This window comes from Saccopteryx leptura, chromosome 3 (genome assembly GCF_036850995.1).
Source record: "Saccopteryx leptura isolate mSacLep1 chromosome 3, mSacLep1_pri_phased_curated, whole genome shotgun sequence".
In the NCBI taxonomy this organism is placed as follows: domain Eukaryota; kingdom Metazoa; phylum Chordata; class Mammalia; order Chiroptera; family Emballonuridae; genus Saccopteryx; species Saccopteryx leptura.
In genome coordinates, this window is record NC_089505.1 from 118,504,518 (window position 1) to 119,034,470 (window position 529,953).

A 529,953-nucleotide genomic window follows, 5' to 3' on the forward strand; every position below is an offset into this window, starting at 1 on the left:
AGAGTGGGGGGGGGGGCTCACTTCCGACTGTGAAAGAAATTTATTTTAAAGAAACGAAAACTTTCCAGGCCTAGAGCAACCCAGGTCCACTTCCGTTTTCCCACTTTACAATATACTCATAAGGTGAGTATAGGTTCATAAGGTGACATTGTATTTAGATGACACCTCATGATTTGTTCATTCAACAAGTCCTTATCATCCACTCTCTCTGGTGGGCCGTGGGGGAAATCTGAGAGGAGGAGTGTTTCAGGCTAAGAAGAAAATGCTGAGATATTTTTCTAAGATTACTCAAAAGCCTCCCTAAGGAAAAGGGAAATGGCTTGTTCAGGTCGGTTCCAGAGGGAACGTAAGGGTTAAAAGAGTGCTAGCCCCAAATAGCACAGATAGCCTCTTCTAGTCTCTTCCAAAGCTGGAGAATGCTCTGGCTAAAGCCAGAGGTGGGTTTCTTCATCCAGGTTATGGCTCTCTGGGAAGTCGTGGGTACCAGGTTCTGCGCTGGGAAACCCCAGTCTCCCTCAAGCCAGTGAAGGCTTTGACAGCCTCCCAAACAGTTCGGAGACATCACTTGGGCCTAGCTTCAGTCAGCAGGCCCTCTCTATCTACTGTGTACATATTTTCACTTAAGAGAAATGATATCATTTCTGGACCCTGCCACCTCTGTGAGATTTGACTGTAACATATGGCTCCCACTTGAGGTGGGAGTACCTTCCTTAATCCCACATTATGGGTTAGGGAATTCTACACTGTACCTATAGAATTTATCACATTGTTTTATAATTGTTTTTTTGTCTCTCTTCCAGGGCTATAAACTCCTTTAAGTTATTATTTCCATATTTTTTCATGCTGTATCAGTAATACCCAGCATAGTGCCAGGCAAAAGCAGGCACTCAATAAATGTTTGTGGACAAATGAAGTGAGTCAGCATCAGTGAGGATAAATGTTACCTGAACCAAGGTTAGTAAAGCAGAGGCACATCTACCTGTATCCCCTGATTCTTGGAGCTGAATCCATTCATGTCATCTAAATATTAGTACCAGTTGGTCAGTCAGTCAACATATATTTATAGTTCCTCTGCTAAGTGTTAGGCACTGTTTCTGTTGCTGAGGATTCATTGGTGAATAAGACACACAAAACCTGTATCTTCAAGGAGCTTTTATATTGGGGAGGGGAAGAGTAAGGAAGAACAGACAATAAACAAGCAAATAGATAAATAAAATCAAGTAAATGAAAGGCCCTGAGATGGCCCCTCCTGTCTCTGGCTTTTTATAACCCGAGTCTGGCCTAAGAATAGGGCACAGCCAACCTTCTTGGCTGTCGGAATGAAGTAAAACTAACTCTCTGGGTTGGAGGCTTTCTTTAAAGCCCAGCCCCAGTATTCTCCATGGAAATTTCCATTGTCTCCTTGATTTCCCTCAAATGTGCTTTTTTCTCCTTGGTGCTCAGAGCAGTGGTCCCCAACCCCCGGGCCGCGGACCGGTACCGGTCCATGGGCCATTTGGTACCAGTCTGCAGAGAAAGAATAAATAACTTACATTATTTATGTTTTATTTATATTTAAGTCTGAACGATGTTTTATTTTTAAAAAATGACCAGATTCCCTCTGTTACATCCATCTAAGACTCACTCTTGATGCTTGTCTTGGTCATGTGATACATTTATCCATCCCACCCTAAAGGCTGGTCCGTGAAAATATTTTCTGACATTAAACCGGTCTGCGGGGCCCTGGCCGGTTGGCTCAGCGGTAGAGTGTCGGCCTGGCGTGCAGGGGACCCGGGTTCGATTCCCGGCCAGGGCACATAGGAGAAGCGCCCATTTGCTTCTCCACCCCCCCCCCCTCCTTCCTCTCTGTCTCTCTCTTCCCCTCCCGCAGCCAAGGCTCCATTGGAGCAAAGATGGCCCGGGCGCTGGGGATGGCTCCTTGGCCTCTGCCCCAGGCGCTAGAGTGGCTCTGGTCTTGGCAGAGCGACGCCCGGAGGGGCAGAGCATCGCCCCCTGGTGGGCAGAGCGTCCGTCCCTGGTGGGCGTTCCGGGTGGATCCCGGTCGGGCGCATGTGGGAGTCTGTCTGACTGTCTCTCCCCATTTCCAGCTTCAGAAAAATACAAAAAAAAAATAAAAAAAAATTAATTAAATAAACCGGTCTGCGGCCCAAAAAAGGTTGGGGACCACTGCTCTAGAGCTCAACTGTATAGCTTTTAGGACTAAACCAGACTGTAAGCTGTTTTTAGATAAAGACCAGGCAAAATACTATACATTCAAATAATAGAGTGGGTTAGAAGCTTACTGTACATTTGGTGCCTTACATTGCTGCTAACCCAGCTTTTGGTTCTCTCAAGCCTTTGACCCAGTTGTGATTCCCTCTGTCTTCTGCTTTTCTAGAAAAAAGAACCTGGGGCAAAGCTGATGTGATAAGACTTCATTGGGAAGTATAATCCCAGGGCAGCAAGAGTGAGAGGGGAAAGGGAAGTGAGGCAAGAAAGGAGGGAAAGAAAAGATAAGGTAGTGGAAAGATGACCAGAACTTCAAAGATAACACAGCTAGTTGCTCTGTCGTACAGGCCATGTAGAACCATCACTTTTCAGATAGGGAGAGGGTTGTGTTACCCCACCACTGGGTAGCCACAAGGGGCACCAGATCTCACACTTAAAGCAGAGCGGTTGGTCTGAGATTAGAAATGGTGAGAGGAGTCACAGCCTCTTAGTCAAATTAGCTTCATTGCAGTCCCACTACAGTGGGTACATTGAAGGCTCTGTCAAAACCTAATCCTCCTCCCAGAGGAAGCTAAGACAACCAGATGTGTTGGGAAATGAGTGATAGTAGTGGCAGCTGGGCTGTCCAAAAAAACAAATGGCCAAAGACCAAGGTTGGGGTTGGGGGTGGAGCAAGTGAATTTTTGGAAATATGAACTGAATCCAATATCCAGACATAGATATACACCTGGGAAGCCTCTTGGCTGATGGTTTAAGTGACTGAGCTAAAATGAACACTGAGAACAGGGGCCAAAAGGAAAACCAAATTGGTTCTTCTCTGTCAAGAAAAATAGCAAGATGGCCATCAAAGCTGGGACCTTAACCAGCAATCAAAGGGCAGAGAACTTAGAACCCAAGGACAATACATGGCAGCTCCCAAGCTTGGCACAGCTGAAAGAACCCAAACTGGGTCTGAAACGTTTTTATCTGAGCACTGGAAAAACTGCTTTGACCATTCACAGTCCTTGTAAGCTACATAAGACAGCATACTGACCTGTGGTGGCACAGTGGATAAAGCATCGACCTGGAAATGCTGAGGTCACCGGTTCGAAACCCTGGGCTTGTCTGGTCAAGGCACATATGGGAGTTGATGCTTCCAGCTCCTCCCCCTTCTTTCTCTCTGTCTCTTTCTCCTCTCTCTCTCTCTCTCTCTCTCTGTCTCTCTCTCTCTCCCTCTCTCTCTTCTCTCTAAAAATGAATAAATAAATTAATTAATTTAAAAAAAAATAAAAGGCCTGACCTGTGATGGCGCAGTGGATAAAGCGTCGACCTGGAAATGCTGAGGTTGCTGGTTCGAAACCCCGGGCTTGCCTGGTCAAGGCACATATGGGAGTTGATGCTTCCAGCTCCTCCCCCTTCTCTCTCTCTGTTTCTCTCTCTCTTCTCTCTCTCTCTCCTTTCTAAAATGAATAAATAAAATTTAAAAAAAAAAGACAGCATAGTGCCATTAAGAGAAATGCAAGCTCAGAGAGAGAACCTTTTCAGGCTTGGGGCCTGGTGCTGTCTGTGACTTTAGGCAAATTATATACCTCTGTGAGGCTCAGTTTCTTTACCTATAGAGTGGAGATAATCCTAGAACTTACTTGTTATTAGAACACAAATGTTATTAAATATAAACATGCTGAGCACATTATCAGGAGCTCAGTAAATATTGGCTACTTCTATTACTTTTACCCTTCTCCCATCCCTCTCTTCCACTCCTCTTCCCACCGTGACCACCACCACCACCTCACCTTCTCATCCCCCATCCTACTTCCACAGACTGCTCTGCTCCAGGAGCAGTCGGGGCTGGATCTGGCCATGTCTTCTTTGCCCTGCTTTCCCCAGAGCTGTTCCCCATGAGCCTGAGCCATTCATCTCCCTGGTGACCTGAATCTGAACTAAGAGACGGATGTGGGGTGGCTGAGGCCAGGGTGGTAATGTGCTCCCTTATCTCTGTGCCCCTCACTGGGGCCTAGTTAATTTTCCCTTTGATTTTAATATAGATTTATTGAAAGTTTCAGTTATCAAAACAAACTGCAGCAGCAAATTGGTGTTCTTTGCAGGCCTACAAGTGCCTATAAAGCTGCCATGCTCGGGAACGAATGGCGCTCTCCAGGAGGTCAGTCATGGCAACAGGAAGTCCCTGGGGAAACACACACTGCAGTTTAATATTTTTCTTATTAGCCTTTTTCTTCTTGGCTATCTAAGCCTCCCCCTTTAAATCAGAAATCAAATGGAGCCACCTGCTCAGGGAGGCTTTCTTCCCCAAGCTGCTCTACTCTGTGAGTTCTCTGTCCCTTCTTTAGTCCTAGCCTGTCTGACTCTGATCCTCTGACTTCACCCTGCCTTGCCCACTGTTCCAGAGAGAGTTGTCATTCACATGCCCCAGAGATGTGGCTCACAGCCCTTTCCCAAATGTGGAAGGTTGGTTTGGGCTGTCCAACTACTAGTCAGAAGAAAGCATCCCTAGAGAAGATTGGGGCCCCAGGCCCTGGCTGGTTGCCTCAGTGGTAGAGCGTCAGCCTGTGTGTGGAAGTCCCCGGTTTGATTCCCGGCTGGGGCACACAGGAGAAGTGCCCATCTGCTTCTCCACCCTTCCCCCTCCCCTTTCTCTCTATCTCTCTCTTCTCCTCCTGCAGCCAAGGCTCCATTGGAGCAAAGTTGGCCCTGGGCTCCGGGCTCCAAGAGTGGCTCCATGGCCTCCGCCTCAAGCACTAGAATGGCTCCAGTTGCAACGGAGCAACGCCCCAGATGGGCAGAGCATCGCCCCCTAGTGGGCTTGCCGGGTGGATCCCAGTCGGGTGCATATGGGAGTCTCTCTGTCTCCCCGCTTCTCCTTCAGAAAAATACAAAAAATTAAAAAATGATTGGAGCCCCAGGCCTCTTCCAGATCTGGTGCTAAAAAGGGGAGTGTTTTTTAATCATAAGAATTATTTTTTAAAAGGCAGACAATACTATCAGGGTCTATTGAATGCAACAGAAACAAAGAGGAGGTGATAATCCTGGAGACTGGGCAAATTCTCCTTCCAACCCAAGAATTGTCTGATTTCATTTTCATATCCCCACTGCCACTCCCAATATGGCCTCTGCTCTCAACACCAACTTAATTTTTTGAGACGCTCCATTCTCTGGTCCCAGTCTACCTCTTTAAGGATCAGCCTGGTTTCCTGTCTCCAGTAGCTCCCATAACTAGAACCACTCACTGCTACCTCGAGGCACTGGAATCAGTCCTGTCCCAGGGAGGATCTCTATGGCCTGGTAACCATGAGGGCACCATCATCTCTTCTGGGCCTGAGGTTCTACTAGGTCACCTGTACATGCCACATCCCAATTCCCAGTGTCCTCTCCTTGCCCTTAAAAATTCCCTGCCAGTAGCAAGCACAACTGCCCTTCCTCAGAACTCGGACTATAACAAAGGGTCCTGACAACTATAGCTGTGTAGCTAGAGTGATTGAAGGTGCTGTGGTGTAGATTCAAACAGTCCAGGATTTGAATCCTGGCTCTGACACAGGTACTGTGACTTGAGGCACATCTTTGTAGTTTCATTTCACCTTGTGCTTACATCTGCTCTTGTGTAAGGACTACTCTGTAATAAAATGATTTGCCTCTGTATCCCGTACCTAAAATAATCTGTGATCCTTAAAAAGAAGACTGTCTTAATTATCTTTATATTTCAAGTACACATATTTGATGAATAAGTAAATTCACCTTCTCTGGGCTTGTTTCCTCCACTGTGCATTGGAGATAATACCTGCCTAACCAATAAAGGGAAGAAAGCATTTACCACAGTGCCCACCCAGGTAAGGTAGGTGCTCAGTGAATGAAGTTTCCTTTTTCCTTTTTCTCTCGGGTTTGGTCATCAGCCACCAGCACTCCCACCTTTCTCCTGTTCCCATCCCAGCTTCAAGTTCAGCTCTCTCCTGTTGTCTACTGGAGCTTTCTCATCACTGATCAAATGCCATCATTCACCTTGGCCCCTTTGGAGCAGTGCCAACTCCTTTCCTAGTGTTTTCAAATCCACTCACAAACGTCTCCCTCCTGGTGGCTCTGTTTCAACTCCCTGGACTGCCTTCTAGTTTGTCTGTAGCAATGCAGATGTTCCCTACCATCTATACCAGCTGGTGTACCAATAAGTTTATATTAACATTACTATACAGTCTTACTAATTCTAGACCCTAACCTGCTCCTATAGAAATACCAGTCTCTAGCAATGTTCCTTTAAAAAGCCTCAATAGTGCCCATGGATCAGTCTAAGCTACTGTGTTCCACTGGTTTCTGTTGCTAAGTGTACTGTGTGTATACTGGTTTTGAATGCCTCTGCTTGATGTGTTCAATTCTCATGGCACCATGACTGTGCAAGAGCATGGTACCCTCTCAAAAAGTAAAAAGAAGTTTCCCTCCATATCACATTCAGCTAGGGAGCATAGAGCGCCTCAGCAGGGTTGTTTGTACTCTTAGGTGTTTCAGAGACAGTTCTTTCCACTTATTCAACCAGTCTTGTTTTCTTCTCATTGTGCACCCTTAATACCACCAGAGTAGCCAAAATAGGATAAGGTTATATAAGGACCATTGTACTGAACTAGAGCCATGATCCCTTTTCAATTTTTAGTCCTACTGTGGAAACTGGCAGACATCTGCCAGACTCCTCTCTCCTCTATCATTAGGTCTCTCAATCTCTGCCGGTCCTTCCAGCAATATGGTGTCCGTTGGGTTGTTCATTTACCCCCACTCTAGTCATCCTGGTATATACCTGATCTAGTTATGGGATTTGTTAAAATTTATTTCTTTTACTCTAAAAGGTTTTTCAGCCCCATGTAAAACAGTGGATTGAATAGATATTTGGGTCAGGGATGTTTCCTAACACACCAAATTGGATATAGCCAAGTATCAGCTCCAAACCCACTCGGATTTTCTTTCTTTCTTTTTTATTTTTGACAGCGACAGAGAGAGAGAGAGAGAGTCAGAGAGAGGGACAGATAGGGACAGACAGACAGGAAGGGAGAGAGATAAGAAGCATCAATTCTTCATTGCAGCACCTTAGTTGTTTAGTGATTGCCTTCTCATATGTGCCTTGACCAGGGGGCTACAGAAGAATGAGTGACCCTTTGCTCAAGCCAGCAACCTTGGGCTTCAAGCCAGCAACCTTTGGGCTCACGCCAGCGACCATGGGTCATGTCTATGATCCCACTCTCAAGCCAGAGATCCCTCGCTCAAGCTGGTAAGCCCGCGCTCAAGCCAGTGACCTCAGGGTTTCGAACCTGGGTCCTTCACGTCCCAGTCCAACACTGTATCTACTGCGCCACAGCTTGGTCAGGCACCCACTTGGATTTTCACTACACCACCTCCCCCCCCCCCCAGGATTTATTAAATAAACTTCTTTTACTGCCTTCCCAGATTAATATGCTTCTAGCCTTATTTCCTAATAGTTCTTTAACTCCTTCTCTCTTCCAGGCCAAAGGGACTAATTATTACTCATCACAGTGTTTTGTACTTTTCTGCCTTCAAGCTTCTGCTGGTAGAGGTCTCTCAACTGGGATGCCTTCCCCCTTCCCTTCTCCACCTGCACAACTCCTGGAGCAATGTGCCCTGCTCCAGGAAGCATTTCCTGATCTATCAAGTGGCAGTTCCTTTCCCTCCTCTGAGCACTCAAGCCCTGCACTGCACTCACTAGTGTGAGTGGGCTTGCTCAACATTCTTTTTTTTTTTTCAGTGAGGGTAGGGGAAATACAGAGACATACTTCCACATGCACCCCGCCTGGGATCCACCTGGCAACCCCCATCTGGGGTCGATGCTCTGCCCATCTGAGGCCATACTCGCAACCAACCTATTTTAGCCCCTGAGGCAGAGGCTCATTGGAGCCATCCTCAGCATGGGGCCGATGTGCTTAAATCAATCGAGCCATGGCTGCAGGAGGAGAAGAGAGAGTGAGAGAGAAAGGGGATGGGGAGGTGTGGAGAAGCAGATGGTTGCTTCTGTGTGCCCTGACCAGGAATTGAATCGGGACTGCCACACACCAGATTGACATTCTACCACTGAGCCAAAGGGCCAGGGCTGCTCAACATTCTTTTTTTTTTTTTTTTTTTTTTGTATTTTTCTGAAGCTGGAAACGGGGAGAGACCAGTCAGACAGACTCCCGCATGCGCCCGACCGGGATCCACCTGGCACGCCCACCAGGGGCGACGCTCTGCCCACCAGGGGGCGATGCTCTGCCCCTCCGGGGCGTCGCTCTGCCACGACCAGAGCCACTCTAGCGCCTGGGGCAGAGGCCAAGGAGCCATCCCCAGCACCCGGGCCATCCTTGCTCCAATGGAGCCTCGGCTGCAGGAGGGGAAGAGAGAGACAGAGAGGAAGGAGGGGGGGGTGGAGAAGCAAATGGGCGCGTTTCCAATGTGCCCTGGCCAGGAATCAAACCCGGGTCCCCCGCACACCAGGCCGACGCTCCACCGCTGAGCCAACCGGCCAGGGCCTCAACATTCTTAAACTCTAGGCAACACCTGACCACAGCCCCCAGGACTTAAGAATGCTGTAGGGCTTTTAGGAAGGCATCCACAGCCTTCTGGGGATCTCCTCCAGTAACTCCAGCACTCACTTTTTCTCTGTTGTAACTAAGAGCTTGACCCCATCCTTCTCCTAGTGTATACTTTTCAAAGATTTAAAAACATTCTTTGAATACCTACTTTGTGCTGGGCTCCTTTAAAAGCACCAGACAGGAACATGAACAACAGACACAGTCCTTGCCCTCACAGAACTTACACTCTAATGAGGGACAGCCACTGGTAAAGAACTGAGTGTCATGGAGAGTGATAACTGATCTTAGAGACCACTTGCAATGACAGTTTGAAGGTGAGGCATTGATCACAGCTGGAAAGATTTTCCAGAACAAGTGACATTTAAGTCGTCTGGTTGAGTAGGGGCCCTGGCTGGTTGGCTCAGTGGTAGAGCGTCGGCCTGGCATGCAGGAGTCCCGGGTTCGATTCCCGGCCAGGGCACACAGGAGAAGCGCCCATCTGCTTCTCCACCCCTCCCCCTCTCCTTCCTCTCTGTCTCTCTCTTCCCCTCCCGCAGCCATGGCTCCATTGGAGCAAAGTTGGCCTGGGCGCTGAGGATGGCTCTATGGCTTCTGCCTCAGGCACTAGAATGGCTCTGGTTGCAGCAGAGCAACGCCCCAGATGGGCAGAGCATCGCCCCCTGGTGAGCATGCTGGGTGGATCCCGGTCAGGTGCATGCGGGAGTCTGTCTGACTGCCTCCCCGTTTCCAACTTCAGAAAAATACAAAAAAAAAAAGGTTGAGTAGGAATTTCCCAGGTCTAAGGAGGGGAAGAAAAGAGTTAAAAGGAGAGGGCATTCCAGGCAAAGGGAGTAGTATGAGCAAAGGCACGAGGCAAAGAAATGACCCACAGGTGGACGGGAAGCAACCAAGTACTGTTGGAGCCAAAAGAATGGTAAAGTGGTGAAAAAGGAGTTTGAAAAAGTGGGCAAGAGTTAAATCATGCATAGTCTTATAGTAAGATTTTGTAATGTGTTTGGACTTGATTTAAGGGCAATAAAGAACTATGGAAGAGTTTAAACAGGGCTGTGACTAGGTCAGTTCTGTTACAGCCCTGCTACTCAAACTTTCATGTGCATTCCAATCACATGGGGACCTCGTTAAAACACAAATTATGACTATGTGGGTCTGGGAAAGGCCTCAGATTCTGCATTTCTACCAAGTTCCCTGATACTGATGCTGCTAGTCCTCAGACTACACCTGGAGTAGCAAGGTTTAGATAGTGCAGTCCCTCTGCCCACCTTCCCCAGCTGTGTCCACTCACACCTGCAGGCACAGAGCGTTCTTTCCACTGAAAATGTGGCTGTTGACTTGTATTTAGCATCTGTAGTTTAGAAGCTGTTTATTGAACATTTGCCCCATGCCTAGCAAAGTACCAGGTGCAGGGAGGGGGTAGGGTGGTTTGGGAAAAGACAAAAAGCAAGACATTTTCCTGCCCAAAGCGTTCAGCGTCATCTATGAAGGGGCAGCTTTCCTTGAGCTGCCCTCTGCCAGACCTGTCATAAACATGGTAAATGAGGCCTGTGTCAACGGTGCTCCCTGGGGCCTCACCACTTCTGTAGCCCCATCCAGAGATGAGCCTGTTTATCCCTAACTGTTGTCTCTGACCTCTAAATCAATTCCCGTTCGGATACAAAAACCTAAGTCCTCCCCAGCTCTCCTCCCAATCCCAGGCTACGTCACTTTGTAAAACTGGAGTCAGAGTATGATGACAGGGGTAACAAACCAGGCTCTGAAGTCAGACTGCCTGGGTTCATAGCCCAACTCTACTACTTATTAGCTGGGTGACCTTGGGCAAGTGACTTAGCATCTCTAAGTTTCAGTTTTCTCATCTGTAACCTGGGAATAATAATTCTTCCTATACCCTGAAGCTGTTGTGAGAAATTGATGTGACAGTGCATATAAAGAACAGCTCCTGAAACATGCAGAGAGCACCTAATAACTGTTAGTTGTTTTTATAAATAGGAAAACCTGTGTGCATAGAAGCTTACCAAAGCCCTTTGAAAGCCTGTATAAGTAGAAGTCCCTGTCGTCCGTTATCCACCTATGATGGCTTTTCCTGCTTGCATTAAATTCCCCCTGCCTCCCCTATGCTGGGGAGGCAGAACGCAGCCTTGGATGGTCAGCATAGACCAGCTCGGCGGGATGAGGCAGGTGATGGGCAGGAGGCTCCAGCCAGCCCAAGCTGAGGCTCCCTGCTGGAGGGGGCTGTTTTGTGGATCCCTTTCTATCTCAGCCCATCCCCACAGTGTCCCCTCTACCCAGGGTCACCCAGGCTGCCTCTCCTTTCCGCTGCAGGGAAAGAGGCAGCTTCAATCATTCATCTTAATGTCTCTATTAGGCAGGGTTATGACCAGGACGAGACAAGAAACAAGGTCTTTTAGTGTAAAAACACAGCTCCCAGGGCTTGGCCCCAGGGGACTCCTCCTGGCACTGCTGCTGCTCCCAGCTACTGCTGCTGGAGGGCAGCTGAGGCTCCAGATTGGGCAGGAGGGTGCTGCCCTGAGTTCTTTCTCCTCCCTTTCCTTGATCCTTCTAAAGGCCTGCCCAGAGCTTTCATTTCCAAAGAGAAGAGCAATGATTTGGCCTTTGGTGGCAGCCACACAGTCCTCAAGGCTATTCGTGTTAGGCCTACGCCCTAATTTGGAATTTCTATCCTCATCACCATCTCATCATTTATAAGCAGTGTGGAGGCAGTTACAGCCTTAGCCACTGGCCCCAGGCCACAATAGGGCCTTACCTGGAATCTGGGCTCAGAGCCTAGAGCCTAGGGGTAACAGTATTCCCGATTATGGAAAGCTCAAGGAGGATCCTAACAAGACCATACTGCTCCCACATGTTAGTAAGATCACCATGAGATCACGAGTCCTTTAACTCACTGACACGTGAGGATAAGAACGTGTAACACAAAGAGGTCAAGGTTGAGAGGGAGAGGTAGGTCACCCAACTGATCACAGCCCTGCTAATCCTCAGGCCACTGACTTTTGTTTCCCATTGTGCTGCTGTCTTCTCTCTGTTCCTTTCTCCCTCTGCATATCCCAGAGGTGACCTTTCCACACAGGCCTCCCTGAGGCAGGCTGGCATAAAGGAAAAGCTCAGGTTGTGGAGCCCGTAGAACTGGAGTCACATCCTGGCTCTGCCCCTTCTAAGCAAAACGGCCGTGGGCAAGTCACTGCTGCTCTCTAAACTTCAGTTTCCTCTTTTGTTCCTAAAGGTCTTGAGGAATCTGTGTGACAGCATGTGTTCAGTGTGGTGTAGGAACTGGAGCGCAGAGAAAGGAGAGATGGGATGGAGAAGAGAACAGGGTATCTCAGTCCTTCCCATGCATAGGAAGGAAGCCGCTGTGCCTATAACACAGGGGGTGTACCCTACTTTCCCACCTGCAGGCCAGGGGTGGAGGGGCCTTGGCCACAAGGGCTGTGAGAGCAGGGGGCTGTGGAAGGAATGCCAGAGCAGCTGAGGGCAGCACAAAGTCAGAGTGAGTTAGCGCTGGTCCCAGGGGCTGCATGAGTGAGGCAGGCTTTTACAGAGATATCCAGGGAACAAGAAATACCAGCAAGGAAGTTGCCCCATTAATAAATAAGAAGGCGGGAAATTAATGATGGCCTGAAAATGGCTGAGCTACTGAACTCGTTCTTTAAATCTGTCTTTAACAAGAAAAATAAAGAAAAGAGATTTGGCCAATTAGGAGGTAATGAAGACATTGTAGAAATAGCACCTGACAAAAACACATTGGTGGTAGGGGGAGAAAGGCGCTGAGTGAATTGCCAGTGGCCTCGGCCCCACCCCAGAAGGAGGGTGCCAATGGAGAAGAGAACAGGGAATCATTAGAGGGCCTAAGAAGGGGTAGGGAGAGAACTAGGGTAGGGAGACTCCAATTTGGGTTTAATTGATGTTTTCTGAGAGCCTATATGAGCCAGGCAGGATGCTCTACCATTCTCCAACATTGTCTCCTATGAAGGCTGGAATGATGGAATGAAAGTGAGAATGGTGGGGGATAGAGAGACACAATGAGGGCAGACGGAGGTGATAGAAGAGAGCCTGAAAAAAAGAAAAAAAAGAAGAGAGCCTGAGAAGAGAGATTGCTAGGGCAGAGAGAAAGCAGAAGGACCCTGATTAGCACTACAAAAAGGGTAGGCCACTGACATATTTGGAGTGGTCCCTGTTAAGGAGTTTATGCCTATAAATAGAAGGCAACAGAAGAGGAGGCAAGGGAGGGAAGGAGAAAGAAGTCAAGAGCAGAGACCTGGGGTCAGAAGGAGAGAGGGCAAGGAACCTAAATGAAGGAAGGAAAATTAGCTATGGTATTTGGGCACGGCCCAGGGAAGGAGCCAGCAAGGGGAGTGAGTGGGAAAGGGCCATTCTGCTAACAGGGAAAGCCACACCGCTGGCCAGCTCTAACACTACCTTGAGGCCTAGGTGACCCAACCTGTGAGCAGAATGCCTGCCTCAGTGACAGGTGGCAGTAGAGTAGAGGGGTCACAGGTTGACTGTAGCAGGGAAGCTTCAAAAAATAAAAGAAGGGTGAGCTAGAAAGATGAGGGTGAGGAAGTCCCAGAGAAGAAGCAGCCTTGCCACCACCGGGGGAGCAAAGTGACAGAAGGGGGCTCAGGATGCTGCTCTGCATCCCCCCACCCAGGGTCACTGGGACTGCAGCACTCACCCACTCACTCTCTCTGAGGAGCTGGGGACATGGTGGGTGCTTGTGAGACTATCAGTCGCAGAATTTAAAAGAGGGCTCTTGGGAAGATCTAGGCAGGGAGGGAGGCAAAGGTCTTGAGGACAAAAGTAAGGGAGTAAGAATACAGGTCCACTAGCGATCCCCTCCTCCCTCTTACGCACAAATGAACATGGTCTTATGGGGAGGAAGGGAGTCCTGTGCTCCCTCACTACTCTCCATCCTTTCTAAGGCCAGGATCCACCTTCCCCTGCTGCCGTGAGCCTAACCCCACTGCCCAGGGATGCCAAGGCCCACAGTCCCCTGGGAGCAGAGGTGGTCTGGCTTAGGAAGGAAGCCCACCAGCTCAAGGATCTGTCCTGAAATCTGGTCCCAGGATTCAATCCAAAGTGTCAGGGCTATGACAACACTGACAGTGTGTGTGGACATGGGGGGTACAGGTAATGAAACTGCAGGAGAAAGAGGGCAGCCAGTGATGAATAGGGGCAGCCAGAGCCTCGTTAGAAGGGGGTGTGGAGAGGATGGCCGCTGCAGGGATGAGCCCCAGGCCTGATTTATCATCTTCAGAGCTGATCTGAGTGAGAGGGGTTAAGTAGCAAGTTAATGAAATCCGCAGATGCTGCTAAATAGGGAGAGCTGGTAGCACCGTGCGTGCTAGAGGGGATACCAGGAAGGAGGCAGGCAGGCAGGTTGGCCGCTGAAGGAGATTCTTCTAGAGGGGAGTGAAGATGGTCATATTCCCGTTGAGGGGAATCATGTCATAGTCCCTGAAATCCGGTTTTGGCCAGCTAGGGAGAAAGAGGTTAGACAGCAGGGACGCAGGGAGAACCCAGGTCCTGTCCCAGGCATGCCTCCAGTCAAGCTTCACAGCTTCCTGTCCCAAACTCAAGAGGCTTCAGCAAATGCTTACTGGGCGGCCCCTGAGCCCCCAGACAAGGAGGTGAATCAGACAGGGCCTCTGCTGGCTCTTCCCCCAGGCTGAGTGGAGAAACAAGTAACTACAGTTCACAGTGATAAGTGCTGTTGAGCAACACAAAAGAGGGAGCAATTAATTCTGACAGGGGAGGGCAAAGAGGTCAGGATGACATTAAAGCAAGGCTTGAAAAATAGGATTTTACCAGGCAGAAAAGGGAAAAGAGGGATTCTGAGCAGAAGGAACAGCATGAGCAAAGGCCAGGAAAAACACATGGGAAGCCCAGGGGTAGGGAGCTGACCGGGCAGAGATGCCAGTTCAGGGAAGGGAATGGGCAAGAGGAACCTGGCAGAGCCCCATCTGCTACACCACTGGGCTCAGCAGGGGGTAGCCTATGCCTGTAATGTCAGAGCAGCAGTTCTAGGTCCTATAATGGTGTGAATGTGCAGGGCAGGCACAGGGGCAGCAGAACCCTGGCCAGGAGAGCTGCTTGTGCATATGCCAATTGTATGCTCTACCTGTAACAGTGGACCTGAACCTCCATTATAGGACTGCCACAGGATTAAATCAAATTGTCCATAGGGCTTTTGGCACAAGGCCTGGCACACAGTAAGTGTTTACTAAACATAAGTTATTATTTTGATTGTTAACATTTCCAGGCTGAACTAAATACAAAAAAACAGGGCCAAACTTAGGCCTGCAGCTCCAAAATGCAGCCAGGGAGCCAGCAGAGAAATGGCGACTTAATAAGTAGCAACTTGGGCCCATGAGGCAGAAAGTAATCAGTTGCTCTAATGATGACATGGGACAGGGTGGTGCTGCTGAGACATCAGGGACTGAAGATTCCTGAGAAGGGTAAGACTGACACATAGGTTGTATCAAAAGGAACTTGAAAGACCAGACTGTCAACACCTCTTCCCAGACCCCTCAGGGGCAGATCTTGGAAGCAGAGGAGAACATTTTGCATCTTAGGGCCAAGTAGTCAAGCCGTCTCCTCCTCCTCCAGCTCTCAGAACGGTCCTGGGCAGACAAGTACAGCCTTTCCCATAGAGGCCCTACTTTCTCTACTCCTGGGCTGAGCAGCAACCCCCACCCCCTTATAGGAGAGCCTTTCCTCAGGGAAGTACCAAGGGTATAGTGGCAAGACATCTGTTTCACTACTTTTTATACTAACTAGGTATTCAGTAAATGTTTGATGAACAAAGGAATGAATAAATTAGCAAAAATCTTAAAGCTCTTTAGCATAGCATAGCACAGCCATAGCTAGTAAAGTCTCCCCACCACCACCACAACATGCACACACACACAAATGCCTTTTTCCTCATTCTGTCTCATGGCCGCTAGCATGAAGAAAATACCTAATAGTGTGACTATGTAAAGAATAGGCCTTGGAGTAAGACAGTCCTGAGATTCAGACTTTGCTTTAATACTCACCAACGCTATGCTCCTTAGAAATTTACTTAACTTCCCTAAGTCTCGGTTTCCTCCTCTGTAAAATGGGAGTAATAATAATGATACCCCCCTACTTCATAGGTTATGAGGATTAAATTAGTAAATTTTAATAGTTTGTATAAAGGACTTAGTACAGTACCTGGTACACAGAAAGTAACTGTTATATAGATGGAGTAAGATTCAGTATGAGTAAAACAGTAGAGAAAAAACAGTAATAGAGAAAATATCTTAATTCTCCCTCAGCTCCACTTTGTATCCCATCAAACCTTGTCTGTGGAGGCCTCTACTCCCCCTACTGCTATTGTATGGTTTTAAGGCAGGTCCTATAACTTTATCCTTTAATAAAAACTGGGTTCTGGGCCCTGGCAGGGCAGCTTAGTAGCTAGAGTATCATAACAGCAGATTCCATCCCCAGTCAGGGCACATGTGAGAAGCACCTGAGTGCACAACTAAATGGAACAGCTAAGTGGAAAGAGTTGATGCTTTGCAAATTTAGAGGAGCTGACTCCAAAGGGGAAACACTTATGTTAGGAGACAGCAAGGGTTCCATTTGACTATATGATATGGCTAAACCCTGGGTTCTTTGGGTTCTTCATGTCAAGGGACCAAACAAAAAGAAGAAAGTCACCATATCTTGGCAGAAATAGTTGACTCTGATTATCAGGAGGCAGTAGGGGTGCTGTTACACAGTGGCAGCAGCCAGGTGGTCCACTTGATGTTTGGGCATCTACTGGCACTCCTTTCCCCTAATTTGATGGTATAAGCAACAACCCCAGCCTGAGAAGGGCATGGTTACCAGTCTGAGATCCCTTTGGGTCATGACACCTGATCAGCTACCAAGCCCAACAGATGTAGAGCTGAGGGGAAAAGGAGTCTAGAATTGTAAGTAGAAGAGGAATATAATGAATATAAGTTGTGACCCCAAGATCGCCTAAAACAGTGGGGTCTGTAATTTATTTTGCAGACCTTCCTCTTCTAAGTTTCCCTTAGGAAGAGAGGCCCACTGAAATCCTGGAGAAGATGCTCTCAGAATCTATATGAAAAGTGAATCCGAGTGGTACCAGGGTAGACTTCAGTGGATGCTGTGATCTGCTAGCTAGATCCCTCATCAGGAATGAAAGACTTGTTTCTCTAGCTGCTGGTGGGGGGAGTGCTGCTAGCAGATAACCTTCCACTATTAGCCTTGTTAGGGGATTGCTACAGCTGAAGAAAACTTCTTTGTTCAGAGTCCCATCTCTTTCCAGGGACATTAGCATCAATGACTGATCAACACTGGGACAAAACGATCCAGCCCATTTGTTCCAGCTCCAGATAATTTTGAAAGACCATCCCAGCTCCAGAGCTTCCTACAGGACTAGCTGAAGCCTTTGTTGGGACTGCATCATAATTCAACTTCTCCTTCTGCCTAATCTGCTTCCCTTCATTGATATTGATCCCAAGAGCACTCTCTAATAAACATCCTGTATGCTAATTTTTTTCTCAGATCTGCTTTCTGGGGAATACAACCTATGACACTCAGTAAACAAAATAAGGTGTCTATTCACATTGAGATTACATTCTAGTGAGGGAAGCAGGCAAAGACCTGTAAACATAATAAGTAAATCATTAAGTATGTTGGAATATGGTAAGTATGATAAATTCTAAGGAATAAAGAAAAAATAGAGCACACTAAGGAGATCAGTGGGTCTTGAGTGTAGGAGTTGGCAGGTAGGATGCAGTATTAAATCAGGTATTAAAGTAGGCCTTATTGAGAAGATGAGATATGAGGAAAATTTAAAGGCGGTGAGAGAGTTGAACAAGTGGATATCTGGGAACAAGTGGATATCAGGTAAAGAGAATAGAAAGAGCAAAGACCTTAAGGTAGGAGCCCTTGTGTTTCAGGAGCACCTAGGAGGCCAGTGAGGGTAGAATAGGTGAGCAAAAGGGAAATAAAGTGACAGGAATAGAAATGGGAAAAGTGATGTGGGGATAGAGAGTCAGGTTATGTAGGGCTATTTTAAGGATGATGGCCTTTGCATTGAGTAAAATGGGGACTACGTTATTCATCTTCCTTCGGGAAGCCCTCCCTGTGCTTTCTAGCTAGATGCACTCTCACTGGTGCCTCCTTTGTGCTCTCACAGCCTCCTGGACTTCCACCATGGTTGCATTTATTACATTTTATTGTAATCACCTCATTGTCTGTTACTCACTTAATCATGAACTAAATGAAGGCACACTGAGACTGCATCGGTAATAGAAGATCATTGTGAGGATATAGATGGAAATAAAGAAGTCAAGACATAGGCAGCCACACAGTGAGACTTCATAGAGACCATAAAAACTTTGAGAACTGAACACGGTTATTCAGGATACTGCAGAGTTCTAGAAATCAGGTGTTTTCATTGCTGCCCCTGAATGTGTATTCATTGCTCTCCACTCTTATATTTACCATTATAGTCACTCAGTACTCTGTCCTTGCTTCTATAACACCTAATATTCCAACCAACTTGATTTTATATTTTTCAAGAAAAAAATATCTAAATGGTTTGGCCATACCCCACTCAATAACTGTTGATCAGTTTTCTTGCTGGTTCACTTCATGGACTCCTGGCCAACCAATAGGTCGTTTGCCTTTGGATCAGGTTTCCATCCCTGATTCAGTTAGCTGTGGGCAGAGTAGTAAAGTCACTTTATACAAAGTCATCTGTGCATAAGAAAGTACCCAGAGCCCTTTCTCCTGGCAAGGAGCTATGGATGTGGTCAGTATTACCTCTCCAGTACATATTCCTTCCCCGCTTAGCATAGTGACTGGCCAATGGAAAATATCAATAAATCAATCAATTTTCTATAGAGCCCACTCCTTCCAAGGTCCTGACACAGTGCTTGGCACAAAATAGACAAGAATAATTATTTTGAGATGGAAGGCTAGTATATACTGCACAGAAGAAAGGAGTGTGGAGTAGTGGTTTTACACATGAATTCTTGCTATGAACTGAGTTCAAACCCAGCTCTGTCACCCAGCAAACATCTGTCCTTAAGCAAGCTACTTAGTTCTTGCATCTGTAAAACGAGGCCACAGATGGCCCCGATTGTCATAGGGGTATTGGGTGCATTAAAATAGACAATTTACATAAAGTACTTTTTTACAGTTCCTGGCATCTGGTAATGCCTCAATAGATAATAGTGTTGTTATTTTGTGAAACTCATGCCACTGAGCATGGAGCTCTAGGCTAAATACTGGTCTGGAAGGCAGTAGTCATGTCCCACCCTCCACTGAGTAAGGCAGGGGTCCTGCCATGCAGAGAGTTTCATAAGCATACATTGATTTTGAGACTGGCAGGGCCATGGTCAACTGGATGGCTCACGATCTTCCCTGTGCTCCAACCCACCAAGTTACAAGTAACCTGAAGTTTATGGGTCTTCCAGGCAGCTGTTGCTGACTGTAGCAAAGAAAGGCACTATGAAGGGTGTACACCCCAAAACCATTCTGTGTCAGTAATAAATATATTAGTTACTGGACAAGCAGGCTGCTATACCCTCAATTTCCTGGCATGAGCATGTCCAGCAGAAAATGGGAGGAGGAGAGAAAAAAAAGAGTGAGAGCACAATGACCACAGTCTGACTCAGTAGCCAAGCTAATCTTATTTTTCGTTTTTAATAGTTTTTTTTTTATTTTTCAATTACAGTTGAAATACAATATTATATTAGTTTCAGATGTACAATATAATGATTAGACACTTATATAACTTAAGAAGTGGCCTGACCTGTGGTCGACGCAGTGGATAAAGCGTCGACCTGGAAATGCTGAGGTCGCCGGTTCGAAACCCTGGGCTTGCCTGGTCAAGGCACATATGGGAGTTGATGCTTCCAGCTCCTCCCCCCTTCTCTCTTTCTGTCTCTCTCTCCTCTCTCTCTCTCCTCTCTAAAATGAATAAATAAAATTAAAAAAAAAAGTGATCACCCCAAACTAGTTAATCTAGTACCCAGCTGACACCATACATAGTATTACAGTATTATTGGCTATATTTCCTATACTGTACTTCAGATTCCCATGACTATTCTCTAACTACCAACCTGTACTTCTTAATCCCTTCACCTTTTCCACCCATCCCCTCAACTCCCCTCCCATCTGGCAACCATCAGAACTCTTCTCTGTATCTATGAATCTTTCTGTTTTGCTTGCTCATTTATTTTGTTTTTTAGATTCCACATATAAGTGAATTAATATGGTATTTGTTTTTCTCTGTCCGACATTTCATTCAGCACAGTACCCTCTAGGTCCATCCATATCGTTGCAGATTATCCCATTGTATATATGCACCACTTCTTTATCCATTCATCTATGATGGACACTTAGGTTGCTTCCATACCTTGGCTATTGTAAATAATGTTGCAATGGACATATGGATGCATATGTCTTTTCCATTTAGTGTTTTAGATTTCTTCAGATAAATATCTGGAAGTGGAATTGCTGGGTCCTTGTTTGTCTGTTCTTAATAGCCTTTGTTTTAAAGTATATTTTGTCTGGTATAAATAAGTATTGCTATCCTAGCTATTTTTTAAAATTTCCATTTTAATGATATATCTTTTTCCATCCCTTCACTTTCAGTCTCTGTGTGTCATTGTATCTAAAGTATCTTGTAGAGTATAGACAGATATGTAAGGGTCTTGTTTTCTTATCCATTTAACTACACTATGTCTTTTAACTGGAGCACTTAATACATTTGCATTTAAGGTAATTATTTATAGATATATATATATTTATTGCTATTTTATTATTCATTTTTTAAAATCTTTTTCATCCTCTCCTTCTTAAAAAAGACCTTTTAACATTTATTGTAATATTTGTTTGGTGGTGATGATCTCCTTTAACTTTTTCTTGACTGGGAAGCTCTTTTTCTATCCTTGATTCTAAATGAGGCCCTTGCTAGATAGAGTAATCTGGGTTGTAGTTACTTGCTTTTCATCACTTTGAATATTTTGTGCCAATCCCTTCTGGCCTTCAAAGGTTCTGTTGAGAAATCAGCTGACAGTCTTATGGGAGCTCCCTTTGTAGGTAACTGCTTTCCTCTTGTTGCTTTTAAGATTCTCTCTTTGTCTTTTAACTTGTAGCCAAACTGATCTTAATATATGTAGCATAGAGGAGCCTTTTGGTCATCACCTTTAGTCACACAGGGATCAATAAGAATGTCAATATGGAGATAGCTGTCTGTGCATTTATGTGACTATAGATGTGTTTGAAACTGCAGGCTCATTCAGGGCAGAGCAAGGCCTGCCTAGCCTTATATACTAGTTAGCTCTAGTTCTTAAGGACTGAGAGTTCATAGAAAATGGGGTTCTTCACTGGGAACTTCTTAACCAGGAAGGGCTCCCATTGAAGGGAAAGGAATGAGAGTAGTTGCCTTGGCTCCCGGTATTTTTAGGAGACAAAGGAATGATGGGCAGGGCGAAGGAAGAGAGAGATCAGAGGGAAGATGGAGTCACTGCTGCAAGCTGGGCCCTCAGTAGACAGGGCAAGGAACAAGGAGACTTCCTCTCTGCACAAGAGCACCATAGTGGCCAGTGGTATGGACAGGAGTCTGAACAGCCTCCTCTCCGGGCTTTCTGAGACAGTATAGGTGGTCCTCTCCCAAGGGCTCCAGCTGCTACAAAGCCTTTGCTTTGCTGATCCCCCAAGGAGCAATGCCAACTTCCCCTTTATTATGCAAACACCTGGTGCCTTTGAGGAACACTTGTCAAGGGAGAAGTTTCGATTAGGAGACCAATTTTCTCTTTTCCCCATTAATTCAGCTATGAATTTCCTTTGAGGAAATAGTGGTGCCTCTGACACCACCAGGGGGCACTAGGGCTTCCAGGCACCAGGGGCCAAGGAAAATGAAATCCCTGAAGCATGGAGGGCCCAGGCCTAAGTGCTGAGCTCCTTGTAGCAGTCCCCTCCAGCAGGAGCTTGGCACAGCAGATCAGGGAGACTGTGGTGCTGGCTTATCTAAAGAGAAATGAGAGGACTGGGCCAAAGAGCCCTATTTCTATCCAGCCCTACACTACCTGCCATAAAATTAAATGATCACAATGAGTACATTAATTACCTGACACAAATGCTTTAACATAACAAAATTATTAGCCATTCTAAATTTAGTGTTTGTACAGCACTTTATATTTGCAAGGGCGTTGCAATAACTTACCCTGCTGAGGGTGCATTTCGGTCCCTGAACGACATCCTAAAGGGTTTCTTCTGGCCAGCCAGCTGTCTGGCCTCTGCCACAGCTGGTCACCTGCCCTTCTTGTCTTCACTGACTGCTTTTCTTCTTCTCCCTGCTACCACCTGGCATCTCCTCCTGGCAGCCTCCTCATTTGTTCACCAAGTCCCTTCTACTTCAGGGCCATAAGATAGTCCCTTTATCTGTGCTCAGGTTACCGACCTGCTCCTGTATAAGAATTAAAGGGGTTAAGGGCAGCAGCCCTGGGCAAGGGTGGCCATGGTGTCTAGGAAGCCTCTCTCCTGTTCTGCTGGCTGTGGCTGCCACTATGGACACACAATAGGCTCTGTACACAGTAGAAACTCTGAGTTTGGGGCCTGATGTTGCTCAAACTCCACAGGAATTGACTGCATGTCCTGTTATATCATTTGTCGAGTGATCATTGAACCCATACCAGAGCAAAACCTGTCTCTCGGTGGGACAAGACATTGAGGGGCCTCGCCACTGTGCAGATTCCATTCCAGACTGGATGGGATATCACAGGAAACTTTACTAGTAAAACTTGTTGCAGTTGGCTTGGGTGTGAAATCTGCTTCCCAGGCAGAGAGATCAAAAGCCCAGTTGATGGATGTCTGTGTACGCAGCTCTCCTTGCTTGCTTTCATCTTCCTTCCAGAGAGAGGAGTAAACAGTCAGCTAGTGAGCACTGCAGGTGTTCCGCTGAGGAGTGGAAAGGAGTATCACTGAGAGCAGACAAGACCACCAAGGAAGGTGTCCACGGGGATCGCAAGGATCTCAAGGAGGAGCACAATGAAGGGCATTAGTAGCAGCAGTTTGAGAATTTCTATGTCTGAAGGTCCCCGGGGGACAGCAGTTTGGCTGGGAGGCACCCAGATGACTTACCTTCAAGTTGCACTTGTATAGCTTGTATGTTACAGATCAATAACATTTCTGAACATGTTTTTGGCCATACTTTACAGAAGTTGAGAAAACGTTGAGTTTCTGTGTAAAGTTTATCTTAAAACTCTTTTTTTAATTTAATTTAATTTAATTTAATTTTTTTACAGAGACAGAGAGAGAGTCAGAGTGAGGGATAGACAAGGACAGACAGACAGGAACAGAGAGATGAGAAGCATCAATCATTAGTTGCGCATTGGCGACACCTTAGTTGTTCATTGATTGCTTTCTCATATGTGCCTTGACCATGGGCCTTCAGCAGACCGAGTAACCCCTTGCTTGAGCCAGCGACCTTGGGTCCAAGCTGGTGAATTTTTGCTCAAACCAGATGAGCCCACGCTCAAGCTGGCGACCTCGGGGTCTCAAACCTGGGTCTTCCGCATCCCAGTCTGACACTCTATCCATTGCGCCACTGCCTGGTCAGGCTAACGTTTATCTTAATGCATAGAATAGTGGTTAAGAGCAGAACTCTGGAGCTGGGTTGCTTGGGTTTACATTCCAGCTTCACCATTAATCAGACAGTTGACCTCCGGCAGGGTCTTGAGCTTCTCCGTGATTCCATTTCCTCACCTATAAAATAGGGCTAACTACAGTATGTACATCACAGACTTGCTGTGAAGATTGAGTTCATCCATATAAAGTGTATAGTAAGTGCTCATGAAGGGTTAGTTACTATTACTTACTGGGAAGAGACTTGGGGGACATGGGTGCCTGTAGTACCCAAACCAGGCATTTGGAAGTAAATTTACGAGTCATTCAAAGTGAAGGGGAGGTGAGGAGAAGGATTCACGATTCAGGCTAAGAGTGGTAGATATGATCGGGTGCTGAGGAAACTCCTGGTCAAGTCCAGAAAATTCCAAAGGGGTTATGGAGGGAGAAGGCTGGGCTCCATATAATCAAAGACCCTCAGTCTTTTGGTGTGCATTAGGTGGTGGGGGCTGCCTGACAACCACTTTGACTGGATCGGATGTTACGTCTGAGAGCAGTGGGGAGAATGGTGTGTTCTCTTGCCTTTTGGAGCACAGTCAGGGATGCCTGTGAAAGAGTGTGGAGTGGTGGCATGGGAAGGAGGAAGATTCAGGGGAGCTGGAGTGGGGAAGACATCTATGGGGTGGGCAGGCTGCCCTGTCCCACAGCCCTACGCTGTCCTATGTGCTAAGCCGCTAGTCTCTGTTTCTCAGGCTCTGGCCTCCCGGATGTAGGAAACAATGACTACTCCAGGGAAAGGGGACACCCAGGTTTCTGGCCTTGACTCAGAATGGTAATGAGGTGGGAATGAGTCTGGCAGGCAAAGAAACCTGGCCCCCGGCTGGGTCCCAGAAAGCCCTAGGCCACAGTCTTGGGGGGCCTTGGGCACCTCACCCCACATCTCCTTTTTCAGTAAGACAAGGTACTCTGACAAAGTTCCCCTAAAGCCTTTTTCATCAACAAGTCCATTTGAGCTTCTGTCTCTTCTTGTTGCTGCCACCAGGAGTATGAAGGAGCAGAGCTGAGCTCTAGAGTTTTGCTAGGACTCTTCTAGGCCCTTAAAATTGAAATGACCAGGCCAAGCCCTGGCTCCTCCCATGCTTCAGGGGCCAAGTAAGCTCACCCACTATGCAAATGAAGTATTTCTTCCTTGGAACAGCATTTACAGGGAGACTCTGGATTAAAAATTAGAAAGCTAACCAGAAAAGTTCTGACCTTGTCACTTGAAGTAATCTAGTCTAAGGGTCTTCAGAGATGATGATATCCTAGGTTAGGAAGATAATAATTGAACTACAATTTATATTGATATGTATTTTTTCATGTAAAAAAGAAAGAAATTGGGTTTATTTGACATACATATTGAGACAGGCATCCTCACTTGGTAAGTCACTTGGTCACTTGTCATGTAGGGCAGTGGTCCCCAACCTTTTTTGGGCCACAGACCGGTTTCATATCAGAAAATATTTTCACGGACCGGCCTTTAGGGTGGGACAGATAAATGCACAAAATAAAATTATGCGACCGGCGTAAAAACTGTGGTATTTTTAAATATAATTGTTGAACTTACGAGACAAGCATCAAGAGTGAGTCTTAGACGGATGTAACAGAGGGAATCTGGTCATTTAAAAAAAAATAAAACATTGTTCAGACTTAAATAGAAATAAAACGAAAATAATGTAAGTTATTTATTCTTTCTCTGCGGACCGGTACCCAATGGCCCACGGACTGGTAACGGTCCACGGCCTGGGGATTGGGGACCACTGTTGTAGGAGACATGATGCATGCTGAGGTGAACCAAGGAATTCAATAGCATGGGGGATGGGTGAAGTGGTGTTTATGACATATTACAGTTAACATGTGCCAGTTAAGGGATTTACTGATTATACTAACCAGTTTTAGCTAAACCTCTTCATAGAATAGACAGATAGTTTAAGAAGATGCCTGCAAAGAAAACATAACTTTTAAATAGTACACAAAAAATGCAAGCACAGCAATCACTTCTACTTCCAGTAGGAGCTCTTAGTCACATGTCTCACACTCTCTGAACTTTGCTTTGCCTATCTGTAAATTGTTATAGGATTGTTGTAAGGATTATATAAAAAATTTTAAATGTCTGCTATATTTGGGCCCTTGATAAATGGTTGATATTATTACAAAGAAAGGAATTGCTCAGCCAAATTAAGAATATTAATAAATTAATAAGATAAACAATATTTTGGCACAATACTTTTTAAAGTACCTCAAAGTTCCAATTCACTTTGGGGTAAGGGCCAAGGATACAGAGATGAATTTGGTATAGACCCTGTAAGCTAGAATTTGGAGCCTCCTAACTAGTCTTTCTGCCTTCATGGTCCACCACTGTTCCCTAGCTCCAACTTTCACCTTTATATGACCAATAAACCAGTCTTCTTCATTACTTTCATCACTCATTTCCATGCCTAAAAACCTTCAATAACTCTCTCATTCTATATAGCTCTATATCTGTTAATACTGTCTTGTATTGTTCAGTAATTTTTCTTCAATTTAGACTTCTCTTCCCAGATAAACTGTTGTAGTTTAGTACTTAGAACTTACAAATAAGAAAAATAAAGTTGCCCTTTAGAGAATTTAACTTGATCAGCAGGTGATAAAAGGAACCCAGTGTCTCCCAGGCCCTTGGAAACTGTTACTTGACTAGTAATCAGTGGTATTAACACATCTAAGAAAAGAAAGCTGCAGTGTATTCTGTAATACAACTTGAATTAGAGGAAAGCTAGAGAGATAAACTTTAGCTGAATGCATCCAGCACTGTCCATGAGAGAAAGACACTGGAAACAGGAGAACCTGAGCATTTCAGTAATTAGTCTTCGGGTCTATTTATTTCCTCTTCCAGGAGAGGTCCTGCTCCATTGTACATTATACTTCTGTAGTTAAGGTATCCAACATTCTTCTCATTTTGATCTCCTGAATGAAATGTTCCCCTCTTTTCATAACTTAATCTGAGAATACCATCAGGGTACTGGTTTACTAATTCTGCTTACCAAGTACCTACAGACTGGTAGGGTCCCAATATTACTAGTCAATGGAAAATTATACCTCCTTTGTTTATGTGACTCTGCTAATCAAAGCCAGATAATAATATTAGTTTATGTGAATCTAATAATTAAGTAAAGATCTAAGTGGAAAATATGAAAATTATAAATATTCATATTTTTAAAAATATTTTTAAATCTTGTGTTTGAAATGCTTTCTTTAAGGAAGACATAAAATCTAGAAGCTGTAAAGAAAAAAAGTTAAAGTAAAAATTTAAACTTCTATAAACAAATTTGAAAGGCATGTTAGACTGGGATCACATATTTGCAACATATATAATAAGTAAAAGATTAATATCCACAATGTATTAAGACAACCTAATAACAAATAAGGAAAAGACAACCTAGTAGAAAAATGGGCAAAAGATATGAATTAGGAAAGTCACAGAAAGTGTGTCCAATATTATATGTCTAATAAACATATGAAACATGGTTCAAGTTCACTTTTAAGTAAGGAAATGAAATTAAAATAACATGGTACACTCCTTCCATGAGATTGATATAATTTTAAAAAGATACATGAGAGGAACCTCTCAATTGAAAAATTGATAGTCTTTAATACAATTGATGATGGTCTGGGGAAACAGATATTCTCAAATACTGTTAAGGGGACACATGTGATATAATTTCTTTTGTAGGATCAGTTGGAAATATCTATCAAAATGTGACTCTTGCTATTATACTTGAGAAACAATTGGGATAAGAATAAAATTCAAGGTTTCATATTTTTCCCTTGAGAATTTTAAGGTCATTGCTTCATTGCTCTGATGTTGAATGTTCTTCTACCCCAGCATTTTCATTCATCTCTTGGTTAGTTTGAGTTCATCTTAACTTTTTTTATTTTTTGCCCTGACTGGATAGCTCAGTTGGTTAGTGCATCTTTCTGAAGCATAGAGGGTTCTGGTTCAATCCCCAGCCAGGGCACATATGGGAACAGATCTATGTTCCTGTTTCTCTATAAAAAATTTTTTTAAATCAATAAAAGTTTTTTATTTTTGTTTTTCAGGAAGGGATCAATAAAGGGATCATTTCTTTATTTCCTAAATTCTTGCTTGTTTGAGAATGTCTGCCTTTGACTTGTTTATTTAAATGACAACTTGGCAGATGTAATATTCTTTATTTCCCATGAAACCTTGCAGCTATTGACTGGTGCTGTGGAGAATTCTGAGACCAGCCTGATTCTTCCTTCTTTTAAGTGACCTGCTTTTCTGCCTGGGTTACTGAGGAATTCCTTCTACATGCTTAAAGCTGCAGAACTTAATCAGAACATATTTTGGTTTCAATTGTTCATTATCAGTATGTCCTTTTTTCTTTTTTTTTTTTTTTTTTTTTTTTTTTTGAGAGATAGGGAGAGAAAGACAAGAACATTGAACTGCTCCTTTATGTAACCTCACTGGGGAATTGAACCACCAACCTTCACGCTCTGGGACAACATTCCAACCAACAGGACAGGGCTTAATTTTACTTTTTAGACACAGAGAGAAAGGGAGAGAGGCGAGGAGGAAGGGAAGCATTCATTTGCCATTCCACTCAGTTGTGTATTCATTGGTTGCCTCCTGTGTGTGCCCTGATTGAACCTACAACCTTGTTGTTTCTGGATGATGCTCTTAACCCAGTAAGCTAACAGGCCAGAGCCCACAGTATGCCTTTTTTTTTTTTTACAGAGACAGAGAGAGAGTCAGAGAGAGGGACAGACAGGGACAGACAGACAGGAATGGAGAGAGATGAGAAGCATCAATCATCAGTTTTTCGTTGCGACACCTTAGTTGTTCATTGATTGCTTTCTCATATGTGCCTTGACCGAGGGCCTTCAGCAGACCGAGTAACCCCTTGCTCAAGCCAGCGACCTTGGGTCCAAGCTGGTGAGCTTTTGCTCAAACCAGATGAGCCCGCGCTTAAGCTGGCGACCTCGGGATCTCGAACCCGGGTCCTTCCACATCCCAGTCCGATGCTGCATCCACTCTGCCACCGCTTGGTCAGGCCACAGTATGTCTTTTTAATGTGTAGATTCAATTGGTCAAAGTTCACGTCAATAAAATTTTCTTCTGTTATATATTTGAACAACTTTTATTTCTAATTTGTTGCATTCTTTGAGGACACTGGATTTCCTTTGGTGTGTCATCTTTATGTGTCTTCCTTTTTAAAAAAATAAAAAAATCTCTCAAATTTTTTAGAAAATTGACTTTCTTCTCTAATTTACTACAGTTAAACCAAGAATCATCTCATTCCTTGCTGTTTTACTTTATTTATGTTATGCAATAGTGCTGATTGAGTCCCTAATTCATTCTCTTTGCTCTACAATATCTCTTTTCAACTCATTCTTTTGTTTTTATCATGTTGTCTTTGAGTCCTTTTATTTAATTAATGTTTTAAATTTTTTCTTTTATAACACAAATCATTCATGGGCAATTTTCTGGTTATATTTTCCTCAACGGTGCATTCTTTGTTTATTTTCATGCCATATTCTTTTCTTTGTTGTTTTTTGTTTGTTTGCTTTGTTTTGTTATGTTTACACATCTATTATGCTGATATTATGAATGAAATCCTTCATGATACCTATCCTCCAACCTTATTAATCTAAGGAGCGGGCACATATGCAAAGAAAAAGACTGATCAGTGTTCTAAGACAATTGATAAATAAGCACCTCATGTTTTTTTGTTTTTTTAGAGAGAGGGACAGATAGGGACAGACAAACAGGAAGGGAGAGAGATGAGAAGCATCAGTTCTTTGCAGCAGCACCTCAGTTATTTATTGACTGCTCTCTCACATGTGCCTTGACTGGGGGGCTCCAGTAGACCGAGTGACCCTCTGCTCAAGCCAGCAACTCTGGGCTCAAGCCAGCAACCATGGGGCCACATCCATGATTCCACGCTCAAGCCAGCGAACCCGTGCTTGAGCTGGCGAGCCCACACTCAAGCCAGATGAGCCCGGCTGGCACTCAAGCCTGCGACCTCTGGGCTCCAAACCTGGGTCCTCCACGTCCCAGCCTGGCATTCCATCCACTGTGCCACCATCTGGTCAGGCATCCTCATGTTTCTTTTTTACACTTTATTGCTTTGGTTTAGAATTACCAGGAAAGTATTTTATAAAATACTGGAGTTAGCAGTCATAGCTGCTAAGCATTCCTTACCCTTACCATTATGTCCTCAGGATACTAGACGACCTTAGTCCGCCCTCAAACTATAGCTCTTAAGAGAAAAGAAATACCAGTTCTAATGTCACCTCCTCAGAGAGACTTCCTGTGCCTACCCTTCCTAAGGGTATCCACTTTATAGTTACTTATTAAAGCACCCGCTTTTATGTCTTTGGAACATTTGTCATTATTTGAGAGTATTTTGTTTGTCTATTGGCTTAATGTCTTTCTGACTCTTGGAATATGAACTCCATGAGAAAATGAACTTTATCTCTGTTGTAATTTCTGTATTGCCAGCATCAAGAACAGGGACAAAGAAGACCATTGTTGTTTCAATAATATATATTTCCAGTTTTATAAATTAAACAGTGAACATTCTTAGCATCTATCTTTTTTAACCATTTAAACGATCCCTTTAAAGTAAATTTCTGGAATTAGGATCACTATATGAGGAGGTATACACATGTTATATTATGTTATCCATTGCTAACTTGTTTCCAAAACGGTTGTTCAAATTTATACTCCCACAAAAAGTGCAAGTGAGTGCCCATTTTTCTTCCCTTTAGTGAGTTTAGTCAATCTTCCTAATCTTTGCAAACCTATAGGTAAATATAATAGCTCATTATTTTATTTGCATTTTCTTTTAGCTCTTTGTGTTTCTTATTTTGTGAACTAATTATGAAATTTGACCATTTTCTATTGGTTGTTAATATTTTTTTGTGGATTTATAAAAGCTAGTTAGATATTTGTTGTTAGCTCTTTTTATTAAGTATATAAGTTTTTTTCCTATTGTTATTTATCTATCAGTCTTGTTGATGGCCTTTGCTGTTATATAAAATATTTACATTTGTATGTGGTTAATATTTTTTCTTTATGGCTCCTGGCTTTTGGGAAATGTTTTGAAAGGCTTTCTTCACCTCCAAGACTATACAAATATTTTTTCATATTTTATTCAAATATTTTTATAGTTTAATTTTTCCCCCTTTTGGGTCTAAGGAGTGAGGTAGGGATAAAGCTTTATTTTTTCTAAATGACTGGCCAGTTATTCCGAAATCATTTACTGAATTCAACATATCAGCACTGATGAGCATTTACTGTTATCATGTGCCAGACATTTACTAAATTCCTTACATATATAATTGAGTTTAATCACACATCAAGAGATAGCATAATTAGATTTGCATTTATAAATACACACACACAGTCTGTCTTCAATGTGGAAGATAGATTGGAGGGAGGAAAGAATGACTGCAAGAAGATCAGTTATATAAATGACCCAGACAAGAAGCTCCTTTGACGCTTCTTTTAGCATTTACAGGTAATGGCACATGGCAGATAGTGACTAAGACTTGTTAATTAAAAATAATAGTGACTTGGAGCAGAGAGGTGCCAGTAGAGGTGGAAAAATGTAGAAAAATAATTTTTAAAAAATTTTTCCCATTGATTTGAGAGAAAGAAAAAGAAGGAAAAGGGGGTAGGGAAGAATCAACTCATTGTTCATTTAGTTGTTCCACAGTTGTGCACGCGTTGATTGCTTCTCGTATGTGCCCTGCCAAGAGGTTGAACCCACAACCTCTGGTGTGCCAGGTCAACACTTTGTCCACTGAGCCATCTGGCCAGAGCAAAAGCAGACAAATTTGGAAAAATAGTTTGAAAATAGAATTAACAGGTCTTAGTGATTATTTAAATATGATATGAGAGAGGGAAGGTATGAGAGGGAGATGTCAAAGATGACTCAGATTTCTGGAAGGAATAGATTTAATGGGAAAGTGGTGAGTTTACTTTTGAACATGTTAAATTGGAGGTACCTTGGAGATATTCACTTGAAAATGTCAGGTAAGCAGTTAGATATATCCTTCTGGAGCTCAAACAACAATTCTAACTTAAGATATGAATTTGAGGGACAAATGCGTTCTGATAGTAATTGAAGCCAAGGGGGGGAGTTGAGATTACTTAAGGAAAGTATTGAATGAAAACAGAAGAGTTTGTAGGGCAGATCCTTGAAACACTTTGATATTCAAATGTTTAGTAAAAATATCTACAAAAGGGATGCTGGAAAAGTAAGAGAAACCGGGAGGATGTGGTGTCTTAGAAGACAAGGAAAAGGAGAAAGTTCAGGGTAATTCTAAGAGTGAATGAAATTATGGCCCGTAAATGCTAAGATAGAGAAATAAAGTGCAGACAGGAAGGGAGTAGTAGAAAGAAGGTGACGGGATCAATAATCTGATATTCAAATTAAAGGGAATAACAATTGCAGTTGGGCTCATTTAGTTAGTGAGCTGAAAGGATAGGTGATTGTGGTCAGAAAGTGGACTATTAGAACTAGTGATTTTAGAAGTAGAGAAAGTGGAGGGGCTTCAGGTGATAATGACAAGGTTTAGGGAGTGACTGTTGGGGAAGGCAGTCAGGTAGCACTGTATGAAGTCATTGGAGAATAGGTGGGTTTTTCTCTGAAGTCGCTTAGGATGAGGGCAGGACTTGTGGTACTGAAGAAGACAGGAAGCTGCATTCCAGTTTCTTCTATGAGCCATGAGCACACAAGAGGTAGTTAAACTACAATGACCAATCAGAGAGAGGGTGGCAGGGATTTTTATAAGGGCAGAGAAGCAGTGGACTCTGGGTAGCACTGGGGAGCATCCTCACTCCTGGACTGCATAGGTGTGAGAACATGAGCAGATTTCACTGGAGGGTGCTGCAGGGGAATAGCATCGAGAGAGCCAAGTTTGGATAAGGCAAGAATTGGAAGGAACATTCAGAGAAGTGATCGAGGGCATAGAGGAGGTGGTACCCCAGAGAACAAATGGAAGGTTTTGGCAGGGAAAGAAGAAGGAGGTTAGATTAGGTCTAAGGAATTTTGGAGATTTTAGAAATGACAATTCCAGAGAGGGAAAATATGAGAAGGGAGCAGGAATTTATATTTGAAGTTTGACCTATGAAAATAGGAGTGAAACTTGACAGATTTAGTCCCAACTTGCCCTTGGAAAACAGTGGACAAGGGCTTAATAGAAGTCAACTGTGGTATGGAAGGTCCTGAAAGTATTGCTTTTCATGCAGAAATATGATTAGTCACAGGATATGCAACAGAGGATAGTAGGAGGAACAAAGAAGCTTGAAGTTCAAGGTTCTTTGAGGGGAAAGAGGAATCGTGGTCCTATAAAGATTAGATTCTTAGGCTCAGCATCTACTAGTGTCCCATTTAACCAGGGATTGGAGGTCTTGGAGCTTGGAGCTTGAGATCAGGTGTGTGGGAGGATAGATTAGTAGTGGTCTAGGAATCGAGATTAGGGCTAGAGGTGCAAATACGCAGTAGTTCAGAACTTCCATCAGGGCACAGTTTTAATTTTTCCTCCCCAAGTATAGAAATGATGCCTAAACTATTATGTCAAAATATTTTCACTTGTTTTTGCAAGCTCAGATTTTAAATAGTTTCAGCCATTTCTCACAAATTTCATTCTTATTTTAGCGTATTGTATATTTGCTTAATTTTTAAATTTACATAATTGTTTTTGTTAAGTTAAATTACAACACAAGAGAAATCCTGGCTTTGTATTGGTAGAATGATAGAATTCAGAAGTCTTAACAAAACTTAAAGTTGTCACATTTAAGGAAGAAAAATGTAAAGCTTAGTTTTTAATTTGTTCTTTTCTTGCCAGTGCCTTACAGAATCAATAGAAAAGACATTAGCAGGACGAGGCCAGTATTACACACAGGGTACTTCCCTCACCTCCTCCAGCTCCTTGTGACTTCTTGCTCCACTGAACTCCTGTGATCTTTTTTGTCTTTAACACTCACTTGGTACTTTTTACAGATATAATCCATTATTTTCTCACTGTAGAAGCTCTTTGTTTTTTACCCACATATAATCACTTCTTAGGTTCATATTTTTTCATATTTTAACAGCTCAGAAATTGGGTTGCTTTTTATAATCCAAACTGTCTTTGATTTGATGAAATATAGTACTTTGTATCACTCCCCCATATAGCCTAACATAATTCTAGACACACAGTAAGCTCTGAACAAATGTTTATTTATTGATTGACTACTATGTAAATTAAGAAGAGGCTACATCATTTGAATAATTTCTGAAGTACAAACTTTAACTTGACCTCCAGCATTTCTTCAAACTTTTAAGGTTCATAAGTCTTTTTTTTTATTTTTAATTTTATTATTTTATTTATTCATTTTAGAAAGGAGAGAGAGAGGAGAGAGACAGAGAGAGAGAAGGGGGGAGGAGCAGGAAGCATCAACTCCCATATGTGCCTTGACCAGGCAAGCCCAGGGTTTCGAACCAGCGACCTCAGCATTTCCAGGTCAATGCTTTATCCACTGCACCACCACAGGTCAGACGGTTCATAAGTCTTTATTCAATAAAATGTTAGAATGTTACAAAAAGGAGCAAAGGAATAAGGAAAGTATAATTATTCACCTGCTTTTATATTTATTTAAATATAGATCTAACATTTAAAAGGAATTTCTTTTTTTTTTTTTTTTTTTTGTATTTTTCTGAAGCTGGAAACGGGGAGAGACAGTCAGACAGACTCCCACACGCGCCCGACCAGGATGCACCCGGCACACCCACCAGGGGGCGTCGCTCTGCCGCGACCAGAGCCACTCTAGCGCCTGGGGCAGAGGCCAAGGAGCCATCCCCAGCGCCCGGGCCATCTTTGCTCCAATGGAGCCTTGGCTGTGGGAGGGGAAGAGAGAGACAGAGAGGAGGGGGGGGGGTGGAGAAGCAAATGGGTGCTTCTCCTATGTGCCCTGGCCGGGAATCGAACCCGGGTCCCCTGCATGCCAGGCCGACGCTCTACCGCTGAGCCAACCGGCCAGGTTTAAAAGGAATTTCTTAATAATACCTACCTTGTGTAGAATTTGTCCAAAAATTTTAAAAACCTGCAATGTACATAGGAAAAAAATGACTATAAGAATAATAGAGAGCTCTGGCCAGTTGGCTCAGTGGTAGAGCATAAGCCTAGCATGTGGATGTCCCAGGTTCAATTTCTGATCTGTTTCTTCACCTTTCCCCCCTCTTGCTTCTCTCTCTCTTCTCCCCTCCTACAGGCATGGCTGGATTAGTGCGAGTTGGCCCGGACGCTGAGGATAGCTCCATGGCCTCCACCTCAGGCACTAAAAGGTGGCTCTGTTGCAACAGAGCAAGGGCCCCAATGGGCAGAGCATGGCCCCCTAGTGGGCTTGCCTAGTGGATCCCCGTCAGGGCGCATGTGGGAGTCTGTCTCTGCCTCCCCTCCTCACACTAAATTAAAAATAAATAAGTAAATAAATAAATACATAGATAGATAGATAGATAGATAGATAGATAAAATAATAGAGAAAGTGCATGTATGATTTGCCAAAGTTCCACAACTAGTCAATGTCTTGGTTTCTTGGCTTACAGTACTTGTTCTTGCCACTGGGCTGTGTTGTTTTGTGGAAAGGCAGATGTACCAAAAGCATTCTAAAATGCAGCCCATTTTTGCTCAGGGCTTCTGAAAACTGATTGCCTTGAAATGAAATTCTAACTGCGTATGTGTTATTACACCCATCTCTTACTGGTCTTCAAAAGGAAGGGAGGGAGAAGATGCAGCAGAGCTGAAGTATAATTGCTTATTAGGCATTGTTCAATGAAGAAGGCAGTAAAAAGTGAAACTACTATTATTGCATAGTAAAGAGCACCTTATTTCGCTCTTGGGAAAGATTGAAGGATATTTACTGCTAAAATGCAATTTTCACTCACTTTGAAGGAAACATCACACTAGTCAACTCGTTTTCCAACTTTGAACCTTTAAGTCATTCTCATGAAACGTTTATATGCCTTTGTCTTGTGTGGCTCCTTCTCTGCACAGTCCTTCATTGTGTCACTCCACTGCTTAGCTTCTGTTTGACTTTTTACTTCTACACATAAATTTCAGGGCTCTCTTTAGGTTATCCCTTTTCTACTTTTGTTTTTATTGCAATGATACCTTATCTGACATGCATTTAGCCAAGATTATCATCCTTTTGCCTCCAAATATTTTATTTTTCTTTACCTACAAGCTTATTTTGAAGCCAGGTGTGTCCCAGTTGGAAGTGTCTAATTTCCATTTTGCTGAACTTACTTCCTGGAATTACATCTCTCTTGGGAAAAAAAGAGTGGCTTACAATGAAGCTCATTACTCCAGGAAATAGTGGGCAGTGATTTTACAAGTTACAATCATGGATCTTGATAGTAGTGGTTGTCCTTATTTATATTCAGTTAGTTATTTTTACTTTCTAGCTATGTTTTGCTGTTTAACTATGTTTCAGCTCACTTCTAGAGCAGATTGCTTAATCTGAGTTTTAATTATTATATCTGTTAAATATGGATGAAAATGCCTAACAGGGTTTTGTGAGAATTAAGTGACACTTATTTAAAAGTGGCTAGCTGTTTCATTTCGGAGTTAGCTTGTCATAAAATGTCATTCAGTTCAGTATATCCTTTAACTATTTGCAACTTGAAATCATTCTAATTTTTTTCCATGCTTTTGTCTTAAATGTTCTTGACCTTAACTCACTCAACTTATCCAAATTTTGTGGTCTTCTAGTATGCCAGCCGTATGATTTATTTGGACACTTTTGACAGGGTAAGGGGGAAGACACCATTGATTATCATGCTATGACAACAGGTGTAAACTAGGACTGTCCTGGGCAAATTGGAATGTATTCTCTTCATTAGCCCTATCCTAGCTACAGCAGACTACTTCCTACCCTGGGAATCATCTTTGTGTTTCCCTTTCCAGGACTTCATAGCTTTATTGACCTTTTCACTCAGTATAAATTCTCCCCTCTATAAGCACCAATATCAATACCAATGCTCAGAACTGCATATATTTATTTTCTAAACCACCCTGCTTTACCAATCTCTCCATTTCTGTCAAAAGCTAGACCACACTTCAGAGTTTATCTTTGACTTTCTATAAATATATTCCTTCAGGTTTCACATTGCAGTTGATTGGCAGAGTTTGCCAATTCAATTCTATAAACATTTATTGAGCATTTACTTTGTTCCAGACACCAGTGAAGTGCTAGGGATGGAAAGATAAATAAAATACAATCCTAATATACAAGAAGCTCACATTTTAAAGGAGAGTTAAATGTGTAAATAAATAAATAAATAAACATTAAATAAATAATTGCAAAACGGTGGTAAGTGCAAAAATAAAGGTTGGGGCTTTGATATAGTGATGATATTCACACAGATGTTGTCAAATCTGCTTGGGTGGTTCAAGGAAGGCTTTGCAGAAATGAAGATAAAGTTGATCTGTACCTTATTATGTGAATTAATTAATAAAAATTTTATTACCTATTACCTCTTATTTTATTTGCCAGACACTATACTATGCACTAAGGATACATTGATAAGCAAGACAGGTATGGCCCCTGTCCTCTTGGAGCTTATAGACTATTAGGAAAGGCAGACAGTGTAAAAGTTGGGAGTGTTAGAAAGTAAGAGATGGACATCATGTGAATATATAAAGGGAGAACTAACCAACTCAGCTTCCAAGTCCAGGACTGTTAAGCTAAAACCTGAAAGATGAATAGGAGTAGTTTGGTGAAGGGCAGAGATTGATGATGGGCAAGGGAAAGACAGCAAGGTGATAAAATAGAGAAAGTAAGATGTATTAAAACACTGAAAGGAGACCACCATAACTGAGATGACAGAGGAGGGAAGGGACATGGAATGTAGGCAGGGATAGAACATGTAAGACCTTGTAGATCATATTAAGGGTTTTGGACTTTATCCCAAAGTCAATGGGCAGTCATAATATAAGCACTGAAAGTGACATAAACAGATTTGCCCTTTTTAAAAGGAGGCTGTTGCAGTAGCTTGGACAAGAGATGGTGGTGGTAGATATGGAGAAAAGTATAGTTTTTAGATATATCTAGGCAGTATAATGACAAAATCAATAATTGATTTGTTATAAATGGTGAAGAAGGAATGGTTGAGGATGACACTTAAAGCAGCTGGTACTGTTATTTATTGAGTTAAGGAACACCAGAGGAGGACCAGGTTTGAGAATGAAGAAGATGAATCCACATTTGGATCTGCTGAATCTGAGGTGCCAGTAAAATAGTCAGGTGGAGAGTTTATGTAGTCAGCTGGATATGTGGGTCTGGAGCTATAGATTTGAAGTTTTAGGTATATCAATGGTAATAAAGCCATAGGAATGAATGCATTTCCCTTAGGAAAAAGCCAAAGGAGGAAGAGATGTTTGCATTAGAACAGAATGTGAAACACATTTAGTGGTCACATAAAGGAATATCTATCAAAGACCGCCAAGAAGGAGCAGATAGGGAAGAAGGAATGAATTCAGAAACTTGAAAGCATTTCAAAGAGGAATTCTCACGTAGAATGAGAAATAAAAACTGATGATCTTACTGAGAACAGCTTTTGAGGATGGCAGGCACAAAACCCATAATGATGGGGTTCAGAGTGAGAAAATAGAGGCAGAGAGTGTAGGCAACACTTCCCACAAATTTAAGGAGAGGGGAAGAGAGAAAGCGAGAGCTGGAGAAGGATGTGGATGAACTAAGGAGGCTTTTTCTTTTTCTTTTTGCAATGAGAGCTATTTAAATGCTGAATAGAAAGGAACCATTAAAGAGAAAGAGGTTGAAAGTAGGAAAGAGATAATCCTCATGCAGAGGCCCCCAAGGAAGTCCAGAGCTCCACAGCACAAGGGCCTCTTCTTCCCTCTCTGCAAAAGGAGAGAACAAGGAAAGAGAAGTACAGGTGCAAATAGAAGGTGAGGAGTTAAAGGAGTTCCGCTTGATGGCTTCTCATCTTTCAAAGATAGGTGTTCAATAAGTATTTATTAAATCAATAAAGGAATAAATAACACCAATCTAAAATCTGCATAGTTCCTTATTTTCCTCCACAGATATCCTATTGTCAAGTAAAGCATGGGGATGATAATGGAGGCAAGTGAAACTCAGAGTACTTCTAGGGAAGAAAGTACCTTCAGAAAGAGTACTTTTAGGAAGGATGTCTCACAAATCAAACGATAAGGATGCTGCAAATGGAAACCAGCAGGGAAAATGTTGCTATATTGGATGGAGTCAATGCAAGAGGGCAGGCTATCTGTTCTATACGGATATGTTTTGTTCTTTACTTTTTGTAATTTAAAAATAAATTTAATTCCTAGAAGTTTCAGGCCACAAATTTAGACTTTAAGAAGAAAGAATAGAACTATTACCTTTTAAGCACTTATTATTTGCCAAGAGCTGTGGTGAGTGTCTTTCATTTAACCTTTGTATCAACTTTATAGGTAGGTATAATTAACACTGTCTTCATTTTAAGGTTGTGGACAACTGAACTTCAGAGAGGATAAATGTGACAACATCTACCAGTGAGTGATAGAAACAGGATTCAAACTCAAATCTGCCTCCAGTCATTTGTAACTGTGGTGCTATATTCCATCTCAAATTTAATAACTTGTACTATTGCAAATACTCTTCATGGTGCAATCTTGAGTAAATTGTACCCTGACATGTCATGGGCATTATTCTTGTGATATGTTCTATTCTTCAAAATTCAAATTTTTTTTTTTTTTTTTTTTCATTTTTCTGAAGCTGGAAACAGGGAGAGACAGTCAGACAGACTCCCGCATGCGCCCGACCAGGATCCACCTGGCACGCCCACCATGGGGCGACGCTCTGCCCACCAGGGGGCGATGCTCTGCCCATCCTGGGCGTCGCCATGTTGCGACCAGAGCCACTCTAGCGCCTGAGGCAGAGGCCACAGAGCCATCCCCAGCGCCCAGGCCATCTTTGCTCCAATGGAGCCTTGGCTGCGGGAGGGGAAGAGAGAGACAGAGAGGAAAGCGCGGCGGAGGGGTGGAGAAGCAAATGGGCGCTTCTCCTGTGTGTCCTGGCCGGGAATGAAACCCGGGTCCTCCGCACGCTAGGCCGACGCTCTACCGCTGAGCCAACCGGCCAGGGCCCAAAATTCAAATCTTATCTTCTTCAGTGCCCTACTTGAATCCTACCTTCTCCCAAAATACTTCAGGACACCTCCAACTCTGATGGTCTCTCTGGCCTTTAAAATCCTACAACAGTTTGCCTGTGTTATTCAGTTGGTAAATTTTATCTACATTATAATTTAGTTGGATATTATTTACTTTTCTTTTGGTTATGACTTAATACTACAATTCTGCAAGTTTCGTAGAAGATGGAAAATGTATCTTAGGTCTTTTTTTTTAAAACATCTTTTAAAACTTCTTCCTAAAGCCTTGTTCATAGTATGCAGGGAATAAATATTTGCTGATAAATTACTGGGTCATTCCCATCATCCATATTGGTTGAATGTCTCTGAGAGCTGGCTGCAGTTCCTTCAGAAAGTTTCTTATTGATGTCAATTTGAGAAATGTAGGCTTTATTATTTCTGCTGCAGATTTACTTTTTTCTTTTTTTGGTTATAAAACTGGTAATTCAAAAAAGACTATTGGTTTATATGTGTGTGCAGGGGGGTTATTCCTTTTGAAAGGGAGTGTGGAAAAGCAGACTTTGTATTTTGTGAAGGTTTTTGAAGCATATGAGTTCTCATTTTTTAAAAAAGTTTGAATTGGTCAAACTTGAAGTTCCCTCCTCCTTTCTCTTCCTTCAGAGTCTTTTTCTAAACCTACTTCCCTTAAAATGACTTTTATTGATTTTCACTCATTGAGAGTTATTCTTCAGAATGAGGATGGAGGGGTCAGAGAGAGAAATTTACCCTGTGTTACCTGTGGAATAGGTGTACCTCTGTATCCTGTCTTCCTTTATTTGTTCTGTTTCCTGTTTCCAGAAACCTGCACACTGGGGATCATTAGGTCCTCTGTGTCTTGGTCGGAGCCTGAGTACAGTATACTAATAGATCAATTTATGTGTTCATTCATTCAGCAAACATTTATTGAGCAGGCATGTCCTAGGCATTGGAGATACTAAGATGAATAAGACGTAGTCGCTGCCCTCAGTGACCTCCAGATGTACATGAAGGCACCAGCTTGATGGGGGTTGGGGTCAGAGAAGGTTTCCTGACTGAGGTAACTGAATCTCCTCCGTTAAGGGATTCTAGGAGAATAAAGAGAGCAGCCTTGTAAAGTAAATATAAACATCTAATAAAACAAGCCAATTAGAAAGACATTTATTAGAAAAAGACAGCCTTTTACCAGTTTGTCCTGTGTTTCTTTTGCATTTTTTCCCTAATTTCTTTGTCTCTAGTCTTATCCCATTCCAGTCTACATTTAAAATCGCCTCCAAAGTAATTTCTAAACCCTGATCTGATCATACAGTTGTTTCTGTCTTAAGAATTTTTAATGGCTACTCATTCATTCATTCTACATATTCATCAATTACCTACTGTGCTATTTCAGTGTTGAGTGTTTGAGATGCAGTGGTGAACCAACAGTCACTCCCTTCAAGATGCCTAGAGTCTAGCTTTGCACACTGATGGTATTGTAGCCAATGATGTTTATCCGAGGCGCAATTATTGCTAGTAGAAAAATAAAAAGGAAAACTAGAATCTAGACCGGGTGACAACACGTAAGCAGACTATTTCAGTATAGATTAATACTAGCATTGCAGGTAAGCATACAATTCTGTGGGAGTATACACAGGAGTACCTTGTCCTGTCTTGGGAAATCGAATAATCCTACCTGAGTCTTGTCCTCAAATTTATATCAATTGAATCCAACAGATACCAGTATCTATTGTGCTAGGTATTATTCAAAACAACTGCTTTTAAACAGATCAAAATCTAGTGGAGGAACCAGATAACTTAATCAGTAAATCCAGCAGTGTGGTAAGTGGATAGATAAATGCATAGGGTGCTATGATAATGGGTTGAGAAGAGAAGACTGGTGGGCAGCACAGCTTTCCGGAAGAGACAATAAACGATCTTTTAAAATTATTTTATTATTTTTAATTGGATTTATTGGCCTGAAATTGATTAATAAAATTATATAGGTTCAGGTGTACAATTCTATAATACATTATCTATACTGTATGTTCACCACCCCAAGTCAAGTTTTCTTCCATCACCATTTATTAACCCTTTACTCTCTTCTAAGCAGTCTTGAAGTACAAATAGGAGTTAGCCAGACTGGAATTTCCACTTCCTTACTGTAACAAACCAGACCCTTCACAACCCCTTGGTCTACTTTTCCAATGCATTCTTATATCTTCTGTATCTTTGTTTATCAAATTAGAAACAAGAACCCCTGGATTATTTAGCTTTACACATGGGATATGAGAAACTACTGGTTAAATGTGGCACATCTTTCTGGAGCATCAGTTTTACCAGATGAAAAGTAATTTAAAACATTAGCATAATATATTGGTGGAGTTGAAGGCAAAATTTCCATTGACTTTTTTCAAGATAAAACAGGATACATACATTCTAAGCTAGTGGCAAGTCATTTCAGGTTTGCCCTTATATAGCATCATCCACTGCCACCTCTTTCTTGTAGAAAAGTTTGAAATACACTATCTGAATGTGCCAAGACCTTTCATATCTCTGTTTTGTAACATATGCTATTTTCTTGTCCTGGAGTACTCTTCTCACTTTTCTCTCTATGTAAACTCTATTTACTCTTCAAAGTCCAACTTAAGTGTCATCCTATAATAGTCATTTTTAAACACAATTTAAATGTCTTCCCATAATAGTGAACTTTTAAACATGTCTCCTTTCCTAATAGCTTCAGGCATAGTTAACCCCTCCCTGTTTTGTGTTTCCACCACCGTTTACTCAGAATTTCCATTATTGCCCTGGCCGGTTGGCTCAGCGGTAGAGCGTCGGCCTAGCGTGCGGAGGACCCGGGTTCGATTCCCGGCCAGGGCACACAGGAGAAGCGCCCATTTGCTTCTCCACCCCTCCGCCGCACTTTCCTCTCTGTCTCTCTCTTCCCCTCCCGCAGCCAAGGCTCCATTGGAGCAAAAGATGGCCCGGGCGCTGGGGATGGCTCTGTGGCCTCTGCCCCAGGCGCTAGAGTGGCTCTGGTCGCAATATGGCGACGCCCAGGATGGGCAGAGCATCGCCCCCTGGTGGGAAGAGCGTCGCCCCATGGTGGGCGTGCCGGGTGGATCCCGGTCGGGCGCATGCGGGAGTCTGTCTGACTGTCTCTCCCCGTTTCCAGCTTCAGAAAAATGAAAAAAAAAAAAAAAAAAAAAAAAAAAAAAGAATTTCCATTATTGCACTGTTCACACTGTTCAGCATTGCTCACTGTTTATTTCCTTATCTGTCTCAGCTTCTGGACTGTAAGCTTCTTTAGGGCAGGGACTTTTTTTTTTTTTTTTACAGAGACAGAGAGTCAGAGAGAGGGCTAGATAGGGACAGACAGACAGGAACGATGTGCCTTGACCGTGGGCCTTCAGCAGACCGAGTAACCTCTTGCTGGAGCCAGAGGCCTTGGGTCCAAGCTGGTGAGCTTTGCCCAAACCAGATGAGCCTGCGCTCAAGCTGGCGACCTCAGGGCCTTGAACCTGGGTCCTCCGCATCCCAGTCCGACACTCGATCCACTGCGCCACTGCCTGATCAGGCAGGTAGGGACTATTTTTAAGTTTATCTTTGTGTTCTTAGTGACTAGCACTTAATAGACCCCAATAGATGCTTGTTGAATGTTGAATTTATGGGCCATTCTTAACTCTGCATGACCTCTGCTCTTACACAAAATAGTATCTCCCTTACTTCACATCTTCAGGGAATGATGTGTTCCACAAAAGTATATTTTCCAGAGGACTGAAATTTATTTCCTAAAGTATCAAAATCTTATTTTGTTGTGGATTTATTTTTCTAAGTTTTTACACACTTGTCTGCTCTCATAAATACCATATTTCCCCATATATATAACACGCTGAAATTTGAAAAAAAAATGTATTATTTTATTCATCATAAAATTCATTCATTCATTCATTCATTCTTCTTCTTCTTCTTCTTCTTCTTCTTATTCTTCTTCTTATTCTTATTCTTCCTCCTCTTTGTGAGAGGAGGGGAGATAGACTCCTGCTTGCACCTCAACCAGGATCAACCCCCACCCAACCTTGAATGAACTCAGCTATTTTTAGCACTTGCGGCTGAAGTGCTTGGACCAACCCAGCTATCCTCCATGCCCCTGCAGAAGCTTAAACCAATAGAGCCACTGGCTATAGGAGGGGAAGAGAGAGAGAAAGGGGAGGAGGTGGGAGAGAAGCAAATGGTTGCTTTTCCTGTGTGCCCTGACTGGGGATGGAACCTGGGATATCCATACACTGGGCCCATGTTCTACCCACTGAGCCAACCAATCAGGGCAGAATCAGGCTTTTTTTTTTTTTTTTACAGAGACAGAGAGAGTCAGAGAGAGGGATAGACAGACAGAAACAGAGAGATGAGAAGCAAAAATCATTAGTTTTTCATTGCGCGTTGCAACACCTTAGTTGTTCATTGATTGCTTTCTCAGAATCAGGTTTTATAACTCCATACCAAATAACTCTATTATTTGGTTTTGAGTTCTTGTGCTCACTTCTAATATTTTGGTCACTACTTCTTGCTGTCAGTATGCCTGCTCTAAAACACTGCCTTGACCACTGGCCTTCAGCAGACCGAGTAACCCCTTGCTCGAGCCAGTGATCTTGGGTCCAAGCTGGTAGCTTTTGCTCGAACCAGATGAGCCCGTGCTCAAGTTGGCAACCTCGGGGTCTTGAACCTGGGTCCTCCGCATCCCAGTCCGACGCTCTATCCACTGCGCCACCGCCTGGTCAGGCAGAATCAGGTTTTATAACTCCATACCAAATAACTCTATTATTTGGTTTTGAGTTCTTGTGCTCACTTCTAATATTTTGGTCACTACTTCTTGCTGTCAGTATGCCTGCTCTAAAACACTGCCCCTTGCTCCTTTTTTATATGCTCTTAAATGAGTATTAAAATGACAAAATTAATGTATGCTCATTGAAACAAACAGAAGCATTTGAAGTAAAAAAATCAAAGTCCGTCCTTCATTCCTAGCACCCCATGCCAACACTTACCCACATCCACCTTCTAACTTCCTAGGGATAGCCATTGTTAGCAGTTTAATGTATATTCCTAGAGGTCATTTTCTGTCAATGTGTATCTATTTGTGTATATACAAATATCAAATCATGCTATGCATACCATTATATGACTTGCTTTCTTCCCACTCAACAATATACAATAGGTATCCTTGCATGTTAGTACATCCAAGTCTATCTCATTCTTTTTAATAGCTGCCCCCTTTTAATTTGACAATCTTAATCAGCTGTGAATGGGAAAGCCAAATAATCAAGCTTATTAGAATTGTACCTAAGAAAGAGTAAATCGGCTCTAAGTGAGGACTTGAAGAATTCTCCTAGGAGTAAAATGTGTTAACTTTCGTTCATGGGCTTTGTAATGTTTATTTTGGCTATTCTGGGACTCTTTTTACTTATTTCCTGGTTCATTGTGTTTTGAATAGCTGAGGTTGCTGGACACATGACCTGTGAATTAGTGAGGTATCACATATTCAGTTTTGCATTATATAATCTTGCTATGGTTGTGGGGTCTTTGCACTTAATTTTTCACTTAGATTATCTTTATTATACACAGTGATTATTTTGTCTAATTCCTGAGTGCTTGCATTATAATAAAAACCATTGCATATGGATGGTAGTGGTTAAAAATGTTTGGCTTGATGATTGACATAGGGCTTCTTATCTTTATCATCTATCTGTGAGACTGTCCACTGGATTTATGAGAACTCTACAAGCTCATCTGAGGAAGCCTTTCACTACTAGTGAACATTAAAGTACTGAGAGCATCTTGTCCCTATAAATAGTAAAATCCTATTTAGGATTTATATAGGGTCTTCTGCCTTCATCTGCCATAATAAGTGACTAAATCCTGTTGATTCTATATCTTATATCTCACTGTAATGCAGCCCCACTTTTCCATTTCCACTGCCCCAGTACCTTGGATTAGGCCCTACTATATCCCAACTGAATTACCTGTAATAGACTTCTTAATTGCTTTCCCTGCCTCCTGTCTAAACTCCACCCTGCTCACCCAGTAACTAGTGTTCTCTTTAAAACAGAAACCCTACCATGTCACAATCCTGAAGAACCCTCAGAGAATTTCTCATTATCTACATAAATGCCACTTTCCTTAGTTTAGTATACATAGGCTTTTGTGATTTGCCCCACTTCTCTTAACTATGTCTTGTCACTCAGTGCCTCATATAATTTCTAGGGAAATCAGATGCCTTATAGTTAGTTCCTTCAACAAACCACACAAGAGAGTTCTCAATAAATGCTTATTAAATGAAGTTATGTAGCTAGAGTAACCATTCAACCTTCTTTGCTCAAGATTTTCCCTGCTCATGTCTGCCGTTCCAGTGTAATTATTAATAGTGCTCCTTTTCACCATCAAACTTGTCTCAAACCAATTGAGCCACATGGTCACGCTGAATTATAGCAGTCATCAAATTGTTTTCTAACTCTAGTCTTCTCTCCTAGTGAGCTCTTTGAGGACAGAAATTTTCTTTGTTCATTTTACCTTTTTATTTATTCAACTAAGATTGACAGCTGTTAGATATTGAGGTATAATGTTGAATAAAGCAAACATGGTTCTTGCCTGCATGAAGTCTCCAATCCAGCAGGAAAGAACAATCTAGTGGGAAGAATAATGCTTCAAAAAAATAAATGCTACTGAATAAATGAATGACTAAACATGGATAAGGATTTCAAGGTTCCTGAACAAACAGCCCTAATCCTGTGCATTACAGAGAAAGAAATAGTCATAAACAAAAAATTCTAGAATGGTCAAATTAACCATTTACCTCCAAAAGTTGGTAACTAAAAAATTTAAATACAAACAACACATGTACATCTAAACATACATAATAATCAGATGCTACCTAATGTTAAACATAAAAAAAGGACCATGAAATAATAGCAAGAATGAGACTTTAAAGACTGTATTTTTAGACAGACAATTTGTAATCCCATGTGGTTCTTTTCAGGGTAGATTAGCAGTATGTACTAACCATACTCCCACCCTCCCATTTTTTTTCCAGATGAAAAATCTGTAGTTACAGAAACTAAATCACAGACTAAAGGAATGATTTTTAAAACCAGGATTAGGTTTTGGTTGGGCTTTGCTTTCAGAGCTAGGACTACCTGCAATTCTAGACTTTTAAACCACATTCCCATGTGCAAATTACAAAACCCTTTCAACCTCAGTTTTCTCTTTTATATATAGAATTGTGATAATATTATCTCCAGAATTAATGTAATAATTAAATGAGATTATGTAAGCGCATTTACTCCTGAAACCCAGCTCCTAGAAGGCATTCTGGGAATGTTAGTTCTCCATCCATTTCTCCTATTTATCTTCTGTATGTAGAGAACTCAATGATAATACAAAATGTTTTGAAAAGAAAGAACTATAAATATAAATACCAATAAAAAATTTAATGCTCAAACCTGGGAGCTAAACTAGGCCCTCTCCACCCCTTCTAAGAGTTACAGTTTTATTTATATTCATTTATTATCTTCTTATTATGGGCAAAGACTCAGAGAAGCATTCCAGGAGCCAATCTGTAGGTAAGATTTTTCTGAAAAAAGACATTTTATGACGGAGCCAGGATTTAGGGGTGATTTAGCTGCAGCGGGTGTCAGCCTTAAAGATTTACCCATTTGTGGATCAAGAAAGCAAGAACACCAAAACATTCGTTTAGATCTTTGGTGGGGGTTGAACAAAAGCAAGAGCTCTCTTCAGTTTCCAGTGTCTCACCACTCCAAGACTTTGGGACTGTTTGGTGAGGGCCAGCAGGTTTGTTCTTCAGAAGTGCCCAGGGTCTGGACTCCATTTCCCAGAGTCCCTTAGTGCCCTAATGTATTCAGTTCTCAGAGTGCCTGTATGTGTGTGAGTGTGAGAGAATGTGTGCGTGTGTGTGCGTGCGCCCCGTGAGTGTGTGTGTCTCCGAGTCCCTGGGAGAGTGGAGGCTCATTCACTGATTAGAGCCAGCGCTGAGAGGCAGCACTGCTCCTTCTCTCACACCAATCGAGTCTCTTAATCTGTACATGCAATCCCAGGCAGCTCGCGAACACAAACCCGGGGCCAGCCGCCTACTGCTGCTGCTGCCGCTGCCGCCGCCGCCGCCACCGCTGCCTCCGCCGGCCCTGCGCACCCGGGACTTTTCATGCACCACACTCACCGCCTTCTTCCCTCCGTGTCCTGAAAAGTGCGACCGTTCTCCCAAGGAATTTCCACGGCAAGTATGGAGAACAGAAAGGGGGGGGGTGTGTGTGTATGTGCGCGCACCAGAGGGGTGGGCGCGAGGGCCGCCAGGCTGCTTAGGAACCTGGCTAACTTTCCGGGTCCGTTTCCTAGGGATTCTGGCGGCTCCCCGCGACAGGGGCAGGGGCTGGGACCTGGACTCGCGCGTCTTAGATCTTCGCCACCGAGCCTCCCGGCATCTGTGCCCTTCGCGCTCCGAGCGCTGCCGCACTCAAACTTTCCGCCCTGAGTTTTCCTTAATGTGTTTTATTTGGGGGGTGCGAGGGGGAGGGACCAGACGCGGGAATTGGACAAGTAGGGAGGGTGAGGGGACAGCAGGGGAAAGGAGCTGGACTTCTTTTCTCCGTCCTTTAATAAACCCCAATTCCACTTTGTTTGGGTCGGTCGCGAGAATGCCCTCTCGCCGGGCTCCCCGGTGTATCCCGCGGTGATTTCCGGCGGGGCCGGGACCGGGTGGTACTCAGTGGGGAGCCCGAGGCAGCGGGCGGAATGGGGAAGGGGCGACCCGAATGCGAAAATGCCCCGACTGCCCCCACACAACGCAGCATCCGCCCTGTGGGGTACCGGAGGAGATGCTGGGAGCCTTTGGCCCCCGGGTGCTCGGCTTACTTTCCTGGCGGGGGCGGGTGTGAAGGGCGTGGAGGGAGGAGGGTGGGATGGAAGAGCCGCTGCGGGCTGGAAGGAGGCAGGTGCTGGCATAGAGGTGGACCCTTGTAATGCCATCGGTGAACTCCCGGCTCCGCTCGGCCGGACCCGCCTGGCCTGAGAGCAGCCCAGTCCGTGGGGGGGGTCTCCCGGGATGTTAGGCGCTGGGACTCCTATCTCCCCGTGGTTCTATGGAGCGGGGTGGGAGGACCACCATACAGACAGCGGTGCGTTGCTGTTTTGGTAGTTTTATTTTTATCTTAGATTTACCTGTCTTAAACTGAGTAACAATTTCTTTTCCTCCGACTTGAGAACAAAACTTTTCAGCAAACACGCGGGTCGCTGCGGTCCTGCGGCCGGCCGCTCCGCGCTTGTCAGCCGGACCCATCGACCTTCTCCGCCCGGAGCCCGGCCCCGCCACCGCGCTCCCAAGCCTCCGGCCACCCCCCTTCCTAACCCTGGGCTTTTCAGGGCTCGGCCTGGGCGTTTCGCCTTTGTGCTTTGTAAGGGAAAGCCTTTTCTTCTAGGGCACACAAACTTGGGCGGAGAGCTTCCGTGTGGCCCCCCGGGCGAGGCCGCCCACGGTGGTGAGGCTGGCTAGCCGAGGGGATGCCCGCGCCTTCCTCTGCTCCCAGAGCTCGAGGCCCGAGTGGACCCCGGCCGGCGAGGGCGCGCAGAAGCCCGAAGTATTGGGGACTCGGACTGCTGGGCGGCAGAGGAAGAGCTCTCGCTTCCCGTTAAGAACGCGGGGCTTTCTCAGGCCCCAGCCGCGGCTCCAGTGGAGCTCCAGGGCCCGGGCCCGGAGCCGGACGCACGTCTCACCGGGCGGAGGCTTGGGGCGGGGGCACAAACGTGGGGCTCACCCTGCCTGGCCCTGCCGGACCGGGGTCTTTGCCTTGTGCCCCCTCCCTCGCCCGGCAGTTGCTGAGAGGGGAGACTTGGGCGCTGTCTGCCCACGGTGCCCACCGGCCACGTCTCGCCTCTCGCCTCGGTTCCGGACTCGATTTGAGAGGGGGAAAGGGGAAAGGAGGGAAAATAAAGAGGAAAGAAAGGATGAGCAGTGAGGAAGTGGCAGGTCAGACAGGAGGGAGCGAGCGGGCAGGGGTGTCCGGCCTCCTCCTGCGCCTGTCTCGGGGTTTCTTCTGAGAATGGAAAAGGAGCCGAGGCGGGGAGAGGCGGAAAGAGCGTCGAGGAAAAGCGGGGCGGCCGTCCTCCGTTCCCCTCCCTCCCAGCCCCCGGGAGCCCCGCAGAAAGTGGTGTTGGTTCGCTCGCTGCGCTCCGGGCGAGGTAGGGGAAGGCCTGTGGCAGGGCGGCGCCGCGCCTCCCGTGACCGACGGGGCCGCGGCTGGGCGCCGCGCGAGCGGGACTCACACCTGTTTGGCGAACCGCAGCCGGGTCGCCGCGGCGCACGAGGCGGAGCCCTCCCCCCCGCAGCCAGGCTCGCAGTGCGGGGACGGGGAGGGCCCGGTTACCCCGCGCGGGCCCGCGTTTGCAGAGGAGTCAGAACCCGGGAGCGCCGCGGCTGCCAGGCGAGGCGACGGTGCGCGGCGACCGGCCCCGGGCGACCCACGGGGCGGGGCTGGGCTGGGGCACGAGGTGCTCGGACTTGGACGGGAGGCAGCTTCCAGGAGACCCTGCCTCGCAGGCCCTGCCCAGTTGCGGACCGGGGCCCCTCGCACTTGAGGATTCTTCGCCGGCCGGCGCCCTCGTTCCCCAAAGTTACAAGCAGATTGTTTCGGGAGATTGTTGGGACCTAAACTATTCTTTGTGCGAGGGAAGCCGAGAGTTGGAAGGAGAGAGAGGTCAGGCCGAGGAGTGTCAGCCTCGGCTCTGCGTTGGCCCAAAGTTGATGTAGGTTTCGCCTTCACCTCCTCTTTCTCCGTTTTTCCTAAAAAGAGTTGCTTGTTCCCTGCTAAGACTTATCGGCGGAATTCTACACGGCTCGTTGAGTTGTCAGGCCCGCAGCCCCGAACTCTGGACAGACCGACTGTCTCAGATTCATACCCATTAGCCAAGTCAGCACTGAGTTGGGGTCCAGATCGGGGACTGACACCTGGCCACTTCTGTTTCGCAGGCGTTGGCCCCAGCCCTGGAACCGTGTTAGTCTTCTGCTTCCTGAGCTCTTGCATATGGTGGTAAAATTTCTGTTAGAGCGGTGTTTTCAGATACCCCCTGGGCATTTGGTGTGCGGGAATTCTCTTCTAGGGAAGAAGTCTGTGAACTTAAAAAATAAAAATTCTTTCCTGAGTTCTTCACAACCCCCCCGCTACCCTGGCCCCATTTCCCATTGTTCTTTGCTTTTTAAGTTGCCTGTTAATTTTTTAAAAGTTTATTTATGCAAAGGAAAAATATCGTTTAATTTGTTCTATTATTTTCATTCCTGGCTTTTGGAAACGGTTCAGAGACCACAAAAATGTCACCTGTTGTAATAAGCAGAGGCGTGTTGTGTGTGGATTGTAATTGCCAGCAGAATCATAGTTTGGTGGGCGTTCAGAGCTGGGCTCGGGGAGAGAGGCTTTGCAGCTTTCTTTGTGGCAGTCATTTGCAAGTGGGTTTGGCTCCCAGCTGCAGCAGCGTGGCTTCCTTCTACACCGATCCCGGCGCGGGTCAGGAAGCCCAGACCCTGGACAGGGGTGGTCAGAGGCTGGGATGGGAAATTGCCCACTCTCTGAGACTTGGTCTCTGGCTTTTGGTTTTTGTATGCGAAAGTGGCTAGTTCGCGCCGGAGAGCGGGGAGCCCTGCGCATCATCCCAGACTCAGGCATTTTCACGTTCCAAACGCCAGCTTCTTCGTTTCATTTGTCTTGGTTCTGGCATGTTTAACCACGGAATTAGCGTCTCACTAATTATTCAGTTAGTTGGCGTATTCTAATGACTTTAAACCAGGGTCGGGTGTGTGACTTAACAAACAAACAAACTCCCACACACATACAGACGTGAACCAAGCCCATCACGTCAAGGATTTGAAATTTTTAAAACTCAATATTTGTTGGTCCCTCCATCCAACCTCGCTGCCTGCCAGACAATTTATTTAGCTTCGTGGATTGATCCCTCCTCCTTGTTTAGTTAATTCAACAAAGACTTTTTGCAATCTGTTTGGAGTTTGTCTGATGCTGTGGAAAAGTAGCTGATGATTTATTTGGTTGCTTTTCGATTTCTGTCTTCAGCCCTTCTTTCTCCTCCTTTCAGCGGGGATGTCAGCTGTTATTACTTCCTATTGATCCCTTTGCAAAGTGAGAAGTGAACTAAAATTAATGTCAATTCCACTGCTCGGATCAATAGCTGGAGTTATTTTAATCTGGATTTGCACGAAGTGCTAAATTAAAAAAAATCAGCATAGAGGCAGAAAAGTAACAGTTACTTACTTTCCCTTTGCCCGGTTCTTTACAGTCACCCAAATGCTCCATCAAGCTGATTATCTTACAATCCATATTTTTTTAATTAAGAGGGTCAGTTAGTTTTCTTATTTTGGGTTCTGTGTTTAAACCCATGACATTTTGACATTGGGAGTGTATTAACTATAGATTTTCATAATGACTGTGGTCTGCTGAAGCCTCATCTATACAAGTTGTTAATGTGAGGAGTGGTTAAGAAAGAAAAAGGAAAAGAAAAATAGCACTCCCCTCCCCCCACACAGACCAACGCCCACACAGTAGAGTAAAAGAGATGTGGCCTGGAAAAATATTGTTGATTTATTTTCAGTATAATGAAGTTTCAAATGAATAACCAGGTTTGAGTGATTCACCGTGTTCTGTTGGAGTGTCCGGTGCTGTCGCCGGATTACTAATTTATGAAACTCATTTAACATAATGAGGTGATCCAGGAAGTAAAAATAGAAAGCGAATCCTCTGGGTGATTGGTTATTTGGGGGTAGAAACATTCCTCCCTTTACCCCCAGTGCATTATGTTTGCCCTCTCCTCCAGCTTGCCTCCTACAGTATTGCTTGTCGATGGACAAGTAGTTCTTTCTGTTGTGGAAACTGGTTAGAACCCTTGGAACCGCCCTAGACCCACTTTCAGAGCATCCATGTTGTGTGGCCATTAATCTGACTTGAAAACAGCCAAGAACAGGATTCCCAGCCTTGTCAGGTTAACTGGCTGTCCTTGGCAGATCATTCCCTGCACTGCTATAACTTGACAGGAAAGTTATTTAAAATTTGGAAGAGAGAAAAATCCGTTAATGTGAGATACATACTCTGGTAATTTAACAATGATGTCTATAAGGAAAGATGCCAAGTGAGGAAGCAGTCTGATGGTGTGCACTCATCTTCCCAATTAATAACAGTCATTGACATGTCTACTACAGGATGGGAGAAGGAAATACTCTCTTTGCAACTGCATTAAGCCAGGAGGATTCATCTGCAGTTTAACTGAGGTTTCTCTATTTGAGGGAATACCAAAGATAGATACTCCATTATCTAGGCAGGTTCTTTTAAGGGAGGGGGTAAATTTTTTTTGAGACATGATTCTCAATTTCAAGGTTATAATTTGTAGCAGATGATGATTTTTGCTTAGGCTTTGAGTTTCATTTAAATTTCTGTTTAGTGTATATTTGAAGCTAGTAAGCCCTAGTATTCATCTTCTGTTATCTGGACTTTTGATATATAACCCTTCTCCCACTTCCCACTCAGAATAAAGTTTGAAATGGAATCAGTGGCTGTGAAAACGTACAACCTAAATTTAAAAGAGAAATTGAAAGAAGTTTCTCCGAACTCCAATTTGTTTGCCTTCATTGGACATCAACTCTGACTGGGACAACAAGCGGAGCAAAATAAGTCAGAAATTTTGTTAACATTTTGCTCTAAATGTTAATGGCAAATTCAAGGCAGTTTACAAATCTACTTAAGAGTGAGTACATTAGTAACTACAATTACCGACCCGTTCTTTGCTGCCCCTGGAAGACAGACGCTGCTAGAGAACATATGCCAGAGGCACCCATTATGTTTTTAAATATTGTCAGAAGCACCAGGCATTTTATTGATGAAGGTTTTGTTCCTTCTCAGAAAAGAGAAAGCGTGTGTGATTAGAGAGGGGTATGCAGCAACAAAAATGTTGCTGTTATTTGTTCACACAGCATTTCTTTCTGGAAACAGTCTTAGGTGACACATGTGTGTTTATGCGTGTGCCAATGTGTGTAATTTATCCACAAGTACAATTTGTACCACCTAACATGTACAGATGTTCATGGTCTAGATGTGCTTGATTTAGGAATTTTTCAGTGTCAGGGCGTTGTTAGGGAGATGAAGAGAGGACTCATACATAGGGAATCATTGAAGTAGATCCTGGTCTCTGAACATCAGGCCTGCCATGAGTGGTATATGCAGGTAGGAAACCTGTAAAATATAGACCCCACCTAATCTACTGGGTGACTTGGCCTCCAAAGCTCATTTGCTCAGGGAATATTGTATGTGGAGGTTTTATGATTTTTTTTCCTTTGCTGGGCTCAGGCGCATTTCACCCGGAACGTGTAGGGACCAAAGTCAGCTACGCGTACATCACAGTAAGTTGTCTATTGATTTTCCTGAATGAAAATGGTTTGATGCTGCTGCCCACTGGCTCCTAAAGCCGTGGTGTCTCTTGCCCAAGCATCTGTAAGCTAGAAGGATGGTATTTTGATCACTTGGGGCTTCCTGTGTTTTTCTCCCCTTAACCTCCTCCCCCTTCTTTTTTCTCTCTTTGCTGTTTCTGCAGGTCTTAGAAGGGAATGATTCCCCAGTAACATTCCCTGCCCTGATCCAAGGTGTTGCTCAGCCTCCCTCCCAGGGAAGACTGCTTCTTGTGTGACGTGGGCCATAGAAAAAAAATTCCAATGGACTTACACCGGGCAGCCTTCAAGATGGAGAACTCATCCTACCTCCCCAACCCGCTGGCATCCCCAGCACTGATGGTCCTGGCATCCACGGCCGAGGCCAGTCGTGATGCTTCCATCCCCTGTCAGCAGCCACGACCCTTTGGTGTACCTGTCTCAGTAGACAAGGACGTGCATATTCCATTCACCAATGGTTCCTACACCTTTGCCTCTATGTACCATCGGCAGGGTGGGGTGCCGGGCACTTTTGCCAATCGTGATTTTCCCCCTTCTTTACTACACCTCCACCCCCAGTTTGCTCCCCCAAATCTAGATTGCACTCCGATCAGTATGCTGAACCACAGTGGTGTGGGGGCTTTCCGTCCCTTTGCTTCCACTGAGGACAGGGAGAGTTATCAGTCAGCCTTTACGCCGGCCAAGAGATTGAAGAATTGTCATGACACAGAGTCTCCCCACTTGCGCTTCTCAGATGCAGATGGCAAGGAATATGACTTTGGGACACAGCTGCCATCTAGCTCCCCCAGTTCACTTAAGGTTGATGAAACTGGGAAGAAGATTTTTGCTGTCTCTGGCCTCATTTCGGATCGAGAAGCCTCATCTAGCCCAGAGGATCGGAATGACAGATGTAAGTACTTCGGTGTGAGCCTTCCCTACCCGCAGTAAGCCCTGCCTTACAGTAGTATTCAACAGGTCCATGGCCTTTTCCTGCTCCTAGTAATGGGAAGGACCAATTCCTTCCCATTCCATCGCTGTGGAGTACTACCATTTACTTGTCTCTGTCAGTAAGCATTGAGAGTTCTGCAGGAAATGTTTCTCTGAAGGCAGCCAGAGGCAAGTTGACCTCCACACTGCCTTTCTCTCCAGGGCATGATTGACTTATTCCCTGGGTACTCTGGAGTGAAGGGGGGTGTCATCTAGGTCCCAGAGTGAATGTCATTTCATTGGAAAGTGTAGGTTCCTAGGGAATTTTGGGGGGCCTGAAGAAACCCATCCATCCCTTCTCTCTTTGCTATCTTCATTATGTTTCTCTGATCTCAGTATTATATTTTAGCTTTTCCATTGTATCACATCCAGTGGACTCCACGTGATTTTATTGTCACAACTCTTAGCCCTTGTCCACATCGGGCTATTTTTCAGAGCAGGACAAAGGTGTCGTCAATCACCATAAAGCATTTCGAACAGCTGTATTTTCCTTGCAATCGCAAGGCTAGAAAGCTGACTTCTCTTGGGATTTAACAGGTTTGCTGGATGCTTATCCTGGGGCTCACTTTTAGGACTAGACACAGTTGACCTGTGTGACTGCTCCATATTTGATGTTCACAACTATTATTAATTTCTGCTTATAGAACAGCTTTTTCATGTTCACCAAGTGCCGTGTTGAGCTCTGGCTACTCTCACTAATAGTTGGAACTAAACCTTGATTTGAAACTTGTAGACTAGGACTGCTGAACCCTGCAATCTTCTCATCTAATATAATCAGAAAATAATTGTTTCAAAGCTTTTGGGCTGTGGGAGACAGAGCAGTTTTCTTCAAGCCTGGTGAAAATTTATGACTTGAGGGTATTTTTCCACTCAACCCTTTGTTCTAAGATTTGCTTCATTTTGTTTTAAGAAAACTACATCTGAGAGGTTTGCTTTCCCCTCCTCTCTATTTTTTGTACTCCCGTCTTCTCTGTAACTACCAACATGAATACCATTTTTTTCTCTTCTCTTTATGATGCCGAGGAGAGTAATAGAGACATTGCAGCTCTCTCCCCTGTCGGCACTGCTTCCTCAGGCTGTCTCCTTGAATTAGGCACTGTGTTAACTTTCCTGCGCTAAAAGGCATCTGCCTAAACCCAGCGTACCTTTTCAATAAAAGTCATCATAAAATCAACTTGCCTTGTAAATCCATCGCTCTTTGGTTTTGAAATATGTTGTGAGTGTGTCTTTTATGTCAGCGTCTGTAAGCCCAAGACCTCCCCACTTAAGGGAGAAGGCTTCTGTGTGATAGCACAACTGCCCGTGTGCTCTTGCACTTTTGCTTTAACTTCTCTTCCACCTCTTCCCTTTCTGTACAGCAGAAGTGTGTGTGGTGCTCTTGCTCTTTTGGCTATATCTGCTGAACATGGATTGGCTTTGTGTTGGTTTGTTTTATTTTAGTTTAGTTTAGTTTTCATTTGTCAATGTGCAAATCATCAAGGCTTACTGTACTCTGACCTCTGGCTAAAACTACCCAGGTTTGGGGTGTGACAAATTTTGTCCCATTTTTCTCCAAATACAAGTTTAAAATGAAATCCTTGCAAAACTCATATGCCACAAAGTAACATCTGCAGATCAAGATTCCTTTCTTCTCTCCTAACAAATCTAGTTTGTCTCCATTTTTCTATCTTTTTAGCCTGAACCTGTACCAGACCCCCAGAGCAGAAGGAAGCTTGTTAGTCAAGTCAGAACTCATAGATGTGGATATCCATTCCTCTCTGAGTGTCAAAGCCATAACTCTTCTGTTTGCCTGGTTTGCATTGTGTGGTGGTGCCATCCCCCATGGAGATGGATCCCTCACACAGGAATACGCCTGGGTGGAGAAAAATTAAATGAGTCTGTCTTCCAAAGTGAAATGGAATTCTGACCTTGAAATTAATGAGATTCTGATCAGAAGGGTGGGGAAACTTCTTTATTTCAAATTGTACTGTTATATAAATTGGAACCCATTCCCCCTCTATTTGTTTAAAATATTCTTCCTTTAGAGAGTAGTTTGTGGTCTCTCTCTTTTTTCTCTTACACAAATATCCACCCTATGGGCATGTGTGTATGAGAGTGTGGGATGTTTGTACACCCACATTATTATTTAGAGTTGCATTTGGGACTAATCTTTAGCAAAAAACAAAGGTGTGCAGAGTGAAGAGGAGACCGTTGTCTGGTGATATCCCTGGATCTGTGCTCCTTTCTTCTTTCCTTTCCTTGGGCAGTATAGCAGCTGTCACAGGGTTGCACTGTGTAACATCTGTGCTTTTGATTTTGAGTGTTTGGAAGGCAGGAGAAACATTTTTCTGTTGGGAAGGGTTGAAGAGGCACTGTGACAAAGTCTGCCGCAGCTTTCTTGGCTCCTGTCATATGCCGATGTGTGTCAGAATATTTATGGTCTGTTTTATGTAAATACATATTTAAGGGCTGTTAGAAGGCCTGATTATTCCCACTAGATGCCTTTCAGGTCCTCTCTATAGAACCGTTTTGAAATAAGTAATATTTCAGATAATCGAGTGACAGTATACAAGTCTGCTTCCAAAGGGAGAGCTTGAGGGGCAGATGGGGCAGGGAGGGGGTTGGGTCAAGAAGAGAGAGGGGCGAGCAAGTATTCAAAAGAGCAAAGTAATAGGTTAAGTGGCTTTTGCCCAGACTGCAATATTATATAATACACACCATATATATTTAGTTTTTTATTCTTAAAATTTAGAGTTAATTTCTGATATGGTTGACTCATTTTTCCATTCTCTTCATATAAGTAAATTTTTTTCATAAAATGTAAAAAAATGTTTTAATTAAATACAACAGTAAAATTCCAAATAAGCATTTAGCTTTAGGGTTCTTTTTTTTTTTCCGTGTGTGTGGGGGGGTCATAATGGGTGTGTATGTGTCCCTTACATAGAGTGGAAGTTTTATGACTTTTAGGTCAATGAAAAATCAGTTTTACAATGGAAACACTGACAGTTTTTACTGTCGCAGCCACCCCCTGCTCACACACTGCATCCATATGCAGATATGTCCACATGTGAGAGAATTTGAGAGGGGCCTGCAGACATGGTGTAATGCACATGTGTTCTTTTTTTCAATCTGGGTTCAGATAGGCAGGATTTCTTTTGTGATTAAATATGCATTTTTGTAGAAAGAAATGTAGCTATTGAGTTAAATATTGTCTCTCCTAGTAGAAGTAGATGATTCTTGCTTGCTTGCCTATTCATTTACCTGGCATCACAGGTGATTCCCAAGGTAGGTGTTGGGCTCTATGGGAAAAAGATGTCTATACTCTTCAGAACTGACTTATTTGCCCTGGAAAAAGGGAGAAGTATTTTGTGAGAAGCCATTCGTGGAGGATGCATAATTCCCCAGGAAGGGGACTGAGGTAACTCCTGTTTATTGTCACTCCCTGAACCAGTCTCCCAGGGCTCCTTGTCCAGGGAAATGATGTTAAAATTTATGGACCAATTACAAATAGTCCACGTGTGTCTTACATATGAAGTGTCTACAGATATGTTTCCCAGGGCTTTTAAAATAAACATTTCCTCATTAATGAAACTTTACAACAAAGAGAAGATAAGTATTGTCTGCTGCCTTGTGCTAGAATCTATACATTTATTACCCCTTTAGCATTCTGGCTCTTATAATGTGCATTTCCTTATTATTCTCTTTGGACCATCTCATGCGTGGATTTCTGCCTGGGTGACACAGTCTTTGGCCAGCCTGCCAATCTATCCACTCAGCCCAGATTGGAGTTGGCTAGTGTGCATGCTTACTCAAGGGTTGAGAGGCACCAGAACTGCCCATGTAGAGGGATGACTGGCCTTGCCTTCTGGCTCACCTCTGGGATGGGTACTGGGCACAAACCACAAGTGGCCCTCTTTCCTTGGCTCTTCCCTATGGTCAGGCAGATTCACAGGTGGGCAGGAAACCAGTAGTTCACAGCAGCTCCAGGATGTTCTACTTTTGTTTTCAGGTCCCAAAAACCGTGAGCAGAAGGTAATAATTTGTACTTTGAAATGTCTTATAAAGGCATTTATCATTTAACCCTGTCTTCTAAGAATCAAATAATTGAGGACACATAGGCCTAGGGCAACCCAGAATAAGGACGGTCAGCTACATCATGGGGGTGTATTTTAGGGAGGATACTTCCAAGAGCTCTGGGACTGAAGTGGGCAGGGACCCTAGTCTGGACTTTTAGAAGAATTGCTCTTGCTGGAAAGAGTGTGGGGCAATTCTCAGGTCACCAGGCTGAACTCCTGGGCTGGAGCTGATGACCACTGTGAAAGGGTGAGCAAATTACCAGACCGAGATGGGTCAGATGGTTTCCTCTCTACTGACTGGCCAGACAGACCTAGTCTGATTGTTGCTCAGCTGCTCCACGGGTTCTCCCGGAGTCCCTTTAAGAACTGTGATATGTGTGGTTGTTTCTGGTTGTTCACTCCCGATACAGTCATGGAGACTCCTTTTCATGCTGCTGGGTTTAATTGTCTTGTTGGGATAAAGAAATGTTTGCACAGCTAAAGTGGGGCCGGGCTGGACGGGAGCAGTCCCTGATGGCTGCAGAGCCAGCTGGCCTGATTTGGCTCGGCGCGCTGCTCGCCCGCCCGCCGGCGGCTGGGCTCGCTCCCGCTCCAGCTCTCGCTCTCTATCCCGTCCTCGCTCCACGCCGCGCCGCTCTAGTCGGCGGCTGCCTCCTTGCACGGCCGGAATGCCTAATCACCATGGTGAGAAAACGGACACCGCAGCCGTCCTCCTTCCTCGCCTCGCGCCCTCCCTCCCATCAATTGTCATGCAGAAGTGATCCGGGCTGCCGTTTCCTCGCGGCGGCCAGCCAGCCCCTCGCCGCTCCCTGTAGAAGGGTGGCTGGTAATTGATCGTTTGGGGGAGGGGGCACGGAGAGGCGCGAGGCCTGCCCGGGGAAGGAAGGACCATAGAGTGGGCCCCCGTTGGCTCACTTGAAAAGGACCCCCCAGCCTCCGCCACTGAAATGGCTTTCAAGTGGTTCCAGGAATGTTGGTGACTTCGCCGTCGCGCAGCCGGACTTGGAGGCTGCGGGAGCACTCGCGGCGCTGCCCCGGGCGGACCCCGCGCCGCCGCCGCCTGCGGTCCGGACCTGAGGGCGGGCCTTGTCCCCCACCCCGCCCCGCCCTCCACGTCCCTCGCCCCCAGGTCGCGAGCCGAACTGAGCCCTTGGTCGGCTTCCTGTACGTCCTCGGAGCCGTAGAGACTGTGCGGGGATGGGAGGAGGGTGACCCGGGAGGGGGCACACCCACGCGGATGTCGGGGTGATGCGGCGCCCGGCGGGAGGCGCAGGTGGGCGGGTGGTGGAGTAGGGAGGCAGGGGGGACAAGGCTTGGGGGTAGCCACCGCGCAGGGAGGGGACGTGGGGGTGCAGGAATGGGAGGAGGCAGTGGGGACGGCTCTGGGAGCGTTGATGAGTGAGGATGGACGTGTACTCGCGCATGTGGAGCAAGCTGTTCCCTTGACACCCGAGGACTCGGCGGTTTCTCCTGTGGATTCGAAATGTTTTCCCCGTCTTGCAATTCAAACCTGTAAAACGTTCAGGGGAACGTTACCAAGTCCAGGGCTTCATGAATCGGGAGGATGGCTGATATTCGGGCGAGGCGAGTCTTGGTCGCCTCTGACCGTCTGAGGCTCGCAGCCAGCACAGCGGGGCTCGTTAAAGTCTGGGCAATTTCTGGAACTCTTCCCACGGGAAGTTTTCCGGGGCTGTCTTCCGGTCAGCGGCCCCAGGTTGATTATTTGGTGGCCCTTTTTTTGTTTGAAAACAAAAAAACACACATTGTATCCAAACAACAAAAGTTGCCCTCCTCCCCACCCCTTTCCTCATTAGGCAGGGAAAAGGAAACTGAAAAATAGAATTATATTTTTATGTTGGTTTTTCTTATTTTTAACCCTTATTAACTACACCCATCTGGTCACTAAATATTAGCACACATTGAAATGTATTCTTTGTAAATACTTAGGATTTGGAGTGACAATACATTTAATAGTTATATTTTTATAATGTTTGTTTTTGAATTTTTTATATTTTAACTGTTATTAACAACATCTGTCTGTTTATTAAATACCAGAGCACATGTTGGAATGTACTCTTTATAAATATCTGAGATTTAGAGTGATACTTTTTTTGTAAAATCCACATGATTTTAACACCAAAATTACAATAGTTTTTAGTTTTGAATATGCTCTTCGAACAGATTAACAGCATTTCTCAGTGCCATTTTACCCTCTTAAAAAGAGATGAACTACAGATTTAAGGATAATTTATTGCTATATGCCTTAAAAGCTAAAATGCCTTACACATTTTCTTAAATACCATTTAAATTGTGATATTTGTGGTTGAATGGAGTGTGTTTTTATCCTTTATCACCTCAAAATGTAATGCTAGAGGCTGGAAATTTGTAAATATCTGTATCTTTGGGACAAGGAGGAAATTATTCTGCAAAAGAACTTTCACCTACTTTCTTATGCCTTTTCCAGGAAAAGATCCTGAATTAAGACTATGGGGGTTAGGCTTGGAGAAATGACAGTCTGTGGTACCAATCAGTAAACCTGGTAGGCTAAGTAAACAGAAATAACTTATTCCCTTCCAGCCTTGCCCAATAGATCAGACTTTTCTATTATCTTAATCACATTTTAGTTTTAGTGTTAAAAATTTTTTTTTGCATTAAAGCTAATCACATCGAAAGGTTCAGTAAGTGTTAGTTAAGTATTGAATAAATTGATGGTGGTGATTACAATCTGATTTTTACCTTTAATTTTCTATCAATTTGCCACTCTTCAGCATTGCACTGGATAGTATCTATAAGATTGCTATCTCAAAGGTATAGAGGTTTATGGAAAGAAAGGAAGAATTTATTTATGCCTTGAGGTTTGATAATGACAAAGGTGGGTGGGTAGGGAGTTTTTCAAGAGATAAGTAAAATTACCTTTCTCAAATATAGGCTTATTTTGTTGATTAGTTTGGGTACATTTTAGTATGATTTTTTAGAATCATAACTTAAAAAATAATCTCAAACTTGCTTTTCTTTCCTAACTCTCTAGAAACCTAAGATTGAAGTCTACTCCCTTCCCAAATGTTTTCCCACAGCATCGCATCTCCTATCGTGGGGTCCACAAATACGGATCTGCTTTTGGTGTGTATTTTAGGGGGGAAAAAGTTCCTACCTACATCCTGGTTGAAGCTGGAAACCGACAAGTGATGGGGGATTGGGTTGTTAGGTACATATAACCATCTGGCAGTTCAGACATTTAACCGTCCATTTTCTCTGTAGAATGTGTTCAGATTAAAGATGACCTAGAGGAAATGAGAGCTATGTTTTTGAGGGGAGACATGGTGCTGCATCCAGTATATTCTGTTTAGCAGACACAAGCTTTAAGAAAGTCTAGCGCTGCGCGTGTGAAGAAGGAACCTTTTGGTACAGTCTCATGAGAAATCAAGCCCAGTAAGCCTGAGTGTGACTCACCAGACGAGGGTTGTCTTTTTCCATTGAAATTCATTTGCAGGCTGAGACTTATGGCTTTGCATCCATCTTAGAGCAGCAGACAGTCAGAAAGATGTGGGGAGGGGGAAAGGGCCAGCCCTGGAGAGACCTTTGCTTTATCTTCAGGTATATGATTCCCACTTAGGTACTAGCTAATCCTATATTGCTCTTATTTGACCTTGCTTTTGGTGGCTTGATTTAAAAGAAGCCAGAGTGGTCTAGCATAATAAATACCTGTTAAAAGAATAAACACTGTATTTGCACCTTTGAGCCACAACTTGAAGGTGTTTCAGATCAAAGGGGGTAGGCAATATAATATAGTAGTTATGGTTTCAGCCTCTGGAATAAAATCCTGACCCTTTAGCTTACTTATTCTGTGACCTTGAGCAAGTTACTTAACCTTTCTGGGCCTCAGTATTCTCACCTGTAAAGAGGGAATTATGCAGCCTTAAAGCTTGTTGTGAGAGACTAAATGAGATTAAATATACAGATAATGCTTAGAACAGTTCCTCACGCATACTAATACAAAATGACTATTGTTATTTCAAGGACAGTCTGGTGGCATGATCTTCATTGTTAGAACAACTGAGGTAGCCCAACACGGAGTCATTAACAAATAGCATGTATGTAGGATCCTTTCACTATCTTATGCCTTATGGCAAAGAGAGTGGAAGAAAGGCCCAGAGCCTTTTTCTTTGATAACCAGCTGCTTCACCTCCCTTCATTATGATCCATCCACCAGAATTAGCCCTGATGTCCCTCTGATCTCCTCCTCTCTTCATTTTATTTAGAAGCAAGGTAATATTAAAGAAACTGAATCTCTATGAGTCAGGACGGGACTTTACTAAGGTTAGATATTTAGGCAGTGGCTCAAGTTAGAAAATCTGAATCTCATCATATTTTCTTAGTCTGGAATTTTGTTTTATCAAAATTTGTTTTATTGTTTGAAATAAATGGGCCATTAGAATTTGTGTGTCATAGAGACTTGGGATATATATAATAAGATTTGCTATAATGGCATTTGACTAGTATTAGAATTCAAAATCCCAGTTTTAAGTATGTCCTTAGATTTTAAGTTATACAGACACTTTTACCCTCTTGTCTATGTGAGAGAAATCTGTGAACCTTCCCCCATCTGTGAGTGTCACAGTCCCACAGCATGATGGATTGTCTCTGCTTGGGGGAGGCTTAGGATGGGGTTTGAAGGGGCCTTGTAGGTCAGGAGAGAAATACAGCAGCAGGACTGAGCTGGGGGGGGGGGGCTGCTGGGGAGGGATTAGCAAGGGAAGGGGAGGGCAGGGTTGGGTGGGGATGGGCTTCTTCCATAGTGTCTGTGTGCATTCTTTTAGGAGTAAAAGAGGGCTGTCCATTACCCTGAATGCACAAATAAACTCAGTGTTTTTCTCTCTGTAGAGAGAAAGCCCCATGGGGCTTGGGAATCCTGGAGAACGACTCTGCATGTCAGTGGGAGAAGTGGGAAGTAGGCGGATGGAAGTGGGGAAGACTGATCCTCTGCCTGAGGACCTTGGATTTGAGTCTGTTATTTAAATATAGTTGTTCATATTTGAAAAGTCCTCTGTTCATGTGTGACATTGGAGACAAGTTGTCCGATACCTCAATCCCTGTCAGTTCCTCCATGGCTTTGTTTAAGACAAGGGGTTCAAGTCACTGTCGAGGGTCTCTAGATCGTAGAGCACCCATTCTCTTCTGGCCCTAGCCCTAGCCCTTGCCACATACAGACACAGGATGTATGGCAGTCAGGAAAGGAAATGCTGTGTTAATTTTTAGTTTTTAAAGAAGAGGGCAAAGCCTGGGATTTAGGCTCTAATGCTAAAATCATAGTTCTGAAGGAGTTCTAGAAAAGGATAGAGTTGGGTCTAAGAAGTAGGATTGAGAGGTAAGGCAGCAGCACATGCTAGGGTAAGTAATCAGCAGGACTGCAGTTAGGGCCTAGGCTTCGGCTTCCTTCCTGAGCAGTAAAATTAAAAAAAAAAATCCTTAGAACAACAAAAGTCTGGACGCATGGGCTTCCTTCCTGACAGGCCAACCTGGTGGGGCTTCATTCAGACTGAGCAGCAGTCAAGGCTGATTTACGGGGTAAGGATCCCAGACAGACACGGGTGGGCTTAACCGTTTCCTAACCACAGAGATGTCTCACTGCAAAGGCTGTCTTCTTCTTCCAACCTCCCATCCTAGTGTGGATGGCTTTTTATTGTCATTTGTTCTTTATTGAAAGAGAGTACCTGCTGCTGAAGGACCTAATACCCTCTTCAGGAAAAAGCTGAGTCTATGAGAAGTTGAGTGACCTGTAAAAGATCTCACCATTAAGTCTGTGACAGAGCTGGCATAGTGGCTTATGGCTTATGGTCTCAGGGTCTTGGTGACACATTGGCATTGGAGCGTTGTATTCATCTTTGATCATAGGAAGTGCCTGCCTCCTGGGGTCTGTATTAAGGTGATCCTGTGAGCCTCAGTTTTACCTCTGTACAATACTGGTACTACAGAAGGAATAGGGCCGCTTCACCTTAGGTGTTTATTGGTGGTGTTGTGGTTAAAACTATGGCAGAGTACGTGAGGCATGATTCAGTTTCCATCTCAGTAAGAGAGTATGGTGCACTCATCATTTAAATTTTTTATTTATTGATTTTAGAGAGAGAAGATAGAAAGAAACGGGGTGGTGGGGTGGGAAGCATTAACTCATAGTAGTTGCTTCTCATATGTGCCTTGACTCGGCAAGCCTGGGATTTCGAACCTGAGACCTCAGCATTCCAGGTTGATGCCCATCCACTGTGTCACCACAGGTCAGGCTCATTACTACATAAGCATTTATCCAGTATTTACTGAATACCTGCATTGCTCCAGGGATCATGCTAGATGCTGGGGATATGATGATAAACGAGACATATTATAGTCTCCTGCCTTCTGCCTTACTGGAGTATAATATTTAGTAAGCAACTGCAGGATGTTGGGAGAAGTACAATAGGGTAAGTATAAATGACATAGGGTTAGAAGCAGGAGTACCCAATCTTGTTTAGAAGTCAGGGATAGCTTTCTGGAGCAAGTGACTTTTAAGCTGATACCTAAATATCAAGAGGGAATTATTCGAAGGGGCTAGGTAGGACCATTTGCTTTTCTGGATAAAGTGTGGCATCTGAGAGTGGAAGAAAGAACTGCAGAGCTTCCAAGGATTGCTTATTATAAAGTAAGGATAGAATTTCTCTCTGCCAGGACCTGAGGCCTGACCTCACATCTCTATAGTACGTCATCCTTTAGCCAGGCACTCTTGAGAATGTCCACTTGATGCTCATGTGGTTATGAGGCCCAGCATCATATAGGGTTCAAAGTAACTTTCTAAAGATAAGTTAATGTGAAATACTTTCTGATGACATAGAATATCTTATGAGCACCCAGAACCATGCTTGGTATGAAGTAAACACACAGGAAACGTTTGTTGAAATGAAGGAAGGCCACTACTCTGCCGATGTTTAGCAAGGTAGACCGAGGGCCCTGGTCTCCTTACTAAAGTTCCCACTCAGCTCTATACTTTGCCCTGCACAAAGACCTGATAGAGCTCAGGACCTAGAGTCCTCCCTTAGCTGTTAAACTAAGCCACATTGCACCAGGATTCTTGGCAGGATTTCTTAGCAAGTTTCCAGTGGGAGGTGCATTGCTCAGGCTTGACTTGCATGGGGGAGGGTAGGCGTGTAGTGCCAAGACTACTGAAGAAGGAAAAAAAGAGAAGCAAACTGTTGTTCCAAGCTTGCACACGTAGGCAGACTAAAAACAGTTCCTTCCAGCCAGTGCCTCCGTACTCTGCCATTCCTCTTGTGGTTTTCCTTCCCCTGGCCTCTTTATCGTCATCATCTCTCTACATCCACAGCATTTCCTGAGCTCCTGTGTGTAGAGCGCTGTGCTCAGTGCTGCTTGCAGGGGCATCAAAGAAGTAGGAGATGAGACTTCCTCTTCTTGAGGACCTTATGGTTAAGGTGAGTAGTTAGGATATATATATAAAGAAACGATAATATATATAAAAAAAATAATAGTAAGGGCTCTAGGATTTCAGGAGAAGGAGAAATCCCCCAAGGCTGGGGTTCTTAAAATGTGATCTAAGGACCGTCTGCTTCTGGATCACTTGTGGTAGTGCTAGAGGAGGGTCGGGTGGAGAAGGCTGTTTATAAAGCAGATTCCCAGGGCCCACACCAGACCTCCTAATCAGAATCACAGGGACTGTGGCCTGGAAATCTGAAGATTTACTAAGCCGGTGATTCTTATGCTCCTTAAAGTTTATGAATTATTGATCTCTGATGAAAGTCTCAGAGGCAGGCTTTCACAGAGGAGTATGGTCTTGGAGGAAGGGGAGTTAGGACTAGGCAAGTGGGGAGGAAAAGTTTGGGATTCCACTGAGGAGCCCGGGAATGGTCTGAATAAAGACACAGGACCTGCTCATGACAATGCCTTTCTTCTCCAGTCTCCCTTTGGGGTTGGATCTGTCCAGCTGCCTCTAGTTCCCCCTTTTGCATTTGCTCCTCCTCAGATTCTTTCTGTTTTCCTCCCTGATTGCTGATCAGCTGATTGTATATGCTCAGACAGCCCCTTCCTTGGTGCAGCATTGTAATTATGAGGCAGCCCAGCGGAGGGGTTCGTGGTGCTTAGCCAGATGTGAGGGAGGCCAGTTGCGCTTTGGTGCTCCTTGGGCTCCAGCCAGCTTGTCTTCTCACTAATGTTATACAGCCCAGAAGGGGCTGGAGAGAGTTTTTTTACCAGCCTCCTCTCTCCTCTACCCCAGCCTTTAAGCTTTCTTCTTATGCTAAAATGCTCATTTGTAAAGAAATAAGTGTTGGAATGTTAGAGGAATCTCACAGTGGTAGAATTACTCACCAATACCTGCAGACTGTCAATCTAATTTAAACTTTAACCCTTCTGGGGGCAGCTGCCAGGGGGTAGACGTGAACCTGGTCCTACGTGCATAACCACACACACAGCCTAGGTTCAGGTGGCTTCAGACACCAGTACACTAGTAGATGCTCTTATCAACCGTGGTAGTGGATTTGAGGGTGGTATCCTTTCCTTCACATACTTCCCCCCTTTTAAATACTCATCACATTATATTGCATTATTTGCTGAACCATCCCTCTTCCTTGGGCCCATGTCTGTCTCCTTGTGCAATTACTATATATAGTGTTTCTCCTCATGTAGCACCTAATTCAAAAATCCTTGAGAATAAGCGAACCCGGGGCCACTGTTATCTCTGCTGCGCTATGCTATCTCTAACCACATTGACATAATCTGAAGCACCACCCAGGGCTGGGCACCTCCTGGCACATTTCCAAGTGGGAAGTGATGATTAGAAATAGAGGCTTTGCCATTTACAACAACATGGACAGACTTTGAGAACCTTATACTAAGTGAAATAAGTAAGTCAGAAAAAGCTAACAACTATGTGATTTCACACATAGGTGGGCTATAAAACAGACTCATGGACATAGACAAAAGTGATGAAGTGGTTATGGAGAGGGAAGGTAAAAAGGGACAAATATACAGTGATGGAAAATGATTTGACTGGGTGATGGGCACACAATGTAATCAGCAGTTCAAATGCTATAGAAATATATACTGGAAACCTATGTACTCTTATTAATCAATGTCACCCCACTAAATTTCATTTCTAAATTTATAAAGAGAAAACCCAGAAGCTTTGAGAATAGTTCAGTGATAGGACAGGAGCACAGAGCCAGAAGTTTGTCATTTACTAGCTGTGTTACTTTGTGTAAGCTGCTTTATTTCTCTGAGTCCCAGCAACTCAGATTTAAAATGGGAGCTGGCTGCCTGGCCTGTGGTGCTGCAGTGGATGAAGCATCAACCTGTAATGCCGAGGTCGCTGGTCCAGCATGTGAGAATCAACTAGGAGCTGATGCTCCCTGCTCCTCCCCTCCTCCCCACTTTCTCTCTCTCTTTCTCCTCTCTCTAAAATCAATAAATCTTTTTAAAAATAAATTTAAAATTTTTTTTTATATTTTATTTTATTGATTTTAGAGAAAGAAGAGATAGAGAAAGAGGGGGGAGAGGAGCAGGAAGCATCAATTTGTAGTAGTTGCTTCTCGTATATGCCTTGATCAGGCAAGCCCGGGGTCTGGAACCAGCGACCTCAGCATGACAGGTCGATGCTTTATCCACTGTGCCACCACAGGTCAGGCTAAATAAAATCTTTAAAATAAATAAATAAATAAAGTGGGAGCTGGTGAATAAGCCTACTCTTCCTTACAGGGTTGTTGAATCAGAAAAAGGATAACACAGATGTGTTTTGTAATGTAAAAGTAACCGTATAAGTCCTCCCCCCACACACACACACACTACACAAAGAACACACACACAGGGTATAAATATCCTCTTCCAAGAACTTCTGTCTAAAGAGCAGAATAGTTTTAGGAGACTAAAGTAGTTTATGAAATACCTGAGTGTTCAACCTAGAGGGAGCCCTCTTACATGCTGTTTCATCCTTGAAGTTGGGCTCAGAGCAGTCTGCATTCCCTGACACCGGCTGCAGCATTCTTTTCCTCAGTGGTCTGGGATGAAAGTTTTTTTGCAGACTTTTTGTGAATGTAGGTTGGCAGGCCACTTGCTATACAACTCTGTGGTATCTCAGCTGAAATGTTATTTTACCAGACTCCTACTGAAAGGAATTTACCCTCTGCCTTTCTTCTTAGCAAAGTTCAGAGTGCCTTTATTTTTTAGTTTCTAGGGCCAAAGGCTGTATTCCTACTTAGCAGACGAAAATGTTTTGGCTCAGAGGTGTAATGCCTCAGCCTAAAGAGTGATAGGCAGATTCAAGATGAAGAGGGCCTTCAGCCCCAGAGACCTTTCCTAGGCTGCAAGAATAGCCATGCTCTGCAGGCCAGTGTGACAAGATGAAGAGGGCTATGTCAGATTTGGAAGGATTTGGAAGGGCTTGCTCTTAGAGATCTTTAGAAGTCAGCGCTGGGCCAGGAGGATTGGAAAGAGCAAGCATTTGAAGAAAGCTTTACTTGTGCGGTAAACTTCACTGTGTGATTATTTAATAGACCATTAACAAGCAGATTCATTAACAAGATCTTAATTAACAAGTTCCAGGGTTATTCCTCCAACTTCCCAGGGGAACTGTTCTCCTCTTCTTTAGTCCCAGAGACTTCCTATCCTTAAACTAACCATACCAGACGCATTTTAATTCAGTCTTTTTATTGCAAGTGGAATGACTGCAGGCAAAGGCAGGAACATAGCACTACTCCTAATAAGAATAGCTAACACCTTCTGAGTGCATTCTATGTATCAGGCACTAGTCTGAGTGCTTCACAGGTAATATGTAATTAATCCTCATAAAATCCCTATGAGATAGGTATTGTTATCTCTATTTTACAGATGAGGAAACTGAGGCACTGAATGTTTAAGCAATGTGCCCATTGCTACGAAAGCAAGAAATAGCGGAGATATGTGATCCAAAGCAGCCAGGCATCTGGCTGCAGAGTTATGGGAAGGAGGAAACCCCCAGGAAAGGGAGGCCTACAGGACAGATTCTCAAAGTACTAAGAATAAGACTAATATTTGTGCTCACTGTGTGCCAGACACTGTTCTCAGCACTTCACGTATGTATGTCAGGTTGTGTCCATGTTTGAAGAAATTGTAAGAGCCTTTTGTAGTGTGGTAGCTTTTAGGCATGGTCTGTTTTGGCCCACTCACAGCCTTTGTCACCTACACTGTGAGTACCTTGAGGTGGGGCTGCATCTTATTCATATCTGTTCCTAGGTCCTAATGTGTTGCCTAGAATTTACTAGTTGTGATCTGAAAAGAAATAACTTTGTCCAACACACCTAATGCTCCAGGTGGTACAGTGCCTGTCTTTGAGATAGTCAGCATTTTACAGATATAGTAGTTCAAGAAGAGCTAACTTCGTGATGCATCTGGTCTTTCTGTGCCTCAGTTTCCTCAGGATCAAGTGAGACTAGCACTAGTTCCAATTTCTTAGGGTTATAAGGATTAAACGAGTTAACATAAAATATAAGTGAAGTCCTAAGAACAGTGCCTTGCACAAAGTGAGCCTTTAATAAATGTTAGCAGTAATCACTATTACTAGAGTATGGACACAGATTGGAAGTCTCCTGAACCAAGATCTGACCCCTGCCTCTACCCTCGATTACATTACAGGGACAGTGGCTCTGGCAAGCCATGATCTCTGATGGGGTTTGTGCTGTACGGCAGTGGTCCCCAACCTTTTTTGGGCCACGGACCAGTTTAATGTCAGAAAATATTTTCACGGAGCCTTTAGGGTGGGACAGATAAATGTATCACATGACCGAGACAGGTGTCAAGAGTGAGTCTTAGACAGATGTAACAGAGGGAATCTGGTCATTTTTAAAAAATAAAACATCGTTCAGACTTAAATATAAATAAAATGGAAATAATGTAAGTTATTTATTCTTTCTCTGCGGACCGGTACCAAATGGCCCACGGACCGGTACCAATCCGCGGCCCGGGGGTTGGGGACCACTGCTATGGGACAGGTCTTCCTATAACTCCCCTCTCCCAAAAAATTACCAGTTGATGTTAAGGAGCTGGTGCCTACAATGTCCTTTCTTCTTGACTTCAGTTAAATGGGGCTGGAGCAAAAATGACTAGAGCTCACATGATGATCCCCCTTTTTAACTTCCCTAAAAGAAATACGGTTGCAATAACCAGAATTCTACACTGATCTCTTATGTGGGGAAGGACACTGAGCCATCAGGACTTCACTGTATTTTGAAATAAAGGGCTCGGTTTGTCCTGTTCTTTGCCACAGCCTTGCCAGCCACTCGGAGAGCAAGCCTGTGGACTATTCACTTTGCCAGCTTTATTAGGGGCAAGGATAAGGAAATGGCAGAATGCTTAGACTCATTGGGACATTTGAGCTGGGAAGAAACTTTTGCAGGTTGCTTTATTTTGCTTATTTTCTAATTACTTACATGAAGCTTAAGACTCTATTTTCCCTTTATCCTAAGAAAAAAATTACTTTTTTCATATCCAGATTCTCTTATTCTTTACAAATCCCCTTCTTTTTCATCTCAACTTGAAGACTTACTCGAGCACCAGTTCTCACAGCTGGCTAGTTTTGCTCCCACCCCAGCAACCACACCCCGCCTCATCATCTTTAGTTAAAGATAGATGCTCAGAAATCCCCAAACTGGCCTCTCTCTTCCCAACTTAGCATCCTGTGTTCTTTTTAAGTAGCCTGGCTGTATCACCTTCTTTAGCAGCATTCTAACTTCTAAGAAGCTTAATAGGCAAGGAGATTGTGGGGTCTTTGACTTTCTCTGAGCCTCAGCCCTAAGTGGTTTATTCTATTAAGCTGATTCTTGATGGTGGATAGAGCTTTGCTGGATAAGAAGTTGGGGGCAGGTGGGGTTGCATTTAGAGGAATAGGATACTTTTACTCCTGCTTCCATGCCACCCCACCCTCTATCCCATTCCTGCCCTATGATTCTGTTTTTAGAGCTCAAGAATGAAGGGAGTGGTGATGGTGCTAAAGTAAAGACGTTTGTTAGAGGACTTGAGAAGTTGGCTTTTTTTCCCTAAGCTGCAATTTCCTCCTTACCTCTGCCTTTCTGCCCATTTCTCCTGCTTTTCAATCAGCCACTTACGGATTTTTCCTTTTTCTTTCCTCTCCTACTTTTGCATCCACTCCAATTCAAGCTACAAAAAAAAAAAAAGGAGTAATGAATAAAAAACTATGAGCTATTGATTCAAAGGTAGGAAATCCACATGTGGAATGTAAAAATATAAAATAGCTGATTTAGTTCTAACAAAGGAAACAATACAGATTTTTTTTCTCAAAAAATTTTTTTTCCTCAGCGTTACATCAAGCTGAACTTATTCCTTCTGATATTTTGACCCAGATTAAATTTTTTTTCAGGTTTACCTATTAAAATTCTTTCTTGGTTCGGGAGGTTGGGAGAGAAAAAGTATTGAATCGTATTGAGCAGCAGAGAAACTGTAAGGGACACTTGTGAGCAGGAAAAATGAGGTGGTTGGAGAAGAGAGGGAAGGAAATCAAGAGTATAGCATAGAAAAGAAAAAGTGGTGCAGTCCAGTCTTCATAGAGGAGCAGGGAGAAAGCCAAGAGGGACTAGAAAGCTGAAAGCGGGAAAGAAAGCAAAGGTGGAGGCAGAAATTTTGAAGCATTTCAAGGAATTACAAATAATTTGTTAATGTGGCCACTGTTGATATGGGGAAATGGGGTCCTGTACTCATAGCTGATGGGAGTGTAATGTGGACAGTCTCTTTGGAGAACATTTTGGCAATATCTATTCATGAAAATTTTTAATTCAAATACCTTTTGATAGGACTCAACTGTAGGAACTTATCCTTACATATAGTTGGTCAAGAACATAAACATGTGTTTGCTTGATAGCATTGTTTGAAAAAACAGAAGCAACGTAATGTACATTGATAGGAAATTGGTGAAGTAAATTACGATACATCTATATAATAGAATACTGTGCAATGGTTTTTAAAAATGAGTTAGGGCTATACTACTAATTGGTTCCATTTCTTCCAAACAGTCAAATGAAATAGAGTATATAGTCACAGTTTTGGGGGGAAATGTATGATTTTTGTGGTTGCTGTTGTTTACAAAATCAATGTTCTTTTCTGAGTTAATTTGTAAAATAACTGATGGTTATTTCAGTGTAGCATCCAAAAAGTTTAGACTGGTCCTGACCTGGAACCTCTGTAGTGAAGGGAGCTTAATAATGAAAAGAGACTTAAAGGTGGTCAGATGCTTGCTACTCTTTTCAAATGAGCAAGATGGGGTGGAGAGAGCAGATGTGCAGGATAAGTGGCCATTTCTATGAGATTCTCTTCTTTGAGTTAGCACTATGCCGAGTAGGAGCAGGCCAGAAGACTCCATCCTGGGCCATCTTCTAAGTGGGGTCTCTTCTCTCCTCATGCACTGTCAGGGCTGGTGATGGCCATTTGCTGAGGTCTTTGCAGGATTGGGGTCTAGCGAATACCATCGGCTCTATATATGTTCTCATTTGTCTTTCTACCTCTATTAGTAATAAATGGTTAAAATCATGTATAAGTTATTGTCCCCTTGCATGAATTTGCATGCCAGCCAGGGAAAAGCAGACTTGGTTTTACCTTTCCGTGTAGTAGAGGGAGATCTCTGGGCCCTGCTCCCAGTTGGCCCTGTACCCAGTTCAGAGGAGGGATCCTCTCTAGTATGGAATTTCCCTCCCGTGGCTTCTGGGACATTATACTCCCATTGCTCTCTTTCTGCTTCTTCGACCCTATTTTTGTTGCCGTGATACCCTGTATTTCCCCGTATCGCAACACTTACAATTCTTTTTATTGTGATAGAGAATGAAATGTGCATTGGTGAGGGGAGCAGGGAGCTATGTTAGTCGGTAGAGGAACTTTAAAACAATCAACTAAAAGTTGGTCTGCTTTTTAATACCATCATATGCTGGCAATTTTTTTTAAAATGTTAGTTATAAAATATTTCTCCTCAAATTTATCTTTTGTTGGTCTAAGTTCTAAAAAATCGCTGTGGTTACTTTCAAGTTTTAATAATACATATGTTAAGTTTCAAATTAGCACATTTTTTATTATTTATATTCTTTACCAAACATTGTATTCTATAAAGAAGAACTGGGAGAACTTCCAGTTATACTGTGGGCTCTGACAGCTGCAGACTCAGTTTGCTTGGAGAGTATGTGCCAAACAGTTCAGAAGCAGTTGAGCTCACTTAGGGCGCAGTCTGTCTCCATCTCCTGTATTACTGCATAGTCCTGCCTGTGAGCAGTAGATTTCAAATAAGTATGGAAAGCACAATGATTGTGAAGAGGAAGAAACATAAAATTAGTTATTTCAATTCAGTCATACTTTGTGACCACTTAGAGTTCTTATTTGTGTTTAAGTTTTGAAATTTGTGTTTAAGTTTTGAAACACTGAAACAAAGTGTGAACTTCTGGGTATGACATGTTGTTTAGTCTGTACAAATTTTAGTTTATCTGAGTAGTTCACTAAATTAGAATATCTTTAAAAATAAAACATTCTTTTAAAATTGTTAATTGCTTGTGTTAAAACGGAAGAATCAAGGAAAGAATTATTATAACGGATTGTGACATGAGTATTTATTTGTCATAAAAATCGATCCATTGTGTCAGATATGGCCAGTACGCCCTTGAAGGTGATGTTTGAATTGAATTATGAATGATGAGCTGCCGATAACCACGGTAAGGGCTTGGGAGAAGGGCGTCTTGGCACATTTGAGTTGTCGAGAGAAGGTCCGATGGCTGAGATGGAGTGAACTTGGGGAACATGGCAGTGAGTACATTGAAAGGGGCCTGGCCTCTGTGAATCTCTTAAGACACAGAGAGTTTGGATATTATTCTAGGTGCAAGAGGAAGCCACGGAGTGTTTTAAACAGGAATCAGTACCATGTGGTGATTTATCATTTAAAAAGATTACTCAGGCTGCAGTGTAAATAACGGATTGAGGTACGATAAACGTTAGTAAAAGAAGACCATGGGAATAAGGCCACTGAAGGAGTTCCAGTGAGAGAGGGGGAAGCAATAGTATCTTAGACTTTTTGAAATATCCACAATGCCTTTCCCCTAGTAGGTACTTTAAAAATAGGAAATTAGTAAGTGTATAAAACATTAAGTTTTATAAAAAACCCACCCAAAACTGCAACAGAGCAGGTGCTGAACAACCGTCTTCGCCCTGCAAGGGACTAGCAGGGGGAACACAAGTCCCCTTTGGCTTAACACGGCGTTAAGCCAAGAACACTGACTTTGAAGTTCCACAGATTGGGTTTTCGTTGAAGTTCTGGCAGTTAGTAGCTGTGCTGCTTTGAGGCAGATAATTTAAACTCTTTGAGCCCCAGTTTCCTTGTTTGCAAAATGGGAATGAGCTAATTTTTGTTTTATTAAAAAATCAAATGAGATAATGTATACTGCTCACAAAAATTAGGGGCTATTTTGAAATGAATATGAAGCACTAAGAAAAGAAGTATTTGATTTTTTTTTATTAAACAAGAACATCAGAAAAACAAATGACAAGTCAAAGAAAGTTGTTCAATTATGCAAATGAGATGCAAAACCAACTTTTATTTCATTGGTGAAAATGCACTATACAAAAGGCTACAAGTTCCCTGATCCCCTAATATTTGTGAGCAGTGTCTTTATAGCATGGCAACTGATCCACAGTAGCCGCTCAATAAATGGTGACTGTTACGGTGAGCAGGACATGACTAGTGGTCAGTGAAGCTCTGCTGTGGTCATAGCCATGGGGAACAGGGTATCCAGTGTTCCTTAGCTTAGGATATTGGGAATACTTTGGACCTTTTCACAATTGAGATTCTGTCTCCTGATCTAAACTTTAAAAAAAGGGTTTTTTTTTAGTTTATTGATTGATTTTAGAGAGAGAAGAAGGGAAAGAGAGAGACAGAAATATCAATCTGTTCCTATATGTTCCCTGACCTGGGATTGAACCCACAACCCTTACATATAGACAGTTCTCTAACCAAGCAAACTATCTGGCCAGGGCCTGAATCTAAACTTTTCTGACCTTTTAGTAAGTGGATTTTTGAGTCTAAAGAGGAAAAAATGTGGAAAGAGAGCTTCAGAAAGAGAAAGTTAAGGTTAGAGTATTCTTTTTCAGCTCAATTCTTCAGCCTGATTTGAAGAGGAGTCAGATCTCCTGTCCCTTCAGTTCCAATTAGAACAGTGAAGACCTAAGATGTGTCCTTCCTTCGTATGCATAGTAGCTACTCCTTGAAGCAAGTTTCTAGTTTTCTCTGCGAAAACTCCCTGGAGCATAGGGAGCTCTAGTCTTGTACCTAGTTAAATGCCTTGATTAAGGATGCAATCATTGCTGTTTGGTTCTGTAAATCATTTGACCCTAATCTAGAGCAGCCTAGCCTTCTGGGACCCCAGCAATGACCATTCTGAATTTGTGAGGGTGGAGCTGGAGACAGCTTTTATGTTTGGTGTGGAGAGAGCAACTTCTTTAGGAGTGATACATTTTTCTTAAGATTTTCTTGCCAAGATATGTGTATGTGTGAGTGAAAGAACAAATAAAAAGACAGAGGGAAAAAGGCCCGACAGTGTACAGAAACTGTTAGCACAAAGGCCCAAGGAGGGACTTGGCAGGGGGAAGACAAGGAAGTGATTTTGCCTAGTTTAAATCCCACTTGAACCATGTGGTTTCTGAGTCCTGAACCTTTTGAGGTTCAAGTTGAGTGCACTCTTGACAAAACGTGATTTTCTGGTTCACATCAAAAAGGCTTTTAAAAACTTCGAAGTCTTTTCCTTGGGACATCAAACAATCCTCAACAAAGCAGGGTGCTGATGAGATGCGTGCAAATGAACAGATTAAATTCTCCTGTGAGGATTAGATTCTCCTTAAGAAGCATGTGAAGTTGGAAACACGGGGGACACGGCCATGCCAAAACATATGCCAAAACATACTCACACGCGGGGACTCCAGGGTGCCCTTGCCCTGTTTACCCGCGCACCACCTGGGCCGGGAGGCTGACCTTATTTGATATAAGGTTCACACAGGAGTATCCAGGGAATTAGAAACTGAAAACAAACTCTTCTGTATTCTCTCTCTTGCCTGAGGCAACACTTATGTTCCCCAATAAAAGGTGTAAATTAACTTAGAAAAGATAGGTCATTCCCTTGAAAAATTGTCAGTTGTCCTGGTGGCTTAGAGCAGAATTTTGCTTATTGAACCAGCCTCAATCTTTAGAGAAATAAGGACTTAAATGCCTGCTGCCTTATGGTAGATGGACTGGCAGTCCGATTTTGGTGTAGCAAACTAACCAGTGCAGTAGAATTCCTGTTTCTGAGAGAGCAGCTGAAGCTAAAGTCAACTGCATAGACACAGCTGTCTATGAAACAGTTTCTGACCTGAGCCGCTAAAATATTAATGATTAGCTTTAAGGTGGGGCAACTCGGAGGCCACTCTTCTGAAGAAATCATAATTAGCAATTAAAATATATTTAAAAAAACTGTTCCAACCAGTAGCTTCTATATAAATAATTGTCACTGCTGATTGAACTTGTTTTATTTCCCTGTGTTTTTCTTATCTTTTCCCCCTGCATAACTTACAACCCTGTAAATGCTCAGTAGCTGTTAATATGATTCTGTCAATACGTTTACCATGGTGACTTGGGCTGTATTTGGCGAGCATTTGAAGAAATCAGTCACTGCTTGGAGGGAGGAAAGACAAGCTGTCGATATCCAGGGAGAAATGCTAATAACCCTGGTGACAAATCATCCTCTGGATTCTCCAAGGGTTAAGAAAAAGCACCTCTTATACACGGGATCTCAGGGCTAAGTGGTGATGACTTGTTAGGAAGCACAGACATTAGCTGTCACAGACCTGCAGTGTCCTTTCCATTGTCTTACTTTGCACCTCTCAAAGCCACAGATGAGTTTGGGAAAAAACAGGACTGTATTTGGATTTTGACTCCCCTGCTTTTTAACTGTGTGACCTTGAGCGATTGCCGAGCCTTCATCTTCTCTTCTGTGAGTGAGAGACTGTCACACTTACCCTCATAAAGGGATGGGAAAGGCTTTTCACAAAAACATTACGCACTACTTCTTGAACTCTTCTGGAAAAGTATGCACATGATAGGAGAAAATAAACTTCTGTCCCCAGAATTGTAATGGTGCATAGAAAGTATAACATATTTGAGAATCTTATATTATCTTAAATTTTTGTGAATTTTGCTTTCTGGGTTTAATTTATCAAAAATAATGTTTAAATATGCTTATTATTAAGTAAAATTGGTGTTCTCATATGATTCATTAATTCAACAATAAATAATATAGGTAGGGTTCAGACTCCCAGTGAGTTTACAGCTACATCAACCAGGAGAAACTAGTATTGGATAATTCTCAGGTTTCCTCTCACCCATTTGAGGGGACATCAAATTCCAACCAGATAATCCTGGGGAGGACCTTTCACTGGCTATCTGCTGTGATTTTAAGTAGGGAGAGTGAAACATCTATACAGAGAGAACCATTAATATTTTGGCATATATCCTTCCAGATTCCTTTTTATGAGTAGATAGGTAAGTTGACAAATATTTTTATGTAAGTAGGATCATACTAACATGCTAACTTATGACTTTTTCCACTCATTTATTATATGTAGATAATGCTCCATGTCAATAAATTTTCATCTATATCACTTTTAACAGATACTTATAATTCCACTGCAGGCCTTTGCGGGGTTGCTTTTTCTCCACAGCCTCTCCAACACTGTTATTACCTGTATTACATTTTATTTAACCAATCTCTGGTTGTCTAATTGTTTCCAGCTTTTCGGTATTATAAACAACACAACAGAGAACATCTTTGTAAGTTCACCGTTGTCAAGTGTCTGTCTGATCATTTTCTTAGGATATATTTCTAAAAGAAGAATTGTTTAATAAAGAGTATGCATATTTAAAATTTAAGCATATTACCTAATTCTTTATTCTAACACATTAGGATGTGACTTTTTAATCTTTGTAAATTTAATAGACAAAAAATGGTGTTTTGTTTATTTAATCTGCATTCTTTAGTTACTGGTGCAGTTAAACATTTTAAAAATATTTATTGAGATTAGTTTATCTTCTTTTTTGAATATCCTGTTCATGTCCTTTATCCATGGGGTATCCATCTTTCTTTTGTTGATTTTAAGAGCTCTTTATTCTTTGTTATCGGTAATATATGTTGTACATTTTTCTCCAGTTTATTGTTCGTCTTGATATATTATGATGGTGGGGTTTTGTTGTTGTTGTTGTTTATTTTACATATGTACAGTTTTCATTTTTAATTAGTCAATTTATTGTTCCTTCTTTTTTAGTTTCCAACTTTTAACTTATCCTTAGAAAGGTATAAGGCCACTCCTAATCAATCCCTAAACCTATTAAATACAGGAAATAGGTTTACAGTTATGAATACACAAAATACAGTTTATTCTTATATTATTATTTATTAATGGTTGTATTTTCCATATGAGCAACTGTAGATCTACTTTTGCCCCACCCTGTATGCAAAGTTATCTCAAAGGTAGCAAGCAGTCCCCAAATTGGAAAATGTCTAAATCCTAAGCTCCTGTGGATATCCATTCAAAAGGAAGCTAAAAGGCATCCAGACCTGAGAGAGGAAGTCCACAGGGCCCCAAGATAACTGATGAAGTTTATGAAATAATGGAAAGTACAGACAGTAATTAAAATTAAATGTGATGAGATATATAATGGGAGAAATATAGAGGATGCTATGGAAGGTAACAAAGGGGAAACCTGAGTCCAGGGTCTTAGGATATGAATTCTAGAAGAACAGATTTTCAAATTGAGATTTGAAGACTGAGTAGAAGCTAGCTAGATGAAGAGTGAGGAAATACATTTCATGCAGGGCAATGGCAAATGCAAAGACTATATAAGTTATTGTAGCTACTAACCAAATGGGGGCTATTTAAATTTAAGTTAAAATTAAATAAGGTTAAAGTTTTATATCCTCAGTTCCACTGGCTACAATTCAGATGCAAACTACCCACGTGTGACTTAGTGGCTATTATAGTGAAGCTCGGGCACAGAACTTTCTCATCCCTGCAGAAAGTTCTGTTGGACAGCACTGTGGAGAAAGAGCTTGATGTATTCAGGAAACTGAAAAGGGTTCACTCTAGCAGGTACACAATGTGCAAGGGAGGGGAATGGGAAGAGATGAAGAGGATATAGCAAAGAATGGAGGGACTTAATCAAAGCTGACTCTTGTATTGGGGGTGATAGAGGAAGTGGAAGGGAAGCAGGGAAATAAATTCAAATTTTATTGTACAACAACCATCTACAGTGTATAGATATTATCTCCATTTCAGAGACAATGCAGCTGAGACTCCAAGAACTTGAATATATTTGACCAACACACAGCTAGTGAATGATAGAGCTGAGATTCAAAGCCAGACCTGTCTGATGCCAAAAACCTATGCTCTTTCCCTGTATCGCTTCAGTAGACTATAGAAAGCTCCACTGAGTGATCTCTTAGATCAAGATGGGAGGGATTCTGACTTGGACTCCTTCTCAACTTGGTACTTCTTCTGTTGAGGGAGTATTAGACATGGGTGAGCTTGGGGCCCACCCTGGAAGTGCAAGAGAGAGCTTAGAGGCAGAACTTTCTCTGGAACCTTAGGCCTCCTGTTTTCTGAGTCTCAAAGAGAACTCTTTCAGCTGCCTTAGAGACCTTATTGGCTACAGTGAAGGGGGAGCTCTGCCCAGGAGCTAACTGTCAGAGCCAGGACTACATTGTCAAGAAGAGCAGCAGGCTTGAAGAACCCCATCTGAAACCTTTCAGGAGCACTCATGTTTATCAGAATATATGACTTAATTCATCCCCTGACCTAGAACCTATTATGGTGGCCACTTTCAAGATATTATCTTTGGAAAGAAAAAGTGCTGATACCCAATTAAAGGTAAAAGTCCTGGCTTTAGTGCCATCTCATCTTGTCTAACAGTTGAGAGAAGAGTGTGTTAGGCCATGCCTGTCTCAGCCCTAAGCAGTCACAGAAAATGAGGCTTTTAATTTGCTGTCACAGCTCCAGGCATTTTCTGAACCAGGAAAAATCATGCTTGGCAGGATGTTAAAGAGAATATTATAATCAGAACATGAACTTTGAATTGGTCTGTTTCCTAAGTTTAATATCTAATATTTTCTAGGGTGAATATGGTTCCTTTATATTCTCTTGAACTGGTATGAATGAATGAAGGGGAAGATAAATGTATGGTCATACAGATCCAGAATAATGGAGGATATACAAGAGATACTATCAAGGTGATAAATAAAAGTATTAGCCTTGGAGATGAGCAGTAAATATAAGAACAGTGGAAGAAAATATTTTAATGAATGGGGAGAAAGATGCTAGTGTTCTCTTTTCTTTTCTTTTTTTTACAGTTTTAACAGGGTGACATTGATTAATTAGAGTACATAGATTCAGAAAAAGCATCTCCAGGTCATTTTGACGTTTGATTATGTTATATACCCATCACCCAAAGTCAAATTATCTTCCGTCACCTTCTATTTGGTTTTCTTTGAGCTACTCCCCTCCCCCCACCTCCTCCTTCTCCTTCCTTCCCCTCCCCCCGGTAACCACCATACTCTTGTCCATGTCCCCGAGCCTCATTTTTGTGTCCCACCTATGTATGGAATCATGCAGTTCTTAGTTTTTTCTGATTTACTTATTTCACTCAGTATAATGTTATCAAGGTCCATCCACGTTGTTGTAAATGATCCGATGTCATCATTTCTTATGACTGAGTAGTATTCCATAGTATATATGTACCACATCTTCTTTTTTTTTTTTTTTTGTATTTTTCTGAAGCTGGAAATGGGGAGAGACAGTCAGACAGACTCCCACATGTGCCCGACCGGGATCCACCCAGCACGCCCACCAGGGGGCGACGCTCTGCCCACCAGGGGGCGATGCTCTGCCTCTCCGGGGCGTCGCTCGTTGCGACCAGAGCCACTCTAGTGCCTGGGGCAGAGGCCAAGGAGCCATCCCCAGCGCCCGGGCCATCTTTGCTCCAGTGGAGCCTCGGCTGTGGGAGAGGAAGAGAGAGACAGAGAGGAAGGAGAGGGGGAGGGGTGGAGAAGCAGATGGGTGCTTCTCCTGTGTGCCCTGGCCGGGAATCGAACCTGGGACTTCCACACGCCAGGCCGACGCTCTACCACTGAGCCAGCCAGCCAGGGCCTGTACCACATCTTCTTTATCCAATCTTCTGTTGAAGGGCTTGTTGGTTGTTTCCATGTCTTGGCCACTAGTGAACAATGCTGTAATGAACATGGAGCTACATGTGTCTTTACGTACCAGTGTTTTTGAGTCTTGGGGGTATATACCCAGTAGAGGGGTTGCTGGGTCATATGGTAGTTCTATTTTTAATTTTTGAGGAACCACCATACTTTTTTTCATAATGGTTGTATTACTTTACATTCCCACCAACAGTGAATCAGGGTTCCTTTTTCTCCACAGCCTCTCCAACACTGTTATTACCTGTCTTGTTGATAATAGCTAATCTAACAGGTGTAAGGTGGTATCTCATTGTAGTTTTGATTTGCATTTCTCTAATAGCTAATGAAGATGAGCATCTTTTCATATATCTGTTGGCCATTTGTATTGATATTTCTTCCTGGGAGAAGTGTCTGTTCATGTCCTCTCTCCATTTTTTTATTGGATTGTTTGCTTGTTTGTTGTTGAGGGTTTTTTTTTTGTTTTAATATTTTTCTGAAGCTGGAAACGGGGAGAGATAGTCAGACAGACTCCCGCATGCGCCCGACTGGGATCCACCCGGCACACCCACCAGGAGGCGATGCTCTGCCCCTCTGGGGCATCGCTCATTGTGACCAGAGCCACTCTAGCGCCTGGGGCAGAGGCCAAGGAGCCATCCCCAGCGCCCGGGCCATCTTTGCTCCAATGGAGCCTCAGCTGCGGGAGGAGAAGAGAGAGACAGAGAGGAAGGAGAGGGGGAGGGGTGGAGAAGCAGATGGGCGCTTCTCCTGTGTGCCCTGGCTGGGAATCGAACCCGGGACTTCTACACGCCAGGCCGACGCTCTACCACTGAGCCAACTGGCCAGGGCCTGTTGTTGAGTTTTATGAGTTCTTTGTATATTTTGGATATTAGGCCCTTATCTGTGCTGTTGTTTGAATAGTGGCCTCTATCTTAAAAGTAGGAAGCAAGATACTTTGTCAAGAACTATGGAGGAAAGGATGCAGTAGCAGTTGGAAACTTAGTATGTGAAAGTTTGTGATCTGTTAAATGTAGTGTAGAAAATAAGACATGGAAATAGTAGTTAGCAATATTTTATCATTCATTCACTCATTCATTCCACAAGTTTATTGAGTACCTGCTTTATGCCATGAACCATTAGGCAATCAATTCAGTGTAAACAAGACCCAGCTTCTACCTGCAGGCAGCATACAGTATGATGGAGAAGACATAGATATGTAAACAGCCAAATACATTACATTGAGGTAAGTATTTTCAGAGGGATAAGTACATGGTGTAATTCACAGGAATAGCATTAGGTCAGGGAATACATTTTTCCCCCAGTTTTATAGCTATATTTGACAATCAGTAGTCAGTTCTCATTCACATTGACTGTCTGCAGATTTTTGAAAGTGGTGAGAGATATATAGGTAATCAATGTTTAGACATTGTTTGGTGACTCTTCATCCTCATTATGTTTTCTGGACAACTACACACAGATATGGTGTGGGTCATTTCTTATTTCTTTGGCCCACGCAGCTTTGTTGAGTCTGGTGACAATGCTCACATCTAGAGTTCCTATCTCCTGCATGGCAAATTTTTAGATCTCTTTGAGTGCCCAAGGAGCATGCTTTTTGAAGCTCACTCCATGGATGTACTTGTGAATGTTGTTGGTGTATTCTCTGGTCACTACCTCATTGATGACCACCCTTTTTTGTAGGAACCATCCTGCCAGGCTCAGGTTGGGAAGCAGGGAATCCTTAAATTCTGGAACCCAAAATTATAACTCCAACCATGACCTTATCCTTTATGAAGTCCACACTGGTATGCACAATTGCCTACATTATGTCTTCAGTTGAATGTCTAAAAGACATTTCAAGCATAATGTCTAAAGAAAGGAGTCTAAAGGAGAGCTTTTATTTCTTCTTTCCTCTTTAAAAACAAACACAATTAGCCCTGGCCAGATAGCTCAGTTGGTTAGAGCATCATCCCAAAGCACAGAGGTTACTGGTTCAATCCTTGGTCAGGGCACATACAGGAACAGGTCGATGTTCCTGTCTCTCTCTATATAAAATCAATAAAAAAAATAGCCATAATTAAAAATAATCTTGCTTCTTCGCTAGTTTTCCCCCGATTAATGGCATCACCATTTATCCAGTAGCTCTGGCCAAAAAGTTAGGAATTTTCCCTGTTTCCTCTTACCCTTGTACCCAAGTACACTCTTTTTTCTTTCTTTCTTTCCTTTTTCTTTTCTTTTCTTTTCTTTTCTTTTCTTTTCTTTTCTTTTCTTTTCTTTTCTTTTCTTTTCTTTCCTTTTCTTTTCTTTTCTTTCTTTCTTTCTTTCTTTCTTTCTTTCTTTCTTTCTTTCTTTCTTTTTTTTTTTTGACAGAGACAGAGAGAGAAACAGATAGGAACAGACAGACAGGAAGGGAGAAAAATGAGAAGCATTAAGTCTTTGTTGCGGCACTTTAGTTGTTCAGTGATTGCTTTCTCTTGACTGGGGGGCTCCAGCAGAGCAAGTGACCCCTTGCTCAAGCCAGCGACCTCAAGCTCAAGCCAGCGACCTAGGATTTCAAGCTAGTGACCTTTGGGCTCAAGCCAGCAACCATGGGGTCATGTCTATGATCCCACTTTCAAGCCAGCAACCTACGCTCAAGCTGGTGAGCCCGTGCTCAAGCCAGATGAGCCCAGCTCAAGCTGGTGACCTCGGGGTTTAAAATCTGAGTTCTCTACATCCCAATCTGACACTCTATCCATTGTACCACTTTCTGGTCAAGTAGTACACTTTTACTCTACTCTCATACCCAGAGGAAGCAAGGCATATCAAATTGGTAGTGGTTTGAATCACATTGAACTACTCAACAATTTTGATACCTAGATTTGAAATGATTAGGATTCAGACCAAATATCTCTGCTGCTGAGCTTCACATATGTCTACCTAGCTGCCTTCTAGACAGCAGTAGAGAAGAAAACATTTTAATGGATGGGGAGAAAGATGCTAGTGGCTTTTATCTTAAAAGTAAGAAAAAGATACTTTGTGGAGAACTATGGAGGAAAGGATGCAGTAGCAGTTGGAAGCTTAGAATGTGAAGGCACTTCCAATGCAGTAAGACCAAAGCTGAACTTGTCCTCTCCCACCAAACCTACTTCTCCCCCGTATCACCTGGTTTGATTTATCGCACTAACAGTTATTCACACTAGAAATTTAAGCTCCCTCCATTACCTCACTTTTTAAAATCTAATCAATTTCCATGGCCTAACAATTCAACCTGTTAAATACCTCTATCTGTACCTTTTTCATTCTCCCTTGTTCTTGCTCTCAGGATATCTTACCAAAGGATACCAATATGTTCTCAACATTCTCTGGGTTTTGTGTTATCTCTCTTTGTACTTTGCTGATAATGATCTAACAAGCAAACTTGTTCATGCCCTTCTCCTACTTAAGAATACCTCAGTCTTATCACAAAATATCTAAGACCCTCAACCTCCCTTTCCAGCCTCTCTTTTTCACCATCCTTCTTCTCTTAACTCCTCTCTTAACCATACTAAATAAACTGCCATTTCCCTGATTATTCTCTGTTCTCTCATACTTCTGTGAATTTTTGGACATACTATTTTTTATGACGTTTTCCTGTATTGGCTGGGCAAATTCCAACCAATCTTATGTTTCAATTCACATGTATCTCCTATGTGGAACCTTCTCTGATCTCTTTTCATTTTCAACAAAAATAGCTTTTCATTTATAAACACACTTAGCAGAACGCAACTAATGATGTGCTTTTTTTTTACTCTTCCCCCGATTACATTTTTCTTTTATATTGTGAAATATAACACATAAAGGTGCATAGAACATATACAGTTAAACAAATAATTATGTGATGAAAACTCATGAAATCACAACCAGCTCAGGAAACTGAACATTTCCACCATCCTAGAGGCCTCCTCTATGCTTCTCCTTGATCACAACCCATCCCTTACTGAATGATCACTATCTAGACTTTTATGTTGATTATTTTTCTGCCTTTCTTTATACTTTTATTACTTATGTAGCATCCCTAAGCAATACAGTTTAGTATAGCATTTTTTGATACTTACGTGTATAAAATTGTGTCTTTTTGTACTGTTTATGTCATTTCTTCGGTTCATCACTAAGTTTGTGGGATTCATCCATATTATTGCTTGTAGCTAGAGTTCATTTATTTTTATTGCTGTGCAATAGTCCATTGTATGAATATACCCTGATTCATATATTCATTCTAGAGGTGATACATATTTGGGTTATTTCTAATTTTTGGTTCTTATGAAAAATGCGACCATAAACATTTTTATATGTATCCTGCTGTACAGGGCATACGATTTTTTAGGACAGAGATCCAGGAGTGGAATTGCCGGGTACTAGGGTAAGTGCCTCTTAAACTTTACTGGCCAACATCTGTTTTCCGAAGAGCTTCTACCAATTTGTTCTACTGCTTCACATTCTCACCAGTACTTGGGATTATGAGACATTTTGATTTTTTTCAGCTTTGTGGATATATAATGATTTCTCAGTGTGGTTCTTATTGACATTTCCCTGGTTACTGATAAGGTAGAGCACCTTTTCCATATGTTTATTTGTCATTTAAATTTAAATTTTCCCTTTTGTGAAGTTCCTGTTCAGGGTTTTGCTCATTTTTCTATTGATTTGTCTATTCCCTGGTTTCTTTAGCTAGATAGGTTTAGTATTTCCCCTTCTAGTCAACCATTGTTTCTTATGAATAAATAGCTCCCGTAAATATATCCTATGTATTCTAACTGATCTCATTTCTAAATTCAAACTCTTCTCTTTCATTCTCTTTATAGCTACCAGAGTTCTGTTCCTAAGACAAACTCTGTTCTTGTCATTCTTAAACCTGGAACCCCATGGTCTCCTGGCCAGCACAGCGTGTAAGGCCCTCCATGTCTGCCCTCTGCCTAACAAGCCTCTGCTCTTGCTAGGTCCTCCCACCCTGCTTCTCCCTCTTAATTTACTGTAAATTCCATCTCTACCAAACTGCTTGCAGTATCTTAAACACATAAAACCCTTTTACACCTCCCTTTGCCAGAGTTCCCACTTTTTTCCCTTTTGCCTCTAATTTGGAGACTATCTACTGATCTTAAAAAAAATTTTTTTAATTGATTGATTTTAGAGAGACAGAGGAAAGGAGAGAGAGAGAGAGAGAGAGAGGCATTTATTTGTTGTTCTACTTAGTTGTGTGTTTATTGGTTGCTTCCCATATGTGCCCTGACCGGAGATTGAACCCACGACCTTGGTGTTTTGGGGATGACGCTCTAACTGACTGAGCAACTGGCCAGGGCTCCTACTGATCTTTTTTAAAACTCAATCCAAAGGTCACTTGCTGTATAAAATCTTTCCAACTCTCCCTCTCATTCCTCATTAATCTCTCCATCTTTTGATCTTTTACTAAATATATTGTGTATTGTTATTTCTAGTAAGGCACCTGTTTACTCTATTGCATGTATAGGTTAATATGTCTGTCTCTCCCATCAGACTATACATAAGCCCTCTGAAGGCCTGGGAAGCCTGTTGAAGGCAGGGACATTTCTTATTTGTTTGTTTGTTTTTATTATCAGGGCCTAACACAGTGTCTGGCACAGAGCAGACAATGGTAAATAGTACAAATTGTTGTTAATATTATTACTATTATTGTGACAGGTGTCTGTCTGTTTTCCTTATTAGATTATGAATTCCTTGAGGGCTTGTCATTTGGGTGGCATGCAATGACATTTGCCTAATGAATGAATAACTTTTGAAAACTATGGCTTTAAAGTGATATTTGGGGTAGGACTGTAGAAGTCATGAGTATTAAATTTTCAGAGAAACAATGCTGATTTATATCTATCTCACATGGATGAAATTCTAGGTTCAAACTAATTCAAAGTAAATTTTATAAGAAGAAATGAAAAATTTTATGCTTGGGTAAAAAAATTAAGCTGTAAAAGTAATAGTGGGAAAAGCCTAACTTGCTGGTTCATATGGAAAAGGGGCTCAAGTGTGTTATATGATATTGTCCTTCATTTAAAACATTAAATTTTTGCAGTGGATTATAATTTGTATGTGAGTGTGACTGGAAAGATGAAAATCTAAGGAATACAGTGCTAGGAGATCACCCTTAGGTTAGCACCATTGTCTACTATCTGAAGAGCTTGTTCCTGTTACTATGAAATCTTGTAGATGGCCCAGCTAAGACCTCCTTTGCTCAAAAGGAATACCTGTTCCTTGGTGTAACCATTTTTAAATTGTGTTCAACCTGACATAATGAATGAAGTTCACATGCACGGCACTCTGTCATAGACAAACCTGCAGTGATGTAATTTCTGGTCCACCAGCTTTGCCTCCACCTCTTTCTCCCCCTCCTCCCCCAAGAAAACATATCATCATGAAAATGAGCAATGGTGACATTATTATAGTGATGGCTTGGATCTGCTCCTAGTTATATTTTCTAAAAAGTCAATCAGTTCTCCAAACTTCAAAACTTTAATTATTAGTGGTAAGAAATTATTATATTCCTCACAATTGACATCTTGGTTGAGAACCAAGATGTGTACAGTGGTATATTTTATTTGTAGAAAGAAGAGAGATTTTGGAGTCGCACCAATTGTGATTCATATGCAGTTTAGTCATTGCCGTGTGATCCTGAGCTAGTTGCTTAAATTAATATCTGACTTTTATCTGCAAAGTGGGCTACTATATAAGCTGCTGTCAGAACTATCATAATTATGTAAAACACCCAGCAAAGTGCTTATCTCCTAAATATCTTACAAATCTGTACACATATCTCTCCCCACCGCTCCATCTCACCCCAGCTGCATCCCTGTTTTAAGCCGTTAGTATCTATGTTCTAGGTTATAGTATTGTCTTTTGCTCCAAGTCTTGCTTGTTCTGTTTTGTTCAGAGCAAAGTATATTCTGAAAGGCTGACTTGAACCTTTAACAGGTATGTCCCATGAGTGCCTATCATATGATAGGTTGGTCTAGCATTTGATGCATTATCTCATTTAATCCTCTCAATAAGCCTGTGGAGTATGTATCATCATTTACCTTTTAAAAACTGGAGGTTGGAGAGATTGAGTGACACTCTTCTAGGATCAAGGAGTTTGCATGTGTGTCCAGGTTGATGAGGTTCCAAAGAAGTTGCTCTGTGCCTGTATCAGATAGACTGCCTCTGCATGGGCTTATCAGACCCTGGTGCTGTTCAACACTCTCATCCTATTATTAACTCTCTGTGTACTAATTCTGGGCTTATCATACAGTCTCCTAGGAATTTGACTTTGCATGTCACTTGGCTACAGGGAGATGATGGTAGATGCAAATATCTGGTCATATATTAATAAACTGACACTCTAGTTTTATGCTTCAGTTTTTATGACATAGTGGACATGCATGAGTCTCTCTGGGTTGGGTTGAGTTTCAGGATCAGCAAGGCTGAGGGCCAGATTCTGGACTTTGATAAATTTGCCAAGGGAAATACCACCTAGTGTGAGTCTTCTGGCAGCCAGCCTGCTGCTCCAAGCTACAACTTTCTGATGCCTACAATTAACCTTGATGACATTGATAAAAAACCTTTTATATGGTTTGAAACTTGACTGCTTTTATAGACTTTGATAACAACAGAGATGAAGACTCTGTCTACACTGGGTTTCCTGAGACTGAGTCTAGCCTTTATGGATGGCTGCTCATTTCTTAATGTTTTCCCAAGTATTCAATCAACAAACATGTTTTGAGCTCTATAACAAGAGGGAATACAAAGACATTTAGTATTTTAAGGTAGTTACAGTGTAGTTGGGCATATTAGACATGAAAAAAGAAATGACCAACAATTAAAAGTACCAGATCACAGTACTTTCACATAATAAGCATTCTATGAATCAGATGGGTTTGAAGTGCCTGATATAATGTGACTAGGGTTTAAGCAAGTCAATAAATTCTTGTTGAATGATTATTGAATGTTGACCTCCTAGATATCACTCTTTCATAGACAGTTTCCACTCCTTATCTCTAGCACTGGCCTCCCTGAGAAGCTGCAGACTTATGATATCCAGCTGCTCACTGGACAGCTCCATCTCAATGAATATCCCATCAGCATCTCAATCACAACATATCAAAATTGATTTTATTAACTTTCCATTTTTGGAGAGGCAATATAACCTCGAGGTTAAGAGCACGGAGTCTAGGATATTAGTTTGAATTGCAGCTCCCATACTTAATGGCTGAATGACCTTGGGAAAGTCTCTAACTCTTCTTTCCTTATGTGAGGGAATATGAGGTTCTTAGGATTTGATGAGATAATGGACACAGAGCATTTAACACAGTACCTGCACATAGTCAGTAATCATGAAATGTTAGCTATTGTTATAATTTTCCTCAAACTTCCTATTTCCCTTATTTGGTAATGATACCATTGTCCTTTCCAGTCCTTTCCAATCCTTTCCTTCACCCCATCTCATCTAATTAGTTACCAAAAACTGCATGTTCTACCTTTTATTATCTTTTAGATTATGAGTCATTCGACATACATTTATTCAATATCTGCTGAATGTCAAACACATTGCTAGGCACAGAAGACACAGATGTATACTCCCCAGTCTCTGTGTTTGTGGAGGCAGATACATACATAGTTGCACCCTTCAGAGGATCCATGTAATGGAAATGCACAGAATGTGTTCAAAAGAGTCTGGAAGAGATAGCCCTTTCTCCTTTCTAAACCAAAACTCCCACTTAAGCCTGCATCATCTCTTACTGTAGCTGTTGAAGTTTTTCTTTTTCTTTCTTTTATTGATTTTGAAAATCTACAGGTAAAACAGAAATACATGCTCCTGTAAATAAAAATTAAAGAATAATTACAAAGCAAAACACTTTTTTACTCCATTTCTTTCTTTCTTTTTTTTTAAAGTGAGAGGCGGGAGGCAGGGAGGCAGAGAGACAGACTCCAGCATGCATCCTGACCAGGATCCACCTGGCAAGACCCTTACCAGGCAATGCTCTGCCCATCTGGAGCCACTGCTCTGTTGCTTGGCAATCAAGTTATTTCAGCACCTGAGGCAAGGCCATGGAGCCATCCTCAGCATCTGGGGCCAACTTGATCAGACCATTTGAACCATGGCTGTGGGAAGAGAAGAGAGAGTGTGAAGGGGGAGGAGGAGTGGTGGAGAAGCAGATGGTCACTTCTCCTGTGTGCCCTGACTGGAAATTGAACCCGGGACTTCTACATGCCAGGCCGACACTCTACCACTGAGCCAAATGGCCAGGGCCTTTTACTCCATTTCTTTAGTCCTACTCCCTTCCACAAAGGTTAATACTGTTTATAGTTAGTGTAAACCCTTCCAGACCTTTTTGTATTTATACATGTGTACATTTATGTAATAGATAAAAATAGTTTTTTTACACATACTATAAGCATGCTTCTTGACTTTTCCACTTAACAATCTATCTTTATAATTTTTAAATAGTGTATCTTTAAAATGTTTCCATGTCAATACATAATAGAATTACCTTATTATTTTAACCCCTAAAAGCTATTCTAAATTTTGTAAATACCATAATTTACTTAATTATTTCCCTACTGGAAGCCTTTCAGTTCCAGGTTATTATTTTACAGGAATTGCTGCAGTGAACTTTTTTGCACATATGTTTTTCTGGCCATAGGCAGTTATTTCTGCAAGCAAGTTTTTAGGTGTGGATGTGCTGGTTTAAAAGATGTGAGGATTGCCTGACCTGTGGTGGCGCAGTGGATAAAGCGTTGACCTGGAAATGCTGAGGTCGCCGGTTTGAAACCTGGGCTTGCCTGGTCAAGGCACATATGGGAGTTGATGCTTCCAGCTTCTCCCCCCTTCTCTCTCTCCTCTCTCTCCCTTTCTGTCTCTCTCTCTCCTCTCTAAAAATGAATAAATAAAATAAAAATAAAATTTAAAAGATGTGAGGATTTAAATTTTTTGTTAGAGTGTGCTCAATTACCCTCCAAAAAGACTGTATCCATTTACATTCCCATTCAATGGTGAATAAGAATACTTATTTCCCCACATCTTACCAATGCCAGATATTATCAGTTTTCAATTTTTGCAAATCTGATGAGTAAAAAAAAGCTATATTAATCTTTTATAGATTTGTATTTCTGTGGTTACTAGTGAATTGGAGCATGCTTTCATACATTTATTGATCATTTGTGTTTCTTCTGTGAATTGCCTGTCTATATTATTTGCCTATTTCTCTACTAGATTGTTGTCCTCTTATTGATTTGAAGGCTTGCATCATTGCATTATGATATTAATTCTTTCTCTGTTATATATATTACAAATATTTTTTTCCAAGTCTATTGCTTGTCTTTATTTACATTGTCCTACATCATACAGCAGGGTTTCTTATGTATTAAATATGTCAATCTTTTCTATTATGGCCTCAAGAATTGTTTTTCTACTCCAAGAAGACTTTCTGTGTGTAATCATTTTCCTTTTAATACTTCCGTAGATGTATTGTCCAAGTTATATCTTCAATACAATTAAAATTAATTTTTATCAATAATTTGAATTAGGATTATAACTGGAATTTTTTTCTGAGACAGTTCCCAGTTGTCTCAACACAATAAATAAGAAAGTCTGCCCTTCCTAATTATTTAAAATGTAAAGTAGTACATGGGTCTGCTTCTGAATTCTGCCCTGATCCCTTGATTTTTGGGTCCATTTTTGCACCAACATCATGGTGTTTTAATTATTGTAGCATTATAGGGTGCTACATACCATATGAGACCTCAAATGATGTATTTTATCCTTTTATTATCTTTCTTTTTCTTTGTCACATTGTTTTTCTTTCTCATAATTTTTTGACTACTTTTGTATATTTCTTCTTCCAGGTGAACTTAAGAATAAATTGGCCAGTCCCATGAAGTATCCTATAAGTATTTTGATTGGAATTTCATTAAATTTATAGATGAGTCTTATCTAAGAACATGATCTAGTCTTCATTTATTTTCATCTTCATATCTTTCTTTTCTAAAAAGAATTTATTGAATTTATTGGGGTGACATTGGTTAATAAAGTTATACAGGTTTCAGGCGTACAGTTCTATGCTACACCATCTGTATATTGCATTGTGTGTTCACCGCCCCAAGTCAAGTCTCCCTCCATCACCATCTATATCCCCCCCTTACCCTTTCCTGCTTCTGCCCATCCCTCTTTCCTCCTGCAGTCTGTCTATAAGTTTTTTCCCTTTGCTTAATTCTTTTAACTTTTTCACCCAGTCCCCCAACCCTCATACCCTCTGACAACTGTCAGTTTGTTCTCCATATCTATGAGTCTGTTTCTATTTTGTTTGTTAGTTTATTTTGTTCATTAGACTCCACATATAAGTGAAATCATATGGTACTTGTCTTTCTCTAACTGGCTTATTTCACTTCGCATAATAATGTCCAGTCCATCCATGCTGTCTGTCACAAAAGGTAAGACTTTCTTCTTTTTTTACAGCTGAGTAGTATTCCATTGTGTAAATGCACCACAGCTTTTTTGTCCCCATCTACTGATGGGCACTTGGGCTACTTCAAAATCTTAGCTATTGTAAACAACACTGCAGAGAACACAGGGGTGCATATATTCTTTCAAGTTAGTGTTTTAGGTTTCTTTGGATATATTCCCAAAGTAGGATTACTGGGTCATAAGGCAGTTCCATTTGTAAGTTTTTGAGGAATCTCCATACTGTTTTCCATAGTGCACCAGTCTGCATTCCCACCAACAGTGCGTGAGGGTTCCCTTTTCTCCACATCCTCACCAACACTTGTTGTTTGTTGAGTCTTCATTCAAAAAAGTTTGCAATTTCTTCATATAAATCTTAGATACATTGGTGAGTTTAGGCACATGTATTTTACAATTTGCTTGTTACTATAAATATTTTTCATTACATATTTCTATTTGGTTATAGTTGGTGTATAACAAAAGGAGTGATTGTTGTTGGTGATCTTTTATCCAACTTATACTGAGATCTAATTGTTTTGAATTTTCACAATTAATTCTTAGATTTACTAAGTTGAAAATCAAGTCACCTATACATAGTGACTGTTTTATGCTTGCCTTTCTAATATTCCTATTTCTTTTTCTTTTCTTATTGCACTGCTAGGAGCTCCAGTGCTGTGTTTCATAGTTGTAATAATAGCAGTGAAAGCAGTTTTCTTGTCTTGTTCATGACTTTAATGGGAATAATGAATGCCCTTTATCAAATTAAAGAATTTTTCTTCTATTACGGGCTTGCTAAGAGTTTTTATGGGTTTTTTTTTGTTTACTTACTTGGTTCTTAAAGTCAGGAATGAGCATTAAACTATAATATATATTACCTTTTAAAGTATCTTTTTGTGTGGTGATTATGAAGTTTTTCTTCTTTATTAATGTAATAGATTATATTATTAGATTTCCTAATATACAATCACCTCTTACATTCCTGGATAAATCTTAGCTAGTCAACAAAATTGTTCTTTTAAGAATAATTAAGTTTAATATACTGTACTCACATTGTTGTTCTTAAGTAAGCTGATAATTTTCTTCTTATCAATTTTTCATGTTGGAATAATATTAGTTTAGTACAATGGAACCCAACTTTTGGCCTCAGGACTGATTTACACTCTTAAAAATTATTGAAGATTTTCAAAGAATTTTTGTTTATGTAAGTTTTTTGTCAATACTAAAAATTAAAATGGAAAAAATTTTAAAACACAAAAGTGTACATGCATACATTTCATTAATTGCCAGAGCAATGACATTATCACCTGCCATTTCAATAGTCTCTGAACCCCACTGTACATTGTGTAGAAGGATGAGAATTAAAGAGGCAAAACAGACCTGGCCAGACAGCTCAGTTGGTTAGAGTTTCGTCCTGAAACACAGAGATTGCTGGTTCAACCCCTGGTCAGGGTACATATAGGAGGAGATCAATGTTCCTGTCCCTCTTTCTCCCCCTCCTTTTCTGTCTCCCCAAAATCAATAAATTAAAAAAATCCTTTAAAAAAAAGTCAAAACATCTTAGTATTGTTATCAAATTGTTTTGTTTTTATGGACTTCCAGAAAGAGCCTCAGGGATCTTCAGAGATCCTTAGGCCACACTTTGATAACTTTTAGTCTAGCAAAGTAAGTTGTAAATTTTCTTTTTTTTTTTTCTGTACTAATATAAAAAAGATAGAAATTATGAATGGCCTGAAGGCAGAACTCATCTGTAAATTATTTGGAACTGATGGTTTTTGGAATGGTATGTCTTTGTCCACCATTTCAGTCTCCCCTCTGCGTATTGACCTGCTCAGGTTCGACATCTCTTCTTGAGTCAGTCTGTACATTTCTATTTGCCTAGCAAATCATACAACTTTGTGTTGTTTTAGTTTTTAAATGTAAAGCTGTGCTTACATTACAGTTTTTAGATTTTCTTTATGTCAAAAATTAACTTTTTCTTTTATTTCCAGTATTGTTTGCCTGTTTTTTATTTTCATTTGGGTTTGCTAAAGGTTTATCAATTTTATTACTGTTTGTTGTTTTTTAAAGAACCAGTTTTTTGTATGAATAATCAGTTTATTATATTTTGTTTGCATTTATATCTGTTTTTATTAATTCTTTTATTTTGGTGGGTATATATTTTTAAAGTTGTAGTTATTGAGGTATAATTTACATGTAGTAAGACTTGCCCTTTAAGTGTACAGTTCTATGAGTTTTAACAAATACATACAATCACATACCACTAGCACAAGGGTCGGGAACCTTTTTGGCTGAGAGAGCCATGAATGCCACATATTTTAAAATGTAATTCTGTGAGAGCCATACAACGACCCATGTACATTACGCATTATCCAATAAAAATTTGGTGTCCTGGAGGACAGCTGTGATTGGCTCCAGCCACCCACAATCATAAACATGAGAGGTAGGAAATGAATGGATTGTAATACATGAGAATGTTTTATATTTTTAACGTTATTATTTTCTTATTAAAGATTTGTCTTCGAGTCAGATGCAGCCACCACAAGAGCCACATCTGGCTCGCCAGCCATAGGTTCCCAACCCCTGCACTAGCACAATCAGGATATTAAAGAGGACTACCACCCTCAGAAAGTCCTTCATTCTCTGTGTAACTTCTCCTTTGATCTTCAGTTCCTAGTGTCTTGTTTCCTGTCTTAATAGTTTATTCCTTTTTACAATATTTCTGACTAGTATTCCATTATATGGGTGTTTCACAGTTTATCCATTCATCAGTTGAAGGATATTTAAGTTGTTTCGAGTTTGGGGCAATTATGATATAAATAAAACTGCTATAAACATTTGAAAATAGCTTTTTGTGCAAACATAGTTTTTGTTTTTCTTGTGTAAATACCTAGAGGTGGAATTTCTCGATCATATGGTAAATATGTTTGACTTTAAAAGAAATTGCCAAATTGTTTCCCTATTATTTTTTACTTACTGAATCCTTTGCTTCTGTTAAATATCTTCTTTCAGAATGTGAGTTTGGTCTCCTCATGCCGATTCACCTTAGCGAGGGCATGGGGCACACCACGATGCCTCAAGCATAAAATGCCATAGAGGACGGACACTTCAGTAACACAACTCGGAAAGTGGTTGAACAAGATAATATTATGTTTTTCCAAGTGAGACACCCATGGGGACCATAGAAGGGAGAGGAGCAAAATAGGAAAGACAAAAAAGGAGAGCAAAAGAAGGGGAAGAGAAGAAATGAAAACAAAGCGATACATAAGAGGGGAGTGGTGAGCACTATGGTTATGACATCCTGGTGGCAGGCAGGGAGCAAGCCTTTGAGGGCCATGGGCCAGCAGGAGGTCATCCAGGGACCAGTAAGCCAGATCCTGAAACCTATGGTTCCAAGGTTCAATTTGAGTAGAGAAGTAAGCCAGTGTGGCCTTTAAAAAAGGGAATGATCTGCCTCATCTGTGGTGGCGCAGTGGATAAAGCATCAACCTGGAATGCTGAGGTTGCCGGTTCAAAACCCTGGGCTTGCCTGGTCAAGGTACATATGGGAGTTGATGCTTCCTGCTCCTCCCCCCTTCTCTCTCTCTCTCTCTCTCTCTCTCTCTCACACTTTCTCTGTCTTTCTAAAATCAATGAATAATAAAAAAAAAATTAAAAAGAAAAGGAATGATCTGATCCCAGTGGTTGTTGTGATGGGTCTGGGGTTTGGAAAAGGAGAGAGGCTGGAGATGGGATCAGCAAAGAGGCTGCTGTAAGAGTTTTGGGAGCTCATGGTGCTATCTAAGGAAAGAGAAATTTGTGGGATGGAAAATATCGTAGGCATTGAATACATGCTTGTTTAATTATTTAAGAAGCTTCATATTTTAAGCTGGTTGCAAGATATAGAAGTCTGTTAGAATTGCAAATGAATGAACTGGAGAGTGAAAACCATATGGAAAGATGAATAAGTTGAGAGGGGGAATGAAATCCTGAAAACTAAATGGTCTGAAGTAAGGAAAGGAGTTGGCAACAAAGACAGAATTAACTGGTCAGAAACCTGTGAAAATAACACCAACTTTTTGGAATAAACACGGAAACCTTGTGAAGATCAAGTATAACTTTCTGAGTTCTCTAGCTCCAGCACCTACAGTCTGTCCCTGGTTGACACACCTGAGCTTGTCTAGGGACACTCTGAGGCCTGACAGCCAGTGGTAAAAAAGGAGTGTTACTGAGGGGGTTTAAGCTTTGTGGTGGGAGTAAGGGATTAAATGACTCTGAAGACCCTTTTAGCCCTTGAGATCTTGGGCACGTAGTGAAAATATTGCTCAAGTGTCATATTCCCAGAATAAGGGCTCTCTTGACTTGAAGAAGGGCCTTAAAACCTTCAGTGGGAAACAAGTTAAGGCTGTTGGGCAGTCCAAGCCAAGGCAATTCCCATTCATCTCTGGAAATGCTGCATTTGGGAGAGAATGAAGCTCCTTTCCACTGCAGAATTTGTGGAATTTTTTGTCAGGCACTCCTATAATGTGCATGGTTGCTACATGTCACAGGAAAAGGAAAAAAATCAGGTGGTAGGACTAATGACTTCTCCCTTCACATTGTATGATTTTTATTCAGAGCTTTAACATTGTGTTAAGTAGGACTTTAGTTCCCCTTTACAAGAAAGGTCATTTACCTCTTAGAGTACTGGAAATCCTGCAGAGTTGAGATCCCATATAAGAAAATACTTACAACCTGACTAGGTGGTGGTACAGTGGATATAGCATTGGTCTGGGACTCAGAGGACCCAGGTTTGAAACCCCGAGTTCACCAGCTTGAGCATAGGCTCATCCAGCTTGAGGGTGGGCTCACCAGCTTGAGTGCAGGGTCACTGGCTTGAGTGTGGGATCATAGATATGACCCCATGGTCGCTGGCTTGAGCCCAAAGGTTGCTGGCTTGAAGCCCAAGGTCTCTGGCTTGAGCCCAAGGTTGCTGACTTGAGCAAGGGGTCACTCTCTCTGCTATAGACCCCCCCCCCCCATCAAGGCACATATAAGAAAGCTATCATTGAACAACTAAGGTGCCACAACGAAGAATTGATCCTTCTCATCTCTCTCCTTTCCTGTCTGTCTGTCCCTATTTGTCCCTCTCTCTGTCTCTCTGTCTCTCTCTCAAAAAAAAAATAAAAAAAAAATATATATATATATACACACACACACACAGTGTAGTGTGAGAAATGACATCATAAAATTGCATTATTTAGATAACATTTCTTAGGAGCCTACTAAGTGCTAGGTGCTGCTTTAGGTACTAGGGATACATCAGTGAATAAAACAGAACAAAGTCCTGCCTGCAAGAAGTTTCTAGATTTTACTGGGAGTGCATGGCAGAAAGTATTAACTCTGCCTGAGATCAAAGAAGGTTCATGAGAGGAGTTATACTCTTTCACTACACGGCAGCAGCAGCCAAAAAAGAGGTTTTAAGGTTTTAAAGTCATAAACCTGAAAATATTCTCTTGCTTTGTCTCACCAGTGACTTCTCTTTGCTTTTCTGATAAAGATCCAATTTGCATCGGCGTGGCCTATAGGGCCCAAGGATCTGGCTTCTCTCCCTTTCCAACCTCATCCTCTGCAGTCTCCCTTAGGCTCTGCCGTCCTGCCACCCTGGCCTTCTTTCAGTCCCTCAAAACTGACACCCTCCTTCTGCCTCAGGGTCTTGGCAGCTGCTGTTCCCTTGACCTGGAACACACATCCTCCCACCCCACTCTTAGGCCCTGCCCACTCCTGCCTCTAACTCACTTCACCCAGTTAATCCCACTTATCCTTCATATCTGAGCTCCAAAATTTAATTCCTCCATTTTCCGACCATTTCCCTTTTCCTGCAATTCACATGTACTCTTTTTTTTTTTTTTTTTGTATTTTTCTGAAGCTGGAAACGGGGAGAGACAGTCAGACAGACTCCCGCATGCGCCCGACCGGGATCCACCCGACATGCCCACCAGGGGCGACGCTCTGCCCACCAGGGGGCGATGCTCTGCCCCTCCGGGGCGTCGCTCTGCCGCGACCAGAGCCATTGTAGCGCCTGGGGCAGAGGCCAAGGAGCCATCCCCAGGGCCCGGGCCATCTTTTGCTCCAATGGAGCCTTGGCTGCGGGAGGGGAAGAGAGAGACAGAGAGGAAGGAGGGGGTGGGGGTGGAGAAGCAAATGGGCGCTTCTCCTATGTGCCCTGGCCGGGAATCGAACCCCGGTCCCCCGCACGCCAGGCCGACGCTCTACCGCTGAGCCAACCGGCCAGGGCCCACATGTACTCTTATAATAACTTGTGCCTACCTGCCTTTCCCCTCTTCCTCTTCTCTCTTCTTCCCTCAAACATTAAACAAATGAATACAAAAACAAATAGAACATGTTAAATTGTAAAATGTGCTTTAAAGGAAAATAGCTTACAGTATTTCAGTAAGGACATATATTTATATATTATGTAAATAAGTTCATTATCACACAAACAGATGTTCAGAAGTATTTGTTGAATAAATGAATGAAGAATAATTATGAATAATGTTTCTCCAATCAGAGGAGGTTGTAAAGAGAATTCCAGGCAAAGAAAATAACATGCACAAAGATCCAGAAGCATGAATGGCATGAAGTAATTGGTAAATGACTAGAAATATGAGTAAATGGACTGGCTGAAGATAAGATTGTAAAGATTACCTGTTTGTAACTTTAGATTTTTTTTTTCTAGTTGGGAGTGTGGGTAGGTGGTGGAAATCAAAGCTTTTTAAGCAAGAAAGTGTTACATTCAGGTCTGTGTTTTAGATACTATAGATAATGTATTCTTCATCTATTGCTATTCTATCTCTGAAAATTTAAATTCTAAACCAGAGGACCTGGCCGGTTTGCTCAGTGGATGGAGTGTCAGCCCAGATGTTCCAGGTTTGATTCCCATCTACGTTCTCCCCCTCCCTCTCCTCCTTCTCTTTCTCTTCCCCTCCCACAGCTCAATTGGTTTGATCATTGGCCCCAGGCGCTGAAGATGGCTCAGTTGGTCCCAGCTTATGTCAGCCTCAGGTGTTAAAAATAGCTTGGTTGATTAGAGCATCAGCCCCAGACAGGGATTGCTGGGTGGATCCTGGTTGGGGTGCACATAGGTACCTGTCTCATTATCTCTCCTCTCACTTAAAAAAATACTCTAAAGCAGAGAAAGTCCTTATTCCACATTGCTGCTGGGTTGATTAATCATGGTCAGTTAAAGTGGGAAATCATAAAAAGTATTGCATACATATTTTCAACATTTTATTCTAACTTAGAACAAATAACTATGTAACCACTTGCTAATCTTTAGGTAGGGAGAGAGCCAAGGTCTTTCCTGAAGTGCGGAGCCCTTGATTCTTGAGTGACCACATCCATAGTGAATTGTCCATGGATTTCAGCTTCAGCTTCTTTAAAGTAAAACAAGAAACTTAAATATTTCTTGTTAAATAAAGTCAACACAGACTCCATTATTATGATTGTTTTTCAGTTTTGTTTTTTTTTACATGATAGCATAGTGGTTACAGCACAATCTCTCAACAGACTTCCTGGGTTTAAATCCTGGATGTACCACTTCCTAACCTGGGGCAGTTGCTTAGTTTCTTTGTGCCTCAGTTTCCTCAGTAATCACTTCAGAGAATTATTGTGAGGATCAAATAGGTATTTTATATAAAGGCTTTATATAATGCCTGGCACATAATAGATTTTAACTATTTTCTGGTTGTCTCACCACACCCAATTCAACAGCATTTCATAAAGAAATTTACCTTCATTGAGACTTCTCAAAGCATTTGGTCTAGTGTTCTGAAAAATACTTTTCTTTCTTTTTACATCATGGGTTTACATAATATTTAATTAAATTATATAAATACTACCATTGGCGTATACAAATTTTGGAACAATCACAGTGACTCACACTCAACTGGTGGAAGTAAGTAGAGATGTGCCAGAGAGTAGACTTACTAGCCAGGGACATTCAGGGTGCTGTGGCCATTAACTAGTGTGTGTGATGGCGGAATGGAAACTTTCAGTGTAAAGGTCAGTAAAGACAAGGTCAGTTAAAAGAGCATCTGCTCTTGGCTGACAACGTTTATCCTTCCAGTGTCTTCTCTTATCCCACCAACTTCCTAGACCCAGGGCAAGCCTTTAATCTTCCTAAGAACCAAAAAAGAGAATGCTCCCCTATGGAATTTAAAATGCAAACAATTCTAACTTGTAAAATAAGTATAAGGAAGTCCAATAAAGTTCTGACTTTTCCCATGGTGATTATTTCAGTGCTTTTGAAAAAATTTTAAATCCTTTTCCCCCCAAAATGTTGTAGGGGTTCTCTTTGCTTTTCTGGTGCCCTGAGAATGTGTTTATCCATTGGATATCTAGTACTGCCTTCGACTCTTCCATTTTTTTCTCAATTTCTCAGCTTCCTCCTAGAATCACTTCCCTCCCTATAGAGCCTAGATCCCAGTTCACCACTTCTAAATGCTGTCTTGCCAATACCTTCTACCCTATTTCCTTATATACTTGTTCTTACACAGAACCCATTCAATAGCACCCCTCCCCCCAAATATTGGATATATTGAATTTTTCCCTTCAGGTCGAACTGTCCATTAGGTTGTTGAACATAAAAGTCTGGAAGTCAGGAGAGAGAGTAAAAGTAGATAAAGAGATTGGAAAATGCCAACAAATAAATGAGATTTGAACCCATGGGAGGAGGTCACATCACCAAAAAAGGGCATGTTGAGTGGAAAGAGCAACGACTGAGTGGAGAACCCTGGGGAACATCACTGCATGAGGGGTAGGTAGAGCAGGAGCTGCCGAGGAAAGAGGGACTCTCCACATGCAGGGAAGCCTGATTCCAAGGAAAAAGGGCTTCAAGGAAGGGTAGTTACCAGTACCGCATGGAAATAAGAGGTGAGATTAAGATTAGACAGTGCCTGGCATCTTGTAGGCACTCAGTGCACACTTAACTGACTAATGCGGTCTGAAATAATCAGTGTGCCATTGGGGATCTTGGTGCTAACTAGGTTTTTCCTAGAAGCAGACCCTGAGACAAGAGTTAGTTTATTTGAAAGATAAAGGAGCCCTGACCGAGTGGCTCCGTTAGTTAGAGCACTCTGCAGATACACCAAGGCTGCAGGTTCAATCCCCAGCCATGACACATACAAGAGTCAACCAATGAACGCATATATAAGTGGAACAACAATTTGATGTTTCTCTTTCTCTAATAAAATCAATATTTTAAAAAAAATTTTTAAAAAACAGAAAGATAAAGGAACACTGGGAGGTGGGAGAAAGTGAAACAATGCAGGGGAACAGCCAATAAATGATAAGTTATCAGGCCAGCAGACCTTCTGGGCAATTACAGCTTCATGTCTTTGGGAAAGCTCTGGGAGTGGGTACAGAACACTCAGCTCATAATTATCTCTCTCAAGGGGTGAGGGAGCTGGGGTATTTATATACCAACTCCTGCAGCTCACTGATTGCTCTTAGGGGGCATTAATTCACTGACATTTCCAGCCTGTTGCTTGGACGAGAAAGCAGACTCTGGTTGCACAAGAAAGCAAATGAATGCAGGTACTGGTAGTTGGAAGTCTGGTGTGCACTCAAGTTAAGGGCAAGAATGTGAACAGGGCAATAACAGTACTTGTAACTCTTGATATCCGCAGTTTCAGTGTCAGAAGCTAGACTTCTGTGGACTGATAGTAAAATGGAAGTCAGAAGTGGAGAGAATGAGTGTATTTCAAGATGCTAATATTACTAAAAAAAGAAGATAAAAAATAAATCAAGAGACTGGTTCAGTGGAGGATAGGAAAGAAAGGCAGTATATAATGGGAGATCAGAACCTCCTGGTGATGTTCATTGAGGAAATTCACAACATTTTCACATTTTTAATGAGGGTGAGGAGTCACACTTCAGATTCCTTCTTCAGCTCCCTTGGACCAGCATCTGCTGGGCTTTGGGACCTGGGTTACCCTTCTGAAAAGCCCTGTTAAGCTAGCCTTTTCTTGCCTCAAGGTCCCAGCCATTCTAAGCCTCTAGAGCCAGAGGACTAGACTTACAGTAGGTGCTGTATAGTTGGGGCAGGTGTAGAGCCTCGTGGCCAGGCTCTGAGCCCACGGAGAGCCACAAAGTCAGAGAAGAGCTGCTCCTAAAGACCCTCCCACTAAAGGGCTCCTTGCTTCTGGGACTTCCCCCCTCGTGTCAGCAATCATAATATGTTTGGTTGGGGCATAACACAGGCATAACCTCAAAAGAAACCTTCCTGTGACATTCATCTGAAGTATGGCTCTTGATTGATACCTATCTCTTAGCTAAAGCATAAGTGTATGAGGGCAGGATCTGTATTCATATTAACACTCATGTTTCTATGGCCTGGCACATAGTCAATAAATATTTGTTTAATGGGGGAAAAACTAGTAAGGCTGTCTATTGATGGTGCCTAGACCAAGAAATTAGCTGAGATTTTTTATCCCCCTAGAAGTGAATTTTCTTTGAAGCTAATGAAATTTAAATTTAAGGGCTGCTTGCATGGGTTTCTTTCAAGACTTTGGGAGAGGCCTTAGCAATACTTTTACATGGTCACATTTTTTAAATTTTCAAAATTAAAATTCCTTAATCAGAGTGAATAAGACCACTTTTTCCACTCTGACTTTGCACTTCCTGTCCTGTAGAGTGGCTCTGGAGTAGCTATGGGTGTTTTGAGGAGCTGATTAAGGGAAGTTGAGTTGGGAATAGATTTAGTTTATTTGGGTTTAATGGGATCTATTAATGTGGTTCACAGTCTATTCTGTGCAGAATTAATCTACTACTGGCTGTCATGGTATACAAATGGCTGTTAGAAATACTGCTGCTGCCTACTGTACTAACTCACTGGGTCTCAGGATAAGAAGGTGAATGGCCAGAGCTTGTAGGAACACAAACGTACCTTACGACATCCTGCAGTAAAGAGAAACAAGGCTTAAAATGTATGAATCCAGAAACTAGTTGTCATACATGTAAAAATTATAAGTGGAAATTTGGTTCTTATCATACCTGTTCAAAACAGAAACTCTCATTGATCAGTAATATACTTCTTTATTTATTTTTAAGTGAGAAGTGGAGAGGCAGGGAGGCAGAGAGACAGACTCCGGCATGTGCCCCTAAAGGGATCCATCCAGCCAGCCCCCTACCAGGCAATGCTCTGCCTGTCTAGGCTGCTGCTCTGTTGCTCAGCAACCAAGCTATTTTAGTGCCTGAGGCAGGCCATAGAGCCATCCTCAGCACTCGGGGCCAACTTTGCTCAAACCATGGCTGTAAGAGGGGAAGTGAAGGGGGGGCAGGAGGGGTGGAGAAGCAGATGGTCACTTCTCCTGTGAGCCCTGACTGGGAATCAAACCCAGAACTTCCATACACCGGTCAGATGCTCTACTGCTGAACCAACCAGCCAGGGCCAATGAGTGCATGTATTTTATGTGAAGTTATGTATTTTATACAGCCCTAAAATATCGATATTGCTAAAGATAACACATATATGCCACTATAACTAGGACATCAATAATAAAATGGTAAAAGACTATCAATAAAGTCTAGGACTATTCAGAAAATTTGAAATGCCCTGAAATCTTACAACTCCTATAGGAAAGGAACTTGATGTTTCCCAAAATTTCACAATACTCAAAAATTTATATACCAATAATAATAGAGTTTTGAAAGAAACTTCTCTAAATTATCAATTATAAACAAAGTTTGATAACCAAGGACAGAAAAAGACAATTATATTTCTATTTTCTTTATAGAAAATGACACTTAGAAATTATTGTTTATATAAAAAAATCAATCAAAGAGCCTACAGCACAAAAATGATAGGAAATAAGCACTTACGGGTATATCACACAATTTTTTAATTGTGTGATTAAAATTTTTTGTGATTTTTGTGATTTTCCTCAACTTTAAAAATTTTGTAATGTGTTGTGCTATCATTCATAATTCTAAATAAATACTCACTTTTGAAACTAATTTTATATTTGTAATTTGTTTTTGTGTAGTTTTTTTTTAAGAAGGGCCCTCAAAGTTGTTTATACTAGGCTTCAATGCCATAAAACATGGATCTGGCCCTGTATCCTTTTTTCTTCCTAGTTTTAGGTGGGTTTGGATATAAAGCACTATCTTTATGGTTTCTATGTAGACATTTTAGATGGCTCCTGGCCTCCATTTTTGGTTTCTAAATAAGTTGTGTAATTTCTAGAATTAACCAGGAACTGAGGACCACTTCCTTCTGATTCACTCATGGAGCTTCAGTTTTAATCTTACTGAGCCTCAGCTTTCTTCTTCCTTTGCTATTTGGCTAGCTCCAGAATGGAGGCAGAGTTAAAGGGAAGTTGGGGACGGGACAAGGGCCACATATATACAGAATACTAATTTGATGACTCTTTCAGGGAGTGCCTCCTAATTGACCCCAGTTGGCATATCTTGCTAAGAAATCTGGCAGAAATGAAAAAGGAGAAGGCATATGATGACCAGTTAAAGGAAGTGGGGATATTTTGCCTAAAGAAGAGATATGTCTGTTGGAGACGAGTATTAGAAGCCCTTACCACAATATTGCATAACAAACCTACTCAAAACTCAGTGCTAAGAAAATAAAAAATAAATAAAAACAAAGAAAAAAAAGGCCTGACTGGTGGTGATAAAGTGGACAAAGCGTCAATCTGGAATGCTGAGGTCACTGGTTCGAAACCTTGAGGTGGCCAGCTCCGAGTGCAGGTTCGTCAGCTCAGGGTCACTGGCTTGAGAGGAGGAATCGTCCACACAATCCCAAGGCTCACCAACTTGAGCCCAAAGATCACTGGTGTGAAAAGCCCAAGGTCACTGGCTTGAGCAAGGGGACACTAGTTCCTGGTCAAGGCACATACAAGAAGCAATCAATATACAAATAAAGTGAAAGCAACTAGGAGTTGATGCTTCTTACCCTCTCTCTACCTTCCCGTCACTGTCTCTCAAAAAAAAAATAAATATAAAAATTAAGGCCTTGGCTGGTTGGCTCAGTGATAGAGCACTGGCCCAGTGTGTGAATGTCTCATGTTCAATTCTCAGTCAGGGCACACAGGAGAAGCAACCATCTGCTTCTCCACCCTACCTCCATCCCTCTCTCTCTTTCTCTCTCCCCCCACCCCCCAATCCCCATAGCCATGGCTTGATTGGTTCAAGCACATCAGCCCCAGGCACTGAGGATGGCTCTGTGGAGCCTCTGCTGCAGGCAATAAAAACAGCTCAGTTGTGAGCATGACCCCAGATGGGCAAGAACATTGGCCCCAGATGGGTTGCCGGCTGGATTCCCATCAGAGCGCATGCAGGAGTCTGTTTCTTTATCTCCCCTCCTCTCACTTGGAAAAGAAGAAAAAAAAAATTTTTTTAATAAAAAATAAAAACTCAGTGCCATAAGATGGTGGGTCTTTATTTCTTGAATGCAGAGATGTGGATCAACTGAGGTTCAGCTGATCTAGGCTGAGTTCAGCCAGGCGTGGCTCCAAGCTGCGGCTTAGGTCCAGGTCTGCTCCCTGTGTCCTTGGTCCTCCTTGAGCCAGCAGCTACCAGAGTCATGTTCTTCTGATGGTGAAAGGCAGAGCCCAAGAAGCCAAAAACAAGTTTGCAGACATGTTTGAAGCTTCTGCTGGCATTATCTCTGCTAACATTCTATTGGACGAAGTACATCAATGGCCAGAGCAAGGTAGAAAAATCACTCTCCCCTGCTTTGAAGACAAATTAAGCCATATGGGCAAGCACCATCGGTGGGGCGAGGAAGGTGGAGGTGTAGGCATGGAAGGAGTGAACCTTTGATGAACAATCACCCAATGTGCCACAAGAGCTGCAAGTCAAGGAAGGAACAGATTTCCCCGCCCCTTAGTCCTCAACCCACTACAGTCTACCCTCATTCCTTACTTTTACCAAAGCTCACTGTCTTACTAATTTTGCCTCATTGTATCTAGAATCTGATTCCTTTTAACTCTCACTGACTTCCTTACCTAGACTGCTGCCTGCTGCCTGCTCTCCTTGTCTCTAGTTTTGTCCTTCCCCAATTCATCATCCACACAGCCGCCAGCTATTATTAGTATCTCATCAACATCAGCATGATTGTTATCTGTTTTGCATTACACTTACTGGTTTATGTGCCTCACTCCTTCATTATACTGAGAGCTTCTGGATGGCAAGGACTATGTTTTATTTATCTTTGAATCTCCAGCATCCTACACTGGGCCTGACACTTAGTAAAACTTCAATAAGTGAATATGGAAAGGAGGAAGAAAAGAAGGAAGATGGGATTCCAATTTAAGTCTGTATGACCCTAAAGCCTAAACTCTTTTCTACTCTACCATAATTTAACTTTGGTCATGACATGTTGCTGATGAAAATAAGGATAAAGCTCACACCCTCTCACTGCTATACCAGAGGAAAAGCAGGCTACTAGATCTGATTAACTGAAGATCTTTCTCTCATAATTGCAGTAATCCTTCCTAATCCTAATTCTTTAATAATGGAGAGGTCTAGAAGCCATAAAAAAATTTTAATGACCATAAACACTTTAAGTTTGTTGACAGATTGACAGATCAAAAAAGGTTTTAAAATTATATTGTGAAGGATGTGAGAAAAGACATTCATATCTATTGCTGATGGGATGTAATTTGGTTCACCCTCATTGGAAGTCAGTTTGGCAATATCTATCAGTTTTTATACAGTGGTACCTTGAGATACGAGTTTCATTTAGTCAATAATTGAGCTCGTAAGTCAGTCAACTCGTATATCAAACAAGTTTCTCCCATAGAAAATAACTGAAATTGATTTAATCTGTTCCAGCCCTGTGAAACATCCTCAAACCATCCTAAATTATGAAAAAAAGACATGTTTTTAATTAAGAAACACACATGTATACTTTACCAATGCATAACAAAATATATGAAATTAAAAAAAGGTGTTATTTAGTACTGTATTCTTACCTTGGAGACAGACGAGTGCGGCTAACGGAAGTAAATGGCGGAGGAGGAGGGAGGGAGGAAGGGATGCAGGCACTGTAGACATGTAAACTAAAACTGCACTTTCTTAACACTAAATGTAAACTTAAACTGCATTTTCTTTACTTTAAATAAAACTACACTTTCTTTACTTAAAATGGAACCACAAAAACTTAATTGTAAAAAAATGCACTTTCTTAACTTTAAACTTAACCTAAGCTTAACATTACATATTTTTCATTTAATCATCACATGTTTTTGCCTTTTTTGTCTGCACTTTCTGCACTTTCACTTCCAGGACTTTTGAATAAAAATCTATCCAAACAGGTTTGCTTTTGCCTGCCTTTTAAAATGTTACAGAAATGTGACAAACAAGTGTCATTAAGAAGTGCTGAAGCACAACCAGTTGAAACTTTTCTGGGTGTTTCTTTTCAGTGAAACTTGAAAGCTTCTCACACATTTGTCAGCATGTCTTTAATTTCACTTGTAGAAATCACTTCCTCTGACTCTACCTCCTCACTACTAATCTCTTACAGAAGCTCCGTATGTTGGTTGCATCATCTGTAGCTCCTTCAACTCCTCAGTTGAGAGTTCCTCCTCATGTTCCTTGACAAGCTCGTTCACGTCACCCTCATCTACCTCCAGACCCATCGACTTTCTGAGGGACACAATCTCCTCCAATGCTTCTACCTCTGTCTCAGTGTCTGGTTCGAATCCTTCGAAGTCCCTGTCTGCAACAACATCAGGCCATAACTTTTTCTATGCCGAGTTCAAGGTTCTTCTTGTAACCTCTTGCCATGCCAAGTCAATAATGTGTAAACATATCACAATGTTGTAGTGATCTTTCCAAAACTCTCAAAGGGTTAGAATTGTATTCTCAGTCACCTCAAAGCAGTGGTGGAACAAGTGCTTTGTGTAAAGCCTTTTAAAGTTGGAAATGACCTGCTGATCCATAGCTTGCAAGATTGAAGTCATGTTGAGTGGGAGGTAGAGGATTTTCACGAATTTGAACTCATCGAGAATGTCTTCTTCAAGACCAGGTGGGTGGGCTGGAGCATTTTCAAGGATTAGTAATGCTTTCATCGGGAGTTTATTTTCTTGAAGATATTTCTTCACTGCAGGACCAAAGACGAGCTTTTCTCATTCAATAAAAAACTGCCACGTAACCCATGCCCTAGCATTGGCGCGCCATATAACCTGCAGTTTTTCTTTAAGAATCTTGTGAATCTTAAAGGCTCGAGGATTTTTGGAATGATACACTAGCAGTGGTTTTATTTTACAGTCACTGCTAACATTTGCACACAATGCAAGGGTCAGACTGTCCTTCATGGGTTTATGGCCTGGCAGCTTCTTCTCTGTGGTGATGAAAGTCCTCCGGGGCATTTTTTCCAAAACAATCCTGTTTTGTCACAGTTGAACACCTGTTGGGGGATGTAGCCTTCCTTTGCTATAAGCGCAGCAAAACGTGTGATGTACTCCTCAGCTGCCTTAACGTCAGCACTCACAGCTTCACCATGCCTCACCACCGAGTGGATGCCAGATCTCTTCTTGAAATTTTCAAACCACCCATGACTTGCCTTAAACGCATCTTCTGCTGCCTCTTTTGAGGTTGATGGTTCTTTCTTCTTCAAGTCACCATAAATAATATGTGCTTTTTCACATATTACAGTCTCTGTCACTGTATCTCCTGCCAGCTCTTTCTCTTTCACCCACACCAGCAGAAGCTTCTCCATTTCTTTCTTTTTTTTTTTTTTTTTTTTGTATTTTTCTGAAGCTGGAAACAGGGAGAGACAGTCAGACAGACTCCTGCATGCGCCCGACCGGGATCCACCCGGCACGCCCACCAGGGGCAACACTCTGCCCACCAGGGGGCGATGCTCTGCCCCTCCGGGGCGTCGCTCTGCTGTGACCAGAGCCACTCTAGCGCCTGGGGCAGAGGCCAAGGAGCCATCCCCAGCATCCGGGCCATCTTTGCTCCAATGGAGCCTTGGCTGCGGGAGGGGAAGAGAGAGACAGAGAAGAAGGAGGGGGTGGGGCTGGAGAAGCAAATGGGCCCTTCTCCTATGTGCCCTGGCCGGGAATCGAACCCCGGGCCCCCCGCTCTCCAGGCCGACGCTCTACCGCTGAGCCAACCGGCCAGGGCAGCTTCTCCATTTCTTCATGGATATTTGTCTTAATTGGGACAGAATTGTAGTTCCTTTCGCTGGATTTGCACTTTTGATGGCATCCTTTTGTTTAAGGATGGTACAAATTGTAGATGTATTACGGTTGTACAGCCTTGCCAATTCAATTGCTTGTACACCACGCTCATGTTTTTCTATTATTTCTTGCTTTGCTTCTATCGACATCATTCTCTTCTTCTCACTACTATTCTTTTTTTTTTTCTTTTTTTTTCATTTTTTTTTCTGAAGCTGGAAACAGGGAGAGACAGTCAGACAGACTCCCGCATGCGCCCTACCGGGATCCACCCGGCACGCCCACCAGGGGGCGATGCTCTGCCCACCAGGGGGCGATGCTCTGCCCATCCTGGGCGTCGCCATATTGCGACCAGAGCCACTCTAGCGCCTGAGGAAGAGGCCACAGAGCCATCCCCAGCGCCCGGGCCATCTTTGCTCCAATGGAGCCTTTGGCTGCGGGAGGGGAAGAGAGAGACAGAGAGGAAAGCGCGGCGGAGGGGTGGAGAAGCAAATGGGTGCTTCTCCTGTGTGCCCTGGCCGGGAATCGAACCCGGGTCCTCCGCACGCTAGGCCGACGCTCTACCGCTGAGCCAACCGGCCAGGGCTCACTACTATTCTTTACACTCACTTTCTTCAGCCCCATGATAGCACACAAAAAAAGTTAGTAAAAAATGCAAAAATGATGCAAGAATGAGTACAGTGCACAAGATTCTATTTGATTCTGCGGGTAACACCTGAGAAAGAACGAGATGCTGGTGTTGTGCTGCCGATACTGCACCTTTGTGCCAATGCACCAACTAGCAGCAGCTTCCCAAATCATGACTTGTATCTTGGAATTTCGCTCAGATCTCAAACAAAAATACGGACCGAGTCGCAGCTCATATCTTAAAAAAAAGTATGTTGGTCTGCTCGTACCTCAAGGTACCACTGTATACTGATATGGGGAGGTCTCCAGAATATCTTCTATTGTCAGTGAAAAGGCAAGATGCAGAACATGGAATACACTGTTACCTTTTGTGTGTCCTGGGGGGAGAAAAACAGATATACATATATGTTACTGCTCAGGCAAGCTCTGAAAATATATATAAAAAACTTACTAGTACTTGCCTTTGGGAGGGGAATTGAGCTGGAGCACAAGAGGAGAGGAAGAATTCTTTTTCATTTCATATTTTTTTGTATCTTTTAATTTTGTCCCATATAGAATAAAGTAGCTCAGGTGACAGAAACATTATCAGAAGATCAACAAACTGGAAGACATATTTGCAACATAATATGGCAAAGGGCTAATTTCCTTAATCTACAGCGGTTATAACTCCGTTAAATTATACAGAGGGAGAAGTAGGTTGGGGATACAAAGAAATACAAATGGTAAATAAATATATGAAAAAGATGCTTACCTCATACATTATTAAAGAGAAAAAAGAAAAATCAAAGAATTGAGCTCTATGATTAGATGTGTTTAAGAAGAGACAAAGTGACTGATTATTAAGGGGTGGTTGTTAAGGGATTTCTTTCAAACATCTAACAAAGGAAAGATTTCTAGCATCTGAAGGGACTAATTTTTTTCCAGTCCTTAAGGTCTTTAATTCCTATGGTGCTGAATGGAGGAGTGTTGACAAGACCTAGGGAAATAAAGGAAAGGAAAACAGTGAAAGTTCACCTAAGAAACACAAAATTTCAGAACTGGTAGGGATCTTGGAGCTCATCTTTCAAACTTCCCACCTATTACAACATCTCTTGGGACACAGTCTCAGGTTTTTGTTTTTTTTAACAGAGACAGAGAGAGAGTCAGAGAGAGGGATAGATAGGGACAGACAGACAGGAATGGAGAGAGATGAGAAGCATCAATCATCAGTTTTTCGTGGCGACACCTTAGTTGTTCATTGATTGCTTTCTCATATGTGCCTTGACTGCGGGCCTTCAGCAGACCGAGGAACCCCTTGCCAGAGCCAGCGACCTTGGGTCCAAGCTGGTGAGCTTTTGCTCAAACCAGAAGAGCCCGCGCTCAAGCTGGTGACCTTGGGGTCTCGAACCTGGGTCCTTCCGCATCCCAGTCCGACGCTCTATCCACTGCACCACCGCCTGGTCAGGCCACAGTCTCAGGTTTGCCACTTAATAACATTGAGCAACTTTATTACTATATCTTCCATAATAGTTGCACTACTTTACAGTCTCACCAACAGTGGATGAAGGTTCCTTTTTCTCCACAGCCTCTCTAACACTTGTTATTACCTGTCTTGTTGATAATAATCAATCTAACAGGTGTGAGGTAGTATCTCATTGTAGTTTTGATTTGCATTTCTTGAATAGCTAGTGAAGATGAGCATCTTTTCATATATCTGTTGGCCATTTGTATTTCTTCCTGGGAGAAGTGTCTGTTCATGTCCTCTTCCCATTTTTTTATTGGATTGTTTGCTTGTTTGTTGCTGAGCTTTGTGATTTCTTTGTATATTTTGGATATAAATCCCTTATCGAAGCTGGTTGTTTGCAAATGTCATCTCCCATTTAGTTGGCTACCTATTTGTTTTGTTGTTCAGTTTTTTTTTTTGCTGTACTTTTAGTTTGATAGTCCCATTCATTTACTCTTGCCTTACTTCCCTTGCCTTTGGGGTCAGATTCATAAATTGTTCTCTATGGCCAAGGTCCAAGAGTTTAGTACCTGTTTTCTTCTATGTAATTTATAGTTTCAGATCTTACATTTAAGTCTTTGATCCATTTTGAATTAATTTTTGTGCAGGAGGACAAACTATAGTCAAGTTTTATTCTTTTGCACATGGCTTTCTAGTTTTCCCAGCATCATTTATTGAATAGGCTTTCTTTTTTCTATTGTGTGTTTCTTTTCTCTATTGTGTGTTTTGTCAAAGATGATTTGTACATATATATGTGATTTTATTTCTGGGCTCTCGATTCTATTCCATTGGTCTGTATGTCTGTTTTTCTGCCAGTACCATGCTGTTTTGATTATCATGGCTCTATAGTATAATTTGAAGTCAGGTAGTGTGATACCTCTAGCTTCATTCTTTTTCATCAGGATTGCTTTGGCTTTTCGGGGCTTTTTATGTTTCCATACAAACCTGGTAATTTTTTGTTCTACATCTTTCAAAAATGACATTGAGATGTTGATGTTTAGAACTTGCTGTCAAACTCCAAAAATGTGTCTTCAGCTGCCCACTGGATAGTACCACCAAGCACCTAAATAGGTATTCATTAAATATCGCTTGAATGAAGTGCCTCTAAAAACCTCATAGTTGTCATGTCCAAAAACAAAATTCAAACTCCTCACATTAAACACCAAGATCCAATTATTTTTACCCGTAAATATGTTTAAATCTGTGCCCTCCTCTCTATCCCCACTATTAACATCCTAGTTCAGGCCCTGGTCAGATCCCTGCTGGCTTTCCCTCTCTTACTCCTGTCGTTACTCATGTAGATTATTCTAACAGGTTTCTTTTCTTTTCTTTTTTTTTAATGAAATGGGAGGCAGAGAGGCAGAGAGACAGACTCCCTCATATGCCCTGATCAGAACCCACCTGGCAAGCCTCCTATTGGGAGATGCTCTGCCCATCTGGGGCCACTGCTCTGTTGCTCAGCAGCCAAACTATTTCAGTGCCTGAAGCAAGGCCATGGAGCCATCCTCAGTGCCCGGGCCAACTTTTGCTCCAATAGAGCCTTGGCTGTGGGAGGGGAAGAGAGAGACAGAGAGGAAGGAGAGGGGGAAGGGTGGAGAAGCAGATAGATGCTTTTTCTGTGTGCCCTGGCTGGGAATCATATCCAGAACTTCCACACACCAGGCCAATGCTCTACCACTGCACCAACCAGCCAGGGCTTTTTAAATTTATTGATTTTAAAGAGAGAGGAAGGGAGAGAGAGTGAGAGAGAAAGGCAGAAACTCAATCTGTTCCTGTATGTGCCCTTACCAGGGATTGAACCAACAACCTCTATGCTTCAGAATGAAGTTCTAACCATCTGAGCTATCTAGCCAGGGCACTTAGCATAATGTTTTTGCGGGTCATTCACATTGTAGCATGTATCAGTACTTCATTCCTTTTTATGGCTGAATAATATTCCGTCATATGATTATGTTACATTTTGTTGATCCATTCATCAGTTGATGAACATTTGGGTTCTTTCTACTTTTTGGCTTCTGTGAATAATGCTATGAACATTAGTGTACAGATTTTGTGTGAATATATGTTTTTATTTCTCTGGGATATATACCCAGGAGTGGAATTGCTGGGTCATATGATAAAATGTTTAATATTTTGAGGAGCTACCACTCAGTTTTCCATAGGGGCTGCACAATGTCCAGCCATCGTTTCCATCAGCAGAGTACTGGGATTCCAGTTTCCCCACTTCCTGGCCAACACTTGCTCTATTCTAGTCTGTTGGTTTGTTTGTTTTTGATAGCCACCTGAGTGGGTGTGAAGTGGTATCTCACTGGTTTCGATTTGCGTTTCTCTAATGACTAATGATGTTGAGCATCCTTTCATTTGGGGGCCTTTTTTTGGATGCCCACTCTTTTTTGTTTTCAAAAGCAATCTTTTCATGGTACTTCAGTACTCAAAAGTTTTAATCACTCCCTACTGCCCAAAAAATAAAATTAAAATTTCTTAGTGTGGCATACAAAACCCTTCATCTTCTATTACTCTCCTACTCACACTTCCTGTTTTAACCATATTGAATTGAGGAGAGGTGGGGTGGGGGTTACATTTCTGTCTTTTTTTGTCAACCAGTCTCTGACAATAGAGGATGCTCAACCAAAGTTAAGGAAAAGAATGATGTGGCCAGTGGAGTAGGGTGGGATCAGGGTACCTGCAAATCCCTCCTGGGTTTTCCTTTCTCACTCTTATCCGCCTTGGCAGCACTCACTTTGCCTGATGAAGCCAGAACTATACTCCTGTTTCTAGACTAGACCTTACTGAATGGTTCTAGCTTTTAGGTCTTCCTGGGCTGTAAAGTGTGTGTTTCTTCATGTCCCTCCATTTTGCTGGGGTTCTACAACCCAGGAAGGAGCAGGTGGGCAGAGGAATAGCAGACAATTTGTTCTTTAGGCCCCTTCCCTCTCTTGTCTTGACTGCAAAGGGCTGGAAAGTCAGCTTCTATTGTGATTAAGTTATAATTTAAGGCAGTGAACATGTGCTCTGCTGGCGGCTATAAAGATTCAAATCATAAAGTTTTACAGTGGAACGGTTTCTGTAAAAGCATCGTTAGGAAGTGGGAACCATGCCTTTAATTCTTATGACATATGGGACTGCCTGGTTTGTTTTGGTTTCAGTGGAGTTTAGTAGGGTGATGGTCTGACTAATTAAAGTCAGACCTCCTTCCTCACCACAGTGCTGTGCCTGTCAGAGGGACGGTATAGAAAGGTAGGATTCTTCTCAGTTTTCTGTATCATTTTATCAGGAATGAGAAAATCTTAGAAATCAAGAGTAATCTTTTAATAACCGAATATTTTAAAATCTCCTCCTTGGGGAGTAAACAATGAACCAAGCTTAACTGAAAGATAATTTCCTTCAGGGACCAGCTAAGGAGACAGGTGGGCTCTGTAGCTAGGTCAATGGCAGAAACAAACAGAATAATAATGTAGTAGCTCTCTTAACTAATTTCCACTTAACTCACTTGCCAGGTTAACTGACACTTCTGTGCCCTATATAAAAACACACTGATCCTACCATGTACTCTCAGCTGATGGTTACTCTCGATTTTGCTGTTATCACAGTATGGTCACTCACCGCGATTCCCACCAGTTGACTTGCATGCTTATCAAGACTTGGCTATCTTTGTTTCTAAGCCTGTTTATGTCAGTGGTAGTTGTTACTGTAATTACTTAATTTCATTAAGTATTTTGTAAACTCAACAATATAAAATTGGAAAAAAGAGATGTTTGTTGTTGTTTTATGAAAGCCATGTTGAAAACTAAGGCAAGTTTTTGAAATAATTGCTGTTGAAAGAGGTATGGGTAAGACTGATTGAGGGAAAACATCACACAATCTAGGAATCTGCACTCTAATCTCTTCAAGTTCTTATTCCACTGTAAAAAGCAAACTAAAACCAAGAATTGTAGACAATGTGTTATGAGTATGATTTATGCAGGAAAGATCTGGAAAACCAGTCTGCAGACACATTCCTTGGCCTTACATAAAAAAATTGGAGAATGAATCTACATTTATATATTTTAAGTTAAAATAAAATGTTCGGGTAAATTAATATCTTTTTCAAATGATATTGTGCTTTACAAGACTTTTGGGATAATCAGTAAGTTGGATAAGAGGGTCTCTCTGTAATAGGATTTATCATTTATTGGTGCCGTTATTGAGTGTGTTAAATCTTTACAGAGGAAAGCATTGCTGTCCCCATTTTACAAGTGAGGAGATCGAGGCGTAGAGTAGTTAAACTTGTTCTAGTTCACACAGAGACAGCGACTATTCCAGGTGTATTAGCTATAGAACCAAGAGGAAAATGAAAGTCTAATGTGGAATACATGACCAAATGGAACAGGGGAAGAGGATGTTTCTGTTTGGTTAAAAAAGTAATAATAGGCCCTGGCCGGTTGGCTCAGCGGTAGAGCGTCAGTCTGGCGTGCAGGGGACCCGGGTTCGATTCCCGGCTAGGGCACATAGGAGAAGCGCCCATTTGCTTCTCCACCCCCCCCTTCCTCTCTGTCTCTCTCTTCCCCTCCCGCAGCCAAGGCTCCATTGGAGCAAAGATGGCCTGGGCGCTGGGGATGGCTCCTTGGCCTCTGCCCCAGGCACTAGAGTGGCTCTGGTCGCGGCAGAGCGACGCCCCGGAGGGGCAGAGCATCGCCCCCTGGTGGGCAGAGCGTCGCCCCTGGTGGGCATGCCAGGCGCATGCGGAAGTCTGTCTGACTGTCTCTCCCCGTTTCCAGCTTCAGAAAAATACCAAAAAAAAAAAAAGTAATAATAAGTAGGACTTGATAGGCTGCTGGGAATGTAAATTGGTATCATAGCTATGGAAGAACATAGCATGATCTTCATTTATTCAACTAATCACTATTGAGTCACCTACTCTGTGCCAAGCACTGTCTAGATTTTGGGGATATGGTAATGAACAAAATAGACAAAAATCTCTGATTTTATGCACTGCATTGTTGCTTACATTCTTGTAGAGCTGAACATGTATATATCCTATGCCTTAGCAGTTCCATACCTTGGTATATTCCCTAGAGAAACTTACTCATATACTCCAAGAGACGTTTATACAAGAATTTTCACGGCAGAATTTTTCATAATAACAACAAAACAAAGCCTGTGAATAACCCATATGTCCATTAACAGGAGAATGGATTAACAGATTGTGAGATAATATAATTGAATACTATATAGTAGTGAAAATGAAAACACTATAGCCATGTGAATCAACACAGGGAACTCTTAGAAATATAATGTTGAGTTGAGAAGAAAACAATTGCAGAAGAATATATATGGTGTGATACACTCATAAAGTTCCAAAATAAGCAATAGATTGCTAAGGATAGACACAGTTGGTAAACTATAGAGAAAAGTAAGGACCGAGGGGGAAAACGTCTGGGATGGGAGTTGTATGGGTGGGATGGGGGAGTAGGAAGATGGGATCCAGAGGGGAGCACATAACTCTTAGTGGTAATGTTCTGTTTCTTCAATTGGATGGTGATTCACAAATGTTCATTTTATTATGCTTCGTATCTTCATATAACTCCGTATCATAAAATTCATATAATATTTAATAAAATTTTAATGCCTGTAAGAAGGAAAGGGAAGTAGGAAAGTAGAGAGCTTAAAGTCAAAGATCTTGACTTGGAGAAACTTGGTGTTAGGCAAGCCAGAAAGCCAGACATCCAGAAACAATTTACTTAGCTTAGTAGCTTGTACCAGAATCCAGGCCCTGGTTTTTCTTCCCAGCCCTTCCTTATGGGAGGGGCTCCATGCTCAGGAACCCCTGTTTTTATCCACAATGTGTGCAATGTTGCAGAATCGGCAGTTGGAATCTCACAGCAGGAGCAACAAATGCTACAGGGAGGAAGCTAGAGATAGCCTGGGAAAGGTATATGTTAGAGTAGTCAGGCGGTGCGCTTGAAGCCATCAGGTGGAAGATATCCAGTGGTGGGGTTCAAATAATTTAACAACTGGTTCTCTGCCCTAATGACTGTTTTAAGTATAAAAAACAATATACCAAAAGGTAGTTTGTTTGTTTGCTTATTTTTGGACAGAAAGAGAGAGTTAGAGAGAGGGACAGACAGGAAAGAAGGGAGAGAGATGAGAAGCATTAGTTCTTCATTACGGCACCTTAGTTGTTCATTGATTGCTTTCTCATCTGTGCCTTGACCAGAGGTATACAGCAGAGTGAGTGACCCCTTGCTTAAGCCAACGACTTTGGGCTCAAGCCAGCAACCTTGAGCTTCAAGCCAGCGACTGTCGGGTCATGTCTATGATCCTACACTCAAGCTAGCAACCCTGCGCTTGGCGACCTTGTGTTTCAAACCTGAGTCCTCCACATCCCAGTCAGACACTCTATCCACTGTGCCACCACCTGATCAGGTGCTTTTTTTTTTTAGATTTCATTTATTGACAGGGGTGGGGGGGCGGTTGGACAGGAAGCATCCCCTTGCTTCTTGTATGTGCCTGTGAATGGGCAAGCCCGGGGTCTCAAACCGGCGACCTCAGCATTCCAGGTCGACACTTTATCCATCACGCCACCACAGGTTAAAAGGTAGTTTATTATTTCATACATTTTATACTTAAACAAGAACAATAAAAGAGGTACACAAAACTGGATTATGTTATAAGAAAGTTTTAAAATATTAATGAAAAAATATTGAATAATACCTGACAAAAAACAATAAAGCTGTTATTTAAGATATTTTCATATTGCTTCTTGATTAGCATCCTCACTTGCAATTTTTTTCACCTATGGATGGGATGAACATTACTACAGGTGCTTAAAATACGCTGTTGTGCAGATGAACGTTAAAAAAGAGTAAAGAATGTAAATTTGTGATTTCCCCATTGGGTGGATGCCCAGGTGCCCACCTTAGAAAGAACCCTGATTACAAGTGCCATTTTAACAACCGGTTCACTGAACTCAACAAAAAATTAGGTATTGGTTCTGCCGAACCGCTGCAAACTGGCTGAATCCCGCCACTGAAGATATCCTTGACTTCAGGTTTCTGCCATTGACTTGAACCACGCTCTGTGTGTCTGCATGTGTTTTTCTGGGTGTGCTTATGTTTTTGGAGTGGATAGAGTACACCAACCAAACTTTGTGGGGGGAAAAAAAATTGTTCTGGCCTTGCCAGAAACAGCAGAGGGCCTGACCTGCACCTTTGACCCTGAGTCATAATATTTGTGCAGAAGCAGTTAGACATAGTATGTGTAAGCAAGGAGCCCATCAGTTATGTATTTTGGCTAGATTGGTGGTTTGGTGAATAAGAAGTCAGTTTATTCCCTTGGAAGCACAGCTCATTAGGAATGGAATAAAACAGTTATTATTAAAAATAATAAAAAGAATGGAAATAAATTAAGTTACATTTACTAAAGCTGCTTTCTGAATTGCCCAGAAAGAGAATTACAAGTGTTTCTCAACATACCTATGTTAATTTACTCACTTTAAAAATCCCTTTATTTGGCCCTGGCCGGTTGGCTCAGTGGTAGAGCGTCGGCCTGGCATGCAGGAGTCCCGGTTTCGATTCCCGGCCAGGGCACACAGGAGAAGCGCCCATCTGCTTCTCCACCCCCCCCCTCCTTCCTCTCTGTCTCTTTCTTGCCCTCCTGCAGCCAAGGCTCCATTGGAGCAAAGTTGGCCTGGGCGCTCAGGATGGCTCTGTGGCCTCTGACTCAGGCGCTAGACTGGCTCTGGTTGCAACAGAGCGACGCCCCAGAAGGGCAGAGCATCACCCCCTGGTGGGCATGCCAGTGGATCCCGGTCAGGTACATGCAGGAGTCTGACTGCCTCCCCGTTTCTGGCTTCGGAAAAATACAAAAAAAAAAAAAATCCCTTTATTCAACAAATATTTACTGATAACTTACTATGCACTAGCCTTAATTCTAGACTTTGGGAATGCATTAGTGAGTAAATGGATATGATCCCTTTCCTTATAAAGCTTATAGTCCAGTGTGGAAAACAAACAAGTAAACATACGTATTGTTTGGTACAAGTGGAGATGAATGCTATGAAATAAATGGCACAACAATATAAAATAGTCAAGTGATCAACTAAGGGTGCTCTCTGAATAAATCCATTTAAATGAAGATCTGAAGTTAAGACCTGCAATGAGCAAAGCCATGTTCAAAAGAAGAAACAGGTTATTTTAACAGTCCTGTGGCAGGAAAGTGCTTGTTATGTTTGAATAATGAGAAAGAACCAGTTAGTTCTCACTACATAACAAAAAACCCCAAAAATCTCAGTTGCATACAATAGTAGCATTTATTTCTCATGCATTTACAGTTTGGCTGATCTTGCTCAGCTTGGCCAGGCATCTCTTCTTCCTGCAGTAGGTTGAACTCTAGTCTGATTGATGTTCATTCTGTCGCTTGGGCTGAAGAGATAAAAACTACTTGGGAGAACTCTCCTCAGGAGAACCAGCTACACAAGCACATTTCAAGCCCAAGCTTGGGTCATATCTGACCCAAATTACCATCGGCCAAAACAATCACATCAATGAGCCAAAAGTCAAGGAGCAAAGAGGTAAACTACCCCTTGAAGGTAGCAGGGAAGTAAATATTTTGGGACAATAATCTAATATATTACAATCCACTTCTTGTTCATGAATATTCACGTTCCTCTCACCTGCAAAATACACTCATTCACAATCCCAAGACTCCCTCAAATTTTATCCAAATTATGTCACATGGCCTGAAGTCAGGATTTTTAAATCGCTATATCAGACCTAAGTATGATTTCATTTGCTATGAAAGCCTAAGAACTTTTTTAAAAAAAATTTAATTAAAAATAATTTAAAAACCATAACCCCTCCCCACATTTAATATACAGTGGTGGGATAGGTAGGAGATAACAGCAATAAATTATTACATTCATAAAGTGAAAGAAGTAGATGCACATAGAAATCACTGGTCCATAGCAGTTCTGAAATTCTATTGGACAAATATTAACAGGTTCCATCAGCCTAGGAGTCGGGAATGTGCTCTGATTAGGCTCTGGTTTTGCTTCCTGGGAGTGGATCTCTAACCCATTGTTCTCCATGACTCTTTGTTCTGTCCTCTGGAAGTCCTTCCTAATCCATCATCCTTGGACACGTCTGAAGAAGGCATTAATAATATGCCTTTTTGGTGGCTGAACAACTTCTTCAACTGAGTGCCTGCTTGGGACTAGATCATTTTACATCTTGAACAGTCTCAGTGTTTTTTAGTTGGACTGGCAGTACTTTGGTAGTACAACTCTTTCACAGACTTTGTGAGTTTTCCATGTATTCATATTCAGTACTAGTCAGCTCTATGTGTCATAAGCCATACCCACAATTTTTACAGGACATGATCTATCCAGACTTAATTACTGGTACTCTGGTTGTGTCAGGCTTTTGTAGAACCATGTTCATGAGCTTTCTGGGAGTCTCTTTTCCAACTAAAAGAACCCACTAGATGCCACATTCTTTCCTTCAGATCTTAATGAAGATCCTTGATTTTGACATTACCGTGAAACCGTATCTTCTAACAGCACCCTGGATTTGATTTTTTAGCCCCAGGATGTATCTTACTTGGAAAATCTTTTAATAGAAAGGCTAGAGATAGAGATAAAAAGGTTTTATTTTTTAACCCGGTGAGTTCTGGGTTCTCTTTATTCCTATTGAATTTTACTTGAAAACTAGCCAGTTCTGTTCTAAATTTATATTTTTCTTGTCAGTGCCTCATCAAATGTAGCTATAGGCCACTTATGCTTTCTTTCTTCCTTTTTTTTTTTAATTAAGTGAGAGGAGGGGAGGCAGAGAGACAGACTCCCATGTGCACCTTGATCAGGATCTACCTGGCAAGCCTTCTATGGGTGATACTCTGCCCATCTGGGCTTTGGCTTTGTTGCTCCACAACCAAGCTATTTTTAGTGCCTGAGGTGGAGGCCAGGAGCCATCCTCAGCTCCTGTGGCCAACTCATTTGAACCATTGAGCCATAGCTGCAGGAGGGGAAGAAAGGTGTGGGGAGGGGTGGAGAAGCAGATGGTCACTTCTCCTGTGTGCCCTGACTGGGAATCCAATCCAGGACATCCACACTCCAGCTGACACTACCACTGAGCCAGCCGGCCAGGGCCCAGCTCATGCTTTCAATATTTTGCCATAAGATCTCTTCCTCCAACTCTACTAGTTCATTTGATACAGTTTACACCTTCTATATTATTATTGTTTAGGCAAATGTTTGCTACTACATAATACAAGTAGCTATTAGTCTAGTTTTTTATGTCAGCTTCCTTGCTGCCCACTGTCCAGTTGGAAAGCAAATGTCACATATTTTAGATGTTTTGTTATTTTTGTTATAAAAGCACCTCACTATTTAAAGTGATTGGAAAAGATTAAATCACCAAGGCAAATCATGTAAAAAGGAGAAAATAAAAGGGCACAGATCCAACCCCTGGAGAACTCCAACATTTAAAGCCCTAGTAGAAGAAAAGAAGAGAGGAGGCTGAGAAGGAGAGGACAGAGAGATGATATAACAAAGGAGCAGAAGGGAGGTGGATTAAGAAAGAGCAAATGTCAAATGCTACCAAGAGATCAAGAAAAGAAACCTGTCTACAGGATTTGGCAATCTGGAGGGCAATTGGTAACATTGAGAGCCATTTCAGTGGAATGACAGGGCAAATTCCAATTGACACGCATGGAAGGTTGGAAATGGTATACAGCAGACATAGTCAACACTTCGGAGATGGTTAGCTATAAAGAAGAGCATAAAAATATGATGGCAGATGGAAAAGATGTGGGGGTTACATAGGGGATTTTTTAAATAGAAGATACTGGTGCATTTGTGCATGCTGATGGAAATGATCCAGACAAAGAAGAAGACCGATAATGGAAGAAAGAGAGATGTTGATTAATGAAACAGTTTTTAAAAGGCAAGAAATGATAGGAACCGGAGCACGTGTGGAGGACTAGACTTTAATAGGGAGAGGGTCATTGTCTCAGTTGTAACAGGAGGGAACAAGAGGATGGGTGTTAATTCAGAGCTAGGAAACCAAAACAATGACAGCTAACATTTTCTGGGCATCTATTATTTGTCAGGCATTGTGCCAAATGTTTTGCAATGCAGTACTTCAGTCTTATAAACCTGGTTTTATTTCAGCCCCATTTTATAAACAAAAAAACAAAGGCTTAAAGAGGTTAACTATTTTTCCTAAAATTTCTCAACTTACAAGCATCAGAACCAGGATTTGAACCCAGTCAGTCTGACCCTGACCCCACACTCTTCTATTCCAAACTGACTTGATTCATTTTTACATAGAGGAATAATATTTTTAGAATGAGATGAAACAAGAATGCACAGCGAGCCAGATCAGAACTGGTCTAGTCTAGATCCCTGTAGTCTCCCTTCTCGGGTGGGCAGGAGTGGGGGTGAAGATGTTTGAAGGGAGGGGGGAAACCAGACTAATACTAATACCAGTCTTTTCTCCTTTTATATACTGCATATTTTTCAAGACATTTTTACATTCTTTCTCGTAGCGAGTAGTGAATAGTTTAAATGGAGTTAGAAGTCTTTTTGTAGAAAGAAAAGGAGCTATTTTCAGGTAGCCGTGAGGTACATAAGTATTAGGGGATAAGAACTGGGGTTCTTCACATTTCACATGGCTAGCCTTCAGCATAGCCTATTGCTAATTCAAGCATAGTGTTAACATATAACTTTCAAGGGGATGAATACCATCTCCTTGTGGTCCAGTTAGCACTGCTCGACCCTGCTCAATGCCAGAAGCCCAGCTTTCAAACAGCTTGAACAAAAAGAAAACTGAATGGAGATATGTAGAGGAACTATCTCCGGTTTCACAACACTACTTTAGAAAGCACCCCAATGTGTAGAGAAACAAGGGAGAGGAATGCCATGCCTGTGTCAGAAAACATTCTCATCATATTACCTTGTGCAATGCTTTGTGCCCTTCATCTCGCAGACATTGAGCTAGTCCTGGGTTCCAGGCCCTGAGCTGGCTGAAGGGAAATGGAGATGAATGAGGCTCTTCTCTTGACCTTGAAGAACTCCCAAGCTAGTGGGCAAGCAGATTACCCTGAAGATATGTCTAAGGAGCTGTGAGAATAAGCAGTGCCAGGTAGACAAGGACCCAGAACAGAGAGGCCCAAACTTTAAGCAGTGGTGCAACTTGATCTGATTAGAGAGATTATGATTTATAGTTTGCTCTCATAAACTTGTTTATTATTCTATTTTAATCAGACTTTTATAGACTTCCCCCTTATTACCTTTTCTTCCTTGAGCCTCCCAAAGGCTATCAGAATGAAGGTTGCTGAGTATGTGAGGGATCAAGGAACCCCCCAACCTGTGAGCTCCCTTTTCCAGGTCAAGAGTCTGGGCCCACAGCTGTCTAACCCCCTTATACAATCCAAGCATTGAAATGTTCCAAAATCTTCTTTCTTAGTGTTGGACTCCAAGTTTTTCTTTCTTCCCTACTCTTCACAAGCTGTAGCACCTCCTGAGGAAGGGGCTGGCTCATCTCATTTTCACAGTTTGTCAGGGTAGGTGATTGCTATATCAAATAAAACCCTGTTTTAGAAAGCATCTTCATAGTGGTGATTTTAGCATTCAGGTTCGTCAACCACTAGGGTTCAGAATTTGCTGGTGTTCTAGCTGGCATATGAGAAAAGAAAGACATCATGAAGGATCAAGTAGGAGGTTTATTTTTTTTGTTTTTGTTTTGTTTTTGCATTTTTTTCCAAAGCTGGAAACAGGGACGCAGTCAGACAGACTCCCGCATGTGCCCGACCGGGATCCACCTGGCATGCCCACCAGGGGGTGATGCTCTGCCCCTCTGGGGCGTCGCTCTGTTGCATCCAGAGCCATCCTAGCGCCTGAGGCAGAGGCCACAGAGCCATGCTCAGCACCCGGGCCATCTTTGCTCCAATGGAGCCTCGGCTGCGGGAGGGGAAGAGAGAGACAGAGAGGAAGGAGAGGGGGAGGGGTGGAGAAGCAGATGGGCACTTCTCCTGTGTGCCCTGGCCGGGAATCAAACCCGGAACTTCTGCATGCCAGGCCGATGCTCTACCACTGAGCCAACCGGCCAGGGCAAGTAGGAGGTTTTTACTGGCTCAGGGGAAATGATATACTTCACCTCCACCTACAATCCAGTGAACAGAACTCAGTCATATCTAACTGCACAGGAAGTTGGGAAAGGCCATTGAGCTATGTGCCGGGAAGGGGAAACAGGTTTCAGTGGGCACAGAGCTGACCCTGCTGCCCAGTGGGCAGAACTGACAGAAAGAGTAGACGATGATGATGATGATGATGATGACGACGACAATGATGACAATGATGATGACGATGACAACAACAGATTCCACCAACTTCCATATCTGGAGATATAGCATATTCTACTTCAGGACAGTGCTGGGAGAAGCACTGTCCACCCCACTAACAAAAGGAGCCCATGCATGGGCTCCCTTATGAATGAGAACTGCTTTCAGTAGGATGGGAACTGACTTGTGGTCTAGAAGAGGGTTCTCTGGTGAATAATGCTATAACTGGCCTGTCTCTCCTCAGCCTTTTCAACCAGTGTAAGCAGGAATGCCCTCTGGCGCCCCTTGAATGTACTGAATTACCTTCTCTTCTATGCATCTAGAAGGTACCATCTAGATGAACTAGTTAGTTATACCATCCTTAGGAGAACTAAAAAAAAAAAATGTAGTTACTTACATAATTTTTCTGTCTCTGTGGTTCAGTTGAGGATCCCTGGTTGAGAACCACTGCCCAAGGAGATGCAAACAGAATTTTTTTATGTTTGAGGTAAATGCTCTGGGTCCCTTTCCCTCCCTCCAATCTCCTGCCCCCTGAACGGAAACAAACTGATGTCATGAGAAATTCCTTTCTAATAACAAAAACAAATGGCAGGTCTCGGGGGGGGGGGGGGGGGGGGCGGGGGCGGGGGGGGGATTGTTTGCATGGAGGGACAGTGGTTGTTTAAGAATGAGAAAATGGTGACTCCTGCTCAGAGTTCTGGTTAAGTATTAGGTAGAATTTTTCCACAATCATTTTGAATCAAGAGAGGCAATGAAATCACTTTCAGTAAAATCTTTGAGTGGGAAAAATATAAAGAAAACAAAATCCAACTAAAGCTGCTTTTCCCCAGGAAAGGCATTAGTCAGACAGCTGCTGGAGCCAGCCGCCTCTCAAGGGCCTGTTTTTCAGTGTCACTACGGTGACTCTCCATGCTCTGGGTTTTAATTCTCGCCTCTAATCTCAGTTGCTTCTGTGATAAATTAATTGTAATGATAGAGGTCCCAGTCACGAGGTCTGTACCGTTTGCTTGTAATGTGAGCGACAGGTTTAGGACCTGCTTTATTTAAGATGCTGGGGTAATTACATGGGAGTTAGCATATGCAGGCAGAGATATGATTCATTCTTCCAGCCACAAGCATGACACAGCTGTTTGCAGGATAAAATAGGGGAACCGTGTTGTTACAAAATGTTCCCCTTATTATACCTCATTAAAAACAAGACTGTGATAAGTCAGGACTGGCAATGAAGAAAATCTATTGCCCCTCTGTAAAACCTGATAGGAGAGGGGCTGTGCTGTGTCATTTTATTTATTATTTACTTTATTTTTTTTTGTCCTTTCCCTGGCTCTTTTTTCCCCTGTTATTCAGCAACTCACTGAATACTTGGGGAAGGAACAGACTCCCAGACCCTCTTCTTTTCTTCTTACAAAATAGAGTCTACCCTTTCACCTTCTTAGATAAAGCAGAGAATTTTCAGAGAGAGCATTCACACAGAACAAAGGTAAGAAGGTCTTTTTGGCAACCTGTCCCAATTTTATCCTCTTCACCTTCCACGGGAGCACATGGGCTGTCAGAGGGCCCAGAGCAGACGGAGCTCAGAGGCTCCAGCAGGGAGCAGAGCTTCAAAGTCAGAGAATATCATGGACGAAAGATAGAGGCTCATTCCTTTCAAGAGACAGGCATATGCTGTCTTCCCCCCATCATCTTGTTTTTTAAAAATAACTTTAAAAATTGAAATGAATTTTGGCCTTATTTTACTCCTTCTTTTCTCTCTTTCCAAGGGAACTAGTGAGAGTTCAAACTAACCTGCAGCATAAGATTGAACTACAGACCCTGGGCCAAATAAATTAGACTGTTCTTTATCAGAATGGATAGTTAGGAAAGGAAGGACCCACAGTGTAGACAGTATTCTTCAGACAGTAGCTACCGGGCCATTCTAGAAGAGCTATTTCATGAAATAAACAGCTGTCTATTCAACAGTAATGCCCACTTGGGAAGCTGTAGACCGCAGTGCTTAAGAACATGGGCTTGGAAGCTAGATTGCATGAGTTCAAATCTTAGCTCCACCACTTCCTAGCTGTGTGACCTTGGGAAAACTAAGTCACTATCTCCATGCCTCAATATCCCCAATTTATAAAATGAAATTACCTACCTCTGGATAATATTACCTACCTCTAAAGTTGTTATAAGGAATAAATGAGATAATCTACATAAAGAGCTTAGAACAATGCCTAGCAAACAGGTGCTCAGTAAGTGCTATTAATATAAGAACAGTTAACAGCAGCAAACTGCTATGAGCCAGGCTGTGTGTTAGGTTTGAAAAGACAATTTTTAAAAAATTGTGGTTGTAATAAAATAACCTAATTTGTGACCCTACTTCAGAGTTTGGGCGTGGGAACAAAGTCTCAAATTTTAGGCTGGAGATACAGAAAGGAAACCCACGGCATTCTTAGTTGTTTGAGTTATAAACCAACGACCTACTCACCTAGGTAATGGGTATCTTAGAGTAGTGGCCTTTATACTTTTTCCCACTGTGATCTACAATAAAATATATGTTTTACAATGTGACTCAGTACACACCCACCAACTAAATAAAAAGTTTCATAAAAATGGTACTTTATTACACTCTGCCATTTTTTGTTTTATTCTATTCTGTTGTATTTCATTAAAAAGTTCCGATCATCACTTGTAAGTTGATATTACCCTGTACGAATGGATCTTACTTTGGAAGTGATGGGCACTTGGTGAGTTCTCAATAAGTGCTTGTTGAATTGAGTTGAAGTGTTCCAGAGGAGAGAGTAGAATATGGAAAGTACAGAAACAAGAGTGCATGACATGTTCTGGCTACAGCAAGTTTTCAACTACTGCTGAAGTAGTAAAGTTGATGCTGAAGAGGTAGGCTCGGGGCCAAATAACATAAAATCTTATCTGTGATACAAGTAAGTAGGATCAGAAAAGCATTAGATCTTAAGAGAAGAGATAATATAGATTTATACATAACTATACTATAAAATAGCAGGTGGTAAATACCATAAGGACAATTCCGAGAAGTTGTTATGGGTGTTCAGAAGAAGATGAGATGGTTTTCAAATGGCAATTCCTGATATTCCTCAGGAGTCTGTTCTACACATTATTCATTCATTCCTTAGTCAGTGAATATTTATTCAGTTCCCACTATGTGCCAGGCACTCTCCCTTGGCTCTTGTCCATCTCCCTGGCTTCAACTATATGAAGATGACTTGGATTTTCAGCTGCCTTTTAAGCATTTTTCTGGCATTAAAAAGCAAAAATCTTGTTTCTCAAAATCCCACTAAAAGTCCTAGTGCACCCTTTTGGCTTTGATCTGTGCCCATTCGTGAACCAATCACTGTGGCCAAGGCAACATAATGCTCAAATTGTTTTATGATGGGTCACATCTATTATGCTGGAATGAGAGGTAGAATCTGCTTCTCTGGAATCTCATAGATTGAGGATGGGGTAAAGGGTGATCTTTACTACTCCATTTTGTTTCACAACTCTTAATCTTTTTATATACTGTTTCTACTTCTTGGAAAATGGTCATTCATTATTTTTCCTGATTAATGAGTTACTATTTGTCCTTTGAAACCCTGCTCAGTAAATATGTCCATCATGAAATTAACTCTGTTAGACAGAACTAATAACTTTCTTTTCTATATTCTTTTGTAGTTTAAATATATCTGTCATTAAATCTATCAACCAATATTATAATTGTCTGTTTCGGGGTCATCTTTCCCACTATACTATGAATTACTTCAGTGCAGGAACTGTCTTAAACGTGTTTCTATTCCCAACACTCAGCTTGAGCATAGTAGATACTCAATAAATGTTTGTTAAACTAGACTGTTCTTTATTTAACTAGTTGCAGCAAAATGTATATCATCCAGAAAGGGAAGTACTGGATATGTTTCTTAGAAACAGTTAAAACATAAATAATGAAAGATCAAAGAAGAAATCAAAAGGGAAATGAGAAATTGAGATGAATGAAAATGATAATACAATATACCAGAACTTATGGGATGCAGCTAAAGCAGTGCTCAGAGGGAAATTTATAGCTATAAACACCTTCATTTTAAAAAAGAAGACATATTTTAAATCAATAATCTAACTTCTCAATTTATGAAACTGGAAAATAAATGAGCAAACTAAATATAAAGCAAGCAGAGGGAAGAAATAATAAACATTAGAGAATAAATATAGTGTAGAAAAAACAAAGGAAAAAATCAATAAAATCAGAAGTTGTTTTCTTAGAAAGATCAACAAATGAAAAAACCTTTAGCCAGACTGAACAAGAAAAAAGAGAAGACTCAAATTACCAAAATCAGGAATGAAAGAGGAGACATCACTCCAACCATAAAGAAATTTAAAAAGTATTGTGAGAGAATACTATAAACAACTGTATGCCCCCCAAAAAAGTTATCTTAGAAAAAATAGATGGATTTCTAGAAAAATTCAAATTATTAAACTGACTCAAGAAGAAAATCTAAATAGGCTTATGACAAGTCAATATATTGAATTAATAATTTTAAAACTTTCCACAAAGAAAAGCCTAAGCCTAGATGGCTTCACTGGTGAATTTTATCAACCATTTAAAGAATAATTAATACCAATCTTCAGAAATTCTTCCAAAACATTAAAGAAGGGGAACCCATCCCAATCATTCTGTGAAGCTAGTATTACTCTGATAACAAAACCAGGCAAATAGATCACAAGAAAATATAGCCTGACCTCTGGTGGTGCAGTAGGTAAAGTATTGACCTGGAATACTGAGGTTGCCAATTTGAAACTCCAGGTTTGCCTGGTCAAGGCACATATAAGAAGCAACTATTATGAGTTGATGTTTTGCACTCCTCCCCCACTTTCTTTCTCTCTTCTCTCTAAAATCAATAAATAAAATCGTTTTTAAAAATTTTAAAGCACAAAATATAGCTACAAATTCTTTATGAATATATGTGGAAAAACCTCAATAGAATTCTAGGAAACCTAATTGAGCAACATCTAAAAAGGATTGTGCACCATGACCAAATGTGATTTACCCCAGGAATGCAAAGTTGATTTACTATGTGAAATAGATCAATGTAATATACCATATAAATAGAACATAGGACAAAGCCACATGATCATCTCAATAGATGCAAAAAAATAAAAAGCATTTTATAAAATTCAGCAGTCCTTCATGATAAAATACAGTCAACAAACTAGGAATAGAGTGGAACTTCCTCAACATGAAAGACTAGATGCTTTCCCCCTAAGATCAAGAACAAGACCAGATGTCCACTCTTTCCATTTCAACATTGTATTAGAGGTTGCTCAAGCCAGTGACCTTGGGATCAAGCCAGTGACCTTGGGCTTCAAGCCAGCAACCTTTGGGCTTAAGCCAGTGACCATGGGGTCATGTCTGTGATCCCACGCTCAAGCCAGCAACCCTGTGCTCAAGCTGGTGAGCCCGTGCTCAAACCGAATGAGCCCACGCTTAAGCCAGCAACCTCTGGATTTCTAACCTGGGTCCTCTGCATCCCAGGCTGATGATCTGTTCACTGTGCCACTGCCTGGTCAGACGAAGTAGCAAATATTTAAAGAATGCCAGTTCTTCTCAAACTCTTCCCAAAAAATTGAAGAGGAGAGAACACTACCAAACTCATTTTATAAGGCCAGCATTAGCATGAAACCAAAGTTATATAAGGACACTACAAGAAAAGAAAACTTTAGGCCAATAACCCTAATCAAAACAGATGCAAAATTACCAGCAAAACAGCAAACTGAATTCAACAGCACATTAAAAGGTACTACACAACAGTCAAGTGGGATTTATCCCTGGGATGTGGGAGATAGTTCAATAAACACAAATCAGGCCCTGGCCGGTTGGCTCAGTGGTAGAGCGTCGGCCTAGCGTGCGGAGGACCCGGGTTCGATTCCCGGCCAGGGCACACAGGAGAAGCGCTCATTTGCTTCTCCACCCCTCCGCCACGCTTTCCTCTCTGTCTCTGCCTTCCCCTCCCGCAGCCAAGGCTCCATTTTAGCAAAGATGGCATGGGTGCTGGGGATGGCTCTGTGGCCTCTGCCTCAGGCGCTAGAGTGGCTCTGGTCGCAACAGGGCGACACCCAGGATGGGCAGAACATCGCCCCCTGGTGGGCAGAGCTTCACCCCTGGTGGGCGTGCCGGGTGGATCCCGGTCGGGCGCATGCGGGAGTCTGTCTGACTGTCTCTCCCTGTTTCCAGCTTCAGAAAAATGAAAAAAATAAATAAATAAAAATAAACACAAATCAATAAATGTGATACACTAGATTAATATAATGAAAAATAAAAATCATACAGTCATCTCAATAGGTATAGGAAAAGCATTTGACAAACTACATTATACTAACTGGTGAAAGGTTGAAAGCTTTTTCTCTAAGATCAGGAACAAGACAAGGATGCCCACTCATCATTTGTGTTCTACATAGTACCAGAAGTTCTAGCCATAGCAATCGGGCAAGAAAAAGAAATAAAGCCATCCAAATCAGAGAAAAAAGAAGTAAGATTGTCTGCTTGTAGATAGTATGGTCTTATTTATAGCAAATCCTAAAGATTCCACCAAAAAACTGTTAGAACTAATCAACTAATTGAGTAAAGTTGCAGGATACAAAATCAACATATAGAGATCATTTGCATTTCTACATACTAACATGAAATATCCGAAAAAGAAATAAAGAAAACACGTCGGCCTAGCGTGTGGAGGACCCGGGTTCGATTCCAGGCCAGGGCACACAGGAGAAGCGCCCATTTGCTTCTCCACCCCTCCGCCGCGATTTCCTCTCTGTCTCTCTCTTCCCCTCCCGCAGCCAAGGCTCCATTGGAGCAAAGATGGCCCGGGCGCTGGGGATGGCTCTGTGGCCTCTGCCTCAGGCGCTAGAGTGGCTCTGGTCGCAATATGGCGACGCCCAGGATGGGCAGAGCATCGCCCCCTGGTGGACAGAGCGTCGCCCCCTGGTGGGCGTGCCGGGTGGATCCCGGTCGGGCACATGTGGGAGTCTGTCTGACTGTCTCTCCCTGTTTCCAGCTTCAGAAAAATGCAAAAAAAGAAAAAAGAAAAAAAAAAGAAATAAAGAAAACAATCCCATTCATAATAGCATCAAAAACAATAAAATATTTAGAAATAAATTTAACTAAGGGGTTGAAAGATCTATGTACTGAAGACTATGAGTCTTTGATGAAAGAAATTGAAAAAGACACAAATAAATGGAAAGACATTCCATTTTCATGGATTAGAATTAATCTTGTTAAAATGTCTGTACTACTCAAAGCCATTTGTAGATTCAGTGCAATCTTTATTAAAATCCCAACAGTATTTTTCACAGAAATATAAAAAAATTTCTAAAATTTGTATAAAACCACAAAAGACCCCAAATAGCCAAAGCAATCCTGAGAAAGAAGAACAAATCCCAACACATCACACGTCCTGATTTTGAACTATATTACAAAGCTATAGTAGTAAAACAATAAATAAAAGGTATGGTTCTGGCATAAAAAATAGACACAGAGCAATGGAAGAGAATTGAGAGCCCGGAATTAAACCCTCACATATACAATCAACTATTGTTTGACAAGAAATCCAAGAATACTTAATGTTGAAAAGATAGTCTCTTTAATAAATGGTCCTGGGAAAACTGGAAAATCACAAGTAGAAGAATGAAATTAGACCCTTATCTTCACCACTCAAGAGTTAACTCTAAATGGATTAAAGACTTAAATGTAAGAGCTGAAACTGTAAAACTCAAAGAATAAAACATAAGGAAATAAAGCCCTTGACATTGGTCTTGCAACAACTTTTTTGGTTATGATACCAAAAGCACAAGCAACAAAAGCAAAAGTAAATAAGTAGAACTACATTAGACTAAAAAGTTTCTGCACAGCAAAAGAAACAACAAGATGAAAAGACAGACTACTGAATAGAAGAACATATTTCCAAATCATATATTAGATAAGAAGTTAGTACGCATTTAAAATATATAAGGAATTCCTATAACTTAATAGTGAAATAAACTCCAATCAATCTGATTTAAATAAGTAGAGGAACTAAATTAGCATTTTTCTGAAGAAGACATAACAAATGGCCATGAGTACATGAAAAGTTGTTCAACATCAGTAATCATCAGGGAAATGCAAATAAAAACTACAATAAGATATGGTTGTGCACCCATTAGAATGAATTTTATCAAAAAGACAAGTAATAACAAGGTGAGGATGTGAAGAAAAGGAATTCTTATACACTGTTGGTGGGAAAATTGATGCAGTCACTATGGAAAACAGGATGGAGGTTTCTCAAAAAATTAAAAATATATCTACCATATGATCCAGCAATCCCATTTTTGGGTATATAGCCAAAAGAAATGAAATCAGGATCTTGAAGAGATATCTGCACTTTCATTTTTATTGCAGCATTATTCATAATAGCCAAAACATGGAAACAACCTAAATGTTCATTAATGAAAGAATGGATAAAGAAAATGTGGCCCTGACCAGGTAGCTCATATGCTAAGGTTGTGGGTTGGACCCCTGGTCAGGGCACATACAAGAATCAACCAGTGAATACATAAATTAGTGGAACAACATATCTCTCTCTCTCCCCCCGCCTTCCTCACTTTCTCTCTAAAATCAATAAACAAAAATTAAAATAAATAATTTTTAAAGAAAATGTGGTATATAAGTATATACATGTGCATGCATACGTGTATATATAGTATAAAATGTAACGTTTTTCAGCCATAAAAGAAAGGTAGGAAATCCTGCCATTTGCAACAACATATATAGACCTTGAGAGCATTATACCAAGTGAAATAGGTCAGATAAAGAAAGACAAATACTCTATGATCTCACTTTTATGTGTAATCTTAAAAAAGCTGAATTCATAGAAACAGAAAATAGAATGGTGGCTGCCAGTGGCTGGCAGATTGGGGAAGTGAAGAGATGTTGGTCAAAGGCTACAAACTTTCAGTTATAAGATGATTAAGTTCTGAGGATCTGATGTATATAGCATGGTGATTATAGTTAACAACACTGTATTATATACTTAAAAGTTGCTAAGAAAATAGATCTTAAATGTTTTCAACACAAAAAAAAGGTAATTATGTGAGTTGATGGAGGTGTTAACTAACTCTTCTGTGGTCAACATTTTGCGATATTTCTATCAAATATGTGTTTCAAATCAACATGTTGTACATCTTAAACTTATACAATGTTATATGTCAATTATATCTCAATAAAGCTGGGAAAAAAGGGAGTGAAGTACTGATACATGCTATAACATGGATGAACCTTGAATACATTATGCTAGGTAAAAGAAACCAGACACAAAAGGCCATGTATTCTTTGATTCCATTTATATGAAATGTCCTGAATAGGTAAATCTATAGAAACAGAAAGTAGATTAGTAGTTGCCTGGGGCTGTGGAGGGATCGAAAGATTGGGGTGACAACTTAAAGATATAGATTTGGGGAATGATGAAAATGTTCTAGAGCTAACTTTTTAAGTGATTGGAACAGAGATAGAGAGATAGACCCCACATGTGCCTGGACCGGGATCCACCAGCAACCCCCATCTGGGGCTAATGCTCGAATCAACTGAGCTATCCTCAGTGCCTGAGGCCAACACTCAGACCAACTGAGCCAACTGAGCCACTGACTGTGAGAGAGGAAGAGTCAGAGAAAGGGGAGAGGGAGAGAAGAGATGCAGATGGTCGCTTCTCCTCTGTGCCCTGACCAGGGATTGAACCTGGGACATATGCATGCTGGGCCGATGCTCTATCCACTGAGCCAACCAGTCAGGGCCATCCTAAAGTTAATTCTGATGGTAGCTGCACAACTCTATGAATATACCAAAACCATTCAGTTTTACATTTTAAATGGTTCTGTTGTACAGTATATAAATTATATCTTAATAAATGTCTTTTAAAAAGAAAAGAAATCATGAGGACTTGAACTGGAACAGTAATAGTGAGGGTGGAAAAGAAGGATTAAAGTAGAGCTAAAGAATCTACTGGACTTAGTTAAATTTTTTATTTATGTCCAAGTGAGAAGAAAAACTAAATTCATGATAAAATTTCTGAGTTAGGTGCCTGGAAGTAATGGGTAACACCATTAACAGAGATAGAAAATAAAAAATTTTAAAAGTAGGTTCAGATGACAAGATAATTATTTTCATATTTCCACAGTGCTTGGCACAGAGTAGGTGATAATTAAATATCTACCTAATTCAACAGTGCTAGGCAGTTAAGGACACAACAAGATAATGTCAAAGATTGCTTTCAAAGAATGTATAGACTAATGGGAATACAGACAACTTTAAAAGTAGTTACATAAAATGTGGTGAGTGGTTTGTTGGGGCTGGTACAATTTGCTTCAGAAGCATGTAGTTCGGGAACCTACCTGTCCTAGTCTGGAGAGCAAGGGCGACCTAAATGATGAACAGACGTTAGCTAGGCAAGGGAGTACAGGGGGAAGGGAAAGATTTTGGTAGAAGGGCAGTGAGCTTTCTAAGCAGAATATACTGTGTACCTATTGGCCCAGAGGTGGAGGGGAACAGAAAATTGATCAGGATAGCTAGAGCTCTAGGAAGGGAGAGATCCATTTTGTTCAAATATAGCCCAACATTTAGAATAGTGTCTGGCACACAGTAAGTACTCAACTCATGTTCACTGAATGAAGAATAAATTAAACAATGGCAATAGGTGATACTGGAGAGGTAGGTAGGCAAGGGCTGGTCATGTGGGGCTCTTAGAAACCTGGTAAGGAGCTTGGACTGAATTCTAAAGACAATGAGGAGTTTTAAGTGGAGAAGAAATATGACAGATTTGCATTTTAGGAGGAGCAGTATAGCTGTAGAGTGGACAATAAAGAGTAACTCTGAGACAGACTGGGTGACAGAGTGAGCAGAGGACCATCCACTGAGATGGGAGGACAAGTCAATGTGAAAGGAAAAGAGAACGAGTTCAGCTTTTGATGTACTTAATTTTACACTCCTGTTGGGAAATTCTGGTGAAGTTGGGGATACAGGAAGTTTTACCAAGGTGGAACACAGAAGAGGAATCTGGGCTGGGGATAGGGTTAGAGTTTCTGACATGTACATGATAACTAAAACTGTGGGAGTAAATGAGATGGCTCTGAAAGAGGGATGTATTGGCATGAGAATGAATGAATGAATGAATGAATGAATGAATGAATGAATGAAAGAAATGTAAAAACCTGCTTTGAATAGATTGGGTAGAGACAAACTTGCAGGATGAGGTTGCTGTGGAAAGAAGGGAAGGTAGAAATTAATGAAACGGGGACTCCCAGCCTCACACCGAAAGCTGGGTGTCAGGCACGAAAGCTCTGTGCTCTGGAGTAGGCAAGAGTGACTTGCCACATCAGCATTTCTTGCTTTTCACCCTTGCCCTTTGCCACCTCCCTGGTAGCATGGCTTTCCAGTGCAACGTGGTGCCGCTGTATAATAGGTTTGTGTGATGTGGACCGATGGTCCAGAGCACAGCCCTTTTTCTGGCTCTTCTCTCTCCCGATAATGAAACAGTCACCCTTAGTCACCTACCAACTTGATAAAATTAAACTTAATCAAGCATGCTCTCTTGGGAATGCTAAATAATTTTGCAGCCTGCCCCAGAGAACAGGGAACTGCTGGGTCATACAATTAACAGCATGAGAGCTACAAGAGGTTGCCTCCATTTTCTTGTGATCCTCCTTCAAATCTGATGGACAGAGAAACAGAGGTGCCTGCCTCCTGCCCACCTGCCTATTGCTTCAAAGGTGAAGAGTCTTGGCCAGTAACATCTCTTCCATGACCCTGGCCTAAGGATGGGGGCAGGACCTCCTGGACAATTTCTCTTCTGCCCAGTTCTTCCCTTTCCCTGGATACAGAAGGAGTTACATTGGTATCATTAAATTCTAGGTTATGGAGCCCAGACTTCCTGAGACCATCTCTGGAGTTTCTTTTAAAACAAGGCTGTTATGACAGATATTTGATGTGTCTGTCTCATCCTTTCCTATTGTGCCCACCTTATCCACAGTCCAGATACATTAGGGTCTTTTCAGTTCTTGGCATAAATGAATATACTAATTTCAACACACACATACACACACACACCAGTATTCCACTCTATGCTTAGAGACCAAACCCCTCCTGTATAACATCATCTGCCTTTTATGCCCTTGGACCCTCATCTACCTGTGTGGGATAATCTCCTAGAATCTTGAGAACACCAGGTCTCATCAGAATGTGATCAGACTCTCATTGTATGTATCACACACCACCTGTATGTGGTAATTCTTTATTGCCTCAACACCATCATGTGATAATCCTTCTCTTTGGCCTTACTATTGTTTTAGTATATGATATTTTATTATATGATAACTTATTATATTTTAATCTTCCCCAATCAAATATTTTTGCTTAAAGGCCAAACCTCATGAATGATATCACCCCATTTCCCCAAGTTCATCAGTTCCCTTCTTCCTGGGCTTATTTACTATCTACATTTATTGAGCACATATTACACTGCTCCCAAGACCTCCTTTCTCATGTTCCCATTCTTCCAGCTGGAAATTGCCTCCTAAATTTTTAGGATGAATTTTTTCTCCAAAGCTAAAGATGTTCCTTCTCTTTTTGAAGGACTGGACCCGGAGGCCAAGATGCTTGATACACGAAAAGCTGCTTGTGCTTCTATGGAAACGGAAACCAGCTAAGGGAAAGGCTGGCTCGGCCAAGGAGCTCACTGGCTGGAAGCACTGAATCAGCAGTAGCCTTGCCCTAACTGGGTTCCAACAGGCTCCCCTAGACCTAGGCATGCCAGAAGGAAGCCAACATTTACTGTAGAGTGTATCTGATAAGCAGTGAACATCCCTATATGGATCTATTCACCCAAACTTCATTTCTTTTGGGTTCCCAGAAGAGAAAGTCTCACTGGCAGGTGTGAAGTAGCAACCCCAGAGGTCCACATACTCCTGATAATACTATCACACTTACAGCTCTAGCACACACAAGCCTCAACACCAAATTCTGCCCTAGAGTCTACCAGGACCAATGCCATCATTCTGCCTGTTTCACTCACCACAAAAGCATCCGACTCCCAGGAAGCCTCCATCACCTCGACTGTCATTCCTTAGGGCTCTGTGTATCCTATAATTCAGCGGTTCTCAAACTTTCCTGCATATTGGAATCACCAGGCAAACTTTGAGAACTACTGATAATCATAAGATCACTCTCCCTGCCAGATTGATTTCATTGATTCTTGAGTGCAACCTCACCATGGATTTTTAAAGCTCTCCTGGTTATGTTAGTGTTGTGCAGCCATGGTTGAGAACCACTACCCTAATCTGACCCACTTTCACCCCTCCTCAACCCCCACAATCCATCAAAGCCCCCATACCAATAATTCTCAACTTTAACACCATTAAATCACCCAGCATGGCTTGCTAAAGCAGATTGCTGGGCCCCCTACTCCCAGAGTTTCTGATTCTGTAGGTCTGATTTGGAGGGCAGTCCAAAGATTTGCATTTCTAATAAGTTCCCAATTATTGCCAATTTCCTACCCCTCTTCTATTAAAATTCCTGCCCTAGTTAAGTCCATCCCTTGCCTTCTCTTTCCTTGATTCTAGCTTTTCATTTAATTGAGAAACTGGAGCGATCAGAAGATAATTTCTAATTGCTCCCACCATCTATTGTACCAACCCAATTGTCTATATTATTATTCAGTTTTCTCTCCTGTTACTATGGGTGGCTTGTCATGCTTCTCCTCTAGGAGAACCCCTCCACTTATGCTATGGGTCCAGGTCCCTCACACTTCCTTTTATTTTTATTTATTTATTTTTTGCAAGAGAGACAAAGGGAGGGACATATAGGGCCCGACAGACAGGAAAGGAGAGAGATGAGAAGCATCAGTTCCTCGTTGCAGCACTTTAGTTGTTCATTGACTACTTTCTCATATGTGCCTTGATGGGGGACTACAGCAGAGCAAGTGACCCCTTGTTCAAGCCAGCCACCTTGGGCTCAAGCCAATGACCTTGGGCTTCAAGCCATTGACCTTTGGGCTCAAGCCAGTGACCATGGGTCATATCTATGATTCCATGCTCAAGCCAGTGACCCCACACTCAAGCTGACAAACCCGTGCTCAAGCCAGCTACCTCAGGCTTTGAACCTGGGTCCTCTGCATCCCAAGCCAATGCTCTATCCACTGTGCCACCACCTGGTCAGGCACCTCTCACTTCTTGAAGGACACTGTCTCAGCAATTATATTCCCCCATCTATCATCAGATTTTCTCTCTAATGGATCATTCCTGTCAGCATACAAACATAATCATATTTGCCATCTTTTCAAGAAAAACAAACAAACAAACAATCTTCCATCGGTTCCATTTCCCCTACAGCTACTTCTCCATTTCTTTATTACCCTTTATATTCATACTTACTGCCACCTTCCTCTCTTTTCATCCTCATTTGAACCCTCTCTAGTCAGATTTTTCCTCATCCTTTCTCTGAAATGGCATTTGTCAAGGCATCTAGTGATTCCCCTGTTGCCAAATCTGGTGGCCAAACCTTGGTCCACATTATACTTGATCTAGCATTTCCTCTTCCGAGACTTTCTTCACTCTGCTTCTGGGACACCACCCTCTCTTGGTTCTCTTGCTCCTCTTTTGCTGGTTCCTGTTCTTCTCTCTGACCTTTAAACTCTGGGGTATCCTTGGACTTGGTCCACCAATTTCTCTTTTCTATCCACACACCCCTCCTAGATAATTTCATCCGGTGTCATGACTTTAATGCCAGCTATATGCTGGTGACTCCCAGGTTTATATCTCCAGCCCAGATCTCTGCCCTAAACTTCAAACTCATGTACCCAAATGCACCTTTATCTTCAGCTAGATGTCGAATAATCAGCAGCTCCAATATATAAGCCAGAGCTGAACTCCTGATTCTTCTACCTGCACAGGCTCATATAATTCTCCCCCTGCCGTATCAGTAAATGGCTACTTCCGTCTTCCATACAGCTCAGGCCCTAAACTTGAAGCCATCCTTGATTCCTTTTCTCACACCTTCTATACAAGCTCTCAGCAAATTCTGTTGGCTCTAAACATCAAGATATACCCCAAATCTGACCATCTCTCTCCATCTCTACCATTTACCTTGGTCCAAGCCACTCTCATCTCTCACCCAGATAATTTCAACAGTTTCCTAAGCTCTCCCCACTTCTACCTTTGCTCTGGGACCTTTTATAATAAAAATCAAATTCTGTGACCCCTCTGGCTCCCCACTCATTCAGAATAAATTTAAACCTCTTATTAAGGCTTAAGAGACCCTGTATGATCTGGCCTTCCTGCTCTTCTCTGATCTCATGTCCTATGGTCTCCCCTGCAAACTCCCTGCTTCAGTCTTTCTGTTCCTTAATCAACAACTGAGGATTTTGGTCTTATGTTCCCTTAGTCTGGAATTATCTTTTCCCAGACACTTCCTCACTTTAGGTCTCTGTCTAAATGTGACTCTATCAGGACATGCCTACCATCACCCCCCTAATAACATAACCCCACCTGGCATTCTCTAGTCCCTTTCCTTTATTTTTCTATATCAGGGGTCGGGAAACTTTTTGGCTGAGGGAGCCATGAACGCCACATATTTTAAAATATATTTCTGTGAGAGCCATACAACGACCCGTGTACATTACACATTATCCAATAAAAATTTGATGTTGTCCTGGAGGACAGCTGTGATTGGCTCCAGCCACCCACAACCATGAACATGAGCGGTAGGAAATGAATGGATTGTAATACATGAGAATGTTTTATATTTTTAACGTTATTATTTTTTTTTATTAAAGATTTGTCTGCGAGCCAGATGCAGCCATCAAAAGAGCCACATCTGGCTTGCAAGCCATAGGTTCCCAACCCCTAGTCTATATAGACTTCTCCTTGAACTATTAGGTATTGATACATTAGTTTGTTGATTGTCTGTCTTGTACACTAGCATGTAAACTTTTGGAGGAAGGAGTTTATTTTGTTCACTGCCATTTCCCCGATGAGCATACACTAGATGCTCAATAAATACTTATTGAATTAATTAATTAATTAAAAATTGTCTAGGTCTTTCCTCCCCAGTGGCTGCAGCTTTGTTCAGGGAGGGGTCCCCAGGCTGCCTGTCTCCATCTTCTCATAGCCTCCTGGCTGCCACCTGGGCCCCCTCCCTCCCCAGAGCTGCCAGACCATTCTAATTGCTCTGCTACAGAGGGAGGAGGAGGGAGGGAGGAGAGAGGAGGAGCTCCATCTGGTGTCCAGGAAAATAAGGGAGCAGGTTTGGGACGGTTGTTCCAGATCCACTTTTCAGTCCTCTCTGTAGGGCTAGGGAGCCATGGTGCCAGGTGCTCTTAAGGCCTAGGTTTGCTCTGGGCTCTTTTCCTCTCCTGCCCAAGGGTGGGCCTTGAACCCTAAAGAAGGCCCCAACTGCTCTTGGTTTGACCAACTAAGCTGGGCCCAGCATTAGGCCTCCAAGCTGCAGAACGCAGGGGCCGGGTGGGGGTGGGGTGGGGGGGTTGAGAGACAATGGAGAGCCCAGAGCCAGCTCTCCTTTTCCACCAGCCTGAAGTGACACAATGATACAAAGAGAGAGTCTTGTGCTTGGGGGAAGGGTTGTGGGAGAGCCCTTTGTCTCTCTGTTTTATGCATTGCTGGGGGGTAAGGGGTTGGAAGGTTGGGGGACTGGTAAGCGGCTGTCAGTATGGGGAGGAGTAGAGAGTGGTGCAGAGGCCCTGGAAAGTTTTTGAATTTCAATCAGATTGGCTTTGAAAGAGTTTGGCTTTTGTTGAGAGAGAGAAAGGTTAATGCTAAAGTTGAGGGGGAGGGGGTAGATTCTGAGGATAGAGTCCTGGTCGCAGGCCAGTCAGCTCTGGGACACCGGGCAGCAAAACGGCTGGGATGGGGGATCAGAGACAGAGCAGGGGTCCTATCTCCTTTTGCTGGGACCAGAATGAAGTGTGCCTGTGAGAGAAGCAGCAGGTTTATTGGAAATGAGCAGAAGAACCTGGTCGGGAAGGGAAGATGCTGCAGGCAGCGCAGGGTGACATCTTTCTTCCTTTGGCCAGCCTTGCAGAGCTTTTGACTGTTTAAGCCAGTAAAGAATGAGTCAAGTGCTCTCCCTCTCTCCCCTCCTCCCCACTCTATTCAATTGAAGTTACCAGGACTGACTTTATGACAAGTGCAGGCTTAGGTTTGGGGAGGTAAGCTTAGACTTAGGGCAGAGGAGGTAAGGGTAGTTCAGGACCTCCTGTGGTCAGGCATCAGCTGTTTTCCCTGCTGTTGGCCTTTGTTGACCCTCCTCTGCACCCTAACTCCTCCAACAATAAGACATAAAAACATGGAGCTATTATTGTAGTCTTTGGAACAGGAGAAAAAGAGGAAAGATAAGGGAACTAGAGCCACAAAACCAGCAATTCCAAGTCAGGGTGTGGGGACCCAGCGTTCCCCAACTCAGTCCCACTGCCATTCCTGTGGCCATCACAGACATCCAAGATCCTCTGTTCTTTCTCTTCCCTGAATTTCTCTCTCTCTCTCTCTCTCTCTCTCTCTCTCTCTCTCTCTCACACACACACACACACACACACACACACACACACACACACACACACTTTATAAGGCTCAGGCTGAAGCATGATCCAGTGTTCTGGGAGGCCTTGTGGAGAAATCTGGGGTGGTCCGTTTTTCAGATGGAATCACTATGTGTTCTAAGCACTATGGGATACAGACCTGCCAAGGATACCCACTGACTAACTCCTAAACTCCAGCCTGGAAATATTTGGGAGGGAAAGGGTCTAGAGAAGAAAGAGAATTGTGAAATGGGGTTATTCTTGTTTTACACTTAATAAGCATCTGCATACAAGGTTAGGCATCATCTTCATGGAGCAGTATTTGTTCATTGAAACACTTGTTAAGCATAATGAAGGTGTTAGACATTGTGTGAGGCCCTCAGAGAAACAGAGGGAATTAGAACTGTCCCTGCTCTCAAGAAGCTCACAGTCTAGAACAGAAAAACAAACAGTGCACAGATAATTATAATCCAATGAGATAATCATATCACCACACCACACAATACACTGTAACATAAATCACATCTAACTTCATTTGACAAGAGAATATTATGGGGTAAAAAATGTGTGAATTATTTTTTTAAGATTACATTCACATTTTTGTCTTTAATTCTGGTACATCTGGAAAAGCATTGGTGAGGTGAAAACTTACCCCAGCAAAGCAAAAAGAGGCTTGGATTCCAAATCCAGGCTAACGGAAAAAAGAGGAGAGTGTCCATGTCTGTGTGCACACGAATTTGTGTGCTAGAAGATGTTTGTGACTGTGCTACGCTTCAGCCAATGCCATGCTGAAAGTATTTTTTTTTAATTTTGTTCTCCATCTGGTTTACAGCCAAAAACAATCCCAGACCCCACCCTACCCCTAGTCCGCACTGCCACACCGGGAGGTTTCAGTTCATGTTTCGGGACCCAATCTGAAGTAGAGGGCACTGGGAAAGGTAACCAGAGGAAGATTTCTAGGCCAGAGTTCTCAAAGCCTGGCCCTTGGATCAGTAGCCTCAGCAGCACCTAAGAATTTAAAAATGCAAATTCTCAGGCCTTACCCCCCAACCAACTAAACCAGAAACCCTGGGCATGGGCCCAGCAATTTGTGTTTTAACAAACTCTCCAGCTGATTCTGATGTTCCCTAAAGTTTGGGGCATGCCGACCACATTGCTAGTCTTGGTGAGATAATCCTGATGTGCCTCAAAAATAACTTGCTCTGGGTAGAAGCCAAGCCAGCAGGCAATCCAGCCCAGCACCTGTTAGTTTGTGGGCTCATCTGCCCAAGGGTGTCAATATGAGTGGCAGACATACAGAAGCTATAAAACCGCATTATTATGGATACCTGGGCCCAGACCCTCTGTTCCCCGCCGACTTCCTGTGCTCAGAGAACAGAACCTGACAGAAGAAGAAGAGGCTGGTGGAAGTCAAAGTGACGAGCCAGTGTGTCCTGGTCCCTTTGGGATTTCTTTCAGAAACCTAGCTTATAATAACATATAACGTAATGTGATTCTCTGGGGGTGCTGGATGGGCATGGATTATGAATTAAGAAGGGGAAAGAGGGAGAGAGCAAAGTCCCCCCTTTCATATTTGATACTATCTGATACCTCAAGAGAACCTGGTATCTGTGTCTTCTTGTATCAGTATCTTTCTTGGCATAGATTGACAGTTTCTCTTTGGGAAAGTCCCTTTGCCATAATGATGTGGCCATTTCTGTCTTTAGGAAGTTGGCATCCATCCTTTTCTTACTTTGTCTCTCCAGCCTCTCTACCCTCCCCCCCAAGATTTTCCTCTCACCTTGAGCTAGAAACTTTTGGTGTGCTCAGGACTGTTTCAGATTGCTATAATCAAATGACTAGTTTTGATCTATAATGGTCATGCTAAGAATTCCTTTCAAAGGGAAAGAAAAATTGTCATCAAGTAGATATAGGGCAAGCATTGTGTTCCCAGCTTTCCCTAATTCATTTCACTTACCCGCATAGACACCCCATAAACTGTGTTCTTTACCCGGTTTTATCAGTAAGGACCCTGGAGTTCGGCGTTTGTTCCTTGCGTGTGAGGTCACATGGCTTTTAAGTAACTGCAGGATTTGAACCTGGATCTAACTGATTTCAGAGTGCACTTTACCACTCCTTCTCCTGAGACTTACTCTAGGTCCTGGCTCACTCCCAGGCAACACCAAGGAAACAGGACTCTGGCCAAGTCCATGAGCTGTGTCCATTTTGGCTGGATTCCCGCAGGGTCGGGTCTCACCTAATTTCTGTCCTCCCCTTCGCCTGACCAGCTGAGCTCTGCGCCCTCTTGGCTCTGCATGGGCTCCCCAGGGGAGAGGGCAGAGTAAAGCCTGGACAGGTTGCTGTGAGGATGCCTTCCCTCCAATGTTAACCCCTGCGGCTGGCCCACAGCAGGGAAGCCTCTTGCCTAGACTGCACAGACTGCTTGCCTGCCTGAGTTTGCATTATTTATTTAATGTCTTGTACCGTAAATAATGGTAACTTTATGGTTATTAGGAACGGGTTAAGGTACATGCGGGTAGCACCAGGCTGCCTTCAAAAGGAACAGTCCTGGCATAAAATGTTGCGATAATTGCTTTACTGCTGAGTGTTGGTCTTTATTTTGTGTCTGATTTGTCCCTTAAGCCAGCGTAACATTCTCCCCACGGCAGGAGAATGCAGAGAGCAAATTGAAGGGCTGAGCATGAACAATGCGACATGGCACACTGCTGGGTTTTTCTTTTTTCCTCTTTCTTCGTTTCTCCCTTGACCTCCCTCCAATCCTCTCCGCTGCCCTCCCCCCATGCCCTGCCCAGTCTCCGCCCTACACTGGTTGGTAGAATCATTCTTCCCCACCCTTGACACCTCAGGAAGGTATCCTCTCTTACTCCCTTATTTTGAAAATTAGGTTAATAGAGCACTCCTATTCCTTACCTCTTCTCTGGACAGCAAACAAGACAGAACAATAAAACAAACACCAACAAGGAGCCTTCCTTTGCCTGGACCCAGTACCAAGCAATGCCCAGGCATCTCAGCCCAGAGATGTTGTCTTTTCATTTTGTACGATTCCTGGCATTAGCGAGGACAGAGCCCGTCTGTCCTCCTTAAGGGCCACCTCATCAACTTGACAGTCCCACCCAGTACTACAGTGTCCAGAGGGGTCTGGGTGGGCAGGGGGATGGGGCTCGCCAGCAACTTCCCGCTAGTGAGCTAGGGAAGTGCTCTCCAGTGGCCACTGAGACTCTGCCTCTCTCTTTGTGCCATCACACCAAGGCAGGAGACCCGCTGGCACGGCCTCCCGTGTGTCCTACCCATATTTCCCTGGTCTGTGGGGAAAGGCTGTCATCACAGGCCATGGGACGGAGCAGAGGACAGGGTGCTGCGGGGCCCTTAGGGTCAGGTTTTTGTTTTCCCAGAGGTGAGTACTTCACCTGTTTGCCCCACGCGTCACCTCTCAGCCTCTGGCCATGACCCGTAGGCTGGGATGGTCCAAGGAAAGTGAAACCTCTGCCCCCTCTGTCAAAGAGCAGGCCCAGAGTCACCCAGTAAGGGCACACCCGCTTACTTTGGGCCTCGCTGAGCTCAGGGAGTTTGGCAGAGGGTAGAACGCTGAAGTAGAGGGCACGGGGCCTGGGCTCTTGTCTTTGTTTCCCCTCAACTTTGCCAAGTGGTAGCAAACTTGTAGAAATGGAAGAGCTTTGGAATCTTTCTGTCTTGGTTTTATCTGTAAAGTGAAGGCAAAAATCCCTCCTTGTGGGATGCTTGTGAAGATCAGAAGGAGAACGCAGGCGGATACAAACTGCAGAACCAAGTGTAGGAGGTTTCTCAGGAAAACTCGGATGCCCCTCACGCTCTCCAGCCAAAGGCAAGTGGCTCATTCTGGATAAGGAGAGAAAGAGGTCGGGGAGGGAGAGTTGGGGTGGTTCGAAGAGGCAGAGCTCCTCCAGCCCCTACTAGTTCTCCCTGGAGAAGGAATCACCGTTGCTCCTCTCCTAGACAGTCATCGGGGCAACCACAGGCTGGGCTCCACCTGAGCGGGACCCTAGTTAGCTCGCAGCGGGGCTCTCTCATCCTCCAGCCCCGATCCCTTCTCCTTCTTGGGCTGCCTTGCCTCCTACTCTTTCTTCCTCCTCTAGGATTTCTCCCTCTTGGCTACAACTGAGGGGACAACAGAGTCCGAGCACCTTGGCAGCCAGTGGCTTTAAGCTACAGGAGACTGAGGGGATTTGTACTTCTCTCCACTTACCCCACCTTTCCAGAGCCTAGTAACTCATCAATAGCGGAAATTTGAACAAAGTGGAGAACCTGGGATGAAAGGAGAAATAGTGTGGTGATTGGGGTGGAGGGGAAGGGGGCAGGGGGATGGCTTTAATTAGGGCTCCTTGGCCTCTTTAGTCCCCGGGCTGGTTGGGGTAATCCAGTTAGAGTCCTAGCCTTTCATCTCAGCTGGCTGGCCTCTCTGGGGCCCTGTCAGAGCCTTTAAGGGGCAACAAGTAGCGGGCAGGCTCGGAGTGGGGTGGGGGTTGGTGCCGCACTCACTCCAGCTGGACGCGGAGGGGGGTGCGGGATGAAGCCCAGCCAGCGCAGCAGTTGGTGGTGGGCAGTGAAGTGGCCGGTGTGGGCGGCTTGGGCGCTGGGCGGCTGTCTCCTGACACCAGAAACTCTCTTTATGAAAGGATCAAGTCGGGAGCATTGTTCTCTGGGCCAGGGAACCAAAGGCTCAGAATGCTCTTTTGTGTGGAGGTGGCCCCCCCACACACACCCTCCCTCTTCTTTTTTCTCCCTTTGAGCCACTGCTGGCTGTGCCTCTGCCCCCATGCTTGGGGGGGGCGATGGACTGGTGGAGATGGGCTCAGGACAGACAGTCCTGGGGGAGCCATCTGTGCTGGGGTAGGATCCACTGGAGCTGAAAAATTAAACAGCATTTTCAATTAACTTTTCCTCTCTCGTTTGGGGGTGGGCGTGAGGGGGGTAGTGGAGCAGGCTGGTTGAATTTAACCTTTGAAAAGCTGCTGTGGAGACAAGGAGGAGGGAATGACCTTTCTTCCTGAGGCAGGGTGGGTGGGGGTGGGGTGGGGAGGTGGGATTGTTTCCTCGGCCAGGCAGGGGACCCTCTTCTCTGGTGAATGTTTTGAGAAGTTCTTGGTGTCCTTGACCCAGGTTCCACCTCTGTAAATTGGGTTTGTGCTGCAGCCCCAGAGTACACACCCTGAGAGATGGGGCAGCTACATGGAGTCAGCAGGTGGATGGACTCGCCGCTAAGCAGTAAGAACCCTTTTTATCCCCTAATTATTCCTTAGTGGCTTTCCCAATTTCTCTATACATCTTCCCTTCTTCGCCTCAAGAAGTCTTGCTTTTTAGTTTCATCTGCTAGGACGGGTGCCTTAGAACACAGAACACTTGTGGAAAGGACTCTGCTCAGGTAGTGTTTAACCTAGCTGTGCTCGAAGGCCTTTCCAGCCCTGTTCCATTGGCGATGTCGATTACAGCTAGACTACAACATGGGCAGAAATCAGAATCCAGGAGTCCAGGTTGGACGCTTCTCACATCTCAGCGCTGCCTCCTGTGGCCCTCTCCATCTCCCCCGGGATCTGGGAGCAGATCTTTCTGAGGCTTCGCCGCTCTCGTCCTCGCTTCAGGCCCCATAGCAATGACAGGGCCTTCACCTCTTTTCCTGAGTCCCCAGTGGTGAAGTCTTCTCTCACCATAATCACTATTAATACCTGAAGAACACTCTGTAGTTTTCAAAGGATTTGTTTGAGTTCATCTGCTAATCTGTGAGGATAGATGGATAGGATTAATCCCTTTTTTATGATGAGACTCATGAGACGTTAATTTTGAAAAATGCACATCCCTTGGCTGACACTTCAGCATCACAGCGGGCCTCTTCCACATGCCCATTCCTACCCACGATTCCAAAACCCTCACCGCTCCAACCTTGCCTTCACTCCAGGGTGGAATTGTTTAGTGAAATTGTGTCTTTTGCATTTTCCTTTCACTAAGGACAGAGTCCCAGATATAGGTGAGAAAATCAGGAAGACCCCTCGAGTTCGCTAAGGCCATAGAGGGAATACATCCAGTGGTTTCGTTTGATTTTTCACCAGCCCTGGTTTCATCAAAGCAGTAGGGAAGGATGAGGTGGAAAACAGACATGGAAATGAGTTGTCCTTCAACTCTTCTAGGACCAGTAGAGCATGATCTCCCTTCCCAGGTCTGATCCTGAGCTTGTATTTCCTGCTCAGTTAAGGACACTACTCTCCAGACTCACTCAGCTCAGTGCACTCTTCCCTTCCCTGTCAAGGTTCAGTCAAACTGCTTTTCTGTTAGTTCATCAAATGTGCAAGCTTTTATTTTTGGCGTCTTAGTGTGTACTTCACCCGCTCTTACCCATCTTTCCTGTATCATTGAATTTGGCTGCTCAAAGAAGCCGTTCCCGTCCTCACACTGGACATGTTGTTCTCCAGTAATGCTTTCTGTAGCACTCTGTACTTCCTTGATATAACATACTGTGGTTTGTAGTTATACACTGAGTTAGAGAGTATTTAATATCCCTTCTCCACTCGACCTTAAACACTGGTATCCTGACACTTTGTTCACTTTTCTATTCCCCTTCTTTAGAGTAAGCACTCAGGAACTAATTAATACAGGTGCATGAATGAATGAATGAATGAATAAATGAACGAATGAGTAAAGGTAGCAACTCAGAAAACAAGCAAAATGAAAACCAAGTTTTCCCAGAGGTAAAGGTGAGGAGTGACTATTGCATGAGATCTAGAAAGTTTCTTTAGAACCCCATAATGAAAGTCAGAGGGCCTGAATGTTGCAGAAAATGCTCTCAGCACGGGGGGTGAGAGAGAACAGGATGATGGTTGATATCTTTTAGGAGAGGCAAGGAAAACAGGCAGCCAGTGGCAGTCCCCCCTCCACCGGTGTTTCAAAGATGCCAGTCCATTTCTGGACCCCTCAGGAGGACATGGCTAGAAGAAGAACACTAAGAACTGCAGCCAGTTCTGATGAAGAATGAGTGAAAAGAAAAGGCTTTTCCTGCTAGCATAGCTTTGAGGGAGCTCACCCTAGTTTTCTGCCAAATAAAGGGAAGGTCCTCAGGAGGCAGCAGAGGATAGATCCTGGGGCCTGTGGGCAAAAGGCTGAACCAGAAGTAGTGGAGAGAGACTTGAACTAGTGAAGGGTTAAAGGGAATAAACATATTTAGCAATATATTGAGGGTGAGGTGGGGGAAAAACCAGTGAGCCTATAGACTGCTAATAAATGAAGGGAAGTGGGAGATTCATCTTGCCTCCTACGGGGCAGAGATACTCAGCTCATTTTTTAGATCCGTCTTTAAGAAGAAAAATGACAAAAAGGAATTTGGATAATTAGGAAGTAAATGCAGACTGTGCAAAAATCGTTACTGATAGAAAGCAGGTAGGAGAATACTCAGAAAATGTAAAGGTTTCACAAATCAGCAAGCCAGGATGACATCCATCACGAGGTATTAAGGCTAGTGTTCTGGGAACATGCTATGCGGGGAGCTGATTGAACCACTTATAATTATGTCTGGAAAATCATAGAAAGTAAAAGGAGCAATCAGGAGCCTGGGGAAGTGAAACAGAGGTGCCTCCTGTCTTCTAAAAACTGGTATAGTGGTCCTAAAAATGTTCATCCAGTCAGTTTGGAGCTAGATACAATGAAAGGAGAGAAAAAAAAATCTGTCATCTTCAGGAGGAAAATAGAATTGAGGTGTGTGTGTGTGTGTGTGTGTGTGTGTGTGTGTGTGTGTGCGCGCGTGCGCGCACGCCTGCCTAAGGGCCAAACCACACCAAACAGAATAGCACTAAGTGATCAAATTGGAAACAGAAAAACAGATGTGTTGTAATGGGTGTGCCACAAGTGACTGTTGTTAAACAGGTTCAGGTTTTCGCTGGTGGTGTAGGTATGTAAATGAAAATGGTACAGAAGGGGAAAATCAATGGTGGGGAATCCATTCAGGGAGAGGGATACCCTCCCAATGAACAGAGGGGCTGAATCTATTGAACAAGGACTCATTTTGGACTGGGAGGAAACTGCCTGTTACTGAAGAAGCTAATAGGTAGGTGTGGCTAGGAATAGGACAGGACCCTGAAGAAGTCATTGACGTGAGAGCACCTGATTATGTGTGTTTGGTGGGGGCGGGATGGAACAAATGAACATGTTTTGGGAGAAAACTGCCCCTGCTCTTCTGAAAGAGTCATAGGAAGGCTGCTCGTGGGCCTAGAAGGGAGGTGACACGAGTGGGGGCAGAGAGTGGGGAAGGCCCCTAAGGGGGCTAGCTGAGAGGGAGTGGCCTCTCATGGTAATGATCCTAACGGACTCCGCAACCCCAGCGCCCTGCACACTTTTACAAGGTTAAAGCAACAGCTTGAACCTGTATGGGGTGAGCGTTTGTTTCCTTTCCAGATTGCCAGCTAATGAGGAAAGATTAAAGGAGCTAAATCTGTTTAGCTTGGCTAAGTGACGACTGAGGCAGCGGGAGTGGAGAGGCATGCTGGGCCTGCCTGGCCAAGCTGAGGGGTGTGATAACTGTCTGCAGATTTCGTAAAAGGTGTAACTCCCGTGCAGGAAGAGCGCTGTCTCAGGTGGTGCGAGGGGCCTCAGCCTTCATCAGTGGGAGGAAACCAAGGGAGAGTGTCCCAGCTGTGGGCTCTGCAGCCAGCGGAGTAGTCAGCTGACCCACGGGAAAGAAGAGTATAGAGTTGGGAATGTCCTGGTTGAGCTAAGGGAGGAACCAAGCCAACCCACCTGCTTAGCAGGCGCTATGCTAATGGACCAGCTTTCATTTTGCCTTCTGTTAATAGCATCTTCAGCATTCCTGAGGGTTTTCTCTGGCCCAAGGCCCCCACCACAGCCTGTACCTTAAGGAGTTTGGAGTTCAAAAGATGACCCCACTTTTTGGCCTGTGACATTCTTAGTAGCCATGCACAACCAGGTTATTCTTTGATGTCTTCAGATAGTCTTCCTAAGCTGTGAGTGAGGTCAGGATCTCTGAGAAGGGTCTCTCTAGGAACAGAAATAACTTTCTCCAAAAAGGGGGAACAAGTGTCATGAACCAGGGTCTGGTATCCCGGGGGTCCCTGAGCCTGGACTTTGGGGAGAGCTGGGCTGCCTCTTGTCATGCTTTCTATTGGCAATCTCACAGTTAAACACTTAAACAATCTTTATTTCTCTTCTTTTCTCTCTCCCCCTCTCTCTTTCTCTCTTTTCTTTTCAGAGCTGACAGGGGCCAAATAAAGGCCCTTTTAAAAAAAACACACACACAAAACAATTTTGTTCCTTCTGAAAGTGATGGAGCGAAAGTGAGTACAGATTATAGGCCTGTGAGGCGAGGGCCTTTCTGTCGGGGGGGAGAAGCGGTGACATGATGGGAACCTAATGGCAGTAATTGGCCCGGGCTTTGACAGGGCCCATATCACAGCTCAGGAAAAGAGAGATGCTTAAAGTAAAAATTTACACAAAATTATATGTTTTCGGGGTGAAAAGGACTGTTTGGATTTCATTTTTCTCCTTCCTCCTCTTCCCCCCAGGGCATGCATCATGGGCCTTTCTCTGCTGTGTGTGTGTGTGTGTGTGTGTACATGTGTGTGCACACATGGCTACACATCTGTACCTCCAGGTACATGTGTATTTCATACCTGCATTGTCAGTGCCTCTGTTTTCTCCCCGACTTATATGGAAGCATCGGTTAGCTTTGGAAATTTCTCCTTCAGAAGTAGAAAGAGCCTAAAAGGAGGAAGAAAAAGAGAACCATTCGAGTAATACAGGGGTGGGCATGGTAGGTTTACAGTTGCAAAGCAAATATATAATACAATAATTAATAAATAATAATACAAGAATAAACCGTGTTTCACATACTCACAACTGTAAACCTACTTCTGTCCACCCCTGCAGGTTAGCCCACCCTTCATAACTTCTTCGTAACAGTGCCTGCTTGGACTCAATATGTGATCACTTAGCATCTGGTATTTATCCTTGTAGCACTCAGTCTAAATGTAACCAAGCAATAGCTAGGATAATTATATTCGCTTAGTGTCTAACCCCCACTCTAGACTGTGCACCCTTCAAGTGCAGGACTCTTTATCTTGTTCAGTGCCATAACCCCAGCAGTGAGCACAGCACCCAGCACATAGCAGGCTTCCAGTACTTGTTAAGTGGGTGACTCAGAAAAACAGAGTTATGTTGAGACAGCAGCTGTATTCAAAGACCATACCTTCCCGAGTATAAATGCTGATAAATGAGAGTTTTGTCTTGGGTACAAGCATATTCAGATAATTGCTTCTTTGCTGCTTATTGAAAATGTGGCCTGATAGGAAGACTTCAGCCATGGCAGTGAAACTAGAACAGTAGGCGTTCATCCTTTGGTCAGAGTGAATTGTACTAGAAGTTCTACAGTCAAACTCCAATCAACTCTTTAATGCTAATGACCATTTCCCGTGTAGGCTGGTCTACCTGGGGCTTGCAAGGTATACTGCAGCTCCCCGTTTTACCTGGGATTTAGGCGTAATGTGTGATATAAACTGAGAACTAGTCAACTAGTCAGCTATCCTCTACTTTTTAGATTTTTAAAGAAGATAATAACCTTTGACTAACATAGTAACAAGACACATAAATGAAACTAAATTGAATGTTTTATTCAAGTGAGCTCAAGGTTAAGTACCAGAATCACAGAACTTCAGTGGGGAATGGCTTTAGAGGTTCTGAAGTCCATCTTTTACTAATAGCATGCATAAGCTCTAGAATAAACTCTCAAGCTCCAGTTACAAGGATTGGCATATCTGGCAAAAGTCAAGAAATGGAAGGGCTGCCTAACCTGTGGTGGCGCAGTGGATAAAGCATCAACCTGGAATGCTGAGGTCGCTCGTTTGAAACCCTGGGCTTGCCCAGTTAAGGTACATATGAAAAGCAATCAGTCAATGAGCAACTAAAGTGAAGCAACTATGAATTGATACTTCTCGCTTCCTGTCCCTCTCTTTCCTCGCTCTATAAAATCAATAAATAAAATCTTTAAAAATAAAAAAAGAAACGGAAGGGCTAGGAACTGGGCTGGGCAAGATCCTGTCTCTGGGAATAGGCCAGTTATGGGCATCAAACAGAGTCAAAAGGTCTAGCAAGGGCTCTGCCAGGCAGTTGCCGTGAAGGTGGAAATCAGTTCTGAGAGTCCGGGAGGTTGGTGTAGAATGGGGATGTGTAGGTACCAGCAACAAGAACCAGGCAGCAGTCTATGTCCTTTCCAGTTTACCTCAGTGTTTGAAGAAAATTTCAGCCCAGGAAAACCAGGAAGTTTCAAGACAACCAGGGGAGTCCTGAACACTGGGTGGACATTTCTTGGGGGTATGAGCAGGGCAGCAGCATCTAGAATCAAATGGAAATGAGGCCCTAGAGCTGTTGCAAGTCCAACTGATAGCACATCGGTGTAGTTCTGTGGACAATTTTTAAATACTACAGGGTGTGGTCCATGTGCTCAGTAAGAAGATAAGGATAACAAGAGCAGGTGGTGCTGCAAATGATTCACAGGATGGATGTGCTCTAGGAGCAAAGAGAACAAAGTGATCCCTCATGGTCAGAGTACAGGTTTCTAGAGAAAAACTGAGGCATTTGGGGTTTCAGAACCATTTATTTGTACAACGTTTATGGAATCCCTACTCTATCCCCGGCATCACGTTTGGTCAAAGCCCTTCAGACCTAACTATTTAATTTGAGTCACTTCCCTTTCATTTTCTCTTTATATGCTGAATTGAGATTGTGAGCAAAGAAAAAATGTCTGACATTCCATCCAGTAAAGTCACAAAATATGAGAAGGCTCTGTTGGCAACCTCAGGGTTCTCTAAGCTCTATAGACGTCTCAAGAATCTAGGAAAACAGCTGCAGAATTTACAGAATTTTCTTTCTTCAGCACTTAGCACAGAGATGGTAATCTCATCCTCCTATATCTGTGTAGGAATATTAAAGTTGTAAATTATATGCATTTCCTAAAATACAGTCCTTTTGTGGAGATGTGGAATAATGACCTGGCTACAGGTGCCTCTGGGTACAACTTGGCTAACCAGTCCGTGCAGGGTGTTGATGTGAAGATGAGATGCTAAAAACCTTTTCCAGTCTGATTTCCCTGGATGTGATCTTAGCTGTTATACCACAGCCCCCTAAAAGGATAGCAAAGGAACTGTAGATGGTGTTTGCTTTTGCCCTCGTCTAAACTTTTTGCTTGAAATCATGGAATCTCAGAGCCTTGGAGGTCAGGCAACTTTTTTTTTAATAGACTGCCTAGTCTAAGTTAAATGCTGGAAATACAGAGATATAAAAAGAGCTCCTGCTTAAAGGAATTCATGATCCACTGAGGAGACAGCCTTGCCAAAGAGATCATTTCAGTATACTCCGATAGGTGCAAAGACAGATGTTATGAGCAAGTTGCAGCACCAACTGGAAGAAGCAAGCATCTGAATCAGCTAGTGACCTCGGGAGAAGCCTCACAGAGTTGGCAAAGCTTAAAATGATTCTTTAGGGAGGAATAGAAGTTTGCTAAGCTGTAAAAGGGCAAAGGGAAGGGTGTTCCAAGCAGAAGGCACAACATAATTGTTGAAAACATTAATTTTGAGTCAACTAATCCTGATCCTTAGTTCCTTAGCAGTTTCCGTTTAACAGTTTCTAAGAAGTTGACTTTCCCCATTTTTTGAAAATTATGTGCAATATATAGGGATAGTAATAAAGGGAAGGGCTTGAAGAACCAGCAAAAGAAAGGCAGATGGGAATGAAATAGAGGGAAGAAGGAAGAGGAAGGAGAGAAAACCAGTATTTATTGAGTGCCTAATTATGTGCCATGTAGTTTTACATTATCTCAGTTCACATTATTGTTCCCATTTTACAAATTAAGAAAATGTGGTCACCATTCTAGTAACTATGTATGGTGTCAGATGGGTATGAGATTATCAGAATGATCACTTAGTGAGTTATATAATAAAGTCTAATCACTGGGATGTGCACCTGAAACTAATATAATATTGGATGTCAACTATAATTGAAAAATTAAAAATGATTTCAAAAGATAAAATTACATAATTTTTAAAATGTGGGTCCTAGAAATGAATGAATCCCTTCACCCTCACTTTGCTCTGTAGTCCTCTCCTGTCCTCCATTCCTACTCTAACTCCACCTCAGGACCTCTCTTTGAAACTTCTGACCGCTCCTTACCCACCACTTGGATCTCTAACAGACATTCCAACTTAACTGTCCAAACTGCTGCTAATAATTTCCCCCACCAAACCTGCTCCTTCTCCACTCTTCCCACACCACCTGTCCATCCACTTGCTCCAGCTGGAAACTCAGAATCACTCTTTGACCTTCCCCTCTTCCTTGGTCCCACATTTGATGCCTCATTCAGTCCTGACCATCCTACCTCTAAAACCTATCTCAAATCCTTCACCTCTGCCCAGCTCCTCTGTAACCACCCTCCGTTGGGCCATCAACACCTGTCATCTGTCTGTCGCTGCCAGAGCAGTCTTCTTGATTTCTCTCTGCCATTCTTGCCACCTCCCAGTCCAGCCTCTCCACCTGGGATCCCAGGAATGTTTTTAAGATGTGTGACCCCTAGAGTCAAACCCATGATTGTTAACCCAGCAAGATTTGTCCCTTGTCTTTCCTGACTCTCCCCCTCTCCTTGGGGTCTTCTCATCCTGCCCAGCTAATTCTCACCCACCTCTTCACCTGGCTGGGTCCTCCTTATCATTCCGATCCTAGCTTAAACGCCATTTCCTCACAGGACTCTTCCCAGTCTAACAAAGATATCCCCTATTTTTCTATTTATTATTTTTATCTGTAAGTGTTTATAACAAGTTGTAGTGCTATGCTTAATTTTGTGTTTCTTTAATGTCTGTCTCCTCCACTAAGCATAAGCTCTGTGAGAGTAGGACCATATCTCTTTGTTCACCACTGAATCATCAACACCTTACACAGCACCAAGCATAGAGTAAGCATTCAATATGTTATGTTTTAAAATATTATATATTTTTTGTTTAAAAATATATTAAGTGAAACTGGGGATAAAGAAGAGCTTGGATTTAAACCCATCTCTTCCTGATGCCGAAGCCCATGCACTTTCCTGTCCATCGACCTACCTTCCTCTGGATGACATACAGCCTGGACATAGGTGGCATGGGGTCTTCCTGCAGTCTGTTTTAGAGGCAGAATGAAGACGTGTCAGAAACCTAATCTTGACTAGACAGTGAACTAGAGCCACCGTCTTCACTATTTAGTAAAGTGCTTGATACAAAGTAAGTGCTCAATAAATGATGAATGCAGGAACAAATGAACCATGAGAAACTCTCAGGGCTTTTTGTTTTGTTTGTTTGTTTGTTTGTTTGTTTGTTTTTTGGGTTTTTTTATATTTTGTATTTTTCTGAACTGAGAAGTGGGGAGACAGAGAGACAGACTCCCACATGTGCCCAACCAGGATCTACCTGGCGAGCCCACTAGGGGGCAATGCTCTGCCCATCTGGAGCACTGTTCCCATTGCAACCAGGGCCTTCTAGTGCCTGAGGCGGAGGCCACAGAGGCATCCTCAGTGCCTGGGCCAACTTTGCTTCAATGGAGCCTTGGCTGTGGGAGGGAAGAGAGAGAGAGGAAGGAGAGGGGGAGGGGTGGAGAAACAGATGGGCGCTTCTCCCATGTGCCCTGGCCAGCAATCGAACCCAGAACTTCCACACGCCAGGCCAATGCTCTACCACTGAGCAAACTGGCCAGGGCCAAGAAACTCTCAGGTTTTTAATATGAGCCAATGGGCAGAGGTACCACTTGCTAAGGTAGAGAGGGGAGAGGAGAGATTTATTAATAGATGGGAATAGATGGGGAGAAATGAAGAGTTTAGTTTTGGAATGACATGCAGAGAAAGGCACAGTCATCAATAAGCGTGTGTTTCAGGAACAATGAGAAGCTTATTCATTAGGTCATTTATTCACTTACTTAATCATTCATTTAATTAACAAATGTCTATTAAAAGCTAAGTATATGTCAAGCATCATGCTAGGTGCTAAACATATGACAAAAAATCAGATAAAGTCAGGTAAAGGTAATGGATAAGAAAACATTAAAACGCAGAGTGGTTAGTGACCCTATAAAAGTAAGCACATAGCGCTGCGGGGCTTTGGCAGTGGAGGCAGAAAGACTTCCTGGAGAAAGTAACTCCTCGATCGCATCCTGCAGAATAGAGGAAGTAGGTGCTAGCCTGTCTAAAAGCCAGAGAAAGGGTGTTCTAAGCAGAGGAAGTAGCATGTGCAAAAGCCCAGTGATAAAACAAAACAACAAAAAAACAAAGCATTCAGGAAACCATAAGTAATTCTGGAGGTGGGAATTGTGGTGTTGGGAGCAAGGTGTTCCATGGAGCATAGTAAGAGACCCAAGTTCTGGACCTTCTCAGCATCCCACCTTGCTATCTCTTTGTTTAGAGAGAATAGAAAGAGCTGAAAGTCAGATACAGACATTAGTAAGTCATAGGCTCACAGTAATGTGCATACGGGGAAAGTGAAGAGATTGAAAGTGGGCTGGAATCATAACCTTGGATCAAATTGGTAAGAGCTTTGTTTACCATAAGAAAGAGTAGGACTTCTAGAGCTTGGTAAGCACTGCAAATATTAATTGGGAAGGGTGGTGGGGGTGATAGGATCAGATACAGACATTAAAAAGATAACTCATGGCCTGACCAGGTGGTGGCGCAGTGGATAGAGCGTCAGACTGGGATGCGGAAGACCCAGGTTCGAGACCCCGAGGTCGTCAGCTTGAGCGTGGGCTCATCTGGTTTGAGCAAAAGCTCACCACCAGCTTGGACCCAAGGTCGCTGGCTCGAGCAAGGGGTTACTCGGTCTGTTGAAGGCCCGCGGTCATGGCACATATGAGAAAGCAATCATGAACAACTAAGTTGTCGCCACGAAAAACTGATGATTGATGCTTCTCATCTCTCTCCGTTCCTGTCTATCTGTCCCTATCTATCCCTCTCTCTGACTCTCTGTCCCTGTAAAAAAAAAAAAAAAAGATAACTCATGGCTAGTAGGGACATAACCAGAAGCTACCACAATTTTTTATCAAGAAGACATTGTTCAGATTGAAAAACAACAACAGACTGGTTAAAAATACTGAAGTCTGAGATTGTGTGTGTGTGTACGTTTGTAAGACGCTCTCTACAGGAGACCCAGTTCTGACCTTCATACGCCCACTGAACTACTTGACATTTACCCCAAGGGTCCTGTGTTTATCTCTGTGCTCAGGCACATTTTTGCCTCCTCTTCTCAAAAGGTCCTCCTTATCTCTTGTCCACCTTAAACTAAAACTTTAAGTCTCAGTTCAAGCCTTCCCTACCCTTCTTCCCCCAGCAGGATTAACAGTTCCATTCTCCTGGCTACCATATCACTCTGGACTTAACAACTGTTTTCCTTATCTGTCTCCCAAACTAGACTCTAAGCTCCTCTATGGCTGAGACTGTGCAAGTTTCTTTGTATCTCTCAGAATAATTGGGTGTTGTTCATGGCAAATAGTAGGTACTCAATAAATATTGAGTGGGTTGAAATTTATTGGGATACTTATAAACTTGAATGATCTAATAATGTGAAATTTGCTCAGTGTAAATTCCTACACTTAGATCCAAAACTTCAGCTGCACCAGGGATAGTCAACCTTTTTATACCTACCGCCCACTTTTGTATCTCTGTTAGTAGTAAAATTTTCTAACCACCCACCGGTTCCACAGTAATGGTGATTTATAAAGTAGGGAAGTAACTTTACTTTATAAAATTTATAAAGCAGAATTATAGCAAGTTAAAGCATATAATAATAATTACTTACCAAGTACTTCATGTCCGATTTTCGCTAAGTTTGGCAGAATAAATCTTTATAAAACAACTTACTATAGTTAAATCTATCTCTTTATTTATACTTTGGTTGCTCCACTACCGCCCACCATGAAAGCTGGAACCAAGCTGGTAGGGACCAGGTTGACTACCACTGAGCTGCACCAGAACAGGATGGGAAAGCAAGATTATCTATTCAGCTGACATCTTTTGACTATCAAATACATGCCAGGAGCTGTGTTTGACACTGGACATAAAGCAAGCAATCAGGAGACACACCCTTTGCCCTCTTGCAGTTTACAGTCTTCTGGGATGACAGGTATTAAGCAGGTAATAAATGTAAGTGAAATTCTATACAGAAGAATATAGAGAGCAATGGACATCTAACGTAATCTGAAGGGTCAAGGACAACTATGAGGAAGTGATATGTAAGTTGACCTGCAAGACTGCCAGAGTTTTCCAGTCAAGGTCAAAGGTTGGTGGGGCCTGGGGCTGGGGGTTGGGTGGGAGACGTGGTCTTCAGCAGATCTCAGCTCTATTATTACTTCCTTAGGTAAACCTTCCCTGACTTTCCTGACAGATCACACACACATCCTATGGCAACTTGGATCACATTTGCAGAACTATCTCTGTTGGAGATTCACATGTATTCCTGTCATTACTTGGTGAATGCCCATCACCCTACTAGACAGTATACACAGTGAAGAGACCTGTTTCTTTTTGATCACCAGTGTATTCCTAGTACCTGGCACAGTATCTGGTATGTAATAGGCTCTCATTTGATGTTTACTGAATGAATGAAAGAATAAATGAGTGGTTCAGTGAGTGAATGAATGAGGAGGTGGGCATTCCAGGTAGAGGGAACAAGCACAAAAGGTCAGTGTGTCTGGGAACATGGGGAAGGGGAGACCAAGGGTCTAAGAAAATCTGAGGGTTTGGTTGCATGCCTGTGACACAGGAAACAACAAAGATGGCTGCAAACTTAAGCTTCATTAAGAGAAATCTCTCTACTCTGCCCTGGCCAGACTAAATGTAGGTGTCGTTTTCCTTCCTGGGGACCATACTTTAGAAAAGACTGTGACAAATATTTGCAAAACATTTCCACGTGGGAAGCCCCATCACATAATGTAAAGATCATGGGATTTCTGACTCAGACCTGAGTCACTAGTTAGCTGAATTGGACGAATCATCTCACTTCTCAGAGTTTGTTCTCCTGTCTATAAAATAGAAATAATAATATCCAAAGTTCTGAAAGCTAAATAAAATAATATGCAAAATGCCTAACATGGTACCTGGCACACAATAGGCACCCAGTAAATGTAAACCCCCACATCTATTAGAAGTAAAAGACCTCCAGGCTATTTGAGTTAAAGAAGGCTATTTGAATGGGGCAAAACTTTATCTGGTCATTTAAGGGCCAGGGGATACTGTTATACTGAAGAAAAGAGAGAGACCCTAGTTGAGGGGGGTGGGTGATAACTGAGCATAGCACTGTGCTGGGCTCTAATGCATGCAGAGAAAACCAAGCAGAGCCCAGTCTAAGCTCTAAGCCAAGAATTTCCCTCCTGGGCAGCGACCTTCTATCCCTTATCTAACCTTCCCACAGGAATGTAATGCCCAAGAACCATCTCTGACTAGTGTACCCATTTTGGCTGAGGATTTGCAAACTTAAGCAACCTCTGAGCTCCTGTACTCTTTGAGCTTGTGCAGTGCATACACTCCACTGATGGAGGTTTGATAAATGTGTGTGTGTGTTTGTGTGTTTACTCATGTGCACGCACTAAACCATGCAACAAAGCCAAAACAAATCATGCTCCCCACAATGGCCTTGGAGCTTGGTGGTAACAACCAACAGACCCCACCCAGAGGACAGTTCTGGATGTAGAAGGGCTAGTAAGGGAGAAGGGAGGCGAGAGATGGGAAAGAACATATGTTCAAAAATAAACATTGCCTCCTGCTAAATGGTCTAGAAAGCATCTGTAAGAGGGGCTCTGGGCTGTGGGGTTTCCGAGGATGGTTAGTACAGGAATGTTTTGTCTGTAGAGTTGGAGTCGGGGGCTTCCACATCCTGCCCCACTGCCACATCTGGGGAAGTCATCTGTGCTGGGCTGATGGCTCCCTGAGCTCTCCTGTTTTAATGGTTCGTGGTGCCGCAAGAAGTGGCCCTGTAATAGCCATTCCAGGCCACTCTGGGGCAGGCTCTGGGGCAGGCCCCAGGCAGCTGTTTGCTTTTCTCTCACCCCAGGCCATCTACTACCTTTCAGCCCTTCTTTGCCTAGGGGAGCCGGCCTGAGTCCTGGTTGGGATCCTCAGACTGCCTGGAGGGTGACCATCCAAGGAGACTAGAGGACATTCAAAGTGGGCAAGGGTTTGGTCCCACTCTTCCCCACTGCTGTTGCTTTGATAAGGCACTGGCCCCTATCCCCTTCACGGTTTTCTTTCTTTTTGGATGCAGCTCTGTCTCATATATTTGCAAAAGAAGAAGGTTCAGGGTTATGGGGTCACTTCCAAGACAAGTGGTTCCAAAAAGACAGGCACAGCACAATTTGAAAGAATTGCTTGCCTCTGTGCTGCATGGCTTTAGGGAGAGCTATGAAACGGTCACAGCAGAGAGATATGCTGAGGGGACTCAGGGCTCCTGCCTCTGCTGTCCCGCAAGCTCAAAGAGGACCCACTGGTGACATCTGCCCTCACGCTCCCTCCAGTACAGCACAAGCCTAGAGACTGTCCGTCAGCCTGAGACATAGCAGTGCGGATGCAGACAGCCTGCTCACCAGTCAGTGCGCGGAAGGGGTACAGGTATTTTAATGGCGTGGTGTCTGTGCTTTGCTGACAGCTCTGGAGAATGACCTGGAGGAGCCAAGAGAAGGAGCATCAGATGTAGAGATACCTGCAGGTTGCAAGGCTTGAGTAATGGGCATGGCTTCAGCCAGAGTGAGACCCCTCACTCTGATGTCCCCGCAGCAGCCTGTCTCAAGTGGGGGCCCACAGTGCATGGGGAAAGTGTAGCGGACAGAGGAAGGGGAGGGCCTGCGCTCCTCTCGGCAAGGGCTCGTAAAGCTGCAGGTGTGAGATGTTGTTATTTAGTCTAGAGGCTGGTATGTGACAGCCCGGGCCCTCTCTCCTGCGACTGCCGCCACCGCCTCTGCTGGCCAGATAATTAGTCCATTACGACTCTCCCACCTCGGGTGGGTGGGGGCAGGGTGAGAGCCCACCCTCAGACTCCTTGTAATTCAACTTCCTGTGTTTTATGGAAGCAGGCTGTTGGGGGCAGAGAGTGAAAGGCCGTCCCTAGGCTTGGCCAACCCCTTCCTTGCTCAGCTCCCAGCCCCCACCTCCCTCCTTTTACCCAAAACCTGGTTGCTGTGGTGACCAAATGTTATTTCCCAGCTTCATATTCAAACTAATTTGTAAAACTTTTTTTTACATCTCTTACCTGCCTAAGAAATGAATACAAGACGCGTATATCTTGCTCTGCCTGTCTCTCTTCCTCTGCATCTCTCCTCTGTCTCTCTCTATTTTTATTACACGCTTATCGCCTTTTTCCCTCCTGCTTTTGAAATTGATTTCCTTTCCTTTCTCCCCCTATTCAGGACCTAAACGCTGAATGTTCGATATTTCATTTGAGACCGCTAATCGCATTACTGCCCTTGACGTTTTACAGATATCATATTATGGGCGCAAATTTGGCAAATTATTAGCGCTGTAATGTATAGCTTGTCAGAGGTATTTAAGACGCTAAGAGCCCAAGGCTTATCGGGGTTAGCAGAGAGCTCTCGTTGAGCTTTTGAAATGCAGAGAGCCAGTTATAAAACACACTGTGACTCTCTTCAGCTGGTGAAAAAAAGCAAAAGAGAAAAAGAGAAAGAAAAAGGAAAAAAATGTCACCCGTCTATCAGAGGCTTCCAGGGCTGATAACAAGCAAAATTCTGCTCTGTGGGTTCCACTGGAAATGTGAGAAGCTTTTAAAACATTTCTCAAGCTGTCTGGAAAAGAAAAAAAAAATCTTTATTGAAAGGATGTAGCAATCTTTTTTACTGTGGCCTATTTATCTCTGGGGGAAAAGCTATAACAAGAAGATCCCCTACCAGCCATCAGCCATGTCAGGGCCTGCCTGGCTTTGGTGGCAGGACTTTGGTGTGGGGGGCTTGCTGAGAGAGAGTGGGGCCGCCTTTGGCAAAAACAGGAAAGGGCTGCTGGCTCTGGTGCATTCCAGCCTCAGCACAACACCAAGCCAGGGCTCAGGGCTCATCAGACATGTATCAAATCCTTTTTGAATGAACGATGATAGAACCAACCAACAAACAAAATAAATGGAGCATTAAGCTCCTGCCTTGCTTTGACTGGCCTAGCTGTCCCCTATTCGTGTTGACCCCGTAGCTTTGGAAGCACGGACACCCCTGTGTTCACACATGGGTTCTTTCACCCTCCCACAGTCATTCCTGCTCTCTGAGGCTATGACATCCTCTCTACCTTCTTGTCTCTGTCATCTATTGATGGTTTCTCTCCCTCTATTCAGTGTGAGCTTTGTGACTTATCTCAATATCTCCCTGCTCACCCCTCTTCCTGCCTTCATCCTGGGAATTTCCACATCCACATGGACTATCCAAATCCTGGGGTTCTCTACCCCAACCTCCTTCACTCCTACAGCAGAAGTCCGCAGGAACATGGTCCCACCCTTCATCTGATCATCTCCTCGAATTTCTTTGCCTCAGAAATTATGAACTCAAAATCTCACTTTCTACCCAAAGCCTTCTATCCTTACATCTAAGGCTATTCTGCTAAAGGATGTTCTACTTCCTCACTCCCACTGAATCTATTTTGTGACCTTATTGAGACCTTCAGTCCTTGGACCATTCCTAATTTAACAAGCCCATCATTCCCTCCTAGCTTTACTTCTTCCTTACCCAACCTTGAGCCTTTGATCAGTCTCTCTAAAGAATTTCTTGGTTTAGTTTCCTTAGCCCTTTGCCTCTCTGTCCCACCTCTCTGCCTATTCCAGATCGAAACCCCTGTAACCATTTGCTTTCCCCTCCACTTCTGGCCTGCCACACTTGACTGAGATAATCACATAACCATACTACCCAGTATCAGCTTCAGCCGAGCACTGAATACTTCTGACCATTCCTTTCCCTTGTCCCATCATCAATATTTTCCATTTCCCACAGCAGTTGTTTTAAGCCTTTCCCTCAAAACAGTCTTCTTCCTTGCCTCTGTTTACCTCATTCTCCACCAATGACTTCATTTTCTGATCTACAGAGAGAATAGAGGCCAACAGATTGAACTTTCCCCCTCCTAACCTTCCACTTGACCCTGGCTGTCATCTTCACCGCCTTACACCCTCACACAGTACTAATCCTTCCCCTCCGCTGCGCATCACTCCTGCTCCTCCAGACCTTGCACCGCCACCGCCGTCTCTTCCCTTGTATTTTAAATGTCACTGTTCCTACCAATGCCTTTCCCTTCACCTTCAAACACCCTCAAATCTCCCCCCCCTTTAAACCTTCTTTTAATGTTATCTTCCAAGAACGGCACTGCCCCATCTTCCTCTTTTCCTTACTGATAAACTTGTTCAAAAGCAGTCTAACTCTTATCATCTCCACTTCCCATCTGCAGTTCACTCAGCCCACTGTAGACGATGTTCTATCTCTGCTGTACTGATATTTTAATCACCTCTTCCTTCATCAAATTCTTTTTCCTTACCTTCTCATGTCTTCGGATCTTATCTACTCCTCATTTCCATTCCCTAGCTTCTCCATCTTTGTATGCCTTCAACATGGTCGCTGCCAGAGTATGATACTTCATTTCCTCTCTTCTTACTTCATCCATCTGCCCTAGGTGAGCTCATCCATGCCTGCGGAGTCCCTTGCCATCTAAACACTGATGATTTCGGCCCTGGCCAGGGACTTAGTGGATATAGAGTGTTAGCCTAACATATGAATGTCCTGGGTTCAATTCCCGGTGAGGGCACCCAGGAGAAGCGACCACCTGCTTCTCTTCTTCTCCCTCTCTTCACCTCTCTCCGTCTCTCCCCTCTCTCCCTCTCCCTCCGCTCTCCCTCTTCCCCTCCCACAGCCAGTGGCTCATTTGGGTTGAGTGTGGTCCCTGTGGCCTGGGCATTGAGGATAGCTGGTTGGAATGCATCAGCCTCAGGCGCCAAAAATAGCATAGGCCCCAGACAGGGTTTGCCGGGTGGATCCTGGTCAGGGTGCATGCAGGAGTCTGTCTCACTATCTCCCTTCCTCTCCCCTAAAAATAAATAAATAAAACAAACACTGATGATTTCCATGTCTACAACTTCAGCCTCAACCTCTCCTGAGCTTCGTGCCCATACTCCAACTGCCAACTCGTATCTCCCCTTGAATCCTTGCAGAGCACCTCCGACCCAGTGTATTCAAAACTCACATCATTATATTTTCTTCAGGCCTGCAACTTAAATGATTCTTAAGTACCATCCAACCAAACACAGAAGCAGAAACCTGATTCAACATAGATTTTCCCCTCTTTCCCTCATTTTATCTGTCCTAAAAATAAAGGAAATCGGGGAGGGGAAGGAGGAGAGGAGAGTAAGTCTTTTGTCTTGTAGTTCATATCAAAGTTAATTCAAGATGAATTTAAAAATTAAATACAAAGGATAGAAACATAGCTAGGTCTGTATCAGATCTGAGTACTTTAGTCCGTCCTTATCCGAAGGGTATACATTCCAAGCACCCCTGTAAATACCTAAAGCCACAGTATATATAGATACTGTGGGTTTTTCCTATACATACATACCTATGATATATACTGTGGTTTTTTCCTATACATACATACCTATGATAAAGTTTAATTTATAAATTAGGCACAGTTAAAACATTAACAACACCAATAAGAAAATAGAACAATTATAACAGTATACTATAATAAAAGCTATGTGAATGTGGTCTCTCTCTCTCCAATAATTTTTATGTTTTTCAGCCCAAATCTATTCCTGAATCTGTGCAACCATCTCTAACTTGCAGGAAATGGCTGGGTGCCACGCATTTCAGGGGACCTCTTGCTGATGTCTTCGTGTAGGCTGCGTGCTTTCTGGCACAACGTGTTGTCATTAACTGAAACTTGTTTTCTGTTCATGTCTTCCACCCACAAATTTAATGCCATTTCCATCTTAACTAAGCACGTATCACACACTGTCATGACCATAACTTTTGCAGTTTGAGGTGTGACAACAAAACTAGCATGAATTTTTTTATTACTTTCCTTTTTCACAATTTTATGGACAGAAGATTCATTCTTACCATAGATCTTAGCATATGATTTTTCTCTTTACTTATTAAGTTGAGAACTTTCATCTTTTCACTTAAAGGATACAATGTACGGCTTCTTGTTGTCATATCTGAATTGCCAGCATCACTACTCTTGTGCTTGGGAGGCATCATTAAGTAAAAGAAGGGCTACTGGAACACAAGGACTGGGACAGTTGATCTGATATCTGAGACGACTACTAAGTGACTAACAGGAGGGTAGGATGGATACACAAGCCAAAGGAATGATATGTGTCTCAGGAGGAATAGAACAGGATGGCATGAGATTTTATCATACTACTCAGAATGGCACACAATGTACAATTTATAAATTGTTTATTTCTGGAATTTTCCACTTAATATTTTTAGACCATGGTTGACTATAGGTAACTGAAACTATGGAAAGTTAACCACTGATAAGAAGGAGCTACTATCTGTATCTGGCTAGGAATCTTCTTATCATAAACACAGTGGAAGAAGTCACCAAAAAGTTTAAATTTCTATATGTACACCTGACCAGGTGGTGGTGCAGTGAATGGAGCGTCGGACTGGGACGTGGAGGACCCGGGTTCGAGACCCCGAGGTTGCCAGCTTGAGTGCAAGCTTATCTGGGTTGAGCACAGCTCACCAGCTTGAGTCCAAGGTTGTTGGCTTGAGCAAGGGGTCACTCAGTCTGCTGTAGCCCCCCAACCAAGGCACATGTGAGAAAGCAATCAATGAACAACTAAGGTGCTACAACGAAGAATTGATGCTTCTTATCTCTCTCCCTTCCTGTCTGTCTGTCCCTGTCTGTCCCTCTCTCTGACTTTCTCTGTCTCTGTCACAAAAAAAAAAGAAAAAAAAATTTATATGTCAACAACAACAAAAGCCCCACCTTAACAAAAATAAAGGGCAAATGCCAAAATGCCACCTGAGAAACAAAGATTTGCAATAAATGTAACAGAACATTTGATATCCTAATATGTAAAGAGCTCTTGCAAATCAATAAAAAGCCCTAATATCTTAATATAAAATGAACTAAAGCATGAATGAGCTGTTCACAAAAGAAATAAGAAAATCTTCAAGTTATTATAGCCAACATAAACTAAATAAATGAGATAACATTTTGCCTATACAAACTAGTTACTTTTAAAATGATAAAGTTCAGTGCTAATAAGGGTGGCACTATTAGTAAAAGTATATGTTTGCATAATCTTTCTGGAAGCAATTTTGTAATGCATAGCAAAAGCCTTAAGATACTTACAATCTTTATTTTACTAATTTCCTTTTTGGAATCTATTCTAAGAAACTAATTTGACGTCGGCCTAGCGTGCGGAGGACCCGGGTTCGATTCCCAGCCAGGGCACACAGGAGAAGCGCCCATTTGCTTCTCCACCCCTCCGCCGCGCTTTCCTCTCTGTCTCTCTCTTCCCCTCCCGCAGCCAAGGCTCCATTGGAGCAAAGATGGCCCGGGCGCTGGGGATGGCTCCTCGGCCTCTGCCCCAGGCGCTAGAGTGGCTCTGGTCACAATATGGCGACGCCCAGGATGGGCAGAGCATCGCCCCCTGGTGGGCAGAGCGCCGCCCCATGGTGGGCAGAGCGCCGCCCCATGGTGGGCGTGCCGGGTGGATCCCGGTCGGGCGCATGCGGGAGTCTGTCTGACTGTCTCTCCCTGTTTCCAGCTTCAGAAAAATGAAAAAAAAAAAAAAAAAAGTAATTTGAAACGCGGTCAAAGATTTTGTGTATGTATAATCATTTCAGAATTATTTATAGCAGGGAAAAATCTGAAAACAACCTAAATTTTCAACAACAAGGAAATGGTTCATAAGTTATAGTACTCTCATATCATGGACTATTGTGCTGTCATTTAAAAATCATGTTTTTTGAAGAATATTTCAGCAGAGATCCTAAAATAATTCTAAGTAAAAATTATGCATAGAAAAAATATAATAGGAATTACACCAACATATTATAATGAGTAGTGGGGTTGTAGGTCATTTAGTTTCCTTCTTTAGAGGTCTCGATTATCTAAAATGAGTACATATCAAATATTAATTTTACAATAAAAAGTTACTTTTTAAAAATTCTGATCATAAAGTCACCAATTATCCTTCAGTGCTTGTACTTCTATTTTCTATACCTCCTTCCACTTCAATCCTTTCATACAGCCTCTGCCAATGATCTTTTAAAACAACAGGTATGACTGTATGTCACTCTTCTTAGATTCTTCCCAGGCTTCCTGGAATCCTCAAAGTCAATTTAATGTCCTCAATACATTGCACTAAATGCTTCGCAATCCAACCCCAACCTATTTCCTCAGTCCCATTTCCCATATACCTCATCTTTCCCTAACATACCCTGGCTTTGCACGATTTCATAGCTTTGCACATCTTGTCCTGTCTACCTGTTGTACTCTTACTTCCCTTTTCCTTCTAGTAAGAGTATTTCTTCAGAACTCGGCTCAAGGACTCTCCCTGTTCCAAGTACGCAGTTGCGCTCGCTGGTGTCTGCCCAAAGCACTTTGCCAGACCTTATAGTGGTTAATCCCATTAGATGGAAGAGCTCAGAGGCCAAAAGTCTTTTCCTTACTTTTGCTTATTTTCTCAGCACCTAACACAATGCCGGGAATGCAGTAGATGTTTAATGAATATCAGATGAGCGATTAAATCGAGGATTTCTGACTCTTCCCTGCCCTTTGATGACAGAGAACAGGAGAGAGAGAAAGTCCCTCTAGCCGTGACATTTCAGGGTCAGAAGTGCTCTGGTCCCGAACTCCATGTTTGAATTCCCTCTATTAGGACCAATTATCATCATCTAATCTCTGCTTGAATACCTCTTGTGACAGGGAGCTCATTGCTTTTCAAAGCAGCAGTTGTCTGGATAGCTCTGATTGTTAGAAAATACTTTTCTTAAAAGGAACCTAAATCTGATAATCAGCCTAAATTAGCTTTAACTTTCACCACAGTTCTTGGTTTTCCTCCTTGGGGACACACAGGACTCCGCTCCCTCTCCTGCATCAGCCCTTTCTAAGCCTCCTGTTTACAAGCGGGTGATACCCTTCTTCTCTGTGGTGTTCAGTCCACTCTCCCTGGCAGTTAGTGATTTATTCCCCTCTGAAGTCAGTTCAGATTATCTCTATCTGTTATTATTGTGCTGCTGATGGTTCATAACAGTGCTTTACATGTGTAAAAGCTGTCTGGTTTATAGTAGGCTTTTCTATATAGTGTTATTTTGGGCTCTCCAAGGATGGTGCCCAGTCCTGCCCTGCCCACGGTGACTGAGCCAGGGCTGAGCAGGATGAGCCTGTCACTGCTTTGTGAATGCAGCTTAATATCACATTAGCTGCTGACTCATACTGAGCTGGTTATGGACGAAGACCCCCCCAACTCTTTTCAAAGCCAAATCATGTTTCTTTAATCCTGTTCTTATGTTGCTGAATTTTTAGGTCCAAATTCAGACCTTTACACTTGTTGTTATTATTACCTGCTACTATTTATAGAGTTCCTACTATATACCAGGAGTTAGACACTTCAGACATGCATATATTGATATCTTTTATCAAATATTTTATTCCCTATTAAAATTATGGGTATTATTTCCATTTTACAGGTAGAAAATCCAAAGCTAAGAAAGATAAGCAATTTTCCCAAGGTTGCATAGCTTATAAGAGGGAGAATTTTGTTGATTTCAAAGCTTATGTTTTGTTTTGTTCTGTTTTTTCATTATAACAGTGTGCCTTTCAATGAGGAAGAAGGAATAGGACAGGGGTCCCCAAACTATGGCTCGCGGGCTGCATGTGGCCCCCTGAGGCCATTTATCCAGCCCCCACCGCACTTCCTGAAGGGGCACCTCTTTCATTGGTGGTCAGTGAGAGGTCAGTGCATCCTGTGCTCCTGGAGTACTGTATGGTGGCGCCGCAAAGCACAGCATCGCTCACGTACAGTACTACTTCCAATGACACAGGATGCACGCGTCACAGCTCCAGAAGCGCGTCATATCACTTGTTACGGCTAGCAGTGACAAATATGGAACCGGACATTGACCATCTCATTAGCCAAAAGCAGGCCCATAGTTCCCATTGAAATACTGGTCAGTTTGTTGATTTAAATTTACTTGTTCTTTATTTTAAATATTGTATTTGTTCCCGTTTTGTTTTTTTACTTTAAAATAAGATATGTGCAGCCTGACCAGGTGGTGGCGCAGTGGATAGAGCATCGGACTGGGATGCGGAGAACTCAGGTTCGAGACCGAGGTCGCCAGCTTGAGCGCGGGCTCATCTGGTTTGAGCAAAGCTCACCAGCTTGGACCCAAGGTCACTGGCTTGAGCAAGGGGTTACTCAGTCTGCTGAAGGCCCATGGTCAAGGCACATATGAGAAAGCAGTCAATGAACAACTGAGGTGTCTCAACAAAAAACTGATGATTGATGCTTCACATCTCTCTCCATTCCTGTCTGTCTGTCCCTATTCCTCTCTCTCTCTCTCTCTGTCTCTGTAAAAAAAATAAAAATAAAAAATAAATAAATAAAAATAAATAAAATAAATAAGATATATGCAGTGTACATACGGATTTGTTCATAGTTTTTTATTATAGTCTGGTCCTCCAACAGTCTGAGGGACAGTGAACTGGCCCCCTGTGTAAAAAGTTTGGGGACCCCTGGAATAGGACAATATGACTTAAATGTTTGTTATATGACTCATACAGTGTTAGGGGCACTGAAACAATTATCTCGGTTAGTTCCCACAACAGTCCTGCGAGAGACATCATCAGTAGTTTAGGTGCTGTCCACTTAATGGTGTCCTGCAAATTGAAACAGTCCAAAGCAGAGGGGGCTACTAGGGCTTTCTGTTGTAAAGCCCCTGAAGACCCAACCACCACAGTGTGGGAGGAAGAGGGGAGACCCAAAGTCCCAGGGGAATGGAAGTAAGTGGCAGCCTGCAAGGCTTGATAGAACTAAGGTATGGTGGAACTGTCCTTGGATCTGCACCTTTAAGTACCAGACTCAAAAGAAGGAGAAAGTAGAATATCAATATCAGTATCACAGAAATGGAGTTTGCCCTTGTCTCTGGTTTCGGAGAGGACTATGTGGCTTCAAGTGCCTAACGCGTGCGGGATAGTAAGTAAAAGTTTTCTGGGGGCTCTGGTTTGGCATATTGGTGTGAGTTTAAGGGTTCAGTCCAAGTTGATTCTTTTGTTTTTAGATTTTTTTTTTAATTTATTCGTTTTAGAAAGGAGAGAGAGAGAGAAAGGGGGAGGAGCAGGAAGCACCAACTCCCATATGTGTCTTGACCAGGGAAATCCAGGGTTTCGAACCGGCAACCTCAGCATTCCCGGTCAACAATTTATCCACTGTGCCACCACAGGCCAGGCCCAAGTTGATTCTGTCAAACTGTGCAATAAATAAAAAACATGTATTAAGAGCTTAGTCTGGCTCTGTACTACGTGCTGGGACTGCAAAGAATAAGACATCTGCTCTGAAGAGGTTCAAAAACTACTAACACTGAGATAGTACAGGCACAGTAAGGGTCCTCTAGAGCAGTGGTCCCCAACCTTTTTTGGGCCACGGACCGGTTTAATGTCAGAAAATATTTTCACGGACCGGCCTTTAGGGTGGGATGGATAATGCACAAAATAAAATTATGCGACCGGTGTAAAAAAGTGTGGTATTGGCCCTGGCCTGTTGGCTCAGTGGTAGAGCGTCGGCCTGGCGTGCAGGGGACCCGGGTTCGATTCCCGGCCAGGGCACATAGGAGAAGCGCCCATTTGCTTCTCCACCCCCCCTTCCTATCCCTTCCCCTCCAGCAGCCAAGGCTCCATTGGAGCAAAGATGGCCCGGGTGCTGGGGATGGCTCCTTGGCGCTAGAGTGGCTCTGGTCGCCGCAGGCGCTAGAGTGGCTCTGGTCGCCGCAGAGCGACGCCCCGGAGGGGCAGAGCATCACCCCCTGGTGGGCAGAGCATCACCCCTGGTGGGCGTGCCAGGTGAATCCCGGTCGGGCGCATGCGGGAGTCTGTCTGACTGTCTATCCCCGTTTCCAACTTCAGAAAAATACAAAAAAAAAAAAAGAAGTGTGATATTTTTAAATATAATTGTCGAACTTACGAGACAAGTGTCAAGAGTGAGTCTTAGACGGATGTAACAGAGGGAATCTGGTCATTTTTTAAAAATAAAACATTGTTCAGACTTAAATATAAATAAAATGGAAATAATGTAAGTTATTTATTCTTTCTCTGCGGACCGGTACCAAATGGCCCACGGACCGGTACCGGTCCGCGGCCCGGGATTGGGGACCACTGCTCTAGATAAGACTAGAGTGTCAGAAAAGGCTTCCACAGGAGATAATGCCCGACTCACATTATGAGAAATCATCATGGGGAAAAGTGTATGGACATTCCAGGCAGGGGGATCAGAATGAGCCAAAGCAGAGAGGAACAAGAAAGCACCCTCTGTTAAGGGGAGTTAGACCCAATTCAGTATTGCAGGGACATTGGGTGAGGGACAGAGTACAGAAGATAAGGCTCAAGAGGCCCAGTTCACGGAAGATTTTGTAGCCTGTGCTGAAGAGCTTGAACTTGATTCTTTGGTCAGTTCACGTAACAATTGCATCTAAATCTCAAATACCATTTATTCACTGTCGGACTCTGCCAGAGCACTGGTATTTAGTCTAATTTAGAGACATGAATCACCCTTTGGCCTACTGTTCTTCCTTAGATTTAGGGATTATCACATATCAGAAGAAGGTGGTCATTCCTGTTATACCATCATCATCATAATGGTTGTCATCATGATAACCAAATAATAACACTTGGAATTGTATGTGTGAGAGAACTGTGATCCTCTATGTCATCAACTAGCAGTCTGTGATACATCGAAGCATGCACCTGGCACTAGAAAATAGTTAAATGGTCACTTCTCTGGCTACCTGTAGCCTGATTCAGACAGACATTTAAAGGGTGTAGAGAATTAAGACAAAAAAGAACATATCTAGAATAGAAAGTTATGACATATTATTAAGTTTTCAAGTGGAGATGTTATTCAAAAGGGGAAAGGTGAGCTACTGACTTGTCCAGAGTTTACATGGCTTGGGGTAGCTGCAGCATCTCCTGTTAGGAGTAAGGCTGGCTTCAGAGGGCAGGGGTGGTATAGGGGGGACAGCTTCATTACATCTCCTTCTTTCAACGTGGGAAGGGGCTTCTGATATATTCCCCCTTCAGGAGCCCCGTGCTTCTGAGAAATGTGTGGAATTCCTACTGGCATTGCCTTGTCTTGTCTACCATTAGGGTTCTTTGGAAGGAGCCCAGAGTCCAGAACAGATGTGTTCAAAGTTTGAACTTAATTTGTGAATGAGCAGATCCACATTGCCTCACTAAAGGGAGTGTAGCTCTTTGGGGTACATCCCCAGCCTTTGCAGGTGACATCCATTTCCTAGTGCCCACATGCACCCTCTGGTACACCAAGACAGCACAGAGCAAGGTGGGATTGTCTCACTGTCCTGGAAAACTGTGGAAGTTGATGTTTCCTTACAAGTCTGGGACAACCCATGGAGCCTAGTCAAGGCTTCTGGTCGAGAGTTGCCTTTTAAGAATCAGCATCTTTGCTCTTGTGGCCCCTTCCTGACAGTGAGGCTGCAGCAAGTGGGCTGAATGCTTTGGGTGTAAGCAGTTCTAGAGACCTTGCTAGGAGACCTTAGTGAAAACTCTGCAGATGCCCCTTCAGCCTGGGAAGGAGTGAGAAAAGATGAGGAAGTCTGACAGGGCCCTGGAGCCTCTAACTACTTTGTTAGTAAGTAAGGAGACTCTTAAAATCTAACCTAGAAAAACTAAGCAGGGAGCCTTCTCTGTTTCGCAGTCCAGCACTATCCTGTGTTTGCTGGTGATGATGGAGTAGCATGACCTTAAATGGTGTGCCTTGGGTCCAATAGGCTGGAAAAATTGGGGCATCCTTCACTTACTCTTAGCTTCTCCCAGAGCACTGAGCGGTGGGGTTGAGTTGTGAGAATACCCTGAGGGCACAAAGGCAGAAAGGAACTCTTTGCAAGAACCACTGATCTCCAGAACAAGGTTGTCTTCACTAGGAACTCAATAAGCGCTTTGGCGATGAGGCAGTGGGGGTGTAGTATTGCTTTGAACTGGGTTACTTGAGTGGCTACTTTGGAAGGTTGGAGAGCAGGTGATGCAGATTTACAAGATCTCACTAAAAAGAGCCCTGGGATTGATACAGGCCTCTGTGTTTGAGGTTGTGGGCGGTCCAAAGGACTGTGGGCCTTGGCCTCCGGGTCCCAGATCTGTAGGCCTACAGCCTTCCCAGGCTGTCACCTTCCTTCCTTTCCTCCTGAGCTGCCGAGATGGGGAAGGATGGGATCTCGTTGCTTCACTCTCATGAAATGGCGCATCAGTAAGTGCTACTTAAGAAAACACATGGTCTGCCCCTCGAAAAGGCCCCCCTCTGCTGCTGCCGCCACCAACACCTTTCTTTATTCCGCCCAAACCTCACCAAGGGGAATTCGAAACAACTGTGGTGATAAATCCGCCTGCAGATAATTGGCAAGAAAACAACACTTGTGCAGTATATAACGTTTTATGGTTGTTTCATGTACTTTATTATAATACTAATGAGCAGTTATATATCAGGAGCTAACTGCACGCCGGATTAGCTTGTTAGCATGATATGAAATGGCAGAGCAAACAGTCCAGGCCCCTCGCTCCCTGCATGCCTCCTCCACCCTCCCTCCCTCCCCCTCGGTCCCATTTGCACTCAGTAATTAGTATGCAAATTAGGCCCCGGGACCACACAAGTTCTAGTATATTACAAGGGCTTTATTATGCTCTTGTGAGTACATGATGGAAACGGCCCATGACAGTGTTTATCTCACTACCTCTGTCTTGCTTTCTCCTTTATCTATCTATCTCCCTCTCTCTCCCCCTCTGCACACACACATACACACACACACACACACACCTTCCTCTGCGTGGTCTAACACCATCCCCTTCCTGAATCAGACCTCAAAACTTAATAGAGGCTTAACTAGGTCTTTCTGCCTCTATTTGAACATATTCAGTAATGGGAAATGTGCTTCTCCAGGAAGCCATAGCTTCATTCCAATTGCCATCATTTAAAAAAAAAAAAATTTTCTCTCTTTTTCTGGTTGTTAGTGTGTGCACGTGTGTGTATGTGTATGTATGTCACAGACCCTTTAACAATTTGCTGAAAGTCATGAACCCCACACATATTTACATATACACAACATTCATATTTAGTTTTAGGATTCCTAAAACCCATGCAGAGAGGGGGAATCCATTGAACCAAAAGTCGCCTTTATTTAATTTTCACCTTGGGATTAAAGCTCTGCCCTTTGAATCTCTTCAGAGGAAATCTATTCTCCTTACTATATGAAAAACTGGCAAATATTTAATCCTATCACATTTCTCAAATGATTCTACTTCAACTCCCCCAATCAGTGATCACAAATCATGATTTCAAGACATGTTTTTATTCTTTGCTTTTTAACTTATTTTTATTGATTTGAGAGAGAGAGAGAGAACGGGAGAGAGAAAGAGAGAAACATCAATTTGTTGCTCTACTTACTTATGCATTTATTGGTTGAATCTTGTATGTGCCCTGGCTGGGGATCGAACCCATAAGCTTGGCCTATAGGGACAATGCTCTAAGCAACTGAGCTACCCAGCCAGGGCAAGACATCTTTCTATTCTGATCAAATCTGCCCTAGGTGTTAATTAATGTCCCCCAAACAGTATGAAGCCCAAATTGGAACAGAATGTTCCCTCCATGCTTGTGGTGTGACCAGCCCTTCTTTGTTCTGAACACTGTGCTCCTGCTATTGTAGCTAAGTCATCCAGATGTCTTTTGGCAAATATACATTCACGCAGAACTCCCAGGTCTTCTTCCCATGAATTCTTCTCAAAGCATAACTCCTGCAACCCATAGTCCAGAACTTATATATTTTTAGCTTACATATAGAACACTGACTTTTTTCTGTTAAGTTTCACTTGCATTCCAACTTGTGGAAGTGATTTTTGAATCCTGATTCTGTATTCCATCTTGTTGGTTGTCCCTAGCCTTGTCTCACTGTAAAATTGTTAGCCATAATGTTTATGGCTTCAAGTTGTTGATAAAAATGCTGAACAGGGTAAAGGACAAAATCCTGTCATATGTCACTGGAGACCCCTTTTCCAAACACTGATCAGTGTTCATTGGGTATGATTATCCAGCCAGCTCTGAATCAACCCAACTTTCTCTCTCCTTGTCTTCTTCATCCTTTTCTGTCTAGTTTACCGTGTAAATTTTTCTTAAACCACCCTCTGTCCTGAAAATATCACACCTTGATCCTGTATTTTTCCCTGAAGCTGTCCCTATTTTTCTCTTTCCCTTCTTAGCTACATTTCTTGACAGACCAGTCTGAACTTTCTCACTTCTCATCCAGAAGTAAACTGGCTGGTCTGTCTTCTGCCCTCACCAACTCCAGTTAAGCTGCTTTCACAGATATCAGTAACAACCTCTGAATTGCCAAATCCTGTGGACATCTTTCTGTCTTTGTCTTATTTAATTTCACGTTTGCACTTAGCACCAAAAGTCATTTCCTTTTTCTGAAAGAGCTCTATTTCTGTGACTTGCTGTGAACCCATCACACGGCTCTCCTAGATCTTTCCTGAGCACTCCTTCTCAGTCTCCTTGGGCGGCTCCTGTTCTTTCAGCTGCCCCGAAATCCCTCAGCTTTCTACCAACAGTTCTGTCTTTCCTCCTCTTTTAATTCATTCATTTGCTTGTATGCTTAGTTAAAATAAGTACCTCTGAGCAATTCTATGTGCCAGGTACCATATTAGATGGTAAGATGCAGCCAGTTGTGGAGCACAGTCCCCACCCTCAAGGAGCTCAGGCTAATAGTCATCACACAGTGTGATGAGTGCTTGAGGAGAGGAGAAATATGAAAAAGATATTGTAAGCCAAGAGGAATGAATGAGCCAAACTGGAGAAGATGGAAATGATTTCACAGAAAAAGTAACACAAAGATCCGTTTTGAAGGATGAGTAGGCCTTTACTAAGCTCTCCTAAAAATACCTCAGTTCTGAATCCACTACCTTATGATTTTTCTTCTGTATCACTGCAGCTTACTTCTAAAATGCTCTGATTCCCATCTCACTCCTTGTTCTCTCTAACCTACACCCTTCCTCAGTCTATTCTCTGCACTGATCACACAGAAGAGTCTCAAATGCAAATCTGATTCTTTATAAAATACTTTATTGACTTCCTTGGCTATAGGATAAACTCCAAATTCTTCAGCATGGTCTGCACAGTCTTTTTGATGAACCTGGACTCAGGTTTAACCTGTCAGTTCTTTGGGGGGACATTTTGCTTGTCGGGTGGTCTTGCCCACTGTGATAGGGTCCATCACAGCTGGTCATGAGAAATCCAACCTGTGAAGACCTTCTCCCACGCTGACATCAGCTGAACTTTGAAGAAGGCTCTGTCTACATACCCAAGCTCAGAGCTGGCCTCCCAAGGATTCCTCTGAGCCACTTTCCTGGCCCACTGTCCCCATCACTCTCCCAGGCTGGGCTGCAGCAACGCCCAGCGGAGAGGCAGACAGAAGAAAGTGCAGGGCAGTTGCTGCCCAGAGGGGAAAGATCAGAACGGAAGAATCTGTAAAGCATGAGCACAGAATAATGGGCTTCATGAATACTTAGCATAAGGAAGAGAGGGAAAAAAATCTGTGTAGCAGGCAGTTTTTGTAAAGCGTTGAACTGTACCACACATCACCCCCTGACAGGCCCTGATGTTAGCTCCTGGAATGGATCACAAGAGACTCATTAGAAAAAACAAATATTATCGCATGCTGAAATGATTTATGGAGAAAAATGAAAAATTTTGTGTTGTTGCGTTCCCTCTCACTCACTCCCCCTCGCCTCTGCCTTCTTATGGGGAAGTTATTTATGGCTCCAGACCCTTAACAAGAGAACAGCAAAGCTCTGAGCTGATCACTCCTGCAAACTGCCTACATTTGATTTTTATTAGTGACTTAAAGCTTCCTTTTTTTTCTTTATTGTCCTGGGTGAACCAAAATGCATTTTAATACCTGCTTTTCAGGCCAGATAAGAAATGTGGATATGCCTCCCACACAAACCTGCCACCGCAGTGTCTCTGTCCAGAGCTGAAGGTGATGAGGAAGAGGGGAGGGGGAAAGACCAGACTCTTTGAGTGGACAAGCCCTGTGCCATGAACAGGGACTCATCTCCTCACTGTGTGGTGCTCACTAGGTTCAACAGATCAGCTTCCCCTGTTGAGGCAGAGACTGAACCAAGTAAGTTTTAGACAAGGAAGGGAGACAGTAATTAATATTTGTTGTATGCCAGGCATTATTCTAGGTGTTTCCACTTAGATTATTTCGCTTAATTTTCCTAACAGCTGCTCATTATGGAAGAAGAAACTGGACCTCAGAAAGTCAAGTAATTTATCCAAAGTCACACAGCTAGTAATTGACTGAGCTGGGATTCAAATCCAGGTCCATCTCATGTCATTGTCTGTATTTTTTTCCTCTATACACATTGTCTCCTAGATTGAATCATGAACTCTCTAGAATCATAACTTCTGAGCACTCAATGGAAGGTTCCTCAGAGATGTATTTCATAGTCTCATCTTCTGCCCACCACAGAAGCTTCCCCTTTTCTGTCTTGGACAAGTCACTCCAAGCTCCTACTAGAAGATGTTCTTTTGCAAGGCAGCCCAGGGCACAGTGGAACAGTTCTAGATGGTCCCAAGTGCTTCTGACAGGGAACAGAGACTTGAGCACTTCCAGTTTGGTTGGATGCTTTCCTATTCTGATCACCTCACTCTAGAACAGGGGTCTCAAACTCGCGGCCCGCAGGCCGCATGCGGCCCGCAGACTAATCCACGAAGTTCAAAATATTTTGGATAAAATTAAGTAAGCCTAGGGACCTACTTGTATTTTTCATTTCTCTAGCATCCTAGCTAGATACGAGCTTAGTTAACAGCAGTTGTGATGCGAACTACAGTTTCTGGTCGTTTTGTGACACTGAGTAAACTGCATGTACGATTGTGCTTGTTGTACTGACTTTTTTTTGTTTTCAACTGCAGTGAGAAAAGTGTTGCGTAACAGTTGCCTTTTGTAGACCTAGTGCGGCCTGCTGAACGGCTATGATCTTGCTCTGCGGCCCACATGCTGAGTTGAGTTTGAGACCCCTGCTCTAGAACATTGCAACTCTTATCATCCCTCTTACCATGTGTGTCCTGGATATAGATAATTTTACAAAATGAAATTTTGAGAAATTTCTCTTAAGAAAAGTTCTAGCTGGCCCTGGCTGGTTGGCTCAGTGGTAGAGCGTCGGCCTGGCGTGCAGGAGTCCTGGGTTCGATTCCCGGCCAGGGCACACAGGAGAAGCACCCATCTGCTTCTCCACCCCTCCCCCTCTCCTCTCTGTCTCTCTCTTCCCCTCCCGCAGCCAAGGCTCCATTGGAGCAAAAGTTTGCCCGGGTGCTGAGGATGGCTCTGTGGCCTCTGCCTCAGGTGCTAGAATGGCTCTGGTTGCAACAGAGCAACGGCCCAGATGGGCAGAGCATCGCCCCCTGGTGGGCATGCCGGGTGGATCCCGGTCAGGCGCATGTGGGAGTCTGTCTGACTGCCTCCCCGTTTCCAACTTCAGAAAAATACAAAAAAAAAAAAAAAAAAAAGAAAGAAAGAAAAAGAAAGAAAGAAAAGTTCTAGCTGATGAGGCCCCGGCTAGAAAGTGGTTCTTTGCTTCCCTTACCAAGGCAACCAAGACCTGTTGGGTTTGATCTAACTAACCTGATCATGAGTTCCACCTGGTCTCTGTCATCTTTGACCTCTGTCTCTGCACTGTTGTCCCTTAGGCCCTAGAGTCTCTCCAGCTCCTCATCATATAAACGATGGCAGCACTGAGCCAGGAACAGAGTGGGTACCCTGGTGAGCCCTCAAGGCAATGTTACAGTTACCATCATTTTTCCTAGATATTTCCACTCTGGTTCAGCAAACAGTGAGCAGACAGTTAACAAAGATGCATAAGAAACCTCAGTGGGCAGGCTGACTAGGTCTTTCACCTGTGTCTGGATGCCCCTGGTCCAGGGCTGTGGCCTCTGAGGATCTGGTCAGTGGTGGGTCAGCCTGGAGTGACTAGCCCTGGAAAATATCCTGCTAACGCCTCTACACTTCAGTTACCCCGTGGGGTAGGGAGAGGAGGGGACTAATGCAGAAAAGGCTTGAGGGCACAATCCCAGCTAACCACAGCCTGTGCTCTCCCTTCCAGTTTGTTCCAAGGGAAGCAAGGCTCCCAGGAAGAGGGGATGGTGTTGTTGACAACACGGGGCTGGGGGCCCCAGATGAAAGGCCAGGGGGCTGCACTTCAGTGTGTTCCTTAACTCACTCTGACATCTGAACAGAAAGAAGGGCCAATGACTAAAGAGCAGCCCATCCCCTTACCCCCCCCCCCACCACCTCTCATTTAATTCCCAGGAGAGCAGGGAGCCTGGGGTATTGCTAGAAGTTTCTCCTGAGCACCGACTGGTTCTCCTTTGGCCAGCTGGACTGAGCCAAACAAGCTTGGCAATGGGAGCAAGAGAGAGCTAAAGAAAACAGGGGCACCCTCAGGCGCCTGGAGGTGGGAGGGTCTGAGCCTCTCCCCCTCCTCCAGCCCCTCCCAGGCCCGCTAGGCCAGCTCGGCTAGGCCGGCCGAGCTGGGCCTCATTCCTGGAGGCCCCGTCTCTCGGCAGTGTTGCTAGGTGCGGTGAGCCAGGCGCCTGCCACCGGCTGGCCAAGGCTCTGCCTGGAGACCAGTGGGGAGGCTGGGAAGAAGGGGCTGCATTATTTGGTTGCTCCCACCCTCCCTCCCCCAGCCTCAGCACAGTGAGCTTTCCGGAGGGATGGTTATAAGCCAGCCCATCCCCAGGCCTTCCTCTTTGTGCGGAGACCTCCCCGCCAGACCCCCCACCTTCGCTCGCCACCCCCTCCCCCTTCCCTCTGGTTCAGCAGAGCCAGAGTTAAGTCCGGGGTTAATGCCCAGTGACACCTGCAGGTTGGCTAGTGTTGTTGACATGGGGGGGGAGGGGAGGGGTGATGGGGGAGATCGTTGGTGGCTTTATTATGGAGAACTCAGCAGGCCTGGGGCCTTCTATTGTCCAAGTGGCAAATAAATAAATAGGAGAAAGTAAGTCTTCCCCATGGCTTACCGACGGGAGGTTAACAGCTGGACATGACATGACAAATTGGGCATTTTTCTTTGGGGACTGATCCTTACAGCAGCTAGCAGGGAGAATAAGAGGGGGGGGGGGAGTTGAGGGAGAGAGAAAGCAAGCTGGAGCACAGACCAAGCTAGTCACTGAAGTGGACGCCGCGTGTGCATGGACATGGGTATGTGACTGGGGTGGACAGGGAACATGGCATCGTATTTTGGATATTTGAAAGAAAAAAAAAAAGGATTTTGCATGACTGCCTCAGGAGTAAATTCCAGAGCCCCAGGAGCTGGGTAGCTGGCTGGGAGGGGGACTTCTGGGATCTGTCTCCTTGGACCCCTCCTGGCTACTGCCAAATGGAAAACCAAAAGGTCAACATTGGCTCTGATCCTAAAGGATCACCCTCCAGATGGTGGGATTACTGGGCAGTAGGAAGTAGTGGAGCAAGCAGCATGTCTCAAGCCTGAGACTGTAGAACAGGCTCTCGCAAGTAGTCCCAGTGGGTTGGAACTGGTCCTAGCTGGGCAGCTCAGCGTCCCACTCATATCTGTAGCTAGGGTCAGGGAGCAGCAGCTCCTCTCTGGCTCACCTGACCTTCTTTGTCTTCCCCAGAGAGTGTCCCACAGGAGGTCTGAAGGCCCAGAGCAGATAGCTTCTCTCAAGCAATTTTAGTTGTCCCACTGTAAATTGGGGGGGGGGGGGGGGCAGAACAGAGTGGGAGCAGATAGAGAATGCTTGATGTTTGCCAGGGCCCCAGAACCTCCCAATCCAAGGACCACTCTCCATCACCCTTTTTTTCTGAGGCAGCAGGGTATAGTTAATAGCTCACACTCTTGACTCATATGGTCCTGGATCCTGTCCTGTTCCTCCTCTTCTTGACCCTGTGGTCTTGACATGTTATTAAACTTCTCTAAGTCTCAGCATTCTTATAGGTAAAATGGGGATAATACTAGTACCTTCCAAATAGGCCAGTGTGAGGTTTAAATGAGTTAATGCATGAAGTGCTGAGTGTAGAGTCTGGCCTGTGATAAACCCTTTATAAATGCTACTTAGTATTGCTTGGGGGTAGCCAACCTTTCCCTCCCTTTTGCCCTGTGTTTTAAGATTGGCCAGGCAGAGATCCTATGGAACTGTCCTCTGGAGAGGGAGGAAGTGCACATCCAGTTCACATTCACAGAATTGTAATGTCCACTGTCTCCAAAGGCTAAGCAGACAGCCAGAGCCTGCATAAAGCCATTCCTGCAAGAATCGCCCCTTCCCCTCATTCTCGCAGAACTCCTGTTTCTAGCAGTGGGTGCAAGGAGAGTCTTCACTGGCATAGTTCTGCTCCCCCCACCCATGGCGTGGGGGGAACCTGGCCAGCATTCCAAGGACACTTGGAGGGAAGAGGAGATTCCTGACTTTCTGGAGAATTTGTGGTTCGTTTTGTTAGAAGGCATATTCTGCATTTTCCTTCTGGGACCAGAGAAAAACCACAGGAAAATGGTGAGAGAAGTTGAAGTAATTAATTCACTCAAGAAATACTTACTGAACACGTACCAAGTGTCAAGCACTGCTCTAGACACTGAGAACAAACCCATGAACAAAGCAGGCAAAACTCCCTGCCCTCTGTGAAGCTTCTCCATCAGGTCTCTATGAAAGGCATCTCAGAGTTGGGACACCTCAGAGCTGGCCTCCGCCCCTTACGTGGGTTTTTCAGTGTGGTCTTGGCCTCTTGTGATCACTGATGCTCTTCCTGTTGGAATCAGATCAGGCCTGCATGGCCAGGTCATCACAAAGGGGCCTGGGAGGTATGCAGGACTCAGGAGAAGAGCTGAGGGAACATCTGGCGCTTTCAGTTGGAGGAGGGCAGTTTCTGATGAGTGACGGAAGCTTCATTAAAGGGAGGTTTGAGAGGAGGAGGAGAAACATGGAGAAGGAATCTAGCACGTATTGCATGTTTATCCTATGCCAGAACCCCGAGCACTTTACACGCATTGTTCAATTTCATCCCTACATGCACTCCGCACTGAGATTCCTAGCTTATAAATGACAAGAAATGCATTTGAATCTGGAGTCTCTGCCCCATCTTGCTCCTTATTGGTTTGCTGAAGGAATCAGGTGAAGGAGCTCAAAGGCAACAACTGTGGAGGAGGCAGGGGCTGGGATAATAGCCAGAGGGTTGAGGTGTTAAAAGTGCAAAGGAAAGAGAAATCTGGGGGAAGGAGGGGCGAAAGAGTGGGTGAGACTTGTGAGCCTCTGTAAAAGAGCATGTTGCAACTTTCTCATCAGAAAACCATTCACCATATCAGTCCTTCTCCTTGCCCCTACCTCACTGCAAATCTCTATCTGAACCCAAGAGAGAGGGGAACTAGTTCTTGAAAGCTCTGCCAGATCATAGAAGCAAAGGGGTGGAAGGTTGGTGGAAAGGTGTGAAAGCTGTAGCGCCTTCACATGTGCAAAGCAGTAAGCATGCCATGATGACTCACGTGCATGACCAGCTGGGCATCTCAGCAGGTAGTGGGAGGAACTGGGGAGCTCAGTCTCAGCCTTGAGCCCATCAGCCTTGGCACAACCTGTACCAAAGGCCCAGAGCTTTGGCTTAGCAGCCCCGTGGCCAGGACTTCTACCTGCAGAATCACTGGCACTGTAAGGATCCACACAGGGGCTTTCATCTTCCAGGAAGTCCCTTCCCCCCAACCCCCTGCTACTCACTCCCCTATATAATATTCCACGGTAGAGCTCATAAATGCTGCTGCGGGTCCCCAGCCTGATTGAATTTGGAAGCCATTGTTTACAGACGTCTGGCTGTACAGGGGGATTTATTGAATTTTCCATGAAATGTTGCTCCCCTAATGCTGTAAAAGGCAAGCAGCCCACATCAGAGGAGCCCTGCGTTACAGGATCATGTTACCCCGAGATGGAGTGCTTGCTTCAGAATCGTTGACACACCCAGCTCCAGCTAGGAGCAGGCAAGAGAGGCTTCAGTGGAGATCACTCCCAACCCTTCACTGGAACCCCAAAGCTGGGATTTCTAAGGCAGCTTCTGCTCCTTCACCATCTCCCCCTCAGCCCACTTCCAGTCAGTCTAGCTCAAATAGGTCTCTCAAACCCAGCCTCCTCTCCGTCCCACCTGCTACTGCCTAGTTCAAACTATGGCATTGCTACAGTAGTAGCCTTGCCAGTCGCCCCCTGTATTGTACCACCTAATGCAGATGATACATAATAGGTGCTCAATAAATATTTGTTTGGGAAAGGAAGAAAGAGAGTCAGGGATAAAATAAGGCAGGAAAGAATCGAGGTGTTCATGAGTGTCACAGATTGGATGGAGGGTGTCCATCCTCCAGGATCATTGGCACACTGGCTCTAGGGATTTCTGAACACAAGGGGCCCCAAGACAGGGAAGGGGCATTGCTAACACCCGTGAGACAGCCGCAGTGGAGATGTGTTTTTGTGTGTACCACAAAAATACAACTGGAGCAAGTTTTCTTCATTCTGAAAATCACATAAATATTCCCCTCGCCTTGAGCTTCTGTCCCCTTGACTGCCTCAGCGCTCAAAGGTTTATTTATATTTAACCATCTCTACTTTGCACTACTGGCTCATTTCTGCCACCATCTCACCTCTTTATTGAATCTGTTCTCTTAAAGGTCATTCATCCAAATACCCAAGTCTGTCTGAGTCCTCACCCTTCTCAGCATCTCTTCAGCTAACCTGCTGGCCACCTATTCGGAAACCCTCTTCTCCCCCGGGTACCATGCTCCTTGTTCTGCTTGCAGACAGCTCCTCCTCCGCCTCGTTGCCCTCCTCCCATCCTAAATAAAAGTAGGTGTTTTCCAGTGTTCTGCCTTTGACCCTCTTCTCTCAGTGCACACTTTAATCTGATGATCTCATCCATTCCTGCGGAGGCAGCTATCATCTTTATTTAGAGGACTCCTGAATATAAAGCCCCAAATCTGACCTCTCACTGCTCTGATCCCATTTTTCGAACTGCCTGGTGAATATCTTCAGTGCTGCGTCCCACAGACATCGCAAAAGTGAATCCATCATCTAGCCCCCGCCTCCATCATAATTCACCTTCAGTGGTCCTTATTTCTGTTGATGACATTATCATCCTTTCATTTACCCAGTCATGAAATCTTGAAGTGATCTTTGGTGTAAATGCTCTAGATCCATATACTTACTGCAAACTGTATATATCTCCACCTGGGCCAAACCTCAATCTTAACACAGCCATTATTACACCTCAACACATGTAGACAGACATACACACACCACTTGTTCCTTTATTTCTCTCTCAGCATGAACAGCACCGCACTCCTCCCAGGCACCTAAGCCAGACACCTAGGCATCCTCACTCTTGTTTATCTTGGCCTCAGATCCCCCAGAACCCATTAGTCACTAAATCCAATAGATTCTTTTCCGACCCTTATACCTGCCCCCTTTTCTTCAGCTCCACTACTGACTTAGTTCAGGTCCTCACTATGTCTCACTTACATTATCTAAAAATCCTTCCAACTGGCATTTGCTACCCACTCTTTCTCTTCACCACCTAATCTTCACCTGCTGCTAGCATGATCTCGCTAAAATGCTACCCTTGTACCTGCCCCAAATTTTCCAACAGCCTCTCTTGCTCCCAACATAATATCCAAGCTCTCCTAACACCTGCAAGCATTTGCATATGCTATTCCCTTTTCCTAGCAAGGTACTTCCCCCCAAACTCCCCCACCCCTCCCTTCAGCCTCTATTTGTTACACTCCGGATCATTCTTTAAGACTCAGATCAGAGGTCATCTCTTTGTGAAGTCTCCCACAACCTCTGGGCATAAATGAGCCCTTCTTTCCACCGAGCATTTTGTTCATGTCTCTATCAGAACAGATATGATGCCTGACCAGGCAGTGGTGCAGTGGATAGAGCGTCGGACTGGGATGTGGAGGACCCAGGTTCGAGACCCCGAGGTCACCAGCTTGAGCATGGGCTCATCTGGTTTGAGCAAAGCTCACCAGCTTGGACCCAAGGTCGCTGGCTCGAGCAAGGGGTTACTCAGAAGGCCCACGGTCAAGGCACATAAAAGAAAGCAATCAGTGAACAGCTAAGGTGTTGCAACGAAAAACTGATGATTGATGCTTCTCAGCTCTCTCCGTTCCTGTCTGTGTGTCCCTATCTAACCCGCTCTCTGACTCTCTCTCTCTCTCTGTAAAGAAAAAAACAAAAAAAAAGGAACAGATATGATGTAGCTGGGTAATGTTTAGTCCATGGCCATCTGCCCCAGTTAGGCAGTATCTTATTTGTTTCACTAGCCCCAGCACCTAGCACAATGCCGTACATCTATCTGGAAGGCTTTCTGTGATTGATTGCTAAACACAGGTCACAGTTGGGTAAAGGAGGCACAGCATACCCAAGGAAACTTCATCGACAAGTAGGATTTTTCTCTCTCCACCTTTCTGTGGTCTCAAAAGGTACAATTCCAAGAGTGATTATCTCTCTCTTGCATCACATTGTTCCTAGATTGATCCCCCTGTGACCAGTGGTATGAGGCATTCACCAGCCTCGGGTTCCTGAGTGGAACTCCCTCTCTCCTCCAGCCTTCACCAGCTTGATCTGTCACACACACACACACCCCAGTTCTGCCTCCCCAATCTAGCAACCCCTGCCCTTTTCCTCTCTCTGGCTCTTAACTGAGGGGCTCCTAGTCTCTCCTACTCCTCCCCTCCCGTGTGACTGAAGGACCTCCGAGGGAAAACAGTGATCCTCCAGAGAGAGCATGTGTTCACCACGTTAGGAAAACATGCCAAGCTGCAGGGGCCAGCCCAAAGGAGGGGTCTCCAGCCATGGTGAGTCCCCATACCAGCCTCTTAGCTTGCAGACAAACCCACCTCCCCCACCCCGAGTGAGGGGTGGGCAATGACTCCGGAGAGAAGTAGCAGGAGATTGTTTTCTCAGATTTAATTGGTTTATTTATCCTATGCCTGGGCTCCATCTGTCCAGCCTCCAAAGAGAGAAGCAGCAAGGACTGCAAGCCACCACAGGAGCCCTGTGTCCTCAGCCCGCAGCTCTACAGGGACCTGGAGCCACGCTGAGAAGTTCGGAGTTTCTCCCCTGTAGAATGAAAGCCTGGGGGAAGGGGGTCCCTGCTCTGTGGCCCAAATGGGGAGATAAAAAAGAGAGCATGCAGATCAAGAAGAGAGCATAAGTCAGGCCTGGGCCCTCCTGACTGCTGACTGGTGCCCCTCCACGGTCCCCTTAGCAAGGCCAGGAGGTCCAGGGGGCACTGGAAAAGTGGCCCAAGGCTGCTCCAGAGTAGGAGCCCAGATAGCCTGGGTATATAACCTCTCCAACTGCGGCTGAATGAAGCAGGTATGGAGTGGAGATATGTGTGGTTAGGAAGACATCCCCCAGGGGAGCCTACGATCTGCCAATCTTGGGGTGCATTAACTTGGCAGGCCATTGAGATCCAGGTAGCTGTCCTTGTTTTCACACCATTCTGGCAGCATTCAGTTGCCTGAACTCAGGGACAACAGGGCAAAGCTCCTCCCCTGGGTGCACAGGGAGAATCTGAGAGATTATCATCAACGATGAGCTGATGGGAGGAAGAAAAAATGGGGCAATCAGGAAAGCCCAAGATTCTGAAGGTATGTAGGAAGATTGCTTTTCCACCCTTGGGAGTAGGAACCTCTCCAGAGGTACAGTCGAGCCTACTCAGGACTTGCCCCAGATTTATTCACCTTGTCCCAGCCCCGAGGTTAAACTGCAGAAGCTATACTGACGTATAATACAGCTAGCCCATGAATGAACGTTTTGTCCAACGCTTCTAGTCCTGAGCCTGTGAGTGGCCAGCTTCAACTCAGTAAAGTTCAGGGAGTTCATGGGCCTGTACCATGCCCTACAATGCTTCCCCTCACCCCTGTTCATCTCATCCCAATTCCCCACCCAGGAACATGTGCATTCTCCTAGTCACATAGCATGGTTGAGCCATGGTTCCAAGAACCACAGGGACACTGAGGCAGGCCCAGACCCATTACCTAGGCTGTTCATGGAACATTGTATATCCCCTCATACCTTTGTCTCAGCAGAGCAGAAGCTAAAGTCACTGTCTTCCCCTAACCCCCACCAAAATTATCCCTCTCTATCCTCCATGCTTCTGTATGTAGCACCGAAGTTTACCATCATCTTCAATTCTTGACTTTATCACCCATACCTAATCAGACAGCAAGTCCTACTCATTTTTTCCCTTATCTTTTCCCTTCCCACAACCACCCCAAGGGAGTGAAGGGAAAAAAACATGATCCCACCTCCCAGAGATAACCACTACTAACTGTCTTTTTTCAATATAAAATTGAAAAAGCACATGCCTGACCAGGTGGTGGCACAGTGGATAGAGCATTGGACTGGGACGCAGAGGACCCAGGTTTGAAACCCTGAGGTCACCAGCTTGAGCATGGGCTCATCTGGCTTAAGTGTGGGCTCAACAGCTTGAGCACAGGGTCACTGGCTTGAGCGTGGGATCATAGACATGACCCCATGACCTCTGGCTTGAGCCCAAAGGTTGCTGGTTTGAAGCCCAAGGTCAATGGATTGAGCAAGGGGTCATTCATTCTGCTGTACACCCCCCTACCCCCAGTCAAGGCACATTTGAGAAAACATTCAATGAACAACTAAGGTGCTACAATGAAGAATTGATGCTTCTCATCTCTTTCTTTTCCTGTCTGTCTGTCCCTCTCTCTGACTCTCTGTCTCTATCAAAAAAAAAAAAAAAGAAAAAATTTGTAAAAGCACAGACTTAGAATCAAGACTATTTGAACTTGAATCCTGGCTCTACTACTTAAAAACTGTATGACTTGGAGCCTCCATTTCCTCATCTATAAAGTAGGCTATAACATTATCTACTTTGCAGGAGAGTAGAGAGGAGTAAATGAAATATTGTAAGGAAGGTGCTTAACCACAATGCCTGACATGTAGTAATGCTCAAGAAATGTTATCTACAGATTTACAGAAAAATTACCATAGTATGCAGTTCCTGTATACCTCTCACCCAGTGTCCCCTAATGCTAACATATCACTATAGTATATTTATCAAAACTGAGAATTTAACATTGGTACAGTGTTATTATTTAAACTACTAAACCTCCATTAACTAAATTACAAACTGCTTTTGGATTTCCCTAGACTTTTCTCCTGATGTCCTTCCTCTGTTTCAGGATTTAATCTCGGATACGACATTCCATTTGTATCATGATTTTTTCACTTATCATTATATCATAAGCATTTTCTAATTCCATTACATATGCTTCCAAAACACTTTTTCTGATGATATTAAAGTATTTCATTGCCTAGTGCATTTTATTATATTTAACCATTCTCCTTAACATGGTTTCCTTTTCTTTGGCTATTATTAATAACATACTGATGAACATTTTTGAACATATATATTTTTGAGAATTTCTGATAATGATCTTAGGTTAGAACTCTAGAAAATAAATTATTGGGTCAAAAGGTATGAACTTCTAAAAAGTTGCTGATATGTACTGATAGACAGCTTTCTAGAAAGATTATACCAATTCACAATCTCATCAGCAGTGAATGATTAACCCATTTCCTTAAAACCATCATCCACATTATCAATTTTTAAATCTTCACTAATTTGATTAGCAAAAGAAAAAAAACACACAAAGAGCCACTTTCTGCATTATTTTAACAATCTCCCCATTGATCCACTGTCTGCCTACCTCCAGTTCGCCTTGAACATCACCACCTCACATAATCACGGTGCCCAGCATAGTATCTAGAACAGGGTAAGTGCTCCACAGATACTTGCTGAATATAAGAATGTATAAATGCATGATCCGAGCCATTCAGCTACCCAGTTGTGACATTCTCTGAGTCTCAGTGTAACTTCTCTTTAGCCATAGCACTCTGCAAAGCTGTAGCAATGAACATCTAAGTAGAGCTGGGAGATGTTGCCCAGGCCTAGGGCACGGGATAAAATTTCTGTTTGGTTTCTCTACAGTCTGCCCAGCAATCCAGCAGGGAGAGGTACTTGTTAATACAAAACTGAAAGGCCCTTCCTTGGACAGACAAAGTGGGTTGGGACTGAAGAGACCTGCTAGAATAAGTTTGTGCCCAGCCAGTGTCATATCTGTGAGGATGCCTGATATACTGGCCTGAGTTCTGGCAGGAGGTGCACAGAGTAACTGAGGAAAGTTTAATGGAGGGATAATTTACAAAGAGAAGGTGAAGTACAGCAGGGGAGCTGTTACCACCTGTAGCCCCGAGGGAACATGTACCAGATCCCAGAAAGAGCCCTGGTTGTGACTGTGACTGTGTTTAGAAACTGTGACCTTCATCAGAGGAAATCAGAGCCAGGATATTATTTATCTCAACTGATTCTGTCCTCCTGACCTCCAGTATCCTCCATGTGTTGAACCCAGTAGGACCCTGAAGGCCAGGGAACTTGGCTGAAGCAGTCCATGGAAGTTGGCTCCCAGGGCATAGGACAGGGTGGAGAAGCATGGTGTGTGGAGCTGGAGGAGCAAGCAGACATCCAGCCAACCCCTGGCCCTGAGAATTGAGACAGGATGGAGATGAGGAAGGTTGAGTCTCCTTGTCCACTCACACTTTGCCCAGGACAAAGAACAAGAGCCTCTGAAGAGGCCAAGCCCAGAATGTGGGGTGCTGGCAGCCTGACAGTCATTGAGGAGAGATTTGGGCCAAAAAACAAGAAATGCATCACTGTGTAGAAAGTGCATTTCTCACCTGCCCTTATTCCTCTGCTATCCCACTCCGCAAGCATAGGACCCAGCCCCAAACCAAAAATAGGAAGCCTGACACAAATCTCAAGATTACACTTCCTGATTTATTCATACTCAACAGAGCACTCCGTCCTAAGGAGCCGAGAACCTGCCAATAGTTTCTTCAGTGTGTACACGTAGAGCAAGGAACTCCAGGATTAGACCCGAGGACTAGAAACAGTTGGACTGAGGTGGGGGTCATTGATCTGGGCCTTGGAATTGGCAAAGAAGAAATTGAGGAGACACGTCTAGATTTTCTCTAGAAATCATCTGAGGCAAACCTGTGAGTCCAGAGGACCCAATGTTCCATAGCAGAGCTGTTCCTGCTTGCAGCCCGGGGGGGAGCCGGTCTAGGCCCCAGCTGGAACTCCACAGCAAGCAGGTAGGAGGCAATGTCCTTCCCAGCTCACCTTCCCCTCTCATCCCTTCGCTCTGTTTTGGTCTCTTCCTCTGTATCCCCACTGCTTCCATAGTTCTAGTTCAGACCTGTCCTCATCCTTCCACCTAGATTTCTGCAATAGCTTCTTCGCTAGCCTCCTTGCCAACAATTCTGATTCCTTAATTCCTCCTCCACACTGTTTCAAGAGTAATATTTCTAAACCACAAATCCAACCATGTCTTAACCCTTTCTTAACTCCCTTCCCTGGCTCCTTTTTGCCTATAGCTGATCAAGTCCAGGCTCCTTGGTATGATGTACAAAGCCCTTTATGATCTGACCCACCTGCCTCCACAGGCTTATCTATGGCTCCTCTATGCATACCTTAAGTTCCAGCTGTATTAAAGTACTACTTCCTGTGAAAGTACCAATTTATTTTTACCTCCATGACCTTGCACATACCCTTCCCTCTGCCTAGACTGCCTTCTGACCATTCATCCTCCACTGAACTCATACTCATCTTCCAAGATCGGGCTCAAGTGACACATCGCCCTTAAACCTTCCTTGATGTTGCTGGTCATTCCCTCCTTGGCGCCTCTACCCAAAACTTCTTTCTGTCACCATACCATTGTCTAATTATCTCTACGTGTTTTCTTCCCTGCCAGACTGTGAGCTTCTTAAAGACGGTACTGTGTTTCCCTAGATGTAGCACAGCACCTGGCACCTAAAACATGTGCCATATACAGCCAATTAATGATGACCTGAGTAAACAGATGACTCCCTTTTCTGTCTAAAGATTTGGCTCTAGTCCTATGATAAGCCTGACTTCTTTCTAATGCCACTCCCCCAGATGGGTTGGGTAGCTCTTTTCCTCTCCTGTCTCTCCCCAGCTGCTCCTGATGTTCATGTTTAACCAAAGTTCTCTATACAAATGTTGCTGGGGAGAGAAAGTCTACCCAAAGAGCTGACAGCATGACTGAGCTGAATGTCTTTGCCCACTGAGAACCCCAGGAGGCCAGAAATGGCAAAGACAATCCGCTCGCTAATGGGAAAACTTGGGGCCTCATTCTGAATCTGTGGAGAGGCTGATCTGAAAGAGCTTTCTTTCTGCCTAACTCTGAAATCTACCAGTTATTTTGAGTCTTAAATTTGAGAGCTACTGGAATCCCGGTCTGCCCCTTTTCATCTCAGGGCCTTATTGTCACAGGAGCTTGAGGGTCTCGCCTTGGGAATTCTGACCCTGCTTTTACTCCATAGGGAGGCCCGGCTTTTCCTTTGCTGTTCTGTCTGACACTACGCTGTTCTCCTCTGAGTATCTTTCCTTGCTCCCCCTTTTCTTTTCTTTTCTTTTATTATTATTTTTTTTTTGTATTTTTCTGAAGTTGGAAATGTGGAGGCAGTCAGACAGACTCTCGCATGCGCCCCACCGGGATTCACCCGGCATGCCCACCAGGGGGCGATGCTCTGCCCATCTGAGGCATCGCTCTGTTGCAACCAGAGCCATTCTAGCACCTGAGGCAGAGGCCACAGAGCCATCCTCAGCACCCGGGCCATCTTTGCTCCAATGGAGCCTTGGCTGCGGGAGGGGAAGAGAGAGACAGAGAGGAAGGAGAGGGGGAGGGGTGGAGAAGCAGATGGGCGCTTCTCCTGTGTGCCCTGACCAGGGATCGAACCTGGGACTCCTGCACGCCAGGCCGACGCTCTACCAGTAAGCCAACCAGTCAGGGCCGTCCTTGCTCCCCCTCGCCCTCTTCCCTCCCCTCACCTTCTATTACCTGTACCTAAGCATGTTCTTTATTCTCCACCCCTAAAACCTGCAACTTATTATTCCCTGTTTCTGGAATACCTCTATTTCCTTTTCCGCTTACTAAAAACTGACTTGTTCTTCAAGGCCCATTTCAGATACCACCTTCTGCATAAAACCTGTTTTGATCTCTAATCCAAACCGCACAGAATCTCTCCCTCCTTTGAGTGCCTGTAGTCTCCTGCATTTTTCTTACAGCACTCACACTGTCCACCCTGTGTTGACAGTGTTCTTTCTAATCCTCTTATAAGAGTATAAGCTCTGATAGAAACTGTTCAGGTTTACATCCTGCACAATACTTTGTTATCGTAGGTACTCCATGAATATTTATAGCATTGAACTGAAATACCTTAAAAACCGGTATCATCCATATTTATTCATTCATTCGCCAAACAAACCCTGATTAAGGGACATGTATAACTCTGTCTTTCACAAATGTGTCCAAATACTTATTAATTCATTTATTTTTCTGCTAAACACACCATTTGGATAATGAATTTATTAAGTTCACTGGCCACTGTGTAAAATAGCAATCTTCTCTGTCCATCCCGAAGATGCCCCAGTTTCAGAGCAAACCCACTTTGCTCAGAGTTTCAGGATTTTATGAATAAGCCTCTCGTCACCGTCTCTCCACCATTTGTGATTTCCTGCACGTCCCCCAGCAGTCTTCACATTTGCAGACCTGAGAGTAAGTCCATTAGCCTTTCCTACTAAGGAGGTGCTGCACCCCTGGGTCTCCTCCAGGCCGGGACAGAACAACGCAGTGGAGCCTGCAGGTAGGACTGTGCCAGCTGGACATCTCGAGAAGTATGTTCTCCTTTTTAAATCTCTTATTCACAGCTCTCTTAGTCTTTTGGCCAACAGCCTCAGGGAACTGTCTAAATGAAGAAGGATTTCCAGGTTCTTTGCCAGAACTGTGGCTGACCATGCAGAGTTGAGCACTGAAGAGGGGGTTTTGATCTGTTCATCACAAAAGGCAGTGCCTTGCACTTGCCCACAATTAATTGAGTCTGTAGCCTTTTGCCCTGAAGTCTTCCTGCCAACTAGATTCAGAAGGATCCAGGAAAACATCCCATGGCCCGTCCCCCACCATAAATACAGACACACACCGAGGGTCATACCTTTCTTTGGCTGGATGCCTGGGGCTTTTTTTCTGAGAGAGTCCTTACACCATTGAAATAGAAATCTCTTCCATTTCTCCCTACCTGTCTCATCAGGCACAAAACAGGAGACTTGATCTAAGCCTTTGAGGACCTCATAGTAGGCTCGAGGATAAAAATAGGCACATATGATAGGACTACTGTTTATTGAGCATGTCCTACATGCCAAGTACTTTATACATATTCTTCATGTGGAGTATCCAGTTTAATCCCTGCAATAGCCGTGTGCAGTGCATATTTTAAGCCCATTTTACAAGATAAAGACACCAAGGCACAGAGAGGTTAAATAACTTCCCCAAGACCACACAGCTAGTAAGTTCACAAAGCTAAAATTGAGACTCAGGTGTGTCTTACTCCAGTATCTGTGACCTTGACCACCACATGTCATTGTCTCAACACCTGACAGTTACACAGTGTGTAGTAGTCCTGGTGAAAGTGATTTATTATTGGACCCTTCTGGTCTCTTTCAGGTTGCCTGTCAACATTCTCAAGCTAATCTTTTCAGACCTTAGCTTGAACCTCATTTCCTGAGGGAAGCTTTCCCCAGTCCCCATTATTTAGTCCCATAATACCTGTTCTTGCCCTGGCCGGATGGTACAATGGATAGAATATTATGTTGGAGCGCCAAGGTCGCAGGTTCAATTCCCAGTCAGGGCACATATGAGAAGCAATCAATGAATACACAACTAAAAATGAAACAACTAAGTGAGACAACAAGTTCATGCCTCTCCCCCCCCCCCCCCCCCCCCCCGCTCTCTCAAATAAATGGAAAAACTAAGAAACAAAACAAAAAAAAATAGCTGCCCTTGCCTGGCCTGTGGTGGCACAGTGAATATAGCATCGATCTGGAATGCTGAGGTTGCTATTTTGTTTCTTTTGTTTTGTTTTATTTTAGAGAGGAGGGGGGAGAGAGAGAGAGAGAGAGAGAGAGAGAGAGAAGGGGGAGGAGCAGGAAGCATCAACTCCCATATGTGCCTTGACCAGGCAAGCCAGGGTTTTGAACCGGCAACCTCAGTGTTTCCAGGTTGACGCTTTATCCACTGCACCACCACAGGTCAGGCGAGGTTGCTATTTTGAAACCCTGGGCTTGCCCAGTCAAGGCACACACAATGCAAACAAGCAAACAATGAACAACTAAACTGAAGCAACTCTGAGTTGATACTTCCCACACTGCCCCCCCATAAAATCAATAAATAAAATCTAAAAAAAAAAAAACCCACTTGTCCTTGTCCCTCTCAGCTGTATTTAGACAATTGTTTGTTTAATATTTTCCTTTCCTACAGGAAAGCAAGTCCACAGGCAGGGCCTGTGACAGTTTTGTTCACCACTTTGTCCCTAATAGCTAGCAGATAGTGCCTGGCACATAGTAGATGTTCATTAAACATAACCTTTCTCAGAATGCCTCCCTCATGGAACATCACTGGCTTTCCACCCCTTCCCTCCTCCCCAGCTTGGAGCAGGACACCCCAGGCCAGCCCTCCTCTGCCACTTTGCTTCTAGAACTCCTTCAGTGGTGACGGCTCCAACATCCCCCGGCCTCAGTCTTTGGCCTTCTCTCCTCTTGGCTGTCCAGGAGTTTCTCTGCACTTCCATGCTGTTCGGTGGAAGCAGGGCATCCCCTCAGCCCAGCAGGGCAGGGTGCTGACAGGAGCAGCCAATGGCCAGGATACAAGGTTTCCCTTTGCTAAGCTTTTTCCTGGGAATGATTTAAGGCCCCGAACAGATAAGTGAAGAGCAAACCCGCAATGAAGTCAGCACTCTGCTTATTAAGTGGAAAGAGCTGTGCTCGGCTTATTGAAATGTTCATTAGGCAGATATATAGAGACGAGACAGAGGAAGGGAGGGCAGGCAGCACCACAGGCTCAGATGAGGCAGGGGGCACTCAGGGGAGACCTCGGTCTGCCCAGAAGGAAAGGGAGAGGGGCTGGGGCAGGTGGGTGGTGCAGCACCTGTGAGGGCGAGGGGCCACAGCTCTGACTCACGAGCAGGGGGCTGGAAGGAGGAAGCATTGCAAGCTGAAGATGCTGTCTCTGGGGGGCAGCGGCGAGGGGGGCCAGGCCCACATTTCCTGTACAGGGAAGCATGGTAAAGCTCCCCATCACTGTCCCCTCTAAGGGAACCTTCTCTCGGCGAAGCCCCCTGCTCCCCTTCCTACAGCTTCATCCGCCCTAAACTTCCTTTGGGAAGGGCTGTTTCAGGACGGGAGCTGAGGCCTGCAGGACCCCCTCAGACCAGGCAGAATGATGGCTCCTTGAGCCCCCTCCAGGCTCCCTGACTTCCATTGTTTTTAGTGACCATCCAGGCAGCCCCAGCAGAACTCAGAGCTCTGGGATGGGAGTGGGGTAGCTTTAAGAAGATATAGCTAGAGCCCTGGCTGGTTGGCTCAGCGGTAGAGCGTCGGCCTAGCATGCGGAGGACCCGGGTTTGATTCCCGGCCAGGGCACACAGGAGAAGCGCCCATTTGCTTCTCCACCCCTCCACCGCGCTTTCCTCTCTGTCTCTCTCTTCCCCTCCCGCAGCCAAGGCTCCATTGGAGCAAAGATGGCCCGGGCGCTGGGGATGGCTCCTTGGCCTCTGCCTCAGGCGCTAGAGTGGCTCTGGTCGCAAAATGGCGACGCCCAGGATGGGCAGAGCATCGCCCCCTGGTGGGCAGAGCGTCGCCCCCTGGTGGGCGTGCCGGGTGGATCCCAGTCGGGCGCATGCGGGAGTCTGTCTGACTGTCTCTCCCTGTTTCCAGCTTCAGAAAAATGAAAAAAAAAAAAAAAAAAAAAGAAGAAGATATAGCTAGAGAGTGGCTCTGGTCACGGCAGAGCGACGCCCCAGAGGGGCAGAGCATTGTCCCCTGGTGGGCAGAGCGCTGGGTGGATCCCGGTCGAGCGCATGCGGGAGTCTGTCTGACTGTCTCTCCCCGTTTCCAGCTTCAGAAAAATACAAAAAAAAGAAGATATAGCTAGCTACTTGCTCACTGTTCTTGCCTCCTGAGACATGGCAAGAACTTGTGGTGAGCAGGAAGTTGTCTAATCCTTTTGTGTCCCCAACACTAGCCCAGAGCCTAGCTTCCCAAAAAATATTTCTTTATATAAGGTGGCATATTGAGTGAGTGAAAATTCTGCACTCATGCCTGACCAGGTAATGGCGTAGTGTATAGAGCATCAGACTGGGACGTGGAGGAACTAGGTTCAAAATCCTGAGGTCACCAGCTTGAGCATGGGCTCACCAGCTTGAGTGCAGGGTCGCTGGGTCGAGAGTGGGATCATAGACATGACCCCATGGTCACTGGCTTGAAGCCCAAGGTCGCTGGCTTGAGCAAGGGGTCACTTGCTCTGCTGTAGAACCCGGTCAAGGCACATATGAGAAAATAATCAATGAACAACTAAGGAGCCACAACGAAGAATTGATGCTTCTCATCTCTCTCCCTTCCTGCCTGTCTGTCCCTATCTGTCCCTCTCTCTGTCTCTGTCTCTGTCACACATACACACAAAAAAATTCTGCATTCATGTGCCCCCCCTTCAGATATTGGAAGGGGGAAAAGTCATGATGTTACTCTAGGAACAGGTAGTGTTTCCAAATGGGAAAAATAGCCTTGAGATTTTTCTTCAGATTTCTTCATCAGTTTGGCTCCTGGAAAATAGAGGTGATGGTGACCAAATTGGTAAGAGAAAGGACACTGGCAGGAAACATGTGGGAACAAAACAATAAAAATAGCATCTCTAGAGCATCACAGTGTTTTCACACAGATTATGTCATTTAATCTTTCTTCACTTGTTCAACAAATAGTTGTTGGATTTCTATTGTGTGCCAGGCACAGCCCAAGCACTAAGTCACTGCCCCGAATGAGACCCTCACTACCTCTACCCTTGTGTTAAGGATGGCCCTGTGGAATGCAGATGGCATCACAATTCTGCAATATTCTTTTGTTCAGCAAACAATGATGCCAAGCCGGACTCCTGGGGATGGAGAGTGAATCAGACATGAATCCCGCCCTGGACAAGTTCACAGTCTGTGAAGCACGTATACAAGGAAACAGACGATTACAAACAGTGGGATAAATGCCTTGAGAGGGAAGCCCTCCTGCAGATGTTTGAGCTGAGTCCTTAAAAAAAGAGCACATGTTTGCCAACCTTTCAGCAAGAGGAAATTTTTAGGCAGAGAGATATGGATTTGGTGAGAACTTAAACGGTTTTGCCATGGAGGGAAATAATGGGACATGGTGTTCCAGAGCAAGACAGAGCCTGAATCCCAAAGGAATTTTCATGTCCAAGATGCGTTAGGGAGTTAGATATGTTCTTAAGTCTACTGGAGGTCACTGAAGAGGAAGGATAACCTCAGCAACAGTGGAAGAGGTCTAGAGGGGCCAGGCAAATGCAGGGCCCATGTGGGGGCCGTCTCAATGGGCTCAGGGAGAGATGGCGCCAGCTGCCTAGCACAGTGGCACTGAGAAAGACAGGAAGGGAGCAGATGGCTCAGAGGCCTGCTAGCTATAGGGAACGAAGGAGGCAGTTTCCATTTCACAGAGAGGGGAGGACACATGCCAGTGCCCTATCCAGGTGGACCCAGAGCAGCGTGGGGAGTTGAGGGCTCTGCAGGGGCCATGGTGTTTCAGTCCACATGGCCGTCCCTGCCTCTGAGGCTGAGGCAGCCGACACCCGCTCCCAGGCCTTGATGACTCCATCTCTCAGCTCCTTCCCTCTGCCTCACTGACTTTGGAGGTGATTAGTAATAAAACTTTAACAAGCATCCATAGGTGCGTCTCCCTGTCACTTTTATGAGGCCATTTCCTGAGCAAAGATATAGGAGCGCCTTCAGCCTCCCCTAGCCATGTCGTTGCTGCCACGGTCTCAGGCTCTGCCTCAGCCCCAGCAGGTCCCAGACAACTGCAGAGGCTAAGTGGGGTTGCGTGGAGGAAGCTAGAACACTCTTAGCTCAAGGAAGCAGGCGCAAGCTCCCTTCCGTCCCCAAGGGTTCTTCCTAAGGTCTGGAAATCGTTGCTCGAAAGCCCGAGGTCATTTTCACTGCCCAAGTCATTATAAATAAAAGGGGCCTCCTTTCCCCTATCTGCCTCTCTTCCATCCCTTCCCCTTTCAGCCCTGTCCTAGAGTTTCACTTTCTTGATTCATTCCATCAATATGTATTTATTCAGTGCTACCATAGAAGGATGCCCGGATCCAGTCACGAATCATACTTGCTCCTTGAACTTGGGGACCTGACTGAGGCTGGAAATGACAGGTACCTACCAAGTAATCAGAATGCATTGTGATCAAGTTCTCATAGGCACGAATGAATGTGGTGGGAACCCAGAGAATGAAGCATTTCATGAGGCCAGGAGAGTGGAGAACAGCCAGGGAATATTTCACCAAGAGGGTCAACGGGCCTTGGTCCTGCTGAATAAGAAGGCTTTCATGAGCTGGGGCAGAGGGAGGCAGCTCCTTCTTTCCTGGCAAGGTCCTAGGTCCACAGGGGTAAAGCCAGGCTGGGCTTAAGCTGAGCTGAGCATGGTCTAACGACTGAGCTGAGGCTGAGCGGGGCCACCAGGGCTACTGGACCCCCTGCTGCCGGGTGAGGCTGAAGCGGCACAGTAACTGTGAAGAAAGGGGCTCTGTCCAAAACAGCCGAAGACCTGAGGGGGACAGTGCTTTCCTCCCAGGCCCTGAAGGTCCCTGTCCCAGGCCACCAGGGAAGGGGGGCCAGGTGAACAGGAAGAGGAGCAGCTGCTGCCTTTGGCACTCTTAACTCCTCCCTCATCCTTGAAGTTCTCTGTCATTGGGATCTGTGACTCGGGTGTTTCCTGTAGTAGGACTTAGTGCAAAGATGCCTTAGATTGGACAGATACGGTTCTGAATCTTAGCTCTGGAATGTGAATCCTCACCAGAGGCAAGTTACACTCTCTGAACCCGTATCTTCATAGGTAAAAGAGAGATAGAGCACTTCAAAAGGTGGTTACAAGTACAGATGAGATGATAACTTTAGGCAACCAGAGCGGTGCTGCTGGAGAGCCAGTGACTCCCTTATTTCTGTGCCCCTCTTCTTCCACAGGCCCTCACTGTTCCCCAGGGCTGACGCCCCCGGTCCGTACCTTCTCTTCATATCTCCCTCCTAAATTGGAGACCCATCTTTCTAGGTGCCCTGGATTCAGTTTAATTCAACACCAGTTGAATATCTATCCTTCGAGAACTCTACTGGTCCCTGTCACTTCAGAGCTGGTGCCTACACTCAAGGACTTATCATCCCACAGACTTTTACCCAATAGCCTCAGTGAATCTCAGTGAACTTATAACAGAAGTTATAAGTAAGGTCATCTACTGAGAGTCGCGGAGTAGAGGATGTAGGCGGGACCAGAGAGTGTTAATGGTTAAAAATAGCTGTAAGAGAAACAGTTTTCAAATTTTCTCTTCCTCCATCCTTGTTATTGCCACCCTGGTTCAGACCACTGTCATCTCTCACCTGAACCATTACAGTATAGCCTTCTAGCTCAATGGTTTTCAACTAGACTCCAGGACCTGGAATTTCCTGATGGGGTAGGAGTTGTTGTTTTTTTAATCGAATGCCTGGATCTCTCCACAGAGATTCGGGTTTAATTTATCTCAGTGTGGCCTGGGCATCAGAATTTTTAAAGCTCCCCCATTCTGTTGGGCAGCCAAGATTGAAAACCACTGTTCTGCCTTCCTGCCTCTGTTCTCATCCCCACTAACCTGCTCTCCGCCCCACGTGTGTTCAAGGTAATCCTGATAAAATGCAAGTCTGGTCCTGTTGTTCCCTTGCTCATCTGCCCTTAGACTTTGAGTTCCTCTTGAGCAGAAACTATACTTGACCCCAGTACCTAGCACAGGGCCCTCTGTAGAGGGTGCTCAGTCAGCATTCAATGAATGAATGAATCAGTACCCAACAAACTGGGGAAAAAAAGCTGTTGGTTCTGTTCCTACAGAATATGGTGGTGATTATAGCAACTTACCACTGAACCAAGAGACTAAAGCCAGTTGGGAACAGACCTGGAAGCCTGGGGAGAAAGCAGGGCAGGAGGGAAGGCAAGTGAGAGGGGAGAAGCAATGAGAGGTCAGAAAGGCAGAGTTTCCTGAGAGGTGAATTATCAGAGGGACCGCCATGGGTCGGGCAAGCACCTCAGCCAGGGAGTAATGGAGTTAGGGAGGAAGGCCCAGGCAGGGCCAGAGAGAGCGATAGGAACAGCTTAATCTGCCCCCAGGAAGTGCAGGCTGGGGACAAGCAGGCAGGAGGCAGGAGGCCATTCCTCAGCAGCTAATGCCCCCTGCCTAACACAATTACCCCTTCCTTCTCCCTCAGCCCAGGCAAGGGGGAGGTTGCATGGAGGGCAAGCATGCCCCGCAGCTGGGGAGGGGGGGGGGCATGGCTAGAAATCCAATCAGGAGTTCTACTTCAGGATTAGCCTGAGCTCCCCATTCTAGCTGGAGGGGCTATCGAAGTGTCTGGGCTAGTACTGGGACAGGGGTGCTGCTGGGAGATAGATCTGTGAAGCCCCAGTCCTTGCCCCTCCCCGGGCACCAATGGGACTTGATCTCGAGACTCCTATCCCCACAGTGTGACCCGGTCCTCCTGGCCAGCTCCCTTACCTCTTCTCTGAAGTCAATATGTGGCACCTCAGGGCTGGCCCCCGTTGCTGCTCCTCTCTCCCCACCTCACAGCCTCTCACCCTCCCTCTCTGTTCCACATTGATATAAATGGAGGCTTCAGCTGCCTTTAAATAGTCCGATCTATCAGAAGGGCACACGCTGCCCATAAATCTGCCGGAGCTGATGGCTCCCTAAGTGGACTGATAGGAGCTATTTCCGGCAAGGTGTTCAGTTACTGTGCCCCTCCCGTCCCTCCCCCCAGCTTGCCCTTCCCCAGGGGCAGGGACCCTTTTTGTCATCTGGTAATTGGCATTTTTTCACTTGCACTTGGTCCTACAGAGGGAGTGCAGCGCCAGCCTGGCCTCTAACTGGATTAGCATTGGTTTTCAGAGAAGGCCCCTCTGGAGTCGACCTTCCCGTTCAAGAGATCAAGATCGAGCTGTTGGCTCAACAAGGAAGGGGGCCCGAGGTGGGAGGAGGGTGCCAGGGGAGCCAAGACTGAGTGTAGAATGGGGGAATGAAGTGCCAGGCCCTCTTGGCTAAGCCTGCCTGTTTCCAAGGCCCTGACCTATGTATGGGTCATGGAAGGGACCAGAAGATAGGCCCTAGAGTTGGGGGTCTCCATCCTGACGGTGAAATCCATACCATCCCGTGCCCTCCCCCACCCCCACTGTCCCGCCCATCAAGGCTGCTTTAGGCCAGCCTTGAGCTTTCCTTGTCTGGAAATGACCTCATATTGAATATGGGATGGGATCTCTCCAGACAAATCCTATGGGTCTGAGACAGAAGCTGGGGAAGCCTCAGGGATGGCTGTTTATTCAGTAGGGTCTGTGCAGAAGCACACACATTACCCTAATTTGGAGGGCAACTGTTAATGGATAGATTTCCCTGAGGGAGGGAGAAAAGACCTCTAGAGCTCTGCTGGGCCTCCTGGCTCCAGGGCCCTGCTTGGGGTGACATAGAGATGCCCTTGGAGGTCGCCCCAGTGGCCTCTGGTCAAGAGGTCAGTCACTATGGCCACTCAGAGAACATCACTAACTTAGCTCTATTTTCCATCCCATCCTCTTATTATTTTTAGAGGGCAGAAAGCTGAACCAACTTGGCTATATAGGCCCAGGCCCATGCTTCATGCCCCCTGCCAAGGACACTTAAAATATTCCTACTAAGGTTATGGTGTCCAGTGAGGAGGAAAAGCCAGAGATGGTGACAGACAGGGAAGAACTGGTAGAGAATTATCCTAGAATGTGTCCATAGGCACATGTCAGGTTTCTCTCCCAAACCTGGGCTCTTGGGAATGGGATCAAATGGGTGAGTCAGTGTTCCTTATCAGGAGGCAGAATAGTCTTTTTATGGACTCTGGTTAGGGAACCAGGAAGGATTCAAACAGAAGAATTGGAGGAGTGCTATTTTGAACAAAACAAGATTTGCATATTACAATGACCCCACCTCTGACCAGTTATTAGGAATAAGGACATAATAAGAAGATGAAGGGAAGGGCATGTGGTTAAGATTCTCAGGTGTGTAGGATACAGGGGCAGGGACATAAGTCAGCTATATAGCTCCCAGCCAGAGCCTTGAACCTGAAAGGGACCTTTTATCCTGCTTCAGGGAAGGGCCAGTCACCCATAGAAGTGATGGGCTGAGCACTATGAATAACATCTAGAATGCCCAAGGTTGTGGCTGTTGTTAAGATCATCAATAGCACTTCTCAAGTGATCTTTAAGGAGACTTGGAGAGATTCTACTCTTTCTGGATTGGGAGTGGGGGGAATAGCCTTTGTTTAGGAGCAATCCATAGATATTCTGAGGTGGCCCCAGACACCTCAGGGGGGCCTCACAGAGTATAAGCATTGCCATACCTCCCTCTCTACCTCCCTTCATTCATTCATTCGTTCGTTCATTTGTTCATTCATTTGTTTATTTAGGGCACTCTCACTGTCATCAACTGTGTAACCCGCCTTATGCTAGTGATTGAAGATGGAAAAATTAACCAGACCCGGTTTTTGCATCCATGGAACTCAAGTATAGTAGGGAGAAACAGACTTGTAAACACAGATGATAAAATCCTGTGTGCTCTCACTGTGAAAGCCCAGGGGTCCCTGGTTAAAACCAGCCTGCAGAGCCCAGCCTTGCCCTTCAGTTCCAGACTCCACCTGGATTCCTGGACATTCCCACTTGTCTGACCCTCACGCTCCTCAGATTCAACTTGTCCAAACTTAACTGGTCATCCTGACGCCAAGTCTGTTCCCCCTTTAGTGTCCCTAACTCAGTGAATGGCACCACAGTGAAGTGGCACTGAGTCACCACAGCCAAACTTCTGGCTCATCATAGATTCTCTCTTCACACTCAACTACCACATCCAACTAGTGATCCATCAGCGTGTCCCTGTTAACGATGTAGGTAATGCCATGTCACTCCTCTGCTGAGACTCCTCTCATTCAGGATAACAGCCTTTCTGTGGCCACAAGGTCCTGCAGGATCTGCCTCCTGCCCTCACTTTCCTCCAGCCAAACGACTGCCTACCTGACAGTTCCTCAAACATTCAATAATAATGATAAACCCTTGTTAGGAAAAAAGTATGTATTATTTCACACAGGCATTTGTGCACCTGTTCTTGTCTTTCTCATCACGATCTTGAGAACACTGAATTTATCTTAATTCCTGTTGAATAAATTCATCTTTTTAGCCCTGGTGCCCAGCACAGTACCTGGCACATGGTAGATGTTTGTTTAATGTCTATTGAGTAAATGAATGGGAAAATGCCAAGGGGGATATCCCTGAATGGAGAAAGACCCTGGAGAAATGCACTAGTCTAACCACTCTGCAGAATTTAGAAGGTGTTTCTCTATATCCCTTGCCCTCCTGGAGCACTGCCCAGACCTATGCCTAGCCAGAGAGAAGTCCAAGCCATGCGACTAAGACTGATGAGCAATGTTCCCACAGCTCCTAGGTGCCCTAATATTATTTGTTGGGTCTTTTTTTTAATTTATTGGGGTGACATTGGTTAATAATATTATATAGATTTGAAGTGTACAATTCTATAAGACATCACCTGTATACTGTACTGCATTGTGTGTTCACGACCCCAAGTCAAGTCTCCTTCCATCACCATTTATCTCCCCTGTACCCTCTTCTACTTCCCCCTACCCCCCTCTCTGTGAGCTGGGTCTCGATGGATGAAGACAATGCCCAGGCTGGGGACCAGTGAGGATGGAGGATGGAACTGTAGAGGCAAGAGAGGAGACACTTGGAGGCTATCCACATGCAGAGGTGCAGACAGTCACTTGGGTTGAGTCTCGACCATGCCGCAGACACGCTGTGTGGCTTAGAATAACACCGTCCCCCTCCTCTCTGCCCTTTTCTTCTCTCATTTATGAAATGGGATGGGGGTGGGTTATATGGAAAAATTTCTGAGGGATATTCCTTCTTGAATATTCTAGCATGCTGCAAAAACAGTTTGGGTCCAGACTGACTGGGTCTGGAAGCCCAGCAGAGGAGCCTGGTATTGGTCTTATTGGCAGAGCTGTTTATAGGCAGAAGAGTTTGGTGTCAGGACTTGGTCCATTTCAGAACTAGAGGTAAAAACTTCCTTCCTGCCCTCCAAACAGACCTTGAGGTTTTTTTGAAAACTGATGAAGAACAAAGACTTCACTTGGCAGGTCATCTGGGGTGTGTGGAGCTAAAGAGAGGTGGCAAAGGCGTCATTTCCCCAAGGGAGACTTTGGGAAGGGGCTTTGTCTGTTTTTAGACTAGCCTCTCTCCCGCCCCACTCTCCCAAAAAATTATTATAAAGAATTATTGCCATTAGTACGTCTTTCCAACTGAAAGGAGAAAATCGCCTCATTCATAATTTATACCCTCAATTACTATTAATAAAGAAATATTTCAGCAGAAAATCGCCTGGGAAAATTACACGTAACATTGCATTAACATTCTATTTGAACATTTTCATCACATTTGTTATAGAGTTAATAAGAGGGATACGGTCCCCTGACTTCTTCATGAAATTATGGGCTGACGATGATAGTTTAATCTTTTAGACTTTATATAATATATTCACTTTACTAATTGAGCTATCCAAGGAGCAGTTAGAGATGTTCTTAAACGTGGAGATAGAGGAATCAGGGCCGTGACTTTGCTGCCAGAGGCACCGCCTGTCAGGGTGGGCCGTAGGCGAAGGCTGCTAACTTCGGCACTGGCTAGCCCGGACCCCACCCTGGCAGAGCCCAGGATCTTTGCGCTACCTCCAGAGGCAGCAGCTGTCCAAGATTGGTGGGAGGGTGCAAGGGGCTATGGATAGGAAATAAGAGAAAGGGAGAAGGGAGGCCATGGGGAGAGGAGAGGTCTGGAGAGGAAAGGGAGGAAACAGGAGGAGAAGAGAAAGAGAGACAGAAGGAGCATTCCTTTCCACACCATTCCTTCCATAGTCATTTATTTAGATGCCTTCTTTGTCCTGGGCCCCAAGGGGACTTCAGACCTATGATGGTTTGTGGGATGGCAGTTGGTAGTGGTTTTAGATACCAAGAGCTCCTGGAAGATCTGGCATCCTTGGGATTATCCTGTGAAGGCCTCTAGAAACAGGTGCTAGAGAAGGTGATACCTCCAAAGGCCATCCTAGCACAAAGGAAGGAAGGGTGTGTGTGTGTGTGTGTGTGTGTGTGTGTGTGTGTGTTGTGTTTCAGGTCTTTACTGAAATAAAGGGTGTATATTTTGGGTAATAGGGTGAACAGCTGAGTGGAGTTTAGACAATCATTTGTAACTGCTTTGGTCAATATGCTTTTCCCATCACTGTCTCAGTGAACACCCTGCAAAGCTGGGAGGCAGACCCTCAAGGGGTGCAGATCCTGCTCCTGACTCAGCTCAGTGTTGCCTCCACAGGAGCTTTTCTTACACATTTCCCCCTTTCCTTGTCACTTTCTATGACAGTGCCCTGATTGATTAGTTTTGTGACATTTATTTCTTCTTAAAATTGCTTCTTTTCTCCCCTACTAGGATTTAAGCTCTCTGTCAGTACCATTCAATGTTGAATTCAGTGCATTCAACTGTGTGCATATCTGTTGGGTTAATGGAAGTGAAGGCCAGAATGGTCAGATAACGTACCCGGGACCACACAGCTATATCAGAGCAGAGTCAAAAACTGAAGAGTCCTCCTTTCTAGTTCATCTACCCGTGTCCTTTCTTGGCACCTCTCTTTATCTTACTTATCTAATATACCAGCCAATGGGAAGGTGTTCCGACTACTTTTAACTTTGTTCGTTGCTTACATCATAATAGAAACCACCAGCATTTCTCACTTGTTCTACTGCAGTAGTCTTCCTGCTCCCTGTCTTGCCCTCCTACTCTCTGTTCACACAATACCCAGAGTAATCCTTTAAAACAAAACAGATTATATGAATCCCCTACTCCAAACTTTTGCAGGCCTTCCTATCACACACAGAATAAAATCCCATGTCCTTGTCCTGGCCTATAGGACCCTATGGTCGTCCCCTGGCTTTCTCTCCACCCTCACTGTCTGCCCTTCTCCCACATGCTTGCTCTCCCAACCCAGCCACATCAGCCTTGCTGCTCCTCAGCACACCAAGTACATTCCCCGTCAGGGCCTTTGAACTTGTTCCCTTTGCCTGAAACACTTTTCCCTCAGATTGCCATGATTTTCTTGCTCAGTTAATCCAGACATTTGCTCAAACGTCACCTCTTCAGAGAGCCCTTTCCTGAACACCTACTCTCGGCATCTTCTCACGCTGCTTTATTCTTCTTCATTGTGCTCGTCCCTTTCCGACCTCCTGTCGTATATATAAATATTTATTTGGTGGTTGTCTACTGCCAATAGAAGGTTAAGTTCCACGTTCAGTTATATTTCCAGCACACAAACAGGGTAAATGCTCAATAAATTTATAGACTGAATAAATGAATTTGTGTGCGGTTTTCTCTGCACATGCCCTAGCTGGGTGATCTCATTCATTCCCATGTAAATGCTATTGCAACACGCCATGGTTTCCAAATCTTCACTTTAGGTCAATCTCCTGAGCTTTCAGCTCACTTTCTAATCACCTACTGGACATCTCCCCATAAAGATATCTAAAGCACAACACATCCAAAATTGAATATACCATTTTTCTCCCTCCTTTAGTTCCCATGTCATTAAGTGGCACCACAATCTTGTATGTCCAACCCAGAAACCTGGGATCATTTTTTACTCCTCCTTTGTTCTCACCTATACATTCATTTGGCCTCTAAATTCCATTAATCCTACTCTTAAGTAGTGCTACCTCTCAGACCTACCCACCTCTCTCCATCTCCAAGGCTCCTGCCTAATCTAGGCCGTCGCCACCGTCTTGCCCCTGAATTCCTGCAAAAGCCTCCAGCTGGTCTCCCTGCCTCCTTTCCCTCTACTCCATCCTCTACAGCAGGCGGAGTCAACCTTTTTATACCTACCGCCCACTTTTGTATCTCTGTTAGTAGTAACATTTTCTAACCACCCACCGGTTCCACAGTAATGGTGATTTATAAAGTAGGGAAGTAACTTTACTTTATAAAATTTATAAAGCAGAGTTACAGCAAGTTAAAGCATATCATAATTACTTACCAAGTACTTTATGTCGGATTTTCGCTAAGTTTGGCAGAATAAATATAAAACAACTTACTATAGTTAAATCTATCTTTTTATTTATACTTTGGTTGCTCCGCTACCGCCCACCATGAAAGCTGGAATGCCCTCTAGTGGGTGGTAGGGACCAGGCTGACTACCACTGCTCTCAGGGTGTTTTATGTTTTATCTAAAACATAAATCTTGGAGTCAGAGATAATGTCCAGGCTTCTAGCTTGAGGAATTAGATGATAATGACTCCTATCACATTAAATGGAAGAGGAGGCAGTCTGGGGACATGTGACATTTGACTGCCTTTGTGGCATTTTATAACTTGGCTGTCTCCTCCCACTAGGTGGCAGAGACCATCTCATTCATCTTAGTACCCTCTGTGCCCTCCGCACCAGCACAGTGCCTGGCACAGAGCAGGTGCTCATGAAATTTTATTTCATGTGATGGTCCCCCTGAAATTCATTTGGCCCTTTTTGAAATCCACTCCCCAACGGCAGCCCACCACTGTGATTATAATATTATTTATCATACTGTACTGTAATACATGTGGACTTCTCTGGCTCCTCACTAAATGATAAGCCCCTCTTTCACAGCTAAATTATCAGCACAAAGCAGATGCTTAGTAATGTTTGTTAACTAACAACAGGCTGAATGTCTCCCTGGCACAGCCTGTTTACTGGTTCTTCCTGTCCTGACCAGCCAGCCTCCTCAGCGGCAAGGCCAGACTCTCTGCCAGGCTGAGCCGCTTCTCAGCTCTCTTGGTGTCAGGGACTCATTGCCTCAACCATAGCTTCTGATATCTACCATCAGCTACTGCCACTGAGGGTTTGGGTCATTCATACCCCTCTTCTCTTCAGTATCCAGTAACCAATGCTGCCTAAGAGGAATGTTTGTAGAATTTTGCTGTTAGTTCTGCTTGGAGAGAGATGCTTATGAGGAAGGACGGTGGGGAGTTCACCAAGTAAACAATGAAGAGAAGGGTCCTCCACGTGGAAATCACACAGAATGAAATGGACAAGGGCATGGAGGCTTGAAAGAGAAGTACTCTAGGGCCTCACAGAAGAAAGCATGTAGGAGAATTGCATAGAAAAGAGACTGAAGAGAATGAGAGGCATCGAGACTTGGGTTAGGGGGCAGTTTATAATATAATCATAATAGAATAAAATCTAAATTACATAATTATTAAATAACTATAATAGTAATAATAGCTATTATTCATTGAGTGCCTAAAATGTCCCAGGTGGTGTGCCAAGTGTTTTACGTGCATTATCTCATTTACCCTTTACCAGAACTCTGTGAGTTCTAAGGCGGCACTAAGGAGTTTGACCTTCATATTATTTATCTTGAGGGAATGGGGATCCATTGAAGACTTCTAAGGTGGTGAATTGCATGGTCGGATTTGTCTGAGGCCTGCACATGGAACACTACATATAAAAATTGAGAGCTGTCAGGATCAGGAACAGCATGGGGTCTTTGTTGAGCCATCAGTCCATAGAGACCTCAGGCCGGAGATAAAGAAGGGACCAGAGTCCATAGAAGGAAGTTAAGGGTGGGCATCGTGGAAAGTACTCCTGAACCAGAGCAGAGGCCTAAACTAGGATCAGGAGCAAGTTTAAAAGGAGATCAGGAGGAGTTCTTTAGCATAGTTGGAGTTTAAGGAGTTTGCATCCACTGACAGTTGAATAGAAAGGTCTCATATTCCCAAGAGAGCTCAAGAGTAGATACAATTTTAGAATCAAGAGTATATAGGATGGAAGTTGATTCTGTGGTAATGTATCCTCATTCTAGACCAGGGGTCTCAAACTCGCGGCCCACGGGCCGCATGCGGCCCGCCGAACTATTTTGTGCGGCCCGCAGACTAATCCACAAAGTTCAAAATATTTTGGATAAAATTAAGTAAGCCTAGGGGCCTACTTGTATTTTTCATTTCTCTAGCATCCTAGCTAGATATTAGCTTAGTTAACAGCAGTTGTGATGTGAACTACACAGTTTCTGGTCGTTTTGTGACACTGAGTAAACGATTGTGCTTGTTGTACTGATTTTTTTTTGTTTTCAACTACAGTGAGAAAAGTGTTGTGTAACAGTTGCCTTTTGTAGACCTAGTGCGGCCCGCCGAACGGCTGTGATCTTGCTCTGCGGCCCACATGCTGAGTTGAGTTTGAGACCCCTGTTCTAGACAAAGAACTGGGCTTACTGGGCCCTTCCTCACCTCACCCATGCCTACCTCTTGGGAATCATCCCATGTGGCCCCTCAGCTCTCTCCCTCAGGCCATACTGTCACTGGATTTCCCAGCCGGGGGCACTTTCACCTGCAGGCCATTTCCCACCCTTTTTCACCTAACTCCTACTTGTCCTTCAAGTCATATTTCAAAATCAACATTTAAATTGCTTGCCATTGAAAGGCTGATGTTCTAGAACATATGTTTATCCTCTGCTTCCTGTAGCCAGTAAGTACACCATCTATTTCTCTTCATGCTCCAGGGTAAGAAGATTGGGTAGCAGAGAGAAAAGCTTCCCAAGGCCTCACGTGATTCCTTAAAACAGTGGTCCCCAACCTTTTTTGGGCCACAAACCGGTTTAATGTCAGAAAATATTTTCACTGACCGGCCTTTAGGGTGGGACAGATAAATGTATCACATGACCGAGACAAGCATCAAGAGTGAGTCTTAGACAGATGTAACAGAGGGAATCTGGTCATTTTTTTAAAAATGAAACATCGTTCAGACTTAAATATAAATAAAGCAAAAATAATATAAGTTATTTATTCTTTCTCTCCGGACCGGTACCAAATGGCCCATGGAGGACCGGTACCAGTCTGCGGCCCAGGGGTTGGGGACCACTGCCTTAAAACATTTACTTAGGGAAGCCAGATCCAGATCGTACACTGGTCTCTGTGCCCAAGAGCCTACGTCCTGGACCTTCAGTACAGTTTTGGGAAGACAAGGGAATCACCCAGGTGAGCTTGTCCCTACACTTCTAATAGGGACTCTGCAAGTTTTTCTTCCCTGCTAAATAGGCACATTTGTTTATTGTCTGTGAAGTGTTATTGCCTCAGAGAAGCCTTCCTTGACCTCCAGGCCAGGGGAGGTTCCTCCCCATGCTCATCCTTGTCCTGTCATTGCTGCCATTGTGTTTTTATTACCTGTCCCTCCTACTAGTCTGAGAACTTCTTGAGAAATATTTGTTTAATAAACAAAATAATTATTCTCCCACTGTGTGTCATGCTCTATGATGGGACCTGGGGCCACCAAGTTGAGTAGGACAAGGGCCCTGCCAATCTGGGCTCAGTTCTTATCCCTGGAGATCAATTGTTTCCCTTCAATGAATTACCATAGATCACTTCATCACAGTAACAAATGCTTTCCAAGTCTTTGATACATATAATTTCCTTTGATCCTCACAGCAGCTTTGAAGGGGAAGGGGGTAGGTAAGGCAAAGATAAGTTCCCAGACCTTAGCTATCAGGAAGAACAAGGGAGGGGGACAGCCATCTTTGTTGTCATAAGTTCACCACTTAAAAGAACAGGGATGAAGGCCATGGGGTTCCAGCAATTCTTTCTCTGGAGCTCCCAAGGGCAGAAGTTTGGCCAAAGGGCCAGGTCTTATACCATTTTACTTCATGTGGAGTCCAGTCTCTCCCCTAGCCCTCGGGCATGTAGGATTGATCCCCCCACCCTATTGTTCCCCAGAATGAAAGGGAGGAGCTCTGGGCTAGGAGAGCCCACTGGCTGGGCTCTGACTCGAGTTCCCGACCAGGCAGGACAGGATGGGCCCCAGTGTAAACCGGATTCGCCCTGTAAACAGCTGAGCAGCTGGGCTCCATCTTGGCGGGGGCGCCCCAGTGACAACCCAGCAGGACAGCCCCAGCTCAGCAGGACATTGTCCAAAGAAAAAGGTGGGGAAAAAGCTGAGTAAACAAAGAGGGCTGGCCAGTTTTTTAGTCTCTGACTTGTTGTTTCAGCCGGACAGTTGCTGTGCTGACTGCAGGCTGGTTTGGCCTGGGCCTGGCTAACTGGGTTGAACTGGACCCAGCTGAAGTCTCAATAAACTTCCTTACCGTGTCTGTTGCCTCTACTCTAGGCTCACTTCTGGGAAAGAGGACAAAGATGGGGACTGCAAACAAGTAGGGACAGGCTCCAGGAGATAATGGGAGGGTAAGAAATCAGGCAATTGCCAAGTGTCGGTGCACACATAGAGGTGTGTTTAAGATGCTATGAGAACATTAAGCAGACATCCAACTAGCTAAGGCGGCTTGAACAACATTGCCTGAGCCTCCCCCACTCTGGCTCTGCAAAGCATGCAATGATTTTGATCCCAAAATTCCATTGGGGATCCTAGGACTATCATTCCTACAGTTTCATGTGCGAGTCATCCTTGGTCACTGCCCAGGCACAAGCCCCAGCAGCCTTCTCCCCAGGATTTTCATCTCCACACTACTGTGCCCTCCTTCCCCTTACCCACTGTCACCTGCCTCCCAGCTTTTCCCTTCTGCCACCTGAAGCCTCAAATTAATTCCCTTACAACCTCAGCTTGTCTACTTAATATCCCCTCGACTTCCAACTTCCTGAAATTCAACTCTGCGAAGGGCTCTGCTTCCTCCACAGCTCGCTTTGGCAGTGGCCCCTCGTTCTCTCAAGGTCCCAGCTCTGCTCTCCTCTCGGCCCCACTGTCACTAGTCTAACTTCATGTGAAAAGAAAATCCCTTTCCCCCTGCAAGCTCTCGACATTTGGCTAGACCATTTGTTACTCGCTGTCTTGGTCATCTCCTGGCTTCTTTGTTGTTCCCCAACATATGGAACTGTGTCAGTCTTCTCTGCTCCGTCTCATGCCCTCATCTTTGGGATTTCAGGGCCCACAGGATGATGAGCCATCCAGTATCCTCAGTTCTCAGCTCTTTACTTTATCTGTCTATCCCTGACCCAAGGCCATTTATTTATTTAACACGGGGTTATTAAGCACCTACTCTGTGTTCTCAGCCCTGGAGATGCAGTGGTGAACAAAACTCTGTTATCAAAGAGCTTTTGCTTTAGACAAAGGAAACAGACAATAAAAAAAATACAGTGAAGACCGGTGATCGGTACTATGAAGGGAATATTGTAAATAGATGATAACATAACGAATGCAGTGGGGGGGACTACCTTATATAGGATGATCAGGGAAAGGACTCCCCCACTTTATATATGAGCTGAGAACTAAGAGGTAAAGTGGAGTCCAGTGTGCAAAGAAGGGTCTAAAAAAAGGAAAGAATTGGGAGTGATCAAGGTCCTGATAAGGAGGCCAGGGTAGTTAGAATGTATGAAGGGGAAAGTGGTCTATAAAAAGAAGTCAGAGCCTGACCAGGAGGTGGCGCAGTAGATAGAGCATTGGACTGGGATGTGGAGGACCCAGGTTTGAGACCCTGAGGTTGCCAGCTTGAGCGCAGGCTCATCTGGTTTGAGCAAAGCTCACCAGCTTGGACCAAGGTCGCTGGCTTGAGCAAGGGGTTACTCAGTCTGCTGTAGCCCCACAGTCAAGGCACATATGAGAAAGCAATCAGTGAACAACTAAGGTGTCACACAAAAAACTGATGATTGAGGCTTCTCATCTCTCTCCGTTCCTGTCTGTCTGTCCCTGTTTATCCCTCTCTCTGACTCTCTCTCTGTCTCTGTAAAAACAAAAAAGAAGAAGAAGAAGAAATCAGAGAGGCAGGAAAGAGCCAGCCAGAATAGGTAGGGCCTTACAGCCTGCGGTAAGGAGTTTGGATATACTTTAAGTACAATAGGAAGCTATTTAATGGTAGGGCACTGGCTAGAACTGTATCACCTCTGAACATGCTCACGTCACCACCTTGGCTCTCCTCTCTCTCACACTCACATTCTCACTACATTTCTCCCCACCCCACCCCCACCAGAGGAGCAAAGATAGCACCCCTCAGATTTCACCCCTGTATCCCTGCCACATTGCTGGTTTCCAATAAATGTTGTTTGCATGAGGGAATGAATAATCCAATAAATTAATTTTACAGTTGAACACCTCCCCTTTGACCTCCTCAAGACCTTCAGTACCCAGTTGTAACATTTTTGCCCAGTGTATCAAAACATTCTGCTTTCCTACTTCTTTGCCCAGATTCAACCCCTGAACTGTTTTCTCACCAGTAATCCTCAAGTCCTCTGAACCTGTCCTGTAATATTATTTATCAAAGCCCTAATGCTTTATAATTGCCACGATCTGTCCACACGCCCATAGCTGAGAGCTGGTGAAGAAACTTACACAACTCTGCAGACTCCAAAGCATCTGTGTCCCAGTGTTGACCCTCTCCCATACCTATCACTTTCACTTCCTACTTTAGCAAACCAGGATATATGACAACCTTCAACCTTGAGCCTCTTCCTTCAACTCCCGTCAAGCCCTTTTTCTCTCCTTCTCTCTTTCACAGAGTTCTGTCTCCTCTTACTCAGGACCAGGCTTCTCTGCCTGCATACACATTCCTCCATGATCTGATTTCTATCTTTCCCTTCTCAGCACTCTTTATTCTCTGTTAACACCAAACCATGCTGTACCTAACAGCCAACACAGCTAATGTTTATTGAGACCTTTATGTACCTGTCTCTATTCTAAGCACTTTACATGTTAACTCACTTTATCATCACCACACCCATCCTATATACTATATTACACTACATTGTACATACTGTGCTATACTTACCCCCATTTTACAGATGAAGAAATTGAGGCACAGAAAGACTAAATAGCTTGTCAAAGTCACACAGCTAGTAAGTGGCAGAGTTAGGATTCCAGTCTTGGCAGTCTGACTACAGAGCTCATGCATTTTGCTGTACTGTTTCTCTGCTAAGAGCAACCCTTGCCTCTATTTCATTGCCTAATTTCTACTCATCCATAAAGACAGAGTTTAAGAATCATTCACTCCTGCCTGACCTGTGGTGGCGCACTGCATAAAGTGTTGACCTGGGAATGCTGAGGTCACCAGTTCAAAACCCTGGACTTGCCTGGTTAAGGCACATATGGGAGTTGATGCTTTCTGATCCTCCCCCTTTTCTCTCTCTCTCTCTTCTCTCTCTAAAAAAAACCCAACAACTAAATAACATTAAAAAAATAAAATATAAAAAAATAAAATAAAATATATCTTAAAAGAATCATTCACTCCAGGGAACATTCCCTTACCACCCTTCCCCAATCTCTCTTTCAGATTCCTAGCCCTACTACTACTAGTGTCTAGCATGTAGTAGATGCCTCATAACAACATTATTAAGATATAAGTCACAGGCCCTAACCGGGTGGTCAGTGGATAGAGCATCGTCCTGGTACAGTGAGATCATGGGCTTGATGCCCAGTCAGGGCACATGTGAGAAGCAACCAATGAGTGCACAACTAAGTGGAACAATAGTTGATGCTTTTCTCTCTCTCTCTCCATTCCTCTCTCTTTCTTTCCCCAAAATCAATGGAAAAACAACTTTTTAAAGATACAAGTCACATAATATACAATTTAAAGCAGGCGTCCCCAAACTGCGGCCCCCTGAGGCCATTTATCCGGCCCCCCGCTGCACTTCCAGAAGGGGCACCTCTTTCATTGGTGGTCAGTGAGAGGAGCACTGTATGTGGCGGCCCTCCAACGGTCTGAGGGACAGTGAACTGGCCCCCTGTGTAAAAAGTTTGGGGACCCTGAAAGTGTAAATTTAAAGTTTTTTATTAGTATATTCATAGGCAATCTTCACAATCTAATTTTAGAACATTTTTGTCCCTTCTGAAAGAAATCCCATTAACAGTCACTCTCCCTCCTCCTCTCCTCAGCCCTAAGTAACCACTAAACTACTAGATCAATTTGCCTATTCGTATCAATGAAATCCTACAATAGGGGTGTTTGTGTATATGACTGGCTTCTTTAATTCAGCATGTTTTCCATATTTATTCATGCTGTAGCATGTGTCAGTTCCTCATTCTTTTTCATAACCAAATAATATTCCGTTATATGGATATACCAAACTTATCCTTTCATCAGTTGAAAGATATTTGGGTTATTTCCACTTTTTGGCTATGATTAATAATGCCACTGTGAACATTCACGTACACGTTTTTGTGTGAAAGTAGGTTTTCTGTTTTCTTGGATATATTCCCATGAATGTAATTGCTATGTCATATGTTAATTCTACAGTTAATACTTTTAGGAACTGCAAAACTGTTTCCTAAAACAGCTGTACATTTTACATTCCCACCAGCAAATAATGAAGGTGCCAGTCTACATCCTCACCAACACTTGTTATTGTCTTTTTATTATAGCTTCCAAGTGTGTATGAAGTGCTCTGACAAATGTTTTTTAAACTAAATATTAACTCAGGGGTTCACAAAGAAGGTTGATATTGGAGTTATTTAAGTTATTCTCACTTACAGAGTAAGAATGGGTCCTGGCCAGTTGCCCAGTGGATAGAGCATCAGCCCAGCATGTGGATGTCCCAGGTTTGATTCCCAATCAGGGCACACAGGAGAAGTGACCATCTGTTTCTCCCTCTCCCTCTCCCCTTTTTGTCACTTTTCTCCTCCCACAGATAGTGGCTTGGTTGGTTCAAGCCTGGCCCCAGTTGCTGAGGATAGCTCATTAGTCTGAGTGTCATCAGAGCGTGACAGCCCTAGGTGCTAAAAATAGCTCAGTACTAGAGCATTGGCTCCAGATGGGGTTGCCAGGTGGATCCTAGTCAGGGCACATACTGGAGTCTGCCTCACTGTCTCCCCTCTCACCCCCCCCCCAAAAAAAAAGTGAGAATAAATTTACCAGGTAAACAAGGAGGATATGAGATAGCTGGCTGCCAGGCAGAGGAGATGTTTTTCTCTGCTGGCTCTGAACTAGGGCATTTCACAAAGGATATAGAAACATGTAGCCAGTTGTGTTGATTGGATCAAATAATAAGGGGACTCTTCCAGCCAGATGAAATACAACCGGAATAAGTATTTGAATTTGAGTACATGGAGAGGGAAGGGAGACAAAGCTAGAGAAGCTCTGGGCAAATTTTGGATAGTAATTCAGCCAGCAAGTGCTATGGCTCCCCCTAAGCAACTGGTATAATTTGGATCCCAGAACAGTTGAAGCAACAGATAGTTCTGCGCCACTCTGCACTGGTCAGACCAACCTGGAGGCCTATGGTGGGAGAATACGTACTGGTCAACAACTCTGACTGCCCCCACAGAACACAGAGCTTGATAGTTTTGTGTTTTGTTTTGTTTGTTTTAGCGAGAGAGCAACAGACAGACAGGGGCAGACAGACAGGAAGGGAGAGAGATGAGAAGCATCATCTCATAGTTGCAGCACCGTAGTTGTTCATTGATTGCTTTCTCATATATGCCTTGACTGTGGGGCTACCACCAAACCAAGCCAGTGCCTCTGGGCTCAAGCCAGTATCCTTGGGCTTCAAACAAGCAACTTTTGGGCTCAAGCCAGCGACCAGGGGGTCATGTCTATGATCTCACACTCTAGGCAGCAACCCCGTGTTCAAGGCAGATGAGCCTGTACTCAGGTTGGTGACCTCGGGGTCCCGAACCTGGGTCCTCTGCATCCTAGGCCGATGCTCTATCCACTGTGCCACTGCCTGGTCAAGCCAGAGCTTGATAGTTTGCCAAGAATGACATGCTTCTGTTATTTAGCACCCATGACCTTCACAACATTCTAGGAGTGGGATAATAATAATAATAGCTAATATTGCCTGACCAGGTGGTGGTGCAGTGGATAGAGTGTTGAAACGGAACACAGAGTACCCATGTTTGAAATCCTGAGGTCACCAGCTTGAGCGTGGGCTCATCCGGCTTCAGCGTGGGCTCACCAGTTTGAGCATGGGCGGGGTTGCTGGCTTGAGCGTGGGATCATAGACATGACCCCATGGTCGCTGGCTTGAGCCCAAATGTCGCTGGCTTGAAGCCAAAGGATGCTGGCTTGAGCCCAAGGTCATTGGCTTGAGCAAGGAGTCACTTGCTCTGCTGTAGCCCCCCGGTCAAGGCACATATGAGAAAGCAATCAATGAACAACTAAGGAGCTGCAACGAAGAATTGATGCTTCTCATCTCTCTCCCTTCCTGTCTGTCTGTCCCTATCTGTTTCTCTCTGTCTCAGTCACACACACACACACACACACACACACACACACACACACACACACACAAATAATAATAATAGCTAATATCTATTAGCTTACCATACATTCAGTATAAAATCACATAATCTTTAAAACAACCTTAAGTAGGTAAATTACCTTCATATTTTAAATGAAGAAACAAGTATAGAGGGTTAAGCCTAGAGGGCCAAGGTCACAGAGTTAGTGAGTGATTGGACCAAGATTTAAACCCAGACTACTGCAGATTCTGAGCACACCAAAGAGATGGAGGCTTTATGGGAATCATCAGCACTACTTGCTTCCGCTGGAACTGCAAACGGACCTTAATCTCTCCCTAGAGTGGGGAAGCCCCAGTCTGAACCTGGAGGTTCCAGTTTTGGTGCTGTGAGGCCTACAACGGGAGCGGCTCTGTCACTGAGACAAGCAGACTCTCACATGTGGGCTTGTTTGTTCAAGCATGAAGGGCAAGAATGGGGACAAAAATTCATGCTTGAAGGTATTTACTAGGACTTGGGGGCAGCTAGTTCTGTGCATTTGTCCAGGACAAGCAGTTATTTGTAGATATTGTTTACTCGTTCTGCCTCTCTCCTCATCCTATGAACTCTGCTGACCTCCTCTGATTGAGGTCTCCACTGAGGTCCTGGCCTGTCCTTGAACCACATCCTAAAGAAGTTGTTCCAGTGAGGAAGTTGTCCCTTTGTCTAATTTTATGATAAAGAAACTGAATCTCAAAAAAGGAGAAGTACGTTACTGAAATTCATATTGCCGTGAAATAACGAGGCTGGGATTTTTAACTGCGTCTGACTCTGGGCCCCTGCTTTTTCCCCTTTGTCATACAGACCTCCCTTCTCACATGACAAAAGAAAATGAGCTAACGTTCTCAGTAGAGCAGAACTGGCCTGCCTATGAGTCACGATACTTGAAGAGGGGTCATCAGATTGGAAATCATCAAAGGGTCTAGAAATGCTCAACCTAGACAAAGGAATATTCCAGGGGACATTTTTAGTGTCCTCAGATTCCCAAAAGGCTATTGTGTGAGAGAGAGAGATCAAACCTTTTCTGTCTAGGCCCAAGAGGTTAAACACACCCGTGGGCAGAACTTCTAGAGAAATAGATTTTAGCTCAAACTGTGTGTGCACTTTCTAAACAGCCAAAGCTCTCCGGAACAGAAATGCTGCCTGGGGGTGTCTGGAGTCTCCGGACCTTGAGATATTTAGGTAGGCCACCTGTCAGGAATATTGTAGAGATAGGCTGGGCCGGGAGAACTTTGGAGCTTTGTAAACAGAGTAGTCTGGGGTTCTTGGCTCCAAACCCAGGCCTCCTGGCTATCAAAGCTCTGGAAGTCTCAGAGCACCACACTTGCCCCAGCCTGCTCTCTCTGGCTGAGTGTCCTTCCTTCCCCAAGTGTCCTCCAGCTTCTTGAGGAGATTGAGGAGAGGAAACTGGCATGCCCAGGGCCCTGGCCTGCTGCTGACTGCCTCCTGTGCATGTTGTTTTTCCTCTGATGTTGGATAGACCTTCTTAGACCAGGAAGTGGAGCCAAGGCCAGGCCCAGAGCCAGGGTCCAGACACGGGGAACTTCATGAGAGAAATGTATATCTGTGCTCAAGAGCTAAGGTCGAGGGCCAATTCCCGACCGAGAAAGGGAGTGCCCTGAGGACTGCCTGTCTGGTGCTGAGAAAGGAAGTCATTTGATGACATCTTCATTAGGATTTTCCTCTCGTCATACAGACTCTGCACCACACTCACACACACATATATAACTATTGGAAAAACGATTTTAATACCCATGGCACATTGTCCTTGTGTGATATAAAATCCAATGACATGTGGCATTTGGAAAAGGTCACTTCTCCCATCAGGATTCATTAGCCTGTTTCAGCCTCTACGCCTGCAGGACGGGTCCCAGCTGCCTGTCCCCCACAGTGAGGCCAGCTGAACAGGTAGAGCCCACAGGGACCCTCCCTGGAGAGCGAAGGACTCCCCAGGGTGCTGGCCAGGGGACCCTTGCCTTGGCCAAGCTCTTTCCCACACATGCCTGAGAAAGGAGGGGTAGTATTATCCTGAGAAAATGAAGCCTCTTGCCAGGCAACCATGGCTTTGGGTCTGGAGTGCATGGGAAGGAAAAGATAGAAGCAAAACCTCAGTGTTTTCCTAAGAGTCTCACCTGGGAAGAGAGGGGAGGAGATTTGAGAAACCCTGGAGAGAGAGCAGAGTGGATGCCACGAGGAGGTAAAGGATGGAGTAGAAGATAACAGCCTGGGAGGCCACTGTGGGCCGGATACTGGGCCTTCCTTTGGGGGAGCAGGATAGACCCTGAGATGTCCTAGTATTTTATTCATTCCTCTTTGGCAAAGCTGGGGCCCAACCCTGGCCTTCTTATTTTACTCCTGTGTTCTTTATGTTCTTGGCTCTCATCTCTAGGTATAAAGCAGCTGTACCCACTAGCCAGGTTCGTGGGAATGGGCAGCATTTGTCAGTACTGGCGTTGGTGGGGCCAAGGGATGAGCCAGCCAGCACCAGCATCCGTTCTGCCTCTGTTTCCTGGAGGTGATCAGTGCTGGGTCTGCACGAAACACCCAGCACTCACCTTGGGAGGTGATCTCCTTACCAGCTGAGTGGGAGCTGCCTGATCCTGGCTCTTGGTTTATTAGGAGTTACCAATGGATTACAGAAGAACTCAAGTGTTAGATTAGAAGAATGGGGACAGAGTAAAAGAGACAACTCTGAGAAGACTAGAACTGAGGGCCAGTGAGCTAGGATGAGGGGAACAGGCATGAGATACTCCCTGAGCATGAGCAGAGGGGCCCTGGATCCTGACCTGCTGTGTCGGTCCACTCACACACTCAGGTACCCTTCTACAGATCTATTCCTACACTCCATTATTTAGAGGATGGGCTTCCAGCAGACTAAGGGGTTTCTGTAGGCAAGAAGAAAATAGGAGAGTGTGTTGTGCCGGAAGCCAAGTAAAATAAGTGTTCAAGAAGGAAGGAGTGCTGTACTAAAGTTGCTGCTGGTAGTAAATACATGAGAATTACTGAGCTTTGACCATCGCAAACTGGGCGTCATTAGTAATCCTGGCAAGAGCACTTTCAAGAGAAGATGGGAGAGAAGGAAGAGAAAATGATGAGTGACGATGTCTCTTTTGAAAAGTTTTGCTCACAGGAACAGATATATACATTTATATTATACAAAGATTCATTTATTCATTTGAGAAACATGTATCAGGGCCCTAACCTCTGGGGGGTTCTGTATCAGGCACTCCCTACTCAGAAGTAAGGAGCACAGCCCTTGACCTTGGCAGCCTCTCCAAGTAATTGGTGAATGAATGAGATGAAGCCTCAGTTCTCCCACTGACTGTTTCAGCTACGTTTCCCTAATTAGATACTAGAAAGCCCTGCCTCTCTGTTTGTGGAACGCAGCACATCCCAGACTTTCTAAACTGCTCAATTCTGAATGTTTTAACTTATTGTCATACCAAGTAGTCACACTAGGTTCTAATTTTTTATTTAGAAAATGTGGCCTTTACGAGATGGTTGTGAGAATCAAAAGGATTAATCACATGAAAATATTCGGTGACCTGCCAACTAGTATATCAGTACAAGGCACTATTCAAACTGGCTCAGACTAGAGAGGGCCCTGGCCGCTCCTTTCTTTGTGCTTCCGGAATAATTGTACATCCCTCCTTCCCAGCACTGGCCTCCCTTTATTTGTCATGGGTTTTAAGGTACGTGCTTCTCACACAAAATTATGTCTGACACTGCGCCTGGTGCATGGTGTAACTTCTCAATAAAGTTTTATCGGATTTCTGAATGAATGGATACATGGTGAGGGACATAGACAAGTAAACAGCAAGTTACCGTGTAAGACAGAAAGAAATGATACTACCATCACTAGCATGTATTGAGAACGAATGCTAATTTTTTTTACATGTGTTACCTCACATCATTTTCCCAGCTGCACTCTGAGGTAGATAGTACCTTCCCTCTTACAGATGAGGCTCAGATAGGTTAAATGACTTACCCGAGATGCACAGGTTCGAGGGCCGGAGGCTCCAGCTCACTCCAGCCTACTCTCAGGTTAGAGAAACGGTCCTTCAGCCCCCGACTGCCCCTCCTTCAGCCTACTCGAATCAGGGCCTGGACAAGTGGTCATGAACCTACCACTTAAATCTCTCCCCTCCTGCACCGGGCAGGCCAGTCTCTGCAGCTGCTCAGAAAGGAGCTTCCCAGAGCTTTCATTCCCTTTTACGGCCCTTGTCAAATTCCAAAGCAAGTCATAAATTCATTAATCTCGAACAGATTAAGCTGTACAGCTTACTTAGCACCATAAACAAGATCATTGGGATGTTGATTTTCCCCGTTTATTGCTTCACTGGAGGAAAGCCTAGCTGGCTCCAGCTCTGGAAGTAGGTGTTGGCTCCCCAGCAAGATCTAAGATGCTAAGGAAATCCTAGCTGGCCTTCCTTACTAGGTGCTGGCACCAGACTGGGGCTCGAGTTTATGGAGCCCAGGAGTTGCCACCCTTCCCCCCACCCTGCCCCTGGCTTGTCTTGGCACGGCCGGAAGTAGCCATTTCTAATCCGTCCACCTGAGCCCATCTCTCTGGAGCTGACACTGGGCACCCTGGTTAAAACCAGAGAAGGAAAGCTCAAATACCTGCCCTCCAGGTGACCTGGCTGTCGCAGCAAAGATGGTATTAAGGTGGCATATGCCTTCTCCTGGCTCCCCAGCCCCTGGTCATTCCCCCAGCTCAGCTTTTCCCTAGTAAGGCTGCTGTTACCTGTGTAACCCACCTCCCTCCAATAAATTACTGTCCCTCTTGAGCAGGAATTGTCCCCTCTCCTGGTGCTTGGGATCCCATTTCCTCGTGTCATCTCTGAGACATGGCTCAAGCAATGATTCTCTCTCCTGGAACTCCAACCCTCTTCCAGGCACTGAAAAGAAACCACAATGGTCATTAGTCAGACGCTTGCCCCTCTCATTTCTCCCTGCAAGTTTCTGAATGCATTGCACACACTTTACCCCTACTACCCCTTCCCTCCCACTCACTCCTCAAACCACGGTGCTTCGCGTCTGTCCCCCATGCTCCCTGACCCTGCTTTCACCAAGATCAGCAGGTACTCAAACTATCAAACTACCAGTAGGTGCATTTTATAGTAATTTATTTGTACTCTTTTACTCAACAGATATTGAATGTGTCCCTAAGTGCTGGTGACACAATAGTAAGTGAAACAGAACAAAACAAAGACCCTGAGAAGTTAAACTCAGCCAAGGGGTTCTAAGTCCAGACTGCCACCTGGCCTGGGTTCCAACCTTGGCTCTGCTACTTACAAAGCTGTGTGACCTTGGGCAAGTTCCTTAACCTCCCTGGGTCTGGTTTCCCAATCTCTAAAATGGAACAACCATAGTATTGTTGTGAAGATGGCTGTGAGGATGAAGTGAGTATAAAGGTAAGGCCTTGAGGTCCGTCTATGGCACATAGCAAGTGCTTTGTCCATTTCACCGTAACTGCCTTGACATCACACAGCTGGCAAGTGGAGGGGCCGGGCTTCGGACCCAAATATATCTCATTCCAGAGCCTTCCTCTTGGTGGCATCATGCTACGTCCCTCCCTGTCCTTTCTGTCTCCCACATCTACCCCTACCACCCTGGGTTATGTGGGCTTTGCACACATGACAATTACCTGGAAGATACTTGCTCAGTGTATTAATTTAATCAGTGGCTCCATGTTTGGGAAAGCTAGGCAACCAGAACAATAGTTACTTAATGGATAAAAATGACGTGGATGAAAGGGATGTTTTGAAAAGAAGATAATTATTTCCAATTTCAACGCCTTTCTTTTGAGGTGAGAATAGAGCACTTAAATGGATTTGTCCTTCGGGTTGTTGACAATTCAGGGTTGGAGTTCAGGAGAGACATCAAAGTGGAGCCAGGTTTGGGAGTCAAGAAAAGAGGGGAATGTTGAAGTCCACAAGGGTGAGAGGACAAATTCTCTGACAGCCAAGAGCGCAGGAGTGAGCGTTGGTCAGAGAAACTGGGAGGAGGTGACAGGGTGCGGTGTCAGGTCAGTAGGAGAGGAAGGAAGGCAGGCAGGGAAAGGACAGACCGTGCTGTGAGACGGCAGAGCAGAAGCCCTGAGGAGACCCACGGCTTCCATGGGGCTGCCGTTAGCAGCTGAGGATGAGGCCATGATAGTGACATCATCAGTGACAGGGGCCCCATCCCAGAGGATGAAAGCAGTGAGACCACAGGTACGGACCCCTTATTGCAGGAGGCAAATTAGAAGACAGAAAATTAGAAAGGGGGGCATAGGAATTAGCAAGGTCAGGGAAAGGGCTAGCCATTGTCAGAGTTCACAAGTTACACGAAAGTTTGAAAACAGAAGAGAAAGGACTAATCTAGGGGCCAAAACATATCAAAGTGAGGTCCCTGCTGAGGACTGAGGGCGTTGGTTCTAAAGGACAGTAGGCACTGGTTTTGGGGAAAAGGCAGAAGTTCTGAGAACTGGTAAAATGGGAGGAACCAAGTAGAGGCAAGTGGTAGTTGAGCTGAAGAGAGGCATGGCAAACTCCTTTTAAATGGTCTTCTCAGTTAACAGGATGACAGTGACAATAATGATAAAAAACAGTTCACTGAATAGCTCAACTTGGGAAGTAAAATGAAATTCCCCCCTCCAGATTCTACTAACAATACTTTGTCAAATACTCTTTCTTAGATGAGTAGTTGGTCCCTTAACAACATGGGCAAACTTCCCCCTAAATTCTAATTTACTTCAAGTTTTTAAAAGTTTGTACTGTTTGGCCCTGGCCAGATAGCTCTGTTCATTAGAGCATTGGCCTGAAGCTCAGAGATGCAGGTTCGAATCCTAGTCAGGGCACATATAGGAACAGATGGATGTTTCTCTCTCTCTTTTTCTCTTTCTCTCTCTCTCTCTCTCTCTCTCTCTCTGTCTCTCTTCCTCTCTGGCTAAAATCAATAAATTCTTAAAATTCTAAAAACAAAAAAAAGTTTGTGCAGTTTGAAACTCCAATCTCATATCTGGTTTAAGGCTCCCCTCTCCTGGTTTTTACTCCCCTCCCCCTCTGAACCAGCCTCCAGTTCCTCTGATGGGGAGGAGAGGGATGGGACGGTATGGCCTCTCTTACCCCCGGCTGCAGCCTGGCTCTTGGTAGAGTTACTCTTTTCCTGGCCAACAGCCGGGGCCTTGGGGTTCTTTGTAGAGCCGGTTCCCTTGTTGGGCACATGAGCTCTAATAGCTTAACCTGCCTGAGCCTTCGTTTGCTTCCTCTTCTATAAAATGAGTAACACTGACTTCCACCTTACAGGATCAGCGTTAAGGACTAGATAAATGCTTGTAAAGCACCGTATGCAAAGTACTTGCTCCACCTGAGTGAGTAGGATAGCTCCTGGGCACAAATGTTCATTTGTGTCTCTGTCAAGATGTGTGTGTGTACCTACCTGTGTGTGCATGAGAGACTTACGTGTGGGCTGGAAATGGGGCTCCCTCATGAGTCAGCTATTGTGTGTGTCACTGCCTACAGCTGACCCCAGGGCTGTAAATCCTGCCTCTATGCCTGCTAGAGTGAACACTTTATAGCCCAAGGTCAGGCCCATGAATCAAAAGTGGGGCTGACAGGAAGAAATCAGGCTGGGCTGGGTGGGGCCAGGCCAGGGTGGGGAGCTGGGCTGGAGGAGTTTCCAGCATTGGGACCACTTGGAGAGGAGCCCTGGGCATCACCTGCAATCCCAGATATCGGGGAGCCCAGCTGTTAGCAGGGTTGCGGTTTCCCCAGAAGCCTCCACGGGCAGGGGGCCCTTCTCTACTGACAGCACCCCTCACACCGGACAGGCTGCTCCTGCATTGGGGCGCCAACTCTGCCGGTGGGGAGCGGCACTGCCCTGAGCCCTCGGTTCTTAGCCCGGCGGATGTGGAGCACGGGGCCCTTTGAGCCAGATGCTTTTATTTCTTCTTTTCCTTTCCAATCTGTCTTGGGGAAAGTGGCCCCAATAAGGCAGCCCTTTCACTCTGAAACCTTTTTATGACTCCAGCCATAATTAACTCGAGTAATAAAATTTTTCAAATCCAAATAGATATAATTAACATTTAATGCCCCTGGTTGGTGCTGGTGGCTGGGCCCATTAATAGCGCAGTATTGATTGAGAAGGTGAGCCAGCTGGGCCTGCTGCTGGGCCAGGGGGCAGAGGTAGCTGGAGCCTAGGGCTGCCACGGGCCGGGCCCCAGCCCAGGTGTGTAGCGGATGGCAGGTGGCCCGTCCCCACCCCTGCCCAGGGAACCAGGGCACGAAGAGTTTTGGCCTGGGTGGACTTGCTTTTGCCATTCATCTACAGTGGCTCTCCCACCTTCAGACGCTGTGGTCCCAGGGCTCCCTAACCACTAGGCATCTCTACACCAGCCTGCGCACTGCCTTTCCCTTGCTTGGGGCCTGCCTCCTCTCCTGGAATTCATCTGGCCTCGGAAGACAATACCACGTCTTCTCCCTGAGGAGACCCCTGGCTTTATTCCCCTACTTCTCCTTTCTGACTCACCCTGCCCAACTATGTGCTTCAGGTTGAACTCTACACCCAGCTGTTCAGATAAGAAGCCTTACCTGACTCCCCAACATGACTTATATGTCCCTACTTCCAACCAAACTTCATATCCCCCAGGAAGCTGGGGAGTGGTAGACCGGGAGAAGCATTCATTTGAATCCTAGCCCCTCCATTTCCCTGCCATGTGACCTTAGGCAAGTCACCAAGCCTCTCTGAGCCTCAGTGTGCTTATCTGTGAAATGGAGAAAACAAGAATATCCACCTCCTAAAGGTGGAATAATGTCAATCTTAATTTCACTTATGCTTCCCAGGAGTCCCATGTGATGGGAATTACTGTCTCCATTTTACATGTTACAAAATAGGTTTAAAGAGGGTGACACCCTCATCCCGGTTTCTTATGCTTACTTGTCTCTCCCAATAATTTAACTCATATACATAAACAACATCTATGCTAGGAAGTACAAAGAGCAAGGTGATTCTAAGACCAGGGAGCTCCTAGTCTGGAGGCGCACGGTGCAGGGAAAAGGGGTGCACACAATCACCTGGTTTAATTTAAGGCTGCGTGGAGAGGTATGCAGGCTGTGAGCCCTGGCACCAGTGACGATGCAAAGTGCTATAGGAGAAATGGGTGACAATCATGGGCCCGAAGCAAAGCCAGATGTGAGGACAGAGGAACTGCCAGGGATAGACAGGGTATAGTGCGGCTAATGTGTGTGGCTCTGTGGTTGCTGACCCAGGTGTGGCCCTTAGAGAATGCATTTTCTGTGTAGAGCCCTGAGCTGAGGGACAGGCACCTGCTGGCAGGCTTCACAGGGGTGGTAAATGACATCCCAACTCATCTCTTCAACATGTTAGAAGGGCAGCTTCTGGGAAATCACCCATGTGATGCCCTTTGGTGGTGGAGGCAGCCCAGACCCTGCTGCACAAGGAGAGTCGAGGGAGGGGGCCGCATTCCCTCCTCTGTCCATCTTTGCTCCCTCTTGTCCCTCCAGGCTTGTAGTACTCTGTTCTCCATGAAGCTCAATATTCCTTATCCTTCAAAGGCCTTCCTCTCAATAGCACCTTCCTAGCCTTTAGGAGCCCCATTCTTCCTCAGAGCTCCCCCAACCCAGTGGGGCCTTCCACCACGGTCCTGAACACTTCCTGCTTTAAGCCAGGCCTTACACTGAACTTAAACTTAAGTGAGTCTCTGCCTCTCCACTGACCCCTTCTAAGTGTTTGCTCCTGGCCATACTCAGCACCATCTTTATTCTTTGAGCCCAGGCTCTCTCCCAGTGCTGCTTCCTTAGAAGCCCATGGGGAGTGCATGCTGCTGCTAACAGACAGAGCTAGCTAATAGGAAGGCTGAGGTGGGCATTAGCTCACCCTTCCACCCATTCGTTCATTTGACATCACTCACTGTGCCAGGCCTGGTGAGAAAATAGACAAGAAAAGTATAATTACAACGTGAGAGGTAAGGCTTGGAGACTATGGGGACACACAGTCAAGCCTAAAGTTTCAGGTAGTACTGCTTCCTAGAAGAATTCACCTTGAAGCTGAACTCCAAGAGGAAGTTTTCCAGGTAAAGGGAACAACATATGTAAAGGCCTAAAGGTAAGAGAAAATGGCCCACTTAAGAAACTAGAAGAACCCGGCGTGCCCAGAGCGATGGTGTGCACAGGGAGGAGTGGGCAGAGAGCAGGCTGGCCAGGTAAGCAGTGGTCTACACATAAACACCCTGGCGGGCCTTGCTGAGGAGCCCAGGCCCTCTCCAGGCCCAGCTCCATTACATGCTGCAGGGGGACTTCTGGTATCTTGTCTGGAAATCACCAGCTACATTTTCCCATGTCAGTTTGAATTGTGAGCGGGGTGAAGGTAAGAATGTGGGGAAAGCCTCATCAGTGAAACAGGGATAACAATCCCAGCTGCCTCTATCACACACAAGGACCAAATTGCTCTGCACTGGGCCAGTGCCTGGCTTATGAGGGTGTGGTTATACACATGACCAAGACCTGTCTATTCTAGTCACAAGCCTCGATTCCCTGTCTAAAGATTGGGTGGGGGGTGGGGTCGATAACATCGTGGGGGAGATTCCTATAAATGGCCCAGTTCTGAAATGCCAAGGTCATGTTATTCCCAGGCTCACAACACAGCCTTGGTTCCTAATGCCTACAGAATGAAGGCCCAGGGGAACCCCACCCACTTTTGTTGCCCAGACCCTGTGACTCCCTCCATCCTCCTCCTACTCCAGCCACACTCCCCAGCCCTGCGGGGCCATCTCTGCCCCACCTTGGTCATTGATCCCCACCTCCTTCTCTTGTCATCCTACACTCCAGACTCCTAGTGATCCCTCCTCCAGGAAGCCCTCCTGTCCTCTGGGCCCTGAGTTCATTCTCCTCCATCCCTCTTCAGCCTCACAGTTGTACCTTCTGTACCAGCCTGCAAGCCACTGAGCCTAGGCCATGCATCTCCCACACCCCCAGAGCGCTGGCCCCCAAACTTCGAGAGTGTTCCAGGATTTAGTTTGGAACACCTCATGATAAAAGTGAAAGGACAGAGAAAGAAAGGAAGGGACAGACAGACCGATGGACAATGGGGAGAGAGGGCACAGGGCAGGCTCTCCCTTCAGCAGACCCAGCCTGAGCCATGGTAGGCTTCCCCCACATTCTTACCGTCACCCCGCTCACAATTCAAACTGAGCACTAAGACACGGGAAAATGTAGTTGGTGATTTTTAGCAATGGGGTGCTGGCGGTGGCAGGGCTCAGAGGCCCATGGTGCAGGCAGTAACAGGCTGTGCCTGGCCAGGCCAGGCCTCCCAGCTGCCCTTTCTCAGGACCCCTCTGCACAAACCTCCAGCCCAACCCCCCTCGCAGCTGCCTTCCTCATGACACTGGCCTGTGTTGTTCTAATGACCACTGTCCACTACGCCTGGAGGCCAGGCCTACATGGAAGGAGGAACCATAGAGCCTGTGGGCAGAGTCCCGTAGGGCTCCCTGTTTTCAGCTGGTCCCCCTGCACTCCCAGACCCACCGCTGCCTGCCCGGCAGTTTCCCCAGCAGAGCAGGAACGCATGGTGAGACAAATTGCAGGTCTCTGCTTCGGACAGTACACACTCCTCTCTTTCATTTGTTGAACAAACTGGAGGCTGATTATTATCCTTGGTCTCTCAATTTGAAGAAACGAAGGTTCAGGTAGATTCAAGCACTTGCCCACAAGATACATGTCTAGTAATGCTAAACGGCATTACAAGACCAGGTCTGTGACTCCAACACTCATGTCCCACCCTCCCCAGCTCCCCTGAACTCCGCTCCCTCCCTTCAGCCCAGCCCTGGCCCTGGAGTTCTGCCTGTGACTGAGCCACCATGACAGAACAGAGGAAGTGCAGGTGGAAGGAATGCCAATGTGGAAGGAAACAAGAGGGTCACAGACTTGAGGAGAGAGGGCAGTGTTTCTGGTGGGGAGATTGGGTCCAGAGCTGCATGGTGTCTTCTCTAGCTGTCTCTTGGGCCATGGTAGCCCAGCAGGTGGCCACAGAACAGACCAGGAGCAGAGCCTGCAGTCTCCTCTCTCCATGCAGATCCCCAATCAGTTCTAAGGACTCAACAAGGGGAGGGGAGGCTGCTTGCCCTGGTCCCTCGCATGCCCCAGACCCAGCAGGGGGCAGGCAACCCATTGGACCTCCCATCATGCCCAGTCAGTCCATGCTCCTGATACGATTATTCTGGCCAGATGTTTTTAGTGTAGTAGGCAGAACGCAGCACTGGACTACAGGAGCTAAAAGTTTCGCTTTTAAGCTTACAAGAGACAACTTGAGACTAGACAAGTACTTTTACCTTTCCCTAAGGTACTAAATATCCTAAGATATTAATAACAATAGCAATAATAACAACCACTTGATATAATGGGCTTAGATGTGCGAGGCACTATTTAAATGACTTTATGCATAACCCTGTGAAGGAAGTACTTTTATTATTCCCATGTTACAGATGAGAAAATTGAGGCACAAAGAAGTTAAGTAACTTTTCCAAGATATTCAAAAGGATCCTTTTATTTAAATGGTTGATGAGAACGTGATTTCTAAAATTGTAGAGATCTTTTGTAAAGGTTGAAGTGCTTTAAATATGCAGAAGTATACTGCTCACAAAAACTAAAGGATACTTTATTGCTTCATATTCATTTTGAAATATCCCCTAATTTTTGTGGGCAGAATATTTTCCTAAATAGAGAAGAACTTTTTCTTTTTTTTACTTTATTGGTTTTAGAGAAAGAGGAAGGCAGAGAGAGAGAGAGAGAGAGACAGGAACATCAGTCTGTTCCTGTATGTACCCTGATCTGGGATCGAACCGACAACCTCTGTGCTTCAAGACAACCAAGCTATCTGGCCAGGGCTAAAAAGGGTATTATTAAGGGGAGGTGAGCGCTTTTTTAAAGGCGGACAGGAGTATTTTTTTATTACACGATGCTGCACAGAATGAGAGATGGTTCTCTGATTGGACCCATCTCCTCGACTGCAGACTTGGTGAGTGGATCACAGTAGGTAGCCCACCAGGGCAAGGCCAAATTGTTCCTATTTAGAATAGCATTCCTACTTAAAAATCACAAAACGTCAGCCTTGGAAGGGATAAATTCTTATACCCCAGCTCATGTAACCCATCAATCCTGCAAGAATCGACTTCTGTAGTGCCCAGGAGGGCCAGACAGTGGACAGGGCTGGGAAAGAGGAGGGCCCCTCTGAGAAACCTTGATTTAGAAAGTAAAGCCCTGGAGGGTGCTTTGCCTGTGCTCACCTTCACCCACACCCCGCCACACACACATGCATGCACACTCATCATGCACATTCTCCTTTTCCCTGCACTCAGAGCTGACCTCGTGCACATGCTTCCTTTCCACCTGCCCCACATCCCAGGAAATGGAGCCCTTAGGACGGAGGAGAACATGGAACAAAGTTAAAACACCCATTCCCCATCCCTGATAGAAAGGGACTTTCCAAGAAAAGTGGGGGAATACTCACAAATTGCCACATTGCTTTTCCCCCTGCCTGGGGCAAATGCCTGAGCTCCATTGCTGAGGCCAGGATGAGCTCAGTGAGGCATATGTCCCAGACCCTCCTGCCCACTGTTCCGGCTCAGGCTGGCATGGAGAAGAAAGTATGTCCAAGGATCAGGAAGATTATCAGAGAGGCAAAGGAGCTTTCAGTCTTGGGACAGAACTGAAGCAAGGGAGAGCCCCAGTGTTGGACTTAAGGGGACAGAAGAATTGGGCTGAGGTTGGCATCGGGATATAGCTCTGAAGGCGGGAACTGAGGTTATGCTGGGGAATTAGGATTCGATTCAGGTTTAGATTGAAGTTCAGGGTTTTAGCTAGGAGGTAGGGCAGGGTTGGCTCAGAGGACTGGGATTAGTTTTGCTTCAGAGCTTCCCTAGAAACTGCCTGCTTTGTGCTGGTCATGCTGAGCCCGTCTCCAAAAAAGCGGGTCCCTTATAGCTACTAGAGGCCTCTGCTCTGGGAGCTTTATTGAGGAAACGGGGGTGAGGGTGAAAATCAGCTTTGGAAGAGTAGAGTCAGTGTCCCCCTCTAGGAAGCCACCTAGGTTAGCACCCTGCTCCTCCAAGGGTGTCCCCACAGACCAGCAGCATCAGCTTCCCCTGGGAGCTCCATAAAAATGCAAAATCGGGGGACCTGCTCCAGAGCTACCCAATCAAACTCTACATTTTGACACGAAGCCGTAAGTGTTCCGTGCATACATTTAAAGTTTGAAAAGTACTGGGGAAGTTTTCTTGGCTGGAAGCCTGAGACAGATGGGACAGGGGAAGGGGGCGGGGCAGGGGAGGCCAAGGGTCACCCTGCACCTGAGCCTGCTCCAGGGCCTCCTGCCTGACACCCCCTCCCAGTGCTGGAGTTACAGCGACACCTATTGACCATGGGCACCAGGCCACTCCGTCCAGGACTTCTGGGCCCTATGGTCCCACCTGCCTGGCCTCCACCCTGAAGCTGGCTTTCCTGAGTTCTGGGGCATCTGCCTTCCCCCACTAGGCTGGAGCAGATGCAGGATGGGCGGACCTCAGGGTGGGGCAGGGCTGCGTGCAGACTGGGACTCTGAGGCCCCAGTGTGAGGAAGGCAGGAGAAGTAAGCAGGTGTCCTCTCAGGCACACAGCGTTCAGGTCACACTCCTAGCCCTGCTGTTCTCTCCATTCTCAGCAACACACAGCAGTTTTCCGCTCTCTTCACGTAAGCCCTCAGCCAGCATGGACAGGGTGCGCCTTCCCCTCCCAACCAGCATCCAGCCAATGGCCCACGAGCAGGTGGGATTTGAACCTATGGCTAAACAACTTTTTCTGGGAGCAAACTTTTAGGAACTACGATGATTGAAAAGCATTTCAGGGAAGGGGAGCAGTTGGGATATTTCTGGTCTAGGGTGGTGGCTACTGGAAACTCCCATGACAGAATTCTAAGTCAAAAGGGGAGACTGAGGCCAAAGGGCAGAAAAGTAAGAGAATAGATAAGAAAGCCAATCCCCTCCAAGGCAGGGCTCAGCTGATCAGCCCAGGGACCAGCCCAGGGCCACCAGGGAGGAGAAAGGAGCCTCCCTCTGGCAGCAGTAACCCCCTCTCCAATCATTCCCAGATCCCATTCCCAGACCCCCGCTCTAGTCTGCTCTCAGCTATGAGAAGGGTTTGCTTGAGAACTAAATGATTGTGATTGCTATTAGTGGTGATTAGTTAAAACATCAGAGTTTAAACAGTCAATTGGTTCTAATAATTAATACTATGGCTCAGCTGTGATTGAGAGAGGGTGAGAGAGAGAGAGAGGTCAGGGAGATGGAAGAAGAAAGACAAGGAGACAGGGTTGGCAAAGAGCCCTGGCTCTGCAGCTACCACTCCATGGCCCACGTGCCAGATGTGTCTCACTCCTACTTCTGTGTGCTCACAGACATTTTAATAAATTACAACACTGAGTTATCATAGCCACCGTCCTAGTCTCCGTTTTCTAGGTAAGGAAAATGAGGCACAGGGTGGTAAAAGCTAGCAGATGCTCAGGACAATTTGGTGAATGAATGGATACATAGATGAAGGAAGTTTCCAAAACTGAAGTTCAAACCTAGGTTACCCTGACTCCAAAACTGTGGGGTGTGAAAGGGATATGGAGGGGAGAATTTACAAAGACAAAGAAAAAAGAGAGAAAACACATCCCACTCTCCTCCTTCCTGCCATCTCTCTCCTTATGTACACTCCCTCTCTACATGCTCCATTCTCTGTCACATAGCACACCCCCTCATCACACATAGACACACCCTCCTCTCTCTCCCCCCTCCCTTGTCTCTCACACGGAGAAACCTCCGTCACGGACCCCTTGCTCCCCCACCTTCACACACTCTTCACTCACACTGTGTCTACCAGAACACCCACTCTCACGCACCCTCGTTCACACAGCAGCTCGAGCATCTCCCTTCTACCTGCCTTCCCCCTCTTCCGCTCACGGGCACTGACCTCTCTGTCTCTCATACAGGCCTCTCTCTCACACTCACACATTCACATACCTGTCTCAATCACGCTTTCTCATTTCTCTTTCGCACACGTCTTTCTCCTCCCATGCTTACTCGTACCTCTTCCCCTCATCTACACACCTCCTCTTCCAGGGCCCTCTTCTTTCTTCTTCCGCGTTGTATCTCCAGCCCTTAGGACCTCACTTGGCCCACAGTGAGCATTCCAAGGGTGTTTGCGAAATGAGATAAACATGCCCACACCTCTCTACCCGCTTCACACATGCACACATGCACACACACCCTGCACTTCCTCCCCTTCACATTCCACCCCGCACCACACACACATCTCTCTCATACACACAGGCGGCGTACACTTTGGGCCTTCTAGAGCTAACTTCCTCGTACTCCCCTGCTTTCTTGCCCCTGCAGGAGTCAGGCTCCAGCTGGACTCTCTCTGGCTAGGCTTGCTAATCTTTGAACTGTCCCCAGATCTGGAAGGGCCACAGGGATTTCCCTGCTTGGCCATAGCGCTTTGGCTCTAGCCTAGACTCCTAGAGGAGGCTCAGCCATTCCCCGCCCCCTCCCCAGGTCACACGCAGAGACAGTGCGGCCAGCAAGCAGAATGGCTGTGTGTGTATTGCTATTAATCACCCCTCCTGGTCCGCTAACGAGGCTAATGCGGTAAGTGACAATAGCCCATCTTGGTTCCTGATTTAGGGGCTCAGGACGGAAGCTGGGCTCCTGGGAGTGAAGACGTGAATTCTCCACGACACTAAACCTTCAAATAAATCTCCTCCAGTCAGAGAAGCCCAGGGCACTAAATCCCATGCGCCGGTAATTGAAACCCTTAGAGCTTTCTTGGGTAGGGAAATTGCTGAGAGAGAAAGAGAGAGAGAGGAAGAGAGAAAAAGAGCAGCCCAGGGGTCCCGGGTGGGGTGGTGGGACAGCATAGAGACTTGCAGAGGGCTCTGTGAGGCAGGCAGCTGCTCAGGACCCCCAGTGAACACGTAGGTGTCCTGGCTAATATCCGTCAGTGTGTCTAGGCATGGGGTTTTACTGTCAGGTTGTGCTCATGTGGTGGCCACTGCCCACCCTCTTCTCACCAAGTCTGTGAACATTTGAGATTTTTCTAGAACAGCAGTTGTAGAGCCTCTGTTTTTTCAGAGCCTCTACCTTTTGAAGTCCTTGGGGTCTCTGTCTCTCACTGACTATGAAGCCAGATTTCATTTAAGCAAAAAGAATTTTCGACATTACCTCAATTGAGTTCCTCCCCCTACTCCCACTTCTCTCACCACCACACCTGTGCCAATCATCTTTCACTCTCTTCTTGGACATTCTCCTGCAGTCCTTTCAGGACCTCCTCCCATTAACTTGGCCACCAAATTATTCAACAGTCACCACTACCCACTCGGTACCAGACCCCGTGTCAGGTCTTGAGTGTACCAGGATGAATCAGATAATCTTTCTGCCTTCAAGGAGCTCAGAGTCCACAAAGGCAGACAGCTGGAGAAACAATTAATTGCAGCCCTGGCCAGTTTGCTCAGTGGTAAGAGTGTCAGCTCGGTGTGTGAAGTCCCAGGTTCGATTTCCGGTCAGGGCACACAGGAGAAGCAACCATCTGCTTCTCCACCCCTCGCACTACCCTTTCTCTATCCCTCTCTCTCTTCCTTTCCCATAGCCATGGCTCAATTGGTTATAGCGCATAGGCCCCAGGCTCTGAGGATGGCTCCATGAGGCTCCGGCTGAGGGGCTAAAAATAGCTTGGTTACAAGCATGGCTCTAGACAGGCAGAGCATCAGCCCCAGACAGAGGTTGCATGCGGAGTCTGTCTCTCTATCTCCCCTCCTCTTACCTGGAAAAGAAAAAAATTAATTGCAATATTACATGATATGTGCAATAATGGAGATACAGACATATAAGAAACATAGCATGGAAAAGAGAGTAATTAATAATTAAGTGTCAGGGAAGGCTAAAAATGAAGTATTGTGTGGTATGGTCTTAGGAATTACAAACCAGCCATGGGAAGATGGATGTTGTGGCCATTACTGGCCATGAGAATACTTAGTGAAGAGATAGGTCTTGTCCACTCATAGACCACAATGTTGCTGGAGGAGATGTGAATTGCAGAGGGGCTTGTATGATCAGGAGTTCAGAATTTATGCTGTGAGCCTTTGGAGCTGAGAAAGGTCCTGCTGGGCCAAATGATAAGATCCAGTTCGTGTTTCAGGAAAATCTTTCTAGCCGTGGAGATTGAAATGGATCAGTGGGGAGAGAGATCAGTTAGGAGACGTAATAATAAGGACTAGAGATGATGATGCCTGAACTAGGGCACGGAGAAAAAAAAATGTTGGTTCTGAGGATACTTAGGAGGTGAAAACAGGTACGAAGTTGATTTACTGGATATAGGGGCCTGAGTAAAGACTGAGTCCAGACTGCCATTGGGGAGGTCTAGGGATGGTGGTGCCATTCACTGAAATAGAAAAGCAGGAAGAGGGCAAATCTGGAGATAGATAAGTCCTGTTTCAGGCAAGTTTAACTAGAAGATCCTGTGGGACATCCAAGTGGAGAGTCTGGTACACAGTGACGCAGATGGGTCAGGACTGGAGGTGTGAATTGAGGAAATTAAGGAAATACCAGTGTAGCAATCACACATAGAATGTGCAGGGAGAGCAGTGGATGACTACAAGGATAATAGCTAACTCAGGTTAGTTGAGTGGCTCAGAGCATGGGCTACAGTATTGCACTGTGTTAAAAGTCTAGCACCACCACTCACCGGGTTACCATGGGCAAGTTACAGAACTTTTGCATGCCTCTGTTTCCTCATTTATAAAATGTGGATTAAATAGTACAACCCTTGGCACAGAGCAACCTTTGGTCAACGTTACCACTTCCCCTCCTCCTCATCTATTCAATGCCTACTTATCCATTACATCTCAGCCTATGTCCCATCCTCAGGGAATCCTTTCTGGATTCTGCTGAGCAGGACAAATCTCCATCTTTTAGGCTCCCATAACACTGTTCACCTCCCTTTGGTACAACTGCAATTTTACAATTTTTATTTAATTATTTTATTGCCTCACTACTTTGTAAGCTCCATAAAGAAGTAGATTTCACCCTAGCCTTAGATCTTGGTGTAGAGCAGGGGTCCCCAAATTACGGCCTGCGGGCCGCATACCGCCCCCTGAGGCCATTTATCCGGCCCCGCCACACTTCCAGAAGGGGCACCTCTTTCATTGGTGGTCAGTGAGAAGAGCATAGTTCCCATTGAAATACTGGTCATTTGTTGATTTAAATTTACTTGTTCTTTATTTTAAATATTGTATTTGTTCCCATTTTGTTTTTTACTTTAAAATAAGATATGTGCAGTGTGCATAGGGATTTGTTCATAGTTTTTTTTATAGTCTGGCCCTCCAATGGTCTGAGGGACAGTGAACTGACCCCCAGTGTAAAACGTTTGGGGACCCCTGGCATAGTGCCTAGTACATGGAAGACAATAAATATTTATTGAATTAGAAAATAAATGAAAATAGCTGGAGTAGCCATTATATTTAGCAAACGATGACCATCAGGGATCTGACTGAGAGCAGTCTGAGACTATAGTGTAGTGGGGATGACAATCACATTGCAATGAGTTAAGAAATGTTTAGAAGATAAAGGAGTGTGGACTTTTTTGGAGCATCTTGGGTGAAAAGGGAAGGATAAGGAAAGGGCAGTAGCTACAGGTGACTGGCGTGTATATACAGATAGAGCGAAGCATGGGGAGGAAAAGGGGGGACGCAGGAGAGATGGGGGATCACAACAGCTTTCCCAAGGAACGTAGGCAGGAATGGGGTCCTAAGTCCAGCAGAAGGGATTAAGCTGAAACAGGAGAGCATGAGTACCTCTTCCACTGAAATCAGAAGAAAAAGGGAGGAGAAGAATGTGGATCTGGAAGTTAAGGAATCCGTGCCTAAGAACTTCAAATTTCTGTGCAGTGGGAAGCAAGGCTACCTAGTAAGAGAGAGAGAGACAGAAGATGGGGAGGGGACTCAAGATAGTAAAATATTATTGAATTGTCTCTGTGGGAAAGGGAGACAGCTGACCGAGGGCATGTAAAAGGATTGCTTAGTAGTGCTGAGATTGGGCGCTATGAATTTTTATTGGCACACATCTTCATGGTTTTGTGATTTTCTCCAGCTGCATTTAGCTGCCTATGTGTCTGAGACAAAAAGAATAGTTGGATTGTGAAAAAGGCAAAGGAAGTAATGAGGTTGAGTATGTTGGCAAGAGAGTCTTGAATGCACCCTAGGGTCCAGGCTAGAATCCATGAGTAAGTGATGTGTTGGGAGATGGGAGAATGGAGTGAGGAGCAAGACTGATGGGTACAGACCATAAGAGAGCTTGGGGGTGAGGGAGCTCTATCACAGAGTAATCTAGGTTGTTGACTGGGTCCCCCGGGCAGAAGTGGAGGACAGGGGGAAAATAACAGGAGCTGAGGAGGTCAGGGCAGTGATGGGGTTAGGGGTAGACAGGTGAGTGTCAAAGTCTTCAGTGAATGTAGTTAATGAGGGATAATAGTGATGGGGATACAGGGTGGTACTTGACCTCAGAGCCCACAGGGTGGAGAAGCAATGCCCTGGAGGCAGCAGTGAGCACTAAGGAAGACACTGACCCCACCTCCTGGCCTGAGGAACCTGGAGCTGGGAGAATAAGCAGCCTGCACTGGAGAGCTCTACAGGGCATGGTGTCTCCAGGGCATATGCAGGTTTGTGGGAAAGCTAAGAGAGTAAGTAGAGAGTATAGGGACCTAGGACGGAGAGGAGTTTATTGGCATTGAACTCCATCCCACAGGGCATGATGGGAAGATGGTAAAGAGACATCAGTGGAGCACCCCTCTGCCCCCATCCTTCCCCAGCATCTCTCCTAGGCTGTATACAACTGTACCCCACCACCCTCAACTTCACATCTCTGCTCTTGCCCCATCCACTCCCACGCGCCATGTTCCCCATCTCATCAACACATCCCTCCCTCCTCTTGGAACCCTCCTTCCAGGTTTTCCCCTCCCGGGACCCTCCTCCTGCCCTGCCCCACCCCAGCAGGCCTGAGTGAGCAGGAACCCCTGCACCTTCATTTCTCAGGTCACTGCTTGGCTAATGGGCTATTAATTTGCTCAATCGTCCCCTGTGAGGCAAACTCAATTTCTGCCAGCCAGTCGTCCCTCCCTGTCGACAGCGTGATTGATTGGAGGAACAGCTGTCACCGCCCGGCTGCCTGCTCCCTGCCTCCTTCCCTTCTAGTCCCTCCACCCCTCCTCCGGGGCCGCCGCCCTGCGCCCAGAGAGGCAGCGCACCCCTGCCACCTGCCCAAGGATCTGTCGCCAGCAATGAAAAATGACAGAAATATTTAAGGACAAATAAGGTTTCCCAACGCAATTGAAAATGATTACAGGCAGCTACAGATGGGGCCAATCTGATGCGCAGCAGCAAATCAAATCGAATTTCCTTATCGGCGTATTATTTTAGGCGTTATCTGGCACGTTGATGCAGTTATCAATTCAATTTCAGCCGCTGGTCCGCTGTTTACTGTCTCGCCTTTGCTGGAAAAGGTAAACATGCTCAGCCCAGCAAATTAATTTCTGGCTGAAGCCAGAGGCTGCAAGGAACTGCTCTGCAGGACCCACGACCCCCACGTTGGCCCTGGGCCCCAGTGGGCCAGGCTGGCCGGGCCTCGGGCAGGCTAGAGCATGCCCAGGGAGCAGAAGCCCCACGAGCAGCCTGGCCCTGCCTGGCCCCAGCCACACGCAGGATTCAGGGCTCCTAGGAGGCTGAGGTGACCGCTGTTGGCTCCGCGGCTGCTGCCAGGGAGAGGTGAAGGTCTCCCATTAATTCCCAGCTAAAAATGACAAATTCATCTTGGACGACAATTAAATGAAGTCAGTAATTGATGCTAATTGATCTCCAGATGCAAGGGCTCCCCTCAGCCTTAGCAGCACGTGGCTGTCTTGCTCACTCTGCCCACCCCAGCCACTCTCTTCCTCAACTTCTCTCGGTGGCTCCTCTCCTGGTCCTGGCTCACTCCCCAGGGCTCTGGGGCTGTTGACTCCCCAGGTCTATTGGAGACAGCTGGCCTGGGCTGGGCTAGCAGGCAGTGCCTGAGGCGGAGCAGCTGGCCCACTGCCATCCATCCCTGCAGGCACTTGTAATCAGTGCCCCAGGTTCCACCCAGGCTAGCCTAAAAAGCAGGTAACACTGCCCTCCTTAGCGGTTCACAATTTATTGCCCACAGCTGCGGAGGTTCCCACTTCATTTTTATAAGCCCATAGTCAGAGCCAGCAGGGGGTAAAGACAACTTGGATTTACTTTACTTTAAACAGTACAGTCCCAGCATTTTGGTTCCATGGCAAGGAAGGCATAGTGGACAGTGAAGTGTGTGGGCAAGCTGGCAAGAGGATGCAGGTATACTCAGTCTGTGTTTGCATATATGCAGAGGTGCTCAGGTGTATTTACCTAGATGTGAAAAAATACCCACAGTTGTCTGAGCACCTGTGTACGTCTGTGCCCCCCACATGCACATATGTCGGCTTTTGAGAGGACATGTGTGCCTGTCCATCTGTGGATATTTTCCTGAATTGGGCCATTTTCTGCAGTTTGTAAAGCCTACTCCAAGAGAACTCTGGGAGGCCCCAACTGCTCCACCCACCTCTGGCCTGGCCCAACGTAGGGTGCTGTCTGGAAGTTATTAGCTGAGGGAGGAGGGGAACTGAATTGTAGCTCCAGAGGAGAAGAGAGGCTACAGTTGTGTTTGGGACAGCCAAGGTCAACGATGTGAAATAACTTTGACACCTGAAGCCCCACTAGCCTCTAAACAGGTTGGTTGGTACACCTGGTCGGAGCAGAAGCTCATAGAGCCAAGGGTTCAGGTTCCATGCCCCAAACTCAGTGAGCTTGATGGTGCCTGGGCCCAGAGCACTCAGCTCAAGCTCAAGTCTGAACCTGAACCTCTCCACACAGGCTCACCTCCACCTGCCTGTCTTGCAGATGTCGCCACTGGCCAACCAGGAGCCCCGTCCAACTCAGTCTAGGCCCCCTCTGTTGCTAGAGATGGTAAATAGCATCCATCACAGTAGGGTCAGGGCACCAGCCAGGTTCTTGTTTCACAAGGACCTGGATCTAGCAAAGCCATGTGGAGTGGGCAGTGCCAATCTGGCCTTCTGCTGGCAGAGTAGAGGGAGAATGGAAGATGGCAAAGGCATGAACCTGTCACCCCTGTGTATTATATCTGAGTATATATGTCACATGTAAGAAACCTGGTGCTGTGCAAGGGGGTCTGCCCATATTTTAGGGAAGGAAGAGGAGCTAGTGAAGAAAAGTATATAGTATACAGTAAGATAGATGACTAGATCAGGGTCAGGGTGGGGGAAAGGAATCAGAACCCCACAACCTCTTCCAGCTAACATCTGCATCTTTTGGGTATTTAGCAAGGTCAGTAATCATTATTCATTAATTCAAGGAATATTTATTGATTTCTATTTTTACTACTACAGTACCATTCTCTTACTTTGGGCAGTGCCTTCTGCTAGATTCCGAGGCTGCAGCAGTCAACAACTTACTTCTGCTCTCGAGACATGTGTGGTCTAAAGAAGGTGACAGACACATTATGGGCAATTATAACACTGTGTGATTAGAGATAGCACAAGCAGCACAAAGAAGGCACCTAGTGCAGCCTGGGGAAGTCAGGGAAAGCTCCCTACAAGAAGGAATTCTGAGGACTAAAGGATGAATCAGTTAGCCAGCTTGTGCAAATGATCCCTGCCATATCACTTTTGGTTGCTTGGCAAGCCCAAAGCAGAGACAAATAGGCATATTTGGTTCCAAATGACTCTGGAACTGCTAAAAATGTAAACTCTACCCCTTGAGCACCAGCCACTGCCATGGGGTCTGGGCAGGAGGGTGCACAGCTGTTTTCAGGACATCTCTGGGCACTGGCAGATAAGTATGGGCCACAGCTAAATACACATCTCTCCTCTGCCCACCCCACCCCCACCTCCTCGACCAGGGATGCCTATTAATCCTGACAAATGATGACTTACGAACATGTAATGCAAACTGATTCATCATACATTCAAATCCGCCGCCCCGCCCCAGCGGGAGGCCCCAGCCAGACAAGTGTATTACACGGATAATGTATTTGACGTATTAATAAAACCAGCCGCATTGCTCTGGCGCAGGGACTGGGGAATGCCAATATACGATGACAGATCACATATTGATGAAATCCAGATGTTTGGAATCATAGTCTTGGGGCCTTGTTCATATTGACTGAAGGTAAAAAATGCCGTCTGTCAGCATGTTAACTCTTCCTGTCCTGCACTCAGCAGAGGTGCCAAACATGGTTTTCTGGAGAGAAGAGAAAGGGGAAGGGGATGAGAGGGGTGAGGGGATGAGTACTTAGGTGGTTTGGATGAATGAAGAACAGATGCAGTGGAGGGTAGCTGCACTGTGGATAAGATGGGTAGATGGGACACTTCTCACATCTTATGTTCTTGACCTCTCAGCAGCATGGGATCCTATCTATAACATTCCCCCCATTTCCTTGAAATTCTTCCCCTCTTGGATTCAATGACATCACGCTTGTTTTCATCCTCCTCTTGGCTGTTCCTTTTTAGTCTTTGATGACCTCAACTTCTTCTTCCTGTTGGAGTTGCTTAGGGTTTTGTTCCAGCCTCTTCTTACTATACTCTCTCTCCGCAAGTGATCTCATCTATTCTTTTTTTTTTTTTTTTTTTTTCATTTTTCCGAAGCTGGAAACAGGGAGGCAGTCAGACAGACTCCTGCATGCGCCCAACCGGGATCCACCCAGCATGCCCACCAGAGAGTGATGCTTTGCCCCTCTGGGGCATCACTCTGTTGCGTCCAGAGCCATTCTAGCGCCTGAGGCAGAGGCCACAGAGCCATCCCCAGCGCCCGGGCCATCTTTGCTCCAATGGAGCCTCGCTGCGGGAGGGGAAGAGAGAGGCAGAGAGGAAGGAGAGGGGGAGGGGTGGAGAAGCAAATGGGCGCCTCTCCTGTGTGCCCTGGCCGGGAATCGAACCCGGGACTCCTGCACGCCAGGCCGACGCTCTACCACTGAGCCAACTGGCCAGGGCCGATCTCATCTATTCTTAATATTATTCTTTTATTCATTCATTTAATAAATATTTACTATATGCCAGCCAATGTTCTAGTCACAGAGGATGCAGTAGTGAACTTCAGTTCTTACCTATATGTCAATGTCTCCAGTTCTATAATTCCAGCTCTGGCTTGCCTATAGTGCCTACTTAGCATTTTCACATGGATGTCTTAACATGTCTTAGTTCTTCAAACTAAGTGTATCCAAAAGTGAACTCATTTTCTTCCTTACCAACCCTGCTGCTTGTCCCCCTATTCCACAAGTCAGGAAATAGTCTACAATCTAGCAGTTACACAAGCCAGAAATCTTGCAGTCATCCTTGACTCCTTTTGGTCTTTTACTTCCATGTCCAATCCATCTACTTCTGTTATCTCCATCACCATTGTCACTGAGCTGGGACAAGTTACCATTATGCCTCACCTGAGTTAGTGAGATAACCCTACTAAATAGCCTTCCTGCATTTGCAGTTAGAATGATCTTTTCTAAAATGTAAGTCGGATATGTCATTGCCCTGCATAAAATTCTTCAATGGCTTCTCACTTGTACATTTAAAAAAAAAAAGAGTCATTAATGTAATTTTAAATTCCTCTGGGATCTGGCCTCTCTGTCATAGTATCTCAACACTCTGCCCCTCACTCCTTCTGCTCCAGCCACACTGAACTCTATTCAGTTCTTCATTTAGGCTGTCTCCCCTCTGGACCTTTAAGCATGTTCTTTTTTGTCTAGAACACCACTTCTTCACAATCATCACCTGACTGGTTCCCACATATCCCTCCAGCCTTTGCTTAAATATTACTTCCTTCACTTCCCACACCAGATGGCATACTCCTAAGTTCCATGTATTTCCCTTTTTCTAAGATGACTCTGGGGATGTTTGTTTAATATCTCTATCCATAATTAGGTCCTAAACTTCCTGAGAGCAGACAGTCTGTCTGTCTTGTTTGTTATCACATGGCATCCATACTAGCAGACCCATCGTCAGTATATCCAACTGACGTTTGTTGACTATTACTAAATCATCACCTAGGTGAGTGGATGTGTAGGTTGGTAGCCGGGTGTCATGCCATGGTTGAGAGCACTAGTGTTGGATTGAAAGCTCTTCTTTGAACCTTCTAGCTCTGTCACTTCATTGTTCTGAGCTCCATTTTCCTCATCAGTGTGAAAAAGATGATAATACTTAACTCCAAACTATTGTAAGGATTATATGAGATAAAATGTGGGTGGCACTAAATCTACAACCTAACATACAATAACATTCAATAAATAGTTGTTATTATTATTATGGACAAATGGATGGATGGACAGACATATTGACATACAAACCAATAAACAGATATGGAGGTTTGGATGGATAAGAGAAAGGAACTCCATGGAGGCCAAAAGGGCCAGGGTACTTTCTGAGTGATATACAACCTTGATCACAGCAGGGAAGAAGGCCAGATACAAGGCAGAGCCAGTTCAGTATCAGGATGGGGTAGATATAGGCACAAATAACAAACTGTGCTAGTATCCTACTAAGGATAATAATGACTCATCACTTGCACATAGCCTTGGTTTAATTGGATACTCACAAAAATCCTGGGAGTTAGTAATTATTGTCCCTATATCACACAAGAAAAAAACAAAAGCTCAGAAGTGTTAAGTGATTGCTCAAGATCTCAAGCTAGTAAGAGGTAACTCCACTGAATGTTGCTTCTGTGTCTTGGTCACTAGGATATGGAAGCCCTTCTGTTGGGGGTGTGGGGAAAGGAAGAGCACATGTATACACAAGCAAATACGTGCACAGTCACACGTATGTACTCTTATCACTTCCAGCCTCAGTTGCCACCTGTCATTAGAGTTAACCCTCACCCTCATTTTAACCTTCCTCCTTCTTAAGTCAGACACCAAGCAGTCAAGCCCTGCTTTTAGGGTCTGTGGAGAAAAAGATCATGGAGCTGGGATTTGCTGTTTGAACAGAGAGGCAAGAATGAATGGAACCACAGGCAACAGGACTGGGACAAAACCAAACAGGCCAAGCCAGAGAGACCATCACATGGTAGGGTGTTGCTGGGCCAGACAGGGTTTAGTGACCTATGAAGGGAGAGCTTTCCCTTTGAATGAGACCCACATCCTCCACTGTCCACTCCTGTACCAGGCCTCACAATGGAAGATGGCCCAGAATATGCCAGCCTTAGAGCTGCCTGCTCCCAATGGTCGGCAATTCCCAACAGAGGGGGGCAGCAGAGGGCTGATCTGGGACCCCAGGTACTAGAGGCCTTGTTCCAAGGCTTGAGGACTGGCCCAGGCAAGGAAAAGGCTACTTGGCTGGACCTCTCCTTTCTCCTCAGTGTGCCTGTATCCCCTCACATGAGCCCATAGTCAGTCACTTCCTGCTGAAGCCTCCTGTTTTCTGGTTGGAAAGGTTTTCTGGCAGCTCAGAAAAGGAAATAGACCTTCTGGAGGCCACACAGCTAGGAGCCTCCAAGCAGGGCCTGATCTCAGCCCTGACTCTGCAGTCACCTCTCGGCTCTTTGAGCTTGAGTTGCCCAACCCAAGGTGGAGGACAGGGTCATGGTCCCCTCTGCTCCTCGCTCTCTTCTTGCTCCAGGGGATACCTGCAGCAGGCAGAAAAGTGGAGGTGGCAGGTGGTGTGGAAACTGGGGTGGCGGGAGGGAGGTGCAGTAATGAATGTGGACGGGAGGCGGAATGAGCGATCCATCTTTGCATGGGAGGGGAGGGGGCTGCGGGCGTTCCCCCTACACACTCACACACTCAATCAGGCGCTGTCAGACCTCCGGCTGCCTGGCATTTTGGTGAAGAATCTCTCAGCTAAAAATTGTTGTCAGTCCCATTTCCTCGTTATCAGTGCAAGGGCCGAGGCAGCGCCCGGGGATTAGCAAGAGCGTCGAGCGCCCGCACCCGCCATCCGCTGCCAATAACACTGGGCCTCCCTCCTCACCTCCCCCATTCATCATCTTTAGCACTGACAGCCGGTCCCTGTCCCTGTCCTCATCCCCTCGTGCTTCCCATGTCTCCCTACCGTGCTGCTCAGACCAACTCCTGACCTCCCTGGGGAGCTAGGCTTCCCAAACAGGGACAAGATTCAACCTAGGCCCAATGGCTTAGACCCACCTGTGGCCAAGGTGTGGCCAGCTATGCAGTGGGAGGTCATAGGCAGGAGTGGAGGATGCTCAAGGAGAAGATGCTTTCTGACAGCCTGCCCCTTGTGGGCTCGGTCTGCCTACCTGTGACTGGCAGCAGTGTTGGAGAAAGGATTCCTGCATCCAGTGTGCAGCTAGGCTAAGGATTTCTGGAGGCCTCACCTGCCTAGGATGGACTCCCAGATCCTGGGACCTGTAGAAGGGAAGAGCCAGAGGATGCCGCCTCCCGGGCCTAGGAAGAGTAGGGGGTAGCGGACTTCATTCCTACCCCCACAACACCACAGCCCCCTCCTCTTGGCCATCCCCAGCGGTTTTATGGCCCATTTTATGGCCACTGTAATGGCCCAGGTCAAAAGCTTCAGGGAGCTGTATTCTGGGAATTATGCAAACGAGGAGCAGGCCCAGGGCCAGAGTATGGATTTTGTCATTAAACCTGGGCAGGCCATGTCGTTAGTGCAGTAAAACCCACGTCATGACCATAGGTCTCAATATAAAATTATAGGGAACACAGCGGGGGAGGGGAAGTAGGCGGCCATGGCCATGCTGACATCTGCCACTCTAACCCCGAAAGAAACAGGGTTGGGATGGAAAACACAGTCTGCGGTGTTCCCTGCCAAAGCTATTCCTGAAGCTGGGAGCCAGGACGAGGGCCCATTGTCCCAGCAGGGAAGCTGAGGCTAAGCTTCAGTCTCAAAAAGTAGATATCTGGGGCAGCAAAACATATGAACTAAGAACAGATGTACAAGAAAGCTGAAGCCCAGTGCCAGGCTTGGAGGGAGGAATCTGGGCTCTAGGAGCCCTAAAAGCCAGAGTTGGCATTCCAGGCTAAAAGGGACTTAAACTCTTATATTTCCTCCTCAGCTTGGACCCCATGTCTTAGGTCCTCCTCTTTCTCCAGCCTCCTTTCTTACCGTTTCCCCCCTTGAGCCCCAGGTCTTACCTCAGTGATGTTTCAACAGCCTTGTCAGCTCTCCCTTATTCATCCTTCCCCTGGCCCTGCCAGCCCTCCCCGGGCGCTTTGCTGCCCTGACCCAAGCACCTGTTTATACCTCCCTCAGCCCTGGCCAGGGCTGCACTCACTGGGGTCACTGACTTTCCCTTCCAGCTTTCCTACTAGTTTGTGATCTCCTGAACCAAAGATGTGTTTTATTTATCTCTGAATTCCAGTCTTTCCTAGAATAATAACCTGAAGTAGAATAATTGTTTAATAAATATTCACTAAATGTATCAATAAATGAGGCAATGAGCTCAAGAGCTAAGTACAGGGGTCCCTGTCCAGTTCCAGGCCTCAGTTTTTCCATCTGTGAAATAAATGGCCTACGGACCACATAGGGCCTCACTTATCTCTGAGATTCTCTGGCTAAGTGAAGATAGAGGCAGAGCTAAGACTGAAGCCCTCATCTCCCCACTCCCAGACCAAGGCTACATCTACTTCCTTCACTCAGAGCTGCCTGCCAGCTGTCCCCTGAGCATCTGAGGCACAGACACCAAGACACACGATCAGAACAGCCCCTTTCCCTCCTCAGAGACCTAGCCACACATGCTAGAGCCTTACCTACCCCACTCTGACACAAACAAAGCCTCCACAGGTGACATCCCAGCTCTGCGAAGGTCGTCTGGCCTCTAGGACAATCTGCTCTTTGGTCCTTCTCACCTCCCTTCCTTCCTCCTCTCCTCGCCCTTGCTTCATCATTGAGCAGCTAATCTATGTGGGGTCTGTTTTCAATTGTCTGTAGATATAAAGATGAATAAGAAGTGGCACCTGCCCACAAGAAACTCACAACACATTCATTCATTCATTCATTCATTCATTCCCATTCTCTGCCTAGAACTCTTCTAACTCACAATTTAAATTTCATTTCTTGCCCTGGCTGGATGGCCTAGTTGGTTGGAGCATCGTCCTGATATGCAGAGGTTGCCAGTTCAATCCCTGCCAGGGCACATACAGAAACAGATTGATATTTCTCTCTCCCTCTTCCTCTCTTTAAACTCAATAAACAAATTTTTTAAAATTAATGCTTCCTCATTTTTATTTTATTTATTTATTTATTTATTTTTACAGAGACAGAGTCAGACAGACAGACAGGAACGAACAGAGATGAAAAGCATCAATCATTAGTTTTTCGTTGCAACACCTTAGTTGTTCATTGACTGCTCTCTTATATGTGCCTTGACCGTGGGGCTACAGCAGACCGAGTAACCCCTTGCTCGAGCCAGAGACCTTGGGTCCAAGCTGGTGAGCTTCGCTCAAACCAGATGAGCCCGCGCTCAAGCTGGCAACCTCGGGGTCTCGAACCTGGGTCCTCCACATCTCAGTCTGATGCTCTATCCACTGTGCCACCGCCTGGTCAGGCTTAAAAATTTTTATTTCTCTGGTTAGGCCTTATTTTTCCCACTCCTCAAGATACATACTGAGAATGAATTACTCCTTCCTTTGAGCTATCAGATGACTCAGTCTGCACATCTAGGAGAGCCATGGTCATCCTTAGTCTGTGTTAAAGGGAGGTGGGCTCTTGTGCTTAGCTTGAACTGGGAGCTCCCTCAGGCATAGGGTTGCTAAATTTAACAAATAAAATATAGGTCATCCCAGTAAATTTGAATTTTAGAAAAACAATGGGCCGCCCTGGCCGGTTGGTTCAGTGGTAGAGCATCGGCCTGGCGTGCAGAAGTCCCGGGTTCGATTCCTGGCCAGGGCACACAGGAGAAGCGCCCATCTGCTTCTCCACCCCTCCCCCTCTCCTTCCTCTCTGTCTCTCTCTTCCCCTCCCGCAGCCAAGGCTCCATTGGAGCAAAGATGGCCCGGGCGCTGGGGATGGCTCCTTGGCCTCTGCCCCAGGGGCTAGAGTGGCTCTGGTCGCAACAGAGCGACACCCTGGAGGGGCAGAGCATCGCCCCCTGGTGGGCAGAGCGTCGCCCCCTAGTGGGCGTGCCGGGTGGATCCCGGTCAGGCACATGCGGGAGTCTGTCTGACCGTCTCTCCCCGTTTCCAGCTTCAGAAAAATACCAAAAAAAAAAAAGAAAAAGAAAAAAAGAAAAACAATGGGCCCTGGCCGGTTGGCTGAGTGGTAGAGTGTCAGCCTAGCATGTAGAAGTTCCAGGTTCAATTCCCAGTCAGAGCACACAGAAGTGACCATCTGCTTCTCCACCCCTCCCCTTTTCTCTCTCTCTCTCTCTCTCTCTCTCTCTCTCTTTCTCTCTCACTCTCTCACAGCCATGGCTCGATTGGTTCAAGCAAGTTAGCCCCAGGCGCTAAGGATGGCTCCATGGCCTCACTTCAGGCACTAAAACACCTCATTTGCTGAGCAATGGGGCAATGGCCCCATATGGGCAGAGCATCGCCCAGTAAGGGGCTTGCCAGGTAGCGCCCATTCGGGGCATATGTGGGAGTCTGTCTCTCCTGTCTCTCTGCCTCCCCTCCTTTCACTTAATAATACAACAAAAATAAAAAAAAATGAATAACTTAGTCTAAATATGTCTCATGCAACATTTGAGACATACTTACAATAAAAATTATTCATTATCTGAAATTCAAATTTAACTGGGCATCATATATATATGGTGTGAGAGAGAAAGAGAGAGACAGACAGACAGACAGACAAGGAGAGAGATGAGAAGTATCATAGTTGCAGAACCTTAGTTGTTCACTGATTGCTTTCTCATATGTGCCTTAACAAGGGGCTCCAGCCAAGCCAGTGACCCCTTGCTTAAGCCAGCGACCTTGGGTTCAAGGCAGCAACCTTGGGCTTTAAGCCAGCAACCTTTGGACTCAAACCAGCAACCATGAGGTCATGACTATGATCCCACACTCAAGCCAAGGACCCCACGCTCAAGCTGGTAAGCCCGCACTCAAGCCAGTGACCTCAGGGTTTCAAACCTAGGTCCTCAGCATCCCAGGCCAACACTCTATATACTATGTTACACCACCTGGTCAGGCCAGGCTGGGCATCTTATATTTTTAATCTGGCAACCCTGCTCAAACAACCATCTTGATCATCACTGGCAGGACCTTTATCTCTTTGAAAACTGATTTTGACCTTCTCCAGACACCAGTGGGCAGAAGAAGCAGGGAGAAAGTTCTGGCTTAAGCTAAAGAAGTCCTTTCTACAGTCCAAGTTCACATGGATAGGCAGGGATGTTTTTAGATGAATAGGGCTCCTCAACCCTGTGCCTATAAGCAGACGCCAGGGGAGCATTGGGTGGGGAAGGTGGCAAAGAAGGGGGTTTAGGGGCCCCAAGGGGGTGTACTAGGCAACCTTCAGTCTCCTTCCCAGCATGGTGTACTCTGGTTACCATCAGGGACAGAGAGGGGACAGAGTTTAGGCTCCCAGCCAGCACTCGAGCCAGGGTAGCCAGCACTGTCCTCACGTGCTCTTGTGCTTTGGGAGCACACAATTTGAAGGCCATTTTGGAGGGGTAGAGACCAGAATCTGTGAGACTAACAGAGGCCAATGAGGTTATCCAAGTGAAAGGTGGCACAGCCTGAATAGGGGGAATACAGATCCCAGGAATACTGAAGATGAGAAGGGGCAAGACTTTGTGATTAAATAAACATGGGGGCTGAGGCAGATGTGACTGATTTGGGTGACTAGATGAACACAAGTGTCATAAACTGGGATGGGCACTGCTGAGGGGTGGGGGAGCAGGTCTGAGAGGGGTGAAGATGCTGAAAAACTCATTTTTGGATTGTTGAGTTTCAGATTCTCCTGGGACATCCAGTCATTGGTGTCCAAAAGGCCTCTGGAGATAGGGGTCTGGAGAACACGGGAGGGATTGGGGTGGAGATACAGATTCTGGAGTGAACAGGGCGCAGGTGGGAATTAGCACCATAAGAAGGAACAAAATCGTCCAGCATGCAGAACAAGGGAAGAAGAGGCTGTGGAAAGAAAGGACCCTGGGGAAAACGAGGGACTGCGACAGAGAGCTACTCTGAAAGATGCCATTCACCTGGGTCCTTCTTCAGTTTTTCCACTCCACTGTGAGGGCCTCCAGAGCAGGGACTAGATGTGATAATAGTCTGTGTCCCCCCAGCTCAGGGTAGATAGTAGCAGGCAGTGTTTGTTGAATGACTGCAGGAGTGGATTCCTTTCTCCCTCTCTTCGTCTTTCTCCAGATTTGGGGAGTGTGGAAGCAGTGAGGGGAAGAGGGGAGTGGATACTCTGGGTGATGGTATGATTAAACCGAGACCTTCACTAACCTGTGTGAAATGAAGTGATCAAGGTTTGATTGCTTAGAGTATTGATTGCGTCCCGATAGATTTCTGAGAGGGGCAGCTGACTGAGGAGGTGCCGTTCATGGCCACAGCCTCTGGAGCTGCACAGAGGGTGATGCTCCTGGGCTCTGAGACCCTCAGGCTCACCTTTCTCTAAGCCAAGAAGCCCTGGGAGGCATCAGCAGGCTTGGGTCAGAGGATGAGGACACTGGGTTTCCCTCCACAGACCAGCCCAGCTTATATTTCTGTCTGTTCTTCTTCCCTCACCAGGTAAGAAAAAGGCAGCAACATTGTTTGACAGCCAGGCCCCTATTTGCCCCATCTGCCAGGTCCTGCTGAGGCCCAGCGAGCTGCAGGAGCATATGGAGCAAGAACTGGAACAGCTGGCCCAACTGCCCACCAGGTAAGCCACCGAAGAGGGAGCCTGCCTGCCAGAGGATTCCACTCAGGGCTCTAGCTTCCAGGTCCCAGGAACAGCCGCCCAGGCCACACCCCAGCCTCGGGGAGAAGACAGGGCCCTGCTACTCTTCCCTTCAGCTCTTCCAGTCCTCAGATCCTGTAGCTGACTAGTGCGGCGTTCCTCTCCTTGCTCTGTTTTTTGGAGATGGGAGGAGAGTGACCCCTCTTCAGGCCTCAGTCTCAAAAGGGCACAAGAGAAGCTAGAAAGGGATAAGCCATGACCACAGTCCCTGCACTGCCAAGCTGAGCCTCAGGGCACTGGGCCTGGTAGCCCCAGCAGAAGTGCAGCCTGGTACTGTCATCCAGGGGAGTAGACACTCCCTTCTATCTGAATCTCCAGGTCTGAAAGGTGACCATCTTGAGAATGTGTTCAGGAATGTTGCCCACTGCTTCACCCTACCTCCCCTGTCCCTGCCTGCAGAACTGGGAGGAGCCTCTGGGGCCGCCTTGTGGAAGAGCCAGGTTATCCAGTAAAGCAGAGGAGGAGTGCAAAAAATTACCCCAGATCTTAGTGGTTTAAAGCAGTGGTCCCCAACCTTTGTCGGACCACGGACCAGTTTAATGTCAGAAAATATTTTCACGGACCGGCCCTTAGGGTGGGCTGGACAAATATATCACGTGACCAAGACAAGCGTCAAGAGTGAGTCTTAGATGGATGTAACAGAGGGAATCTGGTCATTTTTTAAAAATAAAACATCTTTTAGACTTAAATATAAATAAAACAGAAATAATGTAAGTTATTTATTCTTTCTCTGCGGACCGGTACCAAATGGCCCACGGACTGGTACCGGTCCGCGGCCTGGGGGTTGGGGACCACTGGTTTAAAGCAACCATTTCTTTATGTTCATGTAATATATGGAATCAGGAATTCAGCCAGAGCACGGAAGGGATGACTTGTGTCTACACCAGATGTCTAAGGCCTGGGAAGACTCAATAACTGGGAACTGGGATCGTCCAGAGGCTCTGTCACTCACACATCTGGTGACTGATGTTGGCTGTCATCTGGGACTTCAGCTGGGGCTGTGGCCAAAGCACTTACACATGACTTCTCCATATGGACCGGGCTTTCTCAAAGCATGGCAGCTTTGTAGTAGCTGCACTTCTTATATGGCACAGAGTTCTAAAAATAAATGTTCTAACCCACAATATGGAAGCTAGTCACCTTTTATAATCTAGCCTCAGCATCATTTAATGTCACTTCTGCTGTACTCTATTGGTCAAGGCGGTATTCAGCCACCTAGATTCAAAGGGGAGGAACAGTCACCCCACCTTTTTATGAGAGAAAGGCAAGCTCATGTTATAGAAGAGCATGTGTGATGGGAGATATGGCTGCAGCCATCTTTGGAAAATGCAATCTGCCACTGAGGAACAGCCTAGTTCAGCTCAAGTCATCAAACTAAACTGATTCTCCATCCGACTACACTCTCACCTAACCCCATGTGCAGGGTGCAGGGAATCCCAAAGTGGATCAGAAATGGCCCCACCCTCTAGAGCTCATTTTATAGGAGTAAGAGAAGCAGGCAATAGAAACCCTGAGGGATAAAGACTGCTCTATAGGAAAGATCGAGCTTTGGGGGCATCGCCAAGGCACCAACCCCAGCACAGAGCAGAGACAGCCTCCTGAGGGAGGTGATGCCCAAACTGAATTTTGAAGGAAGATGTATTATTTATCTACTGCCATGTTACCCCCAAACCAAGCAGCTTGAAACAATATTTATTATCTCACAGTTTCTGTGGGTCAATTCAGGAATAGCTTAGCTGGGTAGTTGTGGGTAGTTGTGGCTTCTTGCTTAGAGTCTCTCATGAGGCTGCAGTCAAGATATCAGCCAAGGCTGCAGTCATCTGAAGGTTTGATGGGGACTTCAGGATCCATTCCCAAGATGGCTAACTCTAGTGGCTGTTGGCAGGAGGCCCCAGGTCCTCAACACTCAAGATTCTCCGCAGGGCCGCTAGAGTTTCCCTGTGACATGGCAGCTGACTTCCCACAGAGGAAGTTATCCAAGAGAGAGACTAAGAAGAAAGCCACAATGCCTTTTATGATCTAGTCTCAGAACTTATACACTATTTCTTCCAATATATTCGACTCTGTTCATTAGAAGAAGTCACAAAGTCCAGCCCACAATCAAGAGAGGAGAATAAAATTATAAGCTGTACTTCTTGAAGGAAAGAGTATCAAAGAATCTGTAGGAATACTTACGACTACCACAGAAAATTATACTAATGACTATATTAATAATAATAATATTGTTGAACACTCAGTATATGTCAGAGTATATAGTGGTATTACATTGCATTAATTTATTTAATCTTCACAAGAACCCTCTGGGGTAAGAATAATTATTAACTCCATTTTACAGATGAAGAAAGTGAGGTACAACTAATAAAGTGATAAACATAAGATTTACACTCAAGCAATCTGACTCTAGTGCCCATGCTCTTAACCACACACACACACACACACACACACACACACACACACACACCTGTGTCTAGTGTGGAAGGGGCAGAGAGTAAAAGAAACATCCTTCTGCAGCTGAGTCCCATACTTGGCTGTGCAGAAGGGTTCCTGGGTAATTTGCTCCCAATGGCAGACTCCCCTCAACAGGAACAGAAAGTAAAGGCAGAGATGGAGGGACCTGCAGAGCCTTGTAAAAGCAGTGCATCCTTAAGGGTCTGGAAAATGGGGTCCTAGCTCTTTCTGCCTCCTCAGGGGAGCCACACTACAGCCTACTCCCCATAACCCTACCTTCTCACTGTCCAGGACATGACTCTGCCCAAGATTTTCTCATTTCACCCCCACCCATGACCCTGTACACTCCCCTCCTCCCCACATCCCCTCAAAGCATCCCTTACTTCCACAACCTTACTCCCATGTCTATTTCCCCACCCAGAGCTCCCACATCTACACCGCCTCTCACGTCTTAGGTGCTGCCTCTCCCACTTCAGTACTCCTCACGTCCAGGCCCAGCCCAGCACCCCGTAACCCCTGGCACGCCCCCCCACCCGGTGTCTGACAGCCGGACAGCGGGATCTGCACAGCAAGTGAAATTCCCGTCGGATCGATAAAGCCGAAGCGCTGGCGGCGACGGGTCGATGGTTTTATCTGTCTCGGCCCCGCTGAGCCCGGCGCGCTGACAGTCCGACCGGCCGGCAAAGGCGTTCAAGGGCAGCCGCGCCCGCCGCCCCCTCCCCTCGCCATTCCTCGCTCCCCTCCCTGTGGCCGCTGCGCCCACCGGACTGCAGGCTGGACCAGCGCGCCGCCGCCCTCGTGATTTATCTGGATTTTTAATTGGAAAAAATTTGCGAATTAATTGATTTCAGGAACTTGCCAATTAACATTGTAATTGGGTGCGTGATAAATTCCCTAGGAGCGTGTCAGCTCCCTGCGGGCTAGTGCGGAGGGCTCCAGCCTTGGCTGCCCTTGCCCCGCCCCTGCCCGCTCTCAGGGAGGCTGGAAGAGAGCAGAAGCGGTTGGAAAAAGATGTGGCACGGGGCTCTCGTTTCTCCTCTTCCCGCCCTTAGCTCCCTGAGCTGAGAGTGGCCTTCTACCAACTTGTTCACAGATGGGGAAACTTAGTGCTGCAGGAGGGTAGAGCCCAAATGAGAGCATTTCCTCATGCATGGCACATGGCTGGAGGCTTTCTTTCCCCTCTGCTCCATGCTCCCTTCTACTCTCTGCTCCTCACCCTTCTTTCCTCTTCTCTTCAACTGTCCGCTTTCCTCTCTTGACTGCCTTTGCCTCCTTTGCCCTCCCTCCCCTCCCTCAGCCTGCTTCTGCATCACCCAGGAGGGACTGTACCTCCATCAACATGGTTACTCCTCAAGGAGCTCCTCAGGGTAGGCGGGCATTGTGCCTTCTGTTCCCTCTGTCCCCTCTGTCTCCCCACCTCAAGCAGGCTGCTATTTCAGACACGTCCCAGGGCTCACACAGAGAAGTGGAAACCTTCCAGCTCCCAAACTAGGGATGGCTGCTCTTCACAGACACAGGTGCAAACATAGGTATATGATGTACAGGCACACACACATACACCCATTCCAATACCCACAGATGTGCTCACACCCTGAGAGAACCACTTCCCACAGGCACATGGGCACATAGACACCTACAGGAAGAAGAGCCAGAACTCCAGTTGGCAAAGGCTTACACTTTTTAAGGCACTTTTACATTTGAGATCAGAGGTTATGGGCACATACCCTCCCTCAGCCCATCCTCTCTTTCCTTCCCCTCTCAGTCCCGCACAGGGTTCCATAAGACCCCAGGACTCGGCTAGTTAGAACAAGGAGGGCAAAGTTGGAGTGACAGAGAATAGAGGCCTTCCATGCTGGAGGGTTGTCCTAGAGGTAATGGAGAATTAAATTAGAACATCGGTGAGCTGGAAGAAGCTAATGAGGGAGCTGAGCTGTAGGAGAATCACTCCAGAGGCCAGGGCAGAGCGTGATTGGGAGGTAGAAGCAGTGTGGCAAGTCAGGAGGTTGGGCTGGTCCAGGGGACAGATGATGAGGCTGACCTAGCACAATGGCAGTGGCAGTGGGAAGAGAAAATGATGAAAGACTGGTGGAAGAAGAAGCAAGATAACTTAGCTGATGACTTGTTGGGTACTTACTGGGAAGAGCTTTTTGACTTGGGTGACAGGAAGGGTAATGATGGCAGAGAAACAAATAGCTGAGGGAAGCAGAGGCAGATTAAGGTTGGTTGAGGCCCCAGGCACAGAAGAAAGTATCGGGCACCTTACATTAGAAAAAAGTGTAAAGTTGGGGTTTTGCGGGGCCCTTCAGAAGTCTGGGCCCAGGGCGCACGCCTGGTGCGCCCAATGTTAAATCCGCCTCTGGAGGGAAGGAAGAGATAGTGGACAGAGCGCTGGGTGTGCTAAGGTAAGATGTCTCTTGGATCGTGATGGGGTGGAGGCTGGATGTGTATTGATATAGGCAGGCAGGAACGTAGACAGGAGCTGAAGATTGAGGGCAGGTAGGAGGAAGGGTTACCTGAAACATCTCTGTGGCCCTCAGACAGGAGTTTCCACCCATGGGAAAAGGCCCTGGACATGCAGAGATTGCACAAAGCTGAAAGTGAAGCTTGTCTTGGCTGAGCATGAGCTCAGACACCTTTTCTGGGAGGCTTTCCAGAACTCACTTTGAGGTCTGGCCTCTACACTGAGAAGCTAGCTCTCTCTGGTCAGTGCTTCCAGGGCTGGAAGGAGCCAGAGGGAGGCTGGGTGACTCTGGAGGAGAGGCAGAGTGTGGAGATGGCAGTGCCCCCACCCCCACTTAAGCCTTATTTAAGGCCGGCCTCGGGTGTTTGGTTGGGTAATGAACTAGATAAACAATTCCCCAAATAGATTAAAACGAAGTATAACTTACAAAGGCGGCTGGTGATGATGGTTTATTCCCGGGCTTCGCACCATTTCTTTATTTCCAAGGATAATTCAGTGTAAATCACCTTAATTAAAAGTGTCAGCCCAGCCCATGAATATTGTACTTAGGAACGCGTTTCCTGGGTCCCAGTTATAATTTAAAACCCATGGATCACTACACTGCGAGTGACTGAGCAAGGGAGGAAATCGTTGGGGGCGGGCTGTGGACACAGGGAATAGCGGAAGACAGAGCCTAGCCGCGGGGCTGGGCGAGGCCGGCTGCCTACAGCTCCAGAGCTCAGACCTCTCCTCTCCAAGGCAAGTCCTTCACCAGGCTCCTATCTCTGGGGCACCAAGCACAGTTGGAGGTGATCAGATAGAGGAAAGGTAGGGCAGGGGTTGCAGGGAAAAAGTCTGGGGCAGTACCAGTCCAAACAAGGGAAAGGGAAGAGAATTGCCAGAAAAAGATACAGAGGATTGGGAAAGGAAAACTGAACATTTGAACCCTCAATGTCCCCATTTCTATTCATCAAAAGAGTCAACTAAAGCCCAGAGTCGATAGGACCCTCCACAAAGCACAGGAAGAAAAAGATCTCAGAGCTCTGCCCTCCGTCCTAACCCCTGAGTATCGAGTATCATCGCTAGGTAGGTAGTCAGGGTGGGCGGTGGAAAAGCAGCACTTTGGACTTTGTCAGACATGAACTCAAAACTGTGTAAGCAGAGAGGTGCCACTTAAGCTGTTAGTCAACTTTGTAAAGTTTCTGTGAAAATTAGAGATAACACTTATAAAAGTACTTAGCCCATGTTTGCTGGGTGTGGTGGGTGAGCAATAATTGTTTATTCTTTCCTTTTCTGTTCCAACCCGATCCTGTTTGGATAATACTCAGACCTCCAGTCCAGGGGTCTGGTGAGAACAATGTTATATAGTGTTATATAGTGGATGCCACATTTCTGTATCTGTAGGTCCAGGCACAGAACCTGACACAATGGTGATGTCAGTACTTGTTGACTGAGCGAACAAAAGAGTGAAGGGATGATGGAAGTCATGAATTCGCAAGCTTCTTGCTCCTCAAGAGCAGCCCAGTTTCTTCTCCGGATCCCCAGTACCTAGATCAGGGCCAGGCATGGAGCAGGAATACAAGGACCGTTTATGAACAGTGTAATTGAATGGAAACTGGCCTGTCTGTCCTTTCTGGCCTATGATGCCCCACTGTGTGAAAAGACAGGCAGACATTTCTGTTTTTATGGTCAGACCTTAGCCTCACCCTGCTGCCAAGCCTGGGGGATCCCTGCACTGTGACATACGTTTCTGAGTGGGTGTATTTCCATGTGCCTGCCTTTGTGGGTGCATGAGTGTCCGGATGTGTGTTGGTTCATTTGGGTATCTATACCTAAACATGCATTTATGTGGATGTGGGTTGTAGAGCAGCTGTTCATCCACATAGGGTGACTGTTGTGAATGTGTCTTTGTGGACATGTCTCTAGGAATATAACTGTGCCTGTGTATCTGTCTGCTTGTCTGAGCCATTGGGTGTGGCCACATGTGTCTATGTGACTGTTGTCAGAATGATAGAGAAACGATGGATATGTGGATGGATTTTATACCAAGATTTCTCAGTCTCGGCAGTATTGACATTTTGGGCTGGATAATTCTTTGTTGTGCGGGGCTACCCAGTACACTGTCGGATGGTTAATAGCCTCTAATATCCTCTACCCACTAAATGCCAAGAGCAAACTCCATGCCCCAGGTTGTAACAATCAAAAATGTCTTCAGGCAAAATGGCCCCAGGTGAGAACTACTACTTTTTCTGCATCTGCCTATGTCTTTGCCTGTACATTGGGTGTCCATGTCTGACCCAGAGGGTGTTCCCTGTGTACACACCCAGTGAGTCCGTGTCTGCCCCCTGTGCTCTGCCTTGAGTGTGCATCTGTGTGTCTTTGTGCCTTGTAGCTCTCTGTGGGTGTGCTTTACCTGCACAGCTTGTACATGTCTCTGCAGGGACCCTGTGTGAATGGGCTATGTCTGCCTCCCTGCGTGTATCAGCCAGTGCCTCTGTGCGTGTATTTGTGTGTGGGGGGTTGACTGAGTGCACGTGCGTGAATGTGTGAGCACAGATGTGGTGAGCATAGTGGGGGCAGCAGGGAGGGAGGGACAGGAACAGGGATATTAATGTTTCTGAAGTGGATCTGATTTGATACGTCTTGTTCCATTGTCAGCATCTGTTTAGCGGGGATTTGTAATACTTTGTGGCTCTGGATCACTCATGCTTAGCACAGGATGTGGCCTTGCATACCAATTTTGTTATTAAACACAGTCCTTGCCTCCCCCACAGCCCATCCATCACCTCCCGCCCCCCCCCACCCCCGCCTGCTCCAAGCCACCCACCATATTTCAGGGCCCAGCTCCCGCCCGCCTGCCGCGCCCGATGCCGGAGGGCCTGGGGCTGACAAATTGAATCAGGGGGAGATCATTCCTGGCCTAACGCAGTTTGCAGCGTGTTGGAGGGAGAATTGACAAGAGCCATGTCAGCTCCATCACCCCAATCCCATAGGAGCTAAGAGCAAGGCTGGGGACAGGGGGTGGAGGGAAGAGGGCGTTCAGGACAGGCAGAATCCTCAGGGCTGATATCAGGAGTCAGGTAAAAACGTTTTGCTCAGATCCACGGGGGAGCATACCATGCCTAGTTTTTTATCCCTTTCCCAAGAGCTAGCTCTGGCCCTTAGCCCCTGATGGACCCTGAACTAGGGAGGGCTAGCTGGGGTTGAATGGGCTGGGTGGAGCTTGGCCAAGCTGGGCTGGGCTAGGCTGGCAATGCCTTCTCTCTTTGGGGTCTTCTTACTATTCTACTCTTGCATGCTCTGTGTAGCAAGTGGAGTGGTCACCCTGTTCTCTTTTTTCTTGGCAGCAAGAATTCCCTTCTGAAGGATGCCATGGCTCCAGGCACTCCCAAGGTAGGTGGCCAATTGTGTGTTTTCCTCCTGTCCATCCTAACCTAGGCCCACCCAGAACTGGCTCTTCTTGAGGATAACAGGAGCTCTTCCTGAATCCCCAGCTGTCTGTAGGGTTTGAATATTAGCCTGATGCCTAAGGCTGCCCTGTGTGCTTGAGGGTATGTGTATATAGTCTGAGTGTGAGCCAGCACATGCTCATCTGATTTCCTCCTCTTTCAGTCAGGACAGGGGTCAAAGCCAAGAATGGCCTGGGGTGTGGGGGACCCAGACTCTAAGGCTGGGATACTCAAGGGAGGAAGGTGAGATATAGCAAGTAAAGGCAAATATAGAGGTACAAGTCAAGACAGATAGCACAGGACCTTAGACACCAGACTATTGAGTGTGTGTGTGTGTGTGTGTGTGTGTGTGTGTGTGTGTGCACGTGCACGTATATGTGTGTACACTTCATCCTGAGGGCAACAAGGAGCCAGGGAGGATGCTGGACTCATTATGGAGACTATGGAAGAGAGGCTTGAGAGCATTAGATGGAGAAAGGAGAAGTGAAAGGCAAGTAGCTGGCTCAAAAGAGGGGTCAAAGAGGGCTCAGCACAATGGCATGATTTGCACCAAGAACTCCCATAGGTGGCTGCAGGGGCAGATGGTACTGCTTTCTCAAAGGGGATGATTTTGAAGGAGTAGGGATCCAGGGAGGAAGCTAAGCCCACTTCATTGGTTGTTCCCATGCCCACCCCCTTCATCCTTTCTCAACAGTTCTCATGATGACTCAGACAGACTGGTATCCCTAGCCCTTTTTATAGGGAGTGAGGAGAGAGTGTCAAAGCTTTGGGAATGGATGGAGTCAGTCAGGGAGAGTGTGTGGAGAAAGGAGAGCAAAATCCAAGAAGAGAATCTGGGACTCCTGCTCTGGAGGTCTCAATAAGCTACAGCAGACAGGAAAGAGGCAGAGGAAGAACAGTCACAAGTTAGAAGGGGCACAGAGAGCATGGTATCCCAGACTCCTAAAGGAAAAAAGTTCCAAAACATGTGGGGTAGTCAGCAGTCAAACAGAAAAAAGCTGGAGAAGGACCATTGTATTTAGATGTCTTAAAGGCACTGGTGACCTCTGTGAGGACAGTTCTGGGAAAAGGATCCAGAGTGACAATATTACATCCAGGGCTTGGCCCAACTCCCCTGCAGGCCTTTATAAAGGATGAGGCAGGGGGGACCTTGCACCTTCATTCAAGAAATCACCCAACACACAGCAAGCTGGATAGAGGAGAGACAGGGAACTTAGTCTAGCCTTGGATCCGATCAGTGCCAGCCATGGCCAAGGAAGCAAAGCCCTGCCAACCATAAGAGAAAAGGAGGAGCGACAGACAGCTGTGGATCGTAGAGGGGGGAGCCACACTCTCTGAGCTTGGTGCACCTCACAGCATTCAGTGCTTGTGGTTACAGAAGAAGGTGGGTTATGCTGCCCGTTCAGTTATTACAACCACTGACACCTGATACCTGAGTGTGGCTGGCAGGGGTGTACTAAGGGCAAACAGATGCAACCCATGTCCATACCTAGTCCCCATGTTCACAAGTGCACACACACCCAGATCAGAGCACACAGTCAGGAAGGTGAAGCATGCCGATTCCTGCACCACCCACACGTATTGATAACCAGACACGGAGGCAAGGGCCACTGCTCAGCCGCTTCCAGACACGTGCTCACACTCCCAAAGCTGACCATTTCAGGGTCTGTCCTCTGCCTTGACCGAGGCTTTAGGGAAGCAGGTCATGGATGGAAGAGGCATAAGCTAGAAGGTTCAAGCAAGAGACTGAGAAGGCAGGGACAAGGAGGGAGGGAGGAGGAGGAGAGGGCGAGGGGGCCTTCGACAAGATTGATGGCCTCGTTGCCATTAAGAAAAAAATTAGCTGGTGGCGGCTATCATATTAAAGGGTGAAGAAGCCATGAATTATTTTCTTAAAGATCTTATCGCTTACAATGATAATTTTACCTTCCAAAAGGCCACTTTTAATGAGGCGAAGAGCCAGGCAAAAAGTCATGATTTAATGCTGAGATTTTTTTTTTTCAAAACACATTTTACTGCTTTTTGGTCCATGTTTAAAAAGCACTAGTGACCTTTTTTTATTCTGCTTGCCCCAGGTGTAATGCTGAGGCCTCTCAGGGCTTCTAACCTAGAGAGAATGAGAGGAGGGGGAAATACAAGCATGAGCTTTCTTACGGTAGGAGGCAGGGGTACGTTGTTCCCCTCTCCTCAGTACCCTCCTTGGGACCAGAGAAGGGAGGGACACTGCCTGAAAGCCCGCCTCTTTTCCGAGCTGGGAGCCAAGTCATGTCACCCACTAGGTCTCCCTCTGGGCCTGGGTGGGTGAAGAAGGGGGTCCAAGTTGCAGGGAATCCCATCCCAGTGCCTTCCCAGCCTCCCTCCTCCGGCTCTGGGGGTGAGGCCCAGTCAGGGAGCCTGGCTAACAAGCGGCTGCCCCTCCCTTCCCAGGGCCCTTGCCTGAGGATGTGCAGTGCGGCCACCGCATGCGGGTCACATCCTACGGCTCAGTCGGAGATGAAGGATAAATGGCTGCTCCATCTTTCCCAAATTGCTTTCTTTGGGCTGTCACTGGCGATTTGGCATGGTTTTCTAGGCTGGGGAGGCCTCCTAGGGAATTGTATGCTTCTGGCTCAGAGCTGCGCAGGCTGGAGAAGGTGGGGGGGGGGAGTATGGATTGCTTTCAGGCCTCCAGGCCCCCAGTTTGCAGCTGAACAGGCCTTGGCAAGAGCCAGCAAGAGCAGGCTGAACGTGCCATGTGGTATTTAGAATTGTGATGCTCGCACACAATTTAAAGCAGACAGTTTATTAATCTAAACTGCAGGCGTATGTAGAAGAGGCCGTGTAGGATTGACATGGGAGGATTAGTTTTGCTGGGGTTTTTGCTAGGGTCATCGTCGCAGCACAGGGATAAATGGACCCAGCGTACATCCGTAACTACACGCAGGCAACTCATACATACTATTTAATTTACTGTCTCCGTAGCGGGGCTGCCATCAGCCTATGTTAGGGACAGGCAAGGTGACCAGTATGTGGCTTTACCCCCAATCTTTTGGGGAAGGGGGTGGCGGTTCTCAGAGTCTCTGATCACTAAGGGAGAACACAGCATGTATCATCTGTGCCTGCTGGGAATAGACTGGGAGTTTGCCCCACTGGAGTAGATATTAGTTGGGATCTAGGAGATTAGGGCCCTCTCAAGGGGGTCTCTATCCATCCTGAGAATCAAGCCATTCTCTCCCACAACCACACTCCTAGGACCTGACCACATACCTTCAGAACCTCAAGTGGTCCCTCCATCCCTCTACCCTCCTTCTCTCTGCCTCTCTCCCAAAAACTCCTCAGAGGTAGAAATTCTGGGGGACTGATTATAAGTCTCATTCCACCTGAGGCCATATGTCCTTTATCTTCTTCTAGTCCCTCCTGTTGTCTGCTTCCATCAAGAGAGAAGGAGAGTCTCCAACAGCATCTCCACACTCATCTGCCACTGATGACCTGCACCACTCAGACAGATACCAGGTGAGGAGTGGGTGGGAGGGGCGTGAGAAGTAGGTTCACCACATGAGAGCTCAGCGAGCATGCCTGGTGCTGACTCCTCCCTCCTCAGGAGGCAAGAGGAGAGGCCAGCACTGTTTTTGGTTCCCTCTGTGTCTAGTCCTCCAGAAGGCACAGGTGTCAGGGAATGTGCCTTCCACAGATGGAAGAGATACCCAAAATCACCAGGGCTTTGGTGGGCTCTAAGCACCTCTGAAGTGTCCCATCTATCAAGAGCTATCCTATAGGGTTTTGTTTCATGAAGTACCCAGAGACATAGCCCCGATTCATCTGAAGACTTCATACTTCATAACCATGATCCCCTGAGCAAATAACCATTCAATCCTGCCAAATCTTGGTATCGAGCCCAGATAGCAAGAGAGAGACAGACAGAAAGACAAAGAGACAAGAACAGAGACAGAGGTAGGTGGACATTGCCTGTGAGGGCCTTGGGCAAACAGGGAAGGGGATAAGCACACAATCCTAAACCATCAGAGCAGGAGCAGGGCCTATGGGTAACATCTTAGCTCTGTTTTAACCTTTGTGGTGGGAAGGAGAAAGAACTTCCCCCAGAAGCTTCTCCTTCTAAGAAGAGGCAGGACCCTGCCTTTGGGAGTCCCAGTCAGATGGAGGAAAACAGCCCTGTTCCAAGGAACATTTGTCTAAGTGACAACAGGCCTTCTCCAGGAGCCCCACTGTGAAAAGGGAAAAACAGCCCTAACTCAGAAGCCTGGATCTGATGCAGAAAGACAAGGCAGCAGGGACCTATAATCTGGGGCAGAGAACCAGCGTCACTGCTGCACATGTAAAACCTGTGTTGAGATTAGAGGTATTCTCTCTGAACACCCTTGCTTTCAGCTGACACAGCCTGGTATCAGGGTGCAGAGCTTGGAGTGGAGTGCCAAGGGTGAGCCGGACACCAGCTGCCACTGGCACCTCCTCCACTGTATGCCTTTGTATGGGACTCAAACTGCATAGCCCAAAGTGCCAACCCTGGGGAGGGACCTGCTCTCATGAACCCTGATTTGAGGGAAGCACTCAGTCCACTGCCTGGGAGACATTACCCTCACCCAACAACCCTGGTTTGAGATGGAGGAATGAACCAACCCTAGGGAATTCTGGTCTGCTATGGAGACAAGGCTCTGCCCCAGAAAGTTTCCCTCAAAGGGATAGATAGAGCCCTGCCTTCAGGGACCTATCTCTACTTCAGTCACAGCATTCAGCCTCGCCATCTGAAGAACTAGGAAAAAAGTAACCATCAGGCATAGGCATGGCATGCTAAGGCACAGCACCAAGACCTTCCATGATTTAGATTCAACCTGTATTCCCAGCTTGCATACCTAATACAGCCCTCCATGAATCCTATGGGCTATGCTCATTGAATCAATGCTAACTACTCCCTGGCTGCGCCATTCCTTTCTTGCCTCTACATTTCTTCTAACAGGACTATTTTACCACCCCATCTAATTTTTATTTATCCTTCAACAACCTGTCCAAAGCCCATAACCTAGAAACCTTTCTGAATTAACTATCTCTTCTCATGACCCTGGTTGTCCCTATTAATGCCCTTATCATTTTATTTTTTGATCACCCCTTTAAGTGTGTTTTGGTTATCTACCAGTATATAACAAGCCATCTAAAACTTAGCAGCTTAACATAATTTGTTATATCTCATAATTCTATTGTTTGACTAGGCCTTTCCTTACTCATGCAGCTTATTCAGCTGGAGGACTGGCTGGGCTGAAAAGTCCAAAATGGTCTCATCACATATCTGGAAGATTGCGAGACCGTAGTTCTCTTCCACATGGCCTCACATCTTCCACTAGATTAGATCAGCTTTCTTACTTGGCAGTCTCAGGGTAGCGTCACACCAACAGGACAAAGGACAAAGCTACAGGCGTCTTGAGGCCCAGACTCTGAAATTCACACATCACTTAACAAAGCAAGTCACAAAGATAACCCATGATCAACAGATGAGATGATCAAGGGATAGAAGCCGGTGCAAAGAATTGCGGCCATATTCAATCTATCACAATGAGCCTGATTCTTCCACTAGACTTGGAGTCCTTCCAAAGCAAGGACCTTGTCTTATCCTTCTTTACTCCCTTCCTTTACTCAAACATTTATCTGTAATCACTCATGCTCAGCCCAGTGTCCTTGTCTTCAAGGGATTATATTTGCAAATAGATCATTATAGCCCAGTATTTTAAGTGCTATGACAGAGGTATAAATAAGTGTCTAGGATCTCACAGTGGATGGAGGAGACAATCAGAACAAGCTTCACAGAGGAGGTGATGACTGAACAGGGTTTCAGAGGACAAGTTGGAGTTCACTTTGGTGATCAAGTAATAAAGAGTACCCTAGTTAAAGGCAACACTATTTGCAAAGGGCATAGTAGTATAACCCAGATGATGTATTTGGAGACATGCTATGAGTTCAGTTTTGTTAGCATGTAAAACACAAGGAAAATTGGTAGAAGGTGAAGCTGGAGAGTGCCCAAGGACTAGCTGGGTATCCCATGCCTTGATCTTGATATAATGCCTGGCATGTAGTAGTTGCTCAATTATATTGGATTTTTTTTTTAATCATCAAACTCAGCCTCAAAATTAGGCGTTATTGTTTTCTTGTTTGTATTTCCATTTACTTAGCCCCTGCTGGGTTACCTAACCTCTTAACCATTACTTCACTTTACCCTTATAACAACTGTACACATTAGGATTCATTTCCCTCCAATTTATCGCTAAGGGAACAGGCCCAGAGAAAGAAAGTAGCTTTTCTAAGAGCACATATAGGGTAAGGCAAAAGTAGGTTTACACAGCCCTGGCCGGTTGGCTCAGTGTTAGAGCATCAGTCTGGTGTGCAGGAGTCCCAGGTTCAATTCCCAGCGAGGGCACACAGGAGACGCGCCCATCTGCTTCTCCACCCCTCCCCCTCTCCTTCCTCTCTGTCTCTCTTCCCCTCCCACAGCCAAGGCTCCATTGGAGCAAAGTTGGCCCCGGGCGCTGAGGATGGCTCTGTGGCCTCTGCCTCAGGTGCTAGAATGGCTCTGGTTGCAACAGAGCGACACCCCAGATGGGCAGAGCAGTGCCCCCTGGTGGGCATGCCGGGTAGATCCCGGTCGGGCACATGTGGGAGTCTGTCTGACTGCCTCCCTGTTTTCAACTTCAGAAAAATACAAAAAAAAAAGTAGGTTTACAGTTGTTTGTATGGAAAATATAGTAAACAAATAATAATACAGAATGAACTTTGTGTTTTGCATACTTACAGCTATACACCTGCTTTTGCCTTACCCTGTATATTATTAAGAGGAACAGAATCAAGATTTGAACTTGAGTATATCTGAATCCTAGATTGTTTCTAAGCCCTGCAGTGTGATCAAGGGCATCCCCACATATATCCTCCTCCCTTTCCCACTGTTATCTCCTGCATGCTAAACCCTTTGCTGGGCAACTAGATAGAGGTAAGCTCCCAAGAAGAAGGGACAGATATGTAAACAATTAAAGTACACAAGATCAGAGGGAAGCCAAAGAATTGAGAAAACTCAGAGAAGGCAACTAACCCAAACTTGAGAGAAAAGCGAAGCCTTCCCATAATCCTACAGGATGAACAACAGTTAGCCAAGCAGGGGTATGGAAGCATGGAGGATAATCTAGCCTAGAGTCCAGAGCATAGAGTGCTCAAAGAATTATAGGTAGCCCTGCAAAGCTGAGTGTCGGAAGGCAAAGGGAGAGAGCTGGAGGGCTAGAAGAGTCTGGAGAAGCAGACAGAGCAGGTCAGAAAAGGCCAAAAGCCTGTATGCCCTGTTGCAGATCGCATAGGTGGAGAACCACCGAAGGGTCAGTTTAAAAAAAAATTTTATTAATTGATTGAAGACAGAGAGCGATTGATTTTTTGTTCCACTTCTTTATGCATTCACTGGTTGATTCTTACATGTGCCCTGATGGGGACCCAACCTGCAACTTTGGTGTAACAGGAAGACGCTCTAACCAACTAAACTATGCCATCAGGGCTGAGACAGGGTCAATTTTGAACAATACAAAGGTCACAGTGTGTATCGTAGGCAAGGATGGGTTACAAGGAGAGAAACTGCAGGCCAGAAGTCCAGATGGGAGACAGGTGCAAATTTAGGAAGCTCAGTAACATCCAAGATAGGTATAGCCACTAAAACACTGAGGGGTGGCTTGCCTATGCCAAGCACTGTGCTGGGCTTGAGTTCACCTATATGATTCTCTCATGGCGCCAACCATCGTTTGTACACAGATAAAAATTTGTATGAGTGATCATGTAGGGATGGAAATATTTTAACGAGAGGAAAAGAGATTCCTCAGTAGACCTGGAAGGTTGAGATACACAGAGGTAGAGATGCTAATTTTTTTTGAGAGAGAGCTTTCAAGTTAGACTCTTTGCAATCTAGAAGATGGAGTGGTGTTAAATAAGCCAGTGGGGTCAAGCACCACTCTCAAATTTCTGGTGTGAGCACACCTGAGTGGACAGTGGAATCTCCTTATGAACTGGAACCCAGGAATAAGGCTCCCGTTTGGGGGATGTCGAGTTCCACCTTGACTGCGTGGGTAGGGTGTGCGGTGCCTGTGGGAGCTCCAGGTTACGTCCAACAGACAGCTGAAATGTTGGGAATCCTCTAATAACGGGACTGCTGAACTGCAACCAGGTGCCGGTGGGACAGTTGGGACTTGCGGTGGGATAGTCCACGAGCGATTAGGAATTGGACGCCTACTCCCCAAAGAACAGCCTGGCTGCCTTGGGACAGCCTCGCGGCACGCAGGACCACGAGCTGGGGCTCCGAACGGAAGGAGCCCCGCGCTAGGAGGGGTCGTGGAGCGGGATGGGAGGACCGACCGTGCCAACGCTAACCGGGACGGGTAGGCTTTGCCGGTGGTAGGAGGAGCCCTAGGGCGGGCCCAGCCGGTTGCTACCCGTGTGCGAGCAGCTGTTTCCTTGTCCTGGTCCGCCTCTACCCCCCACCCCCCGCCCCATCTTGAACTTTCACCCTCGGCGCGCGGCGACGACCGTCACGTGATCAGGGCCAACATGGCCGCCGCCGCCGCTGGGAGCTGAAGTGCCGCCGCCGCCGGGCAGCCGGGGGGAATCCGCCTGCATCGCCGCCCTCGCCGGCCGGGCGGCCGCGGGGCCCGGAGCGCCGGAAGCCGGGGCTGGGACGGCACCGAGCGGCGGCCACGGGGTCCCGTTATAGCAGTCCCCGGCGGCTATGCCGAGGGCCCGGAGCGGCCCGCGGAGCAGGGGGGCCGGCGGGAGGGAGGAAGTAGGTTTGTTTACGGGCTGTTTGGGGCGGGACAGGCCTAGACCGGGGTCGGTGCTAGGGCGGGGGCCAGAACTCCAGGCCGCGGCTGACGCTCTTCTTTTTTTGTATCTGCTCGGGATCTTCCCCTAGACCTTCCTGCGAGTGCGAGCCAACCGGCAGACCCGACTGAATGGTGAGTCTTGCCCAGCCCCTCCCTCCGCCCCACCCCCGGCCTCCTCCCTCCCTCGCTGCCTGCAGCTCCTGGCTTTGCCTCGGTCTCTTCGATGTTAGGGCCCGTTGGCTTCTTCGGAGTCACAGTGCCTGAGTATGTGCTAACTAAGGTGGCCGCCCTCAGTTTCTCCGTCTGTCTAATGGAGGTTATGGTTCCCAAATCTTGCCCAAGCCTCTATAAAGGCCTTGAAGAACCCTGGGGGGCAATAAGTGCCAGAGAATGAGGAACAAGCTACACAATTTCACTCGGGAGCTCAGCTTTGAATTTGCAAGCTGCTGGGACCACACTGTACAAGCTGGCAGGGCGCTGAGAATGTTTTTCTTCCAGTTTTTAATCAGTGCCCAGTAGTGTGAATACAGCCTCTCTGCTGAGACTTGACAATGCAGTGTGATCTGGAGTTCCCACGGCAACAGGAACTAACTCATCCCAGGGCTCTTTGAGTTATCAGTCGGCCCACATTTCACAAAGGTGATCAGCGTGAGCTCGACGGCTCTTAGAGGCCTTCTCTGAAAGCGCACCGTGTATGCACTACCTGGCAGCCCCCCCTTTTGGATTCAAACCTCTGGAGCATTCCTATTTGCTGAACACAATTGAATGATCCTGGCTTTTGTGCTGAGTAGGGTGTGGTGTGTCTAGGGTTTGGCAGTAGGGGCTTAGGGCCTCTGGGCCAGCTGGTAAATGATCCCCAACTCCTGCCACTTAGTTTCTGCTACTAGGATGAGCCTCAATCTGATAAAGAGAAAGCATTCATTATGAGCTGGCACCATGTTAAGCATCATCATAACACCTCAGAGGAATGTGTTAACACATGTTTTGTAGGTAAGGGAACTGAGGCTTGCAGAGGTGACAATGATTTGTTTAAAATCACACAGCTGGGATATAACTGAGCTATGAATTAAACTGAAATTTGTGTACCTCCAAAGCCCGCGCTTCTCCAACCATGTCATGCTACCTCAGAGTTGCCTCTGGGTATGGAGCAAAACTTTCCCTACCACGCTTTGGTTATTTTGGCGAGAAGATAACGGAATTTGCCTTGTTTATCAGAGAATTTCCAGGTGATGTTTAAGCCATCAGGGTGCTTTCCCCGGACAACAAGGATCTGCTAGCCTGGGTGGCCTGGGCAAGGAGAGTATCTAGTATCATGCTTTCTTTAGCAGTTCTGAGAGATTCATTTCTTTATTCAATCATCAGTGTTTATCATAGTCCCCTTCTTACCAGAGAGGCACTCCCTTGAGCTCTAGGCAGGATTTATTCTCACACTGCTTCCTACAGGGTTCTGGCATTCTGGGGTTCCTTGTTCCATGCCTTTCTGATATCTACCATCCCATCTCCAGCCCAGCAACCATTTGCATCTCATGACACACATAAACTAGTTACTAAAATTCTGTGACACCCAATATATATTTTTTGCCAATCTAACCCCCAAAAAAGTAAAATTTTTTATTCATTCATACTAGATGGCTATTGTTGTGTTGGCTGTCATTTTTTTATTTAATAATCTAAGGGAAAAGAGATTATTATCCCTGACTAAGTAGTCAGGTTTGTATGTTTTAAAAATTCTTGTAGTAGCCTGACCTGCGGTGGTGCAGTGGGTAAAAGCATCGACCTGGAACACTGAGGTCGCCGGTTCGAAACCCTAGGCTTCCCTGGTCAAGGCACATATGGGAGTTGATGCTTTCTGCTCCTCTCTCCCTTCTCTGTCTGTCTCTCTCTCTCTCTCTGTCTCCTCTCTCTAAAATGAATAAATAAAATCTAAAAATAAATAAATAAAATAATTAAAAATTCTTGTAGCACACCATCGAAAATCACTGCTCTAGAATGTCAATGTGACTTGAGCCTAAGATTCCAAGGGTTAGGGCAGTTAAAGTGAAGGACTCTAGATCTTTGTCCACCAGAACATGATCACATCTATAGCAAAAGCACAGAAAATTGAAGAGATGGACCATGATGCAGACCAAGGTTTCTCAAACTCCCTGCTCAATCTTGATGGGATAGTGACTTTCCTATTGATTTGTGTCTTTCTAGGGTTACTCTTATTTTGGAGTTGGAGTAACTCCTACCTCAGACCTTCAACAGGCAGTTGCATGTTCTTATTGCCCTAATACACTTGTGGGATTAATTTTGTTCATGCTGATCAGTCAAGAGACTCAGGACAGGAGAGCATTCTAAGTTATGGTTTCTTGTCCTGCCTTTGCCCCTTTTTCGCTGCTTGAAAAGTACCTTGATCTCTTTGAGCGTTGAGTTTCTTCATCTATTAAAATGGATAATGCATCCTACCTACAGGATATAGAATTAAGTGAGCTACCTTGTGTAAGGTATTTGGCTCTGAACCTAACAGTTGACATTCTAAATTGTAACATATCAGTTCTCACCAGTGTTTCCCTCCCTAAACTGCATTCATGAGCTTCCCCTCAGGGTCAGTGTCCATAAGAAAGTGCTTCCTAGCCCTGCAGTGGGGAACCTTTCCTTCCTTGGCTACCTCCCTCTTCACCCGCCATGCCCCAGTCCATCTGACCTCAGAGTGGCAACCTCTGCTTCTGCTGTTGCATCCAGGGAGGGGCTAGAGGGAAGAGTCCCTTGTTTTGACCCCTTCCTGCTTCAGTGACAGGAGGGCTGCAGAGAGGGATTAGTGAGCTAATTAGAAATGATTGCATCTCTCAGCATTAATTAGCAGTGCTGTGGGCTTGCAGTGTGCACTTTGGAATTGAGCCCCCTGCGGGACAGCATGGCAGGCAGCCCTCTGCCTCCAGGGCCTGACAGCCCCTCTGCACTGATTAGAAATGATGGAACAGGTTTGGGTAGGCACGGTGAGGGCTGCCCTCTCAAAGGTACTATGGGCTTTCTGACTCAGACTCTCTGTATCTTTACAACTGGGCCTCTGTCTCCTCTTCTGTAAAATGGGACCAGTGGACATGAGAGAAATCCTTCCTGGGATGATTCTAGGTAAGACAATTAGGGGCTCTTAGCCTAGGAACAAAGGAGGTTTTACTTGATGAGTGAAAAACAGGTCACATCAGGCCCCTGGAGTGACCTTGGATTCACTCCAAAAGATATTCTCTAAAGTTGCTATTTCTTGACTCCAAAGGAGTCCATGGTCTTGGCCTTTTAGGGAGATAACTAGCAACATGGAGTGTCTTTCCTCATTGCACTCCTTGACCTCTAGAGATAGAAAGGTATGGGTTGAGCTTGAGCCAGCTGTGGCCAGAGTAGACACTTTGCTGGCCTAGCGCCAGTCTTCTCCCCAGGTACTCTTGACAAGTCTCAGTCCCCAAAGGAGAAGAAGGTGCCGCATAATGAGAGCCAGATCAGGCATTGAATAAAGGGGCTAATGGCTGGCAGGAGGTCAGGACGTATCAGCTCCACTGGGACCCTGGGAGCTACAGTGACTGCCTCTTCTGTGCTTTGTTTTTTCGGTTTCTCCATGCAGCTCGGATTGGGAAAATGAAACGGAGGAAGCAAGATGAAGGGCAGGTATGTCCCCTGTGCAGCCGCCCCCTGGCAGGATCGGAGCAGGAGATGAGTAGGCATGTGGAGCATTGCCTTTCTAAGGTAGAGGGGCCTTCATCACCTACCTTTCCCACCCTTAGTCCCTCCCCCCGACACTAGCTGCTGACTACCCCCAGATCTCTACGGGCTGTTGGGGTTTCTGTGAGGTGTCAGCAGTTTCCTCCACTCTGTTCTTTGCTCTCTTGCTTTGCTTTCACTCTCCCACTTCTCCCCTGGGGCGCCAGTGGAAAATGATTGGGAAGAGGCCCAGGTCTTTGACCTCTAGATTGGTTTACTTCACAGGATCCCTAGAGCTGGGGCCCACAAGGGCTGCACGTTCACAAGGGTGGTGCCTTCCTTGTAGGCCCTGGGGGGTAGGTAGGGATGGCCTGGGACACGCATGATCCTGCTCTGCTCTTCACAGAGGGAAGGTTCCTGCATGGCTGAGGATGATGCCGTGGACATCGAGCATGAGAACAGCAACCGCTTTGAGGAGTATGAGTGGTGCGGGCAGAAGCGGATACGGGCCACCACTCTCCTGGAAGGTGGTTTCCGAGGTACAAGCAGCTGACACACAGGCAGTGGCACTCTGGTGGCCAGACCTGTGCTGGGTATACATCTGTTGGGAGCCAAGAGACCGGGGCTGGTGGCCGGTCATCCATTCTGCCACCTGGGAACTGCTGCTGGCGGAGCTCCTTTGTAACTGTGCTGCCTGCCTGTGATGTGCATATTAAAATGGAAGTATTTGGGTGGAGAAATGGAATTGTGAGGCTGCAAGCTAGGAGTGACGAGGGGGGCTCTCAGCCTCCGGTGATACATTGAAGGTGACAGCCAAGCCGCGTTAGCACCTGCATAAAATATTAAAGGGACGGTTATGCATTTATCACTCCATCCCTCTTAAGGCTGATAAATGAGAATCCAGCAACCTGCTGTACACCTCCAGCACTGGGGGCCCTGAGGGCTTCCAGGCAAACACATTGGATTTTCCTCCTCCTCCTCCTCCTCCTCCTCAGCCCCATGTCAGAGAAATCAGTTACAGAGAAGAAAGTGAGTTATGGCAAAATTTGACCTCCCATGAGCTTCCTCGGTGAATCTAATTTTAGCTCTGATCCCCTCCCTTCTCCATGGGCCCCTCTGCCCTGAAGCAAGAGGGGCCTGAGCCCAGCTGCGCCATTGCGCTCCCCGCTCCTCAGAGGGATGTGGTGTAGCCCAGTGGAAGTCCCCCACTTGCACCTGGTCAGACAGCAGACTGGTTGGGAGTGCAGGGTCAGTGTCCTCTTGTCAGATTCTCCTGCCTTGGGCAATGGAAGAAGGGGCTCTCTGCCTCCTGGCCTCCAGCTCTTCTCTGCTCAGGCACAGCTGGCACTGCAGCTTGTGGTCATTAAGTGAGCCAGCCTGCTTCCCATCTGCCTGCAGTTCTCTGGGCATCACCCTTGGGAGTACTGCTGTGTCTGATCCCTGGGGAATCACATAGCAGCTGGGAAGAGGGTCTCTGCCTCTCTGGGGCCCTGCTGCTGGGGCTGGTAGTACTGAGATGTGATCTTCATGGTGCTGTCCAGTGCACTGTCTATATACCATGGGGCTCTGAGCCCACGTAGGGCATTATGCCTCTGGGTTTCTCTCACATTACCCACGTGTTTGGGGGACAAGTATAAATGAGGAAGGTTAATCAGACCAAACTGGTTCCCAAGCCTAAGCACTGAGCTAGGGCATGTTCATTTGCCATTTCACTCTGGTTCCATCCTAGAGTTTTAGAGATCTGAGGCCGTAGGAGAATGAGCAGCAAAAGCCCAGATCCCATGAATTGTACACAGGTGGTGGCCCATGCAGGGTCAGTTCCACAATGCTGCTCAGGGTTCACTCTGTCGGCTGCTGCATACATTCACATCTTCCATTGCTGTGGCAACCTCTTAGGTTTCTTGGCACAGAACTGGACCTGATGGCTCCTGGGCACCAGACAAGGCTTAAGAGGGATAAAGCTGTATAAGGCCTGATGATTTGACAAAGTATTTCCCTTGCGCTGGGATGCATTTGCAGAGCCGGCACGAGGGGCTCTTAGGCCCTGGGTGGGTGTCAGTTTTCCCTGAGTGTTTACACTGTGAGGTTGTTCCTTTCAAGAATTCCTGAGGGGAGTTCAAAGGGGGCTTTTCTTTGAGCGATTTGGAGAGCGAGAATGAGAGTGAGACTTGAAGAGCGAACAGGGGCCGGGGGTGCCTTTATCTGCAGAGAATTGCTCCAGCTTTCCTGATAGAAGCTGCTGCCGCCTCTTAAACAGCTTAGTGCAGTCAAAAGACAGGCAGACTTGAAAGGCTGTTTTACAGTGAGATCAGCAGGGACCACAAAGCAGAGAGTGGGGCGCAGTGGAGCGGAGGAGGCTGAGGCTCCTCACTAGGGGTGGGAGGGTGTTTCAAAAGAAGCCCTGGCTGATCCTGACTGCCTCTGCCCTGAAACCCTGTCTGTAGAAGCTGACCATCTGTCAGACTACCCTCCCTGGCCAGGACCAATAGGCCTCAACTCTTGGGGGGTTGGGTGTGGCCCCGCCAGGCGGGCTGGTGTCAGTGCATCGCATTGATCGCCCGCCGGGCGGGCCGGGCCGCAAGCCGGGCAGCGCGTGCTTAATGTGATTGAAAGGCAGTTAAAATGGCGGTGACCTTTTCAGGAGGAATTAGATTGCCTGCCAAGACCGGTTAGAGGGAGTGATAACGCCGGCTGAAGAAGCTGCCCAGCCGACTTCAGAGAGAGGGAGCAGGCAGGATGAGCAGGCGAGCAGTGAGGCCCATTTATGCTGTGCTGTGCGTGCTGACAGAACAGAGATTGCTGTCCTTGTTAGATATGAAAGAATTGAGGAATTGCAGATAAGTTCTCCTATCTGATCATCCGCTGCTCCTCCTCCCAGACCAGGGTCCCTTCGTCATCCTCAACAAAGCTTCTGACCAGGCACTGGGCTCTGGTCTGATGGAGCAAATCTGCTACCTGGACTAAAATCAGCTATGGAGCCAGTGGGCAAGCAGAAGTTTTGGTGGAGACACTTAGCTGAGAGGAGCAGGCCCTGGAGATAGGACCTGTGCTTACTGAGGGGCCAGGCCCGTATAGCTCAGGCCTGGGAGTGCCAGGAATTAGTATTTTAGGACAGAATAAAGGCTGTCCTAACAGGTAAGCACCAAGATAGGTCTAGCTAGAAATAGATCTTTAAGAGACTAAGGCAGGAGTTGGGAACCTTTTTGGCTGAGAGAGCCATGAACGCCACATATTTTAAAATGTAATTCCATGAGAGCCATACAACGACCCCTCATGTGTAATGTAATGTACATTACACATTATCCAATAAAAATTTGGTGTTGTCCTGGAGGACAGCTGTGATTGGCTGCAGCCACCCACAACCATGAACATGAGCGGTAGGAAATGAATGGATTGTAATACATGAGAATGTTTTATATTTTTAACATTTTTTTTATTAAAGATTTGTCTGTGAGCCAGATGCAGCCATCAAAAGAGCCACATCTGGCTCACGAGCCATAGGTTCCTGACCCCTGGACTAAGGAAATAGTAAAGATGTCAGGAGAGCAAGTTGAAGGACTTTAATTGTCTAGGAAACACTCTGGCCTTCCTAGTTCTCAGAGCAGTCCTGGGCTGTTGATTGTCCTCTCAGAACCTTAGGTTTGCTAACTGCTGCTGCTGTTTCTTCTCACTCAGAGTTATAATTCTGTAAATGGTGGTACACAGAACCTAGTGCTTCACCAACATTCCCCTAAAGGTGCTCAGCAGTTAGGAGGAAAAGACATTCTTCTGTGGCACCATGCCAGCCCTGGGCTAGAGCAGCAGGCTGCAGGGAAAACCTAATCGTACAGCTCTTGGGAGCAAACCTACTCCTATCTGCAGTCAAAGGAATATGTGATGAGTGACACACACCTTTCCTTGGGAAATATCTAGCTCCTAGGTTCTGGAGAAGAGACTTAAGGTGGTGATCTTTGATCCCTCCCTTGTATTGGTTCAGCAACTTTGAGGAGCCTGGAGCTCCTCATGTCTGAAATGGGCAAGCTAGAAAGAGGACATAGGAATAGCTGGTTTCAGATAAGATGACAGTGATGTGATGGGCATATGAGTGGCAAGGCAGAGGAATTTCAAGAGGCTGCATAGAAAGTAGAAGGTGCTCCAGCTGTATCTTTGAACCCTGAAGGAAGTGTGTTGCTAGAATCCAGCATTGAGCCCCTTTGAATCAAACAGGTGGGAGGGAGGGTACTAAGAGAACCAGCTGTGCAAGGCCCCTGACCTAGCCAGATCTTATCCTAGGAACTGCATCTTCCTTGAGTTCCTATCTTAGTTTTAGGCTGGTTCCAAGTAGCCTAGATGAAGTATCATGTAGAGGACAGACAAGGCAGCTTAGGAATGAATTTTTTAACTGACTATTGCTTGATAAAACCTCAGAACCAGAGTGTGAGTCAAAGGGGTGAGAAGTATTCTGAGTCCTGGGGCACAGAGAAATAGGCCTAGCCCTAGCTGCTATCTCCTTTGGCATGGTGGGTTCCAAAAGATGGGAGCCCCAGGTGCTAAAATGTCCCCCGGCACAGCCCTGTTGCCCATCTAGTCAGTAACAGGTGTTGGAATAGTCAGCTGCTGCAGGCAGTTTTGGAATGGAGAGAGTTAGGGCTGCTGCCTTCGAACTCCTGACAATCTTTAGTTATAACTGTTGCCTGGTGGGAGGGGGTTGGAGAAGTGGCAAGGAGCAGGGCACCTTCTGTCCTGTGACGACTGACGGGATTTAATCGCCTTTTGGAACACAATTGTTAGGCTGGGACAGAGGGAGTGCAGGCAGAAGGAGCAAGTATCAATGGTTTTAAACGGCGTCTGTCTCTATGCGTCTCTCCTGACGTGAGGCAGTGAAACGCGTTATCGAGGAGGCCCGGAAAGTGGCTAAGTGCGTTTGACACACGCCAACTCCCTGCCTCCACACTGGATAATTGCATTGTCAACTGTTCAGCGAGGTGGCAGGTGACACTGCAGGCCGATTGATTGTCCCGCATCGCAGCTCCCCAGACTGTCAGCTCCCCAATCGATGGCGTTTACACAAGACACCGTAACTGCATCTGTAACTAATGCCAGTGTAAAACTCCGGAAGCTGCTGCCCCTGTTTCCCTCACCACCACCCCCAACCTTTGGAGAGTACAGACCTCTAGAGGGACCCAAGACTTTCCTTTCTCCCTAGACTCTGGTTTTGTTGGGAGCAGTAGGTAAGGAAATCAATGGCTCCTTTTTTGTGGTTTCAGGTTCCAGGACATTACAGCCCCTAGTAAACGGGCGTCTCCAGTTTCTCAATCGATTATCTGATCAATTGATTAAATTAACACTGATTTCCACCAACCCCCCATTTCAATGACCCAGGAAGAAATGAGTTTATGGAAGAGGGGTCATTTTTGTAAAATTTAGATTTGCCTAACATTTCTGCACTTAACCCTCTCCTTCTCTATCACTAAGAGTTCACTTGGCAGGAAGGTATTTTTCGTGTTGCTTACCCTCCCAGACTGGGATCCACTCTGCTGAGCATCACTGACCACCAAGCTTAATTTGCCTATGGGCAGCAGCCCAGCCCTTTATGCTACTTTAAGGTAAAGCCACACCATAGCAAAGGTGCCTCCTCAGTGACTAAAGGGTACTCTGAGTCATCTTGGAGGTCCTGGGGGCTGAGTCCCTTCCCTGGATAGCAGCAGCAGCAGGAGTGGCAGCTTGTCTATTGTCCCCTGAAGCTACATGGAACAGGAGCCAGAGGCTTGGAAAGGAGCTCTCCGTGCCATCTTGCCTCTGAGTACTGGCTTGGGATGTTCCAGCAGCTGAGAATGTAAAACGACTGTGGAGCCTTCCTCTCAGAGCAGGAGGGGGGCAAGCTGGCGGGGGCACTGTCTGCATAAAACTGCTTTATGACCGTTTCTTTTTATTATGATTTCTGCCAGAAGTCAGCAAGTGACATTTCATTAAGAAAATAAAGTTTAATGTGCTGGGAAGGAGGTTGGAGCAGGCTGGGGCAGCATAGGAGTGAAATTGGCAGCGGCAGCCTCTTCTAAACACCTATGGGGGTAGGGAGAGGTTCCCAACATCTGCCTCTACTGGAGAATGGTGTCAGGGTCAGAGTAAACTGCTCAGACTATACAGAGAGGCCTTTTCTTTCGAAAACAAGATGTGTCGTGCTCTCTATCTTGCCTTACTAGTCAGAGGAGCAGAAACTCGGCTGAGGCTGATAGGGAAGATTGCATTCTGAGAGGTTTCTCCAGGCCACCAGCTAATCATGCCTTGGCCTTCCTTCTAGCATAGGGCTCCCAGGACCTATTGGAGCAGCATTGAGCCATTATTGCTTGGTGTGTTGTATGGTACCTGTTGTGGGCCTGGACAGCTCTACTGGATGATGCTGAGATCACAGTAGCAGGTCATACTTGGGCTTCCAATCTGGTGAGGGACAATGACCGTACACAGTAATAAATATGACTTTGGAGTTGCACAGGAAGGAGTACCTATAGAAATGTCTGAGGAAGTCTCATCTATATTCAGCACCTTGAGGGTAGGGATCAGATCTTGAAACTCTGGGTGCTCAATGCCAAGCCAGGCTGAGGAAGAGTTCAGTAAATGTTGAAGGGGTGTTATTGAGGTGGGAGTTCATTCAGGAAGTATTTATAGAGCAACTACTGTGTGTAGGCACTGAGTTAATAGTAGATGGCATGGTTGCCAGCCAGACTTGGCAAAAGGAGCAGGCATTTGTTTTGTAGACTAGGAGGGACAAGGTTCTAGGCAGAAATAACAGGAGGTATGAAGCACAAGGCAAGGGAAAACATGTAGGATTTGGGAGACTACAATGATTGTGTTCCGCTGGAGAACGAGTCCTGCTCCAGGCCTGGCAAGTGATGAGCCTGCAGAGGAAAGGACTTCAGGCCACAGGCTGCTTAAGTGTTGAGATACTGGGGCTTTGGGGTACCCTGTTTTCTCAGCTTTGCTGTGGGTTCTTTGATTCCTTTTTTTGCCCACCCATAAGCAGGGCTAGGTAGGGCCAGGCTGAGCTGAGGATGTGAGGCTGACTGCTGAGCTGTGTGTACTTGGGGGAGGGGGGTTGGCAAGGCTCGGGGGGCACATGCTGTAAGTGAACCTGATAGCTACATTCTGATTGATGGCGGAGTTTGTCTCCCAAACTGTCAGAGGGTTTATAGAGGTGCCACTCACCCACAAGGCAGGAATTGCTTGTCAGGACACTTGGCCGTGAATAGGAGACAGAGCTGTAACTTGGTGTTTTCTCAGCTTAATGGCCCTGCTGCTGACCTGCCTGCTGCCTCGAGTTTGTTGGTGCCTCAGGTGTGGAGGGCAAATGAGGACTGTCAGGGAGGGGTGGAGCCTTGGCGGTGCCTAGCCTTTTTCTTTCCTTGGTGCTGCTCACCTCTGGGATGGGTGGGACCTTTGTCAGGCCAGAGACCAGAGATATATAAGGGAGAAGGATCAGAAAGAAAATGTTTTTGAAATGGGCTTGAAAGATGGAGAACATTCCAGATGGAGTAAATAGTATGAGCTAAGGTGTTAAGAGAAGGACATACAGGGTTATGTTTAAGGTGCAGTAAGTAGTCTGTCCATATGCATGTGGAGAGAAGTGAGGAATAAAGATATCCTAATGGATATGGCTGAGGAGCCAGACTGGGTTGTGCACGCAGTGGGGAGGCATAGTCTTTTTGGAGCAAAGATAAGAAGGTTCAGAACTATATGGTAAGCAAGATGAAGGAACAAGGAAAGAAAGGACAAGAAGTTTCTGAGACCGTTAGGCAGAATTCTGGCCGTTAGGCAGGCTTCTCCCTAACCTCTTTAAGGATTTCCTTGCTACTTGGAACAGATTCTGTAACTTTCAGCTCTGTTCTGGAAGGACTGCTAGGCTATCAGAAAGAGTGGTCCTGGGAGTCTCAGAGCATAGAATAAGGGAGTGGGCCTTGTGTAGCATCAGCAACTCTCCCTCCCCATTGGCTAAAAGAGTCTGCCTGTCCCTGGGCCAACTGCACCTTGGTGGGGTCAGCCGCCTGCCTTGCCCTGCCTCCACCCAGCCTGCATGCTCTCATGGACTGCTTTCAGAAGCAGGTGTGCATGCCTCTCCTCGTCTGTCCCCTCCTAATCCCTTTATAACTGCACTTGTCCAGGAATCTGGGCTGAGTGAGGTGGAGATGAATAATTAATGTCAGGCGCTTCAGACACCAAATATTTGAACAGCTGCCTGGTGTTTTTGCTGGCAAGGACCTAGCAGCCAAAATCAGGACGTTGGCTGGGGGTCCCGCCGTATGGTTCTGGCTGGCCTTAGCTAGCCTGCTTGCCCCTCTAATGGACTTGTCAGGCTGGACCTTGGGACACAGGGAATGCCAAGGTCCCAGGTGGGGTAATCTCATAAGACCTGAATTTCTCTCCTCTATCTGCTCTTCCTAGACCTGGAAGACAGGTGGACAACAGGCCTGGGTATCTCCTGAAGACTTGACATAGTATTTATAGTTTATGAGACCGCTTGGAGCAGCAAGCAGTGGCCAAAAAGGTTGAGTTATGTAGAGTGAAAGGGACCAAAATATCAGAGACAAGATTTGGCTCACTATATTCCAGGCCTGATGTCCAAAACTTGACCAGATAAAGCCAAGGCAGAGGCAACAAGCCTACCTAGAGGCAACAGAAGAGGCCCCCTTGGCCCCCAGTCTTCCTCATATCCTGCTTCCCACAGGCTCTGGCTTCGTCATGTGCAGCGGCAAGGAGAATCCGGACAGTGATGCTGACTTGGATGTGGATGGGGATGACACTCTGGAGTATGGGAAGCCACAGTATCCTTGGGGCACTGTGGGACCAGTTGGGGCTGGTGGGATAGGCCAAAGGGAATAAGCATAGTAGCTAAAATCTCTGGTACTCACTGCTGCCACCCCACCCTGGGGTCAGTGTCTCAGTTTTGGCCGGATTCAACCCTCAAGGCCTACCGTAAACTAGGATCCATTGTCCTTGACCACCATGCCAGATACACGGAGGCTGATGTCATCCCCTGCACAGGCGAGGAGCCTGGTGAAGCCAAGGAGAGAGAGGCACTACGGGGCGCAGTCCTAAAGCAAGTGTGGGCACAGGCTTGGGGGTGGGATAGAGGAGAAGGATGGGAAGCCCTGAGGCAGGGTCAACTGAGTGTCCACCCTCAGGGCTGTCCTTGCCTGCCTTCAGGCCTCACTTTCATCTTTCTCCTTTCCTCTAGTGGTGGCCCTCCCAGCACACGCATCACACCGGAGTTCTCTAAATGGGCCAGTGATGGTAAGTCCTGACCTAGGAGTAGTGGGGGAGAGTGGACATCCTCTGGGTGGTGGTGACGGACTCAGGCCCATTCCCTCACCTGTGCTGCCCAGTCTGGCCAAAGCATGAGTTGCCTCTATATCCCAACAGAGATGCCATCTACCAGCAATGGGGAGAGCAGCAAGCAGGAGGCCATGCAGAAGACCTGCAAGAACAGCGACATTGAGAAGTGAGTGGCCAGGAGGGGCCCCTGGGACAGCGGTTCAGTGGGAAGAGAAGGGCTGCCAGGGCTCCCAGCCCTCCCTTAGTCCCACAGCCCTGGGCACACAGCCGACAGTGGGGCCCAGCTGGTGTTAAGCGTGACTCTGTGAATTGATCACTGGGCCATGGCCCTGGGAGCCTTGGCAGAAGGAGGAGCAGTCCGCCTGCCTGCCTGCATCCTGCTGCAGCGGCTTCCGCCCAGGGAATGTGATGTATGGCCACCCAGCCCAGCCGGCACACTTGATTCATCTCCAGTTTCTGTTTCTTAATCGGGAGCTAAATTGGTTTCATTTTTCTTGTCCCGGGTGGCACTTGCAGTGGGTTTTAGGCAGGAACACCGGGTCTCATCACTTCTGGTTGGAATTTTTGGCCTGGGTTCTCTGGCAGGGAAAAGGGGGATCCCTAAGCACTTCACTAGGGCTGGACAGTCCCTGGCCTGGATCCCCAGGAGCCACAAGGACTTGAAGAAATTATCTGGGTACCTTATTGCCTTTCCAGATGCCCAAGCAAGGCCAGCTGTAGTCCTCGGAAGTGGCAATGTCCAGTTCGGGTGCCTAGAGCTGCTGTCGTTGGCCATTGCTTAACTCCCCACAGCCATCCCCTCCACTGGAGGCTAAGTTGCTTAGGGTTAAAAAGCAGCCTCTTCATTCCAGGACCACTGTTCCATCTTGCCTCCTGCCAGGAGAGTGGATTGCAGACCAGTGCAGGGCCAGGTCGGTGGCCCAGGGTCACCTCCCATTTGTTTCCCTCCATTTTGTGTTGTCATAAATTCATTCCAGCCCGTTGTGGTTGATCAGTTTATCTCGGCCGGGGCCGCGAGTGCTGCTGGCATGATGTATGGGCCGCGGCGCAGGGCCCGGCTGCCCATGAATCACCGCAGCTGCTCTGTGTCAGCGCCAGAGCGGGCCGCACGGGTTCGGCGCAACCTGCGTGGGGGGGTAGGAATGACGTATGGATGTTTATTTAATAATTCTCTCCTACTCCAGCTGAGCGGGGCGGGTGGGGCCATAAGGGGCGCCCACCCTCATCTGAAGGGGCTGCTCATAAATCAGAAAGACAAGATCATTAATCAGGGATGGCGCCCGAGGGGGAGGTGGGGGCCAGAGCCAGTGGCCAGCCATGAAGGTACTACCCACCCAAGGCTGTGGGAAGTCGGGGTTTTTGTCCCACCTGTGTGAGCACAGGCACCAGTGGGCAGGGCTCTGGAACAGACTGGGGACTGGCTCAGTCATTGGATCCAAGTCTGCCAAGATTGGGGTCCTTTAGTCCCTGTGACTTTTTTCTTCCTTGTACACAGTATGGTTTCCACCCTAGATCTGTTTCACAACCCAGAGAAGGCGGAAGGAAGGGTACTTCAGCTTCTTCTAGGACATTGTCCACCCTGTGCCCTGAAGGAGCTCAGGAATGGTTTGCCACCAGCCTGAATCAGGCTAGAAGCAAAGAGTAGAGGCCTGGTGCACGCTGCGCTCATCCAGAGGAGGGTGGACTCTGGAGTTAGACGTGGCCTTGGAGCTTCGAGGATGCACTGGGAAATTGTTTCATTCTCTCCTGGCCCCGTCCTTTCTGCCTTTCCAATTCCAATTCAAAGCTCATTCTCTGGTTTGGGGTTTGAAAGTTAGTTTTCCACTTTGGAGTAGGCTGCCCCCAGCTCTAAATCTTAGTTTCCCCATCTCTGAAATAATTGAATAATTACCAGGTGCCCAGTCTGGTCCCTGGAGAGGCAGGGAGCATAACTACCCATCCTTGTCTCTTTGTCAGGAAGTACTGGCAGTCCAGATGGGGATGGTACATATGGTGTTGGGGAAAATGCCAGGGGAGGAGCCAGCTGTGCAGGTGCTTGTTAAGGAGGAGGGAGGTAGAGGCTTCCAGGGCTGGAAAGTTGAATGAATGCTTTCAGGGAGTCAGCCAGAGCCTTTCTCAGCTTCCCTAGAGAGAGGCAGGGCAGAGAGAATCAAGGACCCATGGAGTGGTAGGTCAAGAGCATCCTTGATAGAGGAATACAGCCATCAGGAAGTCATATTGTTGCTAGTACCCCAAGAAAGGTCAGAGATCAAAGTGTATTGCTATCTATGGAATGTTCCCCACCATCCTCCCTGTACCTCCCATTACCACTGACACACCCAGCAAGGACAGATTACCTGTAAGCTTTCAAGCTTTCTGAGCCAATTGTCTACCCTTCACTGGCCGAACAGGCTACCCTTGGAGATGGTCTTGCCTACAACACACTGCTCTTGTGATTCTACCTAAGACCACTCTTTGCTTCCTGACTGAATATACCTTTTAAAGTTCAGTTCTTATCCTTTCCCAGCCCCCTTCCAACATCCTCAACAACTTCCCGTTGCCTATAAGGTAAACCTCACTTTCTTCCGATTGGCGTCTGAGGTCTTTTCAGATAGTCTCCTTTCCCACTTTAGCACATTTTTATTTACCCACAGGTGAGCCTTCCAGATAGCTAGGGCTCCTGGGCTTTCTCTCCTTGGTTCCTATGTTCCTTTGGCCTGGAGACCTGTCTCCTCCTGGGTCTAGTCGATAAAGAATAGTGGTTAGTCACACCATTATTTGTTGATCACCAAATCAGTCTGCCAGGGTTTAAATCCCTTCTCCCCCACTCTGTGAACCTGGGCAGGCTGCTTAATGTTTCTGTTCTGCTTTAGTTTCTTCCTGTATAAAATGGGAATATTATAATCTCCTCATGGGGTTTTTGTGAGGTGTAAATAAGATAAGTTTCAGTCCCTCAGTACAATCCCTGGCATTTAGTAAGTGCTTAATAAATTTTAGCTCTTTTATTTGTATTATCATTATTATTCCCTAAGGCCTCTCTCCAGTACCATCTTTTCTATTCCTCCAGGAAGCATTCTTCTCCCTCTCTGAGCTCCTCTAGGTTCTGTTCACTTATTTTAGGAGGGGTCATTCCTTGAGATGGTCCTATCTATTCACTATTCAGTATTACAGCCCAAAAAGTCTTCAAAGGTTGTAGGGACCTTCTTGTGCAGTCCTTGGACATCAGGTGAGGGATACTAGGGAATCTGATGTGCCTTAGAAGACACAACAAGGAGCCGTTGAGGCAGGCCAGGCCTGCACCCCAGGGAACTAGATTATGTGGGACCCTTCCGGTCCCCACAACCCTCACTCTTCCTTGGGTTTGAACTGGCTCTTGATTCACCAAATGTTCAGTCATACTCATGTGCCTAGCGTAGAGTTACCCACAGTCAATACTGGTAGAATGAGCAGCTTGCCCTCAGGGAACTGAGTCTAGCAGAGAAAAAGACATCTGTAGGTATATTGCTGTGGTGGGTAGAGTCCAGTGCAGGGGGCTGGCAGAGCACAGAAGAGGCAGCCACCAGTGGTGGTGCTGACTGGCGAGTTGGAAAGGCTTCTGGAAAGAGGTAGGAACTAGGTCTGAACCATGAGATGGAACCTAGTGAATTAGGAGGTGTGGATTGAGAGGAAGCAGAAAGTGCCAAGAAGCCAAGGGAATGAAAAATGGTGGGGTGTGTAGAGCAACTTAGTGTTTCAGTGTGGACAGAACTTAAAGTATGCGGCAGGGCACTGAGTGATGTGGCAGCCTGGGGACCAAGGAGGCTCTTGTGAGCTTGTGAGGAGTTGGATAGAGCTTTACTCTAAGAGACATTGAACTGTTGGAAGTAGAAATGGTCAAATTTATAAGATTCTAGGTGCTGGGAGAGTAAAAAGAAGTGAGGGGACTAGAGGCAGAGAAGCATGCCATTCAGGTTAGTGGAGTAACCCAGATGGCAGGGTGAGGACCTGGGTGAGTGCGGGCAGAGGGCAGGCAGAGGTGAAGATTCCAGAGACATTAGGAACTATGACCGATTTTGGATGTCAGGGATACTTTCAGGAAAGAATGGTTTGAGAATGGTTCCCCAGTATCTGGTTTAGAAATTCACCAAGAATGGTTTGAGAATGGTTCCCCAGTATCTGGTTTAGAAATTCACCAGGATAGAGGTGGAGGAACAAGGATGGTGAGGAGTTCATTCTGGAATGTGGAGTTTGCAGATACAGGATATGGGCAGGTGGGGAGTGGGGGCGTGTGGGAGATACTTATATGCGTGGTTCTGAAATTCAAGGAAGGTATAAACGAGGTTCAGATAAGGATGCCAGCCTGCTGCCTGCCCACTATGCTGTCCTCTTTACAGAATAACCGAAGATTCAGCTGTGACAACGTTTGAAGCCCTGAAGGCTCGGGTCAGGGAACTTGAACGGCAGCTATCCCGTGGGGATCGATACAAATGCCTCATCTGCATGGTGAGAGGAAGGGAACCTACTGGTGCCCTTGGTCATGCTTCCTTGCCCCCTGGGGGTTGGAAAGGGTCTCTGCACTGTGATCTGATCCCTTTAGAGGGTGGGTCAGCCTCAGTGTGACCCCTTCTCTACCCACTCCTCCCTAGGACTCATACTCGATGCCCCTAACATCCATCCAGTGTTGGCATGTGCACTGCGAGGAGTGCTGGCTGCGGACCCTGGTGAGGTGGCATGGGGATTGGAGAGGGGGTGGCTGTTTTGGGCACTGCCCACATGTCCTTGCTTATGCTTGAGCCTGCTTTGGGAGAGGGAATGAGGAGGGGCAAGGGGGAGCAGGACCATGGAACACAGCCAGAAGCCAGGATACCCCATCCCCCAAGCTCACTACATTGTCACCTCCCCCCTCTCTGGGTTCACTGCCTGCTCCCTTCCTGTGCCCCCACCCCCAGAAGGCCCACTGTGTCAAACACGTATTGGTGAGATCCTGGATCAGGAGGAGGTTGGGTGTGGGTAAGCAGGACCAAGGTCTCAGCCCTTCCCCCTCCCATTACTAAGCTCCCTCTGCTCCTGCCCCTATTCTTCGCTCGGGAGCAGCCATTAAAATGTCGCCCGGAGACAGCAATAAAAGGCCCGGACGTGGGCTCTGTGTCCTGATCAAAGGCCGCGTGTAATCTCGTTAGGGCCGAGGCAGCCACAGCTGGACCCAGCCTTGTTCTCATTACTGGGGCTCCTGCTGCGGGGCTGGCCAGGCGGTTTGATCCTGGCATCCCCCCAACACAGGAGTGTGCCTGCCTGCGCACAGAGGCCGCCCATGGATCCCCAGCCGATGCTGATGGGACCAAGGGCCCAGCACACAACTGGTACAGACCCAGGTGCTCACAGGAGCAAACATGTAGCACTGTGTGTAACCAGAGCCCTCCCGTTCTCCCTGCAGGGTGCCAAGAAGCTCTGCCCACAGTGCAACACCATCACAGCGCCGGGAGACCTGCGGAGGATCTACTTGTGAGCTAGCCACCCCAGGCAGGCCTCGCCTTAGGCAGCCCTGCCTGCTGCCTCTGTGACTTGACCCTACCCTTTGTATATACTTGCACACAGGTTCCCCGTGTACATACATGCGCGCACACACACGCACACACGCACACACACAAGGGCCTCTGGAGCCAGAGTGGAGGCTGAGGCCCAGGCCCTGCTTGTTGGCTCCCATCAAGGTTGGGGACCATACCTGTTCCAGGTTCTATTCCCAGAGTGGGGCAGGGGGGTATAGGTGGAGTGGGTAGCAGGGCAAGTGTCCTGAGATCTAGCCCCCAGACTGACTGACTGACTGACTGACCGACTGACAGACATGCAAACACCAGACTGAAGCACATGTAATATAGACTGTGTATGTTTACAATGTTGTGTATAAATGGGATAACACCTTACCTACCCTTAACCTTCCTTTCCCCTTTGGTTGTATGATTTTTTTTTTCTTTTTAAGAATACCTGGAAGCAGTGCCTCCTTCAGGGCTGGCTGGGGGCTCGGCCCATCCACCTCTTGGGGTACCTGCCTCTCCCTCTCCCATGTGTCCCTCCCTCTCCCATGTGCTCGGTGTTCAGTGGTGTATATTTCTTCTCCAGACATGGGGCACATGCCCCAAGGGACATGATCCTCTCCTTAGTCTTAGCTCCTGGGGCTCCTTATAAGGAGTTGGGGGAGAGGGGAGGCACAGGAAAGGGAACCGAGCTACAGCAGGGGCTAAGACTGGGTTTGGATGGGGGTGCTCCTGGCTGCCCAGCCTTCTGCCAAGAACCATTCCTGGGCTTAGAGCTGCTGTTCCTGGGGAAGCGTGTTGTCTCCCCACCCCTCCTGTGGGCCCCACGGTGTGATGCTGTGTCTGTATATTCTATACAAAGGTACTTGTCCTTTCCCTTTGTAAACTACATTTGACATGGATTAAACCAATATAAACAGCTCCTGCCTGTGTGTGTGTGCGGGGGGAGAGATGATGAGTGGGTGTGGACAAAGGCAGTTAAGGGGTTAATTCCTGGCAGCAGTGTGGGGGAAAGAACTTGGCTGTGGGTGTGTAAAGCAGGGTTGGTCTGCGCCAGGACCCTGGAGCACTGCATCAGGGACGGGGCTGGGAACCCAGACTCCTATTGATGGGTGGGGGCTCCAGGTTAATTCCTTATTGATGTGGAATCGTCAGCTCATTAATCACAGAAGAGGTCAGAGCTTGGGGGTACAGAGGGGATGCAAGCTCTAGCCCCCAATCTAGGCCAGGAAGTTATAATCTTGGGTGAAAACATAAGTCTCAAGCCTCTGTCCCTTTCTAGTCCCCTGAAACAAGCCAGAGATTGAAAATGGAACCACCATCTCAGTACCCCCTTGGCTTTTTTCTATTCAACCTAGAGACCAATAGCCCAGTGTAGCTACTGCCTGGATCATCAAATGGAAAGAGTAGAAACCTGTTATCCAAGATGGACTCTCAAGTCAGGCAACTGAGACTGGGTAGCTAGCACTGGACATAGTTATCTGCCATCATCCCCATGGCTGCCCACTGCCAGTGAGTGGTCAGCATAAGAGTGTTTGGTCAGGCAGGTGCTCAAAGCTGCATATAAGTACTCCACTGCAGAAAGCTGTTTTGAGAAAATAAGATTCTAAAATTCAAGACTCTAGAATATCTCCATAACTTGACTCCTTTTATTTACACAAAGTCTCATATACCAGGTTCACCATCTTCCCAAATCCCCTGCCTTACACACACCCATCTCTGGGATGCCCGTGGTCCATACTACAGAATTGGGTCCAGTTGACAGCTCCAGCCTCTTCTACCTTACAGCAAATCAGCCTGGTTGGATTCCAGCAGAGCTCCTACACAGCCCCATGCCCAGCTTGATGGCTCCAAATATCAGAACACAATGATCCTGAGGCCTGAGATTCTAGGGAAATGTATGTGGCCTGTCCAGATAGAATAGCCATAGTGATGGCCAAGGGTTTGGAAGACAAATGGGTAATGTGTAGTTCCCACCCTTTCAGCTCTCAACTCTCCTCTCTTCCTGCCTTGGACTCAGTAGCTCTTTGATGACTGGTTACTCCCACCCTGGGGGCCATATGCTCTCTAGTAGGAGACATTAACCCAGAGCGAGGGCCTGAAGCTCACCCTGCAGTGGGATTTCTTGAGCTCTGTCTCATGGCCCAGGCAGCACTGCCACCTGTTGGCCATGGCTAGGAGTGCAGCCACACAGCACAGGACTCAGCTGTCAACAGTCCCTAGAGGTCCCAGAGAACTGACAATGCAAGTAGAGCTTGCAGAGGGGTCCATCAGCCCTGAGAATATCAGGGTTCAGCTCCCACTTACAGCTTTTCTAGCCATCTCCACTACCTGTCAAATTTTCAGAACTCATCACTATCCCCAAAGCCCCTTGATAACCACAGAATACCTACTACGTTCCATTGTGCAGCAGTGACCTGTAGAATAATAGATGATACAGCACTCCAAGGCTAAAGCCACTACTCCTGTCTGGAGAGAATCAAAGTGGGACTCCCTCGAGATGAGGGAGTTTGTTGTTTCAGTCAAATGGCCCCTTGCCCTGGTGCTGGTCTTAATCCTGACTTCACCTGTCCCAGCTCTCATAGGACACTGCTGTCTTCCTTCTGCTCCCCACTCCACCTGCCCATTCCATAGACACTTTGTAATTCTCCTGGATCCAGTGGCTTCCTGGCAAGGTGTGGGGGACCTGGGCAGGCCCACCACCTCTGTACTCTTAGTCCCCATCTGGCTTCTACGTCAGACACCCTGGCAGAGAGGTCAGAAAAGTCTCTGCATGAACTGCCAAGTGGGATCCACAGGGATGGTGCCTCATTGCTGTGGGGCTTTGCCCTTCCAGGGCCTTGGAGCAGAGATCTCTGTCCCAGCCTGATCCTACCCTCTGGCACCTCTTCACAAAGCTCAGTTTCCATTCAAGGAATCAGAGATCAATCCTGGGACTTGTTATCAACCTCCCACCCCCAGCAGCCTGCTACATTTGTCCAAATACAACCTCTGCAAGGCTCCCACAGACATGCCCAGGAACGCCCACCCCATAGGACCCTGGGGTATGCAGACCACCACAGTCCCCCAGGCAGGGGCCCAAGGGGACTCTACTTGGGGGACCACAAAGTCCCAAAGGGCTGAAAGGAGTTGAACCAGAAGAGGACCCCATCCATGGATACAGGTTATGAGGAGGTGTCAGGCATTTATTTCTGGAGAGGTGAGGTGGGTGGAACAAGGCTCAGCACAGTGGACACAGCTGCGCATGAAGTCGACACAGAGGCTCGTGTAGTAAGTAGGGTAGTCACGGAGATGACTGACATGTGCAGATGACACAAAGTCCACAGAGCGCACCAGGACCCGGTGTGCCAGGCGTGCTTCCACCATGCGTTCCACATCCCTAGCTAGGACCACCTCATCAGCCCTCGAGTAGAGGTAGAGCTCAGGCCAGCGAGAGGCTGCGTCCAGTAGCCTGTCATAGAAGTGGGTGTGGAAGAGGGCGGTGAGCGGAGCAAGCAGGACATGGAACAGGACTGCCACCAGGGCAAAGGCCACCAGGAGCAACAGGCGCAGCACGGCAGGCCGGTGCTCCAGGACAGCTGCCAGGGCCCGCAGAGCCCCCACCAGGTTGCTATCACCAGGACCGCTGTCAAAGATGGTGCCCACCACACGCAGGTGGCAGAAGCGCCGATGGGTCTGCAGGAGCTCCAGCACGTATCGGTACAGCATGACACCGGCGTTGCTGAAGACATGGAAGAGCAGTGGCTCCTTCTCAATCTCGTAATCAAAGAGGAGCTCAAGTAGCTTCTGGGCCAAAGTACGAAGTGAAGGGATGCCCAGGGACTCGGAGAAGAAGACCATGTGCCATGGGGCTGTGTATCGGATCACGATGCAGCCCTGAGGAGAGGAGAGAGGCCTGGTCGGTCCTCAGGGATGGGGTGGGTGGGTACAAGCTAAGGTTAGGGAGGTCCAGCAGCTCCAACTTCTGGAGGTCCAGAAGCCCGGCAGTGCTCCAGGCCTTACTGCAGCCTGGGCACCAGCTCATCACTCACAGACACGGTGCCTTCCAGAGAGGAAGGCTGAAGAATAATCACTTCACACTGGCCAAGCCCCCTCAGCCCAGGATAGTATGTGAGGCCTGGAGCCCAGAGCATGCTTTGGAGACATCTGGGCTGACCAGAAGGAAGTCTCCTCACTCTGGTCCACTTCCTGTCTCTCTCCCACCCGTGACCTTGCACCCTCTTCTGCTCAGCTCTGGCATATTCAAGGCCTTAATGCTTTGCTACACCCTGGGACAGCAACTCCCCTCTGCACTGTCTCTACCTCCCAGGCACAAGGAGGTACTCTCCCTCCCATAAGACCCAACACCAGAGACACAGCCTGCTTGCCCCAGCCTTTACCACTAGAGGTCACTTGTGAGCCGGACCCGCACCAAGTCAGTCTCTGGTCACTGCTACCTTCCCACAGGGCTCTGAAAGCAATCCGTATTTTCTGGCATCAGGCGCTAGCACCCAAATCTGTCTGGTTCCAAAGCCTGGGATCACTACTCCCACTTGCCCTGAAATTCCACATATAGTAAATGCTGTTCCTCAAATTTTAAAATCTGAGCCAAATTCTTTCATGGGTCAAGCTCAAAGTTTCCAGACAGATCCCCTTCTAGGCCAGAAAAGGTGGCCCAAGCCACCAAGCCTGAGTCCTAATCCCCTCTCATTAACTTGTTCTAGAGAAAGAGGGTCCTCTGCTAGGGGACTCAGAATCAGGCTGCCTCTAGGGTCAGACAGGGCTGGGTTCAAATCCTGGCACCACTTATTAACAGTATGAACAAAGAGCAACTTACTTCATCTTTCTGAGTCTGTCTTCATCCATCTCATAGGTTTATGGTGAAAATTAAATGAAAAAATGTATCTCAGCACCCAGTATAAAGTCAGGTAATAGTAGCAGTAATTAGTGATGGTAGGACTGATAACAAAGGCCCAGTACTTGAATGACCCACAGCCAAACAGGGATGGTTAGCCAAGGTCAACCCTGACTTCACCTCCCCAATCTGACTCCTGCCCCTACTGCTCCTGGCACTGCTCTTACCACGGTCCTGGAGGCCTAAGCACCCCTCCTGAGGCTGTGGAGGGGGTCACTGATGCCACCTGGCCCCTTTTCTCTGGACATTTCACAGAGTGCTCTGCTCTTACGCCCCAAGTAGGATGTGAAAGGTCTTCCCACCCATCCCCAACCCACACACAGCATTGCCCACAAATGCAAACTCGCTCCCGCCTCACTGCTACACATGGGACTCCTGGACTAAACAAAGTCAGTCCATCTCACATCCCACAGGTCTCCACCACTGCCTGGGGCATACGCTGCACCACGCACTGAGCACACAAAAAACCACAGCTGCCAACACACACCAACAAGCACATATACTATTGGCAAGCACGTATAGTACTTTCATGTTGCATCACCTTAAGTGAGAGTGTGCACATACACGCGCACACGTGCACACACACACTCCTCCCCAGGAGCAATCACATGCAAAACTAACGAATGGTTCAGACAGAACCTCAGCAGTTCCTGTGAAGGTACCATCTTCAAGGACACACACAGCATTCCCTCTAACTCCCCATCCCCAGTGAGTGCACACAGAGCTCACCCCGTGAAGGCCCACACAGACTGAGCTGCATCCAAGATGCCTAGCATCTCTGCTGCCACCTCTTCTGTCAGATGCTCCCAGAAGTCCCTGTGCCAAACACCTGGGTCTCACTGTCAGATCCCAATCTCTTCTCTCACCCTGAAGCCAACCATCTCTCCATCTTTGCACGTGCTCAGTCCCAGGACAAGACTCTGTGGTTACTCCTCACCAATCTCTCCTGTATTTTCAGTCCCTTCCTCTCTAGATTCCTGCACAGACGGATCTCATTATTAAAAGTAGCTTCTGTTTTATACCATGTTCCCCTATAACTCTATCCCACCTTCTCTGCAGCTTCCTAAACAAACTTTGATACCCAACCGGCTCTCCACCTCATCCCTTCCCACAGTTCCAATCTGATGACTGCACTGCTCTTCTGAAGGTCACCATATTCTCCCAAATGGTCAGATCGCATGATGCCTTTCAGTCCCCATTCTACTTCCCATCCAGAAACATTCAGGATCACACATTCCTAGATATATTCTCTGGAATGCCAGGCTTTTCAGTAAGTTATGAAAACAGAACTGTTCTAGATTGAAAGAGGGTCAAGGAACTAGATGCAATGGGTGATCTTGGATTGGATCTTGGTTTGGGCAAATCAGCTATAAAGGACACTTTGGGGACTATTAGAGAATCTGAATATGGACTGGAACTACTGTAGATGAGATATTAACATGGGAAGGTGGAGATCATGATCTGAAAAAAAGCAGGATATAAAATAGACCTCATTTAGGTAAAGATACACACACCAAGAAAAAGCTGAAATAAATATATACTAACATGTAAATGGAGGCAGGCAATCGCTAGGTGGTAAAAGATGGTGCTTTTATTTATTTTTTTAAATAATAAAGTATTAGGAGTTTGGGGTTAAGAAAAGTTTTTCTCCACACCTCCCCTTGTCCTCCCAACCACAGGTAAAGGCACTACCTTCCTTTCCAGATGACCCCTCCCTGGGCCCGCCACCGACTGAACCCTCCCTGGGCCCTGCCACCGCAAGCCCTCTGCCTTCCCTGGGCTTTGCTCCCTCCCTTTCTCCCCATGCCCTCTGCCTCAGTAACATCTTTCCTCCCACCCTCTGCAGTGGCCCGCTTCCCAAAGACTTTGTGGATTCACCACACTTTCCTGGGTATTCTTATCCCTCTTTGGCCATTCCTCCTTTCCTCATAGGACCCTCTTCATCTTCTGCTCCTTTAAGTTTGGCCTCCTTAGAGCTGTCTTAGGTCCTCTTCTCCTTGCCCTCTACACAATCCCTGGGGGACGCTCATCCACCCCAAGACCTATGGTGTCCCCTCCAGTATTCCTTGTCTCAAAAAACACCTCATTCTACCTAGGAACTGCCGCAGCCAGAACCCTGGCATTACCACGGACCCCTCCCTATCCCTGTGCCTACCTCACTAATCCTCCATTCTACCTCCCAACAAGCTCCTCAAGCTATCAACTTCCCTTCACCAGCACAACCAGCCCCAAGGCCCTGACCACTGCAACACACTCCTGGCTTCCAGTCCTGGCCCCTCCAGGCCTTCCCCTGCTCTGCAATGAAGGACTTGGGGAAGCACAAATCTAACCTCACACCCTGCTTAAATCCCCTAAGGACCTCCTCAACATCATCTCTTGACAGGTGCCCTTTATTTCATTCCCTGTTCTAGCCACACTCACCTCTTCCTATTCCCCCACCTGCCGTCATGGATCTGAGTCTGATGGTGAAGCCAAACAGGCCTAGCCCAGTCAGCAGAATTCAGAAGTAGCTGAAACCAGCTACAGAGTAAGGCAGTTTGGAAAGGTGATGCCAGAGGCCCAGCCTTCTTGGTTGCAGGAAGCCTCAAGCTCAGAACTAGCTTTTCTCCCACCTCTTCTCCCATTCCAGGGACATCCTGCCCCTCAGGCACAGTGCAGAAGTGGGTCAGTGGAGGGATTCTGCGGGGAGGTGGACACCAGCTGGCCTTTCTCCTATGGAACTCCTGTTCTTCCTCAGCCCAGAGCTCCCAGTTGGCATCCGGGGCTGTCTGTGCTGATGTCTCTTTGCTTTGGGAGGTCTGGCGTGAGGACGGCAGACAAGACCAGGACAGAGGCCAAAGATGTGAAGGGGGCTTTCAAAATATAACCAGGCCCTCCTAAGGCTCTCTCCAGTTACCACAACCTCTGACCCAACCTCAGGGCAGCCTGAGAAGAAGCAAGGACACCATAAGCCTGAATCTCTTTTCCAAGAGGCCCTTCTACTCTGAGAAAGCGAAGGTGCCATAGTCACCCTCAGACAGGACCTCACCTGGTCAGAAAAGGAGGAAGTCCTGGGAGTACAGACTATGCCCAGCACACCCGGCCCAGGTCCCTGCAGCCCAGAAAGGCAGTATCCAGCCAAGAGCAACTAGAGGTCTGGGCCGACTCCACAGCTGGGAGCACCACAGGGCTGGACTGCCACTGCAGGGTGTAAGGAGGAAGGAAGGGAAGCAGGGCAGGAGGTTGAAGGGGACAGACCAGGCCAAAGAGCTGGCAGCATAAGGGGATAACTCTGCCGAAGTCCCCATGACCCCAGTGTCTTCCTCACAGGTCATTCTTGGAGCCATTCCCAGGCCTGCCTCCACTGCAGCCCAGAGATGAAGGCAGCCAAGGCTCAGAGCACTGCCCCCCAGAAGTCACAGGTGGCTGGGCCCCAGCGCTCTGGGTGTCTGCAGCCTGTGGTACTCACCCTTTTGTGGTAGATGGCGCTGTATTTGGCAAGGTTCTTGTCAGAGCAGCCACCCCAGCCCAAAAGAATCACCAAAGGTTGTCGAGTCCCCGCCTCCTTCGCACCTTGACTTGGGCTGCTCTCTGAAACAGACAGGTGAGACTGTCAGCACTGCAGCTGGGGTGTGGGGTGGGATGACTGGCCAATCCAGAATAGTACCACTCTAGGTGCAGACAGGGACCGAGGCGTACCAGGCCCATGCATCTGGCCAGCCCTGTGCCCCAGGTTCCCTAGGGGCTCCTTCCTCTGTCCTCTGCTTCAGGTAGTTGTTAGGCCTCTCGGGAGGAAGGCACTCCAGGGTCATTGGAAAAACTCACATGAGGGTACCCTGGTGAGAAAAAATGAATACTTGCTCCATGCAATTTCACCTTCTAATCCAGGGGTCAGTAAACTACAAGCCATGGGCCAAAGCCAGCCATGGTCTGTCTTTGTATGACCTGTGAGCTATAAAAACGTGTTCACATGTTTAAATGGTTGAAAAAATCAAAAGAAGAAGAATAGCCTGACCAGGCAGTGGCACAATGGATAGAGCATTGGACTGGGATGCAGAGGACCCAGGTTTGAAACCCCAAGGTCTCCAGTTTGAGCGCGGGCTCATCTGGTTTGAGCAAGGGTCACTAGCTTGGTCCCAAGGTCGCTGGCTTGAGCAAGGGGTTACTCGGTCTGCTGAAGCCCCCGGTCAAGGCACGTATGAGAAAGCAACCAATGAACAACTAAGGTGCCGCAATGAAGAATTGATGCTTCTCATCTCTCTCCCTTCCTGTCTGTCCCTCTCTGTCTCTCTCTGTCAAGAAAAAAAAAAAAAAAAAGACTATTTTGTGACACATGAAAATTTTAAGAAATTTAAATTTGAGTGATGACAAGTAAAAGTTTTATTGGAACACAGCTGCGTTCATTTACTTCTTGTGTATGGCCGTGTTTGTGCTAAAAGAGAGTTGGGTGGTTGCAACACAGACCACATGGTTCACAAAGCATAAAATACTGGCCCTTAACAGAAAAGTTTACCAGCCCCTGCTCTAATTCTACAAACAGATGAAAAAAGAGGGTCTTAAAAAGAGAAATGGAAAGGACAGTGTAAGCAGAGAAGCGGAGCAGAAGGATTCCGAGGCCCATACCAAACTCCCCACCTTGTCCTGCCAGAGAATAATATTAGCTAATATTTACTGAGGTTTAACTCTCATAACAACACTCTGAGGAGTATTATTACAGATGAGGAAACTGAGACACAGAGTGGTTAAGGTACTTGCCAAAGGTCACAGGAACCCCTGCCCCCCATCCTAACCCACTTGATACCAGCTGTGCCACTAGCCCTGTCCACAACTAGAAGTGTGTCTCCTCCCATGAGGTGCTGAGGCACAAGCCAGCTATCTGCTGTGTGCTATTGAAGAGGCCTCCCTGAAACCTTGTGGGTCAGACCCCATCCCATTTCCCCTGCCCAGTGAGTATCCACCCCACAGGGGGACTTCTGTGCGGGGACTGTCTGTTGCTAGTTCTCTGCCCTCCTGAAAGAGCTGGGGCGTGCCCTTCCAAGGATCAAGCCACTTGGCTATGCTCAACTGCCACCCTGAGATTTATGGAGGCTGGTGGTGACCTGGCAACAGTAAATTTCAAGGCTAGTTAAGAGAATGGTAAATATAAATCACTAACCTTTGGACAAAAGGAAGACAACAATTTCCTGTGGAAATTAATGTGATTGAAAAGTTCACTGCTCCTGCTCTCCAGCAGTGGCGACTCCAGCCTTTGGAGATGAACTGCCTGCACCCCCGGGGATCCCAGGCTGGGCTATAACTCGGCCTGCAGCAGGAGCTGCCAGCACCTCGGTCCCTTGCTCACGCCTGCCAGGCCTCCCAGGTTTTCCTGGCACTGGCCTCTGCCTCTGATGGGGGAGCAGTGAGAGCCCGCAGGTCTAACTCGGGGCACTCCAAATACGCTCACCCCTTTTTCGGCTTGGTGTCCCCTGTCCTCTGTCAGAGCAGCTCTTCACCTGCACTGGCCTTTCTGGTAGAGGCTGTATCTGGGCCTCACTGGCCCAGCCCAAGCTTGCCAGGGATGACTACCCAGGACTGCAGCAGCCTGAGTGATCATCGACAGCTACAATTTGGATCTGCCTTTGAATCTCTGAAATCCAGCAGCTGGATTCCTGAGACCTGCCCTAGGGAGGCTCCTTCAACTCTGTACAGCTGTCTGAGCAAAGGTTCTCCTCCCCCGGCCTATACGGGTCCAATCTAGGAGTGTTTCTATTTAGAGATCAGTCTCAGAGGGTGTGACACCTTACCCAAGGCAACCAGGTAAGTAAGTGATGGTGTTAGGATTCAAAGGCCTAAGCAGATTCCATGGGCCACCACCAAGAGACCAGCAAAGGGCTTTGGAATTTATCTCAAATACAGAGCAGGCAGCCAAGAGAAGTCATACCCTATGGTGGCTGCCGGAACTTAAGGCCATCCCAACCAGCAGAGATGATACATTCCCAGTAGGGAAAGGTTCTGCCCTTTTCCCACGGCTGGGATTTCTAACTCCATTATTTTACCCCACTGCAGGTTTCTAGCACCCGGGGCTTCCCCAGCTCAGGTAGGAATGACTCTTCCCCAGATATGCATCTCCATGAAGAAACTCGGCACACGAACTCCCTGAACGCACTGCCTACTCCCAGAGCCCAAGCTTTCCATCATGTTTCTAAAGGGAGGAAACTGGTCCCCCCACTCCTGCCAGTTATTCACAGCTGCCCGCTAAGCCACAGGTGCTCTGCACCTGTGGGCAGCTCCCACTCCCTGACATAGCCTCCCCCAGCGCCCTACTTTCCATGCCCACTGCTAACTCAGAGCCTTTGTCATGACCTCCTTCCAGGGGAGTCACGCTGCCCTTCTGAGTCTATACATGAAGTGCCACGAGCCAGAAAAGTCCCAGGTGCTCTGGGAGCATGGCTGAAGCATGATGGTGACCGGGAAAAGCCTCCCAAAAGAAGACACGTTTGCAGCTCCAGCCTGGAAGGACCAGCAGGCGCACGCCGGGGCAGAGGGCAGGCGCAGGGGCAGAAGGCTATGGAGTCGAGTTGTAGTTGGTCCGGGGCCCAGCAAACAGTCCTGGGAGGTTGGTGCCTGGTGAGGGAGCACCATTGGTGAGGAAAGCTGCCAAACATGGGACTGGGGCCCAATCCTGCAGGGCCTTCAGGCCATGCTGAGGAGTCCAGCGGGCTCCGGGAAGGCAGGAACCCGGAACGTCGTGTCCGTTGCCCAGCCCCAGCGCCCAGCACTGTAGCTGGCACATTCAGACACTCATGAGCTGCATGAATGAACACGTGGCTAGGAAGTGAAGGATGGATCCAAGGAGAAAGAGCTGGCATTCTTCTTGTTACCCATTGCCCTTTCCAGAGTCATAAAAGTAATTGCTATGGCTATTGTTATTTATGGCCACATCGGGATCATGATTCCTACACCCTCTTGTAAAACCCTCGTTCCTTTTGGCTCATTCCACTGGCCTGTATCATCCTCTCCACCCCCTCTGCTGACATCTCTCTGCCTCTGGCCACTGCCCCTGAGGCACTGAAGATAGGCACTGGCTCAGTCTCCCAATTACACCCCAAGACCTACCATGACGTCCCTTGTTCCTAAACCATCATAAAACTCTGAATTCCATATCTCCTTACAGCTCCTACCCTCCCCCTCTTTCCCATTACCAAGAAAAACAATAACAGCAAAAACAGCATTATGTGTCAGGCACTATTCTAAGCACTTTATATATCAACTCAGTCTTCACAACAATCCCATGAACAAGGAATTGTTATTATTCTCATTTTATGGAAGAAAAACTAAGCCACAGAGATAGTAAATAACCTGCTTGAGATTACGTAACTAAGTAGTAAAGCTGGAATCCAAACCCTAGTGGTCTAGAGACCAGCTTGTAACCACTTTCCCAGCCGACCCCCTGGGTAACAAAACCTAAGCCCCAGTTTTTTTTTTTATTGAATTTACTGGGGTGACACTGGTTAATGAAATTACATAGGTTTCAGGTATACAATTCTATGACACATCATCTGTATATTGTATTGTGTGTTCATCATGCCAAATCTCCATACTCTTTGTGTCTATGAGTTTCCATGGCCCTAATCTTAACCAAATCTCTATTGCCTCAGCTCCAAACCTGTACACACGGCTGCCTCTGTACATCAACAGATCCAACACTTTGACCTCTCTGCCTGTTCTTCCTCAAGGAACGGGTTGCACCTGCCAGAAACCTCAACATTTGCTGCCTCAACTGCCCCGATCCATCCTAGGAGTTAGCTACTACTACTAGCTATTGCCCCCATTTTACAGATGTGAAAACTAAAGCACTGAGAGGGTAAGTCCCTTTCCCCAAGAACATGTAGCCTGGAAGCGGCAGAGCCAGCATCCATCTCTGGACCACCACACCACACTGCCTCCACCTCCAGGACCTCACACATGCCCCTTACACCCCGGCTGCTGCTGGTGCTCTGTGTTTATGCTTTACTAATGCCCACTTCACCTTCTAAGTCAGCGCACTGTTCGCTTCCAGGAAGCCCCCATTGATGCCCTCCCCTTCTCACCCCCACCCCAAATCACCAGCCGGGGTTAGATGCCCCTCCTCTGCACTGCCACAGCACCCATCTATACCACTGCACTTGTCACACTGCCCTGCAAGTGTCCATCAGGAACAGGCGGGAAACTACTGTAGCATAAGGCAAGAGATGGCAAAGACCTGAACCAGAGCAGTGGGAGACAGGTGGGAAGGGGGAGGGAAGTGGTAGAGAGAAGAGAGTCACAACAATTTTGGAACATGTATCAAAAGTCTCAAAAACATGCAATCTTTGATTTACTAATCCCACTTCTAAGAAAGAAGAATTAAAGTGGTGGAGGGATAGAACAAGAAAGGACAATAAAAATCCCACTCATTGACATAGAGAACAGGGTGGTGATGGCTGGGAGGGGGCAGTGGAGGAGGGCATAGGGAGCATAAATGGTGATGGACTAAAACTTGACTTGGAGGGTGAACACACAATATGGTGCACAGAGATGTGTTGCAGAATTGGGCACCTGGGACCTATATAATTATGTTAACTAGTGTCACCCTAATAAACTCAATTTTTTAAAAAACAAACATTGATCAAACTTATTAAACAACAGAGTTGCTGAAATGAAAAATAAAAGATTGCAAAATCAAAAAACTTAAAAAATAAAAATGTTTTATAGTGTGGATATAGTCAATAATACATTAAGCAGATCATAGACACAAATGTAAGACATAAGACTCTTAGAATAAAACACAGGAGTAAGTGATGGGGCCAACTTGGACTTGGGGAACATGTTAAGGACACTACTCTTTTAGGGATTCTTGCTGTATTGGCCAAGAGTTTGCTTAAAGGCTTTTAATCACTGTAAAAAAAATAGAGGACTGGATGAAGAAGATGGGGCACATATACACCATGGTATATTATTCAGCTAGGAGAAATGGTGACATTGGATCACTTATAGAGGAATGGTGGAGTCGTGGTAGCATTGTGCGGGGTGAAATAAGCGAATCAGAAAAAAACAGGAACTGCAGGATTCCATACATTGGTGGGACATAAAAGCGAGACTAAGAGGCATGGACAGGAGTGTGGTGGCTATGGGGGGGTGGGGGGAGGGAAGGAGGGAGAGGGGGAGGGGGAGGGGGAGGGGTACAGAGAGAACTGGATGGAGGGTGGCGGAGGATGATCTCTCTTCGGGTGATGGGTATGCAACAGAACTAAATGACAAGATAACCTGGAAATGTTTTCTTTGAATGTATGTACCCTGATTTATTGATGTCACCCCATTAAAATAAAAATTTATTAAAAAAAACACAAAAAAAAAACACAGGAGTAAATCTGTGACCTTGGATGAGGCAATGGTTTCTTAGATATGACCAAAAATATAAGGAATAAAAGAAAAGGTAGCCTGACCAGACAGTAGCGCAGTGGATAGTGTCGAACTGGGACATGGAGGACCCAGATTCGAAACTCCAGGGTTGCCAGCTTGAGCGCGGGCTCATCCGGCTTGAGCACAGGCTCACCAGCTTGAGCACGGGGTCACTAGCTTGAGCGTGGGATCATAGACATGATCTCATGGTCACTGGCTCAAGCCCAAAGGTCACTGACTTGGACCCAAGGTCGCTGGCTTGAGCAAGGGGTCACTCACTCTGCTGCAGCCCCTCAGTCAAGGCACATATGAGAAAGCAGTCAATGAACAACTAAGGTGCTGCAATGAAGAATTGATGCTTCTCATCTCTCTCCCTTCCTGCCTGTATGTCCCTCTCTCTGTCTCCCTGTCTCTGTCAAAAATAAATAAAATTTTTTAAAAAAAGAAAAGGTGGATAAATTGGGACTTCATCAAAATTAAAAACTTTTTACTTCAAAGGGCACCATAAAAAAAGTGAAAACAAATCCACAGAATGGGAGAAAATATTTGCAAACCATATATCTGATAAGGGGTTTGTATCTGGGATATATTAAAAACTCTCGACAATTCAACAATAAAAAGACAACCCAGTTTTTTAAATATGATTTTATTTGAGCCAAACTGATGACAATGCTGGAAAGCAAGGCCTCAAATGCTCCCACAAATAACCTGATTTCTAAGAGCGCAAATGATCTGAAGAGACATTTCTCTAAAGAAGATACATCAGCGGCCAATAAGCACATGATAAGTTGTTCAACATCACAGGCATTAGAAAAATGAAAATCAAAACCACAGTGAGAGACCACTAGAATGATTATAATCAAAAAGTCAGATAGTAACTAGTGCTGGAGAGATGGGGAGAGATCAGAACCCTCACCTGTGGCTGCTGAGAATGTAAAAAGGTACAGCTCCTTCGAAAAACACTTTGGCAGTTCCTCAAAAAAAGTCAACATAGAGTTACCATTTGACCCAGCACTTCCACTCCTAGGTATATACCCCCAAGAAAAGTGAACACATATGTCCAAAACAACCTGTACACAAATGTTCCTAACAGCGTAATTCATAATAGCCAAAAAGAGAAGCAATTCAAATAAATGCCTATCACCTATAAATGGATAAACAAGATGCGATATACCCATACAATAAAATACCATTTGGTCATAAAAGGAATGAAGCACTGATGCTACAACATGGATGAACCTTGAAAACATATGCTAAGTGAAAAAAGCCAGCCACAAAAACCCATATATTGTATAACTCGTTTTATATGAAATGTCCAGAACAGGAAAATCCATAGATAGTAAGTAGATCAGTGCTGGCTGGGAGCTGAGAGGAAGGGGTGGGAGCTCTAATGGGTACAGGTTTTCGTGTCGAGTGGTGAAAATGTTCTGGAATTAGACAGCGGTGATGGTTGCACAATCGCGTGAATATACTAAAGACCAATGAATTGTACATTTTCAAAGGGTAAATTTTATGGTATGTAAATTATATCTCATAATTGCTAGTATTAAAAAAAATAATACATTAAGTGAAAAAGCAAGTGAAAAGCAGTATGAACAACAGAATACACACACACACACACAAACATTTATATACATAAGAATTACATCAAATATTTTTTTTTTTTTTTTTTTTTTTTTTTTTTTTTTTTGTATTTTTCTGAAGCTGGAAACAGGGAGAGACAGTCAGACAGACTCCCGCATGCGCCCGACCGGAATCCACCCGGCACGCCCACCAGGGGCGATGCTCTGCCCACCAGGGGGCGATGCTCTGCCCCTCCGGGGTGTCGCTCTGCCACGACCAGAGCCACTCTAGCGCCTGGGGCAGAGGCCAAGGAGCCATCCCCAGCGCCCGGGACACCCTTGCTCCAATGGAGCCTCGGCTGCGGGAGGGGAAGAGAGAGACAGAGAGGAAGGAGGGGGTGGGGGTGGAGAAGCAAATGGGCGCTTCTCCTATGTGCCCTGGCCGGGAATCAAACCCGGGTCCCCCGCACGCCAGGTCGACGCTCTACCACTGAGCCAACCGGCCAGGGCCTACATCAAATATTATAGCAATTATTCCTGGGGTTAGAGGCAAACTGTTTTTCTGTGATATTTTTTACCCATTTTTTAAAATCAATATGTATCACTTTTTAAATAAGAGTTAAAATATTATATTTTTAAAAAGGAGGGAAGGGTGCTCCAGAAAGTCAAAAAGGTTGCGAAGTCAAAGAGGCCATATATGGATGCCCAGAAGCCCCTTGGAAAGGCAGAAGTATTCCTTTCAACCCTGGCACTTTCTGACGACCCCACAAAACAATTCAATCTCACAGGCTCCCTGTTCTCTAGAATTTCTCAACAAAATAATACTGACACCAATAATATAAGAATTACGGATACATATATTGTACAACAGTTCAAGTCATAAGACTGCAGCATAAATTAGATTGCGTATACCCCCGGGGCACACAGAGCTGACCAAGGCAAAGGCTGACAGTGTGTAAGAGTCTGTGGCACAATATGTGCTTTTTATCTGTAAGCCAGAATCAAAATACAAAGAACCTATGTTTTCTTTTTAAAATGTGAAGAATAAAAAGAGACTCAAATTCCTCTACTCCCCAGAAATATTTTCTAGAGTCTTACAGTTCCTATATTTAAACCAAATTATTTTTTAACCAAATTATTTTAAATCTACTTTTGTGGGGTTTTTTTTACTTTTCTTAAATGTCTAATTTTTTTTTTTTTTTTTTTACTTTTTAAAAACTTTATTGATTGATTTTTAGAGAGAGAGGAGAGAAACAGCAATTTGTTGTTCCACTTATCCAAGCATTCACTGGTTGGTTCCTGTATGTGCCCTGACCGGGGATCAACCCGCAACCTTGGCATACTAGGATGACGTTCTATCCCAGTGTTTTTCAACTGCCGGTCTGCCAGAAGTTTCATGCTGGCCCACGAAAGAGTTAACAACCTGATATTGTATAATTATAGATATTAGTTGAATTCACTTATGCTTACGGTGATTTCTGCATAGTGGTCCCTGAAATAATTCCATTTTCACTGGTCCCCAAGTGTAAAACAGTTGAAAACCACTGCTCTATCCAACGGAACTACACAGCCAGGGCTATTTTTTACTTTTGAAATAAGAGCATAGGAGAGTAGCACAGTACCTAAGAGTACATGCTGTATAAAACCATAACTGGGTTCAAATCTCTGGCTCTGCCACTAGTAACTATGAAACAGATCTTGAGCAAATTATCTAAGCTTCAACTAATTTTCTTATCTGTTAAATAGGAATAATAATACAAAGAATTCAATAAGATAATGACTATAAAGGGCTTAGCAGGGTACCTGGCATAAAGAAAGAGTTCAGTAAATTGAAGTTGTTATTATTACTTCACAAGGAATGTATGCTCACTGTAGAAAAGGAGAAACTGAATATCTAAAAAAATTGGATTCATACTGTTTTGTAATCTGCTTTCTTCAATTTAGCAATACATTGTGAACATCTCTTCTGTCAGTTTACATATTCCTACACCATTCTTTTTAGTGGCTGCAGAGCAGCTATAGAATATTTCATAATTTATAGTGACCAATCTGCCATTGTTAGACATGATATTTCCAATTTTTTGCTTTTATTAAAATACTTTAATGTCTTCCCTTGTTTATGACCTTAATTGTTTCCTAGAAATGGAACTGTATTCAAGCAACACTTCCTAATGGCAACTGAAATCTGCATGCAAAAGTTTAAGAATGAGGTTCCTGAGTTGAAAGCTGAAATAACCTGGGACAAAGCATTCCCCCAAGGAAATGAGATGGGAGCAGGGCATTAGGCGCAGGAGGGGATCACTGGGCAGGGAAGAAGAGTGGGTGGGTTGGAGGGAGGTTTCAGGTTAAAGGAACAGCTTCAGCAACGGACCAGACTGCAAGAGCAGCCACAGATCACGGATACTGGTGGTGGGATTCCCAGGAGAGAGCTCCCACACCGCCCTGCCCAGCCTGGGTTCTGAAGGACCCCAGATCTGCAGCTGCCTTCCAGCTAACTGACGTGCCAGCAGCAGCTGCTCACCTCCATGTCAACTCACAGCAGTGCTGGGCTCTGTGCTGATGTTCAAATATGGGGGGAAAGCAATTCCAGAAACTAAATATGACTGTCCTGCATACTTCTCCACCATTAAACAGTAAATGCAACAGAAGGACAATCTCCAGGGTCCCCAAAGACTGTCACTGTGTGAAGCAATGTCACCCTGGAAGGGAGCTCTCTGCAGATGGGAAGCAAAGATTCAGGAGATCACAGTGCTGTCACCTCTCTCTGAGGGTCCTACAACCTCTTGCTCAATCTGGGGTATGCTCTTTGAGGGAAAGGCATGATGAACAAAAGCCAGTCCACAGGAGCGACCAAAAGGAGGTTATTGGAACTAAATCAGAGGAGGGGCAGCTGAAGGTACTTATCTTGGAGAAGAGAGATTTGAGGAAGGCATGAATTTGTCTTCTTGAGAGAAGAAGAGAGATTACTGTTGTACCCACAACGACCCTGTAGCCCTCCAGTTACCACATCATTGTGAAACCAGCTGCTTATAACCTCACCCTTTTCCAAAACCACAGCTCCCTGAAGGGAGCCTGTGTGTGAGTCATTTCGGAGGCACCAGCGACTAACCCATGGCCAGGACAGAGCAAATGCTGAACTGAAAGAGGAAATGGCAGGAAGAACTATTGTGGCTCAAGAAAGAGAAGTGCTTTCTAACAATCCCAGTTGCTTCCAATAGGCCAGGATGTTTGGGAAGAAACATCCTGTCAGGGAAGATTCTGGTAGCAACAGAATGCCCTTGTGTTAGTAGACGGATGCAGAACAAAATGGACTCCTGAGATTTCTTCCGATTCTAAGACCCAGTCTCCTCAAGCAGTGAGGGAGCCACAAACAGAGAAAACATACCAACAATGTGCTAGGCACACACATCCAGCCACTGCCTTGTTAACCCTCACAATCCCGGGAATAGACAGTGTGTGTGTGTGTGAGAGAGAGAGAGAGAGTGTGTGTGTGTGACAGAGAGAAGAACAGACAGAGTAGAAGGGAGAGAGATAAAAAGCATCAATTCTTTGTTGCAGCACCTTAATTTCTCAGTGATTGCTTTCTCTTATGTGCCTTGACCGGGGGGCTATAGCAGACCAAGTGACCCCTTGCTCAAACCAGCGACCTTGGGTTTAAGCTGGTAAGCTTTGTTCAAACCAGATGAGCCCGTGCTCAAACTGGCGACCTTGGGGTTTCGAACCTGGGTCCTCCGTGTCCCAGTCCAACACTTTAACCACTGTGCCACAGGCACTATTATAACTCCCATTTCACTGTGGAGAAATCTGAGGCTCGGAGTGGTTCAACAACTTGACAAGCCATAGAAGCAGTAGGAGTAAATTTGAAATACAAACCAAAACCACCAGGCTGCCCACCTGGGCTGAGAGAGAACTTCTGCCCTCCTGGCCATACAGAAGGCAGCTCCAGCCCTTTGCAGCTGAAGACTCTCCAAGGACAGAAATATTAACTGGTTTCATCTCCCGCTGATGCCAAAACTTCCCAGAAGTACTTTTACATCTATTAGTTCAAGAGCACTAAGCCAACAGATCAGGTTTCCCTGAGCCCAGCTCTAGGGAAATATAGCTGGTCTAGAGACATCTGTCCTGTGGGAGCCCAGAGGCTGCCCTCCCCTCATAGATCCCAACCAAGGAACACAGATGCTATGTGAGGGGTCTAGGAAGGCCCTCCTGCAGGAGGTGACATCTGAGCTAAGCCTTCAATGATGAGCCAGACAAGCACAGGGGCAGTGTGGGGCAGCAGAGGGGAAAGGGCATTCCAGACAGAGGAAACAGCAGGAGCAAAGGCAGAGAAGCAAAAAATGTGTGGAGAATCACAAGCAGTTTGTTTGCCAGACCATAAAATTCAAATTGAACAGTGGAAGGACATAGTGACCAAAGAGGTAAGCAGAGGCTGATAAATTATGAAGGACTTTGAAAGCCATGTTAAGGAATCTGGACTTGATTTATCCTGAGGGCAATAAGGAGCCACTGAAGGGTTTTATGCAGAGCAGTGATAAGATGGAACCTTTGCATTAGGAAGATCACTGTGTTAGCAATATGAGGCTGAGCTGCGGGCAGTGAGACTGGCGGCGTGAAGGCGATGTGGAGTAATGCAGGGGACAGACTTGCTGGGCTTGGGCTGACGTTGCACTTTAAGGCTCCTCTACCCTAATTCCCCATCAGGGCTCAACTTCCCATTCTCTGGGCCTCCAATCCTACTCACACTGCTAGGGATCCAGGCCTGCTCTACAGGCTACCAATTTTAGGGAGCCTCCCACACACTTTTCTTTAATTATATGACTAGGGAGGAAAATAATGCTAATCACTAAACTCACTCCATGCCATTCACTACGCTGGGTCCTTGACACAAAACCATCTCAGTTGTCCAACCAACAACCCTGTGTGGGAAGTTACTATTGATACCCCCGTTTTGCAGATGAGAAACAAGTTCAGAGGGAGTTGCCTGCCAAAGGTCATCTAGCTACAAAAGGGAGGAGTCAGGATGTGAAACGACTTCTACCGACAGCAGGGACTGCTCTGTTTACCACAGCTATGGCGAGAGGAGAGGATAGAGAAATAAGGGTTGTGTGTCCCGGGCTTCGGCGAAGACCCCAGGAAAAGAGTGGGACCTCTAGCCGCGACCGCCGAAGAGGGGCTAGAAGTGGGAAGCCCGACCGCAAACAAAGGAATCAGGAGGAACCCTGCCCTCCCCAACCTTCAGCTACCAGGAGAAAAACGAGGGCATGGACTTAAAGACTCCAATTGAAAAGAAATTTTAAAAGGGGGCCCAAACAGAGTAGAGGACTAAGGGGCTCCAACAGGTTGAAGCACTCTGGGGCGGGGCTTACAAGGGGGAGGGGCTCTCTGGGTCAGTCGAAGTCTAAGACCTGCAGGACCCTGTGAGGGGGCTGGCAGTGAGAGGGCGGGGCCGCGAGGGGGCGGAGCCACAGCTGCGCTAGCGACCCAGGCTCGTTAGATCACCTCCCGCGACTGGACCCAACCCTCGTTCCATACCCCGGCTCCGGCAGGGCTGATCCGGGATCTCGATGGTGTAGTCCAGCTCAGCCGAGGGCATGGTGAAGGTGCCAGCCCTCAGCACGGGCCTCCCGCCGGAACTCCCGCTCGCGCACTCGCGCCTCACCCGGGTACCTCCTAGGCACCGCCCAATCAGCACCCACCTCCCCCCGACGCTGCCCAATCCCTGAGCGCGCTCTGTGACCTCCCACCCTAGCAACTACTGAGTCTTTCCGAGGCTCTCCCCGCACCCCACTAGCTCGGCCCTAGCAACCAAATTGAGCCCCGCCCCACTCTATTTCTGGCCTGCAGCTATTGGCTGACTCGATTAATGTGGGTCAGGTATTGGTCAGATACGACGCCGGTCAGAAAGAGTCCCCCATCCTTCTGTGTTGTAGGTAAGAGGGTCTGTGGAGTTGCTCTGTCCTAGGAATGGAGAGGGTCTCCCTTCTCAACCTCGTCCTATCCTACCGGGTGGACGACATTGCCCGTTGATTTACATCTTCTAGCTACCTCTGCCGTCCTCCAGTATCACAGCTCCAAAGGTGGAAGGTAGAAAAACGATCAAAACGGCCTAGGGGGCGCGTGCCTGCCTATCCTCCAGCCAGTGGAGCGATGCATATTCTGACTTATGGGGCGGGTAGGAAGCAGTGGAGGAAACAGCAGGGGATTTAGAAAATCCTCTGTTCGTGGGGGACACAAAGGGGCTAGCGAATACAGTGTCTTGCATTTATCCATGCATTTAAAAAGTACTTACTGAGCACCTATTATGTAGGTGGGCTGTAGTGAGGATTTCGCTTTTGACCCTGACTTACCGTAAGTCTTAAAAGGAGGAGAAAAACCATTCGTGAACAAACCGTAATTCTGTGTCAGCTCAAAAAGTGTTGAAGGGACATTTATGGCAATGGGGATGGCTCTTGAGGTGGACCTTGAAAGACTTGCGGAGATATGGAGTGGAAAGGACTCTGCAGAATCTCAAAAAGGGAAAACTGAGGAGTGTCATAAATTATGAGCATTTTCTGGCCAGAGGAGATACTAATATGAAAGTAGCCTTGAAAGAACAGTTAAGCTTAGATCTTGGAGTGTCTGTGATGCCAAGCTCAGCTTTGAATTTATAGGTAGATCTTACTGATGGTAAAAATTTTCCAATGTGGTTCCTGTAAGTGCAATAGCTTAGATTTTATCCTGAGGACAGTGGGGAACCATTGCAGGGCTTTCACAAAGGAATAACGATCATATTTATGTTTTAGAGAGATAATGCAGAGAATGGATTTGGGGTTGGGAGAAGGAAGACAAGTTAGGAAGTTGTTTCAGTAACAGGGAAGGGTTATGGTGTCCTAAAGAATGGAACGATAGCAAGAATAAAGAGGAGGGGATGGATTCCATAAACACTTTTAAAAAACTGGACTTGGTGCCTGGTGGGGCAAGTAGAAGAAAGGAAAGATGACTTCTAAGCTCCTGGCTTGGGCAAACAGAAAGAAGAGGAAGCAGGGTTTTTAAGAGAGGGTAAGTTCTAGGCTGGGCAAATTTGAGGTGCCAGTGGGATTTCCAAGCGGAGGTATCCCAGAGGCTGTTGAGTACTCCTGACAGGAGTTTGCAAGACAAATCTAAACTGGAAATAGAAATGTGGTAGTCTGTAGTGCCTTACAGATGGCAGCCACACCAGTAGCTTGTTGAGCTGGCCCGGAGAGTATGTGTAGAATAAGAAGAGAAGAGGGCTGAGGCCAGATTGCTGAGAAGCACTTAAGTCTGAGGATCTGGCAAAGGAGAATGAATCTGCAAAGGTAATTGAAAAGAAGTATTTGGAATGGTAAGGCAATCTGTAGTAGAACATGATATTTTAGAAGCCAGGGGAGGAAAGTGTTGAAGGCTGATGACTAATCAAATAAAATAAGGTTTCATAGGATTTAGAAACAAGGAAGTTGTTGGTGACATTTGCAAATGCAGTTTTAGTGGAGTGTTGGAAGCAGAGATCAAATTACAGTGAGTTGAGAAGTAGGTGGGAGAGTGAAGAAATGAAGACTGAATGTACAATACACTTTTTTATTTTACTTACTGATTTTAAAGAGAGAAGGAAGAGAGAGAGAAACATCAATTTGTTGTTCCACTTATTTATGCATTCATTGGTTGAGTCTTATATGTGCCCTTACTGGGGAATCCAACTCAACAATCTTGGTGTACAGGGACAACCCTCTAACCAACTGAGCTACCTGGCCAGGGCTACAATACACTTTGACTATTGTTAGCTGACTCTGTAGGATGAAAAAGAAAGATGGCAATAGCTGGAAGGAGATGCATGTTTTTGTTCAGATGGGAGAAATAGTGTTGGCATGGATCCAGCAAAAGGAAAAGCTAAAATTACAGAGAAAAAGAGTTAACTGAGAAAATGGCAACCCTGAAAAAATAACAGGGAATCCAAAGCACTGGTGGAAAAATTCTCTTAGAAAGGTGTAATGACATTTGCATTGTAACACAAAGGAAGCATGTGAGATTAGTACATTGGAAGTTGAGAGAATTCTTTTTTTCTTTTTTTTTTTTCTTTTTTTTTTTTTTTAGTGAAACAGGAAGGGAGAGAGATGAGAAGCATCAACTCATAGTTTCATCACTTTAGTTGTTCATTGATTGCTTTCTCATATGTACCTTGACCGAGGGGCTCCAGCTGAGCTAGTGACCCTTTGCTCAAGCCAGCAACTTTGGGCTTCAAGCCTGTGACCATGGGATCATGTTGATGATCCCACTCTCAAGCCAGCAATCCTGTGCTCAAGCTGGTGAGCGTGCACTCAAACTGTATGAGCCCATGTGCAAGCTGGCGACCTCCGGGTTTTGAACTGGGGACCTCAGTGTCTCAGGTCAATGCTCTATCCACTATGTCATCACCACCGGTCAGGTGAGAGAATATTATTTGGTGTAAAATAGGGAACTGATATCAGCCAGTGAGAGTAGGATTGGAGATGCTGTACAAGGTTTGTGCAGAACAGAGAGAGATTGAAACAGCTGCAGTGGAGCGTGGGAACGAGAGAACCAAGGCAGCAGCATATAGATTTCTGGACAGTTATGAGGCCTATTGAGGTTGGTGACCATTAAGTTGTAGCAGCAGTGGTCTGCATGGTTGTGTGATATGTGTCTTTCTCCCAACAATAATCAGCCATTTAGTAGTGGGTACAGAGAGGTTAGTTCAGTTGACGCAGGTTTGGGTTTTATCAGGTAGGTGAAATGGAAGGGCAAAGGACAAGGCAGCTGAGAATCCTGACGAAAGGTTTAGATGATGAACTTTAGAATCTACATTGCATAGGGGAGTGTAAAAATGTTACAGACTGGGTCCTAATGAAGTTAGAGAACTTATATCTTGAAACTAGTTAAATGAGAATGTTATGATCAGGAAGTGGAGTGATGACATTTGATTAGTTCCAGGTGATGACAAAGTTCAGGGTATGGACATAGGAGTGGGTGGCCAAAGTGGAGTACAGAAGACATTTAAGGTATAGACATGGTCATTAAAATCCTCCTGGATGGTGGCAGGACTTGAGGGAAAAGGGAAGAGAATGCTTGTGAACTAGGTACCGAAGTCCTTGATGAATAAATTGGGTTGTTCTGGAATCTGTGGATGACAGCATGAGGAGGGATAAAAGTCAATACAGCTGAATGGCATGACCCTCCAAATAGCAAAGGTTTTTACAAGAAGGTGATGGAGTAAGGAACTGGGTTGGGCTTTGGTAAGGAGACACCAGCCCCACCCCCAACCCAGACATCTTTGGGGTATAAGAGTATAAGCAGCCTCTGCCCTGGCCAGTGGCACAGTGGATAGAGTGTTGTCCCAGAGCACTGAGGTTGCTGTGGTGGCAGAGTCGATAAAGCGTCAACCTGAAATGCTGAGGTCCCCAGTTCAAAACCGCGGGCTTGCCCAGTCAAGGCACATAGGTTGAAGCAACAGCTCCAGGTTGATGCTTCCTGCTCCCCACCACACACACCTTTCTTTCTCTCTCTCCTCTCTCTAAAATCAACAAATAAAATCTTTAAAAGAAAAAAAAAGAGCACCGAGGCTGCCAGCTCAATCCTTGAGTCGCCCATCAAACCCCAGTTAGGAATTGACCCCGAAGGCACAAGCTTTACCCAAAGGGTACCGGCTCAACTCCTGGTCAGGGCAAGTCTGAGAAGCAATCAATGGTACAGCGAAGTGGAACAGCAAGTTGATGCTTCTCTCTCCTTCTCTCACCAAAAAAAAAAGCAGTCTCCACCAGGGAGGATTGTGCGGAAGTGGTGCCCCAGGAATAGAGGCGGCTTGCCAGGCAGGCTGGAGGTAGGCAGGGAGACTAGACTGTGGAGGAGCTCTGAAGGTTAGGAGTAAGAAAGTTAGGAAGTGGAGATAGGAAATCAGGCCAAGGAAGATGAAGCATCGAGCAGTGAAGGTGAGGAGGCTGTGGGTAGAGCAATCATGGCTGACCTAAAGAGTTCCATTTTGTGAGGAGAGCATGAAGGCAGGTCTGTGGAGTGGAATGGGGGCAGAAGGCGACTGGGGAGAGTAAAAGTGGGGTGTGAGGGTAGAAAATGAGAGGTCTGGGGAGAGGATGAAGGCAGAGGGTTTTGCAGAAAGGGCATCTGTAGGAAAGTGATGGGTGGCAAGGGGTCTGTAAAGAGGGTATGAGTGGGAAGCAGAAGGTAGAGAGTCTGCGAGAAGGAAATGACAAATCGTAGTGCATTTGCCCTGAGGTGGAAGTAAAGACCAGGACACCCTCCTTAGCTGGGCCTGAAGTTTGGAAAGAGAATGTTTCTTTCCCCTTCCTTCCTTCCTTCCTTCCTTCCTTCCTTCCTTCCTTCCTTCCTTCCTTCCTCCCTCCCTCCCTCCCTCTTTCCCTCTCTTTCTCTCTCTTTCTCTCTGGATGGGGAGCTGAGAGTGAGAGGTCAGGAGGGAGCCAAAGAGCAGGCCTCGGTCCCGTCCTGCAGATGGAACCTGCAGGAACAGTCCACAATGACTGTCCTGTTGTCTCCAGGGCCATCTAGGGACAGGGAGCCAGGCTGGGAGCCCATGCCCTAGAACATGCTTCTAGAAACATGTCTTTTGATTTGGGGGGGTGGGGTAGGGGAGAGCCCCTGAGAAGTTTTTTTAGAAACAAGACCTAGTAACCTTTTGATTTTATAATACCTCTTCTCGCTTGTTGCTAAGGCCCTTCAGCTTAGTGCAAGAGCTGAGCTTTTGAGAGTTTGTAATTTTAGTTTCCCTGCATGAAGAACCATTTGGCCGCTATAGAAATGATTTATAGATGAGTCCAGATTTATTAATCACCTCTGAAGATGGAGAGGAAATTAAAAACAGAGAGTCCACCCTGGGCTGAAGACAAAGTAGGCTTGTCGTGCTTGCAGAAGACCTTGCCAAGGTTAGAAGGCCACAAACAAACCGATTTGGACCAAGGTTCCTATATCTGGATTTTAATTTCATGTGCTTTGATTTTTCAGACCATTTTCTCTCCGAGGTAAAATAATGACTATTTTAATTGGCTGCCACTTACAGAGAGATTCCAATAAGCACGATGGCATACGTATATTTTTCTCTGGCATTCCGCGTGAGCTCCAGTCCTTGAGATCAAGCTGGTGAAGCTGAGTTTTACTGCATGCTGCATGCCATGACCAGTTGACTATAAATTAAATCCTCTTTTCCAAAAGCCATTTTCCATTAGTGCTAATTTGTTTGCTTCTCATTTCCACTGTTCATTAGAGTCTCTGGTTGTGAGCACTAAATTGGAAATAATTTCTTTGACATTTCAAAAAAAATTTCCCCCCTTCTTGAATGCCATTTGGCTGCAGCTGAAGAACATTATGGTTTGCAGAGGAACAGTTCACTCCAATTACAATTTAACTGACCGTTCATGGCACTGAATCCCTGTCCTTAGTGTCCAGAGATGACACCACTGCTGACATTGCTGTTTCCTGTCCTGGCTGTAAAATGCCTCATAGACTGCACTGGCCTTCTTGGACAGAGACTGCCACTCTGCACATGGCAGCTTTGGGAAGCCGGTCATTTTATGGACCTACATATCATAGACATTTAGATATAACCATCTAAACAGGAGCTGGCTGATTTCTTCTCTCATTTACTCAGCAAGTACTTATTAAACATCTATTTTGTGTCAGGCCTTATGCCAGGCTGTCAGTGCATAGAGATGGGGAAGGCCAACCCTTCCCCCTTAGGAACTCACACTAGCAGGAGGGATGGTTAAGTTTTACAGCATAGTAGAGGGGGAGATGGCATTAGTGGGACTACAGAACCGGGAGCCCTTAGTTGTCTTGGAGAATTAGCCAAAGGGCAGAAAGGGGGCTGGCCATTCCTGGGGCAGAAGAGCAGTTGAGATAGAAAGGGCCCTGGGTGGGCCTGGAGAGCTGAGAAGCCAAGGTCTGTGTTAATGTGGAAGTGGTGAGATGAGGTTAGCCTGGCGCCAAGATTTGAAGGGCATTGTATTGCCACATGGAGTTTAGACTTTACCCTGTCGGTCTACTGGCACCCAGGACATCTGTTTAATTAATTACTTTGTGGAGTTAGAAAATCAAAGTGCTCATTATAAGCATAGTGTGTTGGATGTCAATTTCAATAACACTTTGTGCACCCATTATGTGCCAGGGAGGATGCCAGCCACCCGAAATATGAAGATGGAACATGTGGATATGGAAACTGCCTATCAGGTCTTGGGTAAATAGGAAGACTTATGTGTGGAAGTCATCTCCGAGCATGGGGAAGTGGCCCATAAATCAGCAGTGAGGCAAGGTAGAGGGGGAAGGATAGGAGACCTGACCTCAGAGGCAGGGACATGATTTAGAAACAGCATGGGGATTTAGAGAGTCGTCTGTGCAGTGTGGGGAAGCTGGAGCCTCCTCTTAATTCCCACTAGAAGCATGGGGCGGGGCAGGAGGAGTCCAGTTTCAGTTGTGGCAGAACTTAGATGAAAGTTCTTTGGGCTGAGATGTTTGAAACTTTATCTTGGGGGTAATATGGGGAACAACTGAAGAGTTTTGAACAGGGAATCTCAACTTGCATTTTTTTTTTAATCTATCAGACGTCCTTTTTTTTTTTTTTTTTTTTTTTTAAAGGAATGGTATTTTTTTTTATTTTATTTATTGATTTTTAGAGAGAGGGGAAAGAGAGAGAGAGAGAGAGAAGGGGGAGGAGCAGGAAGCATCAACTCCCATATGTGCCCTGACCAGGCAAGCCCAAGGCTTCGAACCGGCAACCTCAGTGTTACAGGTCGACACTTTATCCCACTGCGCCACCACAGGTCAGGCCAGACGTCCATTTTTAACTCACATGACTGTGGAGATTAGGATGGGGTAAACCTAGAGATCCATTAGGAGGCTATTGCAGTCATTCACGTCATGGATGAGGGGTAGATGAAAATAGCAGCAGTGCTGCCCTGCCTGGATAGCTCGGTTGGTTAGAGCGTCGTCCCGAAGTGCAGAGGTTGTCTGTTCAATCCCCAGTTAGGGCACATACAGGAACAGGTGATGTTCCTCTCTCTCTCTCTTTTTCTCTCGTCCTCTCTCCCTCCCTTCCTCTCTCACAAAAAAAAAGAAAGAAAAAATTTTAAAAAGAGAAAGAAAATGCCTGACCTGTGGTGGTGCAATGGATAAAGCCTTGACCTGGAATGCTGAGGTTGCCGGTTCGAAACCCTGGGCTTGCCTGGTCAAGGCACATATGGGAGTTGATGCTTCCAGCTCCTCCCACTTCTTTCTCTCTCTCTCTCTCTCTCTCTCTCTCTCTCTTTCTCTCTCTCCTCTGAAATGAATAAATAAAATTAAAATAATTTTAAAAAAAGAGAAAGAAAATAGTGTCAGTGGAGAGGAAGATAAATAGACTGACCTGGGGGAGGTTTAGCGGGTATAACTGGTAGATCCTGGCAACAGTTCAGATAAGGAAGGCAAGGGACAGGGATATGATCAAAACTAGCTCTTTCGACCTGGAAATGCTGAGGTCGCCAGTTCGAAACCCTGGGCTTGCCTGGTCAAGGCACATATGGGAGTTGATGCTTCCAGCTCTTCCCCCCCCTTCTCTCTCTCTGTCTCTCCTCTCTGCCTCTCCTCTCTAAAATGAATAAATAAAATTAAAAAAAAAAAAAGAATCACACACATTTGCAAAATAAAACTTAAAAAAAAAACAACTAGCTCTTGTGCGGCCCAGAGAGTGGTAACCCAGTCACTGAAATGGGACCAACACAGGGAAGGAGCAGGTGCAAGGGCTTGATGAGTTCATTTGGGGCCAACTGATTTGAAGAGTGTGTAAATCATTCCAATGAAGACATCCACTAGTCATTGAGACACAGGAATCTGGACCTCAGGAGGGAGTCCCAGGCTGAGTGAGATATGGATTTGGGAATCATAAAGCCTATAGATGTAACTTGATTAAAGTGAAGGACATCACCCATGAAATTACAGAGCATGAGAAGAAAACAGAGAACAGGAGAACAACTTGCCCAGGAATCTGAGGAGGATCCAGAGTGAGCGGAAGAGCCAAGAGAGAGTGGGGTCAGGAAAGGAGTTTTGAGAAGAGAGTCATCTATAATCCATCAGAGGTCAAGCAATATGGGACTGCAAGCTAGCCACCAAATTTGACAATGGGAGATTATTTGGTGACATTTTGGAGCCCAGGGAAGAGTAGTGCTTTTTTTGTTTTGTTTTGTTTTGTTTTGTGACAGACAGAGGGACAGATAGGGACAGACAGACAGGAAGGGAGAGAGATGAGAAGCATCAATTCTTTGTTGCGGCACCTTAGTTGTTCATTGATTGTTTTCTCATATGTGCCTTGACAGGGGGTAGAGGGAAGGCTACAGAACACCGAGTGACCCCTTGCTTGAGCCAGTGACCTTGGGCTCAAGCTGGTGAGCTTTGCTTAAACCAGATGAGCCTGTGCTCAAGCTGGCGACCTCGGGGTCTCGAGCCAGTGTCTTCCGCATCCCAGTCCGAGGCTCTATCCAAGGCAGTGCTTTCAATTAAATGGAGAGAACCTGTACTCGAATTATATACAAAACTGAGTTCAGTTTTTATTTCCACTCCTTTTTAGCTGTGAGGCCTTAAGTAAATGAACAAAGCTTTTTAAACCTGCAAATTGTGAATAATAATAACTACCTCATTGGGATATTTAGAGGATTAAACAAATAATGTATACAATATATATTATTATATATATGTGACAAGTTCTTAATAAACACTCAAAAAAGGTTAGTTTCTTTTCCTTGTATCATTCTCTCTTCCCTTCACCACAATATTTCCCCTTTAATCTTGGTAGTCAAGAAAAATATTAGATACAGAATCTAGCCCAGCAATCGACTCCTGAAATTGGCAATGTTCTCTCCTTTGCCCACTGTTTTCTTCTTTTTAATTCCTTTTAAAATTGTATTTAATGATTTTTTTTCAGTTCTCATAAAATCTTACTTTGAAGAACAGTTGAGATAAATAATAAGGGGCTGGACAGTCCTGATTGAACATGACTGCTACCTTTTATGTCCCCAACCTCTCAAAACCTCACTGACCTAACACTAAATAAATATAAAAATACATTAAGTCACTAAAGTTCAGAGAAGGCAGCAAGGCAAGAGCAGATGAAAGTTCAACAAGTATTTGGACGGTAGAAGGGAGGTGACAGAATGTTATCTGGCTTGAAGCATTCTAAAAAATGACGAACAGCCTGACCAGGCGGTGGCGCAGTGGATAGAGCATCAAACTGGGATGTGGAGGACCCAGGTTCGAGACCCCGAGGTCGCCAGCTTGAGCGAGGGCTCATCTGGTTTGAGCAAAGCTCACCAGCTTGGACCCAAGGTCGCTGGCTTGAGCAAGGGGTCACTCAGTCTGCTGAAGGCTCATGGTCAAGGCACGTATGAGAAAACAATCAATGAACAACTAAGGTGTCACAAGGCGCAACGAAAAACTGATGATTGATGCTTCTCATCTCTCCGTTCCTGTCTGTCTGTCCCTGTCTATCCCTCTCTCTGACTCTCTGTCTCTGTAAAAATTAATTAATTAATTAATTTTTAAAAATGACAAACAGAACCTTGGCTGGTGGCTCAGTGGATAGAGTGGCCGCCCAGCATATGGATGTCCCGTGTTTGATTCCTGGTCAGGGCACACAGGAGAAGCAACCATTTGCTTCTCTCCCCTACCATCTCTCCCTTCTCTCCCTCTACCCTCCTGCCGGCTTGATTATTTCGAGCATGGCCTCAGGCGCTGAGGATGGCTCCTTTGTGAGCATTGGCCCCAGACAGGGTTGGGTTGCCCATTAGATCCTGGTCTGGGCACATGCAGGAGTGTCTTATTAACTCACCTCCTCTCACCTTAAAAAAAAAAAAAAGAGGCCCTGGCCGGTTGGCTCAGTGGTAGAGCATCGGCCTGGCGTGCGGGAGTCCCAGGTTTGATTCCTGGCCAGGGCACACAGGAGAAGCGCCCATCTGCTTCTCCACCCCTCCCCCTCTCCTTCCTCTCTGTCTCTCTCTTCCCCTCCCGCAGCCAAGGCTCCATTGGAGCAAAGATGGCCCGGGCACTGAGGATGGCTCTGTGGCCTCTGCCTCAGGCGCTGGAATGGCTCTGGTCGCAACAGAGCGACACCCCAAGATGGGCAGAGCATCGCCCCCTGGTAGGCATGCCGTGTGGATCCCAGTTGGGCGCATGCAGGAGTCTGTCTGACTGCCTCCCTGTTTCCAGCTTCGGAAAAATACAAAGAAAAGAAAAAATAAAAATAAATAAATAAAAGATAAACTGGCCCTGGCAAGTGAGCTCCGTCAGTTAAGAGCATGGCCCCCAAACAACAAGGTTGCGGATTCAGTCTCCGGTCAGGGCACACACAGGAAGCCACAACAACAACAACAGAAAAAGCACTACTGAGTAGAATAACAAATGCTTCCCTTCCCCCTCCCCTCACCCTCCCTTCCTCTCTCTGTCTCTCTAAAAATTAATAAAAATGTCCTGGCCAGATGGCTCAGTTGGTTGGAATGTCATCCCAGAGCATGGAGATTGCCTTACGAAGGAAAGGAGGGAGGAAGGATGGACAAACTGCCAGCAGGGTAGATTACCAACCAGAAGCTAGTCAGTTCACCCAGTTTAACCTCTAAGAGGCTTACTATTTGGAAGCACGAGTTGCCACAGAAGTCAGAAATGAGGTATGGAGCCAAACATGGGGACTGGCTAAAGTCTGTGTGGAGAGCACTTTGCCCCCAGCCTAGAACTTTCTCAACAGCCAAACAACTACTGTAAACTCTCTTGCTGCATAAGGAGAAAGGAAAAGGAACTCGGGAGGCCTGTCCATATTCAGGGACCTCAGGCATAGTTTTAAGGGCAGGGATGAGATATAGGGTGGAAAACTGAGCGATGGAGGGAAGGCTGCACACAGGCCCTACCTCCCCCCCCCCCCCGGGTGCCAGTGGCCAGGTATCTATCAACCCTACCTTCTCACCCTCCCTGGGAAAATAGAAAAAGCATCTCTGGAAGCTCTGAGGACCCCAGAAGGAAAAAACAAACAAACCTTACATTTAAAAAAAAAAAAAACCAAAAACCTACACTGACTGACATTTATGAGTTCCTCAGTGAAAAGACTAATTGTTAACTGATAAATTTCTAAAAACTGAAAGTCACAGCACCTGATCAAAAAGAGCCCACCAAGGGGCCTTGGCCAGATCGCCCAGTGGATAGGGCACCATCCTGGCTTACCGAGGTCACAGATTCCATTCCCAGTTAGGGCGCACACGACAATTCTCTCCCTCTCTCACTTCCCCCACCTCAAATCAATGTAAAAGTTAAAAAAAAAAAAATCCATGCTCCAACAAGTCCACCAAAAGCCTAGTATAATAAATGAAAAGCCCTGCACCAAGGCCTATCATACAATTTCAGTAGAGGTTTTAAAAGCATCAAGAGTGAAAAAACAAGCCATAGCTAGGCAAAGGCACAGGAACAGAATGAAGTCAGACTTCTCAGCAGTGATACTGGGGAGGCTCAATCCCAGGGAAGCTGATTTTTTTTTTCTTCATCTTTTTCCAAGTGAGAGAAGGAGAAGTAGAGAGACAAACTCCCACATGCGTCCTGACTAGAATCCACCCAGCAACGCCTGTCTGGGGTCAAAGCTCTGCCCATTTGGAGCCATGCTCACAACTGAGCTATTTTTAGTGCCTGAGTTGTTTAGAATACTAAATAATTAGAAAAAGAAATTGGCCCTGGCCTGTTGGCTCAGCGGTAGAGCGTCGGCCTGGCGTGCGGGGGACCCGGGTTCGATTCCCGGCCAGGGCACATAAGAGAAGCGCCCATTTGCTTCTCCACCCCCCACCCTCCTTCCTCTCTGTCTCTCTCTTCCCCTCCCGCAGCGAGGCTCCATTGGAGCAAAGATGGCCCGGGCGCTGGGGATGGCTCCTTGGCCTCTGCCCCAGGCACTAGAGTGGCTCTGGTCACGGCAGAGCGAAGCCCCGGAGGGGCAGAGCATCGCCCCCTGGTGGGCAGAGCTTCGCCCCTGGTGGGCGTGCCGGGTGAATCCCGGTCGGGCGCATGCGGGAGTCTGCCTGACTGTCTCTCCCCGTTTCCAGCTTCAGAAAAAAAAAAGAAAGAAAAAGAAAAAGAAATTAACTCCAGGTAAAACCAATTTATGAGAGAAAGAAAAGTGATAGGTTATAGCTTGAGTACACAATCTTTATTTACTTGGCCAATAATGTAAACACTAACTTGTTTTTTCATTGATTTGAAAGAGAGAGAGAGAGGAAGAGGGGAAGGGAGAGAGAGAAAATCATCAACTCATTGTTCCACTTGGCTGTGAACTCATTGGTTGTTTCTCATATGTGCCCTGACTGGGGATCAAACCCACATATGACTTCAACATGTCTGAACAACACTATCCACTGAGCAACCCAGCCAGGACCCTGCAAACACTTAACTATTCATTTAACTATAAATTGTTGAAAACTATAGTATTGTGAGGATAAGGTGGTAGAAATAGGGGTTAGAGTGATGCAAGAGAGCTAATTCCTCAACTGCCAGAATATACCTATTGTCTAACCTTGGTAAATCAAATAATAGTAATGTACTGGTTTGTTTTGCTAGGGCTCCCGTAACAAAGTACCTCAGACTGGGTGGCTTAAACAAGAGACACTTATCTCGCAGTTCTGGAAGCTCGGATCATGGTGCTGGACATAAGGTGTTACAGGGTTGGTTTCTTCTGTGGCCGCCCTCCTTGGCTTATAGGTGGCTGACTCCTGTTGTCTTCATCTGGTCTTCCCTCTGTATGTGTCTGTGCCCTAATCTTTTATAAGGACACAAATTATATAAAATTAGGGTCTATCCTAATGACCTCATTTCAACCTAATTACCTCTTTAAAGACCCTAGCTCCAAATACATTCACATTCTGAGGTACTGGGGGTTAGGGGGCGAAGGGGACACAATTCCCCTCATAGCAAGTAGTATAAACTCGTTATTTGGAAATGTACAGGAACACACCAGAAGAAATAACCAAAAGAATTGAAAGTGGCTGCCTCTAGAATGAGACCGGAGGATGGCAAGGGATGTGGCAGGTACTATTGATTTTTCACTGAATAGCAAGTAGAAAGCTGGACCTTGAGCCCGGCCTGGATCAGATCTCATGTTCTTCCACTCTAGCACCAGAGCTGGGTTCCTCTAGGGCCCTGGCAGCGCCGTGTCCACCTCCGCATCTCCCATAGCACCTCTCTGTGCCACATGGTGGGTCTTCACCACATAGTCACTGATTTAGAGCTGTGTCACTGTGACCTTCAATGCTGCCATTTGTTGGTTTCTTTTCTGTTTGAAAAAAGAAGAAGGGGAAGACAGGTCCAAGGAAACCTCGAATGGCCCTAATATGGAATATCCAGCTGAAAGTTTCCTACCCTTGGTGTCCTAGAATTGCTGTGTGCATCCCCAATAGCACTTTGAGTTTTGATCCTAGAATGGGTCCATCCACAGCAGGGCAGGGGCACGGGGTGCTTTTCTGCCTAGTTAAGCTGATGGTGGCATGTCAACCCCTCCTCCCTGGGGTCCAGAACAGTCACTCATCCCCATCTTCCTGAGGCCAGTTAGGCTGTTGAAGATGGCCACGGGCTCAGAGAGTTATTCTCAGACTTTGAGCTGTAGTATTATTCACAGTGATTGATGCATGATCCCATGAAGGGTTTTGGCCATTTTCGTGTTTAGGTTGATCCACAGTTATTCATCTGGCTGTTCAGGCTGACAGGATTTCGTGGTTGTCTATCCCAGAGGCTGTGTGGTGCCCTTCCTGGAAGCACATATCCAGTGTCCTCTGGGGAGCAGAGGAGGTTGGTGTGTATGTATGTCTGTCTCAGCATGCTTCAGATTATTGCTTCCTAATAAAATTCTGATAGCTGGGCCCCATCAATATCTCAAATACATGTGAGGAAACGTTAATTTAGAATCAATTTTAGGATGTTTCAGACTGTAAAGTCCTTTTAACTAGATCTCTGGCAAAGATGTAGAAGCACTTTATGGGACTGTAAATTTCATGTTGAACCCGTCTTCGTGAAATACACATCTCCCCTACACACAAGCTGTTCTCTCCATATCAATCATGGCCACTGCAAGTAATGTTTCACAAATATTCTGTAAATCACAGAAAACCCCATGATAATGTGAAATATGACTTTCACTTGTCTGTTAGACAAAAGAATCACACATGCCTCTCTCCCATCAGCACTAACATTTGTTATGGATAATAACACTTTCAATCACAACTATTTTTGGAAAACGGGTTTATTTTAAACCTTCCCTCCCCCCACCGAAAACACTCTCCCAAGGACACAGGCTCCTACAAACCACAGCCCATTAATCCAACCATGGAATGGGAACTTTTTCTTCCCACTAACTTTTTTCTTTTAAGTTGTTTTTAAGAGAGTTAGTACAAAAGCCCAAGGTACAAGACTAAGGAGTACTTTACCTTGGCTTATTGGCATAAGAGAGGGCCAGGTCTCTAAAGACCCCAAGCGCCAGCCAGGTAGCTCAAATGGTTAGAGCAGCATCCTGATATGCAAAGGTTGCAGGTTTGATTCTGGTCAGAGCACATACAAGAATCAACCAATGGCCTGACCAAGTGGTGGCGCAATGGATAGAGCTTCAGACTGGGATGCCGAGGACCCAGGTTCGAGACCCCGAGGTTGCCAGCTTGAGCACATGCTCACCTGGTTTGAGCAAAAAGCTCACCAGCTTGGACCCAAGGTCGCTGGCTCGAGCAAGGGGTTACTCAGTCTGCTGAAGGCCTGCAGTCAAGGCACATATGAGAAAGCAATCGATGAACAACTAAGGTGTCGCAACGAAAAACTGATAATTGATGCTTCTCATCTCTCCGTTCCTGTCTGTCTGTCCCTGTCTATCCCTCTCTCTGACTCTATCTCTGTCTCTGTAAATAAATAAAGGAAACATTAAAAAAAAAAAAAAAAAAAAAAAAGAATCAACCAATGGCCTGACCAAGTGGTGGCGCAATGGATAGAGCTTCAGACTGGGATGCCGAGGACCCAGGTTCGAGACCCCGAGGTCACAGCTTGAGCACGGGCTCATTTGGTTTGAGCAAAAGCTCACCAGCTTGGACCCAAGTTCGCTGGCTCGAGCAAGGGGTTACTCGGTCTGCTGAAGGCCCACGGTCAAGACACATATGAGAAAGCAATCAATGAACAACTAAGGTGTTGCAATGCACAACGAAAAAATAATGATTGATGCTTCTCATCTCTCCATTCTTGTCTGTCTGTCCCTGTCTATCGCTCTCTCTGACTCTCTCTCTGTCTCTGTAAAAAAAAAAAAAAAAAAGAATCAACCAATGAATTCATAAATAAGTGGAACAACAAATCCATATTTCTCTCTTTCTCCCTTCCTTCTCTCTCTCTAAAATCAATAAATTAAAAAATTAAAAATAAGCATGGTCGGTTGGCTCAGTGGTAGAGCATCGACCCAGCGTGTGGAAGTCCTGGGTTCAATTCCCGGCCAGGGCACACAGGAGAAGCACCCATCTGCTTCTCCACCCCTCCCCCTCTCCTTTCTCTCTATCTCTCTCTTCCCCTCCCGCAGACAAGGCTCCATTGGAGCAAAGTTGGCCCAGGCACAGAGGATGGCTCTGTGGCCTCTGCCCCAATGGCGTTGGTTGCAACGGAGAAACCTCCCAGATGGGCAGAGCATCACCCCCTTGATGGGCATGCTGGGTGAATTCCAGTCAGGCACATGTGGGAGTCTGTCATCTCTCTGCTTCCCTGCTTCTCACTTCAGAAAAATACCCCCCAAAATGAATAAATAATAAATAAAAATAAATTAAGTAAATAAATAATTTTTTTAAAGACCCCAAATCTCTGAGCCTGTGTGAGGTGAGAGGGGAGAGAGGCACAGGTATTTAGCAAGTGTCTTCATCTTGGCTGGAGCCTGTGGTCCTCTTAGTTGCTAGCATCAGCAGAGAAGCCAAAGGGCTAAAGTTTTAGCCCTTAAACTTGAGGCAAACATTTCCTACCTTGATATTCTTTTTTTTTTTTTTTTTTTTTTTTTTACAGAGACAGAGAGAGAGTCAGAGAGAGGGATAAACAGGGACAGACAGACAGGAACGGAGAGATGAGAAGCATCAATCATTAGTTTTTCGTTGCGCATTGCAACACCTTAATTGTTCATTGATTGTTTTCTCATATGTGCCTTGACCGCGGGCCTTCAGCAGACTGAGTAACCCCTTGCTCGAGCCAGCAACCTTGGGCTCAAGCTGGTGATCTTTTGCTCAAACCAGATGAGCCCACGCTCAAGCTGGCAACCTCGAGGTCTCGAACCTGGGTCTTCCGCATCCCAGTCTGACGCTCTATCCACTGCACCACCGCCCGGTCAGGCCTACCTTGATATTCTTAATATTCCGTTACAACACAACTGGATCTTCCCTGTTCGAGTAGCAAGTGACCAGTCATAGAGGTATATTTTGAATGTCACCATATCCATTTGGGTAACAGTGGCTCCCTGCTTCCAGCTGATTGCTAGAAAAGCAAAACCCCTAGAGTAACCCACAGGACTTGAATGGTTCTTAACATTTTGGTAACCTGGCTGTTTTCCTTCCCTCTGCAGCCAACTTCAGGATTGATTGATCATGACTTCTATAAAGGAGCAGGCAGCAATTAGCCGGCTTTTGAGTTTTTTACAGGATTGGGACAATGCTGGAAAAGCCACCAGGAGTAACATCCTCAACAATTTCATTAAAACCAACCAAGGCAAGACTGCCCCTGAACTAGAGCAGGAGTTTTCTCAGGGGGCCAGCTTGTTCCTGGCACGCTTGACCACCTGGCTGAGACTCACGTATCCTTTGCTGAACAAGGGGGAAAACAGGCCATCTTCAAAAGAAAAAAGGAGAGATCATTGAGGGAACTCTTCTCTCCATTCTAAGATTTTAGAACAGAACATACGGTGGTCAAAATATTATCCCAAAGTTAAGAACTCCCTCAACTTCTTGTCTTTCCATATGGTAAATATATCCTTGTTCTCACTCCTAACCTTTTTTGTGCCCATCAGGGTTCAGGCTGGTATTTCTTCTGTCTAGAACGAATCCTCTATTGGTATTACCCTTGAATCCCCTCCCGTGTCCTTAGAGATGTTATTCTTACTCTCCTGTGCCTCAACTTTGCTTCATTACCATCTTTTTTCATCAGTGTTTATATCTGCTCAGATCTCTTCTACCTTATTAAATCCCTATCTCAAACTATGTTTCTCCAGCTCTTGTACTTCATGAAGCTTCTAGAAAAGGTTATTGGTCTCTATGTCCACTTCTTCACCTCTCTTTTCTCTTCCACCCACTGCAGTCTGACTTCTGTCCCCTCCACTCCACTAGGACTTGCCAGAGTTACCAATGATTATCTGTTGTTGCAAACCCAGTGACTACATTCTCAGTCTTTTTTTTTTTTTTTTACAGAGACAGAGAGAGTCAGAGAGCAGGATAGATAGGGACACACAGACAGGAACGGAGAGAGATGAGAAGCATCAATCATCAGTTTTTCATTGCGGCACTTTAGTTGTTCATTGATTGCTTTCTCATATGTGCCTTGACCATGGGGCTACAGCAGATCGAGTAACCCCTTGCTGGAGCCAGCGACCTTGAGTCCAAGCTAGTGAGCTTTGCTCAAACCAGGTGAGCTGCGCTCAAGCTGGCAACCTCGGGATCTTGAACCTGGGTCCTCCGCATCCCAGTCGATGCTCTATCCACTGCGCCACTGTCTGATCAGGACATTCTCAGTCTTTATATATGACCTCTCCATGGCATTTGTCTATCAGCCATTCCCACTTCTCAAAACACTCTTCCCTTGGCTTCTGTGATACCAATTCTCTTGGTTTTCTCCTTCCTTTCTGTTCATTCCATTTCTTCTTCAGCCATCCCTTAAATGTTGGCACTTCTTGGGACTCCATCCACCTCCCACTTCCACCTCCCTCTTCCTCCTCCCTCTCTTCTGCTCACTCTCAGATTCTCCGAGTGATCTAATCCATTGTCATGATGTCAACACCATTCCAGTTTAAGGACTCTCAAATGTGTACCCTGCACACAGTTCTCTCTGGAATCTGAGCTCCATACCCATTTATACAATGACCATCTCCATTTAGATCATCCAGGATGACTCTCATATTTCTAGCTTGGGGGAAGCTAAGTAATTGGGGTGCCATTCAGTGAGAAGAGGATACATGAAGAGGAGCAAGTTTGGGGGCAGATAAGTTTGGTTTGGGACATGTTGAGTTTGAGGTGCCTGTGCTCAGGAGCCCTACAGATAGATTGGAGCTGAAGATAGATTTGTCACCACCAAGGTTATAGTCTGAGTTCTGGGTAGATTTGAACATATTCCTCCTCTGTGCGCCCATAACACTCTATGGATTTATCTCAGACCCTTTTCTTAGATACATTTTTCTCCTTTCCTGGACCTTCCCCCCCTCTCTAAACTCCCTCTTTATTTGACTGATTTCTACTCCATTATTCGGGTCTCAATTTAAACATCACTTTCTCAGGAAGTCCTTTTTCCAGAGCCCAGACTAACTTGGGTTCCCTGCTATGTATCCTCATAGCACTTCTTCTATCTCAATAGTCATGCCATTATTTTATTATATGCTTAATCTCTCTTCCCCCCGCTGGACTGTAAACCCAATGAGGGCCGGAATTGCATCTGCTCTACACATCTCTGTTTCTAAAACCTAGCACACTGTCTGGCACACAGTGGGTCTTAATATATGTTTGCTAACTAAAGGAAAGAGTGAGCCAGAGAGTCTGCAGCTACACAGAACTGAAGGCTTCAGTAAACACAGCTCTCTTTTTCTTACAGTTAAGTCACTAATGAGATTATTTATCAGACTTAGGCCTGGAACACAAACCAAAGGGAATACCACTGAGCAAATAATCACTAGGTTGACCACAATGCTCTCAGATATTAGTGTCCATGAAAGAGGTTGGAAATGCAGATTGCCAGTGTGTCCCTCTACCGCCACCCCAAGGTCCCGATGTAGCAGAATCAGGGAGGATCCCTGGGCTCCTTATTTCTCATGAGCGCTCTGGGTGACTCTGATGCGGCGGTTCACAGATGGTGCTTTGAGAAACATCAGTACCTGTAATCTGGCTTTGTCCCCACAACTCATGACACTAACCTCACCAAGGTTACCAGCAACCTCTTTGACACCAAATCTAGAGTACTCTTCTTCCTCCTTATCTATTCAAAACTTGATGTTTTCCATTTGACCACAGAATGGGGAGAGTGAGGCTGAATCGGACCTGTGCAGGTCACACTGTCTTTAACACCTTGATATAAATATTTTATCATGGATTTTCATATTAATTTTTATTTTTTAATAATGTATTGAAATAGGAGTTTATTACTGAGTCTTCTGGTGCCCCCTTACATTTTACACTGAGGGCCTGGCCCCAGCCCTGCCTGACCACAGCCCTTTCCTACACTCCTCTCTCCTCTACCTTTATTCACTTCTGTTTCTCAGTCACTGTTGCAGGATTTTCCCACCCACCCCTAAATGACGGTGTTCCCAAGAATTCTGTATTCAGACCAGTTCTTTCTTCTCAGTCATCACACACCCTAAGTGCCAACAGAGTGCTTAGTGAACAACTGAATGAGCCACACTTTTAATACACAGATGTACATTCAGTTTCTACACATGAAATTATACATGACTTCCTAACTTTTTGTGACCTTGTCATACCACAGAGAAAATAGACCATAGTATTTTGAATCAGTGACCCTACTTCTCCTCCCCAGCCCTCCAGTTACAGTGGATTTTTAAGAAAAACAAATCGGCCCTGGCCGGTTGGCTCAGCGGTAGAGCGTCGGCCTGGCGTGCGGGGGACCCGGGTTCGATTCCCAGTCAGGGCACATAGGAGAAGCGCCCATCTGCTTCTCCACCCCTCCCCTCTCCTTCCTCTCTGTCTCTCTCTTCCCCTCCCGCAGCCAAGGCTCCATTGGAGCAAAGATGGCCCGGGCGCTGGGGATGGCTCCTTGGCCTCTGCCCCAGGCGCTAGAGTGGCTCTGGTCTCGGCAGAGCATCGCCCCCTGGTGGGCAGAGCGTCGCCCCTGGTGGGCGTGCCGGATGGATCCCGGTCGGGCGCATGCGGGAGTCTGTCTGACTGTCTCTCCCCGTTTCCAGCTTCAGAAAAATACAAAAAAAAAAAAAAGAAAAACAAATCAATATAACGTCATTATGTTTTACACAATTAACTACCACCTAATCCCACATAAGCCTCAAACCCCTTTTTTTAACCTTGAACTTCAAGAATATCTGAGTGAAACTAAGGATTTGTATATTATAATGACAAAATTACTAGTTACCATTTATTGAGTCTTTTTCTAGGCATTGAGTTATGTACTGTACAGATGTCCCACTTGAGCCTAACACCAAGCCCAATAAGTGATTGGTGTTATCCCATTTTATAGATAAGAAAGATGAGCCTTCGGCCCTGGCCAGTTGGCTCCAGTGGTAGAGCGTCAGCGCAGCGTGTGGATGTCCTGGATTTGATTCTCGGCCAGCACACACAGAAGAAGCGCCCATCTGCTTCTCCACCCTTTCCCCTCTCCTTCCTCTCTATCTCTCTCTTCCCATCCCACAGCCAAGGCTCTATTGGAGCAAAGTAGGCCCAGGCACTGAGGATGGCTCCATGGCCTCCGTCTCAGGCGCTAGAATGGCTCTGACGCAATGGCACAATGCCTCAGATGGGCTGAGCATCGCCCCCTGGTGGGCATGCCGGGTGAATCCCAATCGGGCACATGCAGGGCATCTGTCTTTCTGCCTCCCCGCTTCTCAGTTCAGAAAGAGGAGGAGGAGGAGAAGGAGGAGGAGGAGGGGGAGGGGAAGGGGGAGGAGGAGGGAGAAGAAGAAAGATGAGCCTTTAAAATGTAATTTACAAGAAAATTGGAAGAGGTAAGGTTTGACGGTTCTGTCTGGCCCAAAGCCCACATGCCACTCATTCTACTTCTGGGTCTCCCACCCCGTGCACAGTGCAGGCCCTCAGCTGCAACTCCAACACCATATAAGGAGATGCTCTGCATAAATAGCTCCACTCCCTCCACTGGCTATGGGCAAGATGATCTGGCAGTAAGAATTCAGACTCTAAGTTCAACTGCTTAGGTTCATATCCTGGTTCCATCAGTTAACAGTGGGACCTTGGACAGGTCATTAACCTGTCTGAGATGGTTTCCTCATGAAGTGTATGGAAATACTAATAGCACCCACTGCAGGGTGTGGTGAGCATTAAATGAGACAACGCAAGCAAAGTAGTTAGCACAGTGCCTGGCATACAATAAATGCTTTGCTACCGCTGATACTGTGGCAGACTTCTGGAACTAATTGCTGAAATAATGGACCAAAAACACATATAAGGGAGGGGCTATGAAAATAGGACTAGCTAGGGCAGAGGAAAAGGCAGGTGGTGAAAGTTGGTCAGCCTAGCTGATAACTGAAGGAAAGAGGGCAGGAATAGGGGCGGGGTTTGGGGGAGCAGGGTGGAGGAATAGACTACCATGTGGGCTGACAGCCAGGCCCCCAGCTAGAGTGGCAACAGGCAGAGGAGCCTGGCTTCAGAGCAAACACTTTTTGCAGTAAAGAGCCTTTCCTAATGAGGCAATCTGTCTCTACTTCATTGGCATCCTGGGAACCAGGGTGCAGCAGAGATAATTTGCCACATGCACCCTCCCCCCCCAACAAAGCACCATTACCTCCAACCCATTACATTAGCCTTTATCAGTCTTGGAAGCTCTCAGTCATCCTCCATGAGCTGCAATAATTTCAGCTAATTTCTTAAGTGTTCTAAGAGCCTGTGATGTGTTATGAGCCTAGTAATTGTTGACTGGTTCCTTTGCTGTTGTGGCTTGATTTCATACCTTGTATCTGAGCTGATGCGTGCTCTGAGTGCTTTATTACAATGAAGCTTTTTGCAAAGGCTCACATTAAAAATAACATTAAATACTGAGGTGTTTTAAATCAGAGTTTAATTTTTTGCTATCTCCTTGTTGTTCTTATTAGGAAGACATGCAATTCTTCATAAAGATAGTGACCTCCAGTGTAAAGCTTTGAGCAAGCACAAAATTGAGAATTAATGATGAAGCTGATTATTTTTAGAGAAGTCTAAGAATGAGGTGCAAAGTAATGCACTATGCTGAGACCCAAGGTCAAGGCACAGAGAGGCTTGGAAAATTGACCAGCTGCTTTCGCCATGCACCTACTCATCAGAGCCTCCTTGCTCTCTAGAGAGCCTGTCAGAGCCAAGGAGGCTGAACTATCTATCCCAGAAGAGCTTCCGGGAGAACCACGAACATGCCTGCCAGCACCCCCTCCCCCTACCAAGTGTGGTGGCCCTTCTCCTTCAACCTAATGGCCCTTCTCAGATAAAGGGCTCAATTCGGCTCTTGGTCATTCTGGGTGCATTGGTGGTACCAGGTTCAGACACAGGATCTGGTTTCTATGTGGAAAACTGCCCTGAAATTCACTCTTTAACTTGTCATACAGCTATATGACTGGCTCATGCTTAGAGAAGCTTTTAAGGTCCATTGGCATCTTCTTATCAGCTGTAAGCAGGTGAGTTCTGTTCTGGAGAGATTCTGGTTCTCAGATGCATATTGGGCTCGTAGTGTCCATGGCATTCTCACTACATGGGACCAGGGCTTCTATTTATCTGTGGGTACCTAGTAGCCTCCAGGATGAGCCCACAGGTAGTGTCAGATGTGGTCCTATTCTAGTTGCTCCTTCCTCCCATGTTCTCCATTGACCCTCTACTAGTCAGCATCCTCTTGGTGGTGAAATACAGAAAACCAACTCATACTGGACCAGGAAAAGGGGGGGGGGGTGTTATTACCTCACTTAACTGAAAAGCCCAGAGAGTAGAAATCCATATTTCAGGTCTGACTAGATCCAGGGGCTTAAAATATGTCACTGGTACTTGGTCTCTCCCTCTTTTTTTCTCCATTTCTCAGCCCTGTTCCCTTCTGTATCGATAGACCTTACTGTGCTGTGATCCCCAGAAGCTCCAGAGATACATCCTTATAGCTCAACCATACCAAAAAAAGAGCCTCTCTTTCCCAAGGGGTGCCAAGAAAGTCTTGGGTTTTGAGCCTCAACAGATCAACTTAGGTCACACACCTGTCCCCAAATCAATGACTGTAGTCAGAAGAATGACATACACTGTCACCTGCTTACCCTACCAAAACCACATGTCTTATGAGTGGTGGAGGGGTGATTCCCCAAGGGACAGTTGAGGTGCTATTACAAGAAGAACAGATGCTAGAAAACCAAACACAAGAAATGTTCATTGTGTTGAACTTTTACATTTCCTGCTGAATGCAAAGGGAAGAATTTCCCAACTATTGAGTCACTTTACCCACACTCCCTGGGGAGGGTTAAGTATGTGAAGAAAGGATCACTTAGAAAACTTAGTGCCAAGAAACTTGACAAGTGTCTTATCTCTACTTTTCTATCCCTCTGGACAGTAATCGGTACCTTACAGAATTTCTTGAGGTTGGAGGTGTCCTAACACTCTTGGAAATACTTGGGCTAGAGAAGATCAAAGAAGAGGACAAGAAGCAATCCATCAAGCTACTTCAGGTTATTGCAAACTCTGGCAGGAAGTACAAGGAGCTCATCTGTGAGAGCTACGGTGGGTACTGTGTACAACAATGGTGAATTCCCAGGACTCCCTCGGGGCCTGGGTGAAGCGGGGGCGGCACCCAGCCCCACTGCAGGAAACTGTGTCACGGAACTGGCTGCACTGGAAGAACTTTGTCCAGTGGGCTCAGCTCCCATCCACGTCACCACCAGCAAATCGAGATTTATGGTGTTCCTGATTCATCATTTGCTCAAATCTTTCTATTGTGGTTTTGGAAATAGTTTTTCTATTTTAAATATATCCTTTCAACAAAGATTTATTAAGCCATTGTCTAAATCCTTTGTGAAATTGAGTTATGAATAACTCTAGAAATAAAACTGAAATAAAATCATTGAATGCGATGCTAGGTATATGCTAAGGCGCTGGGAGTAACGTACAGTCCCTGTCCTCAAAGAGCTTACAGGTGGTGAGAAAGGTCCGTAATCCCGGATTTTCAGTGTCATCTAGCAAGTGCTCTGACTGAGGCACATGAAGGAGATGCCATCGCCTATGCATCCCTTTTTCAAAGCACGTCCTTCATTGCACTTTAGTCGTGGCTCTCTGTGTGTCCCCCACAGCCTCTCTGAGCCTCGGTATATTTACCCATAAAATGAGACTAACACCTCCCTCTCAGTATAGTTTCTGAGATTAAATGATTTGGTATTAGTCAAAACATTTTGTAAACTGCTGTGTACTATGCATGTGTTACCACATAGCAATAAAAAAAATGCATGTTTTTTTTATTTATGCGTTTTGCAGAGCCATTTTAAACTTTAAAACATTTTGCCCTGGCCGGTTGGCTCAGCAGTAGAGTGTCAGCCTGGCGTGCGGGGGACCCGGGTTTGATTCCCGGCCAGGGCACATAGGAGAGGCGCCTATTTGCTTCTCCACCCCCACCCCCTCCTTCCTCTCTGTCTCTCTCTTCCCCTCCCGCAGCCAAGGCTTCATTGGAGCAAAGATGGCCCGGGCGCTGGGGATGGCTCCTTGGCCTCTGCCCCAGGTGCTGGAGTGGCTCTGGTCGCGGCAGATTGACGCCCCAGAGGGGCAGAGGCCAAGGTGGGCGTGCCGGGTGGATCCCAGTCGGGCGCATGCGAGAGTCTGTCTGACTGTCTCTCCTCATTTCCAGCTTCAGAAAAAAATAAAAATAAAAAATAAAATAAAACATTTTGATAAGCTGGGATGCCTATGCTGAAACAAAATTCTTCAGCCACAAAACCAGAGGTGAACAAGACAATGAAGCAACATGAGACTAAGCTTCAGCTTTTGATTGATTTGCTTGGTTAAATACATCTTAATCCTATTACCTTATGTTATGTAATCTTGAGTGAGGATTGTTTTCATAAATCCCTTCCAATTTAGCATTTCCTCTCTCCTTTGCTCAGGTGTACGATCCATAGCAGAATTTTTGGCAAAGTCTAAGTCAGAAAAGACCCAGGAGGAAGTTCAGGTTCTGTTCGATTCTTTGGTCCACGGTAATCCCAAGTACCAGAATCAAGTGTACAAAGGTCTAATAGCTTTACTGCCCTCTGCATCCCCGAAAGCACAGCAGCTGTCCCTGCAGACGCTCAGGACTGCCCAGGTGAGCCCAGGCTGCACGCTGCTGTGGTTCTGGTCCCCACAGTAATCTCACAATTACCCTCCGCAGTTGCGCTCCACGCAGGCATGAGAAACAGAGCTCAGCCTCCCACTGCACGTCGGCTGTTCAATCAACGTTACTTCTAGAAGGCCAAGGCAGGGCAAAGAGTTCATGTCTCCCATCAGAGTGATTTGTCCTGTTTACTTAAGGATCAGAAAGATGTTGACAGACTTAAAAGTGTTTGAGAAAAAGAACAAGAATGATGAAAGGACTGGAGAAAAGATTAAAGGAGTCAATTTGATAGGGAAAGAATCATGATGCATTTGTAGAGTGTGTAAGTGAAGAGACCAGACCTCCATTGCTTGGGAAACCTTTTTTTCTTGGCTTCTGCCTTCCTCTTGGACAGTGCCCTGGAATGTAAGCAAAGTCATATTTGGGGCATGGTGACCATAGGAAAACACCGTGCCTTGTAAGGAGGGAATTAGAGGCCTGGCCAGATAGCTCAGTTGATTAGAAGAACATCATCTTGCATGCCAAGGTTGCGAGTTCAATCCCTGGTCAGGGCATATACAAGCATCAGTGTTGATATGAATGAGCAGAACAAGTTGATGTTTCTCTCTCTCTCTCTCAAAATAAAAATCAATAATAGAAAAAAAAAAAGACTGTTAAAAAATATATGGAGGGAATTAGAGACTCAAAGGATGGTTTTGAGATGAACCATCATCACAAGCTCTCAAAACAGCTCCAGGATGGTCTGGAGAAGGGTGACAATTAAGAGACCAAAGAGGCCCTGGCCTGCTGGCTCAGCGGTAGAGCGTCAGCCTGGCGTGTAGATAGATGTCCCGGGTTTGATTCCCAGTCAGGGCACACAGGAGAAGCGCCCATCTGCTTTACACCTTTCCCCCTCTCCTTTCTCTCTATCTCTTCCCTTCCCGCAGCCAAGGCTCCATTGGAGCAAAGTTGGCCACAGTGCTGAGGATGGCTCCCTGGCCTCTGCCTCAGGTGCTAGAAGGGTTTTGGTTGCAACAGAGCAACGCCCCAGATGGGCAGAGCATCACCCCCTGGTGGGCGTGCCGGGTGGATCCCGGCCAGGCTCATGGCAGTGTCTGTCTGTCTGCCTCCCCGCTTCTCATTTCAGAAAAATACAAAAAAAAAAAGGAGAGAGAGAGACCAAAGATATGATAAGTCCTGAACAGTGGCAGTAGAAATATAGGTGACTAGGTAGGACAGACATTTTGGAGGCAGAATGCATGGGACTTGGGGCAGTAAAAGGAACGGAATCAAAGATGACATGTAGCTTCGACCTTAGCAGGGTGAGCTGTGTGCCACTGAGGGAGTGGGAAAACCTATTTGATTTGGAAAGAGTTCAATTTTGACTTGATGAACTTGATGAGCTTTTGTGGCTCCCAAGTGCCCATGAGGAGAAGGCCAAGCTGGTTACAGAAGATATAAATAGATCATTTGTTTAAAAGATACTTAATCCTGAGCCTCTCTCCCATAGAACCTGACAGCTCTCTGATAGCCTTTAGTAAGGCTTTTTCTTTTTAAGCTCCCCAAGTAATTCTGACGCCTAGCTCAATTGGGGACTCACGGTTCAGAACATCTAGTGGAGATGCCCATTGGACAGAAAATAAAAGACTGAAGCTCCAGAGAGAGACCCGAGGTGAGGATGGCGGTTTGAATTTCATGAGCAGAGAGGTGATAACTTAAACCATGAAAGTAAACAAGATCCCAGGTATAATGTAGGAAGTAAGAAGAGAAGGAACACTGCCACATTTAAGAGATGAACTGAGGAGGAAGGTGCAGCGAAGTGGGCTGATTAGCATTGTTATTTCCAGTTTCCATTATTAAGAGCCTCCTTTGTGCCAGGCTTGTGTTCGGGGCTTGCTTACACTGTCGCTTTTCATCTTCACAGTAGCTGACAGATGCAGGTATTATTATCCCCATTTTAAAGATGATGGAACTGAGCCTTAGGGGAGTGTTTCTTACTTTTTCAAGGCCACACACTAAGTAAGAGTTATTTACTAAGTGGGCATTTAAATCCAACTCTAACTACAGAGTCCTTATTCTTTTGACATGCACTCTGCCTCTTTGAAAAAGAACTATGAAAGCCATAAAAGGAAAACAGGAAAAAACAGGGCTGTGACAATCAAGGGGAAAGAGTGGCATTCAATAAGGAGGACGTGATCGTCTGGGTCAAATACAGCAGAGAGATTATGTACAGGAAGAACTGAAAAAGGATCCCAGCAGGAAAAATTTTGGTGGATTAGGGGACGGTCCTACAGCAGGAAAAATTAAATTGCAGCAGCCTGTCAGAGGACAAAGAAGTGGCTTTCCCCAGCTCAAGAGTAAAGGGGGAAAAGAACAATAGTATGAGGAGACAGAGGTGAAGGATAATTTTGTTCGGTCTGGGTGAGCTTGAGGATGTTTAATGCTAGCGGGCAGGAACCAATCAATGTACAGGTAAAAAGTGAAGACATAGGAAAGAGGGGTTCCCTGATTAGATGAGGTTTCTTAGGGAGAGAAGATTCAGGATCTTCCCACTCTCCCTGGCATGTGCCCGCCCTCCCCCTAGCCACGGTAGCCATCTCGTCCCTAAACCTCCAGCAGGTGGCCGGCTAGCCTCAACTGAGCACCTCCTGAGCGAGAGGGTTCAGTGGCAACCTTGGCAGATCTCAGTTGACTCCTGGCTGCCCATTTCTGCCCCTCTTCACAAGAGCCAAAACCCAGTGATTCTCCACTGCCCTTCCTCTCCCCATCCAGCCTGGCTGCCTAGCTATTTGGAAGGCTGCTTTTCATTCCTCCCAGATGGACAAGGTGTAAAGGGTAACTACCCTGTCCTTTTTGTCTTGCCAGTCGATCATTGGAACCACACATCCCAGCATCGTGGCCGGCGTGCTCAACATCCTACGCACGATGCACCTAGAAGTCCAGTATGAAGGTAGGAGAGGCAGTGTTGGTCAAATAAGTTTGTAAATATGATATTATTTATATATATATATATGTTTGCTCACATATAGTTTGCATTGGGTGTGGGGGACAGTCTGTAAGCCAGCGAAGTATTATAGCCTAAGGCTTAGTTCTAAGACTAAGATTTTCCCCACACCCTTGACTGTTGCATGATAGGGGTGGTGCACTCTTGTGAAGAATCCCAGTATGCCTCAGATAAATGACTTTTTATCAGAGACTTCCTTGTTTGTATATTGGATTAAAGGGTTTTATTTCTATACTATAAAGTGGGGCAGACCGGGAGCTTGCTCTCTCTTGGTTCCTGAGATTAACATTAGAGAGGAGAGCAGAGAAAGGCCACGTGGAGGAAAGCAAAAGCAGCCAAGATGGCGGAGTGCTGAAGGAGAAGCCAGTTTGTGCAGAGTTTGTGCAGAGAGAAGGAGATGGGGAACAGAGGTGAATAAGGCTGGTGATCTAGAAACCTTTGATTCTAGGAAACTCGGATGAGTCAGTGGCTTTGGGAGCCCTGAATGGAAAGGGAAGTGTTTTCCCACTGTGTATATTTCTTGCCCGCTGAGTGCAAGCTAGGATTAAAGCTAATGGCCCACCAGTTCTTGGCTTCGTTGTTTCATTACTGTCTGTCCAAATCCATTGCGAACCTGCACAGGCCAGGCGGCTGTGATGGTGGCCGTGGCTACTGGCTTTACAGGCGGCCAGCTCCGCTCCGTATCACAAGAGGTGCAGTGAGAGCACAGCCACTCTGACATGTTCTCTCCTGTTCACAAAGAGCCTTGTTGAGTGTCCCCCTCGGCAGATGGAAGATGCCGATTCAGTATTGATGGGCAATTTCTTCAGTAAGTCATATTCTATACTTTGAATCAACTACATGGTGTTTTCAGAGTTGTTTAGAATCTGCTTGGGTCCAGAGATAGCTCTGGTTCCGTTTTATATGGCACTTCCACTCTAAACAGATTACCTGAGGACTGTCCTTCTAAGAAATAGAGCCAGATAGTGGTAGTATTAGTAAGTGTTCATCTCTTGAGTACCCCTACGTGCCAGCCACTTTCCATGCACCATTCCATTTACTTCTCAAAATAACCACAGGAATGCAGAGCCCAGCACATATTAGGTTTCTGAATATTCAAAGGGATGAGTAGAGGGTAGGTACTTGTATGTTTTTCAAGCTAAAGCACTGAAGCACAGAGAGCTTACGTTTTCCGAGGTCACCCTGCTAACTAGATTCAAGCCAGACCGGTCTTTCAACAAGCCAGCATATGCTTTCAACATGCAGCGCCGGGCAGGGGTTTACAGGATGTGTTTCCTTCCCTGCCCCTACAGTGGTGCAGACAGGAGAGATGCTGTTTTCAGCAGGAGCACTCAAGGAAGGGTTTGCTGAGAAAGTGGTGTTTGAGCTGTCTTGGAGCATAAGAGGATTTAGGAAAGCAGAAGGGAGCAGAGGAGGCATTCTGGAAAGGGAAATGCTGTCAGTGAAGGCCTAGACTTTGGAAAATGCAAGGTGCCTGTGGGAAATGACAGGTGCATCATTTGGTGGAGGTTTGGTAGAGGTCTCAGTCCAGGAAGACCTGGAAATGTAGGCTAGGACCAGACTGTGGAGCACACCAATGCCAGATGGAGTAGTGGGCACTCTTTCCAGTAGGCAGCATGGAGCCATTGGAAAGTGAGCCATGAACCGGTGCAAGGCAAGGAGGGAAAGTAGCATCTCAGAAAGATGGCCTAGGGTCATGGGATGGTAGGTGGGCCTGACCCACAGGGGACTTCAGGCCAGAGGCCAGTCGGGAAGCCTTTGGGTTGTTCATACAGCAAAATGGGCATGTACTGATCTAGCTGAATACAGAGGCCCCAGAAAGAGAGAGAATGGACAAGGCGGAACTGCCGGGTGTGGAGAATGAGGTGGTACATGGAAAGGGGAATGGGCGGGGCCAAGGAGGCCAGGACAGCGAGGAAAGATCTGAACATTCGTACCTATTGGGATCCTGTGTCCAGAATGGCAGGCTGAGACTCAGGTCCAAGAAGTGTGGGAGGGACAGAAGGAGCAGGTGATACTGGGGTTCGGGTGTGCAAGTGAGATCCTGGGGAAGACAGACAAAGTTCTGAAGGCTCACTTTCACTATTGGTTATTTTTTGAGGCAGTGTTGAAATTGAATGTCAGTCATATTTTTCCTTCAGCAACATTGTCAATTTTGTATTTGTTTGATCTCTGCAGGTATGTGTAGGTATAGGGACCTCGTATGTTGAGAAGTAATGCTTTGTGAAAGCCATTACCAGGCCCTGGCTGGTTGACTCAGTAGTAGAGCATCAACCTGGTGTGTGGAAGTCCTAGGTTCAATTCCCAGTCAGGGCACACAGGAGAAGTGACCATCTGTTTCTTCTCCCCTCCCGCTCCCCTTTCTCTCTCCATCTCTCTTCTCCTCCCGCAGCCATGGCTCAATTGATTCGAGCACATTGGTTCCGGGCACTGAGGATGGCTCTGTCATGAGCATGGCCCCAGATGGGCAGAGATTTGGCCCTAGACAGGGTTTACTGGGTAGATCCTGGTTGGGGTGCATGCAGAAATCTATCTCCCCTCCTTTCACTTAAATTTTAAAAAAAAAGAAAAGAAAGAAAGAACCTGACCAGACTGTGTCACAGTGGATAGAGTGTCAGATTGGGACATGGAGGACCTAGGTTCGAAACCCCGAGGTCACTGGCTTAAGCATGGGCTCACCAGCTTGAGCAATGGGTCACTGGCTTGAGCATGGAATCATAGACATGATCCCATGGTCACTGGCTTGAGCCCAAAGGCCACTGGCTTGAAGCCCAAGGTCACTGGCTTGAGCCCAAGGTCGCTGGCTTGAGCAAGGGGTCACTCGCTCTGCTGTAGCTCCCCCCCCCCAGTCAAGGCACATATAAGAAAGCAATCAATGACCAACTAAGGTGCCACAACAAAAAATTAATGTTTCTCATCTCTCTCCCTTCCTGTCTGTCTGTCCCTACCTTTCCCTCTCTCTGTCTCTCTGTCAAAAAAGAGAGAGAGAGAGAGAGGAGAAAGAAAGAAAGAAAGAAAGAAAGAAAGAAAGAAAGAAAGAAAGAAAGAAAGAAAGAAAGAAAGAAGGAAGGAAGGAAGGAAGGAAGGAAGGAAAGAAAGAAAGAAAGAAAGAAGAGAGAGAGAGAGGAGGAAAGAAGGAAAGGAAGGAAGGAAGGAAGGAAGGAAGGAAGGAAGGAAGGAAGGAAGGAAGGAAAGAAGGGAGGGAGGGAGGGAGGGAGGGAGGGAGGGAGGAAGGAAGGAAGGAAGGAAGGAAGGAAGGAAGGAAGGAAGGAAGGAAGGAAGGAAGGAAGGAAGGAAGGAACTGCCAGCTAGAGCAGAATCTCCTAGCTGGGGAGGTGTTGCCAGTGACAGAGTGAGGAGGTGGAGTGGTAGAGGCACCTCAGTAAAGGTCAGAAGGTTGTCGTCGCTGGCCCTAGCTGGTTAGCTCAGTTGGTTAGAGTGTCGTTCTGAAACAACAAGGTTGTGAGTTCAATCCCTGGTCAGGGCACACACAACAAGCAACCAATGAATACACAACTAAGTGGAACAACCAATGAATACTTCCCTTACCCCTCCCCTCTTTCTCCCTCTCTCTGTCTCTCTAAAAATCCATCAATAAATTTAAAAAATAACAACAATTAAGCCCTGGCTAGGTAGCTCAGTTGGTTGGAGCATCGTCCTGAAGCACAGAGGTTGACAGTTTGATCTCCAGTCAGGGCACATATGGGAACAGATTAAAGTTCTTGTGTCTCTGTCTCTCTCTAAAAATAAAAAAAGAAAGAAAGGAAGGAAGGGAGGGAGGGAGAGAGGGAGAGAGGGAGAGGGAGAGAGAGAGAGAGAGAGAGAGAGAGAGAGAGAGAGAAAGAAAAAAAGAAAGAAAGAAAGAAGAAAGAGAGAAAGAAAATAAAAAAGTTGTCGCCAGCATTGAACCAAGGGAGTGACCTGGCAGTGAAATCACCCCCGAGGAGCCTGACCTGTGGTGGCGCAGTGGGTGAAGTGTCAACCTGGAACACTGAGGTCGCCAGTTCAAAACCTCAGGCTTGTCTGGTCAAGACACATATGGGAGTTGATGCTTCCTGCTCCTCCCCCTTCTCTCTCTCTCTCTCTCTCTCTAAAAATAAATAAAATCTAAAAAAATAATAATAGTATAAAAAATAACCTCGAGGAGACGAAATGGGGTGGCAGTGAGACCTCCCTTCCCCCACACCACTTCCAAGTAGCAGACATGACCACTCCCACTCACCCATCCCTTCTTAGCTTAAGCATTTCTGCTCTGAGGTCTTCCCTGGCCTGCCTTTCACCCCTGCCCGAACGCCAGCCCTCCTTCCTTGTACCACCCTCCCCCTCCTCCCCTCTAGGACCTCCTCCATTGGCGCAGTTGTCTCCAGAATGGTAACTGCCCTTTACATAAACTGCGCACAATTTCAGTTACAACTCACATCGTTTTTGGCCTTGTGTCCTCAGCATAGGCCCTAGCATATGTTAGGTCCTCCATCCGTTTGCTGAGTGAATGAGTGAGTGAGTACTGCACATACACACCATTAGTGACTACTTGCCTGTGTGCCTTTCTCCTCTAGACCTGTGAGCAACCTCAGGACAGGGACTGGGTCTCACTCATCTCTTTTTCCAGCTCAGAGTCTGGGACATAAAATGGGTGCTCCATAGAAGTTTGTTGAATAAATTTATGAAAAATGGCTTAGCTTCATTCATGCTGATGAACCCCTCCCAAGTTGGAACTGGCTTGGCTACTTCCCACATCAGGCCCAAGTTAGGGTCCCTGTGCTTTTATTACATGACAAGTACCACTGAGGCAGGCAGAGCACAAAGCTTTATCACTGCCTTTTTGGTGTGATGTGTGCTTGTGTGAGCACAGCGAAACTCTGTACTTCAAAATAATTTCAAATATGCTGGACTCATAACAGGGTCCCTAGAAATGTCTGTAGAATAAATGAATTATTCTTTTTCACAAGGCACTTCAAAATAGTCTTCCTGTAACTTGGAATATAGAGAATGCATATGGAATGACTGTCCACGAGGAGGGACTGTTTCACACAGGGGGTGGAGTGGAGCTTGAGGGAGAGAATACAGTATTCGGCTTCTACACACACTCCACAGGCAGGGCAGGGAAGCGCAGAATGGTCTGAGATGTGGTCTAACAGTGGTGACCGGAGAGGATCAGAGATGAATTTCTCTTGAGTTTGAGGATGCCCAGTCGCAAGACCAAAATGAAGCTTCCCCTTTATGCCAAGGATGATGGCAACAGTCAGGATGGAGAAGCCTGTGACCAAGAAAAGCGAGTAGTATAGCTGAATAGACTAACCCTAAAAGGGCAGGGTTGGTTTGTGGGGTTTCTTTAATGGTTTTTATTGCCTGACCGGTGATGGCACAGTGGATAGAGCCTTGACCAGGGGTTCTGAGGACCCAAATTTGAAACCCTGACATCATCAGTTTGAATGCAGGGTCACTGGTATGAGCATGGGATGATCAACATGATCCCATGGTCGCTGGCCTGAGCCCATGGTCACTGGTTTGAGCAAGGGGTCACTGGCTCAGCTGGAGCCCCCCAGTCAAGGCACATATGAGAAAGCAATCAATGAACAACTAAGGTATCGCAACTGCGAGTTGGTGCTTCTCATCTCTCTTCCTTCCTGTCTCTGACTCTCTCACTTAAAAAAAAATTATTGATTTTTAGAGAGAGGAAGAGGGGGAAGAGAGAGAGAGACAGGAACATCGATCTGCTCCTATATGTGCTCTGACCAGGAATCGAACTGGCAACCTCTGTGCTTACCAACCGAGCTATCCTGCCAGGGCAAGGTTTGTTTGTTTTTTAAAAACAAATATTGATTAAACATCTGTGATGTGCCAATACTCTGCCAAGTACTGAAGTTTTGTTTCTGTTTGTTTGTACTGAGGAGAAAAATGAATGGTTTGGAAGGAGGAGAGTAGGAAGGATATGCACTCAACCTCCCATGCTGTGTGTGTGGTGGAGTGCGGGGACCTCCTTCCCCTGAGAAGGCTACAGGGAAAGTGGAATTCTCAGTCAGAGTCCAGTGAAAATGGGAGGCGGAGAGGCTGAGGGCCTGGTGACTCCTTCCATGGCCAGGCGTCAGTGACAGAGGAGCCAGCAACTGTCTCACCTCCTTTTTTGTTGAGAAGTCCACCTTCCCACCCCCAAATCTACCAACCTGCCTGACCCACGTGCTCTGCTGTCCCCATCACAACAGTGTCCCTGTCCCTCACAGACCACCTCCTCTACTTCTGCTTGCTCTCTGAGGCACATCCCTCAGGCTTTTCTGCAGTTCCCCGTGCTCTTGTCTTCTGGTGAGTCATCTCTATCCACGTGCAGATACGCTCTGTATCTCCCATCTTAATCCAGCGCCCTCCTTGGTGATCTAAGGATTAAAAGAGATTTAAAAGACATGTGCCCCACCCTGGCTGGATAGATCAGTTGGTTCAAGAGCGTTGTCCCATTATGCCAAGTTGTGGGTTCGATCCCTGGGCAGCACACATATAAGAATCAACCAATGAATGCATAAATATGCATACATAAGTGGAACAACAAACTGATGTTTCTCTCTCTCTCTCTTTCTCTTTCTCCCTCTCTCTCTCTCTCTCTCTCTCATTTCCTTCCTCTCTCAAAAAAAAATAAACCCTCGCCTGACCAGGCGGTGGCACAGTGGATAGAGTGTCAGACTGGGATGCGGAAAGACCCAGGTTCGAGACCCCAGGATAGCCAGCTTGAGCGCGGGCTCATCTGGTTTGAGCAAAAAAGCTCACTAGCATGGACCCAAGGTCACTGGCTCGAGCGGGGGGTTACTCAGTCTGCTGAAGGCCTGCAGTCATGGCACATATGAGAAAGCAATCAATGAACAACTAAGGTGTCGCAATGAAAAACTGATGATTGATGCTTCTCATCTCTCTCCATTCCTGTCTGTCTGTCCCTATTTATCCCTCTCTCTGACTCACTCTCTGTCCCTGTAAAAAAATGAAAAATTTAAAATTTAAAAAGATAAAATAAATAAACCCTCAAAAAAAAAAAAAGACATGTCCTCCCAAAAGGGTAAAATTCAATTATAGTATTTAAGGATGCATACCCCTCCTTGACCCCAAATTCCCCTCCAGCTGCTCATTTTTCTATTTCCTTCCTGCTCGATCTCTTAGCTACTTCGGACCCAGTTGGTCAATAGCAGCTCACTCTCTTCTATTGGCTTCTGTGGTACTGCTCCCAGATTTCCTCCTGCCTGCTGGTTTTGCCATTTTTGCTAGTTTCTCCTATTTCTCTGCCAGACTGTTGGGTCAGCATACTTATCTCTTTACTAACACCTTCTCCCTGTGTGATTTTTGTCTAATCCCACCATGGCTTTAAATATAATACATATGTTATATATTCAGACACCAAATCTGTTTCTACAACCCTTATCTCTCCCCTGAAATCTCCATCTAATAAACATCCGAAGCTTACAGTGAAAATAGAACTCTTGGTTTTCTTCCCAAAACCTGTTTTTTTTCCTATTTTCAGTAAAAGATACCACCACCAACCCAAATGCTCAGATCAAAGGTGTAGGATGAATACCATATGACCTCCTTTTTCTCATCTCCCACCCCATCTCATCCTTGCCCAGTGCCCAGGCTCTATCTCTGCTTACCTTTGTCCCCATTGTGATCACCCTACCAGTGGTTGGCAACCTGCGGCTCGCGATCCACATGCGGCTCTTTGGCCCCTTGAGTGTGGCTCTTCCACAAAATACCACATGCAGGCACTACCTCGATAAGGAACGTACCTACCTATATAGTTGAAGTTTAAAAAATTTGGCCCTCAAGGCTCATCTGGTTTGAGCAAAATCTCACCAGCTTGAGCCCAAGGTTGCTGGCTCTAGCAAGGGGTTACTACGTCTGCTGAAGGCCAGCAGTCAAGGGCACAGGTGAGAAAGCAATCAATGAACAACTAAAGTGTTGCAATGCACAATGAAGAACTAATGATTGATGCTTCTTATCTCTCTTCGTTCCTGTCTGTCTGTCCCTGTCTATCCCTCTCTCTGACTCTCTCTCTCTCTGTCTCTGTAAAAACAAAACAAAACAAAAATTTGGCCTTCAAAAGAAATTTCAGGCCCTGGCCGGTTGGCTCAGCGGTAGAGCGTCGGCCTGGCGTGCGGGGGACCCGGGTTCGATTCCCGGCCAGGGCACATAGGAGAAGCGCCCATTTGCTTCTCCACCCCGCCCCCCTCCTTCCTCTCTGTCTCTCTCTTCCCCTCCCGCAGCCAAGGCTCCATTGGAGCAAGGATGGCCCGGGCGCTGGGGATGGCTCCTTGGCCTCTGCCCCAGGCGCTGGAGTGGCTCTGGTTGCTGCAGAGCGACGCCCCGGAGGGGCAGAGCATCGCCCCCTGGTGGGCAGAGCTTCGCCCCTGGTGGGTGTGCCGGGTGGATCCCGGTCGGGCGCATGCGGGAGTCTGTCTGACTGTCTCTCCCCATTTCCAGCTTCGGAAAAATACAAAAAAAAAAAAAAAAAGAAATTTCAATCGTTGTACTGTTGATATTTGGCTCTGTTGACTAATGAGTTTGCTGACCACTGCCTAGGCTAATCCACCATCCTGTCTCCTAACTTACCTTTCTCCTTTCATTCTGGCCTTCTGTAATCCATTCTCCCACAGAAAGTCAGCCAGAATGATTTTTTTTTTAAGTGAGAGGAGGGGAGATAGTGAGACAGTCTCCTGCATGTGCCCCAACCAGGATCCACCTGGAAACCCCATCTGGGGCCAATGTTCGAGTACCAAGCTATTTTTTTAGCACCTGACGCCAATGCATTCGAATCAACCAAGCTATCCACAGTACTCAGGGCCACGCTTGAACCAATCAAGCCACTGGCTGCAGGAGGGGAAGAGGGAGAGAAGGGGAAAGTGACCAGGAGAGAAGCAGATGCTCACTTCTCCTGTGTGCCCTGACCAGGAATCGAACCCAGGACATCCTACGCCCAGCCAATACTCTATCCACTAAGCCACCAGCCAGGGACCAGAATGATTATTTTTAAACTATACGCTAGAGAGTGACTTAGTCGCTCCGTAGCTTCCCCTTTCACCTAGACTGAAATCCAAACACCTGCCATGGCCAATGAAGCATGGAAGGCTCTTCCCCCGACCTTGGATTGATGGACAGCTTCTCAAACTTCAAGTGTTGGCTCAGATGTCACCTCTGAAAGAGACCTTCCTGACCACTCTCTCTAAATCACTTTCATTCCCTCTCACCACCCATGTAAGGTCTCTCTTCATCATATTATCACATCGTAGCACTGAAACCTTCTTCAGAAATGACCTTGTTTGTTTCTTTGTTTACTTGTCCTCTGTTACAAAGTCAGCTCCAGAGGAGCAGAGACTTCGTCTTCTTTGCTTACTATTTATTGTGTCCCTAGTGCCTAAACAGTAAGGGCAAAATTAAGCTTTTAGATACATATTGTTAAATGAATGAATTCGGACAACTGAATTTTGTATGCCCTAATTTGTACTGATAGTCGTCATATTGGAAATAGAATTTGAAACGTCTGGTTTTTTCGGTCCAAATGGCTAAGTGGAGGCCATGTATCTTAAATGACCCTTTGTTTCCAGAGAGTCCTGAGGGCCAAAGAAGGGGGTTTGGAGAAGGAAGAAGAAGAGGTTTCTGGAGGAAGGTAGGAGGCAGTAAGGCCTCAGGAGCAGACGGTGGGTGTTCTGGTTTCCTATTACTCATAACAAACCATCCCACATTTGGTGTCATAAAATTATCACTATTTTATTTACAGTGGTGCCTTGAGACACGAGCTTAATTTGTTCTGTAACCGAGCTCGTAAGTCAGTCAACTCATATCAAACAAATTTCTCCCATTTAAAATAACTGAAATAGATGTAATTCATTCCAGCCCTGTGAAACATCCCCAAACCATCCTAAATTATGAAAAAAGACATGTTATTAATTAAGAAACACACATGTATACTTTACCAATGCATAACAAAATATATGAAATAAAAGAAAAAAGTGTTATTTAGTTCTGTATTCTTACCTTGGAGACAGACGAGTGCAGCTAACGGAGGTGAATGGCGGAGGAGGAGGGAGGGAGGAAGGGATGCAGGCACTGTAGACACCTAAACTAAAACTGCACTTTCTTAACACTAAATGTAAACTAAAACTGGATTTTCTTTAAACAAAACTAAAACTGCACTTTCTTTACTTAAAATGAAACCACAAAAACTTAATTGTAGGCCCTGGCCGATTGGCTCAGTGGTAGAGCGTCGGCCTGGCGTGTGGGGGACCCGGGTTCGATTCCCGGCCAGGGCACATAGGAGAAGCGCCCATTTGCTTCTCCACCCCGCCCCCCTCCTTCCTCTCTGTCTCTCTCTTCCCCTCCCGCAGTCAAGGCTCCATTGGAGCAAAGATGGCCCGGGCGCTGGGGATGGCTCCTTGGCCTCTGCCCCAGGCGCTGGAGTGGCTCTGGTCTCGGCAGAGCGACGCCCCGGAGGGGCAGAGCATCGCCCCCTGGTGGGCAGAGCCTCGCCCCTGGTGGGCGTGCCGGGTGGATCCCGGTCGGGCCCATGCAGTAGTCTGTCTGACTGTCTCTCCCCGTTTCCAGCTTCAGAAAAATACAAAAAAATAAAATTAAATTAAATTTTAAAAAAATTTAAAAAACTTAATTGTAAAAAAAATGCACTTTCTTAACTTTAAACTTAACCTAAGCTTATCATTACATATCTTTCATTTAATCATCACCTGTTTTTGCCTTTTTGGCTGCACTTTCGGCACTTTCATTTGCAGGACTTTTGAATAAAAATCTACCCAAAGAGGTTTGCTTTTGCCTGCCTTTTAAAATGTTACAGAAATGTGACAAACAAGTGTCATTAAAAATTACTGAAGCACAACCAGTTGAAACTTTTTATGGGTGTTTCTTTTCATTGAAACTTGAAAGCTTCTCCCACATTGTCAGCATGTCTTTAATTTCACTTGTAGAAATCACTTCTTCCGACTCTACCTCCTCCTCACTACTAATCTCTTGCAGAAGCTCCGTATGTTGCATCATCTGTAGCTCCTTCAACTCCTCAGTTGAGAGTTCCTCTTCATGTTCCTCAACAAGCTTGTTTTCATCACCATCATCTTCCTCCAGACCCATCGACTTTCTGAGGGACACAATCTCCTCCGCTTCTACCTCGGTCTCGGTCTCTGGTTCGAATCCTTCGAAGTCCCTGTCTGCAACAACATCAGGCCATAACGTTTTCCATGGCGAGTTCAAGGTTCTTCTTGTAACCTCTTGCCATGGCAAGTCAATAATGCGTAAACATATCACGATGTTGTAGTGATCTTTCCAAAACTCTGGAAGGGTTAGAATTGTATTCTCAGTCATCTCAATGCAGCAGCGGAACAAGTGCTTTGTGTAAAGCTTTTTAAAGTTGGAAATGACCTGCTGATCCATAGGTAGCAAGATTGAAGTCATGTTGGGTGGGAGGTAGAGGACTTTCACGAATTTGAACTCATCGAGAATGTCATCTTCAAGACCAGGTGGGTGGGCTGGAGCATTTTCAAGGATTAGTAATGCTTTCATCAGGAGTTTATTTTCTTGAAGATATTTCTTCACTGCAGAACCAAAGACGAGATTTACCCATTCAATAAAAAACTGCCACATAACCCATGCCTTAGCATTGGCATGCCACATAACCTGCAGTTTTTCTTTAAGAATCTTGTGAGTCTTAAAGGCTCGAGGATTTTCTGAATGATACACTAGCAGTGGCTTTACTTTACAGTCACTGCTAACATTTGCACACAATGCAAGGGTCAGACGGTCCTTTATGGGTTTATGGTCTGGCAGCTTCTTCTCCTGTTTGGTGATGAAAGTCCTCCGGGGCATTTTTTCCCAAAACAATCCTGTTTTGTCACAGTTGAACACCTGTTGGGAGATGTAGCTTTCCTTTGTGATAAGCGCAGCAAAAGATGCAATGTACTCCTCAGCTGCCTTAACGGCGGCCCTCACAGCTTTACCATACCTCACCACTGAGTGGATGCCAGTTCTCTTCTTGAAATTTTCAAACCAGCCATGACTTGCCTTAAACGTATCTTCTGCTGCCTCTTTTGAGGTTGATGGTTCTTTCTTCTTCAAGTCGCTGTAAATAATACATGGCTTTACGCATATTATAGTCTCGGTCACTGTATCTCCTGCCAGCTCTTTCTCTTTCACCCCCACCAGCAGAAGCTTCTCCATTTCTTCATGGATATTTGTTTTTAATTGGGACAGAATTATAGTCCCTTTCGCTGGATTTGTGCTTTTGATGGCATCCTTTTGTTTAAGGATGGTACAAATTGTAGATGTATTGCGGTCATACAGCCTTGCCAGTTCAATCACTCGTACAACACGCTCATGTTTTTTTTATTATTTCTTGCTTTGCTTCTATCGACATCATTCTCTTCTTCTTCTCACCACTGTCCTTTACACTCATTTTCTTCAGCCCCATGATAGCACACACAAAAAGTTAGTAAAAGCCCTGGCCGGTTGGCGCAGTGGTAGAGTGTCGGCCTGGAGTGCAGGAGTCCCAGGTTCAATTCCCGGCCAGGGCACACAGGAGAAGCGCCCATCTGCTTCTCCACCCCTCACCCTCTCCTTCCTCTCTGTCTCTCTCTTCCTCTCCCACAGCCAAGGATCCACTGGAGCAAAGTTGGCCTGGGTGCTGAGGATGGCTCCGTGGCCTCTGCCTCAGACGCTAGAATGGCTCTGATTGCGGCAGAGTGATGCCCCAAGATGGGCAGAGCATCGCCCCCTGGTGGGCATGCCGGGTGGATCCCGGTCGGGTGCATGCGGGAGTCTGTCTGACTGCCTCCCCGTTTCCAGCTTCGGAAAAAAAAAAAAAAGTAAAAAATGCAAAATGATGCAAGAATGAGTACAGTGCACGAGATTCGACTTGATTCTGCGGGTAACACGTAAGAAAGAAGGAGATGCTCGTGTTGTGCTGCCAATACTGGATCCGTGCGCCAACGCACCAACTAGCGGCAGCTTCCCGAATCACACTCGTATCTCGGAATTTTGCTGGGATCTTGAACAAAAATACAGACCGAGTCGCAGCTCATATCTAAGAAAAAGAAAGATTTGTATCTCAAGGTACCACTGTATTTTGAACAGGATTCAGAAAAGATGGATTTTCTCTGCTCTGTGATGTCTGGCTCCTCACCCGGAAGACAGCTGGGGGCCACAGTTAGAACTAGAGGGAAGCTAGTGAGGACCACTATTACTTACTTATCCTTTTGCCTCAAACTCCATAATGGCTCCCCACAGCACTCTTACCGATCCTGTTTTTACTTAATTTAAAAAATATATATTTTTAGAGAGAGAAGAAGGCATAGAGACAGAGACAAAGAGAGAGAAACATCAATTTGCTGTTCCGCCCATTCATGCTGTCACTGGTGATTCCAGTATGCGCCCTAACCAGGGATAGAGCCCAGAACCTCGGCATGTTCGGATGACGCTCTAACCAACTGAGCTACCTGGCCAGGGCCTTTGCTTAACATTTTGATATGCTGTTTGTCATAAATTATTTTGCATTAATTTTTGATATGTTAAAAAATTTCATTTTTTAAAAAGATTACTGAGTTTCTTGGCATGTCCCTTAAATTTTGCATCAGAGGCAAATGCCTCACTTGCCTCACCCCGAGTCCCAGCCTTTGGTAGCAGAAGAGGGCTGGACTGTTCACAGCAGCGCCTACCTGTGGCCTTTCCAGGGAGTGAGATTCCAAGGCATTCCAGCTCAAAGCTGCGTGGCCTTTTTTCACCTAGCCTTGTAAGTCACACAGCCTCGTTTCCTGACCAGCTGGAAGGGAAGCACAGGGACCTCCACATCTCAGTGAGAGGAGGGTCAGATAATTTTGTGGCCAAGTTTTAAAACAGTGGGAGGAGTGGAAGCGGGCGGACATGCGTGGTGGTAGTTCAGTGTCTGTCCAAATGGGATAAGCTTCTCTTTCTTCCTTTTTCTCCCCTGTCTCAATATTTTAATGCGGTTTCCTGAAATATGTTTGTCTGTCGAAGCAGGGTTTCTTAAAATGACACTGCCCCTGGAGGAGGGGTGGGTCAGGGAGCACTGTGTGAGAGGTTCTGGGATCACCCTGCCCTTCCCGGTTCCTAACAGAGAGTGGGGGCGGGACCAGTGCGCCCAGCCGCGCTTTCCAGTCCCCACTGCGGAGACTGCGGTTGTCCGTTCTTGTCTGTTCTTCACTTTGCAGTAAAAATAACCGGGGAAAGGGTACTGATATCTTCATCCACTGAGTTCTGAGAGGTTTTTAGTTTTCATAGAATTAAGATTTTAGAATTTTTAAAATTAATTATTTAAAAAAAAAGATTTTAGAATGTCTTTCAACAATGATCCCACTTAACCTAAGCGAGCCAAAATTTAAGGGAGGACGTCTCCAGAGTGGACTGCCTGGAACTCATCTCTATTTATAATTGCTGTGACGTGAAAAATGGCAGTTTCCCCCCAGGAAGGCTTGCTATTCCAGTAATTAGTGACACTCAGGGACTTAATCATGACAAGTTGTCTAAAGCCACAGAAGTATTCGTTCACCATCTCCCTTCCTAGAGAAGAGAAATTTCAAAGTCATAAAGTTTTTTGGAAGGATAAATTAATGAATTCTGTCGGGGATTTGAATTATATATGTGTATGTAAATATATTAGTATCTTTTACAAATACATTGTTACCTAAGGAACATAAAAATTGCTATTTGACTTCATCAGAAGCAGACCATTCATTGTAAATTAATTTACCAAGTGTACGTTTACCAAAAATAAATTGGCCAGCCTGACCTGTGGTGGCGCAGTGGATAAAGCGTCGACCTGGAAATGCTGAGGTTGCCGGTTCGAAACCCTGGGCCTGCCTGGTCAAGGCACATATGGGAGTTGATGCTTCCAGCTCCTCCCCCCTTCTCTCTCTCTGTCTCTCTCTCCTCTGTCTCTCTCCTCTCTAAAAAAAAAAAAAAGAATAAATAAAATAAAAAATTTAAAAAAAAAAAATAAATTGGCCAAATGATTAATTTGCTAAGTGCCCAATTCACCAAATTACCAATTTACTGAAAATATGTTTCTTTAAATATTTGTAAAGTTTATAGCAGTTCCTGTTGGTTGTATTGGTAAGAGAATTGGAAGAAGCCAGAACTTCAGAGTTTTCAGGGACTTCAGACTCTCTACCCCTCAGTACCCCCTTCCTGCCCTTTGTTGGCCCCTTCTGTGGTCCTTGGTCTCCCTTTCTCTGCCCCACCTTCCCCACCCCCTTCTTGAGGATGGGCAGTCTAGTCCATGCAGTATGGTGATGTCTAGCAGGTTCCCTTACCGGGGGCCTCTGCCTGCCCTGCAGCTACACAGACCTTGGGCAGAGACAAATGAAGATTCCTTACAATCCTGCTATGAAAACAAAGCAAAAGCCATTATAATCAGACTTTGCAGGAGTCTACAAAAGCTGTTAAATCAGTCTATTTATATTTGTTACCTATTGCTATATAACAAATTACCCCAAACATGGTGGTCAAAAAATAAATAAATATTATCTCACATAGTTTGTGTGGGTCAGGAATCTGGGAGCAGCTTCACTGAGTGGTTCTGACTCAAGTGTCTCATGTGGTTTCAATCAATGGTCAGCAGGGGCTGCAGCCACCCAAAGGCAAGATAGGGCTTGGAGGACCCACTCCTGGTGTGCTTGCTCGCACACCTGGCAAGTCAGTGCTGATTGTTGGTAGGAAGCTTCAGTTCTTCACCACATGGACCTCTCTATAGGGCTACTTGAGTGTCTTCACCACATGGCAGCTGGCTTCTCCCAGAGCAAGTAGTCCAAGAAAGAGTAGAGAAAGCCCCAATGTCATTTGTAATCTAACCTTAGACGTTGTACTCTGTCACTTCCGTTTTACTCTAATCACTAGCAGACATTCACTAAGTCCAGCCCACACTCAAGGGGGAAAGAATTGGGCTCCAGCTCTTGAAAGAAAACACACTAAAAACTTAGTGGCACATATTTTAAAACCAACATACCATCTAATAAATAGTGCTGAAGCCTGACAAGGCAGTGGCTCAGTGGATAGAGTGTCGGACTGAGATGCAGAGGACCCAGGTTGTTCGAAACCTCGAGGTCGCTGGCTTGAGCTCAGGCTCACCAGGTGGAGCGCAGGGTCACTAGCTTGAGCGTAGGAATCATAGACATGACCCCATGATCACTTGCTTGAGCCCAAAGGTTGCTGGCTTGAGCCCAAGGTCGCTGGCTTGAGCAAGGGGTCACTTGCTCTGCTGTAGCCCCCAGTCAAGGCACATATGAGAAAGCAATCAATGAACTAAGGTGCCGCAGCGAAGAATTGATGCATCTCATCTCTCTCCCTTCCTGTCTGTCTGTCCCTATCTGTCCCTCTCTCTGTCTCTCTCTCTGAAAAATTAACAAATGAATATAAGAAACTAGTTTATGGTAAAATGGAAATGTTTGTGAATTTGGAAAAATGGTCACTTGGAGAATAAAATTTTTGTCTAATTAACCTAGAACCTAGGCGTAGCTAGACTTACTAATAAAAGGACTATATTAGTAATAAAGACTTACTAATATGTTCCAAATAGTGACATTGAAAGTGTGGCTTCTCAGCCCCAAGTACAACAGCAGGGTGCATGGCTGAGCCGACTGCCCTGCACCAACCTAGTGGCATTCTCTAGAGATGTCAGTGCAGGGAAACACTGGCCCTAAGCGACCAGACAGGACAGACATGAGGAAGTCTTTGAATGTGTGACCTCTCTTCCCCAAAGACCTGGAGAGACTGCTGATAGACAAAAACATCATTGTTGATGTTCCTTAGGTTTCTGGTTTTGTGATGTTAGATAGATTTATAATACTAAGAAGTATGACTTATTTAGGAATTCATTACAGATTTGATTTACTTTTTCTTCATAAAAGCATTTTTAAAGTAGGGGTAAAATTCACATAACAAGATTAATGATTTTAAATGAACAGTTCAGTGACAGTACACGTCTACAGTGTCGCATAACCAACACCTCCAGCTCTAAAACATTTCCATCACCCCAACAGGAAGCTCAGTACCAACAATCATTTGTTCCCCGTCCCCTCCCCTCAGAAACCGCTAGTCTTCATTCTGTCCATATGGGTTTCACAAGGCTCTGACGCTAAAGGATAGTTTCATATAAAAATCTGCTAAATCTTTTCTCAGGAAATGTTATTTCTCTAAAATTATGTGAGAATTCTACCACTGAGCCACCAACACTACAGCTCCCCCAAAATTATATGAGCCCTTCAACTGCAACAATTTACTTAGCATTATACAGTGATCCAGACTATTTTTAAATACAAAGCCCTTCTTGGAAAAAGTTGTTTCTAATTTCCCAGTTTGCCTGGCCCTCAAAACCTCTGTGTCTGTCCTGGCCTGGTACTGTCTCCCCTTAATGCTTGACCCCAGTGTCAGGACCAGTTAAAAAAGCAATTAGGTGTAAGCCTTGCTCAGAAGAGCAGATACCAGTGGAAGACACACAAAGCAGTTCATATAACACCAGAGCACATAACATTAATTACTTTGTTGCTTGGCTTTTTTTATATAGTGCATTAAATATAATTGTAATGTTTCGACATTGGGTGTTGAACTGGATATGGTAAAAGAGGTGGCGAAATGTACAGAAATAAGGAATAGAATGTAGTTGATCAGGAAGATGCCTGACACAGGTTTCCGCCTTACAATAGTGCAACTAATAATAGCTAAACATATTCTCTTTCTGCCAGCAAAGGAAGCAAATGTGCGTATGAACACGCACTGAAGCGCACTTCTCACTTGTGGCCAGCAGGTGGCAGTCTTGTCTGGAAGCAAAGAGAAAGAACTGGACACTGGTTTTCCAAGGCTCTTAGAGCAAAGAATTGTAAAACAAACCTCATCAGTGCTGAGTGACTTGGAAATGATTGCATGGCACAGCTGCAATTCTCAGGTGCAATCCCATTTCTAAAGTTCCTTCTGCCAAAGAATACTAAGCCTGCTGCTGCAGCTCTGTCTCCTCTTTTACTGTGATTTCCTGGGCAAGTCACTCCGGGTTTCTTCATCTATCAGACAGGTGATCACCTCATTGATTCCTTCCAGTGCTAACAGGCTGTAGTTCCTCTTTGGATTGGAGGAATCTTTCCTCTTGCACTAAAGCTTCCATTGCGTGTCAGTGGCCTGCTCCTTGCATCTGTGCTGTTTGCTGCTGTTCCAGTCACTGAGCACCGGCGTAGCTGACACATCTTCTCAGTTGGTATTTGTCAAATGAATGAGCATGGGCCCTGCCGAGCTGCTTCTCAGCCTCACTGGGCACAAACTCTCCTGATCCACCCTCTTCCCTGAATCCTCTTCTCTTCCTTCCAGACCCCTGTCTCCTGGCTGCCTCTTATCTTTCTAGGAGCTGCTTCTCAGGCCTTCGCACATCCCTCTTTCTCCACCACTCCCTTTCCTTTTCTCTCGGGATTCAAGCACAGGTCCTCTTCTCTTTCTTTTCTTTCTGTGGTACCTAGTCCACTCCCATGGTTTTCATTACCACCTATAATGATGGAAATAATAATGGATAACATAAAGTATTATATGCTAAGTACTGCTCTAGCTCTTGACTCATTTAATCCTTGAAACAAGCAGATGAGGTAGACATGCTATTAATGTTTTCTGGCTGACAGGCAGAGTGGTTGAGTGACCTCCCTACAGCTCAGACCTCCCTCCTGCGCTCCAGACCCATTTCCATTTGCCTTCCCGACATCTCTCCTTGGATATCACTAACCATGTTCAGAGTTGGACTCCTGATATTCCAGCTCCAAACCTTGCATTTTCCCAGGCTTCAACCTCAGTGAAAAATACCCAACCGCCCAGAAATGGGGGCAATTGTCATTTCTTCCTGCTTTCCACCTTCAGCCAACTTCCAACAAGATCAATCAACTCTAACTCCTTAATATCATTCAAATATGTCCCCTCTTTTGTCTTGTTCTGTAACTCAGGTCTCTGCATTTCTCACCTCTAAACCGATCTCCATCTCTCTAGTATGGTGCCCACACACAGTCTATTTTCCTGATCCTCCACTAGTTTAGTAGTGAAGAATATGAGCTTTGGAACCTGACAGAGTTATTCTACTACTTATTAACTGTTTGACCTCAGGCAAGCTACTCACCCTTTTTGAGTCTCAGGTTTTCTTTGAAATGAAAGATGAGAAAACACCTGTTCTGTAGGGTGGTTGGCATGTGCTAAACCCTCAGAAGCTGGGGCTGGCCTACCTCCACAGGCTTGGCTGTCCCAACACCCTATGTCCCAATCAGAATGTTCCTATTTGCCTGGCCACAAGAGTGGCATGCACTTTCCAACATGGCACTTGCCACAGTCTTCATAACAGTCCCTCCCTTTTCTCTATGTCTTTGTCAGCTCATGTGTTATTTTCTCCAAGGAAGCCTTCTCATTCTCAATCCCCCACCCCCTGGCTTCCTTTGCATTCCCATGGCTCTTATAACACAACATCATAAATGCCCGTTTCCTTACTGGGTTCCCAGTGGACTATGTCATCCTTGAGAGCAGGCATTGTACCTTAGTCCTCTTCATTGCCCTGGCACAAGGGTCTAACATGGAGAAGATGCTCAGTAAGTATTTGTTAACCTTGGTTGGGTAGTTCAGTCAGTTAGAGTGTTGTCAGGATATGCCAAGTGAGAAAGACTTGGGGATTTCAGACACCAGCCAGCACAGGCCGTGGCTGCCAAGCAGCTAGAGGCATCCCAGGCTATGTTTTTGTGCAGCTGGGAGAGTGTGGGGGGGAAGCCAGGCAGTCTTGGTGTGATGCTCCCTTTTCTTCCACATGTTGCTAGCTCTTTGGTTCCAAATTAGAATCAAATTAGAGCAACTGGCGGCTGGGGGTGGGGGAAGAGCTGGGATTGCAAGGACTACCCTGGGGGACCTGGACAAAAGGGGAAGCCTAGAAGCAGTGGCTGGCCAGTCATAGGAAGTGTTTCTTTTCCTTCTTTTTTTTTTTTTTTTTTACAGAGACAGAGAGTCAGATAGATAGGGACAGACAAACAGGAACAGAGAGAGATGAGAAGCATCAAGCATCAGTTTTTCATTGTGACACCTTAGTTGTTCATTGATTGCTTTCTCATATGTGCCTTGACCACGGGCCTTCAGCAGACCGAGTAACCCCTTGCTCGAGCCAGTGACCTTGGGTCCAAGCTGGTGGGCTTTGCTCAAACCAGATGAGCCCGCGCTCAAGCTGGCAACCTCGGGGTCTCGAACCTGGGTCCTCCACATCCCAGTCTGACGCTCTATCCACTGTGCCACCGCCTGGTCAGGCTCTTTTCCTTCTTTTAATGTATTTTATTGGTTTTAGAGAGAGTTAAGGATAGAGAGAAAGAGAAAGACAGGAACATTGATCTATTCCTATATGTGCACTGACTGGGGATCAAACCAGCAATCTCTGTGCTTCAGGAGGATGCTCTGACCAACCGAGCTACCCAGCCAGGGCAGAAGTGTTTCTAAATGAAGCTGCTGTTTCTGAATCAGGTTGGTCCACTGATGAAAGGGGCTTCCCCAGAAGGCCTGTCCCCAAGTGCCACCAAACACTGAAAGGAGTAGCACAGGCTTTCCTTGGGTGTCTTCTGCCAGGAATGAATCTTTGACTCCGTGATTGGGAATAAAACAGGCTGAGACAAGACTGGCTTTGTGGCTTTAAGACTGAGCCCCCTGATGTGTCCCATGGCTCTGGAGCCTGGATAGTTGGATGGGAGACCCCCAGGATCTGGCACAGGGGAAATTTTAGGGAGATGGGCTTCTCTCTCTATGGTAGCCTGTAGGTGCCTTTCCTTTGAGCTACACACCAGCCAAAACTGGTCCTCTCCTTCCTGCCAGAGGACACTCTGAGTCCCAGAGTGGGGAAGTCAGTTCTCCTCCCTCTGGCGGTGTTTACAGCACAAGGCAGGAGAGAGGAGTGTGCAGAGTGTGAGACATAGGATGGGGCTGCCAGCTGCCACCCCGGCCTCTGCCTCTGGGAAACAGGCCGCTGGGCTGTCGATGGGTGTCAATAACAGTTTTCTGACAAGGTTGTAAATCATGCACATGTTCATTGTTACATATCATATTTTTGGAGTTTTTTGTTTGTTTTTTCTTTTTTGTGTATTTTTCTGAAGTTGGAAACGGGGAGGCAGTCCAACAGACTCCCACATGCGCCCAACCAGGATCCACCGGGCATGCCCACCAGGGGGCGATGCTCTGCCCATCTGGGGCATTGCTCTGTTGCAACCAGAGCCATTCTAGCACCTGAGGCAGAGGCCATAGAGCCATCCTCAGCGCCCAGGCCAACTTTGCTCCAATGGAGCCTCGGCTGCGGGAGGGGAAGAGAGAGACAGAGAGGAAGGAGAGGGGGAGGGGTGGAGAAACAGATGGGCGCTTCTCCTGTGTGCCCTGGCCGGGAATTGAACCCTGGACTCCTGCATGCCAGGCCGACACTCTACCACTGAGCCATCTGGCCAGGGCCTTTCTTTTTTTTATGAGGGAGAGTGGACATACTTTAGTCTGGAGTTGAGCAAGTAAAGTTTCTAAGAGCTGACAGCAGTCTTCTGCAGAGACCCGTCCTATATGTTTAACAGATGCATGCAGTTCCTTTTACCAGCTGCTTCACCAGTGGCCCCTTGTCCCCCACCGTGAAGGAAGGGCCACAACCCCTTCCCCTTTCCAAAATCTATAATTAGTCTTACGAAGTGAGCATTCGTGGCATGTGATGCATCAGGTCTTCTGAATGAATTGTAGGTGAAGTACCAACTGTTCTTTGTTCCAGACTGTCTTTTCAAGGATATTTTGTTTAGCAAACAGCTTTGGAAAATAAAGATAATTTCCCCCATTAGAGCAAAAGGCAGAGATGTTTACTGACTATTATATAACATTCAGGTTCTCTGAGATGTCCTCTGAGATTCATATTTCTCTTTGTAATGCAATCCACTGCATGAGCAAACATCCATTTGTGTTAACCCTGTGGGACCTGGGGGCAAAGGGAACTGATTCAAAAAGGGAAAAGCCATGAATAATATAAAGAATATAAAAGGTGCCTGACCAGTGGTGGTGCAGTGGATAGGACGACAGCCTGGAATGCTGAGGTCCCAGGTTCAAAACCCTGAGGTCACCAACTTGAGCATGGGCTCATCTGGCTTGAGTATAGGCTCACCAGCTTGAGTGTGAGGTCACTGGCTTGAGTGCTGTATCATTGACATGATCCCAAGGTCATTGGCTTGAAACACTTGAGTCCAAGGTCACTGACTTGAGCAAGGGTCACTGACTTGGCTTGGCTTGAGTCCCCCAGTCAAAACACATGAGAAGCAATCAATGACCAACTAAAATGTACAATGAGTTGATGCTTCTCACCCTCTCTCCTTCTGTCTTTCTCTCTCAAAATCAATAAAAAAGAGAATATAAAAGGTGACATCACTATAAAGCTATTTTCATTAAAATGATAAAAAGATGATATAATGCACAACTTTTTTCAATATGTTGAAAATTTAGATAAAAACTGCTAAAAAATATCTTATGAAAACAGACTCAAGAAGAAATAGAAAACACAAGTAGTCCTCTAAACCTTAAAGAAAGTGAATCAGTAATTAATTTTTCCATAAGTTCAGATAGCTTTGAAAAAAATTCTAGTCTAACACATGCCCTAATTTACTTTGTAAGGTTAGTGTGATCTTAGTAGCAAATCCATCAATGACAGCATGCAAAGGAGAAATTATACACCAGTACCACTCCTGAGCACAAATGCAAAAATCCTACATAAAATATTAGTAAATTGAATCTACAAGTATATAAAAAGAGTAATATGTCACCTAGAAATACATATATGTCATCTTGTTGGAAAATCTTTGAAAAAATATAATCTCAACCTGATAAGAGCTATCTACAAAAACAAACAAACAAACACCATAGCAAACATTGTATTTTTTTAGATTTTCATTTATTTCTTTTTTGAGAGAGAGAGGAGAGAGAGAGAGAAGGGAGGAGAAGCAGAAAGCATCAACTCCCATATGTGCCTTAACCAGGCAAGCCCAGAGTTTCAAACTGGCAACCTCAGCATTCCAGGTCAATGCTTTATCCACTGCACCACCACAAGTCAAAGCCAAACATTGTATTAATTAATGAAATATTGGAAACTTTCTCTTTGAGTTTGGAAATAAGGCAAGCTCCCAAACAGAAACCTGTAGTAAAAGAGGAAAGACATGGGATCTGAAGTACATGTCAACCACTCTCCCCTTAACTGACTGCATATCTCCAGGACAGATGTCTATTCCTGTGCTATGGCCACTCCATCAGAAAACTCTGTGACAGGGATTTTTGGAAAAGGTGTATTTTACCCTAGGAAACAGGAAAATATGCAGGGTTTTTTCTTTTAAGTGAGAAGAGGAAATAGTGAGACAGACTCCCACATGTACCCCAACCAGGATCCTCCCAGCCCATCTCCCTGTCTGGGGCCGATACTTGAATCAACCAAGCTATTTTTAGCACCTGATGCAGATGCACTCAGACCAACTGAACTATCATCAGCACTCAGGGCCAATGCTTGAACCAATTGAGTCACTGGCTACAGGAGGTGAAGAGGGAGAGAAGAAGAAAAAGGAGAGGGAGAGAAGCAGATGGTCGCTTCTCTTGTGTGCCCTGACTGGGAATTGAACCCAGGATGTCCGCATGTCAAGCTGATGCTCTATCCACTGAGCAAACTGGCCAGAGTTGAAATATGCAGTTTTGAACTGAAATATTCTCCCAAGTATAAGTAAGGTTAGCCAGCAGTCCCGCACTGTTGGCATCCTGCCCCCAACCCACTGCCCTAAGGTGGGGTGGGGAGAAGCAGATTCAGAACAACCTTATTTAAGAGGTGCACCCCTGGGGAGGCCAAAGGATTCAGCTAGATGCTGTGGGTAGTGCACCTGAGCGTTCTCTTACCTTTGGGACACTAGGAGCCTGGGTTGGGGTTGACAGATCAAGCATGTTTATGGTAAACCAAATATTGAGTTTTCCCAAGGAAAGCCTCAAAAAAATTTTCACCACCAATTTCTCTGTATTTCTCTCCATGGAAATCTTTAGTAAAAAATAAGAGATTTGTCTGACTGGTGATGGAGCAGTGGAGAAAGCATCAACCCAGAAGATGAAGATCACCGGTTTGAAACTCCAAGTTCACTGGCTTTGAGCACAGGCTCGTCAACTCAGAGTTGCTAGCCTGAGTGGGGGAATCATCCATATGATCCCAAAGCTCACTAGCTTGAGCCCAAAGGTCACTGGCTTGAGCAAGGGGACACTGGCATGGCCCCAGTTAAGGCACATATGAGAAACAATCTATGCACAACTGAACTAGTACAACTAAAGTGAAAGCAACTATGAGTTGATGCTTCTCACCTTCTCTCTCCTTTCCTGTCTGTTTCTGTCTCTGTCTGTCTCTAAAAAAAAAAAAAAAAAGATTTATTTTCTCTGAAAGAAACAAAAACCTAACACTCCTGCCATGCCCATCTTCCCAAATGCTGGCCATTCCCCCAACACCTAGGGTGCCTTTGTATCTACCAACAAGAGCTTTGTAGAGAATTATCCCAAACAAGGAAATAAATGTTTTATTTTTGTTATTCAAACAGCTAATACTGTTAGTGCAGTAGTTCCGTGTCTATATTGCATTCTGCTATACAAATGAGCTAGTCAGGGAAACAAGAACTTTGCCTAAGTCTGGTCTTCCCAGGAGTGAATGGAGAGATAGGCCTCTCCTGGCTCCTGTGCTGGAGATAGCACAATTCCAAGTCCTGTCACCATGTAACAAGCACGTGTGTTCAGAGTAATATTTACCATGGGTGTACCATGGTGTACTACGGCATTACCATCTCACCCTGCCCACTGTAGCTCTGCCTCTCTATGGTTCCTCTCTCTTTACAAAGATATGCAGAGTCCCCATCTTCACAAGCACTCCCACAGCCTACTGGCCCCGTTTACAGTGCCTGCTACCCTGCTGTGCACCTGGCACAGTAGGCATTGGACAGGGTCGGCGAATATTGGGAGGAATGAATGACTGGAAAATAGCTCCAGAAAATCCCTTCAATGAATTCTAATTGCCTCCTCCCTCCTAACCAAATCTTTTCTTCCCTTTGTTTGTTTGCTTTTGACTCTCATAGATTGTTGATTGGGTAAGAATTTTACAAAGATTACTTACATTGGCAATAATGCAGCCGGAGCATACCGCGCCTTCTCCAAGCGGCGTGGAGAGAACCACCAATAGTGTGATGGAACTTGTGACCCTTTTCAAGGCCATGGCCCTTGTGTTAGCCCTCACTTCTCCCTGTGCTTGTGTATTGGTTTGGGGGTCCAGTGGGTGTCAGAATTCTGTCTGATAGCTTCATGGATCAATGAGGATAACTTCAAAGAATTTGTATGGGAAATCTTCAACAACCTCATAAGAATTCAGGGCCCTCAGAGCCCCACAGTGGCATCCAGCTCACTCCTTGGCAACAGACTATAGGCTTTAGCTGGTCACTATGATGGACAGGCTAGCTGAAGATCTCACCTTTAGGAACAGGGTGTTTATGGCCACCATGGCTCATAGGAATCCAATATATGACATGACCTTGCTTGGCCTCATACCAGCCTGCATGCTTTATCAGGCCGGGCCAGGTCGGACCAGGGACCTGTAGAGCAGAGAGCTGGTGGTACGTCCCGTAGCACACCCTCAGAAGGAAGGGCACTGCATTGGCCTGCTGCTTCCCCCAGAGCTCCTGGGTGTACTTGTTAGAGCCCATCTTGACTTAACCCAAAGGCAAGTTCACTTCATGTGAAGTGGGGAGCCAGTGGGGCATAGTGGGCTCATGCTTGTACTTAGCACTATGTCAGGGTCCACAAGGTGGTCCTAGGAGGGCTCCTTCAGAATCGTGCTGGCTATGCCAAGTAAGTGTTTTTTTGTTTGTTGTTTTTTTTTTTTTATTAAGTGAGAGGCAGGGAGACAGAGAGACAGATTCCTGCATGCACCCCCACCAAGATTCACCTGGCAAGCCCATTAGGGGGCGATGCTCTGCCCATCTGGGGCCACTGCTCCATTGCTTGGCAACCGAGCCATTTTTAGCACCTGAGGTGAAGCCATGGAACCATCCTCAGCACCTGGGGCCAACTCGCTCAAACCATTTAAGCCATGGCTGTGGTAGAAGAATAGAGAAAGAGAGAAAGGGGAGGGGTGGAGAAGCAGATGGTAGCTTCTCCTGGGTGCCCTGACTGGGAATCAAATCAAATCCATGACTTCCACACACCAGGCAATGCTCTTATCGCTGAGCCAATAGGCCAGGGCCCCAAGTAAGCGCTGATGTAAGAAATGATCTATAGAGAATTTTTATGAGTTTATTTGCACCAAAATTGACAATCTCTTTCCTCCCTTTAGCTTCCCCTACTTCCTAGCTGTGGTACCTTAGGCAAAGTACTTTACCTCTCTGAGCCTCCTTCCCTCTCATGTACAATGGGGACAACAGTGCAAAGCAAACCTATTGTCCTCAGCACAAAGAAGGGCTCAAAAATGTTTCATGAGAACCTAAAGTTTCTCCAGACCTCTGTCTACCTTGCTTCTGACCCTTTCTCGTTTTCTGCAACACATCTCCACCCACTTTCTCTGTGTCCCTCTCACCCTTTGTCTTACCACATCCTTGTCTCCCTTTGAAAATCCAGCCCTTCCCTCCTCGGATCCTTCTGGATTCCTCTAAGCTGAAAGTAGCCCCAAAGAACTGAGACCTCCAGTTCTGACAGCCTCTAAGCCTCCTCGATGGGTGGGCTCACCACCCCACCCCTTCCTCCTCCAGCTGCGGCCGGTGGCAGGGGAAGGGAGGGCTCACCTCCTCTGTGACCCAGAGCTCCAGGAGGGCGGGGCTGCGGTGCCCCTGCCCAGCCCCCACACGCATTGGGCACTGCTGGCCAATTAACAGTCAGGAAAGGCTGATGAAGAGAACCGGGGTAAAGGGAAACGACCTGGTTTAAAGGGTTCTTTGCTTCCTTGGTGGGGATGGAGAGGGATGGAGAGTGTTGGAGCCGCAGGTTCCGCCACCGCCTCTGCCGTCTCCAGCCATCGAGCTGATCAAGGACCTGGTCAACTATGATGTGTGCGCAACGCTGCTCAAGGGCCTCCTGGACCTGCTGAAACCATCTGTCAAGGAGACTAGCAAACTGCAGCCTAAGATCCTTGACGGTAGGGATCTGCTGGGACTGGAGGGAAGGCCCCCGCAAGGAGAGGGGCCCCTGCCTCACAGCTGCCCCTCCACCAGACTCTTCGGACCTCCAGCTGACAGAGCACCTGCCGGTGTTTCTGCAGCAGGCCGCAGCCGCCAAGGCTATCAGGTAAGCGGGCAGGGGCCAGGGGGTAGATGCAGCGCTCAGCCCGTGCCAGGGAGTCCCCAGGGGTCGTTGCAGCTCGAATACCTGGCCCAGGGTCCTGGCGCGCAGCAACACGAGCCTGGCAGAGGAGATGCTGCACCTGCACGTTGTGCACAGCCTGATGGTGGCCATGGGCAACACGGATCACAGCAACAGCCAGCAGCAAGCCAGCCTCACGCTGGAGGTGCGCGCGGGGGGGGGGGGGGGGGGGGGGGGGTGGGCGGGCGCCCGCATGGGCCCCGCAGTCACACCGCTCGCCTGTTGCAGTACTTCGTGCAGATGTTCCCAGAGGTGGAGGAGCACGTACGCAGGTCCATGGGAGAGGAACTCTACCAGCTTTTCCTCGTAAGTGGCCTAACAGAAGGGTGCCTCCTCCACACCGTCTCTCTCCCGGTTCACCCCACACACAGACTGCCCGTGGCCAGCTGCAGGGAAGGACCGCCCCAGCTTGGGCTCCACCTGGCATCTTTCCATTCCTTTTCCCACTCCTGCCTGCAACATCCTTCTGTTCAAGCCCAACTCCAAACTCAGACTGCCCTGACACATCAGCTGGGTTCCCCTTGCTCCTGTCCTCAGAGCAACGCAAAGGACTTGTACATGAAGATAGATAGTGTTCAGGTGGACATCTTGGCAAACAACAAAGTCGATGTTACCAAAGGTGAGTGGGGAGTGAGGGGATCTGGAGCAGGGGCACAGCTGGCACCCGGACCAGGCTCATCTCCATGTTTCCAGCATTACACCGCAGTGGTCTCGATGGCAATAAGGGCTTTTCCTTTGGCCCCAATGACCCGGAGCAGCTGGCGGACAGACAGCACTCGCTTCCAGGAGGAGATGGAAGGGAAGGAGTGACAGAACCTCTGAGGGAAGCCGGGGAAGCCGGGGCTGTGTGGCAGAAAGTCCAGTAGCAGGAGCCTGAGGCCCATCTCAGGGTGACTCCATTCGGCCCTGTGGGGGAGGCTGTGGGAGGCGGTGGGTTGGACAGGCCAGTGGGAGGAAGGGAGAGCTAGCTGCTGGTGGGGAAGAGTTCAATAAACAGTCTTGCTATTTATCTGTTGCCTGTGTGTAGAGGGAGGAGGGAGACCTAATGAGAGCAGGGTCCTAGGTGATCTCCCTGAACTGTCTCCTACTTCTCTCTTTCTTCTTCACTGGCTTCAGACACACTTGCTGTGTGGTGGGGCTTTTTTGTGTTTTTTGTTTGTTTGTTTGTTTTTAGAGAGCGGAAGGCAAAGAGAGAGAGAAGCTCAACTCGTAGTTGCTTCACTTTATTTGTGCATTGATTGCCTCTCCTACATGCTTTGACAGAACAGATAACCTCAGGGTTTCGAACCGGGGATCTCAGCTTCCTGGGTTGAGGCTTTATTCAACTGTGCCAGCACCTGTGAGGCTGCTGCAAGTTTCTTAAAAGTGACAATCTCGGCCTGGCGTGCAGGAGTCCCGGGTTCGATTCCTGGCCAGGGCACACAGGAGAGTGCCCATCTGCTTCTGCACTCCTCCCCCTCTCCTTCCTCTCTGTCTCTCTCTTCCCCTCCCGCAGCCAAGGCTCCATTGGAGCAAAGTTGGCCCGGGCACTGAGGATGGCTCTATGGCCTCTGCCTCAGGTGCTAGAATGGCTCTGGTTGCAACAGAGCAACGCCCCAGATGGGCAGAGCATCAACCCCTGGTGAGCATGCCAGGTGGATCCCGGTCAGGCGCATGCAGGAGTCTGTCTGACTGCCTCCCCGTTTCCAACTTCAGAAAAATTACAAAAAAAAAGTGACAATCTCATGCCTTAGGACTTTTGTGTTGACTTTTTTTTTTTTAGATTTTATTTATTCATTTTTAGAGAGAGAAGAGAGAGTGAGAAACAGAGAAGTGGGGAGGAGCAGGAAGTATCAACTCCCATATGTGCCTTGACCAGACAAGCCCAGGGTCTCGAACCGTCAACCTCAGCATTCCAGGTCTATGCTTTATCCACTGTGCCCCCATAGGTCAGGCTGTTTTGACTTTTATACTGAACAGTGAGAGATACTCTATTCTTAGAAACTCTTGGCTTTGGCCAGTTGGCTCAGTGGTAGAGCATTGGCCTGCCTATGGAAGTCCTGGGTTCAATACCTGTTGAGGGAACACAGGAGAAATGACCATCTTCTTCTCCACCCCTCTATCTCTTTCTCTCTTCCCCTCCTGCAGTCATGGCTCTAATGATTTGAGCAAACTTGGCCCCAGGCACTATGGATGGCTCCATGGCCCCACCTCAGGTGCTAACAATAGCTCAGTTGCCAGACAGTGTAACAGCGGCCCCAGATGGGCAGAGCATTCCCTGGTAGGGGGCTTGCTAGGTGGATCCCAGTCAGGGGCATGTGGTAGTCTGTCTCTACCTCCTCGCCTCTCACTTAAAAAAACAAAGAACCTCTCACCCCAGATATCTAGCTGTAGGGCCAACTTCCTCATCTCCTTTCAACTCTACAGAGTCACCTTCTTACTGAGGGCTGCTATTTTTTTAAGTTGCAACCCACACTATACCACTCCGTGCACTATAGACCGCAGCCTCTTATGCTGCCACTTTTTCTATTGTATGTATGTATGTATTTATTTATTGTCTGTCTCTCCACCTGAATGTAAGCTCCACTAGGGCAAGGATGGATGTTGGATAGATAGATAAATAGATAGACAGATATAGCTGTAGAGATGAGATATACAGAGATAATACATTTATGTATATATACATACATATTTAACATATAAACATATATATTTTATACTGATATATCCCAAACATTGAGAAGAATGCCTAGCATGCCTGAATGAAAATGGAAGCACTGTGAAGAAATTGTCCCTTAAGTAAATGGAAATGAAGTCAGGTTGCAGTAATTCTACAGTATGCCACAAGAGGGCATCACTGACCCTGATATTGTTAGTCTAAGATCCTCAGGTTTCCCCTAAATTGATTTTGAACCTCAGCTTTCCTCTATTTGGGCTGGGGAAGGAGAGAAAAGTTAACAAAATAGTTATATTTCCATAAAGCTAAATGGATTTTCATTTTTAAAGTTTTGTTTGTTTGTTTGTTTGTTTGTTTTACAGAGACAGAGAGTCAGAGAAAGGGATAGATAGAGACAGACAGACAGGAACAGAGAGATGAGAAGCATCAATCATCAGTTTTTCTTCGTTGCGACACCTTAGTTCAGGGGTCGGGAACCTTTTTGGCTGAGAGAGCCATGAACGCCACACATTTTAAAATGTAATTCCATGAGAGCCATACAACGACCTGTGTATGTTACGCATTATCCAATAAAAATTTGGTGTTGTCGCGGAGGACAGCTGTGATTGGCTCCAGCCACCCGCAACCATGAACATGAGCGGTAGGAAATGAATGGATTATATGTAATACATGAGAATGTTTTATATTTTTAACATTTTTTTATTAAAGATTTGTCGACTCCCAGCAGGCCACGCGGGCCGCAGCGGAGGCAGGGGCTCCAGGCCTGGGCTCAGGCGCCAGGAAGGCCAGGTAGGGAGTTGCGCTCCAGCAGGCAGGAGGCCGGCGCTACGACCTTGTTTCACTTTGGGAACTGCTTCGCCCTGGCCTACTTCCCTTACTTCATCACCTACAAGTGCAGCGGCCTGTCTGAGTACAATGCCTTCTGGAAGTGTGTCCAGGCTGGAGTCACCTACCTCTTCGTTCAGCTGTGCAAGATGTTGTTCCTGGCCACTTTCTTTCCCACCTGGGAAGGCGGCATCTATGACTTCATTGGGGAATACATGAAGGCCAGCGTGGATGTGCAGACCTAGTAGGCCTAAACCTTGTCATGTCCCGAAATGCCGGCAAAGGGGAGTACAAGATCATGGTTGCTGCCATGGGCTGGGCCACCGCGGAGCTCATTATGTCCCGTTGCATCCCACTCTGGGTTGGAGCCCGGGGCATTGAATTTGACTGGAAATACATTCAGATGAGCATTGACTCCAACATCAGTCTGGTTCATTACATCGTCACATCTGCCCAAGTGTGGATGATAACACACTATGACCTCTACCACACTTTCCGGCCGGCTGTCCTCCTGCTGATGTTCCTCAGCGTCTATAAGGCCTTTGTCATGGAGACCATCGTCCACCTTTGTTCCCTGGGCAGCTGGATGGTACTTCTGGCCCGAGCAGTAGTGACTGGGCTACTGGCCCTCAGCACCCTGGCCTTGTATGTTGCCATTGTCAACGTACATTCCTAGGCTTGTTGTCCCAGGCATTCACACACCTTTTTCCTGTCTCCAGATTTTAGTGAAGTAAACGGTAAAATTATAAAAAATAAATAAAAAAAAAAATTTGTCTGCGAGCCAGATGCAGCCATCCAAAGAGCCATAGGTTCCCAACCCCTGCTTTAGTTGTTCCTTGATTGCTTTCTCATATGTGCCTTGACCGTGGGGCTACAGCAGACTGAGTAACCCCTTGCTCGAGCCAGCGACCTTGGGTCCAAGCTGGTGAGCTTTGCTCAAACCAGATGAGCCCGCGCTCAAACTGGGACCTCGGAGTCTCGAACCTGGGTCCTCTGCATCCCAGTTTGACGCTCCATCCACTGCCATCCACTGCACCACCGCCCAGTTAGGCTAAAGATTTTTATTTTTTAAGACTTTTTAAAAATTTATTTTTAGAGAGGAGAAAGAGCAAGAGCAAAGTGGGGGAGGAACAGGAAGCATCAACTTACATATGTGCCTTGAACAGGCAAGCCCAGGGTCTCAAACCAGAGACTTCAGTGTTCCAGGTCAATGCTTTATCCACTGTGCCACCACAGGTCAGTGGTGACTTTTTTTTTGTTTGTTTACTTTTTCCTTTTTTTTTTTTTTTTTGTGGCAGAAACAGAAAGAGTCAGAGAGAGGGACAGATAGGGACAGACAGACAGGAAGGGAGAGAATTGATGAAAAACATCAATTCTTCGTTGTGGCTCCTTAGTTGTTCATTGATTGCTTTCTCATATGTGCCTTGACCAGGGGGCTACAGCAGACCGAGTGACCCCTTGCTGGAGCCAGCAGCCTTGGGCTCAAGCTGGTGAACTTTGCTCAAACCAGATGAGCCCACGCTCAAGCTGGCAACTTCGGGGTTTCGAAACTGGGTCCTCCGCATCCCAGTCTGATGCTCTATCCACTGCGCCACCATCTGGTCAGTACTTTTTACTTTTATAAAAAATATTTTATTTATTCATTTTAGAGAAGAGAGAGAGAGAAGGGGGAGGAGCAGGAAGCATCAACTCCCCATATGTGCCTTGACCTGGCAAGCCCAGGGTTTCAAACCAGTGATCTCAGCATTCCAGGTCGATGCTTTAGCCACTGTGCCACCACAGGTCAGGCAAGATTTTTTATTTACTGATTTTAGAGAGAGGAGAGACAGCGAAAGTGGGTAGGGAAGAAATGGGAAGCATCAACATGTGGTAGTTGCTAGTCCTATGTGCCTTGACCAGGCAAGCCCAGGCTTTTGAACCTGCAACCTGAGCATTCCAGGTCGACGCTTTATCCACTGCGCCACCACAGGTCAAGAGGATTTCTTATTTTTAAAAAGTGCCCTGTCCTTTGGTGTCAAGTTATTTTTAAAATGTTTTTTATCTTGACCTTTCTTACACAATGGTAAAATACATTCAGTACCAAAAAAAAAAAAAAAAATAGTATGGTACTGCAGAAATATTTTGGAAATTTTAATAATGGGAAAGTCTAAAATCTGAAAACCACTAGTCTAAGGTGACCATAGTTTAATAAAAACCATAGAACTTTAAAAAATAAAATCTTAAGTAAATATAATACAAAAATCTAAAACATCTCTAATTTGCCTGACCTGCAGTGGTACAGTGGATAAAGCATCGACCTGGAATGCTGAGGTCGCCAGTTCGAAACCCCCAGCTTGCCTGGTCAAGAGACATATGGGAGTTGATGCTTCCTGCTCCTCCCCCTTCTTCCTCTCTCTCTCTCTCCCTCTCTGTCTCCCTCTCCTGCTCCCCTCTCTGTAGTGAATAAAAATAAAAATCTTTTTTAAAAACTCTCTCTATGCTACTGAACTATTTGAAAGATTTAGGTATTGTGACATTTCACCACTAAGAACTTCACGTTATGTTTCTACTAAAAGTAAGGACATTTTCCTACATAATTACATAATTGTATTAGTCTGAGAAAATGACTTCCCAATATGTCCTGTGAGTGTTCCTTATCTGGTAAAAGGGATTTTGCAGGTATGATTAAATTAAGGGTCTTGAGATGGGGATATTATCCTGGTGGGCCCACAGTAACGAGAAGGGTCCTTATTAGAGGTAGGCAGGAGGAACTAGCATTAGTACTAGGTGATGACACCACAGAAGCAAGAGGGTTGGAGTGATGCAAGGGATCATGAGCCAAGGAACACAGGCAGTTCCTACACCCTGAAATAGGGCCTTGACTGGTTAGCTCAGTTGGTTAGAGCATCATTTGGAAACGCCAAGCTTACAGGTTTGATCCCTGGCGTTTCCAGATGATGCTCTAACCAACTGAGCTAACCACATATGAGAAGTGGTCAGTGAATGCACAACTAAATGGAAAAAACAAAGTGAATGCTTCTATATCTCCTTTCCCCTCTGTCTCTCTAAAATAAATCAATTTAAAGAAAAAATTAGAAGCTGAAAGGGCAAGGTGACAGACTCTCTCCTAGAGCCTCTAGAAAAAATTCAGTTTAGCCAACACCTCAGTTTTAGACATCTGATGCCCAGAACTAAAAGATAAATTTATGTTGTTTTAAGTCCCTCAGGTTGTGGTTGATACATCAATAAGAAAACTAGCCCTGGCCGGTTGGCTCAGCGGTAGAGCGTCGGCCTAGCGTGCGGAGGACCCGGGTTGGATTACCGGCCAGGGCACACAGGAGAAGCGCCCATTTGCTTCTCCACCCCTCCGCCGCGCTTTCCTCTCTGTCTCTCTCTTCCCCTCCCGCAGCCAAGGCTCCATTGGAGCAGGGATGGCCCGGGCGCTGGGAATGGCTCTGTGGCCTTTGCCTCAGGCGCTGGAGTGGCTCTGGTCACGACATGGCGACGCCCAGGATGGGCAGAGCATCGCCCCCTGGTGGGCAGAGCGTCGCCCCTGGTGGGCGTGCCGGGTGGATCCCGGTCGGGCGCATGCGGGAGTCTGTCTGACTGTCTCTCCCTGTTTCCAGCTTCAGAAAAATGAAAGAAAGAAAAAAAAAAAAAAAAAGAAAACTAATATAATAAATATAATTATCAATTCAGTAATATCATTTAAAATAGAGTACATATTAAAATTTTCATAATTGTCCTGGCTGAGTAGATCAGTTTGTTAGACCGTGGTCCGGATACGCCAAGTTGTGGGTTTGATTCCTGGTCAAGGCATATACAAGAACCAACCATTGAGCCTGACCAGGCGGTGGCGCAGTGGATAGAGCCTCGGACTGGGAGGTGGAGGACCCAGGTTCGAGACCCCGAGGTCGCCAGCTTGAGCACGGGCTCATCTGGCTTGAGGAAAAAAGCTTACCAGTTTGGACCCAAGGTCTCTGGTTAGAGCAAGGAGTTACTCCGTCGACTGAAGGCCCGCGGTCAAGGTACATATGAGAAAGCAATCAGTGAACAGCTAAGTGTCGCAACGAAAAACTGATGATTGATGCTTCTCATCTCTCTCCGTTCCTGTCTGTCTGTCCCTATCTATCCCTCTCTCTGACTCTCTCTCTCTGTCTCTGGGGAAAAAAAGAAAGAAACAACCATTGAAAGCATAAATAAGTGGAATAACAAATTGATGTTTCTCTCTCCCTTCCTCTCTCTCTAAAATCAATAAATTAAAGAAAAATAATAATGAATAAAATTTCCACAATTGTCCTGACCTGTGGTGGCACAGTGGATAAAGCGTCAACCTGGAAATGCTGAGGTCGCCGGTTCGAAACCCTGGGCTTGCCTGGTTAAGGCACATATGGGAGTTGGTGCTTCCTGCTCCTCCCCCCTTTTCTCTCTCTCCCTCTCTCTCTCCTTTCTAAAATGAATAAAAAAAAATTCCACAATTGTCTCCAAAATGTACCTTCTGTTTTCTTCCTTTTTTATTTTTTTGTTGTTTAGAATCTAGTTAAAGTTTGTATGTTGTATTTAATTGTAATGTACTATAAGTTTTTTAATTTTTTTGTTGACTTTTACAGAGAGAAAAAGAGCCCTGGTCAGTTGGCTCAGTGGTAGAGCATTGACTGGCCTGTGGAAGTCCCAGGTTCAATTCCCGTTCAGGGCACACAGAAGTGACCATCTGCTTCTCCACCCCCCTCCTCCTTCTCTCTCTCGCTCTTCTACTCCCACAGCCATAGCTCAAATGGTTCAAGCTGGTTGGACCTTGGTGCTGAGGATGGCTCCATGGCCTCCCTTGGGTGCTAAAAATAGCTCAGTTGCCAAGCAATGGAGCAGTGGCCCCAGATGAACAGAGCATTGGCCAGTAGGGGCTTGCCAGGTGGATCCTGATTGGGGCACATGCAGGAGTCTGTCTCTCTGCCATCCCTGACTCTCACTTAATAAAATTTTTTAAAAAGAAAGAAAGAAAAAGAGGGAGAGAGAGAAACACCAATTTGTTGTTCCACTTATTTATGCATTCATTGGTTGATTTTTATATGTGCCTAACCAGGAATTGAACCAGCAGTCTTGGTGTATCCAGACGACGTTCTAAGGAGCAGAGCTACCTGGCAAGGACTAAATTTATTTTTAAAGTTCAAATTTATAACAATTGCTGTCTTGATCCCCCAAAAAATTAAAATCACAGATAAACCTCAGAATTTTTCTGTTGTTAACAAATGATCCAGTTCTAGTTTTAAGGCTAAATTACCTCTTCAGGAAAAACATATATATTTATAAATATATGTTATATAAAAAGCAACCAGCCCTGGCCTGGTAGCTTGGGTGGTTGCAGCGTTCTCCTGGAGTACGGAGATTGTAGGTTCGATTCCCCCGTCAGGATACATACAAGAGCGACTTAATGTTCCTGTCTCTCTCTCTCTGCCTTTCTCAAAGGGGGGGAAAAAGCAACCAATTATATTTCAATTTTTTAAAAGTGGTTTTGTTTTGTTTAAAGCAGTTACACAGCCCTGGAGGGTTAGCTCAGTTAGTTAGTTAGAGCATCGTCCTGATGTGCAGAGGTTGCTGGTCTCATCCCCCGTCAGGTCACATACAGGAATAGATCAATGTTCCTGTCTCTCTCCCTCCCTCTCCCCCTTCCTTTCAAAAATCAATAAAATAAAATTTTAAAACAAACAAACCAAAAAAGTTACACAAGTACAGTTCTTGGTGCCAGAGCCCCAGAGAGGTAGACCTTGCCTGAGATGCTCAGGTACTGCCTTGTAAAATGTTTGTGAACAGATATACCCAAGCTTGAACTTGAAAAGTTCTTTCTACCTGTGATGGCACAGTGAATAAAGCGCCTTCCTGGAAAGCTGAGGTCACCGGTTCCAAACCCTGGGCCTTCCCAGTCAAGGCACATACAGGCCTGACCAGGCGGTGGCGCAGTGGAAAGAGCATGGGACTGGGATGCAGAAGACATAGCTCGAATCTATTTTGTTCGCGGCGCTGGGAAGACTTTCCGAAGGCGAGATGACAATTTTGCGCCTTTCATCAGGTGCACATGTGGGTTAATTGCTCAGCAAAGTGGGAAAAACAACAAAACTACTCCATGACAACATACCTGATGTTAAGTATGAACTACACTGGGTTGAATTTTTCAAAATCAACACACAATTCAGATTACTTACTTTAGACCATTTTATGAGCCCTGCCAAAACAAGGCTTCAAAAAATTAGTTCGAAACCCAAAGTTGTTTCTCTCCACGAAAGCCTTTAGTAAAAGGCAAAATATTTTTACGGTGTGAAGAGAAACAAGTATACCTCACGCAACCCGTCACACAGTTCTCGAGTAACTGTAACTCCTAGTTCACCAATGGTAATTATTTCCACAAAAGAATTAGTGGTTTCTACCTTCACCTGAGACGATCTTTGAAAGTATTCTCATTTTAAGCGGGACAAAATTGGAAAAAGAAAAGAAGAATGTAGCCGTTTTAAAGTAGGAATGAGTCTATGTGCAATGCATTGTGGGTATGTAAATGAGATGAGTCACCAACTCTAATTTTCCAGAAATACCTTAGCTCTTTAGTTTTCCCGCCAGGCCTAGGGCCACCACCAGGGGGCAGAGCTGCTACCAGATTAGCAGGAATATAGAAACCTGGTCCAACAAGAAAATCTTTTTTTTATTGGTTGATTTTTTATGTTTTATTTATTTTTAAGTGCCCTAACCAGGATGGAACCCGCAGCCTTGGCTATGGAGGAGGTGCTCTACCAGCCGAGCTACCCAACCAGGGCCCTGTTGATTGATTTGAGAGAGAGGAAGGGAGGGAGAAAGAGAAACATTGATTTGTTGTTCCACATATTTATGTATTCATTGGTTTATTTTTTTTTTTTTTCAGAGAGTCAGAGAGAGGGATAGATAGGGACAGACAGGAACGCAGAGGGATGAGAAGCATCAATCATCAGTTTTTCGTTGTGACACCTTAGTTGTTCACTGATTGTTTTCTTACATGTGCCTTGATCGCGGGCCTTCAGCAGACCGAGTGACCCCTTGCTCGAGCCAGCGACCTTGGTGAGCTTTGCTCAAACCAGATGAGCCCGCACTCAAGCTGGCGATCTCAGGGTCTCAAACCTGGGTCCTCTGCATCCCAGTCCAACGCTCTATCCACTGCGCCACTGCCTGGTCAGGCTGGTTTATTCTTTTGTTTAATTGATTTTTAGAGAGAGAGAAACATGCACTCCCTCCTCCACCTATGCATTTATGTCATTGGTTGATTCTTGTAGTGCCCTGACCAGAGATTGAACCCACAACCTCAGGTTGTCCAGAGGACGCTCTAACCAACTGACCTACCTAGCCAGGGCAACCAGGTCTTATTCTCGAAAAGAACACCCCAAACTGTGAACCCCTTGAGTTCAGTAATAACTTCATTTAGAAATAGGGTCCCACCTGATCAGTGGTGGCGCAGTGCATAAAGCATCAACCTGGGATGCTGAGGTTGCCTGTTCGAAAACCAGGGCTTATCTGGTCAAGGCACATATGGGAGTTGATGCTTCCTGCTCCTCCCCACCCTCTCTAAAATGAAAAAATTCTTTTAAAAATCTAAAAAAAAGAAAGAAAGAAGGTCCCATCACTTCTCAGCCTTTTGGCTGAGATCAAGTGTGGAAATACGGTCCCACTTGACTGGTGGTGGTGCAGTGGATAGCACATAGACATGGGATGCTGAGGTCCCAGGTTACAAACTCCACGGTCCCCAGTTTCAGCACAGGGTCACCGGCTTGGGCATGGGATCAGACATAATCCCATCGTCGCTGACTTGAAGCCCAAGGTTGCTGGCTTGAGCCCAAGGTCTCTGGCTTGAACCCAAGGTCACTGACTTGAGCAAGGGGTCGCTGGCTCAGCTGGAGCCTACCCCACACCCGATCAAGGCACAAAAAGAACCAATCAATGAATAACTAAAAAGTGCAGCAACTATAATTTGAAGCTTCTCCTCTCTTTCCTTTTCTGCCTCTCTCTCTCTCTCTCTCTTTCTACACACACACACACACACACACTAAAAGAAAAAGAAAGAAAGAAATAGGGCACTTGTGGATATAATAAGTTAATGTGAAGCCTACAGAACTATGAGGCGATAAATTTCTATTGTTTAAGCCACCTAGTTGTGGTCAGCATCACCAATCCTACAAGCACACACTATTCTGTGAGAACAAGCTGCACATTCCAAAGCACTCCTGAGACATGAATATTTACAACCTAATGGGTAGGGATATAATACCAGCCACGGTGAGTAGCCTTGGAGCCCCATGAAGCACTAGTAGGGAGAACCATGCACCCAACCATCCTTCGTCCGTTTACCCAGTCAACAAATCTGCTTTGTTCCTGGTGCTGGACAGCCTTCTCAGGCCAGGTGGGCATATTTTGGGGTTGCAACCTCTGCTCTCCCTCAGAGACAATTTAGGACACTGAGCATTAAAACCAGAGGGACCTGACCAGGCAGTGGCGCAGTGGATAGAGCGTCGGACTGGGATGCGGAGGACCCAGGTTCGAGACCCCGAGGTTGCCAGCTTGAGCACAGGCTCATCTGGTTTGAGCAAAGCTCACCAGCTTAGACCCAAGGTCGCTGGCTCGAGCAAGGGGTTACTCAGTCTGCGGAAGGCCCACAGTCAAGGCACATGAGAAAGCAGTCAATGAACAACTAAGGCAGCGGTTCTCAACCTGTGGGTTCGCGACCCTGGACGGGGTTGAACGACCAAAACACAGGGGTCGCCTAAAGCAATGAGAATACATAATGCATATCAGGATTACAGTTATGAAGTAGCCACCAAAATTATTTTTTGGTTTGGGGTCACCGCAACATGAGGAACTGTATTGCGAGGTCACAGCATTAGAAAGGTTGAGAACCACTGAACTAAGGTGTCGCAAAGAAAAACTGATGATTGATGCTTCTCATCTCTCTCTGTTCTTGTCTGTCTGACTCTATCTCTGAAAAAATAAAAACAACCAGAGGGAAATAAATGATGGCCTGGACCAGGGAATAGCCTGGATTTTCCCAAGAAAAGAGTGTAAAGTAAAGAGAGAAAACCATCTAGGCCCTGACTGGATAGCTCGGTTGGTTAGAGCATTGTCCCAAAGTGCAGATTTTGCCGGTTCAGTCCCTGATCAGGGCACGCACAGGAGCAAACCGATGTTCCTGTCTCCCACTCTCCCTCCTTCTCTCTCTAAAATCTACACAATAAACATTTAAAAATTAATAAAAATAAAATTACTTCCAAGCATCCTCAAAAAAAATCTAGGATAGGTCCCTAGGGAACAGTAGCCTAAAGGAGGAGTGTAGCAAAAGGAACTTGTGAAATTAGGATGGTTGGAGGAGAACCAGGAGTGTGGACAGCACAGAAATTAAGAGCAAAAACGAAGTCTGAAGAAGAGAGTTGTGAGTACGATCGAAAGAGTGATCCAGTGAGACAGATTGCAAAGTCCATTCGGGTCAACATGAGGGCAGTCGCTGGTGACTTTGGCCTGCAATGCTTTCCTCCCTGTTTTCTCTGCCCAAAAGGAAAAGGGAAGAGGGCGATGGAAACCTCACTGCAGGGAGTTGGTGAGTGAGGAGTGGAGAGCAGAGACTGCAGGCAGAGTACAGGCATCTCTTTTCATAAGTCTGATCCTGAAAAATTAAAGAGACTGTACCTGGAAGGGGTGTCTTCCCCCCTTTTCTTAATATTAGGAGGATGTTAAATATGTTTCAATGCTGATTGGAAGGAGCCAGTGCAGAGGGAGAGAGTGTGGATCCAGGAGAAAGGAATTAACCAATAGGTGGGACAATGAAGCAGCAAGACTCAGGAGCATTTACAATCTTGCTCCCTGGCATATGTTGTCAGTTTGGCTCAAATAAACTCTTATAAAAATTTAAATATATATATATATATATATATGGATCAAATAAACTCATAAAATTGTTAATACATATAAAATTTTATGGCCCTAGCCAGTTGGCTCAATGGTAGAGTGTTGGCCCGGCGTGTGGATGTCCTCGGTTCGATTCCCAGTCAGGGCACACAAGAGAAGCAACCACCTGCTTCTCCACCACTCCCACCCCCCTATTCCCTCCACAGCCATGGCTCGATTGGTTCCAGCGCATCAGCCAGGGAGCTGAGGATGGCTCAGTGGAGCCTCCACCTCAGGTGCTAAGACTAGCTCTGTTATGAACATGGCTCCAGGTGGGCAGAATATCGGCCCCAGATGGGGGTTGCCAGGTGGATCCTCGTCGGGGCACATACAGGAGTCTGTGTCTCTATCTCCTGTCCTCTCACTTGGAAAAAGAGGAAAAATTTTTTTATATATATATCTGGGAGTGGGGGTGGGAGATGGATGAGAGAGAAGGGGAATGGTGGTCCAGTTTAGGTAAGAGGAAGGACCCAGACGGACTCCATGGTGACAAATGGAAGGATGGGAAGGAAGGCATCTCGGTAATAACTCCACCACAGTGGGATCATTTGAGCTTGTCCTCCTTTCTGTCATTGCTGGACAGTTCCTCCTCCACTCATCCCTCTCATCCTCGATCTTCCCTTACCTTTTCAGCAGCTGGAAAAGCCCCAGCCTTCTCCATCTTAAGCACCTGTCCTCTAACAGCTAACTGCTGGGAAATTCAGACAACTGAACCAAACCACTGATGAAGACCCCGCTATTACCTGACGTGTCTCTTGTTGGCTGTTTCCCACTTTTGAGGCAGCATGTTATGCCTTTTTCTATCACCAAAACCATCCCACACCTCCTCCCCAGCTCTCCCTCTCAGGAGATTTCTCTGAGAAAGAACAAGCCACTTATTTCCCTTGTCTTCCCACCCTGCAACCTCACAGCCTCCGGCTTCTGCCCTCCCATCTAAGGTGGACCCCTCCACGAGGGCTTGTGGCCCAGTCCAAGCCCACAAGAATACTACTTCTACTCATTCCCCCTCAGTGGCCCCATCTGTCTCTCCTCTTGACTGACTGGTTCTTCCCTGAATACTAAGAGGCTCCATTATCCGCTGACTGAAAAAGAAAGGGAAAAGGACAGAGGAAGGGAAGGGAGAGAGGATGAACCTGCTAGGCCTACAGCACTTTCTTTTTTTTTAAGATTTTATTTATTCATTATAGAGAGGGGAGAGAGAGAGAGAGAAGGGGGGGAGGAGCAGGAAGCATCAACTCCCATATGTGCCTTGAACTGGTAACCTTAGTGTTTCCAGGTTGAGGTTGACGCTTTATCCACTGTGCCACCACAGGTCAGGTACAGCACTTTCCAACCATGTTCTTCTTATGGAAAATGGTGATTAACCACAACAGCAACAACAAAAACTTCACTTTGTTTTTAATAAAGATTTTTCAGAATTTTTTTCCAAAACAAAAGCCAAACTTTCCTGCAACCACAAGAAAACAAATGGAACTTTTCATTCTAAACAGTTTCCACTGAGCTTCACATTAAGAAAGAAACTTAGTAATCTTTTTTTTTTTTTTTTTTTTTCATTTTTCTGAAGCTGGAAACAGGGAGAGACAGTCAGACAGACTCCCGCATGCTCCCGACCGGGATCCACCCGGCACGCCCACCATGGGGCTACGCTCTGCCCATCCTGGGCGTCGCCATGTTGCGACCAGAGCCACTCTAGTGCCTGAGGCAGAGGCCACAGAGCCATCCCCAGCGCCCGGGCCATCTTTGCTCCAATGGAGCCTTGGCTGCGGGAGGGGAAGAGAGAGACAGAGAGGAAAGCGCGGCGGAGGGGTGGAGAAGCAAATGGGTGCTTCTCCTGTGTGCCCTGGCCGGGAATCGAACCCGGGTCCTCCGCACGCTAGGCCGACGCTCTACCGCTGAGCCAACCGGCCAGGGCCTCTTTTTATTTTTTTTCATTAATCTTTACTGTGGATGCATTTACATCAACTGGAACAATTTTGAAATAATTTTTGTATTAGACTTTTGAAAATGACTTCTGCAATTTTCTAAACAATGCTTCCTAAGTCTTGAAATTTATGTACTTGTGGTGTTTGTATTTTTAAATAGGTAAAATAAGGTCTATATTAAAACAAAGGTCTTAATTTTCTCCTTGTCTCCACTTCCTCCTTTCTGTTTCATTATGATTTTAAAATTCATCATGAACTATTTTTCTAACACCACAGAAAAGTATAAAGAGGACAAAAACCTTATACTTATTGATATAAACATTTCTTTTTCTTAATTTTTTTTTTTCTTTACAGGGACAGAGAGAGAGTCAGAGAGAGAGGGATAGATAGGGACAGACAGACAGGAACAGAGAGAGATGAGAAGCATCAATCATCAGTTTTTTGTTGTAACACCTTAGTTGTTCATTGATTGCTTCTCATATGTGCCTTGACGGGGAGGGGGGCTACAGCAGACCAAGACCAAGTGACCCCATGCTCAGGCCAGCGAACTTGGGCTCAAGCTGGTGAGCTTTGCTCAAACCAAATGAGCCCGCACTCAAACTGGCAACCTCGGGGTCTTGAACCTGGGTCCTCCACATCCCAGTTCGACGCTCTATCCACTGTGCCACTGCCTGGTCAGGCTGTTTTGTTTTGTTTTGTTTTGTTTTAGCGCATGCGCATGAGGGACAGACAGGAAGGGAGAGAGATGAAAAGGATCGACTTGTTGAAGCATTTTAGTTGTTCATTGATTGTTTTCTCCTATGTGCCTCAACGGAGTGGGGGGGGGGGCAGCTGAGCCAGTGACCTCTTGCTAAAGCCAGTGACATTGGGCTTCAAGCCAGCAACCATAGGGTCATGTCTATGATCCCATGCTCAAGCCAGTGACCCAGGGCTCAAGCTGGATGATCCCACACTCAAGCTGGTGACATCGGGTTTCAAACCTGGTCCTCAGTGTCCCAGGTTGACTATCCACTCCACCACACCCTGGTCAGGCTGTAACTTGCTTTTTATTTTTATTTATTTATTTATTTATTTTGTATTTTTCTGAAGTTGGAAACGGAGAGGCAGTCAGACAGACTCCCGCATGCGCCCGAACGGTATCCACCCGGCATGCCCACCAGGGGACGATGCTCTGCCCATCTGGGGTGTTGCTCTGTTGCAACCAGAGCCATTCTAGCACCTGAGGCAGAGGCCATGGAGCCATCCTCAGCACCCAGAGCCAACTTTGCTCCAATGGAGCCTTGGCTGCGGGAGGGGAAGAGAGAGACAGAGAGGAAGGAGAGGGGGAAAGGTGGAGAAGCAGATGGGCGCTTCTCCTGTGTGCCCTGGCCGGGAATCGAACCCGGGACTCCTGCACGCCAGGCCGACACTCTACTACTGAGCCAACTGGCCAGGGCCTGTAACTTGCTTTTTAAATTCAACATTATGTTTTCAAGATTAAAAAAAGATTTATGTTAGTATCTGTAAATCTAGTTTCAATTTATGCATTTTATTTTCTGCATAATATTTCATTGTTTGACTATACCACAGCACCTGGGATGTAAAACTGTTACCAAAGGAAGATCAATCTGGAAATAGGTTCTTCTATGGTGTCAGGAAAGGAATTTCAGGGACACAGCAGTAGGAGGATTTGAGTGATAGTGGTAAGATTTATTAGAGCGCCCTTGAAAAGGCTGCCACACTCGACAAGGCCCATCCCTGGTTGTTCAAACAGCAGAAGCTGGTGGATGTTGTCTGTCTTCCCCTAAATACACTACGCCTTATGCCTCATCCACAGCCAGGAATTTCAGCTCTGTGTTGCTATAGAAGTCCAGCTTCCCAGGCGGCAAGCCTGCACTTGGATCCATCTAGGCCCAGGAGGTCAGCGGGCCCAGAGCGGCATCACCCTCCAACGCAGGTTGACCTTGGGCAAATTACTTAACTTCCCTATGCCTCATTTCCTATGAGCACCTCTGCTGTCACCAAGGCTCGATGGCACTCAGGATGCAAGCTGGCCCCTTGCTGCTAAAGATACTGGGGCTTTTGTTAAACTTCCCTCCAATTTATTGGGATTAGGAGGGAGCAGGCTTTCTTTCAAACTATCCAGTCCCTTTCCTGGCTTTTCCTGGGCTTGCTTCCTTATCCTACCCGATCTTTTTCTCAGAATGTCTTTCCTTTTATGGCTTCTACTGCACACGCACCCAGTAAAGGTGTTGCAGGAAACAACATCCAAACAAAGGATAATAGACGCCCAGACAAATTAATAGAAAAAGAAGAATTTATTAGTAACCAGCGGAGCACGTACGTCTAGTAACACCAAAGCACAAACTTCCCAAAATTAGATTTTTTACATCTTATATACCTTTTACAGTATCCATGCAAGGGGCACATGATTCCTTTGTCTAAGGTCCGCACCTCATGACTCAAGGTAGGGTAAGGGAGTTTAGGCGGGGCCCCAAGGGGGAAGGGGTTTCCAGACCCCTGGTCCTATCTATTTACAGATCTTGTTTTTCTTGTATTATAAGAGTCTCTAGGAGATAAAGTTAGAGATCTATATCAGTGGTCCCCAACCCCCGGGCCCGCAGACCAGGACCGGTCTGTGGGCCATTTGGTACTGGTCCGCAGAGAAAGAATAAATAACTTACATTATTTTCGTTTTATTTATATTTAAGTCTGAACGATGTTTTAATTTTTTTAAATGACCAGATTCCCTCTGTTACATCCAAGACTCATTCTTGACGCTTGTCTCGGTCACATGATACATTTATTTGTCCCACGCTAAAGGCCGGTCCGTGAAAATATTTTCTGACATTAAACTGGTCCAAGGCCCAAAAAAGGTTGGGGACCACTGCTCTATAGGATGTGGATAATCTTTAACTTGCTGAGTCATTCATTCCTGCAAGGCCCCTTCTGCATTCTTCTGGTTTCTCCCCTCTCAAAGCAGCTTCTTCTGGGCCATTTCTCCCTCACCCCCATGAGTGGGGCAGGCTCCAAGGATGACTGTAAAGTGTGTTTACTGCCTACTCAGATGCCCAGATAACTGTAAAACTGTCCTTTCCTGGTATTCTGGCTGATTATGCTTCAACCTTCCTTTTTGACTACCTACTGTAACATTTCCCCCTCAGGAATTCTGGGCCCTTGTAATCTTACAAGGTTAAGTGGATGAAGGTATCAAGCTGGTGAGCCCTGCTCAAACTGGATGAGCCCATGCTCAAGCTGGCGACATCGGGGTCTCGAACCCAGGTCCTCTGCGTCCCAGTCCGACACTCTATCCACTGTATCACTGCAAGATCAGGCCCTATTTACTTTTTTTTTTCTTTACAGAGACAGAGAGAGTCAGAGAGAGGGATAGATAGGGACAGACACACAGGAACGGAGAGAGATGAGAAGCATCAATCATCAGTCTTTCGTTGCGACACCTTAGTTGTTCATTGATTGCTTTCTCATATGTGCCTTGACCGCGGGCCTTCAGCAGACCGAGTAACCCCTTGCTCGAGCCAGCACCCTTGGGTCCAAGCTGGTGAGCTTTTGCTCAAACCAGCTGAGCCCGCACTCAAGCTGGCGACTTCTGTATCCCAGTCCGAGGCTCCATCCACTGCGCCACCGCCTGATCAGGCTTTCTTTTTTTCTTTTTTTCTTTTTTTTTTTTTTTTTTTTTGTGGCAGAGACAAAGAGAGTGACAGATAGGGACAGACGGGAAGGGAGAGAGATGAGAAACATCAATTTTCTGCATCTTCTTCCAGTGGTCAAGGAGGTAGTCCTACCTATTCCCAGGCCCAGAGATTCTAGTTATTTGCTAAAAAGAAGGGGGCCAAGAGAGTAGGGGAGCCTTTATACAGGGGAGAGGATTTTGTAAAGACAGGGTTAGTCTGTTGTTGTCTTTGGAATGCAGCATGGACAATATCTAGAATTCTAGATGATGGTGCTGCTGGACAAGTTGGCATGCTTGTTGTGGGGTCATCTGCAGTATAACAGCTGCTAGATGTCAGGAGTCTTTGATTTTACTGGTTGTTGATTCCAAGCTTTCTCTTATTAAAAAGAAACTTCAAGCCTAACCAGGTGGTGGCGCAGTGGATAGAGTGTCGGACTGGGATGTGGAGAACCCAGGTTCAAGACCCCAAGGTCACCAGCTTGAGCACGGGCTTATCTGGTTTGAGCAAGTCTCACCAGCTTGGACCCAGGGTCGCTGGCTTGAGCAAAAAGTCACTCGCTCTGCTGTAGCCTCCCAGTCAAGGCACATATGAGAAATCAAACAATGAACAACTAAGGAACCACAACGAAGAACTGATGCTTCTCATCTCTCTCCCTTCATGTCTGTCTGTCCCTATCTGTCCCTCTCTCTGACTCTCTCTGTCTCTGCCACACAAAAAAGAAAGAAACTTCAAGCCCTAGCCGGGTAGCTCAATTAATAAGAATGTTGACAAATGGATGTCTCTCTCTCTTTCATCCTCTCTCTCTAAAAATCAATCAATCAATCAGTAATATAAAAAAGTGTGAACACATAGTGCAAACCTGACACACAATAAAACAAATGTTTCTGTTTCCCAGTGCTGGTTCCCAACCATCAGTTTCCCTTCCTGCCACAGTCGTGGAGACCTGTTTCTAACTCACCAGAGTTTGAAAGTCAAACTCTTAGGACAGCCATTGCGTGCAAGTTTTACTAATCACTGGAATCAACTCGATTCTCACTGAGAAAGGGAAAACCTGTCATTTCCTTTAGCTTCCAGCTATGGATTAGCTTCACCTGAACTGTAAAACTGTCAAACTGTGAGTGAAAGCCTCGTGGGCTTTAACGATGCAGATTATGATTGGCTGTCATTCACTATTATGTTAATGAGTGTGGCTGTATTAAATTTTTTCTTTCCAACTAAAATTTTTTTTATTTTTTATTTTTTTTACAGAGACAGAGAGAGTCAGAGAGAGGGATAGACAGGGACAGACAGGAACAAAGAGAGATGAGAAGCATCAATCATCAGTTTTTCCTTGCAACACCTTAGTTGTTCATTGATTGCTTTCTCATATGTGCCTTGACTGTGGGCCTTCAGCAGACCGAGTGACCCCTTGCTCGAGCCAGCGACCTTAGGTCCAAGCTGGTGAGCTTTGCTCAAACCAGATGGGCCCACGCTCAAGCTGGGGACCTCGGGGTCTCAAACCTGGGTCCTCCGCATCCCAGTCCGATACTCTATCCACTGCGCCACCGCCTGGTCAGGCTCCAACTAAAATTTAAAATTAATTGTTAAACTATAGCTTTTGAAAGACTGCACATACTTCTTTATTTGTTAGTGGAACTAGAAATAAGAAAACTTTCTTTTATTTTTTAATTTTTATTTTATTTATTCATTTCAGAGAGAGGGAGAGACAGAGAGAGAGAGAGAGAGAGAGAGAGAAAGGGTGGGGAAGCATTAACTCCCATATGTGCCTTGATAAGGCAAGCCCAGGGTTTCAAACCAGCAACCTCAGCATTTCCAGGTTGATGCTTTATCCACTGCGCCACCACAGGTCAGGCAGAAACTTTCTTACCTTGAGTATAAAGTGTATGGCTGCCATAGACCTAGCAGAGGCAGTGGTATACATATCAAGACTATACTTTCAGTGACCATTTTTATACTTTGTTACTAGAGAAGTTTCTCTGAATGTGTAGAGCACCCAAAACCATGAAGAAAACGCATGTTTTCTTTTTTTTTTTTGTATTTTTAATTTTTTTTTTAATTTTTTTTTTTTTTCTGAAGCTGGAAACAGGGAGAGACAGTCAGACAGACTCCCGCATGCGCCCGACCGGGATCCACCCGGCACGCCCACCAGGGGCGACGCTCTGCCCACCAGGGGGCGATGCTCTGCCCATCCTGGGCGTCGCCATGTTGCGACCAGAGCCACTCTAGTGCCTGAGGCAGAGGCCACAGAGCCATCCCCAGCGCCCGGGCCATTTTTGCTCCAATGGAGCCTTGGCTGCGGGAGGGGAAGAGAGAGACAGAGAGGAAAGTGCGGCGGAGGGGTGGAGAAGCAAATGGGCGCTTCTCCTGTGTGCCCTGACCGGGAATCGAACCCGGGTCCTCCGCACGCTAGGCCGACGCTCTACCGCTGAGCCAACCGACCAGGGCCTTTTTTTTGTATTTTTCTGAAGTTGGAAACGGGGAGGCAGTCAGACAGACTCCTGCATGCGCCCAACTGGGATCCACCCGGCACGCCCACCAGGGGGCAATGCTCTGCCCATCTGGGGCGTTGTTCTGTTGCAACCAGAGCCATCCTAGCGCGCCTGAGGCAGAGGCCACAGAGCCATCCTCAGCGCCCGGGCCAACTTTGCTCCAATGGAGCCTTGGCTGCGGGAGGGGAAGAAAGAGACAGAGAGGAAGGAGAAGGGGAGGGGTGGAGAAGCAGATGGGCACTTCTCCTGTGTGCCCTGGCCGAGAATCGAACCTGGGACTCCTGCATGCCAAGCCAACGCTCTACCACTGAGCCAACCGGCCAGGGCCAAAAATCATGTTTTCTTCTGAGCGTGAAACTGGTTTTTTATGTTGTTTTAGCAACTGCTATTCACCATTGATGATCGTCCTTTTTCTCTCGTCAGAGATAAAGAGGGAGATTATGCTTTCTGAGTGGTTTTCTCTCTTTTTGGTTAGAAGAAGACTGTCAAGTAGAAATTTTGCTCAGTTTTTATTTTTTAATTTTTGGTATGATGATTTCTTTAGGATTCCTGTGTGAGAAAGATTCGCATTTTACCTTTACAATAGTTCTCTCGTTTCGTTCTTTTGTTACTTTTAAATATTGTAAGTCTGGAGATAACTTTTTTTTAAAGGATCTTTCAGCTTTTTTTTTTTTTTTTTTTTTTTTGGTGGAATGTGGGTCTTTAACAAGAGAGGTTTACTAAGTAGTTACTTTGCTTTGCTTTAGGACAGCCTGCTGGGTGGTACAAATCTGAGCTTTGCTATAAAGGCGTTTAACGTCTGCATTTTGATCCATAGGATACAGTTTGACCTTTTTTCTTTTTCTTTTCTTTTTTCTTTTTTTTTACAAAGACAGAGAGAATGTCAGAGAGAGGGATAGACAGGGACTGACAGGAACAGAAAGAAATGAGAAGCATCAATCATCAGTTTTTCGTTGCGCCTTGCGACACCTTAGTTGTTCATTGATTGCTTTCTCATATGTGCCTTGACCGCGGGCCTTCACCCAACTGAGTAACCCCTTGCTCGAGCCAGTGACCTTGGGTCCAAGCTGGTGAGCTTTTGCTCAAACTAGATGAGCCCGCACTCAAGCTGGCGACCTCGGGGTCTCGAACCTGGGTCCTCCGCATCCCAGGCTGAAGCTCTATCCACTGCACCACTGCCTGGTCAGGCGCTTTTTTTCTTTTTTTAAGAGAGGCAGTGGAGCGACAGAGCTTCAGGAACATCAAACTGTTCCTATATGTGCTTTGACATGGGGAATCTAACCGGCCAACCTCCGTGCTCCAGTCAACACTCCAACCAACAGAGTTATCCGGCCAGGGGTTAATTTTAACTGATTTATTTAGAAAGACAGAGAGAGGAAGGGAGAGAGTGGGGAGGGGAAAGGGAAGCATTTGTTGTACCCATGTGTGCCCTAACCAGGGATCGAAACAGCAACCTTGTTGTTTCAGGAGGACACTCTCAACTGACTGAGCAACTGCCCAGGGCCTCATCAAGGCTTTCAAACAACTAAGATTTTAAAAAGTGTTTATTTTATTCAACAATCAGCAGTTTGTTCTCATCCACAGTGAACTGTCTGAAGATTTTTGAAAATGGTGATGGGTATGTAGGTGACCAACACAGAAACCTCGTTTGGTGTATCTTCATCCTCATTAAGTTTTCTAAACAACCACACCAAGATACAGTATAAAAAATTCCTTGGCCTGACCTGTGGTGGCGCAGTGGATAAAGCGTCAACCTGGAAATGCTGAGGTCGCCAGTTCGAAACCCTGGGCTTGCCTGGTCAAGGCACATATGGGAGTTGATGCTTCCTGCTCCTCCCCCCTTCTCTCTCTCTCTCTTCTTTCTAAAAAATGAATAAAAAAAAAAAAAAGAAATTCCTTGTTCCTTTGGCCCAGGTAGCTTTGTTGAATCTGGTGTCAATGCACATATCTGGAGTTCCCCATCTTCTTTGTGGCATGTGGATCTCAGTGAGTGCCCATGGGACACACTTCTTTTAGCCCACTCCATGGCTGGGCTTGTGAATGCTGACGGTGTAGCCTCTGGTCACTACATTGTTGGAGGCAAAACAGCACCTCTTCTCACCACCCTTCTTTGCAAGAGCCCTTCTGTTGGGCCCAAGTTGGAAAGACAAACTAGTTCTTTTTAATTCTTTTTAAATCTCTCTTTTACTGACTTCTGCCTTTTCCCCCTTTCTCTTATTTCTTTGAATCCCAAGTTTGTCACTTTCTCCCAAATTATTGAACAAAGTTATCAGGAATATTTTTACTTAGGAATGCTTTTAGCTTCAGGTTAAAAAAAAAACATGAATAAAGGGGGCTTAAACAAATAGGTTTTTAAGTTTTGCTTTGTTTTGTTTTGCTTTGTTTTGTTTTGTCTTACACAATAAGGAGTCTGGATGTAGGTGGTTGCTGGCATTGGTTCAACTGTTTAGCCAGGGACATTCTTGGGCTCGTCCTACCTTCCTACTTGGCTCCTGAGTGTGTTGGATTTATTGATCTGATGACTATCAACCAACCTCATGATCACAAGGTAGCTGTCACAACTTCAGACAGAACATCCACGTTCAAGGCAAGAAAAAGGCATGAGACTGTTATAAGCAAAGCATCCTCCAGCCATTCCCTCCTATCAGAAAACAACATATCCTGCCCAGAACACTCATTGGCCAGAACTGTGTCACATGGCTAGCTCTAAGTGCCTGGGAATCTGGGAAAGCGAGTATGTGGCTTTTTCTATCTCTGGTGTGGAGATGAATAAGGAAGAAGGGGGCTGGGAATAGCTATTGGATTATCCATCAACTGTGTGTCACAAGCAATTGGCTCATTTGTTTTCTATCTTCCTTGCTTTATCGCTTCCTGATGCTTTTTAAATGAATCCTCATCCTGGTCGTGTTGCTCATCCTTTCATTTTGAGTGTAATCACTCTGCTATTCAACCCATGTATGGAGTGAGGCAATAGGACAGGTAGTGATCAACCCAGGACCGTGGGGAGGAGGCACAGGGAAAGAATGGACAGTGATGAGCACAACTAAAGAAATCTCAGCCTCCCCCTATCCCGCGGTGCCTGACCCTCTTCCACTCTGGCTGCACTCAGTCTCCTCACAGCTGGCTCCCAACCACCTTGTCTCCTCACGGATTTTTTGTTTTTTACTTTAGTTCCTCAAATCCTCAACCCCTCTTCACTTCTTTTTCTTCTTCCTTGTTGTTGTTAAATAGAAATTTTCAAGCAAACAAAAATTGAGTGCAAGGACGCCCTTTCAATTCATGATCACCAGCCTGACCAGGCGGTGGTGCAGTGGATAGAGAGTGTTGGACTGGGATACAGAGGACCCAGGTTCGAGACCCCGAGGTCACCAGCTTGAGCATGGGCTCATCTGATTTGAGCAAAAGCTCACCAGCTTGGACCCAAGGTCTCTGGCTTGAGCAAGGGGTTACTCGGTCTGCTGAAGGCCCGCGGTCAAGGCACAAATGAGAAAGCAATCAATGAACAACTAAGTGTTGCAAAGAAAAACTGATGATTGATACTTCTCATCTCTCTGTTCCTGTCTGTCTGTTCCTATCTATCCCTCTCTTACTCTCTGTCTCTGCAAAAAACAACAACAACAAAAAACATGATCACCATTATTTCCTGTATCCCCATCCATCACCTCTTGCCTACTGGATTATTGGATTACTTTTATTTTATTTTATTTTTTACAGAGACAGTGAGAGAGAGAGAGGGATAGATAGGGACAGACAGACAGAAACGGAGAGAGATGAGAAGCATCAATCATTAGTTTTTTGTTACGACACCTTAGTTGTTCATTGATTGCTTTCTCATATGTGCCTTGACCACGGGTCTTCAGCAGACCGAGTAACCCCTTGCTAGAGCCAGCGACCTTGGGTCCAAGCTGGTGAGCTTTGCTCAAACCAGATGAGTCTGCACTCAAGCTGGGGACCTCAGGGTTTTGAACCTGGGTCCTCTGCATCCCAGTCTGATGCTCTATCCACTGCGCCACCGCCTGGTCAGGCGGATTATTGGATTATTTTAAAACAAATTGCATTTTTGGCAACTTTCCTCACTCTAACATCTGCTCTGTCTGAAATTAACATAGCTATTCACACTTTCTTTTGCTTAGTGTCAGTAAAGTATATCTATATCCATCCATTTACTTTATCATTATTATTTTTTAAGGTATAGAGAGACAGACTCCCGCATGTACCCCGACCAGGATCCACCCAGCAAACCCTGTCTGGGGCTGATGCTCAAATCAATCAAGCTATCCTCAGCACCTGAGACACTAGAACCAATCGAGCCACTGGCTGCAAGAGGGGAAGAGAGAGAGCGGGGGGGGGGGGGAGGGAGGAGAAGAGAAGCAGATGATCTCTTCTCATGTGTGCCCTGAACCTGACCAGGAATTGAACCTGGGACATCCACATGCCAGGCCAATGCTCAGTCCACTGAGCAAGCCGGCCAGGGTCACCATCCATTTATTTTTCATCTGTATGTGTCTTTATAGATAAAGTGGGTTTCTTATAGATAACATATCATTGGGTCTTAGTTTTTTTTTTTTTCATTCTCCCACCATTCCCCACCCCTTTTGTAATTATAAGCTTATTCTCTGCATCTATGGATCTGTTTCTGCTTTATTTGTTTTGTTGTAAAGTACCGGTACCTCACTTTCGTGGGTTTATGTAGAGACACCAAGTCTAGATGAATTTTTAAGGGGTTTTATTAAAGGAGGAAATTTATTAAATATGCCGGCCACATGCCTAACATGGGGCATTGCAGACCCAAATCATGTGTGCCAAATACATTTCAGAGGCTGGTTATATACCCATGATTACATACAGGCTGGGGGGAGCATGACATCATGGCACAATCATTAATAAGCTTACAACGTTTGTTTAGGGGATCCACAAAAACATTAAAACTTTTGGCCTGACCTGTGGTGGCACAGTGGATAAAGCGTCGACCTGGAAATGCTGAGGTCGCCAGTTCGAAACCCTGGGTTGCCTGGTCAAGGCACATATGGGAGTTGATGCTTCCAGCTCTTCCCCCCCCCTTCTCTCTCTCTGTCTCTCCTCTCTCTCTCTCTCTCTCTCTCTCTCTCTCTGACTCTCCCTCTCCTCTCTAAAAAAAAAAAAACAAAAAAAAAACTTTTAAGGTAATAGAGTCAAGAACATTTACAAATCTTTTAGTGTCTATCTCCTCTCCTTTCCCTAGAGGTATGTTACTCTCAGGATTCCAGGGAGAAAGAGCCAAAATCAATGTAGGGTGGAATGTAAATTCTATCTCTTATTGTAAGAGAAAAGAAGTTCCTCAGACAACCTTTCTTCTATAGTTAAAACTAAATGACCCATTGTCCTTGTAAGTCAGGAAGCTTTTACATTCTTCTGCCTCCCTTCCTCAAGGAAAGGACGGGACAGAAAGCCTGACCTTCCTTCCTAAAATATCAATATTAATTTTGCAGCTTTTTGGTATCTTACCACAGTTTTTGTTATATTCCACATATAAGTGAAATCATATGGTATTTGTCTTCCTCTCTCTGATATATATTTTAATTTATTCATTGATTTTAGAGAGAAAGAGAGAGAGAGAGAGATCTGTTCCTGTATGTGCCCTGAGACTGGGTATCAAACCCACAACCTTTATGTATCAGGACGATGCTCCAACCAACAAATCTATCAGGCCAGGGCTTCCTCTCTCTGATTTATTTCACATAGCATAATAGCCTCTAGGTCCAAGAGAATTTTATTTATTTATTTATTTATTTATTTATTTATTTATTTATTTATAGCAAGAAGGGCATATAGGAACAGACAGACAGAAAGGAAGAAAAATGAGAAGCATCAATTCTTTGTTGTAGGACCTCAGTTGCTGATTGATTGCTTTTCTCATATGTGCCTTGACCCAGGGGTTCTATCTGAGCCAGTGAACTCTTGCTCAAGCCAGTGACTTTGGACTCAAGCCAGCTACCTTGGGCTTCAAGCCAGCGACCACAGGATCATCTCCATGATCCCATGCTAAAGCCAGCGCCCCCACGCTCAAGCTGGTGAGCCTGCACTCAAGATTAAAAGGCGTGCACGCAAGCCAGAGACCTCAGGGTTTCAAACCTGGGTCCTCTGCGCCCCAGGTCAATGCTCTATCCACTGTGCCACTGCTTGGTCAGGAAAATTATTTCTAATTTACTGAAATAGAATAGTGATATCATGATTATGTGGGAAAATGTTCTTTTTCTTGGAAGGTGCATGCTAAAATATAGCTAAAGAGTCATGATGTGCCCTGGCCAGTTGGCTCAGCAGTAGAGCGTCGGCCTAGCGTGCGGAGGACCTGGGTTCGATTCCCGGCCAGGGCACACAGGAGAAGCGCCCATTTGCTTCTCCACCCCTCCGCCGCGCTTTCCTCTCTGTCTCTCTCTTCCCCTCCCGTAGCCAAGGCTCCATTGGAGCAAAGATGGCCCGGGCGCTGGGGATGGCTCTGTGGCCTCTGCCTCAGGCGCTAGAGTGGCTCTGGTCGCAACATGGCGACGCCCAGGATGGGCAGAGCATCGCCCCCTGGTGGGCAGAGCGTCGCCCCATGGTGGGCGTGCCGGGTGGATCCCAGTCGGGCGCATGCGGGAGTCTGTCTGACTGTCTCTCCCTGTTTCCAGCTTCAGAAAAATGAAAAAAAAAAAAAAAAGAGTCATGATGCTTCAAACTTTGAAATAGTTCAGAAAAAAATAATGAAGGAAACAAGTCTAGAGTTTGAATGGGATCTAGGCTACACATTTTTGGGAAATCTTATTTCTTTTTAATTTTTTTTAAAGATTTTTATTTATTCATTTTAGAGAGGAAAGAGAGAGAGAGAGAGAGAGAGAGAGAGAAGGGGGAGGAGCAGGAAGCATAAACTCCCATTTTTGCCTTAACCAGGCAAGCCCAGGATTTTGAACTGGCAACCTCAGTATTTCCAGGTCAATGCTTTATCCGCTGCGCCACCAACAGTCAGGCAGGAAATCTTATTTCTTTTTTTTTTCTTTTTTTCTTTTTATTATTTTTAATCTTTAATCCAATATACAAACAAGGAAGTCTCTGATGCAAAGTAACTTTTTTTACATTTATTTATTTATTTACTCATTTTAGAGAGGAGAGAAGGGGGGAGAGAGAGAGAGAGAGAGAGAAGGGGGAGGAGCAAGAAGCATCAACTCCCATATGTGCCTTGACCAGGCAAGTCAGGGTTTTGAACCGGCAACCTCAGTGTTTCCAGGTTGACACTTTATCCACTGCGCCACCACAGGTCAGGCCAGGAAATCTTATTTCTGAGGCATCTTCTATGTCCTCCTCTTAGTTGCTCTCCATGCAGCTCTCCAGAGTTACTTTTTCCTTCATTTCTTCTGAGGCTCCACATCCTTTCAAACAATCCTAATCTCATCTTCTTTGCTCCTCTTCTGCTTCCTTACCTCAAAATGTCAGCATGCCCCATGGTTCAATTATGGGTCTTCTGGTCTCCATCTATACACTCTCCCTAGGAAGCTGCGAACCAGTGTGGCTAGTATTCCAGGTCCTGAGTGAGAACAGCACAGAATTAAGAAAAATAGGCTTAAAGAGAAAAAGGATGGACTAGGGGATGCTCTCTTTGCAATCCAAGAGATAGCTTGCCAAAAGCAAGCCTCCACCCCCTACCTACCTACTTTATCTATAGGGCAAAGTGAAACCATTAGTGTTGTAGACTGCAAGTGGCAAAAAAATCTTTGTAGATTCCAGGCTTAGCAAAAGGCTAAGTTCTGCCCCCACCACCTCCATATTGGCTATCATGCTGAGTATTTGAACCCACTTCACCTGCTTGCTTAAGTTGCTGGAAGCAATTTACATGCCCTTCCTCTCACCTTTTGTTTGTTCAGATGTTGGTTGATTTCGCTTATGCTTGGTAAGGGGATTCCAGTTTATGCTTTAGGAGAGTTCCTGTTTCTGTCTCAGATGTGTAACTTTTAATCAAAGATGTCCTTATTTGCATATGGCTATATAATAAAGCAAACTGGGGCTATGGAGTTCTCGGATATTGCCATCAGCATTGAAGAGGCCTCCTGATCCCATCTTTTTTTTCTTTTTTTTTTTTGTATTTTTCTGAAGCTGGAAACGGGGAGAGACAGTCAGACAGACTCCCGCATGCGCCCAACCGGGATCCACCCGGCACGCCCACCAGGGGTGATGCTCTGCCCCTCCGGGGCGTCGCTCTGCCGCGACCAGAGCCACTCTAGCGCCTGGGGCAGAGGCCAAGGAGCCATCCCCAGCGCCCGGGCCATCTTTGCTCCAATGGAGCCTTGGCTGCGGGAGGGGAAGAGAGAGACAGAGAGGAAGGGGGGGGTGGAGAAGCAAATGGGCGCTTCTCCTATGTGCCCTGGCCGGAAATCGAACCTGGGTCCCCCGCACGCCAGGCTGACGCTCTACCGCTGAGCCAACCAGCCAGGGCCCCATCCTTTTTTCTTAATGAGTCTGTTTTCTTAATTCTGCACCATTCTCCCTCAAGACCCAGAATTAGGAGGTGCTGGTCTGCGGCACGTTAGCAAATCAAAGAGAACATTAAAACAAAGTCACATTTCTAAGGCATCCCAAGAATTCTCCCAAGTTGCAGAAAACCCCCACCATACTAACATTTTAACTTCACAAGACAAAGGATAAAAAGAAACTGCCTCCAGTCTTTCCAAGGGATATGGGGGATAGGAAGAGTATAAACCAGGGGCCCCCAAACTTTTTACACAGGGGGCCAGTTCACTGTCCCTCAGATCGTTGGAGGGCTGGACTATAAAAAAAACTATGAACAAATCCCTATGCACACTGCACATATCTGATTTTTTTTTTAATTTTTTTTTCTTTTAAGGGAGGGGAGGGGGCTCTCAGAGGGAAGAGACTCGAGCACAAAAGAGGTCTGCAGAAGGACCAGAGAAAAGTCCCAAGAGAGGGGCACCCCTGGGGGTCAGACAGGAGGGAGAGAGAGTTGGGAGTCCGCAGAGAAGGAAAGATCAGGAGTAGAGGTTTTAGGTGAGGTTTCTCTGGCCAGAAAAAGGCCTGCGCGGTGGAACAGGCAGCACAGAGATTAAGGACGGGTGCGTGAATAATTAGAAGCCGTGTATGTAAGAGATCTCCAATCAGTTCCCAGCTTTTTTGGCGATAGTTAAATTGGTGAGGGTGTTAACACCAAAAGTCCCTTCAGGAGGCTAATTCAGTGGGCTCTGTGGCCTGGCCACAGCGGAGAAGAAGAACAGTTTCTTCTTCTTTAAGGAGGGAGATTCCTGTGCCCCCACAGCCACCCTCAGTCCTCGGAGTGGTCAGATTTGAGTATTAGCATCCTAAAACTCAAGGTCTGGCCACAGACGGAAAAGGTAAAGTGGATGTGCTCCAGACGTCTCCACAAGCACACGCACTCAGACGGAAAGACTTCCCTGATGTAGCTACGGTTTCGGACAGGGAGTCTCGGAGGAAAGAACTGAGAGGAAGGCGGAGGCAGGGGACTTCCCGCACCATGCGCCAAAGTGGGTGGAAGGTCAGAGATCCTGGTTCTTTCTTGGAGGGGAAGGAAAGAGGAGCGGTCCTTGCAGACTTCAAACTCCTCCAGGGTTTCGGCATCAAAATGTAAGATATTTTTTCCCGCTGAGAAGGAAGGAAGGGGGCCAGAGCCGCAAAGTGTGGAATAACAAAAGGCTTTATTGAGTACAGCGCATCCCACCCAGCAAGGTTCCCTGGCCCCGAGGAGGGATGGAGGCCAGGGAAGTCACCTGCACATATCTGATTTTAAAGTAAAAAACCAAAATGGGAACAAATACAATATTTAAAATAAAGAACAAGTAAATTTAAATCAACAACTGACCAGTATTTCAATGGGAACTATGGGCCAGCTTTTGGCTAATGAGATGGTCAATGTCCAGTTCCATATTTGTCACTGCTAGCCATAATAAGTGATATGACATGGTTCCGGAGCCGTGAAGCATGTATCCCGCGTCACTGGAAGTAGTAATGTACATGAGCGATGTCGCACTCTGTGTCTCACTGACCACCAATGAGAGAGGTGCCCCTTCCAGAAGTGCAGCAGGCCAGATAAATGGCCTCAGGGGGCCGCATGCAACCCACGGGCTGTAGTTTGGGGACCCCTAGTATAAACAATCCAGTACCACAGCTAACATGAAGGTGTGGAAAAAAATAGCCTTTAGCAACTTCACTAAGCAAGTGAGGTGGGAGGTTGGGCAGACTGTCAGCTTACTGCCAGTTCCCTACACCTCTGTCCCCCAAAAATATAAACTGCAAAGCCCTAGTGTTGGGGCTTTTGGTCCCCAACACTAGGATGTCTCCTCCAGTTTTCTGACTCTAACTAAATTCTCTACATAAAATAACTTCAAAATCTCTATCTCTAGCCTTGGTCTCTCTTTGAGCTCCTAGCTTGTATATCCAACTGCTCATTTGCTATCTCCACTCTAAAGTTTTCTGGACATCTGACTCAACATGACCAAAATAAAACCAACCCTTGACCTACCCTCCCCAACCTGTTCCCCTCATGGCCCCACTCCCCTATTTCAGGATATGGTTCATCATCCACTCAGTATCTCTAGCTAAAAACTGTAAGAATCCATGGGAGTCCGAAAAGACCAGAGTAACAGGCTTTATTGAAAGGAACAAAGGAACCCTGCTGGGCACTTCTCCGGCAGAGAAGGGCACCAGTTACAGTCTAGGGGTGAGTTATATAGTGTTTGGGAGAGCCAGAGGGGATACTGAGGCAAAAGTCCTGGTATGTCTGGAATGCTCCTCCTTGGGGGGCTTCGAGCATGTGGGTGTTGAATCAAAAGTCCTGGTATGTCTGGAGCCCCTCCTTGGGGCGGCTTGTCAGCTTTTTGGAATTTCTCTGTCTCAGGGGCGATAGTCCAGTAAGTGTAAGGTCTGACAGATAAGCGGAACATCAAGAGGGCAGTTTGGAATACATATATCTATTAGAAACCAAGAGTCATCCATGATTACCCCTTCGCCTTCACCCCCACAACCAACCTGTCAACCTAAATGAAGATGTAAACTGAAGAAAGAAAGCTCAAATTACCAGTGTTGGGCAGATAAAATATATTATGCTCACTTTGTTAAAGATGGCACTGCCCACATGGAAGCCGTTGTCCAGGTGATATTAATGTGTGTTGGGGGTGGGCTGTGGGCAGGCAGAATCCTTGTAGCCTGGGGCTTGGTTTTAGGACTAAGCCTTTCCCACCCTTTTTGATGTGGGGTGGTGCAATCCCATCATGCCTCAGATAAGTGACTTTGTATTAGAGACTTCCCTATTTTGTATATTGGATTAAAGGTTTTGATTTCTACACTATAAAATGGGGGCAGAACGGGAGCTTGCTCTCTTGGTTCCTGAGATTAATATTAGAGGAGAGAGCAGAGAAAAGCAGAGAAAGGCCACGTGGAGGAGGCCAGGAGAAGCAGCCAAGATGGCGGAGTGTTGAGTGAGAAGCCAGTTTGTGCAGAGTTTATGCTGGAGAAGGAAGGAGATGGGGAACAGAGGTGAATAAGTCTGGTGAACTAGAAACCTTTGATTCTAGGAAACTCGGATAAGTCAGTAGCTTTGTGAGCACTGAATGTGAGTGGGTTTTGGAGCCCAGTGTGTGTTTTTACTTGCTCGCCAGGTGCAAGCTAGGATTAAAGATGATGGCCCATCAGTTTTTGGCTCCATTGTTTCTTTACTGACTGTCCGAATCCATTGCGAACCTGCATGGGCCAGGCGGCTGTGATAGTGGCCGCAGCTACTGGCTTTACAACCAGAAATTTAGTTTATTTGGGAATAGCAAAGGAATTGTAATTTTGGAACACATGCTGTAGCAAGCTATGGGCTAGTGTGTTAGGGTTTGGAACAGGATATATATATGGGCAAGCAGCACAAAGGGAGAATTTTAGCCAGTCCAAGCAGTAATTTCACTGGCTTAAGGATGAAGAGAGTCTTAGTGGGTGTTCACTGGTCGAGGAATAAGTCTCTTCATCTTCTGTAAATCAGGCATTTATGGAAACAGTCTCTCAGTTCTTTTTTTTTTTAATTTATCCATTTTATAGAGGAGAGAGAGTGAGTGAGAGAGAGAGAGAAAGGGGGGAGGAGCAGGAATCATCAACTTCCATATGTACCTTAACCAGGCAAGTGCAGGGTTTCGAACTGGTGATCTCAGCATTTCCAGGTCAACGCTTTATCCACTGCGCCACCACAGGTCAGGCCAGTCTCTGAGTTCTTAAGTTCCTTTCTTCTGATGGCGCATTTAAAATTCTCCATTTCTTATGTTCTGGTTTCATTTTATTTTTTAATTTAAAGAAAATAATTTATTGATTGATTTTAGAGAGAGTAAGAGACAAAGGGAGAGAAATACAAAAGCTTTGATCTGTTCTCTGTATGTGCCCTGAATGGGGATTGAATCAGCAACCTTTGCATATCTGGTCAATGTTCCAACCAACCAAGCCACTTGGCAAGCCTCCTGATTTCATTTTTTTGAGCAGATAAAATATCTTTTGCTCACTTTGTTAATGATGGCACTGCCCATGTGGATGCCCATCGCCCAGGTGATAATATTGGTTTCCCGCCTGACCAGGCAGTGGCACAGTGGATAGTGATAGATATATGTATTCCAAACTGCCCTCTTGATGTTCCGCCTATCTGTCAGACCTCACCCTTACTGGACTATCGCCCCTGAGACAGAGGAATCCAAGAAGCTGACAAGCCACCCCAAGGAGGGGCTCCGGACATACCAGGACGGCATACCAGGACTTTTGATTCAACACCCACATGCTCGAAATTCTTCTTGACCCCATATAATTTGTCCCTCTAGCTTGTACCGGTGCTCTTCTCCTAGGGAGAAGTGCCCAGCAGGGTTCCTTTCTTCCATTCAATAAAGCCTGTTACTCTGGTCTTTCGGACTCCCATGGATTCCAACAGATAGAGCGTCGGACTGGGATGTGGAGGACCCAGGTTCGAGACCCAGAGGTCGCCAGCTTGAGCGCAGGCTCATCTGGTTTGAGCAAAGCTCACCAGCTTGGACCCAAGGTTGCTGGCTCGAGCAAGGGGTTATTTGGTCTGCTGTAGCCCCACGGTCAAGGTACATATGAGAAAGCAATCAATGAACAACTAAGGTGTCGCAACGAAAAACTAATGATTGACGTTTCTCATCTCTCTTCGTTCCTGTCTGTCTGTCCCTATCTATCCCTCTCTCTGATTCTTTCTGTCTGTGTAAAAAACAAAAAAATTAGTTTTCCTTCTTGCTTGGGATGGGCGTGACTATACTAATGTGTGTTGAGGAAGGGCTTTCATGCCAAAAGGTTTAAAAGGAGAAGAGATCACGTTGTTCTGAGGAAGAGTGATTATGTCCTAGGACTGTGATGGGGAACCTATGACATGCATGTCAGCACTGACACGCTTAGCCATTTTCGATGACACGTGGCCGCATGCAGCCGCATACCAGAGAAGTATGGGGCCACATACTGAGAAGGACGGTTCATCCTCGGCTCCTGCACAGCCAGGTGCAGTAGCCGAGGATAAAACATTTGCTGTAGTGTAGACACTTTGTGTCGGAGGTCTGTAGGCCAAAACAACAGAACTCCAGCACAGAGCGTCTAGTTCTGGGACTTCCGGTTAGGCCGTTAGGGGATCTTTGACCTCACTTCTGGCCGGCGGAGCAGGGAGCAGCGACGCATCTCTGGGGTCCCTTCCCAGCTGGTGATCGCCATTACCAGTAACCACATAACCATAGCAGCCATCATCCAATCTACTGTTCTGGGGTGTCATGGATTTCTAATTGACCATCATTACTGAGATGAGGGGAAGGCTGGGAGAGGCGAGGGCCTGTGCTATGGGTGCCATTTCCCGCCATTAGAAATAGCGGCAGCCATCTTAATTTACATAAGATGCAACTTGCAGAATTTTAAGACAGCATCTGGGCTCAGGTGTTTGTTGACTTGAGGTCAAAGCTTGAGAATCTGGAAAGGTGCTGCTTGGAGAATCAAGAGGAGTGCCACTACGAACAGGAAATTTGGAGGGCCTGGAACTGATTACTAGACACTTTTAGCACCCTGAAAAATATAGCAATGGCTTTACTCACAATTTTTCCCTTTACGTACTTTTGTGAGACCTTATTCTCAGCGTTAAATAATATCAAAACCAACAAAAGAAACAGATTGACAGAAGAAGTTACTAGCGCATGCTTGGGCTTGAAGTGTACAAAATACCAACCTTCAATTGAAGATTTAACCAATGAAATTCAGCAACAAAAAAGTCACTAATAGGCAGGTTAGTTAAAGAATTCCCTTTCCCCCTCACTTATCTAAGTTCACGGCACCCCACACAAGTTAAATAATATCAAGACCAACAAAAGAAACCTACTGACAGATGAACAAAGAAGTCACTAAGCAGGTAAGTTAAATAATTAGTTTTTGGTTTATTAAATACAGTTATATATTACAATTATACATTTTTGTTATTTAAACTATAAATATCGTGAAATTATAGTTTTTTTTCTCGAAGTGACACACCACCGAGTTATGCTCAGTTTTTTGGCGAATTTTGACACACCAAGCTCAAAAGATTGCCCATCACTGTTCTAGGAAGAGCCCATGGAGGCAGGGCAGGAAAGCCACATGGAAGAGGCAGCCAGAATGGCGGGTTAGGAGAAGGAGTGGGGAATAGAGGTGAATAAGACTGGTGAGGTAGAAACCTTTGATTCTAGGAAACTTGAATGAGTCAGTGGCTTTGGGAGCCCTGAATGGAAAAGGAAGTGTTTTCCCACTGTGTGTATTTCTCGCTCACCAGGTGCTGTTATAAAGTACCGTTCTGCTGGGTTTATGTAGAGACACCAAGTCCAAGTGAATTTTAAGGAGTTTTATTAAAAGGAGATATAATAATATGCCGGCCGCATATGGCTAGCACAGGGCATAGCTGACCTAAATCGTGTGCTCCAACTATAGCCCTGAGCAGGTTATATACCTTTGATCACACACAGGTTGGCGAGGAAAAAGAGGAGGGGGAGAGATGACACAATTCATTAGCAAGCTTATAACATTTGTCAATAGGACTTATAAATATATTTCTATACATTAAAACTTACAAGGTAATACAATAGTGAAAAATATTGTTCCACATATGAAAAGATATTCCTAAATTTTCTAGTGTTCATTTGCCATTTCTTTGTTTAGAGGTATATACATTGATTACACGTTTTCAGGAGGGGAGGAGGAGTCTACATGGTGCCAGGGAATAAGCATCCACAAATGGCCCATTAAAGAAGGAAAGAGAGGACAGGAAAAGGGGTTGCCTTCTCTCCCCTTCCCCCTCACCTGGCTAGGTGTTTACTCTGTTTCTCACAGAGGTGGGGGAAAGGGGAATCTAAGTCTCCCCAGCACAAAATCTCTTTACAGTACAATGTTGTTGTCTATCCTGAGTTGGTGCAAATCACACACCAGTATAAAAATCATATTTACAAAATCTCTCTGTATGCTTAGCCCAAATTATAAAACGCCTTTTAAGCTTCCTAGTAAAAAGGGGGTTTTCTACACAGTATGTCTCTGTAAGCCAGAAAAGCTCCCTCTTTCCTCTCCTAAAATATTAATATTAATTTTTCAATTCTTTGATACCTTACCACAGTGCGAGCTAGGATTAAAGGTAATGGCCCACCAGTTCTTGGCTCCGTTGTTTCATTACCATCTGTCCAAATCAAATGCAAACTTGCACCAGCCAGGCGGCTGTGATGGTAGCCACGGCTACTGGCCTTACAATTTTAGATTGAAATTTTTTCACAAATCCATCAGCAAGACCCATTCACTCCACTCCCCAAACAATAGATACCTGTAATACATTCTGTTAGCTATATTTCCACTGTCACTATCCCAGGCTAGGCAAGCATACTCTCATGACTGCTAAGTGCTCTTACTTCCAGTCTTGCTCCCTTCAAAATCAGTTCTGCACATAGCAACAAACCTGATATAGGTAACATCAGATGTAGCTCAGATCCTGTCATTCCTCTGCTTAAACTTCAATGACTTCTCATTAGAATAAAAGCCAAAATTATTACTATAAACTACAAGGAGCTAAATGATTTCTCTCCTCTCTCCTTCACCTACTGCCTTTCAGCCACACAGGCTTCTTTTAGTTCTTCCAGGCATCCCCAAACTATGGCCCGAGGGCCGCATGTGGTCCCCTGAGGCCATTTATCCGGTCCCCCGCCGCACTTCCAGAAGGGGCACCTCTTTCATTGGTGGTCAGTGAGAGGAGCACTGTATGTGGCGGCCCTCCAACCGTCTGAGGGACAGTGAACTGGCCCCTTGTGTAAAAAGTTTGGGGACCCCTGTATCTAAACCAAGTTTTTGTTCCTGCCTCAGAGCCTTTGCATATACCATTCTCAAATCTTAGTCTGGAAGGCTCTCATCTCCCTGCTCTCCATTTTGATATGGTCTGTTCTTCCTTATTTTATAGACTCCAGTTAAATATTTCTGGCCACTTTACCTAAAGTAGGTTCCTCCATTATTCTCTATTTCAGCTTTTGGTTTTCCTCAGAGCACTTACACAATTCATCATTTACTTGTTATCTACTTTTTTTGTCACCCGTTCATATGAAAATAAGTCAAAGAGAGCAAAAACTTCTATTGCCAGGACCTAGCACCATGCCCAGCACCCGGAAAACACAATGGGTATCTAGTGAATGCATTTTCCATGCACTTTAAGCATAATACCTCCTTTATTTTTAAGTATTATTTTTTACATAGTCCCTCCTTTAAACTTGGCAGTAACTCTGCGAGTGAGAAAACATGCTCCCTCCCCATCGTGCAAAGAAAGAATCCAGAGTCAAGTTTCTAACTTGTCCCTGTCACTGAACTAGTAACAGGATTTGGGATTGGAACCCATGTCTGTAGGGCCCCAGAGCCCTCACTCAAACACCACACTGAAATTTCCCAGTTTGGGGGAACCCAGCAGTACAGAAATCCTTGGGTAAAACAGCCAGGAACGAGAACCATTCTGTTGGGGTGGTGAACACATAGTGCAATCTACAGAGGATGTGTTATATATAGAATTATACACCTGAAACCTGTATCATTTTATTAACAAATGTCACCCCAATAAATTCAATTAAAAATTTTAATTAAGAAAAAGAAAAGCTGGCCCTGGCCGGTTGGCTCAGCGGTAGAGCGTTGGCGTGGCGTGCGGGGGACCCGGGTTCGATTCCCGGCCAGGGCACATAGGAGAAACGCCCATTTGCTTCTCCACCCCCCACCCCTCCTTCCTCTCTGTCTCTCTCTTCCCCTCCCGCAGCCAAGGCTCCATTGGAGCAAAGATGGCCCGGGCGCTGGGGATGGCTCCTTGGCCTCTGCCCCGGGCACTAGAGTGGCTCTGGTCGCGGCGGAGTGACGCCCCAGAGGGGCAGAGCATCGCCCCCTGGTGGGCAGAGCGTTGCCCCTGGTGGGCGTGCCGGGTGGATCCCGGTCAGGCGCTTGCGGGAGTCTGTCTGACTGTCTCTCCCCGTTTCCAGCTTCAGAAAAATACAAAAAAAAATAATAATAATTAAAAATATAAAATAATAAAAAAATAAAAATTAAAAAAAGAAAAAGAAAAAGAAAAGCTGCCTGACCTGTGGTGGCCAAGTGGCTAAAAGCATAGACCTAGAACGCTGAGGTTGCTGGTTTGAAACCCTGGGCTTCCTAGTCAAGGCACATCTGGTAGTTGATGCTTCCTGCTCACCACCACCACCACCTTCATTCTCTTTCTCTCTCTCCTCTCTAAAATGAATGAATAAATAAATAAATAATTTTAAAAGTCATGGCAAGTTAAGAGTGTGGTTCCAAAAGCCAAGGTTTCAGGTTTGATCCCTGGCCAGGTCACGCACTACAAGCAACCAAAGATCGCACAACTAAATGGAACAACAAATGAATGCTTCACTCCCTCCCTCCCTCTTTTTGCCTCTCTAAAACCTATCAATAAAAAAGAAAAATATCTCGGTTCCTAAGATTAGCATTAGAGTAGAGAGCAGAGAAAGGCCACGTGGAGAAGAGGCAGCCAAGATGGTGGGGTGCTGAAGGAGAAGTCAGTTTGTGTAAAGTTTGTGCAGAGAGAAAAAGATGGGGAACAGAGGTGAATGAGACTGGTGAGGTTAGAAACCTCTGATTCTAGAAAACTCAGATAAGTCAGTGGCTTTGGGAGCCCTGAATGGAAAGGGAAGTGTTTTTCCCACTGTGTATATTTCTTGCCTGCTGGGTGCAAGCTAGGATTAAAACTAATGGCCCACCAGTTCTTGGCTCTGTTGTTTCATTAACGTCTGTCCAAATCTAATGCGAACCTGCACTGGCCAGGCAGCTGTGATGGTGGCCGTGGTTACTGGCTTTACAGTACCAAAAAGCTGCAAATTAATATTCTGGGAGGAAAGGTCAGGCCTTTCTGTCCCTTTCCTTGGAAAATGGAGGAAAAGGAATGTAAAAGTCTCCTGATTTACAAGGAAGACTAGGGTCATTTGGTTTTTTGGTTTTTGTTTTTTTTTTAGTTTTTATTTATTCATTTTAGAGAGGAGAGGGAGAGACAGAGAGAGAGAGAGAGAGAGAGAGAGAGAGAGAGAGAAGGGGGGGAAGAGCTGGAAGCATCAACTCCCATATGTGCCTTGACCAGGCAACCCAGGGTTTTGAACTGGTGACCTCAGCATTTCCAGGTCCACACTTTATCCACTGCGCCACCACAGGTCAGGCAAGGGTCATTTGGTTTTAAATTCTCTTAACAGATTAAGGTTAACTGAGAAACTTCTTCCCTTTTAATAGGCAGAATTTACATACCACCTTTCACTGATTGTAGTTCCTCCCTTTCCTAGAAATCTTGAGAGTAAAATACTTCTAGGCTAGTGAGGGAAGAGGAACCCTGAAAGATTTGTAAATATCTTTGATTGTGTTACCTTGAGGGTCTTAATGTTTCTGTCTAGGGTCTTATCCCCTAGACAAATGTTATAATCTTATTAATAGTTGTGCCATAATGTCATGCTCTCTTCTGCCGCATGTTATCAAGGGTATATAAGCAGCCCCAGAACTATTTTTGAGGCTGCACTATTTTGGGCCTGCAGATGTACCGTGTCAGCCATATGCTGCTGGCATATTTAAAATTTCCTCCTTCAATAAAACTCTTCAAAATTTATCTGGACTGGATATCTCTACGTGAACTTGATGAAGAGAGGTACAGTGCCTTTCAGCATCTGGAGTGTAGTACTTTATAACATTTGCGGGCTCGTCTAGGATCTGGTGTTTCCCATCACTGACTAGAGACACCCCGAATTGGACGGACTCTCCGCTGAGCTGCCCCGCCCCACTTGAATCCCGAGGAGAGGCGCCACCTAAGCGGTTCCAGGGCTCCTGCTTTTTCTGTGGGGTCCAGTCAGTTCTCCGGTGGACACCCTTGGTTCCTAAATTCAACAATTTGGACAATTTGGCAGAAAAATCAAGTATAAGGGTAAAGCACCTCTTTTTGCTTTACTGAATAAATTTTCTGGCTTTCCTCTGAATTCTTGCTTTTGCTTTTCTGTCTGGGACTGGTACTGGTTAAATTTGTTTGGGACTAGAATGTAGGTTGGGCAGATTTGGAGGCTTTCCTGATTTGGGACTCTGGGGATGTGGAACCCCGGTGAAGTAGGGCTTTCAAAGCTGCTAAAGAAGAAGAAGAAGAAAAAAAGAAGAAATAAAACAACGCTCCCTCCCCGAGAGGATCCTGAAGCTCCCAGCAGACCCTGCGCTGGCAGCTGCGGCTAGAGAGTGGGCGGTCCCAGGCGCCGGAAACGTCGGAGACTACATATCCCAAAAGGCGGCAGGCCCGCCGCTGAACGGCGGAAGCGAGGCTGACGACAGCGTGTGGACGTTCAGGGACGCTGGCGCGCGGGATTTAAACTGCGGCGGTTTACCCGGCGTTGGGACTTTGTAGGGTTAGCAGAGTTGGGACTTTTTGCTTCTCTTGTTTTTTCCGGCGCACCTGTCGACTGCCCAATGGACTCGTCGCTTCAGGCCCGCTTGTATCCCGGTCTCGACATCAAGATTCAACGCAGTAATGGTAAGGGGCGGGCTCCCAGGCCACGGTGCCCTTGGGCTGTGAGACGGTGAAATTACTGCCCCTCCCCCTACGGCAGAGCCCTGAGACACTGCCGGGGTTCCCCGTACCCCACAGAACCGGGTCTCTGCACTGGCATTCGGTCTTCCCGACCCCGAGCGAGCGGCCTCCGAACTAGCTGTTGGCCCCCTCCCGTCCTCTGGTAGTAGGAGGGGATCCTCCCGTCCGTGGACCTCTCAGGGAAGTTAGGATTGCTGGATTAATTTCTCCTCCAAAATTCTCCGCTGAAATTGTCCTGGTCTTGTAGAGCTCTCGGCTTCCTGGCTCTCTGCTCTCCTATGAATACTGCGCATCTCTGTGTGTCAGGCACTGGAATTCAGGGTAACAAGATAAACCAGATCCCTGCACTTCAGGAGCTTGCGGTTCTGTCACTTTTTTTTCTCTATTTATTTTTAGTCAATACATTTTTCTTTTTTTCCTTTGATTTTTTTTTTTATACAACAGAGACAGAGAAAGGGATAGATAGATAGGGACAGACAGGAACGGAGAGAGATGAGAAGCATCAATCATTAGTTTTTCCTTGCGTCACCTTAGTTGTTCATTGATTGCTTTCTCATATGTGCCTTGACTGCGGGCCTTCAGCAGACCGAGTAACCCCTTACTCGAGCCAACGACCTTGGGTCCAAGCTGGTGAGCTTTGCTCAAACCAGATGAGCCCGCACTCAAGCTGGCGACCTCGGGGTCTCGAACCTGTGTCCTCCTCATCCCAGTACCATGCCCTATCCGCTTCGCCACCGCCTGGTCAGGCTCTTTTTTTTTTTTTTTTGTTGTTGTTGTTGTGTTTTTCTGAAGCTGGAAACGGGGAGAGACAGTCAGACAGACTCCCGCATGCGCCAGACCGGGATCCACCCAGCACACCCACCAGGGGCGACGCTCTGCCCACCAGGGGGCGATGCTCTGCCCCTCGGGGGCGTCGCTCTGCTGCGACCAGAGCCACTCTAGCGCCTGGGGCAGAGGCCAAGGAGCCATCCCCAGCGCCCGGGCCATCTTTGCTCCAATGGAGCCTTGATTGCAGGAGGGGAAGAGAGAGACAGAGAGGAAGGAGGGGTGGGGGGTGGAGAAGCAAATGGGCGTTTCTCCTATGTGCCCTGGCCGGGAATCGAACCCTGGTCCCCCGCACGCCAGGCTGACCGGCCAGGGCTTTTTTTTTCTTTTCTTTTTTTTAATTAAGCAGCGAGGGCAGCTCTGACAGGTCTAATACATGAGTCATTAGAACCGTCCAGAGTGAGGCAGGGAAACTCGAGGGCACTAGAGCTTCAGTGCTGTGTTGAGGAACAATTCACCCAAGGACTACTGTAGTGACTCCCCTGCCCAAACATACTATCACCCTACTCTGTAGGCTTTTTTTAAATTTATTTAGAAAATTAAATTTAATGAGGTATCATTGACCAATACATAGGTTTCAGTTAAACATTTCTGTATATAGGCTCTCTTTTGAATGGGGCTGAATCCTAAATCCACTGCAACTTGGTTTTAAGACTTGCTCTCTGCCTACCTCCCTATGGGATGTCCTAAGGATGAAGTGCTAGGAGATTTGTCTCCAACTGTTAAAAAAAAAAGGCAGCTGTCTTTTCCTTTAGGTCTGCTCCACATTGAGAGTCTCCATGGGATCCTAAAAGTGAAAAAGATGGATAACTTTGGCCTTTTCATACTGTAGGCTTAATTCACAGTGCCAACATAAAAACTGTGAACTTGGAGAAAGCTTTTGTTTCAGTGGAATGGACAGAAGGAGGTGCCACAAAGGGCAAAGAGGTAGGTCCTACCTAAAAAATATGTGTGAAAATGGAACTTGTAAGAGCCTTGTGTGTGTGTCTGTGGTTTTATTAGTAATAATTATGCCTCAGATAAACTCCATTGGCTATGATCCTGCCCCTGCGCAAAGCTGAGAGCCTTGTGTTTTGTTTGTTTGTTTTAGAGAAAAACTGATTTGTTGTTCCACTTATTTATGCTTTCATTGGTTGATTCTTGTATGTGCTCTGACTGGGATCGAACCCACAACTTTGGCATATCAGGATAATACTCTAGTCAGCTGAGCTACCTGACTGGGGTGAGCATGTGTCTTTAATGCTGTGTTCTCCTTGATCTCAAACATGATCCTCCTGGGCTACATTGGGGTTTTATTCAGTAAAGCCCTGTTCTAAATTGAAGCAATCAACAGTTCCTGGTGTGTTTGTATAAAGCAAACTGCACAGAATCCTAAAACCTTGCTCACGCAACCTATCTTCTGAATGCATATGATAATTGCTGAGCAAAATTGATGACCTAGTAGTGGAAAAGACAAAAGTATGTTTCTGAATACCAAGTAACAAAAGGTAACTTGTTATAAATGGCCCAAGTGAACAGTGCTAGAACAGCGGTGGAACAGAGGTGGAACTCAGTGAGGATGAGCTGGGCTTGTGGGAGTGGGCAAGAAGGTTTAACAGATGGTCCTCATGGGGACTAGTGAAACTAGCTCCTGGCAGTAGAAGGCTCAGAGTTCCGGATCTTCATCTCTGGCACTAAAATGTTTGCGATTTTATTCTGTAGGCAGTGGGATGCCTTGGATTTTGAGGAGAGAAGAGCTGTGACTAAGACATTTATATTTTAGAGGCATTGCGGTGTGGTGAAGAGGTCAGCAGGCTAGGAGTATGAAAACCTGGATTCTAATCTGTCCCTGCCACTATTTTGTGTGTTCTCAGGCATGTTTCTACTGTTCTTAGAAATTCAGTTTCCTCATCAAAAATGAGGGTGATGATATCTACCTCACAGGTTTGTTGCGAGGATTTAGTCAACAAATCTTTTGTGCTGGTTCTAAAATGCCAGATGATAAAATATCAATACGTACAATACAAAAACAAAAATAAGCCTGACATGTGGTGGTGCAGTGGATAAAGCCTCCACCTGGAATGCTAAGGTCACCGATTTGAAGCCAGGGCTTGCACAGCCAAGGCACATACGAGAAGCAACTACTACGAGTTGATGCTTCCTGGCCACCCTCCCTCCCTCCATACACCTTTCCTCTCTCTCTTCTCTGTCTAAAATCAATAAATAAAATCTAAAATATATATATTTGTTGGTTGATTTGAGAGGTAGAAACATTGATTTGTTGTTCTACGTATTTATGCATTCATTGGTTGATTCTTCTATGTGTCCTGGCCAGGGATCGAACCTGCAGCCTTGGCATATCAGGACAATGCTCTAGTAACCAACTGAACTTCCCGGCCAAGGCTAGAAATACAGCTCTTATTGAATCTCACTCCAGCTCAAATATTGCCTGTGGAATAGGTCCAAACTTCTTGTGAGGCATTCAAAACCTTTTCAAGATCTGGTCCTGCCTGACCTGTAGTGGTGCAGTGGATAAAGTGTTGACCTGGAATGCTGAGGTCGCCGGTTCAAACCCAGGGCTTGCCTGGTCAAGGCACATATGGGAGTTGATGCTTCCTGCTCCTCTGCCCCTTCTCTCTTTCTCTCTCTCTCTCTCTCTCTAAAAATGAATAATGAATAAATAAAATCTAAAGAAAGTAAGATCTGGCCCCAATTAACCTTTTTCTTTGTATCATATCAAGTATCCTGTGCCATGGGCAAATGTGGTAGCTCCCCACTGTGTGATCAGGCCTGGTGCCTTGCTGCCTTTACACTCTTTTTTTTTTTCTTTTTTTTTTTTACTTTTCCGAAGCTGGAAACGGGGAGGCAGTCAGACAGACTCCCGCATGCGCCCGACGGGGATCCACCCGGCACGCCCACCAAGGGGCGACGCTCTGCCCACCAGGGGGCGACCAGAGCCACTCTAGCACCTGGGGCAGAGGCCAAGGAGCCATCCCCAGCGCCCGGGCCATCTTTGCTCCAATGGAGCCTCGCTGTGGGAGGGGAAGAGAGAGACAGAGAGGAAGGAGAGGGGGAGGGGTGGAGAAGCAGATGGGCGCTTCTCCTGTGTGCCCTGGCCGGGAATCAAACCTGGGACTCCTGCACGCCAGGCCGACTCTCTACCACTGAGCCAACCAGCCAGGGCCTTTTTTAAGATTTTACTTACTGATTTTATAGAGCAAGGAGGGGTGGGCAGTTCCAAGCTGCTTCACTTTAGTTGCTCATTGCTTACTTGTATGTGCCTTGACCGGGCAAGCCCAGGGTCTTGAGCCAGTGACCTCAGCGTTCCAGGTCAATGATCTATTCACTGCACCACCACAGGCCTTTTGTTTGTTTGTTTTTTACAGAGACAGAGAAAGGGATAGATAGGGACAGGCAGACAGGAACGGAGAGAGATGAGAAGCATCAATCATTAGTTTTTCGTTGTGACACCTTAGTTGTTCATTGATTGCTTTCTCATATGTGCCTTGACTGTGGGCCTTCAGCAGACTGAGTAACCCCTTGCTGGAGCCAGCGACCTTGGGTCCAAGCTGATGAGCTTTGCTCAAACCAGATGAGCCTGTGCTCAAGCTGGCGACCTCAGGGTCTCGAACCTGGGTCCTCCTCATCCCAGTCCATCGCTCTATCCACAGCGCCACCGCCCAGTCAGGCTCCCTTAATTTATCTTTGAATACCTTCTTTTTACCACCGTATTTATGCATAATAAAATTTTTAATTCTTTTATTGATTTTAGAAGGAGGGAAGAAGAGTGACATTGATTTGTTATTCCACTTATTTATGCATTCCTTGGTTGTTTCTTGTACGTGCCATGACCAGGGATTGAACCCACAATCTCAGTGTCTCAGGACAGTGCTCTAACCCAGTGGTCCCCAACCCCTGGGCTGCGGACCGGTACTGGTTCATGGGCCATTTGGTACCGGTCCGCAGAGAAAGAATAAATAACTTACATTGTTTCCGTTTTATTTATATTTAAGTCTGAATGATGTTTTATTTTTATTTTTTTTAATTATTAAGATTTCATGAAGTTTTTTTTTTTTTTTTTCAGGGTCAGAGAGAGTCAGAGAGAAGGATAGATAGGGACAGACAGAAACGGAGAGAGATGAGAAGCATCAATCATCAGTTTTTCGTTAAGACACCTTAGTTGTTCATTGATTGCTTTTTCATATGTACCTTAACCGTGGGCCTTCAGCAGACTGAGTAACCCCTTGCTTGAGCCAGCAACCTTGAGTCCAAGCTGGTGAGCTTTTTACTCGAGCCAGATGAGCCCGCGCTCAAGCTGGAGACCTCGGAGTCTCGAACCTGGGTCCTCCGCATCCCAGCCCGACGCTCTATCCACTGCACCACTGCCTGGTCAGGCTGATGTTTTATTTTTAAAAAATGACCAGATTCTCTCCGTTACATTTGTCTAAGACTCACTCTTGATGCTTGTCTCGTAAGTTTGACAATTATATTTAAAAGTACCACAGTTTGTTTTTTTTAATTCATTTTAGAGAGGAGGGAGGGAGAGAGAGAGAGAAAGGGGGGAGGAGCAGAAAGCATCAACTCCCATATATGCCTTGACCAAACAAGTGCAGGGTTTTGAACCGGCAACCTCAGTGTTCCCAGGTCGACGCTTTATCCACTGCGCCACCAGAGGTCAGGCTAAAAATACCACAGTTTTTATGCTGGTCGCATAATTGTATTTTTTGCATTTATCCGTCCCACCCTAAAGGCCGGTCCATGAGAATATTTTCTGACCTTAAACCAGTCCGTGGCCCAAAAAAGGTTGGGGACCACTGCTCTAACCAACTGAACTATCCAACCAGGGCCATAATAAATTTTTGAATAGGGCAGTTAATAAATAGGTAAAACTCTCACCCTGGTGTGTTTGAAGTATCCTGATGAAGTTTGAGTTGTGTCTAGAGTTTCAGGCCTCTGGTGAGGTAAACCTAGAATTGTGACCTCATTGCAGGCTAGAGCAGGACAATGACTTGGGAAGAAGTTTCTGGGCCCATTAGAAAATGTAGATAGACTTAGGGTTAGGTAGCAGCTCTTGGGAACTTGTCCCTGCTCATAAGATCCTGAAGGGCCCTCCATTTTTACCATCACTGGGACAGTTAGAACTTGTAGACACCTCCGTGTCAGCCAGCAAGAAGTGTTTGGGGTACTGTGCCCAGCAGGACCCCACTGCCCAGCAGAACAGTAGGGGAGCCAGGTGACCTAGATCTACTGTGGACTGCCTGCCTGCCTATCTTCCTCTTCACCTCATTCTCACTGACCTCTACCATTAGCTTGGAAATCAGAAACCAATATCCGTCTAGATGGTAAACCACAACTAAGGCATAAATATTTGTTTATTGCTCTTAGTACCTGGTGGAACTTAAAGTTGGTAAAGTCTGAATCTAGAGGTAAATAAAACAAGCAATGTTGTTTCATTGAAACTTACATGCTTCTTGCAGATTGATTTTGATGATGTGGCCTCAATAAACCCAGAACTCTTACAGCTTCGTCCGTTACACCCGAAGGATAATCTGCCCTTGCAGGCGAATGTAGGGGTTCAGGTAGGTGCCTGTCATCTGGTTGAAGCCAGTGCCCCAGGGGATTCACTTGGCTTGTTGGCTCTTTACTGGATTGTTTCTTGGAACTGCCTAGGACTTCAGCACAGCACATGGGCCCTTGGGAATTGATAAAAGCCATATTTTGTGATGGTGTGTTTTGCTTTTCAGAAACAAAAACGCAGATCAGTCAACTCCAAAATTCCTGCTCCAAAAGAAGGTAAATAGATTTCTACTGGCTTTTTGTCATGGGTTGTGCCTGGACTGATGTTCTGGAACTCAGGAAGCTGTGAAGTAGACTCATTGCTCCAGTTTAGCCATTGGCTGCTATTGTGAGCTGAGTCCTGCCCTGTCTTCCAAATATTTTCCTCAGTGAGGAATAATCCAACCTGCAGGGAAGAGGAGATGGGGAAGTATTGGGCAGAAAGTACAAAGTTTCAGTTATGCAAGATAAGGAAGCCCTGGCCGGTTGGCTCAGTGGTAGAGCATCGGCCTGGCATGCAGGAGTCCCAGGTTCAATTCCTGGCCAGGACACACAGGAGAAGTGCCCATCTGCTTTTCCACTCCTCCCCCTCTCCTTCTTCTCTGTCTCTCTCTTCCCCTCCCACAGCCGAGGCTCCATTGGAGAAAAGTTGGCCCGGGCGCTGAGGATGGCTCTGTGGCCTCTGCCTCAGGCGCTAGAATGGCTCTGGTTGCAGTGGAGCAAAGCCCCAGATGGGCAGAGCATCACCCCCTCGTGGGCATGCCGGGTGGATCCTGGTCAGGTGCATGCGGGAGTCTGACTGCCTCCCTGTTTCCAACTTCAGAAAAATACAAAAAAAAAAAAAAAAAAGATAAATTCTAGAGATCTAATGTACGTCATAGGGCCTGTGATTAACAGTATCACGTTGTCTACTTAGAAATTTACTGTGAGGCCATAGCCGGGTGGCTCAATTGGAGAGCATCATTCCAATACACCCAGGTTGCAGGTTCAATCTCAAATCAGGGCACATACAAGAATCAACCAATGAGTGTATAAATAAAGTGGAACAACAAATCGATCTCTCTCCCTCCTTCCCTCCCTCCCTTTCTCCCTATCTCCCTCTCTCCCTCTCTCCCTCTCTTCCTTTCTTCCCTGTCTCTCCCTCCTCCCTCCCCTCTCCCTTTCTCTCTCTTCTAAAATCAATAAATAAAAATTAAAGCCTGACTAGGCAGTGGCGCAGTGCATGGGGCATCGGAATGGGACTTGGAGGACCCAGATTCGAAACCCCAAGGTCGCCAGCTTGAGCATGGGCTCATCTGGTTTGAGCAAGGGATCACTTGCTCTGCTGTAGCCCCCCGGTCAAGGCACATATGAGAAAGCAATCAGTGAACAACTAAGGTGCTTCTACGAAGAGTTGATGCTTCTCATCTCTCTCTCTTTCTGTCTGTCTGTTTCTATCTGTCCTTCTTTCTGCCTCTCTCTCACCAAAAAAAAAAATAATAATAATAAAAATTATTTTTTTTTACTGAGAGGGTAGGTAGATCTCATGTTAGTGCTCTTACTGAAAAAGGGAAAAGAAATAAAGGGAGTGGGAGGAAACTTTTGGAGGTGATGGATAAGTTTATGGCATTGATTGTGATGATGGTTTTATAGGTGTATACTTATCTCCAAACCCATTAAATTGTATACAAAAAGGGTTGGATTTTCTCTGTAGATGTTGGCATAAACCTACTTTGAATGCAGTGGTCTGTGACCATAGTGGGTAGCTAGCTATAGGCCCAAGAAATCCAGCTTATTGTTCAGAGCCAGCTATCCCTTCATGCCTAACCCAGTCCAGAGAATATCACTGCCCTGCATCTAGCTACCTCAGGGCCAAGATAATTACTTGGCTGGAGCTTCAGGTTCCTGGAGACCCAGGGTGAAGGGTGATGTAGTTAGTTATGAGCTTGGGCTGGGCATGAGTGGTGCGGTGCTGGCATTCTCTTGCTGGTCTACAGGAGAGATGGGAGTGGCAGTGGATATAGCCGCAGCTCCTTATAATGGAAATACACAAGCCTTGGCTGGTTGGGTCAGTGGAGAGCGTTGGACTAGTATGTGGAAGTCCCAGGTTTAAATACCACACAGGGCACACACAGGTGAAGCGACCATCTGCTTTTCCTCCCCTCCCCTTCACCTTCTCTTTCTCCCTCCCCCCCTCCCTCTTCCTCCCTCCCTCTCTCCCTCTTCCTCCCTCTCCCCACCTCTCTTTCCCCTTCTGTAGCCTCATGTAATGGCTTAATTGATTCCAGCGCATTGGCCCCTGGTGCTTAATAAAGATGCATGTTATTGCCCTGGCCCATTGGCTCAGTGGTAGAGTGTTGGCCTGGTCTGTGGAAGTCTCAGGTTCAATTCAATCAGGGCACACAGGAGAAGTAATCATCTGCTTCTCCACCCCTCCCCCTTCTCTCTCTCTCTCTGTGTCTCTTCTCCCACAGCCAAAGCTCTAATGGTTCAAGCAAGTTGGCCCTGGGCACTGAGGATGTCTCCATGACCTTGTCTCAGTCACTAAAAAAAATAGCTTGGTTGCTGAGCAACAGAACAGTGGCCCTAGATGGGCAGAACATCACCCTGTAAGGTGTTTGCCAGCTGCATACCGGTTGGGGCGAGTGTGGGAGGGAGTCTGTCTGCCTCCCTGCCTCTCATTTAATTAAAAAAAAAAGTGCATGTTATTGAACAATAGAAATGAAACACAAGATTACAAATCTTTTGGTAAATTGGGAAACTAATAATTCATTCTCTTTTTAAAAATCTTTTAAAATTTTATTATTTTTTTAACTTTTATTTATTGATTTTAGTGAGAGGAAGGGAAGAGAGTGAGAGACAGGAACATTGATCTGTTCTTGTATGTACCCTGAGTGGGGATTGAAACTGGCAACTTTTGCGTTTTGGGAGAAGGCTCTAACCATCTGAGCTATCTGGCCAGTGCCATGCTCTTTTTTTCTTTTTTTAAAATTCATGTTTTTATGAAAGACATGGATTATATAGAGCCATCAGATCAGCTCAAATTTAGGAGATTCAGAATTCATTACAAGTTGATCTTTGCCTATATGACACCATGTGTTCTATTTCCAAATTGATGATTTATTTTATAGGTGAATTGTTTCTCTTTTTGTATTTTTCTGAAGTTGGAAACGGAGGCAGTCAGACAGACTCCCGCATGCACCCAACCGGGATCCACCCGGCACGCCCACCAGGGGGCGATGCTCTGCCCATCTGGGGCGTCACTCTGTTGCAACCAGAGCCATTCTAGCGTCTGAGGCAGAGGCCACAGAGCCATCCTCAGCGCACGGGCCATCTTTGCTCCAATGGAGCCTTGGCTGCGGGAGGGGAAGAGAGAGACAGAGAGGAAGGAGAGGGGGAGGGGTGGAGAAGCAGATGGGCGCTTCTCCTGTATGCCCTGGCTGGGAATCGAATCCGAGACTCCTGCACGCCAGGCCGCCGCTCTACCACTGGGCAAACTGGCCAGGGCCCTGTTTCTCTTTTTTAAAAATGTTTTATATGATTTTAGAGAGTGGAGGGGCTAGAAGTATCCACTCAATAGTTGCTTTACTTCAATTGTTCATTGCTTGCATGGTGCTTTCTGTATGTGCCCTGACCCGGCAAACCCAGGATTTTGAACCCGCAACCTCAGCATTCCAGGTTGACACTCTATCCACTGCACCACCACAGGCCAGGCAGATGGTTTCTCTCATGGAGGAAAGCTATATAGATGGGTAGAAATTGATAAGAAGTCAAATATAACTCATTTGTCTCTCTGTTTGGTATTCTTTTTTTTAAAATTAATTTATTTTAAAGATTTTACTTATTGATTTTAGAGAGAGAGAAAGGAAAGCATTTATTTGTTGTTCCACTTAGTTGTGCATTCACTGGTTGCTTCCTGACCGTGGATCGAACCCCCAACCTTGGTGTTTTGAGACGACGCTCATAACCAACTGAGCTAACTGGCTAGGGCCTGAAGCATTCTTTTAAGATTCCAGAAAATCAAGGTTGCTGATTTCCTGGGCTTCTGATATGTGGCTCAGGCTTGGCTCTGTAAAGCTTCTGGAGCAGGGGTAAAAGCTCAGACTTTGGAATCTGGAAGTTCTGGGTTCACACTGTGGCCCTGACATTTATAATTAAATGACATTGGGCAAGTTGCTTAATTTCTCTGAGCCTTAATGTTCCCTTTCATTAGATGGAAATACTGATATTTACTATAATGTTATTTTGAAGTCTAGAAGATTATTGTAGAATGGTAGGTGCGGGATTAGATCTGTCTTCAGAAATGGTGTCTGAAGATATTGGCTGTAGGTCCCTCCATTTACTCAAGACAGATGCTCTGGTGGGAGGGAGCTTCTGTTGCCCTTAGGAACTATTGGATTTGTAGAATGTGAACAAAATAGTTTTGGGGTCACTGGTACTTAGCCTGTACAGAATCTTGGAGGCTTGCCCCGATCAGCACTCCTGATCATGCTATACCTATTGGCCCCGGTTCTTCAGGTCTCCGGAGCCGCTTTACTCGCATGTCCACTCTCTCAGACGTTCCCATCGCCACTCAGGAGAATGATATGGAAGTGGAGCTGCCCTTGCCTGTAAATTCCCGCAAACAGTTTTTAGTTCCTGGTGAGTAATAAAGCTGTTTTTCCTGTTTGAGGCCCTGGAACAGCTCTTCACACATAGCCCCAAACCAGTTCTGGAATATCCTAAGATTCCTACACTCCCTTCACTTAGTACTGTTCTGCCCTTGCCTGACAGCTCCCTTATCTGGAAAATCTCTCTCTCTCTCTCTTTTTTTTTTTATTTTTTTATTTTTCTGAAGCTGGAAATGGGGAGGCAGTCAGACAGACTCCCACATGCGCCCTACCGGGATCCACCCGGCACGCCCACCAGGGGGCAATGCTCTGCCCATCTGGGGTGTCGCTCTGTCGCGACCAGAGCCACTCTAGCGCCTGGGGCAGAGGCCAAGGAGCCATCCCCAGTGCCCGGGCCATCTTTTGCTCCAATGGAGCCTCAGCTGAGGGAGGGGAAGAAAGAGACAGAGAGGAAGGAGAGGGGGAGGGGTGGAGAAGCAGATGGGCACTTCTCCTGTGTGCCCTGGCCAGGAATCGAACCCGGGACTTCCGCATGCCAGGCCGACGCTCTACCACTGAGCCAACCGGCCAGAGCCTCTTTTTTTTTTTTTTTTTTTTTTTTTATAATTGAGAGCAAGGGAAGCAGAGAGACAGACTCCCACATGCGCCCAGACCAGGATCCACTGGGCAAGCCCCCTATGGGACAGTGTTCTGCCCATCTGGGGCATTGCTCCTTGCTTGGCAATGGAGCTTTTTTAGCACCTGAGGCAGAGGCCGGGTAGCCATCCTCAGCACCCCTGGCCAATTCACTTGAGCCGATTGAGCCATGGCTGTGCGGAGGAGGGGGAGGGAAGAAAAGCAGATGGTTGCTTCTCCTATGTGCCCTAACCAGGAATTGAATCCAGGACATCCACATACCGGGCTGACACTCTACCACTGAGCCAACCAGCTAGGGCTCTCTCTTTTTTTATACTTTATTGAAACATAGTATACAATAAATAAAGAAAAGTAAACATATCATTGAACATATAGTCCTCAGTCACACTCATGTAACCTAACACCCAGATCAAACAGCATTACCAGCACCCAAAATTCCCTTCCAGTTCTTAAGTCCCCAGTGGTACCTATAATCCTGATAGTACAGATTAGCTTTTTCTCTTTTTGAACTTTATATATATATTTTAAAAATATAGTTAAAAATAATAGTTAAAATATAATAAAAACATAGTTTAAAAATATAGCCTGACTAGGCGGTGGCGCAGTAGATAGAGCATAGGACTGGGATGCAGAGGACCCAGGTTCGAGATCCCGAGGTCGCCAGCTTGAGTGCGGGATCATCTGGCTTGAGCAAAAAGCCCACCAGCTTGGACCCAAGGTCGCTGGCTCAAGCAAGAGGTTACTCGGTCTGCTGAAGGCCCGCGGTCAAGGCACATATGAGAAAGCAATCAATGAACAGCTAAGGTGTCGCAACAAAAAACTGATGATTGATGTTTCTCATCTCTCTCCATTTCTCCATTCCTGTCTGTCCCTATGTATCCCTCTCTCTGACTCTTTATCCTTGTTATAAAAAAAAAATATATATATATATATATATATATATACAGTTTAAAAATATGATTGTCAACTTTTTTTTTTTTGTATTTTTCCGAAGCTGGAAACAGGGAGGCAGTCAGACAGACTCCCGCATGCGCCCCACCAGGATCCACCTGGCATGCCCACCAGGGGCCAATGCTCTGCCCATCTGGGACGTCGCTCTGTTGCAACCAGAGCTATTCTAGTGCCTGAGGCAGAGGCCATGGAGCTTTCCTCAGCACCCGGGCCAACTTTTTGCTCCAATGGAACCCTGGCTACGGGAGGGGAAGAGAGAGACAGAGAGGAAGGAGAGGGGGAGGGGTGGAGAAGCAGATGGGTGCTTCTCCTGTGTGCCCTGGCCGGGAATTGAACCTGGGACTCCTGCACGCCAGGCCGACGCTCTATCACTGAGCCAACCGGCCAGGGCCTTGTCAACTTTTATTAAATACTACATAATATAGACAGATTTTATAAGATATACAATCATTACATCTTTTTTTTTTTTTTACAATCATTACATCTTGTGTATATCATACAGCTCTTATAAAATGAAGGTAAACAAAAGGATCATGACCAAGTATGGGAAGTAATGAGTCGTCATGGGTTGTGCCTTTCGGTGTTGAATCAGTATGATTAGTTGTTTCCATTATTGCTGGCTTTTCAGTCTTTGCTCCTGTTAACCACCTGGGTTCCAGGGCTTTTGAGAAGTCAGAAAGGCCTGACTTTTCTCCCAGTAACTAGGAAGGCCTGGTCTAGATCCCATGCTTAGGGCAAGCCTAAAGAATTCAGCCCGTACTGAGGAACTCACATCATTTTAAGATTTTTTTTTTTCTATTTTTTTCCCTTTTCCAAGTGAGAGGTGGAGAGATAGACAAATTCCTACATGCATCCGCACCAGGATCCACCCAGCAACCCCCGTCTGGGGCCAATGCCCTGCCCATCTGGGATCATGCTCACAACTGACCTATTTTTAGCACCTGAGGCAAGGCTCCACAAAGCTATCCTTAGTGCCTGGGGCTGGTACGCCCTAATCAATTGAGCCATGGCTGCGGGAGAAGAAGAAAGAGAGAGAGAGTAGGGGTAGTGGTGGAGAAGCAGATGGTTGCCTCTCCTGTGTGCCCTGACCGGGAACTGAACCCAGGACATCTACACACTGGGCTGACACTCTACCACTGAGCCAACTGGCCAGGGCCACCCATTAAGAGTTTTTTGACCCGATGTGCCAGCCTCTGCAGATACTGGTCCAGTTCAGAGTGTGGGCTGAGATGAAGGGAAAGCCCGAGCTCTGCTCATAGCATAGGAGCCTGAGCCTTTGCTGAGCTGGCAGGCAGTAGCCTCCTCCTCCTGGCCCATGACCCACTCAGGGTCAGCTGAGTACAGCTGATGTAGTTGCCTGTTCCTCCAATGACTCTTGTTCCCCCACAGCTGCCCCCCCTAGGAACTCCTGCCCTGCAGTGGCTGAAATACCATTTACAGTGGTCAGCGAAGAGGTGAAAGATCAAGTTCATTCCACCCAAGGCAGTTCTTCTGAAAGCCCTCTGAAATCAGGTAGACATGCTGAGCTATCTGCTACTCTGCTCCTTGTGCAGGACAGATAGTTACATCCAGTCTCAAACCTGGGTTCAAACTGCGTTTGTCGCTTGGGGGCATGTTTCCCTGTGGCCATGGAGTCAGGTTTTCACAAGAGGTAACCCTGTCCCCTTAAGCGGGCAGGAACCTTCTAATATAATTGAGTTGTCACAGCTATAGTATCTTGGCTGACCATTTAGACCAAGCAGAGATGGTTTCACTTCTGGTTGTTGGAAAAATGCCACAGAAATGTGGGGAGAGCTTGGGTGGTTAGACCTGGAATGCTCATATTAGCAAATCTTTGCTTTGTGGGTTTGGCCATCCCAAAAGTTATATCTGCTTCCTCTCCTTGCTGATGGTGATTTAGGAGCAAGGGTCTAGAGAAGGCCTAGTTCTGGGAAAGGCCCAGGACTCTACCTCAGCCAGAGAAACAAAGTAAACAAGTAAACAATAAGATTGTTTACTTGTTTACTGGCCTAAACAAGTAAAAGAATAAGATTTTCTGCTCCTAGTTCGGAGGAAATCATGTTTTGTGAAGGAAATGGAAAAAATGAAGAACAAGCGAGAAGAGAAGAGGGCCCAGAACTCTGAAGAGAGAATAAAGCGAGCTCAGGTACCTTTCTTGGGAAGGGAGGGCACAGGGTTTGGGGCAGGTGTCCTTAACTGGAATGTGAATGGCAGTACAGATACAGTTGGTTCCTTCGTTACTGAGGCTCCAGTTCTGATATCCAGGAAGTTTAATTGGTGTCTCATCAGGATTCAGAGAACAAATAAGTCAGATATTGTTCTGGGGGTCTTCAGTTGAGGACTATTTCATGCTGATTGTCCAGTGGGCACGCCCATCCCCCAGTGCAGTGGCCAGCGGGCTGCTGGGCACGGTTGCCTGCTTTCCCCTAACCTCCTTGTGTGTGTGTGGTGGTGGAGGTGCTACCATGCAGTCGTTTTAAGCATTTCCCCTTAGTTGGGTTAATTGCTTTGGGGAATCCCAGCCTCCTGATCTCCTAACGATGGGGAGCAGTGGCCCTCGCCCCAGTTCCTGTAGTGGTTTGGTGCGTGCGTAGGCCCTTGCCAATCTCTATTCCCAGGGCTTCATTCCTGGGTTCTCAGCCTAGAGCCAGGGGTGGGAGGAAGTGAGCTCAGGTATGACTTTTGTCAACTCTGATGGGCCTTGTGCACAATGAGTTGTTAAATCTGCTGAGCACTGAGGTCTGAGAGCACTTGCATCTTAGCAGTCAGCTCCTTTTTGCTCCTGTCCCAAATAGGAGTATGACAACAGCTTTCCAAACTGGGAATTTGCCCGGATGATTAAAGAATTTCGGGCCACTTTGGAATGTCATCCACTCACTATGACTGATCCTGTAAGTAAACCCAGAGGGTTTCTACCTCTCCTTCCTGAATAGGTATACAATTGAGAAGCAGAAAACATCTCTTTAAAGGAGTGAGAGCATTGAGAAATGTTCACTTTTCCTGAGAGTGTTTTAATATCCTTTGGTGGACTGGAGTTCATGAGCCCTGGATGGCAGAGTCTGGTCTTTTGTATTTTTCTGAAGTGAGAAGTGGGGAGACAGACAGACTCCCACATGCCAACCGGGTTCCATTGGCATGCCCACCAGGGGGCGATGCTCTGCCCATCTGGGGCATTGCTCTGTTGCATCCAGAACCATTCGAGTGCCTGAGGCGGAGGCCGTGGAACCATCTTTAGCACCCGAGCCAGCTTTGCCTTGGCTGCGGGAGGGAAAGAAAGACAGAGAGAAAGGAGAGGCGGAAGGGTGGAAAAGCAGATGGGTGCTTCTCCTGTGTGCCCTGGCCAGGAATCGAACCGAGGTCTTCTACACGCTGGGCCAACGTTCTACCACTGAGCCAACGGACCAGGGCCAAGTCCGGTCTTTATAAACTACCCCTCAACCCCACCATCCCACTTTTATAGGTTGGCCAAATTCTTACTAATAATTATGAAAGTGTGCTGAAACCTGTAGGCAGTAGAGTGAGAACACCAGGAAGAAAATTGAGAACTACCGCCCTGTGCTCTTGAGTAACTGATGGGGGAAGCAGGGTCCTAGTGTTAGAGCTTGGGCCAGACATGGGACTGGAAGGGGAGGGGTTCTTTTTTATACTGCCCTAACCTTTTGTTGGTTGGTTGTCTTCTCTCACCCTCTTGAAGATCGAAGAACATAGAATATGCGTTTGTGTCAGGAAACGCCCACTGAATAAACAAGGTAAACTCCAGTCAGTCAGAAGGGGCTTTGGAGTGACTGAGGGTTCTTGTGTCCAGGGAGCATATCTTGAAAATACTCTTTTTGCAGAATTGGCCAAGAAAGAAATTGATGTGATTTCCGTCCCTAGCAAGTGTCTCCTCTTTGTACATGAGCCCAAGTTAAAAGTGGACTTAACGAAGTATCTGGAAAACCAGGCATTCTGCTTTGACTTTGTGTTTGATGAAACAGCTTCAAATGAAGTCATCTATAGGTTAGTCCCTTGCCTCTTCCCCCACCCCCAACATAAGACATTGTGGTAACACTGATCACAGACATGCTGTACTCTAAGGCCCTTCCTGGCCTCCTCTCTTGTTTTCCTTGGATCAGCTATCATGTAGAGTTGGCTTTGGCTCTGGCTCTGTTTCCTGGGCTGCCATGTGCCATTTTACAGCTTTAGCGGCATATCCTAGGGTGGATCAGAGGTGAGGTTTTACCCATTGCATTCTCTGAGGCTGGGCTGGGCGGACTTCAGGGGCTCTTCAGTTGTCTTATGTAGCTGCCCCGTTACCCACTGGGCTTAGCACCCAGCAAACTCTATTATTGCTCTATCTAATATAGCACCCTCTAGCCTCATGTGGCTGTTTAGTAAAACTTCAATATGCCTGGCCTGTGGTGGCACAGTGGATAGTGTTGACCTGGAATACTGGGGTCTCCGGTTTGAAAACCAGGGCTTGCCTGGTCAAGGCACATATGGGAGTTGATGCTTCCTGCTCCTCCCCTTCTCTCTCTCTCTCCTCTCTAAAAAAATGAATAAAGGCTTTAAAAAGAAAAAGTTCAATACATTTCAAGTGCTTGATAGACACTTGTGGAAGTAGCTACTGTTAGACAGAAAAGATATAGAACGTCTGTCTATAGAAAGTTCTGTTGAACAGCACTGCTCCAGACTAGAAGTTGACAAACTTCTGGGTCAAATTTGGCTCACAATCCTACCCTGTTTATTTTTAAGCAGACATGAGTGTCCTGAATTATTAAGTAAGAATTTTGCTAACATTACTTACATTAGCTGTAAAGGTGGAGCTAGAGTGTATTGTGTCTTCAAGCTACACAGTGAGAACCACCAATAGTGGGGTGGAACTGGCAGCCCTTTCTAAGACCAGGGCTCTTGTGGCCTGTAGATGTCAGTCCTCATGTCTCCCTGTGTATGTAGACTGGTTAGGTGATCCACTGGGTGTCAGGATTCCATCTGATAGCCTTATGGGATGGAATGAGGATAACCTCAGAGAATTTGTACCTGGCCTGACTAGGTGGTGGCACAGTGAATAGAGCGTCAGCCTGGCATGCTGAGGACCCAGGTTCAAAACGCCAAGATTGCTAGCTTGAGTGCGGCTCACTGGCTTGACCGTGGGGTTAGAGACATGACCCTATGGTCGCAGGCTTGAGCAAGGGGTCACTGCATTGGCTGTAACCCCCTGGTCAAGGCACATATGAGAAAGCAATCAGTGAACAACTAAGGTGCCACAACTATGAGTTGATGCTTCTCATCTCTCCCTTTTCCTGTCTGTCCCTGTCCCTCTCTCTCTATCTCACTATTAAAAAAATATAAAGAATTTGTACATGGAATCTTCACCAACCCAGTAAGAATTCAGGACTCTCAGAGCCCTATAGTCGCGTTCAGCTCACTCCTCAGCAGCGGACAGAAGGCTTTGAGTAAATTTTAGTTAGCACCTTGCTACTTGTCGTATCCATAGGAACAGGGTGTTTGCAGCCACCATGGCACACACAAATTCGATATATGGCATGACCTTGCTTGGCCTCGTGTCACAGCCTGCATGCGTTATCAGGCCAGGTAGGGCAGGGGCCCTGTGGAGCGCAAAGAGCTGGCAATGCACCCTGAGAAGAAGGCGCATTATATCAGACTGCTTCTTCCTCCACAGCTCCTGGGTGTACTTGTAAATGCCCATCTTAGCTTACTTGATGGCTATAGCCAGTCACAATCCCTTTTTATGTGACTCTCAGTCTATCAGGATTGTTTTGCTTTTTTATTATTTATTATTTTTTTATTTTATTCATTTCAGACAGGACGGGGTGGGGGGGAGGAACAGGAAGCATCAACTCCCATATGTGCCTTGACCAGGCAAGCACGGAGTTTCAAACCAGTGACCTCAGCATTCAAGGTCGATGCTTTATCCACTGAGCCACCACAGGTCAGGCTGTTTTGTTTTTTTTAAATGTGCCTAGTCGATGGTAGTGCAGTGGATAGAGCATAGTGCTGAAGTTGTTGGTTCAAAACCATGGGCTTGCCCCGTCAAAGCACATATAAGAAGCAAGCAGTAAACGACTAAAGTGAAGCAACTTTGAGTTGATAATTCTTGCTTCCTTGCCCTCCTCTCTCAAATCAATAAATAATTTTTTTTTAAGTGAGAGGAAGGAAGATAGACTCCTGTATGCATCCGGACCAGGATCCACTTGGTAACCCCTGCCTGGAGCAAATGCTCAAATTACCCAAGCAATTTGTAGCACCTGAGGCTGACACTCAGAACAACTGAGCTATCCTCAGCACCTGGGGCCAATGCTCAAACCAGTTGAGTCACTGACTGCAGGAAGAGAAGAGAGAGAACAGAGTAGAGGGAGTAGGAAAGAAGCAGATGGTCGCTTCTCTGTGTACTCTGATCAGAAATTGAACCCAGGACGTCCATACACTGGGCCAATGCTCTAGCCATTGAGCCAACCAACCAGGGACAAATAACATGTTTAAAAAAAAATGTGACAGACCTACATGGTCCACAAAGCCTAAAATATTTTAGGCTCCTGCTTTAGAGGGTTTCCTCTGGACTTTGTAGTACATCTTATGCTGGAAATCGGCTTCTAAATTCAGGCTTTTGTCTTATGTCTCCAGAGTCAAAGGAGGTGCTGGTGGCTCAGTTAGTGTGGACTATCAGCTTGATATTTTGTGTGTGTGTGTGTGACAGAGACAGAGAGAGGGACAGATAGGGACAGACAGACCAGAATGGAGAGAGATATGAAGCATCAATTCTTCATTGTGGCACCTTGTTTCTCATTGATTGCTTTCTCATATGTATCTTGATCGTGGAGCTACAGCAGACCGAGTGACCCTTTGCTCAAACCAGATGAGCCTGCATTCAAGCTGGCTACCTCGGGGTTTCAAACTTGGGTCCTCCGTGTCCCGGTCCAACACTATCCACTGCACCACCACCTAGTCAGGCCCATCAGCTTGATCTTGACAAGTCCAGCCCCCCTCTAGTTGGCTGAGAGAATTTCAGATTTGCAGGTGGGACCACTGTGCAGGAGAGGGTACTAGTGCTTGGAAGGAGGAATCAAGATCCTAGGAGTTCCACAGTAGAAGGTCAGCGGGTTTCAGGGTGCACATTTCAGTCAGAGATATATATTCCTTCCTGTCCTTTCTTTTAGGTTCACAGCAAGGCCACTGGTACACACAGTTTTTCAAGGTGGAAAAGCGACCTGTTTTGCATATGGACAGACGGGAAGTGGCAAGACATATGTGAGTATTTTAGGCCCTGGCTGGATAGCTCAGTTCGTTAGAGCATCGTCCTGACATGCTGCGGTTGTGGGTTCGATCCCCAGTGAGCACACATACAAGAATCAGCCAATGACAGCATGAATAAGTGTAACAAGAAATCAATGTTTCTCTCTCTCTCTCTGTCTTCCTTCCTCTCTCTCTCTCTCAAAAAAAAAAGTGTGTGTAGCAATAAATTAAAAAAAAAAAAGACTGAATATTCAGGCTGGCATGGTGTGAGTTTGCCCATGGGGCAACACTGGGTCCCTGAAAAGAAAGATGGTGAAGTTTTTTTTTAAGATTTTACTTATTGCCTGACCAGGCGGTGGCGCAGTAGATAGAGCGTCAGACTGGGATGCAGAGGACCCAGGTTCGAGACCCCGAGGTTGCCAGCTTGAGCGCAGGCTCATCTGGTTTGAGCAAAATCCCACCAGCTTGAACCCAAGGTTGCTGGCTCAAGCAAGGGGTTACTTGGTCTGCTGAAGGCCCGTGGTCAAGGCACATATGAGAAAGCAATCAATGAACAACTAAGGTGTCGCAACAAAAAACTGATGATTGATGCTTCTCATCTCTCTCTGTTCCTGTCTGTCTATCCCTCTCTCTCTAAAAAAAAAAAAAAAAAAAAAGATTTTATTTACTGATTTTTTTTTTTAGAGGAGTGAAAGAAAGTGAGGGGCAAGGGAGGAGTGGGAAGCAACCACGACGAGTTGATGCCTTGACCGGATGAGCCCAGGGTTTCAAACCGGCAACTTCAGCATTCCAAATCGAGGTGTTAACCATTGCACCACCACAGGTCAGGCAGACAGTGAATTTTTTTGTAGAAAATCCCCTCAGTGCAGATGCTGCAGCACCAGATACGCTCTGTGTGTGTGAGAGAGAGAGAGACAGAGACAGAGAGGGTCAGATAGGAAGGAAGAGAAATAAGAAGCATCAATTCTTTGTTGCAGCTCCTTCGTTGTTCATTGATTGCTTTCTCATATGTGCTGCCTTGACGGGGGGACTATTGCAGAGCAAGTAACCCCGTGCTCAAGCCAGCAACCTTGGGCTTCAAGCCAATGACCTTTGGGCTCAAACCAGCAACTATGGGGTCATGTCTATGACCCCATGCTCAAGCCAGCAACCCTGCACTCAAGCTTGTGAGCCCGTGCTCAAGCTGGCGACCTTGGGGTTTCAAACCTTGGTTCTCTGCATCCCAGTCTGACGCTCTATCCATTGCGCTACTGCCTGATCAGGCTCAGATATGCTTTCTGTGCAGTGTGCAAAGAGGGACCTTAGTAGCAGGATCAGCCGCCAACTTTGGTGTGGCCCACTGCAGTGATGGAGCCAGCAGTGCCAATTACCCTTTACCAACATCATCTTCCCCTTCCCTTTGCAGACTATGGGTGGAGGCCTCCCTGGGAAAGCCCAGAATGCATCCAGAGGGATCTATGCGATGGCGTGTAAGTCGTGTGTTCTGCTGCAGTAGGGTTGGGCACAGAAAGCAGATTGCTTACTTAATCCATGCTCTCTCCCATAGCCAAGGACGTCTTCCTCCTGAAGAATCAGCCCCGCTACAGGAACCTGGGCCTGGAAGTCTATGTGACATTCTTTGAGATCTATAATGGGAAGGTAGCTGGCAAGGGGACCCTGTTTATTCTGTTGGGGCCCTTGAACTCTCTGAAACGTTAAAGTTGGCTAGAAATGGTAGAAGCCAAACAATCTGTGGGCTGGGAAGCTTTTGGGCCACTCCGCCCTGTGGGGGGTTTCATCTGATGGTGGGATGGTACACAGGCTCAGCCAGTATGGTAGAAATACTTCTCAGGGCTCCTGCTCAGGTGGGAGCTTTGCCTTGTGTGTGCCCTGTGGTCTCTTAACTCACCTCCTTCATAATTCTTTCTCATTTTTCTTTGATCATGCAGATTTTTTTTTAATTTTATTTAATTTTTCTGAAGCTGGAAACGGGAGAGACAGTCAAACAGACTTCCGCATGCGCCCGACCGGGATCCACCCGGCACGTCCACCAGGGGGCGATGCTCTGCCCCTCCGGGGCGTCGCTCTGCCGCGACCAGAGCCACTCTAGCGCCTGGGGCAGAGGCCAAGGAGCCATCCCCAGCGCCCGGGCCATCTTTGCTCCAATGGAGCCTTGGCTGTGGGAGGGGAAGAGAGAGACAGAGAGGAAGGAGGGGGCGGGAGTGGAGAAGCAAATAGGCGCTTCTCCTGTGTGCCCTGGCCGGGAATCGAACCCGGGTCCCCCGCACGCCAGGCCGACGCTCTACCGCCGAGCCAACCGGCCAGGGCCTGATCATGCAGATTTATTCTCATGTTGATATCCATTTTTCCTTTCTCTCTCCCAACATCCCTCAGAATTGCCTTCCTCAGAGCAGGATGTAGATAATAATAATAGCTAATGTTGATTAATAATATGACATTATGTGCTAAGCATTATTCTAAGCACTTGTTTCAGTTCATTAATCATAACAACCCTCCAGGGAAGTACTACCATCACTATTGCCTCTAGAGTGAGTGCTTAAGTACTTACCCAGGCTCACACAGCTAGTGGAGACACGACAGACTGAGGCAGGCCAGTTAAGAAGCCAAGCCCTCTGCTAGTCTTCAAGCCCTACCTCAGCTCTGTCTGCCTTTCCTGCTGCCTGCCCTTGTCTGAGCTGGGACAGGCCCTGAAGGAGGGAGGAGCCAGGTGGGGTGCCCGGTGCCTGATGGTCTTAGTCTTGTTCCCCTGCCTGGCACAGCTGTTCGATCTGCTCAACAAGAAGGCCAAGCTGCGCGTGCTGGAAGACGGGAAGCAGCAGGTGCAGGTGCTGGGGCTGCAGGAGCACCCAGTTAACAGTGCTGACGATGTCATCAAGATGATCGACATGGGCAGTGCCTGCAGGTCAGAATTCTGGCATGGGGAAGGGGCCAGTTTCTTTTTTTTAATTATTAGTATTACTATTTTAGATTTTATTTATTGATTTTAGAGAGAGAGAAGTGGGGGAGGAGCAGGAAGCATCAGCTCATAGTTGCTTCTTGTATGTGCCTTGATGGGCAAACTGGGAATTCAAACTGGAGACCACAGCGTTCCAGGTTGATGATTTATCCACTGAGCCACCACAGGTCAGGCAGAAGTCAGTTTCTAACACTGGGTTCAGGTGATAGAGACTAGCTCTGAAGTCCTTGTTGCACAGAGCCCTGCTTCCCCCAGCTTGGAGAGGGCTGTGACGGCTTCTGCAGTCCCAAAGGGCTCTTGAAGTGGCTCATCAGAAGCAACTTGAAGTGTCTCAAGTCTAACCAAGGCAGGCTTTATTCCCAGCTTCTTACTCCAAAGGCATGCTTCCTGACTTCTCTGGTTTCTCTTTGCTCTTCTTCCTCTGTGATGGGAGATGGGAGCTCTGGGTGTGTTCTAGGCTAAAGTGCTGGCCCATTGCTCCTGCACAGAGGTAGGGAAGTGCTCTTCTTCCAGGGTCGTGGGCATGGTTCGGTGGGGTACTTGCTGTGTGGCTTATGGTGGCTCAGGGAGTGAGCTGTCCTCTCTACAGGGCCCTCAAGTTTTGGCAAGTGGTTCAAGACAACCCTTCCCTGTGTACTTTGCAACAGAGCAACTCATCTTTCCCCATGTCCTTATGGGCCTCCATGTCTGGCCAAGCCCCTAGCTTAGAATCCAATACTGTGGCTGCTGGTAAACCTACTAGGACATGAGCTGGAGGGAGAGTTTCTGCCCAGAGAAGGCAGAACAGAAATCTGGGACAAAAAGACGCAGGACTTTGAAAGTCCTGATCTGTGTCCCTCTCTTACCAATCAGAGAACTCATGGTGGCTGGTGGCTTCAGGACCTCATAGCCTTTCTTTGCCCTCCACAGGACCTCTGGGCAGACATTTGCCAATTCCAATTCTTCCCGCTCCCACGCCTGCTTCCAGATCCTTCTTCGAGCCAAAGGGAGACTGCATGGCAAGTTCTCTTTGGTGGATCTGGCAGGGAACGAACGAGGTGTGGACACTTCTAGTGCTGACCGGCAGACCCGCATGGAAGGTGCAGAAATCAACAAAAGTCTCCTGGCTCTGAAGGTAGCAGGGGCGAGCTGGAGGTGGTTGGTCTGGGGGACTACTGCTGGTGGGGGGGGAGTGGGCAGCTTGAGATGAAGGAAGGGACCTCAGTTGCACCTGCTGCCCCGCAGGAGTGCATCAGGGCCCTGGGACAGAACAAGGCCCACACCCCGTTTCGTGAGAGCAAGCTGACACAGGTACTACGGGACTCCTTTATCGGGGAGAACTCAAGGACCTGCATGGTGAGTAGGGGCATTTTGGAGGTGGTGCCGGAAGATATTTATTCCTGTCCTAGATAGGAGGCCCAGTGCCCTTGGCGATCTGGGTTTCCAGGCTCTAACTTGACTGGGCTTCCCCCCTGCTTTTCAGTACCAGGCTCCTCCTTGACCGCTCAAGAGGGGAGAAGGTATACTCTCTTTACTGTATGACCGTGCAGCCCCGGGTTTGGGGGAGGTATTCCTCCCTTACCTGGTAGAACAGAAGCTCCAGAATTCAGGGAGGACCTTTGGAGAAGCAGGAGAGGGACGTCCTGGCTTCTGTGGCTTCCCTCAGATTTCTTGGCTCCCGGCTAAAGAAATCTGGCCTTGAGTGGCTTTTTGTCTCTTCCTTCTTTGATGCACAAGCCCTTCTAGCTAAGATCTGCCCTACCTCCTCGCCAAGGAATGTCCTCTCTCCTGTCTGCTAGGAAAGAGGGGATTTCTGACTAAGCTCTAACCCTTCCTGTGAGGCATTATCCCTGAGCCTGGGCAAACTGGGGGTTCTATCAGGAGCCAAAGAGCTTAAGGTATGACCTTGGTGTGAGGAATGGGTCAGTAAAGAGATAGAGAAACAGGATGTAGTAAGATGTGCCTTTAAAGGCAGGAACCAGTTTTTAAAGAGCCTTAATTTTCCGTGCCCATGGAGCAAGTTGCCTGGCAGAGAGCGGTTCCTTAATGAGCTCTCTCCCCAATTCCATGTGGGTGTCAGAGACCTGGAGAAACTCCTGGCAGCCTTTCCCCATGACCCTCAACCTCTCTCCCTTACCCCATGATCCTCAACCTCTTAACCACCCATCCCCTCTTTTGCAGATTGCCATGATCTCACCGGGCATAAGTTCCTGTGAATATACTTTAAATACACTAAGATATGCAGACAGGTACTAGTACCTATGGGCAGGTGGGGTAGGGAGCAGACTGTGGGAGTGGGGAAAGGAGTGGCAGTGATGAGGAGGGAGGAGGCCCTGGGGCTCAGTGCCTACTGTACTTTTCTGTGGTTCAGTGAACCTAAGGCTCAGAAGAACTAAGGCATGATGCTAGAAGGTCTGTTCCAATTGCCTGCAGGCCTGGGTAAGAGTCAGCATGCATCAGGGTCTTTTCCAGGCCACATGCAGTACATGCAAAGCTGCTACTCCTTCCCCTTGAAGCCTCAAGCCTGTCAGTCTTTAAGTGGTGCAGGATTCTTGTAAGTGCCCAGGAGTTTGCTGTAGGATCTGACATCTTGTTTCCTCAGAGTCAAGGAGCTGAGCCCCCACAGTGGGCCCAGTGGGGAGCAGCCAACTCCAATGGAAATTGAAGGGACAGAAGCCATCTCTCACGGGTCCCTGATCGTAGGCAGTGTAAGTGCAGGGTGGGCCAAAGAAGACAGAAACGTGGCCTGCTGACATGGGAACTGGGCCATGCCATTGTGTCTCTCCTTTTGGTCCCCTTAGTTTTCTAAGGAAGATGAGGAACTGTCTTCCCAGATGTCCAGCTTTAATGAAGCCATGACTCAGATCAGGGAGCTGGAGGAGAGGGCCATGGAAGAGCTCAAGGAGATTGTGCAGGTGGGAAGCTGGCCCTGGCCAGGCAGGGACTGGATGTCCACCCCAGCACCGACCCGCAGCTGTGCTCAGCACCATTCCCTGAATGTGACCTGGGCTTTGCTCCTGCAGGTCTTCAGGTTGACATGGCAAGAGGCAGCCCTCGACCCTAGCATTCCTTAATTCTCTACCTACTCATCCATCGTTCTTCTAAGGCAGCTAACACCACAGCCCCTTCTTTAGCCTGGCACACATGAGCTTTCCTCCATCTTCCTAGCTGGAGCTAGTCTCCCCCGCCATGCTCCTGACTGGGGGTTTGGCAGGGTGGCTTATGTGCAGGGGCCTTGTTATTCAGAGAGTGTTTGGTGAGTACCTTCTATATGCCAGCTCCTGTGCTGAGACCAAAGACAAGTATGAATAGTAGGCCCTTACATAATGCTTGATCAATCTTGATCTATATATTTATAAGCCAATTTCCTTGTGAGAGTCATTTAGCCACACTGGGCCTCAGTTTCTTCATCCCAGAAACGGCTAAGACAGGATGGTTTTGTCTGAGGATTAACTGGTATGCTTTGTTTTTTAATTAAAAAAAAAGATTGATTTTAGGCAGAGAGAGAAACATTGATCTGTTGTTCCACTTAGTTGTGCATTCACAGGTTGCTTCTTGGATGTGCCCTGACCAAGGATTGAACTTATAACCTTGGCATGTCAGGATAATTAATGCTCTAACCAACTGATCTATCCAGCCAGGGCCTAAGTGAGGTGCTTTTAAAGCACTCAGCAGTGCCCAGTATGTGGTCAGTGCTTAGTAAGTGGTAGGTACTAGCACTGTCATGATCCCTGCTGTGGAAGAGCAAGTGGAGGGGGAGACCCAAAAGTGCATCCTAACAGTGGGCCTCAGTGCAGAGCAGAAAGAGCTTGGCACCCTGGGAACTGAGGAGGGAATGTGAAGGATAATTGTTGAGGCTTGTCCTCCCTCCCTCCCTGGAGTGCTTGGGTACAAATGTTTCAAAGGACATGGTACTTTTAGGAAGAATGAGAAGTTCTCTCTGGTCAGAGCAAAAGATGAGAGCAGATCACAGAGGGAGATTAAGCTATGGATAGGTCAGCAGGAACTTGATGCTAAAGGGCCACAGGGTTCATACCAGAGGCCTTGACTTCATTATGAGGGCAGTGGATGCCTTGGAAGGGAGTTAAACAGTGGTCCATGGTCATATCAGAGCTTTTGGTACATCACTGTAGCCACAGTGTAGAACTTGGTTTAGGGATGGGGAAAATGTGAGTAGCAGCAGTAAGTAGTTGAGAGCCATTAGGAGATTGTTAGAAAGAGACTGACTTGAGTGTGGCAGTAACCATGGAATTGAAGTTAGGGCTTGAGATTCAAGAACCAGTTAAAAGGTGGACTTGGTAGGATTTGGGGACAAGCAAGTTAAAAGAATAAAATTGTTGCTCAGATTTCTGGCTTGGTCATCAAGGCAGAGGACAGCATTCAAGTGCTATAAAGGACAAGGACAAGTTTGAGGTCGTGAAGAGGATGGATTCAGGCTAGGGACTCCTGCAAGAGCATCAGAAGGCAGGGTCTGGGCCATGCCTGGAGGAATGGGCTTCTTACATAGGTATCTGCATTGCAGTTGGTGGGGCCCCAGGAATGATTTGTTGGTTTGGTCATTGTTTGAACTGACAACGCCCTCCCTGTGTCGTTGCAGCAAGAGCCAGGCTGGCTTGAGCTCTCCGAGATGACTGACCAGCCAGACTATGACTTGGAGACCTTTGTGAACAAGGCAGAGTCTGCCCTGGCTCAGCAAGCCAAGCAAGCCAAGCACTTCTCAGTCCTGCGAGGTGGGTATAGCTGGGTGGGGTGGGGTCACTGGGGGTGATGGCAGCTCTGCCTGAAGGGAATGGGGCCTCTGAGACACCCACTGGCCCTGAGCACACCTTCCCTTCCAGATGTCATCAAGACCTTGCGTCTGGCCATGCAGCTGGAAGAGCAGGCCAGCAAGCAAATGAGCAGCAAGAAACGGCCCCAGTGATGACTGCAAATAAAGATGTTTGGTGTTTCACACCAAGCCTTTTCAACATCCCACCCACCCCAGTGAGCTCTGGGAATCTGGTGGGTCTAGCCAAGTTCTGAGCTGGGACAGGCTTTGGTAAATGCCAAGTATTGGAACATCAGGGCCAGGGCAGCTGGGGAGGGGATCAGAGTGACATGAGACACTACTTCTCTTTTCCTCAGTTGTAAGCCCTGAAGGTTGCCAGCATGGGAGGAGGGAACTTGAACTATCCTGTGTGGCCCTTCTCTCCGGGTAGGGAAGGCTCCTTGGCATGGAATTGTCCCTTAGTCAGCATTCTGCCTGTGGCCTGGCTGCTGGTGGAGGGCCCCTGGGGTTGGCCTGGCTCTGGGGAGAGGGAAGGAGCCTTTAGTTCACCTTTGCTGGCTGTGGCCTCCCATCTACACGATTGGTAAGGGCACTAATATGTCTTGTACTTTTAAAAAAGTTTCTGGAACCTCTTCCTTGCTATTTTTTAAGGTGTAAGAGGATCCCTGCTGTTTTCTGTCATATTTATACACGGTGTCTAACAATAAAGAAAGAGGAAAAACTAGCCTGTTGAGTGGCATGTGGGAAGGGCCCAGGAAGGACACTGCTGCAACTCTGGGCAGTGCTGGTTCTGTACTATACCTAGGAGACAAAATCCACACCTGCCATTAAGTGACATGTTGAAGACTTCAACCTTTGTCTTGTTCAGTGATGCTTACTAGGTCACAGGCCCTCTCCTGGGAACAGGAGCTGTAAGCAGAGAGGAGATGGTGCTCTGTTAGTTTCAGTCTGCTCAAGGGATATTAAAAGATTCTGTGGGAACACTGACAAGAAAGCACTTGGCTCGCTAGACAAAGGATCTGACAGGCAACACCAATTTAGTTTTGAAAAATGAGTAGAAGCTCTGTGATGAGAACCTTTTCACAGAAAAAAAAAAAAAAGAAAGAAAGAAAAAATGAGGAGAAGTTTCCCAGCTATACTAAGGGACCAAACATAGTGTATGGACCATTTGGGGACTGGAGGACTCCACATTCAATGTCATAGAACATGAATTACAGCGGTATCTTGAGATACGAACAGACCAACATAAAAATTTTTTATTTATTTTTTACAGGGACAGAGAGAGGGATAGACAGGGACAGATAGGAACGGAGAGAGATGAGAAGTATCAATCATCAGTTTTTCGTTGCGACACCTTAGTTGTTCATTTTTGCTTTCTCATATGTGCCTTGACTGTGAGTAACCCCTTGCTCGAGCCAGTGACCTTGGGTCCAAGCTGGTGAGCTTTTCTCAAACCAGGTGAGCCCGTGCTCAAGCTGGTGACCTGGGGGTCTTGTACCTGGGTCCTCTGCATCCCAGTCCGACACTATCCATTGTTCCACCGCCTGGTCAGGCCACATACAAACTTTTTTTTTTTTTTTTTAATTTATTTTATTTATTTATTTTTTTACAGAGACAGAGAGTGAGTCAGAGAGAGGGATAGACAGACAGGAACGGAGAGAGATGAGAAGCATCAATCATCAGTTTTTTTTTTTGTTGCGTGTTGTAACACCTTAGTTGTTCATTGATTGCCCTCTCAGATGTGCCTTGACCGCGGGCCTTCAGCAGACCAAGTAACCCCTTGCTGGAGCCAGTGATCTTGGGTTCAAGCTGGTGGGCTTTTTGCTCAAACCAGATGAGCCTGCGCTCAAGCTGGCGACCTCGGGGTCTCGAACCCGGGTCCTCTGCATCCCAGTCCGATGCTCTATCCACTGCATCACCACCTGGTCAGGCCATACAAATTTTTTTTAAGATACGAGCTGCTACTCAGTCTGTATTTTTGTTCAAGATCCGAGCGAAATTCGGAGATACAAGTCATGATTAGGGAAGCTGCCGCTAGTTGGCGTGTTGACGCACGGGTCCAGTATCAGCAGTTTGATATATGAGTTGACTGACTTATGAGCTCGGTTACAGAATGAATTAAATTCATATCTCAAGGTACCACTGTATCTAAATAGTAAAGTATCACTAAAATATTCTTGGGGCCCTGGCTGGTTGGCTCAGTGGTAGAGTGTCAGCCCGGTGTGTGGAAGTCCTGGGTTTGATTCCCTGCTGGAGCATACAGGAGAAGCGCCCATCTGCTTCTCCACCCTTCCCCCTCTGCTCTCTATCCGCCTCCCTCAGCCAAGGCTCCATTGAGCAAAGTTGGCCTGGGTGCTGAGGATGGCTCCATGGCCTCCACCTCAGGCATTTTCAGAATGGCTCTGGTTGGAAAAGAGCAATAGCCCAGATGGGCAGTGCATCGCCCCCTAGTGGGCATGCCCGGTGGATCCTGGTCAGGCACATGCAGGAATCTGTCTTTCTGCCTCCCTACTTCTCCAGAAAAATACCAAAAATAAATAAATAAAATGATCTTGGGTTCTGGCCAGGTAGCTAAGTTACAGTATCCTCCCAATACACCAAGGTTGTGGGTTCAGTCCAGTGTTGGGGCATATACAAGTATCAATGAATGAATGCGTAAGTAAGTGGAACAAAAATTTGATGTTTCTTTCTAAAATTAATTTAAAAATAAAATGAAAGGTTTTGGCCTCAGCCCTGGCCGGTTGGTCAGTGGTAGAGTGTCGGCCCGGTGTATGGAAGTCCCAGGTTTCATTTTCAGTCGCCACACAGGCGCCCACCTGCTTTTCAACCCTTCCCCCTCTCTCTCTTCCCCTCCCATAGCCAAGGCTCCATTGTAGCAAAGTTGGGCGCAAACCGAGGACGTCTCTATGGCCTCTGCCTCAGGTGCTAGAATGGCTTGGGCTGCAAGGGAGCAAGGCCCCAGGTGGGCAGAGCATCACTTCCTGGTGGGCATGCGGGATGGATCCTGGTTGGGTGCATGCAGGAGGCTGACTGCCTCCCTGCTTCTAACTTCAGAAAAATACCCCCCCACCTCCAAAAAAAAAAAAAAAAAAGGCTTTGGCCTCGGAGCCACATAAATGTGTTTTAGAAAGGCCTCAGTCAGGGAGACAGGTGAGGAGTTTGGGACCCAAGTTCTGGCCCCCTAAGCCTTGGTTACTTCATTTGTAAAATAGGATATTCTCTGTCTAATGGTGAGAATACATGAATTTGAGGTACCATTAAATAACATAAGACCTGGATTCAAAGTCAGCTAAATGGCATCTATAAAATGCAGACACCAATACCCACCTCACAGAACTGAAAAGGTTAAAAGAAAGATTGCCACCAGCCAAGATCTGGGCTACCTTCCCAGCTGGAATACCATATGAATCCCTAACTGGTCTGTTTTTATTCTTGACTGACTCCCAGTGACCCATTCCCAACAGCCAGAGGAATCCTTGTAAGTTATTCCCTGCTTGGAACCCTTTAATAACATCACTTTGCACAAAGGATAAATTTTGAATGCCCTGCCATGACATGTTATGCCTGGCCAGTCACCTCTCTTGTTGGCCCAGTGGGCAGACAGGACAGGGGAAACTACAAACCCAGCTTGTGAAGCCACTCTGCAAGGTGGGATCCTAGTTCTGTGACTGCAGAACCTTAAGTGGGTTCTTTAACCTCTGTGCTATTTGTGAAATGGGGTAATACTGGTATAGAATTGTTAGGAATATTGAGTTCCTATACAGATAACAGTAAGTACAGTATCACATTTAATAAGTGCTAGCTATTTAAGCACATAACAGATTTTAAATTTCATACTGTATTCAGTGTCTAGAAAATACAGCAAGCACACAATATGTGTTTTGTTTTGTTTTTTTGTATTTTTCTGAAGCTGGAAATGGGGAGAGACAGACTCCCGCATGCGCCCGACCAGGATCCACTCGGCACGCCCACCAGGGGCAACGCTCTGCCCACCAGGGGGCGATGCTCTGCCCCTCCGGGGCATCCCTTTGTCGCAACCAGAGCCACTCTAGCGCCTGGAGCAGAGGCCAAGGAGCCATCCCCAGCGCCGGGGCCATCTTTGCTCCAATGGAGCCTCAGCTGCGGGAGGGGAAGAGAGAGACAGAGAGGAAGGAGAGGGGGAGGGGTGGAGAAGCAGATGGGCGCTTCTGTGTGCCCTGGCCAGGAATCAAACCCGGGACTCCTGCACGCCAGGCCGACACTACTACTGAGCCAACTGGCCAGGGCCCACAATATATGTTTTTTAATGAGTAAATGCATCCTACCACTCACTGTTCTCTACCCACACTGGCCTTTATTTCTTGAATATATCAGGGCTTTTCTTAAAATAACAGCTTTAATCAGCTGTAATTCACATAAAATTCACCCTTTTAAAGGATACAATTCAGTGGGTTTTAGTATACTCATTTAATTGGACGACCATCACTGCTAATCCCAGAATGTTTTCATCACCCAAAAAGAAACTGCATACCCAATAGCATTCACCCCCAATTCCCTTCTCCCTCAACCCTAGGGAACCACTAATCTTTCTCTGGATTCGCCTATTCTGGACATTTCATATAACGGAATCATACAGTACATGGTCTGTTATGTCTGGCATCTTTCACTTACATGTGTTCTAAAGGATCATGTACTTTATTCTTTTTGTGGCCAAATAGTATTCTACTGTTTGGCTATACCATCTTTGGTTTATCCATTAATTGATGAATATTGGGTTATTTTCACTTTCTGGTATTACGAATAAATCACTTGGGCTTTGAACATTTATGTACAAGTTTTTAAGCATATGTTTTAAGTTTTCTTGGGTATATCCAAGTTGTCTGCCCATTTTTAAATTAGCTGTCTTTGTTGACTTTTTTAATGTTTATTTTATTGATTTTAGAGAGGAAGAGAGAGAGGGAGAGGTAGGCACATCAATCTGTTCCTCTATGTGCCTTGACCAGGAATTGAACCAGCAACCTCTGAATGATGCCCCAACCAGTCTAGCTATCTGGCCCAGGCCCAAGTCCACCTTTTAAATGGTTCTTGAATCTCAAGGCCTGGGCTTCATTGTTGACTTTTAAGAGCTCTATCTATTCTGGATGCTGTACCCTTATGAAATATATGATTTGCAAATATTTTCCCTCATTCTGTGAGTTGTCTTTCACTTTCCTTGATCATATCCTTTGAAGCACAAAAGCTTAATTTTGATAAAGTTCAACTTGCCTTTTTCCATTGTTGCTCGTGCTTTTAGTGTCATATCTAAGAATCCATTACCCAATCCAAGGCTGTGAAAATTAGTTTTCTTCTAAGAATTTTATGATCTTACATTTAGGTCGTTGATCTATTTTAATTTTTGTAGGTGATGTGATGTAAGGGTTTGAATTCACTCTTTTTCATGCAGATATCCAGATTTTTCAAGCACCATTTGTTGAAAAGACTATTGTTTCCCCCACGAAATTGCCTTGCCATTTTTGTTGAAAATCAACCAACCATAGCTTGACCTGTGTGCCACAGTGGACAGAATGTTGACCTGGAATGCTGAGGTCACTGGTTCAAAACTCTGGGTTTGCCTGGTCAGGGCACATACAAGAAGCAATCGATGACCAGATGTTTCTCTCTTCCTCTCTCTCATCAATAAATAAAATCTTTTTAAAAAATCAATCTAGCCATGGCTGGATAGCTCAGTTGGTTGAAGCTTTGTCCCAAAACTAAGAGGTTTTTGGTTTGATCCTCAGTCGAGGCACATAAAGGAACCGATTGATGTTCCTGTCTCTCTCGTCAACGTGTAGGTGCGGCACTTTAGTTGTTCATTGGTTGCTTCCTCATATTTGCCTTGATTGAGGGGGTTCCAGCTGAGCCAGTGACCCTTTGCTCAAGCCAGAGATCTTGGGCTTCAAGCCAGCGACGATGGGGTCATATATATGATTCTATGCTCAAGCTGGCAACCCTGTGTTCAAGCTACTGAGCCCACACTCAAGTCACTGATCTCAGGGTTTTGAACCTGGGTCCTCAGCGTCTCAGGCCAACATTCTATCCACTGAGCACCACCTGGACAGGCCTTCCTCTCTGAAATCAATAAAATAAACATTTAAAAAATACCAACCATAGATATATGGGCTGACTTCTGAGTTTTAAGTGAAATTCCATTGGTCTCTATGCCTATCATTTTGCCAATACTATACTGATTACTGTCATTTGTAATAAGGTTTGAAATCAAGAAGTGTGATCCCCCTGGCCGGTTGGCTCAGCGGTAGAGCGTCGGCCTGGCGTGCGGGGGACCCAGGTTCGATTCCCGGCCAGGGCACATAGGAGAAGCGCCCATTTGCTTCTCCACCCCCACCCCCTCCTTCCTCTCTGTCTCTCTCTTCCCCTCCCGCAGCCAAGGCTCCATTGGAGCAAAGATGGCCCGGGCGCTGGGGATGGCTCCTTGGCCTCTGCCCCAGGCGCTAGAGTGGCTCTGGTCGCGGCAGAGCGACGCCCCGGAGGGGCAGAGCACCCCCCCCTGGTGGGCGTGCCGGGTGGATCCCGGTCGGGCGCATGCGGGAGTCTGACTGTCTCCCCGTTTCCAGCTTCAGAAAAAAAAAACTACAAAAAAAAAAAAAAAAAAAGAAGTGTGATCCCTCCAAGTTTGTTCTCTTTTAATACTCTTGTGACCATTTGGGGTCCCCTGCAATTCCACATGAATCTGACTGTTAGGTTGGCCAGAGGTTCAGGTTTGTAAAAGAATTTACAAAGAGCGGAAAGACTGAAATAGAAAAGTTTGTTTACTTTCCAAGAGAGGAAAGGGCCAAGCACCAAGGTGATAGTGCAGCCCTGAGCAAGGTAGGGAGTTCACTTTTTTTTTTTTTTTTTTTTATATTTTTCTGAAGCTGTGGAAACGGGGAGGCAGTCAGACAGACTCCCACATGCGCCCGACCGGGATCCACTCAGCGCGCCCACCAAGGGGCGATGCTCTGCCCATCTGGGGCGTTGCTCTGTTGCAACCAGAGCCATTCTAGCACCTGAGGCAGAGGCCATAGAGCCATCCTCAGTGCCCGGGCCAACTTTGCTCCAATGGAGCCTTGGCTGCGGGAGGGGAAGAGAGACAGAGAGGAAGGAGAGGGGGAGGGGTGGAGAAGCAGGTGAGCGCTTCTCCTGTGTGCCCTGGCCAGGAATCGAATCTGGGACTTACGCACGCCAGGCAGACGCTCTACCCCTGAGCCAACCGGCCAGGGCCGGGAGTTCACTTTTATTGAGCTTTTTCAAGGGGAATGTATATTTTTGTTGTTAGACAGCTGGGTACAGAAATATGGTTTGTTTCTGTATTCGTCCAGCTGTAGCTGTTCCTAGAAATTATCTTGAGTAATGGCAACTGTTTCACAAGGTGGAGGCAGCTTAGCTGATGGTTCTGGCTCCTCCGTGTCTGTAAAATAGGCTCAAAACTATGTCGGGGGATTAGTTAGGAATGGGATGGGTATTTTGGCTTTCCGTCCTTTCAGTTCCTTGTCTGGTTTTTAAATTTTTTTTTTTTTAATTCATTTTAGAGAAGAGAGAGACAGAGAGGGAGAGAGAGAGAAGAGAGACAAAAAGAGAGGAGAGAGAGACAGAGAGAGAAGGTGGGGAGGAGCTGGAAGCATCATCTCCCATATGTGCCTTGACCAGGCAAGCCCAGGGTTTCAAACCGGCGACCTCAGCATTTCCAGGTCGACGTTTTATCCACTGCGCCACCACAGGTTAGGCGTCTGGTTTTTAAATAGACCTGAAATTGGGAATTATGGGCAATTCTTCTATAACTGTCTCCTGCTGAGTTAGAGGCATAGAGCTGTCCCCGCCTGCCCATCCATGCAGGGGATCATGAAGAGAAAGGGGTTGAAACTGAACAGTTCTGAAAGCCAAAGTGATTGTGGGAGGGGTCTCCCATTGTAGGGAGTTCCTAAGGGCTTGAATACATTTTTTTTTTTTTAAGCGAGAGAAGGAGAGGAAGGAAGATAATGAGATGTATCAACTCATAGTTTAATTTAGTTGTTCATTTATTGCTTCTCCTACATACCCTCGGGGCTCCAGCCAATGAACTCAGGCTCAGGCCAGAGACCATAGGATCGATCTTTTTTTTTTTTTTTTTTTTTTTTTTTTTTGTATTTTTCTGAAGCTGGAAACGGGGAGAGACAGCCAGACAGACTCCCGCATGCGCCCGACCGGGATCCACCCGGCACGCCCACCAGGGGGCGATGCTCTGCCCCTCCAGGGCGCCGCTCTGCCGCGACCAGAGCCACTCTAGCGCCTGGGGCAGAGGCCAAGGAGCCATCCCCAGCGCCCGGGCCATCCTCGCTCCAATGGAGCCTTGACTGCGGGAGGGGAAGAGAGAGACAGAGAGGAAGGAGGGGGGGGCGGGGGTGGAGAAGCAAATGGGCGCTTCTCCTGTGTGCCCTGGCCGGGAATCAAACCCGGGTCCCCCGCACGCCAGGCCGACGCTCTACCGCTGAGCCAACCGGCCAGGGCCAGGATCGATCATTTTGATGATCTGCACTCAGGCCAGTGACCTCTCACTCAAGCTGGTGAGCCTGCGCTCAAGCCAGGTGAGTCTATGCTCAAGCCAATGACCTTGGGGTTTTGGACCTGGGTCCTCAGTGTCCCGGGTCAATGCTCTGTCCGCTGTGCCACCACTGATCAGGCAGTTAATTTTAATTTTTTAAAGCTTTTTAGTGATAACTGAAGTCCAGGCATGTTCTTTTTTTTTTTTTTTTTTTGCAGAGAAAGAATAAATAAATTACATTATTTCCATTTTATTTATATATATATTTAAGTCTGAACGATGTTTTATTTTTTTAAAGACTTTATTCAATTTTCAGAGAGGAGAGAGAGGGAAAGAAGGAGAGAGAGAGAGAGAAGGGGGAGGAGCAGGAAGCATCAACTCCCATATGTGCCTTGAGCAGGTAAGCCTGGGGTTTCGAACCGGCAACCTCAGTGTTCCAAATCTATGCTCTATCCCACTGTGCCACCACAGGTCAGTCCAGGCTGTTCTTTTTAAATTAATTTTTTTTTTCTTTTTTTAAGATTTTATTGACCTTAGAGTGCGAAAGTGGGGACAAGCAGGGGAAGCACCAACTCATAGTAGTTGCTTCTCATAGGTGCCTTGACTGGGCAAGTCCAGGCTTCAAACTGGTGACCTCAGTGTTCCAGGTCAACACTTTATCCACTGCGCCACCATAGGTCAGGCTGTATGTTCTCTTTAGACATAACATTTTAATCAGTTTTGATTAATAAAATCACAATTGGAAACAGGTTTATGTCTTATAAAAAGAACAGATTTTTACTGGATTTGCCGTATTGCCACATGTATAAGACACTCCCATGTATAAGATGCACCTTAATTTTGAGGCCTGAAATTTGAAAAAAAGTGTATTACATAAACTTACTGAACTCAAGTTTTATTCATTATAAAATTCATACAACTCCTCATCACTGTCAAAACTCCCATCCATTAACTTGTCCTCATCTCTGTCTGATGATTAGTCACTGTCTTCAACAATGAGCGCAAAAACAAGCGCAGAAAAGCAGCAAATGCAAGTAAAAAAAATTACAACCACTGTATAAGACGCACCCAGGTTTTATCCCCAAATTTTTATAAAGGGTGCGTCTTATACATGGGGAAATACATGTAACTACGTCCACCTGGGATACTGAGGACCCAGGTTCCAAACCATGAGGTCTCTGGCTTTAGCGCAGACTCATCCTCCTTGAGCACAGGCTCACCAGCTTGAGCAAGCAGTCACCAGAGCCCAAGGTCGCTGGCTTGAGCAAGGGGTCACTGGCTCAGCTGGAGTCCCCAATCAAAGCATGTATGAGGAGCAATCAATGAACAACTAAAAGTGCCACAACTATGAGTTGATGCTTCTCATCTCTCCTCCTTCTTGTCTCTATCCAAAACAAAAGAAAAAATACATATATATTATTATACTATTACAATAATACTTTTTTTTAAACGTTTATTGATTTTACAAAGATGAAGGTAGAGAGCAGGAGAGAGACAGTTGCTGTATGTGCCCTGACTGGGCATCAAAATGGCAACCCCTGCGCTTTAGGACAATGCTCTAACCAACTGCCATCCGGAAAGGGTTACCATAATATACGGTCTACCGGAAAGTTCTGTCCGTTTTTGGAATAAAACAAAATACAAAATTTTCTTGTCAATAAACTTTATTAAATAATATAATTGCCATTATTATTAATGATTTCTTGCCAGCGTGAGGGCAATTTGTATATCCCATTTTTGAAAAATGTTTTATCTTTTGATGCGAAAAATTGAACCAGTGCTTGTTTGATATCTTCTTCATTTTTGAATTTTTTGCCCTTCAAAAAATTTTGTAAGGACAAAAACAAGTGATAGTCGGAGGGTGCCAAGTCCGGGGAATATGGTGGATGCGACAGAATTTCCCAGCCTAGTTCTGCAATTTTTTGACGAGTCCCCAAAGCAGCATGTGGCCTGGCATTATCACGATGCAGTATGATGTTCTTTCTATTGAACATCGCCAGCCTCTTTTCTTGGACTTCGGAGTATTGTCCAGTTGCTGACAATACTCCGAATTGAGCTTTTTGTTCAGTTTCAAAAGCTCATAATGTATTGGTCCTCGAATGTCCCACCATATACACAACATTCTCTTATTCAGAGTCAACTCTGGTTTAGAGGTGGAAGGGCTAGGTTTTCCGGGTTCACAATATGCCCTATTCCTTACAATATTTTCGTAGGTAATCCACTTTTCATCCCCAGTTATCATCTGGTTCAAGAAGGGCTCGATTTTGTTCCGAGCAGAGATGTGCATATGATGACTCGATCATCTAAATTCTTCTGACTTATAATTCATGTGGCACCCATCTTGAATATTTCCATACCAATCCTATCTTCCGAATATGGTCCGAAATGGTTTGCTGAGTTGAATGAAGCCTTTCTGCGATCTCCAATGTTGTCAGAAAAGGATCTTGCTCCAACATGGTCTTAACAACATCGTCACCGATCAAAGATGGTCGCCCAGAATGTGGCTTATCAGAAAGGTCGAAATCACCTGTTTCGAATTTTTTGAACCATCTTCTGCATGTCCTATCAGAAACTGTACCTTCTGGCCCTGGCCGGTTGGCTCAGCGGTAGAGCGTCGGCCTGGCGTACAGAAGCCCCGGGTTCTTTTCCCGGCCAGGGCACACAGGAGAAGCGCCCATTTGCTTCTCCGCCCCTCGCCCTCTCCTTCCTCTCTGTCTCTCTCTTCCCCTCCCGCAGCCGAGGCTCCATTGGAGCAGAGATGGCCCGGGCGCTGGGGATGGCTCCTTGGCCTCTACCCCAGGCACTAGAGTGGCTCTGGTCGCAACAGAGCAACACCCCAGAGGGGCAGAGCATCGCCCCCTGGTGGGCAGAGCGTCGCCCCCTGGTGGGTGTGCCGGGTGGATCCCGGTCGGGCGCATGCAGGAGTCTGTCTGACTGTCTCTCCCGGTTTCTAGCTTCAGAAAAATACAAAAAAAAAAAAAAAGAAGAAAAAAAAGAAACTGTACTTTCAATAAATTTCTACATGCTTCTGTAGCATTTCTTCCTTGTTGAAATTCGTATAAAATACAGTGGCGTAAATGAACCTTATCAGTAGCCATGGGTACACTATCACTTCACACATAAGACTAACGTGAATCAACTTTGTTTTAGTTAATTTGCTATGTCAGTAAGTGATAAAAATAGAGAGGCACACATGCGTCAAATAAACGTGCTTACGTGTCGAAACTTGTTTTAATAGAAACGGACAGAACTTTCCGGTAGACCTTATACTTATTAAGATTTGCCAAAAAAAAAAAAAAGAGTTGCCCAGCCTGACTTGGTAGCGCAGTGGCTAGAGCATCAGACAGGGACACAGAGAGCCCAGGTTTGAAACCCCGATCGCTGGCTTGACTGCAGGCTCATTCGGCTTGAGTGTGGGATCATAGAATAGACATGACCCCAAGGTTGCTGGTTTGAAGCCCAAGGTCGCTGGCTTGAGCAAGGCGTCACTCGCTCTGCTGTAGCCCCCAGGTCAAGGTACATATGGGAAAGCAGTCAGTGAACTACAACTAAGGAGCCACAAAAAAGAACTGATGCTCCTCATCTCTCTCCCTTCCTGTCTGTCCCTATCTGTCCCTTTCTCTGTCTTTCTGTCTCAGTCTCATACACACACACACACACACAAAAGAGTTGCCCAGCCTGACCTGTGGTGGCGCAGTGGATAAAGCGTCAGTGTCGACCTGGAACACAGAGGTCCCCTGTTGAAACCCTGGGCTTGTCTGGTCAAGGCACATATGGGAGTTGATGCTTCCTGCTCCTCCCCCATTTCTCTCTCTCCCTCTCTCTACTCTAAAAAGTAAAATAAAATCTAAAAAAAAAAAAAAAGAGAGAGCTGCCAGATTCTAGAGAGATTAAGTAGGGAGGAAATTATAAATGCCTTAATATTGCTTCTAAAGATACACTCTACTAAATTGCTTTAGAAAATACATTCCTTGTATCTGGAAACAAAAAGATTTAAAAGGTAACAATTTATTTTGAACAGAGTCAGGAAAATAATTCTGTTTATTTAGTCCTAATTAATATTTATTTATATGTATATTATTTGCCAGTATTTCTATGAATTTAGCCACTTTCTTGTTCTCCAAGTTCTACAAATCTTTATTTAGTTCAAAAGTATAATTTGAACACCTATTTTGGAAACCTATATTTTCAAATAAGTCTAGTTTTTTTCTTGGATCTTTTTTGAAGATGTAATATACAGTATTTTCAAAAGCATTAGGCTAAAATAATGGCTGTTTCTAGATGACGAAAGAACTTAATATGACATGATTATAGACCTGATTATAATGCAATTGATAAAAGAATGTTTTCATAACACTATATTAAGATAATTAAAATTACAAACTACAGTATATTAGAAAACTTGTAAACTTTTGGAGATTTTTACAGAATCTTTAGAACATTTACTTTAATAAAATATATGTACACAAAATGTAATATAATTATTTATTAGTAGATTTGTTATCTATGTGCCTTTTTTATACTTTTTTTTTGTTTTTTTCTCCTTTGCACAAAACTATAATTTGTGTAGATCTTTTGAGACTTATTTAGAAATAACCATTTTCAGATATACAATGTATTTTTAATTCCATCCTATAAAAATGTACCTTTATGCCCTGGCCAGTTGGCTCAATGGTAGAGCATCAGCCTGGCATGCAGGAGTCCCAGGTTCGATTCCCAGCCAGGGCACACAGAAGTACCCATCTATCTGCTTCTCCACCCCTCCCCCGCTCCTTCCTCTCTGTCTCTCTCTTCCCCTCCCGCAGCCAAGGCTCTATTGGAGCAAAGTTGGCCCGGGCGCTGAAGATGGCTCTATGGCCTCTGCCTCAGGCACTAGAATGGCTCTGGTTGCAACAGAGCGGCACCCCAGATGGGCAGAGCATTGCCCCCTGGTGGGCATGCCGGGTGGATCCCGGTTGAGTGCATGCGGTAGTCTGTCTGACTGCCTCCGTTTCCAGCTTCAGAAAAAAAAAGAAAAGAAAAATAAATAATAAAAATGTACCTTTATTCTTGTATTTTTATTACTAAAATTATATACGTAGTTTCTTTTTTTTTAAGTGAGAGGAGGGGAGATAGTGAGACAGTCTCCCTCATGCGCCTGACCAGGATCCACCCAGCAACCTCTGTATGGGGCAGATGTTCAAATCAACCAAGCCATCCTCAGTGTCTGGGCTGACACTCGAACCAATCAAACCACTGGCTGGGAGAGAGGGAGAGGCAAAAGGGAGGAGGGGAAAAGCAGATGGTTGCTTCTCATCTGTGCCCTAACCAGGAATTGAACCTGGGATGTCCGTATGCCAGGCCAACACTTTACCCACTGAACCAACTGACCAGGGCTATATATGTAGTTTCTTTTTAACTGAATTAGAACTCCTTTATAAACCTTCATCTTTAGTGACAATTAAAAGTAATTAGCATTCTTGAAAGAGAGATGAAAAATATCAACTCATAGTTGCATCACTTTAGTTGTTCATTGATTGCTGTTCATGCATGCCTTGACAAGGTACGGGGGTCTCCAGCCAAGCCAGTGACCAGGGGCTTCAAACCAGTGACCTTTGGGCTCAAGCCAGCAACTATGGGATTACGTCTATGATCCCACACTTATGCCGGTAACCCCACACTCAAGTTTGTGAGCCTGCACTCAAGGATAAGACTGCACTCAAGACCTTGGGGTTTCAAACCTGGGTCCTCAGTGTCCCAAGTCGATATTCTATCCACTGCACCACCACCTGGTCAGGCAGTAATTAGCATTCTTTAGATTGATATTTTTATGAACATATTTTATCTTTTTTTTTTTAAGATTTTATTTATTGATTTTTAGAGAGAAGAGAGAGAAAGGGGGGTAGGAGGAGCCAGAGCATCAACTCATAGTAGTTGCTTCCATATGTGCCTTGACCACATAAGCCCAGGGCTTCAAACTGGTGACCTCAGCATTCCAGGTCAAGTGCTTTATCCACTGCACCACTACAGGTTAGACCATATTTTATACTCTTTAGAAATAGGTTCTTTTATTGGCAAACATATTTTTAAAAGACATGACAGAGATAACAAGAAACTTTTGTAAACGCAGGCACAACAAACACATATTTTCTAAGAACTTTAGTTTTGTTTTTGCTTTTTTCTTTTCCAAGTGAGAGGAAAATAGACTCTGCATGTGCCACTTAGGGCCCCCCTGTCTATGGCCCTTGATGCTTTGCAACCAAGCTATTTTTAGTTCCTGAGGCAGAGGCTCCACAGACTCTTCCTCAGCACCTGGGGCCGATGCACTTGAACAAATCAAGCCATGGCTGTGGGAGAGGAAGAGAGAAGGGGATGGAGAAGCAAATGGTCACTTCTTCTGTATACCCTGACCAGGAATTAAACCCTGGACATCTACACACTGGGCCAGTGCTCTACCACTGAGCGAACCAGCCAGGGCTTCTGTTAAAAATTTTAAGATAGCCTGACCAGGTGGTGGCGCAGTGGATAGAGCGTCGGACTGGGATGCGGAAGGACCCAGGTTCGAGACCCCGAGGTCGCCAGCTTGAGCGCGGGCTCATCTGGTTTGAGCAAGCTCACCAGCTTGGACCCAAGGTCGCTGGCTTGAGCAAGGGGTTACTCGGTCTGCTGTAGCCCCACAGTCAAGGCACATATGAGAAAGTAATCAATGAACAACTAAGGTGTTGCAATGCGCAATGAAAAACTAATGATTGATGCTTCTCATCTCTCCATTTCTGTCTGTCTGTCACTGTGTATGCCTCTCTCTGTCTCTGTCAAAAATAAATAAATTAATTAATTAAAAAAATTTTTTAAGATATATTAATTAGCCCTGGCCGGTTGGCTCAGCGGTAGAGCGTCGGCCTAGCGTGCAGAGGACCCGGGTTCGATTCCCGGCCAGGGCACACAGGAGAAGCACCCATTTGCTTCTCCACCCCTCCGCCGCACTTTCCTCTCTGTCTCTCTCTTCCCCTCCCGCAGCCAGGGCTCCATTGGAGCAAAGATGGCCCGGGCGCTGGGGATGGCTCTGTGGCCTCTGCCCCAGGCGCTAGAGTGGCTCTGGTCGCAATATGGCGACGCCCAGGATGGGCAGAGCATCGCCCCCTGGTGGGCAGAGCGTCGCCCCCTGGTGGGCGTGCCGGGTGGATCCCGGTCGGGCGCATGCGGGAGTCTGTCTGACTGTCTCTCCCCGTTTCCAGCTTCAGAAAAATGAAAAAGAAAAAAAAAAAAAGATATATTAATTAAACTTAAACTAGTAATACTATCAAATGCTTTTCTAGAGCACTTGATCTAAAAAAGAAATTTGTAATAACTTTATATTTTACTATATAAAAATAGTATTATTGCCTGACCAGGTTGTGGTACAGTGGACAGAGCATCAGCCTGGGACACCAAGGACTCAGGTTCGAAATCTCGAGGTCTTACAGCATAAAATTTGAAGTCTGTGGTTTTAAGGAAGATAAAGTAAGAATGTCCTGAAATTGGCAATGAAGACCATGGAGCACACGTGTCTCTCATCTAGAGAACAAGAGTTGACAGTCCTCCTCCACTTGAGAGGGTTGACAGGGAAAATCCTGAATCAGGTTTCTGTCAGAAGGCAAAGAAACATTCAGAAGGCAAAATTTAGAGACGAGGTTGAAGATAAAGAGGATTTTTTTTCCCTGATGAATGACACAGCACATAGATTTGAGGAAATAGGTGGAGAGAAATTTTTTTAAATAATATATATTTATATATATAAATTATATCTATATTAGTGTATGGTGATTGCCAGGGTGGAAGAGGTGGAGGAGGGTATAGTGGGCTTAAATGGTAGATGGAAACTTGACTTGGGGTGAACACACAATAGTGTACAGATGGTGTGTTGAACTGTGCATCTGGAAGTTGTATAATTTTGTTAACCAGTGTCACCCCAATAAACCCAGTTAAAACATAAAATAACCTGTGTGAGGATTACAATGTGGGTGATAAGTATAATTTAGGAGATTATTTTTAAGATTTTGATTTTAGAAGAGAGAGGGGTATGGAGTGAGAAGTAGCAACTCAGAGTTGCTTCTCTTTAGTCATTCATTGATTGCTTGTCATATGTGCCTTAACCCGGGGGCTGAAACCAAGCCAGTGACCCCTTGGTGAGCCTGTGCTCAAGCCTGCAACCTCAGGGTTTCGAACCCGGGTCCTCAGTGTCCCACCCAGGTCAATTCTCTATCCCCTACACCACCACTGGTCAGGTAGGAGGTAATTTTTTAAGGTGACTAATGGAAAAAAAAGGACAAAGTTGTAAACAGCACGCTGTGGCAGATGATCAAAACTGACACAATTTGAACTTGCTATAGCAAGCCAGTGCTCTCTCCTCTATGAAACAAGCTGTTATGTACACTTAAATGTAAAAAGAGATAAAAGGGCTAAAGGCTTAATATGATCAATGTTAATGGTCTCAAAGCAAATGGAGTGGTGACCAGGCTGGGATGTTAGAGGGGAACAGAAGAGAGGATCTCTCCAAAATGACTTGGAATTACACAGCCCCTATTCCTGGATCCTCCAGTCCCTGGTAAGAAATTTAGATTTTATTCTGAATGTGCTGGGAAGCCACTGGAAGGCTGAAGATACAGAAGAAATGATAATGTTGAGAATCCTTTCCAATGAATGGGATGGGATCTGGAGCCAAGTGTAAAAGGGCTCATCCACCAGGCATTTTACTCTTTTAAAAAAAAATCTGTCCTTTGCTGTGTTTCTCTTCAGCCACCACCCTAATTCTTCCTCTTTAAACCTCCAAAACATGATCTACATATACTGTATTTTTAAAATTTCCCCATTTCAAGTTTTTGTCCACTCCATTGCACAGAAACTGCTCTTGCCAATGCCACTCAATAATCCAATTATCACTTTGTTAGTTTTCCTTTTAATTAGACATCACAGTAGCATGAGACCATGACATGACCCTCACCCTGTGCTATTACTGAGTGGTTTTTGTTTCCGTTTGAAAAAAAAAATTCAAAAGCATGTATCATGACAAATAAAATCTTAGTATCCATGCCTGACCTGTGGTGGCCCAGTGGATAAAACGTCGACCTGGAAATGCTGAGGTCGCCGGTTCGAAACCCTGGGCTTGCCTGGTCAAGGCACATATGAGAGTTGGTGCTTCCAGCTCCTCCCCCCCCCTTCTCTCTGTCTCTCCTCTCTCTCTCTCTCTCTCTGTCTCTCCCTCTCCTCTCTAAAATGAATAAATAAAATAAAAATATATTTTTTAAAAATCTCAGTATCCAAAGCTTTTTTAATGTTTATTTTATTGATTTTAGAGAGAGGGGGGAGGGCGGAGGGAGGGAGGAAAAGACAGGAACACTGATCTGTTCCTGTTTGTGCCCTGACCAGGGATCAAACCAACAATCTCTGCGCTTCAGTATGATGCTCTAACCAACTGAGCTATCCAGCCAGAGCAGTATCCAAAGTTTTATTGGAACACAGCACATCCATTTGTTTACCTTTGACTATGGCTGCTTTCACACTCAACTGCAAAACTGAATAGTTGTGGCACAGACCCAATAGCCCACAAAACCTAAAGCATTTATTTACCCTTAACAAGAAAAGTTTGCCTTATGTTGTCTCCCTAGATTACATTCATTCTGGTAGCATTAATTGCCATTTAATACCAATGATTCCCAAAATAACATCCATCCAGATCTCTTTTATCAGGATGACCAGACATGGATATTCAGCTGCCTCTTGTCAGGGTGAGAGAATTCCCTTCTTTAGTTGTTTTTTGTTTTGTTTTGTTTTTTATTTTTCTGAGGTTGGAAATGGGAAGGCAGTCAGACAGACTCCCGCATGCGCCCGACCGGGATCCACCCGGCATGCCCACCAGGGGGCAATGCTCTGCCCATCTGGGGCGTTGCTCTGTTGCAACCAGAGCCATTCTAGCACCTGAGGCAGAGGCCATGGAGCCATCCTCAGCGCCCAGGCCAACTTTGCTCCAATGGAGCCTTGGCTGCAGGAGGGGAAGAGAGAGACAGAGAGGAAAGAGAGGGGGAGGGGTGGAGAAGCAGATGGGCGTTTCTCCTGTGTGCCCTGGCTGGGAATTGAACCCAAGACTCCTGCACGCCAGGCCGACGTTCTACCACTGAGCCAACCGGCCAGGGCCACCTTCTTTAGTTTTTCCTTTCTTTAGTTCTTATGGCTGGACAAGTAACAAAATAATGATGTAAGATATGACAGAAAGGAAAAAAAAAAAAGATAGAAAGAAAAGCAATTTAAAGGTGCACATGGGAGAATCACAATATTATGTTCAAATAATAAAATGAGGCTCCAGTAAATGATCAAACCAGCCATTTAAAAGTTGTTTGTTTATTTTATTTTATTTTTTTTAATCTTTCTTGAAGCTGGAAACGGGGAGAGACAGTCAGACAGACTCCCACATGCGCCCGACCGGGATTCACCCGGCACGCCCACCAGGGGTGATGCTCTGCCCCTCCGGGGCGTCGCTCTGCTGCGACCAGAGCCACTCCAGCGCCTGGGGCAGAAGCCAAGGAGCCATCCCCAGCGCCCGGGCCATCCTTGCTCCAATGGAGCCTTGGCTGCGGGAGGGGAAGAGAGAGACAGAGAGGAAGGGGGGGGGGTGGAGAAGCAAATGGGCGCTTCTCCTATGTGCTCTGGCCGGGAATCGAACCCGGGTCCCCTGCACGCCAGGCCGAGCTCTTCCGCTGAGCCAACCGGCCAGGGCCTAAAAGTATTCATTATTGGGGACCAGGTGGTCCAGTCATTTTCTTAGCCCTCAGTGGCCCCCAAATATGGACTAAAGGAGTATACCCTCCCCATGTCCCCAGCTTGGTGGCTCCCTGCCCACCCCACCCTATACCACCCTGCCCCCTTCTCAGGGCATCTGCTGGTGGGGACAGTGAATTGACTGTGATCTTGAAACAATAAATGATATCCCCAGCAAAAAAATAAAATAAATATTTATTAGCCTGACCTCTGGTGGCGCAGTGGATAAAGCGTCGACCTGGGAACACTGAGGTTGCCGGTTCAAAACCCTGCACTTGTCTGGTCAAGGCATATATAGGAGTTGATGTTTCCTGTTCCTCCCCAATTCTCTCTCTCTCTCTCTCTCTCTTCCTCCCTCCTCTCTAAAATGAATTAAAAAAAAAAGTATTTAGCCTGACCAGGCGGTGGCGCAGTGGATAGAGCGTCGGACTGGGATGCTGAGGACCCAGGTTCGAGACCCCGAGGTTGCCAGCTTGAACACGGGCTCATCTGGTTTGAGCAAAAGCCCATCAGCTTGAACCCAAGGTCGCTGGCTCCAGCAAGGGGTTACTTGGTCTGCTGAAGGCCCGCGGTCAAGGCACATATGAGAAAGCAATCAATGAACAACTAAGGTGTTGCAACGCGCAATGAAAAACTAATGATTGATGCTTCTCATCTCTCTCCGTTCCTGTCTGTCCCTGTCTATCCCTCTCTCTGACTCACTCTCTGTCTCTGTAAAATATAAATAAATAAATAAAAATTAAAAAAAAAAAAAGGACTCGAAGCAAGGTTTGGGCTTGGGTAGTAAATTATAATAGACAATGCTAGTTTATACAGACTACAGCTCTGAACTGTTTATCAATAAGGGGTATCTTTCAGGTGCAAGGAGAACACCTTTCAGATGAGAGATTTAGTTCCTGCATTCAAGGAGATGAAGGAGAGTCTGCTTGTCAAGTCAAGTAACTTTTTTTTTTTTTTTTACAGAGACAGATAGGAACGGAGAGATGAAACATCTATCATTAGTTTTTCGTTGCGCATTGCAACACTTGAGTTGTTCATTGATTGCTTTCTCATATGTTCCTTGACCATGGGCCTTCAGCAGACCGAGTAACTCCTTGCTTGGTGAGCTTTTGCTCAAGCCAGATGAGCCCGCGCTCAAACTGGCTACCTTGGGGTCTCGAACCTGGGTCTTCCGCATCCCAGTCCTACGCTTTATCCACTGCACCACCGCCTGGTCAGGCTGGGGTAGTCTGTCTTGAGGCACAACACTGTCATTCCCACTTAAAAGAGTCACCAAGCTCCTACTTAGCCTTCCCCACTTCAGTAAAAATGGCACCAATATCCATCCAATTAATGAAGTAAGTTATTGGAAAACCCTGACACACAGCCCTCTCTAAACCGCCACATCCAATCGCTCACCAAACCCTTCAAAACTAAAACCAAACCCAAGTCCACCTCTCCTTTCCATCTCTACTGCCTTTCTCCCTTTTCCAAGGCACCCGCACCAGCATCTCTCATCCTGGACCACTGCTGCAAGAGCTTCTAAAACGAGTCTTTTCAAAGGTAAACACACAATACAAAGTACAAATGATATTATTATAGAATTGTACCTGAAACCTATAAAATTTTACTAACAAATGTCACCCCAATAAAATTTAATTTAAAAAAATTTTAAAGAAAATAAATATAAAAATAAAAAGATACAGCCAGGTTACTCCTCCGTTGCGTCCCAGATGGCTCCTCCAAACGTTATTAAAGCTTGCACAGCTCCCGACGCCAGAAGACTACCGAAAAAGCGCTTCCCGGAGTTTCAGAGCTCAGACTGCCGTTTCGGAAGGCGCTCCCGCTGTTGCAAACACGTTGTAACTGCAGGCCCTCTACGGCGTAGTTTCCTTTTTTTTTTTTTTTTTTTTTTTTTTTACGGCGTAGTTTCAACGGCTACCACTTTCCTGCAGGCCCTCTACGGCGTAGTCGCAACGGCTACCACTTTCCGGCAGTACTTCGTTTTACAAATCGCACCGTGACGTTGTACGTCCTTCCTTTTCTGCCGGCGCCAAGCAATGGGTGAGTGTGGATTTGGTTTGCGGGTGGGGTAGAGGAACGAGCTTAATCCAGCGCCATCCTGCCTCGCAGCCAAGTTAGGAAGGTGGGCGACCCGACCCTCGGCAAGAACAGCCATTATGATGGTGTTGCTCGTAGCTGTTAGGATGGTGTTGCTCGTGTTCGGGCCGCCGAGGCAGGCGCCGGGGCTCGTTCCAGAGCCCGAGCCAGGGCTGCAAGCGACACCAACATGGCTGCCGTGGGAAAAAGGGTGCCGGCTGGGCAGCACGTGTATGATGATACATTAGTACTGCTGAAAACTACCGAGTGTTCAGTGGGGAAGCAAACCTTGGAGAACTGAACGTGCGGCCCGCCCTTTACGGGGTTCTGGAGCTGGCGGGGACTGGCCGCGCCAGCCAGCGGCTAAAGCCTCCGCTCCCCGCTCCCACATACAGGCATTTCTAGGGACAACTGGCACAAGCGCCGCAAGACCGGAGGCAAGAGAAAACCCTACCACAAGAAGCGAAAATATGAGCTGGGACGCCCTGCTGCCAACACTAAGGTGCGTGGTGGGGCCTCAGCATTTTGTGAGGTCGCCCTCTCCCTGATCTCCGCGGTCCGGTCTCTACGTGGCTGTTGAATATTGGGGCTCCATGATGTTTGGGAATGCGTCTCACCTTTACCTGCTGGACAAATACTGAAGAGATTGCCGGAGATGCGCTGTGTTACGATTGAAGGACGCCAGGAGGGAGTGAGCTCCATGTATAATAGTTAGAAGTCTGGTATTTTTGTTTGGACACTTGATTATAATGTTTGGAACCAAGTCATTTTTTCTTGGAGGTAACGAGAGTGATGAAAAAGTATCCTTAGGCGTGGTGTGGCCGTCTTGGTCACCTGTGTGCCACTTGCCAATGCTAGGACCTGTCATAGTTACACTGACTGTTTCCTCCATCCAGTCCAGGTTCCCTTTTCCTGCCTTGTGTTGCTAGCTTTCATAACCTAGTTCCTGTCTCCTTGTTTCCTAGATTGGCCCCCGCCGAATACACACAGTCCGTGTGCGGGGAGGCAACAAGAAGTACCGAGCCCTGAGGCTGGACGTGGGCAACTTCTCCTGGGGCTCCGAGTGTGAGTAAGGCCGCCCGGGAGTGGGTGGGAAAGACTGAGCTTGTAACCTGAGCGTTCTCCAGTCTGTTTCTTGACTCCTGTAGGTTTAGGGAGAGGGCTGAATCTAGAGACTAAGTATGTCAGCCTGACCTGTGGTGGCGCAGTGGATAAAGCGTCGACTTGGAAATGCTGAGGTTGCCGGTTCGAAACCCTGGGCTTGCCTGGTCAAGGCACATATGAGAGTTGATGCTTCCAGCCCCCCCCCCCCCCCCGCTTCTCTCTCTCTTTCTTTCTCCTCTCTAAAATGAATAAATAAAAAAATAGAGACTGAGTATGTCATTGTCGGCTATCTCTGGAAAGATGGGCTTGTGGGAGATGAGCTGATGCCCTGTGGCTGAGTAAAAGACTAGGGTTCCCTTGCTTCTCCTAGGCCTGTGAGGGTGTAGATGGGAGGGCAAAGCCAGCTAGCCTATGGTTTACATCAGAGGACCCCAATTTAAGTCTGAACGATTTTTATTTTTTACTTATTTGTGTGTGTGTGTGGCAGAGACAGAGAGTCAGAGAAAGGGGACAGATAGGGACAAACAGACGGGAAGAGAGAGAGATGAGAAACATCAGTTCTTCGTTGCGGTTCCTTAGTTGTTCATTGATTGCTTTCTCATATGTGCCCTGACTGGGGGGCTACAGCAGACCGAGTAACCCCCTGCTGGAGCCAGTGACCTTGGGTCCAAGCTGGTGAGCTTTTGCTCAAACCAGATGAGCCCGTGCTCAAGCTGGCGACCTCGGGGTCTCGAACCTGGGGCCTCTGCATCCCGGTCCGACGTTCTATCCACTGCGCCACCGCCTGGTCAGGCACGATGTTTTATTTTTTTGTTTTATTTTTATTTTTTTATAGAGAGAGTCAGAGAGAGGGATAGACAAGGACAGACAGGAACGGAGAGATGAGAAGCACCAATCATTAGTTTTTCGTTGCGCATTGCAACACCTTAATTGTTCATTGATTGCTTTCTCATACGTGCCTTGACCGCGGGCCTTCAGCAGACCGAGAAACCCATTGCTCGAGCCAGCAACCTTGGGCTCAAGCTGGTGAGCTTTTTTTTATTTTTTTTTTTGCTCAAACCAGATGAGCCCTCGCTCAAGCTGGTGACCTCAGGGTCTCGAACCTGGGTCTTTCGCATCCCAGTACGACGCTCTATCCACTGCGCCACTGCCTGGTCAGGCCGATGTTTTATTTTTAAAAAATGACCAGATTCCCTCTGTTTCATCCGTCTAAGACTCACTCTTGACGCTTGTCTAGGTCGCGTGATACGTTCATCTGTCCCACCCTAAAGGCCGGTCCGTGAAAATATTTTCTGACATTAAACTGGTCCGTGGCCCAAAAAAGGTTGAGGACCACTGCTTTACCATGACTTGATTCTGAATTTATCCTGTGAGCAGGTTGTACGCGCAAGACACGGATTATTGACGTTGTCTACAATGCATCTAACAACGAACTGGTCCGCACCAAGACCCTAGTGAAGAACTGCATCGTGCTCGTTGACAGCACACCATACCGGCAGTGGTACGAGTCACACTATGCGCTGCCCCTGGGCCGCAAGAAGGGAGCCAAGCTGGTATGTATCTGGGGGCAACCTGCCTGTTGGGGTGGGGGAGGCCAATCTGATTCCAGCCTTCTTGTGATGAAAAGTCTGTCCAGTTCTGCTACTGAAGAAAGAGATGAGAGCCTTTAGTGCTGAGGAAGGCAGCAGGGTTTGAGGCTATGGTAACACTCCTTTTGGGAGCCCCAGCTAAACCCATCTGTGTTTCCTTGACTCAGACTCCTGAGGAAGAAGAGATTTTGAACAAAAAAAGATCAAAGAAAATTCAGAAGAAATATGATGAAAGGAAAAAGAATGCCAAAATCAGCAGCCTTCTAGAAGAGCAGTTCCAGCAGGGCAAGCTTCTTGGTGAGCTGGCTGGTGCATGGGGGGGAGGGGGGGGGGGACGGGACGGGGACAGTGTGCCCTCTGCATTTACCCTTGCCTCGGGTCTTTTGATTGCCTGTTATGCAGTCAGTTTGTAACAGCATACAAAGACAAAAATCAACATTTGTTCAGCCCATTAGTGTGGAGCTAAAATAGGAAGTGGTGGGCAGGAGTCTCTATAGGCCTGAGCTTGGCCTCTGCCTGAGTTTCAGGAGCAGGATTTTGAAAAGTCTGCTTGGGCTGAGGGGGCTGTCTCAGTGATGAAAACTTTGTCCAGTTCTGCTACTGATTTTAAGTGGTGATAAAGTATATCTGAAGAGACAGCAGGTTTCTTTCATGCCTGACCCCAGGATACCCGAACCAAGGTGGGCTTTTAAGGGCACCTAGAATTGGTAGGGCCACAGTATTATTTTGCTAAGGACCACGTAACTCTCTTGCAGCATGCATCGCTTCAAGACCAGGCCAGTGTGGCCGAGCAGATGGCTATGTGCTAGAGGGCAAGGAGCTGGAGTTCTATCTAAGGAAAATCAAGGCCCGGAAAGGCAAATAAATCCTCCTCCCTCCTTCCTGTCTTAGTACATGTAATAAAAGTGTTTATTCTGGGTTCTGTGTCCGTGTTGTCTGAATACTTACTTGATCAGCTCAGTGTAGAGTACCCTAATTCTTTCTCCCTGAAGCCAGGCCTGTTAGGTAGGCTGTGCCTTAATACAGTAGTGGGAACATTTCTTACCCTGACGTTGAGGACGGATGTGGCATACAGGGCAAGCAGAGACCATCTAAGGGAAGCAGTGTTGGCTCTTGTAGAGATCCTGTACCCTTGGACCTTGGTGTTTTTTTTGTTTTGTTTTGTTTTGTATTTGTATTTTTCTGAAGCTGGAAACAGGGAGAGACAGTCTGACAGACTCCCGCATGTGTCCGACCAGGATCCACCTGGCACGCCCACCAGGGGCGATGCTCTGCCCCTCTGGGGCGTCGCTCTGCCGCGACTGGAGCCACTCTAGCGCCTGGGGCAAAGGCCAAGGAGCCATCCCCAGCGCCCTGGCCATCTCTGCTCCAATGGAGCCTTGGCTGGGGAGGGGAAGAGAGAGACAGGGAGGAAGGAGGGAGGGGGGTGGAGAAGCAAATGGGCGCTTCTATGTGCCCTGGCCGGGAATCGAACCCGGGTCCCCCACACGCCAGGCCAATGCTCTACCGCTGAGCCAACCGGCCAGGGCTGGACCTTGGTTTTTAATTCAGAGTTTTCAACCTGGGTCCACAGGTGGTCTAGACTTTTTTTTTTTTTGTATTTTTCTGAAGCTGGAAACAGGGAGAGACAGTCAGACAGACTCCCGCATGCGCCCGACTGGGATCCACCCGGCACGCCCACCAGGGGCGACGCTCTGCCAAGACCAGAGCCACTCTAGTGCCTGGGGCAGAGGCCAAGGAGCCATCCCCAGCGCCTGGGCCATCTTTGCTCCAATGGAGCCTTGGCTGCGGGAGGGGAAGAGAGAGAGAGACAGAGAGGAAGGAGGGGGAGGTGGAGAAGCAAATGGGCGCTTCTCCTATGTGCCCTGGCCGGGAATCGAACCCGGGTCCCCGGCACGCCAGGCTGACGCTCTACCGCTGAGCCAACCGGCCAGGGCCCTTGGTGGTCTAGAAATTTTGAAATTTGTTCCAAATTCCTTCATTGTTGAAAGTAAATCAGCCTGACCAGGCGATGGTGCAGTGGATGGAGCGTCGGACTGGGATGCGGAGGATCCAGGTTTGAGACCCTGAGGTCACCAGCTTGAGCGCAAGCTCATCCAGTTGAGCGGAGCTCACCAGCTTGGACCCGAGGTCACTGGCTCGAGCAAGGGGTTACTTGGTCTGCTGAAGGTCCACGGTCAAGGCACATATGGGAAGGCAATTGGTGAACAACTAAGGTGTCACAACAAAAAACTAATGATTGATGCTTCTCATCTCTCTCCGTTCCTGTCTGTCCCTATCTATCCCTCTCTCTGTAAAAAAATAAATAAAAATAAAATTCTTGAGTTCTAATCCCTTCTCACTAAAAAGTGTTAAGATTACCAGTAATCTATGCATCGCTAAATCTAAACGTCAGCTCTTCGTCTTCAATTCAGCTACATTGCCTGTCGCCAGCATTTAAAAGTGGTTTGTGTTCCGTCTTTCTGACTTTAGCCCAAGCCTATGACACCTGCACTTTGATGGCAGCATTTGAAAACTGATCACATTCCTCAGCTCTCCCTTTTCAAATTCTCAATTATTTGATTGTAGCACATGCCTTCATAAAACTGCCTCAATCTAAATCTTGGGTCATCTTGACCCTTATTTATTTTTTTAATAAGAGGGAGAAAGATGAGAAGCATCAACTCATTGTGGGACATTGGACAATTAAAATGAAGCAACTATTAAGTTGATACTTGCTCTACCCCTCCACCCCCATAAAGTCAATAAAATCCTTTTTTAAATGATTTTTTACTTTTTTTTGAGAGGGAGGTACAGACAAGAAGGGAGAGATGAGAAGCATCAACTCAGTTGTGACACCTCAGTTCATTAATTGCTTTCTCATGCACCTTGACTGGGGGCTCCATCTGAGCCAGTGACCTTGGGCCTAAAAGTAAGCCACCGTGGCATGTCTGATCCCACGCTCAAGCTGGCAACCTCGGTATTTCAAACATAGGTCCTAGCATTCCAGGCTGATGCTCTATCCCAGGGGTCCCCAAACTTTTTATACGGGGGGCCAGTTCATTGTCCCTCAGACCGTTGAAGGGCCAGACTATAAAAAAAACTGAACAGTCCAACCTGTGGTGGCACAGTGGATAAAGCATCAACCTGGAACACTGAGGTTTGCCAGTTCGAAACCCTGGGCTTGCCTGGTCAAGGCACATATGGGCGTTGATGCTTCCTGCTCCTCCCCCTTATCTCTCCTTTAAAATGAATAAATAAAATATTTTTAAAATTAAAACTATGGCCTGACCTGTGGTGGCACAGTGGATAAAGCGTCAACCTGGAAACGCTGAGGTTGCCGGTTCAAAACCCTGGGCTTGCCTGGTCAAGGCACATATGGGAGTTGATGCTTCCTGCTCCTCCCCCCCTTCTCTCTCTCTCTCTCTCTCTCTCTCTCTCTCTCTCCTCTCCATAATGAATAAAATCTTTTAAAAAATAAAAACTATGAACAAATCCCTATGCACACTGTACATATTTTAAAGTAAAAAACAAAATGGGAACAAATACAATATTTAAAATAAAGAACAATGCCTGACCAGGCGGTGGCGCAGTGGATAGAGCGTCGGGCTGGGATGCAGAGGACCCAGGTTCGAGACCCAGAGATCACCAGCTTGAGCGCAGGCTCATCTGGTTTGAGCAAAAGCCCACCAGCTGAACTCAAGGTCGCTGGCTCCAGCAAGGGGTTACTCGGTCTGCTGAAGGCCCGCGGTCAAGGCACATATGAGAAAGCAATCAATGAACAACTAAGGTGTTGCAACACGCAATGAAAAACTAATGATTCAGCGGTAGAGCGTCGGCCTAGCGTGCGGAGGACCCGGGTTCGATTCCCGGCCAGGGCACACAGGAGAAGCGCCCATTTGCTTCTCCACCCCTCCGCAGCGCTTTCCTCTCTGTCTCTCTCTTCCCCTCCCGCAGCCAAGGCTCCATTGGAGCAAAGATGGCCCAGGCGCTGGGGATGGCTCCTTGGCCTCTGCCCCAGGCGCTAGAGTGGCTCTGGTCACAATATGGCGACGCCCAGGATGGGCAGAGCATCGCCCCCTGGTGGGCAGAGCATCGCCCCCTGGTGGGCGTGCCGGGTGGATCCCGGTCGGGCGCATGCGGGAGTCTGTCTGTCTCTCCCTGTTTCCAGCTTCAGAAAAATGAAAAAAAAAAAATAATAATAAAATAAAATAAAATTAAAAAAAAGAAAAACTAATAATTGATGCTTCTCATCTCTCCGTTCCTGTCTGTCTGTCCCTGTCTATCCCTCTCTCTGTCTCTGTAAAAAATATAAATAAAATAAAGAACAAGTAAATTTAAAGTCAACAAACTGACCAGTATTTCAGTGGGAACTATGCTCCTCTCACTGACCACCAATGAAAGAGGTGCCCCTTCGGAAGTGTGGCGGGGCCGGTGCCGCCAACTGGTCAGGCAATAAATCTTTGAAAACAAAATCCAACCCTCCTACCATTGGCTCTGGGGAGACTTGGCCCCTTCCTTTACACCCAGTGAGGGTTTTCATGCACTACATTAATGTTTACTCAGAGCATAGCAAAGCAATAATTAATTCTGCCCTTTCTAATTTGAGCTCTACAAGGCATTGGTCTTTATTCCTACCCCGTGTCACTTCTACCTCTAATCCCTCAGTAGGTTCTGAGAAGTCTGCTGTCTTTTATAGAGGCCATTATTGCCCTGGAGCAAGGCTACCTCCCCCTATAAATCAGCAAAAAAACCTCAGACACTTTCTCAGTGAATGGCTATGGAGAGGTGCTTTTACCTCCATATTATAGATTTGGCCACTTGCAAGGCTTTAAAATGTTTGATATCCCATGATCATCCAGCAGGAAAGTAGCAAAGCCAGCATTATAATCTGCTCTGTTGACAAGTGCCAGATGCAGCACTCAGCTTCTACCTATACACTCCCAGCTCCCCTGAGTTCTGGCGTTTGTTTTTCCTTTGGCCTTATGTTCAATTGGTTTTGTTTTGTTGTATTTTTCCAAAGTTAGATGCCAGGAGGCAGTCAGACAGATTCTAGCATGCCCTGACCGGATCCACCCAGCATGCCCACCAGGGGTTGATTCTCTGCTCATGTGGGCCATTGCTCTGTTGTGGCCGGAGCCATTCTAGTGCCTGAGGTGGAGGCCAAGGTCTGTCCTCAGCGTCTGGGCTAACTTTGCTCTAATGGAGCCTTGGCTGCAGAAGGGGAAGAGAAAGACAGAAAAAAGAAAGGGAAGGGTGGAGAAGCAGATGGGTGCTTCTCCTGTGTGCCCTAACTGGGAATCGAACCCCAGAATTCCACATGCTAGGCCGACACTCTACCGCTGAGACAACAGGCCAGGGCCCTTATGTGTTTGTTTGTTTGTTTGTTTGTTTACAGAAACAGAGAGAGAGTCAGAGAGAGGGATGGACAGGAATGGAGAGAGATGAGAAGCATCAATCATTAGTTTTTTGTTGCGACACCTTAGTTGTTCATTGATTGCTTTCTTATATGTGCCTTGACCATGGGGCTACAGCAGACTGAGTAACCCCTTGCTCAAGCCAGTGACCTTGGGTCCAAGCTGGTGAGCTTTGCTCAAAGCAGATGAACCCGTGGTCAAGCTGGCGACCTCGGAGTCTCGAACCTGAGTCCTCTGCATCCCAGTCCGATGCTCTATCCATTGCGCCACCGCCTGGTCAGGCCCTTATGTTCAGTTTTGACATTCACCACTTCTTTAGTGGAGGCTGAGGTTAGAAAACAGGAACCTTAGAGGAGCTCAGTTTAGCAATGACTCCAATCTAGTGTTCTGGGTCTGTATTCCATAATGTTCTCAACATGAACCAAGTGCTCCCAACATTGCAGTCCCACCATGGAAATGGACTGCAGCTTTCACTCCATTTATCCATTCTCCCCATTGGGTTGGTGGGAGTGGAGAAAGGCTTGGCAATCTAAAGTCCAAATGATCAAGTCTAAGCTGGGTGGTGTATGTGTAACAGCCGTCACATGTGAGTTTAATCAGCCTCCAGGGCAGATTCCCAAACCTTTACCTTTATCTCACCACACAGCCTGCCAATTCAATTTAAACAATTGTAATGCACAAGTAATAATATAGTCTCATTATAAACAAAAAAATTGAACATTACAGATAAAGCAAAAGTATCCAACACACACACTTTGACCCCTCTTCAGAGTAAGGTTATCAGAGTAAGGTACATATAAGACTCAAATTGTGATCCTTGAGCTCCATTCCAGATCTAATCAGTCGGAAATGTTAGGAGTGGTACCTAGAACTTTTTAATAAGCCCTTCAGTAATGCCGATGCTCCCTTCAGTCTGACAACGGCCTAGTCCCTCGTTGAAGAGGAAATTAACTGCCCTTTGCATGAGTCCTCCATGCCTGGTCTCATGTATCCTTCCAGCCTCAACTCCCCAAACAATCCATCCTACTTTCATCGCCAAAGTGGACACACTCCTAACCCTGGCTCAGGCCCTTGCGGCCATCTTCCTCTTTAAACAGTTTATTTTAAGTGAGGAGGGCAGACAGATTCCTGCGTGTGCCCCAACCAGGATCCACCCAGCACTGCCCCCCCCTCCCCACCCTCGCCAACACTAGAACCAATAGAACCACTGGCTGCGGGAGGGGAAGAGAAGCAGATGGTCGCTTCTGTGTGACCTGACAGGGTGGAACTGCAGACATCTACAGGCTAGGGCGGACGCTCTATCCACTGAGCAAACCGGCCAGGGCCTCTGGCCATTTTCCTCTTTAAATGCTCTGGTTGGAGCACACAGGAAGTGCCACTCTAATAGTGCAGGACCGGGCGTTGCCCGGAAAGTGGGCAGCGAGGGGCGAGAGGTGGGTGGGGTCGAGCCTGGGGGAGGCTGGCAGCGGGGCCCACCCAGCTACCTCTGCTCAGGGCTCCTAGGCTTGGTCCCCTGAACCCGCTGCCTCCTCGATGCAGTCTGCTGCCTCCGGGTCGCAGTCCTCAGAGCGCAGCGGGTGTGTTGGGGTGGGTCCTCGTGGGCCGCCTAAGTTCGGGAGGCTGACTGCGGGGGACGGCCCTCGTGCACCCGGGACGCCGCTGAGCAGTGGGCTCTGCGCAGCCGGCACCGGCCGAGGCAACCTAGGGGTCGCCTCCACCTGCAGGTTTTGCTCGGGGTCCTCGCTCACGCTGCGGGCCGGAGGATGAAGAGAGTGAGCTTCCGCCCGTGTGTGGGGTGGGCTGGGTCTCCAGAGGGGGCGGGAGACAGTGCGTCATTGACGCCCAGAAGGTGGGCGGGGACTGGGGCCCGCGGGCTGGGTCATTCCTGCCTCTGCTAGAGGCGGCCACTCACTGAAGGGTAGAAGTGGAGCCCAGGAAGGAAGGCCGCAGCGACTCAGCCACCGTGGCCACAGTGTAGGGGGGCTGCGCTGAGCCTTCGTCCCAGTACACGTCCTTCTCGGCGGGAGGCAGGTTCTGGTACATATTGTCCACGGATAGGAGGGACACCTAGGGTGGGCAACAGGTTACAAATCTCCTGGCTCTGGCCAGGTGACTCGGTTAGAGCGTCCTCCCGATACACCAAGGTTGCAGGTTGGATCCCCCGTCAGGGCTCGTGAATGAATAAGTGGAACAACAAATCGATATTCCTCTCTCTCTCAAAAAATTAAAAAGCTCCTCTCCTCCACACCGGGGCTCTGCCTCTAGATCCCTGCTCACCTGCAAGTTGCGATCAATGAGCTGGTTGGTTTCAAAGTCATCATCATCCTCACCGAAAGGGTTGATAATCTGTTCAGCCACCTGCCAGTTGTAAAATAGTGTTTTGTCTCCTATTCTTTGTCCCCAAAGATGAGGTGGGTGCTGGGTCCATGTTCCTACAGAGCAGGCTGGCACAACCACCTGAAGTGCCCACCTTGAGCCAGCCAGCATAGAAGAAGAACTGCAGCAGAGTGGTGAGAGGCACATACATGTCCAGGTCCCCCAGCACTGGCTCTGACTGCTGGCCTGGCTCCAGAGGCTTCCGAGGTGTGGCAGCCCCTGCCTCTGGCTCCACAAACTGGCGGCCAACCAGGGACAGGGCAAAGAAGGAGTATACTGCTATAGTCACCACCTGGAGAAGGGAAGCCTGGCTGAATGGGGCAGGGGAAAATGCTGTCCCTATCCCTAAGGACATGTGGGGGGAGGGATCCAACAAGTAATGAAAACAGGTAGCTAAGTGTTTCACTGGAGAAAATGGGATCATCTTAGTGGGTGTCCAGGGAGGCTTTGAGGATGAGCCCTTGGTTGTTCAATGCCTCACTAGACTGAACTGCGCCAGGCAGGTACCATGTCTAACTCCCAGTGCCTCACACACAGCATAGGACATACAGTAGACGCTGGGACTGAGGAGATGAGAGGCAGTTACTTGGGTGTAGACGAGGGGGATGCTGATCCAGTCATAGTGAAACAGCATGCTGCACTTGGCTCGGTACTTGTTCAGCTCCTGGTAGAACAGCAGGAAGAGGAAGTCAGTAAAGGTGGGGCTGAAGAGGGGCGCCCAGCACAACCCAGGCCCGGGCCAGGTCTGGAGGCTCATTCTGCTCTCAGAGCTCTTATCCGGCTGGGGTGCCTGTGGCAGGAAGCAGTTTAGCAAAGTAATTGTGTGCACAGAGCTGGGAACCAGAATGTCTGAGTATGAATCCCAGCTTTCCTAATTAGTTGTGTGACTTGGACAAATTTCTTTTCTGCTCTGTGCCTCAGTTTCCTCATCTGTGAAAGGGGGTTGGTAATAATAGCGCCTGTCTCAAGGATTTTTAAGGGTTAAATGAGTTAATATAAGTATAGTGCTTCCAACAATGTGTGGTAAGTTGGCACCATGTATGTGTTAAGTCCTAAATTATTCGTTTACAAAGCCAGGGGAAGGAGAGCAGATGGGCCTGGTCCTCGGCTGACTCACTTCTAGGAGTAGGCAGAGGGTAATGTCATCATGGATTCGCCCATCCCTCCGGGCCTGGGCTGCCAGGTTGGTGAACCAGACACAGGGAACCCAGTACTTGTTGAAGTCAGATTTCAAGCTCTCAAACTTTTTTCTCTCTTCCTGAGACATGAAACCTGCAGAGATAAAGTGGGTGGGAAACAGACTCTGCCTCTAAAAGCTGGGGCCCTGCGGCGTGGGAGCTTTCCCTGGAGAGCAGACCTCCCCTCCCTGGAGGCACAGGAAACACCTGCATCCACCACGTGCTCCATGGTGGGGAAGCGCTTGAGCACCCGGGTGCTGACCGAGCGCAGCACTAGCACCGAGGCCAGGTTGGCATAGCGGACAAGGGTACGGCGCAGGAGGCGGCCGTGCTGGTCCCGGCCGTGCACGCTGGCCGAGATGACGCACATCAGCTGGTCTGGCAGCGGGATGCTTGTGTACTGGGCCCACCAGCGGTTCACCACCAGGGTCACGTAGAAACCTGGTTGCCACCAAGAATAGGAGGGTTGGGAAAGGAAGATGGAAGTTCTGGGAGTCAGCGTGCCCTGCCCGTCAGCCAGAGCACCTGGCCCAGGCCAGATTGAACCAAGGCAGAGGGAAGGACACATCGGCTCCCAGTGCCCTGCCTCACTGTCAGGAGGACAGTCGCTTCCTCTGGTTCCAGCCTGATGTGCTGGACCAAGATGGGAGGAAAGAGTGAACCCCCCTTGGGTAGAAAGGTGGTGGTTCAGGGCCAGGTAATGGTGAACTCTGAGCCCTGCTTCCTATGAGGGGGGGGATGGGCTATCATCTCTCGCCAGCTCCCCTCCAGTACCCATAGGTAGGTTATGCCAGCCAGCAGGTGGCTTGGATTTTGTTTTGAGTGAGGGTCCAGCAAGTGATAGGCAGGGTCCAGCCCCCTGGAAATCCTGGAGCCGGCACACAGCTGCTATGCTTTCTGAGCCCGCTCTGGTTGGTCTCCAGGCTGTGCTACTAGAGTAATTCTGACCCTCAGCACTATCAACCCAACCCAAAGGCCAGGAAAGACACTAAGGATGATACCAGGGAGAACAGAGGGAGCCTTACCCAGGACAAAGGACAAGGGGATGAGGTCTGCAGAGCGGTTACAATATCGGGCCACCTGAGCATACACACGCCTCTGCCCCTGGCTCAGCAGCAGCCTGGGGAAGGGCAGGGGTAGGCCTGGGTTAGAGGGAGGTGGGCAGCCTAGACCCCCGCAGACCAGCCCCGAGGCCTTACCCTCGCACCGGTAGGTGATGCTGAGCAGAGCATACAGGACAGTGAAGAGTAGGAATTCCTTGTAGAGGAGCTTGTAAATGCTTCCCCTCCAACGGAGAAGCAGCCCAGAGAAGCCTCCGAAGCGGGCCTCTGCCACTTTGAGGGTGTATGAAACTGTCATGGTGCTGGGGGCCTGGAGTAGGAGGTCACAAGAGCTGCCCCCAGAACTGTCCCTCTTTCCCAGCAAGCCTTCTCCTTTGCTTGCCTTCTCATCACCAAGCTTAGTCCCCCAGGCAACCTCCCTTCAACTCTGGTCATAAACACCCAGCCTTCACCCTGTGTCAGTAGACAAGGTGGGAGGAAGCTGCAGAGCAGACAAAGCACATTCCATCCCCTCTGGACCTCAGCGGTGCAGGGCTCACGCTAGCATGGGGTGGGACAAGGGCGGCCTGAGATCTAGGCCCTCGTGTACATGAGGCTTTCCCAGGCTCCTCTTCCGCTTACAGGGCTAGGAATGGCCAGATCCTGAACCACTGAAGCTTTAGTCCAGACCCACATTGTCCCCTGGCGTCTTGCTCTGGAAGCTGACAGCTGGTCTCCTGAGGCCCAGGGCATTCTCACCCCCACCCACACCTGCCTACCTGCTCTGAGCAGCAGCTTGTGTTGAGAAAGGAGAACTGGGTTGGCCTTCACCCCCCACACTCTTAAGTACCTCCTGGGTCCATTATGTTTGGACTGAGGTTATCATTGATGGATTGAGCATGTCATCCAGCTTCCCCTGGTCCTGGGAACTGGATATGTCTCCCTACCCCTGCAGGGCTGGGCTGGACATTGAGTGGCAGAAATGCCATCTGCATTGACGCCACAGCTCACACAGATGACACCATGTCCCTGAAGTCAGGATGACAGGGATTACTGTCCCACGCTGGTCCAGGTGAGAAAACAGATGTGTGATAAATTGTTACAATCATAACAGCTGCTGATCACAGAGCACTGACTAAGTGGCAGGCACTGAGCCAAAGGCACCACTACATCACCCTCTCATAGAATCCTCATTGCAACCCCATGAGGTAGGGATCATCCCCATTTCACAGATCACACAGCTGGGACGTGCTGGAGGCAGGATTCACAGCTAGAGTTGATGGACTTCAAAGGTTGAAATTGGCCCATCTGGGCCTAAACAAGGGCTCACACCCTGGGACCAGGATCCTGCCACCAGCCACACTGCACACTTCTAGTCCAGGCCCTGTGAGGGCCTAGCCAGCCCTTCGCCAGGCCCATTCCCATTCCCATTCCACAAGGCTGACAAGGTCACAGGTCTGGGAGTCGGGCCTAGAGCTGCAGACCCCTTCAGCTGCGTCCAGCAGCCTGACTCCTAAGAGGTGCCCAGGATCTTGAGTGGCATTTTTACTTGTGGGTTTCAATTTCTTTATCTTTCAAATAAAGGAAATAAGACCTGAGGCATGAGAGCTCAATTGTCCACCCAGTGCAAAGTCACCCCAAAAATCCAGGAGTGGTGCTCTCACTTCTGACCTGTCTTGGGGAGCTCCTTCCCCCACACTGTGAGCTGGGGCTCACCCACAAGTGTTTCCTAAAGAGAGGAAGCATGAAAGCAAAAGGCCAAGCTCAGGACCCTGGCCGGTTTGCTCAGTGGTAGAGCATCGGCCTGACGTGCAGGATTCCCGGGTTTGATTCTTGGCCAGGGCACACAGGAGAGGCGCCCATCTGCTTCTCCACCCCTCCCCCTCTCCTTCCTCTCTGTCTCTCTCTTCCCCTCCTGCAGTCAAGGCCCCATTGGAGCAAAGTTGGCCCGGGCGCTGAGGATGGCTCTATGTCCTCTGCCTCAGGCGCTGGAATGGCTCTGGTTGCAACAGAGTGATGCCCCAGATGGGCAGAGCATCGCCCCCTGGTGGGCGTGCCGGGTGGATCCCGGTCGGGCACATGCGGGAGTCTGTCTGACTGCCTCCCCGTTTCCAACTTCAGAAAAATACAAGAAAAAAAAAAAGGCCAAGCTCGGGAGCCAGACAAACCTGGGTTTAAATTCCAGCCCTCGGTAACCTGTACAAGTTACCTAATCTCTCTGAATCTCAGTTTCCTCCTCTGTAAAACATCGTCCTTGCAGGGCAACCTAGTATTCAAAGAAATGATGCCCAGATAGAGCCTGGAGCACTGCAGGCATTTAGCTCAGGCCATGAAAAGCCAAACCTGCTCTCATTGGTGTCTACCTGCTGGTCTACTATTGCATCCCAGAACCAGACAAACCTGGAGCGATGAAGAGAGAAATTTCCCCTGATGCCTCGCCTGCCTATCCCCAAGCCAGACAGCACCAGGACCTGGTTTTTAAGCTGGATGCACAAGGCCCTCTGAGATGCCCCCATTTCACTTTCATCCCGCATCACCAGCCTCTGGCCCAGCTCCTTTCCCCTGTTCCTTCACAATCCAGCTCAGAGCTCCCGTCGGAAGCCTTCCATGATCTTCCCTCGGGTCACTCCTCAAAACCCTCTAGGTTTCTTCTGGCCTCTCATAGCTGGTTATCATTACTGGTCTGTGAGCTGTCTACGGGAAGCTCTCCCCTCCAGCCCATGAGACTCTTTTTTTTTTTTTTTTTCATTTTTCCGAAGCTGGAAATGGGGAGGCAGTCAGACAGACTCCCGGATGCACCCGACTGGGATCCACCTGGCACGCCCACCAGGGGGCAATGCTCTGCCCATCTGGGGCCTCGCTCTGTTGCGACCAGAGCCACTCTAGCACCTGAGGCAGAGGCCATAGAGCCATCCCCAGCACCCGGGCCATCTTTGCTCCAATGGAGCCTCGCTGCGGGAGGGGAAGAGAGAGACAGAGAGGAAGGAGAGGGGGAGGGTGGAGAAGCAAATGGGCGCCTCTCCTGTGTGCCCTGGCCGGGAATCGAACCCGAGACTCCTGCACGCCAGGCCGATGCTCTACCGCTGAGCCAACCGGCCAGGGTCCCATGAGACTCTTGAGGACAGGATTGGATCTGATTCATCTTGGTAAACCTGGAGAAGACTTGAACCCAGGCAGGCTTTTCCTTTCTTTTTTATTTTTGTCCCTTTTAACCTGAAAGACATCTGGTCCCCTTCCTTTTTCATAAACGACTTCTTGGACGAGCAAGGTCTAGAAACCTGCTCACAGCCTGATGAGTTATGTTCTCCTTTCAGGGCCCAGGTGAACTGTCAATGTGAGGAGAGAACGGGACTGTGTGTATGTGTGTCCGTCTTAGAGGTCTGGAAGGTCCAGGAGGGACTGGGGAAGATGAGACACCAGCGTTGGGGCCTCTGGCCATCCTGGCCGTGCAGCCCTTTCCCCAGCTCTGATCTGTGGCTTTCCTACAGCATTCTGAACTGCTTACCACTTTAAAAAAATTTTTTTTCTTTTTAATTTATGGATTTTAGTGAGCAAAGAAGGGAAAGAAAGAGACAGGTAACATGGATCTGTTCCTGTGTGTGCCGGGACTGGGCATTGAACTGGCAACCTCTGCGCTTTGGGAGTATCCTACCAACCAAGCTATCTGGCTGAGGCTGCTTACCACTCAAAGAGCTTCTTGTACCTGGGAAGCCGGGCTCCGGGCCTGGAGGAGCTCAGGCCTCGAGGGCCCGGGGGCATCTCTCTGACAGTGGTCCTTGAGGGCAGCCTAGCGGGCTGCATTTCAGTCCACCCAATCTACAGCTGTGGCCCTCACGCTTCTGCCTGTTACTAAGGTGACCAATCATCCTCCTTTAGAGAGGACAGTCCTTCTTTTGTAAGTTCCACCCTCCGTGGAAAAGTGTCCTCCTACATGTCCTCCTTTTTGATATTGGAAGACTTATCTGTAAATGTTCATATTCGATCAATGCAGAATCGATCCATTGCGTGTGATGTGACGTATTTGTATCTAAATGAGTACTTTTTTCTTACAATTATTATTAAAAATTAGAAGGCATGTAAGCATAATTACAATATAAAATATTACAAATGTTTTTATTATGCTTTTATCATATTATAGTGTACTATTGTTGCAATGAATAAAAAGGTTTTTTTTTTAATTTATGGTATTGTTTTCTTCAATTTATTTATGTCCTCCTTTTCATTGTAAAAAAGTTGGATTACTTGCCTGACCAGGCGATGGTGCAGTGAATAGAGCATCGGACTGGGATGCAGAGGACCCAGGTTCAAGACCTCGAGGTCGCCAGCTTTAGCGCGGTCTCATCTGGTTTGAGCAAAGCTCACCAGCTTGGACCCAAGGTCGCTGGCTTGAGCAAGGGGTTTCTCGGTCTGCTGTTGCCCCATGGTCAAGGTACATGAGAAAGCAATCAATGAACAACTAAGGTCTCGCAACGAAAAACTGATGATTGATGCTTCTCATCTCTCTCCATTCCTGTCTGTCCCTGTCTATCTCTCTCTCTGACTCTCTCTGTCTCTGTAAAAAAAAAAAAAAAAAAAGTTGGTTACTTTACTGTTACCAACTCTGGATCTCTGGGCTGTGAATTTCCCACAGAGCCACCAATAAGGGCAAAGGACCTGAAGCCTTTACCAGAGGAAGGGATTGGTCCCCAGGCCCCTCCTCAGTCTGCTTATCTTCCTTCCCTATTGCTGACAGGTCCCTTTGTTTTATGGTCCACGAGAGGGAACCGCTCCAGCTGTAAATCATCTGGTCCACCCTTCTCTATCATCCTCTTGCCCTTGGTTCTCCTCTTGCCCAGCTCCCTCCCTCTGGTCCTAACCACTGGTGCCCTTCTCTCCTCCTCACAGTCAAGAGCTGGATTTATGGCTTGGCAGTTTACAGCATGGAGTCTGGAGCCAGACTGGTCATAGTTTCAAATCCAGACTCCACCATAAACTACCTTTGTGACCTTGGGCAAGTCATTTAACCTCTTTGCTCAATTTCCCCCATGGAGAAATGGGAATGATAATACCTATCTCATAGAGTTTTTCTGAATATTAAATGAATTAATATTTATAAAGTGTTCAGAACAGCAAAGCACATGGTAAGTATGAAATGCTACTGGAGCAGTGGTGGGATTCAGCCAGTTTGCAGGGCAGAACCAATATCTAATTTTTTGTTGAGCTTGGCGAACTGTTTTTTTTTTTTAATAAATAAATTTTTATTAATTTTAATAGGTGACATCAATAAAGCAGGGTACATATATTCAAAGAAAACATGTCCAGGTTATCTTGTCATTCAATTCTGTTGCATACCCATCACCCAAAGTCAGATTGTCCTCCGTCACCTTCTATCTAGTTTTCTTTGTGCCCCTCCCCCTCCCCTCCCCTTGTCCCTCCTTCCCTCTCCCCGCCCCCCCCCCCCCCCCCCCCCGTAACCACCACTCTCTTGTCCATGTCTCTTAGTCTCATTTTTATGTCCCACCAATGTATGGAATCCTGCAGTTCTTGTTTTTTTCTGATTTACTTATTTCACTCCGTATAATGTTATCAAGATCCCACCATTTTGTTGTAAGTGATCTGATATCATCATTTCTTATGGCTGAATAGTATACCATGGTGTATATGTGCCACATCTTCTTTATCCAGTCTTCTAATTTTTTTTTACAGTGATTAAAGCCTTTAAGCAAACTCTTGGCCAATACAGCAAGAATCCATAAAAGAGTAGTGTCCTTAACATGTTCACCAAGTCCAAGTTGGCCCCAAACCATGCCAAATCCCTGAAAAATGCAACCCAACCCCAGTTCAGTCTGTTAGGAGCTGTCACAGGGAGCAGGAGTCCAGGAAAAGTCCACCTCCAGGAAAAGCCTGCATGGCACTGGAATTGTTGTCACAATTCTATACTTTGCAGCTCACGTCCAAGGCCCAATGACTGCTGCTTCTAGCTGGTGATGATTCAGGTAGACTGGAAAAGTCATCTGCAGCATGCGTGGAGATGGAGCTTCTGTTCTCCTCTGCCAGTCTCAGTGTGGCTTCTTCAGTGTTCCTTGGTTGAAGAGTCCTCTTAGTATAGTCCAAAGTTGGTTTTTCCAGAAGATAGTTCTTAAAATTATTTTGTAATCCACTTTGGTTCTGGGAGGTGGATGTTGGTACGTCTGCCTACTCCAGCGCCATCTTGTCTTCTCTCTGCGAACTTGTTTTTAAAACAGTACTTGTGGCCCTGGCCGGTTGGCTCAGTGGTAGAGCCGCGGCCTGGCGTGCAGAAGTCCCGGGTTCGATTCCCAGCCAGGGCACACAGGAGAAGCGCCCATGTGCTTCTCCACCCCTCCCCCTCTCCTTCCTCTCTGTCTCTCTCTTCCCCTCCCGCAGCGAGGCTCCATTGGAGCAAAGATGGCCCGGGTGCTGGGGATGGCTCCTTGGCCTCTGCCCCAGGCGCTAGAGTGGCTCTGGTTGCAACAGAGCGACGCCCCGGAGGGGCAAAGCATTGCCCCCTGGTGGGCATGCCGGGTGGATCCCGGTGGGGCGCATGCGGGAGTCTGTCTGTCTCTCCCCGTTTCCAGCTTCAGAAAACAAACAAACAAACAAACAAACAAACAAACAAAACAGTACTTGTAATCAGGGTTGCCTGACCAGGCGGTGGCGCAGTGGATAGAGCATTGGACTGGGATGCGGAGGACCGAGGTTCGAGACCCCGAGGTTGCCAGCTTGAGTGTGGGCTCGTCTGGTTTGAGCAAAGCTCACTAGTTTGGACCCAAAGTCGCTGACTCGAGCAAGGGGTTTACTCAGTCTGCTAAAGGCCCACGGTCAAGGCACATATGAGAAAGTAATCAATGAACAACTAAGGTTTAACAATAAAAAACTGATGATTGATGCTTCTCATCTCTCTCCAACCATTCCTGTCTGTCTGTCCCTATCTATCCCTCTCTCTCTCTCTCTATCTCTGTAAATAAATAAATAAATAAATAAAAGTAATCAGGGTTCTCTCTAAGGTAGGTGCCTGGGTAGCCGTCCAATGTGAAAATCACAAATTTACATTCTTTACTTTTTTAGTGTTCATCTGTGCAACAGCGTATTCTAAGTACATGTAGTAATGTTCATTCTGTCCATACGTGAAAAAAAATTGATGGAACTAAGCTTGTAATATTTATTTATTTATTTCATAAAACTCATTATACTTTTATCTTAAGATTTTATTTATTGCCGGTTGGCTCAGCGGTAGAGCGTTGGCCTGGTGTGTGGAAGTCCCGGGTTCGATTCCCAGCCAGGGCATGCAAGAGAGGCGCCCATCTGCTTCTCCACTCTTCCTCCTCTCCTTTCTATCTCTCTCTTCCCCTCCCGCAGCCAAGGTTCCACTGGAGCAAAGTTGGCCCCGGCACTGAGGATTGCTCAATGGCCTCTGCCTCAGGTGCCAGAATGGCTCCGGTCTCAATGGAGCAACGCCCCAGATGGGTAGAACATCGCCCCCTAGTGGGCATGTTGGGTGGATCCCAAATTGATGCATGTGGGAGTCTGTCTGTCTGCCTCCCCACTTCTCATTTCAGAAAAATACAAAAAAAAAAGAAAGAAAAGATTTTATTTATTGATTTTACAGAGATAAGGGATTGGGGGAGTGAGAAGTATCACTCATAGTTGCTCCACTTTATTTATTTATTTATTTTTAAAAATTTTTTACAGAGACAGAGAGTGAGTCAGAGAGAGGGATAGACAGGGACAGACAGACAGGAACAGAGAGAGATGAGAAGCATCAATCATTAGTTTTTCATTGCGCGTTGCAACACCTTAGTTGTTCATTGATTGCTTTCTCATATGTGCCTTGACCGCGGGCCTTCAGCAGACCGAGTAACCCCTTGCTGGAGCCAGCGACTTTGGGTTCAAGCTGGCGGGCTTTTCCTCAAACCAGATGAGCCCGCACTCAAGCTGGCGACCTTGGGGTCTCGAACCCGGGTCCTCTGCATCACAGTCCGACGCTCTATCCACTGCGCCACCGCCTGGTCAGGCGCTCCACTTTAGTTGTTCATTGCTTGCTTGTTGTATGTGCCTTGACCTGGCAAGCCCAGGGTTTCAAACCAGCAACCTCAGCATTCCAGATTGATGCTTTATCCACTGCAGCACCACAGGTCAGGCTCATTATACTTTTGATGAAATACTACATTCTAATTCCCTCGCGTTTGTTACTTCAGTAAACAAATATATAACATAAAAAGTGCCAAACAACCAGGGGGTGGACAATTTGTATTGTTTTTAGTCAGGTATTATTTAACATTTTTTCATTAATATTTTAAAACTCTTTCTTATATTCTAGTTTTGTGTACCTTTTTAATTGTTCTTATTTAAGTCTTAAATGCATGAAATAATAAACTACCTTTCAGTATATCGTTTTTTTATAGTACTTAAAACAGTCATCAGGGCAGAGAACTGGTTGTTAAATTATTGGAACCTCACCCCTGTACTGTCGCTATTAGCATCTCTCTTCTCTCTGGCCCAGCTTTAGCGCTTCTACCTCTACACCCAGCAAGGACCACCTGAGGCCTCTTTATTGCTGAATCCAATAGCCCTTTCTGAGTTCCAGCCTTACTTGGCATCGCTCATTCTTGAAAGACTCCCGTAGCTTCTGTAACCTGACACTGTCAAGAGATTCTTGCCTCTGAGCTGCTGAATTGGCAAAGAGTGTGGGCATATGCTCACTAGGGGCAACGGACTGACGACATCCCCTGGGGATGGAGATCCAGAGAGCTCAGAAAAACCTCAGAGGGGGCAGAGGTTGTGAGAGTCTTGCGGGGAGGAGAAAGGGCACTGGTAAGAAAGACATGGAACACGGAGTAGTGTCATAAGACAGATGCAAGGACAGAACAAATGACCCCTAGAAAAGTCAGGCAAAGGTATATAGTGGAGCCAGACATCTTAGGTTCACCTCTTGGCTCTGCCTCTTGGTAGTTATATGCACTCTTGGGCAAGAAGCTTAACCCCTTGACCCTAGAAATCACTTACTCTACCCTAAGAGGCTTATGTCCTCCCCCCCACCCTTTTCCTATTAAGAGGATATTTAAATCTGAATTCTAAGGCACATGGGAGAATTACTTGTTTTCCTTGGATATATTCCATGCATACATAAGTTATACATGTTAATAAACTTCTCTTTGTTTTTATTTTGTTAATTTGTCTCCAGAACTGAGGAAATAAATGTCTGTTGTTAAAGCCACCTAGTCTATGGTATTTTAATATGGCAACATTAGGAAGCTAATACAAATACATTTTATTTTCCAAAATAGACTTGCAATACCAAATACAGGTATGCCTTTTCAAACTATACATGCCTCAGCCCCATTTCCCCTGTGGATTTGTTCCTTCTGGCCCCAATAGTACTGTATTCCCCATGGAAGACTGTTGATCCGTAGAATATAGACCAAGTTCCTGAGTCTGGCACTGAAGGTCTTCTCGCCCTTTCTCATCTCCCACTCCCCCTCATCTGAGTTACTAGGATTTTGCCATATCTCAAGCTGTTTTGGTTCACTCTTCAGTGGCTGTGAAGGGCAAGGTTAGAGAGTAGCGCCTTGTGGGCCCAATGAGGGAGTAGGTGGGCTGGCTATAGGAAGGAAGATGAAACTGCGATGCAAGGTGCTATAGCAATAATCCAACCAGAGAGACTGTGACACAGATTAGGGTGTGTGTGTGTGTGTGTGGGGAGCTGGAATGAAGTGGATAGATTTCAGAGATATTGGGGAGTTTAAATGGACAGGAATGGGTACTCAGCAAATATTTGTTGACTTCCTTGACTGTTCTCCCTAAAGTAGGATCTTTGGTTACTCTTCTGTTAACTTCCTTCATAGCATTTTTCACAGCCTGCAATTATCTTATTTACATATTTGCCTGTTGTATGTTTCCATCAAGCAGATTGTAAATCAAAGGACTATAACCTTGGCCAGGCTTATTCAGATAGTGCTGGGCACTTAGCAGGTGCTCTCAATATCTCAATAAATCTTTTTTTTTTTTTACTTTTCCAAAGCTGGAAATGGGGAGGCAGTCAGACAGACTCCCGCATGCGCCCGACCAGGATCCACCCGGCACGCCCACCAGGGGGCGATGCTCTGCCCATCCAGGGCGTCGCTCTGTCGTGACCAGAGCCACTCTAGCGCCTGGGGCAGAAGCCAAGGAGCCATCCCCAGCGCCCGGGCCATCTTTTTGCTCCAATGGAGCCTCGGCTGCGGGAGAGGAAGAAAGAGACAGAGAGGAAGGAGGGGGTGGTGGAGAAGCAGATGGGCGCTTCTCCTGTGTGCCCTGGCCGGGAATCGAACCCGGGACTCCTGCACGCCAGGCCCGACACTCTACCACTGAGCCAACTGGCCAGGGCCTCAATAAATCTTTGAGAACTGAATAGCTTAATAACTGATTGGATCAACACCCCCCCCCCATTAAATTTAATTTCTAAATAAAATTTTAAAAATGTTTAAAAAATAATTGATTGGCTCACAGAGTGAAAGCAGAAAGGTGAGCAGGACAAGGCCAGGAGACCTCTGATACTCACAAAAACTCCAGAGGGATTAAGACCCAACCTCTGTCTCTGGTTCTGGGAAGGATGGGCATGGACCAGGATTTTAAGGGTCCAAATGATCCCCGGACCACCTGCCTAATTGTCCATTGCTAGGTTTAAGAAAATTCAATTCCCATCCTTCATTTCCTGGCCTTCCGGTTGCTGATTCAGGGCAGTGGGTGTTTTCAGGGAGAGAGAGCCCAGACCTGCCCCTTGAGTGTAGAGGTGAGCAGTGAAAGATGCGGACAGGTGCATGGTAAAATCTTTAAATGCGAGGCGCTGTTTGAAGCCAAAAGTCAGCAGGGCAGCCCCGGGCCCCGCCCCGCCCCTCAACATTGCGCAAGCCAGTCCAGGCTCGACAGGGTGCAATTCTTACCAAGCAGTAAAGGGGGCAGCACTTGTTGGACGTGCGGGCTCTGGCTAGGGACACACGCACTTAAATGGGAATGTTAGTGATGCGCCTGGTGAAAGCGAGCGCCGCCTGACTCTCCCCTCGCGGCTGGAACGCTGGTCCACCTAGTTGCTAGGGAGACTCCCCAGATGCCCAGAACCCACTCAGACTTCAGCATAAATCCCGAAGAACTGGGAAAGAAGTGGGTCCCCCGTTACCAGGGGGGGTGGATAGGGACGGAGAAACGGATAACCATTACATCCTGGTGGGATCCGCATGGTAACTAGCAGTACGGCTGCGTCTTTAAGGCATGAGGAGGAGGTTGGGCCTGGAGGAGGGTTGGATGGGAGGAGGAGCTTCCTAGTGATGTAAGGCCTGGGAAGGTGTGGCTCCGCGGTGAGTCGCCGCCAGGAAGAGGGCGGGCTCTCAATGACGAGACGCAGTGGAGGGGCCGGCGTTCATTGATAAAAACGCCACGCTTCCTCGGGCGCGAGCCCAGAGTAGCAAACCCAGGCAGCGCTGCGCGCGGCCCTGGCCGGGTGGAACCGAGAACGAGCCCGGCCCGCGCCTGCGACTCACCTGCCGCATGGAGCCCGCTGCCGCCATCCTGTCCCCGCGCCTCTTTCAACGTGCGGCCGCTCCGCCCGCGCCCCCCGCCGGACCTGGGCCGCCTCCGAGTGCCGTGCCGGGACTTGAACTCGAGACGCTGACCGGGCCGCCAGCGCCAGACCCCGGGCGCCTCATCACGGACCCAGGCAGCGGCCGCACCTACTTCAAAGGCCGCCTGTTGGGCAAGGTGAGCTGGGGGTAGTGTTAGCCAGGGTGGAGGGTGCCCTGGCCAACCTCTACCCGCGTCGGGCGCTTGGGACCTCTGCGGGCCAGATCCAGCCTTTCTTGGAGCACCATCCCTGATGCTTCCTCCCCGCAGGGGGGCTTCGCGCGTTGCTATGAGGCCACGGACACTGAGACCGGCAACGCCTACGCGGTCAAAGTCATCTCGCAGAGCCGCATCACCAAGCCGCATCAGCGCGAGAAGGTGGGCCTGGGCCCTGGCCCAGCGGACTAGAGGGGGTGGGGACGGTGGCGTGGGAGCCCTTAAAGGATGACAACCCTGCGCCCCTACTGCAGATTCTAAATGAGATTGAGCTACACCGCGGCCTGCAGCACCGCCACATCGTGCGTTTCTTGCACCACTTTGAGGATGCTGATAACATATACATTTTCTTAGAGCTCTGCAGCCGGAAGGTGAGGGATGGTGATGCAGGGTGAGGGGTAAAGGGGCCTTAAGGTCCAAAGCTGGAGATCCTGCCTCTTCCTCATCGAGCACAGATGGAGGGAGAGTCAGGAAGGGTAGACCAGGATCTGAACCAGTGGCTTTCTGTAGTCTCTGGCCCACATCTGGAAGGCCCGTCACACCCTGTTGGAACCAGAGGTCCGCTACTACCTGCGGCAGATCCTTTCGGGACTCAAGTACTTGCATCAGCGGGGCATCTTGCACCGAGACCTCAAGCTGGGTGAGACTGCTGGGCCAGCAGCATGGGGGTGGGGGTGGGGAGGCAGAGAGAAAGAAGTCTGACACACCTCTCTGCCCCCCGTCCAGGAAATTTTTTTATCACTGAGAACATGGAACTGAAGATGGGGGATTTTGGGCTGGCAACCCGGTTGGAGCCCCCAGAGCATAGGAAGAAGTGAGTGTTTGGGGCTGGGGCGGCCAGAGTCTGTATGTGTCACAGATGATGTGCATGACAGAGTCTGTGGGAAGCACCACGACTGCCTGATATGTGTGTGTGTGTGTGTGTGATAGACAGGGAGAGAAGCTGGGCTGTGAATGTGTGAAGGTGTAAGCAGCAGCCTGGGTTACTGGGACTGGTGGAAAGGCTGAGGGTCCTCTGGGTGTCCGCGGCCTTGAGACAGGTGGGAGTATAAGGATTCTTGAAGGTGATCTTGTGTGTGGAAGGGGGAAGATGGCATAAGCATTTTGTGTATGAGACAGACTGAAAGTGTGGGAATGGCAGGACATAAAACCCTGTGTGTGTTAGAAGACCTGCTGTGGCCATGACTGGGTGTGAGGGACACAGATAGTATGTGTGGCAGATGAGTGTTTATGGGGGATGTGACAGCTGGTGTTGGTGAGTGGATGTGACACAGACCGTAGGAGGTGGCAGCCTGTATGGGTGTCTGACAGACAGGAGTGGGGGAAGGGGGAAGGGCTCAGTGATGGACCCTCTGTTGACCCTGGAGGTGGGGGCTGGGTCAGGCCCTCCTCCTGTCCTACAGAGCAGATGAGCAGCTGGGCCAGGCGGGTAGGCGTGGGCTCAGCTGCCATCCCTAGCATCCATTGTCCTAAGACAAGCAGAAGTTCTCTGGCCTTTGGTGACAGGCAGCTGCTTTGTCTGAACTCACAGTGGGGGCAGGGATGAGGTAGGGGAAAGCTGAGCTGGCTCTGAACTTTTCCCTCTCGTCCCTACCCCTTTTCAGGACCATCTGTGGCACCCCTAACTATGTGGCTCCAGAAGTGCTCCAGAGACAAGGCCATGGCCCAGAGGCAGATGTGTGGTCCCTGGGCTGTGTCATGTGAGTCCCAGGGTCATCTGTGCACAGATGGGTGCATGGGTGGGGCACACCTTCCCCTTTACTCCTGACCTCTTATCTCTGGCCCCAGGTACACGCTGCTGTGTGGGAGCCCCCCCTTTGAGACAGTCGATCTGAAGGAGACATACCGCTGCATCAAACAGGTCCACTACACGCTGCCCGCCAGCCTCTCACTGCCGGCCCGTCAGCTCCTGGCTGCCATCCTCCGAGCCTCACCCCAGGACCGCCCCTCGATTGACCAGATCCTGCGCCATGACTTCTTTACCAAGGTCTGAAGACACCTGAGTCCAGTTTGTACATACCCAGGGGATTAAATGGGGGGCAGGTGACAGGACCCGTGGGGGCCTCTCTTTTCTGCTCACATGGCTCTATTCTTCAGGGCTACACCCCCGACCGGCTCCCTGTCAACAGCTGCGTGACAGTCCCAGACCTGATACCCCTTAACCCAGCTAGGATGCTGTTTGTCAAAGTTACCAAGAGCCTCTTTGGCAGGAAGAAGAATAAGAGTGAGTCTGGAATGCCAGTGGTTTCAAGGGTACAGAGCGACAGGGGGCTTGTTATATCGTACACATACATTGTGGTGGTGTGAGTGTGAGTGCCAGTGAGTCCCTGGGGACAGTGTGTGTTATATAGGCACTCGGATGTGCCAATCTGTGTTATCCCTGTGGGAAGCAGGATACTGAGAGCTACATTTGCCCCATCCAGGTAAGAACCATCCTGAAGAGCGGGACGAGGTTTCCTGTTTGGTGAGTGGCCTCACTCGGACATCCATTGGCCGTCAGGATCCCAGTCCTGAGGTGAGGTGCTCACATGGGCAGTGTTTCCCTGACTCACCCCCACCCTAGCAGCTATGGGAAGCTTGGGATAAAAGAGGCTGGTGAAGCATCTAGCCTTGTGGTGGCCTAATTGGCTGTCTCATTAGGCAGGTGGGGCTGACCTGGGGTGCCCTGGGTGCAGGACAGGGCTGGCCCATGGACTCTGAAAGATTTGGATTTCGGGGCCTATCTCACTCCCTCCCCCTACCCAACCCTCCAGGCTCCAGCAGCTTCCGGTCCTGCCCCCCTCAGCCTGGTAGAGACAGCACCTGAAGACAGCTCACCCCGTGGGACACTGGCGAGTAGTGGAGATGGTGAGCAGCCAGGAGTATGAGAGGTGCTAGAGGTTGCTGGGCTGAGAACAGGGACCAGAGGGAAGGAGGAGGCAGAAGGACAAGCCTGGGTCCTAGGTGACGAATGCCTAATTCTGAGTACCCCATTCCCTTTAGGGTTTGAAGAAGGTCTGACTGTGGCCACAGTGGTGGAGTCTGCCCTCTGTGCTCTGAGAAACTGCCTGGCCTTCATGCCCCCAGGTAAGGTTCAGGTCTGGTACATGAGAATGATGGTGGGAGTTCTTTGGCTGGGAGGCCAGGAACAGGTCCTTACTCCTTCCTCTCCCATGACAGCGGAACAGAACCCAGCTCCCCTGGCGCAGCCAGAGCCTCTGGTGTGGGTCAGCAAGTGGGTTGACTACTCAAACAAGTTTGGCTTTGGGTATCAGCTGTCCAGCCGCCGAGTGGCTGTGCTCTTCAACAACGGCACACACATGGCCCTGTCAGCCAACAGAAAGTAAGTGCTATTATGGGTGTGTGCCTTGTATCCAGGCCATTGTACCCAGCTGGGCCATACCTTGGTGTGCTCCTGGGCTCAGGGTCCTGGGGTCTCTCAGGAGAGGGGCATCAGTGCAGGGCTCCCTCTGACCTCTGTCTCCTCCCTGCAGGACTGTGCACTACAACCCCACCAGCATAAAGCACTTCTCTTTCTCTGTGGGTGCGGTGCCTCGGGCCCTGCAGCCTCAGCTGAGTGTCTTGCGGTATTTCACCTCCTACATGGAGCAGCGCCTCATGAAGGTGTGTGGACTGCGGTTGGGCACATTTGAGGACTAACACATCCTGGTCCCTTCCTATTCCCCTTTGTGGAGAGGCTCACAGATGAAGGCTGAACCTCTAAGGGAGACATCAGTGGGAAGGGGCTTGACTCATGTCAGAAAAGTGACCTGCCCCTCCCCCCCAGGGTGGAGATCTGCCCAGTGTGGAAGAAGTGGAGGTGCCTGTCCCCCCACTCCTACTTCAGTGGGTTAAGACTGATCAGGCCCTACTCATGCTGTTTAGTGATGGTACTGTCCAGGTAAGAGCTCCTCTCGGAGTTTGGGGAAGTTCTGGGGTACCTGGGGTGGTAGGAAGGAAGCTGGAGCTGGGTCTAGGCCCTGATCAATGCCATCCTTCTGTGCACAGGTAAACTTCTATGGAGACCACACCAAGCTGATCCTCAGTGGCTGGGAGCCCCTCCTTGTGACTTTTGTGGCCCGCAATCGGAGCGCTAGCACTTACCTTGCTTCCCACCTTCGGCAGCTGGGCTGCTCCCCCGACCTGCGGCAGCGGCTCCGCTATACTCTGCGCCTGCTTCGGGACCGCTGCTCCGCCTAGGCCCCACCTGCAGAGCAGGCTGTGACCCAAGCCCTCAGGCCTACGGCCTGTGCCTGTAAGGCTTTAGCCCTCGCCTCTGGCCCTCCCTATCCCTTTGGTGCCTCACTGGGGGCTCTGGGCCTAATCCCCCAGGGAATCAGGGACCAGCTTTACTGGGGTTGGAGGCTTCCTGTACTAGCTGCCTCCTATCCCTTCTCCAAGAAAAGCCTGAGCCTTAGCCCCCAGCTAGGGGGTGTTATTTATGGACCACTTTTATTTATTAACAGACATTTATTTATTGGGATGTGCGCCCTAGGGAGGGCCTCGTCCTGGAATAATAAACCATTTTGTAGAACTTGGATGCCTCCTTACTCGTAGTACAGCCCGTGGACTATGGCCACTGCAAAAAGCGAGGCATTGGTGAAGGTGGCAGAGGCCAGACCATCATTGGCCACATCCCAGAGTGTGCGGCTGACCACGTGCACACCCTGGCCGGCATTTGGCCCCAGCACCACACTGCACACCAGCTTGTAGCGTGGCGGGCTGAGCTCTCGCAGGCGCATGTGTACCAGTTCGCACACAGTGCGCGCCAGCGGCCCCGCTTTGGTGCCAGAGTAGCATGTGTCCTGCAGTCCAGCAGCCAGTGCCTCCTCCAGGGCACGTTGTGCTCGCGTGGCCTCCCAGCGCTCCCCGGGTGCCGGCTCAGTGCGATATGAGGGCGCCATCCGCCGAGGAGGTGCCAGGGGCAATCCAGAGAAGCTGACCCGAGAGCCTAATGGAGGCACTGGGCCCAAGGATGGACGTCGGCCCCCAGGACCCATACCTGGTCCAATCAGCGAATTGCGACGGGAAAAGGACAGGGCCAGGCCCAGCATGGAGCCACGGCGGGAGGCTGGGCCCAGACCTGCTGGCCGGTCCTCATCAATGCTGGTCAAGTGGCCTGGAGGCCGCAACGGTGATAGTTTCAACCCAGAGTCTTTGGCAGTTTCCTCCTCCTGGCGTCCCGGGGGCACAGGCCTGCCAGCCATGGGTCTGCTGGCTGGAAGACCCACACTTGGATTGGGTGGCCTTCAATGGCCCTTTGAGTACCACCCAGTTTCTTGATCGGGATTTTACCTTCTTACCTGTGTTTTTGAGACAGGAATTAAAATAGTCCGGGGCTGAATGGATTCCTTGGTTCTTGGAAGGTTAAGGGCTGTTAGGGACATAAGCAAGGCAAGAGATGCTGCTTAAGACTATCATCTTGGGTTAGTTTCTGGCCCCTGAGCTCCACTTTCCCTTGGGCACTATGGAGGTCAGCTAAGTGAGCTCCTTTTCTCCCCTCAGCCTGACGGCCAGCAGGAGAAAGGAACAGTATCTTCCCTTTGCCTCAGCCCAGACAGTGGTGCCTCCAACCCCTAGCCAGAAGGAGGGACATTCAGACCCAGCTCCGACCCCTAGAGGTCCTTCTAGCCCTGTGGGTATTGAATCGAGTCATCTTCCACCCCAACCTGCTCCTAGAATGGTGGGCACAAAGATCTCCCCACAACTGGTTGAGGCTGGGGACAGGTTACACAGGAACTCCTTCCACTCTGCCTTTGGCCTCTGGCCCTACCTCCAGAACCATCTGGTATAGCTGCTCTCTTCTCTCGAAACTCCCGCAGGCACCCTGAGTCACCTGCAGCCTTTGGCCTCCAGCTCTCAGCCTGGCTGGCCTGACCTGCCGATGGGAAAATAAGGGCCCTTTGCCCGTGTTGTGGAGTTGCCACGGGTTGCTGGGCAAAAGCCCCTCCCTTCCTTGCTCCCTTCCTCCATCTGGGCTTTGGCTTAACCTGGGAATGTTACTACTGTGAGCACGCGCTGAGTGCAGGGTGCCTGAGTTGTCAGGGAAGAAGGGACAGCAGGGGCTTAGAGCCCAGCAATGTTCTACCATGACAAGAGCTGAAGGAGCAGATGTAGAGAGGGGCTCTGGTCAGAAAGGTGTCCCTACCCCAGGGCTCTTAAGCCACCGTCCACTTCTCCCCTTGAGAAGAATGGCTCTTCACTCTTCACCTGTAAGTCTCAGAGGGATATGGGAAGACCTTGAGTGGTAGAGGTGGCTGCTCAGAAGTCAGGATCTGGGCACACAGGAAGGGGCACATCATGACAGTAGTCTTCCCTTCTAAACAAGGACAAACATTTCCGCTCCCTGAGCAGAGCTAGGGTGGGGCTTGGCTGACTTCCTCGAGTCCAGGCTGCCTCAGCACAGTGGAGGGAAGGCAAGGGGGTGGGCTCACACTCGAGGCATCCAGTCTCTGCTGACCAAGCACTCAGGCTTGTCCCCAGCTTGCCACACCTCTGTATTGCATTTCAGGGATGCCAGAGGCCATGACTCCTTTGTCAGAATTGACACCTCCTCATCTGACCCCCTCTAGAGACAAGACTGCCCCCTCATAAGTAAGCCCTGTCTGGGCCCCGCAGGGTACGGGCCCCTTGCCTGAGCGGTAGAGTTGCCATGGGTTGCTGGGAAAGCACTGCCTTCCTGGTTCCTTCCCTTGTTGAGGGGGTTTCCCCAGAGCTGGCTAACCAGATCTGAACCTTGTGTGCTTGTGGGTTGGGGGGTAGGAGGGGCAAGGAGTCTCTGAAACCAGGACAGGCAAGGGCCAAGGAGCTAAGACCCTCCAACTCTGCTCAGGGCTCCTCTGAGGTCTGAAGTTTTCCCTAAGCCTGTGGGAGATGGGCGGGGCCTTCTCAGGCCAGACTCCAGTTTCCTTGGAAACCCACAGGCTTCCCACCCTAGCAGCTGCCTGGGCAGGCTCCCAGCTGAGGCCTCATTTGCAGCTAGCCTCTCCTTCCAGGTCTAGTCAGCTCCACCTCGGCCTCTCTTGGTCCCCTGCCTGAGTCCCCATCACCAAGCCAAACCTCCGGCTTCCTTTACCTCTGATGCTTTCTTCAGGAACCTGGGCCTCTCCTGCCCCATCCCTAAACAGCTTCTCAGCAAACAGGCCTCCCAAGCTCCTGCCCCTCCCTCTCAGGCCTTTCTAGTCTCCTTACCAGCAGTTAGGCCTGGCCAGGCCTCCCGCTCCTTCCCACCTACTGCCTCCCACATACCAACCAACAACAAGCTTACTGGCTGTTCCACCCACTTACTCCCTTGCCCCACCCCATCCATGGAGACCCCCGGACTGGTTGTGCATGGGGAAGCTGAGCCCTTTTCCACAGCACTCCGAAGCCTCGTCAACAACCGCCTATACAGGTGAGGGGGTTGGCCCTGTCCGTGGGTTTTTGATGGCTGGCTCTGCTGGGTCCCATGACTGAGAAGGCGCTGGGTACAGAAGAGGTGGGGAACTAGAACTTGACTCTCTTGCCGAACTCGAGGTCCATGACATCTTGAGAGCCAGAGATGGAGGGCAATGGGACCTGCAGCCCAGAGTGACTGTGCGACCTCAGGCAAAGGTCTTCCTTTTTTGGATCTTGGGCTCCTGGCAGAGAAGAGCCCTCAGCCCCCTGAGAGAAGGGATGTAACTTGAGTCCCTGGGGAGGCAGAGGAGCAGATGACCCTGTTCTGGGAACTGGGGATTCACAAGGGAAGCAAAACTGGAGGGATTGAGCCAGAGTCTCAGCCAGGAAGTGGTTTAAGGGTGCTGCCTGGGGCTCACTGCCTGCCTAGGATGCCAGTGGTGTCTGAAACCAGGGGTAAAGTATGGGGCAGGGCTGGTCAGGAGAACTAGAGTGCAGCCTTCTGTCCTTACTGGCTCAGAGCTGGGTTCCTCTGCAAGGGCTGGTGACTCCTATAACCCTACTGCTTTGGGGATCAGTCAGGTCTGAGTAGTGGAAACCCCAGTTTGGACCCGGGACTAGGAGGCTCCAGGAACTGAAGCTTCATCTCCTGCCTCCTACTCACTGTGTTGTCAGAGGCCCAGAGGCTGGGGCAGGAAGTGATCATGAAGATGGAAAATGTGGTCTGGCCTCTTGATGGTGCATTTCTGCTGTGTCTGTTGCAGCTAGTGTAGTCTGTACCTCCATCCTCCCACCCGCTCCTGCCAGGAGGAGGGTGAAAAAAGCTGAGTCTGGAGGAGGAGCCAAGAAGAGCTTCCCTTCCCCCAAGACTCTGGGACCAATCTTGCATCAGCCCTGGCACAGCCACCTCCTCTGAGACCTGAGAATTTGGGGTTACCATCCCATTTCATGGGAGAGAAACCTGAGATCCAAAGGTAGAAAGTCACTTGCCTGAGCCCCACTATAGGGTGGGGTGGGAGTAGAACCCAGGTCTCTGTGTCCCAGACCATCTGCTGGAAGGACTAAGCCCACAGATAAGGAAACAAAGGCCCAGAATAGGAAAAGGCAAAGCCTAGAATTTTACCGTATGGCATGCTCTGGTTTCCTCTCCACTGGCTCTGCCCATCTCTCCCACAGTGATGTTCGCTTTGTGGTCGGTCAAGAAAGGCAGGAGGTGTTTGCCCACCGGTGCTTGTTGGCCTGTAGATGCAACTTTTTCCAGCGACTTCTGGACCCGGAGCCAGGCCCTGGGGTGCCTAGCCCCGTGGTGTTAAGCACTGTACCAGCTGAGGCCTTCCTGGCAGTGCTGGAGTTCTTGTATACCAACAGTGTCAAACTGCACCGCCGTTCTGTGAGCCCGCAGGGCAGGGGTCTGGGTGGGAGAGGAAGGGAGGTGGGCTGAGGGGCAGGGGGAACTCCCAACCCAACCACCCACTTTGCAGGTGCTGGAGGTGCTGACAGCAGCTGTGGAATATGGGCTGGAGGAACTGAGAGAGGTGGGTTTATGTGGCAGGCCCCTGTCTCATTTCCCTTGCCTCTTAGGAGCTCAGTTCATACCCTGCCTCACACTCATTCTGTCCTGGAGAGGAACATGCACCAGTACAGAGAGAAGTATGGATATCTCTCTGTGTAAATAGGCATTTATGTGTTCCAGTGTGCAAAAGGATACGGGCATGCCTTTTGTGTGTTGTGGAGGTACATGGAGTGTTAATGTCTGATGCTGTAGATACCAAGATATGTCAGTCAGCCTTGATCCTTGTTCTTCAAAGAAAGACATGAAAGCTCTCCTATGTGGAGGGCTTCGTTGTGGCCTCTTCAGTCTCCAACTTGACCTCCTTTAATCAAGTGGGATAAAAAGTGTGATAGATAAGAGTAGATGATGCTGAGACTGAAGGGGGTCTCTCTCTAGTCCTCACCACCAAGGAGAGGAAATATTTGTGTTGGGTTAGGTGGAACAGTGTAGGAGTTTGTTCGGGGGGGGGGGGGGGTTGGAAAGATGGCGTTCTAGTCACATAGGCACAAAAAGAGCTTGTGAAATATTTAGTCATGGCTAGGCTGAGTGAGAGGAGGCATGGAAGGGATGAAATGGAGAGGGTGCTAGGAGCTGGTTCATTCAGGACCTTCAAAAATTTGGACTTCGGCCTGACCAGGCGGTGGTGCAGTGGATGGAGCATGGGACTGGGATGCAGAGGACCCAGGTGTGAGACCCCGAGGTTGCCAGCTTGAGCGCGGGCTCATCTGGTTTGAGCAAAGCTCACCAGCTCGGACCCAAGGTCGCTGGCTCAAGCAAGGGGTTACTCGGTCTGCTGTAGCCCCATGGTCAAAGCACATATGAGAAAGCAATCAAAGGACAACTAAGGCAGGGATCCCCAAATTTTTTACACAGGGGGCCAGTTCACTGTCCCTCAGACCGTTGGAGGGCCAGACTATAAAAAAACTATGAACAAATCCGTATGCACACTGCACATATCTTTTTTTGTTTTGTTTTGTTTTTTTGTATTTTTCTGAAGCTGGAAACAGGGAGAGACAGTCAGACAGACTCCCGCATGCGCCCAACTGGGATCCACCCGGCACGCCCACCAGGGGCGATGCTTTGCCCACCAGGGGGCGAGGCTCTGCCCCTCCGGGGGTGTCGCTCTGCTGCGACCAGAGCCACTCCAGCGCCTGGGGCAGAGGCCAAGGAGCCATCCCCAGCGCCCGGGCCATCCTTGCTCCAATGGAGCCTCACTGCGGGAGGGGAAGAGAGAGACAGAGAGGAAGGAGAGGGGGAGGGGTGGAGAAGCAGATGGGCACTTCTCCTGTGTGCCCTGGCCGGGAATCAAACCCGGGACTTCTGCATGCCAGGCCGACGCTCTACCACTGAGCCAACCGGCCAGGGACATATCTTATTTTAAAGTAAAAAAAAGGGAACAAATACAATATTTAAAATAAAGAACAAGTAAATTTAAATCAACAAACTGACCAGTATTTCAATGGGAACTATGCTCCTCTCACTGACCACCAATGAAAGAGGTGCCCCTTCTGGAAGTGTGGTGGGGGCCGGATAAATGGCCTCAGGGGGCTGCATGCAGCCCATGGGCTGTAGTTTGGTGACCCCTGAACTAAGATGTCACAGTGAAAAACTGATGATTGATGCTTCTCGTCTCTCTCTGTTCCTGTCTGTCCTTGTCTGTCCTTCTATCTGACTCTCTTTTTCTCTGTAAAAAAAATAATAATAATTAGACTTCTTAGGGCATTTGAGATCTTGCTCCTTGGCATATATTATCAGTTTGGTTCAAATAAACTCATAAACATTAAGAAAAAGTTTGGTTTTTTTAATTTTTTATTTATTTATTTTTTATAGAGACAGAGAGTGAGTCAGAGAGAGGGATAGACAGGGACAGACAGACAGGAACGGAGAGAGATGAGAAGCATCAATCATTAGTTTTTCATTGCGTGTTGCAACACCTTAGTTCAGGGGTCCCCAAACTTTTTACACAGGGGGCCAGTTCACTGTCCCTCAGGCCGTTGGAGGGCCGGACTATAAAAAAAACTATGAACAAATCCCTATGCACACTGCACATATCTTATTTTAAAGTAAAAAAACAAAACGGGAACAAATACAATATTTAAAATAAAAAACAAGTAAATTTAAATCAAGAAACTGACCAGTATTTCAATGGGAACTATGGGCCTGCTTTTGGCTAATGAGATGGTCAATGTGCTCCTTTCATTGACCACCAATGAAAGAGGTGCCCCTTCCGGAAGTGCAGCGGGGGCTGGATAAATGGCCTCAGGGGGCCGCATGTGGCCCGCGGGCCATAGTTTGGGGACCCCTGCCTTAGTTGTTCATTGATTGCTTTCTCATATGTGCCTTGACCGCGGGCTTTCAGCAGACCGAGTAACCCCTTGCTGGAGCCAGCGACCTTGGGTTCAAGCTGGTGGGCTTTTCCTCAAACCAGATGAGCCCTCACTCAAGCTGGCAATCTCGGGGTCTTGAACCCGGGTCCTCTGCATCCCAGTCCGACGCTTTATCCACTGCGCCACTCCTGGTCAGGCAAGAAAAAGTTTTTTGCACTTCTTTTACCCAGAAGGTGGTGGAGACTCACTAGAGGTTTCTGGTAAGAGGGTGAGGATTTGGAAGCTAGGGGAGATAGGATTGGGAAAGATGGGGAAGATTTATCAGTCCTATAGGAATGGGGGCAGCAGGGGAAGCACAAGGTTAGCCCAGGAGTAAAGTGACCGATTGTCCTCTTTAGGGAGAACAGTCCTTTTGTAAGTTCCATCCTCCCTTGAAAAGTGTCCTCCTTTAACCCTACCCAGTTGGCTCAGTGGTAGAGCGTCGGCCTGGCATGCAGGAGTCCCAGGTTCGATTCCAGGCCAGGGCACACAGGAGAAGGGCCCATCTACTTCTCCACCCCTCCCCCTCTCCTTCCTCTCTGTCTCTCTCTTCCCCCCCGGCAGCCAAAGCTCCATTGGAGCAAAGTTGGCCCGGGCGTCGAGGATGGCTCCATGGCCTCTGCCTCAGGCGCTAGAATGGCTCTGGTTGCAACAGAGCGATGCCCCAGATGGGCAGAGGATCGCCCCCCGGTGGGCAAGCCGGGTGGATCCTGGTCAGGTGCATGCAGGAGTCTGTCTGACTGCCTCCCCGTTTCCAACTTCAGAAAAGTGTCCTCCTTTATTGATATTGAAGACTAATCTGTAAATGTCTGTATTTGATTGATGCAGAGTCAATCCATTGAGTATGATATGACGTATTTGTATTTGACATGATTCATCAAGGATCAGTACAGTGTGGCAAGACGCTATTATGAGAGGGAGACCTTGAGAGAGCGTGTGATATACCGAGCGTGCAAATGGCTTTGTGTACTTCTTACTGAAACACAACATGGCACACATGTGTACTCACGATTATTTCCTTCTCAGTGAATATACAGGTATATTTCTTTTTTTTTTTTTTTAAGATTTTATTTATTCAATTTTCAGAGAGGAGAGAGAGAGAGAGAGAGAGAGAGAGAGAAAGGGGAGGAGCAGGAAGCATCAACTCCCATATGTGCCTTGACCAGGCAAGCCCAGGGTATCGAACAGGCAACCTCAGCGTCCCAGGTGGACGCTTTATCCCACTGCGCCACCACAGGTCAGGCCAGGTATATTTCTCAATCACAGACAGGTAAACACAATTCATGTTTTATTAATTCATTATCTATTTAATAATTTCCAAATATGTATAATTTTATTTACAAGTATTTTCCTGAAATTCGAGTTTTAAAGTGGAAATCCAATCTCAAACCATATCTATTAGTAATGCATTTTGATTAAATAGTTGCATAAAACAGATGTTTTTTATTTTATTCTTATTTATTTTTATTTTTTTCAATTAATTTTTTTTACAGAGACAGAGTCAGAGAGAGGGATAGACAGGGACAGACAGACAGAAACGGAGAGATGAGAAGCATCAATCATTAGTTTTTTGTTGCACGTTGCAACACCTTAGTTGTTCATTGATTGCTTTCTCATATGTGCCTTGACCACGGGCCTTCAGCAGACTGAGACCCCTTGCTCAGGGGTCTCAAACTCAACTCAGCATGTGGGCCGCAGAGCAAGATCACAGCCATTCGGCGGGCCGCACTAGGTCTACAAAAGGCAACTGTTACGCAACACTTTTCTCACTGCAGTTGAAAACAAAAAAAAAAAATCAGTACAACAAGCACAATCGTACATGCAGTTTACTCAGTGTCACAAAACGACCAGAAACTGTAGTTCGCATCACAACTGCTGTTAACTAAGCTAATATCTAGCTAGGATGCTAGAGAAATGAAAAATACAAGTAGGCCCCTAGGCTTACTTAATTTTATCCAAAATATTTTGAACTTCATGGATTAGTCTGCGGGCCGCACAAAATTGTTCGGCAGGCCGCATGCGGTCCATGGGCTGCGAGTTTGAGACCCCTGCCTTTGCTCAAGCCAGTGACCTTGGGTCCAAGCTGGTGAGCTTTTGCTCAAACCAGATGAGCCCTCGCTCAAGCTGGTGACCTCGGGGTCTCAAACCTGGGTCTTCCACATCCCAGTCCGACGCTCTATCCACTGCACCACTGCCTGGTCAGGCAACAGAGGTTTTTTAATTAGAAAATGATAAATAGATCCGAATATCACTTCAAATTAGTGGTTTTGTTTGATATTTAGTTTTACTAAATGAGTTTTTTCTTTTCTTACAATTATTAAAAATTAATAGGCATGTGGCCCTGGCCGGTTGGCTCAGTGGTAGAGCATTGGCCTGGTGTGCAGGAGTCCCGGGTTCGATTCCCGGCCAGGCACACAGGAGAAGCGCCCATCTGCTTCTCCACCCCTCCCCCTCTCCTTCCTCTCTCTCTCTTCCCCTCCAGCAGCCAAGGCTACATTGGAGCAAAGTTGGCCCAGGCACTGAGGATGGCTCCATGGTCTCTGCCTCAAGTGCTACAATGGCTCTGGTTGCAATAGAGCATCGCCCCCTGGTGGGCAGAGCATCGCCCCTGGTGGGCGTGCTGGGTGGATCCTGGTGGGGCGCATGCAGGAGTCTGTCTGACTGTCTCTCCCCGTTTCCAGCTTCAGAAAAATACAAAAAAAAAAAAAAAAAAAATTAATAGGCATGTAAGCACAATTACAATATAAAATATTATAAATGTGTTTATATGCATTAATCATATTATAGTGTATTATTGTTGCAATGAATAAAATGTTTCTTTTATTTCTATATTGTTTTCTTCAACTTATTTTTGTCCTCCTTTTCATTTTAAAAAAGTTGGTCACCTTACCCAAGAGAGCACTGAGAGAAGTGGGACTGGTATGACTCAATGCTTTTCTGTATGTGAGGATGAGTAGGATGTCATGGATGAAATCCAAGTTTCCAGTTCTGAGTGTCTTTAAGTCAGGAGGGGGACAAGTAGAGGAAGATAAGCATCCTGAGTGAAAAAGGAGAGTGAAATTTTTCCATGTTTCTTATCTAGTCTGAGTTGTGGGGTGTGTGCTAGAAGAGAGGCAGCTGGGCTTGGCTTGCCAAAGCTCTGGGCCTGAGGCTGCTAGGAGCCTGGTTGGTAGACTTCTCCAAGCCTGCTCACTGCTTCTGGGGTGGGGTTGGGTTCTGGGGCAAGAATACTTCAGCATAACCCACATTCATTTCTGTCCCCAGCTATGCCTGGAGTTTGTGGTAAAGGTGCTGGATGTAGAGCTAGTTTGTGAGGCGCTACAGGTGGGTGTTGTTGGACCCAGGCAGGTAATCCCCAGTGTGGAGGGCTGGGCTTCATGGCCTCTCATCTCTAACTTGATCTCCCTCATTCTGCTCTCAGATGGCTGTAACCTTTGGCCTGGGACCATTGCAGGAGCGCTGCATAGCCTTCATAGAGACCCACAGCCAGGTACAGCCCCCCCTCCCCACCCCCGTGCTCATACTCCCACTCCCACAGACATTCTGCTCTGCCCTGACCCATTCTCGGACCCACAGGAGGTGCTTCGAACCCGCAGCTTCCTGGAGCTGTCAGCTCCCGCGTTGCTGCCCCTGCTGCGCAGTGACAAGCTCTGCGTGGACGAGGCTGAACTCGTCCGGGCGGCCCGGAGCTGGGCGCGCGTGGGCGCGGTGAGCGAGACGAAGGGGAATGCGGTCTGGGGGCGCTGAAGGATCGGGCCGCAGAAACCTGGCGAGGGGGTGGTGGGCTGTGGGCCAGGTGTTCCCACCTGCCTGGGCTCAGAGTTGGTGTTCCCAGGCAGTGCTGGAGAGGCCTGTGGCCGAGGTAGCGGCACCGGTGGTGCGGGAGCTGAGACTGGCCCTGCTGGCCCCCGCAGAGCTGAGCGCCCTGGAAGAGCAAAATCGGCAGGAGCCACTCATCCCGGTGCGGACGCGAAAAAGCAGACTCAGATCCACTCAGCAACGTGGGGGAAAGGCGCGGGTGGCCCAGGGTCTGCCAGGTGAAGGGGTGACGGGAGCACTGCGGGGCTCCACGGTGACTGGTCTTCTCCTGCAGGTGGAGCAGATCGTGGAAGCGTGGAAATGCCACGCTCTGCGGAGAGGGGATGCGGCCCGGGGATCTTCGTGCCGCCGCCGGAGGGGGACCCTGCCCCGGGAGCATCACAGCTTTCTAGACCTGCCCTTTAAGTGACCCAAGGCTAGGTCTTACCAGGAATTTTGGGCCTGTCCCAAACTGCATTTCCGGACGCGCTCGGCCCTGGGAGCGGGCTTCCGCTCCCGGCATGCTCCGCGAGCCAGGCGTGGGAAGAACCGCGGCCGCGGCGCACAGAGCTCTGTGGGTGGGGCCGGGACTGGGCGGGAGGCGTGGAGGACTGGGCTTCGGCTGGACCTAACCTCCTGGGCAGGCTGGAAATCAAATAATTTATCTCGCACTGTTCCCTCCGTCGCCGGTCCGTGGCCACTCTCGCCTGTCCCGTTTACTGTTATAACCACTTCTTAGCTTTTCAGCTCAGCCTCTTTAATTCCAGAACTGCGTCCTGGAGATCGCTTTCTAAATGCCTCACATAGTCCACCTCAGTCAGTTCAAAATTCAATTTTCTCATCTTTTCCCAGTTCTGACCCCATGGTGAGTGCCCAAGCCAGAAACCTGGATCTCGTCCTGGCCTTATTTCTTTTCCTCACACTTGCTTGGTGGCTCCTACCTTCTAAGCCTGAAAAGTAACAGAATATGCCACACCATATCCTTTGGCATAAGGATTACTTTAAGATGATTGAGAAACAGGAGAAGCTCTGAAACTAAAGTACACAAGTTACCCTTTTGTAAGGAAAATTTATATTTATAAAGGAAATCTCCATTTGTAAGGGTGCTCTCCTCTTTGTACCAGGAAGAAGAGGCAGACTAACTCCAGAGAATCTTGTCAACGGAGAAGGGACCACTGCAATCGGCCTAACAAACTTTACCCTGTTTGCTGTGCTTTTCCTGGAGGCCCCCTCACTTTCCTTTTTTTTTTTTTGTCTTTATTTTGGGCCGCTCAGGGAGTTACTCATTTTTCTCTGGGTATACATGAAGAATACATGTTAATAAACTTCTGCTTCTCTCTTGTTAATATTATTATTATTATTATTATTATTATTAATTATTTTTAAAAGAGAGAGGAAAGAAGAGGGATACATAGAAACATCAATTGCCTGTCCAGGCGGTGGCGCAGTGGATACAGCGTCGGACTGGGATGCTGAGGACCCAGGTTCGAGATCCCAAGGTTGCCAGTTTGAGCGCAGGCTCATCTGGTTCAAGCAAAAGCTCAGTAGCTTAGACTCGAGGTCACTGGCTCGAGCGGGGGGGTTGCTCGGTCTGCTGAAGGCCCGCGGTCGGGGCACATATGGGAAAGCAATCAATGAACAACTAGGGTGTCCCGGCGAAAGACTGATGATTGATGCTTCTCATCTCTCTCCGTTCCTGTCTGTTGATCCCTCTCTCTGATTCTCTGAAAGAAAAAAAAAAGAAAAGAAAAGAAACATCAGTTGGTTGCTCCAGTTATTCATGCCGTCATTTGCCCTGACCCAGGATGGAACTCGCAAACCTCAGAGGATGCTCTAACCAACTGACCTACCCGGCCAGGGCTGTTACTCGTTTAAAATTTTATATTGATTGATCTTAGAGAGAGAGAAACATCGATATGTTGTTACATTTACTTATGCATTCATTGGTTGCTCCTTATATGCGCCCTAACCCTGATAAAACCGGAAACCTTGGCTTGTCCAGTCCACGCTATAACGTTTTATTTATTTATTTATTTATTTATTTATTTATTTATTTATTTATTTATTTATTAACAGAGAGAGGGACAGACAGGAATGGAGAGATGAGAAGCATCAATCATTAGTTTTTCATTGAGCATTGTGACACCTTAGTTGTTCATTGATTGCTTTCTCATATGTGCCTTGACTGCGGGTCTTCAGCAGACTGAGTAACCCCTTGCTCAAGCCAGCGACCTTTGGTTGAAGCTGGTGAGCTTTTGCTCAAACCAGATGAGCCCGCACTCAAGCTGGCAACCTCGGGTCTCGAACCTGGGTCCTCCACATCCCAGTCTGATGCTCTACCCACTGCACCACCTGGTCAGGCTACTTTCTTGGTTATTGAAGATTCCCCATGCAATATATTTCATTCAATACACATTTTGTCTTCCTGTCACCCTGGAGAAAGTTCCCTGGGGCCTGGAGTGGGGCCCTTTGAACTTCTGCTTTCTCTGTCCCTATCACTTAGTGCTCTGTAAATGTTCAGTGATTACTTTTTCCCTTTATTTAAATACTCTTGTAGGCCTGACCTGTGGTGGCGCAGTGGATAAAACGTTGACCCAGAAATGCTGAAGTCGCCGGTTCGAAACCCTGGGCTTGCCTGGTCAAGGCACATATGGGAGTTGATGCTTCCAGCTCCTCCCCCCTTCTCTCTCTCTCTGTCTCTCTCTCTCTCTCCTCTCTAAAAATGAATAAATTTAAAAAAATACTATTGTATTCCATAAAGAATTTAAAAGAGCTGTGAAACAAAATACTATTAATCTAAAACAAGGGATAGCCTGACCAGGCGGTGGCGCAGTGGATAGAACGTTGGACTGGGATGTGGAAGGACCCAGGTTCGAGACCCTGAGGTCGCCTTCTTGAGCGCGGGCTCATCTGGCTTGAGCAAAAAGCTCACCAGCTTGGACCCAGGGTCGCTGGCTCCAGCAAGGGGTTACTCAGTCTGCTGTAGACCCGCAGTCAAGGCACATATGAGAAAGCAATCAATGAACAATTAAGAAGTCGCAACACGCAATGAAAAACTAATGATTGATGCTTCTCATCTGTCTCCATTCCTGTTTGTCCCTGTCTGACTCTCTGTCTCTGTAAAAAATTAAATAAAAAAATAAAATAAACAAGGGATAATTGACTATTTGGAAGAAAATAAAGTTAAATTTCTAACTCAGGAATTTCGTGCAAAAATATGTTGCACGTGGTTAACCATTCCACTGCATGACAGTATTGTTTGGGTAAAGAAAACTGTTAAGATACATTCCCAGAGAACTGATTAAATCAATGATGGAATATTCATAACTGCAGTGGTACCTAAAAAGCATCATACAGACCAAAAGCCTGAAACAGCCTTTTTTAATTTCTTGCCCGTTTTAGTGAATAAAGAGAGACACAGGAAAAAAAAGCAAAAATATCAATCTTATATATACCATGACCACACTGCCAGGAACTTTAAATAAACTACTACTTTTTATTTTTGAACTTTCAGAAAACAGCCTCGTTTCAAACGAGACCTCAAAAAATTCGTTAAAGACTCATACTGTTCCTCTCCACGGAAATCTTTAGTAAAAGGCGAAAGATTTATGCGATCTGAAGAGAAACGAGAGCATGCTGACTCTTTCCGTTCGGATTCTTGCAGAGCAAGCTAACCCTCAGCACACTTATGGTTGTTCATTGCCTTCCCGGTTCGTGCTCCTGGCCTGGTGTTTGTAGAGACCATATGTTTCTAACGAGAAATGTGCCCCGCATCAGTGGACAGGTTTCCACTGGGCTGGAACTCGAGCGTTGTGAACTGTTTTTCGTGGTGCACCATGGGTATGTAAATTGCAGGCCGCTCTGGCCCGTCGGAGACACCGGCGGTCCCAGCGGGGCGGTGCCCAGGGGACCCGGGCGGAAGCGCTTCCTCTCTTCCCTGCGGGTCTATCCGGGAACCTTCGTCTGGTTTGCCCGGAGAGGAAGTGCGTTTCCTGCCAGTGTCTGAGACCAAGTTCTTTTTTTTTTTTTTTTTTTTTTTGGGGGGGGGGGGGCGCAGAGGACAGAGAGAGAAAGAGAGAGAGATTGGGACAGACAGGAAGGGAGAGAGATGAGAAGCATCAATTCTTCGTTGCGGCTCCTTAGTTTTTCATCGATTGCTTTCTCATATGTGCCTTGACGGGTGTGTTTGGGGGTTACAGCAGACTGAGTAACCCCTTGCTCCAGCTGGCGACCTTGGCCTCAAGCTGGTGAGCCTTACTCGATTCAGCTGAGCCCGCGCTCAAACCGCGTCCTTGGGGTTTGGAACCTGAGTCTTCCCCATCCCAGTGGGACCGAGTTCTTTACAGGCTGGGAGTAAGTACCAAAGGTTGAGGTTCAGCCCTATCATTCCATACCCGCAGGGATCCCACAGTTCTAGGGACAGAAGCGGATACTGTCGAACAGAGACATTCAAGGGGCCACGTAGGAGGCACATCACCCCCCACCCCCCCGCCGCCGCCCCGAAGGAGGTGACATCCAGTTTATCTTGAAGAATAGTTCAGTCAAGGGGAGGTGGAGCAGTGCGCTGGCAGAAGGAATGGTGTGTGTTAAATTATGGGAGGTGAACACAAAGTAATTCAGCTTGTGTGGAGTGTGGTGCTCTGAATGAGAGAGTGTGTGGCAGAGCGCTGTCACAGAGCTGAGATGACTGCAGAGGCTAAATGGAGTTGGGCTGGAAAATGGCTTGGATTTTATCTTGTCAGGGATAGGGAGGGGTGAATGAGTGTTGAAGTCAGAGAGCTGAGTGGTGTGAGGGTCCACGCAGGGTACATTGCTCTGCAAACAGTGGGACTTGTTCCAGAGACTGAACGTGGTCAGTGTCCCAGGACGGACCACTCCTGGGGTGGCTGAGCTCCAACTGGCTGGAATCCCTTCAGCTCCTGCCATACCAGGACACACCCTTCATTCTGTATTTCAGAGTTTTTCCTTAGGCATGAAATTAGAGCAAAAACTTTCAACAAAGCTAACATCCATGCAAACTACAAAAATGAGATGCCAGGTCATTGCTTACATAAAGGATTTTATTTTAAATCCTGAAAGAGTGCCTGACCTGTGGTGGCGCAGTGAATAAAGCATCTACCTGGAACACTGAAGTCTCCAGTTCAAAACCCTGGGCTTACCTGGTCAAGGCACATATGGGAATTGATGCTTCCTGCTACCCCCTCTTCTTTCTCTCTCCTCTATTAAAAAGAAAGAAAGAAAGAAAGAGAGAAAACAAATAAATAAAATCTGAAAAAAAATAATAAAGTTTAAAATCCTGAAAGAGCCTGACTTGTGGTGGCACAGTGGATAAAGCATCAACCTGGAGTACTGAGTTGCTGCTTTAAAACCGGGGCTTGCCCTGTCAAGGCACTATTGAGGACCTTCTTGCTCCTCCCCCACTTTTCTCTCTGTCTTCTCTCTAAAAGTCAACAAATAAACTCTTACTTGAAAAAATTAAAAAAAAAATTTTTAGAGAGAGAGAGAGAGAGAGAGAGATGGAGGGGCAGACAGGGTGGTAGATGGGAAGCATCAACTCATAGGGGCTGTAGTGGAGCCAGTGACCCCTTACTCAAGCCAGCGACCTTGGGCTTTTACCCAGCGACCTTTGGGCTCAAGCCAGCAACCATGGGGTCATGTCTATGATCCCAAGCTCAAGCCAGCAGCCCCACACTCAAGCTGGTGAGCCTGCACTCAAGCTAACCTCAGGTTTCTTTCTTTTTATTTTTTAAATTTATTCACATAGGTCAGGCAACTTCGGGGTTTCGAACCTGGGTCCTCAGCATCCGAAGCTGACGTTTTATCCACTGTGCCTAGTCAGGCAAATATTATTCCAAATTATTTTTTTTTAAAGATTTTATTTGCCCTGACCGGTTGGCTCAGTGGTAGAGCATCGGCCTGGCGTGCAGGAGTCCTGGGTTCGATTCCCGGCCAGGGCACACAGGAGAAGCGCCCATCTGCTTCTCCACCCCTCCCCCTCTCCTTCCTCTCTGTCTCTCTCTTCCCCTCCCGCAGCTGAGGCTCCATTGGAGCAAAGTTGGCCCGGGTGCTGAGGATGGCTCTGTGGCCTCTGCCTCAGGTGCTAGAATGGCTTTGGTTGCAACAGAGCAACGCCCCAGATGGGCAGAGCATCGCCCTTGGTGGGCATGCCGGGTGGATCCCGGTCGGGCGCATGCAGGAGTCTGTCTGACCGCTTCTTCATTTCCAACTTCAGGAAAATACAAAAAAAAAAAAAAAAAAAAAAAAAAAGGATTTTATTTATTTTATTTTAGAGAGTGGGGAGAGATAGAGAAGGGAGAGAGAATGGGGGGTGGGAGCAGGAAGTATCAATTCCTATATGTGCCTTGACCAGGCAAGCCCAGGGTTTTGAACTGGTGATGTCAGCATTCCAGGTGGACAAATAAATAATTTTTTTATTTTATTTTTTAATTTTTTTAATTTTTCTGAAGCTGGAAACGGGGAGAGACAGTCAGACAGACTCCCGCATGCGCCCGACCGGGATCCACCCGGCATGCCCACCAGGGGCGCCGCTCTGCCCACCAGGGGGCGATGCTCTGCCCCAACCAGAGCCACTCTAGCGCCTGGGGCAGAGGCCGAGGAGCCATCCCCAGCGCCCGGGCCATCTTTGCTCCAATGGAGCCTTGGCTGCGGGAGGGGGAGAGAGAGACAGAGAGGAAGGAGGGGGGCGGGGTGGAGAAGCAAATGGGCGCTTCTCCTATGTGCCCTGGCCGGGAATCGAACCTGGGTCCCCCGTATGCCAGGCCGACGCTCTACCGCTGAGCCAACCGGCCAGGGCAATATATTTTATTTTTATATGACAGAGACACAGAGAGAGAGGGACAGACAGGAAGGGAGAGAGATAAGAAGCATCAATTCTTTGTTGCGGCACCTTAGTTGTTCATTGATTGCTTTCTCATATGTGCCTTGACGGGGTGGGGATGGGGGGGGGGGCTACAGCAGACCGAGTGACCCCTTGCTCAAGCCAGCAACCTTGAGTTCAAGCTGGTGAGCCTTGCTTAAACCAGATGAGCCCACGCTCAAGCTGGTGACCTCGGGGTTTTGATTCTGGGTCCTCCGCGCCCCACTCCGACGCTCTATCTACTGCACCACCGCCTGGTCAGACAATATAAATGAAATCTTAAAAAAAAATCCTGAAAGAAAGAGAGAGCAACCTACAAGATAGGCTCTAATCTCCCCATTGAAGAAATGTTTAACTCGTGTTCTTTTCTTCAACTAATTTCCTAACCCCCTTCATTCGGATTCCTCCGACCAGGGAATAGAATGAGAAATAGCTAACTTGTTTACCAATCCCCCATCCCCTTTCTTCCAGTCATCTGGTTGTTTCCAACCATTCCTCAAACCCCCTTACCTAGTTAAAGATATCCCCATCTCTCCCTTCCACTTTTCTGCAGCCATTTAAACTAGCCAATCGAGAAAAAATAAGATTGTACAGTGAACACTCCAGCCGATGAAGCAGGACCCAGCATCCTAGGGCCTGCGTTAGGGATAAAAACAGAATTTGCCCTCTGCCTGTTCACTTGCGGACTGGCTTTCAATAGTGGCAGCGCGCCCTTCTGCAGAAGTTATTAAAGTTGCCTTGCTGAGGTATTTTGTCTCCGAGTCTTGCTTAATTTCATCTCTAACACCATTTCACAGAGGAAGATGCTAAGGCTCAGGGAGTTTGGCTAGCTTTCCCAGGTCACTCGGGAAAAGTGGACTGTCTGCTTTTGCGTTGTTCCAATCTGATGAGCTCTCCTGCTCCACCCAAAAGCCCATTAGTGACCCAAATGCTAGTGGACCCAAATCCAGCCAGCCTCCATCCCTTGGACCTGATGGATGAAACCCTGCTTTAGGTTCCAAGCCAACTACTCACTGGTTCCTTTTCTTTTTAGGTATTTTAATGTTGATTCAGCTGCATTAAGCTTATTTTATTATTTTTTTCCACTTTCTGTCAGAACATGATTATCTAGCCGTTGCTGTAGTGCGTGTATGAGAAGGCAGTGCTCTCAGTATGGGCTTGTTCCTGGTGGTGAGTGGGTGGCTGGAACCCAGAGTGTGTGTGTCAGTTGAGACTGAGCCAGGGGCTAATTGGGGAAAGGTAATAACAGACCCTCACCCCCACCCGTGGGGTGCGGCACTGTAGCCCAGGGGTGTGCCCTAAGTCTTCAAGGCCGCTGCAGTGGGGCGTTAACCCTCACAGAACAAAGAGCTTAAATACAGTGCCTCACTGGTTGCTATCGCAGTTTCCTCTACCGGTCCAGTGGATGTCTGGCCAAAGTTGCCTCTGGGAGCCAGGCTGACTGCTGACTTACAGAGGCCTCTGCCTTAGAGGTTGGTCTGGGCACAAAACTCCAAAAATACCTCCTCAGACCCTGCTGTCCCTATCTCTTCAGTTGGCTCCTTTCCTGATCTTCCATTTCGCTTCCCATGGCTGCATGGCTGCCCCTGCCCCCACGGGCCCTGTGCTGCTGAAACAGGGAAGTGGGTGATGAAGCTGGTGGTGCGTGGGGCAGAGGAGGATGGCTCTGAAAGCCACGGTGGGGCTTGACACCAAAAACATTTACATCATTTTGCATATTAAGCACTTAACCCAGACCGTTACCAAGTACGTGACCAACATATGCTTACTGATCATCTTCACTTCTAGGTGAATAAACAGACCATAGTTATGTGACAAAAATTTAGAACCTGGGGCCTTTCCCACCCGGGAACAGAGCAGCCCTAGCACCTTAGGTCCTGATATTACTACTGGCAAATTCCCAATTATTAGAAAGAAAAGCACCAAAATCATTTGAGATGAGTTCATATAGAATATATTTCACTCTTTAAAAATAAAACTTTCAGCACAGCTAACATCTGTACAAACTACAAAAATAAACATCTTCATATAAATAATTTATGTGGTAGGAGGTAGGCAGGGATAGAGCCTACCCAGGGGGTGGCCAGGACTGGCAAAGGGCACTAGAGGATCCCTCAGATTTGGTCTGTGGGGGGCACCAGTGTGGAGTGGGGGTGGCTGGAACAGGGCTGCACTGCAGCCTGAGTGCTGGCTTTTACCCCTATGCAGACACAGGGACAGGCACACAGGGCCTGGGCGTGGAAGGCTGGGGCCGGTTCTGTATAGACATCAGGGAGGTCAGTGACAGCCAGGTCAGGGGAGGGTGCAGGCAGGCGGACAGCAGCAGCAGAGCTCTCCAGGAGTCCATCCGGCACTCAGTTATCCACCCGCGGCTTCCCCGTGGCTCCACGTGGCCCAAGCGGGGCCTCCATGCTTCAGCTACTTTCACTCAGTGGCTGGAGATGGCCCCCGAGGTGTGAGGTTGCCGGAGCCGTTGGCAGCTGGTGTGGCAGCAGGGGACCAAGCAGGCTCATCAGAGGCTGGGTGGATGTAGGTACCAGGCAGCGGGGTTGGGTGGAGGGCCACAGTCATGGAGGTAGTCACTCTGGCAAAGCTCTGAGGCAGGGTGGGGGACAACCCCCATCTGAGCCCTCCTGGTCGTGGAGCTGGAGGGCTCAGGACCTCTGGGTTCTCTTTGTACAGCTGAACCACCTGGAGGGAGATACCAGCCCCAGTGAGCCCAGGGCTACTGGAGCCTCACTCCCTTCAGGACCTCCCTGGTGCATCATCACAACTGTCGGGAAGCTGGGGTCCTGTTGGCCTCCAGCAGGGTATGACAGCTGCCAAGGGACGGGATGTCAAGGCCCAGGACAAACCACGCACCTTGCTCTGGACCCTAAAGGCGAAGGTGGGTTTCATAAAGAAGCCAGGAGAGATGAGGGGCAGAGGCATGGTGTTTGGGGCAAAGCGGGAGGCTGACACCTTCAGTGGGTGGCACCTCATGGCAAGGGTCCTTGTGAGTTAAGCTCTACCTTGGCCACTGAGGGCATTTTTTCCTGGCTCTGTCCCTTCCCTTGCCTGCCCCACCTTGTCCCCTGGGCTAGGAGGAGAGGGAGAGTGTGGTTACCTCCGGCGGAGGGCCCAGGATGGACAGCAACACAGGCAGCAGTACGAGCCCGTGGAGGAGGCCCAGGAATGTGAGCACTGTCAGCACCACAAAGAAGTACCTGTGGTAGGGTGTGGGGAGGTCAGCTTGGGCAGACCCCTAAGGTCAGCTTGGGCAGGCCCTGCCTCCCTGCTCTGAGCCCTTCCCTACCTTACAATGAAGTCAAAGTTGGAACCAGCAAGCATGAGTAGGCCCAGCAATGTGGAGACGGCCCCATCGGTCACTGGAGCGAATGTGAGTTCTAGGGCCCGGGCAGCTCGCAGGTTCCGGCTACCCTGGGTGGTCAAGAAGCCCTGGGGGCACAAAGTGATCCGGAAGTTGCTCCTTGGCCAACCATAGCCAACTCTTCTATGTCCCCAACTTCTCATCTGTCCGCAGGGGTCACCCATGCCTTGGCTCACAGAAGGCGGGAGGAGCTAAGTTCCTGGGAACTGTCCAGGCAGCGTGCATGAATCCGTTTAGCTAACACTGCATAGATGTGTCTGGGGAGACTCAGAGCAATGTCTAGAATAGGTTGGCAAACTACAGCCTGTCACTCATTTTTGTGAATATAGTTTTGTTTAAACACAGCCACACCCATTCATTTCCATATTGTCCATGGCTGCTTGAATGTTACAATGGCAGAGTTGCATTAGGGAATATATGACTCAACAAGCCTAAAATATTTACGCTCTGGCCCTTGACAGAAACAGTTTGCCATCTGATGGATACCAGAGTGATAGCAGTTACTTCTCAGGCTGGCATTTCAGAGGATTTCTATTCTTTGTACTTTACTGCATGCTGATTCTCCCCACCCCCAAGGAATATACATATATTGTTCTTATGATCAGAATAATAGGACTACATTGCTCACAAAAATCAGGGGATCAGGGAACGTGCAGATACTCCAGTACTTTCAGCCTTTTGTATAGTGCATTTTCACCAATGAAATAAAAGTTGGTTTTGCATCTCATTTGCATAATTGAACAACTCCTTTGTCTTGTCATTTACTTTTCTGATGTTCTTGTTTAATTTAAAAAAATCAAATGCTTTTTTTTTAATCACTTCATATTCATTTTGAAATATCCCCTAATTTTTGGGAGCAGTATGTTATGGGCAGAAAAAGAAGGGAGCTGTTTGTGAGGTCTGGCAAGGTTTGTGCCATGCTGCAAGTTGGTCTGTGGCCCCCCTACCTCACCTCCCACTCTGTGGGGAGCCCTGTGCCTGCCTCAGTGTTCCCACCTCTGTTCTGGTAGAAGCCCTCCTTTACCCACATCGCCATCGGCTGCCATCCCATTTCTCTGATCTTCACAGGAAAACCAACCAAAAGAATCACTGGTTCCCATTTTCTCTCCTTCCATTCTGCCTTTATCCCGTTCTGTTTGGGGCTTTGTCCCCTCCTCTCTACTGAAATGGCTGCTTACTTATCACTACACTCTAGAATATAAGCTCCTTAAATGTTGTATTGCTATTATATCCCCAATTCTTAACTATATAGTCCCCTGCACATAGTAGGTGCTGGATAAATATCTGTTGCATACTGAATCAGCCAGCCGGCCCCTCCCTCAATGCCGGTGCTCACCAGAGCCACATGGACAGTGAACTCAACGCCAATGCCCACAGAGGCTACAAGGATCACCACAGGGATGGCGCTCAACTTGATGCCCAGGAAACCCATGATGCCAAACAGCTCCACGGTCATCATTGCCAGGACCAGCACCTAGGGAGGGCAGAGCTCACCCGGGGCTACTGGGAGAAGGGATGAGGGGATAGGCAGGAGAGGGTGAGGCAGCCATGGGTTTCTCCAGCCCCAACCCTGCAAAGACTCACTATGAGGCCAGCTGTCCACGGGTTGAGCAGCAGCAGGGCACAGACGAGAAAAGTACACACCAGCAGGATGCAGACAGCCAGCAGGAAGCAGCGCCGCAGGCCCAGGTACTGCTCCCAGAAGAGGAAGGGGGAGCCACTGGGGTAGGCACGCACCCCGGCTTGGCCTGCCTCGGTGCACGCTGCCCGGGCCCCCTCGATGGCCTCCATGAAGTCTGCAGTCTTCTGGAGGCCATGCAGTAGGAAGGGGAACTGGGCAAACTCCAGGGGCTGAGCCGCCGGGACTGTGGAGGGGAAGGGGGCGGCAGGGAGAGGGAGGGGTGGCCAGTGAGCTCAGGGAGCAGTGGGCAGGGCCTTAGGGCAGGGCCTGTGTGGGCCCAGGTCGAGGCTCTTGCTGGCTCCCCTAGGACTCACTGCGAAGGTTCTCCCCGGTGGTGTCGTACTTGTCATGCAGCCACTCAGGAGGTGGGGGGTAGAAGTTGGCCTGCGAGGCTGCCAGGCCCAGGGGGTCACTGTTCACCCACAAGGTCAGCCCCACATAGAAGAGCTCGGGTGGAATCAGCCCCTCCTCGTCCACCAGCTTCCTCGTGGTCAGCTACAGAGGCAGGGAGAGATGAAGGCCTAGGCCCGCGAGGCCCAGAACCCCTCTGACTCCCTGACCCTTCCAGTCCTCTCCCAACCTGGCTGAAATCCAGAGGCTCCTGGGCATCACCAGTCTGGACGAGCAGCTTGTAGGCCAGGGCCCCGTCCTCAGAGCCATTGCGGTAAGAGTGGTGGGTAATGCGCCCGGAAGCCCAGTCCTGGTCAAATGCAGCCTGGATCCCTGGGAAGGAACAGGGTAGGGTGCAGTTAGCCTGTGGCCCCGGGAATGTCTGTATGCGGCAACCCTCCCTGCCGGTCTCCTCGCCTCTCACCCTGTAGCCAGTTGCGGTAATAGTGTAGCCAGGTGCGGGGCGCCTGAGCGGCAGGTGGGGGCAGCACGGCCTTGAGGGAGCTGAAGCGCTGGTGCAGATCAAAGAGGGCGCGTTGGGAGTGGGCGTAGTCAAAGCCACCCTGTGTCACCAGGGCCACCTCATACAGGGAGAAGTACCTGAGCTGGGCGCTCAGGAAGGCATGCTCCTTGGTGCCCCGAGGCACCACATCGGTCAGGGCCAGCCCATCTTGCACCAAGGTTGCTCCGTAGAGGCTCAGGCCCAGAAGAGCCCCAAAGAGAACCAGCACCACAGCCTGTGGAGAATGGCAATTCAGAGGGAGGCCCAGGGATGGCCCCCAGCCAGCAGATGGTGGGTGAGGCCCCTGCCCTTCCTGGGGCCCAGAGACACTTCGGCCTCTGCCCTGGCCCACTGCAACTCCTCCGGGCTTGGAGTCATACCTTAGCATGTGACTGGAGTAGCAAAGGTGCAAACTGATTGCGGGCAAAGTGGGCAAGATTCCAGCGGGCACAGGACAGAGACTTGCAGGCTGCCTTCTGCCTTGTCCCCTCCTCCTGGCCCAGAAGGTCCCGTGTGGACCCTCCTGGGCCGAAGAGCTCAGAGCTCAGTGGGTCAGAAGGTGGGGGCACCAGGTGGGCCTGGGGTGGCAGGCTGGTGACCACATGCTGGCTGCTGGCTTCACAGTGGGTAAAGGCTTGAACGGTAGCAGTTAGGTGGGCAATGCTCACTGGAACTGTCCTATCTGCTAGCTCTTGGGGCACAATCTGAATCACCCGAGCAGAACAGGGGCTGAAAAGGCAGAGAGACAGGGTGACAGGTCTGTGCCTGGGAATGATAGTGAGGGGACAGGACGGGATGGGGCCAAGAGAGGAAAGCCTCGTGGGACGGGAGTGGGGGGCAGGGACCGTACCTAGAGAAGCAGCAGAGCACATCAAGGCGCCGGCAGTGGCGCCGGTGCAGGTCCAGGCTGAGGACCGCTGGGAAGACAAGCATCACGGCAGCGAAGTTGCAGCTAACCACTATGGCCGCCTAGGGGATGCATAGGAAGAGCGTACAGGCTGGGTGAAGCATGCCCCAGCTCCACGCCCACCCTGAACCCAGGCCCAATTTGTGAAGCCTCACCTGCAAGGAGAAGGCCCGCAGTGCAGGGATGGGAACTAGGGCAGCCATGAAGAAGGCAACCACATTGTTGATGGATGTGAGGGCGACACTGGGGCCTGTGCGTAGCAGACACTCGCCCATACGCTCCTGCCAGGACGGGAGGGCGCCGTGAGTCATCAAGGAGAGTGAAGGGGAGGCTTGGGAACATGGGATGGCAGAGGAGGGACAATAACGACAGACCAGCCAACATGACTGACTATCACATGCGTGTCAGGCACACTGTTCTAAGCACTCGAATTACTCACTCATCCTCACATCAACCCTTCTGTGATATAAGCACTGTTATTACACCCATTTACAGATGAGGGGACTGAGGCACAGAGAGGTGAATTACCAGCCCAAGGTCACCCAAACCAAGAGGCTCTTAACCCCTACGCTGAACTCAGATGAGCGCAGGCTGGAGGGTGAGGCCGCACCTGGAGAGGGCTGCCAGGTGGAGCCTCTGTAAAGGCATGTGCCAGCAGGAATATGTCATCCACGCCGATGCCCAGTGCCAAGAAGGGCAGCACCTGGAGGGGCACAGGGTGGCAGCTGGAGGAACCAAGTAGCCTGAGCTGTGGGCACCCACGTCTGCTCTGCAGTCCTGGTGTACCTGGGTAGTGGCAGCATTGAAGGCGATGCCAAGCAGGGCGCAGAGCCCAAGGCCTGAGGCCACCGCCAGGGCCACCAGCAGCACCCCGGCAAGGCCCACAGCACCCTGGGACTGGGCACAGTCCCACCGCAGCATAGTCACACAAGCATAGGCCAGCTGTGGGGAGAGAGGACATTGCGTTGGACAGGAGTTTGAGGGCAGGCAGCAGGTCGAGGTGGGGCAAGGTGCCAGGAGTCGGACCCACCATAAGCAGATAGCCTCCCACCACACGGGCAGCACTGACTTCTGAGAAGGCGTGCAGGATGTCATCCAGGGTGGTGGAGGAGAAGGCGTGGATCTGCTGGGACGTGTTCTCAGGCAGGGCCTCCTGGGCCAGCTGGAGAGACAGGGTGGATCTGAGGGGCAGGGGAGGGAGGGGCCTCCGGGCACCGTCCTGCCCTTCGCCACACTGACCTGCACGAAGCGCCGCTGCCAGGCCTGCAGCACTGTGCCGGCCTGCTCCTCGCTCCAGCCGATGTCATGTGTCTGGTAGTCACCCCGGAAGTGCTCATACAGCTGGCGGGGACTCATCAGCAAGAAGGTGCTCTGCAGGGCCTCTGCCCTGGTGAGTGGGGCAGGAGAATTAGGTGTCAGAGCTGCCGGAACACTCAAGTGTGGGCATGCAGGGGGCTTTTGATAGAGCTGCCTGGAATCAGAGTATGGAGTCCCAGTCTGGGGCCCCCTTGCCAAATCCCGAGGGAGGCCATACCTCAGCAGACGTCCTTGGGGGTCTCTGGCCATGCCTCCCAGCAGCAATTCTTCCTGCCAGTGCATGAACTTGTGGGAGAAGCCGTGGCAGCCCCCACTCAATTCCTGAGCCACACTGGGAGCCTAGAGGGACAGCGGGTGTATTACTCAAGGCCCTGGCTGCGATAACTGGTGTCCCTGAGCTGCTACCTCCAGGAGCCATGAGGCTCTGTAGGCCTGAAGTGTAGCTAACTGTCTCCTGAGCTTTCTGCCAATGCTTTAAGTGGACAGCTAGTGTCCTGCAGAGAGGCCACAAGGGGGAGCAGGGGCCTGGGAATAGGCTGCTGGGAGGAGCTGACATAATTGGTGGGTTTTGCAAAAAGGTGCACATTCACAGGGCCACAAAAACACTCAGGAAACTAGGTATGATACTTGTGCTTAGCTAATTCGTCCTGTTTCCCTGTACAAATCTATTTGAATAGAGTGGCTTTTCAGGGCTTAGAAAAGAACAAAGGGACTCATATGCCACTTGAGGGTTCCTTAGGAGAACTGAATGAGAACGCAACACTTAAGTGTCTAGCACAGTGGAGACAGGGTAACAATACCCAGGAAATAGAAGGCAGAGCTCAGAGCATGATCTGTTCTCTCTCATAACAGAGGAACATACAAGGAGGGAAAAGGGAAGAAAGACAGCCTTTCCCTGGCAGACCTGGCTGGAACCCACCTGCCTGCTGTGATGGTTAGGAGCACTAGGCGGGCAGTGAAGGTCATCAGGGTTCAGACAGGGACGCCCCACGTAGGCCTGTCCCACCTGTGCCTTGTCAAGTAGCTCCCGGAAGCCCTCAAGGGAGGCAAAGGGTCCCAGCTCCTCCAGCAGCTGCTCAGGATCCAGGTTGGTCCACTGGATGTCCGGACGGCCGCTGAGGGAAGAGCCCATGGCTGGTGAGAATCAGGGATCAATTCCCATTCTCCAAAGTGCTGCTAGGGGACCCGCGCTGTACCCCGCCCTCCTCCATTTGGAAGGTAAGGTATAGAAGGTTCAGCTTCCCAGAGCTCCCAGGCTGCAGCAGACCGCCAGCTTGCTTCAGGGACCGTGCTTGGATGCACGGGGCTGAGGTGAACATCAGGACACATGGGAAAGGATCAGAAAAGACCAACTGAGCCCCTTCCCAAGCCATCTACCCTTAGTTTGGATACATAACCATACAGGCACTTGCCTCTAACAGGTTTTCTTTCTGGCCTGGGCAACAGCTTAGCTGATACCTAGCTAACTTAACTCTCTCTGGCAAAGTCTCTTTCCTGGGATCCTTTTCCTCATTTGCTAAGGTCTTATATATCTTGATGTTTTGTTCTGTTTAAGTAAGACAGGCCTGCCTTTCCTTAGAGTGAGGAGATGGGGATGTGGAGAGAGCCTGGGAGAGCCCATGCTCTGACTCTGGCCTGGGAGGTCATTACGCCTTGGTAAGGTTTTGATCTCATCTTTACTCCCACCCCTCTTTTCTGCTGAAGAAGTCCCCACAGAAGACAAGGCAGGGCCCTGGGAGCAGCTGTGGTGGCACTCACGGCAAGTAGGCAGAGCCCCCTTGGAGTTTGGCTCCCTCCCAGAAGCAGTCGAGGGGGGTGAGGATCACACACGGGAACAGCTTCTCAATCATCTGCCAGGGACACCCCAGGCCACATCAGTACTGTCTCTGGGCTCCTTCCTCCATGACCTTTGTAGGGCGCCCTCTACAACACCCACCTCCCAACTCTAGCCTCTGGAGGCTTTCTGAACCCCCTTCTACTGCGGAAAAGGTTCTGCCTCCTTCCAGTCTCAGAACACAGCTCAGGATACGCACCCGCTCAATCATTCCATTTTCTATTAGGGGAACTCCTGACTTGTAGCAGATTTTGTTCAAATCCCAGGACCTGCAGCAGCCAGGGGCACAGGAGATCAGCAGCAGAGGAGGGGACCCGAGCCCTGCCACAGCATGCCTCACCCCCAGTGCTCAGGGGATCTGCCAGACTCACTTTCCATAGAGTGATACTTGCACTTTACTGGCCACGAGGGCTGCCTGGAGGTGGAGGCGAAGTGCCTCAGGCGTGAGGATGTTCTCTCCCTCCTGACGCGGGGTCTGTATCAGCATCTGGGAGGTGTACGCAGCCTCCTCCCCCAGCTTCTCCTTGGTGTACTGCAGCTCCCGGCTCACCCGGCTGCCTACTGCCAGAGCAGAGAGAGAAAGCTGGGGGCAACCGTGGATGAGAGCTCTGGGGAACGTGGGACCCTGACCCAGGGAGACCTCGCAGGACAGGCGGAGGAAGTGCTGCTGAGAGGAACCACCTTCCCGCTGACGGCCACTCTGACTGCCCAGGCTCCTGCCCCTCTGCTCAGGATCTGGAGTTCTGCCAGGAAGCCAGAAGCCTCAGTTGAGCGCTATGGAATGCTTGCAGGGTCTAAGATTTAAGATATAAGCATGAACCGGGTTGGCTAGGTTTGGGGCAAATAACTTAAAAAAGAGTGCTCAGTAGGAGCTGGGCCAGGGCTGTGGTCATGGGGGTATCCTGCCCAGGGGGCCCTCACTCAGTTCCTTTCTGCTCTGGTGGGGAAGACAAGAGGACAAAACGGCCAACAGGGAGGCCGCCACTAGGAGGGGTCTCCTGAAAAACAGATCTGGGGGCTGCGGCTGGTTCTTAGTTCAGGTTGCCCCAGGCAGAGATTTCTGTCCATTGTAATCTTTTGTAAACGTTCTGTAAGAGGGCAGGAATGGGAGCGGCTGGTAACCTTGGGCCTGGAGGCGGCACAGTGAGGGGAGGATCAGTCTTTCAGTGGGTGCCGTCACCATACTGCTCCCACTCATGTAGGGTACGTGGAATCAGCTCATGTACCCTGGCAGAGGTGAGAGCAAAGTGGGACAAGGGGAAGAAAGGGTTCCTGATCTCTTTCATCAGTCTCACTGTCCAGACAACAGGGAGTCCCAGGGCCAGGGCTGCCTCAGTCCCCGTGATCTCAGCACTGCTCACGTCTTGCATTACGCTGGCCACGGAGTCAGGCTTTGTCACTGGGGCTTGGGGGAGGCGAGGATGCTGTGAGGGGATATGACCTGACTGGTTTGGAGGGTGAGGGACAGTGCCAAACCACCCCAAGGCTTGGTGGACTTGGTCTTGGGCCCACTTTCTGCCTCTTCCTGTTGATCACAGCACCCCTGGGGCCCACAGGTATTGCTTCTCTGAGATGCTGGTCCCACCCGGGATCATCATGCTTGCCAATCTCTTTCTCACACCCATGTTATCTTCTCCCTCACGAGAGCCCCAAAACCTTGGTAACCCGCCCAAACAGATTTCCTATGTGCTTATGGCCCCCCCCCCCATCAGATTCCTGGTCCCCCCTCACGCATCCCGGTTCACACAGCCGCCCTGCCCCCTTCCAGCTACCTTTTCTTCCTTCCCTGATGCCGACACCTCTCCCATGCCGGTACTACCGTGTGCATTTCACCAAGCTCAGGCCAGAGCTGCCACGAAGAGGGACAGGAGGGAGGGCAGAGAGGAGCTCCCAGGGCTGAAGGGAAGGAGACATGGGAGAAGGAAGGAATCCAGAGAGAGCTAATAACAAAGCAGGAAGAAGAAACCCTGACAACTTAAAACACAACATCAAAGAGAACAAAGAATCCTCAGTAAAAATGAGGAAAAGATAAACCTTGGCTGACGATGACGACAGACATGAGGACAGACGAACTGGGATGTATTATGCAGGCAGAAGAGACAGCGGGTTTAGGGAGAGCACGAAGGCTCCATACAGACCTGGCTCTGAGCCTTGGCTCTGACATCTTGTCTGTGCTTGGGGCAAATTACTTCGTCTCTGACTCTCAATTTTCTCATCTATAAAATGGGGACAATGCCTACCTTGGTAGAATTAGAATCAGTGCAGGCAAAGTACTTAGGAAATTGCCCAGCAAGTACACAGCACAGATATGGAGTTAGTATTCAAGAGTTGCTGGGAGGGAAATGACGTGACAGAAAAATTAGAAAGAACTGGGGGAGGAAGTAGGAGTATGGAGGAGGCATCAAAAGGGACATTTTAAAAAACGTTTATGCCTACAAAAGGGAGGATATAACTGGTTAGCCAGCATGGGAAAAAAGGTAATCTTATAAATGCAAATGAAAAGAGCAATAAATTACTATCAAATTAACAACAAAAAATTCATAGTACTCATTGCTGGATTACAGGAGTACCATGGGAATGTGATGATTTGGTACAATATTTTTGGGGAAAGCAATATTGCAATATGTATCAAGACCCTCATAAGTGTTCATAATCTTTGGTCTAGAAATTTCATCTGTTAGGGCCTGTAAGCTGTTGTAGGGTGTCAGGCTGTCACTGAGTGAAATGGGAGCCACGGCAGGCTCTGAGCAGATGTGAGATGACCTGACTTTTTCATCACCTAACAATATATTCTGAGGCTGGGTAGTGAATGAGGAATGGGAACTGGCCATAGGAAGAAGTCAGGGAAAGGCATTCTGGACCAAGTGTGTGCAGGGAACTGTCAAAGGCTAAGCAGTGCTGGACTGCTAAGAGTGAGGCTGAGACAGTGATGCAGAAGCAATCAAGAATTAGATTATGGAGGGCCGAGAGTGCTAAGAAGCTTGCACTCTATTCTGGAGCCTCCCCAGAACCTAGCAGAAAGTGGAAGGACTCTCACTGAGGACTGACTTGGCAAGATTTAGACGCACCACAGGAGGGCAGTGTGGAGGCAGATTTGAAGGTAAGAGGGACAGAAAGATCAGCTACTTCTACAACAGACCTTGATTTTGTTGGGTCATTCTCTGAAAAGCCTAGTGATTCAGGGCAGCTGGGCCTCTCCCCCGTCTCCAGGGGTTGAAATTTTACTGGTATGAGAAGTCCATCACAGGAACTCCACTGCCTTTGCCCAGTGAAGGATTTAGGCATAGGATGTGACACATTCTTGCCAAAGTGACCATATGAGAAGTCAGCTGGGAGGTTCTGGTAAATTTTTCCTCATTTTCAAAAAGGGATGCAAGAGAGGGACTTTTTTTTTCCCTGCCACTGAAGCAGTCACAACAAGGTGATAAGCCCAAGGACAAAAGCCCAAATGCTGAAGAAGACAGAGGAGAAAGACAACAAGGACCCGGGTCCTTGCTGATGTCCTTTGGTTGCTGAATTAAACTTCTGGCATGTCTTCACTGTCTACTGCCAGATCTCTTGTTACGGGAATAAAACATCAATCTTCTTCCTTCTTTCCTCCCTCCTTTCCTTTCTTTCTCTTTCATGTGGCTAAAAGTATTCTAAATCAGAAGTGCGCAGCCAGAGACTAATAAAGGCTTCAACTAGAGCAATGGCCACAAAGGTGGGAAGGAGGGTCTGTTATGAGAGATGTTAAGAAGGAAGAATTTGCTGGTTTTATGCCAATTAAGTGAGTAAAGAGAACTGAGACGAACCTCCGAGGTTTAGAAAGAAAATCTGGTGTTTCAGTGGATACTGGTTCCACCAACTGCTGCTGTGTGGCCATCTCCTGCCTTCTAGATAGAACGGCTATATGTATCTTATCTTCAGGGACAGCTCCAACTGCAAACCCTCTCTATCACTGGCTGTTTCTGTAAGTACTAGTTGGGCTATATGTTGTGATTTTTATTTTAACAATCTATCTGTGAACCCTTTAGTTTTATTTTAAAATTGATCAGGAAGGACAAGTCATATTCCAACTTTCACCATGGCAAAGCTGGAGAGGACCCTGAACTCTGGTCCAGAACTCTGATAGCCAGTGTCTTGCTTCTTTCTTTGCCTTCTGTATTAGCAAAATGGAAAGGAATAGAGCACACCTTTCAATCCTCACCTTGATTAGCTCCGCACTGCTTAGGGCATTGCTGGGAGAAGCTCAACTACAGAGCTTCTACAGAGAAAAGACCAGGTCCGGGTCACTGCTTTTACCTCAACCCCCGTCCTAGCCAATACAGGACAGGAGGGTATGCTAAAATACAGGAAAAAGTCCTAGGAATTGGCTACCACCCTCTTACACCACTCTTCCACACGTAAAACAGCAAAAATCTGTTGGGATCTAGCCTGTCCTGTGCTGGAGTATAGGTGAGAGGATGAAGAAACATAAAGTTCAAGCTGTGTTGAGATGGGGAAAATCTGGGGAATGGAGAAGGAGGGAGGGGGGAGGGGGGAGACAGCCTCTATTATGGCAGGAAATTCAAGAGTAATTTGGGACCACCCAGAAAGGAGTGGTGTGGGTGGGGATGTTGTGTATGTGCGTGTATGCACATGTGTCCTGGGGCTGGGGGCAGCCAGGCAGGCACAGAAAAACATCTGCTCTGGACCCCAGGGCCTAGAGTGTGCATGTATGTGAGAGTCTGCAGAGGGCTGGGGGTAGGGTGGGGATGGGGTGTGAGAGCCCAACAAGCAGGCAGGCTCCAAGGAACATCTGCTCTGGATCCTGGAGCTTGCCAGCATTTGAAATAACTCAAGGGTGTGAGACTTTAACCTGGGCCCTGCCCTTGGGTGTGGGCCAGGGCTGGGGGAGGTTTGGGTGAACCCACAAAAGCACAATTTTAGGCAAGTGGAGGGGAGTTTGACTTAAAGGGTAGCCATATGAAACCAGGCCCCAGTAAAGGAGAGAGTTATGCCAAAATCATTAATAAAAAATCATTTTTATCTAATACTTCCATTAGGAAGTGAGGATTTGATCCCCTTAGAGCCTGCTGTTGCTTTAAAATGCAGATTTCCTAAACGGTTGCAGGGGCCCTGAGTTATGGGACCTCTGTCTGGAGCCCTACCAGGTGATTTACTCAGTTTCTCTGGCCCTCTAGTTCTAACTTTTCCGGTTCTTCTGGTCAGATGTGATCTCTCCCTGCCTTCTCTTATACAACATAGTCATATTCTGCTTTGTATTATATTGTATGTTATATTCCAGTACATATTTTACTTTCCTTGCTACTAAAAAAATTGATCTATTTCTATTTTTTTACATGTTTTTAAAAAATTATTATTTGTTGATTGGTTTGAGAGAGAGAGAAAATATTTATTTGTTGTTCCGCTTAATTGTGCATTCACTGGTTGCTTCTCATGTGCCCTGACTGAGGATCAGACCTGCAACCTTTGTGTTTTGGGACGACACTAACCCACTGAACAACTGGCCAGGGCAAAGATGGGTCTTTTTTAGTTGCTTTTGCAAACATTGTCATGCAGTTAAAAAATAAACATAAAAGGTGGGGCAATAAATGCTAAATACATACATACACACACTCACAGATGACTATTCTATATACCCATCCACAGGGCTCTATCACCTGCAGTTGTCCACTTACGGCTGTGGGAGGGAACAGTGCTCCCGGCTACCGGGGCTCAGCCATGCAGGTGCCCACTCCAGACCCAGAGCCAAGTCTACTAGAGTCCAGTAGCCAGCTCCGCACCCTGTTCTTGTCTTGAGCTCACCATACCCAAGCGGCTATGGTCAGTGTCCAGAACTCACCTTCAACCCAGAGCTGTTCTAGGTCTGTCTCAATGACAGACACACGGAGACCCAGTGCCAGGGCCCCAAAGGTCAACAGTCCCAAGAAGAGTACTTTGCCACAGTGTTTCTGGATCCTGCAGCCCAGAGAGAAGAGCAGGCCCTGAAAGTAAGCACGAAGCCAGAGCGGAGCCTTCAGGCTCCCAACTAGGATCTGGGATGGAAAGAGAAGGATCAGTAGGCATTATTGCAACAAGGCATGGAATCGTTCCCTTTCCTCTATATGTATACCCTCTGCCAAGCCCTAGCTTCTTCTGTCTGGATTCAGGACACGAGGACCTACACAGATACAAAGCCTTGGAACTTGGAATGACTTAATTGCATTCCCTGTCCTCCCACTCAAAACACACCTGAGGAAGGCAGAGACCCGTTTTCTGAGTAGGATACATACATACACACCTGTTCTCAGCTGGACAGGCGTGAACTCACAGACACTCTTACGGGACAGATGCCAAAGTACGTACACACACACACACACACACACACACACATACACACACACACACCTTTCCCGGGCAGGCAGTAACACAAGGCATTTAGAGATAACCCACCCTGCACGGGCCTGAGTGACAGACTTGGGGTCCCTAGAACCGGTCCCCAATCTTCCTTCTTCAGGTTTCCCCTCCACTCACCTGGGGTGCTGCGGTTCTAGATGGGGGCGTGTAGTCCGGTGGTGGCTCCCCGAGGGACCGCGGCCGAGCCATGTTGGCGGGGGGGTGTGGGGGGCCTAGGTGCCCCCAACCCGCGTTATCTGAGAGCCCCCATAGGCTGGCTTAATCCCCCTGTACCGCTGGGCCCGCGTAGGGATTCAGCGGGGCCTTTAGGCCCTCGGCGTGGGTGAGGGTCGGGTGCGGGCGTGCTGCGGTCGCTGTGAACCAGAGAAGTTGCAAAGCGGTGTGGGTCTGGGGCGCGCGCGGTGGCCGGAATAGTCCCGGGTGCCCCAAGAGCTAACAGCCTGTGACTGCAAGCGCGGCTCGAAGTGGAGACCACAGTGCCGGGGAGGCGTCCGCAGCCCCAGAAAAAGGGAGAGGGCAAGGAGGACTCTCTCTTATTGGCTGAAGGGCTCAGCAAATTACCCGGATCCGCGCAGCCGGATTCGCTGCTAGGCAACGGAGCCGCCGGGGGTAGCACAAGAGACCACCCAGGTAGGGCCACCCCTTGCTGAGCTTCCCCGCCCGTCCGCCCGCGGGGTCCTCGGGGAGGAGGAGGGAGGGAGATCCCGGAGAGGCAGGGCTTTAGCCAAGCATAAGACAGGAGCGGCGGTGCTGCGGAAGGGTATCGACTAGCCAACCCAGCCTAGATCCAAATCTTTTTCACTCTTTTCTGCTTCCATTCTTGCCCCATTCAGCCCACTCTCTCCACTGAAGCCAGATCCATCTCTCTAATATTAAATGTTAACTCCAAAACAGAAAGCCCACTTGGAGCATAGCGCTCAGCATGATCTAACCAAAGCCTTATCTCCTAGTTTCTTCATACCCACCCAATGTTTCTTACAGCCCTGCAGAGCCCAGGGAATTTCCTACAAGGACCATGTTATGCCTTGCATTTCCGCCTTTGTACGTGTTGTGGCCCTTTTGTCTTGGCAAACTTCAAAACTGGATATGCATCAATCACCCCTCTTTGAAGCCTTCCTTGATTCACACCTCCTTCCAGACAGTTTGCTTCTTCCTTTGTACTCCTTATTGCATTTATGACAATTTTTGTACTTGAAAGTTTGCCTCTCTCATTAGGCAATAAGTAGGTGCTAGATAATTGTTGATGAGTCATTGAGATGTGCAGAAACCAGGTGGAAAGGGCTGGAAACAGGGAATAGTCCCTTTTATTAAATTTTCATCAACAATCCCATCTGAGTGTGCTGTTTCTGCCAGGTTCCTGGCTGTTTAAACTGAGTGGCAGAGAGGGTAAAATCAGTATTCTAGCCTTGGCTGAATAGCTCAGTTGACTGAAGCATCATCCGGAAGCATAGAGGTTGCCGGTTTGATCCCTGGTCAGGGCACATAAAGCAACAAATTGATATTCCTGCATCTCTCTGTTCCTTCTTCTCTCCCTGAAATCAATATATTTTTTTTTAAACCAATGAAGTTTAGGAAAAAGAATCTCCAATAAATTCACTACTCTAAAAAAAAAAAAAATTTCACTACTCTAACACAATCACTATTATCCTCAGCCAATTTCTTGGTCATTTCTTCTAGACTTGTTTATCATTACATCATAAATATTTTATGTTACTACATAGTCTTTTTATCAATCATTTGGAGACTGTCCTTAGGATAGATTCCCAGAAGTGAGGGTGTTGGGTCAAAAAGTAGAACATTCTTATGGCTCTCCTTACAGATTGCCAAACTGCTCTTCAGCTCCAGAGCCTCAGTCCTGGGGAAAGGAAACCTTTAGGCTGAGGGGGTGAAACGCCTGATAGATTTGCCACTTCCACAGATCCATTCATGTAGCAAAATGCCTGTGGAACAATGACTACATGTATGATGCTGTTGGCCAAGTAGAAGCTATGCATTAAAAGCAGCATATGTGCACAGCACTTTTTTTCTCCCTGTCATAGAGAAGTGGGTCCTGCTGTGGATAAAAACAGTACAGCCTGACCAGGTGGTGGCGCAGTGGATAGAGCGTCGGACTGGGATGCGGAAGGAACCAGGTTCGAGACCCCGAGGTCACCAGCTTGAGCACGGGCTCATCTGGCTTGAGCAAAGAGCTCACCAGCTTGGACCCAAGGTCGCTGGCTCCAGCAGGGGGTTACTCGGTCTGCTGAAGGCCCACGGTCAAGGCACATGTGAGAAAGCAATCAATGAACAACTAAGAAGTCGCAATGCGCAACGAGAAACTGATGATTGATGCTTCTCATCTCTCTCCATTCCTGTCTGTCTGTCCCTGTCTATCTCTGCCTCTGTAAACAAACAAACAAACAAACAAAACAAACAAACAAACAAACAAAAAAAAAACAGGCCCTGGCCGGTTGGCTCAGCGGTAGAGCGTCGGCCTAGCGTGCGGAGGACCCGGGTTCGATTCCCGGCCAGGGCACACAGGAGAAGTGCCCATTTGCTTCTCCACCCCTCCGCCGCGCTTTCCTCTCTGTCTCTCTCTTCCCCTCCCGCAGCTGAGGCTCCATTGGAGCAAAGATGGCCCGGGCGCTGGGGATGGCTCCTTGGCCTCTGCCCCAGGCGCTAGAGTGGCTCTGGTCACAACATGGCGACGCCCAGGATGGGCAGAGCATCGCCCCCTGGTGGGCAGAGCATCGCCCCATGGTGGGCGTGCCGGGTGGATCCCGGTCGGGCGCATGCGGGAGTCTGTCTGACTGTCTCTCCCTGTTTCCAGCTTCAGAAAAATGAAAAAAAACAAACAAACAAAAAAAACAAACAAAAAAAACAGTACATACCCTGAGCAATTTTCTGGAAATAGAAATAGCCTCCAAACTAGGCTGTATGGGCCCCTACATTGCTTTTGGGGCTATAATCAAAGGTGAGTATGGCTGGGTGTCATCAGGATTGCAAGTGGAGAGAATTTGCTGTAAGTAGCTCTTGAGATTGCCTTCCTTCTTATCAGACTCTGCAAGACATAGGTCCACGGAGATATAGATTTGTAATTGCCTGGGCCTTGGGACTCTGCTTCTGCAGCAGGCCCACCATTGCTAACAACCGTGGTGACGTCCAGCATGTTCCCGCGTAGGGCCTGCCTACTGAGAAAACTTTTTGCTCTGTGGTTCAAAGGCCAGATGGGGAGAAACTGGCTGCATTTCCAAACCATTCCAACTCAGGCCCCAGTGCTCTCTGTTCCAAGCTCTAAAATGACCTTTCTTCTCCCCAACAAAGTGATTTCCTGAGTGCAGCTGAGCTCATCCAGGGTGAGTTAAAGCCACAGAACCCAGGGAACAGAAGGGGAAGTAGAAGCTCCTCTTTTCTCTCTACAAGCAGCCTGCTTCACTGTCACTTCTACTGGACCTAGGTATGTGTTTTGGACCCAAATGAGAAAAGTTGTACAAAGAATAACAAGAGAAAAGCAATCTAAATTCATTATCACCAAGGAGTACAGCTTATTACTGATTAATGAGACAAACATCCCTTAGGGTTTCTTTTACACTGCTCACAAAAATCAGGGGATGTTTCAAAATGAATATAAGCGCTAAAAAAATCCTCTAATTTTTGTGAGCAGTGTGTCTTGCCCCTTTGCTAAACTCTAGGTGGTACCTTGAGCCTTGAGATACGAGTAGATTAACATACCAAATTTTTTTTTTTTTTTTTTTTTTTTTTTTTTTTTTTTTTTAAGATACGAGCTGCGACTCGGTCCGTATTTGGGACCGTATTGAGCCTTGGGTCCGTATTTGAGCCTTGAGATCTGAGTCATGATTTGGGAAGCTGCTGCTAGTGGGCACGCACGGGTCCAGTATCGACAGCACAACACCAGCATCTCCTTCTTTCTCATGTGTTACCCCCAGAATCAAGTCGAATCTTGTGCGCTGTACTGGTTCTTGAATCATTTTTGCATCTTTTACTAACTTTTTTTGTGTGCTATCATGGGGCCGAAGAAAGTGAGTGTAAAGGGCAGTGGTGAGAAGAAGAAAATGATGTCGATAGAAGTAAAACAAGAAATAATAGAAAGCCTGACCAGGTGGTGGCGCAGTGGATAGAGCGTCGGACTGGGATGCGGAGGACCCAGGTTTGAGACCCCGCGGTCGCCAGCTTGAGCAGGGCTCATCTGGTTTGAGCAAAGCTCACCAGTTGGACCCAATGTCGCTGGCTTGAGCAAGGGGTTACTCAGTCTGCTGAGGGCTCACAGTCAAGGCACATATGAGAAAGCAATCAATGAACAACTAAGGTGTCGCAACGAAAAACTGATGATTGATGCTTCTCATCTTTCTCTGTTCCTGTCTGTCTGTCCCTATCTATACCTCTCTCTGACTCTGTAAAAAAAAAAAAAAGGAAAAAGAAAAACATGAGCGTGGTGTACAAGTCATTGAACTGGCAAGGGTGTACGACCGCAATACATCTACAATTTGTACCATCCTTAGACAAAAGGATGCCATCAAAAGCACAGATCCAGCAAAGGGAACTACAATTCTGTCCCAATTAAGGACAAATATCTATGAAGAAATGGAGAAGCTTCTGCTGGTGTGGGTGAAAGAGAAAGAGCTGGCAGGAGATACAGTGACAGAGACTGTAATATGCGAAAAGGCACGTATTATTTACGGCAATTTGAAGAAGAAAGAACTATCAACCTCGCCTGACCAGGCGGTGGCGCAGTGGATAGTGTCGAACTGGGATGCGGAGGACCCAGGTTCAAGACCCTGAGGTCACCAGCTTGAGCACGGGCTTATTTGGTTTGAGCAAAGCTCACCAGCTTGGACACAGGGTTGCCTGTTTGAGCAAGGGGTCACTCGGTCTGCTGTAGCCTCCGGTCAAGGCACATATGAGAAAGCAATCAATGAACAATTAAAGTGCCACAACGAAAGGCTGATGATTGATGCTTCTCATCTCTCTGCGTTCCTGTCTGTCCCTGTCTATCCTTCTCTCTGACTCTCGCTGTCTCTGAAAAAGAATAAAAAAACCCATCAACCTCAAAGGAGGCAGCAGAAGATGCATTTAAGGCAAGTCATGGCTGGTTTGAAAATTTCAAGAAGAGATCTGGCATCCACTCGGTGGTGAGGCATGGTGAAGCTGTGAGGGCTGACGTTATGGTAGCTGAGGAGTACATCGCACGTTTTGCTGCGCTTATCGCAAAAGAAGGCTACATCCCCCAACAAGTGTTAACTGTGATGAAACAGGATTGTTTTGGAAAAAAATGCCCCAGAGGACTTTCATCACTGCAGAGAAGCTGCCAGGGCATAAACTCATGAAGGACCATCTGACCCTTGCATTGTGTGCAAATGCTAGCAGTGACTGTAAAGTAAAGCCACTGCTAGTGTATCATTCCGAAAATCTCAAGCCTTTAAGACTCACAAAATTCTTAAAGAAAAACTGCAGGTTATGTGGCGTGCCAATGCTAGGGCATGGGTTATGCAGCAGTTTTTTATTGAATGGATAAATCTCATCTTTGGTCCTGCAGTGAAGAAATATCTTCAAGAAAATAAACGCCCGCTGAAAGCATTACTAATCCTTGAGAATGCTCCAGCCCACCCACCTGGTCTTGAAGATGACATTCTCGATGAGTTCAAATTTGTGAAAGTCCTCTACCTCCCACCCAACATGACTTCAATCTTGCAACTTATGGATCGGCAGGTCATTTCCAACTTTAAAAAGCTTGCCCTGGCTGGTTGGCTTAGTGGCAGAGTGTCGGCCTGGCGTGCGGGAGTCCCGGTTTCGATTTCCGGCCAGGGCACACAGGAGAAGCGCCCATCTGCTTCTCCACCCCTCCCCCTCTCCTTCCTCTCTGTCTCTCTCTTCCCCTCCCACAGCCAAGGCTCCATTGGAGCAAAGTTGGCCCGGGCGCTGAGGATGGCTCTCTGGCCTCTGCCTCAGGCGCTAGAATGGCTCTGGTTGCGGCAGAGTGACGCCCCAGATGGGCAGAGCATCGTCCCCTGGTGGGCATGCCGGGTGGATCCCAGTCGGGCGCATGCGGGAGTCTGACTGCCTCCCCGTTTCCAACTTCAGAAAAATACAAAAAAAAAAAAAAAAAAGCTTTACATAAAGCACTTGTTCCGCTGCTTTGAGGTGACTGAGAATACAATTCTAAGCCTTCGAGAGTTTTGGAAAGATCACTACAACATTGTGATATGTTTACGCATTATTGACTTGGCATGGCAAGAGGTTACAAGAAGAACCTTGAACTCAGCATGGAAAAAGTTATGGCCTGATGTTGTTGCATACAGGGACTTCGAAGGATTCGAACCAGAGACTGACACCGAGGTAGAAGCCTTGGAGGAGATTGTGTCCCTCGAAAAGTCGATGGGTCTGGAGGTAGATGAGGGTGTCATAAATGAGCTTGTGGAGGAACATGAGGAGGAACTCTCAACTGAGGAGTTGAAGGAGCTATAGATGATGCAACATATGGAGCTTCTGCAAGAGATTAGTAGTGAGGAGGAGGTCGAGTCGGAGGAAGTGATTTCTACAAGTGAAATTAAAGACATGCTGGTAATGTGGGAGAAGCTTTCAAGTTTCATTGAAAAGAAACACCCAGAAAAAGTTTCAACTGGTTATGCTTCAGCACTTTTTTTTTAAATTAATTAATTTATTTATTCATTTTAGAAGGGAGAGAAAGAGGGGGAGGGAGAGAGAAGAGAGAGAGAAGGGGGGGAGGAGCAAGAAGCATCAACTCCCATATGTGCCTTGACCAGGCAAGCCCAGGGTTTTGAACTGGCGACCTTAGCATTTCCAGGTCGGTGCTTTATCCACTGCGCCACCACAGGTCAGGCCTGCTTCAGCACTTTTTAATGACACTTGTTTGTTACATTTCCATAAAATTTTAAAGGGCAGACAAAAGCAAACCTCTTTGGATAGATATTTATTCAAGTCCTAGAAGTGAAAGTGCCGAAAGTGCAGCCAAAAAGACAAAAACAGGTGATGATTAAATGAAAAATACATAATGTTAAGTTTAAAGTTAAGAAAGTGCATTTTTTTTACAATTAAATTTTTGTGGTTTATTTTAAGAAAGTGCAGTTTTAGTTTTGTTTAAAGAAAATGTAGTTTTAGTTTACATTTAGTGTTAAGAAAGTGCAGTTTTAGTTTGCGTCTACAGTGCCTGCATCCCTCCCTCCCTCCCTCCCTCCTCCGCCATTCACCTCCATTAGCTGTACTCATCTGTCTCCAAGGTAAGAATACAGTACTAAATAACTTTTTTCTTTTATTTCATATATTTTGTCATGCATTGGTAAAGTATACATGTGTGTTTCTTAATTAAAAACATGTCTTTTTTCATAATTTAGGATGGTTTGGGGATGTTTCACAGGGCTGGAATGGATTAAATCTATTTCAGTTATTTTAAATGGGAGAAATTTGTTTGATATATGAGTTGACTGACTTACGAGCTCGGTTACAGAACAAATTAAACTTGTATCTCAAGGTACCACTGTATCTGCTTTTTAGACGTTCATAGTTTAAGGGGGAGCACAGAGACCACAGGGAAACCAGTGAGCTGAAATACTCAGGGAGATTTCCAGTAGTGAGGAATTGGATCAGAGAGGTGGCAGGATGACTGAATCTAAAAGATATGATTCAAGGTCTGAGATTAAAGACCTTGAGCAAGTTGTGTAATCTCTCTTGACACTGACATGATTAAATGAAGTTATATGCTGAGGAACAGTGCCAGGAAAAGTGAGGTATCCCCCCCCCCCCCCCACACACACACACAGTAAAAGTGACCAGCCTAACTTCAGGGTAGGGTCCAAGTGCAAGCAGCCTGGGCAGGCCTTCCTTCCTTGGTGCTCCCTAAGCTTCTCACTGACCACACTTTGGGTTGGCTTCTGTTATCTGGTCCAGGCAGAATCAGTGACCCTGAGCTGTAGAGGGGCTCTGGCAGTCCTCACTGCCACCCATTACGTTTAGGGGCCAAGCCTGGGAATGTTTGCCCCTTCCAGTTGGCAGCTTTAGGTCAGTAATGACTGTTAAGTCTCTAGTGCTGGAGGCTGCAACCAGAGATCAGAGAATGCCTTTCACCTGGAGGGTGGGGGGAAAGAGGCTAAGAATCAAAGCAGAACCTCCCCATTTATCCATGGCAGAAACGCCCATGATGCAATCCTTCTGGGTGGGAGCAGCGGCTCAGGTCGAGGACAGGTCATCCTGGCCTCCAGCAGAATGTGTTCTGCTGCTCAGCCCCCGCCCCCCTCGGCTCCATTGGAGCTGAGCCTTGTAGACTTTCTGTCTGGGTGGTCCTTCCCACTCTTCTCCCCCTTCCTCAAACACATTTAACTACATATTTAGTAAGCAGCAGACAAAGGCCTGGGCTTATGTACCTCCTCAGGGGCAGGGATAGCTATGGATAAAGTATACTCTCTAGAATCCTCTGGAAATAAAAACAGCTTCTAAACTAGGACTGCTCTTGGGGCTTCAGCTAGAGGACCCCTCCCCCCCCACTGTGGATGGGCGTGTCACAGGAAGGATAATGTGGTGGAGGAGGACTGCGAAGTTTAGCCTCAGGCCTTGGGAGAAAGCTTGGAGGGCAACCTTGGCAGTCAATTCCCTTACAGGCTCCTGGGAGCTCTTGCCAGCAGGTAGAGGAAAGGAAGAATTCCCTGGAGTGGCAGCCATCAAATTTTGTCTGACCTGGCACACTGCCAGAACCCTGTTCCTCAACCCCTCCCCAGAGTCCTCCCTGATTTGGTAGGAAGGCCTCCTTCCTCCTCTCCTCCACTTCCCTCATGGAGCATCACTGGGAGAGGCAGGGCAGATCCTATCAACTCTTTCCTGCCTGGCTCTTCTGGCTTCTGTCCCACAGAGAGGTGGCTGGCCTGGGGACATTCAGTTGCACACTGTATTTCAGACATACCCAAACGCTCTGTAGCTGCTGCCAAAAGGAAACAAAAACTGTCCCTGCCTTCTGGCAGACAAACAGAGCAAAGAGA

General features: G+C 46.5%; 10 protein-coding genes, 6 non-coding genes and 5 pseudogenes across 31 annotated transcripts; 13 read left to right on the forward strand and 8 right to left on the reverse strand.

The window, feature by feature from the left end:
* Positions 1-41,047: 41,047 nt before the first annotated feature.
* Positions 41,048-41,203, forward strand: LOC136401836 (U4 spliceosomal RNA; annotated as a pseudogene).
* Positions 41,204-54,317: 13,114 nt separating this feature from the next.
* Positions 54,318-291,217, forward strand: RNF220 (ring finger protein 220). 3 transcript variants are annotated; one of them, XM_066376181.1, is made up of 14 exons: positions 54,318-54,957; positions 254,450-254,582; positions 262,896-262,941; positions 266,388-266,489; positions 271,915-271,957; positions 275,424-275,545; positions 275,907-276,039; positions 284,199-284,295; positions 284,484-284,570; positions 284,709-284,764; positions 284,894-284,972; positions 289,159-289,267; positions 289,411-289,485; positions 290,199-291,217. In XM_066376181.1, the coding sequence occupies exons 1-14, from the start codon at positions 54,333-54,335 to the stop codon at positions 290,268-290,270; spliced, it is 1,779 nt and encodes a 592-aa protein (XP_066232278.1). In that variant the 5' UTR covers positions 54,318-54,332; the 3' UTR covers positions 290,271-291,217. The 3 variants fall into 3 exon arrangements, with proteins under 3 accessions (XP_066232278.1, XP_066232279.1, XP_066232277.1); XM_066376182.1 differs by having other exon boundaries at positions 275,424-275,467; XM_066376180.1 differs by lacking the exons at positions 54,318-54,957; positions 254,450-254,582; positions 262,896-262,941; positions 266,388-266,489 and adding an exon at positions 271,540-271,785.
* A 728-nt stretch (positions 291,218-291,945) lies between these two features.
* TMEM53 (transmembrane protein 53) lies at positions 291,946-311,824 on the reverse strand. Its single transcript, XM_066376183.1, has 3 exons — positions 311,662-311,824; positions 298,638-298,759; positions 291,946-294,171 (listed from the first exon to the last, which is right to left on the reverse strand). The coding sequence occupies exons 1-3, from the start codon at positions 311,720-311,722 to the stop codon at positions 293,473-293,475; spliced, it is 882 nt and encodes a 293-aa protein (XP_066232280.1). The 5' UTR covers positions 311,723-311,824; the 3' UTR covers positions 291,946-293,472.
* A 160-nt stretch (positions 311,825-311,984) lies between these two features.
* On the forward strand, positions 311,985-368,619 carry ARMH1 (armadillo like helical domain containing 1). Its single transcript, XM_066376198.1, is given in 13 exon segments — positions 311,985-312,059; positions 328,712-328,939; positions 334,619-334,687; positions 335,596-335,762; positions 337,133-337,329; positions 340,183-340,267; positions 367,362-367,484; positions 367,561-367,633; positions 367,724-367,853; positions 367,937-368,014; positions 368,246-368,327; positions 368,402-368,466; positions 368,468-368,619. Coding segments are annotated over 12 exon segments (1,326 nt in total). The 5' UTR covers positions 311,985-312,059; positions 328,712-328,733; the 3' UTR covers positions 368,519-368,619.
* LOC136397265 (large ribosomal subunit protein eL15-like) lies at positions 365,470-366,060 on the reverse strand (annotated as a pseudogene).
* A 2,832-nt stretch (positions 368,620-371,451) lies between the features above and the next one.
* Positions 371,452-371,865, forward strand: LOC136398301 (BOS complex subunit TMEM147 pseudogene; annotated as a pseudogene).
* A 5,516-nt stretch (positions 371,866-377,381) lies between these two features.
* Positions 377,382-377,495, reverse strand: LOC136401855 (U5 spliceosomal RNA). Its single transcript, XR_010750782.1, has one exon. It is a non-coding gene; the product is annotated as a U5 spliceosomal RNA (small nuclear RNA).
* Positions 377,496-389,530: 12,035 nt separating this feature from the next.
* LOC136401801 (small nucleolar RNA U3) lies at positions 389,531-389,646 on the forward strand (annotated as a pseudogene).
* A 19,051-nt stretch (positions 389,647-408,697) lies between these two features.
* Positions 408,698-437,593, forward strand: KIF2C (kinesin family member 2C). Its single transcript, XM_066376127.1, has 21 exons — positions 408,698-409,236; positions 410,951-411,045; positions 415,575-415,676; positions 415,842-415,890; positions 420,151-420,273; positions 423,219-423,341; positions 423,875-423,975; positions 424,625-424,720; positions 425,524-425,578; positions 425,666-425,828; positions 428,987-429,077; positions 430,468-430,531; positions 430,609-430,700; positions 431,822-431,964; positions 432,928-433,132; positions 433,243-433,353; positions 434,179-434,246; positions 434,600-434,705; positions 434,799-434,912; positions 436,595-436,727; positions 436,836-437,593. The coding sequence occupies exons 1-21, from the start codon at positions 409,173-409,175 to the stop codon at positions 436,916-436,918; spliced, it is 2,181 nt and encodes a 726-aa protein (XP_066232224.1). The 5' UTR covers positions 408,698-409,172; the 3' UTR covers positions 436,919-437,593.
* Positions 426,653-427,518, reverse strand: LOC136397266 (large ribosomal subunit protein eL15-like; annotated as a pseudogene).
* BEST4 (bestrophin 4) lies at positions 433,161-471,375 on the reverse strand. Of its 4 annotated transcripts, XM_066376158.1 has the most exons (10): positions 470,998-471,364; positions 470,816-470,910; positions 469,998-470,231; positions 469,730-469,884; positions 469,199-469,276; positions 468,707-468,904; positions 468,514-468,594; positions 468,149-468,303; positions 467,721-467,985; positions 437,634-437,674 (listed from the first exon to the last, which is right to left on the reverse strand). In XM_066376158.1, exons 1-9 carry the CDS (start codon positions 471,147-471,149, stop codon positions 467,736-467,738), a joined length of 1,398 nt encoding a protein of 465 aa, XP_066232255.1. In that variant the 5' UTR covers positions 471,150-471,364; the 3' UTR covers positions 437,634-437,674; positions 467,721-467,735. The 4 variants fall into 4 exon arrangements, 2 of the variants coding, with proteins under 2 accessions (XP_066232255.1, XP_066232256.1); XM_066376159.1 differs by lacking the exon at positions 437,634-437,674 and having other exon boundaries at positions 467,143-467,985; positions 470,998-471,375; XR_010750249.1 differs by lacking the exons at positions 467,721-467,985; positions 468,149-468,303; positions 468,514-468,594; ... (4 more) ...; positions 470,816-470,910; positions 470,998-471,364 and adding exons at positions 433,161-433,175; positions 433,580-433,679; positions 456,277-456,342; positions 457,752-457,889 and having other exon boundaries at positions 437,587-437,674.
* On the forward strand, positions 458,012-461,766 carry RPS8 (ribosomal protein S8). Its single transcript, XM_066376193.1, has 6 exons — positions 458,012-458,111; positions 458,543-458,649; positions 459,113-459,212; positions 460,629-460,804; positions 461,008-461,137; positions 461,596-461,766. Exons 1-6 carry the CDS (start codon positions 458,108-458,110, stop codon positions 461,703-461,705), a joined length of 627 nt encoding a protein of 208 aa, XP_066232290.1. The 5' UTR covers positions 458,012-458,107; the 3' UTR covers positions 461,706-461,766.
* Positions 458,376-458,455, forward strand: LOC136401507 (small nucleolar RNA SNORD55/SNORD39). The gene has a single exon (XR_010750540.1). It is a non-coding gene; the product is annotated as a small nucleolar RNA SNORD55/SNORD39 (small nucleolar RNA).
* On the forward strand, positions 458,930-459,032 carry LOC136401525 (small nucleolar RNA SNORD46). The gene has a single exon (XR_010750556.1). It is a non-coding gene; the product is annotated as a small nucleolar RNA SNORD46 (small nucleolar RNA).
* On the forward strand, positions 460,864-460,931 carry LOC136401523 (small nucleolar RNA SNORD38). Its single transcript, XR_010750554.1, has one exon. It is a non-coding gene; the product is annotated as a small nucleolar RNA SNORD38 (small nucleolar RNA).
* Positions 461,408-461,476, forward strand: LOC136401522 (small nucleolar RNA SNORD38). The gene has a single exon (XR_010750553.1). It is a non-coding gene; the product is annotated as a small nucleolar RNA SNORD38 (small nucleolar RNA).
* A 10,861-nt stretch (positions 471,376-482,236) lies between the features above and the next one.
* PLK3 (polo like kinase 3) lies at positions 482,237-487,006 on the forward strand. The gene is made up of 15 exons (XM_066376128.1): positions 482,237-482,560; positions 482,693-482,800; positions 482,893-483,009; positions 483,149-483,278; positions 483,365-483,452; positions 484,243-484,338; positions 484,427-484,625; positions 484,736-484,862; positions 485,062-485,153; positions 485,392-485,485; positions 485,621-485,704; positions 485,798-485,960; positions 486,112-486,241; positions 486,405-486,518; positions 486,626-487,006. Exons 1-15 carry the CDS (start codon positions 482,351-482,353, stop codon positions 486,815-486,817), a joined length of 1,944 nt encoding a protein of 647 aa, XP_066232225.1. The 5' UTR covers positions 482,237-482,350; the 3' UTR covers positions 486,818-487,006.
* Positions 487,007-487,137: 131 nt separating this feature from the next.
* On the reverse strand, positions 487,138-488,466 carry DYNLT4 (dynein light chain Tctex-type 4). Of its 2 annotated transcripts, XM_066376191.1 has the most exons (3): positions 488,391-488,466; positions 487,921-487,991; positions 487,138-487,835 (listed from the first exon to the last, which is right to left on the reverse strand). In XM_066376191.1, exon 3 carries the CDS (start codon positions 487,822-487,824, stop codon positions 487,165-487,167), a length of 660 nt encoding a protein of 219 aa, XP_066232288.1. In that variant the 5' UTR covers positions 487,825-487,835; positions 487,921-487,991; positions 488,391-488,466; the 3' UTR covers positions 487,138-487,164. The 2 variants fall into 2 exon arrangements, with proteins under 2 accessions (XP_066232288.1, XP_066232289.1); XM_066376192.1 differs by having other exon boundaries at positions 487,138-487,991.
* Positions 488,467-488,691: 225 nt separating this feature from the next.
* On the forward strand, positions 488,692-498,272 carry BTBD19 (BTB domain containing 19). Of its 5 annotated transcripts, XM_066376169.1 has the most exons (9): positions 488,692-488,829; positions 489,129-490,010; positions 491,171-491,384; positions 491,476-491,529; positions 497,177-497,236; positions 497,334-497,402; positions 497,489-497,620; positions 497,748-497,873; positions 498,006-498,272. In XM_066376169.1, the coding sequence occupies exons 2-9, from the start codon at positions 489,925-489,927 to the stop codon at positions 498,138-498,140; spliced, it is 876 nt and encodes a 291-aa protein (XP_066232266.1). In that variant the 5' UTR covers positions 488,692-488,829; positions 489,129-489,924; the 3' UTR covers positions 498,141-498,272. The 5 variants fall into 5 exon arrangements, with proteins under 5 accessions (XP_066232266.1, XP_066232264.1, XP_066232268.1 ...); XM_066376167.1 differs by having other exon boundaries at positions 497,177-497,620; XM_066376171.1 differs by lacking the exon at positions 497,748-497,873 and having other exon boundaries at positions 497,334-497,620; positions 498,006-498,259.
* Positions 498,273-501,229: 2,957 nt separating this feature from the next.
* On the reverse strand, positions 501,230-501,345 carry LOC136401853 (U5 spliceosomal RNA). The gene has a single exon (XR_010750780.1). It is a non-coding gene; the product is annotated as a U5 spliceosomal RNA (small nuclear RNA).
* Positions 501,346-506,615: 5,270 nt separating this feature from the next.
* On the reverse strand, positions 506,616-521,520 carry PTCH2 (patched 2). 6 transcript variants are annotated; one of them, XM_066376104.1, is made up of 22 exons: positions 521,087-521,520; positions 520,416-520,608; positions 514,960-515,149; positions 514,788-514,857; positions 514,513-514,604; positions 513,761-513,869; positions 512,972-513,093; positions 512,677-512,824; positions 512,468-512,599; positions 512,224-512,379; positions 512,048-512,140; positions 511,593-511,718; positions 511,381-511,499; positions 510,911-511,259; positions 510,453-510,765; positions 510,219-510,361; positions 509,953-510,133; positions 509,542-509,822; positions 509,294-509,431; positions 507,883-508,025; positions 507,694-507,793; positions 506,616-507,278 (listed from the first exon to the last, which is right to left on the reverse strand). In XM_066376104.1, the coding sequence occupies exons 1-22, from the start codon at positions 521,156-521,158 to the stop codon at positions 507,012-507,014; spliced, it is 3,537 nt and encodes a 1,178-aa protein (XP_066232201.1). In that variant the 5' UTR covers positions 521,159-521,520; the 3' UTR covers positions 506,616-507,011. The 6 variants fall into 6 exon arrangements, 5 of the variants coding, with proteins under 5 accessions (XP_066232201.1, XP_066232200.1, XP_066232203.1 ...); XM_066376103.1 differs by having other exon boundaries at positions 513,674-513,869; XM_066376106.1 differs by lacking the exons at positions 506,616-507,278; positions 507,694-507,793 and having other exon boundaries at positions 507,894-508,025; positions 509,542-509,649; positions 513,674-513,869.
* Between the last annotated feature and the right edge of the window lie 8,433 nt (positions 521,521-529,953).

What these genes read in the sequence shown, in the direction of transcription:
- PTCH2 (XM_066376103.1), bottom strand. Translation starts at nt 521,158, where the DNA reads ATGGCTCGGCCGCGGTCCCTCGGGGAGCCACCACCGGACTACACGCCC. An exon ending in TGCGGGCCTTCTCCTTGCAG is followed by an intron (nt 511,500 to 511,592) that starts GTGAGGCTTCAC and finishes TGCATCCCCTAG; the next exon opens with GCGGCCATAGTGGTTAGCTG. An exon ending in CGTGGACAGCTGGCCTCATA is followed by an intron (nt 509,432 to 509,541) that starts GTGAGTCTTTGC and finishes TGCCCTCCCTAG; the next exon opens with GTGCTGGTCCTGGCAATGAT.
- RNF220 (XM_066376181.1), top strand. Translation starts at nt 54,333, where the DNA reads ATGGACTTACACCGGGCAGCCTTCAAGATGGAGAACTCATCCTACCTC. An exon ending in CCTGGAAGGTGGTTTCCGAG is followed by an intron (nt 276,040 to 284,198) that starts GTACAAGCAGCT and finishes TGCTTCCCACAG; the next exon opens with GCTCTGGCTTCGTCATGTGC. An exon ending in ACAAATGCCTCATCTGCATG is followed by an intron (nt 289,268 to 289,410) that starts GTGAGAGGAAGG and finishes ACTCCTCCCTAG; the next exon opens with GACTCATACTCGATGCCCCT.
- TMEM53 (XM_066376183.1), bottom strand. Translation starts at nt 311,722, where the DNA reads ATGCCCTCGGCTGAGCTGGACTACACCATCGAGATCCCGGATCAGCCC. An exon ending in TCAGCCCTGCCGGAGCCGGG is followed by an intron (nt 298,760 to 311,661) that starts GTATGGAACGAG and finishes TGTCTGTTTCAG; the next exon opens with AGAGCAGCCCAAGTCAAGGT. An exon ending in GCGCCATCTACCACAAAAGG is followed by an intron (nt 294,172 to 298,637) that starts GTGAGTACCACA and finishes TCCTCTCCTCAG; the next exon opens with GGCTGCATCGTGATCCGATA.
- KIF2C (XM_066376127.1), top strand. Translation starts at nt 409,173, where the DNA reads ATGGACTCGTCGCTTCAGGCCCGCTTGTATCCCGGTCTCGACATCAAG. An exon ending in CAAGATTCAACGCAGTAATG is followed by an intron (nt 409,237 to 410,950) that starts GTAAGGGGCGGG and finishes TTCATACTGTAG; the next exon opens with GCTTAATTCACAGTGCCAAC. An exon ending in TCAAATGAAGTCATCTATAG is followed by an intron (nt 425,829 to 428,986) that starts GTTAGTCCCTTG and finishes CCTTTCTTTTAG; the next exon opens with GTTCACAGCAAGGCCACTGG.
- BEST4 (XM_066376158.1), bottom strand. Translation starts at nt 471,149, where the DNA reads ATGACAGTTTCATACACCCTCAAAGTGGCAGAGGCCCGCTTCGGAGGC. An exon ending in TCCCCCTCGTCTACACCCAA is followed by an intron (nt 468,905 to 469,198) that starts GTAACTGCCTCT and finishes TCCCTTCTCCAG; the next exon opens with GTGGTGACTATAGCAGTATA. An exon ending in TCATTGATCGCAACTTGCAG is followed by an intron (nt 468,304 to 468,513) that starts GTGAGCAGGGAT and finishes TGCCCACCCTAG; the next exon opens with GTGTCCCTCCTATCCGTGGA.
- BTBD19 (XM_066376166.1), top strand. Translation starts at nt 489,925, where the DNA reads ATGGAGACCCCCGGACTGGTTGTGCATGGGGAAGCTGAGCCCTTTTCC. An exon ending in GTCAACAACCGCCTATACAG is followed by an intron (nt 490,011 to 491,170) that starts GTGAGGGGGTTG and finishes TCTCTCCCACAG; the next exon opens with TGATGTTCGCTTTGTGGTCG. An exon ending in TCAAACTGCACCGCCGTTCT is followed by an intron (nt 491,385 to 491,475) that starts GTGAGCCCGCAG and finishes CCCACTTTGCAG; the next exon opens with GTGCTGGAGGTGCTGACAGC.
- RPS8 (XM_066376193.1), top strand. An exon ending in GCCCTGCTGCCAACACTAAG is followed by an intron (nt 458,650 to 459,112) that starts GTGCGTGGTGGG and finishes CTTGTTTCCTAG; the next exon opens with ATTGGCCCCCGCCGAATACA. An exon ending in GCAAGAAGGGAGCCAAGCTG is followed by an intron (nt 460,805 to 461,007) that starts GTATGTATCTGG and finishes TCCTTGACTCAG; the next exon opens with ACTCCTGAGGAAGAAGAGAT.
- DYNLT4 (XM_066376191.1), bottom strand. Translation starts at nt 487,824, where the DNA reads ATGGCTGGCAGGCCTGTGCCCCCGGGACGCCAGGAGGAGGAAACTGCC.
- PLK3 (XM_066376128.1), top strand. Translation starts at nt 482,351, where the DNA reads ATGGAGCCCGCTGCCGCCATCCTGTCCCCGCGCCTCTTTCAACGTGCG. An exon ending in ACTGGCGAGTAGTGGAGATG is followed by an intron (nt 485,486 to 485,620) that starts GTGAGCAGCCAG and finishes CATTCCCTTTAG; the next exon opens with GGTTTGAAGAAGGTCTGACT. An exon ending in TGGAGCAGCGCCTCATGAAG is followed by an intron (nt 486,242 to 486,404) that starts GTGTGTGGACTG and finishes CCTCCCCCCCAG; the next exon opens with GGTGGAGATCTGCCCAGTGT.